The sequence below is a fragment of the Musa acuminata genome, chromosome BXJ1-6 (genome assembly GCF_036884655.1).
Source record: "Musa acuminata AAA Group cultivar baxijiao chromosome BXJ1-6, Cavendish_Baxijiao_AAA, whole genome shotgun sequence".
In the NCBI taxonomy this organism is placed as follows: Eukaryota; Viridiplantae; Streptophyta; class Magnoliopsida; order Zingiberales; family Musaceae; genus Musa; species Musa acuminata.
In genome coordinates, this window is record NC_088332.1 from 39401221 (window position 1) to 39941146 (window position 539926).

The following is a 539926-nucleotide window of genomic DNA, read 5'->3' on the forward strand; positions in this document are numbered from 1 at the left end:
ATCAAATAAGAAGACATGTTCACTAGCCATCGATATAAATGAACCATTCAAGAAGCTAAAAGGAGAATGAGCAATCGAACACCCTCCTCCCATTAATCAGGAATAAAAGTCAATCCCTAAAACCATATTAAGGGACGGATATAAGAAAAACTCTCCTAAGTTCTGTTAAACCTTCTCCACTTTTTCTACTGACTTAAGCATTAGAAGGATCGGATCGAGAAATCCCCCAATATTTACCAATTATGTAGGACCCTAATGCATCTTAAGAATTCCTCGGAGTGATACGGAACATCACGAGCTATAGCACCTTCCTTTAGCAGGCGAACCACACCTCCAAGAAATAGTGGATCAATCTCCATGAGCTAGCGAAGCCTCAAGAATTTACATATTATCTCAATCACATGACCAAATTACTCCCAAGGAATCCACTTAGGCTTTTGAGATGGATTCGTATTTTCATAACTGAATGGGCTGTGTTAAGTTACAAATCACGGTATCCATGAACTAACAATAGTCGTATTATTGAATACGACGTGTTTCATTCTTAGCCGCCGGCCTCGTGGACTCCGGAGTGTCACAAACAAGCGATTGGGTAGTCCGATGCTTTCGTTCCATACGATGCCAACCAAATGCCGCCGATTTTGACCATCAAGTCAACGAGACCACACAAAGTCGGTCTGCGTGCCGATTATCTCATACATACACAACAAGCTACTCTCCTCCCCCATTCCTTCTCCACTTATCCTCCCCTCTACTTGCCATGGATCTCCACTTCTTCTTCTTGCCCTTCCTCGCCCCCGGCCATATGATCCCCATGGTCGACTTAGCCGGCGTCTTCGCCGGCCGCGGCGTCAGATCCACCATCGTCACCACCACCGCCAACGTTCCCCTCATCCAGCCCACCGTCGACCTGGCCAACGCCAATGACTCCCTCCGTCATCCCATCCAGATCCTCGTCCTCTCCTTCCCGTCCTTCGAGTCCGGCATACCCCTAGGCCACGAGAACCTCCTCGCGTTCAACGACCCCGAAGTCACCCCCGAATTCATGACCGCCATCAACATGCTCGAAGATCCCTTCAAGCAACTCCTCCAAGCTCACCGTCCTGACGGCATCGTCGCAGATATTTTCTACGCTTGGGCTTCGGATGCCGCCAAAGAGTTCGGCATCCCGAGGCTCTCCTTCCACGGCTCCAACACCTTCTGCACCGTCGTGTCCGGTGCTTTGGGACGCCTCAAGTTGCATGAGAGTGAGCAGGCCTTTGATGTGCCCGGGTTACCGCATCGGTTTCAGATGGCATGGTCGCAGCTCCCAGAATTCATCACGAAACCGGATGACTCAATGAAGCGGTTGGGCGATGGCTATCGCACGAGTTATGGCATGCTGGTCAACAGCTTTTACGAGTTAGAGTCAGACTACATTGATTTGGTCAAGAAGGGGAGCGAGACGAAGTTATGGCACGTCGGACCATTATCCCTCCACAATCAACTCGCAAAGGAGAAGGCGGCGAGAGGTAACACGGCTTCGATTAGCGCCGATGAATGCTTGACATGGTTAGACAGCAAGAAGCCGAGGTCGGTGCTCTATGTTTGCTTCGGGAGTTTAGGCCAATGCACGGCTACGCAGCTGCACGAGATCGCACTGGGCCTTGAAGCTTCTGATCACCCGTTCATTTGGGTAGTGAGCAACGCCGGCGAGCCATCGGAGTGGCTGCCAGAACGGTTCAATGAGAGGGTGATCGGCGAAGCGAAAGGTCTACTAATAAAGGGATGGGCGCCGCAACTGCTGATTCTGAACCACGAGGCAGTCGGAGGGTCCGTGACGCACTGCGGATGGAACTCGTGCTTGGAAGGGATGAGCGCAGGCGTGCCGATGGTGACCTGGCCGCTGTTTGCGGAGCAATTCTTCAACGAGAAGCTGGTGGTGGACGTGCTGCGGGTCGGGATTGCGGTGGGAGCAACAGTGTGCAGCAACCGCAAGGAAAAGAGGGAGCTCGTGAAGGCAGAAGCAATAAAGAAGGCGGTGGACGAGCTGATGGGGAGCGGCGAGGAGGCAGAGAGCAGGAGGAAGAGGGCAGAGAAGCTCAAGCAGTTGGCGATCAAGGCGGTGGCAGAGGGTGGGTCCTCTCACGTGGACCTCAGCTGCCTACTGGCTGATATGGTCAACCTGAAAGCTAGTCGTGGGATTTAGTGGAAGTGCTTTCGTTTGTGTTTGCTGTTTGGGTCAATTGCTGGATATTGTTGTTATTAACGGAATCTCCTTTGATCTCATTTACATTACACATATAGTTTTATAAAATCACATTCATAAGTGACTAATGATGACCGTTCTAATAATTATTGTGTTCTTTGATACATTATGATTTTTAAATATTATATATTTCATTTCTAATTTATTTTTTGAATATATTTCTTTTAAATTTTAAAATCTATTAGAGTCTAATTGGATGATTATTGACTCGTTAACTTCGTTGAACTTGAATCACTATTCTCAATACTTAGAATGAAATTAATAAAAATATATTCATTAGATTCTTATAAATTACTTTTAATCTTTATATGTCAAATTTCTTATTTTATGTAGATAAATATGTAGATAAAGATTTTTTTATCTCTATTTTGATTGAGTTTTCCTAAATGGATCCAAGTGAGTTGTTTCATCATTTTATCAACCGATCAAATATTAAAAGTTAAATTCAAAATAAAGATAGAGTTAGTAAGAAATATATACAAAGGATCAAGATAAGAGTTAAATTCAAAATCTTTTTGTCCCTGCAAATTGAATTATGTTGCAATTATTGTTATATGAATCGAGAATTTGTACAACACCATCTTATTTGCCATCGATTTTTAAGAGGGTATTAACTTGGGTTTATCATGCAGAATCTAGATTGAATCCTAAATTAATATTTTCATCTTCCAACACCATATATATATATATATATATATATATATATATATATATATATAAGAGAACTTGCCTATGCATCAAATATATGAATTATTACATAATATGCACATTGACTGACCACTTGGATCGATAACATAAATAATTTCATATAGGATTGGAAGCATCTCGTTAGTGATGCTAGCTAAGAATTGTAAACAAAGTGCTCATTCTTTAACAAACTTTCTATCATTCTACAAAATTCATCTATTTTCATGATGGGAATAACAAGTTATTCAATAAATTACTTAGAATAAAAAAATTTGTATTACCGTATGAACTTAAATTAAGTCAGACAGAAAGTTAGACTAATTATAGATTATTCTAGTAATTAGTTATCTTTAGCATTTCGATTCCTACGCTTTCAAAAAATTATATTGAGATCTTTATATTTTTAATATTTAAATTTATTTCTCCTTGATTCTGTTAACGAAAATACCGTACATGATAAACAGAAGTGAGGTAGAGTCAATACGTGCTCAATGATAAACACTACGATATTTCTATCAATAGAATTAACGATGTGAAGAGAAATTAAGTTAAATATTAAGGAAAGATGAAGTGGAGCTAAAAGAGGATAAAAAAATCTGATGGTTGAATATATGGTAAGTTACTATGTTTAATAAAATATTTTAGTTATCTCTTCTAGAATTCATCAGTTTTTTATGTACACCACTTTTTCAATAGATTTTCTAACATGGTATCATGGATTAAAACCTGGAAATGATCTTGAATATTAGAGAGAAGTGAGATAAATATCTTTAATGGGAACCAAGAGAGAAGTAGGAGAAAGAAATTATAATCATCGATCATATAGTTATGTAGTATGATTAAGGAAATGATTAAAATTTATTTCCTTAATCATGTGAATAAATTAAAACTTTCATCAATCAATTAAATTATTAATTTATTTATTTCATAATAATGATGTGATTTTTAGAAAGTAAATAGTTTATATTTTATTTTTGTATGTGAACCATACAAAATAAATATTATATTTCTATTTTTATATGTAAAAGTAAAATAAAAATAAATTAAAAATTAAAAATTAAATTATTACTTACTTTTTAGGTAGATCTTCTTCTATACAAAGGTGGCTCTTTTTCTAGTAATAAAAGTGAGGATTCTGGAGGAGAGATAGAATCCTCTATTTTTTTTATAATCAACTGTGATTTATGTTTTAAATCTTTAATATTATGATTATTATAATTTTATGATACATAATAATATTTTAATTTAAATAATTATTAATAAATAATGATAATTGATTTGTGTTGTTAAAATGATTATTTAAGTTATAATGGTCTCTTAAGCTTAAGTTAATCTTAAGAATGATTTAATTATTAAAATTCTTATTTTCGATTAATATAATAATTTTAATTCATTTAATTAGATATATTCATGTTTTAAAAATTATGTGTAAATTTTTATTATTTAAATTTAAGATTATAAATTTAAATTCTTTGATTCATGGATTTGAGTTACTCTCTAATAATTTAAAATATTAAAATTTAATTTGATAAGAGAAGTTTAATGGGAGCCTAACTTGAGTTCGGTTAATCTTTCAAAACACATGTGACCATGTATAATTCAGTCTTTGTGATCAGGTATAACCCAATCCATATAATAAGGTATGACTGAACCTATAAGACCAAGCATGGTTCAACTCATGTGGTTAAGTATAACCCAATTCATGTATTTCGATAAAACTCAAACTCATGTGCTTAGATACAACCCAACCCGCGAGTCAAGTATGGCCCAATTTAGTGGTAAGGCTTAGCTAATTTACAAAGTTAGGCTTGCTCAACTAACTGATTGGTGCTAGATACATCATCACTTCTTTATCCAGCTCATTATACATTAGCCTAACCTATTACTTGAGATAGGCATGTGCAACGCATGTGATCTAGGCTTAGGTGGGTTGATTTGGTTTAGGCTAACATTATACGATATAGTCTAATATTTTTCTCTCCTTTATTGGTTTGAGCTCATTAATTTACTGAATCATATAAGTTTGAACGCTGGTTTGAGGTGATTTTAGACTAATTTGACTAGTTCATACATACTTAGCCTAATTAAAATCAATCAAATCTAAATTAAACCGATCTAGAGTGATTCTAGACTTATTCTATAAAGATTTTATGTTGTTGTATTATGTCCTAACTGAGTTGAGCTTAGTTCAGTTAATTAAACTATTTAAATTAGGGTTACGATTGAGTGAGGACTATTAAGATATCCATGTTTTATGTTTTTATTATTTGATAAATTTAAAAGTTTGAATTGCCATTTGAAAATGATTATTATTTTTAAAATTTAATATATTAACATGTAGTATACATGCTGCTAGTAATCTACATTAAAAGTACACCTTACGAAAGGAGCTATAAGCTTGTCATAATGTGGAGCCACTGATTAACATAGTTTAGTAGATCATACATAAAATATGATCATTTATAATATTTTATCAAATCATAAAATATTACTACGTTGCTTAATAATCATTTATAATTATAGTTTCTAAAAAAAACGTATTAAAAGATTTAAATTAATTGTTACCTCGTATGATCAGCGATAGCTGTGATTATATATTTCCTATTAGTTTTAAAGTGTAAGATTATAAAAAAAATTTAGATTTATTAAAAGTATTTTTATATATGGTAGAAATAAAATTATCTTAATGTAGAAATATATTATTAAAATTATATTAAAACCATAGATAATATATTATCTACCTTATTTAAAAAATTAATATTTTAATTTTAATTTCATGCAACGAGGGTATTTGATGCAGATCTCGTGCAAGGAGGCGATTTAATGACGGCAAGGGTCCTTTCATTTTTATTTATGGTGCCTCGTTCTGCAGCTAACATTCCATTCGTAAATATATCCAACCACGGGAAGTTTTTGAGATAGCCTATGACTACTGCATAAAGCTATCCTCCCCCACCCCCACCCCCACCTCCACCCCCACCTTTCCGTGCACAACTAGCCTCTCCTTGCCATGGATCTCCACGTCTTCTTCTTGCCCTTCCTCGCCCCCGGCCACATGATCCCCATGGTCGACTTAGCCCTCGTCTTCGCCGGCCGCGGCGTCAGATCCACCATCGTCACCACCGCCGCCAACGTTCCCCTCATCCAGCCCACCCTCGACCTCGCTAACGCCGACGCCTCCCTCCGTCACCCCATCCAGATCCTCGTCCTCTCCTTTCCATGCCTCGAGTCTGGCATCTCCCAAGGCTATGAGAACCTCTTCGCCTTCAACAACTCTGAAATCACCCCAGAATTCGCGACCGCCATCAACATGCTCGAAGCTCCCTTCAAGCAACTCCTCCGAGCTCACCGGCCTGACGGCATCGTCGCCGATATTTTCTACGCTTGGGCTTCGGATCTCGCCAAAGAGTTCGGCATCCCGAGGCTCGTCTTCCACGGTTCCAACACCTTCTTCACCGTCGTGTCCGGTGCTTTGAGACGCCTCAAGTTGCATGAGAGTGAGGAGGCCTTTGATGTGCCCGGGTTACCACATCGGTTGCGGATGACATGGTCGCAGCTCCCAGGATTCATCACGAAACCGGATGACTTCATTGAGCGGTTGGACGATGGCTATCGCACGAGTTATGGCATGCTGGTCAACAGCTTTTACGAGTTAGAGTCAGACTACATTGATTTGGTCAAGAAGGGGAGCGAGACGAAGTTATGGCACGTCGGACCATTATCCCTCCACAATCAACTCGCAAAGGAGAAGGCGGCGAGAGGTAACACGGCTTCGATTAGCTCCGATGAATGCTTGACATGGTTAGACAGCAAGAAGCCGAGGTCGGTGCTCTATGTTTGCTTCGGGAGTTTAGGCCAATGCACGACTACGCAGCTGCACGAGATCGCACTGGGCCTTGAAGCTTCTGATCACCCGTTCATCTGGGTGGTGCGTTACGACGGCGAGCTATCGGAGTGGCTGCCCGAACGGTTCGAGGAGAGGGTGACCGGCGAAGGGAAAGGTCTCCTGGTAAGGGGATGGGCGCCGCAGCTGCTGATTCTGAACCACAAGGCAGTCGGAGGATTCGTGACGCACTGCGGATGGAACTCGTGCTTGGAAGGGGTGAGCGCAGGCGTGCCGATGGTGACCTGGCCGCTGTTTGCGGAGCAATTCTTCAACGAGAAGCTGCTGGTGGAAGTACTACGGGTCGGGATTGCCGTGGGAGCAACAGTGTGCAGCAACCACAAGGAAAAGAGGGGGCTCGTGAAGGGAGAAGCTATAAAGAAGGCGGTGGACGAGCTGATGGGGAACGACGAGGAGGCGGAGAACAGGAGGAAGAGGGCAGAGAAGCTCAAGGAGTTGGCGAACAAGGCGGTGGAAGAGGGTGGGTCCTCTCACACGGACGTCAGCTCCCTTCTGGATGATATGGTCAACCTGAAAGCTAGCCGTGGGATTTAGTGGAAGTGTTTTCGTTTGTGTTTGCACTTTGGGACATTGCTGTTTTTTGTTGTTATTAAAGTAATCTCCTTTCTATGAATTCATTTGGATGAAGTTTACATTACAAATGTAATTTTATAAAATCACATTCATAAGTGACTAGTGTTTATTGTGTTCATTGATACATTACGATTTATAAATATTATAATAATAGATTTATTTCATTCCTAATTTCTTTTTTGAATATATGTCTTTTAAGTTTTAAAATCTATTAATTGACCCATTAATTTCATTGAACATAAACTATTAGTCTAAATATTTAGATTGAGGATAATACTAACATATCTATTAGATCCGTATAAATCATTTTTAATCGTTGCATGTCAGATTTCTTATTTTATGAAGATAAAATAAAATATTTATTTATTTTAAATTCTTAGATTAAAAATAAAAAATATTAAATATGTAGATAAAGATATTTTTTTATCTCTATTTTGATTGAGTTCTCGTGCATTGATTCTTAAATGGATCCAAGCGAAATATTAAAAGTTAAATTCAAAATAAAAATAGAGTTAGTAAGAAATATATACAAAGGATTATAAATTTTATTAATTTTGCATTTGAACGAGTGGCTCAAGATGAAAAAAATATTTTTGTCCATGCAAATTGAATTATGTTGCAATTATTGTAATGAGAATCGAGAATTTGTACAATACCATCTTATTTGCCATCGATTTTTAAGAGGGTATTAACTTGTGTTTATCATGCAGAATCTAGGTTGAATCCTAAATTAATATTTTCATCTTCCAACACCATACATATAGAAGATAACTTGCCTATGCATCAAATATATGAATTATTACATAATATGCACATTGGCTGACCACTTGGATCGATAACATAAATAATTTCATATAGGATTGGAAGCATCTCGTTAGTGATGCTAGCTAAGAATTGTAATCAAAGTGCTCATTCTTTAGCAAACTTTCTATCATTATACAAAATTCATCTTTTGTAGTATTTTCATGATGGGAATAACAAGTTATTCAATAAATTACTTAGAATAAAAAATTTTGTATTACCACATGAACTTAAATTAAGTCAGACAGAAAGTTAGACTAATTATAGATTACCTCCGAAATTAGTTATCTTTAGCATCCCGATCCCTACACTTTCAAAAGTTATATTGGGATATTTATACTTTTAATATTTAATTTTATTGCTCCTTACATTATTGATTCTGTTAAGGAAAACACTGTACATGGTAAACGGAAGTGAGGTAGAGTCGTATTCAATGATAAACCCTACGATATTTCTATCAATAGAATTAACGGTGTGAAGAGAAATTAAGTTAAACATTTCACTTTCATAAATATAAATATCTCATTATGATTTTTTAAAATATAGAGATCGAGATACTAAAGGTAACTAATTACAAGGGATAATATATAATTATTTTCAAAAAAAATTTAAAGACTTAAATACTTACCATAATTGTTGCATATTGGACCGAAAAAACAAAGAAAACTATAAAGCGTGCTATAAATATAGTACACAATGTAAAATGAAAAAGATAAGTTGATAATATTCCAAAAAAAATAAATAAGTTATGGTCTTATGTCATTTTTAGTTAATTCCAAGGCCACAAAAATGTCAATTTTACATGAATAGGTGGAAATAAAGAATTTCAAGTTTCTAATTTAGAATTTAAGAATTTAAAGGTATCAAATTTTCGGGAGTTACTCCAGCAAGCAAATGAAAAATTATTCTGGGCCATTTCAATAATATTAGGTTACAACAAACTTATATGAAATGTGTATATGAAGTTTGACTTATCGAAGTCTATTTTTATAAAAAATAATTGATATAGTTGATGAAAGAATGAGTCTCGTATGAAACTATCTTGTGTATCTATGAATAAATCATCTTATGTGTTGTTGTCATTGTCATCCATAGCGTAAAACATTTTCCATCCTATGAAGAGAAAACGCATAGAGTGATGTTGTTTCATAAGATCATCTATTGCTATTGTGGTTGTTGAATGCAGATTGCATATGTCGATCGTAAGATAAAATAATGTGCTTATAGTTCAGAAGGTAGAATACTACTCTCTTACTACGATATCACATCAGCTAAAAATAATATATTACTACGATTGTTTCCGGTTCTATTACTATGATCGTCGAGGATATATGACTATTATTCATAAGTAAAATATATTTTTGTTATAGTGTTTGTATAAGTATTGGATGACCTTTAATATTTAAACTTGAAGTGGGCACATCAAAAAACTTTTGATGCTTAGGTCGAAGAGGGTGCATTGGACAACTTCTAATGCTTTTGCTCGAGAACGATGCATTGAGTAATTTATAATGCCTAACCTTTGGAGGACATATCAAGCAACTTTTGATGCTCACCGAGCATCTTCTAATGCTAGTTCGAGGAGGGCATATGGGAAATTTTTAATGCATCGGGACAACTTCTAATGCTTAACACAAAGACGCTTTAAATAACTTATGATACTTAGTCCGAGAAATACATATAAAAAAGCTTAGGATATATCAAATAACTTTTGATACTTAGCCTAAGGAGGGTGTGATAAGTAATTTTGGGTGCTTAGCCTATGGATGATGGATTGATAACTTGTGATACCTTGTGTAAGGAGGGTGCATCAAGATAATTTTTTATGCTTAGCTTGTCGATGCTTAGTCGAGAATGGTGCATCGACAAGCTTATGATGCTTAGTTTAAAGAATGCCTCAAATAATATTTAATATTTTATCTTAAGAGAGCATATTACCCATATTCCAATGCTTAGCCCTCGATTGAGGGGTAATTAAAGATTATCTCCTTATAATTAACTATGATTAGCATTTCGATTTGTATATTTTAAATTATAGCATTGGATCATTATACTTATAAAAATGAAATATTTAACCTCAATTCTCCCTATATCATTAACTTCATTCACAGAAAAAATCACATGTGTTATCTCATGCAAACAAATGTAAATGAAAAATAATAAAAATATAATTTTATTATCTTTTATATTATTAAATTTATATAAACTTCTCATTTTCACCGATTTCCTCCTCCCCTCCTATTTCCAACCTACTCGCCCACAGCAAGCAATGGGCGAGTAGGTGCGATGGGTGGTGGGTGAGTAGAGGAGGGAAGGAGATGCGGTTCATGGAATCGACGGAGTACGAAGCGGTGGATGTCAATGTGGGGTTTTATAGCAATGACCATGGCAATAACAAGCCCTTCGACGGTGTGCTAGGGATCTTAGCCTTTGCATTCTTGTTGGAGAGTGATAGTTTGCACCTGGACGTGGCGGAGCGATGGGCAATGGACTTCAAGAAGGAGTTACAAGTGGCGATGGACCTATCAGTGGATGAGCGGGTATGACGGGCGAGCAAAGGAGGGGAGGAGGTGTAGTTCATGGAGTCAGCAGAGTACAAAGTGACAGACATCAAAGTAGAGTTTTAAAGCAACAACCATGGCGACGATGAGCCCTTTTATGGGGTGCTGGGGATGCTTGCCCATGTATTATCATTGAAGAACGACAGTCTGCATCTGAATATAATGGAGTGATGAGCAGTGGACTTCGGGAAAGAGGAGGGGTTATATGTGATAATGGACCTTTTAGTGGATGAGCAAGTGCAACATGCGAACAAAGGAGGAGGAGGTGCGGTTCATGGAATCGACAGAGTACGAAGTATCGGACGTCAAGATGGGGTTTACAACGGTGACGACAAGCCCTTTAATGGGGTGTTAGGGATCCTGGCCCATGCGTTCTGGCTAGAGAGCAACAGTCTACACCTAGGTGCAGTAGAGTGGTGGGCGATAGACTTCGGGAAAAAGGAGTTACAGGTGGCAATAGACCTATAAGTGGATGAGCGAGAGCGACAGACAAACAGATGTGATGAGCGAGGGAGCAAGTGCGAGTGATGACAAGCGAACAGGTTGGAAAGAGGAGAGGATGAGAAAATCGATTAAAATAAAAATTGTATATAAATTAATAATTTTAAAAATAATATAATTATATTTTTATTCTTTTTATTGATGTATTTTTTGTATGTGATAACACGTGTAAATTTTTTTGGTGGACAAAGTTAACGATGTAAGAAGAAATAATGTTAAATATTTCACTTTCGTAAAAATAAAATTTTTAATATTATTTTTTAAAATATAATAATCGAGATAATAATTATAATTAATTATATGAGATAATATGTAATTATTCCTAATTTGAAGACCAATGAAGTTTAAACTATCGTGGCAAAGATACCGAGACATATCCCATTGCTGATGGACACCGCGCGGATCTCAGATTAACGTACGGCACTGCGACTCTCCAAATATGTTTGCTGTTCCCCACGTCATCGATGCCGTCTCCAACTTTGTTTGACTCCCCCAACGTGCAACCGATGTGCTGACCATTGCCACGTCACCCCAATGTGTGCCCCTCCCACGCCGACCTATCTACTATCTCCTTCTCTTTCCCCGCCGAACCACAACGTTCTCGTGGGCACCACAGCTGGGAACCAATGGGAGCCGAGTCTTACGTGTTTGGTCATTCACGAAGACAGGGAAGCCGCACGTCTGGAAACGCCCTCATCTCCGTAGATATGTATCCACACCAGTCTATAGCATCAAAATAATGAAGCAAACTATTTCAAAGAACAGTATTCTTTTGTTTCTTATATGGCGGAAGTGATGCAGCAGCTGATCCCTGACCTCTTCAGCGAGGCCAGGGGACAAGTCAACCGCTCATGCGCTGGCCTCGGGAATTGGACACCATTTTTAATGCAATCCCCGTTCCAATCTTATTTATGAACTTGCGAGTCCGCCAAGCTGATTCCAATTGAGGCTTGGAAGTCTCGTGAGTTGAGGTGAAGGATGGTGGAAGGAAGGGGAAACGCTCGGCTCCCTTCCACCTCCCTCGACCTCTCCGGCGAACTCGTCTGATCCGGTCCGTCGCCTGTTGCCCTCCGGGGCTGGTTCCATGAACGCTCGGTTGACATCCGACGGCTCCATCTTGGGTGGCACCGCCATTTCACTGCAGCAGGTCAGCCTCCCAACTTCTCTTCTCTCATTGCATTCTGTGTCTGTGTGGTGAGGATCGAGAGTGAAGAAACGTAGATTGATCGTAGCACCACTAGTGCTTCATGCGACGAGTTCATGTAGCCTTTTCGATGCTTTGGCATCCCAAAGCGAAACTAATGTCGAGGTAAATGATAGTTATCATAATGGGGTAGATTGACATCTGGGCCGCTGCTTTCTTTCTGTGCACGCTTAGATCGCCATCGACCAAGTCATTTCCTAATAGGGTGACTGTAAATGGTCAAGCATCTTTGCAGATCGTATTAAAGAAAGCCTGGCATCTGTGGCAAATGAAAAGATTGATTCGACATGGCTACTTGTCCGATACCAAATAAATAATCACCATATCACAGTTGTCCATCTTGTCATTTTCTCCCATCTCTAGATTTATTGTCAGCCGCAGTACACTTAGAACTTGTGCACAGTGTTTACAAAAATCCAGTGTTGTTTGGGTGGACATGAGATCACAAGACACCGTGCTGCGCACTTGAGCCTCTTTGGTCGGTTGGATTGATGAAGAAGAAAAAGGGAGACATGACATACCTGATAAGAAGGTGGGAATTGCTTGTTTGAGTTGACGCCACCGTCTGTTTCCTCCTCTCCACAAAAAGCTGTTATTTAATCCAGAACTTGAAGCCGACTGTAGATCAAATTGAAGGGATAAGATTTGTGTCCTTTTGTTTATACATATCTTGATGATTAGTACAGGACAGCATATATAGGAGCTGAGTGACTTGACCAAACATAATGGCCTCTTAAAAATGAGCAACGATCCAAACGTGTTGGGGACCTACGTGAGTTCGTATCGATGAATCTCTAATGGAGTCAGACCCACCCGCTCCGCTCCCTACCAACTAGTTTATACGATCACAATACCTAATCGTGAATACTTGGGGCTGCAGCTTTGCCTCAATGGCGACTGCATGTGTTGTCTTGGTGTGATGTAGAAACCCCACCTTCAACTTCTGACCAATTACTACTGCACTCATCACCTCGATAACTTTCCCTCTTGCAAGCACGCTCAAGGCCATTAATCCACCCCCCTGCGCCAGATCCTCCAAATGGCACCAACGCAGCTAAGTGGGTCAATGGCGATTTCAGGGTTGTCAGCGAGGCGTTCTATTAACTTGTACTACATGTTCCCTTCAAGGAAATATCATCGTCATGATCCCATGAAATAAAGATCGCGCTTCTGACGTCTATATATGTGACACCACAGAGCTCCATTTACTCGACGTTGAAGCAGCGCAGAAGCCGGGTCCCCTGATGGAGAGGTCGAAGAGCGAAGCGCCGACGAGGAGCCGCTTCGCTACGCCAGACGAGGCCGGAGACCACATCGAGTGCACCGGTGCGTCGTGCCGGTCGTGCACCGCGGTCCTCGTCGCCGACTGCATCGCGCTGGGTTGCTGCCCCTGCGCGGTGGTGAACATGCTGGCCTTGACCTTGGTTAAGGTCCCCTGGGTGGTGTCGAGGAGATGTTTGGCAATGCTGAAGAGGAAAGGGGGGTCGCTACGCAGAAGAAGGGTAAGAGACGAGGGAGGAGAAGCGGAGAAGATGACAGAGGTGGTCATTAAGGGAAGGGAAGGGAAGAGCCTGGAGAAGATACGAGAGTGGGACGAGGAGGGCATCTGGGGAACGAGGGACGGAGAGAACGGCCGTGGAGGTCCAAGACTCGATGCTGATAAGGTGTGGATGGAACTGTATCAGATCGGGCACTGGGGGTTCGGGAGGTTGTCCTTCTCGGGAACTCAAGGGAGGGGCAACTAGGGAAGGCGCAGGGTGGGAGTGCCCGAGATGCCCCTGCCACCTCTGGTGAGTGATGATGGGTTTTGGAAGCTACTGCTACGGGAAGGCATGAGAGATGCACTGTGCCGCGTGGGGTTGTCTCTGCTTGTTTGCGCAAGGTTACAAGTCTGCGAGAGAGATGGAAATGTCCTGTTGGTTTCCCTTCTCTATCATTAGTTGCATTGCTGAGATTCCTTTCTCTCAGGTGCATTGATTGAGAAAAGCTGTACTGATTCTTGTGACTTGTGTTAGGTGTTACATAATCGTATTGATGCAGCCCAAATTTGATGCAGCCAATAATGGTATTATCATGTCTAAGTCTTTAATGTTTGACAACATGGAAGCTGTTTAAACATCTCTGGTCGCAGACTTGCAGAAGTTGCCAAGATGGGATTTGTCTGTCATGTCATGTGATTTTTACCGGTCCAAAATGTTCATCTGTTTCTTGTATGCTTATTTGTATGATTGTAGGGTCCTGTTCCCAAACCAGGTAAATGGTAGACCTGATCGTGAGTTTAGGGTTTAGGGGTATTTCACATGTCCTTATGTCCCACTGCACAATAGATGTTCTCGTCGAAATGTAATAGATTAGCCGTATCCATGGTGTGGCAGGTAATAAATATGACGATCCTGGCCTCATCACATCGAGGCCTACACGCAGCAGAAACTTGCAGGAAGGGTAGGGGCATCATAAGGTGCCACAGTTGTAGCAGTTGATTCCATTTCCACTGTTCCACGCACCGACCTCCAACAGAGAAGAATGCAAGGGATTCAATGACTGTCACAACATCAACATCAGCACACTATTAAATTCACCATCGTCGATCTTTTCGTCAAGTTGTAGTCGAGTGTTAATAAGGTAAATCTCTATTAGGAGTTGCCTGGCAGGCATTGGGATCGATCCCCTGCATCTTCTTTCTTTTTTCGCTTGGTATAAGCTGTTTAAACGAAGAGGAGGAAGAAGAAGATCAAGCTCAAGCTAAATTTGCAGTATTTTTATCGTCCTAATTTATGTACAAAGGCTTCCCTCCCTCTGGCTCGCAAAACCAACAGCGGTCATCTCATAACACTCCATTGGCAGTCTCATATGTTGTCTTCCGGCAGGGTTACCCCTGCAAGATGGAGTATCTATCGTATCCACACCTCCTCCTCGAAGACAACAGCCTGGAGAGCTTCCGGTTTGAGAGCTCCACCCAGGTAGGGTGGTCGGCGTGGGCGTCCCCGGATATCCTACCGGGGAGGCCAAGCTGCCGCTCTAATTCGGCCGCTTCTTGCCCGCTTCGAATGATGTGATCGTAGCAGATGTACCGACCACAAGCAGTGCTGTCCATTGCCTCGTAGACTGCTACGTGAGCCTCTGCGACCTTCTCCACGTCGATGGTGGCGAGCAACCCCTCCGTGAACAGCTGCCGAGCTCCTGCCAAAAATTACCGTGGCCTATTTAGCGAAGCTACACACGATCGAGGGATCTAATAGTGGTTGCTAACCTTTGAGGTAGGCAATGGAACTGGTAGAGTTGCGACGGCGGAAACCATGTCCGGTGACAAGGGCCGGGCAAACAGTCACCAGTTTCAAGTCCCTTCCTCGTGCCGCCCGCCATGCCGCTTTCTCTGCCATCGTCTTGCCCAGTGCCAACCATAGCTGTCAAATTGTTCCAAAGAAAGGAGTCCTTAGACAGAAACGTAGCCCTTAGGAGGTGAGTAAACTCACATCTTACCGACAAATGTGTTACGACTCCACATAAATTGAATCTATCAGTGAGAAGGACGTTAATGAATTAGTCTAAAAGAGCTGCGATTAATGTTCATCTTTAATTAAATGAGGTGGGTGGCATTTCGTTGTATAGCCCCACCACTGCTGAATTGGCAACGATTAATTATTGGGTACTCGCCTTTCTGTCACGACATACGGTTTGATCGCTCCAGCAGTTCTCGTCGACACTGGTGGCGCGACGGCTACTACGAGTACAGGTGTTCTCTCGCCAAACACAAGCTAGAAGGGAGGAGGTGAAGACACATCTCCGGACCGATTGGGTTCTCACGCAGGCTTCAACCACCAGCTCCGCTGCTCTCACCTCCTTGTCCGCCATGTGCTTCTGTGGCGTCATAGGAACCCAAGTAAGATTGGCATTACATGCCAGAAAAGAATAGTCATCTATCCTACCTCTCTCGATCATTATCTCAGTACTTTCTGACCTGCAACATGCTTAGCATTCCAAAGAGAACTAGCCGCCTTCCGGACAAGAATTATTCGAGTCTAGTCCAGGTTATAGAGAGCCAACAAAGCATTTATTTGCAGTCAGAAGACAGTGCAGGAATGGCACAGAGAAAAATTACTAGTTGAAAGAGCAACGAAGCAAGGGACTATATTGTATTCACTCTGCCGATTTGCTAGTGATGAGAACAGAGACTTGGAGACCCAATCAAAAGTCCTAAAAAAGGGTCGATTTGCTAGTGATAAATCGAACGTTTGCACCTACTCTCGACGATTGACGTGACGATGTAAAGGAAGCCACGCTTGAGGCATGGAACAAGGAAAAGGGACGGCTCACCGTGTAACCAGATAGACCCCCCGGATCGACCACGCTTGAGGTATGGAACACCCCGGCGCAACCGTCGAACGCTTGGCGCAAGCTCTCCAAGTCCATCACGTCGGCCATCACCGCCCACACTCCGTCCCTGCCCATCTCGCCAAACATCTCCGTCTCCCTTAGTTTGTCCAAATCCTCTGCAAGTAAAACCCACCAGTCACGACCAGCAAGCAAATCAAGCCGGCGATGATCGGAACAATAAAGAAAGCAAAAAGCGTTAGGATATCTATCTGCATGCGCATTTCTATCATGCGTTCCGCTACATACGACCTGGTGGAGTCCATCAACCCGAATTCATGATTGTTGGGAACACCAACCAGAGACCTTTACGTCGCTGTGATGCAACAAACTATTGTCCACTTTGCTACAGTATGGACAAAGAACAATAAGACACGAATGTTAGGTCAGGTTGGATAGATACTACGGACCTCCCGGGTTCAAAATATGCGTAATTCCTAAGAAATCATTGGGTAGATGGTCAAAGAAAGCTAAATTAATGGTCCATCAGATCTGAGGGATAATAGAAACTCGTTCCTCGTGTTCTACCAGAGGAACGAAAGTTTGGATCCATTCATAGAGTCGAACACCTACATAGCCACATCGAGCTATTGACGGGCCCACCTAATTTTCATGTCAGGTGTCAATCACGAGTGTGCAACCCGAAGCACCCGCGGCATCTCGACGCCATAGAGAGCATCAGCATAGAGATCGACGAGGTCGACCAAAGCAAGCGGTGGGTACCCACCGAGAACGTACCGATTGATCCGGCTGATGAGAAAAAAGGGAGAGGGAGAGATTGGGGAAGAAGGCGAACCTTGGGTTTGGAGGGCGAGGCGCACGGTGTAACCACGATCGAGGAGGCGGTTGACGACGGCGAAGCCGATGAAGGAGATCCCCCCGGTGACGCACACCGTCCGCGCGTCGCCACCCCCGCCGTCACCGACCACCCTCCGTCGTACGCCTCCCGGCTCCGCCTTCAGCACATCGGCCCTCCCGCTCCCCCTGCTTCGCAGGAGCGTCTCCCGCATCTCCTCGATCTCCGCCTCCAAGCTGGCCATGCTCCTCAACACCCCCATCTCCGTCGCTCCCTCCCCTCCGTTTCTTGTGTTCTTGTGAGATCGCAAGAGGCCGCAAAATATAAAAAGGGCGGATTGATACATTCACACCGCGTGGAGGTACGTCATTTGATGACGACGTTGCGGTCTGACCGTAATGGTGCCATGATCGGGGCTAAATCGGGTGAGAATAGAATTAGGAACGGGTCTCGTCTCGGCTTCGACTCGACCCGTGTCAATCCATTTTCAACTCAACTGTCGACATTATGAAAACGTCCGAGTCCATAATATATTTTGGCATTTAGGACACATTAATTGGCCGAGAATGCAACTGGTGGGGCCACGCATCCATGTGCTTCATTTCCAATTCGGCACGCTTCAAAGGCTGATTAGGTGAGGCGGCCCCACAGAATGCTAATGTGGTCCTATTGGCGGTCGATCGAGAGACTACGCTCATGGTTTATCACTGCCATATTTGTTAGTGGAAGTTATAATGGGGTTCCACTCCGTTAGGAGCAACGCTCCACCTGCGTGACTGGGTCCCGCCATCGTCGTCATTGTACTCTCCACTCAGGTACGGAGGCTAAGGGCTGACTGGGACTGCCTGGATTTTGCGATTCGCACGTCACAGGCCGCGAGGCCTGCTCGATGGTGACCGCGCATTACATGGAGGACCAGACGCTTCAATAGCCGGCGATTTCCCCTACTCGGTCCTAAACGCAGAACGCCGTTTGGCCTCGTGCCGCTGCCACGCGAGGCGACCAACGACAGCTCGATGCGATCTGCGCCTTCAAACAACCGACGAGGCGGACGATTTGTAGTAACACTCAAGTGGTCAGATGGTTGATAGCGGGGGAAGTCTTTCCAAGGATCTGACGACGTCGGGCATAACTGTATATTGTGACATCAATAAGTAGTACAATTGGGAAGAGGGTGTTGCAAAGCTTGGAAAGATAATAGGTTATTAATCTGTATGTGGAAGTGTACAGAAACACTCTGCTCTGCACTCTAAATACTCCTTCAAAACGCCTCTTTCTCTGCGAGGAACATCGAGGAGTCATTCTTCGCTTTCCTTCTCAACAGTTTCGAGTCCAAGTAGGTATTTATCATCACCCTATGTATGCGTACAGGAAATGCCATCCTCTCTGCACTCGAAACCAGTACGACGACAGCGTTCCTCCAGCGTCCAGAAGACGATCCAACTTCACGGGTTGCCTCCTCCTCCTCCTCGTCTAGTGCTCGGCACTGCTGTATGTCGAGTTGCTTCCGTGTTCGTGCTCATGCTCACCGGAATGGTCGTAGTCGATGCTGAAGCCCCCACTATCGAACGCCATTCTCCGCAGCTTTTGGATGTCAGCGGAGTACTGGCCAGAGTTGTAGACGGTGCTCTGGCCGAACTTGACGCCATTGGAGAGATCAGACAGGCTTCCCTCGCTATCCAATGCTCTCAGCACCTAACGCGAGAAGGAAGACGACCACTTGCATTAGAGTCGTGAGCGATGTAGGAGTGCAGATTACTGCAGGATGTAGAAACGAACACCGAGGTCGGTTACCTGCACCATTCGTGGTCGCTTGGGAGCAGAGTGACGGACGCAAGCAGCAGCTGCTTCGATCACACGTAACATATCAGCTTTTAGAAAGTTGTTCTCAAGCTTGGGGTCCACTAATTCTTCGTAGTCGCCTGTTTCAAGAGCATGAATCAAGAGTGGTCGAGCCTGTAAAAGAACACACAGTAAATGCTCATGCGCTTGATGATAAAGCCGCTGTAAGGCCAACAAACTCAGCATACCCATTCCACCAAGCTCTCGTCGCCCAAAGGCCGAGATGCATCAACAGGTTTTCGCCCGGTTATGAGTTCCAGAAGCACGACTCCAAATGAATACACATCTGATCTATCTGTTAATTTTCCGCTCGATGCATACTCCGGTGCCAAGTACCTAAAAATAAGAGCATGAACTACATCAGCAAGGAAAGATTATGAATGTCCCAGCAAGCAAGAACAGAGCACGCACCCGAATGTTCCCATAACTCTGGTCGACACATGCGTATGTGCATCGTTTGCTAGTTTTGCCAGCCCAAAATCTGCTACCTGTAAATGCGATAGAGTAAAGAAAGATGGCATTAATGCATAGTCTACCAAAGAAAAAATAAACCTGAACATTTGGAGTTAACGAAGCATTTTTACCTGCGCTTCGAAGGATTCATCCAAAAGGATATTAGCCGACTTGATGTCCCTGTGAATGATCCGAGGATGACCTACGCCAAGAAGAATCAAGAATGAAGCGGATCTGTCGTGGTGATTATAGATAAAGATACAAGGAAACGAGGAGTAACTCACAATCTTCATGCAGGTACGCCAGTCCACGAGCAGAGCCTACAGCAATTCTCATTCGTTTGCCCCAGTCGAGAACGGGAAGTCCCTCTCCTAATAGTTAGAGATTGGGAGTTGAAGTCAAGTCGATCTCTGGGCTAAACAACCACGACAGGAAAGGAATATATCCAAGAATTTATGTACCATGCAAATGGTGATCTAGAGTTTTATTGGAGACGAATTCGTAGACCAGCAGCCGATGTTGTTCTGCTATGCAGTAACCCACCAGAGAAACCAGATGGCGGTGGTGGACGCGGCTGATGATCTCCACTTCCGCCTTGAATTCCCTGTCGCCTTGTCCACTCCCAATCTTAAGCTGCTTCACCGCCACTTCTCTACCGTCTTGCAGCACACCCTTGTACACAGATCCGAACCCTCCCTCGCCAATATGATTCTCCCGAGAAAACCCATTCGTTATGTCCATCAGCTCTTCGTATGTAAACCATGACTTGGACCCTGAAGGATCGATCCCCTCAGCAGCACGAACCTGGCGACCATAACTCCCGTACGAGCTTTCCCCGGAAGGAGACGCTGCGTGATTGGCATCTGGATGTGGAGCTCTTCCGGCTGCTGCACCTGCCGGTCCATGGTAGCGGCCATCTACGATGAACCGATGGAAAGAATGAGAACGAGATCCAACGGGAAGGAAATCTGCGGTTACTCACTTGGTAGTGCAATTTCAGGAGGTGGACGCCTGGACTGTCCTGTTAAGCCATGCGTTCTTTTATTCTTCTTCCTTAAGACCACGAAGAAAATGGCAACTAAGGCGACTAATACTCCAGCAACAGTAATTCCGACCAATGTTACCGTTTCATGATTGCCTTGTGAATTCGATGAAGCAGCGGAAGGAGAGGAGCTTGAATTTTTGGAAGGGGAAATGTGCCGCGGAACAGTAGGTGATGGGGAATGTGAAGGAGTAGTGTTCTTATGGATAGGTGTTACGGGTGTCGGCACGGATGGCGGAGTTGGAGTGGTAATGGTTGATGATGGTGCGGGTGCAGGTATGGACGGCGGAGTTGGAGAACTTGGTGCAGTTGCAGACACAGGAGGAGGTGGTGGTGGTCGTGATTCTTGGTTTCCAGGAGACGGAGCAACCTTTGGAGGACTAGGTGATGGTGGCACGACGACGGGTGCAGGTGGCGGCACGACGACGGGTGTAGGTGGCGGCGGAGGGGGAGATCTTGAATCCGATGGTGAGCTAACAGGAGGTGACGATGCTGGAGGAGGAGAAGCAGGAGGAGGCGGAGGCGGAGAGGTAAGAACACGTGATGGTGGTGAAGGAACGGGGGAGGCAGCTTTGGGAGGAGGAGGAGAAGGAGGAGGAGGTGGTGGAGGTGGAATTGGAGGAGGAGGGGAGGCATTTGGTGGTGGGGTATTCGGTGGTGCCAACGTTGGCGGCGTATTCGGTGGAGGGGTGAGTGGTGATGACTCAGGCGGAGGAGATGCAGTTGATTCAGAAGGTTGTAGCGGAGGCGAATATGGTGGCGACGGGGATGGGTTTTCGGACGGAGGTGGACTCTGGGGAGGCGGCGCCGAAGCTGGTGGAGATGGCGGAGAGGTCGATGGCGGCGGAGAAGTCGCCTCCGAGGGAGGTGGAGACGTGCTAGCCGTCGAGTTAGAGCTCAGACCCTCAGGAGGTGGAGCCGAATCTGACATTTCCTCCTCTTCCTCTGTTCTCTCCTGTTGCTCCTCTCGTCCTCTCCAAACTCAACCGCGCAAAACCAATCGTTCATGCAATCCCTCCTTCTGCATGCACACGAGAAGACCAGATTATGACATCAGAGACCAAAAACCACGAGGAACACGAGTAAGATCGAAACCTTGGCAGGCTCGGCAGCGATGGGTGCAACCATGAACGCGACGACACGATCGATCTCCCAACACTGCCTCCGTTCCGGAAGCTGAAAGAACGCCGAAGGCTGATGTCTCTACATCAAAGGAGAAGAGAGGAGACGGAATCGAGGGGGACGGCAAAGATTTGGCTCCACGATTCAAGAAAGCCGGAGAAATGGCAGCGACGGGATCCAAAACCTGGGAAGGAGAGAAGGCGTGCCAAATTTGTGGGGCCAATTGCAGGGGGAGGGGAACCATCGACGGCCGCGGAGAAGAATCCGGGGAGGGCGCTCCTCTGGAGATCAGCTCGTCCGTTCGCTGCTCGGGGAATTCACGCCAAAAATAGCGCCATCAACGCCATTCGAACCATATTTTCTGCTATTTCAGTGCTCTGCTTCATAAAAATAAACTAAACGACAAAACAACACATTTGCATGGTTTGCTTAATTTTGATCTAATCCCATAATTTCTTGTGCATGCTTTTCCACAAATCTCAAAAAATTACTTTATTATATGTAGAAAATAATAGTAAATATATCATATTTTTGTTGGTGGCAAACGCACTAATCGAGTCTCAAACAGCTGATTGAGGATGTCACCCACATACTCATCTAAATTTAGCTGATTGAGCCATTACTTGCAGATATAAGAGTTGGTGACAACACGAATGACAGAATTTAATCGAATATATTCTACTAATAATTTGATTTTAACGTATTATAAGCTTGCATATAAACACCACCGCATGTTCCTGTCAGATGCCTTTGGCTCAATGATGAATGGGACAGCACGACTCGGAAGGATACAGCCAAATATACAACTCAAAGATGTCGTTACGATGAGCACACTATTTCCATCATTTGGCTCTAACCCTTCCCATTTAGCCAAGGATTGCGTCTCTCGACTCCCACTTCTCTCTCTCTCTCTCTCTCTCTCTCTCTCTCTCTCTCTCTCATGCCTTGTGTTCATATGCATATCCTCGGATATCACCAGAAAACCCTACCTATGGCTCTGCATAATTATCTCTCTTCTTGTCAGGCACATCTCCTGGGCAGTGGTTACTTGCATGCATTTGAGCAGATCGATGGACTCGACTTCTGTGATCCTACGAGAAACAAAGCATTGACGGGTGAAGATCACGCAGCAGCAGTTGACATGTAGCACAACTGTTGCAGGTTTTCATCTTGGTTCCTTAATCTCTGCATTCATTAGGTGCATATCTTATTATTGTCTTGAGGATCGATGGCACATCAAATGCTGCTAGCTAGGCGCAGCAGTGTACACTGATCCGGAATTACCTGATGGTTTTAAGGATCTGCATAGATATGTTCACAGAGGTATATTCTTCTCTTGTCACTTGTTTGATGAACAAGATGGATTCAATCATCACATTTACATGCTAAAGTTCAAGGAACTGTTGCACATCAGCACTGGAATTTTTCTTCTTCGGTTTTCTTGTTCTTTGTGAGATCCATGTGTAAGTGTTCAGGACCTCATATATATTGGACTCCTTTCTAATAGCTCGGTCCAAGTATATATAAGAGCAGGTTGTCCTTCACTTGATATTTATATGTTGTAATTTGAGCTTACATGATCTACTTGGGTTCAGTTCATATGTCATGTCTAATCCAGTTTGCATGTGGGAGATGTTAGAGCTTAATATTTGTCGAATCACTTCTTAATACCTTAAGCACAGTAATGTAGCCAATGATTTTGGATTTAGGTAGAGTTCAAACAACTGCTATAACATTGTGGACTTGTTTCTGCTGATCATAGCTTTTAAGACAGCTTAAGAAGATTATACTGAGGCTAATGCATGGCTTTGGAACCCACAAAAAGACTGATGAACTTCAAGGAAAGCATCTGAAACCCTTTACTTGGCATCATATTCTGCGACACGCCATAGGATGTTTCTTGAGATAAACCAGTCTTCCTTCCGGTCTTCGGAATCATCTATCATGTTTAATTCCGTGATGTCGCATGCTTTTTGCTCATTAAAAGAATTCAGATAATGTGGCTTCGTCTATTTCTCTTCAGACTTGCGGTCTTCAAATGTATCATCTCTTCTCTATGCACACACACACAAATGCCACATATATATACACGAGATATGAAGAATTATCGACTAAAATAAGATAGGATTTTCTTATTTATGTTTGGCTATCCACAAAAAATCCAGTGATCTATCTGTAAGCAGGTTAGGGCACTCAAAGTTAGATTCTCATCACAAGGCTCTCTTCTCATCACAAACGCTGTCCACCGTTCCTTTCCAGAGTTCTGGCTATGGCTATGGCTGTGGCTGTGGTTGTGGCTGTGGCTGTGGCTGTGGCCACACCTTTGGATGGTGTAAACCGTAAACCTATCCCCAAACCTCATCCCAAGCAAGTGGAGGAGCGGTGAAGAATGAGCAGAAGACACAGACGCACATCCCCTCTCTCTCTCTCACCTGTCCTTGTCCTCATCTGCTCGGGTCCCTCGGCATAAATCCCCTGGGATCCATCGTCTCCCTGCACAATGTCGACCGCCGCGGTGCACTGCGTCGCCCCGCTCGTCGGAGCCAACAAGCCCAAGGCCGCCGCTGCCGCCAGAGTCCTCTCCAACCTCAACAACAGCAGCGGCAGCAACAAGAAGAACGTCTCTTCGGCTCCCTCTCCCTCGTTCCCTCGCCTCATCAGGAACTCTCCCGTCTTTGCGACCCCAACCACCGCCGCGCCGGCCGTGGTGAGAAGCTTACTCTTCTCTCTGTTTCTCTACTTCATCTGCTCGGTGCTTTCATGGGTGTGCCTATGGTGATGGAAGTCTCCGGACACCAACTCCTTGGTCCACACCCGCCAAACACACAACTCCACCTAGTCGACATGCATGGAATTACGAGAGAACGTAGGAATAAGGAAGAAGCACTCCACGTACTACCATGCAAACAATGTGGGATAATATAATGAGTTATCCCTACTGGATTCACCGAAAGATTACTGTTTCTGGTAGAAGATCTAAGGAAGCCAACGTGTTCTGCGACACAACTTGGGTGCGCAATATATACGACAAAAGGGTCGTCCTTTTGTGTGATCAATGGACAGATATCCAACAAGACATGATCTTAAATTTGATTGTCAAGTAATTTGTTGAATATCCAATAAAAACTCCATCAGAGCCAACAACAAGATTATATATTTTTTATTTCTTTGGATAAATTATATTTGCTTTTTGGTTGGCTAAACGTTTGGGTCCCACACGAGCGCGTTCTTCGATCCGTGCTCATGCAAAAGATGGCCGATCGAATTCCAACCCAATTAATGTCCTTCAAATTCGCAGGAAATGGAGCCAGTGGAGCGAGTCAAATCCGGGTTTGCGGACTTTAAGAAGGAGGTGTACGAGTGAGTCCTCTTCTTCTGAACCACACGTTAATACGTGGGCGTCTGTGTTCAGTCTCCTTACGGCCTTCTTCTTCTTCTTCTTCTTCTTCTACGAATGTCCATTGCAGGAAGAAGACTGATTTGTTTGCTGATCTCAAAGAGGGTCAAAGCCCCAAGGTTTGCTTCACAAAAAGAAACTCGGTTCTCTTTTGCTGCCAAGTGCGAGCTTACATTGGTAGTAACAATGGTGATGCAGTTCATGGTGTTCGCATGCGCCGACTCCCGCGTGTGCCCCTCCGTGGTGCTCAACTTCCAGCCCGGTGAAGCCTTCACTATCCGCAACATCGCCAACATGGTCCCTCCCTATGACCAGGTTATATACCTACCTACACACACTTCGGCGGTCATCTCCTCTCTGCCGCTATATGATGTCCATCGCTTTCTCCGTGTAGGTTAAGTACGCCGGAGTTGGGGCCGCCATCGAGTACGCTGTGCTCCATCTCAAGGTCAGATCTTGCTTCTTCACATGAAGAAGAGAAAGCGTTTGTCCCACGTACATGATGGCGATGTGTTGTGCAGGTGGAGAACATAATGGTGATCGGCCACAGCCGCTGCGGTGGGATCAAGGGACTCATGTCCGTCAAGGACGACGGCACCACCAGCACGTAACCCCCATTCCTCTCTCTCTCTCTCTCTCTCTCTCTCTCTCCCCTCTACATTACAGCATTAGCATGTTAGAGGCTTGTGTTGACCAGTGACTTCATCGAGGACTGGGTGAAGATTTGTCTTCCGGCAAGAGACAAGGTGAAGGCCCATCACTCCAGTTTGCCATTCGAGGAGCAGTGCACCCAGTGCGAGAAGGTCATATTTGCATGTTTGAGATGTCATGTCTCTGTCTAATCTTCTTACTAAACTAAAGCTTAATCTCCGATTACCTTCTTGCAGGAGGCTGTAAATGTTTCACTGCATAACCTGAAGACCTACCCCTTCGTGAAAGATGCCGTGGAGAAGAAGTCCCTGAAACTGATTGGAGCACACTATGACTTCGTCAATGGCGTCTTTGAGACATGGGCGGACTAAAAGGCTCACCCTCGGCTGCTCAATGTTAAAGCCGGAGTCTGTAGCAATAACCTATGATGTAATCATGTGTTTCTGACCATGGTGTTTACACACCATGATGTACTGTTCGACCCTTCTTTTGGATCAGAACATCATTAAGAATATAATATCCATCCAAGATAAAAATCTGAGATCAATAACCTGTCTTTTAGGTTCAGAATGGCAAATATAAATGGTTTCAGCAGTTAAACTTCCATGAGCAATCTGAGCAACCAAAACCTGTGAATTTAGCTGATAAGAGACTATGAACAAGAGATTGGATGATGCCTTCAGTACAATGCGAACAGAGCCATAGTAGAAATACCACTAGTTGATATGTTACAGGGCTTTGTTGAGTGGATAAGATCATTCACATCAACCACACACATCTTTTTCAATACATTTATTACTGGCTTTGTTTATCATGTACTGACAGAAGCTTTAGTGAGCCTGGAATAACCTCAATTTGATCTGTTGAGGGCAGAACCAAATCCATTGACATATAACCAACTTAATCCCAAAAATAATATCATTTTGTATTAGTTTAGATAACAATAGTTTCATTACCATTGTCAGTATCATCATCATCATCATCCTTTAACAAATGCATTACATGATAAATAATCTAATCATAACCAAATGCATGATAAATAATCTAGTCATTATAGCTGCTTTAACAAATTATTATGTAAAGCACAAACCAATGCAGCAAAAAGTGCTGCTAAAATAAATGAGAAATAGGGACAACTTGCTGCTACTGCTGCATTTTTGTGGAATTTCACCAAGTATTACTCAACAGAGACCTAAATTTTTTTAACTATGACAGATTGGTTCTATGTGGATCTGACTGGAACCATGTTCAGTTTTGTCTATTACTACAACTTAACAAAATATGAGAAAATAATTAATAGTGAATGATCTAAGGTGCAAGAATATCAAGGTGACGGCAAATTATGTCTGCAAAGTAGTGTAGCTGCTATACATTTTGTAGAATCTCAGCAAATGTATTCAGTAGGATTATCTAAAGCCATGAATACTTTGCTGATTGAAGAGAAATGCATCATGGCATGATAGGTTCTGATGATATGGAGCAGAATGAAACAAACAAAATTTAGTAGAAACCAAGTGGTAACCAATATCTAATTTAAGAAAGTCTCAGAAAATTATCAGGTGTATCCATCATGAAAACCGCAAACGTATCAAGATGAAACCATGAATAATTAGCCTTATGCAGATGTAGTGGCAGAAGAATATTTAGCCAAAGACTTCTATCTCTGAAAATTGACAACCAGAGAAATAAAAAATTACACAAATATGATTTTTTAAGGAAGTTCTAAACTTTAAATTTCATTTTCGATACAATATCTCACAAATGACTAGTTCTAATAATAATACTAATAAAATCAATAGGTCTAGGTAATTCAACCTGACCCATTAGGTCATATTTTACAAATTGGATTACGTTTCCTATGCATGATACATCAAAATCCATGTGAAAAGAATAATGCACATAGAATTGTCCTGTTGTCGATATCTCAACAATAAGGTGCAGCATGTTGTTTTAAGATGATAACATGTCCTATAAATTTGAATTACTCCCTACATGTTCTTCAACACTAAATTATGTTAAGTAATACTAAATTCCGTGGACGGAACTCCAGAAACGCCAAGATGTTTCTTGGGCATATCCTCTCCTTGGCAAACAGAGAAGCAAATCACTTCAAAATCCAAACTTATAAACCTACTATTACCAGGTCTTAAGATTAAAGATGCTTCTCGTGAATAAGCAACAACAAAGGTCACTGCTATAAGTATTTCAGACAAAGCACAAGAGAATATGAGCATAAACAATGATATCAGAAGTGCAATAAGAACCCAGACAAAAACATTTGCATCTAAGAAACAGACATAAACATGGATATCAGTAATCTCTCACTCCTAATAACTCAGAAAAGCTCACCCTAAAAATCTCTGTTTTTTCTGATTTCTGACTGTAGGTACTTGATTATGTTCTCTAAAGGACAAGATAAGTTTGCCTCCAGCACCAGAGAACTAACAATATCTTCAGCAGCTCTCATCTCATCATGGAACTCAGAATTGAAAACCAGGTATGAGAAATGCTCATCTAACACCAAGCCCAATGCTTTGATGATGGATTCAAATGAAGGAACACTCTCACAGGTTCTCAATCCCAGCACTGACCCAGCAGACGGACAGGGGCGTGCTTCCGGGAACCTATGGTACTTCTCTAACCACTTCACGAAGTACCGAATCAGATCCAATACTTCCTGTCCATCTAGTCTCGAAATCACGGAAGATAGAACAAGTCCTTCTGCGTTCGATGATCCAAACACATAATGCAAGCACACTTGTGATGGTGAGAAACCATCATAAGCCATCATTAGTAAGATTGAAGCCTCTCTAGCTAGCTTCGATGCTTTCTTTGGCAGCCCCATTTGAGTAGCTTTCTCAATGGCTAAAATAGCTTGGTTTTCCCATTGCTTCTTCACCGCAACCATACCATCATAAGAATCATCAGTTGGTGATAAGAAATGCTTAAGAACAGAGAGAAGCTCCGCGGACCGGAGATCTGAGACATGCTCGACCAAGAGACAGAGCAACTGAGTTTGATTTTTCTCCACAAGCTTCTCCGTCAGATTCGTGGAGTTGAGATGCCCCACCAGCCCCTCGAGAAGCAAGGTCTCCAGCAATTCCCATACCTCGAGAACAACACAGCACTCGGCAATCAGCCCAGCAACCTCTCGACCTATCAGAAATCCCAACTTCTCGATCCCTGCACGCGCGAACTCGATGCCCGACGCGTCTCCGGCGTCGGAACCGATCGAAAGGCCGACCTTTTCGGCGCTTTTCCGCAAAAACAAGTTCAAAATCCCAAAGAAGTCACCTTTACCCAAGGACTTAGGGCGTCGGAACTTGCTCCTGAGTTTTTCGACCAAACGGGAGGATAATTCGATGATAGCAGCGTCAGTCTCCGAGATCTTCCACCCGGAGACGTGTTTGAGGGAGACGCCGCCGGGGGCCTCGGCGTCAGGCTTCAACTGCGAGAAGATCTCTTCGGTGTTGAGAACGATGGGATACTTTGAGGGCGGAGGAGGGTTTCCGCCGTCGTTAGCCTCCGCCGCCGCTACCGCCCGTGTAATTTCTTCCAGCAGCGTCATGTCTACGGTTTAGGGTTTCAGCTGCTCACGAAGTAGAAGACGAGATTTATTGCCCACAAACCCACACGTCCGGTCTAGCTTCATAGTTCGGTTTGATCCACTCACGTCCGGTCTAGGTTCGTGGTTCGGTTTGATCCCCTCACGTCCGGTTCACGAGAAATTTAGATTTAATACTGTTAAGCCTAGTCTGGATCAAATCATTTTCTTTGTAGAAATCAAATCAAACCAACCCAAATTAAATTATTTTCTTTGCAAAGATCAACTAAAGATAGGAAGGATAGTTTTCAAACTGCTATTGATCCGAGGGTCAACACTATTTGGTTCAATCTCGAAAGTATAGATTTGTTTTGAGATTCCAGTGTGAATGAGATGGCTCGAGTAGGTGGACTCTCGAGTCAATGCTTGCTCACAACGGTTAACTCATGATTGTCCCAAGGTACGACTTATTTGTCGGGAGAAGTTTGGAATCGTCTTGAGGGGCATCTTGGTTTTGTCCGGAAACACTCAACGTTGCTCCGAGGTGTTTTTTAGATGTGTTTAGATCCTGCATAAGCGGTCGATGTCGGAAGGATGTCCTGGTTTGACTCCTTCAACGCTCAAGTTAGTAGAGTAAGTGGAGGAGGTTTAGTAAAACTCAAAAGAGTTAAGATAGAACTTGTTTGCCTTGTTTGACCTAAGGGCTTAGGTTTTATACTTGAGCGATTGATAGTATGAAGCTAACGATGGGTTATGATGTCTCTTATCCCGCTAGGAGATGATAGTTGACGAGTACGTCCTCTGAAGGACAACGTCAGGATAGGATGCTTGTGATGATATGCTTTGTCAAGACTCTTGACCTGTCTAAGATAGATAAGGGATGACCCCTGCATCGTTCATCCGAAAGGTAAGGTTGGGAAAGTTATGTCATGCCACTTGACTTTGATGTGTGTATGTAAACCTTCCCTTAGCTATGATTGAGGTGGCTTCTTCGGTCCAAGTGGCGGGGTCAGTTGGCAGCGTTATTTTTCCTATCATAATCCTTTTATATCATTTGGTCGAATAAAAAACATGTGAATTAAATCGCCAACATAATCGGTTCACTAATAAATCAATTGGAATATAAGAAGACCAAAATACCCTTAATACCTCTTTTTAAAAAAACTTTATTTGTCAAAAAAATTATTGTGATATTTGTATCTCGCACGATAACTTGAATGTAATCTATTCAAAAAGTCTTGGGTTTGATTCTTAGTTGATCCATTTGAATTTTTTTTATTTATGTATTAATTTATATATCAAATTGAATAGTATTTTATTTTCTCATATTTATATTTCAGTTATTAAAAAAAGTATATATTATTCTGTAATTCAAATAAAGTTCTAAAAATAAAAATGGATATTATATTCTAATTAGACCATCTCAACCTTGAAAGGATTTGGATGCTTTTTTATTTTTTTTCACCATCAAATATATTTAAATCTTAATATGAATATATTTACTCACCATATTATATTTTTTATATTATTTTTATATTTAAATCTTAATTTGAATATATTTATTCACCATATTATCCATCATATATCTTAATCTTAATCTGACTCTCGGTAAAAAGGATTTGAATATTCTTAATTTTTTTTCATTATCAAATGTATTTAAAATTGGATGAATTTTAAAAAAAAATCACTAATTTTGAGAAATTCCTACCTCAACTTTGAAAATTTTATACATAGTGTCATTTTTTTTAAAATATTTATTTGCTCAGCCCTTAGTCACTTAATCGTGCTTTTGCCTTGAACATCCATCACCTATAACATAAGTGCGATCATACATTGAGGCGACCACTGATGGAGGCCTTGCCCTTAACGGACACTGGTAGCCACCTCTCCTCCCCTCTTTTCTATCAAACCTGTTGCTTATAACTCTCTTCTTCCTAGCCCATGACCGATAGTGAGGGCACACAAGTTACCTCATATCCTTCTTTATCCATGGCCGATAAGGGTGTGTGGGTCGCCCCTCCTTCTTCCTCGTCCATGATCGATGATGATGAGAATCTACGGATCCCAACAGTGAGGGAGGCCTGTGGACAATGAAGAGGGCACACACACGCCCCCCCTCCCCTTCTCCCACCAGGAGCTATAAGCTATGAGGAGAGCCTATGGACAACGATCCTCACGCCTCGTCCTTTTGCAACCCTCCTATGAGGGTTGCGAGTGATGAATCTAACAAGACAAAGAGGAGAAAAGATGACTACTAGATCCGACGAGGACATAAGAGCAATGGCAAAGTCAACGATGGATCAGATGAAAACAAAGGTACAACATTATTTTCACACGATCATAGCGTTATGTGAGAATTTCTTAAAGTTGAGACATTCAAAATTTTCTTAAAAATAATTTTTTTAAAAAAATTACACTTTAAAATTTTAAGAGTATTTAAATCTTTTTATATAATGATGAAAGAAAAAAAAAATGTTATTATATTTATTACTATTTCATACCTTCAATATAACTAATGTTCCATCCAAATATGATAACTATGATACGAAGGACCGAGGTCTCCTAAAAACATGCAAGTCTTCATGCCCGTTCCACATGGATTCTGCCACAATCAAAAGCTGTTCACCACCTAACTTGTGTCCATATATTGTACACGTAGAACATCCAAATGAAATGAGATTACGCCCAACACGGAGTGCACCCACCAGTGACTGTGAGCAAGCACAGATGCCAACATATACAATACTACAACCTTTCGCCATCTGTGCGACCAGATCGAGTGCTTCGAAATGAACATGCATGTTTTATGTACATCAAGCTTTGTTCATCTTTGTTCCTCTATGATGTGGCATTGGAATTCCATGCGAAGAGATTGCGGGCTGAGATGAGAGAACTTGAAGCCAGGGCAACAAATGCTAGAAATGAGATGGCAATAGAACCGTTTGCCATGTCCATGAATTCATCAGCACCAAATCTCGATATCCAGAGATCATTGCGAGAGGCGGCTGCAGAGGATGCAGACATCAGAAGGTAAGCCAGTACCTGCAACAAGCAAGCAAAACCTTCAAGAACAGATCCAATCCGTGCAACTTAAGCACTTTGGGCTAGTAGTTGTTCATATGAGGTGACCCCCAAAAACCATCCTTTGGTTCTGCGGTCAGTTATCCTCCTGTCAGTCATCCAACTATTTGGGGTTGGCTATTTCTCCGGTATTCTTCTCAGCTTAAAGTTGAGATTAGCGATTGTTAGGTCAGTGATATCTTAATTGATTGGCCATGTAATTCCATAAACCTGAGTAATGATGTAATGATGACCTAGTATTGCAGCTTAAAGGGCATTGTTAAATCAGCCAGCATGGATCAAAATGGCAATCAGTCTGAAAGGTCATGCTCAGCTAAAGGCTTTTATGCCTTTTCGACATCCTAACCCACTTATTGTTGTAAGCTATTTCTTGTGGACTAAGCAAAAGCATAACATGGACCTAAATTAAAGCAAAAAAAAAAAAATCAATTTTTTGGTCGATTCAAATGTAATGAACTTGAACTTTCTTGTCTTTCTTACAATTTCTGATACCGAAAGAATAGATGATCATACGACCAAACAAACAGTTAGCCTATGAAAAGTTACTGGGATGAAAAGACCACAAAAAATGTTAATATCTAATCATCTTAGGGAGTGCTACAATGACGAAGAAAAGAATACTATTGTTCTTTTAAGCTGAGCTTAGATTGTTTTCAGAACAAGCATTGAAATACTGCATCTGGTATATAATTGCCCAACATTCACCAGTTCAAGAAAACAAAAACAAAGGAACTGATTACCAATGAGTGATATCAGGAAAAGAATGAAGTATTCTTAGTGTCATATACTGGCATCAACTTGAGATTAGAACTCAATTCACCTTTGTTGATCTTGAAAATAATTGCATGAAGTATGAATCATATCTGAGGAAACCCCATCTAGAGAGTTCAATCCCAAAGGATTTGTGTAAATCGACACCTCCAATGGACTTGAGATTAATCAGTATAGGTCTCCTAACAAGAAAACTAGACCCTTTTGTTTACTGTTATATCCCTTCTCAACAGCATGGAAACCTATGTGTTGTCAATTCTTTCATATTATTCATCAATTCTAAATTGTCAAAATGCATTTAAATAAAAAAGAGACCATTCAGGGAAAATGCATTTAAATAAACAAGCGATCATTGTCTAAATTTCTTCTACATATTCAATCTTAGAAATGAAAATATGTGTTGCATATACAGGGAAAAGCTTGAGCTGCACTAAGATCGTAAACTCAGCCCTAGCATCCTCAAAAGGCATATATAAGATCCAAAAACACTTCCCAATGGGAAAGTTAGGAGAACCGAAATTTAGCCACACAAACATGTTAATATCTTGACTAAAATGTATGAGTTAATATGAAGTTGGACTATGAATGGGCGAATAATTTGTCAAAAACCCTTCTACATTTGGCCTCCGAAAATTGCAAATAACATATCCCTCAGGCTATACCGTTTTCCTTCAAGAATCTTAATCTTAAAAGAAATGGAAGCTACTTGATTCCTTTATGCTCAGCTCAGACTGTTCTGATTCAACATTCACAAGCCCTTCGACATAAAAACATGGAACTGATGACCTTACACGTGACATCATAATGTCCAACATGAACACCAGTCTTGTGGCTGCTAAAACATAAACTGTGTTATACAGTCCTTAAATAGTACATATACAATTGGCTATAGGATAACACTACTTCGTAGGAAAAGAACACATCTTTTAGCCATCGGTGTGTGAGATTTTGGGAGAAGGGTCAACTCACCTGATCCATTGAGAGATCGAAGTAGTAACTCATGGGACGGCGAATGATGAGCTTCTTCAGGATCAAATAGTGGACCTTCGTGTATGCCTGAAACGCCGAGTACGCAAACGCAATCGCATTAACGCAGACCAAGTATCTGTTGTCACCAACGATCAAGAGATAATGACCATTCGATGTCGATCAAACGGACAGGAATATATCGGCCAAAAAGAACGATGACAGAGAAAGATGCTTTTGAATTGACCCAACCAATAAGACATAACGTTGGTGGAATATATCGGCCCGTACCGGTATTCACTGTAACGGCCGAAGGAGTCGCCGGCCCACCCCTCAGTCGAATCGGCGGCCATGACCGAGAAAGACACCAGGCTCAGCAGCGCCGCGGAAACCCTAAGCCCGAACGCCGCCCTCGTCACCGCCCGCCGCCGCAAGATCCCCGGCACCGCCACAAGACCACTCTCCGCCTTCCGCGCGGCGCAACAGCCGTTCCCCAGGCCTCGGTCTCCCTCTCCGCCGCTGACGGCACCTCCGACGACCTTCACATCGACCGCCATGTCCTCCTGGCTCAGCCGGTCGACGATCGCCAGAGCCATCATCGCAGGCTCCGGGGACCCCGGCTTCTCGGGCGTGTTCTGAGGCGCAGGCGGCGGGGCTTCGCTCTCCGCCTCTGGGGATGGTGATCGCTCAGGGGAACTCATCTCTCTCTCTCTCTCCTCGAATCGTGGGTTTGGGGATCAAAAATTTCTCTTTTATCGTCGAAGCTGGACTTTTGATCAGATTCTACGAATATGGGGAAGGGCATTAGGGAAAAGCGAAAGCCTTGAGATCGGCGATGCTTTGCTTTCGCTTTTGGGCATTTGTCGATTCCATCCTCAGCAGCAGTGCTTCAGGCAGGCGCAGTGATCTCATCAGCGATGTTTACGGGTAGGAATCTTTGGTTATTTTTACGTTGGGTGCCTGTGACAAACGATGACGACTTGACCTCATCAGCTTCACTGTTGAGCTGAGCCGGCATCGGGTTGAAATTAACTCGAACCCATCCGGTCCAATAGCAATTGAGTCGTTGGGTCAGGCTGTGGTACAACATCATTTGCATGTCATGGCCTCCCATCTAAAATCCATCCAGTTTTCATTGACGGCAACATACCACAGAATCTTAACCACATGCAACCCAAGAACATGGCACACACATACTACACACACGCATGAAGACACAGTGGTGGATGGTAGCAAGAACTTGGACGTCCTTGGCTCACCCATCTCTCTTGATTCCTGAGAAGAAAGTGTTGATGGTTGGCATGATCTCCGGAGGACGTCGGCTGAGGAACCTGCGCAGGCCGTGGTGGCTGTACCTTTGAGCTTCATCTGCGTTCTCGAGGACGGCAGTGGTGCGATGAGATTTGTTGATTCTGCAGAGTCCAAGGTCGTCACACTGATTACTATACAGTTTGCTATAGCAAACGAAACTGTTGGATACCAGACCTGACATCAGGGTTCAAGAACATGTTCCTGGTAAGCTGGAACAAACACAAGCTCGTCACGAAGGTCATCGCAGCCATCAGCGGATACACCTTACAAGGAAGCCATTGCACCATCACTGGCATATTGAAACGAGACAGAGAGATTAATGATGACAACCATACCTCTGGCTTCACCCAACGCCCCATCTAAGTTCCCAGATACAGGTTAACCTGGATATGCTCGATCTTACTATGGATACACGTCTAAGCACACAGGAACACAGGTATACATATATATATATATAGTATAGGACTGAAGGAGAAGTAAACTAAGGTTGATCATGTCATAGTCATGACCTAGACTTTGGGTTTCGGTGGGCATAGCATCGACGTGAAAACCAGCAGCGAAGCCTCCAGTTTTATCCCCGTATCATCGAAGACAAATAGTTTCTTCCAACTTGGCCCTGGCAGAGGCGTTGACGTTCCAGAGTCATAGCTTTAGCTTCTCAACTACAGTGGATTGTTCTTGAAGAACTCTCCACCTAAAGACCCCACCTGGAGTTGACAGCAACTGAAGCTGAAGCTGATCTTTAGTTATGGCAATCTGTTGGCGGTCGGGAAGTATGGAACTGACGACAGAACATTCTCTGTGAAGAGCTTACGTGCAAATTGATGGGGAAAATAATGGCCGGATGACGCGCCGTGACCATAGCCCCCACAAACTCCCGCTGTTGAACGGTGATCTCCGACCCCGCATGGTTGACCACGACAAGGCAGGACAATGACCTGCCCCCCCGCCCATACCCTGCTACGAACCGCTCCACCACGCGACCCCGACGGCCGCGTCAGACGCCATCACAGGTACTCCCTCACTCCAGCAGGCGGTCAAGTCAGGTAACGCTAAACCCATCTATAAATACACCCGAACTCGTGAGAGAAAGGGGGGACACTCTCAACACACTCAACACACGGAGGTTTCTCCTCCTCCTAAACCTCCTCCACATCTTTCACTGACTTGATCGTCGGAGGGGTCGGGTCGAGGCACCCCGACCCGACCTTTGTGCAGGTGCGGCGCCTTTGGAGCTCACCGCCTCTGGAGGTCCAGTAGACTCGAGGGGCTCCCCCATCCTTTGACCACCGCCTTCCGGACCCGAACCAAGCCGCGACGACCTCAGGGCCACGGCTGAACAGTTACTGACCGTAACATTTTGGCGCTAGAAGGAGGGCCGGGAATGTCGACTGGTCAACGAACCCGCCTAGGCGATCCCTCAGCTGCAAGGACCCACCCGATCGGGACCTCGGGAGACCATCCCCCGCGGGAGGAGCCCCAAGACGAACGTCTCACCGCGACTTCGGAGCAATACTGGCGCCTGTTCAATGACCCGGGCTTGTCGCCGCCCGACGCCACTGTCGTCCCCCCATCAGTCTCCCTCGAGGCCTTCCACGACCTTGCCCACCAAGTAAGGGCATTGGCGGGCGTGGTACAAGCCATCGTTCCGCTCGTCCCCCGACCGGCGCCCCCGCGAACGGACCAACCCTCGCATCAACGGGAGCCCGCCCCTCGGGAGCACACACCACCCCCCGAGGCCCCCCCGTCGCCCCGAAGCCAAGCGACCCGGCTCGGTGACCGGGAGACCGTGGGCACGTTGAGCCGCCCCGAGCCCGAGTGGCCACCCGCGAACTCAACCAACACCCTGCAAGCGCAGCTGCATCTCTTCAATCAACGTCTTAATGAGGTACAACAAGAAGTTCGCAAGTCGAAAGGCGAGCCCGGAACGGATGGATACCAAGGATCCCCGTTCGCCCCCGAAATACAGGATCAAGCCATCCCGCCGCACTTTCGGCTTCCATCCCTGGACACCTACAACGGCGCCACTAACCCCGCGGATCATGTAGCCGCGTTCCGCGCCCAAATGGCGCTATATGGAACCTCTGACGCCCTGATGTGCAGGGCATTCCCGACAACCTTGAGGGGGCCAGCCCGCGCATGGTACTGCAGCCTCAAGGCAGGAACCGTCTCCTCCTTCGACCAGCTCGCCCGGGACTTTGAGCTCAACTTCCTCGCCTACGCCCGCCCAAAGCCATCAGCGGCGCTACTCCTCGGACTCAACCAAGGGGAAGATGAGTCCCTATCCCACTTCTTGGACCGTTTCACGACGCAGATCCGAGGGCTCTTGGATGCTCATCCTTCCCTACTGATGCAGGCATTCATGATAGGCTTGCGGCCCTCCAGGTTCTTCTGGTCCCTAGTGGAACGACCCCCCACAACTGTACCAGAGATGCTTCAACGGGCGAGCCAATTCGTCGCTGCAGAAACATGGATGGCCGGGAGACCCAGGGGACACAAAGGGCCCAAATCGGAGCCGCCTCGACAGCCACAGCCACCAACATCTCGGCGCAGGTCGGACAGATCTGACCCGCCGGCTCCAAGGCCCCCCCTTCCAGCTTTGAATTCATCTCAAACAGACATATTCCTTCACATAAGGGAAAAGGGTTTGCTCAAAGAACCCTACCCGATGAGGAACCCCTGGGCGTTGGCAGATCAATCGAAATACTGTCGCTTCCACCGGCAACGTGGGCACGACACTGAACAATGCCGGGAATTGAAAAGACAGATCGAGGAATCATCCGCAGGGGGCACCTCGATCAGTATCTCCACCCGAACAAAGAATCTTCTCCACGCCCGGAAGGGCCCGTTGAGCGACGTATCGACGTGATATCAGGCGGCCCCGCGTCCGGTGGAGACTCCATGGCCCGCAAGAAGGCATACGCCCGAGCCGCCTCAGCTGAGGCTCCCAGACACGCGCCCGGACCCAGTGTCACCTTCCCGGCCAGGACGTATGAACAGGCTGAACACGACGATGCACTTGTGATATCAGCCAGGATCGCCAACGCACAGGTTCAGAGGATCATGGTCGATACCGGGAGCTCGACCGACATAATATACCTCGACGCCTACCAGAAGCTCGGCCTACCCAGAGATAGCATGAAGCCGGTGTCCTCGGCGCTCACCGGCTTCACCGGAGATTCAGTCTCGCCGTTGGGGGCGGTTACTTTGCCCCTGACCCTGGGAGTTCCGCCGAAGTCGAAGACAACGATGACCACCTTCTTGGTCATCGACCTCCCCGCCGCTTACAACGCCATCCTCGGCCGGCCGACACTCAACAAAGTTCGAGCTGTCGTCTCGACCTACTATCAGACCGTGAAGTTCCCGACCTCTTCAGGGACCGGTGAAACTGCGGGAAGCCCTCGAGAATCCCGGCGCTGTTACTTGACCGCCGTCTCGCTACCTAAGAAGCCCAGAGTCGAACCACCGTCGACGGATCCCCGAGAAATACAAAGGTCGGCTCCCCATGTCGAGCCGAAGGGAACCACAATCGCCGTATCGCTGCAAGAAGGGCGCCCGGAACGGGCGATTAGGGTCGGGTCAGAACTGCCCGAGCACGAACGGGAACAGCTCGTCGGCCTCCTACAAGAAAACGCTGATGTCTTCGCTTGGTCGCCCTCTGACATGACAGGCGTCGACCAAGAAGTCGCCCTACATCGCCTCAGTATCTCCTCCGACGCTCGTCCGGTAAAACAAAAGCTGAGGCGGCAAGCCCCAGAACGGCAGACAGCCATACAGGAAGAAGTAACTCGCCTCTTGAAGGCGGGCTTCATAAAAGAAGCCGGATACCCGCAATGGCTGTCCAATGTAGTTCTTGTCAAAAAAGCAAATGGAAGCTGGAGGATGTGCGTTGACTACACAAGCCTTAACAAGGCATGCCCGAAGGACTGCTATCCCCTACCAAGGGTCGACCAGCTGGTTGACGCTACGACAGGCCACGCCCGCCTGTCATTTATGGAAGCCTTCTCGGGCTATAACCAGATCGGGATGGCACCTGAAGATCAAGAACACACGGCCTTCATCACCAATCAAGGGGTCTACTCTTACAAGGTCATGCCCTTCGGACTGAAAAACGCTGGCGCGACATATCAAAGGGCAGTAAACAAGATATTCGCCCGCCAGATCGGTCGAAACATGGAGGTGTACGTCGACGACATGATCGTGAAAAGCCAAGAAGCCGGGACTCACTTGGCTGATTTAGCCGAAGCCTTCGCTACACTCCGCCAGGTCGGCATGCGGCTCAACCCCGCGAAATGCGCCTTCGGCGTCACATCAGGAAAATTCCTCGGATTCATCGTGCACGAAAGAGGGATCGACGCCGACCCAGAGAAGCTCCAGGCAATCATCAACATGCAATCGCCCCGGACTACCAAGGACCTGTAGCGCCTCAACGGGAAACTCGTCGCCATGTCCCGATTCCTCGCCCGGTCGGGGGATCGATGTCTCCCCTTCTTCAAGGCACTACAGAACCCGAAAGGCTTCCAATGGACGGCAGAATGCGAGGAAGCCCTCCAGCAAGTAAAACAACACCTGGCCAACCTCCCTCGGCTCACCTCAGTCTCTCCCGGCGAAAAACTGAGCATCTATCTAGCCGCCTCCCCGCACGCAGTGAGCTCCGTCCTGGTTAAAGAAAGCCCCAACGGCCAACTCCCGGTCTACTATACGAGCCACGTCCTCAGCGGCCCGGAGGAACGATACCCCCCGATCGAGAAGCTGGCGCTCGCCCTTGTGCTGTCCGCCCGAAAATTGCGCCCCTATTTCCAGGCTCACCCCGTGGAGGTAGTTACGGACCAACCACTTCGGTTGGTCCTGTCTAAGTTTGATGTGGCAGGACGGCTTCTCAAATGGGCAGTGGAACTCAGCGAACATGACATTCGGTACGTACCCAGGACGGCCCTCAAAGCCCAGTCCGTGGCCGACTTCATCGCGGAGTTAACCCAAGACGAGAGCGGAAGCCTCGAACGACCTCCCGAGGCCTGGGTCTTGCACGTCGACGGGTCAGCCAACTCAAAGGGTGCGGGCGCAGGGTTGGTGCTCCAAGCCCCCGACGGACGGTCATTCGAGCGTTCCCTCCGCTTTGGGTTTCGCGCCACTAATAACGAAGCAGAGTACGAAGCGCTCCTGGCGGGACTCAGGTTGGCCCTCGAGATGCAGGTAGACTCCCTCCGTGTCCGCACGGATTCCCAGCTAGTGGCCGAGCAACTCAGCGGAGGATATGAGGCTCGCGACCCGACCATGGCAAGATACCTGGCGCAGGTAAGGAACCTGACCGCGAAGTTCCTTCATTTTACATTATCTAATGTCCCGAGAGTGGAGAACGAGCGCGCTGACGCGCTGGCTAAGCTGGCCTCAAAACCTGCCCCCGATGTCGGGCCGGAAGTCGAGGAGCTACCCGCCCATGCCTTCGAGATCGCGGTCACGGCTACCAGCAGCGCGTCCTCCTGGGTACAAGAACTGCTGCGCTACAAACGGGACGGAATTCTCTCGCCCGATAAAGCGACAGCCCGGCGCCTGCTTCGCACGCACGCGTGGTATATTGAGGTGGGCGGGCGGCTCTATAAGCGATCCTTCTCGTACCCCCTCCTACGATGCTTGGAACCCGACGAGGCGCAAGCCGTCCTGGCGGAGATACATGAGGGCACCTGCGGAGAACACATCGGCGGACGGATCTTAGTGCATAAAATACTCCGCCAAGGCTACTACTGGCCGACCATGTGCCAGGATGCAAGAACACACGTGCAGCGGTGTACCTCATGCCAAGAGCACGCCCGCACGCCTCGACTCCCCGCAGTTCCGCTAGCCCCCATCGACTGCGCTTGGCCGTTTGCGCAATGGGGCTTAGACATCCTCGGGCCCTTTCCCTTAGCCGCAGGACAACGGAGATTCCTCATCGTCGGCGTGGACTACTTCACAAAGTGGGTCGAGGCCGAGCCACCGGCAACAATTACGACACAGCAAGTAGAGAAGTTCGTATGGAAAAACTTGATTACCCGGTTCGGCCTGCCCAAAACCATCATCACGGATAATGGGCCCCAGTTCTCCAGTCAGAGATTTCGGGAGTTCTGCGCAAGACATGGAGTCCGCCTGAAATACAGTTCGGTCGCTCACCCCCAGACGAACGGGCTAACGAAAGTGACCAACCGGTCCATCCTGAATGGGCTCAAAAGAAGAGTATCCGCGGCTCGGACAACTTGGACGGACGAGCTCCCTAGCGTACTATGGGCGCTGCGCACCACTCCAAAAACAGCAACGGGAGAATCTCCGTACAGCCTCGCATTTGGAACCGAAGCTGTACTTCCCCCCGAGGTAGCCATTGCCACCTTCCGGACGGAGGGCTACGACGAAGGAGCCTCGGATGAAGGACTCCGAGCCGCCCTCGACTTACTGGAAGAGCGACGTGCCGACGCACATGTAAGAGCGCTCTCCTACAAGAGGGCAGTCGCAAGGGTTTACAATCGAAAGGTACGACCTCGACCCATCAGATTAGGCGACCTGGTCCTGCGACGGACCGAGGTCAGTGACCCGACCCGACAAAGAGGCAAGTTAGCCCCCAGTTGGGAAGGCCCCTATCGAGTGATCGAAGCCATCGGAACCGGCGCATTCCGGCTCGCCACAAGGAAAGGTCAGTCCCTGCCAAGGACCTGGAATGCGCAAAATCTCAAAAAGTTCTTTCCATAAGACTCGGCCAGTCACGAAAACAAAGAGCACAGTTCATTGAGAAAGAAAAGAGATCATATCCATTCAAAAGCAAAGGGGGTGTTACAAGAAACAACAAAAGCAAAAAATACAAAGGACATCAATCCTCAGGGGCGTCGGGGCTATCATCAAAAGGAACATCTGCCGGCATGTCGACGCCCAGATCTTCAGGGAAGGAGCCGAAGGGATCCACCACAACCTCCGAGGCAGGGTTGCGTGCCTTGAAACGGGCAAGGGCAACCCGGTACCCATACTCGTACGAGACCCGTCCGGTCCGGACAAGGCCTAGCTGAAAGCCCGAGGAAGCCTTGTAATCCTTGATCAGCTTCTTATCCTTCTCCGGCCGTTGGCGGATCTCGGCCTCCAGGGCCTCGGAAGCCCCCGACGCCTCGGCCCGCGCCTCCTCGAGGCGCCGAACCAGCTCGATGGAGTCGGACCTCGCCAAACGAGACTCCGCCATCGCCGCCTTCAGGAAAGCCTGCGACTCCGCGTTGCGTTCCTCAGACGCCTCCAGCCGCGCCTGCAACTCCGCGAGCCGCTCGGTGGACGCCTGGAGCTCGGAATTCAGCCACGCCACCTCGGCCTCCAAGTCCAAGGCACGCTGCTCAGCCGCAGCCACTGCCTCAGGGCCGGCCCCGGCCCGGGCCTCGTCCGCTTGCCGCCGGAGCTCGACGTTGCGGCTGCTTAAGGCGGCGATGACTTGCCCCGCGTCTCGGACGCGATCCATCAGAGCGGCGGCATAATGGTTGCCCTGAGGGAAGGACGAGGTCAAAGTTAGAGCTAAGCCCGTCCAAAAACAGGGAAACACAGGAGCGAAATGACACTTACCCACAACAAGGACTTTACTGCCTTGCTGAGCAGAGCATCGGAAGGCAGGGAGTATAGGTCCCGGGCTATATCAGGATGGAGCCCGCCTCGGATAAACCGGCCCGCGCTATCCCCGTCGGCCCATACCCGGGTACCCCGGGTAAGACCATCCCACCGGGCCACCAGAGGGTCGGTGGCCATGCCGCGGGGGAGAGCGCCCACCTCCCGCACCAGGTACGGCACATCCTCCCTCAGCGGAAGGCAGAGAAGCTCGCGGACGGAAGGCTGGCGAAGCGCTTCTACCGCCGCGCCCCCGCTCGGTCCGGCTTACCCCTCTCCAAGGCTCCCAGCGGCACCCTCCACCGCCGGCGCTACCATGGCTCCCGTCGCCGGAGCTGCAATAACCTCGAGACCCTCGCCTGACGGCGCTCGCGCTCTCTTCCGAGACCGGCTCGCGTCGACATCCACGGGAGCCTCCCTCAAGCCCACCTTGGCGATGGAAGGCGAGCGCCCCGACGCGGCGGTAGTCTTCCCCCCACGCAAAGCCTCGAGACGCACCATATCTGCCGAGAAGGATCGGAACAACTGTCAGTCAAACGACAACACGCAAAGAAAAGGAAAGGAAACCCCCAATGGAACCGCTCCTCGGAGCGTACCTAGAGGCGCCGGGCTAAGACCCGCCCCCACTAACCACCGCTCAGACATGTTCCGGATGGCTTGGGAGGACGGGAGGATTTCTCGGAGCCGCCGAAGCCCCAAGCGCTCATCGTCATCCAAAACCGGGGTGGTATTGTCTATCACACGCGCCCCCCAGCGGACGCCGAACCCCTAGTCTCCCGAGCGACTGACAAAAAAGAAGCGCTCTTTCCACTCCTTGTTACTGGAAGGGGCCCCGCTCACCCTGAAACCCGCTCGGGCTGACAGATAGTAACCCCCCGACCCCTTGGAAAGACGAAAGCAGGAGAGGAAGAGGGCGCGAGTCGGGGGTATCTCGGCATAATGGCATTCGCATAAAAATACCACCAGATAGTGCCATGAGTTCGGCGCCATCTGAGATGGGGAGATACGCCACCAAGAAAGGCAGGAAACTATGACAAGGTGAAGAGGGAGGCGTAGCCCGGCCTCGAAAGCATCAAGGGTAAGGGCAAAGCCCTTAGGGATTGGGTCGTATGCACGTTGGCCAGGCTCGGGAGCTTGAAGGACAAACTCCTCCGGGACACCATAGCGATCCCGGAGGAGACTCAGCGTTGGCTCGTCCACGGTGGAGTCATGGTCGTGGACCACATCAAGGCCTAAGGGCCCTGGTCGCCTTCTCGTCCGACGACAACGTAGGATCCGACGAAGCCGCTGTCCCCCCAGCTTTCGACGAAGAAGAAGATGAGCGGGAAGAAGAGGACGCCATTCTTACTGACCTTCGGCAAGGAAAGTAAAGACGGTCGGCACGGGCAAGACGATGAGATACGAGGCAGCACGACACGCTCGGAGGGAAAGGTGTTCCTCCAGCAGCCGACCTCATGCTACTTATAAGCAGGCCGCATCCTGCCAGAAGCGGCGACCCTTCCTCTCCCGAAATCCGCTGCAAGGAGGAAAGGCGTCACCTCGCAATAAATGCGCCCTGACATGGCGGAGGACAACGGCGCAGCACGGGCATCAAGGCATCCATCATGCCTGCCTCGGGGACGGTAATTGAGACAAACTTAAATGCATTAATCTTGCTTAGCCCTAATCATATCAAGCTCGAAACCCGGCGGGCGCCGAAAGGGGGAGGGCCCCTTGACCTTCCCTAGAGAAAAGTCGGCGCACCCCGCCTGGGTCTTCCTCCTCGGTCGCGTAATGCCCGAGGCGCCCCAGCGCGGCCAGCCCGTCTGGATCTTCCTCCTCGGTCGCGTAATGCCCGAGGCGCCCCAGCGCAGCTAGCCTGCATGGGTCTTCCTCCTCGGTCGCGTAATGCCCGAGGCACCCCAGCGCGGCCAGCCCGCCTGGGTCTTCCTCCTCGGTCGCGTAATGCCCGAGGCGCCCCAGCGCGGCCAGCCCGTCTGATCTTCCTCCTCGGTCGCGTAATGCCCGAGGCGCCCCAACGCAGCCAGCCTGCCGGGGTCTTCCTCCTCGGTCGCGTAATGCCCGAGGCACCCCAGCGCGGCCAGCCCGCCCGGGTCTTCTCCTCGGTCGCGTAATGCCCGAGGCACCCCAGCGCGGCCAGCCCGCCCGGGTCTTCCTCCTCGGTCGCGTAATGCCCGAGGCACCCCAGCGCGGCCAGCCCGCCCGGGTCTCCCTCCTCGGTCGCGTAATGCCTGAGGCACCCCAGCGCGGCCAGCCCGCCTGGGTCTTCTCCTCGGTCGCGTAATGCCCAAGGCACCCCAGCGCGGCCAGCCCGCCTGGGTCTTCCTCCTCGGTCGCGTAATGCCCGAGGCACCCCAGCACGGCCAGTCCGCTTGGGTCTCCCTCCTCAGCCGCACAACGCCCGAGACACACCAGTACAATCGGCACACCCGAAACCTCATCAGAGTAAAACGAACTGGACCGCCTGCCGCCTGAGACCGCCTCAACACTAAGAGACGTAGCCATGCCTCGAACTCCCTGCCCCCGTCACCACCGACGCATGGCTCCTTTTCGGGGGGGGGGGAATATGATAGGGAAAATAATGGCCGGATGACGCGCCGTGACGATAGCCCCAAGAAAAGCAATAACGCTGACTAGACCCGCCCTGACAAACTCCCGCTGTTGAACGGTGATCTCCGACCCCGCATGGTTGACCACGACAAGGCAGGACAATGACCTGCCCCCCGCCCATACCCTGCTACGAACCGCTCCACCACGCGACCCCGACGGCCGCGTCAGACGCCATCAGAGGTACTCCCTCACTCCAGCAGGCGATCAAGTCAGGTAACGCTAAACCCATCTATAAATACACCCGAACTCATGAGAGAAAGGGGGGACACTCTCAACACACTCAACACACGGAGGTTTCTCCTCCTCCTAAACCTCCTCCACATCTTTCACTGACTTGATCGTCGGAGGGGTCGGGTCGAGCACCCCGACCCGACCTTTGTGCAGGTGCGGCGCCTTTGGAGCTCACCGCCTCTGGAGGTCCAGTAGACTCGAGGGGCTCCCCCATCCTTTGACCACCACCTTTCGGACCCGAACCAAGCCGCGACGACCTCAGGGCCACGGCTGAACAGTTACTGACCGTAACACAAATGACTTCATATGGAAATTGATTCGAAGCATTATTTCTATGAGGTTTCTCAGGCTGCTTCCACGCCTTGTGTAAGAAATCCGGGGGCGATACAGGTTTGATGTTTCAATGGATACGACTGCTTGAGTTCCTACGTGGGATACAATCAACCTCAAGTAAACTTGCATTCCCAGATGATGTTCGAGTTCACAAAACTTGCATTCTCATGATGTATATGAGATTGTTCACAAAACAAGAACAATCCTGATTACTCCGGCCATCTTTTGACTGTACACAGGGAGCAGGTAATGGCAATCTGTAATCTCCTGTCTTGTAAAAGACTGGTCAAACCGTAGTTCCCATGGCGGTCATCGGAGTTCGAAGGAGATGCAGTGGTTTCGACGACGAAGTGTCGTTGCAAGAGGACGAGTGGCCGACGACGACCCATTTCGTTTGCACGTGGAAGGATCCGATCGCTGTAATTAGACTCGACTCGAGTTAGTCCAACCCATTGGTAATTGATTCGAGGAAACCTCGTTTCCGTTGTGGCTGTCATGATTGATTGATCGATAGGTGATGTAAATCCAACGCCGAAGGCCGATCAGTTACTGGTTCCTGGTGCCCGAATCTTGATGCATAGAGAGCGAGCGAGATCACTCAGTTCACAGTTGCTTGCCTTCGCCCCGCTTCTTCCACCCTCCAGTTAGGACGACTCGGCGAGCACGGAGACGGCCGTCGCACTCTGCTGCGGAGTCATTGGATCCTTCTTCTCTTTCTCTCTCTGCGTGTGCGTCTCGGTCGCGGATCCTTCTTCCTGGTTGGTATGCCACCCTGGGCCTTTCTCCGATCCACGTAAGATCCGTTAGGGATCTCGTGATTCCTCTGTGGACTTATTGGACATATGAATCTAATTTGGTTTTGGATGTTAGGTCGATGGATTTATTGAATGTCAGGCATCGTTAAATTGATTGTTTAGGGTTTCTTTTTCTTGTTTTCTTTTGGATGAATGCTTCCCATGCTATAATGCAGGAATTCTTGTGCCTTTAAGATATCAATTCTGGAAATTTATCGTTCGTTAGCACCTTTTACCACTTCATCGATCGCTTCGATGACTAGATTGGCAGAACTGTGCCTGACTTACCATGTTCTTGTTTCATACAATAATCGATTACATTAAAAGTGCGAGTGAAGTCACGGAAATCTGTGAGGTTAATTTTGCTTTTCGATAGTAACTTGTGGGTGGGTAAAGTTCCTATTTTTAGATGTAATTCTGCAGTGGTTAAGCTTTCTCTGCTCCATTTTTGATACAAGCTACCATCATATTTTTCAGTTCTACAAGACCCAAGGGGCTTGCAGTTTCACGATTGTCTATTTTATCCTAGTATGGATTATTGATGTCAGATAGCTGGAAGTGGTCATGAGCAGCCTCGATCATACAATGCCCAAATTCTTACACATGTTGCTTGTCATACAGATTCTTGTTCTAGTGAGCAATTTCTTGTGGTTGTTGTCATGTAGTTCTTGCATCATGCGGGCCAGTGATTATTGATTGCATCATGTCTTAAATAATAACATTGGAGATTTTGCCAATATATTAGTTTTATTTAGCTTTGCTACACTTTATCTAGTAAATTAGCATGATAATGGCAAAATGTTTGTTGGAGAACTTCTTGCATCTTTTTTCTTGTGCGAAATTATCAGGTTGCCATTGGGTGACATTTTTGCATGTTTGTTTAACAATTTTATGCTGTTCGCTAGATAGGCTGCTTTAGGGTGGTATGGCCGAACAAGACTCGAGAAGAAAGAGAGAAAGGCTTTCAAAGGTATGATTTGAGATACTGAAGATATTATGTTGAAGTCTATGCAATTTTTTGCAGTTAGTCTGTTGTGCTTGTACTTGTATTCTTACCGCATATGATGATCTGGTTCAGTTAACATTTTTGTTAATACTTCTCATTACTTCTTAATCTTTATGCTTTAGTAGCACATAGAAACAATTGCTTGTGAAGTTCTGGAATTAAGCTATATTAGAGTTTTACAATCAAGAACAAATTGGATCAGTTTTAATTGAAAGTTCCAAGCAAGTGAAAGCGAGAATGTTTGTTGAAGTAATTTAATCTGTTCACTGTTCCAAAATGCAGTTAAACAACTTCATATAAGTCACAGATAGCTCATATAATTAATATGCAGCAGCATCATTCCATATGCCACATTATGTGAAGTTTACAGTAGCATGTATGGCCCAGGTTGAGATGGTTGGGACTTTACAGCTTTATTGTTGTTGTATGCGTATCCCACGTTGATGGAATATGCATTTTTATGTGTGAATTACAGCAACACAAAATTTAATATATCTATTGTGAATTTGATATTTACTTTGGTTCCTGAATATCTGGTACTTTGTTAGAAATCATGACTGATTTTGAATTGTAAGGACATTGTAATTGTCCTTTCTATATCCTCAGTTGAGGATGGCAACTTTAAAACAGTCCTTTCCACAAACGAATAGCATCCATAGCCAATTTGAAGGGGATAATGGAAAAGATTATTCTTAAGAATTGCACCTGTCATAATCATGTTTGTGATCTAAAGTAAATGGGATCTTGATGGATATTTGGATTAGGTTTGTCACTAGTTTTCTTGTATCTTTACTGGAGATGTGTTAGTAGGGATCAGGATGGATAAAAAAATAAATCATAATGATTCATTTAATATCACTCAATGCTACTTTTCTGCTAGAAAATGTGGCACACAACATTCATTGGATTCACCAGTTTGTGAGCTTGAGTTGGAAGATTTTCACGAATAAAATTATCCAAGCTGCCTTAAGTTGTAGATGTACTTCAAGATCATTTTGTTTGTCCATTAAAAGAGAGAGCCTCAAAAGTTCTTAGTTTATATTTTATAAATCGTATGCGAAGAAATTTGACAATGATAAATTCTTTAAAAGCCCATTTTATTAAAAAAACAACCATCTGACAATCATTTGGCATGTTTTTCCTTGAAATTTTGATACTTGAACACAAAAATTTTCAAGATCTGCAGCTTTTTACTCTTCCTAAAGGAATTTGTCACATAGCTTTTTCCACAAGCAGCCATCCTTTTGGTTCCAAAACTAGGCTTTTGTTAAATCATAGTTGGAAGCATTTCAGATGAAGCTGCTAATCCATCCAAGTCTCTGCATTACATGCTTAATCCCTTTCACCACACTAAGATCAGAAAATACAAGAAAAGAGTATGTAAATGACTGTCCCTGTACATGTCCAAGGATGTTATAGCAATAAGTTCCTTGCATATCTAAATAGAATGGGAAGCCATTTCTCACCCTGTAATATCATTTCATATGTTTAATCTTTTCCTTTTTCTCTAGCTTTTACTAGAAATATTTCATTTCAATATCATCTTGCATGTCACGTAATTGTTGGATTGCCTCCTCTAGATGTCCGTTGACACTGAAACACCAAAAGTCGTTCCTAGCAGTGAGAATGATTTGTCATCAACATCTGCAAGTGGTTTGACCTGGAAGGACACTCTAATCAGCTTCAGACAGCAAGCATCAATATATGGTGTAGCTGCTGGATATTGTGTTTCTGCATCCCTCCTGTCCATAATCAACAAATGGGCAGTCATGAAGTTTCCCTACCCAGGTGCTTTGACAGCCTTACAATACTTAACCAGTGCATTTGGTGTTCTGGTTTGTGGGTGGTTAAGGCTTGTGGATCATGACAGTCTTGACCTCATTACCATGTGGAAGTTCTTACCAGCCGCAGTCATCTTTTACCTGTCCCTCTTCACAAACAGTGAGCTCCTCCTCCATGCCAATGTGGACACTTTTATCGTGTTCCGTTCTGCCGTTCCTGTGTTCGTGGCTGTTGGAGAGACTGTCTTCCTTAACCAGCCATGGCCTTCACCCAAGACATGGATTTCCTTGGCAACTATCTTCGGCGGCAGTGTCATCTATGTTCTCACAGACTACCAGTTCACAATTACTGCCTACGCTTGGGCTGTGGCTTATCTGGTGAGCATGTCGATAGATTTTGTGTACATAAAGCATGTTGTCATGACCATTGGGCTCAACACATGGGGCTTGGTGTTGTACAACAATTTGGAGGCTTTGATGCTCTTCCCCTTGGAGCTACTCATAATGGGAGAGCTGAAGAAGATTAAGCATGACATCTCCGACGAATCGAACTGGTATTCTTTCAGTGTTGTTTTGCCTGTGGCTGTGTCATGCTTGTTTGGCTTGGCAATATCCTTCTTTGGATTCTCCTGCAGAAGGGCAATCTCTGCAACAGGTTTCACGGTGCTTGGCATAGTGAACAAGCTCCTCACTGTCGTGATAAATCTGGTGATATGGGACAAGCATTCCACCCTGATCGGCACGATAGGTCTATTGATATGCATGTTTGGAGGTGTCCTCTACCAGCAGTCCACTACCAAGCCTAAGAAGGCAGAGACTGAGCCCAAGTCTCATATCAGAGACGAGGAGCAGCAACAGTTGTTGGAGATGCAAGCTCCTGCAGAAACTGATTCAACCAGGCAGCATATTGTCTCAGTAGATACAAAATAAGATTTTTTTACTATTCATTGAAATCATGTGGGAATTCTCTCACTTTCAACTTTCAACGGCTAGCTTACCGAGAAAATTGCTTGCAGATGTAGTACATCAGTTGAAGCAGCATATCTACAAAGTTTGGGGCTGTGCTCTCATCCAAAGTCAGAAATTGATTGACATAATATGAGAATATATTTTAGCTGAGCTAAATGTTTGTGGACACCCTCAATTTGGTAGACCATAATTGGTTCATTGAATGGTACACCAATGGCAGCAAGCCATCGATTCCAGCTGTCGGTATTTTGATCACCTTCTTGTGGAGATTCGTAGTGCCATTATATGTCTTTTCCTAATATTTGTAATCAAATTTATGGTGTTCTTATATATATATATATTTCTAATCATATATATATATATATATATATATATATATATATATATTGGAAATTATTGTACTAGAGGTAATTGGACAAGGGAGATGGAATACAACTCCAACACTGATGGTTTGTACGCATGTCTTATCCTTCATCAGGTAAACACCATGGAAAGCATGAAGACTGTCGAGTATCCCTTTATCGCTCATCTTCTTATGTAATTGACCATCAGGGGGTCCTAAAATCTCCCAATTTGATCTCCCAATTTGGTTGCTTACGTTGTATACAAGTGAAATGAAATGGCATGTTATATGTATTATATACATAATTTTGACAATTAACCCGGTCAACCGATGTGGTAGACGACTCCCTGGCACTAAAATATGTAGGCAGCAACGGAATGAGAGGCAGTCAAAAGATCATCGCAAACCCTTGAAATCAAAATCTAATCTTCATTATTTACTCTTTGTAAATAAAAAAAAAGACATTTAAGACAATCCTCCATTCATCTTAGCCACTTTCATACTCCTATTATGATCTTCTTGTTCTTGCACTCAAGAGATTGATATGCTAAGGAATAACTCAAGGATGCTATCGTTGACGCAAGCTGTGCTCATTGCAGAGTCAAGACTGCTCTGAATGCTTTGTGATACTTCTCAAGAGAGCCAAGAGTTAAAAAAAAAAAAAAAAATTGTACGACATTTTTATATGCATAAGAGCTTGCTTATAAGCTTTATGAATGGAAGAAAGGCAATGCCTTGGGAATCAGAAGCTTACTAAATATCTCATTTACATTTAAATCATTCTAGTATCAAAATATATTCTCATACCCACAAAAAAAAAAAAAACAATTCTATAGATGATAGTGTCCCTGCTGATATTAAACTTGTATCCATCTGCAACGTGCAGCTACACCACGTCTCTAGATCCATATTTTAGAACTAGAACAAATATATGATTTCAGAATAAACACAAGGGGGTATTTAATAGTTTACCTTCAGCAAGAAATGGCATTCGGAGCCAGCGGGATTAATTAGAGGTCGGAATAGAAGAGCCAGGAATTCTGTTTGTTGTTCAAAGCAACAACGGTGACAGTCAAGACTTCAATGGACATATAATACATAAGCATGAGTCTTTTACCAGCTACAAATTGCAAATTTTCATCCCAGCAGCTGCAAGTAGATATATTTTTCCTTTCGGTCGATGTTTTGCTGCTGCAAGCAGCAAGAATATCATCAGTTGCCGCCGCCACCGAACAGATAACCTAGGGAAGAGCCACCACCAGGAGCAGCTTGCACCTTCGTGGAAGGCCGATCCTGCATGATGAGCAAGTCAGAAGTAGCTCCAAACAGTATGAGGCATCACAAGAAAACACCCACCACCATTATTCCTAGGCAACTATAGATGAGATGCAGTTGGTTGTACAATGGTTGTGATACTGGCAACTTCTTTGTAAATGCATGAAGAGGAAAAGTCTGGTTTGTCATGGAGGGTGTTTCTTCTTGTGAAGGCAAACACACTAGACCAACTATATTGGCACTTATCCCACAATTATCTTCTCATGTCAGAAGGATCATTGTAGTATCCAGACTAAGTATATTGGTACTTATTCCACAATTATATTTGAATGTCAGAAGGATCAATTTGTAGTATCCCAGAACAACTATATTGGTACCTACTCCATACTTAAGCATCATCAATATTGCAACACCTAAGCAATTTTATCAATGTTTGTATCTGATCAAATACCTCCAAGAACAGAACATGACTCGATAAAGTTGCTTTCAAATTTAATATCTAGAACTGAATTTCCATTAGGACCTGTCAATTTTGATGAAGGTGAGGACCCAAAGTGGACGTACACCAGAAGTGGTCCGCTTGCTTGGTGTATCAAAAGTGAAAGAAGAGAAACTCCACTTCAATGCTAGCTCTTTCCTGAACTTGACTTTAGCTTGGGTGGCTAGTGAATTTCATGAAAGTTGAATAAACAAGGATTATAAGGAAGGCATCGTTCAATTTTCTAGATGAATACAAATGAATTTGTTAACTTGGTCGATTTTATTTTTCCTTTTTCACAGTGACATAATAATCATTTCACCAACTGAATCAGGTCCAAAGTTAGACGTAAAACAGAAACCAAGGTGCCGGGGGCATAGGCAAATGTAACGACTTGAGCCAGTGAGATTATACCGTGATGAAATTGCCAGTGTTCTGCCCATCTGCCCGATGGTAGTTGTTTGCTAGGTTCCCTTGGATACCTGCAGGAATTTGCTTGCTGTTGTCAACTGGTGGTGGTGGAGATGGTTTCTGAGCTGGAGCAGCAGTCTCTCCCACAGATTTGGGAGCCTCTCCACTACCAAATAGGTAGCCCAGAGAACTCTGACCACCTCCGCTGCTTACTCCACGACCCATTCTTTACTTAACAAGCTGCCAATTTTGAGAAGCCACAAGTGTTGAAAAATAAAAGTACATTAACAGGAAGACAAATCAAAATAGCAATAAATTTGACAAACCATAAATAATTCAGCAGGGAGACACCCTAATGTTGATGATATGCAGATGTCCAAGCGTTCAAATAGTTCCACAAGATAAACTTAATTGCTCAGCAGCACTCAAACTCCTTAATTGGATAGGTATTTCCAGTATACAATTATAGAGGACAAACAAAAAACATGTGACAGATTTGCTCTTTTTGTTCATGCATGTGGACAAAGATAGTTTCCTTAGGTGACCATAACCTTAAGTGGCTTATTTTGGCCTCAAATACCATGGTCGAATAATTTCAAGAGTGATGAATCAATTAATTTAGCCAACAATTTCAAATAACAGTTTTTATACATGATCTACAACTTTGATCCTACTGTATCCATTGGCAGTCACGATTAAAGTGGATTCGACAATAACATTAATAACAAACTTTTAACATGAAGTGGCATAGGGCTGACCCAAACCCTAACTTGCCCAACTCTAATGGAGATTTATCATCTATGTGTGGCCTAGGGCAAAACTGGCTTGTTCTAGCATTTTCAATAGCCATTATAGGCATACTAAAATGCCACAACGACACCTTCATTGTAAGATTAGCTATTTTAGTCCTATAAATATATATAAAAGAGACAAATGCTTTGGTTTGATGACAGACTAAATCATCATCTTTCTCTCTTGTTTTCTATTTCTCTTTGGAGATATTAATTCCCACTAGTAGTCAAATGATTGGCAGATATGTGTGCGTGGATAACAAGTTTTGCAATGTTGCATTGACTTTGGGTGCACCAAGAAGTTTTTGAATACTAAAATTTAAATATACAAGGCTTATAGGGCATGAAGGTGACCATCATTTAGAACAAATCATGAAGTCCAAGACAGTCTAAGCCATATTGCAAGGCTCACTCAACACAAACAGTTCTAAAAAGAATATTAAAGAACAGATATAAAATTCTGACATACCATTCACTAATATCCAAATAACTGAAAACTCCTGTGTCCTATTAGCTAAAAGAGTAGGACGTTATTGATCAAAGACGATCTGAACACCATTCAACCCAGTTTGGCCAAGCAAAGCCTAAATTCCAGCAACCCACTCTCCTCAATCCAAGTCCTAATAGGACTCGAACTAGAGCAGCCACCATGCAAGGGAGGTGCGGCAAGAAAATCCTATCTGTGCACGCCCTACAAGGAAAGTCCTTAAACCCTAAGGACTTAGGGCAATCCTCATCCTATAAAAAAAGGGTGTGCTCCTATCGTAAAGTAACCAAAGTAGTCCCCAGCAAGCCCAGTCGGCTCTAGTTATTCCAGCCTTATAATAGAAAAGAGAAGAGAGGAGAAGAGAGAAGGGAAGAATTCTGCATGATGCAACCCATCCTTCCCACCGCAGCCTCTTACTCAAGTTCTAGTAACTAAAGCTTCCCGTCAAAAGCTTTGCCTAGTTGCTGCAAGTACCCAAAGCCTGCTGCCTACTGTCCAAACCCTAGGAGGAGGCTCCAGTAGCGAAAGAGGAGACCAAAACTGACAACAATACACAAACTAGTGAGAGCACCCAAGTGTTGTCTAAAGATAACTTGCATTCATATGTATATATAAGCTTTCTATCATGTTTTTATTTCATTATTTCAAGTCTTGTGGTTAGTACTTTGACTTTACAAACAATAAAGGTTTTTTCTTTCAGTTTTACGCTTGGGCTTTCTACATTAGTTCTCTCCTATGTCAAAATTTCTATCCGAAAGGTGTTATCAAGTTGACGGATTATTGAACCCAAACCCCATACAGTTCAGGTGGTATCAAAACAACGATCTTCTGGATGGTGACAACGAGACAAGGACACGAAGAATCGAGCGAAGAACTATAGAAGTTGGAGTTCATGCTATAATCACCCAAAAGAAGAAACACAGACGGGATGGCAACCAACAACCCAACGACATTGGCTGACCTCACTGCCCAAATGACAATATTAACCTAGTAGATGGAGATTGTCATGAGCTAGATGGATATCTAAACCAATCCCACAATGAGGAATGATCGCATGAAGAACATCATAGCAAAGAAGAGAGAGATGTCTCCATCCAAGATACGCAGCCACAAGAAGATGTTGCCGAACAGAACATTCCAACAAGGACCCAACCCTTTCGTGTCACATCGACATACCCTCAATGCTAAGGTATTACCCTCACATCGACATACCCCCAATCCCACAGTGATGAATGATCACATGAAGAACATCATAGCAAAGAAGAGAGATGTCTCCATCCAAGATACACAGCCACAAGAAGTTGTTGCTGAACAGAACATTCCAACAAGGACCCAACCCTTTCATGTCACATCGACATACCCTCAATGCTAAGGTATTAGACTCATGGATAGATCAACTTGATACTTATTTTGATCAATATGACTACAACAGATAGGGTAATGCTTGCATGACTCAAGTTGACCGGACACGCACTCATATGGAGGAAAGCCTATCTTCGAACCAAAAATGAAGAAGACATGCCATGGACACGATTCAAAATACTCACATAAGAAGAATTCTACCCAAAAGAGTATCTCGAAGAAAGATAGAGGATGTGGCTTTACCTACACCAAAGGATCAATCCGTGCAAGAATACACCACCAAGTTCCGACAACAAGCAATGGCACTCGAAATTTCTTTCAACGACCACTCAATGATAATGGAATAAACTGTTGGCCTCCATGCCCAGATAAACACAGAACTGAGCCTTCTCAAAACTCACAACATCACAACGACGAGTGTGATGGCAATGACAATTGAGAAAAAGAATTGAACCTGCATCAAGAAGAACACGGGGAAAGCAAAAGGGAAGTATCCAAAAGCCAAAAAGAATCCTGAGAGTGACAAAACCTCATCTTCTTCCAAAAGACATGATTTGTTTTGCGATCATTGTAAAATTGCAGGATATACACAAGAGAAATGTTGAAAGGTTCACCCCAAACTCCTTTGGAAGAAGTGGAAGACAAGCAATCAAAATCGACGTACAATGATCACAATAGTAGGAGATGATCAAACTGAACTAGCTCCGATTTCACACCTGAATCTGAGTTCATCGTTCATGGCTAAACCAAAGGTTATAAATTCGAATCTAACACCCGATCCAAAAATTCTAGAAGAATTGCTCAATCTTAAGATCCGAGTGAAACAAAAGGTCATCAATGCAATCGTCAACACTAGAAGCCAAACGAATCTCATCTCAACAAGCTTAGTGCAAAAACTTAGACTCGAGACCACTCCTCATTCGAAGCCATATCCGTTGGGGTGGATCCATAAAGACGTCGAGATGAGGATAGATTACCAATGCACATTCAAATTTACAATCACCAACAAGTACATCGACGAGGTGACAACTGAGGTGGTGCCCCTTGACATATGTCATCATTTTCTAAAGTCCATACTTATAGGACTGAAAGGCCATCTACTACTATCGATCGCAACAATATATGTTCCAATAGGACGAAAAGAAGTTCATCGTAAAAAAGGATCGAAGTGGACAACCAATCGACCTAGTGACGATTACCCAAGCAAAGAGGATGGTGAACGCATGCGGAAAGTTTGTGCTCTTGCTCATCTGATTGATTATAATAGCAACACAAGCATTAGCCTTGGCATTGACCTATAACATCATAGAAGATAAAGGCCTATGGTAGCTCATCAACAAGTATCAAAACCTTTTTTAAGAATGCAACATCTTTCCCCATGATGTACAATGGGGCAAGAAATCTAGATTATCTCTAATGCCCCTTTGTCGAATCTTAGCATATACTGGAGATCAATCGTGGAAAGTGAAGAAATCATAAGACAAGTTGTTGAGCTTATCGAGAGTGGAACCATTCAGCCGAGCAGTTCCCCTTGCAGCTCATGTGATGATGCTAAAAAAAGACAAAGGTTGGCACATGTGCATCAACTATCACGCCTTGAATAAGAACATGATGAAGAACTGATACTCGTTGCCATGAATCAATGATTTGCTAGACCAACTGTAACCTACCAAGGTCTTCTCAAAGTTGGATCTCAAATCAAGATATCATCAAGTTCGAATGTGAGAAGATACCTAGAAAAAAACATTCAAGATAAGGCAAGGATTGTTCGAGTAGTTGGTGATGCCTTTTGGTCTATGCAATGCAATGGCCACCTTCATGCTACTCATGATGATGTGTTACGCCCTTATATTGGAGAATTCATCATCATTTGCAACAAATCGCAAGAAGAACACGTTGAGCACATGCAAAAGGTGTTCGATCTCTTGATGAAGCACCATTCGAGTTGGAGGCGGATGCATCGCCATACACAATGAGGCCATACACAATGAGAGTTGTTTTAATGCAAAATGGCTAACTCGTGGTGTATCGCTCAGAGATGTTCTAAGGGTCTCAAAAGAAATATCCCACGTATGACAAAGAAATTGCTCACGCTACACCAAGCTATCAAACATAGGCACGTATATCTCCTAAGAAAGGAGACGATCATCTACACCAACCATCAACCACTTCAATACCTTCAGACACAATCCAAATGCAGCAAACATGAAACATGAAATGGATGCTATATCTACAACATTTCAACCTAGTAATGAAGTATAAAAAGGGAGTACAAAAGAAACTAGCTAATATGTTATCGCAAGTCTTTGCTTGCTTGTGCATATGCAGGTCATACTTAGTTTTCACACAAGGATTATACAAACATGTATATGGAAGAAAGCAAATCGCACGAATTGGATGTGAAAAGCACACTCATCAAAAGTCACAAGACATTTCAACTTGAACAAGACTTTAACAAACCTACAATGCAATGTTTACTAGCCCCGAATGCAGCAAGACATGGCTTGGTTCGTGCGAGATTGCCTCCTTTGCATTACTTCAAAACCGATCAATTGAAAATTAGGGTTGTACACTTTGTTGCCCGTTCCGTCACAACCATGGGAGAGCATATCCATGGACTTCTTAAGAGATCTACCTATAATGAAACGAGGACACAACTATCTATTTACAGTAGTCAAATAGTTCTAAAAAATGGTGATACTTATGTCTTGCAAGAAAACAATCACCGTAGAAGTAGCCCAATTATTCTTCCAACACATGTGGACACGCTTCGACCTTTCAAGTTCCATCATGTGCAACCATAACGAGCATTTCTTGAGCAACTTTTGGAGTTCACTCTGGATCTAATGGACACCAAATTGAAGAAGAGCACACCTTTCCATCTGCAAACTGATGGCCAAACCGAAGTAGTGAACCACACCATGGTTCATCTCCTTCGAGGATACAACGACTGACATCCGAAAACAAGGAATGAAAGCCTATTGTACTTATAGTTTGCTTTCAACCAAGCAACACATAGTTCTACCAACAAATCACCATACAAAATATGCTTGGGTTATTTATCTCAAAGTCCTTTTGATCTAAATTTATGATCAATTCAAGAACATTCACAAGGTGCATGAAGTGGTTGGGAAGCAACTCCAATAAAGCCAACAGAAATACAAAGAACAACACTATCACCATCGTGTCGAAGGACAATTCTATGAAAGAGACCTCATATGGCTACACCATGGGAAAAAACAACTCAAAAGAGATAAAAAGAAGCTAAAGCACATCTGATATGGACCATTAAAGTCCTGAGGCAAATTGAAGACAATGCATGTCAACTCGAGTTACCGCCCTACATAGTGATATATTCAATTGTGAACATCAAGAACTTAAAGTTGTTCGAGCCTTAGATGTAAGACGATGAGCCGAACAAAACGCTATCATCTATCAAAAACTTAATGGCTGACCAAGAGAAACCCCTTGAAAAAAATAGTATCGTCGAGAAGAAATCCACAACAACCCGACAAGGCATCAAAATCGCCTTTCGAATTGGATGCAAAGGGTAGAAAACAAGTGCAACAAGACAGTTCACCAAAGCTACTAAAGTTGAGTTTCAATGCAAGATTCAACAAGACATGAATCGCCTAATTAGGGGAGTCATGATCAAGGATGATCTTAATGCCATTTTACCATGTTTGGCCAAGTGAAGCACAAATTCCAATAACCCACTCACCTCAATCCAAGTTCTAAAGGACTCGAATTAGGGCAGGCCTTACCCAAATAAGGGCAGACACCAAGCAAAGGGGGTGCAGCAACCCTACAAGAAAAATCCTAACTGTGCACACCCTATAAGAAAAGTCCTTAATAAGGACTTAGGGCACCCCTCCCCATATAAAACAAAGAGTGTGCCTCCATCTAAAGAAGGCCAAATAAGTCCCCAACAAGAGCCCAGCTGGCCCTAACTATTACAGCTTTAGAATAGAGAGAGAAGAGAGAAGAAGAGAAAACGGAAGAATTCTACACAATGCAGCCTATCATTCCCCATGCAGAAGAATTCGAGATCCAAATCTGATCTCCATTTTAGATCCTCAACGTCAATATAATAGGCCATCACCTGCTAAAGTTGCTTCCATTTTCCTTGTGTAGATCATACTAAAATATTTGGAAAAGCATGCACCACGTATTTCATATCTCATAACAGTACTTTGGTACATCAATTATCCATCAGAAATACCGGCGGCATCGAAATGCCCAAAAATACCATATATCTAGATGACAAAAATTCAAACACGGCTTCAACGATAACATATTTGTCACCTTAACCCAATAAATGGTTTCCAGTCATTTTCCATTAATTGTCGCTCCAACTTCCTAGAAACTCCTAATAACCACGTCACCAAGAACACAACTAGGAAAAAAAATGTGAAATAAAGGAAAAACAATTATAAAAAGAAATGAGAACCCCGCAGTACGGCCCCCAATTCCCATGCCGAATCAACCAACGGAGAAGGCAAAATCAAAGATCCACCGCCAAAAACCATGTGATTTGCTAGAAATGCCTCAACGGAGCGTTAGATCGGAGAGAAGAAAGACCAGGACGACCGCGGACGATCCCAAGGGAAGCTAAAAAGCAATGATCCCGACGCTATTCCAAAGGCAATCAAGACACTAGTGCAGTAACAACGCAGAAAAACAGGACATTAAAGAGACAGAAGCGCATGTCTAAGGCTAGGGTTTCGCACCTCCCGCTTCCTCTGTGCGCTCCGAGAGGCGATGCGAAGCTCGCAAAGCGAGAGAATGAAAACAAAAATTTATAGACGGAATCGAATTCTCCCCCTTTTTTCCCGCTATTTATAGACGGAATGAAAACAAAAATTTGTGGCGAGGGATAAATAAACGAAAAGGTTGGTAATGCTGCACTGACCCAATGTCATACCAGATGACGCATTCATAAGCCCTTTCGTAGGTCCCACTCGAGTCTTGTGCGATCTACGCATCCACAGCGGCCGAGTGTCCGTTCGGGTCGAATAGGTTTTGCGATGCCTCCGAATAAATCAACGATGGTGAGGTGGGACCCATATCGACCTGCTCAACGTACCCGTTAACATGAACATACGAAAAAGTCATGGGCCTCACAGGTGGGTTACACGCAAACACCGTACGCTACCAATCATCATACGAGTGAAGGAGTGAGTAATGAACAAGCAGGTGACACTGGGAGCGGATCAAGTCCCAGGGTCCCACACGGGGGGATACGCCCTCGCGCAAAAAAAGCGCTCCCCGCGCTGTACCCGTCAACATCCACCGTTCGATTGGTCCCGGGACGTGATCGAGGAGCATCTGACGGTGACGCCATTGTTCTCATTCTGGTACCCACGCGACCGGACGGATCTGATCGCTCTGATCAGGGCGTGCAAACGCGCGGGGACCAGATGCTCGTCGGTCGGGTTAGACTCGACCTGACCGTGGTTTACCGGCACCATAGTCCAGTTATGACCTCATCCACTTTTCGGCGGCTCATTCTAAATGTCCCATTTCTCCCCAAATATTGCACGGATCGATACCTCTGCATGATGAGGACGGTAATTAGATGATAGAAAAAGAACAATCCTACAACAATGACGATAATTAAGATTAATTAAGATGATAAAAAAAATCAATCTACATGTGAGAGACTCGATGATTTGAAGTTATAATTAAATCCGAAATGTCGATCCGATGGATTCATTCCGGGGGGGTTTGTTCAACTTCTGTATTGTTTGATAAGAAGGTATCAAACTGTGATTGATACTAAAGAAAGAGGTCATATTAAAATGTTATTCTTGAGCGTAAATGGAACTATGAAAAGTTTGGTCAATGTATGATGAGGCTGGTGTCACATCCATAGTTCATAGTTGTGACATTATGTAGATAAGGACATGATAACCAGAAGCAATAGGAAAGGGCAAACATGAGGACCAGGATGATGATGGTTAAGGAATGTAATGTACTATTTCTTGTAGATATGCTTTCGGTTGACATGGAGTTGGAGAGGAAGAAGACATGCTACCAAACTCCCTGTTCAATCTGAGCTGTGAATGGAACAAATCATGCCAACTGAATCTTTCGGACCACAAAGAACAGATGGCCTTTTCAATTAAACCCTGAAACCAGATTGAGTATTATCCACACAAACAAAGGGATCTTCCAATGGTGATAGGGCTGAAAGAAGAATTATCACATGCCATCAACCTTTTTCATCATAGAAGTTTTCATGCCTTTCTCATGTATCAACTTCACCACCTAACGCATAATGTGAGGAAATATGTTAAAAGGACTACAAATAGGTGTGAGCAGGTGTACAGACAAGAACATAAGATGCCTGATTGCCATTGCCGTCACGATTCAAGGAGTCCAAGTTGTTGGAACACTTTGGACTGTGCCTTTTGTCAAAGCATGTGATGGATGTCTTGTTTGATTTAGGCAATCGGCTGCAGCAATGGTGATTGGACGATTCACTGGGTCGGACTCGAGGGGATGGATGATATCTCCACCAAGAGCTTGTGCAGTGCTTGTGGCTTTGAGAAGAAGGGTGAGTGATCGGAGCCTTTCAGCCGGAAAACCTTCTCTGGTGGATTGACACCACACAGGCTCTGCTGTAGAGAAATGGGTATTGCATTGTCCTCGGTGGTTTCTATGTAAAATCTCCTTACTGAACCATAATTCTTGTCCGTGAGTGAGAGTTTCTCCAACACTGGAGCAAAGGGAATAGACCTCATGGCCACCAAAGCCAATGCCACATCCTACAGAACCAAAAGAGAGAAATTGAGTAAATGAAGGTAAGCACAAATAACAAAAGATTAAATGTGTGGTTAGTCTCGAACACCGGTAATAGTATACCTTAGCTGGACTCTGATTAAACAGCAACTCTTTCAGTAGAGACCTGTCCAGATCAATAGCTGTAGGAGGGTGGTCTTTTCCATTTGCATACACAAAAACTTGCGCTTGTTGCATCAGATCATTCATACCTGCCTACAGTAGAAATGGAGCTTAGAACTGGCATGCCAGTTTTCAAAGAAAATGTAAAAAAAGAAGATTAGGAAATGGTGTTTTGTCAAACATATGTACATGTAGGTTTTATTACTTCTTCATGCTAAGTTGGCCATTTGCTCATTCACAGGGACTTGACTTCAAAATTTCTAGGGTCTTGTTATGTTTTTACTTCATGCCAAACAAATCAACATTCCAATACCTGTAAAGATCTTGTTAAAGGTCAAAAATTCATATATCGTTACATACAAAATCATGCTTATACCAAATTATGAAAAATGGGGTGAAGTGATGCACCTGTCTCAAAAGTCTTGTGACAAAATTCAAATATATGTTTATTTCTACTCTACTTGTCAAATTTATTTCAGGACAAGTTACAAGGACAGATTCAAACCTCTCGTGAAAACATATCAAGAGTATTCTGGCCATTGGTTGGCATTGCTGCACAGAGAAAAATGGCTTTGGCAACTTTAGAAGGGAACATTTCCATCGCATATGACACACAAGCACCACCAAAATCATGCCCTACTAAAATCACCTGAGAAATTTAAAAGTTGTTGAGCTCAAAGAAGCACTTCCAAGATGAGAGACATTGAGATAACACAGTGATTCTAGCTTAATAGGAAAACCAGTTTACATGAATAATCAACCAACATGATACATTAGGTTCGGCAAGTTCTATGAACTCATGAACCTATTAATGATGCACTTAGACATAAGACAACTTGAGCAAACTATTATGCTACAAATTCTTGAAGTATTTAGCTTATTTTAAGTGATGATAGGAAGTTCATCTGGACACTAGAATATCAAGTCTACAGTAGCCTTAGTAAGCTGGTCAATTGTCACCCAAAAAGATATTACACTGTTTTCATGCAACTGTGTAGCTTACAAAATATTTTCAAAGAACATCATTGCTTGTTCATTTGAGATGTCTGATTAATAAGTACCTATGTCCAACTTAGCAAATTCCTTAAATTCATCACAGACAAGTGAGTAGATGAATTAAAACGAAAGAACCTATTGCTGCAACTATTTAATAATGAAATAAGATAATATCAGAGGGAACCTAGATACAAATGGAACACTCTGATTATGATCTTAATGATAATCATAGAAAGATTAAGCAGATGTCTTTTCTTGTAAAAAGAATGAAAAAGAAAATTATTTATAGATGTTCTTAAAAAAGATAGAAACAAAATTTGGGCACGATGAGAAAAAATGAACCCCTTATAAACTTTATGAGCTTATTAAGACACAGATGAAAAAAATTCTTTTGAAATAAATAAGCAGAGTACACACCTTGTCTAGATCTCCAAGTGTTTCAAGGAAATCAGTAAGTGGCTTTACATGTTCTGGAAGACTTGTAATTTTATTTGTATCAAAAGAATTAACTCCAGAACCTGTGAGGTCTATAGCACTGACTTTGAATCTACTGTCCTCTAGAAGTGCTATAGTTTTATACCAGCACCAAGCACCAAACCCACCTCCATGAACGAGAACAAAATGCTTGGTCTCCAAGTTATCAATCTTTAGATCCTGTTTCAGAAAAAGAACTAAGATTAAGTTAAACAATAAAAATATAACGAATTAATGATATTAATATTTTACCATAAATGCTATGGGTCTTATTTAAGTGGCTTGGATTGTTTTCATTGCTACATCATTATACATTGATGAGCAAGTTTCCTTGCTGTTTATTCTTTAATAAGAGGCTATGTTAGTGCCTAGTAATTCAAAGGGACTAGTCCTCTGATGATCTTGTCAATAGAAGATGTGACGAATCCATCAGTACTATAACCCAGCCAGCTTATGATAAAAAGGCCAACTAAGTATCTGTAGGCACAATGGGTCAACTAGCTCTGGCAAAGAAAGGTACAGACAGGGATTATACTGTAATATTTTAACATTCTGTAACATAAAGAATAAAGGCAAAAAGGGAAGGCATGTGACTACCTACTTTCTTTGCATGTTTATTAATAGGCTATAATAAGATGAAGATAATAGACAAGTATATGTTAACCAAAACCTGAAGAAATAGGAAAAACTATGAATAGAAGGTCATAAATGAAAAAGATCATTGACACAAGGGAGGACCCTGCAAAAGACCAGAATAATTTATTATCTCTTTTTGTAAAAGAGCACTGTATCAAACAACTAATATAATTTGCTGCCACAAGAAGACCATGTGCTTAACAAAGCTTGTGATATACACAATATTGGCAGTAACCTTCTGAAACTAACAGACCATGTGTTGTTAAAGTATCAGAATCTCTTGCTTCAAAATATATACTATTTCACCAGGCTAAGAAAAAGTTTTTCTTAACATTTGTTTTTCTCATATTAAGAAAAACATTTGTTTTAGTTAAATGTTTCCCGTATGCTAAGGCAAACAACGGAGATAGTCTTAGAATCATAACCACAAGGACTTGGTGATGATAGTTTGAAATATGCAACTAACACAAAAGATATCGAAGCTTAATGCTTGATAGAGTGATTAACAGCAGTTTTACTCGACCAAACAATGGATCGGCTGTTCATGGTATTTTGCCAAAGCTCATATGAACTTATCTTTTGTCTTGATCAAGCAAGCATTTGACCAAGATAAAAGATCAACAATGGCATTTCTTTTGGAGTTTGCTGACCAGCAATAGAACTAATTAATAAGGACAGTTATTCAACATCTAATAAAGAAATCATGATGAGGAGGATTGTGCAAATGAGAAGAATGCACTATCTTTGACCAGATAGTTTCAATCTTCAAATAAAAGCAAAAGTCTATTTTGGAATTCAAGCAATTATAACAAGTCAAGTTCCAAACTTTTGATGAGAAAAGTCTTTATTAAGGCTCCACAACTTTTTTCTAGTATGATTATTAGTGAAACCATATAATTTTCTTTTATAGAATTTTAAATCAATCACTAGGTCTGGAATATTAACTCCTCAACTCCATGTGCCCAAATGTTTGGCATAACTCCTACTCTTCCAAATTGTTATCTTTCCTCAAAGAAAATTACCTCTCATGGTCAAACAAATCCCAAGTCAAGAAATGTGTGAAAAGAAAACAAGTACAAGCCATGTTCACATCAGAAGTTAATTAATAAACTAATTATTAATTAGTTAAGAGAGATCAAAGAAGGTATTCATCCAATAAAATGGTGGCAAATCCCAGCACAATTGAACATATGCTGCGTTTAGAGGTAATACCCTTTCAATGTCCCAAGCATACCTCGAGTTCCAACTTATTTTTTTATCTTCATAGTCCAATTAGAACAACAAAACACTTCAACATAAAATAATTTATCTATTAAAAAATAATACGCCTACCATATCAAATTCAGATACAATCAGAAGAAGAAGAAGAAGAAGACGGCAATTGGGCCAGGTGATGGTGCTGACCTGATTGACGAGCTGCTGGGGCTGCAGGACCGGATCAGCGAGAGACCGCGGCCTCGAGCTCGAGCTCCTAGGCAGACCCTGTTTTTTCTGACCATGGCCAGGATATCTCAGAGACGTCGACCTATCGAAGGGCACGGTCCCGGTGCCGGTGCCGTCGCCGCTGCTCTGCTGCAAGAGGATCGCCGCCGCCAGGGCCTGCTCGTGGGTCAGCAACTCCTCGCCGCGGCCCTTCCTCAACGACCGTGCCTTGCCACTCCGGTCGTTCGAAGCGAGCCCAATCGCCGCCGCCACCTCCGCGGACAGGCCCGGTGGGGGGTTCACCGCCTGCCGGCGGCGCTGATGCTGCGGCCGTCTCCCCTCCCCGGCATCGGAAAAGCACGAGACAAGAGCTCCCATCGCCTTCGCATGGGAAAAGGATCGAAGAACTAGGGTTCACCAAGACTAAATTCTTGGGTCCTCGTTGTCGGCGTTCCTCCGCCCGCGGCGTCCAGCGGAGAAAACCAACTGTCGCGCCGAAAGGGCGGTGGCTGAATACTTATATAAGAAACGTCACATAGACGTACTCTTCATTGCAAGTAAATTATCTGAAATGACACGGCAAACACTGATCTGAAGGTTAAGACGACATCTCAGCAACACGTGGACGGTGACGATCTTCTCCTGGTGCAAACTTTATGCGGACAAATGAAGGGTAGGTTTTCTTCTCGAAAAAAAAGAGGACGCGGCGAGTAAACTAAAGTAAGGACGCAAATTTCCCACCATCGTCTTCTACGCCCCGTGAAATAAGTCAATCTTGTGCTTTTGGGTCCCACATTTTTCCCTTGGACACCTGGAGGGTAAATTTCGAGCTCAAGAAGTCCTACGCGAATCTCTCCGTGGAGATCAGCTGTTGTGTTCAGCAGCAGCAACTTCACCAAGAAACTAATAGCTATCCGACACGTGTTGTACTTAAGTGAAATATATATGTATAGATATGTTAAAAATACCTCGGAAATATATTGACAAATAAAAAAAAAATATTTGAGGATTAATTATGTATTTCATGATGGACAAACGAATAAGAATAAACTAGTTTTACGAAAACGTCACATAAGCTGAATTTTAATTAAAAAGATAGATTAATTATAAATTATCTCATGTAACACTTAATATTTCGATTCTTATACTTTTAAGAATCTTTATAACAATGAAAATAAAATATTTAACATCGTTTCTCTTTACGCCATCGATTCTGTTAATGAAAATATCATATTGTTTATCATTAAATATGTACTGATTTTACTTTACTTCAATTTATCATTGAGTATGTGTAATATTTTCGTTAACAAAATCGACAATGTAATAAAAACATGATTAGATGTTTTACTTTCGTAAGTATAAAAATTTTAATATAATATTTAAAAATATAATGACCGAAATGCTAAATATAATTAATTATAAAAATATATATATAATTAACTTTTAAAAACTAACATAAGTGCCAAGTAAAAATAGGCATATGGTTATTAACATCATGTTCTGATGTTATTGCTCTCCTTTCATGTCATTGTAAGCAGACTGCTGAGATTCCCCACCTTATTCCACCTACTAATCCTTTAATATCATTTCATGCTCTGTTTTGGTGTGTATGTGTGGGTGTGGAGGAAGGAGCATTGAGAACTTTTGGATTGCTGACTTTGGGAATTGAGTGGCAAAATGTGAGTGAAGCTTGACTTGTCATCACACCAAATTTTGACTTTGGCATTAAATCACACCCACATAACTCATTGAGCAGCTTGAATATTCAACATAAAACAAAATGCATGACATGTTTCTTTCACACACTAATTCTTTTGAGGTGGACATGATCTCAAGACTACTCATGTCTCAGCATCAAGAACTTGATTCTAGCTGGAATCAGCATTCAGCTCATTTTGTAATCATATCAGAAAAAGAGTAGTATTGCTTATGCTTGTAGTGGAACAGATTCCTCAAATTGACTACTCTGTGAAGGTTCCTCTCCTCTCTAAATGAAGATGCAGTTGGAAGGACTGACCGCTCTTTATTAAATGAACATAGCAAACCTTCCTCGGATGGTCTTCACATGTTTACCTCTAAAGGGCACTTTAAAGCTGCTCTTTTACTCTGTTATTTATGAGAAAGCATCAGTGGCTGGCTGCCTCATGAGGTGTACCACATTCTGAATCTTATGAGAGTGGTTGTGGAAGCTTTAAGAAGTGCAGCTTTTCAAGAACTCCATGGCTGAGAAACCAAGGACTCTGCTTTAGATGTTCCTCAAACTCTTTTTCCAACTGAAAGCTCATGATGCCTCTCTATCAGCACTGTCATATTAACAATCACTGTGGCAGAGGAGGTTCCTCCTTTTACGAAAGTCTCATCTGTTAGCTGATCCTTTGTGATACAGTAGCATCCATGAGTGCTGAAATGATAAGCTGGAAAATGTACAACAGTTTTGCCCCCATGGAAGGTAGGAAAGAAAACAAGAATGATCTGCATATAGCTGTAGATAAAAGCTAGAAAAGAAGATAACATTTATGCAGTGGCAAAAAGACGATCTCAGCCAGGTTTCTTGTGACCTTCAGGGCACCACCGTATGAACCTTTTGAAGTTTCTGATCATGTTTTTTCCCTCGAGTAAGAAACAGAAGTTAGATACATCATTATATATATACATACATACATACATACATACATACATACATACATACATATATATATATATATATATATATATATATATATACATACATACATACATACATACATACATATATATATATATATATATAGGTCCGAGAGTTTAAAATCTCATCTAATATATTTTATATATCTAAAATAATGATTGGATAGTGATGTAATGGATCCTTTTACCAAAGAGTGAAGATTTAAAATATCATCCTGATATATTTTAACACCAAAAACATTAGTTTGGTAATGATGTATCATATTCTTTTATCAAATATTAAGTGTTTTAAATCTTTTTTGACATATTTTACCTCTAAAACATTGATCTTATCGTTGAGGATTCGAAACATTGTCCGACAATTTTTTTTTTTTTTGAAGGTGTCAACTATTATAACTAGTAAAGTCTTTATTAATTTATTATAAGATTATGTGCTCTTTCATTATTTAGTATCTTTATTTTTATTATTAAATAATTTATAATCATCCCATCCATCCACTTATTTCTTTAGGTGTACTTTGCCAAGCTAATCTTCATCTGTCATAATTCTACTCTAGTGAATTAATGTAATTATATATCTTTATCAAATATTATTTGCCCCAACGTTTTCTAAAGGATTAGCAACCCAAATAATTGTCTTATATATCATCAATGAAATTTAGAATCTCTTGCTTAAACTATTTTTTGTGAGCATTCTTTTCAAACAATCAAAGATCTATACATCTTAATCATGTTCTTCAGGTCCTATGATACAAGTATCGAATCCATAAGAAGAGTAGACATGCAGCTGCAGGTGCTCCGAGATCTTGGGCTCAGCAGCCTGAGCCTACAGCAAAGGCAAGTGCAGTGGGAGGAGATTAATTTGATTTACGAGAGATGGATGAATGTCCGATAATTAATAGAATTAAGCATTTCATGATTGTGATTTTTGAACTATTAAGTTAATATGTTAGTTAATATTATATCAGATTACATCTTAATAAATGGTATCAAAGCTAATGTTGAATTAAGTGACAATAATATCACATGTCAAAGGTAGAAAAGACTTGAGAATTCATTTGGAACTTATCATTTAAGACTAATTAAGTTAACAAGTTAGTTATCCTGTTGGGAAGAGACTTAATTTGATTTACAAGAATTTATTTGATGTATAAATATTAACTTGATTTAAGCATTTTGTGCATGCAGTTTCAAATATCTAAATTTAATAGATTAATTTTATATCGAGTTAGATTGCAAAATCCTATGTTATAGCTTGATTTAGAGTTTATATTTAGACGTAATGTTAAGGTGAAGAATGAATTAAATTATGTTTTAATAATGAGATGAATGTATTATCACTAGTATATATCCTAACCATTTTGGAGTTCAAAATGGTATTCTTTCTAATCTTATAGAGTATTTGATCATTTTCTATCGGTCTCGGTCTCAGAATTCATATTAGCATCTCATCAAGATGAACCTCAAAAATAAGTTACTCCTTTACTGATCAAGACTACTCCTCATCAATTATTAGAACGAAGATATAATCTTATCGGCATCATCGTATCAATCAAAGCCTCATGCAACCAACATTAGATATCGGAGAAGAGTTACAGATGTCTATATCCTTCACTGATGGCTTTTCTGGGTCAACACACTTATAGATATGAAGTGTGTCAGATAAAATCTCCATAAGTAAACCTACCTACTTGATGTGATGAACCAATCACTATATAAGCAATTGCATGATTTGGAAGATTATATACAAGTTAAATTAAATTATTTTTAATGCATTGGATGAAAGAGTTATGTTATTGCACTAAAGTTATTCAAATCAATTAAATATTAATTTAATTTAATTGAATAACTAAATCAATACTGTTATGCACTAAAGTTACTCTCTTTGCTCACTCCCAATCTGAATCGAACGGCACATAACAACAATTGTTTGATCTGCCACAGATAGAGGATGCTTGCAATAAGCATAGAATATAGAGATCTCTGCCACAAACAGAGAGCTCTAACAAGCACAACACAAACAGAGTGGTAGAGCGAAACAAGAAAGAACATCAGATGGGATTGTATAGCGTTTTATTTTCCTAAGAAAGGCAATTGATTACCAACTTCATTCACCTAATGCACACACTGTTCGATTACTTGAAGAACCAATTACTTCTTTCATGTCCTCATTATTGGGAAGAAACATGTTAATGCGGAATAATTCTTTTCCCTCTTTGTGTATCAAAATAGGTTCATCATCAAAATACCAACTTGATATCAAAATGCTAAATCAATCAGCACAGCATAAACAATAGAGTAATAAATCAATCACACAATGAGATCAAATCTTTTTAACGTGAAAAACCCAATGTGCGAAAAACCACGGGACGCAATCCACCTTAAACTTTCACTATCAATAATAATGATAATAGGTTTACAGTAGGTATTCTCTAGAATAACTAGAGGATCAGAATAACATCAAGATTATAGATCTTGGCTAATAATAGCATATCTTGATGATCTCCTCCAAAGAGAATTCTAGGTCTCACAAAGTGAATATCACAGAAAAGTACCTTAGAGAGAGTAAACTGTAGATCAACACCGTTAGGATTGTAGAATTTGCTGCAAGGATTCTCCACATAAAATTTGGGCTGAAACTGACAACGTTTGGCCACCGATCGTCAAGCAGAAAACTCAGAAACCTAATCTTTCTCTCTCTATTTCTCTCTCCTCTTTTCTCTGCACGTCGCACGCTGCGATCTCACTGTGCGCACCCACACACTGCAGTCTGCTCAATTTTGCCCTTTCTCTCTTGATTTCTTTGATTTGGGTTGATGACCCAAATTTGTCCAAGCCCACATATGGGCTGGACCCAACAATTCTCCCCCTCCAGCTCATATGGTGGGCTGTACCAAGCCCGCTCTTCGCCTACATGCTTCAAGCTTCTCTTTAGGCAAAGACTTTATCAACATATCTGAACCATTATCATTGGTATGCACATTTTCCAATTGTAATTCTTTCATCTCAAGCACATCACGAATCCAATGATATCTCACATCAATATGCTTGGATCTAGAATGATATGTTGAATTCTTGGAGAGGTGAATGGCGCTCTGACTGTCACAGTAAACAATATATACTTCCTGTTTCAAGCCCAATTCCTGTAGAAACTTTTTCATCCATAAAGTTTCCTTACAGGCTTCAGTAACTGTTATGTATTTTGCTTCTGTGGTTGATAGAGCAACACACTTCTGTAACTTAGACTGCCAAGAGACTGCTCCTCCTGCAAATGTCATCAAGAATCCCGAAGTGGACTTCCTGGAATCAGTATCACCTGCCATGTCTGCATCCGTGTACCCTTCTAACACAGGTTCATCATCACCAAAACATAAACACAACCTGGAAGTACCTCTTAGATATCTTAATATCCATTTCACTGCTGCCCAATGTTCCTTTCCAGGATTTGAGAGAAATCGACTAACAACTCCAACTGCATGAGCTATATCTGGCCTAATACAAACTATAGCATACATCAAACTGCCTACTGCAGATGAGTAAGGCACTCTGGATATTTCTTCTTTTTCTTTCTCACTTGTAGGATATTGTTTCAAATTAAGCTTGAAACGATCTACAAGTGGGGAACAAACTGCTTTGGCTTTACTCATGTTGAATCTTTCAAGAAACTTTTCAATGTAAGTCTCATGAGATAGCCAAATCTTCCTTTTCTTCCTATCACGAAGAATCTTCATGCCAAGTATTTGTTTCACCGATCCTAAGTCTTTCATGGCAAAAGACTTACTTAGCTCTTTTTTAAGCTTTCCAATTTTTCCAACATCATGGCCAACAATCAACATATAGCAGTAAAATAATAAAATCATCATCTGAAAATTTATTCATAAACACACAATGATCAGATGTGGTTCTATCATACCCTTGGCTCATCATAAAGGAATCAAACTTTTTGTACCACTGTCTAGGTGCCTGTTTGAGTCCATATAAGCTTTTCTTAAGCTTACATACCAGATTTTCTTTTCCCTTGACTTTGAAACCTTCTGGTTGCTCCATGTAAATTTCTTCTTCTAAATCACCATGAAGAAATGTTGTTTTTACATCAAGTTGCTCAACTTCTAAATTCAAACGGGCAGCCAAACCAAGAACAACTCGGATAGAGGACATTTTTACAACCGGAGAAAATATTTCTTCAAAGTCAATACCTTTCTTCTGACTGAATCCTTTCACAACTAGTCGTGCATTGTATCTTTGTTGTGAGCTATTATTTTCAGTCTTCAATTTATAAATCCACTTATTCTTGAGAGCTTTCTTCTCTTTCGGCAGCTTTACCAAGTCATAGGTGTGGTTCTCAAGCAAGGATCTCATCTCTTCTTGCATGGCTTTAACCCACTCACTCTTATTCTCATGTAGAATAGCTTCTTGGTAAGTTTCTGGCTCTTCCCCGTCAGTAAGCATAACATACTCATGTGGAGGATATCTGGTAGAGGGTTGTCGCTCTCTAGTGGATCTTCTCAATGAAATCTCAACTGGTGGTGGAGGTGCTTGTTCAGTTGGTTCAGCATCATCAACTATAGGTGTGTCATCACTAGTATTCTCACCACAATCATCTTGTTTATCTCCCCCATGATCATCATGAACTACAGGTGAAGGAACTGGACCCAAACTCCAAGGAATATAAACAGAGGTTTCTGGCTTCTCAACATTATCACCATCATCAAACAATTGGTCTTCAAGAAACACAACATCTCTGCTTCTAATAATCTTCTTGTTCACTGGATCCCATAATCTGTACCTAAACTTTTCATGACCATATCCCAAGAAGATACATGCTTTTGCCTTATTATCAAGCTTGGACCTCTCATCTTTGGGAATATGAACAAATGCTTTACACCCAAAGACTCTCAAATGATTATAAGATATATCTTTTCCTCTCCATACTCTCTCTGGAACATCACCTTGCAGAGGAACTGATGGAGAAAGATTTATCAGGTCAACTGTAGTTCTCATAGCCTCCCCCCAAAATGACTTTGGTAACTTGGCGTGGGAAAGCATACACCTAATCCTTTCTTCAATGGTTCTGTTCATCCTTTCTACCACACCGTTCTGCTGAGGAGTTTTAGGAACTGTTTTCTCAAGCCTGATACCATGGAACCTGTAATAATTCTCAAAAGGACCCCTGTACTCGCCACCATTATCTGATCGAACACACTTTAGCTTTCTACCAGTTTCTCTTTCAACATTGACATGAAACTCCTTGAAAGCATCGAGTACTTGGTCTTTAGATTTCAAAGCAAAAGCCCACACTTTTCTAGAATGATCATCAATAAAAGTAACAAAATAAGGAGCACCTCCAAGAGTTCTAGTTTGCATAGTACAAACATCAGTATGAACTAAATCAATAACATCAGATCTTCTAGATGATGGATATGTCTGAAATACAACTCTATGTGTTTTTCCAGCTAAGCAATGATCACAAGATTTAAGAGATGTACCTTGCAACTCTAGTAAGAACTGCTTTCTAGCAAGAGTTTGAAGTCCCTTCTCGCTGATATGTCCAAGTCTCTTATGCCAAAGATCTATACTTTCACCTTTTCGAATTGCATTAATCTCTCCTTTGTGTAGCTTAGCTTCCATGACATAAAAAGAGTTAATCTTCTTTCCTTTTGCCACAATTAGAGAACCTTTAGTGAGTTTCCATTTACTTTCACCAAAATAATGTGCAAAGCCCTCATCATCAAGTCTACCTGTCGATATCAAGTTAAGATGAATATCTGGAACATGCCTTACATCTTTGAGTATTAATTTGCTCCCAATACTGGTCTCCAAGCAAATATCTCCAATACCCATAATCTTAGATATACCATTGTTTCCCATTCTAACATTACCAAAATCACCAACAGTGTAAGATCTAAAGAAATCACCATGAGAAGTAACATGAAATGAAGCACCAGAGTCAATTACCCAGTTACTATCCTGAGCTACAAGACTGACACAACCTTCATCACAAACAATAGTGATATTACCTTCAGCAGCAACTGTATTGGTCTCTTTTTCATTTTTCTTCATTTCATTCTGTTCTCGCTTCCAAAACCTACACTCTTTCTTCATGTGACCTGACCTATTACAGTGAAAATAATTGATATCTCTTTTAGACTTGGATCTTCCTCTATAACCATATGGATTTCTGCTATGACTTCTTCCACGTCTTTCTTGTTTTTCAATAACAAATGCACCAGAAGAAGATTCACCCTGTTATTTCCTTCTTGCATATTCATTTAGCAAACTGTCTTTAACCATATCTATGGTTAGAGTCCCCTCTGACGTGGAGTTACAAATAGTCACCACATACGTTTCCCAACTTTCTGGTAAAGTGCTGAGAAGTAATAATCCCTGCATCTCATCATCTATATTCATTTTCATAGCAACCAACTTGTTTGCAAGACTCTGAAATAGACTTATGTGCTAAACAATGTTGCCACCATCTTTATATTTCAAATTTACAAGCCTTCTGAGGAGAGAAATTCTATTTCCCACTGTCTTTTTCGCAAAGAGATTTTCTAACTTTTGCCAAACAACATCAGCTCTGATTTCATCTGAAATATGCTCATGCAAGTTTATATCTATCCATCTTCTAATATAGGCAATAACTTTTCTATGTTGAACTTCCCATTCTTCATCGTCCATAGTAGAAGGTTTATCTTTAACCTTGATAGGCTTATATAAATCTTTGCAATAGAGCAAATCTTTCATCAGACGCCTCCAAGTGGAATAATTTGATGAGTTCAATTTAATCATACCATCTGACTCCATTTCAATCACACAAGAAAACTAGCACCAAACAACCTGATGCTCTGATACCACTTGTTGGGAAGAAACCTGTTAATGCAGAATAATTATTTTCCCTCTTTGTGTATCAAAATAGGTTTCTCATCAAAATACTAACTTGATATCAAAATGCTAAATCAATTAAACAATAGAGCAATAAATCAATCACACAGTGAGACCAAATATTTTTAACGTGGAAAACCCAATGTGCGAAAAACCACGGGACCGCAGTCCACCTCAAACTTCCACTATCAATAATAATGATAACAGGTTTACAGTAGGAATTCTCTAGAATAACTAGAGGATCAGAATAACATATCTTCATATCTCCTCCAAAGAGAATTCTAGGTTTCACAAAGTGAATATCATAGGAAAGTACCTTAGAGAGGGTAAACTGCAGATCAACACCGTTAGGATTGTAGAGTTTGCTGCAAGAATTCTCCACATAAAATTTGGGCCGAAACTGACAACGTTTGGCCACCGATCGTCAAGCATAAAACTCAGAAACCTAATCTTTCTCTCTCTATTTCTCTCTCCTCTTTTCTCTGCTCGCCGCACGCTGCAATCTAACTGTGCGCACCCACACACTGCAATCTGCTCAATTTTGTCCTTTCTCTCTCGATTTCTTTGATTTGGGCTGATGGCCCAAATTTATCCAAGCCGACGTATGGGCTGGACCCAACACTCATATATATGTATGATTGTATGTAAAACTCGAACGCCATTATCTACCATTCGAATCGACTGCATCCGCACTTCTTTTCTCTTCATCATTAGCAATATGCAATCCAGAAGCAGGAAACAGAAGATGTCTCTGTATCTCGGGGAGATCAAGAAGAGAAGAAGCATTTCAAGGATCAGCAGAAGCAGGTATGGCGTGTCTGCGGAGAGGACACACATGGCTTCTCTCCAACCATCGAGTGAGACAGCCGCCATGGAAGGCGTGCTTGCATGGCATCCGCGTCACCTCCACGCCCTCGTCGAACTCCGCGAAGCAGATGATGCAACTCTCCTCTCTGACATCTCCTCCACGCTCGTACTTCACCACCGCCAGCTCCTTCACCGCATCCGTCGACGCCGGGATGCCGCCGAAATTCCCGTTCTCGCCGACGCCTTCGACGTCCGAAGAAGGTTCCTCATCGATCGGGAAGTGGGCCAAAAGTACGTCCACGATCATGTCGAACCCGTTGCCCGAGTTCAAAGCCGTCTCGACTGGATAATTGCACAAGGCAACCAGTTGTCTCTCCAACCGCCCGGCGAAGCAGATGTCATAACCATAGACGCCGGCGATTAAGAGAACGGTCGAGATCGCCTGGCGGCGAGATGCTTGATGGAGGAAGTCGCCGAGAGTGAAGAGAAAGATGTGGTAGGAACGGGGCGGTTCCTCCACGACTTGACCTTCAAGAATATGCATCACGGTGTAGCCGAGTTTGATCACCACCGGAGCCGATGCCGGCATCCCATGAGTTTGATAGGCCGTGAGAACCCAATCGGCATGGCCATGGACAGGAGTCGTCTCCATCGTCGCCATCGCCTTCTTGTCACACTTCAACCATGTGAACTCGGCTTAATTCCTACCATGGAGTGGCTTCAAATAGAGAGAGAGAGAGAGATTCTGGTCTGCGAATCCGAGTACAAATCTTAAAGACAATCGGACGCGTAGTTTCCGTTGCCACATAAGTTTGCGGGTTGGACTCCGAAACAAGTTCCGTTCGACACGTGTTGAAATCCTACGGAAGAGCGAACTTGCTTCGTTCTTGATGGATTATTAGTGAAGATTTAATTGGAAATCGAAAGCTTTTATGACGTCATCTCTATTAAGTCAACTCTTTCCTGCTCCTCCGTGTTGACGGAAGCCATTCACTACTAGACGCCGTTCAAGCATTGACATCCAAAATATAGCTCGACAGCAAAATGTAGAATTAAAATTTTTAATATTTTAATATTTTATTATATAGCTCGATAGTAATATATTGAATTAATTTTTATTATTCTATTTAAAGATATAAGGATGATTTATTAAAAAATATTTATATTTTAGATTTTTTTCAAACGATTATCTTATTTTTAATTCAAACTACTATCCCTCTTCCTTAGGTTGTCTGTCACCTCATCTCACCATTCCCCTCTCCTCTCTCGTTGCTCTATCTTTCGGTCTCGTTTTTTCCTCTCCTTCCTAATAGCTCATCCTCTCCTTCTCTCTCCCTCGTTCTTCGCTTTTCTTCCCACTCCTTTCTTGTCATCTCCTCTCTTCTTATCCTATCGTGGATGACAAGCAATGATAATAAATAGACAATGGATTATCATGGATTTAATCGGTCTTACCTAACTCATGCAATACCTGTCTATCTACAAAAGTCAAGTTCTTCAAAAACTTCTTGTTGTCCCTTGAGGACATACAAAAGAGAAGATAGGTTAGATAAATCATTTAATTGGGTATTCACCACTAGTCATTTTCAACAAATATTTAATAGGCAATATGAATTACAAATATAGACTTCACAAACTCTAAATAATCACTCGACAAAGGGTCCAAGATGATCCGCTTTAGTAAAAAGTCATCACAAGTTCTCATATGATACTACTGTGAAACAAAGCAATGAACTAGCTCTAAATACTACCCCAGAGACTCATCTAGTTATATGTCATCTAGGTAACTCTTGGGTATTGTGCAAGCTGACACTCCACCACTCTATAGGGTTACAAAACCTCCCAAAAAGACTGCTTAGATGACTTATTTTTAGGCAATTTTACCTATACATGATAATTGCACACAATCTATATTTACAAATTTAAAACGACTATTAAAGCCAACCAAAATGAGGCTACTAAATCTAATATAAGTCATCTACATATTGTGTAAAGCATGAACAAAACCGAAATGCACAGACATGCATGAGCATTATATCAAACACCATATTTATAACTTTATCTATAACATTCTCTCATACTTATTTCTTCGACATCCTAGTCTTTATGGATGTTGCATATTATAACTTTTACTGAATCTTTAATCTTTTATTCTAATTGCAATGCACTTCTCGACTCTTAGCTACTTTTTGTCATTATTTTTAAGTAGTCAAACTTTAATCTATTTTATTACTTCAACTCGTCAATGATTCAGACACTAGTATAGAATCGACCAAGTTATATTGATTCTTATCAATTTCTATAGATAGATGAAGAAAAAAGGCCTTCTTTATTATGAAATAGTCTTTCAAATGTTTTTCAAATGCCTATTGGAACTTTAATAAGCATTACCTCACATGCTTTAAAGTTTTAGAGGTCTTTCTTTTGCAAAAATATGCCCATCAATTCCTCTCCACTTAGTTATTATTTTCAATTAGGTTCTTATCGCTTCTACTTTTGATTAATATTTTGTTAAAAAATGAAGTGGACAATCTACTATTGAAAGCGATAATCATCATTGGTGAGATTATGAAAACTATCATCTTTCACTTTATTCAAAGGATATTTAAACATGTCTAAAGCTCCTCTATAGGATAAATAAGAGAACTAGGAGATTTAATTTCGTCCGTTCTCTTAAGAATTGATAAGGTGAAAGTTAATTGACTTCGCTCATATATTCAAGGATTATACTTCATATATCGAATTGATTACTAACATTCATTTACTCTTTGCTCATACTTCAGCACCATAAGTATTTACACTCTTTGCGTTATGTTAGCTATTATGATTTACCTTCTTATTACTATCAAAATTTTGGAATGTATGAAGTTTTTTTGAAAAGAGAAAAATCAAGTAAGCCCTAAATCCCAAGGTGTGACCACGCCGCCAACATCATGGGGTTCATGCAGCATTAAAGCTTTCATGATTGTGCTCGTGATGTAGGTCCGATTACTTAAGAACTGTTAAATCATATACATCATTAGACATACCACAATTAAAGATTAGAATATATTTTAAATTAGTACAAGGGACCAATCTAATTATTAGTGTGGTCCATTGTGAAGAGGCCATGTGGTTTACTCATTCGGACCACTTCCCTACCATCACCTAAAGCTATCAGACCACTTCCCATGCATCGCCTGCAACCCCACGACAAGTTGCAATGTCTCCTTTAGGTTTTAGGCAGTTTTGAGGGATCAGCTATCTTTTTGAAGCAAACAAAGGCTAAGTCAGCTAAAATGTTGCTCTTTCTAAGGGAGCAGCTTTTCTTTTTTACCCACTGGTGAAACCATTGATCTTTGTAGGCCAACAAACACTCGAGCTATAGTTGTTGAAGAACAATTTGTCACTGTCTGAAATATGATGATGGTAAGATCTTTTTGTCAGCTTAAGCTTTTCAGTGCATTTATCAGTGATCCAGATTTCTGATAATAACATGCTCAACAGAACTGACGAAATCATATCTTATTTAAAGTCTATATAGAAACATCAAACGACAGCAGTTCAAATCTGACACCAACATGCATGGTGATCTCAGGTGAACAGATGTGCTACTGCTCTTTGCAACATCAACTGCAGATAGGTTCTACCATATGTGGTGTAGTTATAAGCATGATATGAGCTTATATCAGGCTTCCTCTGTCGATTCTAACACCATCTTCAGTTAACTTTTGAGTGCAACCATTACCATGCTTCTTATATATAGCTGAATGTTCACTTTTGAGTGCCATGGCAGCCAGCAGTCTCACACAGAGGTACATCTTCTGCCTTCTGCTTCCAGGGCAAAGGAAAATTTTACATCCAGTACCTAGAAGAAGCTTGTAATGGCTATACATTCATAATCGATATGAAACATGTTCTAAGTTGTCTGCAAATGCTGCTTATTCTAGATGATGATGATAGGAAGGTAGAGAGTCTGCTATGTCTGATGGTGATCTTGATGGTGGTGTTCCGATGCGGTGTTCCTTTTGTGGAGAACCATCAAGTTTGGGATTGCTGCATGGAGAGAAGTTCTGAGAGCATTTGCAGATGATTCTGAGCTTGCCATTTGAAGGTGGCTGTACTGCTGGGGTTCCACTTTGGATGCAGCGGCCATGTATGATGCAAGTATTGCCACTGGATGGTGACCATGTGGCACTTCACTGTGATCATACGAGTAAGCATTTGGCGTCTCCAAATGGTAGTAGGGATTGTAGGTGATTGCACTGTTCCCCAACACAACACCATGATCCTTCAATGCTTCTTTCTCTTTGCTCCTCGGAAGAACATCCAAGTTGACAGCTTTCGGCATCATGCTTGTGCCTTCCGCAACGTTGCTGATAAAGATATTTTCAGTTGCCAAACTAGACGATGATGCTAATCGTTGAGCTTTGTCTCTGTGAGTGTACTCATCATCATCACCAACGCCGTTGCCGGAGTAAGCATGAGCCGAACCTGTCACGTGAGAGTTCGCCACGGGCTGAGGAAACCGAAAGAGATTTCCCGGTAGCATTTCGAGTGGGGGAAGCTTATCGATCTCATGCTGAGCGGCACTGAGAAGCCAATCCACAACTTTGCTAGGTTGATTGAAGCCGAGCTTATCTTGAAGGTCATACAATTGAATTGCTGTAGGCACCGAAAGCCTCACGCGCCGATCCCTCAATCCCCTTATGGTCGTGACCTTGCTGTGCCTATCTTTCCCTCCAAAGGTTCGCGAGACTCGAACAATTCTTGGATTGTTGTGTGCCGTCCATGATCTCAAACTTGGTTGAGCCTTGCTCTCGCTGGTGCCGACATCTTGCCCGGTGAGTTCCCCTTCTTCTCTTGAACTACGGATCATCTTAAGATATTCTAGACATCAGCTACTAATCAATTTAGATGGTTTGTGTAGCATGTCAAAGCATGAAACAAGACTATTGTATACGACATATTCCATCAAGCATCATCAATCTGGAAATTTCTTAGTTTAAGTTGTTCTTTAAGACTCTTTTTTTCATGAATATATGGAAGAACATATATAAAACAAAAGAAAGTGAGGATCAGAGGGACACTAATTAATTAGATTTTGGTTTACTTCCAATGAATCTAGATCTCGACAAGAAGAACATGAGCTGAAGCTACTTTGAAACACTTAAATCTTTGGATAAGTAGATCAAAGATGACATCTTTTATTCGTCTCATGGAAAATATTATCCAAGTATAATCCAGAATTAATACATGTATCTATTTCTTTTCCTCGATCAAGAAAGAACATATATATATGTATCTTGATCAACTTAGTAACGAAGAAGAGTGAGAAAAACTTAGTTAAGAACGCAAAATCTCGACAAAAATTCTTGAGTTCAATCGAGAATCGTCTGTTCAAGACTTGTTGCAGAATCTGAGAGTCAGCAAGCAAGCTCTCACCTTCAATCTCCTCTTCAGATTAGATAGGATTTCAACTCCAAAACCATCAGCAACTCGATCAGGCTATTATGACTGACTTCTGATGCTGGAGAGACGCCGGATCTGCACGAACCCTAGAAAACAAAAAGGAAAAGGTGTAGTCCATTTGCAAACATGTGGTGGATACTTATGCCCATCAAATGGACAGGCAAGTCACTGTTTTTATCCTTCTACATCACACACATCTTGCAACCACTGCTTTATTTACGAGGGGTAAGTTGGTCTAATCTAATGAGCCATAGATGTTTCACTCTTGTATTTACTTTCATCCCTCACAGTCATCTGTGTTAGAACAGCCATTACTCTTCACTCTTTCTTCATGGACAGCTTAATCGAATGATGCATGCCTTATGTCAAGAAAACCAGGAAAAAGGAAATAATTATTCTGAAACCATATGATCACTTTTTCTCTCTCCTGTGCATCATATGTACCTTAGAGAAAAGTTATATTTGGATCGACCATGTTCCTATTTCTGTGTATATGTATGTAGTAAAAAGAATTTGCAGGTAAAGCATGCATACTTGAAACCCTAAGAAGGTAGCAGATAGACCAGGGACCATCAAGACCTCTTTAAGACATCTACCAAAGCTCATGGACCACCAAGTTTGCCAGCCTTCCTTGGCTAGACAACTCTGTGCAAAGCAAATGGTGGCCAGTGCAGATGGTTGAAGGCTGCCAAGAAGAGATTGACATCCATAATGGCCCCTGCAATGCACCACATTGGATCGCATTCAGCATCTTGCACCGAGCCGTGAAGCATTTTACTAAGATGAGGTCTCCTCTTTCGATCTCATCACACGGTTGACTAAGGTTCTTTGTTTCCAGCAGAAAGAAAGCGGTGTTCTCAAAGCTTCTAGAATCATCCTGAAGGCTTCTCGATCGAGAGGTGAGATGTTTCATCGTATACTCTCGTAGTAGCAGCAGGAGTCTCGTTGGTTCATCTGCATCTTCGAGCTTTCAGTGTTTCCAGGCATGTATACATCTGCAAGTACGCTAACTAAGCGTACATCTAAATGTATCTAAGCGAGGGTTAAAAGGACAAAAAAAGGCTCTTACACAAAGTCGAATATGGATGTTCTCCTCCAGAGTCACACAACTGCAACATACAATCTGCAGGAGAAACACTGAGCAGCAGTAGCATGGCTCCTTAATCCCTGCCGGCCAATCTGAGGAAACAAGAGGTCAAAAAAGAGAGGAGTTCAGAGCGGCTCTTTCTCACCTTATCTACAGAGAAACCCCGAAAACTCAATGCCAACTGCTAGTCTTGTTTGGAGAAGAAAGCGAAGCAAAGTTCACCACGCAGAAGCCTTTCGCCTCTCTGGGGGGAGGGGTGGGGGGGGGGGCCTGAAAAGACGAGGATGTACTGATCTGAATGCTGAGACCCCAGCTGTCACATGCCAATCATTCTAGGGTTTTGCAGTGATGCATTTAGGGATAAGATTAGGGTGCCGGATTGCTGCAGAGGGAGAAGGTGGGTGGTCCAGAAAGAAAGCAGTGAAAGGGTGCGTCAGAATGCTGCATGCAGTGTGTCCTGAAACTGAGGCAGACACCAGCAGATCCAACACTGGCAGCACAGCAGCCCTTTTGTGCGCCTCCCCACCCAGCAACCCCCTTAACCTGCATCCTTCGATCAGTTCTTCATTCTATTAATCTAAATCATGTTAATAATAGCATTTTGCATTTTGATATGCACAGAAAATATACAATCAGTTAGTTAATTATCGTTCGATACACAAACAACCCATAAAGTTCATGAAAGAAAAATATTTAAATGACTTGTCACTCAACGTGAATATAGGAGTCCAAGCGACAGTTCGAATTGATTATAAGATGTGTCTCTCGTAGAATATTCGTAAGAGTCCAAGTGACAATTAGAGATTAATTTAATCGTCCGAAGAATCGATTTAGAAAGTTTCTTTCGACTTCGATGTATGAGATGCTTTTTAACTCAAACAATTTTACAGGTATGAATTGGAATCGATATTTTTCCATAAATATCAACCACATGCATCGGATCGGATCAAATCGACTTGATCATCTCGATCCATGTTCAGTCCATCTCAAACGTTCTTTTTGGGTCTATATCGTGTGATTCCCTGTCCAAAAATAATCGGGTCGGGTAGGACAACTTCAGACGTGCGCATCCGCCCTGAGCTTAAATAATGATAATAAATAATAACAATATAATAGCGGTTCCCTTTTTAAAGCTCTGCGCGCTCCTCTGCCCCCGCCCCGGTTCTTAGGGCTCCCGTGAAAGCGAGGCTCTTCTCTCCCCGTTTGCCCCGATCTTTTGACGTCTCCAAGAAGGTAATTACCTTTTTTTTTTCCACCCGCTTTGATCCATGCATTTGCTTCCCTAAATTTGTCCATCGGAAAAGATTCCGGGTTGATTGATTTCTCCTCTGTATATTTTTGGCATCATTTCTGGTTTTTCTCGTTTAGATTTCGCTACGATTGACTATTTTTTATACGGTGGTCCTTGTTTGGTTCTTTCACGTGTTCTGAGAACGAGACTGAGAAAAAGGGACGATGACTGGGTGGGGTTTGGAGTGTTCGGTCGGATTGCTAGCTTGGTTGGTTCATCATCTCTTGATAAATGCTTTGGACAGAGAATTTGAGCTACCGGGTTTAAGTTTTGGTGGTTTAGGGATTTCGAACTCGTTGTATTTGGTGTTTTTAGGGGTTTAGGCTTTTGCCGATGGGGCTCAGGAGAGGAGAGAGACGTGGGAGGTCACTCTATAACCCTTAAAAGACAAGAACCGGACTGCATCGTCCGTGATGGTCCGCGTCTGGATAGGCCAAATGGTGTTCCATGTTGGAAGGAATTATTATATCGGCAGACATTGTCATGTCTATGTTAGAATATATGGCCTTTTTATTGAATAAGATATATAATAGAATTGGGTTCCGTTGCGATATTTTAGCCAAGACTAAGTCCACTACGGAACGATTCCTCGGAGATATCCTTGATGGGAGGAAATCTTCTGAGATCTCATCTCATCGTAGACCCTCTGCTCTCGCCTATTAAAGGACAGGATCTCTAAGGGTGTTAGTGTGTTAGAGCGTTATAACGTTGACACGTATAGACGCATCTCTCCGTTGAGGAATTCAGTTATTCTCCTCGACTCTCTCCCCAAAACCCTCTCCCCAAATCCAAGTGATCCTGTGAAAGGATAGGAAGAGAGGAGAAAGGGTCTACTCTTCGCACTCCCTGCAGATTCCGCAGCGCGATCGGATTAAAGACGGAGCCTGCAGCAATCTTGGATCACGGTGCTGAGCAGATCAAACAAGATCTCTGAACGAATGGCATCAAAAGGTACGCATCGTATAATTTGATCTATGTATTGATTTCAATCCTGGCATATAGGTTAATTCCGCATTATTGACTTAGCATAATACAGATTTTTACGCTTACAATTGGTATCAGAGCCCGGTTATTTGAAATCATGCATTAGATCTGTAAATTAATTTACGATGCATAATTACCTTTGTCTTCCAAGAACTGCTAAGCAGTAATGGTCACCGTCGACCTCGTTGCAAATCTGCGGTTACGCCGAGTAGCGTGACGACATTACAGAACTCCGTCCTTGCGATGGCATCACAGAACTCCGTCCTTGCGACGGCATCACAGAACTCCGTCCGTGCGACGGCATCACAGAACTCCGTCCGTGCGACGGCATCACAGAACTCCGTCCGTGCGACGACATCACAGAACTCCGTCCGTGCGACGGCATCACAGAACTCCGTCCGTGCGACGGCATCACAGAACCCCGGTCGCACACGGCATCACAGAACCCCGGTCGCACACGGCCAGAATCCGTCCATGTGACGGTCGGCCGCACGCAGGCAGACATCCCAGGTGGCGGCCATGCGTGAGTTGGCCGTGCACAGGCGGCGGCCGCGTGCTGGCAGCAGCCACCCGCGGGCAGGAACCGCCGCAGCGGCAGCGGCCGCGCGTGAGCAGTAGCAGGCCCGCGGCGGCAGCGCCGTGGCGGTAGTGGCCGCGCACAGGCGGTCGCTGGCAGCCGCATACTGACGGCCAAGCCGCAGGCAGCAGCGGCAGCGCCGCTCGCGCAGGCGGCGGCGGCGATGGCAGATTAGGGTTTTGGCATATTTACGTTTTTGTCCTCGAGGATAGGGTTTTTGAAAAATTTACAGTTTTACCCTTTGCAAATATCGTAATTACAGTTTATGTTCTGTCAACATATTTACGGTTTTGCCCTCGGGTCTAATTTCTGCCAAATTACAGTTCTGCCATTCGCATATTTTTCGATTTATAACCTATCAAATATTTTCGGTTTTTATCATTATGAAATTGAGAAATTTAGGTTATATTCTCAATTATAAAATTGATAAATATCATTTATTATAATTATGATTAATTTTAATCATGATTATATTTTTTGATTATTTGATTGGATTTAATTTTGATTAAAAAAAAAAACTATAAATTATGGTTTATTTTATGGTTTTCTCATATGAATTATTCATTATATATGTGGTAAATAAAATTAAAATCCAATTATTGTTTTTGAAATTTTTATTTATTTATTCAGATGTATATGTTTGAAATTATCATATGAGTTTTATTAAAGTTCAATAATTATTATGGTTATTTTATTATTGAACTGCTTTACATAAATGTTCAATAATTATTATGGTTATTTATTATTGAACTTCTTAGCATTAAATTTCAATAATTATTATTGTTATTTATTATTGAATTGCTTTGTATTAAAGTTCAATAATTATTATGGTCATTTATTATTGAACTGCTTTATATAAATGTTCAATAATTATTGTTGTTATTTTATTATTGAATTGTTTTACATTATTGTTCAATAATTATTATGGTTATTTATTATTGAATTGTTTTGTATTAATATTCAATAATTATTATTGTTTTTTATTATTGAACTGTTTTGCATTAGTATTCAATAATTATTATGGTCATTTTATTATTGAATTGCTTAGCAAAAATTAAATAAATTGATGAATATTATTTGTAATTCATTTCCCTAAGTTCTATCTGACTAGTAGCTGCCAAAGTGGCCTAGGATGATAGACTTTTGTGATATGAATTACAATAAAAGCTTTATCATTTATAGGACATTTTTATTTTATATCATGGCATTAGTCTTGAAGCCACCAAAGTGACATGGACTAATGACTTATAAAATAATATTAAAGAATTAGTCCTAAATGATATTAAAGAAATAATATTCATAATGGCACATATAATTATAAGATTTAGATAATCCCAAAGGAGAATCTAATTCAAATAATTATGTGATGGGGTAGGATGATACTCTTTTAGATATCCTTGCAGTTTAGGGTTGTATACCCAAAGGTAACAATACCTATTCCTCAAGGATGGTATCAGTCCTCCAAAATATTCTTGAGTGAACACTAGATATGTCAATATTTCACCCAAAGGTGTAATATAGATGATATCAATAGTTCATCAATTTTTGACAAACTCAAAGCATTAATGTTGTTATATATCTTTTTGCAGTGGTACTTCCGCATATACACTCATATGCTTCAAGTGTCCCTGTACTTTCTGGATCAAATTATTCAGAATGGTTAGAGCATGTGCAATTCACACTGGGTGTATTAGATCTTGATCTAGCATTACTTGTTGAAAAGCCTGCAGACTTGACTGATGAAAGTACTGCAGAACAAGTTAATGAAATGAAGACTTGGGAAAGATCTGATAGGCTTAGTTTAATGTTCATAAGAATGACAATTGCAAATAATATAAAGACTTCATTACCGATTGCAACTAGCGCAAAGGAATATTTAAAGGTTATTGAAGACAGATTTAAATCTGCTGATAAGTCATTGGCTGGCACATTGATGAAAGAACTGACTACGGCTCAGTATGATGGTACTCGAGGAATTCAGGATCATATCCTCAATATGGCCGACAAAGCTGCAAAACTTAAAACATTAGGCATGAATGTTGATGAATCTTTCCTCGTGCAATTTATTCTTAATTCTCTTCCTTCTCAGTTTGGCCCATTCAAGATTCACTATAATACAAATAAGGATAAGTGAGACTTGAATGAGTTGACTAGCATGTGTGTTCAGGAAGAATTGAGATTAAGGCAGGAAAATTCATATAATGTTATGACGACTACTCAAGGAGGAGGTAATAAGAAAAGAAAGTTGAAGCATCATCCATCAAAGAGATTTGCTAAGTCTGGAAATGTTAAACAGACTAATGAAAAGAAAGCCTTTACTGTAAAGTGCTTCTTTTGTGGCAAGAAAGGACATGTGAAGAAGGATTGCATTAAACGCAAGACTTGGTTCGAAAAGAAAGGTATTAACTCGACCTTTGTATGTTTCGAATCAAACATTACAGAAGTTTCTTCTAACACTTGGTGGATAGATTCCGGTGCTTCAACTCATGTTACAAATAACATGCAGTGATTCCTTTCAATTCGGAAACCAAAAGAACATGAAAGATTCATTATTATGGGAAATCGTCTTAAAGCGAAAGTGATATCAATGAGAACTTATCGTCTACGCTTAGAGACGGGTCACTTGATGGATCTTGTTGACACATGTTATGTCCCTACAATTTCTAGAAATTTGATTTCTCTTTCTAGAATTGATGAGTTGGGATATTGTATTTCTTTTGGTAGTGGCAAACTCAGCATATTTTACGATTCAATAAAAGTTGGTTCTGGAATTCTGTGTGATGGTTTGTACAGAATTAATTTGGATCTTGAGTTTGCAAAGACACTAATGACCCTACAATCAAATGTTGGATTGAAACGTAGTTTCAATAACGAAAGATCTTCCATATTGTGGCATAGACGATTGTGCCATATCTCCAAAGAAAGAATTGAAAGATTAGTGAAGGATAATATTTTGGAACATTTAGACTTCACTGATTTTGATATTTGTATAGATTGCATTAAGGGAAAGCAAACTAAACAAATAAAGAAAAATGCCACAAGAAGTAAAGAACTCCTTGAGATTATTCATACTGATATCTGCGGACCACTCCATATTCCTTGTTTTAGTGGAGAAAAATATTTCATCACATTTATAGATGATCTGTTCATATATGGCAAAGTTTATCTAATACATGAAAAGTCTCAAGCCGTTGATACTCTTGAAGTATACATAAATGAGGTTGAGAGACAATTAGATAGAAAAGTTAAAATTGTCAGATCTGACAGAGGTGGTGAATTTTATGGCAGATATGATGGATCTAGTCAGAATATTGGTCCTTTTGCTAGATTCCTAGAACAACGGGGTATTTGTGCTCAATATGCATTACCAGGTGTGCCACAGCAGAACGGTGTTGCTGAAAGGCGAAATCGTACTCTGATGGATATGGTTAGGAGCATGATGAGTTACTCCTCTGTACCTGAGTCGATGTGGGGTGAAGCTCTTAGGACAGCTATGTACATCTTGAACAGGGTTCCTAGCAAGTCAGTTTCATCGACTCCTTTTGAGTTATGGACTGGTAGGAAACCCAGTCTGAGACATCTACATATATGGGGGTGTCCTGCAGAGATAAGAGTATTCAATCCACATGAAAAGAAATTGGAGCCAAGAACTATTTCAGGATATTTTATTGGTTATCCAGAAAAATCCAAGGGATACAAATTTTATTGCCCTAATCATAGTATGAGAATAGTAGAATCTGGTAATGCAAAATTCCTAGAAAATGACGAAATTAGTGGGAGTGAAAAATCTCGAAGGATTAATTTTGATATTGAGGAGATTCAGGTTAATTCTCCCATATCATCTCCTGTCCGAGAGATTGTTGTTCCTCAAATCAATGAGAGTATTGATGAGGGTGAACAACAAAATAACATCCAAGAACTCTCACATGATGTTGATGTCGCCGCTGATGATCTTGTAGAACAATCACAATTGGCAAATTTGAGAAGATCTCAAAGGAAAAGGAAACATGCCATTTCTGATGATTATGTTGTATATCTACAAGAATCAGATTATGATATAGGAATAAAAAGAGACCCCTTATCGTTTTCACAAGCCATAGAAAGTAACGATTCTGAAAAATGGTATGATGCAATGAAAGAAGAGTTAAAATCAATGGTACAAAATGATGTCTGGGATCTCGTTGAATTGCCCAATGATTGTAAAAGAGTCGGTTGTAAATGGGTCTTTAAGACAAAACGCGACTCAACGGGCAATATCGAACGATATAAAGCCAGACTTGTGGCCAAAGGTTTTTCTCAGAAGGAAGGCATCGACTATAATGAGACTTTTTCTCCTGTTTCTAAAAAGGACTCATTAAGAATCGTTATGGCATTAGTAGCTCATTATGATCTTGAGTTGCATCAGATGGATGTGAAAACGACATTTCTGAACGGGGATCTGGATGAGAAAATCTATATGGAACAACCTGAAGGATTCATAGAAAAGGGAAAAGAAAGTTGGGCTTGTAAACTTAAGAAATCCATTTATGGCCTTAAACAAGCTTCCAGACAATGGTATATAAAGTTTCATAATACCATTACTTCCTTCGGATTTAAGGAAAACACTGTTGATCAGTGTATATACCTGAAGGTAAGTGGGAGCAAGTTTATTATATTGGTCTTATATGTGGATGATATTTTACTTGCCAGTAGTGATCTTGGTTTATTGCACGAAACCAAGATATTTCTCAACAAGAACTTTAAGATGGTTGATATGAATGAGGCATCCTATGTCATTGGCATTGAGATATTCATGGATAGATCTCAAGGATTATTAGGATTGTCTCAGAAAGGATATATTGATCGTATCTTGGAGAGATTTAATATGCAGCTTTGCTCAACCAATGATGTGCCTATTACTAAAGGTGAAAAATTCAGTCAAAACCAGTGCCCTAGAAATGACTTAGAAAAGAATCAAATGAAGAATATTCCTTATGGATGCGCAGTTGGAAGTCTACTATATGCTCAAACTTGTACAAGACCAGATATCAGTTTTGCAGTTGCAATGCTGGGAAGATATCAAAGCAACCCAGGAATGGAACATTGGAAAGCTGCAAAGAAAGTAATGAGATATCTACAAGGGACAAAAGATTATATGCTCACATACAGGAGATCTGATCAGCTTGAAGTAACTGGATATTCAGATGCTGATTTTGCAAATTGCCTCGACAGCAGGAAGTCCACTTCAGGATTTGTATTTATGTTAGCTGGTGGGGCAATCTCTTGGAAAAGTGCAAAGCAATCGCTTATTGCATCATCAACAATGGAAGCTGAATTTGTGGCATGCTTTGAGGCCACAAATCAAGCTTTATGGCTGCGAAATTTTATCTCAGGACTTGGTGTGGTCGACTCAATTGCTAAGCCGCTGAAGATATTTTGTGATAACACTGCAGCAGTTTTCTTCTCTAAGAATGGCAAGTACTCTAGTGGTTCCAAGCACATTGAGTTAAAGTACTTGGTGGTTAGAGAAAGAGTCCAGAAACAGCAAGTGTCAATTGAGAACTTGAGCACCACTATGATGATTGCTGATCCATTGACAAAAGCCTTACAGTGCAAAATATTCAAAGAACATGTTCTTAGAATGGGGCTTGTGAGCAAGTCATAAAGGATATGGTGATGCATGTTTATGTGGATGTTATTATTGACATTTTACTTAATTAAAGTTATCTGTTTCTGCTATCCTGTTTACATTTATGTTTATGCATATTATGGTTGAATGTAATAACAGGATTGTCTTGACAAGACAAATTACAGGGGTCATTATGGACTATGTTAGGAAAGACTAACAATGTTGTGGTACATAGAAGGGAGTATGACATTGATGAAATACAACCGCTATGACTCGCATTGATAGTTGGACTTAATATAGTATTATTGTGATTATTGGACTTATTGACTTATTTTTAAAACATGGCCATGTATAAAATGCTTTTCAAAATTTTTTGGAATCCAATTAGATAAAATTGTTTTCAAACAAATTTTGTTTTGTTTGTTTTGATTTTGTATCTCTTTTATATCTTATCAATTAATGGGCCAAGTGGGAGAATGTTAGAATATGTGGCCTTTTTATTGAATAAGATATATAATAGAATTGGGTTCCGTTGCGATATTTTAGCCAAGACTAAGTCCACTACGGAACGATTCCTTGGAGATATCCTTGATGGGAGGAAATCTTCTGAGATCTCATCTCATCGTAGACCCTCTGCTCTCGCCTATTAAAGGACAGGATCTCTAAGGGTGTTAGTGTGTTAGAGCGTTATAACGTTGACACGTATAGACGCATCTCTCCGTTGAGGAATTCAGTTATTCTCCTCGACTCTCTCCCCAAAACCCTCTCCCCAAATCCATCAATCTGAGTGATCCTGTGAAAGGATAGGAAGAGAGGAGAAAGGGTCTACTCTTCGCACTCCCTGCAGATTCCGCAGCGCGATCGGATTAAAGACGGAGCCTGCAGCAATCTTGGATCACGGTGCTGAGCAGATCAAACAAGATCTCTGAACGGATGACATCAAAAGGTACGCATCGTATAATTTGATCTATGTATTGATTTCAATCCTGGCATATAGGTTAATTCCGCATTATTGACTTAGCATAATACAGATTTTTATGCTTACAGTCTATTCTTTTACTTCTCTAATTGTTCTTTTTGAAACATGGAGACTGTAAAAGATTTTTGTCCTCTGCTTGGGATATAATGTATGCATGCATGCATACATATATTGTGTATCTACACATGTAGAGAGAGGCTTTGCCACTTCGACTTATTCCTAGTAACTGTTATTTGTGTAGTCTTTGTCTTCCAGTTTTAGTAGTTCAAAGTTTGATAAATAGTTTTAAGCTCAGTTGTCCCCCACAGAAAAAGCTGCAATACTTAATCAGTAAGGTATCATGCAACTATTGACTTTAGTTCTTTATGTTGCTCTCATATTCACACATTTTCAGGTTAGGTTATGAAAGTTAGTCCAGTGCCAGCACCAATCCATCTGCCTACAGCTAAGGGAAAGGTGGCTCCGAAGGACCCTGAGGCACCAGTGGTTGAGTCTACAATGCCTGCTTGTGCCACTGAATATTTGGTTTCTAGTAGCAACATGTCCTAGCGTTCTAATTCTCTAAAGTTGTTATCTCATATTTATATTATTCTAATGTCTGAATTTTCTAACTCAGAAGAAGGCCATTCCATCTATATTCAGAGCTCGCCTCTCAATGCGAAGGTTCATCAAGTCAAGGAAGAGTTCAAGAAATTTGAATCTATTAAACCTGGTGGTGTCCAAGTTAGAAACCACAAAAGCATGTTAGAAATTCTCAAATTTTACAATGTACATCTGTTTGAGTGGTTGCTGACTTTTTTTCCACGCCCTTGTTACTTGCAGATTGAGCACTTTAGTATTGGCTTTGTTGAGTTCAAGTCACTTAAATCCATGGAAGCTGCATTTGAGGTATGGTAAAATGACTGTGTTCAGAATTTGTATTCATTTCCATGATTAAGCTTTTTCTATAGTAAGTGCATATGAACTTTGAAGAAATTGGCAAGATTGTCTCTTATTATTTATCAGATGGTCTTGATTCATTCCTCAATTTTATTTGGATGTTGTTTGCAATAAGGCATTACTCTCCTGGAGCACAATGACCAACAATAACTGGCTCATGTAGCCACCAGTAATGCCACATCACAGGCACCACCAACATGCCAGGCCTGCAAAGAATTGAAGTATTATGGTGTATTTGTACCTTTTATTTCCATATCTCACCAGATGGAGTCAGTTGCCTTTTTTATTTTGTTATTTAAGGAACACCATGCCAGTGATACCATATCTTTCTGTATCTCACCATAAGACTTAATTGATTAATCATGCTAAGTATTTGTTTGGTATCATCTTGATTTTTCATTTTCTAAAAGTTGGACACCTTTGTTATATTTTCACTTTGTTTTCATTCTTCAAAATAGAAATAAGTTTAGTGAATAAATGAAACTGGATAGGACATGAGAGGCAAAGGGTCTGAAAAAAGTTATCTGCATGGGAAGATTACTTGCAATCCTCATTGGTCTTGGTTACTTGTCTCCCTTTTGAACTTTTTGGTAGGTGAATTTTGTTTTCCTTTCGAAAGAACTAAGAAAATTGTATGACACAAAAAATTAAAACATCACTATCAAACATATATGCATGTCTGGATTTCAAATTTCTCTTTTGAGAAAACAGGATACTTGACTATGCCAGAAATTACCTAAATATATATGGGGAAATAACTATCATGTGAACATAAGTTCTGAACAAGGTGACAGTAGCCATAAACCTGAATATATGGGAAATAACTATTATGTGACCATATGTTCTGAACAAGGTGACAGTTTTCATAAACATGCAACTTCCCTTAAACATTTGATGCACTTTGATTGCTTGTCTGATTATCAAGAAGTATTTAATGTAATTTTATACATGTAATGAACAATTTATTAACTTCCTGTAAAGTTGAAACTGCAGTCACCTAGCAAGAGAACCAATATTTGTAGCCCTTTTCTTAGTGGAGTGCAGACTTGACGATAACGTCTTCGTAAACTTCCAGTTCTCACCGTGGACTTTGCTGTTGGTCATATTTGTTCCTGTTTATTTGTTTGCATAGAGAATCTAGTTACTCTATGTTACCATCCCATTTTCCAGAACTAGAGCTAGGAACAGCATGTGCAGATCTTAGATGAGTTTCAGATGTCCCAATTCTTTGTCCTTTCTGTAATGTTCTATTCAATGGAAAGGGTCTTTCTGGGAGATCTCTCATTGAGTCAGCGTGAGGTTATCTATAAAGTTTGTGCAAGCTAATCAACAAACCATGATCACTGTCCTTTAAGATATTAATAAATCATTCTATAATTTTCTTATTGCAAAAGATGGCATACTGTTTCTGTCAAATTGATGGTAAAATTAGTTGTTCTTCCTTTCTTTCTGATGCATTACAGTCTGATACTTACGACTGTTTGCTTCTTCAATTGCTAATGGTGTGGCCACCAATAGCAGCAATGGCAGTGGAGGAGAGGATACTTCCAACTGGGGAGAGGTCGATTCAGAAATGGCAATTTCAGGGGACTTAAAAGCTTTGGGGTCAATATGGGCTCCAGGAGAAATGACTTTGTAATCAGGTTGAGTACTCTGGTTGTGACTGAGGGCCACCATAGCAGGGCAATAATGTTCATCAGCAATGAGTCTTTCGGAATGGTGGACCTAAACAACTTGCTGTTACTGCATAAAGAATATTTGTCCCCTTGTTGAGACCCCAATCTTTTGGTATTAGGATTTGTCATTTGTTGCGGTACATTACCTGTGAATTCATGATTAAATTTCATTCGAGGTTCTTCTTGCAGGGTGTAAACGAAGAGATCCTCAAGCTTAGTTTGTTCCCACACTTGAAAGTTCCTAAGGTAAATCAGTATTGTTCTGCTGTTGCTTCCTCTGGATCCACCAGTGCATTACTAGGAGAAAAGCTTTTGCCACAGGTACCACTCCAAATCTCCTAATTTCTTGATCATTTATGTATTTTTTTTTTCTTGGAATCAAGATTAATTTTAGAATGAATTGTGCTGGATCTCAAATATGCATGAGCATCTTGAGCTTGCAGATTCAGTGTTTCTTATATCTAACTCTCATACAATGTTGTCTTGTACTGTCTTGTGTCTTGTGGGAGACCCTCTCCGGAGAGGGCATCCTGAGCTCATCAAATAGAAAGCTCGAAAACCAAATCACTATACTCTTGCAAACTAAGTTGTTTGATGATATTAATTAAAAGAACACCAAGACTAATTGTAATATATAAACTATGCTGATGTGCCAATTTTGCTCTTGATGGTTGCCGCAACATTTTTCTATGGATTAATTGCAGAGGCCTGTAGATGAGACAAACAGGATGAGGATGTTTGTTGGAGTCTTTGGCACACATCAGGGCTCTGTTTGGAGGAGTCTGCTCAATGCAAATGTCAGGTTAGGATATCTAATCTCCATGTGATTTCACCATCACCTCATCTTGCGAGTAAATAATTCTAAGTTGGTCTAATCCAGAGGTTCTAGATTAATTGCATCCTTAATTATCGTTAATGTTGATGTCTTCCATGGAAGTGCATAAATCTGCATTATTCTTAGCTGATAACATAGTGGAAGCAATTATAGAACATATATTGAGCCATTGACTGAGTCATTTTGAAATCTCATTCCATAATTTTTGTTCTTCCTGGGTGGTGGTGATTCAGTCAACCACTAGATAACAAAGTTCATTGATTGGTTAGTATTCTAATCCCTCTCATGCAAATGAACGACGCATCAAACTTTATTAGATGCTGGTTTAAGTGGATGAAAAGATCGACATTGTTGATCTGTGCACTGGCAACAAATCCACTGATTGATGAGCAAATCCAATGACTGAAGGTAGGATAATATAGATAATCTCATGATAATGCTACTTTATGAGCAATGACGGACAACTTGCCGACCTTTTCCCAACTGTGTCTCTTTCGTTGCATTCTTCAGGCAATAATTCTCCTGGTTATCTCATCCATAAGTTGCCATCCTTCTGTTATTCGTATTATTAGCTCTTCAATAAAGCTATTTACCAGCAGCAAATTAAAATTTTGAATCGAGTCATTTTCTATTTTAAAGCTAACGTTTGTGGTTTTCATGGATATATGCACATTCTTTTCCAATAATTCATTCGTATCAGTTATTTTCTCACCCTACAGAACTGCTTCGTATCTTTACTTAAGCTGCGACTATAAACACGGCGACAACTAGGGTGAATCGAGGAGCACTTGAGACAGAGAGACTGCCATTGTGGCTTAACCAACCCGTACTTGGTCGGGGTGATGTGGCCTCTTTCGAGACATGGGACCCCCACAACGGCCTTGTCCGCCATTGGGATCAGGTAGCGTGAACCCTTTTCATTTTTCGCTGGTGATTCAGCACCCTGAGTATCAGCTACGCTGATGAGGGGAGAGCCGGACCGCAACGGACGGACACGTGTCGTAATGACCTCCACGAAACGTGCACCTCGGACAGCAGGAGACCACGTCATCGGCTCTGGCGCCAGGTGAGAGGCGCCGCGCCGCGCCGCTTGGGTGGCGTTAATGCGTACTTCCCTTAAGCCACGTGCGACACTTCCCCCCGGGGTTAGGACACGTGTCCTCCCCGGCTCCGGCGCCGCTCCTTACCTTACACGTAGGGGCATTTTGGACATCACAAACACTCCTGGGGAACATGACCCTCTGGCTTCCCCTCTCTGCCGCCCGTGTCTTTCTCTCTCATGTTTGATGGCGTCGCTTCGAGTCGTACACGAGACTTCATCTTCGTGTACCCTCTCTAATATATATGATTCTGAGCTCCAGGGGGTTCAAAGATCTCTGTTTCGTGTTCTTTTCTCTGTTTTCTCCTCGTCCCATATCTTCTCTGCTTGTCCTCCTATTTACCTCTGAACTTCGAGTCGTAGCCGACACCACCTTACGGGTTTGAAATTAATAGATAAAAAAGATCAAAACTGTGAGAAAAAAAGATCGCTTTTTGATCGGAAATCGGTGTCTTTTGTTCCGCGGTTTATATCTGATCTTATGATGGAAGTAGAGTTGGTGAAAGGGGAGGCGGAGCTGGAACGTCAGTCGTCGGTTATCGAGAGTTCTCCGAGGGATTTGCTTCGTAGATTGTCTGGAAACAACTGCTTCAATGAGCAGCGGGAGGTTCCGAGCGGGGAGTCTGATGAGGTCGAGCTCAATCTCAACCTCGGCCTCTCCCTCGGCGGATGCTTGGGGGTGGATCCGAGGGGGAAGAAGCTGATTCGGTCATCGTCGATCGCGTCCTTCTCGTCGCTGCCGAGGGAGCACGAGTTCTCTCCGGGAACCCCGACCATGGTGAGGACGAGCTCGTTGCCGACGGAGACGGAGGAGAAGAGGAGGAAGATGAAGGAGTTGCAGGGCTTGAGACGGTTGGAAGCGAAGAGGAAGAGATTGGAGAAGAGGAAGTCGATCAAATCATGTAATCCGAAATCAGATGTGGGTATGGACGGAGGAAAGAGTTTGGCGCACCCCTGCACAGTCAACGGCCGCCTCAGCCTTCCGATCGGTAGCCAGTTCAGTGGGCTGTTCAGTGTAGCCACTCCTCCAGCCCTACGGCCGTGGACGTCAGGGACTAAGATCACCGCAGCACAGGGGTCCGAGCTCGAGAACCAGACGCCTGCTCGAGGTACTGCATCCTTGTAGGATTTTGGTCAATTCCTGCTTGTTATCCATCGTATCGATGATGTTTTATCCTCTTTGTTATCTATATATTTTATTGATGATGAGTTGCTGAGAAAGTAAGTGTTTCTTTGTTACTTTTATTATATAGGGATAAGGAAATTTATTTATCTTATAATGAGTAGAAGGCAAAATTCTTGAGGTTGATAGTCGTTTAGTTATGATATATTCATGATGGGCGTACCGAGCGGTATGCCAGGACGTAGTTTTATGATATATTCATGATAGACGTACCGGTTTACCGTTGGACCGGTATGTACCGCCCATACCGGGCGGAACCATTCGAAATTGTATGCCGGTATGAAGTATGATACTGTCTAACTTTTGTGTTATTAGTGTTTCTTCTCTATTAACACCGGCTGAATGTTTTGGGTAATTCATGTTGCTAGTTTCTTTCTAAGTATCAATTTGTAAGTCATTTTAAGTTTTAGTAGGTCTACATTCCTCAACTGGACTTAATCCTCAAGCTAATATATTTTGCATGATTACCTTAATTGGTATTATGATATACACAATTTATATTTCAAGTTAGTCTGACATTTTCCTTTTGATTAACAGCCAACACTATTTTATAATTCAAACACATTATTGTTCATGTTAGCAGACTGTCGATTCTGCCAAACAGAAAGCTCTGATAACAAGTTCTATGTTTTGCCATACGTTGTTGTTTTTACGTAAGTGCTGTTGTAATATGTTTATATAATTAATAGGATATCTTAGGTTATTGTCGAACATACTATAGACCATTAATGACAACATCAATTATTTGATCATATTACATGTAGATCATTCAAATCATAATTTGTAATGACAAGTTCCACCTTTTCATCATAGATTCTGATATCATTGTATAATTGTACATCAAATAGGGAGTAGCAACAGCAAGTTCCTTTTTTTTTTTCGTCATATCATTGTTCGAAGATACTTCAATTTATGTGTTCTAACGACAACTTTCATCTTTTTCGTCATATTTTCTCATTTTATTGTCTGAATATACTTCAAACGGGAGGGTGCGACGACAACTTTCATTACTTTGCCATATCACTATCCTAGATTCTTATATTATTGTCTGTATAGTAGTAGTGACAAGGCTCATTATTTTTGACATAGAATTTGGCTCATACTTCATTGTTAGCGATGAAAATAATGAATAGAGAACCTTGACTATCATCATATATGTCACCTATAGTATAATAGTTGCACTTTTCTAGAATGCTACTGATTTTTTTTTTTTTTCTTGAAAAGGCGGCTGTTATGCTATCTCTTGAAATGTAAATTTACTGTTGTTATTAATCTTTATCTGGGGAAAGAATTGTAGTAGAAAATCTTTATCTGTTGTCTTCTATTTTATTTATTAGTCTACTAGAATTGGTGGTAAGAAGTTTCCGATGCAAAAACATGATCTTGGTGCCAATGCTTCAATATTGTTTTTTTTTTTTGGTAAGAAAAGAAAAAGAAATTAACTTCTTCTCCTTTCTCTATTTTATCAGGGTTGTTCAACCTGCCTGCTTTTAGCAGTTTCAATGACACGGCAACTGTGCAATCAGTTTCTGCTCACAAGACTGCAATTGCCCCTCTCGTGTCAGGAGCTCGGATAACCATTACTCCCATTGGCGGAGAAGAAGACCCTTTGAAGAAGAAGAAGAAGGTAAGATTAACCAGGGATGCAAGTCTGGGGAGGAACATGATAGGGGAGATGCCATGTGTGTCCACCAGGGGAGATGGCCCAAACGGGAGGAGGATCGAGGGCTTCCTCTACAAATACAAAAAGGGAGAAGAGGTAAGAATAGTATGTGTCTGCCATGGCAGCTTCCTAACCCCAGCTGAGTTTGTTAAGCACGCAGGAGGTGGTGATGTAACCCACCCTCTGAGGCATATCGTCGTCAATCCCATGCCATCAGCCTTAATGAGTTTAAGATGATTTACCTATGAAAGATGGATGAATGTTACTTGCAGGTACTTTTGAATTTTTTTCTCTTTGCTGCGTGTTCCGATGGCCTTATGGAGAGTTGGTAAGAAGTCTTTGTGGTAGGAGCTTACAGGCAAGTACTTAATCTATTGCAGGTCGGCCGGCCTTCTTGGAGGAGGCACAGACTTTATGAGAGGGCCTAATGAGTCCTTTCCTTTGATCTTTGGTTTCTTTTCATCTCCACTCCCTCAGTCAAAGTTTGATGGATTTGTCGATCTTTTTCTTTCTTTCCCATCTTGTTGGCAGCACAAAGAAATCTCTTGAGAAATTGATGTTTGCAAAAATGAAGAACTGAGTTAGGCACTGACTTAGAGGAAAGTAGTCAAAACGAGGAGTCTCAATTATCGATCCCGAGGCATGGGACTGTGTTCAACCATAACAATCGTTTGATTGATAGAACACAGGGCAATGCGATATAATTACTTTTTTTTTTTTCTTATTTTTCTTTTTTGATCCCGACCAACCAATGTTAGGGAAAATTAAAGGAAATTAGTGGCCCCAACTCGGCGCTGATTGACAAACAAGTCAATCATGTGATGGTAGATTTCATGTAATAAAAATAATAGTTCACAAATCAAAACAGGTTCAAGTCGCAGAAACTTGCACGTGCTTTACAAATCTTATTACATATTTTTGGGAATATCTAGTACATTTAGGTGGGAGGAAGAAGAAGCTCCCAATCAGGTAACTTGTAGAAATACTACTAGCAACTGACGGATAAAATAAGAAACATGAATGAGAAATGTCAACGCAGTTTCAGACTTCCAGCAAAATCTAACATGGAAATTTTTTAGATAACGAAATAGTTGGCAAAAAGAAAATCCCACCAAGACTTGTCCAAATATAGGTTAATTGTAACACGATCATATCTGTCCACGATGGATGGCTCATTGATAACAATGCTTTTGCATTGAATTTCGGATTTTGATAATAAAATTAATTATTATTTATTTATCTAATCTATATATTGAAGCCATTGATAACAATGCTTTTACATTGAATTTCGAATTTTGATAATAAAATCAATTATTATTTATTTATCTAATCTATATATTGAGATAAATGGACAAGATTAACTACCATGACAATAAGAAACTCGTCAACCTCGAAATCCTCTCATCGCTCGGATGATCCCCCCACTCCTATTGACTATAATCACAGGATCACACGTCGAGCGATATATTTACGATCCGATCGACTTGAGGGCCGACCCAACTTACGTTCTTTAAACGGGCTTTCGTTTTAGACCCTTAATGGGCTGCATAGCGACCTTACGCGCAATAGGCGAGTAATACAAATGCAATTATTGCTTTACATAGTTATATAATATAATAATATGTAATTATGGCTTTCCACGTTCACCTTCAATACAAATACCTTTTCTTGAATCATAAAATTATCGTCTTTATAATGGCATAAAGATGATGCAATAACTTTTCGTAATGATTTATCGCAAACATATCTAATACCTTAACTTATTTACTAGATCCAAAAAAACCTTCGAATGCCTTCGAATGTATAGTATAGTCCAACGAACACAAGAATTATAGAAATCACCAAGAAAAATTTCTTTGCAACATTTGGGTATAATAATATTAGATAGTAAAAGCTCTTAGGTACATAAAAATTAGTAAAAAAGCTAAAAAAGAACTCTTTGCACTCTATCACAAATAAAGCACCATAAGCAAGGAGAAGCCAAGTAATGTCTATATGAACTTTGCTTTAATGTTAGAGCAATCTCTTAAATATTGACTTGATAGATTCTGATCTACTATATATCCAGGAACAAAAACTAAACTTCTTGACATCTGAAAGGTCAACGAGTATTTAAGCCTAGAACATTGCAAAACAACTATACATGCACATGCTGTTGAATGCAAATAAAAGACGCCAATTAGATGGATGATGAAAGCAGGCATGTACATCTAACCTGAGTTGGCAAGGCATTAGCTTTACATGAACTGATGCTTGAGATAACACTACAGCTGTGGGGTAATCAGATGTCCAAGTCAAAGCCATACCAGCAAATAAGGCCAGTTGAGACAGATTGATCAAAGTTTTAATTGCACTTTTTCCCCACATCCATCTTGGTCTAGGGAGACCTTTGGTGTCATAGAGACCCAAGAATCACCATCCATCACATAATGTGGCATTGATAAGCTGAGATCTGCAGAAATAGGTTGCCTCATTTCGGCATCATCGGCCTTGTCAATTGTTCCATCCTCAGACTTCGGAGGAAAAAGTGCAAGTACAGTACCTGATCTTTGTGATACATCAAGGAAGCTTGATGGACTGTCACAAATCTTAGACACTGGATGTATTTGATTGACACCAGGTGAAAAACTCTCTTGCTTTACGTATGGAGTCCTTGAAAATCCAGGAGGAACATCTGATTGAGCTGAACTTGTTTTATCCAACAACTTCACCAAAGGTCTACATGCAGGACCTGCCTCTTGTGAAATTGGGCTTTCAAATGGAAGGCCAGGAGGAACAACCATTTTCCGAATTGGTTTATCTACCTGACCAATATCTTTGCCGCCTTCCATATCAATCTCCATGTCAACATCCTCATTGCTGCATTCAAAAGATGTAGTTGATGGACCATGCTTATTAGTCTTCAGGTCAGCAGCAGCAGGACTAAGAGAAGAAATCTCTTGCCTATGTTGATGGTGCTTCCGTTGTTTCACATGCCGAAACACACCCCATAGGTAAATCTGTTCATTTATACCTGTTTCCAAGCATATCAGTTTTAGAACCTCAATGAAATATCAAAGTCTCAAGTGACTAAAATTCGTTTTACTTAATATGACACTAAAAACCACTTTCCGGTCTAAACTACAGAGACATTATTTCTTACATTACAACGGAATAGAGCACCCCATTTGAATATGCAATCAAATAAAATCCAGAACAATTGTGAAAAAGTAAGAAGAAAAAAGAATGTATTTGCTAGCAAGTTCACATGAAAAGAGAAAGGTGGTAGAAAGGCAAAGTTGCAAACTTGTATTAATTAATAAGTAAAATTCCAGCTTATTATCAAACTGCATATTGTATTCAATACAATTTTGGTAGAAATAAAACAACGCATAATTCCATGGTTGAGGTTTTTATTATGTTTGTTCATATAAATAGAAAACATGCACTCACGATGAGAGTCCACTGTCAGTTGTTGAGATGGGTATATCAGTAGCTCCACGTCTTCTATCCAAGTTTGCATTGCAAAATCACATGAATCAATCCGCTCCAGAAGTCGAAAATACTTCTCTTTAGGCCTGTAAAAGATTGATGTGTTGATTAGCAAGAAGGATCATCTAGATTAGATTATGGAAGGAATAAAACGAATTCATGCTAAATTGTTCAGTGTTATGCAGAGATCAATGCTTGGAGATTAAAATGCTGATGAAGAAATGGAGGAAAGCATCTGAAGATAATATGCCAAGATAGAGAACAGGACATTAACCCAGCAGTGTTTCTTCCAATATTAAATTTCATATATAGAAACATGGTCAAATTACTTCATGTCAGAAAAAAGTTTACCTCTTCAATTGACTAGGAAAAAAGTATAAACCGATGTCATCATAGGTAGGAGGATCTGACTGAAATATCTTTGGCCATGCATCTCTCCGAGGTAGCATATCGAGCTTTAACTTCATGGGCAACTTCTTCGAAATGTCATAAGCCTTAGGAGACACTTGAGAAGGAAAATGAGCTTGAATTTCACCATAGATATGGATACCCATATCAAAGACTTCAAAGGTCCCCCTGTCCACAACAAAATGACAAGTGGTGATTGAAGATATGCTGAGTCAGCAAAATCAACAACTGCAAATAAGCAGGATTCTTCTTTTCTTCTTATCCTAATTTACATACTGAGATTTCTTAGATGCTCAAGCTTATATTGAATAGATATCATAGTGGAACAAATTAGAAAAAATCCCATTTTCCATGGTTCATGAAGATAATACACACACACACACACACACACACACACACACACACAGGGAGAATTAAAAGGATTGCACTTCTCCAGATATGAGTGATAAATTTTCAAGATAACAGCAAGATTCTATCAAGTTATCATGGTTAGATTGACAAGCAAACAAAAATGTTTATCCCCAATCGTAAATGAGCAGAAAAATCAAAGAACTCCCCTCATATCAGTACTAATAGCTGGTTGTCAAGCATACCCATATGAATTTGATTGGATTATGCAATAAAAATTGTATTACTAAAGGCTAAAAACATAATACTCATTTACCTCCTTATAGAGTATAAGAAGACAAATCAAAGCACTTCCCTCATGCAACAACATATAAACAGCTACTTGTCAACCTAACCTAGGTGAATATTAATAAGGTCACTTTTTGTATTATACACTAGGCAACATATTACTTAAAACTTGCAAAGATATGGTTAAATATCAATTAAATATCCTGAACTCATGATCACAGGCCTGTTTCTCAAGCAAACAACAAAGCAATAAGATATTGTGTGTGACATCCACTAAGCAACATTCACAAATCTGGATAATATTTAACAATTGCAGTGCATTATAAAATGATTTAGTTGGTAGTTAGGATGATACTTAATTAGCATGGGCAACCACTGCTGAGTGTAATTAATCTCCATATGATTTGTGCAAAGATTCCATCTGAAAGATAAATGTTACCCTAGTGTTGCATTTGCAAAGCAACTAAAAATAGCATGTTGTAAAGAGCATTATGTAAGTAGGAACTCATTCAGTGAAGAGGACTAATCAACTTGTCCACTCATTCAGTGAAGTTTTGATTTCTTTAATCAAGTGAAGATGTTTATAATAACAATTAACAGCTGGTTGTATATTTATAACATATATTAAGCATCGACTGCAATAGTTTATGTTTTCTTAATAAAATTTGTAATAATTACTTAGAACTCTAACAATAAGCTCTGGGTGATCTGAGTCCAAAAAACAAAAAGACGCAGTTGGGTTGAGTTAACCCAAGTAGATTTAAGAGTATTATTATTCAACGGAAGGCCAGCAAGCAAAACAGCTGGAATGTTATTGTTAGAATATTCGTCCTGAATGAGAATGTCATCAAGAAAATCTAGAAGCCTCAAGGAAAATTTTAATAAAGCTGATGAATAATCTATAGTTTCTATAAATTGTATGACAACAAGCTGTTAAATCAACTATATTATTGGCAAATCAATCCAAGAAATTATGATAGTAGGAGAGGTTGTTTCATGCATTTATTTAAGATAATGTTGGCTGTACCCTGTTTTTTTCATTTCAGGTAAAGAACATGTTCATCTTCACAACATATAAATTTGTATAAGATTCCCATTCCCTTCTCATATTTAATTTCCCAGTCATTCTTTTACATCATCAAATTAGTGCTGAGTCCTTTATATAAGCTGATCTTAGAAATGTATTACATTACAAGGGAAGTGCATTTAGGCCAATTCTCCTGAGTTGATAACTGCAAACTGTATGAAACTCTGACATATTTTCACCTTAAAGCACAAAATGCATGCTATAAATTTGCATCCACTCTTAAGTCTTAACACATCTTCAATTGATGCAATCTGAATACGATATGTAATTTTTTAAGCCATTATATAACAAGAACTATTAGCGATAATCAGATCCTTGTAAATATTTTAGAAGCTCCATAACATCATCATAACCCTTATCATCCAAGTTTTCCCATCAGTAGAGAATTAGCTGTGCTGCTAGTTGTGTGCACATTGAGAAGACTCAATGAAAGTCTAAAAACATTCTACAACAACTACCAACATAAGCCTATTGCTTAACATTTATATCTTAGGTTGATCTCTAAACCAAAACAAATACAAAAAAGAGGGACTTGCTAGAAAGCTTAATAGAAAAGTAAATAGATAGAAACCTTTACCTAATTAATTAGTTGCATTTTAAGCTCATGAAAGCAAAGTGCAAATTTGAAACTTCTCTAAACTTGGGGAAAATCTAGATGAAACAGGAAGTTTCAATGATTGTTATACGGAGTAAAATTCATCACAAAGGCACAAATAATTCAACAATTTAACAATCTCAAAAATTTTGTATGGAGATCAATTATATTTGACATTCAAAGCCAAGGGATTTTCAATAAGAAGTCCATTTTCTTTTGATTTGTAAGCAAGGGAGGCCTGAGACTTACTTCCAGCAAGTTCCTGGTGCAGGGCAATTCAGAAGCTTTTCATTTGGATTAATTAGCAAAGTAAGTGGTAGATCATTTTCTTTAGAAGCAAGTATCTTGCACTGAGCAGCAGAACATACAATTCCACCTGTTAAAGCATGTAATTGAAATTCAGAATATAAGTTGTAGGAGTATCTTCTGCAAAATGACAAATGTGGACAATTTTTGGACAGTTCTATCAGATCTAATTTTATAAGTTGAGTGTTCTGAAGGAGAACTTAGCAGGAATATGGAGCCCTGCTGATTCTGTAAGGCAACTAGCCCTCAAATTTTTATGGGCTTTGGCAACATACAAAAACGATACAAGAACCCATTGAAGACACTAAAGGAAAATGGATGAGATGCATTGTATTAGGTATCTCAGACTCATGCAGATGGTGATCAGAAGGGAGGAGTAAAAGAAACAATAAAGTTAAAAACCTACCTGAAGTGTCATATGTTCTTATTTTTTTGTTCCTATCTCTTGTGGGCTGTACTCCAACATCAACACATTTTGCTTCTTTTTCCTGGATATGCTTCAGTTGAAAATAATCAGAAGCAACAATAGATCTATCCATGTGTTTCTCCTCGGTAGGTGTGGCAGAGGTCTCTCCTGTTATCCATGAGAAGGGATAGTTAACAAAAATAACATACATGAATCTTTACAGTGTTCAATATGCACTGAGCAAGAGAGATTTTGACACTGGAAAGTGGCACATGCATACCTAAGGCCTTACATTTTGTTCTATTCTTTGTTCTATCATCAATGTGTTTTGAAGCATCGGAACTAATGTTAGAAGCTGCAGGTACAATGGACTTCAAAGATGAATTGTAATCTGTAATACCAACAACTCTTTCATGAATGACTGAGAAGTAGAAACTCTTGAATATAGTTGAAAACACATATAACCATGACTCAGGAAGATCTTAAATGAAAAGGAAAGCAAAGAAAAGAATGTTACCAGATCAAAGGTGAACCAGAAGTGTACCTGAAACTTTATTTTTTTGCATGTTCCCTTCTCTGTCATTAATAATATCTTCCCTAACTATAATGGCTTTTCCAAGAGAAAGGTCAGTGTCAGTGTCAACAGTTGCTTCATTTGGTTGCCTGGGAACCCTGGTACTTGTCAAACGACGGGATTTAGAGATACTGGTGAATGATTTTCTTGAGTTAAATGGACATACACTTCGACGACATGATACACCTGAATTACCCTGTTTACAGTATGCTGTTGCACCATAATTCAAGGCTACTTCTTCAAGTGTAATAAACTTAACTTTGGCATTTTCAATTGTCTTGACGGAAACATTAGAGAATGATGAGTGCACTGGATGCCTTCTATTCTGCTGCTTTCTACCATCATTAATTTCTTCAGGAGTTGGATCATCATTCAAGTGGGTACTTACTTTAGTTGGAGATTTAGCCCTCTTTGAATCAAAAGTACAAATTTTGAAGGAATCACTTTCTGTACGTGTATCCTGCATCTTTCCTTCATGAACTCCATGAGCTTTTGACAGACATCCATTACAATACCAAACATCTGGAACCCTAAATTGCAGAACTTGCATGCAATAACTGCAACATTAAAATGAGAAATCATTATATTAAAAAAAAGGATTGAGATAGCCAAAATCATCATAACCAATGTAACGTAAAGCATATAAATCTTATTAAAGGCCTATGCTTAGTATTTCTGGCTTTCCCTGTACCAAATGAGCTGGAACTGACCAAATAAGCAGAACCAACTGGATATTGTATTATAAATTGATATTGTAAATTTTTCGACTAGATTGCATCTTGTAGGCCATGTGAAACTAAATGACAATATTCAGAAAATATATAACCAAAGAAAAGTGACTAGAATCTCTCCTGTCTGGAATTCTTTTACTTCTCGCATTCTTCATCCATCAAGATCATAAATTAATTTGAAAAATGTCGTAGCATATAGTTACAGTATCATATGCTTGCACGTGTGAGTCGAGCATCCAATATATAAAGAGGAGATTATCTGACCCTTCTAGAACCATAAAAGGAGCCTTGTGGAGTACAATCATCCAAGATACTCTAATACTTCACTAGGAAAAGAGAAGCAGAGTTACAAATATGAACCTGGACTTAGTCACTTCAGCATTTTTTGCAGTGTCAGGAGGACCACCCTCTGATTTACTGATACTCAGCTATTTTGGTCAATACAATGATTATATCATCATGGATTGTGGTGATTGGGCCACAATTGACATATTGCATATGGTAGCAACAGATTCATGGGCTTGTAATACTTGAAATATTCTTCATGTGCAACAATAATTGGGGTCCCATGGGTCTACATATGGACATTAAGCATTTAAATGAAGAGACCGTGGCACCTCAATACTACAATAGTAGAAGAATATGACAAGATATACATACAAATATGAGTTTGACTAATATTTACAACTTCGCTTCAAAATTTTAAGCTATGATGACACACACCATATGATCACTGGGTCGGTATGTTACTTATGTTGTGAGAATATTCCATCAGCTTAAGTAAGGCTATCTAAAAAATCAACCAAAAGAGAGTATCCAGTGCACGAGACCCCCACCAATGAGGGGTCTAGGGAGGGTCAATGTATGTAGCTTTACCTTTAAATATTTAGAGAGCTTTTTCCATGACTCAAATTATGGTCTATCAGGTCGCAAAGTGTAGTAACTTTACTGTTATACTAAGACCTGCCCTCAACTAGAAAATCAACCACATTGTTCAATTTTCATTTCCGCCTAGATGGGATCCAATACAATCCATATCCTTTGATACAAGAGTGTAAGATCCAAAGGTTGGTTTCAAAGAAGTATGGTGGGATGGAATAGAAACTAAGAAAGGCCATACATAACAAGGCCGGCAAAAGTTACTTTTCAGGTACAAGTCAAAATTCTACAGAAGTATTGAATTGAGGACCAAGAGCTACTTCAATTAATTTCTTTGGTAATCAACTGCTAAAAGATAATGTTGTATCAAACCATATTACTATGACAAAAAGGAAATTCCAAGAATATAGTGTAACTGTGAAGTTAAGGGAGAAAGGAAGGAAGTTAGGAAGAGATAATTTGAATGATCTGGATGTTGTACTTAGATGGCTGAAACAAGATCCATAAAGCTGTTTATTAGAGCTTAACTAGGTTAATTTAAAAAAATCCATGAATGTACACATGCATATAAGTGTACAAAAAATGTAAAAGGCCTGAAGGGCAAAAAAAAATTATATTTGACAATATAGTAGTTTTCTACTTAGCCATTTCATTGGACTGAGTTCATTGTTTGTTTCTAATAGACAGTTGAACTTACAAATCTCATGTTTCAAAATATCTGTAGACAAGTGAATGCTAGTAAAAGTTGTTGGGTTTACATGTGTTCAGAAGCCCTTTTGCAACAATGACAGGTGACGATATCTTCCATGAAGCCACTGTCTCCACAAATATCACAGATTTTAGTCTGCAAGAATAAGAGAATGTCATTGCACTGCATATGAGCAATAGAAGTAAAAAAATAATGCACAAACCCTGGATGAAAAGAGATACAGGAACTTGGTATAACACAAAAGAAAATTTGAAGTAAATGTCCTGCCTAAAAAAGTAATCTTGGATCATGGAGTCAATGCTATAACTATGTAATCAAAATGATACAAATAAAATATTTCCCAACCTAACTTTGATTTGTAGCATATTTCAAACTGAACCTTTCAAATAATACATGGTAGGCATCAATCTTTCAGTAATTCTAGACTAGAAATTGCAAGTTAGTAAAAATCAAACACTTTGTGATTCTTAATCTTCTCCTTTTTGTACATATTTAGAGTTTTCTTTTAAATTAAAATCGATAGGCGTAAACCTCTGATCCAATTTTATTCTCCTTTCATACAGGAAATAGCTCTGTTCTCAGTACAAGTCATCATATGAATTCCCCACAAACAATCCTCACTGACTGGAGCTGTTAAACCCTTATTTTCTTCATTTCTTATTGATGCTCATACCATTTCAATTTGTAACTTGTCTTCACACGCTACATTGACACCTCAATCACTTCTCATGAAAGATCCCTGGTTCCTGATAGATTCATCTAGTTCGTTAGGCAACCCACTTTGTTTCTATTCATTTCGTGGCATTACCATTTCAATATACTCCATATTGTTCTATTACATTATCCACTATTTTATTTGTTCTCCTTATGCATCCATTAAAACATTTTCGCTTTCCTTGTGCAAAACAATGGGAATCACCTTTCCATAACCAAAAATATACTAAACACGCTGCAGCACATGATCTTCCATCACATGCATAAATAGATGCCATATGCGTGGTACGCCATTAAATTATGTACAAGGATTTTAAAGGGAGCATCACTTTCTGTTCTATCTCCACATTAATACATCGTCTCTTGCTGCTTCTCTTGGTACTTAGCCAGTCTCTTTAAAGCTTTCTTTTCATCTCTCCAACAGGCACTGATATGATTCAGCACGCCACAAGCAGTAGGTTTTCACTCCCTACTAGCGCGGAAAAAGATATGCAATCTCGAACGGAATGAGAATATGTCATTAGATGTTTAGCATAAAGCATTTGACAAATTGGTCAAATGATTACTTAGCTATCCAATACAGGATTATTTTCCATTCAAAAATACCTAATAAGCTACAGAAAATTTAAAAAGAAGAACCGATTAAACATTACCCATCAGAAAATTCAAAAGAACTCGGTTCGGATTAAATCCCATAACATCAGAAAAGAAAATAAACGGAAAAAATCGAAACAAAGGGAGAAAAAGTAAAAGACGGCACATTTAGAAACAGACACAGCAAGGCATGAAACAATGGAAAGGAAAGAAGGCATGCATCGAATAAGCTCTCTCACCTTCTCCGCCTTCTTCTCAGCATTCGCCATTGCCGGCAGGCGATCGATACGACCGCGAAGAGGCCTCTAGGGTTTTAGAGCGAAAACCCCAGAGCTTCTCCCCTTGCTCGAAGCGTAAAATCGACTTCGGGGAACCGATGGGGGAGACGAAGCGGTCCCTCTCTCTCTCTCTCTCTCTCCCTCTCTAACCATGTGTGGCTACTTTCTTGGCGCTTTCGTTTGAAACGCCATTTGTCGCACCCACGGCCTGCCTCACTCACTCAAAGGACGCCGTGAGGGACCCATCAATGGGTCCCACTGTCACGTCATGGGTTAAGTGATCCTTTTGCATGGGCCCCGCTGACATCCAACTATAGTAAATCAACATGGTTTCGTGATTGATCGGACGGTCAAAATATATATATATATATATATATGAATGTATATATATATAAATATGTATGTATATATATATATATATGTATATATATATATATATGTATGTATATATATATATATATGTATACATATATATATATGAATGTATATATATATATATATATGAATGTATATATATATATATAAATATATGTATATATATATATATATATATATATATATATATACATATATATATATATATATATATATATATATATATATCCTGACATACAATAATAGTGGGTTATTATGGTTTCGTGATTGATCGGACGGTCAATAGCACGAGGACGTCGAAACATGGGAGGCAACGATGAGGGTCTTGGAGATGGAAACGGAGATGTTGATGGACGATGGATGGACGATCAAAGCTGGATGGTGCCATTAGGACAATCATGGCCGTAGCCGGGGAACACGTGTCACATGAGACTAGATTCCGATGGATGATTGGCTCGGTTTGCTAACCCAAAACCGAGCGGCCGAGCGACTCGGCCGGATTAGTGACGTAGACCGGAAATTAACCCAAATTAGCACTATGAAGTTTATATTCCAACTAATTAATTTATTGAACTTGACTAATATAAGAATGACTAATTAGCGTCAGATCCAATATATGATCGGATCTAACACGGAATACAGAGTATGGATCCAAAATTTAGATCAGCATGAAATCTGATATTTGATTGAATCCAACACGAAATAATAAATATGGATTTAAATTTCTAGATGTGACTCCATCTACTAAGGCAACAAACATGTCATTATTCCATACAATATCATAGTGTCATATCAAATGATAGTCTATCATAAAACATCAATGGATATGTAGTGTGTATATTAGGATTAGTAAGTGTTTTTTTTTATTCTCAAAATTAGTATTTTTGGAGGACAAATAATGTAAGTATGGAAAGGCTTTGTGTAAAGAAAGAAATTTTACAAATTAAAGCATGACTATACAATAAATACCTTATATATCTATATCTTGAAAAGGAAGTATACAAGGAAATATCTTTTTAAGTGTCAATTCCTCTCTGGTAGATTAAAAAAAGTGAACAGAAAAGTAAGTCTACAAAGAAACATACTAGTGGGTGGTATGTAACGTGTATACTAGAGTTGACAAATATGTTTTTGATTCTAAAACTAGAATAAGTAATCCAAGCACGAAAAGAATACTAAAAATTAAAAGTCATTTGTCTCCTTTATCCTGTCATTTTTGTTCATGTATCATCTTTTATAGTCATTTGTCTTCACCATGAGAGATAAACGAGAAAGAGAATATCAATATCGGAAATAAGTGAAAAATGGTGGTAGTATATATTATGCAATTAGCTAGAATGGTTGACTACAATATTTCTATACTAAGAGTAATGTCGTAGGCAAAAGTCTCGTTAAGGGCCTTAATAACACTACGACAACGAGAATAACGATTAAGGGACGGAGGTAATAATGGCACAAGTGATGAAGTTCAAAGATAATCTTATCCTTTTATAAAATTAAAGATCCTCTACAAAAATAAATAAAATAAAACACTTCCAAAAAATAAAAATAAAAATAAAAACTTGAATTTTTTTGGGAATTGCCTAACCATAATTCAAAAATTAAAATAACAATTTCAAGCAAAATATTCGCCCACCGTGGGGCTCGAACCCACGACCACAAGGTTAAGAGCCTTGCGCTCTACCAACTGAGCTAGACGGGCTTAACAAGAACATTTTTGTAATAAATATATATATTATGAATATTATTTATTGTAAACACCACCACTAACAATTCTATGATTTCATGAGAAATAGCTCGATCAAACTACTATGCTCGGAGATCTCGGATTAACTTGAATACAGGTATTTTGACAATTCACATTGGGAATATTAGTGGTAATCAATGGGAAATATGGTTTCAAATTAGTCATATTTTATCCCACATAACTAAATCTCAACTGTTTTGAAAGATATGCTTTGTCTACTTATATATTTTTTTTAATTTAAAATTATATTTAAATGATTATTTATAATGCATTTTATAATCTCCTTAATTTTATGAGCAGAATCAGACGATTATAAAATTCTATGGGATACTAATATTAACTCAATAAGCCTAAAACCAGATGGCCTGTTATAATTTACATGTCTCAAAGTCATTTGCATATCACTGATCACTAAAAGTTCTGAAGGCATGGGCTCTAATTTTGCTCTAAATTACCACACTTGTTGCATCAACTTGCTCCAAAGTGAACCTTTAAATGACACAGGCACTTGAGTAGATCTTTAGATATGCAGAATTAGAGTGACATGACAAAGAAACAATAGATACAACTGCTAAAGACATCATCCAGAAAAGGTTTTAAGTTATGATGGCAAAAATCACATGTTTAACTTGGGGCTTACCTGTAATGGGTATGAAGGGAAACAAAAGGAGAATAATTTTGCAGCTTTTTTGAATTAGAAGTATGTAAATGTGCTAATACCCTCCTCTGTTGGAAAAATAATGATGCAACACCCTAATCTTCTTTATCTTCATTGATATACAAAGACCTATGACTAATAAAAAGATGAACAACCACCATGGATGCTGATTCCAGCAGCCAGCACCTCTGTTAGGTTGTTGTCTAAACATTATGACAAGATTACAACTCAGCCCCCTTCAGTTCATGTTTTAAGGATGCCATTGTTCAAGAACGATGTATTTTCTTTTCTCGTTTCTACTTTTTGTTGGAAGGGGGTGTTGAAAAAGCATCAAGGAAAATTGACTGATATCACAGGCTTTTGGAAAGGAAGAAGAAAAAGAAAAAAAAAAAAAAAACAATCGATCGATGATTTAAAGTGAGAGACAGAGAACCCCCTCAGGAAGATTTCCAGGCACTGGAAGTGGAGTGATGTTCCTTTTCGGAAAGAATACGACTCCATTAGCATGAGTCCTGCCATGAAACTTGCCCAGATGGTTGAGAATGGAGAACCTCTCCAATTCTTGGCACTCCAGTCGTAAATCTAACAATGTAGACCCCTTCTCCAACCTGAATTGGATCAGTCGAAGGAAAAGATCAAGTACAGAAGAATGGCCAGAAATATAAAAACTAGACGAAGGAGACTTTGGCTTGTGAGAAAAAAAACTTGCAATGTCAGTAAATTCACAACTATCGTACTGATTCAATTTTTTAATATTACTAGGTTCAAGAAGTAAAGCGAGAAAAATGCATACAGAATATTTAGCAGTGTCTTGATTATTATATGAAATGTGGCCATCCAAAGCCAGATAACCAGCCAATGACTCAGCTCAAAATGCCATTAGATTTCTTAACCGTTTCTTAGAACATGGTACACAACAAAATGCCAGGGGAGATGCATTATCTTTTCTTCCTCAGGTACAAGCATTCAAGAGAAAATCTACAATAAGAAACAATCTGCACCAGAGAACTAATAATGCAATTTATTTCTCTTTCTAAATAATCTTATGGAATTTTACGAATCCATTTGGGTCACAGCATTAAAGCCTGCATCCAACTAGGTCTCGTGAGGTAGACGAGAAATTCCTTTAAATTTCTCTTTTGATACTGATAACCTATCCTTGACATGATAGCACCTTAGTAGTCATTTTTTCAAGATCAATGTCCTACATATGCTAAACCACTTGAGGATGGGTCTATTCCATCTCATGATCAACACCGTTGGTCTTTGCCAATAAGTTCAGAAAACATAATAGGCCACAATGCTCATAAGCTGGCTCATCACACTTGATCGACACAGCTGATCAGATCATACAATGGAAACTAACACAAAACTACTAGAAAAATATAATTTCAAACAAATAATATATAAAAAGGCATCTAAAGGTAAAGGAAAGAAAATAATACTCATACCTTATGAAATCAGTTTTGAGTTTCTTGGATTTACCAATGAAATTTTCTGCAAACTTTGAGAAAGTATTGTCCTCCGCCTTCTGTGAAGTCTTAAGCTCCCCAAAAATCCTAGAGTTAAGTGGGGAAAAGATATATGATTAGGGGCAATAGTTCGAACTTCAAAAATTTATTATATGAGACAGTAAGCACCCAAACAACATAGATATCACAATAGAACTGTAAAATGTTGCATCCTTACTTCATAGGTAAGAGACAACAAACTAATATTGTGAGATCATACTACAAGGTCTTGATGAATTTCAGGAGGGTGCTTACATATTTTCATTTCCCAACAAAACGTGGGAATCGCTTTCTGAAAATGAAACCAGGCTACATGCATCTGAGAGGGCTGCCTTAGCGACAGAATAAGTCACACTTGCATAGGCTGAAGTTGCCTCTCCTTCGAACAGCATAGCTGGTACAGCTGGAATAAGTTGATGCATCAGCTGAGTTGTCAAGATTAGCCTTCTTCGTGATTGAGGCATCAACAGGTCATCTTCCATGGTTTCAGCTTCATCATCCATCTAACCATATAATTCACTTGTGAGCTCTTGAGATATAGTATGCAAAAGTGATTAATACCAGCCAGATCGGTGAGATAAACTAACCTTCTCCATCAATCTATTGGCAGACATTGTCCAATCCAACTCCGTCATCCTGAGGAAGAAAAAGCAAATTTATCTGACTGATTCAACACTAAATGATGATTCTTTGAATAGCAAATTATAAATCATAAGGTACTAATTAAGCAAAAGGTCATCAACACCTGATGCTTTGTGACCTTTCTGGACACACTGTTATGATCTTATGACATGGCATATCTGTAATTTCACTTTTGCGTTTCTTCGATCTTAGAATTATATCATGGTCCATGACATTCTGAGCCAGCAAAAAAGGAGATGATCTACTGGGATCTGTCTTAATGGCTGATGTACCTTGGCCATAGCTACTACCATGACTGCTGTCAAGCTTTTGTTCCACTACATCACTATCATCCATCCTTGCAGGAAATTTTTGAACAAAGGGCTGCTGAATGGCAGTTTTTCCACTCCTCTGGGCATCACATAGAGCAACCATTCTGCCATTTTTGTAGGTTCCATAATGTTCAGACCAGAAAGGAGCTATATGAGGGCTAACCCATGTGTGCTCACTACGTCCCAATACATTCACTGTGGAATTTGTACTAAGGGGATGTGTGTGAGTATGGAGTTCAGGCCGTCCTGCAATTGATGTGCTTGGATTTTTTTCTTTAATGTCACTTGAATCAGAGCTTAGCATTTTAGCATCTGATGGAAACAAAATCTGAGAAGCTGCTCCAACTTTACCATCAGCAGAAAATCTGTAGACTGCATTTTGCCTGTGATCAAATCTTTGATCCATATTGAAGTTCACCTGTGAGGTATTGGAACTAAAAGCAGTTCCTCTTGGTACGTTTCCTGTCATCTTGTTTAAATGAGAATCAGAAGCCTTCATGGATTGTATTTGATGAAGTAATGAGTATTTTTGTTGTTGAATATCTGAAGGCTTTAAAACACATCCAGAGATATCAAGATCGCTGCTAGAGGAGACAATACTTGCTGGGGGAGCATGTAATACCTGAGAGCTAAAAGGTGGATCCTGCTCCTGCTGCAGACAAAGTAACGATGAAATTGAGACATTGGGAACTGCATCTAAAGGTGGCTTTAGTAATTCTTCTATGCTGTGGGATGCATTCTCTGACTTCGGAATAACATCCACCTTCTCAGTTTGTATCAGATTTACGGATTTGCCCTGAGCTGGATTTACTTCTCCCTTTTGCGAATTCACAGATCTTGAACCAACTTCAGGGGTACTTTCTTCCTTGTCCACTTGATCACCTACCTTAGGCAGGCCCAATGGACTTGTATCTCTATCATGGTTTATTATGAACTGAAGTACATTTGGAGTAAGCAGAGGACTGATACCAGCTTGACGTTGTCGAGCTGATATACTTGTCCACACATTGTGAAACATTTTTGAGAAGCCATCTTGCTGAGATAAACCTGATAATGAAGATTGTGAACCTGATTTCGTTTCTACAACAGGTAGTTGCTCACCGGAATTTGTAATTTGAGAAAAGCCTGCAAATGTTGGCTTTGTTTGATCAGTGTTCACTGAGCAAAATCGTGAACCAACAGGTACATGATTTTCAGCAGCAGAAACAATACCCGGGGTTGGTAATGTACCAACCAGAGAAGGGAATGATGTCTGAACAGATTTCCCAGTTGCACTTCCATCATTAGAGTCATGTAGCTGCTCGGTGAGTGAGGCACTTTCAACAATTGCTCTTGCATTCACTTGGTTACCAAATGAAAATTTGACAGACTGATCCAATACTTCACGAGAAGTTGTGTTAGAAATGTGTTGTTGTTGCCATTGTTGTTGTTGGTGCTCCAGGTGATCTTTTGCACTAGAACTGTGTTTCTGTTGAAGTTGCTGCTGCTCCTGCAGTTGATTTCCTGCTAAGGGAAAATCAGCACTGGCTGAGTAGTTAAAATGCTGATTTGCTTCTGGGTGTTCATTAAGTTTCTGCCCAGGTAGGCTGGACATCTTATCCCACTTGTCTATTTTAGAGGGATCATCAAGGGCAAGAACAGATCGAGCTGAAGATGTAAAATTAGACCATCCCTGATTCTGATATCCTGCATTATTGTCCAATTGTGCACTGTTAATATCACTAAAGGATTTATGAGACATTGGCACAGATGGAGGGGTCAATTGCAATCCAGTTCCCTTTATGTTAGAAGACCCATCAAAGTGAGCATGTGTAACAGAAAAATCAGCAGCAGCTTGTGCAGGTATATCAGATGAATTCACAGAATTTCCATTCCCTGACTGATCAACCTTGTGAAGAAGCTCAAGCACATTTTTGCTGCAATAAATTATATAAATTCAAGCATTAGAAAGATCCAAATGCATATGATCTATAAAGCTGAAACCAGACATGTTGGGTAAATAACCGAAAATGGCCTCTACAGAATTTGTAGAAATCCAGTTTGAATTCAACAACAAATGTTTCCATAATGATTGATCCAACAACGACTGTAATATAAGAAATAGTTAGGTGCATTCTAAAAACCCATGACCATTTGGTTGAAAAAGACAGAACACAGTGGCAAAGAAGGCAAAATCTGTAGCATGCACCATTTAGATAATGGCACACTGAACTATAGCATGGGGATCTTAGGAGGCAAGGATCATTATAAAGTAATGGAAATAAATAGGTGCTCAACCAGAAATGTACCTTGCTTGAGCAATCGTTTCTATCTGGGAATATTGAATAGTTGATCCATTAAAGGAACTGCTGGAAGCATAGACAGGTATGGTATTTCTGGACAGAAGATTCCCTGTTTCAACTGCAATCCTCTGTAAATTAGAAAAAAATTCTTATGAACAGGGATGAGCATTTCAATATAAGGAAAAATCAACAAGTGGGGGAAAAGAAAGTACAAAATAAAAAATGGCTCCAAACAAACTATAGGTACCTTAGATCCGTCCATATGATCGCTGCAAACAATATGACCAGAAAACTGTGATGTTTCGGCAAATGGCTGCTCAATATTTGAGCTGGATTGGTTCTGTAAACTTAATAGGTGGTTTGGTGGGAATGAAGGTTCTGCAGTTCTCCTCATTTTTCCCAGTGAATTCTGTAACATTCTAGACCCCACAGTATGTTGACCATACTGAATTGAGGACTTCTGGCTTCCACTCATGAAAGGATGTTGGTCATTACTAGTCCACAGAGACCTCTCTTTTGCTGCATCTTCAATATAACCTTTGCCTGAATCAACTCTTCCATGCTCTTTTTCGTTATCATGGGTATTGCACAATCTTTCTGAGGTGGCATTTAGAGACGTCGCCCATCCTTGTGGGCTCCTGCTTGGTTGATTCTGATTTTCTTCTACATCTTTGTCCCCTTCAGAGCTCATACATGTATTAGGGGCAAAATGTATCCCAAAAACAGATTTCTGTTCGTTAGTAACCTGTTGATGTTTGTTCTGGTTCAACTTTAAGGCATTTGGGTTCCTAACAGAACCATAATTACTTGCTAAGGAATACTCGGCTATCTTGGGACTGCTAATATCAGATTTGACTGATTGCAATCCAGAATTTAGATAAACTCGATTTTCACCAATCTTCCACAAATTGCCATGGTTTTCTTGATAATTCAAAGTCTTGTTACTTCTAGATGTCGTTGGATAGCTAGAATTCCAGCCACTAGGAGCATCGGACAGGGGCAAATTTTGCTGGTCACCCCAACGACCCCCTCTGTCTTTTGACTTGAACTGAATCTCCTCATGCTGCTCAATGGTCTTCCCAACCCATAGTCCACTACTTGAAGGTCTTGGAGGTAGGAGACCATCTTCTAAGAGTTTGGTTTGATCTTGATTCTGACAGAACTCTTTGTTATTGGCTCCTTGGGTGGACAACCTGAAGGACACTTGGGGAGCCTCAGTTAAAATCCTATCATTTTCTTCATGAGCAAACTCCGAAAAATTCTGATTACTAGGAGAAGTAGAGGAGTTTGGAGTTGCATTAGCATCATTAAACAAAGGAAAAGATCTTGAAGTTACAGAAGTTACACTCTGTAGGTTGCTATCATCCCAAGCAGTCGGTTGTTTTCCGTTGACATTAATTGGAACCGAAGGCTTTCCCATCACTTGTTCTGTCTTTTGAAAACACAAACCACTCGTCTCTTCTCGGAGCCCCTTGTCACTACTGGAAGCTTGCACAGCCTCTTGCATAAGAGCACTCCAGCTCCCACTATGGATAGAAGGAAAGGAACCATAATGATCATTCTCTAAAGTATGCCCATGTATATCTTCATCCATGCCAGAGATAAGACTCCCTCCAAATGAAAATCCCCAGTTGTCATTATCAGAGCCAAACAAGATCTTCTGTTCTATAGGATCTAGACTAGCTACACCACTAGAACTCCCTACTTCTGAGACTGGCTTTTCCTGTAAATTACCAGATGAATCACCTTGTTCTTGCCTAACATGAAATTCATCAAACTGATCACTGTATCGAATATTGTTCGCTTGTTGAAAGTTTCCTGATGTAACATCATTACCTAGATTCTGTAAGAGAGAACTGCCAAAGATATGTTTTCCTGGATAATTCTGCACAGACAGAGTCTTATCCTGTAAGCAACTTTGTGCAGCAGATTGCTGGTAACTTTGAGCAGTGCTAAATGGGTACGATGCTTTTTCTGCCTCGTATGCATTTGCCTTGGTCATCAAATCATGGCAACTATTAGACATTCCTAAGAAGCGTGAATATTGGTTTACAGAGCTAGTGCCTGAAATAGGCATGCCATTGAAAGACTGATTAATCTCTTGTGGCACAAATCCCATAGATTGCATTGCTTGACTTTGATCATTTGATGTAATAACATCATTTGCAAAATTCTGCATGGCAGCAGAGGAACTAGGCTGCATCAAGTTTCTGTTGCCAGCAATAAACATCTGAGTGTTACTAGGTAAGTTGGATATTCCTCCAACAAAATTATTCGGCCATATGTAGTTATACGTATCATTGATGGGCATCTCATGTAATGGTGTAGATAACTGATTTCCTGTTGCAGGATTTGCTACACCAGACAACTGGCTAAGTGGACTTGATTGCCATGGCCCCTGATCTAGCTGCTGAAGTTGCTGCTGTCTATGAAGCTCCTGGGACTGCTTGTACATCAACTGTTGTTGCCACAACTGCATGTTGCCTGTACCATGTGCCGTGGATGAGGAAACGTTGAGAAAGGGAGATTACTCCTAATAAGTAGCAATCAACTACCAAGAAACTCTATTAACAGATTCCCAGAAATCTTTTGTGGAACACAACAACTTTTCTTGGAAACTTTAATAGACATCAGATACAGAAAACACGAACGCCAGTCTCAAAGTAGCTTCAAGCATAGCTTTGAAAATGATTTAGTACCAAATTGCAAATTCATCAATCAAAGGCTACTTTTCTTTCTCAAAATCTCCACAAAAGAAAAAAGAAACAAGCATAGTAATCACGTGAATCAAACTTCAACAACAAACATCTGTATTCTATGATCATGCACCATACTGATTTCCTCTTCAGACATATACCTGAGAACCATGCAATGGAACCTTATTCACAGCATTGAATCCAGACATTGGTCTATCCATGTCATATTCTACATAATCAGCCAATTTCCAACTTCTTGATACTTATAACCATAGAGTGAGTATTCCTTCTCAAATATATCTTGAACCTTCTCAAGACTTCACTCATGGCATAAAACCCAGCCTGCAGTAACCAAGAGTTATAACAATATGTGATATTGTATGCATTTATATCCTTGGTAAATAAAAGCATTTTCCTAACATCACAATGAGTTGTATATGCATAAACCCTTAAAGAGTAATCAATTCTATAAAATTAATGGATACAATCATATAGAAATGAAAATCAGGAATTCAAACATAACCAATAACTGACCAGTGATTTTAAAAGCGCTAGGCGCCAAGGTCCACAAACGCCCGAGCGAAGCGAGACGCTAAATTATAAAAATATATAATATAATTATTTAAAATTTTAAATAAAAATATGCTATTAAATTAAGAAAATCTAAGATACAAAATCACAATGTCACATTAACAAAAAGTTTCAAAATTCAAAACATTAAAATCAAAATTTCAAATAATTTCAAATAAATAATTTCAAATAAATAATTTCAAATAAATAAAAATTAACAACATTAAAATCAAAATAATATATTATTAATCTATTAACAGAAAATTAATCATTTCAAAATTCAAATAAACTTAATATTAAGAGTATACTGAGCCTGATGGAGAAACGAGGAAGCAGCGACGAGCGACGGTGGCAGCAGCGGGAAAGGGAAAGGGAACGGAAGGCGCGAGCAACGGGAGGCCTCGAGGGAGGCGCGAGCAGCGGGAAGGCTCGTGGGAGGGCTCGCAGGAGACGCGAGCAGCGAGAGGGCTCGCGGGAGGCGCGAGCAGCGACAGCGGCGAGCAGCGGCAGCGAGCGACGAGATCGCGATCGGGATCGGGATCAAGAGCGGCAGCGGCAACAGGTTAGTGTTAGGTTAGAGTTAGGGTTAGGGTTGGGGTTATATCGATTTAGTTGGTTCGATTGAACCAACTAACAATCGAACCAGGACCGAAAATTCTGGTTCGATCGCCTTGGTTTACCCAGGCGCTCGCCCGAAGCGCCCAGCGCCTGGGCTCGGGCGAGCGCCCAGGCGGCGCCTGTTTGAAGCGCGCCGCCTGGGACAAATAAGCAACTCAGAAACAATGCATGCCACTGTTCTCAAATCGAAAGCTAAATTTTTGCACTTAAGCTAGTTAAGTTGGCAACAAAGTCATGAAATTTCAAACTATCATAATCAACAAAAAAAGAACTTTGAATGCATCTTTTATTCTGTCCAAGCAGGACTAAAATTACCAGCTTTCTCGGGGAAGGAGAGCATATGGCTTCCATTTGGACTAGTTAAAGCTGCTTCCTTCACCCTTCTCCCAGATAACTATTTTGCTTCTTGCCACTTCCCTAATTATAGAGCACCTAGGGATGTAATTGACTATGAGCTAACAGTTTTCTCGAAGATAAAAAGGATAGTTTCAAATGTCAGTTTTCATGGTTCATGGTGATGGAAGGTGTAGGCTAATCACATTCTTTTTCACTCCTCAAACTTATTGATGAAGCTCCTCAAAAAGATGGACTCACATGCACCATACTAAAACGTGAACCAATAAAATTTTGACTTGCCACTGGTATTGATCGAGAACCATCATATGAAAGATACACATCTCATCGTGCATCAAACTATGGAACACAATGACCCAAAGAACAATGGCAAAACAAAAAAGCAGTGGAGATGAATGAGGATTTAGGCGGGCAATAACATTCCACTGCCACAGTAGCTTAGCTACATGAAAACAAGTGAGACTCCTCAGATGAAGATGATCCAATACCAGGAAGTACATGACCTTGTACATATGAAGTCATTGTTTCTTCATACAGCCATTGAAAACATTCAATACTTTCAGAATGCAAAGCAGGAACAATCATTTGTTATAATATAAAACATGCATCCATAAACAAGGAGACCCAGCAATCGGATGGAACAAATCACACAAATACAACACCATGCAAGTTAACAGGTCATCCCACTCAAGGTTGTACCTTCAGTTAAGGACCAAAGTGTACTAAATATACAGAGAAAATGTTCCCAACAGAAGATAAACACACACATTATGAGAAATCAAAGAAAGTAACAAGGTCCAAGAAAGAAACTTAGGCAATTAGGTGCCACTTCAAAAACAGATGTTTCAAAAAGAATGCCAAGGTGTAGAAGACATTAAAAAGAAAATCCATGACAAATACTTAATCTACTTGAGAAGAATTAGTATAGCATATGGGGGAAGGAGCAAAAGAATCAAGGAAGCATCTATGTCACAAGCTTCTAGGGCAGCCGACTGTAGGATTATTTTGGGTAAAAATGTTACAGACTCCTGAATCAATCTCTGAATTCTATACTGATGTAAAGCGTCCTGAGTGACGTGTTAACAAGTATTTCCATGAACAAAATTAAGAAAAGGCAGAAAGTGAAATTATCACTAACAAAGGATGTAAGCTATGGGATTAAGGAATGTAAGGGGGAGAGCGATTGGGGGAAAAGCAGAAGAAGATGCAGTGAGATGTATGTCTAAAGAACAAATTTTAAAGATAAGAATCAACTCAAGTTTAACAGTATGCTCATCCAAAGCACCAATCATATTTCTGGTTCAAAAAGCTTCATTTATCCATAAACAGTGTACGTTAGACACATCTTTTGTGCCCACTAATCCAACAAGATGATATATCGATATTGTCAGAATAGCTGGATCTTTGGACATTCAGAGAAGCAAAACATGATAATAAAGCTCACAATTTCGAAAATCCAGCTCATAATTTACTCCTAAACTAGAAAGACCAACTACAAGCTCTCAACTACCAGCTCTCGCTCAAAATATCCCGAGACAATATAAAAGAGAATAAAAAGCTAAACCACACTGAATCCAGAATACCAAACTAAAAGAAAACTCTAGACTGTAGCTACCGCAGTCCGAACCAAGTCCTGACTCCCACAAAGTGGAAACCCACCAAATCTTGCAGTCCCTCTCCAAATTGGGGACAAGCGGACAACCTCTACTAGTGAATCCAAACAAATCCGTGCAGCATAACCCAGAAGGAGAAAAATCCGGCACCTACCGCAGCACACGGCAGCAGATCAACGGATCAATACGCAGGCGGGAAGACTGAAGACATTTCCAGGGAGGGGGGACTCCATCTCGCCGAGCTAGGGTTTTAGGTGTTCCTCCTTGCTCGAATTCGGAGCTTCAGATTAAGGTTCTTCGAGGGATGGGAGCGCGATCACCTCGTTCGCTCTTCTCTCACTTTCACTCCCTCCTCGTTACTCTATGCGAGAAAAGGGGTTTTTTTTTTAGGAGTATGGATAAAGAGAACGAGAGAGAGAGAAAGCGAGAGGGAGGGGAATCGCGAAAATGTCAAGGGGTGGAAGCAGGAAGCCAGCGGCCCGGAGCGAAACCTGGTGGTCCGGATTCCGGACCTCTTGGTTCGGTGTCAGAGCCGAAGCTGGGCCATGCCTTTTTTTAATCTTTAAACGAGTGGGCCAGGAGCCAATTACGGCCAATCTCAGCCGTTGGTTTTCTGATCCTTCACCGTGGGCGGATCCGGATCGTCCAATTAGCGCTTTAATCAGGAGATTGGCGGGAAGGGATCCTTTCTCTCTTTTTTCGTATTTTGGTGCCGGCGGGAACGTAACGGACGTTACGGTAACTACCACGCACGTTGGTTAGGGCCGGTAGGTATACTACAGACAAAAAAGTGTGTTCTTTTTTACGCAACAAGACGACAAAAGCATTTCCTTTTTTTTGGCTCTTGTTTAACTTTGAGGAAGATAGTGAAAGAGTAAAAGTAAAACTCAAATTTTCAGGTGAATTCCTACGATTAAGTTCGTGAGGTGCAGTTCTCAAGCATTATCTTTTGATCCAATATTTAAGTATAAGATTTTCTTACACAAACTAGAATATAAGATCTATCGAATAGCGTTATGAGAAGCGCATTGACAAAAAAAAAAAAACCAAAATAATATTAAATTAAAAATGAGATCGAGAGAGAGAGAGAGAGAGTAAGTTTTTGAATCTTCTTGGAAATTATAGTAGCTAACAAGAGCTTGAAGTTGTCTTGATACTAAAGTGCTGCAACAACACAAAACATCAATCAAAACTTGCTCGTTGATTGGTGAGCTTCTGCAGCAGCAGAGAGGGCACAGTGTTCTATATGTATATATGCGTTTCCAGTTGCAGCTTCATGTGCCATGTTGCATTCCCCTGCTGACAAAGTTTGGCACACAGTTATAAAGCTGCAACCTGACGAGGATTCGCAAGAAGACATGCCTCAAAATACATGGCCACGGTGCCGGTGTTAAGGTTGCAGTGCTGCATGGGAACTGCTGCCAGATAGCAGACAAAAGGAAGCAATCTCCAAGAATCCTGCAGCCACGGCATGCATTGGCTCTGTTCGCATCACGTACCCTCCTGGGAATGTTCTTGGATTACCTTAAAAGAAGAGGACGGCGATTAGGAATGCTATGACCCTTATATGGTGACAGTACGTTAAGAAAACCTTAGGGGGTACAGCAAAAATAACGTGGCATAGGATATCCGCTGACCCCATCTCCACTGTGTTGCAAGGGGAATGCCATGGACCACGAGTCACATGCCAAGAGATGATGAGGGGTGAGAGAAAGAGTCAGAGTACACTGCAAGAACACTGGAGACAGGAAAAATAGACATCGAGACTTAAACAAATGATGACTGGACCATTTCCAACTCTACACTTCAGGCTGCTGTCCCTTCTGCGACAGGGATTTCAAAGCTCTAAAAGTAAGTGAATCGACACAAATCAATTTCTTATAGAGTCGGCAGCCAATGATGAGGACTGAGGTTGACACTGTCACAAGAATGATGAGTGACGTTGATGGGGGTTGATAGAATTTTAATGAGGGCATAAAGTGAATCAAAGGGATTGGAAAGTGACTGACAAGTCCATGGAAAGGTAATGAAAGACACTATTCTGAGCTATTTTGTGGATGGGGCTTAAGTTGTGGAGCTCACAGAGTTTGATACCCTCATCTCCAAATTCCAACTATATAAAACTGAGATCAGAATATTACCTGTCATTGCCCCAAGTCTATCTTGCTCTGGTTACTCTCTTTCCACTGCAAAGCTAAGAGCCACAATAAGTTCTCCTGCATAAATATGAATAATATAAATTTAATTAGAATATTAAGAATTAAAAATGTTTATTAAAAATGTTTTGGTGCAGCAGCAGTCACCACACAGAAGCTGCAATACAAATTTTCTTTACCTTTGTTCATGCTGTCTGAGGATAGGCTTGTTTTACAACATAATAGGAAAAGCAATAATATTTTTCACAAGCAAACAGGTCTGGTTCGCTTTGGTATCAAGAACAGATAAGCAGGCAAAAGAATGTTGATACGAATTGTCTTAAATATATATCCAAATCTTGTGAATGTCGAAAAATTTCATGTTACAATCAGACTCACAGGTTTGCATACACTTCATATTTGCTTCCTCCCTGCAGTTCAAATGTTTCTTCATAACCTTTCATCACTCAGAACACTCAAAACATCACGACAGTTTCACTTGTGTTTCTTCTTCGACAATAGTAAATATGTCATTGATTCTGCAGGACACACAAAGGAAAAAACATAAGGCGCTGTAGTATATGCAATTGTGACAAATTAAAAGATGCATGACACAGTCAAGCTGTAAAAGCCAAAACTATCCTGTATCTAAGTAAAAGAAGGGAGAGTCGCATGCGTTACATGTTTGTGAGCTTTATAGAAATATAGCAACGTCCATAGTGCAACAAAGTTCTTTTTCTTTGCAAATTCTTTAATTTATGCATGACAATTTTTAGTTTCTTTATATGACTTGTATTAAAGTGTCACCATATCGTGATAAAAAGATTTTGCTAAGAAAGATACTGCAGTTAAATAATATTTCACCTCATTCCGAATTCCCATCATAAGATAGCAATATACATTCAATAAACATTCAGGCTAGAGGATCACAACAAACGTGCAAGTCTTTAGACCTATAAGCAGAAATGGTGACCAAGAATTCTGAAGTCTCAGTTGTAATATGTGGCCCATGCTTAGCCATAAATGAATTCGAGAAATGGTCGGCCTTAGAGTTCAGACTTATCATCATCCAATTGCCATATAACTGATTTCTGTATCATAGTTAACTAGACATACATAGGATCTTAAAATTAATCCAGTCAGTGACAACTTATGATCACATCAAAACAATTGAGCTATTTTTTTATTGAGTTTTAACTGTTTCATTTAACACAACAGAGATGACAAAAGTTCTATATATATATATATATACCTAAAAAATACCATGCCCGTAATGTCTAATATTCAATATACATGTATGTCGTGAATAGTCAGATTCTTGAAATTATACCTTTCCAGGAACTTAAACCAAAAATTGTTGTATATATCACTGAAGAGAGAATTTTGCAGGTTACAACCTACTCTTTGACCTTTTCATGCCATTAATGTCACATGATACTGTAGCAATATCTATTGCTTCCTATTCTTTTGAACCCTTTAAAAATGTAGGAAAATTAAAAGATTACTCCCTGGTTGCTTTAGCTTAATCAGCAATAAACTAACAGCCAACTAGTCTTAAGGCTTTATGATAATCTCTCACTAGCCAAAACTTATATTTGGAAAACTTAGTCGCATGACAGTCGTCATGGTTGGCAGTTGGTATTGAAGTTCTATTCAAACTTCCAATGAATACTTATCATCCTTAAGTTGTACTCTATAGCTGAGTGGCTGAGACCATAATGATCACAGATGGTGATGATCCTCAAAAGGAACACATGCACAAGAATCAAATATTTAACAAATAAGTACACAGTTTTGATGCAGCCAACAATGAAGAGAGTGATATTGATTTTTGTGAAATTAAAAGATCCTGAAAACTCACACCCAATGGTCATCAAACAAGCTATTAAGGTCCAGTATGAATGACAATATTTTTGGGCTTAATTTAATTTCTAATAGAACAAACATTTACATATAACTGGGAAAGATATCAGCTTCAGTTTTCCAAACCTATTCATGTCAATGTTTACATCAGCAAGCCATGTTGTTAGGTACACCTGCAATAAACCAAACTAACTGTGAGATAGGAAGAAAATTTTGTTGTCCATATACATAAAAACCACTTACTGAAAGCATCAAAATGTCAGTAAGATTCAACATAAACAACAGTAAGTGAACTCTTAGTCACAATCTACTATTTGAAACCTTAGTTCCTTTTTGTTGCAATCATATATCCAGATACCAGATATTCAAACAAGTCATTCAGCTTCAAACAAAAATAGAGCAGAAAATAACATTTGACCCAATACAAATCAGTGAATAAAAAAATTGAGCAAAATTGATGTAAATTTTACAAATCATAAAATCTAGTAAGTTGCTGAATTTTAAAGAGAAACCTCAGAGCATTGTAACCTGAAACAATCTGAAAATGCCACAATATGTTGTCATCAACTAAGATGAACTTAAGAAGGGCCAAAACACCCCTCAGGCATCTAGTTTTTTTTTTTTTTTTTTTTTTCACTTCATATAGCAAGCAATGGACGGAAATGATACCAACTGTAAAAATATTAGGACAACTGGAAGAATGTTTAAGAGTAACTGTTATAAAACAACTGACCTGCAAAACATCACTGCTCAAAGGATAATCAACTTGTGTGGTCAGGGAGGTACAGGATTGCTGACCTCTTAGCGATGGAAGTAAAGGCTCAACATTTTTCTCAGAGCACAGGCCACTAATAGTTAGATCTTGAAATTCTCCAGAATATAGCTCATCTGACCATTTTAATCTAGCAAATTGTCCTTCGCCTTCCTCATGTTTAATCGACAGTAACTCAACCACAAGGAACCTCTGTCCAAGTGAAATGAGAACTCAAGATACAGTCAGAGGGAATATCATGGAGGCACAAAGGAAAAGACAAGAGACATGCATCAGAACTAAGTTACTACCAAGCAACAGGAAAAGAACTGGCATGTAATTTAAGGAATATAATCAATACCTTCAAACTTAGCTCCGATACAAACATCTCGACAAGCTCACGTGCAAGATTCTCTACAAGTGTCCACATATGAGAAGATATCAAAAATATTGTTTAAGGGAAGCTTGAATCCAACAACATATACTGTGTTCATGTCTAAAAGATGAAGAAGATAATGATAAGCCATACTAATCATTAAGTAACTGTAAAGTAGCAAAATAAAGAGAGATTGAATACAAAACACAAAATGATGTGTCACAAATACAATTCAACAATGAAAATTTCCTCTGAAGATGAGTCACCCAAAATTTGAAAACACAAAAATGGGGATATTGTAACAATCCCAAAAATCAAGGCATGATTCCTAAAAAATCAGTAGGGCCATTTGTTTGTTGACAAAATTTGAAACCTTTAAACATCGTATCTAATTAGTGAACAACCAGGTGAATGTATTTTCTTGATTTGCAATGAAAACATTGATAGAATTTCCAAAGAGGAGATTGAAATTTATTCCCATAACTAAAATATCCAAAAAAAACGTAACAAACCTTTTATAGTTGGAAGAATTATGATTCACCAATCAAACAATTATAAATTCACAACATTAATCATTAGGAAATGTGAGAGGAATTAGTCTGACAAGGCTAACAAATAAGATTGGTTAGATACATCGGTAATAGGCAGATAACTGAACTGCTTAAGTTTTTAAATTGTAACAATTTCCAGTTTATATAACAACCCCTAGCTAATTTGGCACACTCCTCGTGTGGTAATATCTCCCAGACAAGTTATATCATAGGCCAAGGTATAAACTGGGCCTGACAAATATCAGAGGCCAAGGTACAAATTGGACCTGACAAAAATGCAAACTCTGATGTATATTCTGGTTTAATATGGTTGAATCAAACATGCAATGGCTCTCTGACAAATGGGTGTTGCTATGCTGGATTCCCTGTAATGCAAAAGGCTAACTTAAGCTAATAAGGTATGTTCTTTATAATATGAACTCGCATAAATGGCTAAACATGAGAATGGTTGTCTTCCAAGTTTGCATGAATGGTGTACATGCATAAATAGCATGTAATCACATGGTTTCTACTTAGAAAATGATTAAAGAGTACGACCAGATCTATTGTGTTGATCCACAACCTATACTCTGTAAGTTTTTTGGTTATAATGGTGTTCACTTACCAAATTGATGCCTTGATCAGTTTGGCACACTCCCCATGTGATTATATATTCCCAAAATTCTATGCAGTTTTTCAGTCTATGCAGTACAAAACTTGAATGCCAAATAAAGAAACTAAGTTAAATATGAACTGAGACAATCAATCTCTTCTCTCACCAAAATGTACACTTTTTAACAAAGAACTACACTAGGCATACCATAGAAGCATGTACTAGTTCTTTAGACTCTTTAGATTCCTTTATGGGCATTAAGTGATAAATTTAGGATGATTCTGCAATCTACCATAGCATAATTATATACAGGGGTTATAGATAAAAAAAAAATGGGACCAAAGTACACCAACTAACACCAGCCTCTAAAAAATGGAATTTTTCATCTGCTAACCGCAGCAATAATAGGAAACATAGAAGTAAATCATGATCTTCAGTGACAAGCAACCTAAGATCCACCTCATAATAGCAATTGATTAGCCATTTAGCATTAAGATGTTGACAGGGACAAAAAAACGTACCAAAGTATGTAATTGAAAAAGATGAAAAAACTGGAATTCCTCGACCATCTCCAGGATCATTCTCATGCTCTGGAATATCAGAAAATTGTGCCAGGGGGCTGGCGATAGGTCCTTTAAGGAAACAACGCATAGAGCGAGCTGACTTGACCAGTTCAGCAACAGCAAGTACCTAAAGTCATTTACACTACATTTAAGGTGAAGCAAATTTGATAATAAAAGGTTCTGTATTCTATGTGTCTTAATATTGGTAGTAGGAAGAACAGGAGAGACAAACTGCATGATAATTAGAAATCAAAAGCAAAATGCACATGAAACCTATCAGACACAGTCTCTCCGTGAAGCTTGTTACATAGCATTCACAGAAAAAATCCGAACAACAACAAAGGTAATCTACTGATTGTCTTCTGCAGCAATGGAAAACAGTGTGCAAGCATACATACCATATCGTTGTAAGATGATAACAGCAATTTTCGATACGTTTCCTGTAACAATTGAAAAATACTAAAACTCTTCAACTTCAATTTTATGCAGTAATAACATCATCAGATATGAAAAGGAAATATCAGTAAAAAATGGAAATTTTGATTCTCATAACCTACTAGCTCATTCTAAAAACAAATTTTCGTAACTCGGAAAACAATATCAAAATGTTGTCCTATCAACATCAATTCAGACAAAACAAAACAAAACAAAATATTTTTGAAAGAGAACCTGCTTACGAGCCAATTTGTCACAAGCCTTCTGCCGAATCCCAGGCATATCGTTCAGAACACCCAATTCCATCGCCGGCATGTACCTAACAATCATCCAATTGAAACAAAACCCTCAATAAACCCTATTATGAAAAGTCGATTCGTGCCCTAAAACCAAATGCAAAAGCAAATCCAACAGTAGCAAAACAATACAACAGCAGGACCACAATCTTCTCGTCACCTCTGATTAAGATAAGCATTGACGAGAGAGGTAGCCTGCGACCTCCCCTCCGACGCCGCGGAGGCCCACCGATCCTTGTTCGAGAGCAGCTTCGACCACTGGTTCCTTATATTCCTCTGCGCCGCCGGCCGCCATAGCCGCGTCGGCGACGCCGACGGGGACAGACCAGGATTATGGTTCCGAGAGCTCGAGACCTTCGAAGGGGGAAGAGGCGTGCCAGCGGCGTTCGCTTTGGCTTCCATGCCGCTTCGAGGGCAATACAAACGGGTCGGATCTTCAAACTCGCAAATAAATAGCTTCGACCCGCACGCACGAGGGAGGGAGAGTGGAAGGCGATTTAGACACGAAAAACACGTTGCCCGCAAAACGAGGCTGGATGAATGGCCGGGTGTGCTCCACTTCACTGGCCAACCAGTACACGGGTAGACTAAAGAGTAACACTACAAGAACAATGTTTAATATTATTATCATCTTCATCTTCTTCATCTCGACCACCTCGAGTTCACTGCTACTTTTGCTTCTCATCTTCGAATCGTTTCACTTAATGCAGCTTCCTTAAGTTGGTGAGACGAATGAATCAATTCATGTTTGCACAAATATTGCTTGGTGTATCATTGCATAAAGCAATGGTAGCTTATTGGCTCTATCACACGCATTGTTTATCCTTAGTTGATGAAGGTATATCCATGGATGGGCATGAATTCACCAAGATAAGAGAAGAATATATATATATATATATATAATATAATATCAACTATTATCTCATCTAATACGGTAAGAATGACAAAGTTTCCTTTTCATTCATTATGAAATAAAAAACAATTATAAACTTTCTTTTTTTTTTCTTTTTATGATAAAAAAATTAATCTTTATTTATGATAAAGAATATAATTTTAAACTTCATTCTCTTTATTTTTTATAAAAAAGGTTATCACAAACTTTTTTTTCTCATTCAACATATATAACACACTAAAAATGAGAGAGTTTTTTTTTTCTTGAATTACTCAAACATAAATTTAGGGATTTCGGATTACTAACTTAAATATCGGAGAGATCGAGAAATCTCCTCTGACCTTAGTCTTAATGCATGTGGCGTCTCGAAAGCATAATACTTCCACCTCGGGAGTATAATACTTCAATTTTGACGAAGCCACCTGGGATATGAGGTAAGGAAGATAATCTTAAACTTCATTCTCTTCTTATAAGAAAAGTTATCACAAACATTCTTTTTCTCTTTCGATGTATAAAAAATATATTCTAAATAACCAAATGGAGGGATTGGGTTGAAAAATCTCTCTCAACCTTAGTCTTCATGCAGATGACATATCAAGAGAGTAATACTTCTATCTTGAGAGTACCATACTTTCATCTTGGTTCCACCTCAAGAAACAAGTTGTTAATAAGTTGCCTAATGATACATTAATAAAAGGATTATTTTATTGACATGATCTAAATGTATTATTGTTGAAGCAACTGTTTCCTGGACATGACTTTGCTTGACAGTAAAGATAAATATGCAAGTTGATTGCAGCTTGCACGATACAGACAAAAGTTCTTGTGGCAACGACTTGAGGTCTTGTAGCAAGGAATAGTTTAGACATTGCGTTCAGCTGTTCACTGACGAAGGAAAACGATAACCGGTGGGAGAAGCTTCGAAGCACCGATGAGAAGATGTCACACGTCGATGAATATTTAAGTGTTATCCTGTGGGTTCATGAAACTTGCTTTCCTCCTCCAATGCCATGGCGTGCGGGCAAATGAGATCTGCGACTGAGAGGAGACCAGCTGCAGTCGCCCATCTACAGTGGTGGGGGCGTCGATAACGTTTAGTTCCCTCTTAAGGCTCGTATCGAGTATAAGAATAGATACGATAGAATCGCTGTGACCAGAACACACAAACAATGGAGTCGAAGTGTTAACACCCATAGGAGGAGGTGGTAAGAGTTGACGATGGACATTATTATCCATATCAACGTATCTTTTATTGCCAATCATGCAACGTCGACATTAATGCGTATTGTTTACAGCTTCATGAACATTAGCTACTGTCAACGTATGTCATCAAACTCTCTCATGCAGTTCGTACTGCGTGACTGCATCATCAGAATCGTGGTGTATCAAATGATAGGATGTCATTTCGAGGATTACAAGATCACAGATCCGTAGAAGCAGAAACGAGCATTGATTGCCAACTTAAATGCAGGCCAAATAGTACATACATACACAGGTGTTCCTGGCAAGAATAACGAGGAAGAGATGGCAAGGTAACAGTGGTGCATGGTGGGCTCCCGTACCATAGTCCGGTCCCGTGAACAATGGAGTTTTCCCATCCGATCCCCATTCCGCGCTTTAGTGCCTTTAACCACCATCCAACCATGGTGACATCCATCCCCCACCATTTCCTCTCAGTATATAAGCATATCCTGCCAGTTGCACAGATTGCAATCTCATCCAAGATCTCGATCTCTCTCTCGCACTTTCTCTCTCTCTAGAGAACAATGGTGGTGCGGAAGAGGAGTCTTGTCTTTGTTGTTCTATTGGTGGTGTTTGGGGTAGGGAGGTGTTTGGCACAGAGTGGAGGACTCAGCAGGAGTAGTTTCCCCGAGGGGTTCGTCTTTGGAACAGCTTCATCATCTTACCAGGTGAACATGTGGTATTATTTTCCTTAGATACGGTATCTAAACACTGCCTCAAGAAAAGATATATGGAAGATCTCTATGTTCTTTTCCACCCATTTTTCTCTCTTCTTTTACTTGTGGGTACACAATCCTCATCTTTCTGTTCTTCTTTATCTTGATTCTGACAAGAACTATAGAGTCTAAGTATGAAGTAAACAACCAGAATTGAATTGAAGGAGATCAGAAGCAATTCTGCTATACCATCAGATTGCATCTCCTCCTGCTATTTCTCCGCCAAGCAGAAGGGATCACCGGCCACGCGTGCGTCTCTCGAGGGGTAAAGGACGCATCCCGATCGACATGGTCGGGAACGAGACGCTGTTACCTGTGTCAGCGTTTGAACCATTCCATCCTTCTTCTTGGGTCCCACGGGGGGAACGGGCCCACCACCATGAGGCCCCACCTCTTGTTGTAGTTGTAGGCTTAGGTTCGGCATGTATCATCCCTTCTTCTTTTGCTTCGACGTAGTTAACTGCTCATACTCGCCTTTCAGTATGAAGGAGCGGTGGAGGAGGATGGAAAGGGAAGAACAGTGTGGGATGTCTTCGCTCATACCTTCGGTACGCCATTAGTTCTCAGTTTACTGTTTCGTAGAGCACATGGGATTTAGTGGGAGGAAAACTGCATGCTTGATTTGATCATCTTGAGTTCTGCAGGGAAGGTGATTGATTTCAGCAACGCTGATGTCGCCGTTGATCAGTACCATCGGTTTGATGTACTGTCTGTTGAATCCTCCTGCTAGTTCTGTAATGTTGGTGAAGAACAAGGCTGAGGAACATGGCACTGAAATGCTTGTCGATTGCGATTGCAGGAAGACATACTCCTTATGAAAGACATGGGCATGGATGCTTACAGGTTCTCAATCGCATGGTCACGCATCTTCCCAAGTAACAAGTCACTCTCTTAATCATACCTTTAAAGATTTTACGCGTCATTTAGAAGCAGTAGTAGATTAAGATTCTAGCATGAAGCTTTCGATAAGAGAATGAGGTGATATTGCTAATCTCATCTTAGAACCCTGGAAATCATCAAGCTCATACTTGTAGAGAGGCCTTTAGGAAAGTTCTAAATCCTTGTTCAGTTGTGCTTTGATCTCAATATGATGCAAAGATTCAGCATATAAGCCTCGCAGAGACTGATTAATGCATAATCCACTAATGATTTGATGTATTGTTCCCAATTTGCAGATGGAACTGGTGAGGTCAATCAGGCAGGGATAGACCATTACAACAAGTTAATCAATGCTTTGTTAGCCAATGGTTAGATCCGCAGGACGAACTCTTTTATGAATCTGCAAGATGTTCTCGTTAGTATCATATCATCTCTAAGAATTATCACTTTGCAGGGATCGAACCATACGTGACTCTTTATCACTGGGACCTTCCTCAAGCATTAGAAGACCGATACGACGGATGGATTGATCCACGAATTATGTAATGCCCATTCGACAACAGAACATATGCTCTGAGTTGTGGCAAACAGCTGAGAACTGCATGTTGACTACATTAATCTTTACATGCTTCTTCTTTCAGAATTCTATTTCAGTCCAGAGTAGAGACATCAAATACTTCTGATTTGTTTGGATGAATCATTCATATATGAATGTTGTCCTTCTTGTCATTCTCAGACAGGACTATGCAGACTATGCAGAGACATGCTTCAAGGCATTTGGGGACCGAGTCAAGCACTGGATGACCTTCAATGAGCCCCACACCTTCGCGATCCAAGGTTATGATGTGGGACTCCAAGCCCCTGGGCGCTGCTCCGCTTTCCTTCGGCTGCTCTGCAGGGCAGGGAACTCAGCAACTGAGCCTTACATCGTTGCCCATAATGTTCTTCTATCGCATGCCACTGTCTCTGACATTTACAGGAGAAAGTATAAGGTATCAGTATCTCAGATATCACAACTCTTTTGCCTGCAATTTTAGGTGTCGGCTTGCCTTTAATGTGTTAAGTGTGCTGTTTAAGTTTACATATACGCTGAACAAAAACATCGGTGTCGATATGCAGCAAAAGCAACAAGGATCACTTGGCATAGCATTTGATGTTATGTGGTATGAGCCCATGACAAACTCCTCTGAAGACATCGATGCGACGCAACGAGCACAAGACTTCCAGTTCGGATGGTGAGGCCGCGCTTTCAACTAGTAATATGTTCCATTCCTGATCTTATCTTTAAGTGACACAACAACTTCTGCAAAATGAAAAAGCTTGGCAGTATCATCTGGATGTTAAAGCAGCTTCATAATGAATTAAACTAAGTTATGCATTCAGGGAGCTGAATGCTAAGTTGTATGACCAGAGATGATCCTAAACATGCTTTCCTTTCTGAACTATGAAGCTGCGTAAGCATACTGAAGTTTATACAATGGAATCACAGGTTCATGGATCCACTGTTCTTTGGGGATTATCCAAGCTCAATGAGGAAGAGAGTTGGAAACAGGTTGCCAAGGTTTACAACAGCTGAGGCTGATCTAGTTAAGGGGTCATTGGATTTTGTGGGAGTAAACCATTACACCACATATTATGCAAAGCACAACTCAACTAATATAATTGGAATACTCCTCAATGATACCCTTGCAGATTCTGGAGCTATGACTCTTCGTAAGCAGCTCACTCTTTGAAAGATTTGCTTCCAATGATTATTTTAGCAATTGGAATTATGAATCAGTTCATGTCTCTTCCTCATGGTCAGATTTAACATGTAGACAATGCTCATAATATGATCAGATTTAATTGCCCATGGATAGCCAACTCCATGAATTTTAGAGCTGACTCCTCCTTGATGCTTGCTATACTTAAAACAAAACAATTGAAAGATACAGAATCACCATTGTATCTTTTGAAGTCTGAACCATATTTGATTCTAACTTTTTTCCTCCCATTATGCAGCTTTCAAGAATGGAAAGGCAATTGGAGATCGGGTAAATTTTAATGAAGCTGAAATAGTCATTAGACCAATATATCATGTGGTTCTGATCTAGTAATTGTGATTCGCCGTAAACTTGTTTCATTCATGTGTTTTCTACTTATTTTTCATTTAATGATCAAACAACTATAATTATAAATTAGGGGAAGCTCTATAATTCGGAATAGTTTCTTGTAACTATGGATCATAACATTCTAAGATTAGCATCATAGATTTGTCAAAAATGAAAGAAAAGGGAAAGGCTAATGTCCTACATGCTTCAGGTTGAAGTGCAAGTGTTCTATCTACTTCCTACATATAATCCAGCAAATATCAGATGTATATCACAGTTAAATTTCTTGAAAAAAGAATTAGAAATTTTTTTTGACAAACTCTGTTTGCGAATTGAATTCCTAAATGATCCCTTGTTTTTTTCATATAAACACCGTTAGACCCATCACAGTCTTTGTTATCTTTTAATAAACTTTCTATTGAAATGTCTGTTAATCTTGTTCTTCTTTGATCAGAAGCCCTGCTTCCATTTCTATAACCCAAGCAACACTTCTAATCCATTTATCAAGCTATATGGAGCCTAATTTGTTCCATTTTTGTGTCATGAAGGACTTTGCTGTATATGTACATTGAATTGGAATGTGTAAAATATAATGTGAAAATAGCTTATAAGACTCCTTTTCTGTTCTGATGTATAATCCTTAAGGCTTGAACAGTATACTTATACTGTAGCTGAAACATATGATGCTTATGGAATGCAGGCTTCTTCAATATGGCTCTATATTGTACCTCAAGGGCTGAGAAGCCTGATGAATCACATCAAGCAGAAGTATGGGAATCCTGTGGTTATCATCACAGAGAATGGCAAGTAATCTTGCTTTTCAACGTGTTCAAGATTACATTTTACATGCAACTCTACCTTTAGAAGCTAATAATTCTATCGACCATATGAAGGGATGGATGATTTCAACAACCCATTTATCTCAATTAAGCATGCTCTGAAGGACGATAAAAGAATCAGATACCACAATGACTATCTATTGAACTTGTTGGCCTCCATAAGGTAATTTTCTCACAGTAAATTTGTCGTTGAGTGCGCTTACAGATCTTAATGTGTCTCTTGCCTGATTGATAAAGTCACAGTGATATTAACTGTAGTATATGATGAGAAAAAAAGATATATAAACAAAGGCAATTAAGAATTATGTACATTTAGTATGACATTTCTCCTTGATAATATGGAATAAGATCTACATACAGAATGATCTTCCGGGAATGGTGATAGAACTATACAAGTATCTCTTTGCAGATACTGGTCTTTTTCAGGTTAAACACTAAGAGACTTAGAATTAAAGATGACAATCATGTATTGATTAGCTAATTATGATGCTAATTATGTATTGATTTATCAATACATAATGATCTTCCAAAAATGGTGATAGAACTATACAAGCATCTCTTTGCAGATACTTGTCTTTTTCAGGTTAAACACTAAGAGACTTAGAATTAAAGATGCCAATTATGTATTGATTTATCAAACTCTAAGATGACTTAGAATTAAAGCTTAGCTTGTATAAACCTAAGAAGGTTTTATCATATAATACTTTCTTGATGAGGCCAACAAGAATAATTCGGAATAAAAGTATTTAGGATTTAGATGGAGCTTATGAGTGTATCAGGAATAACATCTGCAACACTGGAGCTAAACAATGTATTATTATTTATGGTCTTCTATCATGCAGGGAAGATGGGTGTAATGTGCAGGGATACTTTGCTTGGTCTCTTCTTGACAACTGGGAGTGGGCTGCAGGGTATACTTCTAGATTTGGCCTGTACTTTGTTGATTACAAGGATAAACTCAAGAGATACCCAAAGAAATCAGTTACCTGGTTCAAGAACCTGTTGAAGTCTGCATAAACTGTTGCTAAGTCCCCCTAATAAACTATGGAAGAAGGAATGATGGAGATTAATTGTTGATGTGCTGTTTATTAGTAAGCTCTATTGTAGCTTCATATTCAACTGTGATTTCATTCTTGTGGTTCAATATAAAGGAATTGTTCATGCTTCAATGCCTTTACAATGTGACAGTCCATGCATGGATTCTCACACATTCTATTCATTCAGTTAAAATAGCTGTGTTGTATGTGTAAAAATCTTGGCAGAGTGCTATTAATTGTGTTGGACAGCTTTGGATGATCCAATTGTAGATCTGCACACATGGACTTGAACCAGCTTCAGTTTTCGGGTTTTTGGATTCCATTAACACAATGTTTTTACACAAATTATCCCTGTTGCCACTTTGATTATGTATTATCTTTCTATTCATCTTTGCTTTCTCTCTTCACTCTTGAACATCTCTGTCAAGCTGTCAGATTTGATGTTTGTCACCTCAAAAGCTTCATATATGGATGAGAACAATTATGCATTCTTGAACTGCTGCTGATGACTTCAGTGCAGACTTATATGCTGTTCTTTGCTCTGTTAGCTGAATTATTCTTCAAGCATGGCTACAATTTTTGGATCAGAATTGTGCAAATGATGAGAGTAAACCGAAGTATTGGAATAGGTGTAATTTTTCTGTAAGAACTGGTCTCTTATCTTAATGTTGGCTTCGACATTTCTCTTCAGATTTTGAGAACTGCAAAGTATTCATCTGTATCTTTATCTCTTCATCACCTTCCCCAAGTAACCAGACCCTAAACATGTCTTTCTAGGAAGCTACATTATCTATCAATCTATATTGATTGTGTACTTTTTTCTGATCTTTTTCCATGTCTGTACTCATCCTGAAAGTTAAAGCATAAAGATCTCTCAAACATAGTAACATCCAAATCTTTATAGTCTTTCTTAGATTGTACACAACATAATTCCTTACAGTCTTCCCCATGAAAATGATCACTTTCATGCCACCACCCTGTCTTCAAAATGTAGGAATTGGCACAGTATGCAGACTTGACTGATCAAAAACCTCTTCACAGCATGAGGAGGTTGTTCATTTGCACTGGACAAGATATCATTTACAGCAAGAAGTTGATACTCATCTCCTTTTTTGCTTACAGGTAACCAATGTCATTACAATTTTTACACATAAAGCCTCCTTTTTGGTGACAGAGTCTTATATTTTTCATATAGATTGCAAGATTACCAGAAAATAAACATTGTTACCTGGGGAAAGGATAGGAAAAAAAATGAAATTAATTGCTTGACTTATATCTATATTTTATGCTTCGATTTACCTGAAACTGTATGTAAACTTTTTAAGCTGATCAATAAATTGTTCTTTACAAAATGTAGGAATTGGCACAGTATGCAGACTTCAAAATGTAGGAATTGGCAGTCTGTCTTCAAAATGAATGAATCGGCACAGTATGCAGACTTCAAAATGTAGGAATTGGCACAGTATGCAGACTTGACTGATCAAAAACCTCTTCACAGTATGAGGAGGTTCTTCATTTGTGCTGGACAAGATATCATTTACAACAAGAAGTTGATACTCATCTCCTTTTGTAACCAATGGCATTACAATTTTTACACATATAGCCTCCTTTTGGTGACAGTCTTATATTTTTCATATAGATTGCAAGATTACAAGAAATAAACATTGTTACCTAGGGAAAGGATAGGAAAAAAAAATGAAATTAATTGCATGACCTATTATCTATATTTTATGCTTTGATCTACCTGAAATTGTATGTAAATTTTTTACGCTGATCAATAAATTGTTCTTTACTAAATGAGCAAGAATGTGAGAAGGAAATGGTTGCTAGTAATGGTGTGGGATGGTGATGGATGCCTCAAGAGGCAAATACCTGTGGCCATGAGACACTCAGAGAATGCGTGTGGGCAGAACACAACACTGATCCAATTGTGGTGTTCACTGCACACAATTGCTATATATAATCTATCTGATGCGAATGTTGCATCATAGTAAGAGATCTCTCGCTCCATATGCATTGAAGAACAATAATGTTGATGAACAGGCATTCGGTTTTTGTTGTCTTCCTGCTTGTGTTTGAGATGAAGAATTGTTTGGCACAGGATGGAGGACTTAGCAGAGGGAGTTTTCCACAAGGGTTTGTCTTTGGAACTGCTTCCTCATCTTACCAGGTGACGATTTCCTTCTTGTCTGTTTCAATCCTTTGTATCTTGATTTCTTGATCATATTCTGCTTCTAATTAAAAGTTCGATGAAAAAGAGCATTCAAATTCTCATTATTTTTCGTTGGAATGATTAGAAATTATTCTCTTTCAGTATGAAGGAGCAGTGGAAGAGGATGGAAGAGGGAAAACAGTTTGGGACACCTTTGCTCATTCCTTTGGTATGGCATCAAAATGATACCAAGCTAACAAAAACTAATGCGAACTCTTCTTACCTGATCATAAATTTTGCAGGGAAGGTGATTGATTTCAGCAATGCCGACGTCGCAGTCGATCAATACCATAGATTTCATGTAAGTGTTTACAGAAAATTCTCCCAAAATTATGAACCATGAAGTGATAAGTTCATTACAACTGCAGGATGACATACAACTCATGGCAGACATGGGAATGGATGCTTACAGGTTCTCCATTGCATGGTCACGCATTCTGCCAAGTAAAACAGCTCAGTCTCTGATCACACGTCCTTTGATGATGCAGTGATCTCATGGTTTGTTCTCCATGGCTGTGCAGATGGAGCAGGAGAGGTTAACCAAGCAGGGATCGACCATTACAATGAAGAGATCAACGCACTGCTCGCCAAAGGTTGGCTAACAACAGCAGCAGCTGTTCATGCAAACCATTACAACCACACGTTAGAGATCAAACACTACATGAATTATGTGCAGGGATTCAGCCTTACGTGACTCTCTATCACTGGGATCTTCCTCAAGCACTCCAAGAGAGATACAATGGATGGATCGATGGCCAGATCATGTAATGCTCTTCTTCTTCTTCTTCTTCTTCTATCATTTCCAACAGACGAGTAAATGGCATAGAGATCCATTGCTCATTTTGCAGAGAGGACTTCGCAAACTACGCAGAGATATGCTTTAAAGCATTTGGGGACCGAGTCAAGCAATGGATCACCTTCAACGAGCCACACACCTTCGCAATCCAAGGCTACGACGTCGGCCTCCACGCGCCCGGGCGCTGCTCCACCCTCCTGCACTTCCTCTGCAGAGCAGGGAACTCTGCAACAGAGCCGTACACCGTTGCTCACCATGTTCTTCTCTCGCATGCCACCGTGTCCGACATTTACAGGAGAAAGTACAAGGTACCGAAGCAGAAGAACCAATCCTGCTATCTCATCGATTCAGATACCGCAACTCATTCGTGTTCTGACGCGCAGAAAACTCAGCAAGGATCCATCGGCATGGCGTTCGACGTAATGTGGTTCGAGCCGATGACAGACTCCCCTGAAGACATCGATGCGACACAGAGAGCGATGGATTTCCAACTTGGATGGTAACTCTTTCTTTCGCGCCTGATGATCCGTACGATGAGAGCAATCACAGAAAACCTCGTTGTTTCAATTCAATGGCAGGTTAATGGATCCATTGTTCGTCGGGGAGTATCCGAGGTCGATGAGGACGAGAGTGGGAGAGAGGCTGCCAAGGTTCTCAGCAGCTGAGGCTGCTCTCGTCAAGGGATCCTTGGACTTCGTTGGAGTGAACCATTACACCACCTATTACGCAAAGCACAATTCGACTCATATACTTGGGTTCTTGCTCAATGATACACTGGCAGATTCTGGTACCATAACTCTGCGTGAGTCTCTTGCTTTTTTCCTTTCTACTCCAAGTGCAGCTCAAGTTTCTGAGTTGCTCGTTCTTCAAGCAATCAAGCAAGTGGTAATGGATGAGATTATGCTCGGATAAAGAAAAGAATCCAAATGTAGATCTTGCTTGTAAGAGAAGATCTGAATTGAATTATAATTATTAATTTTATCTTAAACATTTTAGACGGATGACTAAAGCTCAACAAGTTAATGGGATGATGAGAAATATTATTAAAGTCAACCTAGTATCTGATTGATTCATTGAATGATTTGCTCTGTAGATTGGGTTAGAGATATATCGTTGTATCATCCCAAGTTTGATTATATATCAAGGGATGGACTGAGTTATAAAGGTTTGATCAGTATATTTGGAATATATTTTTACTTTGATTTACTGATGCACTTATTTCTTCATGACATGCAGCCTTCAAGGATGGAAAAGCAATTGGAGATAAGGCAAGGGTTTGTTTTTTTGTTTCTTAACAATTTATTTTTAAACTAATTATAGATTATCTTCGTAATTAGCTATCTTTACTATTTCGATTCTTATATTTTAAATATAAAAATTATATTTGAAATCCTATATTTATGAAAGTAAAATATTTAGTCTTATTTCCCCTTAAGCTATTGACTGTGATGAAAATACTATAGGATTTGTTACCGAGCACATATTGACTCTGTCTTATTTTCATTTCCATTTATGACTGAGCATGTATAGAAAGTGTAAGGATCGAAATGATAAAAAATAGTTAATTACATGACATGAGAGAAACGAGATTAAATGTTTCACTTTGGTAAGTATAGAAATCTAAATATAACTTTTGAAAGTGTAAGGATCGAAATGATAAAAAATAGTTAATTACATGAGGAGGTAATATGTAATTAGCTCGTTATTATTATTATCTTTTTGACATTTAGGCAAATTTAGATTATTTTGCATAAGATTGGAAATCACTAATAGACATGGAATTAATTAACATTATACTGATTCTTTGTTAACATGTATAATTTTTTGTCTCAATTTACACTGCTTGAAGGCATTAACAGCATTCTTGTAATCAGTACTCAAAATCATATGGTGTCTTTGGGAATGCAGGCTTCTTCCATATGGCTTTATATAGTACCTCAGGGGATCAGAAGCCTGATGAACTACATCAAGGACAAGTATTACAATCCCTCAGTGATCATCACAGAGAATGGTATCTGTCTTTGGTCCCATTCAAATTCTGGGAGTTGAATTCTCATCCATCTTTTATTTCTGATATGAAGGGATGGATGATTTCAACAACCCATTTATCTCCATTGAGCATGCTCTCAAGGATGATAAAAGAATCAAATACCATAGTGACTATCTCTCAAACTTGGCTGCCTCCATAAGGTATGATAATTCTTTGATATTACTAAACCTAAATCTTCACAATGAGATTAGAAGGTATAATAGCTGAGTGCTATTTAGGTTTTGAAGACCATTTTTCTCATCATCAAGTCATTCTGGATGAGCTACAAATAGAGAATGATCATGTAAAGAAAGATACTGGAACTATATCAACATGCCCTCAAAATATACAATTGCCTAATATCTTTCAGTGCATGGTTGAAAAGCACATGTTTGAGAAATTCCTATATGGTTCAAATAAACATTTATAGCTAACCTGATGTTGCTGTTCAATTTATATTTTGTAGCAGGAAGGATTTTAATTGAGCTGATTCTTTGAACTTGTCTTGCAGGGAGGATGGCTGCAATGTGAAGGGATACTTTGTGTGGTCTCTTCTTGACAACTGGGAATGGGCTGCAGGGTATACTTCAAGGTTTGGCCTATACTTTGTGGATTACAAAGATAACCTCAAGAGGTACCCAAAGAACTCTGTTAACTGGTTCAAGAACCTGCTCAGATCTGCCTGATCCACTGCTGCTAAGGCCATTGAAAGATATGAACTTTGGCTGGAAAAATAACATGGACTATTTGATGATGATGATGCATATGTGTTGATGGATATACTTGAAGCACCTAATCCTTCTTGAAGGAACTTTTCTTACTGTAGATGTTCACTATGTTGTTTGTGAAATGAATTGCTATGAGTAGTGATATGGCCATTGAAATATGAAATACAGTTATGTTTACTAGGTTTCGGAATGCTAAACTGTTTATGAACATTTTTTTGTCCACGAACCAAGATTAACTTGACCGTCGGAGGAAACTCGTAAGAAATGCTGATCCAATAAAACCTTTTTCAGACGCAATAATTTCGTCATGTTCGATTGACCAAGTAACATCATGAATCCAATATCAGAGGTCAAAAATGCTTGTTGAACAAGAAGCATCATAAGAGAAGTTTAATTAAGGAATACCTTAAGGGAATTAATCATCCCAGAATACATAAGCAAGGTAATAATTTCTTATTAGGACTTTCAAGGAACAATAGAAACGAAGTCGTTTCAAACAAAACTATCCAACTCTTCGTCAGATTTGAAACCATTTAAATGACTAGTGCTTGTTCTTGAGCTTTGCATTGTACAAACATCAGACAACCACTGTTAAAGATACGACAAAACTAAGTTGAATGCGAACACTTACACCACCTGTGATCAGATCAGCCAACATGCAGATGAACACCTATGGCAATCACCAGGATGGTTAAGATTGCAAAGAAGAGAATGCCATGGACCAGAATTGAGATCCCACTAGTGTACATGTTGCCAAACTCAATCACCCTTGTCCTAGCCGGCAGCTGAAACAACAGCCCCGGCGATAGGAGGATGAAGAGTACCACCGCGGCAATCACCGGCCCCCAATCAGTAGTCATCTCTCTCTTGGTTCCAGGCCTTGCAGAATTTTGAATCTTTGTTCCTTCTTCTCAGCGTAGGCTAATATACTAGTGGCAATCATAAAGGTTTCAGAAAGAGATGTAGAACTCAAGCAATAAGAAAGCAAACAGGGAGGCCAAAGAATAAAAACAGAAAGGAATGATTGCTTTTTTCGGTTGAATGGAATGCATGCTTTACACTAATTCATTGCCATTGGAGGCCTAAAAGCTTCTTTTCTCAGTGTAGCACAGTAAATTAAATGATCTTTTGGAAAAGCTATCTACATGCTTTCTTTGTCACTGATACTATGTGGGGATTGCTTAGATAAAGTAAAGTATCATTGCAAAATGACAAAAGAACTGGGTGTGCCAGATGCATGGAGCATCACCTGTGCCCTGGCACAAACTCATAGGGATTGTACCAAATCTTAGCCTGATGTTGAAACCATTATGAACTTTATGATTGTTGGATAAACTTTAATAATATATGAGAATGAGCAAAAATGAATCGCATAATAGGAAAACCTTCTGGGCAATATGAATGTTTCCACCAAATTCTCTGATTCATTGAGCAAAGCTTCATTTTGTGATTGTTGGATAAACTTTAATAATATATGAGAATGAGCAAAAATGAATCGCATAATAGGAAAACCTTCTGGGCAATATGAATGTTTCCACCAAATTCTCTGATTCATTGAGCAAAGCTTCATTTTGTGATTGTTGGATAAACTTTAATAATATATGAGAATGAGCAAAAATGAATCGCATAATAGGAAAACCTTCTGGGTAATATGAATGTTTCAACCTAATTCTCTGATTCATTGAGCAAAGCTTCATTTTGTTTCACTTTGTTAATGTGATCGATTCTGATTCCAAAAGAACTTCTAAACACCAATCAAAGCATTGCAAGTCTACAAACCTCATGTTTCTTTGATTTATTCACTTATATTTTACTAAAAGTAAAGTAGTAGTCTTGACATTTACATTTATTTATTGTTATTGTATGGCAAAGTCAACTTGTACTATTTGATTGTTTTGCTATAAAACTGTCGTGTTTACTTCAAGTCTAAAATGAACAATAATTTAGAACCATTTTAATGATTAGATATCTTATTAAAAGATAGTTTTAAATAGCCATTGATTACACTACAAACTTCCAAACTAGCAAGCAAGAGATAGCATTTAAGCATCACTATGGAGATCATAATATTAATTTGAAACATAATACTACATTCATGACAGTGTAATATAGCATATTAGAATCATAATACTATATTAATTGGGTGTGTAAAATTTATGGAATATGTTATACCATGTTACAAGACAAAAAAATGAAACAACAAGTTTACAAGTCAAACATAGTAGATTAGAGGTCCAGACCTCATATTGAGTGGCACGAAGAACAGTTAAAATAGCAGGCACCCAACTGTCTACAGACAACCAATACAAGACAGCCTGCATTCCCAGCAGAGATCTTCTAATCCGTTGGAAGTTTAGACAATAGTTGGCCTGCAATACCATGCTGTATTTGGAACTTGCCTCAGTTGCTAAAATAGACAAATTTAGAGCAAATGTGAATGATCTACAAACATGAAAGATGACTAATTAGAGAATTTTCATGGAACCCTATAGAACATTTGTTATCAAGCAGATACATTATAAGATTATAAGATAATTTGCTGATTATAAGATATATTATAAGACCAATCAGAATCAAAAGACCAAGCCACTAAAACGAGAACCGACATTTCACGATGTAATGTCGTCTCCAGAGAAGCTTCAGGCTATTACATTATAAATTTCTTTAGGTGCTACCATGATTTTGTGATTGAGTAAATTTCATCTTTGTACACAAGGGAAGAACAAAGTCAATCAATCAGCAATCTTTATTTAATACTTGTCATACAGGGCAAACAATTTCTTGTTGCTAAGTGGTGATCTTGATAATAGAATATTCACAATCAAATTAAATAAGTAACTATACATGATCTGCAATCACTTAAATCCTTAGAATGAAATCTTCCCAAGATTTCCGTGAAGACAACTAACTGATCACCATTAAAAGTTCAGTGAATCTGTTCCATCCACCATACGAGTGTTTCGTATCCTTTTCTTTTTTACAAAGAAAAAATAATTAAAATTTTAAAGCTCCTTGATATCGTTGATCTTTTTAAATTTCATTCAAACTACTGTACTTTGGACTCTTGCATCATCTATATGTACTAATCATGCCAGACAATAATCCACATGTTGACTATGCCAGAGATATCTCTTTGTTTAATGTCATGGGAGAACTAAATCCTTTACTATGATTTATAAATCACCATGCAATACACACATATATATATATATATATATATATATAACACATAAATCAGTGACCCGGGCCTGATGGGCTAACTAGCTTATCAACTTCATTTGGTCTAAACAACTGATCAAAATGCTTAAGTTGAAGTTGATAGTAGTACACTCATTAGACCCTTATAAGTCAATTTTAATCTTGTCCACTTTCGACGTGAGACTAATTAGAGGTGTTACATGCATTTCATGATGAAGGTTTAATTAGAGACTTATAAAAAGCTTGGCATGGAAATGACACGCCATGTCACTAGGAAAATGAAGTCAATGAAGAGTGACTTCTGATAAGGCATATTTTGCCCCATGGACACGTCACAACCGATGCCACATGCCACGTCAGAAGCCATGCTCCCAAGATACTGTTTGACACGTCTAGTCCCAGTAATCCCGGGACGGCAACGCCCCGCACGTCGAGCCAGAATCCGTACTGATGCCGTGTTGTGCCCACCACGCTAACCCACGTACGACCGACCCTCTTACGACAGTATAAAGACCTCGATCCCGGCCTCCAGTGATGGGGAAAAAAAGAGGGAGACTACTAACTTGCTCGTCGAAGGGGCCAAAGTCGGGGATCACCCGACGAAGGCCGTTTTTACAGGAAAGCAGCCCAACCTCGGAAGTCGCGGACCGGCGTCCCCGCAGCGAGCCATCGACCAACCTCGACTCGAGGACCTAGTCGGCCCTGACGGCCAGCTCAGCCGGCAGGAGGCTCCCGACATCGACCCGCGGACCAAGCCGTGCTGACTCATCAGTCACGGCACATTCGTTCACTAACAACTTCATCTGAAAGAAATCATAATCCAGCAAGAAAAAACCTAGCATGTTTGTGATTGGTCATATTCTAGATGGAAGTGATTAAAGATAAGGTAGGAAATATCCTAGGGACAATCTAGGGAGTTACGATGTGATTGACAACCAAAATAATGGCTTATTTTATAAGATTACATAGCTTTAGCAACAACCGATGAAAGGGACAGCACAAGAAAAAAGCACAGCAAGCAGGAAAAGAATTAAAATGCAGGGACCAACAAAGAGAGAAAGCTACAGATTCTCTCCTACTGTGCCTTTAGTTAGAACAATCCAATTCTATAGTAGAGGTAACCAGCAGTATGGATGTGCATCCTATTGTATATGAAGGTTTATGATCTAATTATGTCCATATAAAGCAATGTGAAACGATGAAAAAATAATTGGATCTACATATCAACTGATGGACCTTAGGCTGAAATATTTTTAAAAACCCTATTGATTCGATCATAGTAGTCTTTTGTGGTAAGAAAATATTTCATTTAGCCCACTAATTTCCTACTAAAAAACAAGGAGAAATCACCAATAAAGAAAAATAAAAAAATAAAAAAATTCCCAGACAAAGTGAACTGTAATTTTCATTAATGATGAAAAAAGGCATTTTGTTAAGATCTACGACTGATGGAAGACACTGATACATAGAGAGGAAAACGTGCAGCATGAAGTTCATACTATAAACTACGAACATCCAGAAACATGTGTAAGGGAAGGTAGTCCAAAGAAGAGAATGAAAAGCTCCGAATTTTCATGGAAGTGGTAACAATAAACAACTTCAACGATCAAAAAGACCAAACAACTGAGGAAAGATCTCACCTTTGACCACCATTGGGCCGAAGAGGCTGGATGGGAAAAGGATGGCTCGCCCCAAAACCGACAGATTCGAGACGATCCCGGCCAAGTAGAACACGGTCAGCATCCCCAGCACCCAGGGAATCAACAGGAACCCGATGACGAACGTGACGGAACTAGCGAGAATCAGCGGCATCGACAATCTCAGCAGCATGAACGCGGAATCAGTGGAGTGCCATGGTACGGGAGCAGCTCCGAAGCGAAGGCCAAGAAGAAGGTGGTGGTGGGAATGGCGAGTTAGAGGGAGCGGAGGATGACGAAGACAATGGAGAAGACCTCGTAAAGGAGACTCGAGGTCAGACCCTCGCCTTCCATCACCGTAACACGGAGAGAATGTAGACGAAGGCGAAGAGACGAGAATAACTCAAAGGCCGACCCGACCGTACTCGGTCCGTCCCAATCCGATCCAACACGACCCGATCCGAACTGACCCGGTCCAATGAATCCATATCGATACAATTGTTGGATTGCACATTCATGTATTGTGAACCGCACGCGAATGCGATCCTTTTCGCGTTTCTTCCTCTCCTCGCCTGTCCTCTCTTCTCCTACAGGAAAAGAGCATCGGAAATGGCGGCGGCCCTCGCTCGTCTGTCACGAAGAACTCTAGCCGATCCATCCCGACTCCTCCCCCTTCGCCGCCTCCTCTCCGCCGAGGCCGCCGCGCCGGCGGTGTCACCGGCTGCGGGGCCGCCGCTGACGCCGTCGGATCGCGTGAAGTGGGACTACCGGGGGCAGCGCCGGATCATCCCTCTGGGGCAGTGGGTGCCCAATATCGCTGTCGACGCCTACGTCGCCCCGAACGTCGTCCTTGCCGGGCAGGTGACGGTCTGCGACGGCGCCTCTGTCTGGAACGGCGCCGTCCTGCGCGGCGACCTCAACAAGATCACCGTCGGCTTCTGCGCCAACGTCCAGGAGCGCTGCGTTCTTCACGCCGCCTGGAAGTCACCCACAGGTCCCCCCCTTTCCCTGATCTAAATCTACTGGTCGACTAGGTTGCGTCTTTCGAGTGCGTTTAATTAGATCCAGAATCTTAAGTTTGAATAGTATATGCTTTATGATTCTTCTTCTTTTGCAATTGGAGTTTCTTCCTCCGGCCAAAGACTTGCCTATCTGTGAGCAGTGTTATGATTATTATTTGTGAGGTGTTTGAATGAATTCCTCACGAGTCTCCTTTTAGGGTTTTTTTTCCATGTATTTTGCACTAAGCTCTATTTTGCAATCACACTAAACTTAGATTAGGGGTAATTTTATTTATGGCACAACTGACTGGCGGAAATGAAGGCACTTGGAAATTTATCCATGAAACTGCTGCTGACAGGTGAAGAAGCAGATGTCCATGTCATATGCTCATTTGAGGCCATCAAAGGGAAATGAATATGACCTAGTTTATAAGTAAACGAACCAATGGCAAATCACTTAGTTTGATGAAGAATGAACTCAGTTAGCTGGATGGCTAGGTTGCTCTTCTCTCATATGAATTAAATGTTGATATTTTAGTTTGTGGGATTTTGATTGAGCAAGAAAAGTGTCAGTTGAGCAAAACTTGCTTATGGAGAATTTTGTTTTTGGATTGCAAGCAAAGCCAAAGTGTATACCATCAGAGTAGCAGCTGAAATTTGATGACTGTAAAATAATTTCTTCGTCTACTTGATTTATTGAATTATGAATCGGTGTTGCACATGAATATTCTGTTGAGTTGGGTAACCTACTTTATCTTTGTTTTATTTTAGCATCCCAAAGAATTTACAACCATGCATTGTATTGATGTAAAAATGCCTTTCCATGAAGGAACTACACTCTGTACATCTCTTTCAAGGGATTATGACAATTTTTATTGTTACAGAAATAGTTTGGGAATTTCACTTTCTTAGGTGAGGCCAATCCTAGACATCTATGATGGTACTCTATATCATCTTATTGGACTGGTGCTCATGCATAAACTTCAAGAAAAATATTGGAATGGCAAATCTATCTACATGATATCATGGATACAACCATTCCCACTCTGTTCTACATTTTGGAACTTGGACGACCTGTTTGCCTAAGAATTTATTATATATTGTACTTATGAAAATGTCTCACATTTATAGGGCACTATAGACGTCATTTGTCCCTGAGACAACTGATTTCTGGCAATTTTAGGCCTTAAGTTAAACCCTTATCCTTAACCTTAATAAGCAGCACCCAATCAAGTTTGATATCCTTGATCAAAGTTTTATCTGCCTTTTTTGCTTCACTGGTCCAGGATGGTGGACATTAGTACCTGCAGTAATATACACATGGATCGATGCCATGGATAATTTTGCTTATATCTTAGAGATTGTGGATATTGGATTTGATGAAGATAATGGTTGGTGAATACTAATAATAGGTCACATAAATACAAAATGGATTTATCCTATGAACAGTTATTATTGTTTTGGTTGTCTATCATTAGCAAAAATTGCATGAAGGAAAACAGTTTCACATCCTGTGAGTTGTTCCCTTTGAAGAAAATTGAAAGCTCGGATGCAGTCAGAAGAAAGTTCATCTGTACATTAAACCACAAAATGACTAAACAGGGTACATGTGGTCCTACTCAGCCTAATAAAAAATAACTAGTACTGTAAGTGAAATGCCAGATTTATGTCATCCAAATAAGATTTGCAGATGGAAGAGCCAGCTAATAATTAACTAAAGCCCCAATCTTGATGCTGTGAGGTGACCAAGAATAAGGTTTTTTGACAGTATGTTTTTTACATATACACAAGAATAAATTTTGTAGTTATGCATAACGTGCATGACATGGATTGATCATTAAAGGTTAAGAGAGAATTCATGTATTTATACGGTGGCAGAGACTGGCATGAATGGTGACCAAAGAATTTCACTCTGGGTAATTAGTATGATAGAAGATTTAAGGAGAAGCTGAAAGCCTGAAAGGATTGCAAATGTTTTTTTTTCTTCACAAATTTCTAGGATCATCATTGTTCTAGGGAGGAAAAGGCAAAGAGGTCAAATTATAAAGGGAGGTGCAGAGAAAGAAGAATAGGAGGAGTGGAAGGAAAAGAAAAAGAGGAAGAAGAAGATTAAGTGGGAGTGGAAGAGGAGAAGTGGAGAGAGAAGAAGAGCAAATGAAGGAGAGGTAGAATGTGAGGGTGAAGAGGAAGTGGGAAAAGAATGACGAATAATAAAAGGAATGCAAAAACAAAAGTAAAGGAAATGGAAAGGAGAAAATAAAAAAATAGAATAGATATGAAAATATTATATATATACATGTATATATTTTTATTGAATCTGCAATTCAACTAGTTGGTACATCAGTTTGACCAGTGCTCGATGAACTGGAGCTTGCCTGGTTCGATGACCCGTTTGATCTGATGATTACACTTAATAGTATCAGATGTAGGAAAATAAAATTGAATGTTTGGTTGGTTCCTGCCTTGAGCTTTTATCCTTGAGCACTGCAAGCTAGCTCGAAGCGAGAAATGGCACTTTCATGACTATTCATGATACTTCAGATTGTTTGGTGCTTACTAGCCATCCATATATATTTTCTAAAAGATAATTTTCATATTTCTAGATAATATAGTTTGTATTGTTTTACGCTCATGCAATCATATTTGAACTTTCTATTTGGGCACAAGCCAGCTAGGACTTTGTTGATAGGATATGCTGATACTATTCTTCCACAAGTACCTCTTATATTTTTTGCTTATTATATAACTTAAAATACACAATTCCATATAAAACAATGAAAAAGTAACTATATCAGAAAGAGTCACTGCTTTGACTCTTGAAATCCACGTCTTCTGTTAGCTATCTACCCATGCCTCTTCTTGTCATATTACTTGCATTTGCAATTTTTCCTTCGTTTTGGGCAATAACATCTACTTTCTCTTTGACAGATATATTGTTTTTTATGTTTGCTCAGGCTCATGTTTAAATTACTGTTATAGATTAACACTCTGTGCATTAGAACCACAGGATAAATAATCAATTAAAAGCAGCAGTGTTCCGTATCTAAATTTCAACCTTTCATGTAACCTAACCATTTGTCGGTTGTGTTCGGTTAATGGTACCACAGTGTTGGAGACTGCTGTGATGTTCCAGACCATCATTGTTTCAGGGCACTTCTTCTGTATAGGGAAGTGCCATTTGCTTCCTTGGTACATCTCTCACTAATGCGAACAGGTGCTTTGATGTTAAAGATATTAACAGATGATTGGGGTCTAAATGCTGCTGATTGCTAACTCTCCAACATGGTGAAACATTGATCTTCCATTCTGTGTTGTTTTTAGGTACTTTTTTGTCTGACACTGTCTCTGTGTCTTCCATTCTGTGTCTTCACAGACTCTCTGCATGTTTGTCTTCTATAGTGCAGTTCGCAATGGCCTGGATAATTGGGTTCAGCCTCCCTTATCATGTGCTGTGAGAAAATTTTTGGCACTTCTTATTTGTCTAAAGCATTTGGGGAGTTGTTCTGATGTGTTTAGTAATCTTTAGTTGACTTGCTGTGAAGGACACTTATGACGATCTGTTAGCTCACCTTTTTGTTTACTTCAAAATATGTAGTAAATTTTGTACAGAGTTTAATCTGTTGGCAAGGCTGCATTCTTTCTGGTTCTGCCTTGTCGGTGAATTGGTTAGCTATTTCCTTGAAAAAAAACAACTCATCTCCAGCATGCTTCTATGTTGTAGGGCTTCCAGCTGAAACATTAGTGGAGCGATACGTTACTGTTGGTGCTTACAGTCTGCTTCGTTCATGCACAATCGAGCCAGAATGTATAATCGGTCAGCACTCTATTCTTATGGAAGGATCATTGGTGGAGACCAATTCCATCCTTGAATCTGGATCTGTGCTCCCCCCTGGTCGTAGGATTCCAACCGGTGAGCTATGGGCCGGCAATCCAGCTCGTTTTGTTCGAAAGCTTACCCACGAAGAAATCTTAGAGATTCCAAAACTAGCTGTGGCCATTAATGATCTTATGCAGAGCCATTTTTCTGAATTCCTTCCATATTCCACGGTTTACTTGGAGGTTGAGAAGATGAAGAAGGCCCTAAATATTTCTCTTTGAAGGAAGAGCATTTTGTTGGCACAGTTGGAGGAAATAAGCAGCGACCACTCGATGTGTATTTTTGGCATCTAAGACCAAATGTTTTCTGTTTGTTGGTGAATATATAACAATGAACGTCTGTGTTGTTTCCTTATGACTGAAATCTAACCATCCCTTCTATTGTTTGTTTCAGAAACCAAGTCATTTCACTGCTTTTATTAGTTAAAACAACCCTACAGGCAAAAAGCATGGTGATTAAGCCTTGAACATGTATTTTCATATTGTTTCTTGAGCAGCTTTCTTTCTTTTTCATCTTTCCACAGATTGTCCAATTTGTTGAGAGAGAATGTTGCTCCTCTACTTAAAAATTCTGGAGTGGGTGATTGTTTCAGATCTAATCAATGAAGTTTTTTTTTGTTTTCTTCTCCAGTCGCTGTTGCTTGTATACTTTCCAACTGAGAGACCAATAAGCTAGTCATCATTCATAGTATATTTTCTATCAAGATGGATGTGACAGAATGTCTCAAAATAATCCAGCAGTTCTGAATTAGGTTCGCCTGGATATAGATGTGAATATTATTTAAGATGATAAAAATATCAATCATAAATCTTGAATATAAAAAGCTCTCTTAATCAGGAAAATAAATAATATATAAATAGTAAACAGTAATTTAGTCAAATAACATTGGGCATAGTAGATACTGCTTTCTTACTTACCAAGTTGAGGTGCACTCCATCTATTTTAGGACCTCCATCATTTTGGGGCTAATTATAGAGAGTATTAGTTATCTTTATATCTCCACCATTATACTTTTAAATTTATACTTACGAAAGTAAAATATTATTTTAAAAAATTATATTAGGATATTTATACTTACGAAAGTAAAATATTATTTTTAAAATTTATATTAGGATATTTATACTTACGAAAGTGAAATATTTAATCTCGTTTCATCGACTTTATATAAATATAAATATAAATATTCAATTGTAGTTTTTTTAATGCTGCGTATCAAAAAAAATTACAGAGGTTTACTACCGCCAATAGAAGGGAAGAGATTGGGAGGCTCGTCCAAGGACTCCTCGCCCTCAACGAGAAACATGCATTGGAGATCGGCATCAGTATCAGAGACTACAACTCCGCCTACTCGGTCGTCCTCCATCCTCGAACAAGAGAACCCTGTCGACAGCACACCGCTCGAGGCTTGAGGACCAGAGAGAAGGGGCTGATCCATGGGATTCGTATCAGCAGGCAGCATTCGGCCAACGTTTGCGATCGAAGCTTGAGACGTTGATGACAGAAGAGAGAGAACACGATAGGAGTGCAGAACTCGGGTCGATCCACCGCATTCGTCCATTGCTGTGCGGCAGAAGGCAGCTTCGCCTTCTTCGTAGCCGTGGGAGAAGGATGGAGGGAAACGCTGTTCCCGTGCATCTTTCTCGGCACTAGCAGACTCCAAGAGCGACGTGAGAGGATACATAGAGAATCCGCTCGCTGCATGCAAAGTTCGAGCCATTAGAAGACTCCAAGAGCCTGTCTGGAGCTCCATCACTGGTTGATGATGCTCTGTTTTATATGCTCAGTGAGGCATCAACTTAGAAATAGTCATCAAATGTGCGGTTGAAGGAAAGGGAGACGAGCGATGAAAAGATGAAACCTGGTGGAAGTGGAATCAGGCAAGCAGAAGCAGTGGATGCTTCTTCTGATCGAGGCTTTCTCCTGCGCCGGTTGTGTCCGTCCAAGCGTTTCCGACAGCTTCGTTTCACCTCATCGAACTCCACCAGCGGGTGAAACCTGCAGGCATCATTCATCTCACCATTCACTATCATCAACAAGAGAGAGAGAGAGAGAGAGAGATTAGTTCTTATAATTAATTATTTTTAGTCTTTTGATCCCTATATTTATAAAATAAAAAATAAAATAAAATAAAATATTATTTAATAATATTTTAGTATATAAGTATTTAAGTATTAAATATTACAAAAATATAAGCATAAGCTGCTAACTAATCAGATTGACGAAGCAAATGCAGGGCCGCGTGGCGGAATGTCATTGGTCGCCGTGCCGCTTTTACCTGCTGCACTGCTGACAGAAGCGCTGCTCCACGCCGCCCACCATCACCACCGGAGTCTTGGAGTGGAGCTCGCAGACCTTGTGGCGCCGGTGATACTCCCTGCAGTTGCTTAGATCGGACCTGCATCCGTCGACCAAGCACCAAACCCGGTTCCGGCTCGCCGTGCTCGTCGGTTGCGCCCTCTTCCGCGCCCCCGAGGACGAAACCTCCATTTTCGCTCTCTCCGACGCCACGTGCGCGGCCTCGTTCGTTAGTGCACCCACTTCCCAACAGGAAGCAAACAGCCTTTCGTTCCGCGAAGGAGACCAAAGCACAGGTCGGAATTGCAGAAAGGCCTCGAACGTGTTGAGAGAAGCAGTGAGAGAGAGGGGAAGGCAAGCAAAAAGCTCATGAAGAGAAGCAGCTCGAAGAGGGCTTATGTAGCGCTTCCAAACATCCAACTGCTCACATCGAATCCGACGACGACAGGAACAGAGAAACTAATATCATATGATCTCGACGTTTTATCTAATCCAATTATTAAGTAAATAAATAACCTGATAATAAACGTGATAGAAAGATCAAATTCTATCTTCCTTCTGGAAAATACGATGCTTTCTTTCCCGGGAAGTAATGTCGAAAAGGACGGTTATGATTTGGTCTCGTTCGACAAAGATTGCTCCGAATTTATGATATCTATGTGGAAATGTAACACGGAACAGCTAGTGATTCTGTCGTGTTTAACAATCATCATTAAATTCTAATCATGGAATTAAAGTAGTAGTAGTAGTAGTAGTAGTATGCTGATCATATATCAAATCCATCCACTTGTAAAGCAAAAGACTGTTTCAATTTATCATTGATGATAAGATCTTGAGATTAAATATCATTTAGGTTAATTATAGATTACTCATATAATTAGTTATTTTTAATATTTTATTCTTTATATTTTTAAAAATTATATTGAGATCCTTGTACTTATTAAAATAAAATATTTAATCTTGTTTCTTCATATGTTGTTTTAATTTTATTAATGAAAATATCATATGATTTATCATTGATCACGTATTGATTTTATCTTACTATGATTTATCACTGATCAGTAAAATTAACAATGTAAGAAAAAAAAGGGAATACGAAGCCAAATGGAAACCACCACTTCCTTCTCCCCCTAAAGGCATGGCATGAAACAAAGTGGTGACCTCCCCTCCCTTTCTGCGGAGGCGATGCCGGTGGTGAGAATGATGGGGAATGAACTGATATTGTTTCTTCACTTTTAGCAGCAGCATTTCATGTGGCCTTCGTGCACTTCTTCAACCGAGGCAATGCTGGTGGTGAGAATGAATGATGGGGAATGAACTGGTATTTTTGTCTTCTTCTTCACTTTTGGCAGCATTCTTTCATGTGGCACATTTTCAAGCACACTATTGTATCCCTTCATAACTTCTTTCTCGTACTTGGGGACATCAAAATTTAAGGTATTCATATGCAGTTTAAAGGATGGTAGATAGGAGAGATTTAAGGTACGGAAGAGGCCACAACAAGGGAACAAATCTAGCAAGGTCACTTTTAGGATTCACAGAAAATGTGATTGATAAGAGGCCACACCCTGGAAGTGCATATTACAACAAAATGGCCAACATGTCATAAAATTTCAAAACCAAGAACTGCCTGCCATATTAACATGGAGAAGTAACTTATATTTCATCATGAAACCACAAGGCCAGTCTAGCAGGACAGCGGAAATGACAAGCTCAATGTAGCACGGATTCATAAATCTCCATATTGTTCTGATCATCATCACAGATTGGTAGGAAGGGGGAGCCACCACCCATGTGATGGGGAGATTCATAAATCTTTCATAAACCTTTCACTGTGTCATGAAGGTTAGATATCTTGCATTATTAATGTTGAATCACTACATGGCATCAGAACTAATTAAAGTACATATGAAATATCAAAGCAGAAATAAAACCTGAAAAATTTTGGGTAAGTCAGCTCGTGGCTTGCCTCTGTAAAGCAAGAAATAAATCAAACTTAGGGTGTTGGTTCTGAAAACAAAAGGCTTATGTTCACTATTACGTAAGAAATTTCGTCATCTTGATCACAAAGGGAAAGTGCAATATTAGTTTCTGAAAGAAATGGCAGGCAGAGAAATATGACATCCCAAAGTTATTTTCAACTTACCCTGGTTTGTAAAGTCTTTTGGCTTGCTTCGAAGTACTGATTGGGGTGGTTTATCCCACTATCACATGAGGCAGCATGGACAGCCTCAAAGGTCAATGTACAAGCTACCTGATAATGTTCACATTATCAATTAAAGAAGTTTCAGGTGAACAGAACGTAAGAAATCAAGATATCACCAGATTGAGCTCACGATTTCCAATTTGAATACCTGATAATGCCGGCTCCGTACTTTATCCAATATATCATCTAATGAACGTCCACCAACCCCCATTTTACCAAGAGCAGCCCTCAAGTTTTCCTCGCTGTTAAAAAGAGAATGACAGTTACAGACAACTATGATGGAGAAACAAAAGATTTGCAACATATGCACAATACTCTTCTGTGCGGCTCGGATACTTTCACAGTGTATTGTGTGCATTACAGAGTTATAATAAATATACACCAAGAAGTAAAGCACATCAGACTTTTGATTAAACAAGTCAACCAACCTACACTCGTATGATTCACATGCTATTGCTGTTTCAAGTAGAGATATCAATATGTTGTGTTTTTAATAAGGTTCCTCTCCAGTTCACCATCTGAGAAGTCCAGCTACGAAAATATAGTTACATGGCAAAAGGTGTCGAATTATATTATTATGAGAACCTTCTATCCCTTGTATATATCTTTAATCAGGGGAACAGTATGCATAATATTCTTATTCTATACTAGCTAACTTTGTCAAACTATCGAGGACAATCGGCCAATATCCATATGATATTAGTTCTTTTCTCTTACCTTTGCCTTTTTCATGTGGGGGACCAAAATCATGCCCTTACCTATTTAGGCATGCAGAAGATCTACTGTTTAGGTACTAATATTTAAAACAATCATAAACTTCTATTTTATCCATAAAGCAACCAAGCCATATCCATACAAAAGCTGCATCTAATAATACATATTATATACATCAAAGCGAGCACATTTTTTATGAAGCTATGATGCCATCTAAAGGACTTGGACAATAACAGCTAAATACTAGATGGTGCAGATCAAATAAGTCAAGCATGAAACTCACCTGAAATGCCGGTAAGGACAACCATGGTGATCACCAACACTAGGAGTTGAAGAAATAATTTTGTGACAGGCGTAAGGTGTATAATCCTGATAGAATTAGATAACATGAAAGCAAAATCAGCCATTTGCCAATTCTAAAGATATTTATTAAGCAGGGTAGCGTACTGTTCTTTTTCCTTCTTTTCCATAGTTGTGGCGTATGCTGTATGAATATTCCTTGTCAAATCGCTCAGCACCAACCTGTGTCAATATGTAACAACTAATGTCAGCAGAAGATATAAGAAATGAACCTACAAAGTGTGGTGCAACTTATCTAAATGCATAATTTTCAATTTTAATGTCTTCTTAGTGTTCAAAGCAGGAGATTTAAGCACTTATATGGCCAGAAAATCTTACTAAATGAATGATCTTTCAACAACAGAAAAGCACAAACTCAGCTAACCTAATTCTTTTCACTCAAAATAGGGGTTATCTTAAATAATGTTTAAACTCAGGCAAATCAAATTGCCTTTCCAAACAACCTAGACTATATAAAACCTATAAACAGCAAGAGTACAAGATAAACCAATTGCTATACAATTGAATTGATGCATCTCTACGATGTCCTACCTAATTTTCTAGCCGAAAAATACAAAAAGAGGGATCTTTCCCACATCAGAGTGCAACATGGTTTAATTTAGGGGGAAAAAAGGAGGGGGAAGTAGAAATCTCATAATTCAAGCATGCTCCATCGTATTTGAGAATACTTGTGATAGATTTATCCATCTAAACTGCAGAAGATAAAACCTAAAGTAAAATCACAAACTCAGAAAACAATTTAATGCAGAAAAACCTTCTGAGAAAACTCTGATTTCCAGAATGCAAGAGCATCTTCCAATTTTAAGCCTACAGCCTGCAAAGGGAAAAAAAACAATTTGACATATTAGCAAGTTACCAGAAAACCTGAGAATTATCATTTCAACCTAAATCATAACAAGAAGGTCAACAAGAACTTATATGGCAAATCATGTACTTTTTTCTATAAGTACACAGATCTCATCTGATCAGTGAGATCAGAATCAATAAAAAACCAAAAAAAAAACAATGTAAAAGAGTAAATAAATAGAAACATATTAAATACAAAAATGAAATTTGAGAAAATAGTGATGCTATTATATGCTCAAATTTTATTAGATATTTCATAAAATATCTATTTTTCTAAAAGGAAACAAAATTCAAATGTAAAGAAGTATTAAAAAATAAAATAAAAATAAAAATAGAGAATATTTTAGTACAATATGGTTGCTATGCGCTTCTCAAAAGATGTAAATCATATCATAGAAAGATTTCAATAAAGTAAATGACGGTTATATATGTTTAGAAAATGAAAATTCATTTACATGTAGTTTCGAAAGTGATAAAACTTATTGTATCTCTGATGTTTCTCTAATCACCACATGTATTAACTGTCAGATAATGTAGAACATACCAGTGGACAAGTGAAATATGACAACATTATAGTAAAAAAGAATACCTTAAGGAAAAGGCCAAGTTGCATTCTTCCTCCATGTTTTAAATGGTGATTTTCTCTTAACTGCAGGCACAAAACCATATATAAGTCCAGCTGTTAAGATTATAATAGATATTCAATTAGTTAAGATTCATACATATAAAGATCTACTACCTTATCAAACAAATGGCGCATACAAAGAGGAAAAGAACTGCTAGCTAACTGGTCAATGTCCTTCAAAGATATCTCAGAAAATTCTTTTGGCTGTGATAAATACTCCAATAATCAGCTAAATCAAATTACTTTTGGATGACTAAACAAAATAGTAGAACGAAAGTCTAACCTGAGAGTAGTCAGGCCCTAGGTAACCTGTGCTGAGAGCTTCGACAATCTAACATCGGCAAAGATACTATTAAGCAATGGTGATCTTTGAAGTACAAGATTTTTGCTGAACCTGAAAAATAAGACATAAATGATAGCAGTTAAATTAAATATATACTCACAGGAGTCAACCTGTTCTTCTCTTTGTCTCTGATGGTAGAGGTCCATTTTCTGCTTGAAATCACATGATAGTTATGAAGGTTAGAAGTCACGACATATCTTGACATTTGAAAAGAGCCAATGATGTAAAACTAATTCTATGCAGAAAAGAGAAATGATGTTACACAGAAATAAAATCATATTCAAAAGTTGTTTATTGGGAATGTTTGAAGCCAAATCAATTAAAATGTGCAACACTATTCTTGCCATGCAATATATTGATGAAAAGCCACAAATGAAATTTAGTTCCTACAAGCTCTTAAAGCACTTCTGTACCATTTCATGTTCAATAAAATATTTACATTGACAAGTCTGTCTTTCATGTTGTATAAATATCAGAACTCAAACTTCCCTCTCTCAATGGTTATGTCTTTTTTTCCCTTATCTTGGAATATTCATGAAAAATGCAACCATCAGGGGCTGAATCCAATCTCTGATTTAATTACTGGTTTTGGATAAAGAAAACCAGTTCTATTGATAACATATTGGATCTACAAGCTTTTATAGAATAGAAGCAGTTCGCTGTGGTTCTATAAGGAATAGCGGTATTGCTAAAAATAAACAATTATAAGTGTACCAGTTGCAGGACACCAAAATCATCAGAATACTTAAATCCGAAATCAAAGGACCATTTTACCTGTTGGTTAGGACAAGGGCCTTGGAGAGATTGCTCCGGAATTGAGTAGCAACAAGTGACACAACCTGAAGAAATGATTACAACCAATTTTAGGATAACAATCATAGGTTTTTGGAGTTCGAATTAGTTGATGTCGAATCCAATATGGACCTGATTCATGGCAACATAAGCAAAACCTTTAAGCATGAATACCCTACGACCAGCAACAAGTTCTGGAACTTCTTCAAAAGGTACCTACATGTAGATTCGAGTTAGTGAAATCAAGGCTAGAATATACTTCCCGGAAAAGCTGATACTGAAAGAAATGTGGAGCTAGCGTACCTTGAAGAAGAGGGTTTCAGCTGCAAATCATAGAACAAGATGTCAGACTAGTTAACAGAACAAAGATAAACCTTTAAATGGCTAAGCTATTGTACATACGTGTTAGATCCAAAAGGGAAACATATAAACAGTTAATTAGTTTTTCTCTGAATTAATGATTGCAAATTCCATTGAGCAATTCAATTGCAACACAAGCATTTCAAAACAGGAGTCATCAAAGTCTAATATTATTCATCCATATGCACCTACTTAATTATAACATGCCAAATATCTGATCAGTAGCAGGCTTATACCATTTGAGGATGGACCAGTGGAACGTGCAACTTGATTTAACTTATCCTTCACAGTCTGCAAAGTTGAAAAAAACATTCTTTTTCAAATAAAGACCAACATTCTCTCTAGAAAAAAGTTTTCAGAAAATACATCCCAAATTGGATAGTTAACAATTGAAATTGGAGTACAACATTAATTTGTCTGCTTTGACAACATAAGAGCACAAACAATTTAGTATCACTGATGCAAACATACCTCAAATTCTGCATGACTTATTGCTTTATAGGGTAGCTGAAACTCAGACATGAGCAACCTCTACAAAGCAACAGAAGAAAATTTAGGCACAATGAAACAGATAATATTTTAAAGCTCTCAGTCTATTCAAAAATATCTAGAGTCTACCTGCGATTCAGGGCTTTCGAGCCGGAAACGGTAACGAAAAAGAGAAGTCTCCATGGAAAGAAACCATTTCCTCAAATCCTCCCTAGATTTCAGAGAGGGGAAATGATGTAAACGCTATTCAGGAAGACTAAATCCACGAACAAACAGAATCATAGCAATTAGAACGTACGTTCTACAGTACACGAGACGAAGCACAAAGTGTGATATAATGTCTTTCTTCATCTCCTCCGATGTATCTTGAAGCCTCATATGTGCTCTCCAAAGTTCACTAACCTAGTTTTTTGTTGGAAAATATATTAAAAAATTGAAGAATAAATAGACAAATCACGTAAAAAGTCTCACAAAAGTTTACCAATTTCTCCATCTCGTCGGGCTTTTTCCCACGGGACAAGCCATCCGAAATCCCCTGCAGGACTGCACCGAAACAATTCAAGAATATACAATCAGTTACCATCAAACCCAATGGATTCACAATATCCCCAGAAATTCCGCACACAAGAAAACCCTAGAAATGGGGAAAGGTGGGGTTTCGATGGTACCACGAAGGCGATCTATGGCGTAGAGCTCGAAATCTTCCAGCCGAACCTCGAGTGCCGGAGCGGAGCGGTAGAGAGAGAGGGCCGGCGCAACGGCGGCATCAGCCGGTTTCCTCTGGGATCGTACGATCTCCATCGCCTTGCAAGTCTTCGAACCAAGAAAGGGAAGCGACGCATTTTATTTCCTGAGGAAATATTTGGCGGGAAACGCTTCACGCCGGTCCGATTGGGCCGAGTGAACCCGGACCGGGAGGAACCGATTCAAACGCGTTCTCCTATCCATGTCCGGTTGGCCCGATTTCATTGATGGAGCGGGTCGGTTTATTTTCCGGTTGTATCATTCTTGGCAACATCCGATTCTATTTGTCCGGTTTTACGGTCCTCATGGTCAGCAAAGGAGACAAAATCTTCCATTGTCAGCTACATCTATTGGGCCCGAACAATTAAAATATGACAAAATCTTCCATTGTCAGCTACATCTATTGGGCCCGAACAATTAAAATATGACTTGATAAGTCACGAATATCGTTCATTAGTAAGTCAATCGGATTGATTCACTATCGAAGATGCAAGTCTCTTTTGATATCTCCTCCTTACTGATATAGGGTACTGATGAGTCAACATGAGAGGCGAGATGGCTCATCGAAGGTGTCATGGCTTAGAAACGAAGATGTCGGGTAGAAGAATAGGGATATTCCCTGTTGCGGAGTCATCTCTTTACGAACGGGTGATCCTTAGGCCACGAGGTCGCCTTTAGACAGCATAGTCATCTTTTGGTCGCTAGTGATCCTACACAACAGGTTTGCGTCGAAGACTTCCTAGCTCAACCCTTCAAATATATAAGTTAGAGAAAGACGAAGGGGAAAGAAAATAGCAGTATGAGCGATGTAAACGAGAGAGTAGAGAGTAAAAAGGCTATTACCTACTTCCCCGGTTTATTTGCTCTAGATGGCACAAGTCGACTTTTCTAATTCTGCACCACGCAGAGACACCTTTGTATGATCTCGAGTAGCATGGTTATAATTGTGCATCATTTCCAAGTTTGCTATGTCATCGTGAGATCGTAGTGCACATATGCATTATGTCATCTCCAATATGCCACTTTAATTCCGATTGCAAGGATGATACCAAAACATTCTCTATCATAATCAAAGGCACATTCGTGGGGATGATACCAAAACATTCTCTATCATAATCAAAGGACTTCTAACATAAATCAAACAACAAATAAATCGAGCTAGATCTCTCCCTATCACTAATCAACTCGATTAATTACCATTTAAAAAAATAATAAACATTTGACTAGCATTTTATATGTAAAATTTATTATATGAGATTTTGAATTCTTAATTTGAAAATTCAATTGATATTTTTTCCTATTAATTTCTTCTTCCATTAAGAAAATTTTATATTTGATAAAAAAGGTATTACCCCATTCACAAATTACATGATGCTTACAATCAGCATTTAAATTAAACGAAGATCACGATCAACCTTAATATCGTGTATGATTAAGATCGATGGTCATCATATGATCAACTTACATGGACGGTGGAGACTGCTCCCATGACGGCATTAAACGGTCATGACTTTCACACATACATAAAATGATGCTTCCATATACAGTACAAAATAAAAATATTCTGCATGAGCACCCATTCACAAGCAGCTAAGTGCATGCTTTAATCTTGCTATCATGACTAAAACCGACGAAATCACAAGCAAAAAAGCAAAGGAAGCACAGTGAGATCCCTCTGTAGCCAAGAAGGACAAGATGCCACATTCAGTGCCTTCACCCACCATCTCTTTTTCTTCTTACAAGCCTTTGAAGGTTGCAAGACCAACTCGGTTTAATTTAAAACAGCCACACAGAGCCACCAATTCTCGAACAAAATTGTGGCCGATACAATAATGTGAACCAGAATAAGCCTGAACTAATCGATCAGAAGAGCAGTGGTATGAAGCAAAGGCAGGTGGCAACCGACAAAATGGGGCGCAGAGGAGAAGCTGTAGATGTATCGAAATTAGGCTCTGTTGAACCAAACCCCGGAGGACTCAGCCCACCAACACCACCACCTGTGCCGCTAAAGGTGGGTGCCGTCGGTGGGGTAAAGGTCGTGACTGGTGAATTAGAGGGAGTATTAGTGTTTGGTGTACTTGTTGAGCCTCCTGCTGTGCTGCAATCCAGAAACCCATAGTTGTAAGCCAATATGGTTATATCCTGATGATGCTTCAAATGGAAGAGAAAAGCATACTTGGGCTTGTGAAACATTGATTAAAAGAAATTTTTTTGTTTTCTTTTGAAACCATGCATTCATGTAAATAATAAACATCAAGCACAGACTCCTAGTTCATATGACTTTCCCTTTCTTCCCCTAAACTGAAGTTAATTGATGGAGAATGCACTCAGAAGAAGTAGTGGCTCTGCCATTTGTGGATTTTGCAACATGGAGAAATTACATTATTATTATGTTTTAGGTAGAAAGCATACAGATCTTACATGGAAAGAGTCCCTGATGTCCAATCTTAAGTAAAAGTAAGTTCTTTGTTTTCTTTTGAAACCATAAATTCGTCTAAGGAACGAGCATGATCAGACTCCTGGATCACGACCTCCCTTTTCTCCTCCAAATTAAATTGACAAGAATGCACTCAAGCAGTGGTTGTCATTTGTTGACTTGACAGCACAGACATGTATTAGTTGTTTGGCATCCGAAATGGTTGTGTTAACTTCAAGATATAGAGGGAAAATGAAGAGGTCAAAGCACTATAAATTAGATTACTGACTTCTTGTCAAATTGTGATATTGCTCATTTCTAAGTTGTCGACTGATACTTGTGTTTGGACATAGCTTGACAATGCAGCGTTCTGATTTGATTAAAATGATTGATTTTCACATTTATGTTTTCTTAAATCAAATAGCATGTGATTCAATCCCTCTCCGATTTATCCTTCCCGGCTACTGAAAGAGGCTTCATAAGTCTAGAAGTTTTTCCTTTACACTACTCTTACACCTCCAGAAGTTACCCTGAAAATCTAAAAGATCATCCAATGATCTAAGGACCTTGAAATACAATTGAATCACAAATCCAGGTGTAACAGTAGGCGATGGACCTGACCCTAGAACATCAATCAGACAATTATATCATGTCCTCCTATCATCCCAAGAACCTTGCAAAACTATTTTCAGCCGAAAACCCGCTATGCAGCTATGTCCATAGGATTGGAACAGCAAGTGTTGTCCACTATAACATCAAAATGGGACTAGTAGCATTTTGTAACAAGGCAAAATTATTACTCTACATGACCAAATCCAAGTCTTTAAGCATAAGGTGCATCAAACAATGATTTTATCGCACATACATAACATTGGAGGTGTTATTACGTAGGGTTCGCTATGACGTGAATACGAATTTGACAAACTCATGGATAAAAAATGAGGATTCATATTCAAAGTTCCAGATTTAGTTCGGTTCAGATATTGGATTCTGTAAAAAATTGTTGAGTATAGATCAAGGATGAATGGTTGAACTGATAAACATATTCGATCCTAAAATGATGCTCAAGCAATCTCATGACAAAAAGAAAATTAGACAATCATGAGAGGGTGTGAACATAAACATATGTCAAAATGTAATTTAAGAAGGTCCATATATATAAAGCTTAACATTCTCGAAACATGGATATGATTAGCAATCAGGCATAATAATGCTGTGTAAATTACAATGGTGTACACAAAAAAATAGCATAAAATCTAAGATAATTCTTTATCTTCTTCCAACCAGAATTCAATTGCTTCAGGATCAAAAAACAAGCATCACGTACCTTGCAGATGAAGGATATGTGCAGGACCCGTAACCTGAAGCAAATTAAGAGATCAAACAAGTTAATCATCATCACCTAAATGTCCATATTGCTTTCAATTTACCTGAATGTCCATATTAACTATGCTCGATCACAGGAAATGAAAATATAATGCGTTTATATTTGGGGAGCGGGAACAAATCACCACAGCGTGCGGCCACACGCGAAACAGCCACTAATCAAGTTACCTAGAGACTGCGTTCCAGCTGTGACACAGATCTTAATACCCCTCGGTCGTCAATGTTCGTGCAACCTCTGATCCGACGGTGCAAAACAAATTCCAAGCTATACCGAGGAACGAGAGAGGAGAGAGGAGAGAGGCGAGAGAGAGCACTGACTGGGGTCGGTGACGGTGACGGTGGCGGTGCCACTGAAGTCGCAGGCGCCGGGGGCGGCGTTGGAGCGCTGGTAGTAGCTGTTGAAGGCGTAGGAGGCGTGAGAGGGCAGCGTGTTGGGGAGGTAGCAGATCCCACTGGGCTGCACCGGCGCACAGTCCGCCAGCCCGGACCCACACGCGTAGTCCAGCGCCGCCTGCAGCGCCGTCGCCCCCGCCCCGTTCCGCGCTATGCACCACGTCGGCGTTCCCCTCGCCCCTCCTATCATCCCCACCACCGTCGCCGCCACCAATACCACCACCCCCGCCATTCTTATCCTCACCGCCCGTCCCTTCACCCCCTCCGTCAAAAAGAGAGAAGAGTATCACTGACGAAAGAACTCGGCGAGAGAGCGAGAGAGACAGCGTTTCACTTTGCGTTCTTTTTCTCGTGGTTCTTTTTCGAGATCGCAGATGCTCATGATGCCTCCCGATTCGTGCATTAAAAATCAGACGGTGAACATAGCCTCTTCGCAGCTTTGAAGGGCGCGGTGGCAGCATACGTACGACAAATAGTTACTTCCCCAAGTTTTACCTGTCACGAAACCAGGATGGGTCAAAAGGTGGGCCCACGACGGCCACGTAGCGTTTGAAAGAAGCCAAAATTAAGAGGGGAATAAAGATCAAGGAATTCAATGTCAATAAATTAAAAGAAGCCACTGTTTGAGAGAAACAACGGAAATAGAGATGCTCTGAACACGTAAAACTGGCAAGTGTCGATCATACCAAGAGGAAGCAAATGAACATCCAACGTAAGGGGCATTAAATGTTCCCCATCATGATAGATAACCAAAAATTATTGGATGAAGCATATTTAAGTAGGCAATTCTTGTTTGCCACAAAATAGATGCATCTTCGGGTGGTAAAATATTACTGACAACAAAATGTACATCTCCAGGAATGGAAGCTGGATACCATGGAGAGCTTCCTCTTCCTGAGGGTAAAGAATCCTCCGATGCTTGAACAGTAATTGCTATGATTCTTCGTCATCATTTTCATCACCAGCAGTTGCATGCTGAGATTCTGACAGTGATATTCGTCTGGACACTCCTGAGCTGCCATTTGCAGCAGTTTCCAATGGCAATGTCAAAACAGAAGGCTCCGGCAAAATGCTCGATAGATGCCAAGCAGTTGGAACTTCGGCCATGGAGGATGCCGAAAGGCCATATGTGTAAGTCCTAATGGGATGGTCATATTTGCAGCTTGGACCAAATTTGCAGATTCCATAGCGATAATAAAAATCACACAATGGCTCTCCCTGTTCGATATTATAAAGAAAAATCTTAGAGTTCTTGGTTATTTCATAAAAAGGACAAAAATGAATAATATAACATGAAGCAAAACTGTCCTTCCAAGAAATACGAAGTGGAACACTGAGTATTTACATAGAAATGATTTGTATTCTTCATATATGTATATTATTTCCTAAAATCCAATATTTAAGTTCATTGCTAACTAATACAACTACTACTCAGAAACTTGATCTTATACTCCACTGAGCCTGCTCGAAATCTCAACAACTAAAAATTATGCCTTCCATCTCTCAATATAATATAATAGTGATAAATCAAGCGAAAAATTTAGTGAGAGATCCATAATTTCTTTTTAGCAGAAAGAGGGATGAAATCTCATTCCAAGTGAATGTTTTGGAGTTGAATTTCAAAAAATATAAAACAAAAAAGAGAGCATCAGTTCCTCCCCACTAATCTTAGGGAGCATGGTTGTAGGTGAGAAAGAAATATTAACAAACCTTGTTGTTAATGACTTAAGTTTGCTAAAGGAAAGGACTTTGGCAATTATTTTTGTAGGGCTAATATATGTATATGAAGAAGGGATTAAAATGAAAACCGGTTAAGTATTTATCATGCATCTACATATTGCATTCATCAAAAGTTCACCCATCCATTAGTCGAAAGAAATATATAAGGGTGAAAGCAACATTGACAGATGACAGGATAGTGAATTATTTATTGTTCATTTTACTTCACATGTTAATTTTCCAAAGAATTCTAGATCCAATTATTGAAAGTTTAAACTCATCGTTGCATCTAAGATGAATGTTTCCAGACAAAGGGAAAGAGGATTCTCGAGGTAACTATGTTTTCCTTTGAACAAGTCTAGAGTTGCCTCTATGATCTCTAATTTAAGAATGATCTACCTGCAAAAGCATAAGTATCCAATTGCCAAGGTGATGGGATTTTGTTGTATGCATGTGTGTTTAAATCATGTAGTGTGCCAGGTAGAGGTCAGTTTAATCAAAACTAGTTATTGTATACATACAAAAAAAAAGGTGAGATTTCTAGCAGGAACTCACATTTAAGTATCATGTTATAGAGTTCTCATCTTCTTCTAGGCCATAAAGAAATATTTGGTAGAAGCACAACCCTTAGTATAAATATTGACTAACTAACCTTGCAGACATAACATAATATATCATGTCTAAAATTAGTAGTAACTCCATAACATGTTTAATCTAGCTTCAAAAACCATCTTGTTGGTGTGCCTAAATATCTTTCTCCTGATAAAGTTAGCATCGTTTCTTTCTCTCTTTGTGACATGGAGTTTGTTTCCATGAGACTGTCTCCATATTGTCGAGGTACTTATATCAAATATTGTTACCATGAATCCAACCCTTGATACTGAGGTCATATTGGAGTGATCTTAACATGACATCAATTAGTTGCCTAAAAGATCCGTCAAATAGCATGCTACATCTAAATTAGAAAGCACAGTTAATATACTCCTTAGTAGACTAGTTAGCATACGATCTCAAAACCTGTTAAATAGTTGATCTGATGCATCTTAAAAAAGTAAATTAAGTTCTTCTATGCTGCGGAAGAGGTTATAACTTAGGAAGGCCAATGCATCCAAGAGATCGCAATAAAGTTTTAACAATTCATCTAGTTCACCAAAACCCTACTCTTTATCTTCTGATGAACCCCTCAGAGCCATAAAAAATAATCCAAAATCAACTTGTTTTAGATGAATAATGTATTAGATTGTTTGTCATTGTGTTTTAGGTGGAAATTAGGTGTCTTCTTAGGAAGTGTTTTATCCAGGAATTCTCTCAAATATCCATAAGTACTCACAAAAGCTTCTGGTGATTGATGGATCACACATGATAATATGCTAAAAAGGTGATTTCTTAACATAATCATCCCCTTAGATATAATAAAAAAATGCTTTATCATTTACAGCTAGACGCTATATCCTTCAATACATAAAAAAACTAATAATTCCTACAAATATGTTAATATCTCAAACAAAACCACTTATACCAGAAAACTAAATTCAATGGAAAGGGACGGCAAGCAGTGTAAGGTGCAAAACTGATCCTAAACATGATAGACTGTTCACTGAAGGAGTATGGAAAAAAGGTAGATTGGATGAATAACTTACTGGACGTAGTGGGAGGCCCAATGGACTTAGCACACAATTTGGAACTGGAACTAGTCTCTCCCTAGGATGATGAAACTTGCAGACTGCACCAAACTTACAGTCTCCAGTCTTCATGTAGAACTGGCATTCAGGTTGACCAGGCCTCTCAGGAAATATGTTCTCTCTGGGGACTGCATACATGCCTACAGGAACAGGACCTGGTCGATAAGACGGAAATTTCCCATGAGCTCCAGTACTTGTCTCACCTTGCTGCGGGGCACTATAAAACTGAGCAGTCCCTATTGTTTGCTGACTCTCTGGTGATGATCCCAGCTGTCCCTGCAAGTCTATCAATTAGTGATCATGATGGGAATGCAAAGTGCCAAATATACAGCTCTCTCATGCAAGATGCCAAATAAATCAGAATATCTAAGATGAATATGTGAGAATGCAAGTAAGTCCCACGTTCTGCCAAGCACAAGTAGCAATTATGACATATCCCAAACTAGTTAGAGCTAAAATCAGCAAAATGACTTAGTATGATAAACAATTTCTTCTATTAATTCCGTGTACCTCATCTCATAATCAATTTCTTCTACTAATTCCAAGTACCTCATTTTAAAGTAGTAGCAAAAGTATGTGAACTTGAATATTGTGTTCCAGGGGAACAGGACACAGAGAACCAAACAAGGATAGAGCTAGATGCAGTGGATATATCTTATCAGGAGACTGGTGTCTCAGATATGCTTAGCATTTATTGGTTTTATACTTCTCTTGCATAGTTTAAAGAAAAAGTCTTATGAAAAAGCTTAATGGTTGTAAATGATCCTACTTGAACACAAGAATAAGATGACATAAGTACATATCTATTATGAAACTGCATAACTTTTTGTACCCAAGAAAGAATTAACTACTAAAGTATGTTCAATGAGCTTCTCCATGTCTAGTTTCTTTACATACATGGGAAATTCATAAAAGAAAATTCAAAACCACAATAAATTTGAAAGAAAACAAAGTGTTCAAGTTGCATATTAGAATCCACAGAAAATAATCAGAAAAAGATATAATGCTTGAACTATTATGACTGAAAGTCAATAGAAGCAAAAAAGAAACATTTAACAATTAACATAACTTACAGAGTAAGAAGTCCAACCAGGAACTTGGACCACACCCTGAGGAAGAATTAACTGAGCATAACTTGAAGAAGCTTGCCATTGAGGGCTTGGAATGAAAGAAGACCTCGATAAGGTCCAGTTTGTCATCTCCGCTGGATAAGTTTGCTGACTGGGGGTTGTCGGAGAATGTGCAGAAGGATAAACAGGAGATCCATGTAGAGCAAGTACCGCATTAGATGGCTGTGGATGGTGAAATTTACATGTACTCCCGAACTTACACTCACCGGTTCTTAAATAATATGCACATTCCTTCTCATTCTATGATACAAAATTGTTAACTGTCAGGAATTTGTCCAATTAACAAAAAGGAAGTTGAAAAGGCAAAAATAGGCAAATATATGATGTATATTTAGTCATTTAATCATCAGCACTACTTGATACTAACAAATCCTGCCATATCAGAGAAAAAAAAAACACGCAGAGCAAGCACAAACCGGTCGTAGCGGGTAGCCTAAGATATTTAATTGAACTTGTTCAGAAATTCCAGCCTTCTCCCTAGGGTGGTGGAACTTGCATGTAGCTCCAAATTTGCATGTTCCTGTTTTCAAGTAGTACTGAAAATGTATAGAAAGTAAGTGTTATAGAGACACTAGGCTAGCAGATGATGGAACAACAAAAGAAACTAAAATTTCCTTCTTATTAAGACAGTAATTTTCCTTGTAAGAGAGAAGATCAGTTCATTAATCCATAACTTCATTCAAAAAGAAAATGAGAAAACCTTCTAAAAACACAAATATAATAGCAGACAACAAAACAAGGATAGCAGAAGGTAAGACAACTAAAAAATCCAAACAAGAATAATTGTTTCCAGTGAAGAGATGATAAGATGCAGGCTGTTCACTTGTTTCTCAATATAATAAGTTTGTTAACTGTTGTTCCCTCAACACTGACCAGAACAAAATTACCTATGTTCCTTTTTATGTGACTTGCAGATATTTGCAATCCAAATCTATGCTTTAGGTGTTGGCATTGTCAAGTATTTTATTTAGAATCCTGGAGCTAGTGTCCCAGTGGGATAAGTAATCCTAATACAACAAGGAGTTCTCATGAGGGAAAGAAACATAATTATGATTTGGTTTTTCTATAAATATCTCATGTATCTCTAGATTTTTGTGCGGAAGAGCAAGATGTGAAGAATATTTTTGGTACTCCTAGGTTTCTCTTTAGGGTATCTAGAGAGGATACTCCCTATGGTTTTTAGAGAAGGTGAGAAAATGGTGCAAATTCTTCACGGTTTATGTGAGAGGATCTACAAGGAAATCTATGCCTGGTTAGGGATAACTCAAGGTCTTGTGATTGATCTCACATAGTAAAGAATTTGGTTTTCTCTATGGATGTAGGCAGGGATTTGCTGAAACACGTTTATCTTATGCGTCGGCTTTTTTGTATGCTTTTGATTGTTGATCTTTGAATGTTTTCTTTTGGTTTTGAAATTCTTCTCTCCCTCCCCAACACAAAGTAGAGTTGGTCTGTATAGCAAGAAGATGCAAATGACCCTCATTACCTAAAGGTGTTGACCATAGAACTAACTGTCCGAATAAAAGATACAAGTGACTGACTCCAAATGGCAACCAATAATAGGCAGTGAGATGAACATAAAGAAACTTTGTGGTGAATACCTCATAAGAAAAACAAGAAACAAGGTATCCAGATGAACATTTTAGAATTGAGCAGCTTTCAAGAACAAGACAATGCAAAAATATGTCAAGTACAGGTGAAAATGTACAGACATTTCAATATATTGTCCATAGTTATTTTCTTCGGAAATTAAATACATGAAACCCAATCAAAGTAGGAACCCGTTTCATATTAGTTATCAAGATCAACAAAGAAAACAATACAACCTGACACCAATCATTGCTTTTTGGCATTACAACTTCACTTACACTGGATGCAGTAAAATGCATAAAGGTGCAAAAAGAAATATAAAATCTCTTAATGTGATAAACAAAGAATCACCTGACATTCAGGTTGGCCTACTCGTTCAGGATACCCTCCTCTGATACTTGTAGCAGCAACAGCCTGAGATTTGACATGACCTAATAAAAATCATCAAGTCTGCGAACTCTATTTAGGGGCATCCAGAAACATGTAAAAGCAGTTTTAACAGAAAATGAAGCAAAAAAATGGAGAAAATAAGTATTTCAGGGAACTGTGATTAGCTAAAACAATAATTGCCTAATGCAAATCATGAAACACGCAGATGGATGCAGCAACTCTTCCACGAGTAAGAAGTCCAAGTTTCAAAGTAGACAAAAAAATAGGTAGATGACAAACATGCATAGCTAGGTGCATCAAAAAGGAACTATTGTATCTTCTCAAAGTAAAAGTAAATATACCAAGGTAGATTGCATCTAGGTTAAAGTTGAAAAAGGGAAAATCTTTCTAAAGACAGATTTATCTGGTCAGTAGATCTCATACAACAAGAAGGATCAAAAGCTAAACTGTATATATCATTACAACTAAACCGCTTAGAAAGTGCAGCAGATACCAAAGGAAATTAGGTATAAACTGGTATCCAAATCACATGAGCTAGCCTAAATTTTGTAACAACTCTTAAGCAAAGGAACTATTTTAAATAAATACAGCCTCACTTAAAATAGAATTTCTAAATAGAGTAGAAGTTATTTATATAGCATGCTTTATATAATAAGGGCATCTAATTACTAACAAAAAGTCATACTTCTATTGGGGCATAAATGCCATTAAATGTAACCCAAAAGCACAAGCATCTTAAGAATTCAAAACTAGAAAACTTCAGTGGTAAACAGAAGACATCAAATTACGTACAGCCTATCCCAATTTTTTACTTTAAAGTAACAAGTAAGTTTATCTATCAACTTAATGCTATTCTTGGGAAACGAACGAGCAGTTGAAATGGAAGAATAATTATGCTTCCATATCAAATTGCAGAATCCAATAGAGATCATCTCATGGGCACTTCCATTACCAGCATCCTGTTTGGAGGATGATTAAATTTGCAAGTCATCCCGAATCTACAAAGGCCGGTCCTGATGTAATAAGCACAATCTGGCTCCCCTGGCCGTTCAGGATAGGGACCAGATTCCATTGAGTCACTTCCTCTCCAGTTCCTTTTCCACATTGTTCCTGCCACGTTATAAAAGGTGCCAGATTTTAGAGCCTTCCAACGCTTGATAGCAGCTCAGAAGATAAGATGAGGAAAAAATTGCTGACAGTAGAAAGCTGCACAATGGACAAATATAGAGAAAAACAACAGAGCTGAAATCATTACGATTCCTACAATAGAACAGTTGTCAGAGATAAGACAAAAACAATAATACTCGAGGAAAAAAGTGTCACCTCGATGGCATAGATAAACCTGGCATTTCCAACTTTCATCAATTAATTGACTCCCAATACCATGGTCAAGCAATATGTACGCTATTAAAAAGAAAAGGCTAGTTTTTACGGATGCCAGTACTCTGAGTCGCCAGACCGTCAACATAAAACAGGAACATAACAATAAGCTATAGATTTCAAATAAACGTCAGGATGATCCTATCGCATAAATTCAAAATCATATGCACATATATCTATATTTTGAATATAAAAGCCAAAATGGAAGCAGCATAAGTCATCAAATAGGAGTAGCCTCGATCAAACAGAGCAACTTCTCATTAGAAAAAGCTTTCCTATGTGGTGAAATCAAAATGTTCAAAATTTAAACCTAACAACGATTCACTTCACGAATCCTCTCGCGAAACGAAATTTCTAATGGGGAGAGCAAGAAACTCCAACGTTTCACTTCACCAACCCTCTCGCGAAACGAAATTTCTAAAGGGAAAAGCAAGAAACTCCAAAGGATCAGAACGGGATTTCCATATCCACGATTAAAATCCTAGCTTTCACATAGCTCTTTAAAACGACACAAACGTACGACTAGTGGCAGAATTGCTACAGTGACCCAAGAAGAAAGAAACCCTAGCCCAAACCTTCATCAATAGCCGGATGCGACGACAGCGACGATGGCCCCTCTGTTACGACCCTGGCGGAGCTCCGCAACTTCGGCCCGGCCCCCCTCGTACTCCATCGGCCACCGTCATCATCGGACCCTCGCTGCCGGAGCTCTCATTCCCAACGCCGACACACCTCAAACTCCGGCACCGGCATCGGCGACTACAGAAATCGCCGAGGATGAGACCGAAAAGGGGGCTCCAAAGCGTAAGCAAATTCGAGAGGCCGAAGAGGTGAAGGAGGACAAGGGGGAGCGCTCTACACTCCACAGACGAGATGAATAAGAACCAGCCATCCGATTCCCCCCTTTCTTTCTCTTTTCACCCCCCGCGCGATCCAACGGGCGAAAGCAATCAACTTAACGGACCCGCGAAGTAAACCGTAACCACCGACGCTGCTCCCATCACAGCTCCTCCCATCGCATGTATCCATCTGTCCGTCTATTTTTCCCAGGCAAATGATCAGAACCGCTGAATCAATGCAGCGTGTGACTGAGAGCGGATGTACCTGCGCGCATGGTTACATGTGACAATTTAACAGTCAAATTAATTACAAGTAATTCCACCGGTCCCATAACGCGTCATTATGTGACGTAAGCTCCATTACAATGATCTGCGGAGAATTAATATCCTTGATAAGCAATGATACGATCCGTCCGATAAAACATATCGACGGTAATATGAGAATGTAGAGACGAGGACGATTTGGGTTAAGTACGGTCCGCGAGGGAGCGGAACAAAGCCGGGGAAGTGGGGTCGGTGGGGTGCGTGAGCAAGAGAACCGGGAGGGAAAGCGGGAGGAATGACCGGTGACCGGTCCGCAGCGCCACTAAAGGGTGACGGCCCACCGGTGCGCTCTTCGGCACGACTATTCCTGTGGTCATCGGCATAATCACCGTTCGCATTATCTTGATCCATATGAACGGTGAGATGGAGGATGCTCACAGGACTAATTCTGCGAGAGATCCACACGGGAAAGTGGGTCACGCAAAGTGGTCCCGCGGAGGGGAGGTATGGGTTCACAGCCGAAAGAACGGGCGTGGGAGCGCCACGTGTGGGTTCGGGCACGAGTCGGTGGACTCTTTGGTGCACTTTTCTCCGCCGTTTTTACGGGATCCGTAACCCAGCCATCCACGTCGCCACCAACCATGCGCGGCCCTTTATAGATGCAGAAACGGGGCCCAGGGCCCGGGTCCCAGTGGCGTAACGCCATAAGGGGCGGTGGGTGCGTCGGTGGGTGAACCGACCGGTGCGCGATGGTTCGGGGGGACCTCAGTTGGGTTCTCGATAGCGTTTTGTGTGTGATCTGTTTTGGGGTTTGGCTCGGTCCCGCCGTGTGGCTCGGGTTTTGTCTGTTGTGTGACGTTGATGGTCCGGAGTTGCATAGCGATGGCTCCGAAGCGCAGGGACGTGTAAGCATGCTTTGTACTGAGAGATGGGCCGCGCTGTATACTGAATGGCTGCGTGACGATGGGTCTTGGAAGCCCAACAATATCGACAGGAGGGGGTTCACCCACAAAATAAATCGTGTGACCTCACCCAGAAAAGTTTCACGGATGATTCGGTCAACCTTAACAGTGATTTAAGCCCATCTCGACTCCAACGTTTCCTTCGTGGGAGTTTGAAAGGGCAGCGTATGCTGCATCATGATTTCCGATACGACGAAGGACGACACATGTCGCGTCGCTCCGACGAGAAAAAGGGGGAGGACAAAAATCCCAATCTGTTTCACCTGGCGAGGGTGGGAGTACATAGGGCGACGTGGTGGCGTTATCGCGAATTGCCAACATAAGCAGGGACATCACTGTCAAACGAGGACCCTTTGGTACACGTTTCGACAGCTGGTTGGCCAGGTACGGTGCCGCGTCCTAGTCCCTCGACACCTCACCATCGGCGTGGGAGACCCAGATCCCAATCACGTGACCACCGACTACCCGCTGTCGTACCCGCTCCTAAACGTCGCGGGGTCCACCTGTTAGCAAGGGGGTCTTTGAGGGGTAACGCCGGGAGCGAAGTCTCGGCGGTGTCGACGAAGAGGACGGTTTGGGGACGGGGGGGCCGTACCGGCAATGAGGAATAGAACGGTTCCGCCGCTGTTGTATTGTCGTTTTCCCCTGAAAAATTCGTATATATCCACCTCAATTTTTCCCGCACAAATAATTTCGTTTTATTTCCCACAGCGGGCTTATTTATGCTCCGATGGGATCCTTTAGGATAAGACGTGGTCATGGGCAAATGGCTCAAAATCGTTCGCCACTGTTCTGTGCTTGTTCGCTTCCCGAAACTTCGCCCCTCTCTGTCTCGATCGCTATATCAGGTCTCTCTCTTTAGCTTCGCTGTTGGTTTCGATCAAACCACCCATTCTTCGTTGGAATGGTTGAGATCTGGAAGTTTATTGGCTTCCGATCCAGTAAGTGTTTTGTTCTGTCAACTCGTTTGCTTGATCTCACCGTGTGTAGGAGTAGATCTTTGGGGAATTAGGATGTGGATCGAACACTCGTCTGTCGTTCTTAGTCTTTGATCTCAGATTTCTTCACCTCCTCTTCCTGTTTGGTTCTTCTGCTTTGGTTTTTGGTAGAATTGGTTCTTTATACGAATCTACCTGGTTGGAGCTGATGGATCTCGGAGAAGTCTATGTCCTCAAACCGCGGTTTGTAAGTTTTCTTTCTTCCTTTTTCTAAAGATTTACGGTGATCGCATCTAGAAGATGGAAAGTATGTGGATTCTGCTGATGTTTATGATGTTGGTATGGGCTTGGCAGGCATGGGATTGCTTGTTGGCGCTTTTGCATGAGCGCGACTGGTTGACAACGAGAGAGAGCACGCCGGTCCGCGGCCCATGCCGGCTTCCATGGTCCTGTACTAGCGTGCTCCTTCTTGTTGTCAACCTGGTTCGCATCACCAGGCATCCTTCTCTTTTTCTTTGTCAGATGAAGCGTTACATCTGATTGGGTACGTTTTGTTTGCCTCACGCTTCATTCGTTAATTCAGTTGTTCGCTCCAATCCATGATGTTTCTCCATTAATTTACTTATGTTAGCGTCTAAAGCTAAGGTATGCCTAAGCTAGCTAAATACTGCAAACTATTCGTGGTGATATCTCCTTGCTGATGTCTGTTGAATCTTATGTTACTTTACATGCTGGTAATTTAGTGCTTGTTTTTGTTTACCTCCTTCGACCTCAGTCATGTTAGTGATAGTACAGATATACAAGATCGTTGGAACTGAGAAATGATATCTTGTATTATATGTTGTGAAGGATACTCCTGTTCCTTCTGAAGGATTTCTTGAAGAAAGAATTAACACTATCTGTGCATAAATATACCTTTGTGAACTGGTGCCTGAATCTTTTCAGAAATTGGAGGACCATGATGGGAATGTCCATTCTTCTCCAGAGTATAGGAACAGATCTTTTTTTCAATTACCTATGTTGATGCTAATTGTCGTAGGGACATATGATCCAGTTTCAAACTGTTCAAATCACAAGATTCCAGTCTTATATCGAGTTATTTCATGAGGAAAACAAGATCCATCCATGTTTTTGTTCGCTTGTATGTATTCTCTTATAGGTCTGAAGATAAGTATCACATCTTTGTTGAACTTGAAGGGAAGCTGTTGAAGAACCAATCTTTCCAACCAGTGCAAAAGATCTACCTAGCATTGGTGTAGGTATTTTTTTATCTGTCTTCATTTGTTGCATTACTTTTAGTCGAATTTCATCTTGGAAGTTTCCTAAGATTATGGATTGTTGGTTCTTGTCCATTTTAATTTGACTAATACACTTTTCCACAGCATGTATAGGAAACACGCTACGAATGACTTCTTTTTACATTTTTCGGTAAATATAGGTTCCAATTTCTAATATCAAGCACAGGAGCTTCAAATGCATGAGTTACCATTATGACATTGTACTTCTTCTTGGGTTTATCTATCTATATCGTGACTAAGGCTTGGTATATAAGAAACCTTTTATTGGTGAAAACATCAAAATGAGTCATTTGGTGGATGTTAGGAATTTGATTAACGAATTTTTGAGATGACATTCTTGTCTAGAAACTAATATAATAATGTTAATTGACTCTTAATACATGTTAGCGAGTGTACCTTGTAGCTTGCTTTTGTTAAGAAGAGAAAACAAATATATCTATTAAGAAGGATTAGGGTAAGAAGTTATGAGATAGCTACCTTGGTGTTCTTAAAGAACATATATGATTGTTAAGGATTCAAGCAATCAATCCACTGATTCTTTTGGTCTCTTTTAAAATCTGGGTGAGATTTGTTTTAATGCCTTTGACAATTATATTATAGAAAAGAAAGAAGACAATCTTGTCCCTTAGTTTCATCGAAGAATTTCACCCTTGGTATTTTTGCATTTTTCCTTATCTAAATGAAAGGAATGCTTTTTGGGCTTTCTTTTATTCTTTTATTAAGTTGTTGGTCAGTTTTGTTCAGGCCAATTGTCAGCACTTGGCGTAAGCCATATTACAAAACTCAGCTACAAAATAGAAGGAAAAACTATTAAATATGCATTTGTATTCTCAATTTTTTATCAAATTATAATAGCTATTAGATAGATAATGTAAAAGGAGATATGTATGTGCATATGAAGTAAAAGATAGTAGTATACTGGATACTGAAATGGGTTGGTGAAAAAATAAATAAGAGCAGCATGGTTAGAATGAAGAACAACAATTATGTTTTGTATGATTGTGAAGTATATCTCTATGGTAAAGGAAATGTTGTTAGATGGAGCGCTTATTTTATTTTCTGGAGATGTGATGGTAACTCTTACGAGGAATAAATTATTATATTATTGGTAGGATGAGATCAAATTTATCTAAGAAGATCAAAGTTATTTTAGTCTATTTATCTCAATTTGGAATGGCTGATCTAGGTTGGAATCGAGCAGGAGCAGATCTTTGATTGATATCTTAGCATCGGAAAAGCTATACTTGTGTAAATTGGTCCCATTTGGCTAGATATTGCTTTCTTGAGGGAAACTTGGACTTGTTTGGCAGAATCATAGTTGTTTTGCGTAAATGCGCATAACAATCTTTATTGCGCAATACCATGGCATTCTTTGCTAAATTTTTAAGGGTTGTTCAAAACCACATTGTCATTACCTCGAAAAAAATGAACCATGTTTTAGAATATATTCATCTACCAGTTAATTGTTTCCTAAAAAAGTTTTAGGATAGGCACCCACCAGACTGTCCTGTCTTTCTGTATAGTCTACCCCCAGGTGGTCATCACCTGGGCCATTTGGCATCCACTGACAATGATACTAAGTTTTAATTGCAATGTCCCTGGCATAGATATCAGTTTTGTTCTCCTTAGCCCATTGGCATGAATCAGAAAGCACTGTGCCCAAGCGTCATATTGATCTGTGCCCAGGGTGTTGACATATAAATAAACTAATTATAGGGTATGTGAATCGATACATTAGGGCATTGGGTCGTTATAGAACAATAATGACACGCTGTTGTGCCAAGAAAACAACAATTTTTGCTCTCTGGTACTAAAATATTTTCACTGTTGACCCACTCTCTCTTTATGGTATCATCACATAACAATAATACTTTACAGTGCATATCTTTTGCAAAGTATGCAAGCCTTAATTTTATGCAATTGTCTCTAGACATCATCAATGAACTATGAACCACATATTAAATCAAATGTCTACATGTACCAGACATTGAGTTTTTGATAATCAAGTAGCATCACTACTCAGAGGCTTGAAAGAGTTTCAGCAAAAAAAAAAGCCTTGCTATTTAATGTTCAATGTATCCAAAGTGTCTAAAATATTAGTTGGAAAATACTTCACATACTCATAGATCTTCCAGGTTATGGATCAATTTGTAAAGCAGATCCATAGTATTTTTAAAAACATAACTACAAAAAGAAACATAGGGTACCCTAGAAAAACTGCATTCCCTGGACTGGTTGGGGAGACAATTAATAGAACAAGAATGTGCAAGAAGGAAGCTTATCTTGCCATACACCAATTATATTGATAATCTATTATGAGTTCATAGTTCCCTAGAGATCTATCTGTGGATGACCAAACACTTATAAATGACTTAAACTATTTGAGACAATAGTCTTAGTGCATCACTAGTCTGGACTCCTAATCAATTTACGACCACAATTAAACCTTGAAGATAATTTTGACTTTTTGCATCGTCATTTAACTAAAAAATAGAACTGCTAATCAATTTAGGACTTGAATAAAACCCCAAATATAACTTTCTAAAGTAAATGTAATTTAGGAAATGAACATTATCTCCCCATATGATTTAAAAAATAAGGTCTAATCCAACTTCAAAATCTACCAAACTTCTTTGACCAATTATTGTGCTCATGTACATTGTTTATTATTGTAGGCTGTTAATATATCTTTTAGGATCTTTCCTATTTGTGCTCCATATAAGAAACCAATAATAATTATTGCAACTTTTTTGGAACTCGAGTAATAGATGTAGAAGGATTCATTTAAACATTCTTTGACATTTTCACAATCTATAATATTTTTTTTACTGGAGTCCGGTTAAGTTGCTGCCTGTAGCTCAAGATGTGTATATTTTATGGTGACATGAAGCCAGAATAATAATTTGTTGTTTATTTCCACACTACTGCAGATATAAATCATGGATGTTCAAGGAGCATATTTAATTTGTAGCGTATGATTTCCGAGACAAGGTCCAAAAGGTCAAGGAATTCTTTGTAATGTTTTGTGGAATGTGATATTCGAATGTAGAAGCGGAGAAGGCATTAGAATTCCACGTCGGTTCCAGAAACTTCCGCAGAGTAAAAAAAAAAAAGTGCTTTTGGTATTTAGCAGTTCGTTAAACTTCCGCTGACTGCAATCTTTGCAGGTTTCTTAGCAGTTAGCATTTGAATAGTAGGTGCTTCCTCTGATTGACCTACGCGGAGGAATATTTCAGTTCTCACCATTGCAACTCGTTCTTCTTATGGTAACAATTATTTCTCCTACCTTTTTGACTTCCAAATCTCTCTTTTTATCAAATTCTCGTACTTTTCGTTCCAGATTTCTTTTCCCCCCTAAGTATATTGATGTGTGATACTTGTCCTAAAAGTACATGCTTTGAACACCAGCTTGACAAAAAAATGGCAATGGAGCAACGAAAGTACGAGAATTGGGGTACTATTTTCTGTTTCATGAGCATATTGGGTGCGCCAATATTTCTTGTGATATCACGTTCAAGCATCAACCATGTGTTGCTTGTGGAAACCCCTCTTCAGTTGCAGGAATCTGGTAATGATTCAAGCAATCTCATTACCTGATGGTCCTATGCAACTGCCAATATTTCTTTTGTGGTAAATAGCGGCTGCCTCAAGGTATGAGACTTATCACATGCCCTTGAGCGTATCTAATGACTGAAAATATAAAGGTATTAGTCAGTTTAGTTGACAATAGATTTTATTTGATGTTTGTAAAAAATAAAGCATAAAATGGTCCAAAAATATTAGATTGAATAAGTGATCAACACTTTTATCATAACTTAGATAAGATGGTCAACAATTAAATTTGTTCAAATTATTATTATTATTTTTCTTTATCTTTCTCGAAAACTTAAGCCGGCCATCTTGGAGATGGCTGCCTTACACTTGCCCGCTGGCCATAGGAAGAAGACGTGTCATAATTGCAAAAATAGAAAATTTTAAACGTAATAGAAAGGAATTCACCCAAGTTGTGGCCATAGGAAGAAGTTGTGGATTCACAAGATGTTAATTCGCCGGTGGGGAATTCACACAAAAGGAAACTCACACGAGAGATTGAATAGATAGTGTCCATAAGTTGTTAATTCGCCGCTGAGGAATTCACGAGGAATTCTTAACGAAAAAGAGATCCTCTCTGAACCGAATGTGAAAGTAGTTTTCCATCAGACGGTTGTTCACCTAACTCCACTCTCGGCGTCCCGTATCAAAGGCATGTGCCGCAATGTCAGGCACGCGACGTCACGTCGGCGATGGGACCCACGTGGAGGGTTGATGTTAAGCGCGCACTTTTTTAAACCCGGCTCAAGCGGGCGACGAGATGGTGAGGTGGAAACAGTGGCGCTCAGGTGTCGGTAACAGAGGTTTATCTTGATTATTAATTAAAAGGTGTAGGAATCAAATCCCTAAAATACAAAAATAAGCCTGTCAAAGGAACATTTATAAATATAAAAAAATTTATGTGATATGTAGACATATCATAATATTAAAAATTATTCAATAGATCAAATATTATATAAAAAATTGAATATAAAAAAAATTAAAATCAAACAACGATATGTGAAATATATGACATATATCTTTTAATACTGTTATAAAAATTTTATGATATTTGTAGATATATCGTCGTCGGATCAAAAAATTATAGTGATATCGATGTACAAGAAAAATTAAATTTATCTTCTTTCTTTGATGAATTATGAACAAAGGGGAGGAAAAACTAAACTTATCTTCTTTTTTTTTTTTTTTGTTCATAGGATCCTATTGAACAATGAATTATGAACAAAGGGGAGAGCAAAGGTTCATGAAAATTTATATATCATTGTCAAGATGTGTTTAATATCATAAATAAATTTCCTAAATTTGTATACTAAATTTATATTTCTTACATTTTCTCTGTGAATCATTTAGGTTAATCTATATAAACGTAGATTTTTATTCAAAAAATTTATTTTTACATTTATATCATGTAACTTAAAATCATAGTAAGTCATTAATGTTATGATGATTCTTAATGAGTTTATTTAAAAATCAAAAAAATCTTGTTATGATAAATATTTTTTTTTCGTAAAATCTTGTACAATAAATTTGACTAATATATCATTCGATATTATTTTTTGGGCAACGAGTTTTTTTTATAGTTATTAAGTTATTCGACGAGTTCTCAAATATTATTTTAATCATTTATCTTAACTCTTCGTATCGTATCATTTCTTATAAATGTTATTTTGAAAATAATGAGAAGTGTTTTTGATTCATATATCATAATTTTATTTTTGTAGATATATTACATAATAATAAAAAATAAAAAAAAATTCCTTTGAGATCTTCTCAAAATTATCAGTTGTGCTTATTTTACAAGATTATTAGTTACGATATCAATAAGTTTTAAGATCTTCTCAAAACTCTAAATTAGACAATCAACCTTATTTAATTGGGCAAGCCCAAAATTGGGCTAAACATCAACCCAATTAAATCAATTAGAATTTAAAGTTTATCAAAATAAAAAAAATTGATCAAAATTGATTTATTTTTCAAATTCAATCAAAACGATTGATCCAGTCTATATCCAATCAAGCAATTAAAATACAATCATAATCAAATCCAATCAAAACATTTAGTTAAAATAAATTTAATTAATTAGTTTTATTATTGATGACATAAATCTAAAAATTTTAATTTTTAAGGTATAAAACTATAATTTTTCATGGGATATAGTGGAAATATATAATACGGAGGAGCATAACTAGAAGGTAAATTTTAAGAACAAATTGAAAATTTTATGGTTTCTTAAGGGTAAAAATATATTTTTTAAAATCCTAATTCTCATTCCTTTTCGTGGCAACAATACCTATATGTTGTCATTCGTGCTACCTTCAATGACAATAATACCTATATGCTACTATACGCACGTGCTGCTCGACCACACCCATCGTCACTACGCCACGATTGTGCACACGCGTCGCCCGACAACCCCTACGATCGTCGTTGCACAATTGTGCACATGCTTTTACTACACAATCGCTGGGCTTTGGCATCCAGTGACGCTAGTTGTGCTTAGTAAATGCCATTGCAACGACATTCATACAATCGTCGTAACCATCGCAGGCAATAGCACTATTGCAACTGCCTACGCCCAAAGCAAGCCAATCATAGCAAGTCTATCGCACCCTATGGTGCTTCCAAGCCAATCATAGCAAGTCTATCGCACCCTATGGTGCTTCCACTATGTAAGCACCCTTGCCCGTGATTAGGTTGGCAATCATCATATGTCATCACCCTTAATAATACTATTATCAATAATAAATTATTAACGTGTCATCACTCTTAATAATACTATTGCCAATAATAAACTATTAATAGTAGTTTATCAATCAAACACGAGAAACCTCACATCACCCGTAAACTGGTGACATGACGAACTAAAAAGAAGACAAATCGATAACACAAACTAATCGTTCTAAGTATCATAAATCAAAATCGAATAATACTTTTTGGCTAGCGAAAGGTGTTAACAAACAGATCTAAATGCAAAATAGATCAGAAATATTTTTATGATCTAAAGGATTTTGATTTCCATTTATACCAATTGTAAACATTAAAACTCATTATTACAAAAAATTTTATTGTCAAAAAATTAAAATCAAGTAACGATAAATCAAATATATGATGTTGCTCTAAAAACATCTATAGATATATTATCATCAAATCTAAAAGTTATAATAATATCGATCTACAAACAAAGTTCAACTCACTTTCTCCTCTCTTCCTATCCTTTACATGATCGTTACGAGCGATAAACTATGAACAAATGAGAGTAAAATAAAATCTTAATCTCTAAATAATATCACATATCCATGTTTCTATATTAAGTCTCCTAAAGATTCTATCTATTTATAAACAAAAATAAATAATTAAAAACAAATAATTAAAAAAATCTCACCCATCAAATTCATTTCCAAAGAAATTCTATCATAATTAAACTTTCTTTTTATGAAATAATAACCATAATCAAAATTTAATAATATCTATAATATATCTTACTTAATTAGATAGAATCATATAATCTAATAATATCAAACTATGTCAAACTTGCCGAGAACCAATAAAACAATTATGTCAACCATATGGTGATGTCAACTGGGGAATGCCACCAAAAGTTTCACAATTGAAATGTTAGTTGACCAAAATTCTCAATGCCAAAAGTAATAAGAAAGAACTGCTTCAAAATGACATCTTTGCTAACGGCAGTTACTACCATAGATGATGTTCTTCGTAGCCCATCCAATCGCACATGCGGTACACCATCTTGGATTTAATTCTCTTGCAAAGCCTTTATCATGTATAATCTGTTAAAGTTCTGACCAGCAACACTGCAATTTTTAAAACAACAAAAGAGATTAAATTACACATTAATCGTATTATCCTTTCCTGCTAAGAGGCATGAAACAACAAACAAAATGAAATAACACAAGAAAGAAAAGACTTGGTTACATTCGAACACCCATCTTTAACCTTAACATCCAGAAGAACAAAAATATTATGTAGAAAGACCAAAGGCAAGATCAAAAGATATGGTGCATAAGATTCCCATGATAATTTTCAATTATGTAAAATGGCTTACAATTTTCTTGATAATTTTCAAGACAAAACATTACACCCCTTATTTTGAGTACTTAATGACCACGTTATGACAGAAATAGTGGCCCTTATTGGAGACAGTAGATTGCTATTCAGGTTTAGCTCATCATAACAGTTAGCTTAATTTAGAAACCTTCTGTGCGTGTAACCAATAACCAACACTGATATAATGGCCATTTATTTTCAATTATTTAACATATTATATTGGAGATACTAACTGCTCCTACGGCACCAGTTGCATATTATAGTTAAAAACATGGAAGACAATAGCAGAAACAACATAATTCTATAAAGAAAACAGTATCGAACATTCTCACCCAAATAACTTCCAATAAATTCTGTGGCATAAAACAAATGTGTGAAATACAAACAGGGAGGAAAAGATATTATGAATGTCATATCCGAGCATCAAGTTTGATCTCTGTTAGCAGATCAAAGTAACAAAGAGCAGCATATCTGTAGCAGCATAGCAATAGAATTGGTTAACGAGAACAAAAACAACTTTTTTATACTTTGATGGTTGCTAATATAAGCAGCTTTAGTAATATTATGCCAATATTACTTCAGATGTCAAATGCTTTAGTTTAAACTTCATTTGTGTTATTCTAGTGTATTTTGCACGCTTCAAATTTCCATATTAAAAAATGATCTACAAACACATACTAGTAAAGAGGATAAGTGGCATGTTTCTAGATGAGATTTAATTACACTTGCATACCCATTAATCTGGTTGCAGTAGTTGGATATCTGATTTGTTATGAGATAGCTATCCAAACGGGATGGCTCTGGTATTGGTTTGAAAATGGGATTTGATGGATCTTCCTCAGGCAGTGGTTCCTCCCCAGCCGCTTTCCGTGCCATGTTCTCCACCCTATCACATAATATAGAGACACAAACTTTAAATATATTATCTAAATCAAAAACAACAAATGCACAAGATCAAGTTAAGATTGTTGCATCAAATGAGCTTAATAAAACCACACAGAGGTTGAACATCACAAACACGCTTTCGGCTGCATAAACTTGGCTTTAATGTCATAGCAATTGGTATCCGACAAACTGAACAAATTGCAAATAGTCATAAATAATCTGGATAGAAGCCCTGATACCTGGATCTTAATAAATCCAAATAATATTACTTATAATCAAAGCATCAAAACAAAATTGGCATACATATGGAAGGACAGTCAACCAACTCCTTTGTTCCGGGAAGAGTTTGAGGAGAACAAACAAGGACACTATCATTTCTTGTATTAATGTTAAGTTCTGACTTCCGAGTAGAATACCATACATGAATGTTGATAGAGAAACTAATTCATACTCTGTAGAAGCACCTTGAAAGGATTTGTTTTGAATTCATTAAATCAAAATTACGAAAATGTCAGACAGAAAAAGAAAGGATCAAACAAATTTGTACATGACACATCCGGAAAATAGAAAAAGGACAAGTTAGCTCCAACACAGGAAATAAGATGGTCCAATGTCTAAATACAAAGAAAGTGATATGATCCCGTAAATTGGTTATGTACATTTTACCTTCTTTTTTGAAGCCACGCTTGCTGTTGAGCTTGCTGTCTTGACAGATTTCGGTAATAGTACTGGAACTGAAAACAAAAAAGAACAAATTGGGCATGTGATCTCATTTGCTAGAACAAAGAAAGCTAAATCATTCGGAAGGCACATCAAACCTTATTCTGTTCCGCAGAAAGATCTTCCATGCAATCAATCAAAAATTCTAGGTTTCTTTCCACGTATGGAGCAGTGGATAACTTCAGTCGATCATAATCACACTGTCACAAAATCTCCACGTGTTCAAGACTTACAAGCATGAAAAGCAACACTAGAAACTCACAGAACGATTCAGTAGAGCATTCACTACAATGGAGAAGCTATCAGACCTGTGCAACGGGGGATTCAGGCTCCAATTCAGTCATGAATGCACTTACAAGTGCAGAATTAGAAACTTTAATCTGTCCAATCAACAAACAAAAGTAACAAGTATAAGAGGAAAAAAAAAGTATAGAACACATGTTAAAAAGATGGTATCTATGATCTTCTACGACATACGACATAGAACTAATAAAAAGATGAGCAAGCATTTAATTCAAATTTGCAAATAAAAAAACATTAACTGGTAGCTTCAAGTGATAGTTTGAGATAATCAACTCACAGGTATCTCCTCAAAGATATCTACCCATGAAAGCTTCTTTTCTCTCAGCCTAAAAATGAAGCAATCACATGCATAGTACAGAGAAAATTAACTATCAACAACTTGATTAACTTAGATCACAAAGGAAAACATACTTCTCCCCGGTAAAATTATTGTTGCGGTAAAGATCCATAAATGAATCTGTGAGTTTCAAGGCCTTGAGAGCTAAAGCACCTTGAGAAGACCTTGATGGATCATATATGATACACACACATCTTCGAATATTTTCCTGTGTGAATAAAAATGTTATATAACAGTAACCTGAGATCAAAAATTTTCATCAAGAATAACAGTGATTCATCTAATAGTAACTAAAGCAACATAAAGAACAAATATGACAAACCAAATATATCACCAACCATTAGGATGAGAAAAATAAGCAGTTGAAATGGTGCTAAATGTCATTATGCAATTCACCAAACTTATTAATTAGAAACAAACTGATTGATCTTCATGACTGATGTCTCTAAGTTAATCTTGTATTGACTAAGTTGCACTTATGGGTTGGTTCATATTAGTTTGATCTTGACATTACTCTGCTTTTAAAACTTAAGATGTTCTCCATCATTTAACTTTATCTGTTATCTCAAAAGAGTATTAACGGCTAAGAGAACATAACTTATATTAGATGTAGAGTCAGCTGCCAGTTTATGGAAGCATGCTCTTTGAGTTCGAGAAAGTTCTGTTCATATCATCCCATGTCAACATACCAAGGCACATGGGTCTGTTCAGTGCTTTAACATACTTTTGACAGGTGCCAAGAATCTCGTGTTTGAAACGTGCCAACATATTACAAACACCAAGCATGCTGGTGAAGCTTATATGTTGCCACCCATCTGCATTTAAAACAGTTGGTATATCTCTTAGACACCCTTGGCTTATCTAAAAGTCTTCATGCCACTGACCCATTGCACCCCAATCACAAGGCAACATCACTGCACTATCAGTATCTGATCCTACAAACTATCATAACTATTCAACCTACTATTGCAGTTCTGGACTTGAGCAACATGGTAAGACCTGAAATCCTCAAAGATATCTAAATTTCATTTAATATAGGACAAAATAATGTGTTTTTACCGGTTTAAGAAAAAGTAATACAAGAAAGAAGACATAAAAAATGAACTATTTAATATTTACATGAAAAAATCGAAAAAGAAATTGCTGTCTCCAGCTGTTTGATGATCAGAAAGTAAGCAAAATTATGTCCCTCATTCATTACGTTTAGCTATTCATCCTACAATCGTATGAAATTCATCATGGAAATTAGGGTAACTTTGTAAACTCAAAGCAGTATGATAGCATTAGTATCCTTAACATACCATGGGAATGTATGACAAGGATCTTCACATTACCTGGTAATTCATGAATGTTTCAATCAGCTCCACAGTCTGGAAAGATCCCAGTAAAGTCGACTGGTACCTGAAGATAGAAGGCAGTTAGCTGGTAGAGGAAAAGCTTGGAGATCCTAAATGTTAGGACTTTGGTATAAACAGATTCTCTGCCAATGAGATAAAATACCTAGTTTATTCCCAAAAGAAATGTAGCCAATGAATAAATAAAAAGACAATAATTAAAAGATTTTTTTTTTCCAACTTTCACCACAAACTTTGAACACATTAACAAAGTTCAGCAGGCTAAGCTTTTTCCTACTTTCCAAGGTTTTTAAACAGTTAAAAACTCAATAATTCACAACCATATTCCCATCAATATGGAGACTGTTCCAGGTTGATTCAAATTTAAAAAGGTTGCAAGTAAGACTGAAGCCTAAACCTAGGGCAAATCTAGCAATAGAAGGCTTCCAGAATGGACAGCTAAAGGTTAGCAAAATGTTTCCACAGATAAGCAACATCTAGCAAACGAAATAACTCACAAAAGTCATATTTTTTTATAGAATGATTAAATTGAAGACCAAAACAAGTAAAAGGATAACCTCGAAATGAATCATCACTGTCATCCATAATGATGTTGAACTCTACTAAAAAAGAAACATTAATAACATACCATCCCACAGTGTTATTGTCCACATTAACCTCTCTTAGACATCTCATCATTTCCAGCTGATAGTTGGCCCCATCTGCTTCAACTTCCTCATCTTCTTCCCTTGTCTTAGACATGGTAGTGAAGAAAAATGAGAGAAAGCATAACATCCGTGGACATTGCTAAATGGTTGCAACTTATTTGGTCTAAGATTTGACATCATTTCATACCGGGAAAGGAAAACAATTGGTCACTTCAAGAACACTGCCAACATCTAAACCAAGAAGTTGACCTGTGACAAGAGCTGGCGAGAATTCATTGCAATGTTTAATTATCTTCAGAACGGCCTGCACAGAATCAACCAGAGAATATATATTCTGTGAGAGACTTCTTTTATAATAGAACTAAGTAGCACATGCAAGCAAGAACTTTCATAATTATATCTTAATCAAAATATAAGAGCAATTGGTAAGAATTCCAAGTCCCCGGAAGAATCAATCATGGCCTATCTGTTTTCTTGACCATTTATTTGGATTTAAAGTATAGCACAAAGGCAGAAGCTCCCATTCGCACTACATGATGTGCATAGCACAAGTAACAAATTATATTACAAAAAAAAAAGTCTATGACAATATTTTGATAGGGTAATTTTAGAACAAGTTTGACTGTGCAATAGGTTAATAACAGATGACCCTTTACTTTTGAAAAAAATGATTCTGCTCGGTAGAAAGCTAAATCTGATCCTTCTAACTATAAATAGCATACGAGTACCAGTGTTTGAATGCATGTGAGTGTCGATTATGTTTTTCTTCTTTTACATGTTGAACCATACAGCATGATCCATACAAGACTCATATAATACTTTCAGTATACTATGCATGTTTGGTCTCTAATGGCCCCCAATATGTTTTAACACACTCTTTGGACTCTACAGGAAACATGTAGACTCACATATGGAAGGCTTCATCGATTTTTCACCCAGAATAACCTTACAACTTTAACCACCACCGCTCACCCACCATTCCCAAGGAGAAAACGAAACAGATTTCTCCTGGCTCCAGTTTCCTAGCAAAACCACCTCAACATCTTCGATACCATAAGAATCAAACTGTCTGAATTGACATCATAGTTAGGCAAATCTTCAGTATAGTAAATTTAAGATACCAGAGCAACAATTGATCCATCGCTTTTTCAAAAGACGTACATGGATGAGGTGAAAAAATACAAGTTCCCAAACAAAAGCAAAAATCTAGCATATCATACGAAACATAAACTAGTGCAATGGAATTTCGAGCAGGTCCATACGACGAATTCCATTTTTTGCGCAAAACTCCCTCAAATTGAAGACTACAAAACAACGAGCTTGATGAGGAAAAAATATAAAAGCATTTTCTCACGTCAGCTACTACATCCTAAGTCTTTTTTATCAACTTGTCCTCGGAAATTGAATTGTAACCTTAAGTTCGCCAAAACAAAATGGACGGAGGATTAAAAAGACAAAAAAGGGAAGGAAAATGACATAAAATGATTCAAGATTTACCAGCCCTTCCATCTGAACAACTCGCAGAGGCGGCGTAACCTCCTCGGAGGACACAGCTTGAAGAAAAGAACGCACCATGGCTGCCAAAAACCAAAACCAAAACCAAAACCCAACCTCAGGAGAAACTACGAGTAGCCAAACAAAAGCGATCTATCGGTCGAAGAGATTAAGATCGAGACAGAGAACCATCGAAGGAACTGATTCGACAAAGGATGGGGATTCACTCACGATTCGCCATCGGAGACGACACGGTGGGTTTAGGGCACGGCGCGAGGAACAGAGAAGCCGAGAGGGGCCCTTTATGCGCCGCTTCCTGCGGAGAAGAGGGGTGTTGCGACGACGAGGGTTACTTGGTTTTAAGATTGACTCCGAAGTAGGATTGCTAAACCTGCGTCGCTGCAAACGGGTACAATCGCAAACACGATCCGACAACGGACATAACAACCCAAATTTTAAAGACAAATTACGTTAGGATTGGCAATAAATTCATAGCTCTAACACGATTCAAATTATTTGAAGAACTATGAATTCAAATGGGAAAATATTTTTTTGTGAATCAGAAAATGCTTGTTCTATAAAGACTTTGAAACCTTGTTTTAGATATATAAAAATTTTATTTTGTATTATAAAAAATAACATTTTCTTGTGGTCTCAAACTCTTCTTAATTTAAGAAAAATATTATTTTATTTATAATTAAATTTTTTTTTACTATACTAACTGATAAGTTTACTAATCATAAAATATACTCCACAAGTAACCATGAAGATACAGGTATCGATCCCCATGACTCTCGAATGCTATCTAAGCGAATGCTCTACTATCTGAGCTAGAAGTTGCAGTCATTTCGTATCATTCTACTGATGACGTTTATTGAAACAACGAACAAATACAGTACTGTGACAACCAGCAATAGAAAATTTACTGTTATAAGTTACATGAGAACAATGACAAGTCAACGATAGATGTTCGGAATTAACCCCAAATCCAATATAAGCAGTTAGATTTGGAAGTCGTTCTACAACATCAGAAACTAGCTGGCTGATATGGTGGTCATTGGTCAAGCAAGTAAAAGACCAATTTTGCAAAAAATATTGCAGTTGCAACAAATCATGAGAATTAAAGAGGGCATTTTTTGGACTGACTGACTGGCAGTTCAGCAGCATACAAGCATTCACATATCATATTCATTACAGTTTGATGTCATGGTCAGCTACTGCTGTGGTAAAGTGGCAATTTTGTCTACATGGCATAGTTGGATATGCAATCCATGTTTAGACAATATTCACAAATGTTGGGTAGATATGTGGTCGCGAAAGCAACACAGAATCACCAAGATGCTCCGAATAATTAGCTAGTGCCAACAAATCAAAATAAAAAATTTCAATCGGAGCGCGCGCCTCCCATGAAGGTCCTTGGATCAGGGCAGGTCCCAGTGAATTGAGCCTGCGAGAAGTCGAAACCTGGATTCTGCAAATTGACAAGGAAAATGAAGATATTAGAGCTTGGTGCGACTTTACTGGTCTCGGAAGGACCAAAAATTGTATTATAATATGTGCAGAGAAGATTTGAGAGTAAAATTTGCTGGAAAAATTTATGAGTACTTATATAATTATCACTTAATGACTAGGAGAGACCTCTACAGAGTGTAGAAATCACTAGGCCACAGAAATACAAGTTTAAGCTTCAATCTGCTAGCAAAACTTGGTTAACCTACCACATGAATGGATGACAGGTGTTTTGTTAATACCTCTAAAGCTTCTCTTTGTATTATTAAACTTGTACTTGATATATTTGGTCTTAGTTCTATTTACTAATGAAACGCCTGCCATCTATATTTTTACACATAACTCTAGTATGAAGTTACCACAAATTGCCTCCTGTTATATAAAGCAATGTCATAAACCAACAGCATATCATGAAAGTTTATTTATGGCTGTTATGGAGTGAAATGATTGTGAGCTGACCCTGATTTAAGCCTAGACGAGGCTGACAATCCACAGAATCCATGTGGACCATGTGTTTTGTCATCAAACAGGGGTTGTTGACTCTTGTTTTGCTTAGGTAAGAAACGAAGTCTTGGGTATTTAACCCTCTCTCGTGTTCTTTAACATGATCATGTTTTAGTGGAACTAGCATTTTCACAACCCCCCCCCCCCCAATCTACAATTTATAGTGAAATCACTCCTTATTGGTATAGGATTCAGTGGCATATGGGTCATGTGATGCTCATGAAGAAGATGCTGGCCCATAACAATGGCTTACATGAAAAGAAAGATGCATATAACTACAAAGAGCTCATTGCTATGTCAGTTGAACTTCTTTTGCTTTCTTTTTTCCTTTCTTTGAAACAAATATCCAAACAATAAGACAAAGGATTTGAAAGAATATGCGATGATACAACAAGCAAGCACAATGAATGTGTCTATGGCACTATTTGTGATGCAAAATAACTTCAAGGATCCAATTTCATCCACAAGCTGAAGATTGTAATTCAAACTCATCAATCTTAAGTTCAAGTTCAAATGCAGAATATAGGGAGACCATTAGACAGCAGAAGCAATTGAATAATTGAGACAACTGTGAAGGCTTCAGTTAAATTGCCTAAGGTCCACAACTGAGGCTAATATTTGTAATAACTGATAAGTTATTTGATAAGATAAGGAAATCTATCGAGACCCTATTAAATCAGAGAATCTGTAATGCCCCCTATTTGAACTTATCAGAAATATTATATCTTGGACAAGAGCCGTTCTCTTGTTTATCTTGTTTACAAACCCCCGGCTGCAACACGTCCCCACCCTCCCTCCCCCCGCCTCGCCCCCCTGCCCCCCCCCACAACTAGTATCGAGAAAGTTTTGCCGAGCAACAGACATTTATCCTCAAGAAAAAGGATTATCAGCATTTTTTTTATCAAAACCGTTTGGTTGAACATATTTCTTCCCGCCACGTTTGAGGGAATAAAGTGGGGGATCAATTATTTGAATTTTACATTTCAGATTTCAACCCATAAAATGGTTGATTAAATTTAATACTATAGATACTTACCCTTAACTAAAAGCACTTTGAGGGTTAAGATGCATTAAGGAGTTAAATAAGAAATGAAACTATTTGGGTGTTTAATCTTCTAAATGTATTCAGCAGGTAAGAATTTCTTATAGGGTAATATGAAAGAGCTCAAATATATAATAAAAAGGAAATACTGAGGAAGAATGACACATGTCATAATAAAGCTTCAAGCAAAATCAACAACCTCCAATGACTCCATTATAAGAAAGACATTTTCTTTTTCTAGTTTCTTTGTCTGGAGTTTCAATTAGAGTAGGAATCCTAGTTCAGGTTGACATACTTCACAGAAAAATGATCAGCTATTTAAAACAAACGCTGTACAAGAAATATTTAATAAAAAAAAGATTTCATTAGTAACATGGGCCTCTGTTTCTTTCCTCTCTCATTGCCTCTATGATTCCTGCATTTCTCCAAATTTACTCTACAAAACCTTATATCGTGTTCTCCCTGCAAAGTGCAAAGCACTCCAGTTCACTACTAGAGGCCATGGTGCAAAGAACCAGCGAACCTTGAGCATAGCAGAAAAGTGTTGGCACCTGGCATGACACCATGCCCCATGCCTCCAATACCATGCTGGTACACTGTTTGGCATCATTGTCATGGGCAATCCTAAAGCTGTGTTGTGATAATATAATCTAAACTTCATAACATGTTAGTTCAAGTGAAAGAATAACTCCAAGCAGATTGAATAATATGATCCAATTCTATGGATGTAGCCTCTAAGCATTAAGCTATTCTTTGCATATCAACCATCATGGAGCTCCCAATTCTTACACAAGTAAAAATGAGGATAAAGTATATATTTGTTCTTTCGAATAAACTTGCCTAAATTGAGTTTCATCAGTAATCTAAGTTTAGCACCAGAAAGTTCATCATAAGTATATAAAGATTTAATAGGTCATGCAACAAATGCCACAAAATCATAACCTACTAGGAGAATAACCAGACCGGTAGGAAGCATAAGCATATTCCTATCAGGAGTTGAGACACGGCTAAACCAAAAACACACTGCAAAACCGTGCCCCTTTTAGACATAATAAGCAAGAAAATCAGACTTTACCTCTTCCTGGAATCTCTGAAGCATAAGGCGCTTCTGTTCAAGATCTGCTGAATATGGATCCAGTGCACCCTGACCAAGTATGGGGGATGACCAAGTTTGTCCTTTGTCCCTCTTCTGTAGTGTTACATGCATGATCTCATCCTCTTTTTTGTAGAAGATAAGAAAATATGTCATCAGTTTTCATACTAAAAAAAGAGAAGACTATTGAACTCTATTAAGTGTGATATAACTAATTAAATTAAGAGCCACTAATCCCATCTTACCCTTTCTAATTATTTCTCCTTAAATCTTCTTTCTCCTCCCACCACTAATCTGCAATGTTTCATCTTACCTGACAGATGCATTCAACCACCTCAAATGGCTTTTCCTCATTTTATCATCAATCAGAACTAACAACAAAAAAGCTATAGTTAACCTCCTGTCCAAGAAAACTGACCTTCAACTTATCCTACATGATGATGAGGCATCCTTTAGTTTGTACTCTTTGATCCTCTTGTAAATATCACCTGGTTAAACTGGTTGCTCAATCCAAAAGGCACCTCCCATTTTGTAGTAAAAATAGCATGACTGTGTAAGATACATGTATTTCCTGAACATCATATCCTATCCTCCCAATGCCATGGCAGAAACTTCTTGCACTAGGCTTCCTCTTACTATGGATGGGCCTTTGGTTCAGTGGTAAGGTAGATCTATTTCCTGAATGTCACAGTATAAGCAGAAGCATTCTCCTTGTAGTGGAAGATAAGACTACGGGCCTTCCACCCTTCACAACCTGATGATGGTTGGAGACCATGTGTCATGACTCGAGCCTAATGGGTTGGCCTATCAACTTCGTTTGACCCAAACAACTAGTCAAAATGTTTAAGCTGAAGTTGATAGTAATATACTCATCAGACCCACTCAAGGGTTTTACGTCCTCGTCAACGCCCAGCATAGCCCAGATCAAACCCTAGCATAGTGCATGTGAGACGTAGCCCAGTGGTGGCTCAACGTCATGACGAGTCCTCTAACTCCATCCACGGATAACTCTTTTCTACTCGAGCTCCCTCACCATGTATAAATACTAGGTCGGCTCTGATACCAAATGTCATGACTCGAGCCTGATAGGCTAATTGGCCTATCAACTTCGTTTAACCTAAACCACTGATCAAAATGTTTAAGCTGAAGTTGATAGTAGTATACTCGTCAGACCCTTATAAGTCAATCTTATTCTTATCCACTTTCGATGTGGGACTAATCGGAGTGTTACATCATAAACTAGATTACCCATTTAATTAACAGTATAATTTTTTTTTTTTGCAAAAGTTCTTCAAAATCCTTCACTTCTCAAAAGCCTTCCTTTAATCATGATAAGTTGCAATGGAAATTCCATTTAAGTTAATAAAGATGACATTATATCTCTTCACATCCAAGCTCAACCTTTCACCACTTGTCTCTTGCTAGTTGCTAGCAACCTATTTGTACTCTTAAGCCAAAAACAAAGATGAAAAGCTGCAAGCTGCTATTGCTGAATACCATGAAGAAAGTGGATCAGTTTGTTAAAGTCGAGGGCTAGATATCCTCCTTCCCATTCTCAACAAAGACATTTCCAAAAAAAAAATTGTGCTACTTTGTCATAAGAAGACAGAATATAAGAACTATTCACAGTTATGATTGTGGACAACCTGCAAAGGACTTGTTCAATTTTTAGTAGATAGATACCGACATGAAAGTTATGCAAGATCATTTGTAACCCACACTATTTTGACAAACACTATACAAAATATTGGTGGATATTAGCATGAATCAAATATTTTATTCCTTCAGTTTATGTTCAAAAATTCTAACAAAGTTTCGTGGGTAGCCCAAAATTAGCACGACAGTAAAAAATGAAACAAATAACAGGTGTATTCGACATTTTAGGTTCTGTCCATCAGCAGCTTCAAATCTAATCGTGTATGCATATATATTTAGTAGACACAAGCACCTTTTGCAAGTTAAGAATGTAAAAGGTGTTGAATACAAAGAACAAGCTTGGACACATGCATGCGCACCAAAAAAGAAAAAAAAAAGTTTAGGATGATTTTATAAAGTGTAGTATATGTACTAAAAATGTATTGCTGACAGATACCAGGCACAGAAACTAGGACAAAAGACCAAAAAAAAAAAAGCAATAAACTGATACATCAAAGAGGCTTAAAATCTAAAGCATAGATGAACTGGCACTTAAAGCTTCTCTTCAAATCGACCAGAGAAAAAAATTCAGTGACAGTGTGTTATTCTCACCGTTGATAAATAACTCTAAATACCAGTAATAATCTGATGCCATTTAATCCAGGGCTTGTCTGATTCCCCACATTAACTAACTAAATGCAGTACTTAGCTTGATCTAACCAACCAATTCCATTACCAATAAAATCACCACAAAGCCCTTATGAAATGACGAAGAATTGAGACAAGGAAAAGAAATCAAAACTTGCAAAGAACAAGGACACATTACCAAGGGTCCAAAACGACGAGTCAGTCTTCACAGGGCAGGCGAGATCATGCTGACAACAAATTGAAGGCATTGAGGAAAAGGGACTATCAACAATCAACCAAACATATGACTAGAGAAAGGAAACGCATACATTGAGATAAGGGGGATTTCCCTTGATGCCCAATTCGATGTGCGCAGACTGGATCTTGCAGTAGAACAGCTTCTTGGGGACATTGGCAGGGAGGTCGATGTAGATGTTGACTTCATCTAGGGTTTGATCCCATTCGAAGACCTTCTGACCTAGATGATGGAAACCAGCAACACGTAATAAAACTATTCGGAATCCTCAGCAACCGCGGAGGAAGACAGAGGAGATTCCGATGAGGGATCGAGGCCTTTTACCGCCATGGGAGAAGCTGTGGCGCTTGTCCGGTGCCAACTTCTCCGCCATCACCCCCTCCTCTCGGGTCCTTCTTCTACGACTACCCGTACGTGTTAAGCCGAGATGCAACTTATTATTTGTACAACGAAAACCATGCCACGGTCGCATGGTTAACTTCCGAAAACCATTCCTTTTTTCTTTATATTTATATATTTACTCATGTAATTAATTATCTTTATCATTCCGATCTCTATATTTTTAAAATTATATTAAAATCTAAAATAAAAATATTTAATCTTATTTTCCGAAAATACATTAACTTTTTCTCATTTCAATTTACCACTAAGTACATATAATATTTCTATCATCACGTAAAAAGAAACGAAATAAAATATTTTAATTTCATATCAAATATAATATTTAAAAAGATATTATGATAACTAATTATAAAAGATAATCAATAATTAATTTTGCCGCTATTATTGACAAATCATCCAAACAAATTTATTACTCGATCTCTTAGTTTTGTCTATTTATTATTATTATTATTATTATTATTATTATTATTATTATTATTATTAAAGTAAACAATATTTAATGGCAAAAAAAAAGCTTATGATCGAAAATGTTAATAGGGACAATATTTCTTGGCACATCCTAAGATGTGTTATGTATAGAAGATTAGAGTGTGAAAATGTCATCCACTATAGCTTGAATTTTGTTTATTTAACGCTTTAGGAAACTTATCACTCAAATATGTCTGCTAAATGGTGACATCACTCGGATTGCATGTGAGAGGAACGAAATGTGATCGATCAAATGCCTCGAATACAACGAAGGGTGATTTTGTAAATTCAGTCGAGCGTATGAACAAGAAGAGCACCAGAAAGAAGAAACGAAGGCAGCGCAGCCTCCTCTCCGTCTCCTCGAGCGTCGGAATAGGAGGGAAGGCTCCGAGAGAAAGAGAGAGGAGATAGGAGAAGGTGGGGAGAAACTATACGAAGCGAAGACATGGCTCTCAGAGTGACCCTTCCACCGAAGATTTCCCTCGTCCTCACTCCTCCCAAGCCAAACCTGGGATCCCCTAGGGTCTCCATGGCCTCCGCTATCCGTGCTTCCGCCGCAAAGTGAGCTCCTTTCGCCCCCAGAAAAAAGGTCCCCTTTGTTCCATCGGAAGCTTTTTGGTTCCGCTCCTGCGGGTGCAGGCTTCGTGATCGGTCTCGATCGGCTCCTGTGTTGCATTTGAATTGTTCCTTCGAGGTGCCATCGTGATTTAAGCGATTTGGGTTTGTCGATCTGATGATACGGAAGTGTTTCGCTCTTATTGCATTTGGTTCCAACATTTTCGGAGTCGATTTGTTCTTCTTGGCCGTTGAATTATTCGATTCCAGATATATTGTAATTAATGAGTGTATTTGTTTGCTCATCCTGATCGATCTTATGGTGCTTGATCTGCTATTTGCATCATTTGAAATGGCTCAGGTAGTATGCTTTGGTTTTAGTCTCCGTGCCCGTCGTTTTGCCTATGAGGAAAGAGCTTTGATGCATGCGTGACTTGTTCTCTCGAGGATGCCCTGTCCAAAAGTTCGTTTTTTTTTGGGATTCTGGCAATTTTGGTTTGGACACAATGTTTGTTTTCTTCTGTGGTTTGAGTTTGATGACCGTGAGTTGTTGAATGCTGCCAAGAATCTGGCGCTAGCTTCTTGTTCGCATGTGTTTGTTCTATTTAACTTTAAAGAAAAGAATCTTCTTACCGTATAACTTTGGTGGTGCCGACGTACCGGAGAGGCCACAACAAAATCTGTGGCCTCAAGTGTTTGACATAACCTTTTTCAGAGAGGTCAATATCAAGTGTGTAATTGTTGGAAGTATGAGGTAAGAAGTTATTGATGAGAAAGGAACATGCTTGATGCTTGGCTTGGGCCTATTCATAAATGACGAATTATCTACAGATCAGTATCATATACATACCATGGTTGTATACCTCAGCTTTACATTTCAGAATTTTCATAATGATACTTGTGAATTAGGCATTAAGGTATTGAAATTTGTTGTTCAATTTGGTTATAGTAATTGTCAGCTTTGGAGATAGAATATTATGTGCTTTGTTTTCCTTGGTAAAAATCTAAATTATTGGACTTTCTCTATCGTGTACGTAGTTAATGAATTTGAATAATTATGTCTAGTAATCCCTATTAATTCTGTTTCTGAACTCCACCCGTGGTGCTTACTTGTGGTTGCATATATGATTGCTTTAGCTTCCAAAAATTTTCTTTTGCAACTTATCTATTCCCAATTATATTATCAGAAAATTTGCTACAATTTCATAGCATTGTGTGAGATATAAACTATTTGACAAGTACATGGAGTGAAGCATTAAGACCATGAATATGATATTTCTCATTCTAAAATTATTGGCGATGCATATTTCTTCTCTTTTCAGGTTAATTTTCCATGAATAACTCATGTAAAAGAAAACCTTTAAAAAGCATTTTCTGCTAGGCAAAGTTTAAGAAGTAAGGCAATCCTTAGAACATGTATTGGAGGGTGCCTTGTGTACTGATCTTCTTCTTTTTTGTCAATCGCAATCAGATTTTCTATTAGTTAACCCAGCTTTTTAATCAATATAAGTTTGTAGTAATTTTTTTCTGTTCTCCTATAACTCGAATGTACTTATGACAACGGACATATTACAAGTCAAATGGGTAAGTTTGTAGTAATTTTTTTCTGTTCTCCTATAACTCGAATGTACTTATGACAACGGACATATTACAAGTCAAATGGGTAAGTTCAGGACAGGGATTAACTACTTATAGCCATAGCTCATTTATTCTAAATGTTGATGTTGCTACATGCATTCTGCATCTCCTATAGTAATAAGTCATTAATTTTTTGCTAAGTTGACATCTATATAATATAATCAGCCACAATGGATTTAGGTTGTTTGCAAGAAACTCTCTCCTTTCGTCATGAAAATCATGCTTAATTCCTTGTTAAATTTTTTGGTGTTGTACATCTCCATGTATGTGTTGTCCATCCTGATTCAGTTTATGTTGGAACAATAGTAATCGTATACATCTGTATAGTATCATAACAAATAAAAGAACTTTGCATCTCAATCAAATCATTTCACAGTTTAAGGTTTCTGGGTCAAGCTTAGTGGTTGTTTTGAGTAAACCAAGAACATAAACAACTGTGCTCCATTGCATGTGATTAATAATCCATCTGTTGCTAGGATAGTTGCATCAATAACCTTCTAGCTTGTAACATCCTAGCTTTTCTGCCTTTCTTGATCAAGCTGATTTCCTTTTATCATTTTAGTCCTTTTTCTGTGACGTTGGGGGTATTCTAGAGCAAGGTCACTCAGACATTTTGCTGTCTAAGATCAATGTATATCTTGAATTCTGTATTTCACAGCATAGGACCATGCCTGTTATGTTCTCGCCCATCCCTCAATAACCAAGGTTTAGCATCCAACTAGCAAATCCTGATCCTGATTAGCAGGATAGGATTAAGAATGGGCTATCCTACAAAGCATGTCTAGTTGCGGTGTAGTTATAGATGTTGAGTATACAAAAACAAATCTCATAATTACTTGTCAGATATGGTTTATATATATATATATATATATATATATATATATATATATATATATATATATTTTTTTTTTTTTTTTTTTTTTTGGAACCTTTTTATGTGGCTTTTCTCCATTAAATTTTTCATACAACTCAAGGAGAAAAATAAAAGTTTTGGTCCATAACTGATGATTCAAGGAGCTGTATAGCACATATAATTATGATGAAGCTCCAGCTGTGATTATACTGCCATTCAAGCATTTGTATATGTGTGCATATCAAGTAAACTTATAATGACTATGACAAGGTTTTAACTAGCTGACAAGCTGTCATGCTAAATATATGGATCAACTACATGGATTGTTTTACTAGAGTCAACACATATAGAACTGCATTGCTTTCAGTTATCTGATGAATTTTGGTTCTAAATCTTAATTATTCTGATATTTCACAATTCTCTTTGGTGCCTGTATATATGATCCATTAGTTATCTGCAATCAAAAAATTCTGGAAGACTGCATGACTTGGACATTCTCTTTTATTTTCTCTTTCTAGTGCATTCCTAATGGAAGATAATCTTGGTATTTTCTTTTTTTTTTCTCAAAATATCAGAATTGAAACTTCAAAGAAGCCCTTCTGTCCTCCTCGCGAGGTACATGTTCAAGTTACACATTCTATGCCGCCTCAGAAGGTTGAGATCTTTAGGGCATTAGAGGACTGGGCAGAGAATAACATCCTGGTACATCTAAAGCCAGTTGAAAAGTGTTGGCAGCCACAAGATTTTCTTCCAGACCCTTCCTCAGATGGATTTTATGAAGAAGTTCAAGAACTGAGAGAACGATCAAAGGAGATCCCTGATGATTATTATGTTTGCTTGGTTGGAGATATGATCACAGAGGAAGCCCTTCCTACATACCAGACAATGCTTAATACCCTTGATGGTGTGCGAGATGAAACCGGTGCAAGCCTTACCTCGTGGGCTATCTGGACAAGGGCATGGACTGCTGAAGAGAACAGACATGGTGACCTTCTCAACAAGTACTTGTACCTGACAGGAAGAGTAAACATGAAACAAATTGAGAAAACCATACAATATCTGATTGGTTCAGGAATGGTAAGTTCCCTGATCTGCTTAAGTTACTTGGCTTTGACAGCATTCAGATCTCCAGAATTTATCTTTTAATATACTGTCCTCAAAACTTTGGGCAAAATCCTGAAATTTGTGGTTAATCTACTGACTAAGTGCACTAGCAACAAAGTCTGCATGATTTTTTTTATATATATTTTAAATTATTTTGACCAGCAATATATTGGATCTGAGACCAAAAAGATATTCTGGATGTATTTAGGCCTGTCTCTATTTTTGTTGGTCATATGTGGCTATTCATTTGAAGCAAAATAGCAAGAACCAATAATTTTTAAAAGGAAGAGTGGTGCTAAATGTTAACAACTATGTCTCCTTGATGTCTTTCATCTACTTTCTGGACAAAAACCATAGAATCTTGCAATGAATTCTGTCCTCCAGTATTAATTGGAATGTTCTTTCTATTAATCTGAAGTGAAGTTTTGAGGAATGAAAATAGATACTTTAGTATATTACTATATTTTTCAAGGAGAAATGTTCCGTATGAGTTAGGAAACTGTAGAATAGGTTCTGTTGAAGTCCCTAAGCTGCATTTTGTCTCAGCCATGGTTAATATTAACTCTTCTGTTTCTGGTTGATTGAAAAACTTAATATTTCCTAAGCTACTTAATCTGCATATATTGATAAGTTGCCTTTCACCAGCACATGTAAATAATTTTAGTTGGAAAGAATGTCAACACGTTAACTTCTTTTGTTTGTTCTGCTTTTGATAGGATCCCAGAACTGAGAATAGCCCCTACCTTGGCTTCATATACACCTCATTTCAAGAACGAGCTACCTTTGTATCCCATGGAAACACGGCCAGGCATGCCAAGGAATATGGGGACCTGAAGCTGGCTCAGATATGTGGCACTATAGCTGCAGACGAGAAGCGCCATGAAACTGCATACACCAAGATAGTGGAGAAGCTTTTCGAGATAGACCCCGATGGGACAATGCTTGCATTTGCAGACATGATGAAGAAGAAGATTTCGATGCCTGCCCATCTAATGTACGACGGACGTGATGATAACCTCTTTGAGCACTTCTCTGCTGTGGCTCAGCGGTTGGGTGTCTATACTGCAAAGGACTACGCTGATATACTCGAGTTTCTTGTCGTGAGGTGGAACCTGGAGAAGCTTAGTGTCCTGTCGGGAGAGGCAAGTCAAGCCCAGGACTTTGTATGCACTTTGGCTCCAAGGATACGAAGACTCGAAGAAAGAGCACAGGGGAAGGCCAAGCAATCACCAAGAATTCCTTTCAGTTGGATCAATTACAGGGAAGTGCAGCTGTGAGCACAAACGACAATCGCTTTCCTATGTTAAAAGAAATATCCGATTAGCTCTAGGTCTCATATAAAGTGTCTGCATCCAACTTATGCTGCAGTTGGCTAGTAATAAGGATTTGTCGGATTGAGCATTAGTATCATAAAGCCATATTTATGTTTCTGAATCAGGATGTGAGCTGTCATCTTATCAGGTTATATATAGATTTCTTGAACATGACATGAATCTTGTAAGGGCTGTTCCGAGGTTTTCATAGATTTTGGAGAGCTTAATCTACAGTTACTTTTTAAGTTTTTCATGTACAAGTAATGAAACTGCAGTTAATAATTCCCTCTTTCCCGAACTCCATCTATGCATGATTGCTGAGTCTTTTCTAGTTTCTTTTTGTTGTAAGAGATGATCAGATAATTCTTTTTACATAAAGAAGAAATGTAACTCCAGGGATCTTAATTGGATCCGTTTAAATTGTTGATCTTGAACCCTAATTTTATGGTTGTTGAGTTGTTCTATACAATGTCTATTGAAATGAAACCAACAAGGTTCAGATCCCAGTTCTAAAATGGATCTTTGCCCTGTTCATTTCCGATTTCACTCCCTTGCATGCGCGACACAGTGCAGCTTCTATATAAATTATTTAGTTGCCGTTGGATTGAACAATGCACATTCGATCTATTTTTGGCAATAGGGAAATAAGAGGTTCGTGATCCTACTAAGAACACTATGAGATTGCACTTGTAATGTTGCTAAGATTAAGATTAACTTATAAGGATTTGATAAGTGTATTATTATTTATTTTACTTTAAATATTTTGACTAGTTAATTAGGACAAATGAAATTGAGATCAATTAGCCTATTAGACTTAGACCATAACATTTGATATCAAAATCGATCTAATATTTAGACATGATAAGAGAGTTAGGAGTAGGAAAAGACTACTATAGATAGAGTTAAACAACTTGTTAAAACATGGAGCTACCCGTCAAGCTATGCTTTATATACACTATGTCAATGTTTGATTTGTACTATGCTGTGCCTTGATAAGTGCATGTGGAGAAAATTATAATACTCAATTAGACTCAAAACTAAAATTAGTTAAAAAAGAATGGATGAGTATATTATTTGTTAAGAAATCATACATATGAAATTTCTTTTTTATAGTAAAGTAAAAGTAATAATTAATATTCTTAGATGATTTAAAAAATACACATGAAATTCTTTTTCTTACAAGTCATTTAAATAAAGTAAAATTAAAAATAATTATATAAAATTATTGATCATTATTCGATCGATAAACATTAGTATAAGTTTTTAAGAGTTAGTCACATCGTCGATTTTAATTTTGTATGTTCCAAACTGCAAAATCCAATCATAATGCTGAATAATTCATGAAAAATCAAAATGACAAAGTCTACACAATAATCTTTAATATTTCTCACCTACTATTTATCTAACATTGCAAGCTCTTAGCTTTCTTTAACATCAACCTCCAATCCATGGACTGCACGCGCCGCCTCTCCCAGTGCGCGTGCTCGGAACGAGCAAGTCTGCGACACACAACACTCGGAGCACTCCCAACGTCAAAAGACCTCACCGTTGTTTTCTATTAGCTTCTGTCTCCCTCCTTCCTCTCCTTCGTGCTCAAAACTACTCTCGAGCTGTACAGCTTCGGATGGCCGACACCAACAAAAAGTCAACCGAGAACGACCGTCTTATTCATCTGACACACAAAACAAAGAAAACCAAATACATCCTCCTTGGGTTTGACTCCGCGGAATCATCTCCGACCATGAACACATGTTCCAGATAATGCTTGTCGGGGAAGGTCTTAACTGGTGACAACAACTTGTAATTTAAATACTTACTGTAAGATTGCATGATTGGATTCTCTTTCTGCCTTAAATCATTAATCTATTTGTACCTATGCGTGATTACATTTTGTTCATCCATAATTATCCTGTTGCTCAGATCATTTGCTCCATGGGTTAAGCTTCAAATGGGGTTTCCACACATTTATCCTTTTAGTGTTTGGAAACAACATATTTGCTGAATCTAACTATAATATTGCACTTATCCTTTCCATCAATATTCATAAACAAATTAGTATTATTTGGTTTGCAGTACAAAGATCCCAATATTCTATCCGAAATACACATAATGTTCTTACAATAATCTTTTAAAGAACATATGCATCGTCTACACTTTTATTACAATAAAAATGATATATATATATATATATATAACCATATAAAACACTCCTAATATTGTTTATCATAATAAGCTTTTAGAGTATTAATATGATAAAATTCATCCACGATTACATATATATAATTTTTAGATTTCACAGTGATAATATATATATATATGCTAAAATCAGATTTAGAGGAATAAATACAAAAAAAAAACTATTATGTATATATGAAATGTTCCCTTCATATTGGAGCTGAGCACAGTGTCACTCATCAGATGTCTGAACTCCTGTCACTGTCATCTGCAGCCCATGGTTTTGTTCATGGCATTTATCTTCCAGCTCCTGGAATGAGCTGTCGACACATGAAACCTTAATCTGTGACATATACCACCAAACCAAACAACAAAACAAAAGCCATGCATTCTTGTGTTGTTCTTCTCAATTAGATCATCTTCTGATTCCACCACACCATCATAAACTAATCTACCCTTAACGTCACCCTGCCATTTGATCCCCACACCCCGATTCCCTTCACATTTGCAGGAATGATTCCGTTTACACTGCCCTATATGAGCTGGTGTTCATGCAGGAACTGAGCTTGACCCGAGCGATGGAGAGCGACCATCCCTTCCTCTTTGCGCCACAGGCCCGCATAAGCAACGAGGACGACGGGTTCGATCCCGTCTTCGAGAGCTACGACCATGAGCTGCTCCAGTTCATGCTCTTCGACGGCGGGCTCGCGGGTGATGGCCATCTGAGCTTGCTGAGGGAAGGAGCGCTGTTCGATGCTGGCGGCCATGAAGGAACCACCGCCACCCAGTACCTGCAGGCCGATGCGCCTTCGGGCTCTCCCGACCTTAGCTTGGAGGTGGATGACGATCCTCCTGCGTGCGGAGAGTGCCATGATGGTGGCGATTCCCCCGGGGGGATCACCAAGACAAGGAGAGACCGGTCCAAGACTCTGATATCGGAGAGGAAGAGGAGGGTTCGCATGAAGGAGAAGCTGTACGAGCTGCGCTCTCTGGTTCCCAATATAACGAAGGTACAGATACGTTACTCGCCACCTGTTTCAGGTTGTGGTGGAGAGAGGCTTGACCATGGTTAATGCGATGTCGTGCAGATGGACAAAGCTTCCATCATAGCCGACGCAGTAGTGTACTTGAAGAATCTGCAATCTAAGGCGAAGAAGTTGGAGGAGGAAGTGAGCATGCTCGAGTCCTCGTCGCGAGAAGGCCAACCGCTTCAGGTTCCAAGCAGGAAGACGACCAAAGCTACAGATTTGGAGGAGGCTGCTGCTGTGAGAGGCGGCAACATAATGCAGGTAAACGCATACGAAGTGGGTGAGGGAAGGTTCTACGTGAAGGTGGAGGGCAGCATGGGAGACGGAGCGGTGTCATCTCTCTACTCCGCCGTCGAGTCTCTCTTGTGCTTCGATCTGGAGAGCTCCAACTTCTCCCTCAACCCCAATGGATTTGTGTTCACGCTAACCTTCAAAGTATAAACGCCGAACACAGTTCTCTCCATTTTTGCTCTTCTCATTGGATTGCTCGTGTTAGGGTTGAGAATGTTTCTGTACTGCTGCAGATCGGAGACTTCAGCAGGGAGATGAATGCATCCTCCATGGAGTTATGGGTGATGGGAGCTCTTCTGAGGGAGGGGTTTCAACTCATGCAGACAACTCCTCCTTTGTAGAGAGCTACTTGTCCTCCACTATCAGCGGCCACCCTCTCACATATTTTGAGCTTTGCGTACTCACTTTTATTTGTAGACATGTTCACTGTAATAACAATCTGCTCTTCAGGCATTGGAGTGTATGCATGCATGCATCGACTGCCATGAGTTTTATCATGTGGAATCCACCATACTGAAATCATATGCAATAATGAGAGCACAATCATATAAAATAAGAGTTATATGTACCATATAATGGTAGAAAAGAGAGATGTAGCAACCAAAGTACTGTCAGGTAATTGGAAATTATGTGACTTCAATTGCACAAACAAGTTTCAATTCTTACAAGAAGCAGCCCAAATCATTTGCAGATATCAACTGCTATGATTGTACAGTAGACATAGGTTTGCTCTGATCCCATTGAGGAGGTGAAATATACTTCTTCAGAGTGACTTCTTATTTGTTCTTATAATAAGGAGTTCACTAATGACCCTTAACAAAACTTGATATTGTGGTTGACATGATCATAGATCTAGTGTTTGAATACAAGTGTACTACACAGGTAATTTAAGATTAGATAATTGAAACAAAGATATCCAGGCTTTCTAGATATTGTAATGAAGAGATTCTGACCATTGAATAAGGCTTTTATTATTATTATTAATATATTAAAGATTGCAGAAAGTCAACCACTATTCCTGCTTGTATATAAATCTGACCTCAAGATTCTTCACTAAGATAAACTTCTTTAATCTTTTATATTGACAACAATGGAGGGGTTGATCTCTAATAATAAACTATAAGGAGTTATGTCCCAAACCACTTCAATATAAGGATAGAAAAGGTTAAGGATGGTTACCTATATATTTCTTCCAATTTTTGTTATATCTATAATTAATTCTCTCAGACCCTTGCATGACATTTATCTTGACTTTGTTATTTTTATGTATTCAGGACTTGCAAAAGTCTACTAATATTTTTGTGGTGACGTAGTGAGTACTGTAATTTCATCAACCAACCCTAAAGGTTTTATGAAGCAATTCTCTTTCTTCAGGTTTTAGCTGAAGACTAAACCTAGATCTCAGGTTTTAGCTGCCAAAGATGAATAATTGTGAATTCTTGAAAAAAATCTCTATGTTTGAGAGATTTTTGTAGAGCTCTCCTGATCGTATAAAAAATTATTTTACCCTTATTTTATCACTGTTGTATTGTGTTTGGTTAGTTGAATTTGCTCCTGCTTGTCTCGCGCTCATACAAGGAAAGAGGAGGTGCAACAACGATAGCCCTTGTCGTCCTCGTGTGAGCAAGGGTGTAGGTGGCCGCTATCATAGATGTAAGAAAGGTGGGGGTGGGAGAAGGTTTGACGAGGGCTATTGTGACTCTGTCGTCAGGTGAGTTTGGTGAAGATAGAAGCCTTGCTCTTGTTGTAAGTGGAGGGGCTGTAGAAGTTGTGCCTATGTTGTTAGGGGTAGTGGTGATCATTGTACTTCTGTCATTAGGTGAGTTTAATAGATAAGGAGGTTTCACCTTCATGTGCCTATGTGGAGGAGGCCTTGCGACGAGGAAGGAGGACTATAGAGGCCATAATGAGCCTTTTCACAATAGGTCTAGAGGGGCAGAGGGGAGGAAAGGTAATGACGAAAGTATTGTAGAACAATGACATATGACGGAGGTAGGTCCGATGGGTGGAACGGGTAAAATGATTATTTATGAAAAAAATATTTTATGAAAACTTTTTTAAAATAGAAGTGCTCTCGGGAATTGATCAAATATAAGGTTTTTTTTTTAATTTACTTATATATATATATATATTGTGTGTGTGAGAGAGAAAATTAAATCCAAGTAAAATGCTAAATCCTTACTCAACTTTTAATTTTCTAATCATTATGATTGATCTTAAAATATTTATCTTAATATCCTCTCCAAGGAAATCTTAGGAAAAAAAATAATTTGAAGCTAGGAGAGGATAAAGAAAAATCTCACTATCATTTTACTGATTATTATTATTATTATTTATGTGGTAAATTCCAGCTATGATAGATTGTTACATTTCTAAACAAGAATTATTTTTCTTTTTGAATAGAAAAAAGAACAGGCCGTGAACCGGTCCCGGCCAGGTCGAACCAAGTCGGTCCAAAATCGGACCGTGGTGGTGCTTATCATGAAGTTTCTTTATCCTCGTAGGGTCAAGTCCGTCATTTCGATTCCGCTAGCAAAGCCCGCGCGATCGAATCGGGCTCGATGATACCGACAGTCGAAAGCAGTGAGAGAGGGAAAGAAGCGACGACGCAGAGAGAAATGGCTGAGGAGAGGAGCGGAGGGGAGGGTGAAGAAGGGAAGAGTTCGGCCTCCGCCACGAATAATTGGAGAAAGGAGGTCGACGTTAAACTGAAGCGGCTCCAATCCCTCCTGTTCGGCGCCGATCTCGCCCTGGAGCGGGGCGATCACGCCGCCGCCGGAACCCTCGCTCTCCGCCTCATCGGCTTCCTCGACTCACAGACGAGAAACCCCATTGACGCTTCCTTCGTCAGTCCCATCCGCGCCGAGGCTTCCTCCAAGCTCGCTGCCGCCTCCCGCGCCCTCGCTGTCGACTCGGATCGGTGTGTACCTCTCGCGCTTCCTCTTTTGATATATTTAGGAAATCGGTTGCTATTCGTGCTGTTTGTTGAGTTCTTGAGCTATGATTTGTTGGTTGCTGTTTGAATCATTTTGGTGTCTATTCGAATGAGGCCGAAACTTGCTGATCTCCACTGTCTTAATGGAATCGGTTTAGGGAAAAAAGAAACATGAATTTTAAGACCAAAAAAAAAAGATCAATGCGGATTTGAATTTTTGGCTCAGTGGAATGGATTAGAGCTACGCAATGTTGTAAACCATTATGGTCATGCTTGGCGCTCAGCTGAGAGTAAAGTGCAACTGGAGATTAGCCTATTTGTGATGGATTGAGCCAATTTTAAGCTGCCTCTTATCTCTCTAATATAAATCCATTAATAGGAAGTCAGTAATAGTATGAGCAACTTTAATGACCATCGATAGCATTGATGTTCAATGTTTAAAAATAAATAAATAGTCTGTATTGTCATTAAAAAGGAGATAGAAGAGACGTTGATTAAACCTGATATTTAGATCCAAAATGTAAGATTGGTAAGTGAAAACTGAATGGAATGAAGGGCTCCAATGCTATATTACATTTGCTAAAGCACTTCAGCATAAAGAATTATACTAAGATGGTGCCTATTTCATCGTAGTTATAATGTCATGAAGTTGATATGGCTGAATGTTGTTGCTCTACATGAGTGGCTTTAATAAACAGCAGCACCAAACTACAATATTCTTAAATGTTACATAACTAATTGTTCACTGTTGTTGATTGATTATAGAAGACAGTAACAATTTATGTTTAATTTACTTTGATGTACTTTTTAAGCTTGATAATAGTTATAATTTCCCTTCAGGATTTTTTCCCCTAAATGTAGTATCTTATGGATTCAGACAGGCATTTGAACAAGCAAGAAAAGATGTTGGTTGTATTTTTTTAAAAAAAGGAGATGTTGACATCGAGAAGATTAAGGAGTCCAAGTATTTCCGAACTTTCATCAATAAGTCCAAAGGAAATGTTGCTGGAGATTTGGTATGGACTTATGTGATTTTTATGTTCATTCAGATTGAGGAGTGGTCTTTATTGATTTACTGAAAAATATGCATGCCTATTTGTAGGTTACTAATGTTGTTTTGGACAATGAAAGACTTTCCCATCTTGAATTTTTTTGGCTGTGATTGCAAAAGAGTGAAACGAAGCTCATCATGTCTTGTACTCACTACTCAGTAGATATTGATTCCATAATCAATAAGTTCTGTTTTTGTTTTAGCAGATCAACAACACATCATCATGTAGCAATTCTTCGGCTGTTAAAGGTTCTGATATCAAGGAAAACCAGAGGATACTGGATAAACAACATGAAAAGTCAAGCATCCATACAGCAAAGCTTATGACACAGACAAAAATAACATCAATATATGGCAATAAACCCTCAAATCCAGATAATGCAACTTACAAGACAGTTCGGAATTGCCAAAGTGACATTCCTCAAGAGTGCACTGTTTTTGACAATGAAAAGACAAGTAGCAATAACTCGTTGAAAAACAAAGATGGCCCTGTTTGTTTGCAAGGTGAAGAGATAGAAAAACCACATGGAATGACTTCAAGATCAAAGCACCGGCACTCAGAATTTACAAGTCCAATTTGTGAAAATGCAAAGTCTCCTTCAAGTAATGAAGAAGCTAGTCTAGATATTTCTCACTATGGATTTGTGACTGCAAGGACAAAATTGGTAATTATTTAGTAATCATTTGGTGTTTTATTATTCTCAAGACCACTGTTACTTATCTCTTAGTGGGATTGTAAACATTTGTCAACTCACCTTAAGAGGCCATATTTAACATTAAGTAATCATATTTCTTGTGCTTCATTTCTTACATATTTTCAATATGCTGAGCTCTTTTTTGTACACAGATTCTGTACACTAATCTTCAGAAGCTCTCCCTTTTATGCAGTTTTAACTTTTAAGTTTATCATATGTAACTTATCCTCAACTATTTGGATTTCTAACACATGCCATATTATGACTTACAACTTGCAGGTTGCAACTTCATATTTGTGCTACTCTTGAGTCTAGAAGCCTAAGTGTACATAAAAATATTTGAGATTAAGGGAATGAAAATATATACATCTTAAGGAGAAATTTGCAAATTGGTACTCTTGAGGGTGAAACATTCAAAAGTTTTTTTCCTGTTTCTTTTAAGGCATCACCAAATTCTCTGGAAATAATAGAGTGATAAAGATATCTTTAATTAGTTAAATTGGAGGTTTCAAGTGACTGATTTATGCAACTGATCAGCAAGGAAGATTATCATGGGTACCTGTAAAATGAGGTACCTATACAGTGTGTGAAAGCATGCCAAGATCTTATATTTGCTAATTTTTTTAAGTCTTTCTACTTATGAACGCATACTAAGCATCATATCTTCAGGAGTAAGTGCAAGCTGAGATTAAACATACATTAAGGTGGTTGTGAGGTGAAGTGAGTTGTGAGTTGATTTATATACTGTAAGTTTGAAGAACTTCTTGTGAATGCAAAGACTAGTTATATGCTGCAAAGAGAAACAAGGTTTAGAAGACCACACTTTCTTTTATGGTTTCTTTCTGATGCTTATGTAATTGCTATTTAGTTTCATTTTTAAAAAGACCTTTTGTGGACTCTATCTATTCTATGTTTGCTAGTGCATGGCATGTTTCTTTTATTATGTCTAAATTGTCTATTCGTATGCAGAACATCTAAAAGTTTTCAGTAATTTTTATGTAAGGTCTAATGTTAGCAGTGGTATAATGCGATCATTTGCTTCAACTCCCTTTATATTTATGAGAAGCTTGTAGCTTTGAAGATTAATCTGTTCTGGAGATTGGTATGGAACTATATGACATTTGTTTCTGGGGAGTCTTTTGCCTCCTCTTTTGTATAATCTATAACCCATCAGTCCAGATATATAATACATGGGCCTAAGAGGGTTAGCACGTGATCAGAGAAGTTTGATATACTAGTTCCTTACTGGTTTGATCCTTCATGTTGAGTGTTGCCATTATTATCATAAGCAGAGAAAACCTTACATGTGGAATTTTTTTCTGTTAAATTATTGGTTGTTATAATTTGGTTTTTGGAAGTTTGTAAGTTTATATCTTGTTTGACTTGAGCATCATACAAAAGGACACATAAGTGTAGCCTTTTAATAAACCTTCTTGTGTCCTTAGGAAATGGATGCTAAGCAAAGACCTTGTTCAATGGGCCCTGCAAATGCCTCCGTGTCACCGCAAGTCAATAATAATTCATTTGGGAATGTGAGAAACTATGGCATGAGGTATGGCAATGTTACCCGTCGTGGTGTTCGAGGTAACTTTGTCCCACCTATCAGATCCAGTGGAGGCAATACAGGTAATATGATTAGCCCAAGGATTTCAGGGCAGTGTGATGATGCTCTGCAAGATTCAACAAGAAAATGGTTGGTATCACCTGACTATTTTATGTCTTGTTAGTTACAGTCTATATTCAAACCTTTATCTTAGTTTTCTGTCTTTATAAGATATAAGTCATGTATAGTCAAATGTCACTGAAATAAGGTATTTTATTGAAGAAAATTCTCTAAATTCAGCTCGAGTAGGTTTATGGAGCATAGAGTTCATGCATTAGTTTTATGACACTAATGTAAACTAAATATTTTGTCTATCTAATTAAATTCTCTGGAGGATGTTTTTTTTAATGGAAATTCAGAAAAGGTTGGTTACAACATCGCTAATCAGTTCAGCTATTAGGGTCAACAACCAGGGAATAGTTTTAAGATCGTTGCTAGAATTTTGAGATTGCAATTGAATTTCTGCATCATTGTTTTAACCAAAAGCAGAAAACAATGAGACTTACGAAAATTAAGAAACTTGTGTGGCAAAAGAAGGGAAAAAACTGGTCAATTTAGATTTGCCGATAGCAATGCCATTGATTTATATGTTGAAATTTCTTCCTCAGTTCAAGTTAGATGGCCATCATTCAATTTACCACATTATTCAAATCTTTATAGTTTAAATACAACTGATCAACTGAAATTATGTCTTTATTGTTATCAATAACATAATTATTAACAATTTGGTGTCTATCTAATCAACTGTTCTTCTGATGACATGGACATGCCCCATTTTAATTGAGAGATGCTTGATCTTTGTGTCAAAATTATTTTGAGATAGTTTGCTGTATCATCTCCTAAATAATTTTTTCCTTGATATTAACTTCATCATAACTCCTAATGTAATCATCCAATGGAGCAATCTATCTTAAGCTGTGTATTCAAGAGCAAAGGAGATAAGAAGTAAATTACTAACTTGATATGGAGAAAAATAAAGAAAATTTAGGTTAGCCACACTGTGTTTTTTGTTTGGAGACAAGTGCATGCTAAATGATCTTTTTGTGGAATAGAGGTACTAATTCAGATGGTGACTCTTGCCCAAAGGTGAATTTTAATGTTCTTGCAAATTCCAGTAAGTAGTTTCAATTCCTTAGGTAGTAGCCTTGGCTTGTGCAAAAGGGAACCTTCTCAATGAAACTTACAGGTTTGAGAAACCATTTAGAGATAAGAGTTCAATATGCACTAAACATCATAAATGTATCAATTAATATCATCAAAGCTCTCATGCTTGCATCTTTTACATTTGGTATGAACAAAACCCTATATTTAAGGAATCCCACTTTTTTCTGTATTGTTTTGCCCCAGGTTTATGTCACATCTTTAATGGAAAGGATCTGTCTTATTTCTTTAGCAAAGCTTTTCAAGATAGGAAAAAAGAATGTTGTGTGATACTTGTTGTTAATTATAGGGAACATTTATTTGAAATGACAGTTGCTCGAGTTGCTTCAACCGAAAAACAAACTACTGAAATAGAGAGATCACTGACTTCACATCTCTGGCTATGATATATAGTAAGAACAAATTTTAAAATACCATCATGTCATGGATTTAGCTAGTCTTGTGTAAGCCATGTGACACCTCTATGTCACTTGCTCGCAAAGGTTTAACTTCCCTATAACCTTATGTAATCCAATAACGACCTGCACAGAAGGAAAATTAAATAGTGAAAAGTGAATTCGTGGGGGCAAAATGTCATTGTCGCTCTACTGAAGTGTAACTCAGGATTGCACAAGCATAAGTGGATAATATACTTCATTAGCAAAATGGACACCTTCGCTAGCTCGGATCAATCGTGCAGCAAGGAGTCCAAGCCTAGACCTCTCTGCTCAAAGTCTCTGTGCACAAGTGCCCACATGACATTCCCACATTCTGTTACAAGACATGTGACCCACCCAGTCCTATGCCAGCCAGGGATTCCAGGGTTTTGAGATGATTAGCATTTCACAAGTCATCTCTTTACAAGGAAAATAACTGCACAGTGCTGTTTAAAGCAGGGTCTGCCGTACCGAGCCATATCGTCCGGTAAGGGCGGTACGTACCGGTCCGAGCGCACTGTAGCACTGTAGCAGTGATACAGTACTCGGCACACCTGGGTGTACCGCTCGGTATACCGTACCGTACCGGTACTGAGCTCAGGTCAAAATACCGGTACGGTACGGTATTGCGAACCTTGGTTTAAAGGTTCTATTTTTTGTGCAGTTTTACCCATGTTCAACCACCCCTTGTGAGCTTCACTTACAAGTCTTAATGGCCAAAAGACTCAACCAAAATGGGGTTGTCAAGTCTACTGCAAAGCCTCTTATAAGCTACCTATGATTGACATAAACCAAAATGACGGACAACTTGTGCAGACAAGTTTTCAAGTATTATAGGATTGCGCAAGCGATTTGTGACATTTTGTACCAGTCTATACGATTCAGGATTCACAAAACCAACAGTCAACCAGAGCATGATCCAAGAATTTTGTTTGGCTCGATCTAGTATGAGTTGCGTTGCTTGATAAACTTATTGTACTAGTCTTATCCAATGGTAAACAGTTTGGTACCGAGCTGAACCAGCCGGTAAGCTAACTGCCAAATACTTATAATTCAAACTGCTGTCTTTTTTTTTTTTTTCTTTCTCTCGTGTTCCATCACACACATTCTCTTTCTCCCATCTACCACCTATTCGTCCCTGTCGCATCACTGTCGCCGCCTCCTCCGTCTCTCAAACACCGTTTGCTCCTCATTCGGATCACTCCTCCTCCTCCTTTTATCCATAAGCCTTCTCCTCTGTCTCCTTTTTCTCCTTCTCTTCCACGTCTTCCCAAATTTCTTTTTCCCTTTGGTCCATGCAATACTGATTCATTCCAAGTGTGTGTATATTGATCCATCCAAGACCATATTGGCATGGGACAGAGATTTTAAACATTATAAGAACAAAAGAATAATTTCAACCAATCCAACATGACTTATACATATTATTTTGAGTTTATTTAGTTTTATAAGATAATTTCTATCAATGTGGTGTAGCTGTTACATATAATTTTTGAGTTATTTAGTTTTATCTTTGAATTGGCATTTGAAATATCAGATTATGTATTGGGATGCAAAGGATTCTGCATATTCAATTTCCAGGATTTAATGTGGTCAATGTCCTCTATTCTTAATAGAAATGTTGTGTGGTTCTGTTTATTAACTTTGAGGTTCTGTTTCCAGTATAGAAATGTTGTGTGGTCCTGATGGTGAACTGCCTGAGAAGTTGAGGAACTTGGAACCTCGTCTTATTGAACATGTAAGTAATGAGATAATGGATAAAGACCCTAATGTCCGGTGGGATGACATAGGTAATTAGATACAGTCAAATTTTTTGTCTTCAGAAATTGCCAATCCTATGATATATTCTCACCATTGTTTTAATTCAGCTGGCTTGGAGCATGCTAAGAAATGTGTGACAGAGATGGTAATATGGCCTCTTTTACGTCCTGACATATTTCATGGTTGTCGTTCTCCAGGAAGAGGTCTACTGTTATTTGGTCCTCCTGTAAGTATATTTTAGTCAAATAAATGCATATCCTACAATAGCAGCATCAAATTCTAACTGAATGCTACATGATTATAGGGAACAGGTAAAACAATGATTGGAAAAGCCATTGCTGGAGAGGCAAAAGCAACTTTTTTCTATATATCAGCAAGTTCGTTGACGAGCAAGTGGGTACGTAAAATGGTGGTGCTTGATTTCTTTTTATTTATTTACTATTAATTAAAAGGTTTTGCCATTTTAGATATTGTGGATAATGATTTTATACTGATTTGAAAGATGATCATTGCTTGAAGTTTGCTACTTCACATCCTGACTTGAGTCTCGGACAGACTGATGAAGCATATGTGAAGGGGGAAACAGGGTGGTGCATCATGAAATGTGTTTCCTGATGTGTGTCAATACCACCTTTTGGGGCTCAAGTCTTTAGTTAAGATGAGATTTGAGTCATTCGGTGGCTGTAACTAGGAACATCATGCACTTTTGTTCTTTTGGAACTATGTTGGTTAAATTTGAACTGTTATGCAGATCTCTTTTTATAGTCAACTTGGACCACTTTCTCTGGGAAGAAATAGTGTATGTAAAAGCTCATGTACCGGATAAATTAAATTTGTTTTGTGAATAAACATCATTCTGAACAAGAACTCTGTGTAATAAGCACAATTATTCATCAATTATAATGTTCTTGCATACTACATATGCATCTATATTTATGGCTAGATTTAGGGTTATATCTACAGCTACATTAATATGTGAGACACATTAAAAATGCAAGAACTATCAATTTACAAATTACAACTCACTGTTTAAACATCTTTTCTCAATAAATTGTTAACCAAGGTGCTGATACAATATGAAAAGTAACAGAAATTAGTAATTCGCTGGATAATTTTTCATGATCTGCTTTGTCAAACTTTATTTGCTGCATGTTCTTTGCTATTAAATTTCTTATTGCACAATGGAATATGCACAAACATATTATTTCATGTGAGTTTTTGTTATATTGAGTGCTGTAGATTGGTGAGGGGGAAAAGTTAGTCAGGGCACTTTTTGGAGTTGCCAGCTGTCGTCAGCCTGCTGTCATATTCGTGGATGAAATAGACTCCCTATTGTCACAGGTATTGTCTGACAGATTGAATTATATTTGAATAGAAATTTGATATTTCCTAACATTTCTTTTTACCACAGCGAAAGTCTGAGGGTGAGCATGAGTCAAGCAGGCGACTTAAAACACAATTTTTGATTGAAATGGAAGGATTTGACGGTGGAAATGATCAAATTCTGCTAATAGGTAATTTAATATTTGGTCAGGATGTTACGGCTTGTCGTATGCGGCAACTTTGTTTTCTTAGTGTTTGCAAATGTTTGTGCTCTTTTTACTATCTTCCGTATATAATTGCTGCAAATTGGAAAACAAGTAGCTATAGTAATTCTGTTTTGGACAATGGCTTGAAAAACAATGCAGGAGCTACTAATAGGCCGCAAGAGCTTGATGAAGCTGCTCGCAGGCGACTAACTAAACGGTTATATATACCTCTTCCATCATCAGGTGATTTTCTTTTTCTTGGTTTTATTGGATATATTCTTAAAATATTTTGAAACATTGCAAACCTATATAAAATCGGTTTGAAGAAGCAAGAGCCTGGATTGTTCGTAATCTTTTGGAGAAGGATGGGCTCTTCAAGCTTTCAGAAGAAGACATAATTGCAATCTGCAAATTAACTGAAGGTAATTAGTGAAATTAATTGTTCACCATAACACTTACCTGCAACTTGTTGTCTTATAAGCAGACATTTTTGAGTAATTTTGTTATTTCTTCAACCTTTCAGGTTATTCAGGATCAGACATGAAAAACCTTGTAAAAGATGCATCTATGGGGCCACTTAGAGAAGCTCTAAGACAGGGCATTGAGATTACAAAACTTAGAAAAGAGGATATGCGGGCAGTTACTCGTCAGGTAAAAAAATCTGCTTAGTCAAGTGTTTACATTTTGTCATGTTGGTTCGATGCAGGCAATTTATTTTTCCATCAAATTCATACACATTGTGAACAAACTCTTTTGATGAATACCATTGTATAGGATTTTGAGTATGCAATGCAAGAAGTAAGACCTTCTGTTTCCTTGAATGAATTGAGTACCTATGAGGAGTGGAACAAACAATTTGGGAGCTTATTGATTTAGCCATCTGATTAACAACATGCGCTGGGAACAGTAAGTAGCTGATGGTGGGCCATCTCAAATCAGCTTATTTTTCTTCTGTCATATTTTATTGTGAAATAGTGTTTGCAGTTCTTCTAGTTCATTTGCAGTAATCTGGATTCTTGTTTTTCAACTTTGAGTTTCTAATTGTTGTCCCATGAGAGTGCAACAACCTTTGTTTGTCTTCTAACCTTAATAAAGAGTACTTGTTGTAGGAGAACTAAATATGAATTTTATGTTACAATGGCAAGATTGAGTTTTATGATATAATGGCCTAGATTAACTTTTAGTTTGCAGGGAATTGCCACTGCCAGCTGTTGTTGGATCCATGATATGCTTTAAGCTCTTTTAACAATCTTACCCGTAGATGTGTATCTGTAGGGGTCTTGCAATTATTTGTGTTAATAGCAATTTACATGTATGAGAGTCAGCCTTAAGGAGATTTTTTTTCTGTTGATCTCCAGAAAATTGAAGTTACTTGGGTGTGGTGGCTTGGCTTGCATTGAATTTAATTAACAATATGCTCACCTGAGTTTGTAGATTTCTGGTAAAGTATTACGCAATCCTTATATCAATGCTCACATCATTTTTGCATAGAGATGACCAATTAGGTTGTGTTATTGTAGATATTCCTTATGTAGCTTCAGGCGTATGCAATACTGATTGACTGTGTTCAAAGTTTCACTTTTTTGCGCAAGTCAAAACATCATGATTGGAACATCGGTTACTAGTGGTCAAGAGCAAATTGGTTGGGTAGGTGTTGTATGGCTCCAAGAAAGTCCTGCTGATCACCAACTCTCTAGTTGTTCCCGTTGATAATTCCTGTTAATCATTGCAGATGTTTTACCCTTATCACTCCAAGATTTGCATCTGGTTTTATCATCTGGTAATCTTTCCGTTTAGAGTTACTTGGAGCAAATGATTTGAAGTGAATTGCTAATGAATGGACAACATTAAGCAAATGACACTTGGTTTCATGATTTGTAGCTTCTTTTTGAAGGGCAACTCTTTAATTCCTAACTCATTTGACTGCAATCTATGTTAATTCTCTTATTCAGAAGTTCAGATCCTCTCTTTTTTTTTCTGTCTATTTGGGTTATACAGGTGACTTCTGTTCTTCAATGGACCAAATGCTGACGGAAGCAAGATAAGGAAGAACACATCATACTATGCAAGTTTTCCTTCTTTTGTAAGGCTATTTGTAAGCCACACTCGTCTCCTTTTAGCCTCTTCTTTCACGTGCATATTTCTGTCGTTGTAGATTAGCTCCTCCAACTCTTCTGCGTCAAGGGTTGTCAACATCCACTGATCTATCCAACCTTTCCATGCGAAGCCGCGAAGTAAACCGTAGTCCCTAGAGTGACGTGTTCGTCGCTGCATCACTACATCGAGTGATAACCTCTCAGCTGACGGTCCCAAATCAACACGTGACTGCAAAAACAGTCTTGAGACTTGAGGAAAGATATCGATAAGGGATGATATAGTGGTCCATAAAAGATGAATCTAAGACGGCACCAGTGGTGCTGTGACACAAATATGCACACAGCATTTTTCTTCACACCGATGGACGGTGGCCGGAACTGGGATTGACTTCTCCAGTTCCAGCCAAACAGTCGCAAGGGCACTTGATATTTCTTCCTGTGATCATATCGCTATCACAACGTGATAATATTTGATATCTCCGGGCCTTTTGGTTATGGAGTATCAACATTTTCTACGTGCAAAGCCAAAAATAACGGCTGTGCACTTTTCAGTCTCTGTTTTCTGCCGCATTCTTTTCTCGAACCAAAACCGCGTACTGGTGTTTCCACGTTGAGTAGTGTCATATTGGCATGTGTCGCTATAGAGCTCTCGACGGCAGAGTTTATTGAGACACATAGAGAGAGAAGCACGTACATGATGACACATCGTGCTCCTGTCTATGCCGCATTCGAGCTAACATGGACTGCGGGTGGTTGGAAGGAACGCTGCCGGCCCTTCAGCTATGAACTTGTACTTTTTATATTGATTTAAGGTGTCGTATATCACGCGCATCTTTATGTCATTTATTTTTAACACTTTGATTAGTCTCATATTTAAAATAATAAAATTAAAATAAATTTATAAAGATACGATAGATGTATTATTATTAATTTTAACTTAAATATTTTGATTAATGATTGAATTTTAATAAAGTTGAGAAACCAATTACTCTATCAAACCTAAATCATGATAAATGATATTAGAGTCAATTTAATATTGAGGTATAATAAATAATTTAAATAGAAAATAATTATTCGTTGAGAAAGTTAAAGGATTCACTATTGTCAATTTTAATCTAAATATTTTGATTAGTGATCTAAATTTAACGAAATTAATAGGTTAGCTAGTTTTATATTACACATGCATCCAATTAGTATGTGAATCTAAACAAAATATAAAGTTCAATTTGAAGGTGTCCAAATTTGGACTCAATCTTTTATGCTCATATTTTCCATTTCCAGTGCTCGATGGAGCACAAGTTCTGATGCCATCTACGCACGTTGTTATATTATATTTTTTCAAAGAAAATAAAAATAAAATTGCTTTGCCATCATGATGTTATATTATACCCGACTCGAGGTGTAATGTAAAGGTTGCACGTGATGCGCAATTGAAAGCGAGTGTCTTGGCCCGATCACCTTCGCACGTGCTCCGCAAAAGCCAATTGCTGCTTGAATCACATTCATGACTTAAATCACGACATGTACTCCGACTGGCCCACATATGCGCTTCATACAGTTCTTTTCCCTCTTGTGGTCCGTGCGCTTGACCATTGCCGATATCGTTTCTCCGATCGTGGCTTACATTCCCGTTTTAGTTGCGACATGAGGCGTACCCTCTCCTCTCCCTATATAAGGCAACAGAATCCTTTCTCTTCCCGTTGTCTCTCAACCGACACCTGACCTCAAATCTCTCTCTTCTATAGAACAAAAGCCTTCGTTACCACACTCAATGGCCATTGCCATCCCATTCCTGTTTTCCTTCGTCTTCTTATTCTTGCTGGTATCGAGGCTTCTCTCCTCTTCTGCTGCTGTTTCTTCTTCGTATGGCCCCAAAACGCACCCCGTCATTGGGTGTCTGATTCGGTTCTATAAGAACCGGCACAGGCTCTTGGACTGGTACACCGAGCTCCTCGAGGCCTCGCCGACGCAGACGATCGTCATGCGCCGCCTCGGGGCTCGTCGGACCATCGTGACTGCCAACCCCGAGAACGTCGAACATGTACTCAAGACCAACTTCCCTAACTATCCCAAGGGCCGGCCCTTCACCGAGATCCTCGGCGACCTCCTCGGTTGCGGCATCTTCAGCGCCGACGGCGAGCTCTGGCACACTCAGCGCAAACTCGCCAGCCACGAGTTCAGCACCAGGTCCCTGTGCGACTTCGTCGTCAATGCTCTCGAGTTCGAGACCGGAGAGAGGCTGATACCGATCCTGTCGTCGGCGTGCGCCCACCGCGGCGTGGTCGATATGCAAGAGCTGCTCCGCCGCTTCGCCTTCGATACCATTTGCAAGGTCTCGCTCGGGACGGACCCCGGCTTCCTCGACGCCTCGTTGCCCGAGTCCCCACTCGCTGATGCTTTCGAGGTCGCCTCGGCCATCAGCGCTAAGCGAGGGGCTGCACCGGTCTTCGCGGTGTGGAAGGCCAAGCGCGCGCTCGGCCTCGGCTCCGAAGGCCAGCTTCGTGCCGCGGTGAAGCTAATCCATGCATCCGTCATGGAGATAATTAGAACGAGGAAGACGGAGATCAAGAAGGGCACGCAGCACAACGACCTCTTGTCGAGGCTCATCGTCGGAGGCCACAAGGACGAGGTGATCCGCGACATGGTCATCAGCTTCGTGATGGCCGGGAAAGACACGACCTCCGCCGCTCTGACATGGTTCTTCTGGCTCCTCTCGTGCCATCCCGAGGCCGAAACGGAGGTCGCCAAAGAAGCGAAGCAAGCCAAAGGGCGATTAGACTACCACGCACTGAAGGATATGAAGGTGTTGGAAGCGTGCCTCTGCGAGTGCATGAGGCTGTACCCGCCGGTGCTGTGGGACTCCAAGCACGCAGCCTACAACGACACGCTGCCCGACGGGACTCGGATCAAGAAAGGCGATCGAGTGACGTACTTCCCCTACGGCATGGGGAGGTCAGAGAAGCTATGGGGAAAGAACTGCATGGAGTTCGACTACAGGAGGTGGTTGTCGGAGAGCGGGGAGTTGGTGCGACAGTCGCCGTTCAAGTTCCCGGTGTTCCAAGCCGGGCCAAGGGTCTGCTTGGGGAAGGAGATGGCCTTTGTACAGATGAAGTACGTCGCGGCGTCGGTGCTCAGAGAGTTCGAGTTGAGGAGGGAGGAGAGCGCGAAGCAGAGGCCGGCACTGGTGCCGCTGCTGACCGCCCACATGGCTGGTGGGCTACACATGGTGGTCGAGAAGAGGGAAGAGATGGAGTCTATCTTCTCTCTCTAAATGCAAAATTAAGTACCTAATTTCTGCAAAATATTCGTAAGGTAATGAATGCATGGGATGATATGTAGGGTTTCTTCACAGTAAGATGGTCTTTACCTCCAAAAGAAAGGATCAGATTCAGTGGGATCACAGATGTATTGATCCAACTTTGTTTGTCTTGTTATTACTCAACCTTTTTTATATTTTTATTGATAGTAAATTAGTAGTATTGTATTGATATTCTATGTGACAAAATAAATATTGATCAGAGAATGGATTAGTAGAGTGTAGGAAGCAATCAAACACAGAGATATGTTCATCTCCATTTAGGATGGCAATTGTATTGGGTCCAAGCACAGGAAATAAATTGAGTGTAGAAAACCTATTCCCTTCAGCTTTTGTCACTGAGCTAAATGCTCAAGTCTCCTTAGCTCTCTGTGCTGCTGACTGACACAAACAAGGAATGAACTGCATGGGAGCCAAACCCCAACATAATTATCACAGAGAGAGAGAGAGAGAGAGAGAGAGAGAGAGCAATCACCACTAGAGATTCAAGTGTGTGATTGTATCCAATTGAAGCATATGTTGGATGGCAGTATCCTTTGGCAATTTGCTCCATGTTGATGGATAATTGAATGGGGAAGTGGATCATTAAGGTAGGAACCAAACAGGAAAGTCTATATCATACAACAGGAAGCAAGAAAAACCTCAGCCATCATAGTTTCTCTGCATAAAATAGTATATCACAATTGATCCATAACTAACATGGAAGACAACATATTGGATACAAAGTCTTAAAACAATATTAACTTTTTCCTTTTTATATGAATAAAATAAGATATATCAAATATATTATAAACAATCTAACAATGTAGATCAATCAAATTAGTAACAAAATGCTAAGTAAATGACAAGACAAAATTTTTGTGAAAAACCTATGAAGAAAAAAATCATGGATAAATGAGATCAATCTTCTATTATAAAGTAATCAGATTATAATGCACCTTTCCTAGATTAACTAGATGATATTAATATCATATGAGGACTAAACACTCATATGAGTTTCAAGAAGCCATATAGAAAAATTGAGTAGAAGAAGAAATGCTAAAGATCTACACCGATCAATTCAGAGTGCATGATACCTAAATTAGCATACCAAAAAATCATAATAATCAAATCTTTTTTCTTCCTATATGAAAGCTTTATTTCTTTCTTATGACGACACGATCAGGCTTAGGTTTTTTTCTCATCTAACTCATATAAAATTAGGTTAGAGTATTAATTATTCTCATAGATCTCATTGAGTCGTGGCCGAAACATCTAACCACATATAATAGAGAAGATGTTGGAAATTTATATTGTGATCTACTTTGTTATGGATTATGTCAGTTTTAATAAGATTGTTCCAATAGTGAAATGATTAAAAAAACAATCAATGGCATAATATGTGATCTGTGATGTTATAATTAATTTAAAAATAAAAAATAAAAAAGGAATATTATAAGGTATGATTTCTATAAAATATTAGAGAACCATAATGTTACTAAGAGATTTTGTCATGTCTTTTGTATACTGGAAGATATATCACAATTCATATTAACTGAACTCTCCTCTCATGCTGTTTACACATCGAAATATATGTACATCTACTGAGGTTTCTCAGGGTTTGATTGCAGAGAGAAAGATAGGATCTCTCACTTCCTCTCTCCTACATTTATCTTGTAATAAGTTGGCCCTTTCTTACAGTGAAAGGCTTATCACTGAGATAGAAAGGCATTATTATATGGAGGAAGATGTGCTAACAACTTAAAGTTTTGTTATAATTCGAATAATGTTAGTAATATTCAACTAGTTTTACTAGTAAAAGTCTGTTCCTTAGCTTCAATTTTATCTTTATCATTTATCCTTTCTAAAGAAAAAAATGTTAATGATATTTAGATACTTAATTATCTATTTTACTTAAACAATATAATATTAATTACAAATAATCATATTATATATATATATATATCCTTTCACATTTAATTTTTGCATATTTCTTTTTTAAATTCTAAAATCATATAATATATTCAAATATTAATAGCTTCCATTTCAGTGCTGTCTCAATCAACTCTTGCAGGCCAAACAGGGGTCTATTGGGCCGAGCCGGCCCGGCCCGGTAATTAGAACCGTATATATGGTTGTGACACAGAGAGAGAGAGAAAGAGAGAGAGAGAGAGCGAGAGAGATGACGCCACAGGATGGCCGCCGCCCGATCAAGCGCTCGACCGTCTCGGACCAGCAGCGGCGACGGGAGTTGGCTCTCGTCCGCCAGGCCCAGCAGCGATCGGATTCTCAGAACCGTGCCCGCCGCCTCGCATCCTCTGTCCTCGCCCTCCACTCCTCTCCGGAGCCTGCCCTTCCCGACGACGCCATCGAACCGGAGCAGGCGCCGGAGGTGGATTGGGCGCAGACCGAGGCGGATTTGACTGAGTCCGAGGCGCCGGTGAGGGATTTGAACGTGGCGCAGGCCTCCAAACTCAGGGGCCGAGAGGCTCGCCGGTGGTTCGCGCACCAGCTCATGCTTCCAGAGTGGATGATCGACATCCCTCCTCACCTTGACCGAGACTGGTGAATGCTGATTCCTCTTCTTTTTGTCTTAGTGGCAGTGAGAAGTAGTTGTGGTTCTTGATTGTGCGTCAATGACCGCTGTTATCTTGATTAAATACGGTACATTTTTTATTGGGTTGTTATTGTTCTACTAAGTTTCTCCCTTCTTTTGATTCAATAATTCGTAAGAGTTGAGAAAAAGATGCAGCTTTTCATAGGATTTATCACCCTCGGTTCCGTTTCATTTAATTAGGGTTTAGTATTTGTATAATAATTCTACAGTTTCCAATAGGTATTTTTTCTGGATTTTTCTTACCGGTTTCTTGTCAGAATACCTTCCTTTAGCCAGCCGGAGTCCGACCTTCAAAAAACAACAAAAAAAGAAAAAAAAAGAAAAAAAACGATTGATAAAGATTGATAACTTAATGCATCAGATGAAAGGGTTCAACTGAGTGCATGGTAGTTCATAACAATCCTGCTTATGTATCTGTCTGTAGATGGATGGAAGTCTTCAAATAATAACCTTTTAGAAGCCAAGCAACTTGGAGCTAACCAACTTAAATGAAAAATATTCTTTAAATAGTCTGTGGTTTCCTTAGCTATATCACACTATTAGCAAAAAGTTACCTGCTTGTCTGCGACTGTGTTGCAGATCGATGCACTTTAGTTATCAACTAATTTTAGCTGATTTATTGTGCTTCTTTTGAAACTTACTTTAGGTCTCATTATCAAATTTTGTATATTGTGCTCTACAAGCATTTTCATAAATGAGTTGGGATGTACAAGTTACTTTGTCCAGAGAGCATTAAGTAGTTTATTCATCTTGTGTATATGAGGTTCTTTACCGTTTAATTTAGAACCTAAAAAAGGAATCTTATAGGTATGTCTTTGCAAGACCTGCTGGTAACCGGTGCTTTGTCGTTTCCTCTAATGGTACCACCATTAGTAGGCTCCGGAATGGATCTGTGCTACATCACTTTCCTTCTTCATTACCTAATGGCTCCAGGACAAGAGACATGTCAGGCCCTGCAAGTTCGTATTGTATCCTGGATTGCATTTTTCATGAGGTTAGTCTTCATGTATAGATTGGCAAGCATACCTTGACACATTAGTTTTTGACATAATTGTTACTACTAAGAGAGTATTTTTAATTTTTCTTGAACTGTTATTTACATTTTAGTTTATATTTTGCAGCCTAATCAGACATACTATGTGATTGATATGGTCTGTTGGAGAGGGTACTCGTTGTATGATTGTACTGCAGAATTCAGATTCTTTTGGCTGAATTCTAAGCTTGCAGAATCTGGAGCTTGCAATCCTCCATCAACATACCACAGATACACGTTTAGTGTTGTTCCTATCTATGATTGTGACCAGGCAGGTCTGCATGCAGCATATTCTAGTGTTGTGCCTTATGTGAAAGATGGGTTATTGTTCTACAACAAGTAAGTTTCTATTCTCTATTAATTATTTTAGATGTCTACTTCATTCATTATCAACAGTTTCATAATAGATAAATGCAACCAGCTACATTGTACTGAGAGATCCTCTTAATTTTTCATATTAATGTCACCAGCCTCATCTGCCTAGAAATTAATTTCTTTTTAAGGTATATGGATAAAGGTGGTATCACCAAATACCCATGCAATATATGTCAAACTTTTCAAGTAGTTTTAGCTTATAGAGTTTTTATTACCTTTCATGTTGTTCTTGCATTCAGATTGTCAAGCAGTTTCATTAATCATGTTGACTGGTGCATCTTCTTCATGTATTCCTCTTTTAGAGGGTCCTTTCTGTAAAAAGAACTGGCAACAAGTACATGGAAATCTTTTTAGAAGGAGGTTTGTCTTTTGACCTTTATCTGTTTCTTTAAACTTTTCTCCTGATCATCATGGTTTGAAAGCAAATCTTAACACTCGAGTAAGAAGTGGAAATCAAGAGAGAGAATTCCTGATTAGACTCTTTCACATTGATCATGGCCCTGTAATTTGTAAGTCACAACCCCATCAACATCATTCACCAATTTCATACAACCACTGATTGTGTACTGTTTTGATCATACCATGATCCCAACAAATTTCATTTTTTTACCACACTGCTTTCCCTTGTAACTCGGTTGATTGTACCAACACCTCCCTTGTCATGTCCTGGCTTCTGAACCCCAACGTGACCAGCTCTCTTGTTATGTCCTTAGCCATGAGATGCAATCAACATTGCTCATAAATCAGCAACATGTTAGAATGAAACATAATGAGATTGATAGAAATTTTATGAAGGAAATGCTAGATAAGAGACTTATGTGAAGCCTACTGAATAGTTAATTTATATAGTTACCAAAGCCCTTGGACTTGGGCATGTTTTACTTGATAATTGTACCAGATGGATATGAGAAATGTCTATCCTCCTTTGAGAGGAATTGTTGACTGGTTTATCATTTTCATATATTTCTCTTTAGAGCATCTTTTCAACCTACATATCATATTAATATAGGTGGACAAAAAAACCTACAAACATTCCTTAAAATTTTTCTCCCTTAATCATCAGTGATTTAGATATGTATGAAATGAAAAGAATCATCAAGTAGAACTGTCTTATGGTCAAGGTTTGCAATACTGAATGGTACTGGGCGGTACATATCGGTCCGCCAACTGACCGGCACGCGGACCGCCTGCTATTGGTCGGTATCAACCCGACGACGACGAGGCGAGGAAAAAGAGGCATTCAAAGAAGAGGGAGAAGCTTCGAGAAATAGTACCCGACGCCTCCTCCTCCTTCTCCTTCTTCTTCTTCGTCGTCTTCTTCTTCGCTGTGGCACCCGTTGCCATCGCTCCCTTGACGCCGCAGCTCTTTGGCGCCCGTTGCCATCGTTCCCTTGACACCAAAGAAGATTCTTCTTCTTCCGCTCTTTCGCTGCGGCGTCCGCTGCCATCCCTCGACGCCGCAGCTATTCGCCTAGGGTTCGGGCGCTGCTAAGTTATATATATATTTTATATATTTAATATCATTTAAATATAATATATTTAATATTGTTTTAAGCGCACCATCGTTAGCTATTTTATATTTATGTCATTATATATATATATATTTAATATTATTTAATATTAAAATTAATTTTAATATTTTTGAAGCATATCGTGCATACTGCTTGGTAAGCTCGTACTATACCATATCATACCGAGCAAAGCTTGAAGCTCCGGTACGGTACGAAATTTCAATCCTTGCTTATGATTATAAATTTTTACATTGAGTTGCAGATATAAAGTTCATGATTAGCATCATCTGTTTATCAGTCATACATCTACCACAATCTGTCTTCCACTTTTCATGTTTACCCCTCTCTTTCCTCTCTTTCTCAGACATGCACATTATCAAACTGGGAATACACCTTTGGCGCTAGTGTGGAAGGACAACTACTGTAGTGAGTACTTCCTTGATACAGACAGCAAAGGATTGGTGCCAACTCAGCAACAGGTAGAAAGTGTTGCATCGGTTGACAGTTATTATGACATAACTTTAAGGTCTTGACACTTATTTACTGAAGAAAAGTTCCCTAACTTACTATGATTGCATGTGAGAAAGAAGGTTAAGTTATTTTTCTACATGATCATGTTACAAGTGCCACTTTTTAATTCGACAAGGTAAACTAGCTAGTAATAAATCAGCTACCTGCCCATTTAAGGTATTCAGGGATGGTAATAGGTTTTATGGATGAAGATTTGCCCTGACAATATAGCCAACCATGTTATTCAAGTAATGTTGTTTCTTAAACGTTTGGTACTTTTGCTATTCTTACATGGTTAAAGGCCTCGCATGAACTATATAAAAATAGTTTTCTTTTCCTTTTATGGGCTTTTAATATAAGAAGCAATTTATTTTGGATAAAAAGACCTGTTCTAGGCAAAACATCTTTATATTCTTACCATGTGAATTTTTAGTTCAATCTGCACAATTATTCCTTTCAGAGATTTTGGGCATCTTCCAATTATGTCAAGTTGATATAATTGGATATAGAGTAGGTTTTATAGATGTATGTTATGGCACAAATTGAGTCTCTGTAGTATTGAAATGCCTCCCAGGGTTTGTGGCATAAAACATTAATAAGTTGTAATGTCTCAGCTGTTTAGGTTCGCTATGTTTCTTTTTTTCCCCATTATTGAGCTTCATATAGGACAGTTTCAGTAGTTAAATTAAGAGCTGACAAATCTTTTTTTTTATCAGTTTTAAGGATTTTCTCTTAGCTCTCTCTCTACACTCCTTGCATCACTAATCTTTATCAACTCACCTTATCAATCTAGGACATCTAGAGGTTTCCTTTAATCATGTTGGTACTATTTGAATTTGGTTTCTCATTTATTCCTTTATCAGAGGCTAGAGATGTTCCTAATTGTCCGCTAGTGAAAAAACTTCTTGCTCCCTTTCTTAGGAGCCATGCATATCCACTCAACATGCTTATGTTGGCTGCTCTTAACTTTTTATATATGTACATTCTAATCTCTAAAGGGTGGTTGACCTTACAATCATCTTATAAAATTTTCATTATATTAGGGGCACATGATTATCACTTGGAACTCTCCACAGCCTTCTCTACTCTAATCATCTAATCTAAAACCTTTTTCATAATTCTGAGTCTATTGAAAACTTTGAAAGTGGTGTTGTAATTGATGATTTGCTTATATGTTATAACCCTAGTTTTTATGTGGCACTCGCTGGTACAAAACAATCTTCCATTTTTAACTATTCAGAAAAATCAGATTTATGGTTTGCTTTTAAGGAAATTAGTGGGGGACTAAGGATTTATAGTGGTGATTTTTTAGTAGAACTAGGCCCTTGTCGTCTGTTAATATATAGGTTTGATTTCTATGCTTCCACTGTATTTTCACAACATATATTCAAAGTCACCAGCTTGTACGAACAACATTTTCTTACCGAGTTGCAGTTTGTCGATGGAATATCATTTTTTTTTCTTGTTGTAGGCATTTGCTTACTCTAGGAAGCCAGTAGGTTTCAATCTTTCTTTTGTGAACTGCCACCCAATGACAAAGTTTGTTGAAGCAATTTCATTGTCCATCTACCATGTTTTCAGTGACAACTATGTAGGACTCTAAACCAGTGGTCCTTGTCCTTTAATAAATATAAGTAATAATTCATTCTCATTTCATGTTTTTGGACATGGTCAATTTTGATGTTGAAATAGATGTATATGGCAAAGTTTAAAATCTTGGTCCTGTGTCAGTTTTGACACCTTGTCAAATCTGTATGGTACCGATATACATGGCGATTTATTCACCCAGTATCATAGAAAAAAAAAAAAAAAAATATCTATCAATTCTGAGTATATGGTCCACTACTGGTTCTTGGTTGGACTGATATATACCAGTTTGTTCATGCCTCTATCCAATCGGTGTTTGAATTTCAAAACCTTTGTCTGTTGTTGCGTATGCCTGACATATTTCCATTAGAACACCAACACTTGCTACACACGAGAAATTCTTAGCTGAATGGGTTAGTGCAATCCTTTCTTATCTGCTACACACACAGCCATTGTCACATTGTCTTCCACTTGTTCTTTCTCATATGAATCGAGTAAAGGTGGATTGTAATACATCCATTCATGGAATTGTATTTATATGTTAGTGATGTTATTTAATTATATAGATTAGCAAAAAAATCATAGATGTCAGATGATAATTGTCCCTTCATTTGTTTATCCTCATTTTTTGTATATCAGGTTGTCTTGGAGATCCAAGATGATGGTAGATTAACAACCTCTGATGATCCTCCTGTTGTATTTGGTTGTGTAGAGGCGGATTTTATTCAGAAGGTAATACATACGTGCAAGTTGCTTTTTCAGCTGATGGGACACTTAAGTTTGAGTCATTCATTGTGCAGTCAGGTCTGCGGGCAGGAAACCTCCTCCGATTTGCCATCAGAGATGAAAGTGTGAGTCTTGTTGATGGCAAGCTGGAGATAGGTGGTTTACAATTCGTAAGCAAAGCTAATCGTGCACGGGCTTTTGCAGATAGCTACTCGAAGGTCAGGAAGAAAATTGATTTAATTTCACCATAGTTGCCAGTTAACATGCTCATCCTAGATTCGGAAATATATTGAATTTTCAAATACACCTCTTGAAGCTCCAACCTGCTGCATAACACCATTAATTTTTAAAGTGCTGCTAATATTGCTGTCTAGAACAATTAAAAGGGATCAGAAATTCAGTCTTTATCACTTGATTGAAAAAGTATATTCTCTACACCACATAACTGTCATCTCCCATGTTTACATCTACATACATCGGCTTTACACTTCGCATCCATATATTCTTGGATGATGTTGGTTCATCCTGAATTGAAAACACTTTAGGTGTGCATCTCATCCAAAATATCTCCTTCTAATTGAAGTGTGCTCCGTCGCTGTGACCTTAAAAACCTAAACCACTTAGGAGGTTCACAGTTCATCACAACCGAGCCCGATATACCCACTAGTCTAGTTTCCTAGACATAGTAATGGGTTCTTAACTATGTAGACAAAACAACCCATATTACTAGTGGTAAGCCCAACTAGTCTTGTATGCCATCAGAGTTTCTCTTCCACTTTCGATGTAGGACTAGTTGGAGCATCACAGTTCAGAAACGAAGGCACAAACAATTACCTCATTGCATATGCGGTGCTGCACCTATAATGCAGTCAAATTATACAGTCCAAGATATATTTCCTGTTAATTTATTTACATTCACATTACATCTTCAAATTTATTATGCTAACTTATGGAATCCAGCTTTTCTAATCATGAATGCTATTTCCTTGGTCCTTGTGCAAATAATCTGATAATCTCACAACTATTATGCTAACTTAAGGATCAATAGATCTTTAGCAATGCTTGAAACAATCTGATATTCTCAGAACTATTGTTCATCTTTCATCTAAATCTGGCTAGAATTATTCTGCAGAACATGAAAGTTCAGATTCAGTTAGTACCTCGACAGCTTATGAACTTCATGGTAGATTTGCTTAGAACAATAGTGATTACAGATTAGGATTCTTATGTCTTGCAGGTGTATTGGCACTTTTTCCTTGTTCGTGGTTTTTAATTCTTCCACATTTTATTTACATGAAAATTCTTCCACATTTTATTTACATGAAAATTTTTAATTCTGATTATTCATCTTTTTTGAAATGTTCTATTTTCAAAAAAATTCTTTACCCATATCGGGCTTATGTGTTTTGCCAAACCGAGTTTTCCCTCTATCTAAATTGCCCCATGGCAGAACTGCGGTGGTGGGAATAACCATTTTGTTAGCAAGTTCAAAGAAGTATTATGTGCTATTGGTCATGAATTCTTATATCTCATCTGCAATGCACACTTCAGGTTTTCTTCCAGTATGCTGCTCGGCATTCTCCTCTTCGAATCGAGGATCTTGCTGCATCAGTTCAGCCAAGTCATGTCCATGACAACACAATTAAAGATGTTGACATGGATGGTTGAGAGCTCAATACACAGGTGTTCTCTATTATCAGGTTTTCTTTCGAAGAGAATTGGTAGGTCTACATTTTTCTTGTATTACCAATTGTACCAAGTTTAGATCACTAGCCCGGAATTTCTCCCATCCCTAAACTAATCTTATTTGAGCAGTGCTGGTATTTGGTCGTTTGCCATGGAAGTTTTGTACAGATGGTAGGGATGCAGGCAAGACAATGCCGACTTTCTTGTTATTCATATGTATTTTGTCAAAAAATATAGCTGATGTATGATTGAAATCTTCTGAATCTTTCCCTGATGCTAACTTATGTGATACTCTCTCATCCTTGAATTGCTGATCCTTGTGTGAAACTTTTGTTTGACAATCCGATGTGGGGATTTAATTTAAATGATAGGAGCTTGTTCTTGGTCAAATGATTTAATGCCGGAAGGCCGTATTAACTTTTTTTCCCGGTTTATTTCAGGTCATTGTTGACTGGATAAAAGAAGTTGCTCATCTTACATAGGATAGATAGTTGTGCTGCCGCTGCTTTAGGTTTAAATCAGTGATCAAAATGTTACAGTAGCATATGTTTTCACACAATTCCGAGGCTAAGCTGAGAGAGATGTAGACCATATTCTAGCTAGGGAATGGACTTGTGGATGAAATTAAGCGAGCTGGAACGATAAATCATTTAGACCAATTTCCATTCTGAAAAGGGTAGTCCAACTCAGTTCTTCTTTTATCCTAATATGATGGTCAATTACATCAGCAACTTCAAACCTGAAGTCAAAATTGTTTTTTGGGTTTCTGACTCGCTCAGTTATAGCTCCATATATTGACTAAAGATAAAGATGGCTGTTGGAGGCTATTCAGCAGCGCGCAGGTTTAACGGCCTGTGTCTACAAAGGTCGATGACAGCGCCAGCCGACACTAATTAATGCTCCTAAGGCAACGTGGACCGCTCATTCAAGCCTCATTCATTCCTACCGTCAAATGCGTGACTCCAACGAAACCTACAAAACCCCCACTGTTACAAAGGATAGATATTGTTATTTTTCACAACGTGACATATCCAATTAGATATTTAGAAAATAACCCAATTAGAATTAGATATTTTAAAAATAACGATAAGGTTTCAAATCCACATCAAAGTATAAATTAACTGACAAGGTCTCATATTCGAATCCACATAAAAGCGTAGAAAATAACTGACAATATCTCGTAATAGAATCTACGTTAAAGTGTTTTGTGATAACTAAATATTAATTTTTATTAAAAAATAAAAAAAAGCATATCCATCTTCGAAGGACCGGCTGCCCATCACATAGTGCAAATAATTGTAGTGTCCTTGTGCAATAACTACTAACACTCAAAAAGAATTAGCAGGCTCTGCCGTGCAAACAACAAAAAAATACCAGTTGGATTCCAAACGGCATCCCGAAGAAGTGAAATGCCAAATTCAAAAGTCAAACAAAGTTCAAAAATCATATATTGAGTTTGACAACAACATAATCATGGAGTTTGGATCTCCCTAAGACAACATAGGGCCATAAACACTCCCCAAGGAACACTCTTTTATTTGTCCCTTTTGTGGAATGACCTCATAGTTCCAACTCTTCAGACAATCATTGCAAGTTCTTTATATGCTACAAGCATACACAATTATTCAGAACACCTCTCATACATCCAGTTGCACCATTGTTTGATGGATCTGGAAGTGTCCATTTAAAAAAGCATCATAGCTGGCAACATTCTTCTTAATGGTTCCAAATATGAGTACACATGAAAGTCATCGAAGATGATCTTTTGTTTCTTTGGCAATTACTGCAACCATATAACCACAATATCACCATATGGAATACGGTGTAGCATGTTTTGGTTTATATCTCTGCAAAGGAACGGATGGTTTTAAATCCATGGTTATCCGGGAGGGGTGCATTTCCAGGACGGACAGAGATTAGCACTTCAAGACCTAAAATAAGATAAAAGTATATCCTCAGGATTTATAGATAAAAGTACAGTTTGAATTTGCAAAATCAATAATAAAATATAATTGGATTTGCAAAAATTGATAACAATATAAGTTTGCTGGTATTGCAGTAATCCATTTTGAATATGCGTTATTAAGGACTTGTGCCAATCAGCACAAAACCAGCCAACACATGTCTAGCACAACCCATTGGCAAAACAGAAATCTCTGATTGCTAGAAATTTCACCCATAAAACTACTGACAGTTACATGAATTATTAACTATATTTCACATGGTGTGGAATATTAATAAGGTTGATGCACCTGTAATCTAACTTAATCAAGGAGTTTGTAGAACAATATTCAAATGAATATCATTTCTATTTGGATTATCACCAAACCAACTCAACGTAATAAAGTATAACAGATCAAGGAAATATCCATCAGACAGTACACAGAAAACTTATACTTACCAGCCGCCCTTGCTGCCACAGCTTCTTGATACACATCAGTTACAAATAAGATTTGAGATGGTTTATTTACTCCCACTGTTTGAGAGATTTCAAGGTAACTGCGTGATTCCTTTTTGTTTCTGTTGATGAAAAAAAGAGCAGAATGTGTACCTTAGCGAAGAGGTATAGTTAAGGGAAACATAAGAGCTTGATCACCAAAGAGTAAAACAAAAAAAGAGCTTCATCAGTAGAGACTATGTATAAGTGTACCCGACTGTGGTGTCAAAAAATCCACTTAAGTATTTTCTCAGGTCCCCATAAAGAGTGTTTGCAAACAAAAGTCTTTGGGCCTCTCTACTACCACTTGAATATATGTATACCTGCAACATAAAAGGCCATTTTCTACAGCTAAACAGATGGAGATGAACATCATGATAGACTAATGGCACAACTTACAGAAGAGCATTGGGCATTTCCTATAAACAGAAGCAATAATCATCATCATAAATTGAATAAAATAAAAAAAACTTTTGAGACTCAAGGAGAAGGCAGCGGATAAACCCTAACTAGTCTCAATTAGAGATGACATCTTACACAAGTTTAACTGTTAGAACAACATCCATCATGTTAGCACAGTAGTTAGAAAATGCCTCAAAATTCACAAACAGAACAATGCCTTTAGCAGCTGCAAGTTCATACATGACAGGCAGAATAATTGGCAACAACCCCAACATCAGTGGATCAGTCTTGATATTGTTGACTGTGTTGAAGGGCTAAGGCTGTAAGGCATATTCATAGCTTCAATTATACCTCCTTATTGGTTATAGTATGAATGATTTATTTTCTTAAAAAAATAAAAAAAATAAAAAAATATAAACCGAATAAGTAGTACTTGACATGATTTTTATTGATACAGAAAAAGAGCATAGAAGAGTTGAGATATAATGTGATGGCTTTCAGAAAGAAAGAGGTGAAAAGTAATTTAGTAGTTAACTTGAGGTGATAAAAGATGGGAGCAATCACTAGCATTAGAGAAATATGATTGTCCAGCAAGTTCCTTCAACTATATGTATTGATCAACTTTACATCCTTGTCTTCTTGCATAGCACTTCTTAAGATAGAAAGCATACTGAAATTGCCAATGGAATTAGCAAATATCACCTTTGTACCATTCACATGCCACTTCTTAAGAGCTTCAGGAACGTCCTCATAAACGATTCCCTGCAATTCTTTATTCTCATATCCAGCTCTCCAAATATGTCCCTGCATGTAGAAACGATAGAACATATATATGAAATTGCAGATCAAAGCACCTGATAATCAAGGAATTGCATGAAATCAATTTTATTACCTGCAATTGTTTTAGGGAAGTAATTTTTCTATCAGCTTTTATCATTGCCTCCACATTAGTTACTAAAGAATCAACCACATCATTTTTCGCATCATTAGAAGGGATGGGTACAGAACCAGAAACCCCTTGTTTAAGATCCTCCTCAACCTATAAAAAAATTGTTACTTAACCAAATCATTAACAAAAAATAGGAAATATGAAACTAGAGAACAAAAAGGAAACTGCTTTTGGTCCTAAAAAACTAAACATTAAAGAAGCTGGAGGAATCAAGAATAAGAGATAACTACCAGAACCACATAATAGAGTGAGGAAAGTTGCTCCATAACTATTTCAAAGATCACTCAAAAGAACAAGAAAAATACAAAAAATTGAAAAAAAAACATATATGCAAGTGATAGAAGTTAAAATAAGAAAAACTGTGCAGGAGCAGGTCATTCCATTATGGCTTTTTAAAAATGCATAAGATACATGAAACGTATGGAATGCCACTCAAGGATTTAAACCTCCTACTTGATGGAGATGCAAGTATCGCTATCTATTTAAATTTTGTATCATGAATGATTTTGCAATTATCAAATATAGCCACATGTTACCCCAGGAAGAAGACAGTACCGCCATCCTTTTGCCACATTGATCAACAGAAAACATTTTACAAGCATATTGTTGGCAAATGTATCCCACTACAAGCAACCATTCACTACAAATTCATATTTACATAGAATTTCCAGCTGAACAAGTTACATAAGGTCCACCATTCGAGATCACTTATTCTGGTCCTACTTCGCATCAAAGCAACATTTGATGCAGAATGAGATGTCATAGATCTCATGGTAAATCTATTGGGATCAGAGTTATTCAATATGAGGTACTTTGTTTCAGCTCATAGTCTCTCTTAAAGATGATCTAAGGCTGATGTTTGTTCTTTTGGAGACTGATTAAGACTGCAGTTTTCCCAAATTTATTTGGCATTTTGAGATAATTTCTGGTGGACTTGAAGTTAGTTTGAAATATGAATGGCTGTTCAACAATCTTTCACTATACATATTTAATATAATTGATTAAGGACCACATACTTGCCACATCTGTAAGAAATTTCAGTTGGTCACTAAATTTTTACTAATGATTGCTATTCCTGATTTGTATTCAAGACTTGGGCAAACATTGCAGGAAATGAGATATTTTTGTTCTAATAATAACTTCCCTCCTATGGATTCCAAAATAGACAAGCAAAGGGGACCCATTCTAGTCATCACTTGAAAGAAACTACAGTCGTGAAATATGGCAGTTGTATACTTGGTTTTGCTGAAGAACAGTCCTTGGAATAACGGGTCACAGGCCACCCATATCTCTTTTTTCTTTCCCTCATAACTTTCCCATCCTTTTCCCTGTTCTAACTATCCCTCTTTTCTTCCTAATAACTGTGTTTTATCTGCATTCCTTACACTCCCTGGAGTTGAATTTATGATAGATCTGCTCTCAGTATGCACTTATCCCCCTGAAGTTCCTACCTACTGTATCTCCTATGTTTAACTTTGCTTAAGCTCTTCCATTGTCTACCTTATCACCCCATAATAGGCAATCACATTCAAGTTTCCAAAATTTTCCCATGCTTGAAATGAACATTGACAAACTCATCTTGGGAAAAGGATATAATGTCCTTTTTATCCCATGCCATGCAACACATACAAAATTGTGCAACATGCACCAAGAAACCTGTGACATAAAAGGGTCTCATGATGCCCCATTATAGCATTGGAGGCATATTGGCATGACACAGCAAATGCAGCTAGGTACAGTGTTTTGAAAATACAGCATTAAAGTATATATAGGATGAGGCACAGAAATTCTGGCAAGGTGCAGGGTGAAGTGTCAGTAACTTTTCAAAACTATCCAAAATAAATTGCATATGACAGAAATGGTAAGGCTTATTCATTTTCAGTCTAGCCAAATAAAATTTTTAGCTTGTTTTTTAAATTAACAAAGGATGTCAAAAGCAACTTTACGGCTTATACAAGTGATTCGAGTTCTAAGGACTACAAAGTATGTTTTAGGTTTAATTATATTCATGTAAAAAGTGTTACACAACTTTTACAAGCAGATTATTTACTTTAGTTTGCCACATTGAATAAACTGCAATCCTTGGAGGATAACATTTTGGTTAAGGAATGAAATTTACTCGATTTAAGTGATGCGATAAGTAGTGATTAGTTAGAAAAACAAAAGAATGAAACAATGAAAATTACCACAATCAAAAAGTTGTAAAACAAACAGTAATGTGTAAACGAGAGAGCTAGGAGTTATCAAGGCGTCACGACCTGACCTTGACCTATTAACTTTGTTGAACCTGTACCACTGGCTTAAAATGCTTAAGCACATATTCACAATAGTACATCTAGATGGATCTTGTATAAGTCAATCGAAGCCTACTTCCGATGTGAAACTGAATTCCATGAATATTCCTTTCCTATTAAAGCCCCTCACCATGTCCTAGGTCTACCATGTTATCATTTTCCATTAACTTCGTTGAACCTGAATCACTAACCCAAAAGTTAATAGTAGTACAACCATCAACCTCTTATAATCAGTTTTAGCTCACTTCTGATATGGGTGTATTCTGACTAGGAGCAATGGCCTTTCCAAGCACTACCACCGCTACAATTCATATTTCCTCTAAAAATATATAATAACAATAACAACATCAACAAAGTCATAAGTCCCAACTATTTAAGCTTGATTACATGAATATTCTGCTTAGTAGCAATGTTCAAATAATTTTTTAGATATATTTTATCTGCTGTGTATATTTTCTTACATGATTCGTTTTACCGATCTGTATCGATGTACCAACCAACTATCGGTACAGTACGTACCAAGCTGTACCAAGCTATATCGAGCGTACCGACACACGATACATGGAGGTGAATCGATGTACCACCCATACCGTTCTCCTAACGAACCGATACGTACCACCCATATCGAGTGGTATGTTATGGTACGACGAACCTTGATTTTTTATATGTTCATGCAAAAAAATATACACAATAGATAAAATATATCTAAAAAACTAAGCAGAATATAAAAGAATGAATGAGAAGACACAGGAGCATTATTAGGAGTGAACAAGGAATGAATGGGAAGACACTCAGAACGACGTACAAATAGAAGACTATGGATAGTAAAAAGGAAACAAATTAAGCTAGGGTGGATCCCCACAGTTTATGTTGGATCTTGAGGGCAACATATTACACACTACATAACACCAAAACTTCCCATAATAACTAGTTAGCTAACAATCAAAAATCTTACAGCCGCTTCCCTAGTACTTTTTCATCAAAAATTTCAGAAATATGAAACTTTCTAGGAAGTTATCCAACAGTTTCCAGTTACATATGTTAAGAATATGAGAATTAATACACATATATATGGTATTACCACACTAATCCACCAAAAGTCTGAAATTTATATGGAGATTGTACCGGTGTCTATTAACAAACAGGAATAAACATAGTAGTCAGTAAAACCAACACTAATAATTTAAAGAATTTGGGAAAAAAAACTATTAGCACAGGCAATATTACTGTTAAACAATGCATTAAAACAAGTGGAGGAATTTAAAACAGGCTAGCCTTTCCTCTCAAAATATTTGACCTTTGTTTCCAATACAGGTTTAGAACAAAAAACAAAAAACTGTTATCTGTCTAAATGATAGTATTTCCAACTAGCAAGATAACAGTACTTACATCAAATAAAAATGTCCCTAGGAAAAGAAAACTAGAAAAGCAGTTTTATAAATCCATTTTCTTCTAGCTGTTCCAAGAAACTCTAATTTGCAAGTATCAGTCACGCAAAGCTAGAAGCTCAGAATTGTAGGCTAATGACAAGAGCTGCAGATTAAGATGATCAAATCAATCAAGTCCCACTTTTACTGATCAGCTTGTTAAAAGCAATCATGTTTTCTAATTAGCCATGTATTCTTAGACCACAACAATATAGCATGAAAAACTGTAATATTATATAATTGGAACATGTATTGTGGAATAACCGTTGAAGTATATGAATCTTACTTGAGTTCGCAGTAGCTTAATATCTTCTTTGGTCTCGTCACTCTCATATGTGGACACTAAATGTTTCCGCACATTGTCACGAGCATAGGGAAAAAGGACATCGGTAACAAATGTAATTGGGGTTGTTGTTCCTTCAATGTCCAGAACAATACAATGCTGCATGATGAGACAAAAATAAAAATTAACCTGATATTAGTTGGTTAATTTTAAAAGAATGACAGAATGGTAGTCAATGAAGACAGAGATCCACACCAGAATGATCTCCATACTACACGAGGATAAAGAAACATGCATGAATGCACACATAATAGCTAACAGCATAAACAAGGACAAGGGGAGATTTAGAGAGAGGAAATGAAGACAAATGAACTTACTCTTGATGTCTCAGGACAATGTTCGCCATTCTCTATTGCTTTTACAGCATCGTTTAGATGCTTATTTTTGTCTTGAAATGCATTTGTACTGCCTATCAGACCATGACTTGGACTACTGTAATCAATACCTAATTGATGGAGTTTAAGTGCAGCATCAAAAAGATAATGATAGCACTCAGCCTGAAAAATCATTAAAAAAATTATTGTAATTCTAAATTAATACCCCAAAAACTTTGGAAGAATGAGAAAGAAAAAAAAGTCAAGAAATGGACAAGAAAACATTAATTTCCAGAAAAAGTAAAATATTAATTAGCAACAACATAAAAACAACTAGCTTCTTAAAAAAGCTGACCTAGAATTTTTGTCACAAGTCCACATCATATATGCGGGAGTCCCTTAAGACTTAAAAGAAAAACTTCGTCTAAAAATGGATTGATCACTGACTATCATAATTTATACGGTAATGAGTTGACAACTGAAGCAAACTATTGCTTGTTGATCACATAAATGGGCATGAAACATGCTGATACTACAGCTCAGTAAACGGTGAACATTGTGCTAGAGAGATACCAGCATGCCCCTCCATTTTGAAAAGTACACCATTGCTATAGCCCACGAGTATAAAGAAAATACTTAGAAATGATTATATTCTTCTAAAACTTCAAGTAAATCATATGGTACATTCTAAAAACTTGTCTCAGATAACAGAAGACACTGTCAAGGATAACTTGCGGGTATGCAGCAAGGTATACTGAAGCACACAATGTGTATCTCATGCAGGGCAAGTGCATGCAGTTTCATGCCACTGCATGACCACCACCAGCACTGACAGGCAACAGATTTGCCTTGATAGGTCTTTGATCAGCAGATTCGAGGATGACATAGCATGACGGTAAATAGCTAAATCCTCGCATCTTGATGCGAAATGTAGGAAAGCTTAAATATCTCAGTAGATTAATAAGTGCACTCTACAACTGATCATCAGATGAAGCATCAAAGTCATTTTTTACTATTCATGACCCAACACAAGGATTTACATAAAGCTTAGATATCTATAAGGGATTCTCATTTTACTTTTTTATTTTAGGGTGGGGAGGGGGGCATCCAAAAACCAAATATGTCAAATATACTCGAAGGAAAGAGAACTTATGAGATATAGTCAAAAATAAACAAGAGTAAAATTTTTAGTGCACATAACATAATAACATGAAGCTATCAAGTCAAGATAGTAGAAATGGATTACATTCAAACTTCAAATGATCAGTAATGAAATCTAATCAGTATAATTGAATCCAAGGGCTTCGATTCCAATGTTGCTGCAAATACATGGGTGAAACAAGAATAAATTCTTCAGTGCATAACATGCTAACATAAGGGTATTAAGTCATGATAAATAGGAATAGATCACATTTGACCTTCAAATGATCAGTAATGAACAAAGACAACTAAATTTCAATCTTAAGACTTCAGTTCCAATGTGGTTGCAGACATGCAGATGCATTAATACAAGGTACTACAGCATTTTGTGCAATAAATAGCTAAAGATTGTAATAACGACTAGGATGTAGATGTTTGATGTCTGAAACAAAATGAAAGAAAACCATCAGCTTATAGAACACATAGATAATCGATCCAGATTATATAATAAGAAAATAGACCTGTGTCTTGGCATTTATCCATGAGTCTCCCCAAACGTATATCCCATGGTTCCGCACAAGCACAGCAGTCGCTTTTGGGTATGCTGCCATCTGTGAACCATTATATAAGTAGAATTAGTACATATAGGGCCAAAATAATTAGATAAGCACATCATATTATGATATAAAACATGGAGGTATTTCACATGATACCAATTTAGAAGTATGACCTACATTAACAGTCAGAAAGGACATTTTACTAATTACATCAGGCTCTATCATTTCCACTTTGTACCTGGCTGCCATTAGACATTGTGACATTTTCCTATTTTACAGTACCAAACACTTGAGAGTTTTAAGAAGATTGGTTTATTTTTATGCTCCATTAATAGAACACCTGGACTACTAAAATTGTAATCCTAACAGATAGCCATAGCCAAAGTCATCACCAGGACCAAAACTGTTATGGGGCAGCATGTGGCACTCTGATTGGAATCAAGAACCAAGAATCAAAAGTGAAATGATGCATACATCAACAAGACACTCTTACTTCAAGCTGAATTGGCGAATGCATTGCATACAAACCCCTGAGACAGTACAAACTTCTACAACTAGAGAAACAAATCAACTTAAACATGGACCTATAAAACCTAAAGAATATAAACCAATTATTTAGCCAAGCAAATAAAATGAAAGAATGTTTCTCTCAATGCTTGTCTAGGACAAATCACCACCTCTGTTTTTCGCATAATCTGGTTTCCTCAGCCACCACAATACTTTTTAAATATTGGAGTTGACGGCATTACAGACAATCTCAACCAACTATGACAGCACCAGAAACCATCGGCCATGATCTCTGGTACTCCTATTTTTATCTATTGGGTTTTTAAATTTTTTTATTCTTCATGTTAGAGATGGTTAACTCTTGTTTTCCCCATGTTTTCTTTTCAGTGACACTGTTACACTAAGCCTTAGCTGACTGTACAGGTAAAAGTCAGCACATTTTGTTCCCTGAGTGACTGGCAGGTAGAACTTAATTTTATGGTCATTCTTGACTGAGTTACAAAAAAAGTTGCCTATCCACATTTTTTTTCAAAGTCAAGTAGTAAATATTATGAAGTAATATAAGCAGGGACTAACACCTCAACCAACAAGACACATACTGACGAACCAAGAAGCAACTGAAGGAATATATCTTTTGAAATAAAAGTTCAAGGTCATTTAATATACTAATATTCTTCAATATTCTAACCATCATAATGATGAATTGATGAATCTAACCATCATTCTTACTAAAGCTGCCACATTGATAGGTAAACAGACCATGTTCAAATAATCACATACAGATGCTCTCTTAGTTGTCTTAAAAAATAATGATTCAAGCTTAGCCTTTCTTGCCCAGTGTTAGCTCATGTATTAAAATTCTTTCTCCTTGATCCTAGTAATGTCATCATTTATCTCTTTGTTCTCATTTTAGGTACTCTCTGTAACAAGGAAGAATTGATGAAAGAAGGACATGCGAAAATCATGCCAAGAAGACATGTCTCCATTTTAGTTCTTGACAATGACTCCGTGGGTTTTTCTAATCCTGAATTATCATAAAAAATAACTATTTGTTAGTAAGATTGACTATTTACCTCAAAATTGTCACCTCAGTTAAGCTTGTCTAACTTTGTGCATAAGTTCTAACCTCTCTTGAGCATACATGTACTCTTTGATTTGTTTCTAGGTATGATAGGAGTTACTATGAAGCACTAATTAGCACCTTTTTTTGCATCTTGCCAATATCTCACTGAGATTCCATTAAATTCACAGGTCACACAATAATATCAGTCCTCTGAAGCATCGTTCGCCTTATTGGTACATACCAAGCTATATTGAGTATACTGACACATGATACATAGGGGTATACCGATGTACTGCCCGTATCGGTCTCCTGTCAGACTAGTACATATCGTTCGTACCGAGTGGTATGCTGCGGTACGACGAATCTTGCTCTGAAGCAGAAATTACAAGTAATATATAGAGAAATGCAGACCCTCTATGAGAAGAATGAACAAACTCATAAGAGGAAGGTATACCGCTTGACTCAGGGATTCAGTAAGTTCACGCTCGTGTGCTGTGTTCTCAATTATTGGAATAACCAACTCATCATAATAACCATGGCCTTGAATTCCTTTTATCATCTCCATATGAGTTATCTGCATCAGCAAAAACACAGAAGGTAAGAAATTTTTGGAAAACACACAAAGCAATCCATAAAACTGGACGTTTGTAGAAGCAAAATAAAAACCTAAATTGACAATTGTGTAAATGGGTCTCCAAGAAGTTCCATAAATAGACAACTTCCCCCTTCTACAACATAGATTGACCATCCTGATTATAACAATTTCAATTTTCCTTTTGCTTCTCCAAAGGAACTTCCATTTACAATTTGATCATTTAGTACACACCAGGAAAACTGAAAAAAGGAAGACCAAGTTCAATTTGAACAAAAGAAAACATTCAATCAGATTTGAAATATACTGCCTATGATGTATTTTCCTCTGTCTAGAATCTTCCAGTCTTTCTTTTTTTCTAGAATATTCCAGTATTTAAAAGACAATTGTCAACTGAAGTAACATGATGGTCAGTATAGGGGCTAAACTGACACAAAAAAGGGCATGAAAAACAACATAACAAGAAGGCATAATGCCCCAACACCATTAGCACTTAAATTGTTGATCTAGGTTGAAATATAAATGTCTAGACTATGGCATGGATGCTGCAAAATCAACAACCTAGATCTTCAAAACCAAATTCTAAATCAATATTTCAGAAACCATCATGAAAGCCATTTATCATTCTTCATAAGTTACACTCATCTATAAGCACTTAAATTGATCAGACTACAATGCTAATTACCAGAAGATATATGCATAAAGTTCCACCATCAGTGTGGGAACTCGTACCATGAGTACAAAGTAATACACAATCTACTAACCAATGTGAACACCCTCTCTGTCCGATTATAACAAGTCATAATGTCCCAACTATTTGCAAACGGCTAATGGATCTTTTCCCATTATTAACTTTGTACAGGACAACATCCCCTGTTAAATTAAGGGCAACTAAATCTCTGATTCTTGTTCATAGTAAAGTTTTTCTTAAGTCTCCCTTTGCCTCGTTTAGTGCCACTAATTCAAATCGACTCACCTTCTCTAACCAAGGCATCGAGATGTCTCATTTGAACATGTAAATGCTAAGATTTTATAAAGTAGTCCAATACCAGATTTACAATTTTATATGAATGATATGTACCAAGACCCCAAACAGTACCATCCTGTATTACCAAATACCAAGTACAGTTGAAATTTTAAAAAAAATGAAAAATGAGAAATACACCAAGTGGTACACAGCTATATAGTTTATCACTAATGCTTTGTCAGACCAATCGAAGACTGCTGATTTGTTATATAGACCAAACCAATGTGTATTTGGAACATTACCATCTTAAATGATTTTCCCTAATATTATGCTCTGTCAGTATTAATTTGTTTTCCCAATCTCCAGTTTAACCACCCTTTCGCTTTAAAAACGTGATAGTCAAGAGATGGCATTGATTATTAATCCTCCATGAAGATTTGGAAAGTCCATTCTCCATACTCAGATAATAAGTGATCATAGCTACTTATTTCAAATTCCTCTCTACAGTTCTAATCAAAATACTGCAAGATATTTTCACTTTCATCTGTACAGTTTCCACCAAATGATCTTATTACTTTACCTCGTAAAATGCATCACTATTTGTAACCTTATATCTTCTTCCTTGAGTTCAATTTCAGTGGATCAAGAAACAGGAAAGTCTAATCTTGAGGAATATCAATCTTCAAAGTCATACCCATCAAATATATACAGTAAGATGAATAATTAAGAAGACATGTTCCTCTTCAAATAATATGAAACCAAAGTGAAGGAAGTTTGTTTAAAAGACTGAAAAAAAAAAATGCATATTGACTAAAAGATCATATAATAATCTGAAGCTATCAGCTAAATCTGGAAATCATTGTTGGTCAGCATACATTACAAAAATTAATAGTTATGAGTTATGACAACAAAATGAAGCAAAACTCTTAAATTCAACTCTAAACTCCAAAGTTGCCCACCTCATACTGTCCAAAACTTATTCTTTCTTAACTAGTTCCTACTTTCCCACATTGTTTCTTTTGTAGATTATAATTTCAACCTAATAGTAGCCTAATAATTTAATAAAAATATGTAATATCAGCTAAACTCTCCAATATGCATCTGTTACATGATAAACAGACCAAGATCAATAGTCACTTTAAATCATAATTCACCAATCTTTAATTTTTCAATTAAAGATCTTATAGAGACAATCTATCGATGGTCAACTCCAACTTAACAATCTGCACCTTTCGACCTAAGTTAGCTTCATCATATGTATCATAGGGATCTACCTTGGAACAATTATGCTTCTCCAAGTCCTGTTATAGACGGTAATCACTTGTTCTATCACCCTGTTTATACGCCAAAAAGCTGAATGTACCTGTACCTATACCACAAGCCCCTATTTCAATATGATAAATAATATTGTTTTGCTTCCTGTCTTACTTAATTCATGAATTGGCTGCCGTCTTCTTGGAGAAGTATGGATTCTTAGGAAATTCGATGCGCTAAATCCTTCTAGTCTAACACTATAATCATGAAAAAGAAGTTCTAAAACTAAACCAAAGCACAGTGTTTAAAACTTGTCTAAAGTTGTCAATCAAGTGACAGAAATAATATGCTCTATATTCCAGAAACAGACACAAACTTTCTGCCTTTATCCCACATCTTGAAAGCTTTACCCTGAACTCCTTTGAGAAAGGATGAAGCATTGTTATAAGACAAGATTCCATTCCATGACTATGAATAACAGCCCCAGCATTACGCATCTGATAAGCCTACAAAACAAAATAAGTAGGAGATGAGCACTGATATATGACAATAACTGGTTCAAAATTCTAAAACAGAGTAATGGCATAAATGTTGCTAAATATAATCACCCAAGTATAATGACAATAAATGCAAACACTTTCAAGACAATTGGCAAATCTAATGAAGAACCAATGATAAAGAAAAGCAAGTAATAAATAGTTTATTCCTACAAGGTATTAAAGATAGCTAACAAATCTCGAGATACTTAAAGATGCCTCACGTTATGGTAATGCTTTTAGCACCAACAAACAAATATGTAAGACATCTTTCATATTCAGTTTTTAAGAACCAAGTCTAGGTTCAACATGACACACACAAATGTGGCATCAAGGAAATCGAAATTCACATTCTAGAGGGACCAAAAATTAAGGACATGTACCAAATTCATAGTTCATACAAATAATTATACAGAGATGGATGGATGGAGCTTCACTGATCAGTGTCAAAGTGAGGAACCAGCATGGGCAGAGATTTGGTCGATCATCTCATGTCTAGAATACGTGCTGCATTTCTACATCTTCATTTCTACTTGAAAAGATACTAGAAACCTACCTCTTGAGGATTCAGTATAATCTACATACTGCATATCCAAATGATGAAAGAGATGTCACTCAAACAGCACATGTTCCGTCCCACAAAAGCATCTCATGTCCAGAACATGTGCTACATTTATACATCTTCATTTCTACACTGAAAGATATTGGACACCGTCCTCTTAAGGATTCAGCATAATCTACATAGTACACACCACATATCCAAATGACGAAAGAGATGTCACTAAAACAGCATATGTTCTTCCTTTACAATAGTTGATGAGCTCCCCACCATACCAGTAGAACACTCGTGTATGTTCCACTAATAGTAGTACCACAAAGGTGGGACATACTTTTAAGTTTTCTTCTTATGTTTTTAATGCAGAAGTATTTCTAACTAAGTTTTACTAGTCATGGTTTTTCTGCTAATTCAGATGTAAACACTTGGCATGGCAATAAAAAATGAAACAAAATACTAAATAAAACAGAGCGAAACAGATCACCTTCATGAAGAGGGGGGCACAATCGGTGCACTTGGGAAGCTTATGGGGGTAGGGCTTCTGCGACGGCGCAGATAGCACGGCCCCACTCCCAGTCAACACGTACATATCCTCAGGCATCATCCGCTCCTTCTGAACCCCTAAACGCGACGGCAACCATGGTAAGTTCGAATCTTGATCAGTTTACAGGGCAACAGCAATTGATAAGTTCATCTAAAGAACGGCCGGGTAGGGAATCGAGGCGACGTGCCATAAAAGTCCCGTTTCTTCAAGATCAGGGCAAGGGACAATCAAGAGAAGAAAAGGAATCCAAGGAGGAAGGCGGATGGAGAGAAGGGATACCCGAGGGGGACATGACGATTAGCTGGTGGGGCTTGGGGACGGCGTCGTCGTGGACCTTGACGGTGATGCTGCCGCCGGTTCCGGTCACCCATCCGAGGTTGTAGAAGTGGCGGCAGAGGTCGGCGACCAGGGCGCGGGACTCCCCCACGGCTTTGCCTTCCAAGTAGGCCTGCGAGCTCAGGTGCGGAAGGCCTTCTTCCGCCGAGACCGCCGCTGCCTCAGAAGCCATAGTCTCTCTCAGAAGGGTTTCGTACTTCCCACAAAGAAATCACCAAATTACGGCCCCACGGACATGGTAGTGTTGGGAACCAGAACCAGATTCGTGGTCCGACTCCTATCGCTGAGCGGGCCCCATGTTTCACAAGCAATGAGTAGCTTGGTGTGAGTGGGTGTACGGACCGAATCTCATAAACGGAGGCGGCCCGTCCATTAGAGATCCGAACAGACACGGCAAGCCAATCGTTTGCAAATCTATCGAATCCCATGTGATTCGACAACCTTAGCGAACAAAATTGGATCCGACCTCAGTCCAACCTCACCATCTCCCCCGAGGATCCATGGCGCGTGTTGTCGATCGTACTCGAACAAGAAGATGATCGCTGCATCCCAGCCGTCTGATCCGAGATCACCACCCCCTATCCCACCGGGTAAAAAACACACATGAGACGTCGCCGTCGTCGGTACGTCGCTACGGGGAGTCGGTACATCGATGTACTAAAATACAAGGGGACCCTTATTTGTACCCAGCTAACTGAAGCCGTCCATCTCCTCTTCGTCCAATCAGACGGCCTCCAGCCTCCGTATCACGGTACTCTGCTTACCTCCTGTCTCCTCCCTCTCCGACTATGGCAAAGCTTAAAAGTTTGCGCCGTATCGTCACTTGCGGTGACCGTAATCGAGTTGAAGCGAAATGCCAATGCTACCCCTAATGTGCATTGTGAATCAACGGTATCGTCACCATTTCTTGCGGACCATCGAAAGGCATCGGTCAGTTAACGCACCGAGTTACAGAGTCGGTATTATCACCGAGCAGTTGTAACAGTTAACGCACCATTCCCGTTGCAATGGGTCTTTTCAAAATCTCCCGCTTTCCTGGGTACGGGAGTCCAGACCACCATACTGTGTACGAACAGGGTTCTGGTTGTGTACCGTCCATCATACGACACGTCACACATCTTAAGGTGGGTACTCATCCGCATAGATGCGGAAGCAGATATTAGAGACACAGTGAGACCGGCTATCGGCGGTCGACAGTCCGAGCTCTCCTATAAAAGAACGACCCTTCCCACTCTCCATCTCCGCTTCCGTTCTTGCGAAACCTGCAGGGCCTTTTTTCCGATATATTTCCCAATAAATTAGCTTTTTTTGGGATAAAGGAGAGCGAAGGCTGAAAGGAGATGAAGCTGAAGGGAAAGATACATCCGTCGCCGGCGGCGCAGCTTCCCGCCGCTGGCTCGCCCCAGCAGCATCAGAGCCACGACGCCCTGGCGGTGCCCAGCCTCCTCCCGGCGGTGATCCTCGCGCTGACGGCGGCGATGGGGAAAGAGGACAGGGAGGTGCTCGCTTACCTCCTCACACGATCGATCGAGGGCTGGGCGGAGGACCGGCGCCATTGCCAGAGGCCGGGCCGAACCCAGCACCGTCCGGTCTTCGGCTGCGGGTGCTTCGACTGCTACACCGGCTTCTGGTCGCGGTGGGATTGCTCCCCCGACCGCGAGCTCATCCACCAGGCCGTCGAGGCGTTCGAGGAGCACCTGGCGAGCTCGGAGAGCAAGGGCGGGGCCAGCGCGAGGGTGCGGCGGAAGGAGCGCAAGGCGGCGCAGCGGGCGGATAAGGGCAAGAAGATTAAGGAGAAAGAGACGGACATGGCTCGGAGAAAGCCGGAGGAGGTGGAGAAGGATGCCGCGCTAACGATGGTGGGAGAAGCGGAGAGCGTCTCCGACGAGGAGGCGCCGGTGTCGGAGACGGCGGAGGAGGTTGAGGGGGCCGAGACCGGGAGCGGCGAGCGGCGGAGGGGGTGGGCGGACGTGATTGGGGTATTTAATTCGCGCTTGTGGAGCCTCTGGAGTCCGGGCGCGTGACGTGTCGCCTGTGACGGGGAAAAAAATAGAGGAAAAAATTAGAAGAAATATATTAAATACTTTTTAATCCGCTCTGTGAAAATTATGTTTTCTGTTTGTTTTGTTAGTTTCTAATTTCCCTGTAAATTCCGTAAATTTTTCTCACTATTTCCGATAGCATCGTTATATATTATGGAAAGCAGGGGGTGTCTTTTTGGTGGAAACAGTAGAATGTACTGTACATATTATTACATATATTCTTGGGGTCTCCATAATATGATATTACATCTTGCAGAAGTAGCTATTTAAACTTTGTTTACTATCTTTTCTAGTACTATCATTGTTAGGTAAGAGTGGTGACTTAGTCTACATTAGTTGTTGTCTTATTTGTGGTTATTATAATAATGAGGCAAGGTGATGAGGTTAGAGGAGAAAGATGAGTGGATTAAGTGGGGTGATGCATTGGTGTTAATTAATCATATTGTTATTGGGCCCTGAACCAAGGAGTTGGTCTTCTTGAATGATGGATGCATGTAATATAATAGACGGGGACATTAGATGATGATGACAATGATGGGTATTTAATAATGTTAGGATCAGCCTTTAGTTGGCATGAGTTCTTATCCCAAGTAGAGTTTGAATTCCTCCATTGATAACTTTGTAGATAAGGCGTAAGGGAGTTCTAAAGGCTCTCAGCATCTTTTAAGAGTATATAGTTACTTTGCATAATTCAAAGCATGACAAAAAAATAGTAATTTTTTGCAGGCATGTAGTGGAAGTATCCTAATATCAAAATTAACATAACTTACAGTCCAATTTTTTTTTGTACACTATTATCGTATAGACCCTAATTTCTTCTCACCGGTTCTATTAGAGAGAAATCTTAAAAGAACTTTAAATTTATTTCTTCACAAAAATCTTGAGATATATATAGTATTTGTAACTCCCTTGATTAGTCCCACATCGAAAGTAAGCAAGATTAATATTAACTTATAAGGGTCTGATGAGTGTATTATTATTAACTTCAGCTTAAGTATTTTGATCAGTGATTTAAATCAAACGAAATTGATAGGCTAATTAGCCCATTAGACTTGAGTCATGATATTTGGTATCAAAGCTAAATAGTCCTAAGATTTTAAAAATATTTATCAGAATATTTTTACCCCTTATGAAAATATATTGCATTTTCATTATTCGTCATTGTATAAAAAAATTAGTTGACCAATATTTCTATAAATATAAAATTAATAAAATATTTGATAATGGGTTATCGTTACCTTGTTCTGATTTCTAATTAAAGTAATTTATCCATTTAATTTTGAGATAAAATAATTAGCAACTTATGAATATAAATTAAAAATATATTTATCTCATTTATATAGAATGATATATTTATATAAATGGATGGTTAATGATATATCTGTCCTACGATTACATCAAAGCTTGAATCCTGTTATCCTTTGCTAAAAATCAAAAAATTACATGGTTATTATTATGAGTTATATTATTTATCATATTTGAGACGACATCATATACTATGATTAATGAAATTTCCATAAAGAAAATCGAAATTATTTTCCATTTCAGTTTAAAAGGAAAATATTTTTAAAAGGAAAATAATTTTATATAGAAAATTCGCATCATATTCCATATTTTTATATATAAAAATACGCCGAGCGCATCGTAACCTCCAAATTGCCGTCCGATCTACATCCCACGGTTCTCGAAGACGCATCCCTCGAGCTACTTAATGATCCGACGGCTGAGAGCCCTTTCCCAAGAGTGTTGGGTGATCGGGGGTAAAACCCTACCACCATATAAATACCTCGCCACCCGGGTTTCGGGGCTATCGATGCCGGACGAACCCTCGACGGTTACGTAAGGTTTTCGATCGGCCATGGCGCTCGGGAAGGTCGCCATCGTCATCGGAGCGGGTACTCCTATTGCTCCTTTGCACTGAGGGTTTGAGGATTGCTTCTTGTGCTTTTTACCATTGTTCGACGTAACCGTAGTTTTCATATATCAGTTGTTTTCGCTTTCCTCGGTGTTTTGAGGGGATAATTCATAACAAAGCACATAAAAGTGCATCTTGTCATGGCAAGGAGTTTGTCCCTCGTCAACTTTTAGAGAAAAGATGGGGGAGTTGGCCTTCGAGAAACCTAGACATATTGTCTTGTTAACTTATCGAATAATTGTCGAAGATGCTGTTAATATTTTGTTGGTAATGACTACCGAGTGTTGCTTAAGGATCGTCGTTCTATTCAAATGTGTTAAATTCTTTTGATTTATGTATAAAATGATGAATATATTAGTGTGGCAAGCTGGTTGTCACCTGCAAACTAAGATTGTTTGGGTAAATAAATGTAATTTTTCTCATTCGAGTCAAGATTGTGTAGGAGAGTAAATGTATTTGTTCAATAATGTTCCTCCTTGAAAATCTGGTTGTCGGGCCTGTTCCCCCATTATTTTCACAATCCTTGAAGGGTGGATGGTTGGGTTTTTTTTTTTTTGTAATGTGTCTCTAAGCACTCAAGACTTGGAAGCTTAGTATGTGAAAACAGGAAACCCCTATTATTTTCTTAGACATACATGATTATTTTGAAAATTTTATCATGATTTTATCTGCAACAGGAAGATATCTAGATTTAACAGTTTGTATAATGTGATTTCTACATTGTGTCCTTTATTTTCATAGTTCTTCTGTTCATTCACTAAGTAATTACTCGGTAATTGCATATCTTAAGGATCAATTAAGTGTTACTGCTCCTAGTGTCTTAAAGACCTGTGTTAGTGACTCAGTTGTATGGACTAGTATCATCTAACCACACATGTCCAGTCTATCTTGCTTCAAATGCCAATGTGCTTACATATTAACCATGCACCTGGTATCATAACTCTGCTATATTTCTTTTTCTTTGTGTGCTACATACTTTACATGCTTCGTGGTGTTTTTCTTTTAACTGTCATTTTTTGGCAACTGTTTACTTTTTTTATTTAATAAAAACACTGCATCATAATGGTTGAATGTCATGTGCCGAGTGTCTTGCAGGTATTGTAGGGTCTATGATCACAAAGGAAGTTCATTTTTCTGATGTCACTTATTTGTTTTCTGATGCTTTCAAGGTATCTTGGTAAAGCTTCAACTGACATGCTCATGGTCTATAAACATTTGCCACTCTGTAGTTTAGGATTTAGGAACTTAAAATTCAATTCTTTAGTGTCTTTTTTTACCTTAATGAACATAATGATTGTACTGCAGATTGTCACGAAGCACCTAAAACAAGATAATGGTAATATTCAATCTTCTAGCAAACCACAGAATGAATCTCTACTAGCACAGGTCAGGATTACTTTAAATATGTTTTGACCTTTTTTTGCAGCTTGCTTCTGTTTCTAAAACTTTTGTTGAGCATATTGTTTCTGTTGTTATCAACTTATGTTGAAGTTCCAAATCACGTGGGTTATATATGGAAGTTGTAACTTTCCATTATGTTCCTTTCTTTCTTGACGTTTATACTGATGCTATGATATATTGATTAAACCTTCCTGTTTGTGCACTTCTACTTTTTGGGTCAGCTGCAAGCGATGAATAGGAAACTTTGTTGTAACCTACACAAAATTGATAATGGCATGCTTCTTGTCTAGTACAAATATATTGATTTCTTATGTGTCTGGTATTGACATTGGTATCATATAATTTTTAGTGGGCTCCTGTTTTGATTTACCATTTATCATACAATGGTTCAAATGTTGCCAAGTCAAGACTGGATATTTACATGTCTTGGCAGTCCATTTGTGTAAAAGTTTTAGCATTATATGGGTGCTATTTCAGCTTCACCCTGTTGCAAAATATGTGCATTCTAATGATCCAGCTGTTTGCTTATGCTGATAGCTTGGTAGTTGTTGTGTTTGCTTATGAGTTCTTTGCCAGCTGTATATGCTCACTGTTACTTCCGTGGCCTTTAGTATATAAACTTTAAGAGTAAAATTTTTGTGAGCAAGTACATGCACGTGATGTGGATTAATGGATTGAATAATATGTTAGATGTGTTCTGGTCTGCATCCACAATCCAGTTTGTTATGGTATGGGGTTGGTTATCAATTCAATGCTTGGGAGATCGTACAATCAAGTTTGGTTTGCACCTACTCTACATTACGGGTCTATTATTTGTCCATCAACGAAAGTTCCAATTCTAGTCTCATAGCAATAGTTTGTACCTTTAGATATAACTGTTTCCTGGATCAATATAACTGTTATGCATCTAATTAATTATTAACTTTTAAGGCATGGTGGCATGATGGTGATATTCCACTCTGGTACATGCTGACGACACAAGTCGGAAAGGTGACTGTACCAGCTGGCATGAGCTTTATTGACCTGGCACGATACTTGACTTTTTAGGACTGGCTCTTCATGCCATGCTGGCATGGTTTATACAAATTATGTATATTTAGCTTGAATCTGTGATGACTCAAGACATGGACTTCATAGGATATTCTCAATGTCCTACAAAATATGTCATTAAGTGTTCCATTGAGTTTGTACTACCTATCACCAATTTTTTTGTCAGATATTTGTGAAATTGCCCACTAATATGAAAATTTTGGGTCTTGTTTCAATTTTTCATGGTAGGCCTACACTCAAATTGATTGCATATAAATATTGCAGGTTAATACTCTCCGTCAAGAGTTGCAACTCTTAGCATCATCAAGATCAGTTACAATTGTAACTGGTGCAAACTCAGGTCTGACTTTTAGGGATACTGTTGTTTTTTTTTATTCCACAATGCTTTGCTTGTTTATAGATATGCTACTCTCTGTTTAGTATGCAATTTTTTTATCTTGCTTTACAACCATTGTGATGGATTTATATCCCATATATGTCATCTGTGCAACTTTCTTGACTATCCAATCTCTACAGAAAAAAAGTAATTCTTAGCATAGACCATGTGAAAGTTTCACTCAATTATCATGCCATTTCTTTCATATGCATGTAATGGCGACAATGCAAAAATCTATGTGATGATTTTAGGAAATGTTGACCTGATATGGCTAGGATGAACAACCGTAGCGAAAAAGTTCATAAGAAAGGTTTGCATATGACTCGTGCATTTAGTTGATGCCCTTATTTTTCTAACAAAGGGAACAAAATCACATTATTAACTGATGAAAAACATACCTGTTACAAAAGATTCCTGATTAGTGAATTTCAAAGTTTCACAACAACTCCGAGAGGGGTTAGCAAACCCAAAGCATAATCCCTGTTCTTTTTTTCTTAGTTGGCTAACTAGTTAGCTGCTCTATTTATTTCATTATAGACATGATCAATTTTAACCTTAAGAAAAGTAACAATAGTAAAAGGATCTAATGTTCCAAAGGGCTTGTGAATTGCTGGTTCACCATAGCTAGCAAACTAGCAATTGGATTCAATCACAGGTGTGCAACTCTGTTTTGGCACCTGCATGATGCCCTTCTTTAAGCCCCTTGATCTTCTGCTACCAAGACGGAGTAAGAGTCTTCCAATTGCCTATGTGACTGCAAAATCTACCACTAAGCTTGCACTAAGACAACATGCTCCCCCAAGGCTCCAAAGGTTGAGCCATTCTAGAGGTGAACCCCATTGAGCAGGGTGAAGAGGAAGCTCACTACCTCCACAGGAAGGATCAGATTCTCGAAGTAGTCATCTGCCACAAGAAAATGTAGTTCCATGCCGTATCATGTGTAACTCTGTTTTTGGCACCTACATGATGCCTTCTTTAAGCCCCTTGATCTTCTGCTACCAAGGTGGAGTAAGAGTCTTCCAATTGCATATGTGACTGCAAAATCTACCACTAAGCTTGCAACAAGACAACCTGCTCCTCCAAGGCTTCAAAGGTTGAGCCATCCTAGAGGTGAACCCCATTGAGCAGGGTGAAGAGAAGTTCATGACCTCCACAGGCAGGATCAGATTTTCAAAGTAGTCATCCACCACAAGAAAATGTAGTCCCATGCCATATCATAGGTTGACAGTGAGAGTGTTCACAGTTACTATACTTTTATACATACCTAGTTTGTCCAACTATAGCCTCTTTGGTACATTTAGACAATAAGCGATGATAAGAATAGACTTGCTCTTACTCTTTGTGCTTTTCCCAGTGGATAAAGCTAGAAGTATATGTGAAAATTGCAGTTAAAAGAGGTTTTTGTTTTAGGAAAGCATAAGTTTTGGGGGAGTAATAGTCAGTTGTTAAGATTGGATATTACCTAATCCCTACTTTCTTTTGCCTCTACTCTGGCTAATGGTGAATGTATTTTTATACTTATTAGTTGCCTATTTATTAGAGCATCTCTTTAATTTACCTTCAATTTTGATTGCAGGTTCTGGTACTTGTGGCATCACAGCTGTTATTGTGTTTGGGGCTGTTGGATATCTATGTATATGGTGGAAGGTAATCTGTCATCTACTTCATCACAGACAAGTTCAATTCACCGAGAAGTTTTCTAGCTTGTCGCATAGAATGTCTTGTTTTTTAGTTTGAACGTGCTAGTTAGCTTAATTAGTAAAGACTTTGATAGATTATCACAAGGTCCTGGGCTCGAATCCCATCTTTATCACTTACTATATGCCAAAAAAATTAATCTAGCATAAAATGTTCTGTTTTCTAATTGTAGCATTTTTTTTGCTTTTCCTTGGAGCAATTCTAGTGTATTGTTCATATTGTGTGTATTATATAATAGTATATGAAATCCCTTGTCATATTAAATGCTTTGTACCTTGAATTTCCAGTCCGTAACTGGGAACTAATGGCTTGAAATGATCGCTATACAACATTCTTGGTCCATCCAAGATGAGCTGGCATTGTAAGGCACCATGTCATGACATCCTGTGGTGACTTGCTTGTCTAAGTGCCAGGCTACATTGCGGACCAGATGAGGAGGGCTCTGGTCTTTTGTTAATATGGGATGCACTGACATGCATGTTATACCTTTATTGCCTATAACTTGCTGGGGTTATCACAGAGCACTAGGCCTCAACTTGCCTTTTGATGCACAGCTAAAGAAATAATTGAAGCTGTTTGCTTTCATAAACAAATGGTAGGATAATGAGATTCAGTGATTGGATTAACCTGTAAAAAAAAAGATTAGTCAGCATCAGTGGGCATGGAATGTAACTTTGTTGACACATGATTTTCAGTCAAGTGATACTTGTTAATTGTTATTATCACTGTGACAATAAAGCATATAAGATTGATTCTATCAATTTAGGATGTTTTGGTTGATGATCATGCACCTGGTTTAAGAGTTATAGTAGTTATAGAGATTTGTCTGGTCCGCAGCCCATATCATGAAGATTGAGAGATACTGGTAATGCATATTTTAATTTACACCAAGAAATAGATTTTAGTGGATACTATTGCAAGACATTAGCGTTATTTCTTTTTTCTGTTTTTTGAAGATTTCCTGAATTGCATTGTGAGGGATATAAATAGGGTTAAAATAAAGTTTCAAGAAGTTTTTGGAGTCCTTATAAGAACTCAAAGACCATCATATAGTTTTGGGATATAAGAACTTCAATATCAAGGATAGTCATCATAGATGGTAAATTTCCAGTTGTTATGTTGAATAAATTATGTTATAATAGAATAATGTGTCTCCTGCCAGGTTTGGGAAGTGTATGAACAGTAACACCATGGTTTTTGATCAAAGATATCCATTTTATGATTGTTATTAGCAAGTCATCTGGTCTTCATAGTGCCTTGTGCCACTATTGCCAGTGTTGCATTGACAAGTGGCTGATATGTTTATTCTTTCTTTGAAAGTCAAGATTTTTTCTTTATCTATATGAAATTTTTGTGCACCTGGCAGGGATGGAAGGTTTCTGATATGATGTTTGTGACACGTCGTGGTTTATCAGATGCTTGCACTACAGTCGGCAAGCAACTGGAGCTAATCTCAGCATCAATTGCTGTATGTCATCATTTGACTTTGCCCTCCTGTTTTCTTTATTAAAAAAAACAATCAAGTATTCTCAAAATTCCTCCTTTTTCCTTAACTGCTCTCAACCAGAAAAATTATAAAAAGGATTGACATAATTATCTTTAATTTAATTGATTAGGAGATGGCTGTTCAGTGTAGCAGTAAAGCAAATGATCATGAAGGATTCAAAATATTATACATAAATTTTTTCCACTTGTTTCATTAAGCAAGTTTTACTTATAACCTTTGCAAATAGGTGCTTTTGCAGGCTCATGGACTGATGAATAGATGTAAATTGATGTTTTTTTTAGACTTTCAAGTATTTAACATGATCATCACTGCTAATTTAGAGGTTTCTCAGGTGCTGTAATAGAAAATGACTAAAAAATATTACAACAAAAGTATTTATCTGTGTGAAATCTAATTTGAATATTTGATTATGACATTATGTGCTATAAAAGAAAAAAAAATGCAAAATGTTGCCCATGTTGGATATTTTATCTTTCATTTTTTTTTAAATTTACTTTCTCTTGAGATTTTCTTTGTAATTCTGGGAATCTGTAGACTGCTAAGCGTCATTTATCTCAAAGGATTGACCGTGCAGACATCAATTTGGAGGAGTGCAAGGAACTTGCTACTGCCACCAAATGTGAGGTGGGGAAATGCTTCTGTCCACCTCTCATGTATTGTACCTGTCAAAGCTTTAAAATGATATATTTTAAACCTTCAGGTCTCAAAGCTACATGGGGATTTGAGTTTGATTCACACCGATGTTGAATCTGTTCACCATGCTGTCCAGACTCTGGTAATTTTTCACTTAGTTTTGCTTTGATCTCTTATCTTTTAGTCTATAACAAATAATTGTTTATGCTGAATGTAACTTGTTACATATCAGGAGACAAAGCTTTTTCGAATAGAGGACAGACAGGTACAGTTAGAAGTTTCCATTGCATCAGTTCTTGTCCATTATTTTCCTTTTTTTTTTATTGTTGATGTAGGATCATCCATGTTAGGATTTTGCAACCCAAGGAGTCTATCATCTGTGTCAGTATGTGGAAAAATTAGAACAGAGCAAAAGTCAAGAACTTATTCAGGTAAAAAATTGTCTAACCATTGTGTGTAATTAACATCTCTATTGTCTCATTTATATTATGGCACCTATACCATTGGTATTTTTGACTTTTGCATAGAGAAGACTGTTTGACTGTCTGAATTTTTAAATATATTAGTTAAATACTATTGCTTAGACAACTTTTTAGTGGAAGGAATGAACTTTGTGTAGTGTAATACTCTTTTGGTTTGTGGACCTTGTATCATCGTATATGCTCATATGTTACTATAGATATAAATGACTTTTACTTTTGAGGTATCATTTAGTAGATGCTTATGTATCATTGCTATCATGTTTCTTGAAGTGCCCGTGATCCGTTAGATATTAGTCTGTGATGCCATTTGTTGATTGCTTACCTGATGTAGCAACATCATGTGCATGTTTGTCAACAACCTGAGTTTTTCCACTTCAACGACTTGCAGGACTCACCATCCAGTTCTAGCCAAGCAATTGAACTTCCACAAGCTACACCGTTAGTGACAAAAGTAGGCTTATTGCTTTCTGTTTTCTGGTTGCAGTGCCTGTTTCAGTTTTTAACCTAATCTTACCAATCTCTCAATAGACAGACTCTTTGCCACCTTTGACCCTGGAAACACCATCATCGTCAATGTCTTTGTCGTCATCATCTGCTGTTGAGAAGTCTAAGGTGATGATTTTTGACATTTACCTCGACTTCTATGAGTGTCATATTATAGTATCTGATCAACTAAAGGTTTCTGGGGTTCTGCAGCTTGCAACAGCTGTGTTGGTTTCAGACCTAGTAAAGCTTAGCACATATAATGTTCTTTATTTTGCCAAAACAGTACTATGATCAATGCTGGTGTACCATGGTTGATCCTGAACCTTTCTTTACTTGGAAGTGTCATGTGATAGCTGCCACATTATCATGGCTGCAATGTATTTTGAACTTGGAATACCCATGATTTTTTTGGATATCATATTGGCGTGGCGGCATTTGCTGCTCTCTTACCAAATATGCAAATGTAGTGCATACTTTTCCACAAACCATTAGTTTATATTTTTTTCTTTCACTTCAATGATTTGCAGGACTCACCATTCGCTTCTTGGCAACCAACTGAACTTCTACAAGCTACGTCGATAGTGACAAGAGTAGGCCATTGCTTTGTTGTTCAGTTGCTGTGCCTGTTTCTATTGTTAACCTAGTATTACCAACTTATGCCTATTTATCTCTTGATAGGTGGGCCTTTTGCCACCTTTGACACTGGAAACACCATCAACATTGTCTTCTTTGTCGTCATCATCATCATCACGATCTGCTAATGAGAGTTCTAAGGTCAGGATTACTGACATTAAGCTCAACCTTTTTTAAGTGGCCTACTTTGATGTCTGATGAAGCATGGGTTTCTCAGATTATACGACCATCAACAGCTGTCTCGGCTTCTGGGCTAAAGGTTAGCATTAATGTTCTTTATATTTATTTTATTTATCCTTAACTTTGCATAAGTGCTTCAAGAAAAATTCACAAAAACTAACTTCTGTCTTGTTGATTCAACAAATTTTTCCCCCTAAAGCTATCTAGATGTGGTAATCTCAATATGTTCCAAGCTACGGTCAGACTAATACAGTATAATTTCATATGAGCCATTTGATTGAAGGAAAATGCAATGCAGTATGATGGAGATGTGAAGGCTAAGAATGGCAGAAAGGAGAGGCTGAGAGTCATATCTTTGTTGGAAATTTTTGAAGCATTGTATGCATGATTATGCCCAGAAACTTTTTAAGTAAACTTCTAGATCTCCTGCTTGGACTATAAGCTTTTCTAAATTAGAGTATTCGGTGTCCCATGAAATCCTATTAAATGCCTCGAGAGCTCCCTGACCCTATATTGTCAGTAGGGGTACTCGATTCACTTAAATATGTCTCTGACATAGTTAGCACTGACTTTGGAAGTCCACAAAATTCTATAGGCGGTCTTAACTTTCTTGATTCACGTATTCCAAACCATATGAAAAGAGTTTTGCTACTTGGGACAGCATTAGAATTATATGATTACTTGGGACAACTTGTCAACCTTGAATCTTGTTCTTGCATTTTCATAGAATTTATCCTTTTCAGGAGGTAATAGGGAGCTCAGGATCTAGCTTCAAGGCATCGGGTTCCTCAAAAATTTCAAGCTTATCTCCGGTAAATGGACAACCGAGCAGCAATGCACAGTCCAGCAGGCCCACATGGAGGTTGCCGGACTTCAGTATTCTTACAAGAATCCATGGTACCATGACCAGATGATTCTTGACCACTTCTACTACTGATTTTTTTTACTACCATCTAGCTGCATAGGTTATTAGAAGGTAGAGTGCTCTAAAGATGAGGATAGAATTTTGGTAGATGTGTAAATATTTAGAACATAATTAGTTTTACATAATTGCTTGGTTTTAAGATGAACACAATTTGTCTATAAGGCTTATGGCTTTCTTCCTTATGGTGTCTTTGCATATGACAGTTTTATCTTGTGGCCTTATGTGAGTTGTTTGATGAAATGAGTTTCATATCGATAGCCCGACACGAGTAACATTAACATTATAATTAGCTATGTTTTTTTAAATTTTTTTAATTATTTATTTGAAAATCCTTTGAATGTGTTTTAATGCTTTTGTTAGATAACTAAGAAATTGAGGTTTAGAAGAAAATTAGAGAGGGGCAAGGATAAATCATCAATAAAAATAAAATGTAAAATATGGGCAAAACTGAGAAAATAAAATTAAAGTTTTTTTAATTGCTTAGCCAGTAAAGAATGAAACAAAATATAAAATTAAACAAATAAAATTGAGGCTTTTCCTCCAATCTAACTCCATAGAAAAAACCAAATTCGATCTTGTGAACCGTTTCTGAAATATTATAAGAGAAAGATAATGGAAAAACTACATTTTATATATGTTAAGAACATCATTCCAAGAGAGTTAATCGGTGTAATGAGCTGAGGAACATTATCACCTATGGAGATAGTTTTTTTATTTCAGGTATTTATTTTATTTATGATGCTTCTTTAAACATGGTGTAGCCATTGAATTATGATGCAGGTTAGCCAAACTTAAATAAGGTTTGCTTCAGAGATTTGTCATAGAATGGAAACCACACGACTATGAGATCATCCAGCTTGATGTCTACTTCTTTCTCCTCTCCAATTTTCCTCTAAATAATATAGAACATTAGTATTTTAACATTAGATCCATACCATAACATTTGTCACAATTATAACGTCTTATTTTGAGTTACCATTGGGTACAGTTCAGTTACTAAAACAACAAGAACAATCTCAATCACACTGCTTTAAGTGGATGTGCAGAATTAATACTCTCTCCCTCTTACCTCTTCCCCACAAGTTCTCTATCACAAATATTTCTCTTTCTCTCTCCATATATATATCCAATATGGAGCTGGTCGCTGTTGTCCTCATGGCAACCTTGGCGGCAACCAACGTGGTGGCAATGCCCCACCAAGAGCCAGCACCACCACCCTTAGACTCGATGCCGCCATTGGTGTCAGTCCCCACAATGGAATACCTCTGCCAGGGCACGCCGTCGAATCCCTCCAAGGTGATGCGGCTCCCAAAATGGGTCTACAGCACAACCCATCCCAGCAATGCTGCCTGTGCCATCATTACTATGCTCCACAAGAGTTGCATCCCCCTCCTCCAAACCTGGTCCTTTGTCTTGGCTCACCGGATCAAGTTGCTTCAGTTTCGTTGCGACGAGTACCAGAGTGCCGAGTCGAGCATCGCCACGGCCCCTAGCAGCAGCCCGCGCAGGAAGGAGTAAACGCCCTTCTCGATGGGACGTCATGGATGTGGTGGGTGAAACTGAAAAATAAAAATAGCCTTCCTTCAATTAATTAGACAATATAGAATGAAACGAAACACACCCAAACAAAAAACAAAATTGATGTTACGTAAATCTGTTCTTGGGGGGCTTCCTTTCAATCTAATTCCATAGATGAAGTCCACTTCCTGACTAGAAACAAAACATGAAACTATCAGTCTAATGCACAAGACTCCTAATATTATTAGATTATGTTAAATGTATATTATCCTAACTTTACAAGAAAATTCTCATTATTGATCACAGTTCACAGAGGAGTAATCTTACGGTCACATCCCAACTAAGTAAAAATAAATTATACACAATAAGAAATTTCAAAACAGAAAAATCATGCAAAGACTAGGTTTTATTATTGTTTCAAAAATCATTCTAGAGATGTCAAGTGACATTAGATACGCTTCTACCATGCTTCACTCAAAGATCACACTAGGCATTTTGCATTAGTTTCTACAACATTATGCTTTGGGGGTCAAAGTTTGCCTCTCACAGTGTTTGGTTCCAAAACTTACAGAACTTCCATACTAAAACAAAACATGGCAGTACATGCAAAAAATAGTACGGGTAAAGAAAGAAGTGTTCAACAATGTTGAAGGAATACATTTTTGGGTTGCATCAATGACACTATTTTCGAGTCAATAGAACTGCATCGTTTTCTGATTGGCCTAAGGATTATAAATAAAGTTGTGACGTGTTAGCATTTGATAATAATTCAATGTGGATGGCTAACCTGCATCACAAGGATTATAGCCATTGAATTATAATGCTTCTTTGGCTTTGAAGTGGCTCCATGTTGTGACGTGTTACCCATCCACGGATAGTCTTTTCCTACTCGAGCCCCTCACCGTGCCCCTATACTAGGTTGGCTATGATACCAATACTCACGACCCAGCCTGATGAGAGAGCTAGTCAATTAACTTCATTGAACTTAAACCACTAGCTCAAAATACTTAAGCTGAAGCTAACAGTAGTATACTCATCAAATTCTTACAAGTCAATCTTAGTCTTTGCCCACTTCCGATGTGGTGGGACTAATTGGGGTGTTATAGCTCCGTCCATGAGAGCTACAGACAAGCATCAAACATAAGGTACAAAGCTCCATTAGTTTAGAATAGGAAAGTGGTAACAGATCTACTAGTTGTAGGGTATCTCCATTTCAAGACCAAAAGTTGTAAATGACTACTAAGACACATATATGATAGTCAACATTAGAAGGATAAACCACAAACATAAATAAAATATTCATTAAACTCAACTAGGTAAAATGCTCGACATTGTTCAATATCAATAACCCATTCCAGTAGTTGGTGTACTAAAAAAAAATGTGAACAAACAACAAAAAACCTAGCAAGATCGAGATAGAAAATTGTATTAGAGGGACCCAAGCATGTAAGTATAACATGTTCATAATACTTTGGGCCTAAAATGTTGCATATATGTGAAATCTTGTAGAGTGAGAAATATGAACATATACATTGTCATGTTGTTAATGAATATTGAACAATGTTCATATACATGTTCATAATCCTTTGCATGTACTTGCTACATGTAAGTTGCTTGCTTGAGGATGTGAAAAACAATGTCTAAAATAAGCATGTCCCTTCAGTTGAGATACATGCTTGTATTTTTCACTGCTAGCCGACTACCATAAGCAGGAGGTAGCAATACAGAGATGCCGTCAACAAGAAGAGAACAATTTGAGAGAAAAATGCCTAACTATACTTGCACACAAGTCACAGGTCAAAAACATACAAGTAATCAGATGAGGACTGGTGAACTTATGCTACTGGTAGGAAACATCTTTTGAGGATCAATAACAAACCTGGTGCCAGCACAACGAGATGCTCATCCCGTGTTCAAAATCTGAAAATACCATTTAAATGAATCCACGGACTCATTTCAGAAAAAAAAATCATCAAAATTACTGAAGTAGACTTATAGATTTAATCTGACTGCATTTTATCTAAACTAGAATTTGAAAAAACAGTAATGTGAAACTGGCAAGGTGTTAAGAGAGGAAACAATTGTCTGTTATTTGTAGCAGATGAACTCCTGATATATCATATCACAGCAGTTAAGCAGACATTCTTCTGATATGTTGTCTGGATCATAATCAAAGCAGTGAAGCACCCAAATGATGCCATCGTAGAAGATGCAACACAGAAAAGCCTTTCTATGCTAGTGAGAACTCTACATAAAACTGTTCCCCCGAAGAACTCTTCCACTAGCTTTTATCTCGCTTGAAAATTTCCATAGTCACTCAGAAGCATGATGTACAATTAGACACTTGCATGGAGCTGTAGAGAAGCATTATCTTCAACAGCTGAACCATAGATACGATACAAAGCTCTCACATATACTTCCCTTGTATGCCCTTTGAGATTTGAAAGATGACATAAGTTGCAGTCTCAAAGTACAAGAAAAAGGACTTCTGGTTCACGATTGTCATTCTTAGCACATTTATGCATCTACATACACTCAAGAAAGTTACACAATAGCAATAGCAGTTTTTATCTTTTCTGTAGAACTCAATGTGGTTCAAACTTCAAACATCAAGGAGGCTTTCATCCTTTCATGTGGAAACAACATGACCAAAGCAGCATAACGTTCTGTAATTAGAATATAATTAGTACCAGTGATTGCTGTACCACCCGAAATGGTATGAAGAGGGCGATATGTACTGGTCCGAGCATGCGCCGGTACACGGACCACCCCCGTTTCAGGCAACCCGATCCAGTTCAATAAAAGTAATAAAAAAAAACAGTGGGACCCATCTAACTAAGCATTACAATAAGAAAAAAAAAATTCAAATAGAAATTAGGGCTCACGAATGCGAGCCCTCTTCTCGCGTTCTTCGCTGTTGCCGCTGCTAACATCGTTGCAGCCGCATTCCTTCTTCTTCCTAGGTACAATCCCACCTTTTCTTCTCCTCTTCTTCCTTCTCCACTACTTCTTCTTCCTCCTCCACCGCTTTCTCTTCTTCCTTCATCCCTCCTCCTTCCTCCACCATTCCTCCTCTCCCTCTGTTTCTTTCTCTCCAAAACACCAATATATACCGGTGTATTGTGTGTTAGGACATTGGTACTGATCGGTATGTATCGATCCAACAAATCTTTAAAACGGGTATGTTACCTGAAACGGCGATCCTTGATTAGTATAAGCTTATCTAATCTATCAGCTTAAGCTTTTAGATGGACTGAGGTTAAATACATGATATTTGAATGATCTATTATTTGAAACTCCAAGATGTACAACTATTCCCTTTTCTAACCAAAGTTCCATATGTTCCACATGTTGGGCTTTGCCATTTTGCTCTGGTATCTAATAGGTAAGAGAGAGTGCTAGAATGTAAATGATAAACTATCATCTTAATCTTTTAACTGGACCGGTATTTTGAGAAAAACAAAAACTGGACCGGTATTTTGAAAAAACAACAAACTCCATATTTTGAAAAAAGAATAAACTAACTCACTCAATACTATAAAATATATTTTGATCATCAACTTTTTAGGTACAACAATGAAACTTCAAAACCCATAGCATATCTGAATAAACAAACCCATAGCAAATCCTCCATTTTCTTTTTGACAACAAAAGAAAATTTATTTTAAAAAACAATAAAAGAAATTATTACAAAATTGGAACTCATGGACTTATGATCTAAATTATAACAATCACCCCTCAAAAGAAACGGAAAAAAGAAAACTATGACTATCGTCTTGTGGTGATGAGTATTCACTATATACATAATCAGATTTCTTCCTTGCCATTTTTTGGTGTTTCAAACACATTCTATCACTAGAAGAAATGCTATTTTCTAGGATTTGAAACAAAATGTTTCATTAGGCACGATTTCAATGTCCATGATGCACTATCACTTAAAAGTATAAGTTATTTGAGAAGTCCAAAAATAACAAACTATGAAGATTTGATAATTTAAGACTTTCTAAAGTAATTCATAAGGGCAATATAGTCTCTTACTCATTTTTATTCAATCTTTTGATGGGGCTGCCCACAAGGAATGTCTATAACTGCCTATGCGGTACGACAACTATAATATCTCGATTTAGTCCTACATCAAAAATAAGCAAAGGCTAAAATTGAATAGTAAGGATATGATGGATGCACTATTATTACTACTAATTTCGACTTGACATTTTGGGTTAGTAGTTTAGGGTCAACAAAGTTAATAGGTCAGTTATCCCATTAGGTCAAGTTGTGATAATAACTTGACTATTTTAAATTTCAGAAAAAAATTATCTTAACTAAAATAATTGTAATGGTGTCATGGGAATAAAAAAATTAAAATATAATATAATTTGATATTTAAGGCATTTCAAACATGCCTTGGCTAGCTACCTAATGATTCCACCTAAGCCATAAGAGGATTGCCACTTGCCACCAAGGACAACTTTTATTAAAAAGAATTAAAAAGAATTAAAAAGAATTAAAAAGTCAAGTTTGAAATGACTACTCGGTCCACTTTCCATACTATAATTCATTAAAAACCTGTGAAACTATAACAGCCAATCATTATATACTGAGCTTCAACTTGCCAAATATATCACCACTCATAGAAATGTACACCCCCTACTCAACCTCCGTCAGTAACTTAGAAATAAGTTTTCATTTTTTCTGAAACGTAATTGATATAAACCCATCAATCAATAGATTTCTAATGATGACCGTCAATAAATTTTCTATAGCTAAGTAACACAGGTGTAAAGTATGTTACAAAAAAATTTATAATGTAACTTGTAAACATGAATTGAGACACCGCATTAGCCATTCTTCCATCCCAAGAATCAACAAGGAACCCAATGAGCTGCTAAAATACTTGAGAAGCACACCTACATCTCAATATAACTACAGCTTCATTCATATGAACGATGAATAATGAATATGAAAGATGCCTGGCTAGGACAGACACATTGACAACATACCTTACAGCTGAGAATAGAAAGAATGATGATCAGACAGACCTAGTACGCATCAAGATCCACCTATAATATCTCCAGTCCAGCATGAAGCCATTTACAAATTTCCAACTCTGATAATTAATTCTCGATACTTGTTCTCCTGCATGTGCCTGCCAACACAATTCTGTATCTGAGTGATCCGTTTACAACCTCCATTCATATAAAGAGATCCGAAGCCCTAATTTTAGTCAATCATCAACGATGAAATGATCCTCATGTCCATCCCCATCAACCCGATTCTCTCCTGGAACGATACCATTCACATGGTGCAACCCATGCACCATCTGAGACAGATAGGGTACAGCCTGGTGGTGTGGCTGATGTTGGTGGTGATGGTGTTGTCCCAAAGCAGTGCCACCACCAGTGGCATCTGAGAGCCCTCCAAAAACAGGGCTCGCCGCCCATTGTGATAGCACTCCCAGAAGCTGCCCAACCACGCTCTGCTGCTCGTGAATGATCCTTGCCTGAATCTGCTCCATCTCAACTCGGTGCTCCCTCAGCATCCCCTCCATCCGCTTCCTCCACTCCGCTCTCCTCCCCTCCATACGCTCCTCCCACTCTATCTCCTCCTCCCTCCGCTGTCTTTGCACCTGTCTCCTTTCCTGCTCCCTCTCCTTCTCCGCCTCCACCTCTGCCCGTTCCCTTTCTAACCTCGCTCTCTCCCACTGAGCCTCCCTGTCCTCCATCTTTGCCTCCCACTCCTTCCAAGCCGCCAGTGCTCGCCGCCGCTCAGCCCGCGTCTTCTTCCTCCGCTTCATCCTTCCCATATTCACCGCCAGAGGTCGCGCGGGCTGCTGTGGCACAGAGCCTGCGACAGGGGCCACATCATCGAAATCAAAACCCTCGTCATCGCCGACGTCCTGATCGGCTCCTTCTCCGCTTCCGCCTTCAGCGCAGTCGTCGAAGGCTAACCCTAGGGCGAGCTCGCCATCGTTGTCGAAAGCTTCCCCGGGAGCAGGGGCGGGGTCGGTCAAGGGCAAGGGGGCGTCGCCGAAGACGGAGCGGTAGCGGAGGAAGTTGGACCAGCGGGAGAGGCCTTGCTCGTCCCAATCGACGGCGGCAGTGGCGGCGACGGCGGAGGATGAGGATGAGGTAGGGGGAGGGTTGAGGAGGAGTAGCTTGCGCTTGACGAGGAGGTACTGGTGGCGCATGTTGTGGACCTTGTTGGCGGCGTCCTTCCAGGACCAGAGGAAGGGGTAGGCGGCAGGGTCGGCGGCGTGGTGAGCGGCGTTGACGTGGGCGGCGATGGGCCGGAATCGGCGCTCCCGGGTGCGTAGGCGCGAGATGGATCCGTCGGCCGCCATCTCGGCGTACTTGTCGAGGAGTGAACGCTCCTCCTCCTCCGTCCACTTCTTGCGCCTCGGCGCCATCAGCTATGACTTCCGCTGAGGAGGGAAGGGTCGCATTGCCTCGAATTCTCTGCGCTCGGCCGCCGAGGAGGAGCAGCAGCAGAGGAAGAAAGCGGTCCGTCTCCCCCTTTTCTAGGCTCTTTGTCGTTGTCGTCGCTGCTGCGTTTTCTGTGGTGCTGCGTAGGGCCCGATCTCGATGTAGCAGTCTCAGAAACGAAGAGTATATTGGACGAAACAGCGTGCAGGCTTGTTCGAGCCGACCTGGCAGGCTGCCATTGCATGCTTCCGTGGGACCGCTCTCGTTCTTCCCTTTAAATACGCGGCTGAGTTGATCGGACCAATTAAATAGTTTTGTTTTCCACAATTATAATTCATTTTCCATAAATTAATATTAAGGGAATCCTGAAAAGTCCATTTCCAATTATTGTCACATAATATTTTAGCTTTATGCTAAATTGCCAATTATATTAAGTAATTACGCACTCCTGTCCTAACTCGGTATGGAGTCGTGGTGGAAACCTCTATGGTAACATAAGTTGTGGTACAAGTCGGGCACGCAATGGATGTTTCATGACTACAAACACGAGCTTCTTCAACACGAAGACCTCCTCCTCCTCCTCCGTTGCGGGCTTCCACTGGAACTCCCACACCAGATTGGCCATGAAGTACTCGAGGTGGAGCATCGCCAGCCTCATTCTGGGGCATATCTTCCTCCCCGTACCAAGTGGCATCATCTTGATCTCCTTGCTCCCTGTGGTACGTCTTCCCTCACCATGTGTGGCAGCAGGAAGTGCGCCGGCGGGTGCGTCCGCAGGCCGTCCAAGATCACCGCTTTCAGATCTGTCGCTTTCTCTATATCCTATCCTGGAATGCATCGCTCTAGTGTCCCCATCACCTCCTCGATCTCCTTCTTCAGCTTCTTCTGCAACACCGACTGCCTCACCAGGTTCTCTATGATTCACTGTAGAACCGTGGTTGTAGTCTCAGTGCCCCCGTTGTGGAACTCCGAGCATAAGCTTACGACCTCGTCATTGTTGAGCTTCCTCCCTTCGCCATCCGATAACTCCAGATGGAGGAGAGTGTCAGGTAGCAACGGGTTGCTTCTTCCGAAAGAGCATCATGACAGAATAAAATTGAAATAACCAACTCTATATTTCGTATGATTTGAGCATCAATCATCATATTATATATATATATATATATATATATTATACTATTATATATATTAAGATTAAGATTATCTTATAAAGGTCTGATGATTATACTATTATCAACTTTAACTTAAATATTTTGATTAGTAATTTAGACCAAACAAAGTTGATAGGCCAATTAACCCATCAAACTCAGATCGTGATATATATATATATATATATATATATATATATATATATATATATATATATATATATATATATATATATATATATATATATAATTTAAGTATATGAGAAAAAAAATTTCCTCAAATTTATATAAATAAAATATGTTTATTAAGAAGATTTTATATGACAGCTTGTAAGCTAATGAATACTATAATAAATACAAATAGTAATTGAAAAAACTAAATAAGAAATTATATAGAAGTTTAATTGAAGGATTAATTTATCTCATATATTTAAGGTATGATATTATATTTATGATTAATTTATTATCTAGATTGTTATAAGTTATAGAGAGTTCTTATATATAGAGTACTCTCAATTATAAAATATGTTATAAGTTATATTCTTATATTGATAGTGATTGGGTTGGTTATAAGCCTCAATGGTTATTTCATAGATAATAAAAAAATAAAAAAATATTATTCTCTCAAAAGTAGATTGTGGTTATAAGTATGACATTTCAAATAATTTAACTTCAAAGAATTTTAGTAAATATAAAAAAATAAGATGAACCAATTAAAACATACAACAATAATAAGTTTATTAATGCAATGACGAAGAATCCTATCCTTTTATAGACGTATTAAACACATTAAAGTTTAACATCAATTTCATTCGTGAACTAATTTATAAAAAAATGTTCAAATAGACTATTGGAGGTTCGGTCATCTTTATAAAAACTTTAATATTTTTAGTTTTAAAAAATAATTTTAAATTATAATTATTTTGAATTAAGATATATGATAAAATTAATTCAAATAGTTATGACTACATGCGAGAAAAGATAATAATTTAGATTAATATACATGGATGAGTGGTTTATTTCAAAAAAATATAATTTATCTTTTTGTTATTGTAAATATTGTGCTTTTGGATGAGTTCAAATATATAAATTGAAAAGTAGTCTTATTTTTTTATTTTCTTTTTCTTATTTTTCTGAAATTCTAATATGCACCGAACACAAATGACATCTCAAATTGTCTCCTCTGTTAGTGTGTCATCGAGGCACATCATGATGAGATACGAAAGCTAAGAAAGCTACTTAGATATGAAATAAATAGGAGCTCGATTACAAACTTTCATATGAAAGAGCTCCTGCAACAGATATTAGGATAAAAATTTTAAATTTATTTTATGACATGCTTTCTTATTAACATTTATCTTCTCCTATAAAAAAAACTAATTTTTATTATTTAATCTACGCAGATGTGAGATTTTCAGATGTGATTTATAGGGGATAATTATATATTATCCTTATAATTAACTATGATTAGTATTTCGATCTTTATATTTTAAAAACTAGTATTTAGGTTCATATATTTACGAAACTAAAATATTTAACCTCAATTCTTTTTACATTGTTAAGTTTGTCGATGAAAAAAAAGTGCACGTGATGCGAAATGAAAGGATAAAAATATAATTTTATTATATTAAATTATTAATTTTATATAAACTTCTCGGATCGATTTTCTCTTTTCCTAAATTATTAATTTTATAGAGTTATGATTATTTATCACAATGATTAAAGTCATGGATTAGTAAGAGAAAATATATCTCAATTTAAGATTTTGATGCCCCCAAAGATATAGTTGAGACGATGAGAATTATTGTTTCACCACAGTCAGCACTCTTCCAGGCAGCAACTCGATTAAACCAATCTTACTAACAATGAAGTGGAAAAAGTGGAGGGAGGAGGAGGAGGATGACACAACATTGATTTGGGAGTATGCGGCCCTACTATCACCTTGGGGGGGGGGGGGGAGCGCCCTCCACCTAACTACACTTCGCATGCGATAGAAGAAGTTCCAATTGATCATGGACCAAGTGAACTCCGTTGACCACCTCTACAACCTCGTGGCCTTCCCCTTCCGCTGGTTCAAGCGAGGTGTCTACATCAAGATCCACAACATGTTGCATTAATTCCTCCGTGTCAAGTGCAAGCTCCTCCCCATTCCTACACACCATGTTGTGGATCTTTGGAGATCATCTTAAACCTCAATTCCGCCCCTCCTCTAAAATCCGCACTACCTATGGTGATCGTGAGGATGATGAGAGCCTCGACGAAGAAATTTATGAATATAAAAATGATGATGTTGAGGAGGAGGACGTGATGCAATTGGTCATCGATCTCTTTGCCTTTGATTAAGAAGTGGCGGATGATAATGAAAGGAGGTGCGACGGGTGAGCAAGATTAACAACAGCAATGGGCGATGGGCGACGAGGGGAAAAGGAAATCGATGACGATGAGAAGTTTATATAAAATTAATAATTTAAAAGATAGTAAAATTATGTTTTTATTTTTTTTATTCGTACCCTTTTTTACATGATAACATATGCTTCTTTTTTTTTTTTCATTGGATGAAATTAACAACGTAAGGATAATTAAGGTTAAATATTTTATTTTTAGAAATCTTAATATTATTTTTTTAAATATAAAAATTAGGATACTAATCATAATTAATTATAAGGGTAGGGAACATTTATGCGACAACAAATGCTATCCTCGATGACTACCTCACTAAATGTTTAACGATGTCCCCATTTTACCCCAAAATATAATATTTTATTTTATGACTCCAATTATAACTATCGCTTATTTAATTGTTGTTTCCTTATTCTTACCGATTAATAATCATTCTTAAAAAAGACAAATGATAAAAATATGATTCAATCATATGACTTACTATTTAAGATATTAGTCAGCTGCTATCTCACATCTTCAGAACATTTAACCCTATTAAAAAAATTTATTGAATAAGATTTTGTACATTACTAGTATATTAGTATCATAGAGTATATATATACATATAAATATATATATGTATGTATACATATATATATATATGTATACATATATATATATATATATTTATATATATATATAGGATGATAGTATGAAGCTTTGATCCAATAAGATTACAGTGAGAAGGCTGATTGGATTCGACCAAACATGTCCAAGTCTAACTGAATAGTACAAGTGGCCGGTTTGGTTGGACCCAACCACATTGGACTCTTAATACGTCTCCTCACGCAGAGCAATTACGCGATCACACGCGTTTCCCGTGACGGCTTGCATCGGTGGGGCCTCCCTTGTGGATCCCACCGTCGCGACTGTTGTCAGGAAGGTGTTGGATTGGGGATCGATGGAGGTGTAGAAAACTATTTCGAAAGAAGTAGCAATGAGTCCTTTGGTAACACGCCCTCGGTATTCCCACCACCCATATATTTCCTCGCAATCCCCAATTGCATTCCATCGATCGACCGGAAACCCTAATCAAGGTCCGCTCGGTCTCGATTTCGATCTCGTTCTCGGTTTCTGTCTCGGTCTCGATTTGGAGTCGTTTGCTCCCTCGTTCCGTTGATTTGTCCTTGCTCAATCCCGAAGTCAGATCTTGCTTTAGGGTTTCCGGAGCAGCAGCTGATCCATGGCGGATCGGAGCGCGGCGGCTGCGAAGCCCATATGGATGAAGCAGGCAGAGGAGGCTAAGATTAAGAGTGAGGCGGAGAAGGCGGCAGCGGCAAAGGCCGCTTTCGAGGCCACTTTCAAGGCTATGGAGAAGGCCAAGGCGAAGGAGGAGGAGGAGGAATCTTCCGACAGCGACGGGGACGAGCCGGAAGACCTTGCGTTGAAGCCCATCGGCCCCGTGGACCCATCCAAGTGCATCGCCGCTGGCGCTGGGATCGCCGGAGGCACCGCTTGCGCGCCGTGCACCTTCACTGTCGTAACCAAGGATTCTGACAGCCGGAAGATTCCCACCGGTGGAGCCCAGATCAAGGTGAAGATCTCGCCTGGTGTTGGAGTCGGGGGCTCCGATCAAGAGGGTATGGTTAAGGATCAGGGGGACGGGGCGTACGCCGTGACGTATGCAGTGCCCAAGCGCGGGAACTACATGGTGCATGTTGATTGCAACGGGAAGCCAATCACGGGGAGCCCGTTCCCAGTGTTTTTTAGCGCCGGCACAGCCATAGGGGCAACGAGCTTGCCTGCGGTGTCCTCTTACCCCAATATGGTCAATCAGACAATGCCCAACATGCCAAATTATGCAGGCTCAGTATCTGGGGCATTCCCGGGGCTGTTAGGCATGACGCCTGGTGTTGCATCAGGATCCGCCGGAGGCGTGGTTTTGCAGGGGATTGGGGCATCACTGGGAGAGATCTGTCGGGAGTACTTGAATGGACGATGTTCAAAGACTGACTGCAAGCTCAATCACCCACCACATAATCTGCTGATGAGTGCACTAGCAGCAACGTCAACAATGGGGACCTTGAGTCAGGCCCCTATGGCCCCTTCAGCAGCTGCAATGGCTGCTGCTCAAGCAATTGTTGCTGCACGGGCTCTTCAAGCTCATGCTGCTCAGATGCAGGCCCAGTCTGCTGGGGGCTCGCCAGGTTTGCTATCCTTCTATATAAGCATACTGTGTTTGATGGTTTAGATTAAGTTTAATGTCTTATTTAGCAGATCAGCAAAAAGTAGGTGAATTTCTCTGAGACATAATATGTTTATTATGTGCATATTGAGGATGCATTGTTCATGACTTGCTTTTACTTTGGTCATTGCAAACCTTCAATATAGTGGTCATGATGCTGGCATTTCATATATTTGCAGTCATAGAAGCCTTCTGGGAAATTTATTATCAGTATATTACGTAATTTATGATAGAAACTAGCAAATTTATGTAATGCCCCAGATACCTAGCTTGCATAACTTGGCATGTTGGATAGTCTGATTATGTATTTTGTTATCAGTATATTATGTAATTTATGTAATCTCAGTATATTATTATCATTTTGCTTGGTATTGATCTTAATTACTGGCATAACCGTGGGGGTTGCACCAATTAAAAGCTAAATAACTATAATTCCAATAATAATTAACCATGATAGTGTGCAAGGGAGATAATAGTCTTAAATTATGTGAAGATTTAGATTAATAATGTAACATGGTTCTCTTGCAGTACTGGGATATGTTCTTACCGAATGTATATCTGGAAGGTTGAATAAGAAGTGTCATGTTCTTCTGAGTATTGGGCATTCACTATTTCTTGCTTCTGTTATGCTTATTGTGGTCCTAAGCTTAATTGTCAGAAAAATTACTAAAGGATATAATATACTGCAATGTGTTAAGGAAAATGAAAAAAAAAGGTATAGGAGTTATTTGGACCTTTTAAAGAAATTGTAAGCAGGATTGAACAATCAGTTTGTGTTTTTTGCAACTATCAATTGTAAGTGTCACATGTGCCCTCCGAGTGCCTAGTTTAAGAATTTTGGGTTGAACCTTGTGAAAGCCAGCGTCTTGAATGAGTCTGACACGCTTAGCAGTTATGCTAAGTAAGAAGCCAAATTGTTCAGATTGGTTTCATCTTTTTTCATACGCTCTCCAACTTCTGAAAATTTTGTTGCCTTTTGGAACCCATGTATGTTATATCATTTACCTGATATGTGTATTATCATATGAGGATATTATTGGCCCTGCTTTTACATATGCTTATCACTCACGTGTATTGAAAGTTTTGCTTTTCCTTGAATTTTATTGAACAACATATTGACTTCTTTAGTTTGTCGATCATTATACAGGCTCATCTGATGAGGCTTCCAAATCTGATGCTTTGAAGAAAACAATACAAGTCAGTAATCTTAGTCCACTTCTTACAGTGGATCATCTCAAACAGCTTTTTGGTTACTGTGGAACTGTTGTTGATTGCACCATCACGGAATCGAAGCACTTTGCTTATATCGAATATACTAAGGCAGAAGAAGCAACTGCAGCTTTGGCACTGAACAACATGGATGTAGGGGGCCGTCCGTTGAATGTTGAGATGGCAAAGTCCCTTCCTTCAAAATCAGCCATGGGAAATTCCTCATTACCGTTAGTTATGCAGCAAGCGGTTGCTATGCAACAGATGCAATTTCAACAAGCCTTAATGATGCAACAAGCAATGGCCTCGCAACAGGCTGCTGCTCGAGCAGCGACAATGAAATCTGCAACAGAGATGGCATCAGCAAGGGCAGCTGAAATAAGTAAAATGTTAAAAGCAGAAGGTCTAGTTAGTGATGACAAGGAAGTTAAAAGAAAGTCCAGGTTATATATTTTACTATTTTCTTGACTCATTCCATACCATTTATTGATTCTTTGCTTTGGAATTTTTTGTAGGTAAATGTGCATTAAATTGAATGTGACCTTCGAAAATATTTGAGGAGTTTTTAAGTGTTTTTTTTTCTTTTTTCACTGATAATATATGCTTGTTATTTGACTCGATCTCTTATGGTTAGCTTGTACATTGACCATGATAAATATCTACTGAGCCTCTATCTTGTCTACTATAGCTTATAAGCTTTGACCATCATTTCTGTACTGAGTCTGGTTGGTTCATCATTGCATATTCTGATTCTTTTAGCAAAATAATTCAATTTATCGTTGCTAATGTTTTTGCTTTAACCAGGTCCCCGTCTATCCCTCGCCGTGATTCCAAGTCTCGGTCAAGGTCACCCATTAAGTATCGAAGAAGCAGGTATTCTCGGTCTCTGTCACCTGCAGTGAGACATTCCCGAGACCAAAGATCAAGATCACCAATAAGATCACGCCATTCACGTCATGATGACAGGTCGTACAGAGTTGATCGTGATCTCTATAGCAGAAGACGAGAAAGGGATAGATCACGTGATCATTACTCTGTCTCAAGGAGAAACAGAAGTAGGAGTTCAAGTCCTCAAAGAAAATCATCTCGAGCTGGATCGAGATCACCCAAGCATCACAGAGAAAGTGCAAGCTCCAGAACAAAGAGGTCATCTCGAGCTGATTCAAGATCGCCAAGGCATCATAAATCAAGTAGATTATCTCCAGTAAATAGTCATCGGTCTTCCTCTCATCGTGGTAGGCATTCTAGATCTAGATCTAGATCCATTGAGCGAAAGCATCATTCAAATGAAAAAGAAGACTCCAGAAAAACCGAAAAGTCAAAGCAAGATTATAAAAGATTGGAGAGAAGTAATGAGTCCTCTAAAGATCCAAAAAGGTCAAGGGACATTAAGGAAGATAAGTCTGCGGCACATTCAACTGGCGGTCCTAAACGAAGGTCCTTGTCACCCAAGGATGAGAGAAGTGCTAATAAGCACAAAAGGTCTAAGCTGGATGATTCAAGTTCTGAAAAAGCTGACACTGTGAACAAGGATCAAAATATAGATGGGGAGTGCTCCGAGTCAATAGGAGATAAGAAGTCTGTGCAGTCTTCAACTTTAAAACAGCACAGAAACTTGGAAGATGGTGATGATGTTAAGCATGCTGAAAAACGATATTCAAGCAGGCATGAGAGTTCAAGATCAAGTCACAGGAAGCATGAAAAAAGTGACTCGGCCACTACGGAGAGAGAACGTCCAACTGTTGATTCCACACACTTGAGGGATGATAAAAGGTCTTCACATCATTCAAGTTCAAGATCTCACAGAACTTCTCGTCGTTTGGAAGAGGGGTCCCTCAAGGCTGCTATTGACCAGAACAAAGTGGAGAAGCTAAAAGAGAACAACATAAAAACTAGTGGACTCGAAGCTGTCATCACCAAGGAATCTCAAATTTCAGATGACATCCATGGAAAATCTGACAACTGTTCAAAGTTGGAGCCTCACATGTCAAGTCCCTGTTTGACTGGGGATGAATCTATGAGAAATTCTAAGGCTTCTAGTGGAGACACAAATCACATAGAAGGTACTTTCACTGGATTGACAAAAGATTGTAATGTTGAAAATGTGACTTGTAAAGTAAGTTTAATGGTGGGTACTGATGATCATACTGAAAACAAAGAGGCAGAGTTCCAGACTACTGAACTTGAGAATCACAGTTCCATCAAAATTAAGGATAATGTTGGGCAAGACCCAGCAGATTTAGATGATGATTGCTGGCAAAAAACTGCTGATTTGGCTGCCAAGTATCCTCCATATGTTGATCAGGGATCGGTATACACTAAAAGTGGTATGTCACCTTCTGGAACAGATATTACCGCCAGGAAAAGTAAATACACTGAGTTGAAGGGACCTCAAAGTACCATTCCTGATAAAATAGGAGTTGAAGGGGCACCAAATGTTGATTCCACAAATATTACAAGCATTACTAAAGAATGGTACATTGATCGTGACTACAAACCAGATGAACTGGGTACAAGTCATATGAATCAGCAGTCATCAAACTTAGTTGCTCATGTGGGCTCCCTTTTTGAGGGGCAGATCAATGGTTTAAGCAATAATGAGAAAATAAAAGAGAAAAGTGAAACTGAGGAATACGGCTGTGTACAGACAATTCAGTCAGTACCACTTGATCATGGGAACCCCAGTGATTCCAAAGAAATTAGAAACGTGGAATCCTCTTCTGCCTTAATGGTCAGAGACCATGGATATTTTTCACAAGATTTATCTAACATGAATGATATTTCTTTCACTAATGAGAACTTGACTGATCAAAATCCAGAGGTAAATTTTGGAGGTCACAGGATGAAGTATGAAGGCAGATGTGGTGAACCACAGAGTGCTGGAGTAGTGGAGATCTCCTCTCTTAACAATCACATGTCCGCTGATAAGGTTGCAGAGTCAAATGAAGATTGGACGACCGCACATTCTTCTGTCCTGGATGCCCCAGCTAGCTCATCATCACCATAGAAGACTTACAACTGGACCTTAACAGAATACAGATGCAGCTATTAGTCTATTACTTGGCTTTTCTTTTTCTGATCCAGGAGTTTTACTTGCAGGAGATGGCGATAATGTCGTTGGAAGAGGTCTCTTTGCCATGGAAGTACTCCCTATGATAATTCAAGATTTGTTCTGTGGAACTATAATGATGAAGCCTTCAAAGGAATGAACTCTATAGTCTTATTATGAGTTTGTGCTGATAAGATGATATCATCTGCAGTTTTAGTGCATCAACCTGCACGTGTTTGTCTCTGCAGGTCTTCAGTACCTGGAACACTTGGGAGCATCGCTGGTAGGTGACACATAAATCAAGGATATTATTGTTTCTTTGATAATTATTAGGTTTTGTATTCTTGGATGACTGCAAATTTCAGTGCATGTTGTACGACTGGCTTGTCCTGGTTGATGAATTGTTCTATTAAATTAGTTGATTAGCTAGTTATCTCTATGATTGGCAGATATAGTTGTAACTGGAGTTTTGTCCTTAGGCAGTTCAAACACCAATAGCTTCTATGTTACTAGTAAATGCTGTCTGAAGCCTTAAACTTCGTGATTTATTTAGGTCTAGGAGTTTTTGATCTCTGGAAAAAAAATGCAGGGATATCTGCTGTTAGGGTTATTCAGTGATATTCAGGGGATGGATGGAGCATTTTCTATTGATGAGGTGCATCATTTCTTGTTATAGTCTAAAATTTATGTTAATTTCTTTTACTGTTACAATATACGTTGTTCATTTTGTTCATATGGTAATTCTATTTTCCCGTTTCTTTTTTTTTTCTTCTTTTCTTTTCTTCTTTATTTTTGGGTAACAGGACTCCTTGTTGATAGCCCAGTGTAAGTGATCAATGAACGGCACGGTATAGTTGTTGGTCGTCTGAGAACTGTCGAGGCCAAGATCAAAACTAGCGGTGTAGCTTCATGAAACAAGATTCTTTACTTTCCAATCAAGCTTCATGACTTATTTGCAACTGAATACAAGACTGGCTTCATGATGAGCCATTCTGAAGTGTCCAATTAGTTAGTCATACAACTTACTACCGTGGTCCTGTGGTATCCAAAATATGTGCAGGTAACGAAAGAGAATTGCTGCTGGGATAACATGAAAGCAAATTGGGCCATTGTTCCACCGATGCAAGAAAGGTTTGTTTGTAAAGCTTTTAAAGCACAAATTGGAAAATTTTCTCAATGCATTTGTTCTCGGTTTTCGCATCTGGAAATGGTTTTGATTTACACATTGTTTTTTTGTATATAGTATGAAAACTTAAAATTTTTATATTCCTTATATTTCTTTTCTCTTTTTTGCCCTTTAAACTTTTCCTTCGTTTTTAACTTTCTTTTGGACTTGGTCACATGTCTGATTGGCTTAGTTTTGTACTCTTTGCCTGTATTTTCTGAAGGTACATTATTAGGTCGTAGTCTCTGGCGTATGGCTATGAAGCCTACCAAGCCAATATTTTTCTGATTTAAAATTTCTTTTGGCAGCTAAGATTCTGCCCAATTTTGTTTTGTTGAACAAAATGTTTTGGAATCAGGAAACTAGCTACCACTGTTTGTTCAGATCACCCATGCTTGTGCTACGCTGCATGCAGAAACTACATTTGTTCGTAGGATGTGGGAAGACACCAGATGATCCGAGTAGGATGGTCTTGCTTCTGATCGTGTTCTTCACTGACCTTTTACGTTTTGCCTTGCATCATAAAATTTCTTGTTTCTCTTCTTTTTCTATATCTCCCTATGCTCATTTTTCCTTTTGAGTTAGGGTCTGCTTTGGATGACTATTATCCTTGGTAAAACTATGATCCTTGGTTAAAGAGAAAGATGCAGAGGATCAGCCAGTTCTCCTGATGGTGCGTCCGTATGAGCTGCTCAACAGCCCCACTTGATGGTATTTCTTTTGCACTGACCCCCAAAACATGTTTCTTGTCTGTTCTCTCTCTCTTTTTCTGTTGTGCAACGGGCTGCTAAGTGAATGTCAAGGCAAGTATAGATCTTTCTTTTTAGTCTTAGGCCTAGTTTTTTTTTTTGTTCTTAACATCTTAGTCTTAGTTCTTTAAGTCTTGTACTTCTCTCTCTCTCTCTCTCTCTAAGACAAAAAAAAGGCGAGTATAGATCCTGTACCATGTAAAACCTCTGTTAAAATTAGTTTTGGAATCTGTGCAAATTTTACCTTTCTTAACCTTGCAAACCTCTAAGCGAGTGGACCTTGCTCGCTCTTGTTCAGTCAAATCTTCCTTAAACCATGTCCAGGAAATCTTGTCGGTTCTCAGGCAATTTCCTCTCCATGTTAGGAATCACCTACTACTACTACTACTCTCCATGAACCTGGTGTCGACTACTCTTTCTCAAGAATACACTCGTTCAACAGAACAACCACGGTGGTGGTGGCTATTTTGTATAGAGATTCTTTTTATCACATTAACATTATCAACGATATGTTCTCCTAGTGATATCTTATGTTCTTTGCACGATTATATTTATAAGCCGGGTTGGGTTGGTTGCTCTTTTGCGTTTGTTCATATTTTACATGTAATCATATTTTCGCTTTTGTTTGGCATTTCACGGTTTTGTTGTTTCTTATTTTTATCTTTTTATAGTCGGAATTATATCAGTAGCACTCTGTGTTTGTTTATGCAGCATGGCCGCCGATGCATTCAGCTTCCGAAGCCACGCACAAGTTTTCTTGAAAGCCTTTTGCGTGCGTTGCTTTTATTTCAAGAAAAATTTACTTGATTACTTTCACTTCTTATTTTTGAATTGTGCAACTTTAGTGGTGCAGTTTATGAATTAAAAGGAAGTATAACTTAGAAATAATTACCTATACTCAGAATCATCCTTTCCATGTTATTCGATTCCATGTAAGGTTTCTCTTTAGTGCTTCATATTCATATGCCGACTCGAATTGCACCCCTCATCGATCCTATGATCCATCAAAATGACACCTTCCCAGACCATCGCCGATATCAGCTGTTCAGGGCTAATTAGTAATATTGCTTCGATTTGCTTGCAACAGTAATAAAAGGATCAGTTCGCCACACGTTATGGAAGGGCATACTGAAGTGGCAGCTTATATCTGTTCAACCAACATATATACGCAACACCATTTTAACCTCTGAAGAAACCCTTGACACACGATACTTTTATACATTCACGTATCTCCGTGCATCATATCATCCTGCCACCACCGGAGCCATGGCCTCCTCTCCCCCTATCTCCACGATGATCTTTCCAGTGGCATGACCCGCTATGCTTTTGGCCCAGGCTGCTGCCGCTTCACTCAGTTGGTGCCTCGAGTCGACCACCGTCGTAACCTTCCCATCCCGCACCAGCTGAACCAAAAACCTCAAATCCTCCTTGTCATGCACGAAGATGAGCAGTGGCACCAGCTTCTTCTTCGCAAAGGTCAGCCTTTTCACCACTGAATGAAACCAGGTCCACGGTGTAGGAGTTAAATCGATCACCACCCCGTTAGCTGCCAGGTTTGGCTCAAAAGTGGACCAGCTGATACCCACCGTGCAGTGTATCACCACATTGTACTTCCTCCCCGAGGGGCTGCTCAAGCTCTTGCCTTCTGGAGTTTTGTAGTCCAGCACCTCATCTGCACCCAACCTCTTCACGAGATCGACGTTCCGAGCACCACAGGTGGCTGTCACATGAAGGTTACCCAGCTTCGCGAGCTGGACCGCGAAAGACCCAACCCCACTGGAGGCGGCGGTGATCAAGACATTCCCGGGCTGACCGGTGCCATCAAACTTGGTTCCACCGTCCCTCAGTGCTTGGAGAGCAGTGAGCGCTGCGATCGGTAGGCTGGCACCCTCAGCTGCTGAAACTTCAGGGGGCCTGTCCACTGTTATGTTCACCGATGCAACAGCATACTCTGCAAGTCCACCTGCATTCTGATCATACCACACACATCTCAAGTTAGAAAGATCCAGGAACTCAACATGTACTCACTAAACTTATCTATCAAGAGCAGTCAATTTGATCAAGAAGAACCAAATATCAAGAGCAACATACAAAGCATACTGGAATCTTAGTATGAACATACATAACTTGCTTTCATAAGTTGAAGATGGGGAGTACTTCGAAAAATTACCCGAAAGTTAAGCATGGAAACCACCTTGTCACCTGGCTTGAAGCTATGTACTCCCGGACCGACCTCAACAACTTCTCCAGCTACATCGGTCACTAGTGACCAACCAAATACAGAACATAGTTTCCATCCTCCATTAAAGAGTTTCAAGAACCAAATGCTAGATATATGCATATATGTTTACATGTGTGATTCAGAATGCAGACTATGGTAAACATTTAAAAGTGCTTGTAGAAAGAAAATATGATTTACCGATCTGATTAGTCTCATGTCGATCGCTACCAGAGCAGAAACTAAATGTACAGTAGGCTTCAAGATGAATGGACACATCACAAGTAGTTGTTACTCTGATACTGTATAGCTGACGCCCAAATGCAAAAAACTACATGAGCCAAGCTTCCAGGTAGGAGCTCTCAGATTGTGCCCATTGAGAGTGGGTAGTCACAACTGATGCGAGACTTTAAAAATAAGGATTTCTTATCTTTTTTCGTGAAAAATTTAATCTTGATCAATATCTTTACTGGCCAAACTGGCTGATATCTTAAAAAATTTGTCAAGCGAAATTTCAAACTTTACTGCATCATTACCGTATCAATACAGAAAGTCATTCTGTCAATGTTCTAAAGCTTCTACCAAAATTAGTTTATCTATTTTTATCTGTTCAACAGCACATATTCTCTCCCTTCCCAGATAGTAGTAGTTCGCATACAACATCAAAAAAAGAAAAAAAAATCAGAATATCCAAAAAGGAATATAGGGCTAACAATCTATTCAGCAATCAATCAAAAAGAAACCTAAATACAGCTGACAGAAAGCTAAATTAAATTCAAACCAGCCTCTTTTCATAAGGATTTCACATTAGCAGAATCATAATTGAGAGGACACTCATTTACTTGATTTAAGCAGTAGCTTACCTGGGACAAATGGAAATTTTGGTGGCATAAGAGGTCGCATCACACCTTTTTGGATTTTCCAGTCAATTTGGTTGATGCTTGCTGCTTCCACTCTCAACAACACCTCGTCCTTTTTTGGTGAAGGAACTTGAATCTCCACATGCTGAAGAAGCAAGAATGAATTGTAATCAAGAACCATCATCATAAAGTCTGAAATAATTGCTTGACCAAAGCATATATATTTATTGGCCAAAGCTGCTCAGAGGTGAAAGCCCCTCGGCCTAAACTTTAGTCACATTGTTGTGTGTGTTCATTTAGCACAGTTAGGTTCGACATCTTCGCTACGTCCATTTGACAACATAGGGTAAAATCAACAAGAAAGTAGAAGGTTTCGAGGAAAATCCTCATTCTCTTGAATTGTGTCAATGAGGGTAGTAAGCTAAAATAAGAACCATGTAAATTTTCCTTTTTAAATACTTCAGATCAACTTTGACTTTTGAACAGAACATAGTATCTTCATTGAATGGTTGAAACAGGACAAACCGATTTAGTAGTGAACATGATGAAATGATTTTGTTTAAAGGACCTTGTTATTAACAGTCAATTTTTTCTTTTGAAGTGGTGAAGATGGGTTTTGATCTCTGGGCCTTGTTATATATATCTACAATCAAGATTTTTTCTGGCTAAGATATCTAATGTCTTAAAGATAAAAAGAAGGTAAGTGAACAACGTGCAACACCATGACAATTATAATTCAAGAAATTAAAAATCCAACTACCATGATTTAGAGAACATTCTAAATCTTAGAAGTGGGTAATCTATGTAGTCCATTCTTTTAGTACAAGTCAGATGTCTCATCCAATTCCTTCATTCCCATAATCCCCCTAAGATTTGGAGCCAAAGAGTGTACAGACTTTTTGATCTGAGGTCACAAAGTTGTGGCACCAAATCAAAGCAGTAACTACAGTGGCTACCGGTGCACTGAATCCCCCCATGGATCAAAACCATGCCTCTCTTCGATTTTGTTTTATGTGGCATCTCACTCTCCAATCACATATACCACTTCCTAAACAGAGCTCTTCCCTTACTCCATTCAACAACAACAACAATTTTCTTCACACACCAACATAACTATCAAGGACATGTTTAGTTCTCCATATAGAAAGCATACATATATCAGCTCGAGACTCGATTTCCAGTAAACTAATCCTTGATGCTGACGCTTAGATCATAATCGCTCTGTCCCACTTCCTTGTACGCTTAAACTATAGGTCTTAGGTCGAACAGAAAGTGGGCAAACCAGAATTAAGACGAATAAGCAAAGTCAACGGGGCATATCGGGGAGTGTCATAGCACCTTGAGACCAGCGGCTCCGCCGCCGTAGCCGTCGTACTGGACGGCGTGCATGGTTCTTCCGGCCATGGCGGTGGAAGCAAAATAGAGGGCGAAGAGAGGGGCGATCCCGGAACTCTATGGCTCGACCGAGGTGTCGACGCTGACGTCCGTCTGGTCGAATGAGTATTTGTAGCCGTGGAACTGAACAAAATGACCTAATTACCCTTATCGGATGTCCTTTACTCGCGTCTGCCCGTCTCCGTTCGGCGGGACGTGACGTGTGACGTTGCCGACCTACACGCTGCGTGGGCCCCACTTTTTGACACCGAAGCGCAGTCCGGAGAGTCCCAATGCGCGGATAACTCAGCCCCCCGTTTTCCACGCACCCCGTTTCCACGACTCAATGGTCGGTCCCACTGTTCCATTATTCTACCAATCATAAGGCAGGTATCAGTTGCTGGTTTCGTAAGAAGAAGAGAAAAAGGCATCGTTGCTTTCTGGCGGGTTCCACACTCTTCGTGTAAAAGAAATCCCAAGGCTCCAGAATTCCTGCCCTGTCTCTTACCCTCGTGATGACAGCCAACCCAGTGCGGGTCCCACAAGCGAGGGGCTCCATGTCCCTTCCCAATCATCGCTATGGGAGGCTTTCCGGGTGCCGAAGTGACTTACACTTGCCAGAAATATCAGGAATTATACTGAATAAAATTTTTTATTCTTTTAAAAAATGTCTTGTCATAAAAAATAAATAATATTATTTTTAAAAATAATCTCTCCCAGTAAAAGTTTTATATGATCACAATTAAATGAAAAATTTTATAAGACGTGCACTAATTTGGTAATTTTTATGAATTTGAATATTGAATTGTTTAAGAATAATATATAAATCAATAGAAAAGTGGAAAAGAAGTTTACATCCATCAATAATTAGGATTAAATAAATTAAATAGATTTAAAATGATATAAATATATGTCAACAAAACTATTGATACTTTAGTTAGAAAAATATGAGATAAATAATACTAATAGTATAAGAAAAGTTAATACGAGAGATAAAAAGGCTTTGTAAATAACTATAAATATATATATTTTTAAATATAACTTACTCATTCCATATGATCGTAGTGTTTTTTTTTTTTTTTACATCTTAGGCCTCTCTCTATGTAATATGTTATATTAAAATATGAAAATAACTTTTATGTTAAGATTGAAATCAAATAATTAGATTTAATTTAACGTGTACCTTTTGATGTTCTCTCTAATATGCTATATTAAAATATAAAAATAGCCTTTATGTAATTAGATTTAGTTTAACGATGTGTACCTTTTGATGATCGTTTTTAATTAAAGATCGCTATCAATCTGCAAGGAGGAATTATATCATTTCTCATTTTCTTCCTGTCAGGAAGAGAGTTGAGGAGAAAACTATAATCCCTCAACTATATTCGCTGTGAGACGGAGTTGACGATAAGATATTAGGAGATTTCCTCCATCAAAATTATCGGAATCCTAAAATGGACTTCTATTCTATTAGCTAAAATATCTTGTACCATATAAAACTTCTGGTAAAATTAGTCTTGAATCTGTGCAATCTTAACCTTGCAAACCTCTCTAAGCAAGGGAACCTTGCTCGCTCTTGTTTTCAGTCAAATCTTCCTTAAACCATGTCCATGAAATCCTGTCGGTTCTCAGGGAATGTCCTCTCCATGTTAGTAGTCACTTACTACTCCCCTCCATGAAACTGGCTTCGACTACTCTATTTCTGAAGGAAACACTAGTTCAACGGTACAAACCACGGTGGTGGTAGCTATTTTACATGTAGATTCTTTTGATCATATTAACATTATCAACGATATGCTCTCCTACTGATATCGTATGTTCTTCATGTACGATTATATTTGTAAGCCGGGCTGGTTGCTCTTTTGTGATCGGTCATATTTTACATATAATCATATTTTCACGGTTTTGTTGATTCTTATTTTGTATCTTTTTACGGTCGGAATTGATAGCAGATAAGATTTCCCTAATGATATGATATATTTTTGGCCCTTAAGACATAAGTTAGAATCCGTACTAAGACACTGCTCGATATGTCACATCTCGGGAATCCTAAGACACGCCAAGTCAGAATCCGTATTAAGGCACTGCTCGGCACGTCACACCTCGGGAACCCCAAAGACACGTCAAGTCAGAATCCGTACTAAGGTACTGCTCGGCACGTCCACCACGTCAACCCGCGTACAATCGACCCATGTATAGTAATATAAAGACCTCTGGCCGACATCTAGCCTGAGGGGAAAAAGGGTGGCAAAAATCAATTGATCACTCCACTGACTTGGCCGACATCTAGCCAGAGGGGAAAAAGGGTGGCAAAAATCAATTGATCACTCCACTGACTTGCTCATCGGAGGGGCCTCGCCGGGTGATCCCGACAAGGGCCATTTTTACAGGAAAACGCGATCACCTCACGAAGGCGAGCAGCCAACCACTCGAGAATCGCCATCCAATGCACGAAGGAGAGTAGCCAATCGGTCCGGATCCTGACCAACGCCAACCAGCACTCCTTCCTTAGGGCGCGGCTACCTCATAAAGACGAGCTACCAACCACCCTGGAGAAGGAGAGATGCAGCTCGGTATACACGGCGCTCGGATCGGCACACCAAAGAATGCTGATCAACACCCCGTCGCGAGGGCCCGATCGACCTCGGCATCCAGCTCAGTCGATAGAAACTCCCGACATCGGCTTGTGGACCTAACTGTACTGACTCACCAGCCACAATACATTTGTTCATACATTTGTTCACTAACACCCAACTATAAGATTTCCTCAACAGAGGATTTCCCTCAATCTATTTGTGTGTTTATTGACGCAGAATGACCGCCGATGCTATTCAACTTCCGAAGCCTCGCACAAGTTTTCTTGATTGCCTTTTGCATGCATTGCTTTTGAAATATGTTTAAAATCATTCCCCGAAGAGGAGATTCTTGAAAATAAAAAATAAAAAGTGGGAAGCCATCGGGGAATAGATTCTTTTTCAGTTCTTATTTTTGAATTGTGCAAGTGCAGTTTATGAATTAAAAGGAAGTCACTTAGAAATAATTATCTATACTCAGAATCATCCCTTCCATGTCATTCAATTTCTCTTTAGTGCTTCATATTCATATGCCGACATCGATCCTATGATCCATCATAATGACACCTTCCCACACCATCGCACATCGGCCAGCTAGGCTCCAACATCAGCTGTTCAGGACTAATTAGTAATATTGCCTCGATTTGCTTGCAACAGTAATAAAAGGATCAGTTCGCCACACGTTATGGAAGCGCATACTGAAGTGGTAGCTTATATCTGTTCAACCAACATATATACACAACACCATTTTAACCCTCTGAAACCCTTACACACACTACTTTTATACATTCACGTATCTCCGCTGCCACCACTGCAGCCATGGCCTACTCACCCATCTCCACGATGATCTTTCCAGTGGCATGCCCCTCCACGCTTTTCGCCCAGGCTGCCACTGCTTCAGTCAGTTGGTGCCTCGAGTCGAGGACCGTCTTAAGCTTCCCATCCCGCACCAGCTGAACCAAAAACCTCAAATCCTCCTTGGCCTGCATGAAGAGCAGCGGCACCAGCTTCTTCTTCGCAAAGGTCAGCCTTTTCACCGCTGAACGAAACCAGGTCCACGGAGTAGGAGTTAAATCGATCACCACCCCGTGAACCGCCAGGTTTGGCTCAAAAGTGGACCAGCTGATACCCACCGTGCAGTGTATCACCGCATCGTACTTCCTCCCCGAGGGGCTACTCAAGCTCTTGCCTTCCGGAGTTTTGTAGTCCAGCACCTCGTCTGCGCCCAACCTCTTCACGAGATCGATGTTCCGAGCACCGCAGGTGGCGGTCACATGAAGGTTGCCCAGCTTCGCGAGCTGGACCGTGAAAGACCCAACCCCACCGGAGGCAGCAGTGATCAAGACATTCCTGGGCTGACCGGTGCCATCCAACTTGGTTCCGCTGTACCTCAGTGCTTGGAGAGCAGTGAGCGCTGCGATCGGTAGGCTGGCACCCGCAGCTGCTGAAACTTCAGGTGGCCTGTCCACTGTCATGTTCACCGATGCAACAGCATACTCTGCAAGTCCACCTGCATTCTGATCATACCACACACATCTCAAGTTAGAAAGATTCAGGAACTCAACATGTACTCACTGTAAACTTACCTATCATGAGCAGTCATTTGATCGAGCAGTACCAAATACCAAGAGCAACATACAAATTATACTGGGCACTAAGATTATAGTATGAACATACATAGCTTGCTTTCACAAGTTGAAGATGGAGAGAGTACTTGGAACAATTACCCGAAAGCTAAGCATGGAAACCACCTTGTCACCTGGCTTGAAGCTATGCACTCCCGGACCGACCTCAACAACTTCTCCAGCTACATCGGTCACTAGTGACCAACCAAGTACAGAACTTAGTTTCCATCCTCCATTAAAGAGTTTCAAGAACCAAATGCTAGATATGATTTACGGATCTGATTAGTCTCATATCGATGGCTACCAGAGCAGAAACTAAATGTACAGTAGGATTCAACATGAATGGACACATCACAAGTAGTTGTTACTCTGATAACTGTATAGCTGACGCCCAAATGCAAAAATTACATGAGCCAAGCTTCCAGGTAAGGAAGGAGCTCTCAGATTGTGCCCATTGAGACTGGGTAGTCACAACCGATACGAGACTTATAAAATCAGGATTTCTTTCTCTTTTTTGGGCAAATTTAGTCTTCTATCTACAGTCAATATCTTTATACCAAGCTAGCTGATATCTTAAAAAATTTGTCAAGTGAAATTTCAAACTTACAACCAAAGATAAGTGACTCTACTGCATCATTCCCCTATCAATTTTTAGGTGTAAAATCAAGGTATTACAGAAAGTAGTTCTGTCAATGTTCTAAAGCTTCTACCAAAATTAGTTTATCTATTTTTATCTGTTCAGCAGCATATATTCTCTCCCTTCCCATATAGTAGTAGTTCGCATACAACATCAAAAAAAGAAGAAAAAAAATCAGAATATCCAAAAAGGAATATAGGGCTAACAATCTATTCAGCAATAAATCAACAAGAAACCTAAATACAGCTGACAGAAAGCTAAATTAAATTCAAACAAGTCTCTTTTCATAAGGATTTCACATTAGCAGAAAATCATAATGGAGAGGACAATCATTTCCTTGATTTAAGCAGCAAATTACCTGGAACAAATGGAAATTTTGGTGGCAGAAGAGGTCGGATCACACCTTTTTGGATTTTCCAGTCAACTGGATTGATGCTTGCTGCTTCCACCCTCAACAACACCTCGTCCTTTTTTGGTGAAGGAACTTGAATCTCCACATGCTGAAGAAGCAAGAATGAATTGTAATCAAGAACCATCATCATAAAGTCTGAAATAATTGCTTGACCAAAGCATATATATTTATTGGCCAAAAGTTGCCCAAGCTGCTCAGAGGTGAAAGCCCCTCGACCTAAACTTTAGTCACATTGTTGTGTGTGTTCAATTAGCACAGTTAGGTTCGACATCTTCACTACGTCCATTTGACAACATAGAGTAAAATCAACAAGAAAGTAGAAGGTTTCGAGGAAAATCCTCATTCTCTTGAAATGTGTCAGTGAGGTATCTTCATTGAATGGTTGAAACAGGACAAACCGATTTAGTCGTGAACATGATGAAATGATTTTGTTTAAAGGACCTTGTTACTAACAGCAGAATAAAGAAGAATAAGATAGCAGAAGCCAACGGGGCATATCGGGGAGTGTCATAGCACCTTGAGACCAGCGGCTCCGCCGCCGTAGCCGTCGTACTGGACGGCGTGCATGGTTCTTCCGGCCATGGCGGTGGAAGCAAAATAGAGGGCGAAGGGAGGGGCGATCCCGGAACTCTATCGCTCGACCGACGTTTCGATGGTGCCGTTCGTCTGGTCGAATGAGTATTTGTTGCCGTGGAATTGTATAAAATGACCTACTGACCCTCGGCGGATGTCCTTTTCTCACGTCTGCCCGTCTCCGTTCGGTGGGACGTGACGTGTGACGTTACCGACCTTCGCTGCGTGGGCCCCACCTTTTGATACCGAATCGTGAGAGTCCCAATGCGCTGATAACTTTGCCACTCATTTTCCGTTCACCCCGTTTCGACGACTCGATGCTCGGTCCCACTGTTCCCTTATTCTACCAATCATAAGGCAGGTTATAGATGCGGGTTTTCCAAGAAGAACACCTGCGCTGTCACGCACCCTCGTGATGACAGCCAACCCACTCCGGGTCCCACAAGCGAGGGGCTCCATGTCCCTTCCCAATCATCGCTATGGGAGGCTATCCGGATACGCACGTGACTTACACGTGCCAGAAATATCAGGAAGTATACTGAATATGATTTTTTTATTCTTTTAAAAAATGTATCGTCATAAAAAATAAATAATATTATTTTTAAAGATAATCTCTGCCGGTAAAAGTTTTATATGATCATAATTAAATGAAAAATTTTATAAGACATTTACTAATTTGGTAATTTTTATGAATTTGAATTTAAATAGTTTAATAATAATATATAAATCAATAGAAAAGTGGAAAAGAAGTTTACATCCGTCAATAATTAGGATTAAATAAATTAAATATATTTAAAATGATATAAATATATGTCAACAAAACTATTGATACTTTAGTTAGAAAAATATGAGATAAATAATATTAATAGTATAAGAAATGTTAATACGAGAGATAAAAAAGAATTTATAAATAATTATATATATATATATATATATATATATATATATATATATATAACTTAGTCATTCTATATGATCTGATAGGGAATACATAATCGGTCGATCATCACCCGTCGCATAAGTGTCATAGAGGAAAATGTCACTCGGTTGTTTGTATAAATAGAAATCCAAGGGATAGCTCAAGTCAGTTACAAACCACCTTCCCTATAGAATATTCATAGGAAAGAGTTCAAAAGGTAACTCAGATCAATTACAAACCGATCTTACTATGAAATCTTCATGGAATATACTATCTCTCTAAGGTAAAGTATAAAAATACACCATCAACTCAAGGTAATACAACATTAAAATTGAGACCATAGATTCACAGAAGTTGATCTCAGAATTAACTTAAGTGTTGGAGGGACCGACTTGAGAAGCTTTTTTTGACTTTATTCTTTGTATAGGTGACACCTCTGGAGGAGATGCTTTCCACCTTGGATGACTCCACAGATACGGATCAGGGCCACGAACTGATAAGGACATCAACGACATTTAGCTTGGTTCATTGACGCTTCATCTGATTCTTCGGTGCATCGTCCGATCTTGCAGCCTATTGCCCAATCGGTCAGTTGATTTTCGCAACTCCGATTTCCTTGATACAATTTTCACTCTTCTTGGCCCGATGCCCGAACCCATGGCCCAAAGCCTTCTACTGATGCGTTGACCGATCCTTCGGCTCGACGTCCAAATCTTTTGATATGTTTCTCTTTGACCCAACATGATTCTTCATATTTTTAATTGTCTCTCCCTGATCGAAGCTTCCTGCATCACTCAAAACATAAATCAAATCAAAAACACTATCAATTGGTTTCATCATCAAAATTCGAGATTCAACAACTTTCAGATTTTATTACCTAATTCACCAATGATATCAAAGGCATAGATAATGCTTACCTATTACTCGTAGTTTAATTTTTTATAATGAGACTGAAACCCTCTCGTCTCTTATCAATACACTATTATCGATGTAATAACCTTGAGTAAACATGACGAGCCTCACAAGAGATCAAGGCAAGAGCAAACATAATCTGACCCTACCTCAAGGTCATCATAATGGAAGAGAAGTGAACAACCTGACTTGCCTCACTTGAGGTTTGAATTGACCCTCATAAACCTGACCAAGACTAAAGTTTTTTTACACATAAAAGAAAAGGGTCGATTGAAAGACCCTTGACCAATGAGGACTCCACTGGAGAAAAGAGATAGATCTATATACTATTATTTCCATCACGATACGACCATGAAATAGAGGACTATCGCAATTTGAATGAACAAACTGAAGAGCTTATATGTCGAGGGCACCTCGGATAGTTCATCCGAAGACATCAAGAGCCATCACCCTGACCTCAGAGGTCAATTGAAAGACAAATTAACATCAACATTGGTGGACCAGTCTCGCAAGGAGACAACACCTCAAGTGACAAAGCTTATGCCCAAGCCATGATTGAGAAGCACCCTAGGACTAGGGATGATTAAGAAATAACTTTTAGAGAGAGAGAGATAGAGTGCCTTGACTCGAACCATAATGATGCCTTGGTGATCTCCATGAGAATGGTCAGTACCCAAGTAGAAAGGGTCGTGATCGATATATGTAACTCTGTTAACATTCTTTATTTCGATGCCTTTTAAAAACTCATATTCCCGACTAACAACCTCACCCCTATAGCTTATCATTAATAAGATTTACGAGTTACTCAATCTCCCATTTTGGGACTATGAGTTTATATATCATATTCAAAGATGAGCCAAGCTCCAAAATAGTTATGACCAAGTTCATAGTGGTTGACATCCCCTCAACATATAAGGCCATCATGGGTTGACCTACGTTGAACAGGTTAGGGTAATGGTGTCAACCTATCACATGTTGATGAACTTCTTGACCAACACTAGCGTTGGGGAACTAAGAAGCAACTCAAGGGAGTCCTACCGATACTACCTCATGACAATCTCCCTACCAAGAAAGTCTGACTTAAGGTACCACCAACAGACCCTTGAGATTCTACCAAATCCCTTTCGCACTCAGAATCGATAGAGCCACTGATTGAAACTCTCATAGACAAGGCTCATCCTGATCAAGTCATTAAGGTTGAGGCAACATTACCTAATGAGAAATGAGTACAACTTATCAAATTCCTCAGGGAAAACATTGAAGTGTTCGTATGGTTGCTAAGAGATATGTCAGGAATTGATCAATCAGTGAACTTGTTATCTAATGAGCACTTGCACTGTATTCCTTGTGTCCCCACATAAGCAACTTTGAGATCAGCCATATCCATCATATGGACAGATATATAATACACCAATTTATCTAGTTATCTCGATGTCCCTCTCGAGTAACTAATGATCGGGATTATTTAGGGTATGTGTTTAAAGACAAATCGGTCTCATTATTATGATCTCATCATAATTCGATTCTCATTACATAGATCTATGAATATCACAATATATGTATGCAACAAGCAATGTAAAGTGATAAAATATCATAATAATAATAAGCAAAAAGACTACGTATTATGTCATATGTGTTATCACTCACATGATTGGCTTGCAAGACACTTATGACTAACAATAATATATTATACTATTTAAGATAAGACACTATCACTGGGTGGAGGAAAAGATAAAGTTTCACCTCAAAAGTAGTACACAATAAACATAAAGATCCGAGCGTCGGGTTGTATGGATGCTGGCTTGGACGAGGAGCCTGCAGCTCAAACTCAACCTAGATGGATTATTTGTCTCATAAACACTCCAAGAGTGGATCGCTCACAACTGAGTTATAGTCATGTGAACTCTTCATGGATTCTAAATCTTGAAGAACCCTCAAAATTATAAGAGTTACCTCCCCAAATAAGGAGGTTAAGTCCTCTTCTACTCTCGAACTATTCGAGGATAGAGTTTGGATCTCAACCAACTAGTGACTACTAGATCGGGAGAAACCTGTCCGAGACGGAAGAGACATCCTGACTTGAGGTGCTAAAGTTGGACAATGGACAACCTAAAGATTGACTCGCCTTTAAGAGCTGGAGCTGAGGAGAAAGCTTTTGAAATATTAGATGCTCAAACAATGGAATAAACCTCACCCTGCGGGCTATGGGAGATTTATAGTTGGGGGATGATCTTTCTCCTCTTGTGAGTGACACAAGTGTCACTTCGACATCATGTCGAAGAGATGCTAATTTCTCTCTCTCCTTCAGTACCGAGGCATCAATCGAGATAGATATGAAGAAGATACAATATCTTTCTTCCACTATTGATGCACCAATTAAGGTAAATATAAAAAAGATACGGTATCTTTCCTCCACTATTGAGGCACAAACTGAGAAAGATATGAAGAATTGATCTCTCTCCTCCCACCATAGAAGTCGACAAAGGAAAGTGAACTCTCTCCTCTTACGATAGAGCCACCCTCTATGATTAGGTCAAGCATCTCTTCGGGACCACTTCGAAAAGGTATATAAGTTATTAAAACTGGACCCGCACTAAGATAAATCCGCCATGATTGAGGCGTAAGGCCAAATGCACATGAGACGCATGAGTCAGGAAAAGCCGACCCTCGTTAGAAGATTTGCTATGATGGAAGCACGAAGTCAAATGTGCTCGAGATATGTGAGTTAAGAAAACTCGACTTGCACTAGAGGATCTGTCATGGCGGAGATGTAAAGCCAAATGTGGTTGAGACATATGAGTCGAAAAAACTTGACACCCGCTAGAAGATTTGCTATGATAGAGTTGTAAAGCCAAATGCACCCAAGATGCATGAGTTAGGAAACCTCAACCCACGCTAGAAGATCTGTAGGCACAAGGCCAAATATGCCCAAGACGCATGTCAAGAAAACTTGATCCGCGCTAGAAGATCCACCATGATGGAGGCATGAAGCTAAATACGACTGAGATGTGTGAGTAAAAAAAACCTAACCTACGCCAAGATAAATCAACTATAATAGAAACATAGGCCCCACATGCCCGAAATGCTTGAATCAAAAAAACCTAACCCATTAGACAAGATCTTGAATGCTCTCACACTATACGAATTAAATGACATACTTCAAACCCCTTGAGCCTCAAAGCATGCTTTAGGAGGGGAAGACAAATGATAGGAAGTATACAATCAACTAGTCATCACATCCCACATAAATACCATAGAGGAAAAGGCCCAGATGACTTGCCACCCGCTTGTCTATATGGAGTGGAGTCCAAGAGGTAACTCGGGTCAGTTACCAACTACCTCACTATGAAATATTCACAGGAATATTCTGTATCGATTATAAATTACCTCCCCTATGAAATATTATTAGGAATATTTTATAAGAGTCTAAGAGGTAGCTCAGGTCGGTAACAAACCGCCTCCCTTATAAAATCTTTAGAATATGTCATCTTTCTAAGGTCAAGTATAAAAACACACCTTTTAACTTCAGGTAATGAGGACACTAAAATCGAGAACATAAGCTCACAAAATTTGACTTCGGAGCTAACTTGAGTATTGGGGGATCGACTTAAAAAATCTCTTTCGATTTTGATCTCTGTGTAGGTGACACATCTAGTAAAGATATTTTTTACTTTGAATAACTTCGTGCATACAAATTAGAACCACGTTATGCTAACAAAGATATCAACGATATTTAATTTTAACATGATCAATTTCAATGAATTAGAACAACGTTACCATTTGTTATCGCCTACGCTTTCTCGTATATTATTTTGAGATGGAGTCAAAATCATGGGCTTATTTAATCTACAATTTCCTCGATAATATTAACGCCAAGACGATAAATCACATTTATATTCAGATTTAGCCAACCACCTATTCAGAAAACAAATGATATTATCAGAATATTAGATCACCAACAGTGCGTCATTGGCTCGATTGCTGCTGACCCACGAAAGGTTGGGTCAAGTCAACAGGTCCGACTCGATTCGACCCAATTCGATCTCTATTGAGTTCATGATTATTGTGTTGGCATTGATGGATATGCGTGGAACATATTTTGTGAGAGTGTGTGTGTGAGAGAGAGAGAGAGAGAGAGAGAGAGAGAGATGTTGGCCAAAGGAGAGAGAAAGATAAGGCTCGGCCGTTGTGTGATGTGCACGCATCACAAAGCGAAGCGGGAACTAAACGTTGTCCATGATGTATGCTACGGCGTCCTTGTAACTGTTCCAGAGGCCGTCGGCTATCTTCGCCACCATCTCCGACGCGCCCTCGAGCACCTGCGGCAGCACCTCCGACATCTCCTCCAGCTTGCCCTTCGTCTTCTCCACCAGCTCGGCGACGGCGGACGTGGTGAGCTGCAGCGACCCCCCCGCGGTGCTCGCGAGAGCCTCGAACAAGCTGGAGGCGAGCGACACGGCCGCGTCCCTGGCGAGCTCCGTGACGCGTTCCAGCGCCGACCTGATGAGGCCGCCGGTGAACTCGACGGCGTCGTAGGAGGCCTGGCGGGGGATCTTGAAGAGCTGGACGAGGGCCACGATGAGGAGGGCTGCTCCTCGGAGGACGACGAAGCTTGCCAACTTCGCCAGTGAGGCGATCACCCAGAACACAAACTGCAGCAGCGCGAGCGCCATGGCGATCTCGCTGTGGCTATCTTTACTTGGGAAGGAAGGAGGCAAAGGAGGATATGCTTCTTCTTGACTTGAGCAGGTCACCGCCACAGGTCTTACACCAGAAGTAGGAGAAAGGTCGTGATGGCATATAAAACTAAGGTGATCTGAATACCAACCACAAGGCCATGAAAGCTTCAACGCATGAGGATAGATTGAGCATGACAACTTTGTTGGCACAGTAGTTGAAAGCTCCAATGGAGTTAACGAAAGGTGTGGTACTCCGAAGGAGAAGAGAACGGTGTAGAGCTCATTCTCTATCTGTGTTCCATAACCAACCAAACCTTGCTATCAGAAACATTGATTTGTCTTCTCCATGGCACACATTAAGCTAGGATGGTCTAAATCCATGGAGGTCAAGGTCTCTGCAGGTTACCTCAGAGCAATTGCCTAGAGGTTCAAGAAGGCAAGGTCGTAGAAAAGAAATCGATCTGCTTTTGATGCTATGTTGACTGAGGATGAGGCCACAAACGTATTAAACTATATGGTTGACGTGACTTTTCTTGGTTAGTTGAAATGACTTCATTCATTTTCTTTTAAATATCAAATAGTACGTAAGAAATGACGTAATACATAGATACATCATATGTTGTTGATATGATTGATAGAACTATAATAATCGAAAAAGATATTAAGAAAATTATATCAATAATAAGACAGAAAATAAATTTGAATTTGTTAAAAAAAAAATTAAGACATGAAAAGGATTGAAGCCTAATTTTCAATATATATATATATATATATATATATATATATATATGTTATCATTTTTTTTTACTTTTACATTAATAAAATACATAAGTGTATATATATATATATATATATATATATTATGATATAAAAGCAAAATACATGCTTGACTTAAAACTTTTCACTATTTTTAGTGGAGTATAATCATATATCTAATTTGCTTTCTATGTAATGTTTGTTCTTTTAGTTTCATTCCCACCATATATTTTTTTTCCTTCAATATTACATTTTTAAGGAGACTCAATACTTGATTCAAATTAGCTCTTAAATTGTCATAAGTCGTCAATTGGTTTCTTTCGGTTCGCAATAGTTTTGGCATTAATTTGCTTTCCGTTCTTTAACGTATGCTTGATTGGAATCATAGTAACATTAGCTCATATTGGAATTCTTTTACTACAATAAAAAAGAACTTACTCAAGAAAAGAAAATAGTGTATTTTATGATCAATCTCAATATAGAGGTCTCAAAATCTTTATATATCTCGCTTTATTATATTAAATATATCTCAAATTTCATAACGTATTTTGGTGAACTGATATACCGTGACTGATGAGTCAATATGGCTTGATCCACGGATCGATGTTGAGAGTCAATGGTTGATCGAACGGGTCGCAGAGGTTGATCAACCATAGGTTGGGATGCTGGTGTCGGGATGTTGGTTGATGTCTCTTGGTCGAGACGATCGTGCCTCAGGAGTGTTTGCTCTCTTGGACAAAAGGCCCTGAGCACCGATCGAGATGTCGGATCCACCTAGAGGAAGACACCTCTCGATCGGGATGGTCATGCCTCAGTAGGTGGCCGCTCTCCTGCACGGAAAGCCCTCGTAGGGTGATTACCGACTTTGGCTCCTCAACGAGTACGTTAGTACTTGGTTCTCTGTTTTTGCCTCTCCCTTGGCCAGATGTCGACCAGAAGTTTTTATATTACTATACGAGGATCAATCGTATATGAATTTGACGTGACATGATGTTGGTGATGACATCATGTCACGTCAAATTCATGTACTTTATCACCCTAAATCCTAATCTCTTCCGAAATCGTGTCAATCTTTCTCACAACATTCGGATGTATAGTCTCAATTAATTGTGGGGCCCCACAAACCTTTCGAACACTGCCATATATTCCAAGACTTTTAGGGTTCTATTGGATCCAAATGCCACCAAAGACTCGGATCCAATCACCGACAGTATCATTAAACCCAACTCTTTCCTTAGCCTTGCCGACATCATTTCTTTATTCATATTTCCTTCAAAATAATTATATATATATATATATATATTATATTTTTATATTGTGGTTTGGTATAACGTTATCAAATTAATATTTTAAATTACTTACCAAAAAAAATTAATATTTTAAAATAAAAATTATCGAATGAAGTTTTTATATATTTGGTAAGTGAATCTGATGCATCACTATCACACTAATATTTTAGGTCTAAAATTTATTAGATGACATTTCAAACTCTTAACTTGAAGTGATTGATATTGACATATACAAATGATCTAAATATATAAAGAGATATATATTATATTTAAAATTAGAAGTGTCAAATATGCTGGTTGAAAATCAAGTTGTCACTTAGCCAAAAAATTGGATCTTGGAAATTTAGGTGCATAATTTCTCCTAATTAAAGTTGAACAAGAGAAATCGATTCCTTATCCTGAAGTAAATCTTTATAATATTTCAAGATATTATTTTTTTTATGATTTCATAGGTTTATAGAAGGTCTTTATTTATATTAGTTTTAGGTTTTAAAAATTAATTAATTAACAATATGAGATAATTAAAAAAACAGAAAAAATAAAAAAAAAAATTTAATAAGACAAATAAAAATGATAAATAGTAATTTTAGCTCTGTGAGAATAGTTTACAGTAACACCACAAAAAATTACACAGATAACAAGCCTTGAGATGGGAAGATTGGCAACTTCCCTAACCTGGAGCTCCAAACCTGGGATGCATAGAGCAGGAGGGAGCTTCTTCTTTAAGGGCTGTCACCTCTGCAGCCACTGATGATTTGACAGCCCCTGTTGTAGGGATTTGCCCTTGGAGAAGCATGGCAGCTGTAGTAGGGAAGTCCAGGTTTGTTGCATGGCACCGCATCCCTCCTGAGAGCCTCATAGCTGATGTATCTCTTCCCAGTGACACTCCACAATAACCTCCTGTTCTCCTCTGAGCTCATCTCCACCTCCTCCACCCCATCCTCCATCAGGCAGCCCCCAGCTCTCCCATTGCAAGGCAGCTTCACCACCACTCTCCCTGCAGTGTTGTTGCCCAGGAGGAAGATGAGTGATGCCAAAAGGATCAGGCTCTTCTTTGCAGTGTAGCCTGAGCTGAGCTTTGCCATCCCCTTCCTCTTGGCTGAGATCTGCCTGCCTTATCTTTCTTGCTAAAAGGGAGAAGGATTTAAGGAGATGTCAGCTGTCCCATCTGCTCTGGCATTGTGGTCACACATAGAGAGAGAGAGAGAGAGAGAGAGAGAGCAACAACCACATCATTGGTTTGGTTCCCACTGTTAAACGACAGTGGGAGTAACATCTGTCAAGAGACAGGATTTAGTGTTAGTTGAAGGGGTACATTTAAGGGGAAGTGATCATAATGATGGTGGGAAAACTTATAAGACGAAAGGAGTCTTCATCACAGATTGCAATTGCATGTCCATGCCTTCTTCTTTTTTGCCCATATCATATGCATAAAGGTTGAGAAAATTTAGAATTTTATCACTTTGTCTTTGGTATCTTATAATAAATTCTAGCAACATATTTGAACACTGCAAAATTTTAAGATACTACTAAGAACAATAACAAAGATTTCATAATATAAAACTTGGATTAGAATCCAGTTTTGTTCTTACAAGTTTCTAATCTTTGATAGAACTGTTTCATATGTGATGTTCAAGAAGTTTACATAAGTGTATATAAATAAGCTTGCAAAAACAACAATGAGGAATCAGATATTATGAAGAAGAGAGTCTGCTACACTAAATAAGAGACTCACACCTCACTAACTCTCTAACATTAGAAAGTATCCAATGATAATGTTGCTCCTTTATGAAGTAGATGATCAAGATTCGAACGTCCAACATGCTCTTCTACAGCCAGAATCAATCATCAAATTATTGAAATCGACTGTTTTATTCTTCCATGTTACAGGCAACATGCTTGGTTGACACCATGTTGAATCATCTACTTAGAACAACCAAAAAGCCTTTACTTTTAATGGTTTGGAACATCTTCAACTGGAAGAAAAGGCCGACATCAAATGGAGTCGATGGACCATTTTAGAGCACATGAATATACCTCCACATATAGCAGGGCTTCAGCAATTTAAACTATCGAGTGAACAGAACCACACAAACAACAGCTTGAAAGAGAAGGAAAACTAACTTTTTAAGTCACAAGAGTTTAGATACTTGGAAGCTCTGAGAAATGCATTTCCAGCATCGGCATCACCACAAAATCCGAGTATGATGGTGGTATATTAAGGTTCTTCAGCTCTTTTTCAGAACTAATGATCGATGGATTCCACTTCTCAAGCCACTAGCACTGTGACATTCACAATGTAAGACAATTTGCACATCAGGCTGAAGTCTGTATTCACCATGTAAAGCTTCCTGCTACTAAAACTTGCAAGCATGTTCATCGGAGGCTTCCATCGAGGGTCCGGTCTCCTAGGTTAAGAGTAGGTTGAGGGTTTCACACCCTGCACATAAAGGAACTGAAATTAGTATCCTTGTCAATGGTCATTCTACTATATAGTTCATGCTATAAAAACAATCATGCAATTCCATTGCGATCGTGCAACCAGCATGTCAAGAAATAGGGTAGCAAGGTAATCAATGAGAAATGAAGTTCATGAGCACTTATATATGATGATACACTAAAATAACTTCATGAAAAGATGCATCTACAAGTGAAGATTCAATGCCTGCAGATGTCAAAGAAGCTCAAGTGATCACTGAAGCAGCTAGCATAATCCATGAAGAAGTGGTCAACAGGATATTTTCTAATGGAGAGCCTTCATAAAAAGCAAAAAGAACTCAGAAATAACACAGATATAAAATCTCAGACAAGTCAAGAGATTTAGGGTACATTTTAATTCACAACAGTATGTCTGAAGGAATCAACTCTTTTTGTTATGTTTTTCCATCTTAGCACACTTCCTGGAAGGCCTTCACTGTCAGTTGAATAAAATTGAGAAGAAAATTAACACATATTAAGGTTGGCATTTAGTTACCATGGATAAGAGAAGAAGACATCATGGATTTTATATGACAAATGAATCCAAATTTAGGTTCAATCTAAACATGAAACCCAAAAAGTACAACCCACATCTGAATTAGTGAGCTTGAAGCAAGCCCAGTCGATTTCGTTATATTAGGTAGCTAGTCAATTAGATTAGATCAGGAACTTCTTCATACTAGTTTTCTTCACAATGAACTAAACTACATTCATAATTCTGGAAAGTTGCTCTTACCATCTTGTTTGATGTCCAATCTTTGACGAATCTTCAGCAGTCACATGAATAGGGATCCTACAGATTCAACATGAGATTCACTATGAGGTATAGCCCTGTTCTTATAAGTTTCTTGATTTGCTCAAGTATTTATTCTTCACTTTTTTGTTCAATTTTTTTCTTTATATATTTTTTGCTTTTAATTATTCTTTGGCAAAAAATACAATGATATAATCTAGTTTCCATGCCAATATTGTTTATCCCAATATAAAATTCCATGTTTGATACTGGATTTACTCATCATCTTTCATTCCTTAACCAAACAATATTATCAGTAACTGGTGCTACAACATATATCTCATGACTTTTCACATCAGATTATATGACTGTACAACTTAGTTTATTAGCTAATATGGTGACATTAGCAACTGAACATTTTTGGTTTCAAAGGTTTCTAATATCTATAGATTAACCATTTAACACTTGATTTATAAGAATTTATTGTCTAATGTGTCCCGACATATCTGTTCCACCTTCTTGTAAAATTGAACTCTTAACAAATATTAAAATCTAATTACATGTTTGTATCCATTTATTGTGTACATCTTTTAGTGTTTACAACAGCTTTCGTGTAAGATAAAAGCAAAAGAATTTGTGTATTTAACTACTTTGCATATATATACACTTTCACTACTTCAAATTTTTTGTATATATTATAACACTTCTTACAGCTTGTGGGTCTCCAACTTTGGTCCTTGAAATATACATGTAGCTTAATCAATTTATTTAAGCAAGCCAATCTGAGAGTGAAAGACACTGGTTGATCTATTTACTTTGAAATACTGAAAATGAAAAATGAAAAGACATGGAATACGACAAGAATTTATGGAGTGAGATTATCTTGATGAGTCAATAGACTCAGCAGTATACAGTTTTAAGAAAGAAAGTAAAAGGAAAGTGACATTTTTCTCATCAGTACAATGCCACCAATAACAGTAGCCAACTGAACTTCTGTAGCAGTCATGCTTATTTTGGAGAGGCACTCAATGAACAAATTAAAATCATGATGCTGGCAACTAGGGAACTCTTTCCAGCTCTCTCTCTCTCTCTCTCTCTCTCTCTCTCTCTTGGGAAAATACATAAGACAAAATGGCAAAAGAAAAAGAAAGTCTACTTTTCATTGTAAAATCATTGAAATAATTGCCAGTCATAGATGTCATAGACTTCTCTTAGGAGAATTTTTCTTCTTTTGCCAGATAAGGTTACCTGCATCTCTGGAATCCCTCTAAATCTTTTATGCAGGTTACTATTCCTGTTCACAATAATTTTTTGTCCTAATTACAACAATTTGAGATTTAGAGTATCAAAAATGGTAATCCAACCTCAAGAATGTCATTCAATTTTAATATAAACCAAGGACAAATTAAATCCATTTACATTCCCGCTATAGAATATTACCAGAAAAGCTTGATAACAAAAATGCTAAATAGTGAAGAGTGAAGGATAAAAGAACAGCAACACAATTCACAAGTCTTTTACTCGACATTATTAAATCTATAGTTAATTGGCCACCAACGATAGAATTTCTTATTTGATGTAGCAAGAGACCTGCCCATGTCATTCAATATGTACCACAACCTATAACAATAAACCAACAAATCATATCCCCAGTCACCATGTACCAAACTAAAGAGGTATGACCCGTACTCGCAGTAGTGCCACAACCCAAAATGTTCCATATTCTAGGTAACTGTTGACTAGGATAAAGTTTGAGTTATTATTACATGACGGTCCACAAGCACATCTAAGATGTCAAAAGAAGCTCATAGGTATGTGGAAGGAGAATAATCATGTGAACATTAACATATAATTTTTGTTACTACAGTCAAAGTTATCATAATTAATACCATAACAAAGTGAATTGTAAGTATTAGTTCTCACAGAAATGAGCCATCAGATACATCTAAATGCAAACAAAAAAAGAATAAAGAGAAACAAACAATCAAGTATACACGAACTACAATTTCAAACAAGAATGTAAACAACTTTCCATGCATAACTGAATCAGCAACATCCAGAACATATGGAAAATCCACATAATCTATTTTCTATAATCTATTTTCCAGTTATATACAATAAAGAAGATGTTCAAAGATGAACACAACTTAAACATGCATCTTCCAAAACATTCTTCCACTGTCAACTTAATGTACATCAAAGAATATCACTAGATTGTGCTTAATTTGTAGAGTATGAAGCATCTATATCATGCACACATGATACAAGAGAAGTTGATACAAGGGAAGGCTTACGCGTGACTCGTGGCATCAATACAAAAGGCGCAACTCTGCTCAAGTCAAAGTTTCAGTTGCTCCATATCTTTTTTGCTTATCCCTCCATTACGACTTCCTTCCATTGTCTCCTCACCTTGCTCGTTACAAGGATTTGGCCTTAGACAGGAGCTTGCCTCTTTTGTGTCTGATGACCCTGGTCTTTCAGTTAGGAATTGTTGCCAGAATACATCATTTACTCCACCTGTAGGGATTGCTGGTGCTTCATTACAAGTAGGCGAAGCCTCCCATGAGGATACAGCTTTTGCATCAGCAGAGTCGCCAATCGTGCTTCTATCATTTCCAACTGGCAGAGTAAGATCATCATCTTTTTCCGTATTAGATGCCTTGAGATCAGTGGCATGAGCTGGTCTGAGATCTTTGATACTGACTGGACTTCGATCCACCAAATCTTGATTTTTACCAGGACACTTACTACTATCTATTTGCATCGTAGACGACGCAAGCGTCAGACTCAAATGGCATGGAAAGAGCCCATCATCAATTTCCCCGATAAACAAATCAATCTTTGTTGGACAAGCCGGTGCCTCTGTGTCACAAAGCTGTAGTGTCTCATGTACCAAAGGAGGGCATTCCATTGGCTCCTGACCACAGCCAGTTTGCTTTGGCTGCGAGCTGCCATTATCTTCGTTGGAGCTCTGAGTTCTGACCATCACCAAATTATCATCTGGAATAGCTGAGCACAACTCTAATTTTAGCTTGTCGCAAAAGTCCAAATCAAGCATGCGCCCATTCTCGGGCTTGGTGGTGCTACTATGATCATCACAAAAACTGTTTTCCGAAGTCTCGTGGCAGTAATCCACATCCAGTGGCAACCTCCTTTTCTTATGGATGTATGAGAAGTCCACTGATGAGGCTGCAGCCATCTTCACTAGATTCTCCATAAGCTGAGGGTTCTGCAAGGCCCGCTGCACGAAAGCAACCATTTTGAGCTGCCGCTGCTCCATATCTGCCAGCCTGCGCTTGAGATCCTCGATCTGAATCTCGGTCCCCGACTGCTGCTGCTCGAACTTTAAGAGACTATCCTTGAGGCCAGCTTTCTCCTTGTTGAGCCGATCGATCTCCTCCTCCAGCACAGCCCTCTCAGAGTCAGCTAAGCCACCTCCCGGTGGGTGACTGTGGCTGTGGATGGGCTTGCGGCGGCGAATGTTCGCGAGCAGGCGCTTTTGCCCCTTGACAAAGTCCTCGTTCGCGAACTCCCACCGCTCCGAATCGATCTTCCTGAATCCCTACACATCAAGATCCAATTTTGACTCCAAAACTAGGTTCATCTCCCCCAACAGAACCTCGATCCGCGAGAATAATCGAGGACAAAAAGATGCCAAACCCGATCATCACCACCGACAAAACAAGCAACCCAAAGATCACTCCAAGATTCGGATTTGACATCAAACTCCCTCGCACCGGATCAACGAGGCGAACAAAGCGAGGAAAAGGGCTAGGGCTTCGCGTCCTTACATAGGTATTGAGCTAGCGGATGAAGCTGGAGAAGTTGTTGTGCTTGAAGTAAGTCGGGAGCAGGCGGGCGGCGAAGTCGGGAGGGTTCCAGACCACGAAGCTCGCGTTGGTGGAGCTCCAGGACACGATGTCGTCAGTGGAGGCGTCGTCCACCATGTCGTACGTCTTCAGCAGGAAACGCGCCGGCCGGCCACCACCGCCGCCGTCCATCTCTCTCCCAGCCTATTCCCGTGGCTCACCGATCCACCAATGGGGTTGGGCCAGCGCGTCGGCCAAGAATTCAACGGGACGCGTTTGGTGACGGCGGCGATTCCTCTCTCTCTATCGCTCAATCGGTTGCATGCACACCAATATAACCATCTATCTATTTCCGAATGTTACAGTGGCAAACATGATATTCTTAGCAAAAGCCTCTCATCCAACATTTGTACATTTATTTTCCAAGGCATCATTTTTAGAAAGTGAGAATTCCTCCTAACGTTGTTAGATTTCCTAAACTCTTTTTTACGGATATTAAAATTAAAATTGATAAGAGACCATTTGATCGAGGAGTGAGTTTGTTCGATGAGATTTTATCCTTTCGAAATATGCGAGCTCCAAAAAGAATCTCTAAGGGTAAAGGAAGTCTAGCGGACTTATGAATCCTTAATTCTTATATTTATCAATCAATGTGAGGTTAAATAATCTTATCAAAAATATATAATAATTTAAATTAATTAATTAATATTACATATATATCGAGAAAAGAGAATAATATAGTGCAATGGTTCATCAATATTACAAGAAGATTTGAATCTACACAGTCACACCATAATACACACTTTGCATTGCTTAGAGAAGGCTCACACTACATGTCTTATTGCATGAAGAGAATAAGGCAGCGACAGGTTAGAGAGACACAGCTTTTTCTTCTTCGGCTGCCTTCCTCTTCGTATCAGCCTGCAGACGGCATCTCAAACCACATAATAGAACACTACTGGAAGTGGCACATCACAGCAGGAGAACTCAATAAACTCGTGGTAGTGGTTTTTGTTGGTAGCGATTGAGCAGGTATCAGGTGGATCCAAGTTTGTAACACTTAGAAAACGTATTGAACCTCCGTCTCGTTTTGTGAGGGAGACGGCGAGAATACGTAGAGCTCTGCAGCTTATCATTTTCATCACTTACCTTGTTGGAAGTTACACTGCAACTATAAGTAAGCATAATAATGTCAAAGAGTTTAAATTATCACTTCCTCAAATCATAGGATGTTGAAGCCTTAATATATCAGTTAAGGCTTATAAGTATGATTTCAGAATTTAGAAATCAAGAAAAAGCTTGTCTTGAGGAGATGCCACCTGGGAATGATGATCACTTGGTCGAGGAAGAATTTCTCTTTTGAGACTAATATATTCTTATTTAATTTTAATTTCTCTTGTGAGTGCATTTGGCATTTATTATGAGTCGAAAAAGACTTATAAGTGATTTTATCAATTCAAAATAAGAATGTATCCGAAAAGACTACTTTGTATATTGTTAGTTTTATAATCCTCATTTGTTATTGAATATTAAATGGCTTAATAAGACAATAATCCACTAATATGATGTTTTATCATTTCCGAGAGCTAACATAATCTCGACTGATAAAAATAACGATCTTGTCAATTATTATGGAGATAATATCGAGCTTTTAATGGATGAACTATACGTTGACTTTTGGCCTCGTCTGAGATTTGTACAACACACTCATAGTGAGACGCTCAATGAAAGCAGCAGCAACCCCACACCAGGCTGTAGAGGATTCACAACCCTACTGTTTTGTGGCAGTGCCAAGAGACACTGACACTTTGGAGTTCATCAAGATGAGCAATCCTTTTCCCCACATGAGCTGCTGTCATGAGCTGGATGAAGGCAGTCTTCTCTACCCTCCTCCCATGTTTTGCCACCTTCAACATCAGCATGGTTTGGGGTGGCGTTCATCTCTTTGTCCTCCTCATCTAGCAACTGGGAGCCGAACAATTTAGGTGTAAGTTTCTGCAGGCTTTGTTTCAGATGACGAGAGTTGAAACAAGGAAGACAAGCCAAAGCAGTGCACAACCTAATGTCAGATAAGAACGTCAGTATACAGGTATATATGATCTTTTACCAACTCAACCATCCTTGACTTCCCCTACTACATCACCATACTGATGTCGGATTTCCAATATGTTGCTAGGCATTACAATGTACAACTCTGTCTTATGATTCAAGGAACACAACCACAATGACAAAATATTGAGAGAAACAAAGAAATGATAGGGAAAAAAAGAAGAAAATAAAAGATACTAGTTGAGTTCAATCTTCGATTACTGGATAACAATACCGGTTTCAGTAGCAAACCAAGTAGAATTAGGTTGACGCTCCATGGCAGTTTATGATGGCATCCCGAGTGAGACTGAAAGAATATCATTCGCCTCCATTGTCTACCAACAAAAAGCTGTTTACTACAGGAAACATCCCGATAGTCTTTTTTTTTTCCCTTTTTTTCCCTCAGCTCCACAATACGAATCAGAACATTGCAGAAGAAGCCCTTGGGAAGCATTTTATGACCATTTATAATTAGACTTCATTTGAAAGTGAAACCAAATGAGTCTGTTGCTGAATTGGTGTTATTGCGTTGCCACCTCTCAAGTCTTTGGGTCAGACTCATGCTCGAGTCGTCGCCATCATCTTCATCAGTACAGTTGGTGGTGGGCTTCCATTGGTCAACCAGGGGAGAAAGCTTATTGACTGCGTGGCTCATGTCAGGCCTCTGGTAGGGCTCTCGGCCCGTGCAATGCCACGCCAAGTCTGCAACTTCTGCCAGGCTCTGTTGATCTTCTTCATCGAGTTCAAGAACTTGATCAACCATGGCATTCAAAAAAGTGTTCTTTTCATGAGAAATTCCTCTGCGGAATATTGCCACCAGATGGCAATCTTCAGGGGGAAGCGATTCATCTAGTACTTTTCTTCCAGTAATTAGCTCCATTAGTATCACGCCAAATGCATAAACATCAATTTTGGTCGACACCTTCCCTGTAGCTGTTAGAACATAGAAGCTCAGGGTCAGCAAGTATCAAGGCAAAGACAAACAAATTAGTTGCTGGATCTTTATTCCGACCACAAGAATCAATATAAAATCATAGTAACTGGATTTGCAACATAGTTAATTCCTCTGCTACCTTATCTTGATATCACTTACATTCTCTCTTCCGCAATTTTGTTCCCTTTCGAAAGAGTAGCCAAACTCACATTACCTGTTTACTGATCTCTATGCCTTGCTTTCTCTAATTCATGTATAGCCCAAGCATTGATTCAAAATTTTAGGTAAAAGGAACATGATTCAGCTTACTAACAAATAGCAAACCAGAAGAGCCATGGAACATGGTTCAGCTGACTGACAAATAGCAAATAAGAAAAGCCATGGTACAAATGGCTTTAAAAAATATTAGTGTCACAAATGAAAATTAACATGTCAGCCAAAAACACTGTACTACTTTCTCATGATTGAAACCAAATTTAGGAGTCTACCAAGTGCTCATTAGATATAACAATGACTTAACGTTAGTGATTCAGTGTTAAGTCGACCATGTTTCTTGTCACACCAATTTCATAGATTTATGTGACACCCAACTTAGTCTCACATTGAAAATGTGAGGATGGTTATGAGGGTATACAGATTTTATTGGATCTACGATTATTCATTTAGATTTAAGCATATTGGGTCGAGTAATTTCAGGTTCATTAAGTCAATGGATTAGTTCTCTCATTGAAGTGGATCATGAAAATTTATATTAGAATGGATTCCTGGTACTAGGTACAGTGCAGGGCTCATGTAAAAGAAAAACTACTCTAGATGAGACTAGAAGCATATCACAAGCATGGCTTCACCACTAATATGGACCTCGTGATTGAATAGCCATGATTCTGGACTATGGGGGAAACTTGTGGCACCTCTATTTAGATTCACATTGAAGGTGGAGGATGATTATAAGGGTGCATAATGCTATATGAGTCTAATACTACTAGTTCCTGATTGAACATTTTGGATCACGTGGTCCCAAGATTATCAAGTAAATGGATAAACTCTACCGTGGGTCTGGTTCATGACATTTTAACTCCATGAGACTAAGTCATTGAAATAACATCTCTTTCTATTTTCTAATCCCCAATCCATTTTATCCATGATCTTGTTGTCCTAATCCATCATTGCAATCAGATCTGAAAGCTGCTTTTTTCCTTCTACAAAAACCAAAATAGCAGCACCAAATAAGAAAGTTGCACAAGGATCTGTGAATCTGTATGACAAAAGCACTTGAAGCTTGAGTGACTAGGGTTGAGGAATGCTTTCTGAAGGTAGCCTGGAGTTCTGATATATAAATATGAGCCTTAAAAATTAAGATATTTTCAAATGTGGATTGGCCAAAGGCACTAGAATTACATATTGCAGTAAAATATAAGACTACAAATAAACCAAAATCTCAGGACAACGGTACATCTTAAATCCAAAATGAACATGTACTATTGTCCATGGTATGTTGTGATAATTTGCTAATCTCTAGGACTGAGAATGTTGCACCGAAATATTGCACAGAAATGTGGATTGGTGAAAAGCACCAGAATTACATATTGCAGTAAATCATAAGACTACAAAGAAAACAAAATCCTCAGGACAATGTTATACCTTGAATCCAAAATTAACATATAATTTTCCCCATAATACGTTGTGATAATTTGTCTAATCTCTAGGACTGAGAATACTGCACTAAATATCTTAGGTAAATTTATTTAGCTGCCACCAGTATTTTTCTGAACACTTGTAAGAGCAAAATACTCGCAATAGGCTAACCACAGGCAACTTGACTACTTTTGAATACTCAGAACTAATTTCAGATTTGTGTTTAACTTTTAACTTCTGTTTTAATCTTTAATTGGTTGCCACACACTGCAGAAAAGAATTATCACCTAACAACCCTGCTCGTGCATATCAGCCTAGCTAACAGACGATCATCTACTAAAACAATACAACTCATTCACCCACTAGAACAAAAGAAGTAAATTTTCAGAACTACACAAAACAAGCCAAGTCCCTGGTATCATTGTCTCCAAGAAAAATTAATACAGCTGCCACTTCCAACGCTTGATAATGCAATATTATGCCTCAACAGATCTACATTCTCGCCCATCAAATTGCTTCTTCTCATGCATTTACAAGCAGAGACCATAGAGTGATATAGGCACAGATACAGACCAAGAAAAACTTGTGCTGTTCAACCCTAATAGAACGACCATGTGCAGTTGTCCCTATTGATGATGGCCCCATTTTCTCATAAGAGTTGCTCCATCGATACTTGGTCCAAATATTTTATTGTCTTCCACTCTAGAAGCTTTCAACAAATTGGTAATGCCGATCTTATATAAGATGAATAGGTTCTTATTAGAGGCATTATTCTTCATGTCAAAAAAGCAAATCAATCTCTGATCCAAGATATCAATTATTTTATTCAAATCTGATGAAACTTTGGCTCCTTAATTCTCATCAACACCTTGTCTTCAACCATGCAGAACCTTCTATTTATGATCAACTTCAAGTTTCTTAAAAGTTCAATAGTTAATGTTCACATCTTTTGCGTATGTTGTGAAACTATAAGTCCAGATACGCCCATTGGTACCTATCTTTCTCATAATAAGACTGAAATATGCACCGGACAAGGAGGGTAAAAGATGTCTCGTTGAAAGTGAGCCATAAGCCACAATTAAAATTCTTATTCCTACCACCAGATCATTGTTTGTGGAATTTGTAGTCGTGTTTCAAGTCAAGATGACATCATTCTGCTCCTAGCATTAGTCCTATCTGGTATTCCATTTGTACACACTACACACATTATCAACCTATGCCTTTGATTTTCTACATATCCACTATTGCAATTTCCAAGACGATTAGGCTGATTTGGTGTATTTCTTCTTTGAAGTTAGAAGTCTATATGCCATAAAAGAGAAGTGTATAGGCTTCTTGCCTAAAGGTCCAAACTAGAATTTGACAAGCTTCTTAAACAATAATGTAACGGAAAAGACTGTCCAACGGTCTCCTTTATTAAACAGAACAAATTTTTAAGATACTATAACCCAACTAATAATTAATTTTATGTCCATTTTCCTGAACAAGACAATCTGTGGTACTTCAACTAATATATACTTTAATTAGTATTCTCTGAAAGAATAAGCAAAAACACACTTACTAGCATACTCAGGTGCCAGATATCCAAATGTCCCTGCTAACCGTGTCATCATTGACTTCTGATTGTCTGCAGCAAGCTTGACCAACCCAAAATCAGAAACCTTGGCTCTTAAGTCCTTGTCCAAGAGGATGTTAGAAGGCTTCAAATCTCTGTGAATGAAACTCTCCTGAGCCAAGCTATGCAAGTACTCGATCCCCCTAGCGACATCCAGCACAATTGTCAGCCGCTGCTTCCAAGTAAGTGGGGGTTCATTTCTACTCTGCCATTCAAACAAGTGTTCCCCCAGTGTACCCCCTGACATGTACTCATACACCAAAAGTCTCTCTTGGCCATCATCACAGTAGCCAAGAAGTGCGACCAAGTTCCGATGTCTGACCTTCCTAAGAACATCAATCTCTGCTTTGAACTCCTCATTCCCCTTCTTACCCATCACATCGCACTGGTTTCTCTTCACGGCAATTAGTGTTCCATTATGATCCCCTTTGTACACGACCCCAAATCCACCCCTGCCCAGGATGTTTTCTTCGCTGAAATTATTTGTGGCCTTTCGGAGGTTCTGGATCGACATGTACATGCCTTGAGCTTCGCCCACATATGCGCTTGCGCTGTCAGCACCGCTTTGAGTATAAAGCGGGTCCAAGCCTCTGCCATTCGCATTCATTCTGTTGGATCCAATATTAATCAACTCTGGCTCATTTGGAGGGGTTCCTGTTGGAACATGTCCCAACTTTTCCTCTTGCTTTTTCTTGCGACGATGAAGAAAAAGTGCCGCCAAACAACCAACAAGAACCACCATAGCGACGACTATACCTGCAATCATGCCCCCTGCCTTAGATCCACCAAACTGTCCAGGTGAAGAACCGAACATCCCGGAAGAACTTCCATCACTTGAGCCAGAGTCGGTCCCAAGCTTGGGATTGCCCTCCAGCTTGAGTGTAACGGAGCTGGAAAAAGACGGCATCTTTCCAGAGAGGTTGTTGTTGGTGACATCCAGCACCTGGAGCTGCGGGAGCTGCGTCAAGCTGTCTGGGATCGAGCCAGTGAGGTCATTGTTGCTCAGGTGCAGCTGACGCAGCGAAGTGAAGTTGGCGAAGGCTGGGGAGATGACCCCGCCGAAGTGTTGGCTCGCAAAGTTGAGAACGGTAACGCTCTTCTGCGCGTCGCAGGTGACGCCCAGCCAGTTGGCGCCGCAGGGCTCGTTCCCCTTCCACGACTTGGCGAGCACAGCCGGGTATCCGAACCCCTCGGCGACCGCGAGCAGCGCCGCGACCCGGGGGTCACAGGGGCCGGGGGCGGCGGCGGATGTGCAGAACTGGTTACCCGTACCGACATCGAGGGTGGCGAACTTGCTGGCGAATTGCGGAAAGGGCCCCTGAAGCAGGTTATTGGAGAGGGTGGCGTTCTTGAGGGTGAGGCAGGCGGTGAGGGATGGCGGGACGACGCCGGTGAGGGCGTTGTCGCGGACGTTGAATGACTCGAGGGCGGTGACGTTGGATAGGTCCGGGATGGGCCCCGTGAAGCTGTTGGACTGGAGCCAGACCATGGTGAGCTGGGGCATGGCGCCGAGGACGTCGATGCTGCCGGAGAGCTTGTCGCGGTCCTGCTGGTTGTTGAGGAGGAGCTGCTGGATGCCGGAGCCGGCGAGAGAGGAGGGGATGGAGCCGGTGAGCTGGTTGTAGGAGAGGCGGAGAACGCGGAGGTTAAGGAGAGAGCCGAGGAAGTCGGGGAGGGTCCCCGAGAGGGAAGAGTTGGACGCGGAGAAGTCGGCGAGGCCGACGGCGGCGGAGAGGTTATGGGAGATGCTCCAGGGGGCGAGGGGGAGGTCGTCGAGGGAGATCTCCTGGAGGGCGGAGAGGCCGGCGAAGAAGGTGTCGGGGAGGGAGTCGAAGGCGTTGCCGTCGAGGAAGAGGGTCTGGAGGGAGGAGAGACTGGAGAGGAGGGGGACGGGGCCGGAGAGGCGGTTGCGATGGAGCCGTAGGGAGGCGAGGGAAGTGAGGGCGGAGAGGGAGGCCGGAAGGGTTCCAGAGACGCCACGAGAGCCCAGGCTGATGCCGGAGACGCGACCAGCCGAGCAGGTAACGCCTTCCCACTCGGGGTCGCAGGGGTCGGAGCCGGACTTCCAGGAGGAGGGCAACCCTGAGAGGGCGCGCGCCAGGTCCCACATGGCCTTAGCGTCCGGTGAGGAGGAGGACGAGGCCGCGCCGCATTGCCGCGCCAGATCCAACGCCACGACGAACGTGACGAACTGGACGACGGCGGCGAGGCAGAGCTTCCTCCTCTCCGCCATTGTGGTTACACTTACATGTGAAAGATAGGTATTGTTCTCCTTCTCGATGGCGCGTCTCTGTCTCCGGTCTTCGTCTGGATTGGAGACAGAGGCGGGGGAAGGAGGAAGAGGAGGTGGGGAAGAAAGAACACAGAAAAATTCGGGCGGTGGCGAGAGAGAGAGAGAGAGGCGGGTGGTGTGCCTTTGAGGATTGCGTTGGCAAAGCGGCGTGGGGGGCACAGCATTGGAGGGAATTCTTTTTTCTTATTTCTATATTTTTAATTTGTTTTCTGTGATAAATGGATGGTTGGGATTGATGGATGGGCCAACACGAACGGACCGATCGGATGGATATGGAGCCCGTTCTGATCCCACGATAAATAGCGACTTATTCGCGACCTTGTGTTCGTTCCCCGTCTTGACCAAGGCATGCAACAGGGTCCCCCAACTCACCTACCGGGCCCCACCTGTCCAAACGAAGCTGGGATCGCGTCTCGTGACGTCAGCTTCGCGGGGCCTCCTCTCCGCGACGCAACGGCTATCCAAGGCTTATCCAGTGGAAGGTGGACCACCCCACGACAGCGGAAGGCTGTCTGACGCCCAACAGGCGATCAAAACAAACAGCCCGTCGCGGCTATCTAATCCGAGTGCCGGTCGAAGTCTCGGCCCGTTCCTCATTGGTTCAATCGACGGTTCAATTAATCGAACCACAAAATTAATAATTTTTGAAGACATAAAAATAATTGTACGTTATATTTAAATTGAGTGATTTCAATTTTATTATTAGAAAAGTTTAAATACTCGAGAGAAAATCCTTAATATATTTGATAATAAATAAAACACAGAGTCGGTGAAGGAGAGACTGCCTTCAATGCAAAGAACTCAGAAAAGCTGAGCATGCAGTAGAAAGCCTGCCTGCGGTGACTCGACCGGAAACAAAAGTGATGATTCCTTCAAAGGCATACAGAACCCATGTCGAGTTTCTAAGCTCACCTAATCCTTTTAGCAACCCTTCATATCATATGGGATTGGTTGATTTGTGAGTAAGGTTGGCAAAGTAGTCCTAACTTTTATTCCTTTTATAAAGTGCTTTTTTCCCCTAAATATGTACCCTCCCAAAGTTTGAAAATGGTAATATAATTGACTTGATTAACATATAACAACTTTAAATGCTTAAATGTTTTAGATATTTTTCCCCGAGAAATAATTAATATTAATTATTTATATATAATATAATATCAAACTTATCGATTTTATTTGATTCAAATCACTAATTAATTTTCCCCACACTTTACGTAGTGACGATTCCTCCGACTTCCTAATATTTTTCTACTAAATTTTCTCATAATATTTAAATATTAAATTAATTTTAATATTAAATATTAAATTTAATAAATTACTATTTTCGTATATATATATATATATATATAGGTGATCAGCTGCTTGGCATTTGAGTGCAAAAAGCACATCACACGTGATAAGCATTAGCTGATTCAGAGCATATTCCAGATACGAACACGTTGCATGGCCGAGCCCACTTCTCACGAATATTTTAGCGTCCCTTTATTAAAGCTTGCAGACTTCCACCTCTTCGAACTTTGCTTTAATCAACATCTTTCCACCGTCCACAACGATCAAATCGAGCTCGCATTGTCGTTCTGATTCAGCCGCATTGATCCTAATTTGGTCCGACCAATCCACGACACAACAGACCTCAAAGTAGAACTGACACGTAGCAGAAGAAATCTTACAATAGCACGTTTAACAGAGTTTCCCGTTCATTAATAGTATCTCAGTTACAGATACACAGATCGAGAAGAAGGGACTTGAGATATGCTCTCATGTCCATCACTACTACACTTAAGTAGGTAGGCACGGTAAGCTCGAAGCTCCAGCTCTCAAGCACCGCTCTCGATGCTCATGGGCTGCGCCTCTTGCTTTGGCAGTCCCACAGTGTTTGCTTTCTGCAATTAGAGATGTGTTCAATTGATCAATCACTTTGCACATGCAACAAAGGAGGGTTTAGTGTGAGAGAGAGGAACGCAGATCACTCACATTTGCTTCCATTTGTTCCAGTTTACTCAGCTTGGCAAAAATGTTGCTGTAGAATTTGGCGTCTTTCTTGTTGTACTCTTTCACCTTCTCCTTCAGGATTTTGTACTCCATCTTCACGTCTCTGAGTACCAGGAACCAGAAATGTTGTTGATTACATGAGCTACAACCTGTCGCTCATCGAACAAGTGAGACAGACATACCTGTTGTCAGGGTCTATTTCAAGTGCTTTCTTGATGTCCTGCTCTGCCAAATCCAGATCACAGAGATGCATGTAGGCCTGGGCCCTCCTGTACAAAGCCTTCACGTTTGTGCTGTCAATATCCAGCACCTGAATTTTATCCATTCATTGACACAAGAACAGCTCATTCTTGGTGTCAGGCTGCCAAAATGAGGAGAACTCAACACAGTTACAAAACTATTTCCTACCTTTGTGCAAAGCTTCTCTGCTTGTTTGTAGTCCTTCAGCTTGAGTTTGCAGGCAGCATTGTTGAGGTTGCAGGTCACTTTTAGCACCTTGGATTGTTTCTTCTCCTCATCACTGAATGAGCTGTCATACTCTATGTATTTAGCAGCCTGTGCCACAGTCAGAAATTTTCAGTATGTTCATCATATGCATAGCTAATCAGTAATGCTTAGTAATTTTTACAGCATTTCACATAACAATTTGATGCTAACAGGTGATTTACCTTTTCATATCTCTTGGAGGCCCTGGCATGCTTGCCTAGTTTGAATAATGCATTGCCTTCTTCTTTCTTCTTCCCAGCTGCTTCAATTTTCTCTGCAGTATTCAGGTCCCATGATTCTTTTTCCTGAAGGTACAAGAGAGAAGCTCTATTAGTTTTGGATGACAAGTCCAATAAGAAACTGTAGAAGGTGAGGAAGCCAAGGAACACCAACCAACCTTTACAAAGGATACAAGCTCGATCTCATAGTGAACAGTCGAATTTGGAGGAACCACAGCAAGATCCTGCTTTGACTCCACACGGTTGAACGCATGCTCAGGTGGAATTGTGACATAGGCAATTTCTCCTTTCTTCATTGACATCACGGCTTGATCTAATCCTTCAATTACTTGCTCTGTTTACCACAGCCATCACCTGATTTGTTAGCATCCTCCGACAGCTATACACAAACATTCTTCTTCGACTATCGGAACAAAATGCATTACCTTCATCCGTCTTGAACTCGAATGGCTCATCACCATCATGTCCCTTCTTCACAAAGACAGTTCCATCATCCAGTTTTCCGATCAATTTAACTGTTAATATCAAAATTGAAGCTTTGAGTTAAGACAACCGGGAAATCTTCTAGCACAACCAGCATAACATGTGACAGAAAAATCTCACCTTTGACGACGGCACCATCATTTGGGCGTTCATAGCCTTCTCCCTCTTTGAGAATCTTCTTGACGATCTTCTTATCATTACCAATTTCTGTCACGGTTTTCCAAGACACCAGTTCTAGATCGATATGAAGAGTTGCATTTGGAGGAACGGCACCTTCATCACCAGAAGCTTGCCTCCCGTCTTCACCAAAGGCATCTGCAACCAGAAGTGACACCATCGTTACAATGTGGCCTCATCAATGCAGGTATAGGGTAAAAGATTCTCTTTGTCTTCTTAGGTTCAATACTCACATTGTGGCATTACTGTGAGTAGAACCTTTTCACCCTTCTTCATAGTCTTCACAGCTTTTGACAGTGCAGGGCAGAAATATCCTGGTCCAAGAAACACCTATATGTGAGATCAAACTCAGCAACGAAGTAGAAAATCGAGATTAAGAGAAGAACGTATACTGACCATCTCTCACAGTGAACTCTACTCCTTCGGATTTGGAGACCACGGTTCCATCTTCAAGCCTTGCCTCATACCTCACTGCATGAATATAGAGAATTATAATTAGAAGATCCTGTAGGAAGTATGACAACAACAACAACAACAAGCAGCCTGCAAGAAAGCAAGTATACCTAGAACTTCATCTCGGTCCTTCGGATTGTCCCATTTGTCTCCATCAGTCAATAGTTTCTTGAAGATACCTCCATCTTTGCATATGTCTTTCACACTGGTCCAGGAGAGCAGCTCAACGTCGAACTGAAGAGTTGCATTGGGAGGAATAGTGGGAGGGGAGCCAGAGGCACCATAAGCCAGCTCCGGTGGAATGGTGAAGATGGCGGTCTCTCCCTTTTTCATTGTCTTAATACCTTCATCCCATCCCTTGATCACTTGGCCTGAAATAAGGAAGAGAGTAGTAAGATCACCATTCATTGATCGTTCTGCTTGCACAGATCAAGCAAGAGAAAGCAGTTGTTGTGCATATCTTGTCCTACATCATTTATCTTCACGAAATCACAGAGGATGTAGCATCAACTTAGAAATTAAGCGGAGCAATTCAATTATTGCCATCAATGTTATTATGTAGTGAGCATTAATTACAATAACAGGTAACTTCTAAAGTATACCCACTCAAATCCGCCATAAATCTCAGAAAAAGAGGATAAGAATTCATCACCTTGGCCAAGATTGAACCTGAAAGGAGTCCCGCGATCACGGCTGGAATCGAACTTAGACCCGTCGAGCAAAGTTCCCGTGTAATGCACTGCGCCAAAAGCTCAAACTTTAGCACGAAAAACACTAAACTGCAACCACCGAAAGGCCGCAAAGATGGGGTCTTTCTTTACCTTCGACCTCGTCGCCAGCCTCGGGGTGGTCCCATCCCTCCCCGTCCTTGACGAGCTTCTTCCTAAGCCCCTGCTTCCCGATCTCCTTCTCCTCTCCGACCTTGAGAGTCGGGCTGTCGTCATCGAGATCCATGGGGTCCTCATCCATCGTCTCCTCGCCCACCGGGAGGTCGAAGTCCTCATCCATCTCTACGGCTCAAGAAGACACCAAACACTGTTGTACAGAGAGAAAGAAAGGAAATGCTGCAAAGCCGAGATGCCCACAACGTGTTCGAGATCGAGGCTGCGAGCGCAACGCGATGGGAGAAGTGGAGGGAGGAGGGGTTTAAATAGGGCGGGCAATCGGGTTCTGGAGAGTTCCCGGGGAAGAAGATAATTAAAGCAAGGATGCTTCTAGAGAGGCTCCGGCCTTCTTCCAAGCGCTTTGATTGACATGTGGCATCGTTCTAGACAATTCTCTTCTTACTCTTACTAATTAGAATTATTATGACTCATATGCATCTTAATCCTATTTTCTAATGTTTGGCACATAGAGACATAAAGAGAAGAAAAATAATTATTATTTGCTTTTAGCTTGAACAAAATGAAATTATTTGAGATAACCTATGATTACTATATATATATATATATATATATATATATATATATGGGGCCCACTTTGGGGTTAGTTGTTGGGTTAGGGATTGGATCGGGCCATGCTTGACTTGAGGTTGGATTCGATTGGGCGGGTTCTTGGGCTAATAACGGGCTTTTGGGCCTAAAATGTTGATTGGGCCGCACCATGATTCCCCATGAATGTGGTTTTCTTGATGATGGCTTAATCCACAGCCACATATAATAATTTCATGTATTGTTGTCCTAATGAAGGGGATGTGCATTTTTATTATCAGAGTACTATTAAATACTGGCTGAAGGAAAAAGAAAGGGAAGATATAACATTTGAACTTACCATAATAAATATTTTTAGTTGGCTGACCATTAATCCTATGATAAATGCTTTAACAAGATGAGACAAAAGTAGCTCTTGATTAGCAAAAATAATAAAAAAGAAGTAAAAGGAAATGTTGATCCACTTAAAACACTTGATGTGGTTGTGGTCATTAATTTACAGAATCCAATTTCTCATGCCTTGAGGGTTTTCTAGATAGAATTTAAACATAGGATAATTGAGTACAGTAATTTTCATGTTTTTGAGGCAACAAAATAAAATCACTATTGTGCTTTACAGCACAACTATTGGGAAATTCACATTGTTCATCCTATTATTAAAGTTCAGAGAATCCACCAAGATAGCAATAATAGATCAGTCTCATGTTTGATTTGTCACCCAAATGGGTATATATAAAACAATACAAACATTTGGGAATTTCTATAGAGTCATTTGTGATGTCCCTATCTATAAGATATCAAATTTGTTCCATATATGCTGGTCATTAGTGAATTTATAGGATTATCTTTGATAAAACAGATTCTTTTAGGTGGTGATTACAAACTGTTCTTTTTTTGCATCTATTATGTGGAATTTGATATTTAATGATTAGTTTAGTCCAGGCATAACCCTGAGAAAAAAAATAATTGCTTGATGGAGGACAATTATCCAAATTGCAAATAGATAATATTGTCCTATACATCTTGATAGATGAGATAGAAAGCTACCTGTTGACATTTATTCACTTCCTTTCTCAAGTATCTAACTGTTGTTATTAATATTTTATTTAATGAAAAACTATATGTAGTACTTTTATATCATAGTTCAGTAATTTGGAATATTTGTGCATAAATCTGCAAAATGAAGCAAAAGTCTAAAATATCTGCAATTTGTGTGTAAAAGCTCATCCATAAGGCATCAGTTAGAAGTTTTTTAGTCTTAAAAAATCATTTTGTTGGCTTTAATTTAACTTTGAATTAACTGCTATTAATTGATTGATTCCAAAAAGAATAACTAAATCACTAATCAACTAAGTACTAATAAGTAAAATTTTGGTGTACTAATTAGAAGGAAAGGTAGCTTTGGATTCCTTGCTAAGCACTCAAAAGTTGAAGTTATGTCAGTGTCATTGATTCTTTATTTCAATGCCTTAGATTCCCCCACAAGACAATACAAGAAACCTTTAGGTTTGAAAGCCACAAGTCAATATATCCTACTAAAAGTACAGATTTATAATCTGACTGTATGCTTGCAATGATGTTGATGTTGAGGGAATGAATCCTTCCCAATGCACAGATCAAATGCTCTTTTGGCATATTGAATTATGAGAATCCATTGTGTAGATTTCTGTAGCAGCATTTCCATTATGGACTTAGAATTGACCTATTTTTTGTTTTCTGCAGAGTCTCTTCCAGAATTGTCTTTCCCAACCTTTTTTTTCTCTCTTGATCATTTGTTGCATTTTTGGTTTTCTGGTATCCTGCATAAATTATAAGAACATCAAAACTAGGAAAATTTTACATCATTTTTTAATTCATCAGTTGCTCATATAAATCATATTCCAAACAGAAGCTACATAATATCACCAGCTTTTGTCAATCCCAATTCTTCCTGACCATTAGAGGTTTGTCATTGTTGCAGACACTGAACAACTTGCCTTTTCCAATGTGGATTTCTGCATTATATTACCAACTTTGATCTTCATTGGATTCCCAAACATTTCATGATGGCAACAAGTCAGTCATGATTAGATGGCACCAGGTAAAAGGAAATCTGCACACATATTCTTGAGTGCTAGAGATTGCATTATGTGGTGATGCTTCCACTTAGTGTGCACTGCAAGGGCAGTGAGTGCTCTCTGCCAAGTTTGTGACAATCATGTCAACTGAACAGACCAATCATCAGTTCCATCTGCTAATGTACTGTTTACTCTATCAGATGCAGGAATAATACTGTACCAATGATCAACTTGCTTTGGGTAGTGTCTCCAACCATGCCTTCTCACTGATGAGTCAAAGCTTAGTTCCCTGCTTTTTGGCACCTTCTAAAAATTCTATGGTTCTTTGTCCAAAAAGCTACTCCCAGTGCACCAGCTTTACTCAGGTTTGAATTCTGAACCATAGAAAGCTAAATAGCTGATGTCTTGTCCAACAATGTTGGACACACTATAAGTGTGGTGGATATCAAGAAATGTTACAACAGTGAAGTCCATAAAGAGCTGACAGAGAACACAAGGCAACCAATCTGCTACACTTGGTTTGTAATCTGACCTATACAACAAAATGATAATTGGCAACAGCTAATGTGTCTTCAGATGTTCCAAATTGAGTTTGTCATGAATTAATACCTAATAGTTTAATAGAAGTTCTTTTTTTTTCAAACTTAAGTCAAAAGATTGGATCAATCGATTTGATTATCAATAGTTAAGGTATTTACTAGTCAAACTAGATGAGGCCTTCAACCTTTATCAAAGAAGTAGTCTAATATGTTACTATCAGACTGATGTTTTAGATATAAAATTTATCGAATAAGACTTTAAATTTCAACTTTTGCTAAATGAGTATTATTTTATTTATTTACCAATGTTTTAAGTATACGATTTATTAGGTAAAATTTTGAATCCTCTTTTGATGAGTAAGTCTAATACACCATCATCAAGCAAATATTTTAGGTACAAAATTTACTAATAAAATTTTAAATATCAACCTTTAATAAGTGAGCTCGGTGTATCGTACGCCAATGGTATGGACGTAAACTTTGTTTTATAAAACTACGAATCCTCAATCTTTGATAAGTAAGTTTGATACATCGTCATTAGGCCAATGTTTTAGATGCATCCACCTATGCTTCACTCACTACAACAATCAAGGCGTGAACATAGGAATTTGGAAGCAAACTTTTTTGTTTGATCTAGCCATCATGATTGTGTTCATGTTTTCAACTGAACTAGTTGGATGATTGAAAGAGGATCTAAAGCACTTCACTCATGCTCTTTCACACATCAGAATAGAATCCATGGAAAAATTGGTCACAGTTCAGCATTCAGTGGGATCAGCCCTAGATTTTCCATCATATGTCTGCATCTTGCTTGGATGCAGACCATTCATCAACTTGGTACTCCACTCTCCATCTCTGCTATGGCATTCTGCACCTTTTCAGAGAAGCAGTGTTCTTCCCACAACCTGTTGTGACTGTAGGCAATATTAGCTATAGCTGATGTTTCCATAGAGAACAGATCATTAGTTGCCAGTAATTCAAGGTTGACAGAAGCATATATGTCTTACATCAATTGAAACATGATGTCTTTATTTCACAAAATCTTGACTATGAGCCAAACAATATACTGCTAGCAATCAAATCTATGCAGATCAAAGAGGTTCATGTTGAATACCAGGAATAGCAAGTAATTGTTCTAGTTAATTAGCATGATCATTTTCATAGTGTGATATTATTACTAGCTTACAAGTAATAGGTAGCCATCCTACTTGGTTAATGACACGAAATTTATACAATCACCATGCTGACATTTATGTATGCAGCTCATGGAAATTAATTCTTTTCTAACATGCTGCTGCATTTTCCCAGTTTTGTTATAGATGCAAAGTTATAATTGGATTTCTTTTGCTGTAAAATTAAAAATGAGAGACAGGAGTGAAGGATTTTACAAGCAAATGCTCAGCTAATGGATCACAAGGTAGAACTATGCATAGGTGTTCAATAAAACATGAGACATATAGCTGATAAGGTCATCTAAAGCCTGCTAAGTGAAGGAAGTGCATATGACTTGGGACTATCTAAACTCCTTTATCAACATGCTTAGTCTGTAAGGAAACATTAGAACAACCTTCTGGTGATCTCTTAGTAGGACATCCATCAGATTGTCCTACTAATCAAGTGACAAGTGTCTTGTGACTTCAAAATCTGTGACTCTTTTGGATTAGTGCAACAGGGATGGCAGAAGGCATAAAGAAAGAACAGAGGGGACATGGATTGTGTTGTTTGCTCCCAGTGTGCTTGATGCCATCCATCCCTTGGTTTGGATATCTCATAAAGAAGAAAAGCAACCCTTGTTCTTTAAACATTGAGGGAGGCATGCAACCTAGCAGTAACCTCCTCTCCTCTCCTCTCCTCTCCTTCCAACCCAGAAAAGTCTTGCTTTTAAGGCTATGGTTATGTAGTTTTAATGCTACTGATGACATTTCTATAGTGTTATTGTGATGGTTGGATTCCATTTCAAAGCTCAGAGGATAAAAGAAAGAAAAGATAGGATAGAAAATTGATTGGCACAGATCTCTAAGCCAACAAAACATGGAAAAGAAAGAAAAGCAAGATGATATGCCATTATTAAAGACTAAGGATGGTGACATTTGGGTGTTGTTGGTGGATTCAGTGTCATCTTCATGTGTGTGCTTGGTAGGAAGATAGTTTTATATGGTCGTGTACTGTACATTATGCATATAGCTTGAAATCTATACTGATGCATGTATGCCAAGGAGGTAAACTCGACTGTGGAATATGTAGATGAATTCTCAGGTTGGAATCAAACCTATGTGAATCTGTTGTCTGTCCCAGCAAACTCATTAAAAGATCAAGCACTATCAAAGGCAAGGGTGGGTGACAGCTTGTCCAGAGAAAGAATATGGATTTGGTGCCCAACCCATCATCCATGAAGTTTTGCTTTGTACTTGCTGCAACTTGATGAACATGTGGTTGTTATCTACCAAATTGGCTTTGATCCAATTTGTTCATCTAAGGTCTTGTGATGTGAGTTTGTTCAATGCATTTGCTGCCTATGATACCACATTTAGACTTAGAATTGGAGTACAATATCTATGTAAAGAAGAAGATAGAAGAGAGTAAAAGGCCAAAAAGGAGACACTGAGACTGTTCACTGCATATAAAATTAAGAAGACAGCATTTTTATTTTCTTGCAGAGAGTGAGGTCAAAACAAGGGATTAACCTTTTAATATTTCCAGTCGGCTGATATAAACATAAAGAAATCGGTGCCTCGGGAATCGGTGAGATATTAAAATGTTAACTAGAAAATGTTTGATATATTTTTTATCTTGATGATTGAAGTAGTAATATATTGAGGTGTCAACTCAGAAGAAAAATGAAGGCTAAAACAGTGTGCTAATGAGTTTGTTCACACATGGTTGCTAATAAAACAAGAGATGGAAGGAAGAACATTGTAGACATCTATCTCCTCTACTAATGTGAGGCTAAAATGATGAACTGTTTGGGTGGAAGGGAAACTTGGTTGGAAGTATGTGTTTGGTTTCTGAGTAGATTTCATGGCTAGCAGTCACCTACAAGTTTGGCAATCACATACTCAGAAGAAAAACAAGACAAGAATAAACTTGAAATTATCTTTATGTGTTTGGTGATTTTTCTGAATGAGATTTTGGAGGTAATCAATTCCAATTGTGCAGTTTGCAGTCATAGAAAACAAAGAAAAACTTGTCTTTGCAGGCAGAATGCATCTTTCCTTCAATTTCTATCTGGTCCTAACCTTGTTCTACCTTTACAGGTAGAAAGTATATAGAACTGGATACTTACCATGAGGACCTTAGATATCAAACAATATTTGAGAATAACTAATGGTTAAATCATCAAAATAGAGTTTATATTTCAATAGATTATGCATTTCAACATTTTAAATTTGTAGGTAACTTCTTTGGCAACCAGTTGGAAGCTGAGGAAAATATTTTTGTCAGAGCTGCAGTCTCCCTGCTGTGGTCAAACTATCAGGTAATCAGATCAATCATGAATTGGATCTTTGTTGAAGACAACAACTTTTCCTCTTTATAATACAACCTAAGAATGGGAGTATCAAAAACACAACTTGCAGAAGAGAAGAAAAGGCACCACCACCACAATTCACTCTAATCATTAAGCCACCATGATTCTTTCTGCCTCTGATTCAGATTTGAGAACTCAGAAACTCAGCAGAAAGAAGCCCAGAAAAGCCTCCATCCTTTCTTCCTCTCTCTCTCTCTCTCTCTCTCTCTCTCTCCCCAAATATTTCTTTAATGAATGTCCCATCTGTGGCAAGTGTACAGAAACCTTGGCTTCTTTATCAGCCTCTAGAACTCACAAACACATGAACCTAAACATTTCAATCATTGAAGGCCATGTTATCCTACCCAATGGTGAGGCAATTCCAACATAGACTTACTGAGTCATTCAGGCATCACAGAGCATCTTAAAAGCTTGAATTCAAGTGAATAAATAAGCTCTTGCATATATTATTAAGAGTGCTGATAAGGTGAAGAGGAGAGAGGAGTGGTGGTTAGATCTTGACTTCATGTGGTGTCCATTCATTCATGTCATATTTCTCTCATACTGTCTGCAATGAACAGTTGCTCCTTTCAGCAGACCAGAAGCAGGCATGCTATAAATAATTGCTTCTTAAGCCAGTCATTTGCTTGGTGCCTCCTAACCTAAAAGAATTATGTATATATGTTAATCACTGTTTTATATGACTGACAACATGTTAAACTATTCCCCCTCCTCGCTTAACCGCGTAATTGTTTTGGTCTTAGTTGCCATTATAGAGTTGTTGATTCTTCTGCTGCAGATGAGTTGTAAAAAATACAGCCTGAGACAGGGTTTCATACTGTACTTTTCTGCTCTTATGCATGCCAACTATCTTATGAATTGAACATTGAACTAACTCACAGATTTAGTGTGCAAACATAAAGTAGAGCCATTGTTCAGCATCCAAGTAATAAAATTCAAAAGTCTTATTTGTTTCTTCTGAGGATTGGTTTGTGTGGCTGAAAAGACTACATTTCATTATTCCTTGTGCATGGAAGATTTAGACCAACATAAAGTCATGCTTTTTGGTGTTGATTTCATGAACTAAAAGAGACCAAGAGATGGCATGCTGCAGCTATGTAGGAAAGTGATGGTGTTTATCCATTCTGTAGTGATGGCAGCTATGTAGCAACAACACACTCTTTTATTGCCATGGATGAGAAGGCACAACAGCTTTAACTAGTCCTGCAATTTGTAGGTGAGTCAAAGATCTCAATGTGGATTGAAGAACACTTTCAGAAGAGTTGGAGGGATGCTGCCTCTCTCACCAAATTGCCACCTAACTAATCAATTCATTGCAAGAATTCTGTAATGTCAAAGTAGATGCTACAACTTGCAAATGAATCAGTATAATATTTTGTCCCAAAAACCATATTTTTTTCTTAGAAAAAATTAAATAGAAAAGAAACACTCTTCTAAAGTACATTTAGCAATTTCTATCCCAAAGGAAAGAAGTTGCTCTTCATAACCAAGGAAATTTTCCCCTAAATAAAGATTTGATCTTTTCAAATAAATAATTTACAGTTAGAAGCAAAGCCAAATGATTTGGAACAAGGATGTGTTTTAGATGTTGTGATTTAAGGTGTAATAATATTATGGACAGTAAAAGAAAAAGCATAGAGTTATCCAAGATATAGATGTCCAATTAACAAATCCAAAATCATAATTGAAGCTTACATAACAAACAAGAATGCTCCAAAGTAAACATTTGATTGCTCTAATGATGGATATGACCTACCTAAAAATACAATCCTACAAAGAAAAATACTACAATTATTAGAAGCCTACTCTTGGATGTAGTAGAGAGGTGCACAGCCCAGCATGGACTTGTTGTACCAAAATCCACAGGATCATAGCAATTATGTCAACCAGGTTTTGACTTTTACTTCCAAATTTGATATGAGCAAAGCTCACACTTGAACAGTTTGACAATTTTATTTATAATCTTTTTTGAAGGATGAAAAGTTCAATAAATCTGACATGGCCTAGAAAATACAAAATAAATTAGGACCGAAAATTTTGACCGGTCAACAAAACAAAATACCTGTTGATTCGAGCTAACCCATTTTTAAGTTTAAAGAGATTTAATATTTGATGCTATCAATTCGCGTATCGTTTATTGTCATATAATATTTCTTTAAAAAAAAAAGGAATCATACTTAATTAACCTTTGATGCTTCGAAATCACTCTTGACTTTTTACCCTCTCAATCCAATGATTGCTTGAGGAAATTTCACCTTGGTTTTGATTAACAATGGTTTGGGGTGGCAAATAGGAGGGGATGCCTGATTTATTTTAATCCACTGGAGTCCAATCAAATCAAATTGTGTTTCCTTTTGCCTCCACCAGCATGTGATTGTGCACATCAATCCAAAGGCACTGGCAGTATAATATGATTGAGGACACTGATTCCAAGGATTAAACAACAAGAAGTTGGTGAATGAATGCCTCAAGCTTTTCCAGGTAGCAGACAATTTCCAATAATTCTTTTTCCTTTTTCATCAACATATCTTGCATCTTCCTGTAACCCCCACTCTGGCAAGCATTAACAAAACCAATGGAAGCTTGGTTTGCTCCAAATCAAACGAAGCATCTTCCCAACCCCTGGCATGGCTCTCTGCTTGATCTCTCAAGCAGGAGCTGGTTGTGGACACAGAAGGCTCATCTTTCCCAGAAAGCAGTAACTCTCTGTGCTGGTTTCAGCACTGCTCACTCTACTGCTTCACACTGTGGGTTCAGAACTCTTGAACAGAGCAACTCTGAGTTGTGGTGGGTCTTCAGAATCACAATTGGCAATGTAGAGAACTCCATAAAAGTCACTGTTATAATCACAACAATTCCCACAAAAAGTGTCATGTACATAAAACACATTTGTTCTGCCAAAAGATATTGCAGCTATGCACAGCTACATGTTCGATGGAATAACAAGAGAACGATTAGCTAGCTGTTCATAAAGTTCATCATGTCCACAGAGAAGAGGAACAGCTTCTCCAATGTCAGAAATAAGATCCAGGAATTGTGGATCCTATTAGTTTGAACATTAGTAAATGAGGGAACTCAAACAGGTTAGGAAGGCCATTGTCCGAGATTTCTCACACTCAACCGGACAGCATTTCCAACTCTTGTAGCTTGCAAGCACTCCAAGAGCAGCAGCAGAATAGGATGGAAGATGACTTGGGAGTTCTCTTCCTCAAAAGTAATGTCTCCAAACTTGGGACATTTATCGATCTTTCTTGTGATTTGGAACTTGTTTCCCTCTTCCTCAAAGTAATGTCTCTTTCCCTTGTCATACAAAAAGAGAAATAACTAGAGAGAGACTCCGAGCTTACAGATAATTAAGAACTTCATTGTTAATCTCCCTCTCTCTCTCTCTCTCTCTCTCTCTCTCTCTCTCTCCACCCAATACTGAGATGATTCCCATAAAACGTTTTACTGGCAGAGGGGCACACACGGCTCCTCCGCTGGCGTCCAACGCCCGGCATCACCGTCACCGCCCATTGCGGTGATTCTACCTTCCTTGCTTCATCTATCTATATATACCCAAAGGTCAACAACTCTACCTTTCTCCTTCTCTTCTGTTCTCTTCCCTTGCTGCCTCTGACATTGCTCGTTTGTTCTTCCACGCTCTGTCGCTCTTTTCTTCCGAATCCTCCTGCATAAATCCCACCTTCACCCACTTTTCCCGCGTCTCGCTTCAGTTTCGCTGCTCGAGAATGGAAAAGGAGCGATTTTTTGGCGTCAATTGGCAGTCCATGGACGCTGGGATGCCGCCGGAGATGAACTCCCGCGCGGTCGCCGCCGACCAGTTACCGAATTCCTTCCTCAACCTCGGGTGGGAGCAGCCGATGCACCACGACGCCCACTTCGAGTCGGCACTGAGCTCCCTCGTCTCGTCGCCTTCGTCCAACACTCCGGCCGGCAACGACAGCGTCATCATCGGCGAGCTCATCGGTCGGCTCGGCAGCATCTGCAACTCCGGGGAGGTGTCCCCGCCGTCGCGATACCAAAGCACCAACACCTCGTGTTACAGTACACCGCTGAATTCCCCCCCAAAGCTCAACCTTTCCGGCATGGATCACCAGCAGCAGGGCAGGGGAGGCGTACCGGTGACCGGGAATCAAATGGCGGCCGGGAAATTCTCGCCGTTTGCCGCCGACCCAGGATTCGCAGAGAGAGCCGCGAGGTTCTCTTGCTTTGGGGCGAGGGGTTACGCGGGGCTCGGCGGCCAGTTCGGGCTTCCGGAGGCTGGAAAGCTGTCGAGGGTCTCAAGCAGCCAGTCTCTGAAGGCGGTGCAGATGGGAGCTTCGGACAATGGCAAGGAGGTGCCAGTGTCGGAGCCAGAGAGACCGGCGATGGAGACGAGGTCCAAGTTTGGTGGCGAAGCGGAGTTCGGCAACAGCCAGGAGGCGTCGTCGGTGTCGGACAGGACGACGGCGGTTGGTGCAGAGAACAACGCGAGGAAGCGGAAAGCAGCTTCCAAAGGCAAAGCAAAGGGGGCACCTTTATCTTCCTCCAACATGAATCCTCCCAAGGTAGTGTCTCAGAATCCACTATTACACTGAGTTTGGCAGCCAATTTAGTACTTAAAAGCGAAAGAATTCTCCAACTGCAGCCGAGCGACGGGGAAAATTCTGATGCAAAGAGATGCAAACCAGCTGAAACCGATGGAGCTGACAAGGATGCGGCCGTCAAGCCAAAGACGGAGGAGAACGGCGATGTCGGTCGGAAACAGGGCGAAGAGGGCAATGCCAAGCCACCGGAGCCGCCAAAGGACTACATCCATGTCAGGGCAAGAAGAGGGCAAGCCACCGACAGCCACAGCCTGGCGGAGCGGGTACCGAAAGAACTCTTCTCTTATAGTGATCCTCTGCTCTTAGCTTCCTGTTTTCATGACTGTGTCTTCTTCCTTGATCTACCAGGTCAGAAGAGAAAAGATCAGTGAGAGGATGAAGCTTCTGCAGGATCTTGTGCCAGGTTGCAATAAGGTAGATTTTGATGCTTTGTTTGTTTGGTAAATCATGATCAGTTCTTGCTCCAAAATTGAAGTTTTGATGCCTCCAAATAGGTAACCGGCAAAGCACTTATGCTCGATGAGATCATCAACTATGTGCAGTCATTGCAGCGGCAAGTCGAGGTAAGAACCATAAAAGACAGTCACAGTCACTTGTTACCTCCCTTACGAAACTGGTTCGTCATCTCAGCTTATGCAATCTGGTTTCAGTTCTTGTCGATGAAGCTGGCCGCCTTGAATCCCCAGCTAGATTTCAACATGGAGGCTCTCCTCCCAAAAGATGTAAGCTTGTGCATTCTCTTCAGTCATTCATCCCTCGAATTTGAGTTTTGACTGACCTTATATTGCCTTTGTCATTTAGATGCATCAAGCGCTTGGACAATTGCCGCAGCAAGTCTATCCATTAGACATGGCAAGCACAGCCTTCTCATATGCTCAGCAGCCTCAGGGGACTCCTCTCCAGAGCATTGTCACGAATAGTCTCGATGTGCAAGGATCCTTGAATCCATTAGAGTCCTCCCTACGACGGCCCCCCACCATGCAACTACCTCGTCTCGATGGATTCACAGATGCCACCTCTCAGGTAATGATGTTGCCATCGAATGTAGCCATGAACCGGATGTGCTAAAAGAATTAGTTTATGATCAAAGCAATGTTGGTCTGTTTCAGCTTGGAAATCTCTGGGAGGATGACCTCCAGTATGTTGTTCAGATGGGCTTGGGGCAGAGCCAGGGGACTGCATTCTCCTCCCAAAGTATGCCTGTGGAGTGAATCAAAAGACTACGTTCACTCACAAGATTTTAAGAAAATTTTTGTGATGTGTACAATAGATGCAGGCAAAAATGACGAGTTACGTAAAGATCGAATTATGCTTGTTTGATTTCATAGTAAACTAGAAGCCTTTTGTATATAATTACTGAGACACTGGTGTCGAACAACACCTAGAGCTCTGAACTAACAGCATTAGGTCCGAGTGCAGAATTCTGTGACAATTTCTTCTTGCCTCAGGTATGAGTTTGTAACAGGGTGAGACTGAGAGCAAGAGCAAGGATGCAGAAATGATTCAGTATGGCAATGCTATTTTGTATTATCATTATGATAAAACTATCAGTTACCGATTAATGAAATTGTTGGTTTTCTGAAACTTTTACCTTCCTTCCGGTGCTTCTCATGATCTCTGTGGACAAAGTTGAATCATTTTAAGAGAACTGCTTCAGTTTGAGTTCGAAAAATGGATGAATTAACAGTTGTTAGGGGATACTACTGGTTTCTGTCAATGTGAACAGTTTAGTATTACCTGTTTGAACTGGAAGAAGATCATAGATCAAATGGAATTTGGAACTTACTCCTCTTGCTTGTTTCCTTGGGCCACCTATGCATCCTAGCAACCAAATTGCTTGTCCATCAGCATCCGTGTAAGCTGTCCTCCATTGCTGCAAAAGTAGATGGACCATTTGATGTTGTGTTCCTGTTACCAGTGGAACATCATCAGATTGGCTAGGTTGGCACATTTGAAGTTGACAAGGATCAATGAATTGTCATAAAATTGAATCATTATGGCTCTACAGTTCACAGAAGAGAGAAACAACTTAGCTGGAAGCCATGGTGGTTTAAATTTCTTGCAGCAGCAATTTTGAAGTGTCTGCTCTATCAAAGCCTGCCTTCATCATTATTTCTTTTTCTTGTCTTGTTGGTTGTGAACATCCATCCGTTTCTTGTGAAGGTGTGTGTGATGGTAACCTCTTAAACGAAGACCAAGTTTTAGCCACTCTGGTCTGAAATACTGAATAAGTATAAAGATATTGGAAGGTCATATGTCTTTAAACCTTGCTGACCTCTGATTTGGACAAGCATCCATTTGTTGTTCTGGTGCTTTTTCCTGTTGGAAGCCGTGCTGATGGAACCAACATTTATGGCTGCACTCTTTGTTTCTCAATTGTTTTTGCACAAAACTTGAGCTTCTCAACACTGAATCATTTCTTTCAGTATTTGGTACATTCTTCTCTGTGTTTTTTTCTCACCAATGCAAACTAAATATGCAGGATGAATTTAAAGGTTACCAAATCAAAGAAAAAGAAATATGATAATTATGCAGTCCATTGAGTAGGCTATCATTAGCTCCAGCTCCCATTGATGGTAGGTATTTTCTTCTCATCTCATTGGCTTCACCAACCACCCAAAACAGTGAACATGTTACATGCCTTTCCAACTAACCATCAGTACAACTGAAGCAGCTCAGACTTGCAAGCAATTTGCCTCAACAAATATGGATTTGGACTGCTCATGTCACTCTATCAATCCTTAGTTTAATAAACTCTAATCCTTTTTCCTTTCTTGTCCTTCACTAATCAAGCACTTAGATGTAGTACTTGAGATCTTGGACCCACTTTACCAAATTGCATCATTGCATCAGGGCATTATAATTAAACCAACTTGGGTGGTTGGGCCATCATTGGTTACAGCTTTTGGAATCATGCTGAAAGCTGCTCTGTATCTTTACCTCTACATTGTTAAGATCCCAATGCGCCCTCACAGTGCTTGGATCTGTGAGTCCATCATCATATGGCCCTTCAAATGTCATGAGATGAGTCAACAGCTGCATTCAACAGGGTGATGAGTTCCCCAGCTTCATGATCTCTTTGACATTGTAGACTATTTCAAACCCAGCCCTTCAGTTCACAGAAAACCTAATGAATCTTGTAGGTAGGCTGTCTGCATCAGAGAGATCCATCCCTGTAGGAGATATGGACATTACTAGGGCGGAAGAAAAAATTGGCCTTTTGTTGGATCATTGCTTTATACTATGATGTGGACCCATGGCACTAATCCATATTGCTAGTAGTTCAGTAACTCACTAGCTTGACTAAGAAATTTTGATCACATTTAGAAGGAAGCATGCTGCATTTGGGCTTAATAATTTGATCTCCCATAAGACATGCTGTAGTGATAAGACGATGATGACCAATATATATTGTGATTAGGTGAAGCATTAACACCAGACAAGAAGCATGGTCATGGTGTGCACTCTTCTCTATCAAGTAAGCTGGACAGTCAACAGTACTAATCTTAATCCCATACTAATAAGTCACACAACATTTATATTTATTTATTGTTCGTATAGCGGTCCTTATCGCAGATAAGCTGGCTAAAGTAGATGCATTGAGTGTTTAAACATCCATCTCAACCAACTGGCAATGTAACCTACTATCATTCCCAATTAATTAACATGAAATGTCACAAACAAGTTTCTATTCCATGATCTGGGCACTCTTAATACTTACTAATTTTAGGGTGTGGAATTTTTTTTTCCCCTTTCGAGCCTATAGATGACTATAAACTAGTTGAAGATTAAGATAATCTCAGATCATTGGTATGAGATGCATAAATATGTGCCAGCAACCTAAGAAATTGACTTCCTAAAGGCTTGCCAGATTATCTGCACAAGAGAGTCTGGAGCTATATTTGCCTACTGTAACACCCCAAAAGAAACACACAATAATTAAGTTACAAAGCAATAACATCATCTACCACTGTTCATTTCTGCTGAGCTAACTAGCCTCAGATCTACATTAAGGTTGTTTTCAAATCAAAAAGTGAATAACCACAGAAATAAATTTAACCCATGATTAGCCAGAAAGTAAAGAAATGAATTTTCTGAGAAGAAATGTTCAGTAATAGGTTGACAGGTAATGAAATAAGTGAAGATACGCCACCTAATATAATAGGATTTGTATTGCACCTGGTAGTAAGCACAAACATTGCTAAGCATAAACTCATGCATTACTAGAATTATTAAAAACATGTGCAGATTATAAACTAAAACTAAAACCATAGAACTATACCTGATTATTATTACCGTGCAGGAATGGAAGTTGTTCCAGATGCAATTTCACAGAACTAGCACAATTGGTGAAATCCAGAAACTGTATATAGGAACGATACAGAACATATAAGTGCTATGTTACCAACGTTTGAGGTGTTGTGCAACACTTCTCCTAGTAATACAAACATATTGCTGGGACATCCTTTAAGATTTTAAATATTGCGCTGATCATCACCAGAGAACCATGAATTATAATCTATGGACAATTCGGTATCCCCTCCCTAGCAGAAGGGTTCAAACTCCTCTATATAGCTCTACTCATGCTTTCCCTTATCAGATTTGGCCACTTCAGAATCATCAAATTCAATGTGTCCAAGGGCTTCTCTTTGTGAACATGATTCTGCAGGTATCTGATTCAGTAAAACAACTTCTCATATCATAATCCTTCAACTAATCTATCTCTTGGTTTGCCTTCTCTGTCTCCTCTGCCAATAATGCTCTTTCTGCAAGATGTATAGTAAAATAAGAAAGATAAACATAGACAAACTGAAAGCAAAAGACTTATCCTATATGAAATCCACTTTAAAATGTAATTTATCCAAAAGATGATAAAGACAAACATAAAGAGCTTGAAAGCAAAAGACCAATGCAGAAGATAGCTGCTGCTCAGATAAATCCTATAAGAAATTTCCTTACCAAAACATAGTTATCCAAGAGATGTTTAACCATAATTGACTTCGCACCAAAGCTAAATTAACGAGGAATATTCATGAACCACCACCTGCTTACTTTGGTGAGATAAAAGACAATTAATTACATGGTGTTCCATGAAAAGCTTTTCTTAGCTAAGTAGTCCCAATTATACACCTCAGTTCAGTCTATCACAGTTGAAAGTCTTTCTAATCTCCGCAACTTTTGGTATGAAAAGAGAAAATCCAACAAAACAATTAGTGACACAACAAAAGTTGAGTACACAGAAACTGCAGTGGATGCTAGATGCCTCTGAATCTTAACTTCCTAACATTTAAGCAATATGTTACTCTGCTTATCATTCAATAGACTCTAACATTAGCAACCATATCAAATGTTGGCATAGGTTGTAGCTTTTGGATGAAATCAACACTATATGAAGGTCAATGTCACAAATGATCCACAAAGTATGGGTCCGAGGCCAAGGAGCAAGTGAAAAAAAAGATCAAAAGCATGGTTCGCCTTATCGGTCCTACCGATGTACTAACCAGCTATCAATACGGTATGTACCGAGCTATATCGAGCATACCGACACATGATACATGGGAGTTTACCAATATATCACCTGGACCACTGTCAGACTTGTACGTACTGCCTGTACTGAGCAGTACATTATGGTACGTTGCATCTTGGGTAAAAGGTATAGTTTCTCTCTCATTATAGAGACAGCAGGTATCCATGATACATCTAACTTGATATGTAAGTTTTAAGTCCTATGTACTGGATACTTCCATAAAGCATTATGGAGGAATATGCATGTTGCTCTTACAAGAAAGCATAGATGTAATAGCACATTGATTTGCACATGGGCAACTATACTATTGTAAGTGACATCAATAAGTATAATCTTGCCCACACATTCCCACTGGACACCACCAGTGTGAATGTACAGATTTGATATGAATCTTAATGTGAGAATTAATTCACTACATGAAAATGCATGAAACAGCAAAAGGGAAAAAAAAAAAAGTACCTCACCAATTGCAGCAGCTTCCTCTGCTCCTTTTAGCCGCACAATCTCTGGCAGTTTGTAGAGCTTCAGCAGTGTCTCTCAGTTGATTGAAGGGTTTTATTTTCATCCTTCCATTGTCACCTTTCCCTCTCTCTTTCTGATTTTAAGATTAAAACTTCAGCTGCAGGAGAAGTAATAAACTTTAATTCATCTCCCTTGATACCAGCTATTGCTGCTGCTCCGATTGCATCCTCAATTCTATTGCTGATTTACTGATTTCTTGAAACAAGTGCAGTATGCTTCTCCTGAAGTTCCGCATACTGTCCTAAAATTTGGTTACGATCCTGCATTGTTGTTTGTACTGACTCTTTCAGCTCCTTGGCACATTTTTTTTTTCTCAGGATCAGGTTCTACTTTCAACTTTTCAGCCAAAGAACAACTTGCTTCAAATGCAAGCCTAAGTTCTTCAACAAGAGAACAGTTGCTCGCTTTTTCTGTCCAACTAGTCCTCCCTGCTTCAACTTTATTATCAGCACTTTAACCAACTCAGATGTTGTGCTGAGAGGAGCAAGGAGTCAATTCAGAAGAAGAAAAGGAAACCATGTAGCATTGCAAATTTGCAACATAGCCATCAAGCTCATCCGGCACCCTTTTCAGTTCAATATTTACCCATAAAACCTCTGGATGATTCTCGTATTTTTCTTCAAGAAGCTATAGTTTGCATAGAATTTTTAGTACTAGTAAGAAAGTTTAGATAGAAAATCTTGGTAAGACAACTAAAGAGATAAAAAAATGTCAAACATAGGATCAAGGATTGGTAAAACCTTATGTTCATACACAAGCACAATAAACTCTTCACTTAATCCATAAAAGTCTCAATCTGATAGATTTTACCCTCAAGGGTTTGAGCAACAATTACATTGCATTCTTGTTCATGTTTATATTGTTGGACCTACCACATCCACAATCATATGGAACATAACAAACATTAAACTCAGTACAAAACTCAAGGTGGAAGTCGAGCATAAACAATTTAGCTGCATAATTTCAGCAGCTTGCTTCAAGTGCCATTTCTCACCTGATGGATCCTACCAAGACTTGCTCCACTGCCTATCACAAAAAGAAAGATGTTCAGTACATTTCTTTTTGAGGGAATGAGGGAAAGATTTCCAATTATTCAGAACAACCTTTAGATACAAGGTATGCAAAAGATTAAAAACGAAAACAAAATAATAATTTTCTCAACTTATAATTTTTGTGACCCAATTTTGGTATATGCATACTGTGTTTATCAATTGGCACCAATTCATCAGCAGGTGCCAGCTGCAATTGCATGCTTCTGTTGGAATGTTTACCCTAATATTATAGAATTTTCTTATTACAGTAACTACATAGTAGGAAGCTCTTCTCGCACTTCTAAATCTTGAACAAGTGCCTGTATTCCAACATCAACCTTGTTTATTGAGACAATTAATTTGCCCTCAATGGACTGATAGAAAACCTGAAAGATGAATTTCTTGGGACTGAGGTTTGCTGCCAGTTACCAATAATTTGAAGACCATGTCGGAGACTAGCTGTGAGGCATTCAGTTGGTTTGAGATAAGTAACCTAAATATTCAAACTTGTCAGATAGCGAGTTTGAGAATTAATGACAAAAAAAAGTGACCAACATCAAAGTAAAGAGTTCTATATTTAATTATCTATAAGACTATAAAAGTGAACATAAATACAGTGATAACTTTTCTGGATATCCAATTTCTGAGTTCTAAATATAGGACTACTAATAGAACCCAAGCAAGATCCAAATTTTGGATATCCAACTTCTAAGTTCTGAATATACAGAAACACTCTGAATACTTGAAAACTGTATAGGTGCACTGATAAGTAATTTAAATCTTATTGCATCCCTAAATTATGCCACATGGATCAAGGACCATTTACTGTGAATCAAAGGGGTTGGAATAGAAGGAAGGCTCAGGCTCAGATTCATCCAAATTAAGATTAGCTACACCTTTTGTAATGTTAATTTGTCTAAAGCAAACAGGTTTAATTAAAGGGAGGAGCATTCTGGACAAAATCTATATTCTCCAACAGCTTATTCTGATCTTACACATTCCATGTTATCTTATAGTGGTAAATCCCCCACATTTTGATCAAAAGAGACAAGAGACAAAGCCTATGATAGTCCATCTTTGAGGTCTTTAAGCATATGAAGTTCCCTCGAAAGTAGATTGATTAAAAGTATAGTTGCATCTGATCTGCATTTGACTGGAACTTCAACATTATTTATTCAATGTATGTAGATGAAGTATGAAGTTCTCTTATTGTGACACCAAGATAGTCCCAAATCAGAAAAGAGGAAAGGAAGGTCTTGTCTCCATTACAGGAGCCCATTACTAATAACTTCAGTTCAAACATTTTGGAGTTTGGAGCACATGCCCAGTCTTGCTTCACACAGTTATTTAGTGTGTACAGACATCAGAGAATCTTTCTAAAGTCCTATGTGGACAACCACATGTTAACATATGGAGATGGCTTTCTTAAAATTTGCTAATATAAAATTCTAAGGAGGATTATGGTCTATGAATAAAGCTTAAACGAGGGTATCAGGGGTTTCAATGTGAAGATCGTGGCACTCCAACAGTCCATTCATCAAAAGATAAGAGCAATAACTACATGATTTGATTTGCCACCTACTAGTTATATGACCAAATCATTTTGGCCAATGTAGCAACGGTGACTCCACATAGAATATTAGTTTAGCAGGTCAAATGAGTAATTCTAGAAGTGAATGCATTCCACTTCAAGTATAGAAAGGCATATGTTTTCTTATATATGTGTATATACCTTAAAATACAAGAACCTAGCAAACGACAAATCTATATACCAAGACATCATAATTTGACCAGTATAAACCAAGGAAAAGACAAAAAATAGGTTCTTTCTGATGTCAATACTATTAGGTTTCTAAAACAAATTATGTTCCAGTATGTGTTTCATGTTGGGCTGATGGCCCATATTCAGCCCATGTGAGCTTTATCAGCCCACACCCCCTCTTAACCTAACCCTAATTAAGATTAGGGGGGTGTAGTGGCTGCACTTTAGAGGCAGATTAAAGCTATAAAAAGGCAGCAACGAGGCAGATCTTTGGAGCGACGAGATTCCAAAGAGAAGAAGGAGAACAAGGCAGAAAAGGAAGAGAAAGAAAGGGAAGAAGACAAGGACAACGCAGAGAGACTGTTCACAATCATCTAGCAGTGTTCTCATCTCAGGTTAGATTAAATCTACAGTAGACTCTTGCTGTGATTACTTGGGGAGGTTTTAGATATTGTGGGCAGTGACGTGATCCTTGTATCCCAGTTATTCTCTTGTGGTTGTTGCTAGGGTTTTGGGCAAGAGATTGAGATTTGTATATTCATTATTCTCATAGTGGATTATCTCTAGTTTGCCCCGTGGTTTTTACCCTTCACATTGAAGGGGTTTTCCACGTATATCTTGGTGTTCTGTTTGATTGTGTTTCCATTTTATTCCGCTGCGTATTTTGGTCTTCTAGTATTTGTTCCTATACAAAGGTTATTCCTGTTTATATCCCCATCAACTGGTATCAGAGCGGGGTTTTGGTGATTTAATTTTTGTATTTGAACATGAAGGCCAGTAATATTTCTCGCATGATTAGTTTGAATGGAAACAATTGGATGATATGGAAACCAAGAATGGAAGATCTCTTGTATTGCAAAGATTTGTATGGACCTTTGCAAGGGGATAGTGCAAAACCTACAACTATGACAGATGATGAATGGAAGAGGTTAGATCGAAAAACAATTAGGTTTATTAGACAGTGACTTGATGATAGTGTCTTTCACCATGTTTCTACTGAAATTTCTGCATATTCTCTTTGGAAAAAATTGGAAAGTCACTATGAAAGAAAAACAGCTGGCAACAAAGCTTTTTTTATCAGAAAACTTATGAACCTAAAATATAGAGAGGGTGCTTCTATTGCTGAGCATTTGAATGAAATACAGAGTATTACTAACCAGTTATCCTCTATGAAAATGTCTCTTGATGATGAGTTGCAGGCATTGTTACTGTCACGCCCCTCAAAATATCCATGATTTTTAAAATTTTCGTCACAGACCAATCCAGGATCCAAACTAACGTTTGAGGACACTGAAAAACATTCAATCAAATTCACATCCATAAAACCTGTGCAGTTTATAATCATATATCACATCACTCGATAATTCACATTTATGGCAACCCAAGCCAACTTGACAAACATGAACAACATTTATAAATCCACAAGCTAAATAAATTATACAATCAGAACTCCAACTATTCACCACAAGTTCATATCGTCATAAATTAGACTTAACATTCCGAAATTCCAAATAAGAGAGATCTTCTAACACTTTTACACAGTATATCCATTTCGATCATCAGAACAATTCATTACATACAAAATATGCTTATACAACAATAGCATAACAACCAACAGGACTTGCCCATAATTCTGAATAGCTATCCACTGCCTCAGCCCAAATCAAACATCTCGAAGAGTGACAAGCTGACCTGAAAGGTTTATATAACAACGGAGTGAGCCAAAAACGGCTCAGCAAGTGACAAAGCATATTCAGAACAAAAGGAACGGTTTGAAACGAGTAAGGTATCATAATGCAAGGCAGAATACCAGAATTCTCAAGGATACCATCTCAATAGATACCAAATCATACGTATCATGTCATTCATGACATATTTGATCCATAACGAATGGAGCATAGAGTAATTGGAACATATCAATGGCAGATAGGACATTTCAGAACAAATCAGCTCATAGCAAATGGAGCACAGAGTAATTTGGAGCATATCAATGGTAGATAGGACATTTCAGAACATATCAGTTCATAGCAAATGGAGCACAGAGTAATTGGAGCATGTCAATGGCAAATAGGACATATAAGAACATATCAGTTCATAGCAAATGGAGCACAGCGTAATTGGAGCATATCAGAAGCAAAGGAAACATATCAAGCTTATCAATGGCATATAAAATGTTCCGAAGCATATCAACGGCATATGGAACATTTCGAAACAAAATCATCAGGGAATGAAGCCTTTCAGAGCATATCGGTACACATATCGTACAAGAGCTCAAACGTCGTCCTTGACGTTGCAATCATATCAATCTTATCCAGAGTATGAACAGAAACAAACTCACCAAAACTCTGGATGTCATATCAAACACATAGAGGGTGTAGTGGGATCTTAGTCAGAATGTGATTCATCCATTTCTGAATGACCACCTGACAAAAGTCTCCCACGTCTGGGAGCTCCATCCACCCACGTCTAGGTGAAGTCAAAGAGGCCGGCAGAGCATCGCAGGCTCTAAGCAATATCCCACAAAGCGGGACCCCACAAAGCGGGCAAATAAGCGCATACCAGAATATCCCACAAAGCGGGACCCCACAAAGCGGGCAAATCAGCACATACCCTTTACCATTTCTGGCAAAGGTCCAGACAATCCCACAAACACCAGAGTACAAAAGGGCAGTACGAACAATAAATAGCATATATCGGAAGCACACGCGGAACAACAAACGTACATGTGCCTTTACGAGTCAAATATGATGCAAGGAACAAATCTCTCACAAATGTATTCAGATTTGGAAACGAAATGAAAGCAAGAGCATTCAAGGATTCCAAACAATCATATATAGCTCAATTCAAATAAGAAGGTTAGATAAATTCAATGTCAAAATGAATGAACTGGAATAGGCACATATCGGGAGCAAATGCGGAACAATGAAATATACATGTGCCTATATGGGTCAATACGATATAGCATAAACGTTCCACAATGGTTTTCAAGAATGCAATAATTTTAAGGACAAGAGTATACAAGAACTCAAAGCAGTAATATAAAGCTCAATTGAATAAGAAAGCTAAAGGATATCAACTTCCAAAGGAATGAAACCAGAATATGAGAAATCGACCAAAGCTCGATTTCTGGCAGAATACAAGAGGCACATTGAACAAATGATTCAAACTATCAATCGTGCTCCAATTTACTCAGAAATAATCATTGGATAATACTTTCAGATAAGACAGGCTTCATAGGAATTGAACTGTCCAACAGAGAGAGTTACAAATAATTTGGTAAGCAAGTGTCGTAGAACAAAATCTCTGTTGGCAGAATTCATAATGTCAGATTCAACAGATAACTGGGCAGGTGTTTGGATTCCAAATCTTTCAATCCATATATCAAAGAAAGGTCTACGAGTCTAGTTTCCAATGAAATCAGTTTTGAACAAATCAGAGTTTCCAACAAAGACTTATAGGCAACGCGGTATCAAAAGGTCAGAATCTCAGAAGTTGCACAGATTCGAATCGTTACGTCTAAACAGGAGATATATCAAATGCAAGGTTAGAACAATTCAAAGTTCCTCATATTCAAAGCAAATGTAGAGATAAAATTGCAGTGAGGAAAGATCAGGATACTTGCAATAGGAAAGATTAGAACAATTACAGTAGGAACGAATCGGAAACTTACAATAAGAAATATCAGAGCAATTATAGGAGAAACGATCAGGGAACTTGCAATAAGTAATATCAGAGCAATTATAGGAGAAACGGTCAGGGAACTTGCAATAAGACATATCAGAGCAATTATAAGAGAAACGATCAGGGAACTTGCCTTTCAAATATTTTGATCTGAATATCCAAGGAAGGTGCCAGTCCAATCTTTCTACTTTTCCTCCGTGTCCTCTCTCTGTTTCGTTTTGTGCTCCCGTTTTCTTCCTTTCTTCGTAACTACATCACGTGTCGAACATCGAGGCACAGTCACCTGCTCTCTCTTACTCTCATTCCTTCTTTTTCTTTCCCAAACGCAGCTGCCACAGCCGCCGCCGCTGCCGCTGCCACAATCGCAACTGCGGTCACAACCGCAGCCCCCTTCCACTGCACTATTTCCTTCTTCCCTTCTCTCGTTCCTACTCTTTCTCTTTCCCAAAAGCAGCTACTGCAGCTACTGCAGCCACCACCGCTGCCGCAGCTACCGCAGCCAACGTCGCAGCCGCAGCCGGAGTCGCAGCCACGGCCGCAGCCACCACACTCGCAACCTCTTCTTCCTCCCCTGCTCTATTTCCTCCTCCTCTTCCAGCTGCAGCTGCCACTGCCGCAGCTGCCACCCCTTCTCCTCTTCCTCTCTTCTTCCTCTCCTTCCCTTTCTCTTCTTCTTCCTTTCCTTCTCTTCTTTCCCAGCCACAGCTGCAGCTGCCATCGCCGCAGCCGCAGCCCCTTCTCCTCTTCCTCTCCTTCCCTTTCTCTTCTTCTTCCTTTCCTTTTTCTCTTCCTCTTTCCCTGCCACAGCTGCAGCTGCCACAACCGCAGCCGCAGCTACTTCTTTCCCTTCTCCTCTTCCTTCTCCTTCCTTTCTTCTTCTTCTCTCCCCGCTGCAACTACTGCAGTCGCGGCCGCAGCCACGGCCGCAACCTCTCCCTCCTCCCCTGCTCATCTTCCTCTTCTTCTTCTCTTCCAGCTGCAGCTGCCATCGCCGCAGCTGCAGCCCCCTTCTTCTCCCCGACGAACAGCACCTCCTTTCCTCTGTTTCCTCCTGCAGGAAACAGAGGTGTCGCCTCTTCACCCGCTTCTACTTCTTCTCTTCTTCCTCACCATCTCTTCCTCTCCTTCTCTTCCAGCTGCAGCTGCCACCGCCGCAGCCGCAGCTCCTCCTTTCCCTTCTCTTCTTCCTCTCCTTCCTTTCTTCTTCTTCTCTTCTTCTTCTTCCTCCCCTTCTTCTCCCCGACGTCACACACACCCTCTCCTCTGTTTCCTCTGCAGGAAACAGAGGTATCACAACCTCTTCTCCTGCTTCCTCTTCCTCTTCTCTTCCTTCTTCTTCTTCTTCTCCTCTTCGAACGCCCCACCTCTCCTCTGTTTCCACCTGCAGGAAACAGAGGTGCTGCAGCCCTAGCTGCTGCCACCTCTCGCTCCTCTCCCTCTTCCCTCTCTTTTCCCTCTTCTTCTCCTTCTTTTCTTCTCCTCTTCCCTTTTCCTCCCCAACCCCACACACCTCCTCGCTGCAGCCTTGCCGCAGCTATCATCCTCTCTTCTTCTTCTTCTTCTTCTTCTTCTTCTTCTGCTTCTTCTTCTTCTTCTTCTCTTCTCCCTCTTCTTCCTCTCTTCTTCTCCCCACGCCCCACAGCTTCTCGCTGCAGCCCTCGCTGCAGCCACCTCCTCTTCTTCTTCTTCTTCATCTTCTTCTCTTCTCCCTCTTCTTCCTCTCTTCTTCCTCCTCTCTTCTTTTCCCTCTTCTTCTTCTTTTCTTCAACCACTCTCCTTCTTCTCCTCACGCCCCACCGCTCTCTCTGTTTCTGGAAAGAAACAGAGTGCGTGGGAGGCGGTGGGATAATACCGAATTTTTGGTTTTTCCTTTTCTTTTTTTTTTCTTTTTGCAACTTAGCAGTTTAGTCCTTGTAATTTCTATATTTACATATAGGTCCCCCAATTTACATATAAATCCTTATTAATATATTTTTAAAAGCGAGGGATATTACAGTTACTTCGCAGTTCATTACCAGAAAGTTGGGAGACACTGGTGGTTTCCCTCAGTAATTCTGCACCAGATGGTATTGTCACTATGAGTCAAGTAACAAGCAGTTTGTTGAATGAGGAGTTGAGAAGAAAGAGTTCAGCAACATCTCAGAATGATTCACAGGCACTTATCTCAGAGAATAGAGGAAGGTCAAAGTCTAGAAGCAGTTCACGTATGGGTAGGAGCAAGTCAAGATCAAGAAAAGATATTGTTTGCTATAACTGTGGTGAGAAAGGACATTACAAGAACCAATGTAAGCAAACCTAAGAAGAACAAGAAAAAGGGAAAAGAAGTGGAGTCTACAGAGTCAAAGGATAATACTACAGCTACAGTGCAGGGTGGTGATTATTTGATTTTGTCTCCTTCTGATGATATTTTTTCTTGTGTGTGTCAGGATCTTGAGTGGGTGATTGACACAGGTGCTTCTTATTATGCTACACCTCGGAGAGAGTTTTTTGCTACATACAGGTCTGGAAACTTTGGTGTTGTCAAGATGGGCAACTATGGCACAGCAGACATCATTGGCATGGGTGATATCCATTTAAAGACCAACCTTGGCTGCAAGTTGGTACTTAAGGATGTGAGGCATGTGGTTGACTTGAGGCTAAATTTAATTTCAGTTGGAAGACTAGATGATGAAAAGTATGAAAGCAGATTTCACAGAGGGCAATGGAAGGTCTGTAAGGGTTCTCTTGTTATAGCTAGTGGAAAGAAATGTCATACTTTGTACAGGTTGCAGGCTAAAGCTTATGGTGAGCAGTTAAATGCTATAGAGAAAGACTTCAGTATGGAGTTGTGGCATAGGCGATTGGGACACATGAGCGAGAAGGGGCTGCAAGCTCTTTCCAAGAGAGAGGTATTACTAGATCTCAGAGGTATACATCTGAACCCTTGTATTGATTGTTTGGCTGGTAAACAACATAGAGTTTCATTTGCTAGTGCTGCTTTGTCTAGAAAAATGCATGCCTTAGACCGTGTTTATACAGATGTATGTGGTCCTTTGAGGACAAAAACTCCTGGTGGATCTGTTGATGTTCTTGGTATAAGTGGTGCACTTTATTTTGTCACTTTTATAGATGATTTTTCCAGGAAAGTTTGGGCTTATGCTTTGAAGACCAAAGATCAGGTTATTAATGTCTTCAAAGAGTTTCATGCCAGGGTTGAAAGGGAGACAGAAAGGAAATTGAAATGCATAAGATCAGATAATGGTGGTGAGTATACGGGATTGTTTAATGACTATTGCAGGTCACATGGGATCCAACATGAGATGACAGTTCCTGGTACACCTCAGCATAATGCAATTGCAGAGAGGATGAACCGCACCATCATGGAAAAGATCAGATGTATGCTTTCACAGGCCAAGCTACCCAAAAGATTTTGGGATGAGGCTTTGAGGACTGCAGTTGATGTGATCAACTTATCACCATGTACAGCCCTAGATGGTGATGTTGCAGAGCATGTATGGTCAGAGAAAGATGTTTCCTACAAGCATTTGAGAGTATTTGGTTGTCGTGCATTTGCACATGTTCCAGATAATGAGAGGTCCAAGCTGGATGGTACGTCTAAAGAATGTATTTTTCTTGGTTACTCACATGATCAGTTTGGTTATAGGCTTTGGGATCCAGAAAAGCAGAAAGTGTTCAGGAGCAGAGATGTGGTCTTCTTTGAGGATCAAACCTTTGAGGATTTGAAGAAAAAGGCACCAGCCAAGACTTCTATAGAAGGATTAGCAGATTGTGACCTAGTTATTCCTCCAGTATATCAGGGTGATGGGGGAGATGTGCAGGAAAATAGTGTAGAGCCTGATGTTGATTTACCTAGACAACGTCAACCTTTCAGAAGATACTCTACAGATGAGTATGTGATGCTTACTGATGCAGGTGAACCAGAGAGTTACCAGGAAGCAATTGAGAGTGAGCAGAAAGAGAAGTGGTTAGTTGCTATGCAGGAAGAGATGGATGCTCTTCAGAAGAACCACACTTATGATTTAGTGCTGCTACCAAATGGAATGAAGGCCTTGAAGAACAAATGGGTTTTTAAGTTGAAGACTCAAGAATATTGTTCTCAACCAAAGTACAAAGCTAGATTGGTTGTGAAAGGCTTTGGTCAAAAGAAAGGTATTGACTTTGAAGAGATATTTTCTCTTGTTGTTAAAATGTCTTCTATTCGTGTTGCTCTTAGTATTGCTGCTAGCCAGGACTTGGAGGTTGAGCAGTTAGATGTGAAGACAGCTTTCCTTCATGGTGATTTAGAGGAGGAAATTTATATGGAGCAACCAGAAGGCTTCAAAGTCAAAGGTAAAGATAATTTTGTCTGCAAGTTGAAGAAGAGCTTGTATGGGCTAAAGCAAGCTCCAAGACAGTGGTACAGAAAGTTTGATTCATTTATGACAGAAAATGGATACAAAAGAACGGCTTCAGATCATTGTGTGTACATCAAATGGTTTGGTGAGGATTTTATTATTCTCTTACTTTATATTGATGACATGCTTATTCTTGGGAAAGATATGTCTAAAATTGACAAGTTGAAGAAGGAACTGAGTGAGTCTTTTGCAATGAAGGACATGGGGCCAGCAAAGCAAATACTAGGCATGCAGATTTCTCGTGACAGGAAAAACAAGAAGATTTGGTTGTCACAGGAGAAATACATCGAGAAGGTATTGGAAAGATTCAGTATGAGCAATGCTAAGCCAGTTGGTTCTCCTCTTGCAAGTCACTTCAAATTGTGCTCAAAACAGAGTCCGTCAAGTGATGAGGAGAAGGAGAAAATGCAAAAGGTTCCTTATGCTTCAGCAGTTGGAAGTTTAATATATGCAATGGTATGTACGAGGCCAGACATCGCATATGCAGTGGGTGTTACTAGCAGATTTCTTGCAAATCCAAGCAAAGAGCACTGGGCAGCAGTGAAGTGGATTTTTAGATATCTCAGAGGGAGCTCTAAGGTTTGTTTAAGCTTTGGAGGTGGACCGCCTGTGTTAACAGGTTACACAGATGCAGATATGACAAGAGATATAGATACGAGGAAGTCTACTTCAGGTTATGTACTTACTTTTGCAGGCGGAGCTGTGTCATGGCAATCCAGGTTACAAAGGTGTATTGCTCTCTCTACTACAGAAGCAGAATATATTGCTGCTACAGAGGTATGCAAAGAAATATTATGGATGAAAGAATTCTTACAAGAATTGGAGCTGAAACAGGAAAATTATGTGGTGCATTGTAACAGCCAAAGTGCCATCCATTTGTGTAAGAACCCAATGTTTCATTCTAAGTCAAAGCATATAGATGTCATATACCACTGGATTCGAAATGTATTTGAAGAAAAGCAATTGCAGCTTCAGAAAATTCATACAGATGACAACGGAGCAGACATGTTGACGAAGACCTTACCAAAAGAAAGACAGGAGATATGCCGACAGTTGATCGGTATGGCTTCACATTGAGGAGTCATGGGACAGCCTCCCTTATGGGCTGAAGGGGGAGGTTGTTGGGCTGATGGCCCATATTCAGCCCATGTGGGCTTTATCAGCCCACAGCCCACACCCCCTCTTAACCTAACCCTAATTAAGATTAGGGGGGTGTGGTGGCTGCGTTTTAGAGGCAGATTAAAGCTATAAAACGGCAACAACGAGGCAGATCTTTGGAGCGACGAGATTCCAAAGAGAAGAAGGAGAACAAGGCAGAAAAGGAAGAGAAAGAAAGGGAAGAAGACAAGGACAACGCAGAGAGACTATTCACAATCATCTAGCAGTGTTCTCATCTCAGGTTAGATTAAATCTACAGTAGACTCTTGCTGTGATTACTTGGGGAGGTTTTAGATATTGTGGGCAGTGACGTGATCCTTGTATCCCAGTTATTCTCTTGTGGTTGTTGCTAGGGTTTTGGGCAAGAGACTGAGATTTGTATATTCATTATTCTCATAGTGGATTATCTCTAGTTTGCCCCATGGTTTTTACCCTTCACATTGAAGGGGTTTTCCACGTATATCTTGGTGTTCTGTTTGATTGTGTTTCCATTTTATTCCGCTGCGTATTTTGGTCTTCTAGTATTTGTTCCTATACAAAGGTTATTCCTGTTTATATCCCCATCATTTCAAACTTTCAATACTCATTTTATCATACTGGTAAAATGTTAGGCAGAAAGGGGAAGTCTGTGACCAGCAGAAATAGGGATCATGGTGTTCATGACTTGAAATCAAAAAATAAGTACAGACAGAACTAGAAAAAATTAAGAAGAAAAGTGCCATTGAAAAAGGCTGTAAGCAAAAGAACTTGGCATGGATTGTTAAAAATCTTTAAGAAGGGTAGCACGGAATAAAGAAAACTTAGTTTAATGGTGCCTGAAGTCATAAAAAGATAGATGTTCTAAAGAAAATATATTAAATAAACAGATTGATAAATATAACACTAATTTGAAAAGTGATTGTTTCCCAATCAATGATCCACAGAGCAAATTCCAAACAGATAGTATCATAGGAGAGTAAATAAAGTATCATAGGAGAGCAAATAAAGACACAACAAATAACTTATTTATTTTGCCATCATTTCTGTTGTATCTATGAGATTATGTGCAATTTATGCAGTTTCCTGAATGATGCTTATCGATAGTAAGTATATATAACTGATAAAGAATTCCTGATAATAATTCACCTTCATTAATAGTTGATTTACATCATCATACGAACAAACTCCTCTGTCAAATAATCAACACAAATACCAGTTGGAACATCCACCTTAATCTGAAAGATATGGCCAATTTCAGAAACAACAGAGAATGCTATAGGCAAGTAATGAAGAAACAGTAAAAGACTAAAATTGGTTTGGCACTCCTTTATGTCAGTTCCAGCAGGTTTGTGATTTCATCATTGTAGATCTGTAAACACAATAGCCTGATAAATCACAAACCAGAAATGGAACAAAGCTAGAAATACTTGGAATATCAAGTAACGTCAGCACAATTGCCTCCAGGAAAGAACAATAGGACTGAAAATTCAGCTGTTTGTCAGAGTGCTTCAGTTGTTCCTAGAATAAATACTCTCTAAGCATGAAGTTACCAAGGTTTCCTACCAAGCAGAAGGTTTAAAGTTACCCACTTCATCTATGCAAGAAAAGAGCCTCTCATAGGCACACAGGGTCAATCCTCTGTTAGTTCTATACCAAGCATCTTCTAATAACGCATTGGGATGTCCCCACATAGTATAAGTCTTTCCCCTGCTGGTCTTTGCCAAATAAATCATCAAGCACCCATTAACCTTTTCTACAGACAAGTACATCCGAAGAAAGAAGTCCTATTGAATTTGAATAGAAGAAGCACTATGCAACTGACCATATGCATACATTGAGATGCTGAACATCACTAACGGCATCGCAACAATTCAAAATATATCATCTTGATGTTTTTAGTTCTTGAGAAAACGACCTGTCCAAACCATAGCGTCAACAGTAATCGGAATGGGAAATTTTGCAATTCTGAACCCACCAGTTCAAAGATAGATCGTCTTCTTTTTCCTGTTTGCTTGGAGAAAACGAGGCTGAAAAAGACGGCCCTCGACACTAACTCCAAGGAGGTACCTGAACCCCAGAATCCGGCACCTGGAAAGGTGAAATCCGTTTTTCAAAGAGCGTTTCGAAGCAGCGGTCGCGGAGATGGACTTTCCGGCACTGGCCGGGAAGGAGAACGGAGACCTGTCCGGCGACACGGGCCAGGGATCGATTGCCCCTGTGAGAGAAAGGGGTTAGGTTTAATAAGGCCGAGCGCCCCTTGCACTCGTGATAGCCTTCATCGATATCGAGCGGAGAGAGGAAACGGGAGAAGGCCGGAACCCTAACGATATAAGAGAGACGTTGCGAGATTTGACTCGGTAAGGGGTATAAAAGTAACTCTACTATAACTTTTCAAACAGTGTAAGATTACCCGCGGAGCGGTGAAACTAAATTTATATATTTTTCTTTCAATATCTTAATATCTTATTTGAAAGATTTAAAACTTAAATTACTATTCAAATATTTGTTCCAACTGATTGAATTCTTAAATATTATTTTTATTAATTTAATAAAAATATCCTTTTATCTTCCATCATTTTGACCTCAACTTCATTTTCTCCTGTTCTTTCTCTCTCTTCTCTTTCTCCTCCCCTCATTGTTAATAAAATAATAAGTAGAGAGAAGGAGGGCAATGAAGGCGTTAGCATAGACGATAGTCTTATCTCCTTAACACCTCTACCACCTCATAGAGACACTAACAGATACCTCTACCACCTCCTTAATACTATCATCCATCATCCTTTTGAGGTGGAGCTCCTATAGGTGCAGCCAATCCTTTGCAATCGTCTCCACCTACACCTTGGCCTTGTTACCCCAATCACTAAGCACTAATTTGAAATCAGCATTGCCACAAATATCATTATTGGTATCATAATTGTCCACCTTTACTTTACCTGCTTACTCCCACCGTAATAAAGAAGAGTGAGCGATAAGGAAGAAAAGGGAAAGAGAAAAAAGAATAAAATAGAGAAGCAACAGGAAAGATAGACAATAGAAGAGGAAAGGATAAGAGGAGGAGGAAAGAAGGAAGGGTAGACAATAAAAGAGAAAAGAGGTGAAGAATATTTTTATTAAATTGATAAAAAAAAATGATGCTGCTAAGTTGAAAACCAATTAGAGGTCATCATTTAATTAAAACCCAACATTGAGAATTTTTAGATAAAGTATGTAATATATTTCATGTGTCATTTTAAACAATTCTCATCATTTTATTCCTAATTATTTTGTTTTAGTTATCAATAAATTTACACAATTTATTCTGACCATTTTAAAATAAATACATACACACACACAACTTCCCGAGCAACATCCTCTTTAATTTACATTTGAATTATTGAGCAATATATTAATATATCTATTTTTTAATTTTTTTTATACATCTATCTTAACTATACCTTATTTTATTTAATTGTTAATAAAATGGTGCTTGGTACATTTTTCCTATTTCATCTTAAACTTTATTTCTTATCAATTAAAATTGAAGACAAAACCATTAGCAGATAATAATACATTCCAAATCATAACAAATTTTAAATCATCTCTTCATATCCAATTTTTTCCATGTGTTGATCAAACCCTATAATAAATTTGTGCAAAAGAGAATCATAAAAGCATAAATTACCATTCAAGTCAACTATAAAAAAAAAGAGAGTAATAAAATAAACAAAATAACAGCAAATTTGAGAGGATGAGAAACAAAGTACAAATCCATTAAGTAAAACTAATCTCCTATAGAACAGGATTTCTCCAATTCAACAATCTCATAATATACAAACAATAACAGTTGCTATTTATATTTTAAATTGATGATGAAAGATAGTAAATTAGAGAGGTAAAACTTCATTTCCTCAGGGAGAAGTGGCTTTTATTTCCCCATTTAAATCAACTAATTAGAAAAAAAAGGCCAAACTATGGAGCTTTTAGCATGCGGAGATGTTGATGTATGTGGACATGTACAGTTAGTTGTATACATGCACATGGCTCACCAACCGTAACAACCATGGCAATAGAGAGCATATAAATGGACGGGATCCATGGGATTAGTTGTTGAAACCTGATGATGACCTGTCCCACATTTAAACTGACTAATTAGACTGTCCAATGAGTTACGCTTACCAATGTCGAACCTTTCCATGTTAAGTGCAATGCTTTTCTCACTTCGTCATCGTGAAGCCGATAAGAACCCGATATGGGTCCCGAATTCGAATCATTGACATCTGTTACTATTCTAGGTAGGCGGGCGGGTTGGATGGGACGGGTGGAAAGGTATTTTCTTGTCACGAGATGACCTGTTTCCCTGCCCGCACGTGCCGCTGAGCCCGTAATTCTATCGCAGGTCCGGATCCCCTCCAATCTCGACTGCAATTGCTAGGGGTGCCACGGGCCGTGCCGCTCATCCTGGCCGTCCGTGTTAAGCGTGTGCCTCGAGTGGGTCCCATCGCGTCGGGGTTGGATCGGATCCGGTCCTCGTGGTCCCACCCGCACCGTCGGTGACAACCCCCTCGTCGGGCGTCCATGTGCGCTGTTGCTTCCTCCACCCATCCTTCGCCACGTCACCACCAGCTATCCTTGGTTTCGGATTCAGTGTTATGACTCACTGCATGATTCACTGGATCTTTCGATAGGGAGACTACATTATGAGTTCCTCTTGTCGACCCCACGCTTAGTGGGAATTCTCAATGGACGCTTTCACTGAACGGAGTTCTGGTTTGTTCATGAAACCACGGGACCCTCCGAATTCGCCGGTCCTCTCACTAAAATATATTATTAGTTTCCCATTCTGCCCCTCTCCTTCCTCCTCCCACAATTAGATCGAAGGAGAGAGAGGGGGAAGGAAAGAGATCTCATCGCGTCGATGTCTCCTCCGCCGCCTAACTACGAGTTCCAAGAATGGTGGAACAAGGAGCGGTTCAAGGCCCAGGGACTCCTCTCCCCCTACCCTTCACCGCCGGCGGCGGCGGCGGCCGTGGATGCCTCCGCGGATGCCGCCGCCGTCGACGTCAGCACCCCGACTACCCCCGCTGCCGCCGGCAAGTCTCGTGGCCGTAGTCCCCGGCAACTCTCCTGGCTCCTCCTCCTACGCCTTCACCACTCCGCCGCCATCCTTGCCTCCCTCCCCTCCCGCTTCCTCACCCTCCTCCGCACCGCTGCACGCCGGATCTCCACCGCCACTCGCCGCCCCTCCCCTGTGTCCCGTCTCTACCGCCTCATCCGAGCCTTCCTCGTCCTCGCTGTCGTCCTCCTCGCCCTCGAGCTCGTCGCTTACTTCAAGGGCTGGCACTTCAGCCCCCCGTCCTATGCCTCGTCAGCCGAGGCCCTCGAGATCGTCTACGCCAATTGGCTCGTGATCAGGGCCAGGTACCTTGCGCCGCCCGTCCAGATGATGGTCAACGTGTGCATCGTGCTTTTCCTTGTGCAGTCGGTGGATCGGGTGGTTTTGGTGCTCGGATGCATTTATATTAGGCTCCGCGGCGTGAAGCCGGTCGCGGCGGTCGACTATGGAAGCCAGGGAGATTTGGAAGTGGGGGGCGCGGTGAACGCTGAGGACTACCCAATGGTGTTGCTTCAGATCCCGATGTGTAACGAGCGGGAGGTAAGCCGACGTAGGTCCCTTTGGTTACAGCACTCTTTGTTTTCTTGATCAATGTATGAATCTTTACATTTTTTTCTCGGGGCAAATTGATATAATTTTCGTTGTAACTCTGTCAAAAATGGGATTTTGCAAGGAGTTATTATCACTAATCTCGGAGATATGCTCGATTAATCCAATCGTTAGCAAGAATTTTGAAATCCATAATTTGGGAGAAAGTTTATTGATGATTGTTCTGCAGAGTGCGGGCAACAACTATGTTCTAGCGCCAATAGAACGTTTTGTTCAAAGTGCATTCTTATCGCTCTTCATTAGCAAATCTTTCCTTGCTTAAAATTTGGAGCTTGCATTTGGAATGACGTTGTGATTGAAGAAGTTTGCAGTGTCATCATTATCTGTACCATCTTCACTGTATAACAAAGTCAATATTTCATTGAGGAATTATGCGAGGCCGTTTAATCTTTTCTTTAATTGTTAAACATTTTGATCAAAGGTTTTCTTTTTAGTCACATTTTTCGCTCATTCTCGGACCTTTCTGTTGCAAATCAATCAGTAACACTTGACTTATTGCTTCCTAACGTAAAAATAGTTCATCTTAATTCGACTTATTATAACATTTCAATTTTTCTTCCATTGCAAGAGGCTGAGAGGGTGTTTGTATGGCTCAAATCATTATCAATTGGGCCATAAAAGAACAATCTTACCTTGACACCAAGTGTCATCTTGACCTTTGAAATTTTCTAATATTGGCCTTTCAAAATCATTTATTTAGTGACATGTCTCTCGTACCACTCAAATTTAGATTCATGACTTTCGTATTGCATGCAACCAAAGCACCTCTTTGACTCTTCTTATTAGAATTTAACCATTAATCACTTCAGTTGCTCCAGCTTATATGAAATTCTGCATTTGGCGGCTTAGAAGTTATAAGAAAGATAACTTACTCAAAAGCAAGACTTCACATTGCATATATTTCCTATCAATTATCTATCTTGCATGTCAACAGAGCACTTTCTCTCTGTAATGTTTAGTACCAAAATGTCAAATACATGAAATTTTGATGATTATGAATTTTTCTATCTTTGGTTTATTAATATGAAATCCCCTTCTCCAAGTGACCATTATGAGGTTTTTTTTTTTAATTTCCATTACATCAAATGACGAACATCATGCTCACATATAGACTCGAACCTGAGATTTATCACTTGTGCACTAACCAACTCGGATGTCTTAACAGAGACCATTATGAGGCTTTTTTAATAATAGTATAATTAATTCTTGTCCTATCAAATTTATCATTTTTGTGCATTTCTTCTTGTTTATCACATTCACTTGCCTTGGTTTATATCGGCCATTTACTCTTCTTTTAGTTGAGATAAACTGCTTCAAAAGTTCCAAGTCCTACATCTATTATAAACTGTTTGTGATTCAGGTTTTCTCAATCTGTTTTTTCTCTACTCAGTAATTAATACTTCCATTCTAAGCAACGGAAGAGCACTTTGTTTCACACTGTGATTTCTAGTATCATGATCTTGGACGGTTTTCTCAATCTGTCTTTTCTCTACTCAATAAATAGTACATGCATTTTAAGCATCACTGGAGCACTTTATTTCATAGTTTGTGATTTTCTAGTATCATGATTTCAGACAAATCTATATGGAAATGGTTGTTTTATTTTTTGTTCGATGTTTCTGTATGTTTTAGTCAAAAATCCTAATTCTCTACTTAATATGAGTTTTTGTTTATTGCCAGCATTTGTTGCCTCTCTCTAGGAGATGCGTGGTTTAAACTCCATTATATATTTCACGAAAGTACATAATTTCACAGAAAGCTTTTTGTCATTGTGAATACCCTTATGTACTGAATTCGTTCTCTTTTTTTATGTGAGGGAGATCTCATTTCTCTACTATGCTTAATTCCATACTGAATTTACAGGTTTACCAGCAATCTATTGCGGCAGTCTGCATCCAGGACTGGCCAAGGGAGAGAATGCTCATCCAGGTGTTGGATGACTCTGATGATATGGATGTGCAAAACCTTATTAAGGCTGAAGTGCAGAAATGGCAGCAAAAAGGAGTGCGCATCTTATACAGGCATCGACTTATCCGCACAGGCTATAAAGCTGGGAACCTAAAGTCTGCTATGAGCTGTGATTATGTGAAAGACTACGAGTTTGTTGCTATATTTGATGCAGATTTTCAGCCAGCACCTGATTTCTTAAAAAAGACAATCCCACATTTTAAGGTACTGCTATTTTTTCTCTGTAATGATGTAAAAACAATAGTATTTTTCTGCTAATATGTATTGTATCAAGTTTGAGAAGTGAAATATGGTTTTTAATCAGATCACATAGTCAACTTGCTCTTGAATGAGAGCATGATTTTACCATGTGTCTGCTGTCCTGTCTGCAGAAACCTGCAAAATATAATTATCAATGTCAATAAAGAAAAAGATATGCATTATCAAGAAATGAGGTGTTTGAAGTATTGTTTGATACTTGTTTTAGACCAACCAAAGATTTATTTGGTGTCTCAAAGACTCCGTTTTAGAATTTTCTGTGCACAATACAGCACTTTATGTTTAATGATTGTAATGCTTTTATTCCAATTTCTCTTTTTTATCCTTGTAAATTTTGTGCAGGGGAATGATGATTTAGCATTGGTACAAGCTAGATGGGCCTTTGTAAACAAGGACGAGAACTTGCTCACGAGGCTGCAGAACATAAATTTGTCTTTTCATTTTGAGGTTGAACAGCAAGTTAATGGTATATTTATCAATTTCTTTGGCTTCAACGGAACAGCTGGAGTCTGGAGAATAAAAGCTCTTGAAGAATCTGGTGGTTGGTTGGAGAGAACCACTGTTGAGGACATGGATATTGCTGTCCGTGCTCACCTGTGTGGATGGAAATTTATTTTTCTCAATGATGTCAAGGTTTTTCTCACAAATTAGTCCTTTTGAACTACTGCAATTTATTCTTGTAGGTATCCTTCTTGACATTACCCCTTCTTTAATTTCTTTGTGCAGTGTCTTTGTGAACTGCCAGAATCGTATGAGGCATATAAGAAACAGCAACATAGGTGGCATTCAGGTCCAATGCAGCTACTTCGCATGTGCTTTCTGGACATCCTTCGCTCGAAGGTCAGGCCTCCATCTCTATCTATTCCAATCCTTTGTGTTGACTGGTTTTATATGAAATCATGGAGTGATTTTCTTGATCTCTCTTTAATTTCAGGTGAGTTTCTCCAAGAAGGCCAACTTGATTTTTCTTTTCTTCCTCTTGAGGAAGCTGATCCTGCCATTCTACTCATTTACTCTATTCTGCATCATTCTCCCTTTGTCGATGTTCCTGCCAGAGGCTCATTTGCCAGCTTGGGTTGTTTGTTATGTCCCTGGTTTAATGTCTGTTATCAGTATACTTCCTGCGCCGAGGTCATTCCCGTTTATAGTCCCATACCTACTTTTTGAGAACACAATGTCTGTCACCAAATTCAATGCTATGATATCGGGACTTTTTAAATTCGGGAGTTCGTACGAGTGGATAGTTACTAAGAAGTTGGGAAGGTCATCGGAGGCAGATTTGGTTGCATATGTCGAACAGGATCCTGAGCCCAGCATAGAAGATGGAAACATTCATAGGTCATCTTCTGAGTCTGGCCTTGCCGAGTTAAACAAATTGGAGGTAACTAAGAAGGCAGGGAAAACCAGGAGGAACCGTCTATATAGGAAGGAACTTGCTCTTGCTTTTATTCTGTTAACTGCTTCTGTGAGAAGTCTATTGTCTGCACAGGGGATTCATTTTTATTTCTTATTGTTTCAAGGAATCACATTCCTTGCTGTTGGGCTAGATCTTATTGGGGAGCAGGTGAGCTGAACCATGTTATTCTTGCTCCTTCTACACTAAAAAGTTCCGAGAGACCAAACTTTCCATGCACAGCTCATGGTAGGTTCCACCATGCCTCTCCACTGAGGTCACTGACTCACTGATGGTAGGTCATGTTGACCATCAAGAGGAGTAAACATGGAGTCAATTGCTTTCAGCCATCAGTTCATTCTTTCAAATTCGTGTTGTATAATTTAGAAGCCCTGCACAAGCTACAACTGGATCGGAATGGATCCTGTGCTTGGTAAGGAAGGCTGTATAATGCTCTATAGGTTTATTAGATTTTCCATTCTTTCCATCACCTTTTGTTTGTCGCTTATGATTCAGATACGTATCTGGAGTTTGCTTTCTTTTTTTCTTTTTCTTTTTTGGTTTTTATTCTTGTGATTTCTTGGGAGTGACTTATATTTTTAGTCATACAGACAATCAGATTAATGTCATTTCTCTTTTAGTAAGGTAGAATCAGTTTCGGTGTCCAGCTACGAAAGTGAGTTCTGTTAACTCCATCAAATTAAGAGATTTATTGCATTTACTAGTATTTCACTTGTTACTCCTATTCTTGCTGGTTACCATTTGATCTACTGCAGCTATGTGTGGATGGGGGTGTTCTTTCTTTCCTGTAATGTGTCCTACTGCCACAGCTGAGAAATGTTAGAATGTTTTCATTTGAGCAGCTGAGCTACATTTGTTGGCCTAACTGTTAAGGGCAACTGATGATTCATTCATTTGACATGGTGGAATTTTTGGTTGAATCCCCCAATTTGTGATGGCAAGAGATTGTAGCTGAGAAGGCTGAGTCAGCTTCTCAAGAGATTGATGCGGTTAAATTATGGAAAAACAAATGTGTTGCATAATCTGCATGCACTGCATTTTTAGCATGCATATAATATACTTTAGGCTGGAAGGATGAGGGAAGACAGGAACTGGAATCACATTTGTGGGAGAGCAGAGTGAAGAGGGATGTCACTTGGTGCATGCTATTACTGTTGGTAGTAAAAACTTGTGATTGAAAATTATTGGCCTTTTGACACTGATTCATTGATATAACTTGTGAATTTGTGATTGCTTAGTTTTATGCTCCATTCAACATTCAAAGGACATACTGCCAAGATTTTTGGGTTAGAACATGGCTTTTTTCACTATGTTCTTGGAGGTTTCAAATTACATCCAACTTGGGGATGGGATGCACCTTCCTTACCTTAGATATTATGGTTCATGCAGTAGGTCATCTGTTTCTGCCCTCTGAGCTGAAGTACTGAAATGATCTGATGGGTGTTCATCCAACCTACCCAATGAATAATTCAGAACATTATACTGAATCCTCGTTCAATAACTCTTTTCTTTCTAAAAATAATAATTCCATTCCATAAAGGAAAAAAATATAAATATATTTAAAAACATATATAAAAGGTGTCAATGAGATTCAATAAAAGAACTATTGACCCAAAATCTTATTCTTAAAATGGTTTATTAAATAGCCTTCTTTCCTTCTTTTTGAGCAAGAAATAGAATGATTGTAACTTCAACCACAGGAGATATGATCTAGAGATTCCACCAGACTAGAATTTATATGTGCCTACAACAAGTTCATCGAAGCTAGGAGAAAAGAGAAAAAAGTGACAAGCATGGCTACCTAATGCTCTTCACACATTGACTGTTTTAATCAAGGAATTTCTTATTTAATGATAGATCTAGGTAGAAAAATTGACCATTTGGGGACATAACATAATGCCAAAAAGTTCAAATATCTTGTAGCTACGAACAAAGCTGTCCGATATCTTAAATGAGCAAAACATTAGTCAAGCATTGACTTCAAGAAGAAACCACCAAGATTCATTAAGCTGATGCAAACCAACTGATAAAAGGAAATGATTGAGGTCACTTAAGCTGTTGCTCCTGCACCTTTGCCCTTCTTCCTCTGGATCTTCTTCATGTAGAATTCCAGCTCTTTTCCTTCCAATATGTATCTGAGAATTGGAGAAAGAAAGGCAATTGATAAATTAGTTCAGAAGACATCAGAATATACAGGCCAACTACTTGGATAAAGCTTTTCGTGGTTGTCATCATTCTCACCCGTCTGCTCTGCCACACTGACCAGGGCGGGAAGAGATAGAAGCCAACAATCTTCCACTACCAAACTGCTCCTCAATGTGGGGGTCCAGTTTTCGACCCTGCTGACGCTTCTCCAGCTTCCTGGTTACATGGTTACTTTTCTTTTCTTCCTCTGTGGCAGCTTCACCCTCCTGCCATCACCATGAAAGAAGAGACATAAAACTAGATTGATAACCGAACTCGAGGAAACTAGGCTGAACAGCAGTGGAGAACTAGCTTGAATCGAGCATGGTCGACACAAACATGACAAGGATAAACCCAAAAAAATAGAACATCTACCTCAAATTGCAGACCTTATAAGTATGGGCCAAATGAAAGATAAGAAACCGCAACCACGAGTGTTGCAATTAAAATCAGCACATTCACAGTCCCAAATAGTTTCATAAAAGCTATCACCTCAGCACATGAATCAATTATGGTCATCTCATTTTCAGCCCAACAAAGAGGATGATTGCATCATGTTGAAAAAAAAAAAAAAGAAACTTGGATGCTTTTTAATGTATCAGATTTCTCTTACCAAAGAACCAGCTACCCCTATGAATTAGTCAAGCTGATTCAGACATATTTGGAACAGGACCAACCTAATTTCAGCAAACAAGCACCAACTGGTTCAGCCAAATTTCAGAATTTTTTTATTGGTCCCAACAGGTGACAACAAATTTCTAGTTGTCCTGGCTGATTCAGATTTTGGACTCGGAAAATTTTGTATCATCTCAAAAGTGGCCAAAGTGGTGGAGAAAGAAAAAACAGAGGAAAAGGAAGAGGGCAGAGGCTCAACTTTACTAATTGATTAGTCGATCCAACTGATTGGCACTGTGTGACCCTAGATCCTATAACTGACAGTGAAAGCTATCCCACAAAACTTGCTAATAACAACACACTAGTCAAAAACAGGACTGATCAGTTTATAAACAATCAAGTAAAAACAATGGGAATTACAAATCCTAGGATTATACAACAGCAAATCAGCCGTAACTAAACATTGACATTTGATACTAAAGTTGAACAAGAACATGGAACCCTAGTTGTCTGCTTTTAATTAAGCCCTACTCTTATTTTGACATTCTTTTAGTATGTTCTATAATTTTATAGTCAAACACCCTTTAAGAATGGTAAAAAATGCAGAATAAGTTTTGTAATTAAAACTAAGAAAATTTAATTGATACTTTTAACAGCAAAAACTTGAAATGATGGAGAGGCACCGTGTAACAAGTAGCAAAAAAATTTTCCAAGTTTACAACCAAGTGAGATATCTGTGCCTTCAGATGAATCTTGTTTGATATACTAGAGCAGATCACTTTACCTTCCTAACTCTTTTTAACAAACCTCTAGCTGCCTGACCTTAATTCAGTAATCAGTAAGGTTTTTTCAGGTGTAATGGCAGATATGGTCCCCTGTACAATATCCAAACGGGAAATTTAAATCCTAAACAAAAGTTCTATTCGACTTAAATCCACAACATTAGTTTCTCAAGTGTTGAGATTGCCAATATGGAACTTATGGCCATTTATAGGTTGCTGGCAATCTGAGTTGTATTATGGGAAAAGAAACTAATATCATGTTTAAAGCAGCCCCAAATTTGTATGTGTGTGATACATATTCGATCACCTTAATTTATTTTGCATTCTATGCGTAAATCAACCCATTCAATGATGAATCAAAATGTCCAACAAATACTACTAGATTGCTTCTACTCGATCACATCTGCTACAGTGATTAAGATGGAAAGAATGATCATGGATCTGATCAACTAAAGTTTGCATCTCTAACTCAAACTCCTATCTCATACTATATATAATTATGCTACTCCCTGCTATGCTCCTGTGGAAAAAAATTACATATTTTTAACCCATTAGCTAACATTTTGGTTTATCAAGCAAACTCCATCCTTGCCCAACTTTACTTTGGCCACGTATCCATCACTATTTTAGAGGTGTCTTCTCAAATCTGAGATACAGCCTCAGAAAGTCATCAGGATATATATAAAATGAAACTCTAAAGAAAGTATCAACAAACAATTTTAACTAAAACTAAAAACACATGGCTATCAGGGACACCAGAAAACTTCACACAAAAGAGAATCACCTCTGTTGCTTCCTTCTTAGCAGAAGGGGCTTTCTTCTTCCTACCAATCTCAACACCATAGTGCTGAAGGTACCACTGCTTGAATGGGGCAGCATCAACCTGAATAATGGCACTCTTCACAAGGGTCTGTGTCCTCACAAGTTCGTTGTTTGAAGCATTGTAGACCACATCAAGGATACGGGTTTTGCGAGTCACTGCCTCGCTCCCCCATGAGTAATTGCCATGATCCAATCGGAGGGCCCTCCACTTCACGTTGCCTCCTCGAACTCGAATCCTCCTCACGGTCTTGTTGCTCGAAAGCTTCGTACTGGCAGGCTGTCTTCCCAACTCGTACCTTTCGAGGCAAGACTAACATTACATCACGGCAAAACCATCTCAAACATAATTATCGGGAAAAAAACGAGTAAAATACAAATAGAAAGGAAAAAAGAGAAGCGAAAAATCATCAACGAAAAATGTACAGAAAACATATTAGTGGATTCAAACAAAAACCCCAACTTTTCAAGAGAAACCACCGAAAGCCTAACAGCAAAGAATTTTCAGAGGCGCAGAGATTCAAACAACGGAGGCTGGGTGACTCCATCGTACATCCATGAGCGCAAAAGTCCTAATCTTTTCACAATATTATGAAACAAAGAACTAACTTGTGCAGGAAAGCGAATGCTACAAATAATCAACGCTTAAAGTGGACACAAACAGCTTCAAGCGAAAATGTTTTGCAAGAAAATAGAACAGATTACAAAAAAGGAACTCACTTTCTCTTCTTCCGCCACGCCTTCTTCTTCCCTCCGGTGGCCCGCCTCTTGTGCATGGAGTCTCGCGAGATACCTGCGAGCAGGAGAGCAACGTCATGGATGGAAGTTGGGTAAAAGGAAAAACCCGATCAGATATCAGCGTTTCCTACCGGAATCGAGAATCTAAGGTTCCGATCCTTACCCATGTTGGCCGGCGGTGGTGAGAAACACTGCGCCCTCTTCTTCTCTCCCGAAGTCCGCCGCCGCACTCCTCGGTTTCAGAGATCTTCTCAGCAACCCAAACCCTACCCTTTTATATAGCGGGCAGAATACGTTGGCTGCGATGTAATTATAGCAATTCCCAGGAGGGGCGCTAAATCAGCCGTCGGATCAAAACGTGTACGGCGTGATCTTGAACTTCAACCCGACCCGTGATGGGAGTTCGCCAGGTCGAACCGGCCGGACCCATCGATCAATGCAGCTATCTGGTTTGGACTTGGCTAACCCAATTTGATTGTTTGAATACTCTATACATATAATTCTTTGAATTTATAAGACTATATAGGAATTTAATGTTTTTGGGATCTTAGAGAGAGAGAGAGAGATATATATATATATATATTTATTTATTTATTTATTTATTATTTTTTTTTTTATGTATGTCACTAGACTGTGTGTTGCTAAGACACCTCCTTTTAGTTTATGGTTAACAAACATAAACAGGTCATTTGTAGCATTCATTATTTTTCTTTATAAGTGTAGATAGCGTGAATGATGATGATTGTGAAAGTATTTTTGCTATATTAAAGTATATTATAATTGTCTGATTAGAATATTCATTCGGAGTTGATCAAGGTCATACTTATTATGACCGTATGTTGCTTTCATATACAAGACTATGAGCCCACTATTACTAGCTCGAGATAGATCAAGTGACAACGGTTTAAGCTGGATTAGTATTCACTTTAAAATTAGTGCCATCAAATATGATGCAGATTGATTGACAAGGCAAAAGGTCAAAAGTCACAACCACTAATTATAAAGAGGATATTTGGCTTGGGATGATTCATATTATTTAATGTGATTGTTAGAAATCAAATAATGATGAGTAAGAGTCAAACTTAACATTATTTAATGTGCCTAAACAATTACATAGCAAGAAAAAGATGCCATGACCCTGCAGACCAAGTGACTGGAAATAATTCCTGTGCAGTACAGAGCTTGATTAGCCTGTTCCAACAGGATACAGGAGGCCCAAATGCCTTACAGTACAACACAAAACCCGAGTAGCGGACAGATGCTCGAAGAACCAACACCAAATATCAACAAATGCAAAAAACAACAAATGCAATGGCACCGAAGCAGACAAGCTAATAATAATAAGTTCGTGCCTGATTAAAGAACAGGCATCATAACCAACACAAAAATAAGCATGATAACCAATTAGGTGTTGCCCCTAAAAAGCATGAATGAGATGTACATATTAACGCAAACATGCAACTTTCCCCAAGAACAGAGCAGCCTTCCCAAAACCTTTTCTTCGTGGTCCCCTGAACATTGAACGAACATCTAAAAGACAGTAAAGAACGAAGCAAGCAGATAGCTCATGACATCTGTAAACCATAACTAAAAAGAAAACGAAGGTTATGTGATCAGTGTCGAATGGATATCACATGGAACATTAATACTATCATCAAAAATATGATGCGGTCGCCACCTGTAAAAGTTTAGTCTTTCTAGTTTCCTGCAAAAGAAAAGGGGCTAAAGCATCTCAAATATAATATCAACCGTCGGTGGCCGTGAGAAGCTTCGGCGGCAACCGTGACAACCGCCATCCTAAATAATATGTCTTCAAGATTAAGCATAGAAGAGTTAGCGTAAACTGCGTCGCTACTGCTAATGCCTCTATTAATTTGAAGTCCAGCTATAAATGCATCCCTAAGGAAGTGAGAGGTTAGAGTCGACGGCCCGGATCAAGCCTCGGGCTCGGGGCTCTTCTTCCCGACGGCCGCGATGGCCCAGACGACACCGAACGGGTCCTTCACCTTCCCGAGAAAGCTGCCTTCCTCCTCCAACACCTCGCTCATGACCTCCGCACCGGCAGCCACCGCCTTCTTCACGGCCGCGTCCACGTCCTCCGCCTCCAGCCGGAACGCGATCCCACCGCCTCCAGCGGCCGCGGCACTCTCCTCTCCTCTGCCATCACCACCGAAATCACCAACCTAATGAGATCCCTAAAGATCGGGGAGCTAGGGTTGAGTTGGGGGAATGCCAGGGATTACGCAGCGTCTAAGCAGTCGCTGACGAGGATGAGGGAGGAGCCGATCTTGAGCTCGGCGGAGAGGATGAGGGGGCACTCCTGTTCCGCCTTGCGCTTCGGGTGCGTCACCCTCCCGATCTCCTCCGCCCCGAATGCCGCCTTGTAGAACTGCACCGCCGCCTCCGCCTTCATCCCCGGCACAACCAGTTGCGGCTTGAAACCCAGCAACGCCACATCCGCCATCGTCTCGAGGAAGAAGAACGATACCGAACCCTAGAAGAGAACGTGAAGGACAAAGCAGCGGCAGCGAAATGAGAAGCTAAGAGGCTTCACAGGTGGGAAGTATTTATAGCAGATAAAGGCCATGAAACCGTTGGAATACTTTCCATTAATTTAATCGTCATTCCACAACCGCCCATGCTTTTCACGTAAACTACGATCCTGCCATCCACCGATTTGAACGGCTTCGCCTCATGCTTTTCGTCCCTCCCGAGGCGTCCTCGTACACCGTATCAAAAGCCGGTGGACTCGAAGGCAGCGATGCTAGATCTGAACCGTTCGTCGGAGTCTGTGCAAGTGATCGGACGGACCGCATTAGTGTCGGTCAATGAAAGCGACCCGCGGCACGGAGGACGAGTTGGTGTGGTCTGTTTTATTCTCCCGGGTAGGGGTAAATTTGTAGTTTTGGGATAAATTGTAGGGGTATTTATGTAAATCAATGGCTTTGATGGTGTCACGTTTTGTGTGAGGAGAGGGGCACCGGGGACGAAGGTCCTCAGGGATTAAGGATCCTCTTCAGACTTAATTTGAACAGAACTGGAATGACCGGCATCGGAACCGTTCATTGACGTTAGTTTTAAGAATTGACGCTCGGATCGAAGTTTTACTGATGCAGTGGCTGGGGAGGATCCGATTGCACCTGTGGCGTGGACATGCCCGCTTTAAGTTTCCCAAAGGCAGCAGCGGATTTGTACTCCAACATCTCGTCACCCGATGTTGACCCATCAGAGGTGCACTGGGGCCCGTCGCCTGAAGGGGAATAAGTGGTGTGGTATTTCTGGAGTAAGAGCTGCGGCGTTCCTTTTCTTAATTTTCATTAAACTATCGCACTCTTTTGGCTTTGACTCAACTGTGTAACCCGCCTCCGCTGCGCGGGACCCACACTTTGCTCGTGCCGTGCATTCGTTGGCCTGTGGATGTGGGTCCCGCCAAGCTGTGTGGTTCGGCGGAACACATACCTGGGGAGGTCCAGGTGGACCCCGAATGGAATGAGTGGGGAGCTTTGGTACGATTACAAACGTTACCGGCGGATAAAATAATGTTCACAATAAATAAGTAGGTTTAAAAAATATAATTTTTAAGAGAAAACAAATATTTTATTGACAATATTAATGATAAATATAAATGATGATAATCCTTTACTAGATTTAAAATAATATTATGATAAATTTAATTATCTAATATGAAGTTATTCGAGGTTCAAAATATCCAAAGAGCTTTTATAATATTAATAAGGGATTTCGAGTATACCAGTAATATTTTATCTTTTCAAAGGATATGAGTTTAAAAAAATGCATCTAAAGGTAATGGAGATTTGTTATGTTCGTTGATGAGGGTAATAATTACGATAAGACTTGCGTAACACCCGCTGATGCCTCGCTCCCCTGTTAGTCTGACACCGCGTGACTGACACGGGTCGTAACGCCAACCGAGGCCCATTAACGACCGCTCATGTTCGACTCCGCACGCTACGCCGATAGCGATGTCAGACGTCATCAGAAGGTACGATCCTACCCCCTGCGGGTAAGCACATCAGGTAACACCGAACTCCTCTATAAATACCCTTGCATTCTAAACGAAAAGGGGGGGGGAGCAAGATAGATAACAACCCCACTACGATTATTTACTGACTTGATCGTCGGAGGGGTCGGGTCGAGCTCTCCCATCCCGACCTGTGTACAGGGACGAAGGCGAGACGTTTCTCTCCGGGCGCGTTGGCAAGGAACCCCCTCCCAAAGGAATCGACGACCCGTCATCCGGACCCGAACCATGTCGCGTCGACCCCGAGGTCACGGCTAAGAAGTTGTTTACACTAACACAAAGATACAAAATTAATAATTTATTTAAGTTAGCTTTCTCATTAGTACTACATAGTCAACATCATTTGGTCAAATAGATTTGGAATGTTGGCCTTAGACACATCATTTTCTCTTTATATATATAGTTTTTCTAACACTTGTTTCTGTCAATAGCGATTCATACGGATTATATGATTAAGTAATAGAAGGTGCGGTTAGATTAAGGGTGTTACTGTACATGAGATGGTTGCACAAATCTCAAGCCCATCAAACGGTGCATCCGGGGCTGCAAAATATTAGAAACAAATATCTAAAAAGAAAATACATGTGTCTTAACCATAGTTATATACCTCTGGTGACTTGAACTCGAACATGGGATTTAGGACGACATTTTGGTATGGGTTAGAATTCAACGTGAAGAAAAAGGAGGTGATTTCATAGAAGCTGATATGATAAAAGACCCCATTGACGGTAGTAGACAATGAATAAAGTGATAATGCTAACACACACTGCATGCCACACTAAACAAGGATTACAGATGAGACTCCACCCAATAACAAAGACTCACTGATGACATACTCCGATATATTATTCCCATAGCAGCTATTATTACTAGTAACTCTTAAATGGCATCAAACCTCACTCAAATGACTTCACTCCGAGGCCACGGCCGGCTCCGCTGCAGCCTCCTCGGCGGCGGCCGGTGCTGCAGCTTCTTCGGTTGCCGCCTCCGGCTCCTCGACCGTCGGATCCGTGGTCTCCTCAGCTACGGGAGCGGCGGCCTCGGGTTCAGCCTCCGGCTTTGCCTCCTCGGTAGGCTCCGCTGCTGCCGGTTCGGCCTCGGTGGCTACGGGCTCGGCCGCGGGCTCTTCAGCCGGCGTCTCCTCAGGCTCTGCTGCTGCTGCTGCTTCTTCTGCTGGGGTTTCTTCTTCTTCTTCTTTGGGCTCGTCGACGGCCGGAGCAGGAGCAGGTTCGGCCTCGACGGCCGGCGCAGGTGCAGGTTCGGCCTCGACGACAGTAGCAACCGGGGCATCAGTCGGAACCTCAACGACAGGAGCTGATTCGACCTGCATGAAGACGACAGAAGGAGACATTTAGCTCTAACTCGGCCGTGCATCGGTGTGGATGACGACTGAGCATGCAGATCCAGGAGCTCTTCCTAGGAATCACATCTTTCTAGCAGATCTAAAGTAGATGCAGGCAGAGTTCAACCCTCACTCCATCTCTACATCCGAGTGTTCCCGAGAAGAGAGATAACAAGTGAGTTCATGCTCTCTTCAGGTTCGGATAGCTACACCAGACATGATCGAACCTGAGATCATCGATCTGATCTCAAGTAAACCCCCCCACACAACACAACCTACTCTTTTGCTGATCTGATCTGATCTCTAGGCAGGAGGATCATGACAGAAGCCAATTGCAGCTGATGGCTCATAGGACAAGGTCGTGGCTCACCTCAACAGAAGCCATGGGAGAAGGTGAGAAGAGCTGAAGGAGAAGAAGAGTCGAGTGACAAGTGATCTACCAGAGCAGTGGGGTGGGAGAGGTCATTGGGGATGGAAGGGTATTTATACTGGGATGCAATGGCACTCAGAATCTTTACAGACAACCAGCCACGTACGATTGGCTGGATCACACCATTAGTTTACTCTCCCATCTCCAGTCATCCAAGCACCTTTTGCCCATCTGTGTGTGTGTGTATTATTTTCCGTGATGCACTCCCAGCTATAATGGATTGATATGTGCACTCCCTCCATCTTTGGATATATGCTACTGTGTTGGTAATATGAACAGAAATTATCTTAGTAATTCACAAATTATGTAAACGCGATGAATTATTATTATTATTATTGACTATAGTAAACAAGATTACATAAAAAATCTCATACGATTTTGATTCGACCATGCGATATCTTGTGGTACTCATGTGAGGATTGATGACGTACGAAGACTGGAACGAAATCGGATGGACGCGGACCGGATTCTAGGGATGGTGCAATGGAGTTTAAAGTGAGAAATGGTGGGTGATAGCAACAGAGATTCGTAAAGGAGACGGGAACGGGAATAAGATGCAGCATGGCGAGCTGCCATTGGCTGCCAAAGAGGACCTCCGAGTCTCCCCCACGCCTCCTCCCCCATCGTTGTCGTCTCCTCCTCAGCTTTTGCCTTCCTAGAGCTGGGAAGGACGCGGCGCGGGCCCCGCGCAGCGTCCGGGCAGTCGCTGGGCGGTGCCGTGGTGGCCCCCGCTCCCCGCGGAAGACGACGAGACGCCGACGTGGACACTGTGCCGCGAGAGCTCCTCCCCGCTCTCCCCTCCACCGGGTCGGCCTGCGCGACAGCTCAGCCGGGCCCGCCCTACTTCGACGTGTCTCGCGCCGCCCGAGGCAGTCGCCGGCCCCAGTGAACCGACGGCGGGCCAGCCCTGAAGATTCCTCGGGCGATGGAGTCGTGTCATCCCTCTTGTCCGGTCACCATCTTCTCCCCTCTTCCCATAGAAACGTATCTTATGTTTCTACGTCGGATTCGATCAGCCATATTTCTCATACCAGAAAATAAGATGGGATCAGCTATAATAATTCACCTTAAAGAAGGATCAACATAGGAAAAATAGCATGGCACGACAAGTGAGAGAAGGCCAAAGAGAAAAAGGCATCGAGCATTTGACGATCCCTCCACATGTCCTCCACTTGATCTGATAGGGCCAATTCCACCGAAAGGCTCACAAACCCTAGACCCAATTCGACGCCAAAAGCGTGGGGGCTACACCATGCCATCTCATGCTCGTATTATAGTGCTCATGCCATGGTTTTTGACAACACAAAGCTCATGGCTCCACCTCCTTGATTTCCTTTCCCGACCATGATGCCTCTCGTGATGCATGTCTTCTTCTTCTTCTTCTTCTTCTTCTTCTATTGGAGTGCCCTACTTTCTTGTTGGGGACCGACCTTTATCAGATCTTCCCAAGCTTTCGTTGGAATCCCATCACCGCCTTTTCTCCTTGTTTTGATTATATATACATTTATATATTCAAGAGGATGTGCCTCAAAGAACAAGGACATGATCGATGTTGTTGAATCTGATGTGTTCGATGGCTGTAAAGGAGATGCAGGTGATGTCATTTGGATGACTAGGTAGGCACTGATGAGTCATCTCAGCTATGTTGCTAAGGAACCTTTTCCTACATGGCTTACTGACTTGGGTTGGATTCATGGAGTCATTTGCGCTTGGCCGCAAGTCCTGATTGCACTGATGAGTCACCTCAGCCATGTTCCTAAGGAACCTTTTCCTACATGGCTCACTGACTTGGGATGGAGTCGCGGAGCCATTTGTGCTTGGCAGCAAGTCTCGATTGGAATGGAGAAAGGATTCCTTGAGAGTGCAAAGCTGGTGCACAAGATGATTCAATCGATCAAAGGTAGGTTACAATTTTGAGAAGCAGATCAACATAAAACAATAGTACTTTTTTCAAATTTTAAAAAAAGTTCAATTATGATATAATTACTTATGAGATGATCTTGATAAGAGGAACTCTCCTAATTATTTATTCTATACCTTTTACTCTCGCTTATAAATAGACAAAAACCCCCTAGGGACTATACATATAACACAATGTATAAAAACGTAGATGCGTGACAAAATTAAGAGATTATATGTCTTCTCTCATTTCCTTTTGAATCACATGAATCAATCAATAAGAGATTATAAATATTCTCTCATCTTCTTTTTGTTCCTAAATTCATCGCTCATAATGGTCTTATGAAAGATATGAAGAGAGGAGAAGACAAATCTAGTTCTTATGATAGATCGATATTACTATAAATCTTCGATCCAATGATAATATACTTATAGATCAGATAAACGCTTTATGAGCATCATCGAAAGGCATGTATCATAAATTTACAGATATATTATTTTTTGATTTTAGATTTTGACATTAAATTTTTTTATAAAATAATAATATCTTATAATTTTTATGCTTATAATTAGTATCAGAGCCATAGTTTTAAAATTAAATACTTTAGACCTATTTGTTAGCACCTTTTACTCATGAAAATGTGTTAATTAGTTTTTATTTATGATGCATGAATAATTAACGGTATTATCGATTTGTTTTTCTATCTAGTTCATCGTATTATTTACTTGCAGGCGATATAAGGTTCCTCGTGTTTGATCAATAGACTACTATTGACAACTTATTGTTAACAATAGTATTATTGAGGACAATGACCTACGGTGGTCTTCTGCTTAATTGCAAGCAGTGACTATGTAGCATTGCTGCATGTGGCAGCTATGATAGCACCATTGAGTGCGACAGTTGTGATAGCATCATTGTCAACGGTGGTTACAGTGACTATGCAGCGCTGCTATATACAGCGACAACGACATCATTTGTTGGCTATGGCTAACGTTAATTGGATGCCAGAGACTATGTGTAGGCAGTGATTGTGCACGGTGGCAATGGCCGCACCTCGCGCAAAGACCATAGATGGTGCCTATAGTGTCTTGCGTAAGCAGTGATTGTGCATCACGGCTATGGTGCCTTGTGTAGGTGGCGATCATGCCCCATGCAGGCAATAACCATAGAAAAGGAGATAGTTTAGGATTATTTAAAAGATATTTTTCCCCCTCAAAATTTAGATAATTCTAATTTATATTCGTAAGTTAGCTTTCCATTATACCAGTAAGAATTAAGAATTTTCTATTATATATCCTACGTCAAAATTATAGTTTTATCCATTAGAGATTAATTTTTTTAAAAAATTATGTCCTCAATTATAAAATTAATTAATTTGATTTATTTTAATCAAATACTTTGATCAAATTAAAAAAAATAATTTTTGATCAATTTTTATTTTTGCATGACCTAATTGGATTAATATTTAGTCCAAATTTAGGCTTTCTTAATTAAATATGGTTAACTAGTCTAAGGGTTCTATGTAAAATTAAAAAATTATAAATTATAAATTTCTTTTATATTTTTCTCATATCACTTTGATTATATTTTGCAAATGATAAATAAAAGTTTAATTATTATTCTTGGATATTTATTCGGTTATAATTTAATTATATTTATTTTTTTAGATTAAAGTCTTCTAATTGGAGATATAGATTTATATGTGTTAACCTAAACGATTCACAAAGAAAATAAAAGAAATATAAAATTTGATATATAAATTAAAAAAAATTTATTTATGACCTCAAACAAACTTCTAATTAATGAAATATAAAGTTTCTTGATATCATTACTTTATTTAGATTTAAAAAATATTATTGATTAATATTTATATCTTAAGATCAACGAGAGTAAGTTTATCATATTAATCATATATATAGATAATATTTTATTTATAAGCAGTCATCTTAGTTTATTATACCAAACTAAAATAATTTTTATCAAGAATTTTAAGATGCTTGACATGAATGAAATATCTTATATTATTAATATTGAGATATTTAAAGATATATTGATAAGAATATTTCAGAAGGGATATATTGATCAGAGTCTTATAGAGATTTAGAATATAACTTTATTCAATAAATGATAAAAGTAAATGTCTCAGTTAAAACAAATATTTTTAAAAATGACTTGAAAAGAATCAAATAAAGAAAAATAATTTTTATATATGCGCAATTGAAAGTATATTATATGTTAAGTCTATGCTAGATTAGATATTAGTTTTATAGTTAAAATATTATATAAATACTAGAGTTACCTAGAAATAAAAATACTAAAAGATTGTAAAGAAAGTAATATTATATATGAAAAGAATAAAATATTATATGCTCATGACATTAAATCAACTTGAAATAATGATAGTTTTCAAGTGTTAATGTTAGGATCAAGAGCACTAAGAGGGGCGGGGAGGGGGGTGAATTAGTGCAGCGGAAAACTTTTCGAAAATCATTTCGAAAAACTTTTCGGAAATCATTTCGGAAAGCACTAAAAAGACTTTCGTATGAAAATCATTTCGGAAAGAACTTTAACTTGAGAGCAAACGGAAGTATAGATGATGTAAAGCAATAGAGACAGTTTGCAGTTAAGATAAAGAGCAGAATGTAAATGCAAATCGAGATTTAGAGTAGTTCGGTCAATCTTGACCTACATCTACTTTTGGCTTCCTCCTTCGACGAGGTCATCGACGTCCACTAGAGGCCTTCCTTCAATAGGCGAAGGCCAACCACCCTTTTACAGCTTTTCTCCTTTTGACGGGCTTAGGAGACAACCCTTATAGATTTTCACTCATCTCTTGAATGATCAACGCATAGAAAGAAAGAGGGAGAAGAACTTCTGGCCTTTTACAACACTTTTAAGCTCTTAAATACTCAGAATAAAACCAAGCTTTTGGTTGCTCTTTCATGTAGAAATGGTGGGGTTTATATAGGCCCCAATCAGTTTGAATTTGAAGCTCAAAAGTGTCATCTCTCGTATTTCCCGGGTCCTGACGGTACCACCGCCAGAGTTGGGTGGTACTACTGCTTGGTATCTGATACTGAGCAGTACTATCGCTTAGTCTGGGCGGTACTACCACTTGACGTCGCTCAGAGACCGAGCTCAGACGGTACCACCACCTAACAGGGGCGGTAGCATCGTTGGTAGTAATAACTACCGACGGTACCATCACCTAACAGGGGCGGTACTATCGCCCAGAATTCCTGGGAGACCAAGTCTCTTGGGCGGTGCCACCGCCTAGCAAGAATTATGGGTCCGAATAGACTGATCCATTCGACCCAATTTGAGTATGCCAGGGTCCCAGTTGGCCCCAGATTAAGTTAATAGGATCACCTCCAAATCCTAACTTAATATACATGCTAACTACAATAATTAAGACATCAATACTATAGATCATGTTCCGGTGCGTTAATCGTTTCTTCCTACGAGCTTCCGGCGAACATCCGACGAACCCTCGACGATGCTCCGACAAACTCCTGGCAAACTCCTAGACTTGCGATGATCCTCATGGCGAGTTCCGACTAGCTTCTTTGGCAAGCTCCTAGACTTCTCGAATTGTTCCCATAGAACCTTTGACGACCGTTTGGACTTCCGACGAACTCTGAATCCCTAACGTGATCTTTGTCTTGACTCCGGCTCAACACTTGCTGCATGTCTTACTGCCATCATAGTTAATCCTGCACATGTAAAACAAACTTCGATCTGGACAATTAATACTAAGCATTAATCAAGTTGTTCGGCATGTCATTGGTCCCTCGACGCTTCCTCCGATTCTTCGGCGCATCATCCTCTCTTGCAGCCTATTGCCCAATCGGCCAGTTGACTTTGCAACTTCGATATCCATGGCGTAATACTCGCTCTTCTTGGCTTGATGCTCGAATCCATGGCCCGAAGCCTTTTGTAAATACGTCGACTGATCCATCGGCCTGACGTCCAATCTTCTAACATGTTCCTCCAGCCCAACATGATTTTTTCTGCTTTAATTGTCTCATCCTGATCGAAGCATCCTGCGTCACTCAAAACGTAGATTAAAACATAAACATATATTGATTGGTTTCATCATCAAAATCCAAGATTCAACAGTTAATTCTGTAAATTACCTCAATAATAGGAGATTCATTTTACGGTTTATATCTTTGTCAATTGGAGGGGCAATTTACATAAAAAAATATAAAATAATATAGTATTATATTTTTGACAATGGAAGTTGATTTTGTGGTTTGCTTTAAGGTCACTAATGAAGCTTTATGACGGTAAAATTTTATCTTAGGACTTGGTGAGGTTAGACTCAATTGCCAAGTCATTGAAGATATTTTATGATATATCATAGTAATTTTTTTTCTAAGAATGATAAGTACTATTACATCTCTATGCATTATGATATAAAATACTTAATGATTAGATTAAAGAGTCTAAAAATTAATTAATATTAATTAATAACTTAAGCATCACTATATTGATTGACAATTCACTAAGACTTACAACTTAAAGTGTTTGAAAAAATATACTTTTGTAATTGTTTGTAAACAATCTATAAGATATGGTGATGCATGTTTGAGTTGACATTATAATTGATTTTTTACTTACATACTTAAAGTTATTTATTTTTATTATTTTAGTCATATTTATGTATGTACATATTATGTTTAAATATAATAATAAGATTATCTTGACAATATAAATTGCATGAGCCATTTTGTATTATATTAGAAAGAGCTAGTAGTATTATGGTATATAGAAAGAAGTATGATATTGATGATATACAACTCACATTACTAATCAAACTTAATATAGTATTATTATATTTATTGGACTTATTAGCCTATATTTTTTAAAATTCATGCACATATAAATAATTTTTAAAATTTAGAATCTAATTGGATAAAATTATTTTTAAATAAATTTTATTTTATTTAATTTTGATTTTAAACCCTTTTATATTTTATCAATTAATAGGTCAAATGAGAAAATGTTAGATTATGTGACTCTATCTAACTGGATAAGATATATAATGGATATGATTGGATTTTGATTATAATTATCGACCAATACAAACAAGTCTAATTATGATATGATTCCTTAGAAAATGACTTTGATGAGAGCCTATAAACAAACAAGACCTCATAAGGACTATACACACAACACATAATGTGTTGAGACGTAGATACATGACATGATTGAGAGATTACAAATCTTCTTTCATCTCCCTTTAGTCATATGAAAGATTATAAATCTTCTATCGTTCCCTCGTAGAAAGAGAAGAGAATATGAGTTTAATTCTCATTATAGATCAACATTACTACAAATCTCAAATTCAATGATGATGTACTTATATATCATATAAAGATTTTTTTTTAGCAACATTGAAAGTTACGCATCATAAATTTAAAGATCTATTGTTATTTAATTTTAAATTTTAATATTAAAATTTTTCATAAGATAATAATATATTATAATTTTTATGCTTACATGGAGAATACTCATTGATTTGCTACTTATTTAAGAAATATATCTCACACCACTCTATTAATTAGAGGTTCTATACTGATTTAAGCATTAGACTAACTATACCGAACATACTCTCAAGCTAGTTTTATAGGAGGCATATAAGGTGATAAGGTGAGAAACTTGGGCAGATAAAATTATTACCTACCATTTGTGCACAAAAGAGCATTTTATTGGACATAAAATGCCAACGTTGAAAAATACAAGAGAGTTCTCTTTGTGTTTGGGATGACCCATTTTGTAAACAAACTTTGGACCTAATAATTGATTTAAAAGTTAGTGAAAGAGGAGAAACATTAACAGATTCTTGCACTCGTTTTGTGAGTAATATATACTTTTATCTTTTTGTTAAATTATGTGGTGTAAAATTGTTTCATATTTGGATGAGGTTTAATGTGGATTCACTAAACATGATCTAAGAATTTGGAGGCCTGTCCTTTGTGTTTGTGATCACATAATTAATTAACCCTTTTTTTTTTTTTGTGGCTGGTGAGATTTTGAACATTATATATTTTTGTATTTTTGGGTGGGGTCTTCGGCCCAATTGCCTTTTTCGGCAAAATTCCTTGATGACCCACATATTTGAAGCTATAAATAATAGTATTGATTGAAGACATAAAAACAAGGAAATTCTTTCAAACTCTTAGCCTATTCTCAGTGTAAATCCATATAATTATTGAAAGAAGCATTACTAAACTTCAAAAAAAAAAAGTCTAATTTTTAGAAATTATGATAGAATGCCCTCATTCTTAAAAATTTCAGTAAAGCATTTTTTTTTCTTATAGGATAATTTTGTCTCTTTACTAGACCCCATTGGTCATTACTTGTGCCTTTAGCTACCTGTGTCTTCATACACAAGTCCCTCGTCACTTCTACCTTCTCCCTTTACATCCGCATGTGGACCTCTAGTTACCTTCACCTTGCTACGTGGGCCCTTGGTTGCTTTCGTGCATGGGCCCCTCAGTCTTCGCTCGCTACCCACATCTACCTCTGGCAATCTATACCTTTGCCCCATCTCCACCTCTGTCCCATTGCTCCTACCCTCACCATCCATCGTCATCACCCTAACTATCCCTATTATCCTTGTTGTCACCTTAGTGGAGGGGGGCACAGGCGAGGATAACACGGGTGAGATGCACATGTGAGGACAACAACGATAGTAGAGGAAGAGGGGAGGAAGCCGAGGGTGATAATGTAGAACGAATACGACTAAGGGAGAAAGATGATCAAGAGTAGACAAGAGCGATGGGTGAAGGGTGAGGGGCTCACATGTAGAGGTGATCAAGGGCAGAGGTCATTATCAACAGGGCAAAGGCAGCGAACAAAATCATTTTTTAGAAAATAAGGGCTTTTCATGAAAATTTTTGAAAATGAGGGTGCTACAAAGTTTTCTTAAAACTAATGATTTTTTTAGAATTTATCATTATAGCTATGTTCTATAAAAAGAAATTATCAAATTTACCATATGCTTTTTTTATACAAAAAGTAATTGATAAAAGTAGAATTTAAACTTATAATCTTACACTAAACTATTAAGATCTTTACCAACTAAACTAATAAAAATCTTTGTATATATTTATTCAAAAAATAAGTGTTGATATATTAATGAAAGAACTAACTAGAATTTAGTATCATAGTATTTGAGGAATTTAATATTATATCCTCAATATAGTTGACAAAATTATAAGCTCAAAAACATTGAGGATAAATAAAACTTAATTTATCGTATAATTTATTTTTAATTTTATTTCATCTTAATTTTGCTCATCTAAAATTCACTATAATAATATTAAGAATAAATAAAACTTAAATGAGCTAACTAGTATATGTGTTTTAAAAGAATTATGATTAAAGTAGAAAAGATTTATAATATTTTGAATATTACTCGATGAATAGATAACAATAAAAGAAAATTGAAGCATAAATCTCCTTAGTTTATAAATATTATATGCATTCATAAAAAAAAATTCTTCATGGTAAAATACTAATTATATAGTAAGGAATGTCGAAGAACTATAAAGTTTGGTTTGAAAGTGAAAAGATATAAGTATGACTTTTGTATGTTTCAAATTAAACATTATAAAAATCCTTTTCAAATATTTGTTAGGTTGATTTTGATGTTTTAATATATATTATAAATAATATAGATTCATTTTAATATGAAAACTAAAAAGAGATAAAATATTCATCATTACAAAGAATTATTTTTAAGCGAAGGCATCAATAGTTAGTATTTATCACTTACATCTAGATACGATTCATTTAATGGATCTTGATGATATATGTTATGTTCTTACAATCCTAAAAATTTGGGTTTCTTATCTAAAATTGTCAGGATATCGTTTCTCTCTTTGTAGTTATAAACTTAATATGATTTAATAAAAGTGGGCTCATTGCATAGGGGTTGCCTCGCTTGCTTATTCATGAGCCTTTGATATCTTATGGTTACTCGTAGCTTTTGCACAAAGGTCCATTATGCGGGGCTGCCCCCTTCACTTGCAGCCCTCATGTAAGGGTCTACCATCGCCCATAGCCCACAATGAGCATAGGCCATGTAGACGAGGGATGGGTAGCCAAGGACAAAATGATTTTTTTTAATATTACAAGAGAAAATGATCTTTTAATATAGTCAGAGGCTCTTTATAAGAATTTTTTAACTTGAGCCGCTTTAAAAAAAAATCTAATTTAAGATTTTTTTTAATGAGAATTCATTTTTTTTTAACAAAGGATAATTTAAAAATCTAAATTGTGGTGCCTTTGTCGTCCTCGTTGTCACCTTGATAATTGAGGTTGTAGACGATGGTGAGGGTGCATGGTTCTATCGTCCCCATTATTGATCTTAGCAAACGATGTCATGGGCATGGACAACGAGGGTGAGGTGATCAAATGATAAATGAAGAGGGGGAGAAAAATCAAGCATGATAATGAGTTGAACATGACTAAAGGTGAAGACAGTTAAGGATGGACGAGAATGACAAACGGAAAGATGGGGGCTTATGCATGGAAGCGACCAAGGGTGGATATCATTGTTAGTACGATGTCGTTAGTAATAAAATCATCTTTTAAGAAAAAAAAGAATCATTATGAATTTTTTTTTGAAAATGAGGATATTTTACAAAAAAAATTTAAAACTGATGAATTTTTTTAAAAAGTCATCCTTAAAACTATCTTCTATAAAAAATATTAAATTTATCATATATATATATATATTATAAAGGATAATTAATAAATACGAAATTCGAATTTGTTAAATTTTTTATCAACTAAGTTAGTTAATATTTGTACATATATTTATTTAAAAAAATATTATTATTATTATTATTATTATTATTATTATTATTATTATTATTTAAAGGAATAATTTATCATATACTTATTCAGATGCAACGAATCGAAGGGGCCACACCTGAATCAGCTGATGCACGCAGTCGCAATAATTCAAATGTGTCAGTGTACGCTACCACAAAGACATTAATTCACATCTGATGGACGGAGAGCGCAGGGACTGCACTGCCATTAACATGTGCTGATGCATTCCGATACATGGTCTGAAGAGTAGCAGCAGTACTTCATTGCTTCCACCCGCGTTAGATGTAGAGGACGATCGAGTACGCATCGACGTCACTGCATGTGTGCCTGCGATCTACCAATGGATACGACTGTCGGTTGGAGCGAAAGAGAGGGAGCAAGGGGAAGGGAAGGTTGATGGTGGTTCCGAGGAAGAGGAAGAGAAGGTAAATGGTCAAAGGGGACGCTGGTGCCTCCACTGCAACTTGCTGCTTTGAGCAGAGTGATGTAGACTGAGACGAAGACTTCGTACTCACACCACATATATGTATAACATATATATATATGTAGATAGATAGATCGATGTAGAGAGAGAGAGAGAGAGAGAGAGAGAGAGATCATGTGGGCATGATGGTGATGAGTCAAAGTGGAGGACTTTTGGGGGAGAAAGGATGATGAGAGAGACAATTGATGAGGACTCGAGCTTGGCTGATGCACCGGAAGTTGCCTTCGCCATCAGCTTCAGAAGACGAGCGAGCAACTCCACCGGGATAGACGTCGAGAATGATAAGCCTCCCTGACGTCGTTACTGGAACTGGTTGGGCGTGAAGGTACGTATGGCACATGCATGCGTATTTCATGGGCTACGTATAAGATGGCATGTTATGGGCAATGCAAAACCACTGCTCTTCGTGTGCGTCCGATTGCAACATGATTTGACCTCTAATCGCAAAGCATCCTTTTCTTTTCATAAAAAGAAATATAACATTTCTATTAGTTTTACAGTGAAAATAAATAATATTATAATTAATTTATAAAAAATATTATAATTATATTACTGTTAATTTAATTCAAGTATTTTAATAAATAATTTAAATTGCATTTGAGTTAGGGTTCACTATTTGCAATCGATCTTACATGACATACAATTTGATTTTTTTTTCTGAAGACAGATAAAAATATTAACCACATTAATCTTTTTAAATTATTATTTGATACTGTGACATGCCTTTGTGGTCAGCCCTAACTGTATTGGAGGCGAAAACCATGAACACATGACATATGTTTGAAATGTAAATGACAAGTACATGAAAAGCTACAGTATAATGTCGTCTTTTAGGTGCTGAACCGATGTAGCCAATAGATATGTTATCGAGTGAAGTACGTGATGAGCTGCAGCGGCATGCACCCAATCAAGCAGCCTTGTCTAAGTTAGATTGCCCCCATTGACACTTCAAGGTCACATCATTCCCCTAATCAAAGTCCTCCACTGCCATCACTCCCCCCCACACCCTCTGTGGACCTACAGCAGTAGTAATGGTGGTAGCAGCAGTACCACCAGGTGTAAATGCACTTGCATGACTTGCATGCATGCACGCATTGCAGGTGCCACCAGTTTCCAATACAGCGTCTTCTCTTTTCCTCTCCACCCCTCTCTCTCTCTCTCTCTCTCTTTCCTTCTCTTCTCCCAGACACACTGACACAGACATAGACACTGACACAGTAGGCTAAATATGACCTTAGAGAGAGAGAGAGATAGATGGAGACGTGAAGGCTGTCCTTCTTAGAACCACGGGTTTTGAAGCGAAGGAGCGCTGAGGTTACCCTTGGCCAAAACGTCAACACCACAACGGACTCGGGAACCCGAGCGTGGGGGGCAGTGGAGAGGAGGAGCACCTGATGCAGGCTTTGGGATGGGAGCCATTGAGCAAAGCAAACAGGCAAGCGGTAGAGAGACATGGCAGAGGGAATGGGGTCTTTCGTGGCAACGAGTTGGCTTCCCGATGTGAGCCTAAGCCATGCCTCGTAAAGAAGCCAAAGGTGTGGTGTAGCTTCTCTGTTCCCGTGACCACGACCCTCCCCTACGACGAGTCTCTTCTTCTTCTTCTTCTTCTTCTTCTTCTTCTTCTTCTTTATCTTAGCAGCTGATGTATGATCTTGGTTGAAGGATACGATGAACAGGCGGCACATTCCAGCATTCGGGAAGTGGGACTACTCTGATGATCTACCCATCACGCAGTACTTCGAGTCTGCAGTGCAGGCTGGCTTAGTCCCAGGCCAATTCCTTGGAGAAGATTCTCATCTGTTCAAGGTGCCACCAGTAGCCCCAGAGAAACCAGCTCATCACCACCAACAGCAGCAGAGAAAGGTTCTTATGTCTGCTGAGACTCTTTTCACTCTTGCTTTGTTGTAGGATCTCACATGATTCCACTGGCTTTGGTTTGCGAGGTGAAGAAAGGAGAGAAGCAGCATAGGAACGGGCAAGACAGAAAGCAAGCAGGGGAGGAGTGTGACACCACCGCAAGGAAGCTGAGAGCTCCCAAGGCCGTGGACGAGGACTTGTACAAGATCCCACCTGAGCTCCTCTGCCGGAAGCCCAAGAGGGTATCATCAATCATTTGCTTCCCGTTCTCATGCCGAACCACTAACAGTAGCAGTAAACGTGATTCGCCTCCACCGTTAATTGGGTGCAGAAGAAGTTGCTGAGGAGCTTGTGGTCAGGATGCCTGGGACTCAACTGCATTGCGTGAGAGAGCAGTAATGAAGAGTTGGTACACCTCCCACTTTTTTTCTTCTTCCTCTCTTCCTTCTTTAATCGATGAGGAGATGCGACTCCTCTGCTTCTTCTCTATCGTGTTCTTGTTCTTGTGCTGATGTATCATCATCAATCATTCAACTGCCTGCAAAAAGCAGGGCAAGTGGGAGCTGTAGTAGAGTCTGCAATCCTGTGGCGTGGTGCGGTCTTTGATGCTAGCGAGCGTTCGTCACTTCGGGAGCTGCGCACGGTGGAGGGACGTGTTTGACGATGGAGTAGTTCGAAACGTCTCCAAAAGGCTACGGTGCTGCTGCGTCGTGGAGTCCTTCCCACGCTTTCATTGCTTTCGAGTTATACCCTCTAAATGTTTGTGCCTACACCCATCCACTTTTTCGACGCAATCCACCGAATCATGTCTACATTATAAATTGTCTCTTAATTATTTATATTAATGAAATAGGTGATGTTTAAGGTGGCACAGTTCACTATGAGACTACGAAATTACATGTTCCGATCTTTATATTTTTTAAATGTTATATTAAAATTCTTAAACATTTAGATATTTATAGTCAAAAAGAAATTTAATATCTAAATTAATTAAAATTAAACTCTTAATTTCTGTACATTTTCCGGATGAGACCTTTAGTTCTCAACATTTGGTGAATGGATATTAAATTAATATTTCGAATATTTATCCTCAAAGCATATTAACTAAAATATGTCGAGAGATGCGGTTAACTAAATATTATTCTACCCAAAATATTTATCCTGAAAGCCTTTACCGATACAACATGCAGCATACAGTATCAAAAACGCTTTTTTACAGTATGAAATTTGAATTTTGAGAGACTGCACCATTGCATTTGTTGTTCTATTCGATTCCGAGTGTGAAGTATGTCGTACGTTGCTTCCTTTTCATCAAGCAGGTTGTGGGTAAGAAGTAGTTAGTTGGACCACCGTACATGCTATTTATTTTAGTGTGAAAAACATAAATGTAAGGAAAAATCAACGTAAAGTACTTTCCCTCATCCATTTTGTGGCTGACCACTTCTCCCCACTTAGTACTGGACATCCCGCATGCAAACTGTGTGGATCAAGTCTTCCATTAAGCCCCTGAAATAATAATAACAAAACATTGATTAAGATCAGATGGTGGTCTGTGAATTTATTTTCCCCTCATTTTCCAGTGACTAAATACAAATGTAAAAGGCAATTTATGTAGAATGGCAAATTTGAACTTTCTATAGTAGGTTTGATAGCATTGGGAAACGGAGGGTGAGATCACAGACCAAGCTCCAGAAAAGAAGTGCATCCCCTTGGCTTGGCTTCACACAAAGCCCCCTAACCATCATTCCTCCACAACTGCATTCACCAGCTGCGGCCTGATGTAGGGAAAGTAGTAGAAAGATTAGCAGACTGGGGCAAGAAGATATTAAAACATATGGACTAAAGCTTCCAACATTATAGTTTGATTTTTCACAAACAGCATGATCTTGCCTGATATTAAAAAAAAAAAAAGTCAATGATAACAAGACAACTAAATTCAAATTCACAAATTATACTAACCATTGGAAAGTAGGTCTCACCCCCTTCAACATCATCGTTTAAATACATTAGCATCGTCGCTACACGTTGGCCTCCTTTCTTTATGTGAGTCTGCATGCATTCGGGGACTGGTAATGTTCGTTTGATGCGCAGAAGAAAGAATCAAGATGTTGGTGAAAGAGAAAGAAATCTTACAATGTTAGTGAAGTAATCAGAATGTACACTGTAAAACTGACTTTGTTTATACCTGCACGAAAAGTAGTATCCCATAACTAGCAGGATCATCTTTCTCATATTTTTCTTTATGTTCTAAATGAAGTATATACTTTTTTAATTTAGTACCTTAGTACTTGCATTTGCTCACCATTTTCTGCAGGAATTTGAGAAAACATAGCAATCCGGTTTTCGATAGCCTGTGTTGATAACAAGAGAACAAAACTTATAAGAATGATATTGTAAGTTGAACTTATTCGACTGAAAAAGATGAGCAAGTCACCATATATACTTTGGAATCAAACACTTGAAACCTATCCCTTTTTTTGGTTCCATCTTAATGAGAAACAAATTGCAAATTTCCAGTTTAAATGAATGGTTCAAGCAACAAAATAAGCACTGTTAAAGCTTGTATAAATATTTGGCCCTTTTCTAACAACTTAGGCATTATTGATAACCTAATAAAAAATCTTTATCATGACATCAGAGCTCCTTCAGATTCTGGTGGTCTTCATTGTCGTACCTGCTTAGGTTTCTAGAGGATCCTTTGTGATCTTGATTTATCTCTTATTTGGTCTTCTTTACTCTCTTTGTTCTTTATCATGGCAGACTCAAACATCATCCCAAACTGCAACCAATATTCCAATTGATATCCATCTAATTAATACTTCCATTCTTCTATTGATATCTTAATTACAACCAACTTGCAAGCTCATTGGCAAAAAAGTTGCTTGAATAGTCACCAAACAACCAAGTTGTTCATCAAAATCAAAGAGGATGGGTTAATTGAGGATGATCTTATTTTGAGACTTGGGAAGCGATAATTTTATGGTTATGCCTTGGCTGTTTCATTCTGTGCAACAGAAAAATCAACAAACCACTTCTCTTCCTTTCAATAGCTAGAGATTTGAGATGTTGTAACAAATGCACTAGTTTATGAATTAAAGAACTGGATTTACGTTAACAAACAAGGGTCATTATCTGCGTCCAAGAATTACAGCCAGCATGCTGAAGGGGCTGTGGCTGGCTAGAATACTAGAGCTTCCCTATTTTATCAGCTGTTGGTGTTGCTACAGTTTCATGTTTGGGTAATGTAGGAAGGAGGCACTAAATTTTAAGACCATGGAAACAAAGAATCACATGTCAAGAAAACAGGAGACTGACACCCTATTCAAAGGATTATATAACCTCAGGTGGTTTTGTATTGCCATTTAATTTCTTGCATACCGGTGATTTAACAAACTGTATATATTGATTACATGCGGCGGGCTGGGGGTGTTGGTTTGCTGAAAGAAAAATCCAACACTTGAAGTTGCAAGAGCTCTAGTTTTCCAAATGGGGAGTACAAAAAAACTTATTAGGGGAAACTATCTCAATAGCCACTTATTTAATCAATATGCTACACCCTAAAATCCTTGATTTTTAGAAATTTTTTGGATCATTTGAATAATTCTACCATAAAAAAAGAAACATTGGAAAACTTCCTCTTGAAATGTTTGGTGTCTCTTTTAATCACATTCAAAGTCAACATCAAACAAAAAGATCCTAAAGCTCTTGAGTTTTCTTGACTACTCACTCATGTAAAAGGGATATAAATGCCATCATTAATCTTGTTGAGAGTCAGCTATGTTTCTCAAACACTTATCCTCAGGATGAGAACATATGTAAAGATCATGATCAGTAACTTATTCCTAGTTCCTAAATTAATAGAAGATCCACCAGATCTTAAATCCTCGCCTATGTACTCTCCCATTAATAGTCCATAATGTTCAAAGATAATGATCAATAACTTATTCCTAGTTCCTAAATTAATAGAAGCTCCACCAGATCTTAAATCCTTGTCTATGTACTCTCCCGTTAATAGTCCATAATGTTCAATTAATAGTCATAAAAGTTGCTTAAAAAGTATAATTTATGTAAAATAAGGAACCAACCTGTATAATTGGCAAATTTTGCTCTTCTGAAGTTAGAAACATACCAGAACTTGTTCGAACCTTACTCTTTATACCCTGGAGAAAATAAAAATAGACAGAAAGGTAAGTGCAACAACTCTTCGGAACAGATACACAGCACACTATGATGGCTGACAGGTTTTGGCTAACCCAGTTATGAATACAAGTAAATGTATTAGACCTGTATCTTCTGTTGTAAAATCTTCTTTCCAAGTACTCTAGTTCCAGAAAAATTCTCATTCTCACCACCAAATTTGTTATGATGAAGATAGTGTCAAGAGATACACCCAAATTGTTTCTTTGACTATGGGAATTCATGACTGGGTGTGAAGGGCACACTATAATATGTATTATAGACAGGTCAACAAGTTCAATAGTTTTCTAGAACTTCTGAAATTTTAAATGTACAAATACCTTCATGAGAAACTTAGCATTTAGTCTCAAAATTAGAAGTATAGTTGACATAAACACAATGATAGAAATCTTATGACATTTTATTGTTAAAAAAAGGAGTCATATGTTAATAAAGAACATTGTTCTTAATTAGGTCTCTTCATTGTTATTAATTATTGATATACAATTGACCAAAACCAGGAAAACAATTGGCCATAAGCATTGAGGTTTGCACAAATATTTACCAAAGAGAAAAATAGGAACAAAAGAGAACATTTCTCAGCATAGATGCTTGTGTGATTATGTTCAGAGCCATCATCCTCCAACTTTTACCACCAAGTTTCAAGGAATATATTCTTAGTAACATCACAAAGTTGCCTTTTTTTCAAAGGACAGGATAGGACACAGAAAAATTAGACCATATGAAATCCACCATTCATCCAAGTCAATCCAGCATGTAAACCAGCATTGTCTCTGGAAAGTATGTCTATCATGCATTAATTAGTATCATGATACTAGAGATGAATTGCATATTAAACATGGTTCCATAATCTTACAAGAATATGACAGTACAAACACAAAGAACTAAGTAGGTCTTTAATATTGTTCTTAACAGAAATAGGACAGTAAAAACTTGCCTTCCCCGTTTTGTCATCTATCACCATGGAGACCGCTAGGCGAGGTCTACCAATTGCTTTAAGATAATCACATTCCTACATGTGTAACAAACATGAAGATCTTCATAGCAACTTCCATGCCAATTTGTAAACATATGCACCACATAGAACAAAAACATAAATGAAAGCATAAGTCTCTTGTTTCATATGGACAATGATCATAATAAATATGCAAACCAACCATCAAAACACCATGCATACCGAGCTTATGGAAATAAAATAAAATATACATGGAAAGATATAGATAGCATATAATATTGTGCAGAAGTTTGGCAAATGCTGCATAATTTACAGTCTTGAAGAGTTGACGATAATATAAGCAGAACTATTCTTTGAATAACTCAAAAAGACTCCCATCTGAAATATCTAATATCAGGTCACTTTCAAAAAAGATGATACTGTCAAGGGACAAGAAAGGAATTATGACCACTAGATCTAATGAAAATGTCAAAACAATAACATAACAGCATATTAAGTACTGATAAAGAGAGCATCCTCTAATGAATTTGGCATTTCCATGGTGGACCCAGTGAAGATATAATTTAATAAGTAGAACTGAAATCACAGACAAACTCAGTTTCCATCAGCATATAATGATCATATTTGGTGTCAATCAATTATTTATGGAAGTACAAAGCCAACAATATTTCTTAGGCTGTTTTTAGCTGCAACAAAAGCCCATGGAAAATAGCTCTTTGAAAATTCTTCCCCATGATTCATGTTTAGAAAGAAAAATATGAAACTGAAAAATCAATCTAGGAAGACTAACTACAATCTTTGCCAGAGTTCTCTGAGAATGAAAAAGGAAATTTATCCAATTCTTCCTACCATCTAGTTTTTCCGGCTGTATTGATGTTTCAGAAGAAGTTGTCTATATATAATAAGCTTTCTAGATGGTTGACTGGCTTCATTTCTTCCAAGTTATATAAATCACTAGTGATATTTCCCTCCATATCATTCGAAACAGAAACATCAGAAGTACCAGAGAGGATGGAAAACTGGTAGAATATAGTTTAATGAGAAACAACACGTATTAGTGGACAAAACTTGCATCCCAAAGACTTCTTTGACAGTAATTTCACTATTGGTTGCTAACATGTAGAGGAGTTTGATGTTACATGAGGTGAAAAATCTGACAACTATAGTAAGATAGTACTACCAATATAAATTTATAAGAAACTGCAAAGAAGTATGAACATGAGGTAGTTCCAATATTCTCAAGATACAAATCATTTTTTCTTAGCCTATGTTTCAAGAGTTCATTTGACCAACATAGCTCATTTGAAAACCTAACATAAAAAATAAAAATACCTAACATGAAATGGTTCTTGAAAAAAATGTTGCTTATGAAGCAATTCTAAGTTGCTTTAGTGCACTTTGTAGTATTCAAGGTACTAGACAAGCTACATCTAATTGCACTTAATTGTTATTATTAAACACTTACTATTTCTTATCTATAGTATTCTTTTATAATGATACTTTCTATGTATTTTTGTTTTTTAACATAGAGTGTATGTCAAACTCAAGTATGTTCTTCAGTCAAACCCCAATTCTAGATTTCATGCAACAATTGATAGTGGACTTGCTAATAAGAGTTATTCACCTACTAATCAATAGTTGAGACAGACTAAGTTGGACAGAAAGTATTTTGTTGCTAAAATACAAGTAATTGCACAAAACTCATCATAATTCTTGGACAAACATGACTTAGACCACAAGGTAATATCAAAGATTGACAAGTTGAGAACAAAACTAATTTATCAACATAAGAAATTTTTTATACACTAGTTTTTTACTTAAAAGATTAGGGGCCACCTGTTCATCTACTCAGAAATGTAACAAATATATCTAGAAAAGTCACGGTAAAAAAAAACAAAAAAAAGAAATCAATAGAAGAAAGACAAAAGAATCTTGAAGCAATAGGAACAATGAAATAATCAAGCATAGTCCAAAATAATCATGCTAGATGTGACTAGAATTTGAATAATTCTCATTGACTTTCCTCCTTTATGATATCTGTCATATTTGCTAATTAATCTGCTAGAAGACTAAACTTCTTCATGAAGAAAGATAGCATCAGTAGCTTCTCATAGTTATTAAGATAATCAACATACTAAAGTTGATTACAATAACACTCACTTGGTGCCTTCTACTCATGGTGTAAAACAACAGGAACAATGAAATAATCAGCAACTAGATGTTTATGTTTCTAATCAACAATAGTCTATGGAATTCTAGTGCCAAAAAGAAGCAATAATTTGAAGATCAAAATCATCAACAGGAAATAGTCACACCTGCATGCTTAAGAAATTATGAAAAAGAATAATTCGTGGTGACCAGCTGAGGATTTCAGGTCTTACCTATATAAATAAAAATAATACATTAGTTGAGAGGATAAAAAGATAGTTCTGACATTTAAGAAGACAATTCTGTGCTCAAATTGAGATTTGATTGTGCCAAAGACATATTTTTGTCAACAAGAACATATCCTTTTGAGATCATCAACTAGAGGAAGTAAGAACATATAGCTAAAGCCAAATTTCATCTCACACAGTTATCAAATGTCCATATACTTATGCTTACTAGGCAACTTCTGAAGGCAGAGATTAGGAGACCAAGTTCTAACCAATTGTCATATTCATAGGCTTCATTAGAAAATAGTTTTAGCATATTTGTCAAATCTTAATCAGATCAAAAAGTCAATGATGACATTTTTCACTAGCAAAGGTGTCTCGTGGTTTTTCATATTGCATATTTGATGATTAGCTATGGCATAGTACCAAAAAAAAAGATCAGAGCATGTTGACAGTTTGCACATGTTTTTGAGAAGGTATTTCCAATATTAAGATATGTATGTACCCTGATAATTCCAAGCTATAGATCAACTTTGACCGATAAGAACATAGGCACGCTCCAACCACATGCTTCAAAAAAATAAAAGAAGGAAATCTATGACCCAAATTAATCCTAAAATTCCTTGTTTAGTATTTTGAAAAAAGAAGCACTACAACATACTGAATTCTATTTCTTTCTCTCCTTTTTCATAACCATACTATTCTTGAACCAAAAAAAATTGATGATGATCAATCTAATTGACAAGTGTGCTACAATGGTTTAACAAGTGCTCAGGTGCTATTTAATCTTTTTACTATGCATATTTAATTTAATGCTAATCTCATGGGGGCTTCTTAAGTTTAATCAACTTAATGATTACAGGAAAAGATGTTAATGATAGTGGTGGTAACAACATCCTACCATGCATCAAAAAGAAAAAAAAAAACATCCTTCCCGCTTTAATAGATAAATGGCTCACAATGAATAGTTGAAAATTAGAATAACCAATTTAGAAACAAGAATATAAATACAATTATTCCATTTTGCAACTATTAGTGACTAAAATGTCATCAGATATGATATGATCAAAAAATTAATTTCAGAACATTAAAAAAGAAACAGTAGATATCAGTAGCAAATTTTTCATTATGACAGTGAAGTCAAAACATACAGATCCATGATGAACCAGAATAGTTTCCTTGTCATTTTCCCAATGAGAAGTGCCTACGAGCAATAGTTTAAAAAATGCAGTTACCGCGTCTTGTATTATTGTGCAGACTAGTAGCAACCAACTTATTAGTATAATAACCATAAAAGTGACACCCATATTGACAAAGATATGAAGATATTACAACTAAGAACTGAAAATGGTTTGCAAAGATGAGAACAAATCAGGATGATAACAATTTTGTAATGGAACAACCTAATGATACCAAAAAAAAAAAAAGCTGAAAGGGCTTCAAGAAACAAATTTTTACAGAAGTTTATTTTAATCAGACTTTCTTTGTTGCACCTCTACTTTAAAATTTAAATTAATCCATCATTTCTTGTTTTATAGCAATATGAGCTCTAACTTGATAATTAATATTTCGATATGCTCCCAGCAAAGTTATTGTCAAGGCCACTAAAAAATAAGCCATCTTTATATTCCCAAGAAAAGCACAAAATATCCAGCATTTCATGTGAATTCTGAACAGAGCTGTTCGGTCTGATATTTTATTAAATAATGATATTGGTGAAAAAAATTTATGTTAAGTAAAACTTCAAGCTTTGAGTGTCAGTAACTTGATCATGGCAATATAACAAGACCGAAAGGCTCCTAAAACATTCGATAACAACTGCTAACATAACTCTTATCCATTAAATTTGGCAGCATAGAACAAACAAATTTGGCACTCACTAGGGTATTATATCTCTTTTTACTGTAGTAGCAGGTGGACATAAATTTAAGCATGAAAGAAATATATAGTTTCTTCCAACAAAAGCTGTACCAGATGATTCTTCCAATTGCCAGATAAATGCCAATTGAAACAAAGAACCTGCAAGCAATAACAACAATTAAATTATGCAACGTAAGAAGACTAAAAGCAACTGTCGCATTAGCTAGCATTCCAGAGGAACAAGGCTAATTAGACGGTTCAGGACAATTTTCTGTAAAACAATGAGCACAACTGTTATTCGATGCATATACCACAACCTTAGCATAAAACAACTATATGTAGCCAAAATGCTAAAGTTTCCGACATAATCATGACAATGTTCACGTTTTCAGAAACGCACTTTTGCAGGCAACCCTGACAAAGCAAAGCATCAGAGAAATGCTTTGCTAGTATTGCTACATCCAAATACTTAATAAGAACGTAGGAACGATCCTTTTGATGGCGAATCGGGGTCTAGGTCGATCACATCTCCAAGAAAGCCGCATTACTGATCCGAGAAACAAAGATGACGATGTGTTGATCGATGTAATGTGCATATACATGGAACTCATATGGATGCATCTCAGATTATACGATTTAGACAAGAACTAGACCTAGATGGGAGAAGGGGAGGAAGGAAACGTACCCACAATCATCCCGAACGCGACGAAGAAGACAAAAGCGAGGACATACTTGGACCGAGCCATCTTCATCCCAATCGATGATCACCAGGAGATCACTTCGAGCTCCCCTTCTCCCCCTCTCCTCCGCGCTCGGGTTGGGAGGGAGACGATGGGAGGTAAGAAGGCGGTGCGCCATTTAGTGTCCGGTAACGCTCACCCCTCCGCAGGCTGAAGACGTTTCGCAGCTCGACCTCCAACCAGTTATATACACTATCGAGCGGGTGTTATTGGTAACGGATCCTCTCGGATGCAGTCAGGATCGATCCGCATCCGAAAGATCAATAATCCCAAATCTACCTTATTCTAAGAATTCACATGTTGCATTTTTTATGACATAATTCCTTTATGGCATTTAAATCATATGCGGTTGCAATGTCTCTAACTCGAGTTTAATTGACTTGTCATTTAATATGACTTCAACTGACAAAAGTATAAACGGATTAATCCCATAATTGATTAATAAATTAATCAAGATAAATTTATTAACATAATCTAATAAATTTATGTTGACCGACAAAGGAAAACGATGACTAATTTGACCCGGTCAACACCCTGCAAATTTGATGCTCTCGTATTCCAATATCAGATATCCCATGGTGGCAATAGGTGAGTCTTGGCGGATCGATCTCTCCATCTTGACGTCAAGACGTAGAACAAGAGGGAGGGGCCAATTTGCTTGCTGTCGATCCGTCGGTCTTGTCCTCGAGTATTTTCTCTGCTCGTCGTGGGACAGGTGGTTGGCGAAAGACTCAAGAGGAAGTCTACGGAATCAATCAATGGTTCTACACACGGCAGTGCGGTCAAGCGAGAAGAGCTTCGCGGAAGGAGTCGTCCGTTCATCGCTCAAATTCTAAAGCCAAAGCTGTAACTCATTACTCCGATCGCTCTTGCTCGGCGAGAAGCAAAATGATCCCTTGGTTGCCACTCCTGTCATCGGTCACCTCCATCTTCTTCTTCTACTTCTTTTACTTCTTTGCGCGGATCCCTTTCACAGCCTGCACCGGCTTCTCCTTCCCCTCGTTCACGGCCGATTTGATCTCTCTATCCGGCGGCTCCGCCATTTCCAACGGTTCCCTCCAGCTGAGCGATGGCCGAGTCGTGCGCAACGCCGGCGGGGCTTACTACGCTCAGCCCATCCAGCTGTGGCGCCATACGACCAACGAGACCACCGACTTCGCCACCTACTTCGAATTCGTGATCTCATTCCCGGGTGTCTCTTCGAACTCGTCCTCCGGTGGCGGGTTTGCCTTCTTCTTGGCTCCGGCTGACTCGCTCGATTACCAGAATCTGACCGGGAGTCTGTTCAGTTTATCCAACGACACCACGACCAACAAGCGCTTGCTTGCGGTGGAATTCGATTCATTTCGAGACCAGAACTCGAGTTCCAATGGCACCGCCGGGAACAACGACACGCTGGCGGCGCAGGTCTCCTACAACGCGACCTCCAAGGCTCTCTTCGTCAGTGTCAAGAATCTACACGTAAGTAGCTCCAACTCCAGCTCGCTAGATCTCACTCAGAAGGTGGACATGAGGCAAGTCCTACCGGAGAAGGTGTTGGTAGGCTTCTCGGTCACCAACGGATCCAAAGTCGTGGTTCAGAAGATAACCAAGTGGAACTTTTCATCAACTCTTGAAGCCGAAGGCGGAGGAGGAAGACGAGCCTTCAAGAAATGGATGTTGATTCCAATCGCAGCTTTGGTACTTGCAGCAGTAGTAGTAGCAACAGTCTCAGCTTGCTACGTCTGGGGAGGACAAGGATCTATACTGTTTGCGATTCTGACGGTGGTAGAAAGAATAGCAAGATTGGTTTCTCTTCCTTTGGTGTGGTGTGGATTCGTGAAGAGAAAGTGGGAGGGTGAACAGGATAAGAACAATGGTGAATCATTGATGGATGATGAGTTCAGTACGGGGACAGGGCCCCGGAGATTCTCGTACAAGGAGCTGGTCACTGCAACGAGCAACTTCTCGGAGAAACGAAAGCTCGGGGAAGGAGGGTTCGGAGGCGTCTACAAAGGCTTCCTGAATCGCTCGGGGAAGGAGGTCGCGGTGAAGAAGATCTCCAGCAAATCAAAACAGGGGAAGAAGGAGTACGCATCGGAGGTGAAGATCATCAGCCGGCTGAGACATCGAAACCTGGTGCAGTTGATCGGTTGGTGCCACGAGCGCGGCGAGTTCCTCCTCGTCTATGAGTTCCTCCCCAACGGAAGCCTCGACTACCACCTGTTCAACCGGAAGACCACCCTCCCGTGGGGGATCAGATACAACATCGCGCTCGGCCTGGCCTCGGCCCTGCTCTACCTCCACGAGGAGTGGGAGCAGTGCGTGGTGCACAGAGACGTCAAGTCCAGCAACGTGATGCTGGACTCCGGGTTCAACGCCAAGCTGGGGGACTTCGGCCTCGCGAGGCTGGTCGACCACCAGCTCGGCCAGCACGCGACTGGGCCGGCGGGGACGCTGGGCTACCTGGCGCCGGAGTGCTTCAACACAGGCAAGGCCAGCAAGGAGTCGGACGTGTACAGCTTCGGCATCGTGGCACTGGAGATCGCGACGGGGAGGAGAGCGGTGGAGCACAGCAAGGATGAGGACGAGGTGAGGTTGGTGGATTGGGTGTGGGAGATGAACGGGAGGGGCAGGCTGCTGCACACCGCCGACCGAAGCCTCGACAAGGACTACGACGCGAAGCAGATCGAGCGGCTGATGCTGGTGGGGTTGTGGTGCGCTCACCCGGATCACACGCAGAGGCCGTCCATGAGGGAGGTGATCCAGGCCTTCACCTTCCAGGGAGCGATACCGGATCTTCCCAGGACGATGCCTGTTCCCGTCTTTGCCGTGCCACCGGTGCAAGGATCGAACTCCAGCACGCCGACAGTCACCTTCGGAAGCCTCACGACCGGTCGGTAGCTGTCGGAGTCATGCAACGACGCCCGGTCTCGCCTTTGTTTTGCATGAAGCTCCTGCATCCAGACAGAGGTCGCTCTACGAAGTAAGCTGTCAAAAGTTGTTCTCATGGTAGTCTTCTCTATTTTTTTATTTTCTGGAGTCGTCCAAAGGACTCGATGCGTTAAGAGTTCATCAACAAGTTTGCTTAAGCTTCGGCTGCTTTCTTGACTAAGGTAAACGTGCGGGGATGGGATGGGTTTGGTGTGTGAAGAGCTGTATGCAACGAAAGCCATAGTGGTCAAACTCATTCGCCATTAAAACCATGTGAACTGTTCTGACCAGGTCAACTACGCAAGCGCCGTGGCCTGTGGGTCCCACCATGGAGCCGTAGAGATTAATTGGAGACAAAGGGTTAGATTAAAGTAATATCAACAGAGACGTGACGACTCTCTTAAACTAATAGTAGAAATATTATTATTATTATTATTATTATTATTATTGTTGTCATCGTCATCGTCGTCGTCGTCGTCGTCGGTTATTGTCGCTTTTTCCCAACTTTAATTGCATGTAGAGTAATTGTTCAAGGAACTAAAAATATTCATATGTATATCTTGGACTAATTATATGTTACTATGTGAAATTAGTCATCTTTAATGTTTTAATTTTATATTTATAAATAATTATATTATTTTTTTAATTATAAAAATAAAATATTAAATATATATATGATTAAAATAATAATTTTATATAATTAAAAATTCAGAAAGAGATATATTTTGTTAAAATAACAAAGTTAAATGTTTACTTTAGTACATAAGGATCTCAATATAACTTTTAAAATATAAGAATCCCAAAACTTATTTATTATAATGAGTAATCTCCACTGCATATTATTAATGTCAAACGTATGTGTGCTTCAAATTTGAATACTTCATATCTATTTCTCTAAACATTCAAATTTTGTATATAACCCACTAAATATTTGAATCTTTCATATATATATATATATATATATATATATATAATCTAAATTTATCATCCATTTTTTGGAGTGTGCAATAGTTTCAATCCATGTGTTGTACAGGATGAGAAGTGGGTGCACATGAAATGACAGACTTTGCCAAAGTTCTACCTCATATGCTTCTTATGTCATAATAGTCAAACATGACAGTCTCATATCAGTTAGTACAAAATGAGATCATGCTATCCTTTTGCACACTCCATACTATTGATTTTAATATAGATTACAGAATTGATAAATTTAAATATATACTCCAACCAATTACCTATTAACAATCCTTATTCTTTTATTATCTACTAAAACATGTTGAATGACAATAATTGATCAATATTAGAAGAGAGCGAAAATTGAAGTTGGTGATTTTCAATCACAACATCTTGTGATCACTATATTTGAAAGTTAGGTATAAAAAAATATATGGCATGCGATATATATCATATCCATTATTAACTTGAACATCGAGGAAGTTTTATCAATTGAATAGAGAGAGAGAGAGTAGTTGGTGGTATGTGATTGATTATGGATAGAAGTTCAAGTCAACTCAATATGGGTCACTTAATTAGTACTTTAAAAGTATCATTTTCATCATATGAGTAGTTGCACATTATGCATAATCTCAACATTTTAGACTAAATATTTGAGTTAATTTGGATGCAGAAAAATAAAGGAAAATAAAAAAAATTGCTAAAATGATCTATTTAAAGGTTGCTGAAGCTGAAGAACAAACTTTACCACTACTGCACACATTGTAATAACAAGTGTGAGGCCATTATTCAGACAGATGAAACAAATGTTTTGTGTATATCTGTATAGCAACAGCAGAAATTGATCATGAATCATATGGAAAGCTTTTACAGAGTGATAAAGTTATCTAAACTCATGCACAGAATAATTAGCTATTTGCTTGATTTAACTAGATAGAGGTAAAAGGAATTTTATCTTATAGGCAGGAAATTTTGCAAAAGAAAATAGAAATAATTAAGGCTGTAGGGAAAACAAGTTATTATTGGATTTGTCATACTAACCTTTTTTTTTTTTGAAAGCATGGAGTGCATGCAAAAACCTTATTTGTCATTAATTAGAGCTTCACCTTTGGCATGTTGACTCCCATACATGATCAGCTCATGTTCATAGTAGGACATCTGAATCTTTCATATGCTTCCAAAATGTTCTCTAATTCTGATCTTGACACACAAAAATAAAGACAAGAGGCAAAAAGACCAAGTAATGCTATTTGTAGATTGCATATGTGGAGTCACTTGTTTGTTTGTAGGTACAAGACAAAGGCTTTAAAAGCAGAATTGAAGGCAGTTTTAACCATGAATGAAGTCAGAACTCCTTTCTCTGTGCAATGAAAGTTCTTTCTTTTTATCTGAACTGCATGATTCTGAAAGTTTTTGAAATTAGTGAAAGGGAAACTTCACAACAGTCATATATTTCAGATGGAATTATTTTGATCACATTCAAGTTTTGACTAATTGTGTGAATTTTTCTCATGCTTTTCTGTGCCAATTATTGACCTTTTTTGATTCACTGAAAGTTAGATTTTTTTTGTTCAGTGATAACCCTCCCCCCTCAAGCAAAAGCTTTCCTGCATCTCTTCATTTTGCTGTTCAAGCACTTGTGCTGATGCTTTCTCATCTTTCCTTGCAAGTGCTCATCTACTCCATTGACATTGATGTCTTTTTCTGGGATTCGCACCAAAAAGCTAAAGTATCTGCAGAAAGCAAAAGTCATATATATATATATATATATATATATATATATATATATATATATATATATATATTCATTCTTGAGTACCTGAAGAGTCTAATCAGTTCAAACAACAGTGTCTAGATTAGAGTAAAGCAAGATTCCAGTTGAAATGGACAACCTTATGTTCTTGCCAAATATTCCAGTTCTTTAGTCAATGTACCTTATCTAATTTGCTTACCAGAGAATGAAGATAAAGTAAATCACTGACAGACAACTCAGCAAAAAATCAATTACAAAGGAACATTTACTGAGCAGAGAGTGGGAGGTGTCAATATGTAGGTCAAGAAAAGTTCATCATCAAGAGCAAGTGTAGGGTTGGTAGCAGCTCACCAAGACCACATGCACAAACCTAGAGATGAGGGAGGACTTCAAAGGTCACCATGACCACATGCTGATGGTGTATACATAAATGTATCCATCGATAGAGCAAGAGAAGAAGAGAGAGGGTACAGCCTCACCTCAGACACTACTGACATCTGAGGCTGTACTCTCTCTCTTCTCCCATTGGTCTCGATGTGTTGTTTTGATCCCTCCATTGCGACAACCTCTCGAGGTGTAAGCACCCCCTTATATAGGCAGCATTTCGACCTTCAACCATGGCCGGATAAATTTGACAGGGAGAAGACCTCCGCAAACGACATGGCCAATAATGCAAGGCGCGGTGCAAGTTGATGAACGCGCACAGTGATGTGATTGATGGCTTAACCCTTTCCATTGGCCTGCTGTGCCACTTTGAGGAGAGGCACACGTAGCTGGGAATAGAGCTGAAACCCTAGCCGAAGACGTGAGGGGGTGTGTCGGCAAATCCAAGTGCATGACTCCTTTGAGGGGTTCTAATCTTGACGTCTTGCGCAGGGAGGGGAGGGGGCTGGAAATGGAGGTCCACTAGGAGGAGATAGTGGAGACGCTGTAGCAGAAGATAAGAATGATCGACCGACGGAATCCACCAGCTGCATGCACACTGTCACGCTGCTGTAGCAACCAAATTTATTGGTCTGGAAGAGAGATCGATGTGCAATGAGTTTGTGCATTCTGAAAGCATTAGGCTTCCCAAGAAACCTACACAGTTAGAGAGAGAGAGAGAGAGAGAGAGAGAGAGAGAGAGAGAGAGAGAGAGCATGGAGAAGATGATCATAAAGGATGGTAAATGGTTGAGAGGACTTGACTTCTACCTCCAGAACTTCCGTCAAGCCACCATTTTAGGGCATACGACAAACATGAAAGGTGGCCTCACCACAAGAGGCAGCAGTTGTCACCCTCCCAGGGAGAAGAAAGTCTCAGTTACAGCGTCCCCACTTCACGTTGGATATGCATATCTCACACATATGTGTCATGATTGTGGGCGAACTGTTCATGCGTTTTCCATTAGAGGATCGTATAAGTTCTGCAGCCAATGTATGAGAGGTAGGATCACTACCACAGAGATAGAAGATAGGCAAAGGTGGAAGAAGACTATGGCCATGCATGTGAACAGTTGCCAGAGAAAGAAGTGGGCACCGATCTCTCTTCCCTGTCAACCGATGGTATTGCAAGTGTTCTATCTGTTTAGCACTGGCAGAAAATTATGTCTGGGAATTATGATTCGACTTGGCCAAAACTTGGTAGCCTGATTACCAGAAAGGTTGAACCTCAAAGGATATTGGAACTTCCAAAGATTTGGTAGCAGATTAAGAGAGAGAGAGAGAGAGAGAGAGAGATTGGAGTAAGATTCTACAAGGATATCATTTGAGGGAAAGAAATCATCTGCTGGAGACAGCGATCAGCTCTGTAATCACCATGCTGCTATTTGGATTTGATGCGAGCTTGTCTGAAACTTAGCTGATACCAACTCAATTATTCTATCACTGCCAATATGAAACTAAACTATCACTTCCTATACAAGATTAAATTACAGATTTAAATACCAAGATAACTCAAAAACAAATCACATAATCGACCTATCTATAAGTAGCTCTTTCCTACTTGGGTTGCTCACTCTATATAATTCTAAGTTGGTTTTGATATCATTAGATTAGTCCTTTTCTACTTAGAGCACTCACTATGTCTACTATTAAATCAGCCTTAATTTACTTAGGCTAATTATTTCCTAATTAAGTCGATCGATGACTAATAGAGCAGTATTAATCAGCTCGATCTAATGAAATAAAGTTATATTGACCAAATACACTTCTCAAGACTTTATAAATCGTCATACAAATCATCCTTTTAAATATTTAAAGATAAGACTACATACATTTACTCTCTTCAAATCCTGTATTAAATTAAAGATATTATAAAACAACTATTATATTAATGGTAAATATGGATTTATATATGCAAAAGAAAAAAAGGCTTTAAAAACCATCATGCATGTCTTTGGTAAATATATTTGTTTAATTTCCATAAAATTAAACAACCATCAACAGTCAGTAGCATTAAACAATATAATGATATGGGTTTATTAATTCAGGGACTAATTTTCATGTTTAGGAGGGCGATACAATCCAATAAGTCTTCCATTAATCGGCTGCCGAGGTCTTGAATTGTTCTCATAATCCTGAAATTTAGCAAGTGGAATCATGTGAGGGAAAATAATATAAAGCAAGCTTAATTAGCTGACTACATGCTCTTGATCATCAAAACATCAAATTTATCATGTGATCTAATCAATTTTGAACATCAAATTTATCTTCGATAAGATAATGGTAAAGTTGACGATTAATCCCGAGACCTTGCTATTAATAATGAAACCTCTATTAACTTTATCTTTAGTATATTATCGAATGAGATTTCGAACCCTCAAATTTTAATAATAAGTGACAAAATTATGTCCGATACGAATATACGAAGTATAAAATAAAAGAAGGGAGTATAATGCTACTCACATCATCAACAGCCCGTCTTAATAGTCTCAATTGTTTCTTTGACACAGTCTTCACCTGCGAGCAAGAAAATAACACACTGATTCAATTGATTCTGCTCGATAGAAGATAATAATAACAACAGTAAGATGCCAACACCCACAACATAATGAGCTCATAGATACGACCAACCTTCCTTAATATGGTCCAAATGACTCCTTCAGAACAAGGGGGAGTGGTAAGAGAGCCCATGTATCTGTAGTACCTCTGCCCCATCCTCCTGCTTGCATGGCTTGGGTCAACTGCTCCCAACTCCTCCTCCTTATCTTGCTTGTCCTTGACCTTCTCGATGGATCTCTCCAACTGAGCACAGTCGCCACCATAGCCTCAAGTGTATATATATTGGTGATAGAAATCATGGCTAATGCATATAAATGTATACTGATATTATGCTAATTACCTTGTGGATAAATGGATCAGGAGGGCCAGTTTTATAGAGGAAGCCGACCACCGCGGTCTTATTGTCGGCACTCTGATGAACCATATGCATCTCCAAGGAGAATCTGCAAACATGCAATGCAGCAGCCTTGGGATTAAGACGAAATAGAGTGGAAGGTGGATGCTATTGGTTGGTTCCTTAGATCCACAAGTCAACTTTTAGTTATGTAGCACGTGTTTCAAGAAAGTCAACACTACGTGTTTCAAGAAGTTTGTCATGAGGATATTCATATTTGGAAGAAGAGATAAGATTATCACACAAAAGAAGAGTAGAATAAGGTAAAATTTTTTATGTTTCACTCAAATTTTTTTATAATTTTAAAAATTTTATATATTTGATGAACCAACATAAGGAGTTTATATAATCTCGAGAGATATATTACATTAATTATATTTAATATAAATCATTCTTTTCGAAGAAACCTTTTCAAGAACTCATAATCAATTATCCTTCTATAGTTATTTAATGTGTGATACAATGTACCTCCTCATGATATGTTTCACCTTTTGATACAATGAATATCTTTATGATATCTGAACAAATTTAATTCCAACACTATAAGCCGGAGAGATTAAAGGAGATAATTAACCCCACGATGGTAACCTACTGTTTAGAATTTGTGTGAGAGATTAAAGGAGATAATTAACCCCACGATGGTAACCTACTGTTTAGAATTTGTGTTCAACATTATATATATATATATATATATATATATATATATATATATATATATATATATATATATATATATATATATATATATATATATATATATATATATATATATATATATATATAACAGGAAATATTACAGAAGGTTCCTACTCCTCAATAGTACTTTGGTACGTAGTTAAGAAGCCATGGATCCACCGGAAGGGATGACGCACCTGCGTCTATTGATGGAGTGCTCCGACGGTGAGTGCCAGTGTAGCTGCTTCAGCTTGTACTCCGTTCCGTTGATGGTGATGCCTCCGGCTTCGTGGCCGTTCCACATCACCTGAGTGCACGAGAGGTGTAAACCGAGCCGTACGTACGTACGTAGGTACGCACGCACGCATGCATGCGTGATGCAGTGTGGCCACAAGATCTATGGACTCACCGCGATGTCGTGGCCGCGGTTCTTGATGGCGGCGTCGGCGGGGACGTAGGAGGTCCGAAACCGACGCAGCCGCGGGAGACGCCGCACCATCTTGTCGCGCAGGTCGATCGGAGACTGCGATTTGCCCTTCCCGCAGGTGATCCAGTCGTTGCGGATTCTTCCCCAGTTGTCTGGTCCTGTCATCGTCCCTTGCTTGTACCCGAACTCTGGTTCCTTCTCTGAAGGCAAAGGTGACACAGAACCTAAGATCAATCAAAAGAGTTCAGATCGGAGCTCGAATGTGATCATGGGAAATACTCACCGTCGCCATTCGACGTCGCCGAGTTGAGGAGCGCGAGGAAGAGGACGACGGAGATGGCAGCGAGCTTCATGGTCGGTGCAAGCAGAGAGAGACGATCCTGAGGAAGATGTAAATAGAGAGAGAGAGACGTAGAGACAGAGAGAGAAAGAGTAGAAGAACAAGGAAGGGTTTCGGTGCCACGTTACGCTATGTTATTGGATTTAGCCCTGCTTTCTTTGGATATGGGAGGATGGAATGGTAAGTTGATGGACACTTCCGTGATGAACGAGGAAAGAGGGGGACTGATTGATCCCCACAAAGAAAAAGACGTATGAGAAGGAAACAAACATAAATAATTCTATTTTTATTTTCTGTAAAGTTCATTTATTTTGATTTTTTTTTTCCAAAGGGAGTCTTACCTTTTTCTTTTTTCTTGTTGGACAAAAATATCCTTGACGACTAATTCGTCTTTTTCTTTAATTCCCTCCATTAAAAAGTGAAATCTAAATGAACCGTGATATTCGATCGATCCTAAATTAATAATAATCAATAAAATCAAATAATATATATATAATAATTTATATTAATAAAATAAATAAAATAATTATAAAAATAATTATAAGATTTAAAATAAATCATTATAAAATGCAAATATATATAGAATAAAATTAAATCATATTATGGAATATTAAGAAAAATCATTGGATAGACCAATAAATGATTATAATATTTTTAAAATTTCAGAAAACATTAGAAATAACTTACAAAGATCCAAATGATCATTTTTTTTGCTATTTTTAAATCTTTTAAATACGTGTCATTAAAAAAGTACAAGAGTATGTTATTTTAAATTTTAAGTAATTTAAAATAAATTTACAAACTTTAGGACAAAGATCACTTGAATATTATTATAGAATATCTTCTTAGATGGCTAGTTGCATTGTTTTTTAATAAGATTACATTATTTTTGGGTTCGACTCAAAAATAATATAACTCATATTCTACTTTTTTGAATAATATTCAAATTTTCAAGAAACCTAAAAAAGTATTTTTTTTTAAGATATATCTTTTTATTTAATTTCAACCTTTAAAAAATAGAAATTATATTATATTTTTCTATTTTAACCCAATTTAAAGTAAATTTATAATTCCCTTAGAAGATATATAGTTTTTATTCAAATAATAATGAAACCCCATTTGAAAATAGTGTAAGTCACCATTTATATTTATATATTTTTTAAATTTTCATGATGTCTTGTAATTGTCTTGCAAAGGCCTAAATGATCAACTTTGCTATTTTAAAATTTTCAAAATAATTATTATTTTTATTTATTTCAATCGATAAAAACTTGAAATTATCATTACTTTGCAATTTTTTGTTTTTTTAATATTTATAATTTTAAGATTTATTTTATATTTTATTAATATATACATTGGACCACTCTAAGATTTATTTCAAGAAACATGGCACATGAGCCAACAACTGCAAACAAGCAAGCAGGAAACTACGTCACGTAACAAATATGTCCATCACTCTAAATGTGCATACAAAGGTCTAACAAACTGCATCACGTAACAAATACGCCCTTCACTCTAAATGTGTACACAGAGGTCTAACAATACCCACCTTGGGTGGTCAAAAGAATAAACTCCAAACATGGAAGACTGCAGAGGAGATGATACATGGCACAGCACTAGCTACCCACATTCTTCCTCCATTTAGGAATTAGTAGGACACTATGAAGAGGAGGGATGTTGATTTTTACTGAGTTGCTGCCTTGTCTCAGCTTTTTTTTCTTGATATTTGCTCTCCTCCACTCAGCATATTGAGCAATGCCATTTGCAAGAGTTTGATAGTGGAAATCCAGGTTGTGTATCAGGTTCTGAAACCTGGTAGGGTTTGAAGCTTGCACAGCTGAGCACAATGGTAGCATGTCAGATATAAAATTATGAAATAAGAAGAAATAAACGGAAAGAAAGACACCACAAAATGACTTACCTTGAATGGTTTCAATAAAGAAACTGAAAGGATCAACTTTATCAATTGGTGATTGTAAGTCATTATCATGGCTGTTATCATCATCAGTCTCATCATTTGACTGAACTCTTCTCTTCTGATTCTGTCATAGATAAGTATTGAGTTGCACAGTTCATATACAGAGCAAAAAAAAAAAAAACAAAGATGATGCAAAAGGATTGGAGAATATTATATAAAAGTCCCCATGGGCTTATTACATCCCAACCCCTCCCTTGCTGTCTACAACTTTGTCCTGATGTGGATCACAGAGCACATCCATCAGACACCTGCCGGAATCTTAGGACTTTTCACTAATTTCACAAGCTTGTTATAACACCTTGACAAAAAGGTCCATTTACTTCTCTAGGTTACTCATCCCCTCCACCATAATATAACCAGTGCTATTTTTAGTGCCATAATGCAACTGTGCTAATCTAATTTAAGGTACTGGTTATTAGGTAGTCAGTCATCCTTTGCAGTAGCTTCACCTTGGAAGACATGTCTCTAAACGCATGCTTGTCTTTCATCTGATGATGGAAGGAGACAAACTTCAGTACACTACTGTAACTAATCTTACAAAGAAATCAACCTCCAAGCCCATAAACTAGATTTAACTAATGAAAAAACTAGGGCATAGTTAGATTTAGTGCAGCATCTCAGCTTCTGGATAAGAAAAGTTCTATTCAAGAACACATTTTTTTTAAAGGGAAATTAAGTGATTAATTTCAATGTTGAGGTTCAGATTTCTATTCAAGAACACATTTTTTTTATGTTTTTTAAGAACTTGCTACATTTTGGTGTCCCAAGTCTCTATACACCATAGTACTGACTACCGATGATAAGGACAATTATGATACTAGTCTTCGTCCTGACCAGTATAGTTCGAGTACATAGTTACAAACCTCGATCTGACTATCCTTTCAAAAATACTAATAAAATTAAGTACATTATAACCACTTGAACTCCCTATAGCTTTCAACAATATATATATATATATATATATATATTCCCGGACAAGTAGCTGTAATGTCCTGACTCCTGACTAAGCGAGCTTGGCTCGTGGATTTTCTTGCCAAAATCACTAGTCAAATTAAGAGCAGTTAAATCTCCTTTTATTCTTTATGACAGAATGATGTGTGTGCCTAGTTTAAGTAGCAATATTACCCTAAGCGAGATCATTATAGAGCTTAATAGCAATAAAAGACCCATGCAACTAATGCCAAAAGTGCAAATTATTGGGACATTACAATTAGCACATATGCTATATGAAATTGTTAAATTAGATATCTGTCAGGATCTTCAATTGTTTTTCTCTAATTCTTTTTCTTATCTTAAGCATATTATGGCACTTGCCAATTTAGATTGCACAAGCAAGAGATAATCCAAACCAACTTGTGCACATTAAGCAATCGTTTGATCGCAGAGGCTTAGCATCCAGCACCAATTTAGTGACAACAACAAAATCTTTATCCAATTTAAGGTTCAACCTAATTGGTTCCTTGATCCAGATAGATATAATAGGTGCATATATTATAAGATTTATCAGTTGATTCATGCTAGACAAACTCACAAATTGAAGTGCAAGGATTCTAAGAAATCTATGTCAATATTCAACCAAGGTAGATGAGTTATACATCATATGGGAAAAGAAAGAAAATCAGCTCAATAAATAAAACTATAGAAGTCTAAGCTGCAGATCCATATTATAACAGGTTTAGGGACAATATCATAATAATGAAAATACTCACATTTACTAAACTAGATAAAGAATTGAGGAGCAATATTCTGTTGATAAGATAATTATGAAGAGGGAATCTCAGAATAAAAAAAAACTCTTAATCAGAATATTCTTTACAAGAACCCACTTTGAGACTCTGGTCGTATTTCAGATAAGAAAAACTATATAGACAGCATAATCTAACTGAAATTTTCTGCATAAACTTCACTGGAATATCTAGTGATAAAAGATTTTACATTCATCTACTAACCTCTGTTGCCAAGTTCTGAAGTTTTAGACTGGCCACTTCATCTCCATTCTCAGCATCATCTTCCATTTCTTTACATTCAGACTCTTCTTCTTCCTCGTCTTCCACATGAGCATTGAAGCCATTTTAAGAAGAGAAGTTATTATTTAACCAAATAAGCAACACTCGGTACTAAAACAATTGTCTGCTTTTCTAATTGTTGAACATATCAGAATCCAATGAAGAGTATGCAAGAGACGTAAATAATATGAATACACAAAGTAACAAATTAACAGACACAATTAGCTAACAAGTATGGAAACACACTTAGAATGTAAGATAGAAAGGAGTTAAAATTTCAGAACCTCAGAGTAACAGTAACTTGAATCCAAGGAAACAGTCAGATCAAATGACATATATGATAAAGAAAAGAAAGGGAAGAAAAGTGAAGAAACAACAGGAAATGATCCACATTCATATGAGTAACAAAGAAGGGCAGTCAAAAAACTTGGGAGAACATAATCTTTACATATGCAGAAAAATGCAAAACAATGTACCTGCAACTTGATTCTTATAAGAAATTAGAAGATAAAGTGTTGCTTTAAAGACGTGTTCTAAAGCTTCACCAGACAAGTGGTCCGTAGGAAGGCCAAGAAGAGAAATTAATCCCAAGCAGCAAACCTTTTTATCATGTAGCCTACAATTAACATTAGTCCTGCAGTCTACGGTATTGGTGGAAAGTGCCATGAAAGAGAAAGCACAAAGTCTTACCCTCTAAAGTTTACACTTATACCATTCTTTCCAACTTCTTGCAGCATCTGGAACCAGAGATTGAAAATATCTGAAACAATGCCAAGCTTATATAGCATCCCAAGAGTCAAAGAAGTGTTATAGTAAAGAGCATCAGCAATCTGCAAAGAGGCAAGATATTGTAATAAAATGAAAAAAAAATTTAAAAAGCACCAACTACAGGATTCCAAATAATTAATGAATTGGAATTGTTAAGATACAAGCATAGGAATACTTTTTACAGAATTTCATTCGAGTTAGAAGATGAATAAAGATGTATCAAGGCAAGCTTAGAGGTGAAGCACATAGACAATGAATTGACAACATCAAGATAGAGTACTTAGAGCAGAAAACCCTTCAATAAAACTATTCTTCAAGAAAATTGCAAGCATAACACTAGAGAAGACATACAGATAGAAAAATGACTTTTTTCAAAAGCATATTACGCAGACATGCACAACCACAAACACAGCATCTAAAATGGATGAAGAAACTCTGTAGGATTGTCATAAACAAACACAAGATCAAAATCCCAATAAAGCCCATTCAGACAATTCAATGCTTCAAAAGAAATTAGAATGAAAACAGTCACTTATAAACAATTCCATGACTAAAGAAAGCAAAGTTTGCAATACCGCTGGATACGATTCAATACTAGTGGTATTTATCAGTCCGACAGCAACTAGTACGTGGATCAGGGTAAATTGGGCGATACACTAAGTACAGGCCCTATATCATCAGGGTAAATTGGGTGATACACTCAGTACAGGCCCTGTATCTTCTGTTACAGAGTCAGTACTATATGGTAAACCTTGTCTAGGGCCTATTGTTACGGACAGTCGTCGCGCACCCCCGTTCAACGAACCGTTCGTCACTCACATCCACATGAACAGCTTCTTGGCAGCATGTTTTGCCTTGGTTTTAAGTCATTTTGCTTGTAAAAATGTAAGTTCGAACAAGTTGCAGCGTTACCAAGCAACCGCTCACCGAACCGAGCAAAACAGCCCCAAAACAGCTTCGTTTTCGTGTGCCACGGGCTGTTTTCTGCAGTCCGCCTCCGCTCACCAAATCGTCAGTCATCTCAGCCCCTTTGAACCCCCCAGGTGGCACAGGGCTGGATGGGGCTTCGGTATAGTGTCAGACGTTGAACAACCTTTCGCAAGTTCGCATGTTACCTTGACGGGAACTTGTTGTCGCACCCGGCACCCGGTGAGTAGCTGTTTGTGGACTTGCAGCTATTCGTTCAACCCTCTAAAGTCCTTGTTTTCCCCCTCTCCCTCTTTTCTCTTGTGCACGCAAGGTGCTCGCTGAATTGCTTGTAAAACTTCCCCTTTTCGCGAGACGTCAGGACTTGTCCGTCGCTTGTTCTTTCGAACTAATCAACTTTCTCTTTTACAGGTCCTTCGGGACCTGCGAGAGGTTGCAAGTAGGCTGATCTTTGCAGAGCAATATTGCAAGGGTGAAACGCGACTTAGGCAACGCAAGCTAAGTTCGCGTCTTGGCCGCAAGGGTGCCTCACGCCTTAGGCAATTCCAGCTAAGGCCGTGACACTATGCCACCCATTATGCCTGGTATAGGGCCTTTTAGCACCCAATATAGAGCAGTAGAAGCATTGTACCAAGCATTTTTCCTTTTTTCAGCTTTCTTTTCAAGCCTTTTCAAAAAATTGGTACATACTAGGGTACCGACACTCAGCAAATGGTACAGCCCAAGGCATGACTAGCACACTACCGGTACACAAAATTGAATCTGGCAAAAAAAGTTCTGAGATGATCAACTGCTGGAATTGTGAGACAAGTAAAAGTTCCAAAAACATATAGAACAAACCATAAAAGATAAATATAATATATGTAATAATAATATATCATTTTCATGATATGAATAACATGTCATAGCTCCCAACTAGTTGGAGCCAGCAAGATAGAACCATACTACAGGAATATTTTGTTTCTATTAAAGCATTTCTTAGTCTCTTCTAAAGAATTAACTCATATTGTCCTACCAACACATTTATAGGTCTTCACTGGAATGTGATGGAATACAAACTAAATGTATAATCAGCAACACATCCGTGATCATGGATCATCTGAATTTGTTTATAAGTCACTAACATTGGATAAAACAATAATAATCACAAGATCTTCAAGAATTATGCGGACCAAAACTGATCAGAAACATTTTTCTGTTAAATTAGGAACAGAATCATCTAACAGAAACAAACAAGGCACTGACTTCCAAAACCACTCACAAATTTTTTTTTGCAATTGAAGTCCCTAAAAACACATAGACATATGTCCACACCAATTTTCTGAATTGCATAACAAACTTCTTTGCAAGCACACACCTTCATCCAATTGTTGTCTAGCCTGTTTGATTTCACAATAAAAAGGACTAACAGAACTTAATCCATCAGTTGATTTCATTTGCATGAAATAGATTATGTAATCCATGCTGTAAAAAGAGAACAAGCAAGTCAGGTATTGCCTGCTGGCACATCAGAAAGGAATGCTTACCACTTGCATCAGAAGACACTTCATATACGGCTTCTTTGCTTGATGCAATCGATTAACTGTAATCCTCAAATAAGGCTCAACCCACTGATCCACTTGGCCTTTACAATTTCGGAATACTGCTCCAATCAGCATAGGTGCAGGCTCAATTTCACTGTCTTCCATGTTTCTATCTAACATGATCTGTACATTCAATTAACAAAAATATTTTCACCACAAAACATGTTAATGATCACAACTTTTGCATCTTTATCATAAATTCCAGTTAAGCACATACAGGAATAGGATTCTTAACACTTACTCTTGAAAGTACTTTCCACAGGCTTTGCTGGTAATCTGGATCTTTGCATGCAAGAAAATGAGCAGTACTCCGAGATATATAGTTGTCCATCGGAACAAGCATGTCTGCCAGAAGAAAGTGACACTAGATTAAGTCACAAATAAGAGTCCTGAAGAAAATATAAATTAAGCAAACTAATGATAAAACCAATTGGATGTGATCGTCTGAAATATTTCTGTTAACAGGTACAGATGATTCCAAGTAATGTAATAGGCAAATAGCACTATCAATTGTAGGAATCTTCAAAAGCAATAAAAGCTGAAATTATTCGATCACTTTAGGCAGAAACAGAAAAGTTAATTCAAGCCCACAGAATTATGGAAACATGTAAAAACATATATGTAAAAAGGGCAGCAACCTAAGACTTTCATCTCAACAAAAGAAAAAGAGAGAAATAGAAAAATATTAATCTGTACTGACCAGTATGAAAGGTATTCTAAACCCAGCCACATGATATTTCGTCACTAACAAATGCAGATGTGTTGGAAACAACCTAGAACATGGAATAGACTTTTTGATAGAAAACAAACTGATTTGTGCCTTTGGAAAGATGAGCTAAGGGAATATAATAAATTGGTCTAATTTAATTTATAAACAAAGTATTCTTGTTTAGGAAGCTATTTTATGATGTCTTTTGATAGTGGGAACTAAGATCTCATCCCACTTGTTAACATTCCAAATTCTCCCAAAAGAGGGAATGAAATCCCTCCCAAAAATAAAAACTATTATTTAATTTGTTTCAACCACACACTAGGAATTGAAATGCTCACACTGTTTCTAATTGTAGTGGTCAAATTCCCATAATCAACCACCAACTAAGAGTTTATGTACAACAACATGATCTTTTATAGGATATTTTTAAACTCTTCAACCCTAATATCTTGTAACTAACAAACTTTAGCCTATCTCTATTTTTCTAACCAAAGAGAATAGGTAACTAATAGTTTGTGAGATAGATTCACCAACTTTGTTACTCTACCAAATATAAAAACTTCAGCTCCACACTACAAACCACTACGTATGTAAAATTATTGCATGCTTTAATTGAAAGAGCAATCATGAGTAATGAATTGCATGTTAATTATTATCTATATAAACCACTCACCAAGGTTTTTAAATTTAATCAGGTTCGGCATGCAGACTGCTTATAACTAGGTGGTCCAGTCAATTTGTTATTCAATATTTCAACGTGTTTTTTTTTTTAATGTACCATCGCCCAATGTTCTAGGATTCACAATTCCTTGCATGTATCTCCATGCTGCCGCTTGTTGATGCTTGTTCCTGCTGCTCGCTGCTGTTCGCACTCTCGTCACCCACCTCATCTTCGGTGCATCTCCTTCTCTTCCTTCATCTTCCTCTTTATCCCTCATTGTTCCTCCTCTTTATTCTTCCTCTTCCTTCTTCCTTCAAGAACAGACCTGACCCATACCAGTCTGATCATGGCTGGATTGGTACTAGTATCCGAAATTGCAAATGTTGCCATCCACTAAAATATTCTAGTTATAATTTAAAATAGTTCTAAAAAGAACAATTTGTACATTCAACATAGTGACAAGCAAGGTTGAATTGTAGGATCTTTCACAAAAGGCATATAACTCAAAATTTAAGAACAAGCAAAGATGTTAACCATGATCAGCACAAGTGAGAAAGAAACAGATCACCTGATTGAGTAAACCAATGTGATTAGTGATAATCATTAGAAATAGACATTTACTTTCATATTGTTCTCTCTTCATGGGAGAGGTCAAGAACCAAACGTAGATCACTGAATTGAAACAATATGGTCTGGATTAGTGAAAGAATTTAAGGGCATTTACGAAGTATTAGTGTAATTAGATGTGACGACATTGGCACCATTCCTCTATCTCTACCTTTTCCCACTCTCTGTCTCTCTCAAGAATCTTATTAACAATCAATCCTTATCTACACTGTAAGACAACCCTCAGAAACAAACTTTGGTAAGTCCATCATAACCAACATGGAGATACTGAATTACAGAAATCAACAGAATGTGCAAATCAATTTGCAAGAGCATATACAAAAAAGGCATACAGCTGAGGGGCAATATTCCAAACGTGATGCATGGAGTAACCCATTCATTGCATATAAAGTGTAAACAAGAACAAATAATAGAATGCAAAAAAATCCATTGTGATTAGCATGTATATAGTGGCTTACTCTGAAAGAAATGTATTGCCCAATTTCCAAGGGCTTCTAGAATTAAAGGCCAAAGACTCCACATGCCCAATGAGATTGTTGGGGAAAACATTGTAATATAGGAGACAATTTCCAGAACTTCTCCAAAAACATCTGTGGAACATGGATTTATCAAAAAAAAAAAAAAGACATTCTTTGCAAGGATCTAGAAAATTTTACAACAATGTGCTCAACTTGCAATGTAAATGGCATGTTACATAGTGAAATAAACAGTGTTATCAAAGCAACAGACCACTTGATATTTTTATAAAATATTTACAGCAATGTGTACGTTAACATAATTCTTCTCTACTTGTAATATATCATAGGTAAGCAAGGACCAACAATTTTATAGGAGATACAATCTAACAATATAAAAAATATATCAAAAGCAAATTGACTAGTTCACAAATTGGATATGTCAAAAGCAAAGGCCCACCACTTTTTGATTTTTTTTCCTTTTTTATCGCTGAAATGGATTTGGGGCCCACCACTTTTCATTTTTTTTCCCATTTTAATATGACTGCCCGAAACAGAGGTGGTCCTGTATAGGTCCACACCCGAAACGGTACATACTACCTATACCATACTATTTCGAGCAGTACAACCATCATTGTTACACACTATGGAACATGCCATGGAAACTATAGATGTTAGATATATATCAAAACACATTAAACAAAAAAAATACTATAAATGTATATGTTTGTCAGATATGCAGATAGATAAATCACATTAACTAAATGCCTTTGATCAAGATATCATAAATAGTTACCTTGACCATCAATAGTCAGCATTCTCTGCATTATAGGAACTAAAACAGGCTCAAGTTGAACAAAAAGATTAGGAAGACTGCAAATGGATTCAAGGATTATGTTGATGCCACGCAAACAACTCACAGAAACTAAAGCACCTGAATTATCAGCCTCGTCATTTCTTTCAGAGATATTGAAGCATTTCCAAAATGCAGCAGCCTATGCACACATGTTTTAACATTTACTATAAGAAGAAATCATGATAGAATATCTGCAAAAACATAAACATATCATAATGCAAATATTACACCAGATTCTGGCACAAGCTGAAAGCATATGGAGCCATTTCTTCAGCAAACTTGCCCACGATGCTCTCAACAGTTATGACAAGGTCCTCATTCTCAACTTCATTCATAATTCTAAAAATATCTACATATAAGAAATTAAAGATCTTAGTGAGAAAAAAAGTATAGCAGATATAAAAAAAATCAACCTTTTCATACCATGAAGTAATTGAGGAAGAATTGGCCGGATCTCATTTAGATCTATATCAATAACATAATTAAAAGTTACTTCAGGTGATAATAAGAAAAACAAAAAAAAAAGGTAAATAATAACGTTAACATAAGCATGCCTTTGCAAGCTTCAACAAATGCATGCAAAGCAAGAACTGAATCAACACGCACGGGAAGCTCTGGATCCCGCATTCCAGAAACAACACAGTGAAAGGCTCTCCGAAAATTGATCTGGTTAGAAAAGTTGATATCTGCATATTGCCCCACAACCCATGCTGCCTAATATTCCACCAAACAGTTCCATGTATGTGAAAGTTTTCAAATAAACATGTAGAAAATAATCACAATTTAATTCAGAAAAAAAGCCAACTACCTTAATCATAAGAAAAATTACAATATGAAAATAGTAATATGTAAGGAGAAGCTAAGCATGAAAAAAAGTTTAGGTAATAGTCAAAAATTAAAATTTTATACCGTACCGATGTACCAAGCTTTGCTTAGTATGGTACGGTATGGGAGTACCGAGTGGTACACTAAAGCATACCGAGCGATATGTTTAAAAAGAAAAAAAATATATATATATATAATATATAATATATATATAAATATATAAAATATATTTTTATATTAAAAATATATAAAAAAAATAATATAACAAATCTAAAAAGGAGGCATACGTTGCCTCAACGACGTCGCCTCCTCTTCTCCTCGTCACCTCAAATGAGGAGAAAAACACGGTCTCCTTCATCTCCTCATCTACGGCGTTCGGCGAAGAAGGCGGTGAAGATGTCGAAGGTCGAAGACGTCTTCGGCCTTCGGCGAAGAACGCGACGAAGAAGAAGCCGTAGAATCGCAGACGAGGCGATGAAGGAGACCGCCTCTTCCGTTGCTCTAGCCATCGCCTAGCGATTACCTCCTGGATTGGGATCATCGAGGGAGGGCTGTCACGGACAAACTTCTAAACAGAATGTTTGATGTAATACTTATGTATGTCCGTGTCTTTTGGTATGTTCGTGCTTTGTACAGCATGTAGAGGGACGGCCGAATGCTTAATAGTCTCATTTTAGTTAGGTTGGTGGCCGCTTTAGGCTTGTAAATAAAGGTTGTGTCATGTGGACACGTGTGAGAGATTTTCGGTCTATGGTGGACCATTTTACCCTTTGTTGTGCAACTGTTCAGAGCTTGTAAAGTCTGTTTGTAATTTGCATTGTCTATAAAGTGTTTTCGGAGATGTTTGCTTGTGGATCCCGAGTGAGGCGTTCTTTCTAACCCGTTCTCTCTTTTGTTGGTCCTAAGGGACAATGGGAGGCTTCGGGGAGGCTAACCTTTATGGACGGACACACAAGGGTACCGCATGACTTAGGCAAAACCAACTAAGTCCGTGATAGATGGTATCAGAGCGGGACAAACACTCATAGAAACACTTAGCATGCAAACATGGGGGACCTAGCGGGGCTGCGTTGAGGGCAGTCAGCACACGCGCGACCGTTTGGGGGAAAACGAGCATGGAGATGTAGGGAAAAGGAGTCGCTCGGAGGAGCGGGCATCTGACATTGGCATTCAGAGGAATGGCCAACCCTTCGCGCAAGAGGCACCATGAGAACAGGCAAACTTGGAAGAATGCGGAGCGCACAAAGGTTGGGATGGCTGAGTTTGAGCTACGACTCAACGTTGATAACGATACTTGATGGTGCTCAAGGTAAGCGAGGTGCTTGGTAAAGGATGAGACAATGCAAGGTGGAATGAGTTGCTCAACGACCGAAAGAGTTATGCAAAGCTCGCAGAGGTGAGGGGAATTGCTAGCTCGAAGAATTTGGTACTCATGCATGGGCTTGTATACGGACGATGGAATGTTCGTGGCCATCCTAAGGCGACCGAAACTCGACGTCATGGAACATTGAAACTTTCTCTTCGGCATGTGAAGGATACGTCCGTAGGAGGCTGAAGTGTGCAACGAGTTCAGCATGTTGCTAGGCCTTGAGTAGTGCGGCGGGAGCTGTATTGACGTGGAGTCGAAATCTAGCAAGTGCGTTTGCAGGAGGCAGAACAATGCACAGTTTGTTCAGCAGATCGGAGTAGTCCAAGGGGATGGTGGTCTCCAAAACGAAGAGAGATGTTGCTCCAACGAGACAGTTATCCAGGAGGGATAAGTCCCGGCTCTCCAGAGGGAGAATCATGTGAGACGAACCTTACATGTTGAGGAGGAGCACCTCAACAAACAACAACTCCACGAAGCTCAATGGACTGAGCAAGCGGCGAGGAGTCGTCACATGATCTCGCTCGAGAGAATGCATTGGTGGATGCATTGCGAGATCAAGTGGGGGAGCGACCCAAAGCAACACAAATGAAGGCACACTTGGAGTCGATATGGAGATCGAACTCAAGGGAGGGCTGACCCGTGGAATGGTGGGCGCGACGGCCACCATCAACTCAATGCAAGAACGAGGAGCGGAGCAACTTGGGTGTAACTTGGCGAAGTACCCAAGCCGCATGAAGGGAGCCAGCATAGAAGATGGAACATGGAGCGGAGGCATAGTGCTTTCCTTGGACAGAGGTCAAGGACATGAACTCTTGCAGAGGCAAGAGCAGGATCATGTTGTTCCATGGGTCATTCATTCTGACGGAGCGAACTCATCTTTCATGGTGCCAAAGACAAAGGGAGCTTCTGGGCATATGCACCTTATCTCGGAGGAGCATTTGATGGAGGAACTAAGGCGACTCAATTTGCTGAGGTGAAGTTGGGTTCAGAAGGCCTTAGCACGGGGCAAGAGGACGCAGAGGCGGGTACTCTTGAAGAATATGCCACAGTGTTGACATTCAAGTTGCCATGAAGGAAGCGGTGCGCAGTGAAGATTATGCTGGTAGGGGCAGAGGCCCAGGATCCAGACAATGGTGCATTAATTGCAGCGAAGTCGGGGGACTTCGGGAGCTACTAGGCGACGGACTGTCCTAGAGTGATGCTTCATCTAGGTGTGACCCAAGAGTGGGTGGATGAAGGTCGATTGCCAAAGGAGTGAACAAAATCGAAGGTGGAAGAGACCCTGCGATGTATTGGCAGAGGCCACACATGAAGGGTTCACAATTCAAGTTCATCCCACAAAGATCATAATGCAATAGAGATGTCACCAGGAGGCGACATGGTACAGCGGATCGTGGTGGAACAGTTCGTGGCAATGCGACACACACGATATAGTCCCGTGAGAGACTAGATCATATGAAGGTATGATCGGGCGCTATTGGAAGCTCCACTTCGGTGAACAACACGACGACAAGAAGGGCTATGGATTCAAGGAGTGAAGGCCATGGTACCGTAGAGGCAGGTCTTCCGTGTGTGCATCGAATTTTGCATCGGATGAAAACCTTGGTCATCAGCATATGGGGGCTGGGTTCCACTAAGGGAAAAGTTCGAATGCAAGTACCAGTGAGTCCCATGGGAGGGACTTGATCATACAGAGGTATGATCGAAGCAACTGGAGTGTTGGACTGCTCCAGAGCTCATATTCGCTTAAAGGAGCCCAGCATGTCAGAGGACAAGGTCGAGTAAGCGAACGTTGCTACCAAGGAAGCTAAGGAGAACAGAATCGGTAAAAATCCTATAATGCGATGGCAGAGGTCATGCATGGGAGTTGCAGTCTATCTTTCCATCGACCAAAGGGAGCTACTTGGAGAACACAGAGGTGTTGAAGCAGGAGGTTGGAAGGGGCGAGGAAGCGACGACAAGTCCAAAGGGACTTAGCTACCCAAAATCAAGCATCGGTTAGAATGGAGGTGGACTCAGAGGAGTGCCACGGAGACATATCTACTGATCGTGAAGAAAAGGGATGCAGATGCGAGGCGACGGATAGTAGGGCCATGGGCATGGCAGCGCCATGGTACCGTAGAGGCGGGACTTCCGTGAAAGTCATTGATCCCTTGCTCTCATGGAGGGAGAGCGCTTGGTCGTGAAAGGGGCCGAGGAGGTGGAGCATGCAGAGGCAATCTCCAAGTACCCAGACAAGGCTGAAGGGCAGAGGCCGAGGAACTTCGTAAGACCGGTGTCAATGAGCTTCTCATCAAGATAGCCGAAAGTGAAGGACTTCGAGTCATGCAAGAGTGCATAACCAAGGAACGAAGCAGGCAGTACGCGGTGCTGTACCTTTACTACTCAATGGAGTAGGCGACAGGGTTGATGGAGAAGACAGTACAATCCCAGAGGCGACCAAACCTATGAGAGAATTACTCCAAGTTGGGGTGAAAACTTCCTGCATTCCAGAAGTTCGATGGCATTGAGAAGGTGAATCACATTAACTAACTCAACGCAAGGAGTACAAACACTTCAAGTGCTTCAGAAGTGTGAGCAAAGAGCAAGCGAAGGCTAGTAACCAGCTCGATGCATAGAGTACAACCTCGAGGAGGCGGGCGAAGTCAAGTAACTTTTGCCTTCTCCACCCTTAAGAGAATAGGCGAAACCGAGTACCCCAATTCTCTTATCTATTCAGCAAAGGAGCTCTGCACAAGTTTAAAGACCCTTCGAAGATAATGGAAGACAATAGTTGTCAAATCCTCACCAACGATGATCAGTGCTACTAAGAGTAGATTGTCCGCTTCATTTCCCAACAAAATGTCAATCGAAAGCGGAAGTGATGCGAACCTACTTGGATGTGACAACTAAGTAAAAGAAGAGTCAATGAGCAAATTTTGTGGAGGAAGGACCCAAAACTTCAAAAGTTTGCAACACGATGCTCGTTAAAGCTCCAACAAGCATCCACCCAATTCAAGCAGCATGAGGCATTTGAGAGACTGGTGCAGTAAGGATGGTCTTTTCCTTCATCTGGAGGATCCGCAGGAACCAACAGGGATCAACACAACTCAACCAACCCCACACTAGAGTCAGAGTCATTGGCGAGTTGAAGCAGCACGACGGATTAAAGGTTCGACTACTCAAAAACAGCAGCGGAGAGCAACTGGGAGCCAAGTGGCGCATTGCAGCTAGAGCAGAAGATTGAAGACTCAGCAAAGGTGAGGAGTTGCAGTGTCGACAAAGGCTTCGACGAGGACGTCGAAGGAATAAGTGGGGGAGAATGTCACGGACAAACTTCTAAACAGGATGTTTGATGTAATACTTATGTATGTCCATGTCTTTTGTTATGTTCATGCTTTGTACAATATGTAGAGGGACGATCGAAGGCTTAATAGTCCCATTTTAGTTAGGTTGGTGGCCGCTTAATGCTTGTAAATAAAGGTTATGTCATGTAGACACGTGTGAGAGATTTTCGGTCTGTAGTGGACCATTTTACCCTTTGTTGTGCAACTGTTCAGAGCTTGTAAAGTCTGTTTGTAATTTGCATTGTCTTTGAAGTGTTTTCGGAGATGTTTGCTTGTGGATCCCGAGTGAGGCGTTCTCTCTAACCCGTTCTCTCTTTTGTTGGTCCTAAGGGACAATGGGAGGCTTCAGGGAGGCTGACCTTTGCGGACGGACACGCAAGGGTGCCGCACGATTTAGGCAAAACCAGCTAAGTCCGTGACAGGGCGGCGCTGGATCGGAACACGTCGAGGTTCTTTCGATTCTCCCTCTTGTTAGAATGCTCTCTCTTTCTTCTTCATTCTCCCTCGACGCTTCTTCTTCCCTCGTTGTAGTAAGGTTGATATCGGGCGATCACGATCGAAATCGACCGTTTCCGACTTCTTTCGAGCGGTAATAGTCAAAATTTTGACTGCTACCACCCGATATAGCCCTGTATCGTTCAATATGAGGCTATATCAAGCATTCTGCTTGGTAACGAGTGGTCCGCGTACTAGTCTGCTGGCGGACTGGTACGTACGGGCGGTATTATTCGAAATTTAGAACCTTTGTAATAGTAATATTATGGTTCAACTGAGGAAGATGCCACTAATACAATAAGTGTTGGAATTAACAATGAAAGGAATGCTTAATCAAATCAAATTCCAAGTTGACTCCACTCAACAAAATTCCAAGTTCCGTTGTGGTTAACTTGGGGTGTATAGAGCTTGGCTAAAGGATCAAATCTACTTAGTAAATCATGCTACAATAAAAACAGATAACTTGATTGAGTCTAAGGTAATCACTATTTGTCTTTTAGCTAAGCTCTAACTTATATTAAAGTTGCAATAACATGAATAAGGGTAAAGAAATCCAAGGAACATCGTCTTGTGCCAACTGGCCATATCAGTAGCTGGTCGGATGGGTATGTACTAGTTGATATTGACATATCAGTCGATATATTAATGCATACACATGTTCCGAGAAAAAGGCCAAAAATGGCTCGAAATTAAAAAAATCCTATTTGGGGGTTTTTATCCTATTTTCTTGATATATAAATTATATTTAAATAAGAATAAAGTTTATATAAGCTATAAATGAATACAAATTCTAGGTTATAAAGATGAAAAATTGAATGAGTGAGTTTGAGTGAGAATGAGAGCATGAGTCGGTGAAAGAGAGTGGAAGGAGGAGGATTTAAAGGAACAAAACAGGACCCAATGATCAATTTGACAATTTGACCATTGGGACCTTTTTTCACCCTAGAGAGAACTTGTATGGTCAAAATCCGATTGTCAAAATGGTCAAGTTTTGACTTTATTGGGTAATAGAAGAGGCATACCATTTGATACACTCCCTAATAGTGTATAGTCCAAAATGGGCTTGTACACATACCAGTCAACTGGCAGACTGGTACATACCTGCATAGCCATCAGTTTTCCCTGCCAGCCACCTAATTTATCAACAGATACAGTAAACTCGAACTTGTACCCCACTTTTATAGTGAGAAAAAGGCATATCTATTTTCCCATAACCCTGCATATGTCCTCACTCCTAAGTTAATCTTCATCTCCAGCTTCATTAGGATCTAATAACTCTTTTCACCATTTTGGAAATTTTCTCCCTAAATGCTATTTTACATTTTCTAGGGTCTGGTTCTCTTTCCACAATAGCATTGTGGTCAGTTTAATAGGTCTAGGAAAACATTAGAAAAGAAAAGGTTGCATGTGTGCATTTTCTTCTGAATCATAAACTGTTAAATCACATTAAATGCTTTGATTTCATTGGATGTACATGGCTTAGCCTAAAGCAGCAATGCAAGTAAAAAAACATAACCCGCTCTTTCCTAGCTGACTGGCTGTTTTTTGTTTGTTTATCCATATGGATAGTTAAAACAATGAACACCGACATACTTCTTGAATCTAAAAATGGATTACCATGCTAAATTTACTCAGATTGTTAGCAGATCACAATATGCAACATCATTGTTGTGCCACAACATGTTCTGCGAGTCATACCGCATGCTTTATAACAAGGTTCGTTGTACCGTACCGTACCGGCGTTTCGACTCGGGCTCGATATGATACGATACTGATGTACCGCTCGGTACACGAGCGGTACACCCTGGTGTACCGAAAAATTTTAAATTTTTTTTCATACTGTAGCAGTGCTATAGTATACTACTGTAGCACTGTAGCAGTGTTACAGTATAGTATTGTAGCACTGTAGTAGTGTTACAGTATAGTATTGTAGCACTGTAGCAGTGTTACAGTATAGTATTGTAGCACTGTAGCAGCGTTACAGTATAGTATTGTAGCACTGTAGCAGCTCGCTAAGATTCGTCATACCTCTACGGTGCTAGAGTATCAAAGCCGATTTAAACCAAGGTTCATAATTTCGTAATGTATCGGAGTATCGAGCTCAGCTCGGTACAATATACCGAGTGGTATATTCTGATGTATCGCTCGATATATATATGTATATACATGTATATATATAAATATATGTATATATGTATATATATGTATATATATGTATGTATATGTATGTATATGTATGTATATATATGTATGTATATGTATGTATATATATGTATATATATGTATATATAAGTAAAAAAAGGCAACGTCACCTCGACGACGCTCGGTTTCTTCACTCCGCGATGTCATCGAGGCTTCTTCTCCCCGTGCAGTTGAGGAGAAGTCGCCGATGACGCCGAGGCCTCGTCGCCGACGACGCCGAGGACGCGATATCTCATCTGCGGCGTCCGACGACGGATCGGGATCGTTGAGGGAGAGCGGCGTCGAATCTCCATATTCTCCCTTTTCTTCTCCCTCTTCTTCTCCCTCGGCCAATACCACCCGGTAGCGGGCGACGACAATTGAAATCGATCATCACTAATCGATTTAGGTTGGTAACAAGGAGGAAACAACCCCAATTGATGGTACCGCCCGGCAGCGAGCGGTCCATGTACCGGTCTGCTAGCGGGCCGGTACGTACCACCATATACGTGCGGTATTATTCGAAATTAAAATCCTTGATTTGAACGATCAAATCAAGCAAAAGACTGGTCCGAACAATAATTGATGGGTACATTCATCGAAGGACGTAATCCAGATATCTGGTGTGAAGTTACGGCTTGTTAACCTCGCACTAGCGATTTCATTTGCATGATTGCATGAAGAAAAAATCAACATAGAGAATTGTCGATACAGAAGTGTTAATAAACTAGTGATTAGCAAGCCGACCGTCTTATTTATTCCAGTCTAAAACCCTAACACCCAAAGACTAACCCGAGAAGAACCCAAAGAAAGATCCACGAAGGGTTTGTGCTGGCATTGTGATGAAAAGTGGAGTAAGGAGCACCGATGCAAACAAGGGAAGCTTTTGATAATTGAATCAATCGAGGAGGAACTGGAAGCTAACGCAGTGGACTTTGATTATGAAGGTATGGATACCGATGAAGATATTGAACCTATCACTCATACTGTGCATGCATTGGTCGATTAATCTAACTTACAAACTATGAAAGTTGAAGGAACTTTGAAACATCAGCTTGTTACTGTTTTGATTGATACCGGTAGCATTAACAATTTTATGGACAACAAGGTTGTTGCTCGATTGTCCTATCACATTGAATGCTGTGATAAATTCAAAGTAAAAGTCGTTGATAGTCGGATTCTAACTTGTGATAGCAAATGTTCGAAGATAAAACTGATTTTGCAGGGCCAAGAATTGCTTGTGGATTTCTTCTTACTAGCTTTAGAAGACTACAAATTTATGCTTGGAATTAAATGGTTATCAACCCTAGGAGAAGTCTCCTGAAATTTTTCTAAACTAATCATAAAGTTCTTTATTAATGGGAAGCAAGTGACCCTAAAGGGAAGGCGTGGTGGTAAGACCACAACTGTCACTAGCCATCAAATAGAGAGGGTTCTTCGGAAGACACACCACAGATTTTAGTACAACTACAGAGCGTTGAAAAGGGAGCAACAATACATAAACAAAACGAAGATGTCTAATCTTTGCTCAGAGAATTTGCAGAATTATAGGGACTCCCACCTCTACAATCTCATGATCACCGAATTCCAATACTACCTAGGAGAGCACCAACCAACGTTCGGCCCTACCGATATTCACATTTTCAAAAGACGGAGATAGAGAAGATTGTGAAAGAGATGCTTGAAACGAGGGTCATAAGAGCTAGCATTAGCCTATATTCCTCTCCAGTCCTATTAGTGAGAAAAAAGGATGGCTCGTGGCGTATGTGTGTGGACTACCGAACACTCAACAACATTACGGTGAAAGATAAATATCTTATTCCAGTGGTAGATGAGCTCTTGGATGAATTGGGAGGAACCTAACAAGGAGGCCAATCCCCTCGAAGTGATCAAGAAGGCCGATCCCCTCGAAGCGATCCTATCTCTCTCTCCCCCCCTTTTTCCAAGATGAAGCCCTAGGGGTCTTATCAGCCCAGCTGACATTTGAGCTTATTAGAGTAAGATTTCAGAATTGGACATAATTATAGGTTGCTGATTGATATGTGACTGACAACTTGAATTACAATATATTACATCAAGAACTCAAATTTAGAATTACAGTATCAGTGCTTTCTCCTCGTTGAAAAGGGTTAAAAGTTAAAACTAATACAGATCACATTAAGTAAATCTAAACATCCAGGTCCTAGTTATAGGGTACTCCAAGAGTTAAAGTAAACGCATCATAAAGCTCCTTCCATCTAGCACTATTGCTTAACTTTATGTGCAATGCAAAGCTAATAGGACTTTTTTTAATAAATACATATAACATCTTCTCCGATGTTTTTATTATTCTTTCCACCTTTTTCAACTTGATCATCATGATAACTTAAAGTCATCACAATTGAGCCAATACTCGAAGGATTGACTTAATTTAGTTTATATGAACCTTAGAAATGCTTTCCTATCATCAGTTGGCTTTCATCATATTCATCATTCTAGGTGTAATTTTTGGATCTGTACAGTGTCTTAACTCTCTAGCAGTATACAGCAAACAAGACTCAAGTTTGGAAAAAATGCCTACTGTAAAAAATTTACTGAGGCTTGAACTACCCCATATTAAAAAAAAATTTGACCACTGAGTTCACTTTATCATAGGGTCCCAATTAGAACAACTCTTAGAGCCTATTAAAAGGAAAAAAGAGGCAGGCTGCAAAGGGGAGTTAAAAATAAAACTGCACATAATTGCAGATCATTTCATTAGCTTACATCTTGCTGACCTTCCTCTCATCATATCTATTGGCTTTCTGTTTCTTTTCTTTTCTGTTCCATACTACTCTGAAAGTCTTTCAGACATTACAAAATCAAGATTACCCAAGTAAAATCCATTAGATTGATTCAATAAGTACCAAATTATGGTGTATCATGCACCTTTCAGGCAATAAGGTCTACTCAAGATTATGATGTCAAAGCAATCTGAGTGATAGCAACTTAATCATGAAACATGATATGGGTAACAACATTTACACAACCTTTAAAGTAACATTGGGAAGAACTAGAGTGACAATTTAGGGTGTCTTCTATCAAGGTTCGTACCGTACCGTACCGTACCGGCGTTTCGACCCGGGTTTGGTATGGTATGGTACCGGTGTACCGAGCGATACATCAGGGCATACCGAGCAGTACACCCTGGTGTACCGAACAATTTTATACTTTTTTTATACTGTAGCAATGCTACAGTATAGTACTGTAGCACTGTAGTGGTACCGGAGGGTCCGCGTACCGGTAATCTGTCGGACCGGTACGTACCGGTAATCTGTCGGACCGGTACGTACCGGTAATCTATCGGACCGATACGTACCGCCCGGTATGGGCGATACGCTTCGATATGACAGACTTTGTCTTCTATATATATGTACATGTACATGTATATGTATATGTATGTATACATACATACATACATACATACATACATACATGTATATATATATATGTATGTATATATATATATATATTTATGTATGCATATGCATATATATATATATATATATGTATGTATATATATATATATATGTATGTATATATATATATATGTATATACATGTATATATATATATACATATATATATATACATATATATACATATGTATATATATACATATATATACATATGTATATATATACATATATATACATATGTATATATATGGATGTATACATATATATCGGTAAGTTGACCATACCTAGCACTAAGCCTGGCATGGAACCTGACGGAGCAAAAACTAGTGGCTCCTGTACCAATTCACAATCAAACCAATAAATACCAATACATAATTTCTGACATGATTAGTTTTTTTAACCTGGATCTGATGTCTTAAATTAAATTTCTTGAGACTTGCTAACTCAAGAAACATGTGCTTTATACCAGAGGAGAAAATTTTTGGTACCTTTTTCATTTACTAGGAAAGCTGATATTTTAAATTAAATTTCTTTTCTGTTTGTTACTTGTCACCCTGTGGAGATGTTTCAGTAATCCTTGATTCATCAAATCAGTAAGATGCTACTCTTCTCACCCAAAAAAAATAAAGAATACAGATCCACTGTCTTTAATTTTATCAGACACTACAGGGCAGAAATCAGGCCAATAATCTGAAAGCAAGCTGGAAGATATCAACTCAGGCTTAAGGTTATTACCAAAAGGTTTATCCAATAAGTTGTTCTATCGTTCTGTTCAATAATGCTATACTGCATAACCCCCTATAGAAACACCCTTAGCAAAATTTGCCTGATATAAAGCTTTTAAATACAGCAGTCATATGCAATGAACATTATGATTATAAACAAATATCTAAGATAAGCCTTGAGCTAATATGAAAATTGATCATTCTATCCACCTGATAGTTATACACAAGCAAGTATTTTCAAAAGGAAGCTAATATTTCAAGAGCTATGTCTTTAAAAAAAATTATGCCTCAATACACATTTAGTATGGTAAATCTGAATATGTGATACATAAAATCAGAAATATCGGGTAAAAGATAAACAGATCAACTCTAGGAGGTTGTCAGAAGAATAGTTTTAAGTTTAAACCAGGAACCATCCCCTGGGAGTCAATTTCTTGACAACCTATCACCCATATGTATAGAAGTTCAAGAGCTTGATAACAGTTTCCGCCTTTCAAGTACTTGCAAGTTGCAAAAATAATTTTAAAAAAGTTAGTTGTTTTCTGATCTTGAAATATCCAGTCCCCCAATCATTTGCATGTCATGAGAATGAAAGCAGCAAACAAACAAAGCCCCTGATAAATTTGATCTGTATAACGAGTTAAACTTTAATTCTTTGGGAGGAAAGTAGTAGTGCTTGGATGTTCAAAAACAAAAGACAGGATCATAATGCAACATCAAGCGCAAATAATAAGTTGATAGGAAAACAAGTGTAGTAACCTTTGCTCGAAGGTGACCTGCGGGACTTGCAAACTCTGGAAAAACATGTTGAACTAACATGAGCTCTATCTCTGACTTATAAGGCTCAGATTGCTTAAGTTTATTACATAATGCTCCTATAGCCAAAAGAGCACCATCTTTCTGACCATATTGTTTATATTCAATAGGTGCCTCATTATATCTGGTACAAGTAATCATATATAACATGTTAAAAGTTATCTTCCTTCAAGAAGGTCCATGGAGACAACATGTATAACAGAATTTAAAGGGTGAAGTATTGAGATACCTCCTAAATATCTCCGCAATAAAACGAATAAACTTTTGTAGGTTTGTTTTCTCATCCTCGCTCACTAATTCGATCAAAAAATTCACGGCTGCTATTCGAGGACTGTATAGATCTTCAATATAATCTGGAAAGAAAAATTTCATGATAGTTCATACGAGTCTATATTAAATCCAGAATACTATTCAGAGACTAAATCTCGTAGAATGCCGTATTCACTGAAGAACAAGAGAGTCTAAAGCTCACCATAGCCCTTCCTGACAAACTCATGTGGATCTTCAATCCATAACTTTTGATCATTCTCATTGAAACACATTAGAGGAAAGATTAACTCAAAAAGAACAATGTCAAGCTGTCGTTGCAGCAAGTGATAAGTATTGTACTCTGAAATACTGCAGAGCATTAATATAATTTAGCTAGTTTGTATTATTTAAGCAAACCATTTTGAACCACAAAACTAAGATGACAATCACACACTTGAAAAAGCAATAGACAAACAAAAGAAATCAATGTGGATCCAAAATCTGACAGTAAAACCAACTTCAAATGCAGTGCAAAGTATGTACTGTAACTTTGTAAGTGAAATAACTAAAGTTCTGGTATCAAAGGGAAACATGATCCCCCTCACTAACAAAAATACACAACCACGAAGCACAAAAAGAAGGGTTACACAAATAGCAATCTGCAGCAAATGCGGCATATAGGCAACCACAGAGAAACAGCAGCACTGATTTACATGATTTACATAGTTATCTTGAAGACACAGCACTGAAGACAAAAAGATAACACATACAGTTACCGAGTCATTCCATTTATGTAAGTAAAGATAAAAAACGTGCATGTCCCTTTTTCATTGTAATAAAAAATTCTACAAGTCACCTATTTGATAAATCAAGCTATCTTTTCAATGAGCAGTAGGACATTCAAAATGAGCAAGGACAATTCTTGATATCTGAATTCTGAAATTCTAAATACAGTTGTGGACCTAATCACCTAAATAAATATAGTTGTGGACCCTAGTTCAAGGGGGCACAAACAGTTTAATCTAGGAATTTCACTCAATAGATGACATGGCATCAAAAAGATTATAATGGAGAATATAAGATAGCCAGTTCAACCAGGTAATCATCTGGAATTAACAAAACAAGCAACCAGGAGATCGAAGCAAGACATACCTGAAGTAAAGAAATTGAAATATAAGGTTTATAACTCTATCAGGCAGATAACTGCCTGTACGAATACCATTAAGCAAATGCAGGTAGCGTCCCAAAATTTTGACAGCATAACTCTTTTGAAACCATTGAGCAGACATTTTTCTCTCTGACTTCTGAAGCTTCAGTTCCCCAAACCTTTTAGCAATTATTCAGAATTCAATAAGAAAATGATACAATATTCATGCTTCAAAATTCAACAATCAAATATCTCACTTAGTAGACAAACGATTTAAGATGTGAATTGTCCACTTCTTGACTTTCCACCAATCCCAAGATTGCCTGAGATGAGGATCAGATGGTTGACCTTCCAAAGGAACAGGTCTTTCCAATAAATTCAAAAATAAGGCCATCCATGGACTAAACAATTTGGGGTTAAGTAGCTGGTGTGGGATGTCTAACTGAAAAGGCATTTCAAGTAAACAATAAAATAAAACACAAATACAAACAGAACTAAGAAAGAAACTAAATTTACTTCATGAACTTACATTTATGGATGACCAGAATATTTTGCATATAAACTTGATAAGAACAGCCACTTCAATTGAGGGGTTAACAATCCGAACAAGTTTGTTGAATATGTTCAAAAGAAGAGGAAATGTTTCCTCGACAATGAGATAAAAAGGTGTTTGCTCATTGTTAGACTTGAACCTTGAAACAAAAGAGAAACCAATAAAATCAGTCAATTTATGTGCAATCTAAACAAGTGAAATAACATCTGTGATAAATTAGCATTCTTTGGCAGTAAACCATTCCAATTGAATCATCCACAATAATATAATAATAATTTTTCAGAAACATGATAGAATTTGTCGAAAGCTCCAAAAACATCATGCCCTTAAACTTTCATTTAGGATTCACAAAATTGTACAAACAGCAGCAAGGATCAAGCAAAGCAAAATAGTCCCACAGAATGCAGTCAGGCACAGAGAGTGGAGTTTAATTAATATATATCTTCATGATTTAACATTAGCCAAAATGTGTCACCTTTTGTCATAACAGTGGCATTTTCAATTTCAGCAAAACAAACCATGTTGCTCTTTGAGATATTACTGAAACACCAGATAACAGAACATGATCATAAATTCACATCTGCTGTTGATCTGTTCTAACTGCAGAAAAAAGGCAACTGGGAAAGCAGATAGAAGACTAAAAGAATAACTAAGAAGGATAGATAAACAACAGGCCAGGTGCCCACCTACACATGAAAGTAGCTTTCTTTCGTTGAGAAATTTTCTTAAATGCTCCAGAACAAAGCAAGCCACAACACCTTCTCTGAAGTGTTACTGACACCTAGTCTGAATAGGCGATTGATCTATATATGTGATCTGTCATAAATATGACATCTCTAGTGAGAATTTACTATTTCTAGTACAATCCACTCATTCATCAATTCTAATCCAGGAAGATGACAAACATCTTTAACCTCTAGGAAATAAACATGCAGTAAATCACTAATTTGTTCTCTATTCAAATCTTGGACTATCTGACATCAGCTATCTACCAGATACTATAGTCCATGGATTAAAATCTTGGTCAGGTACTAATACTGATATTGGACAATATACAAGTGTCTATACAAATTAATACCAGTAGGACCAATAAAGGGAGAGAGCGAAGAGGCAAAAGAGGACAAGAGGTACCATCAGATGGAGGGGAGCACAACACGAGCATGCATAGAGGAGGAGCGATGATGGTACAAGAAAGAAGCCAGCAACATGGTAAGGCAGAGAAATTGAGCAGCAAAAGAAGAGGAAAAGGAAGAAGAAGAAGAAGAAGACTGTGTAAAACTAGACTGTGTCGACAGGTGGTACAGATATCAGGCTTAAAGCCCAGTCAATGTTAATGAGCTTATCAGGTGGTAAGCCTGGTTTTGGACTTGAATGAGCAAGCAATATTGTCTAATTCATGTATTGGTCGACAATCAAACCAGTAAAACTAGACTGTGTCGGCAGGCACAGTCAAGTTTTATATTCATTGTTCCATACCATAGTTGATGATATAGCCTCAAATGGTCACTCATATGAGGATTCAGACACCTTTACTTATTTACGCCATTTGGGTGGAACCAATTAGATCAATTGAAAGTGTGAAGATTAAACAACAAATATTGCATATCACTTTACTGCCTCATACATTTATATTCTCATAATATAGGAATTCATTAGGTTCAGCAATAAACATAAGAAACAATATAACATATAACCGGTTGAAGTTAGCTTATCCAGACAGATGAAGGTTGATCAGCAAGATTTTAAGCAGAAAGTAGTACAACTGGGCATGGTTTGCAATAGCTCGGTATGAGCAGTATGAACCAGTCTGATAAAGGATTGATACAGACGGTACATCGGTACATCTTAATACACCATGTGTCAATATGCTCAGTACAGCTCGGTACAGTTTAGCTAATCGGTATACTGGTACGATACGGTATTCAGAACCTCATAACTTATTATTTTCCTTCACCTTTCTCTACTTGGCTCCTAGCCCTTTTTATTTAGAGGTGACATCTGACACTGTGATGGAATGTCAAACTATGCCAACAGCATGTAACATGGAAACTGTCAGCCACATGTGGTGCTTTAAGGAAACAGCAATCCTTGAAGTTCAGTACTCAAGACCCTCCCCAAAGTCAGGACTCAATTTGACCAAACATTGACAAATATTAAAATTATAATCCACAAAGTTTGATTTTACATTTTTTACATTGAACTACTAAATGAGAAGTACCATTTGTTGGTCGGCAATTGTACTTACTCATATTTCCCAGACAAAACCTTCAGTACATATAAAGCTGCAAAAACTTGCTGATCTTGCAATTGTAAGTTGCATTTTATCCAGTGGAGAAGACTTGGCCAGTGTTCTGGATAATCATCTTGGACCATAATTTTTATAGATTCTCCAAGTTGTGCTCTATGAAGCAAACAAAAATGTTAAAACAAACTTCATACATTACTTATAAATTAGAAATGTTTTACATACTAAGATTCAGTGGAAAAAAGTCTTAAGAAATATTATCAACAAAAGGCACAGAAGATGGAGATGAAGATGTTGAAAGCATCAATATGACAATATGCTTGTTTATTCCAAGAATGAATGTATAGCAAAGTGGTCTAGTTGAGCCTAATATGGTCCACATTTTTAGATAATTTAGGACTCATAAATTGAAAAATAATACTTGAAAATTAATGATGCAAGCCTGCAAGGCAACCCATGCTTGGGCCTTTTTATAACCTAGTTAATGCAGAGACCTTTTCTTTATTGAGGTACTGTAGATGAATGAAACAAATCTCTGTCGAAGATCTAGAAAGAAGCAAAACAGACCAGAGAGGGAAGTGAAATTTTAAAAATTATTAGAAATAGAATAAAATTACAAGCATTCCTACAATAGAAATGGAAAGATTCGATGAGAGGATAAAAGGTCAAAAAAATACATATATTAAGAAAAATAAAAGACATGGCAACTAAAACATTGATGATGATGTCAATAAACGCAATGGACTGTCTGGGGGATATAAAAACATTTATCCAGAACAGAAACATGAGATGAGTACTACACTTATGCATGAAATATATGAAGAAAGTACATTCGATATAAAAAAAAAGAAAAAACTTGAATGTTTGTAAGATGGAATATTGTATACATACCCCTTTAGTATCATCAAATCATATCCACCCTACCAAGTTGAAATTTTCATATAACCCTTGAACAATTAGAAAATAATGATGTGCTTGCTCAAGGGTGTCAGTAAAATATTTTGGAATATAAAGTTCAACAAATGACCTTAAAAGCTACAATGAAATATTTAACTTTGCAAGAGAAATAATAAGCCCATAATTTATGGAGGGGTAAATACGAAATTGCCCTTTGAAAAAGTTTTAAATTTCCCATAGAAGAAGTTAGCAAGAGTTTCTCAAGCTCCAAAAGCACAAAAGAATCAACAAATGATATACCTCAACAATGAAGGAACTTGAGCAATAAATTCAATGATATTATCACGGACCATTCTCTTATCACTCTCTGTTAATTTCCAGGGCTCCCCTGGAAACATCAACAAAATTGTAATTCAGCACAAAGTCAGTTCTAAAAATTTAAACCTGGAATTCCTCATTCATACCAGGCTCATGAGGTGACCAGTGTTTAGCCACAACGTTTTTGAAATGAATGCTGGCCACTTGTCGCACAGCCATATCACAACTACCATCTATTATGATCTGCAGTACCCTCACCAAATGCTGTGGTGTATATTGTAACTGTTGAAAATAATATTTGCATTTGTTACAGCAAACAAAAAAGATGTACATGCAACAATAAGCAGAATCACTATCTTGTATGGTGCTTCCTCTAGTACTATATCTAAGTCACTACAAGGACTAACGATAAATTGCCAGATAATAAAAGATGCTTGCAATAGAGGAGAAAGACAAAAGCCTGTAATTAAGTCATTTAATTTATATTTTCCCCTGCTAATTTATGCTTCATTTTGCAACATCAAGGATATTGGTTCACAACTGGATGGATGAGTTAGATGCACAACTATCACAAGTGAACATCAGATTATTGGCGACATGCAAGGAAAATGTAAATTGTAAATTGTTAGGAAAATGTAAATTGGCGACATGCAATAAAAAGTCAAATGATCTCAATAGTCATATCAGATACATTTACATGATTCATCTTTTTGATAACAACAAAAGTAATTATTAGGATTTGCATGCACTAAATATACCAATATCTATATCAAAGAGGTATAAGTGCAAGAAAAAATAATTAACTAAGTGCATACATTGTTGATACAAAGAAACAAACAAATCAAGACCATGGCAAGAGTAAAAATTCATTCATCAGAAAAACAGTTAGCCTAACTTGTGATTTCCACCGTTGAAATTTTTTACTTTCGAACCAGCAGGTCAAAAATGCAATTCATTACAAACAGAGGGGAAAAATTATGAATATGAAGAAATCCTGGGATAAGCTAAAATATATTCTATGGCAAAATACAGTCTGACAGGTTAAGATGGAAAACAAAATTTTCAAGTTTTGTGAGATAAACAAAAACTAAGACCAAGTATAAGCCTTTCTTGAACCATTATTTTTATCAAGGAGTAAAAAGAGAAATCATCTTTTACAAGGCATCAGAAAAATTTACATCTCTGCTACTACAAATTGATGCTTATGGGCATGCAGAAAACTACATGAATGAAAAATTGACCTAAATGATGAATTGGATTCTTGCGAACATAAGTCTAGCCCCATATGATGGTAAAAGCTTCCAATAACTATTCATAAATTTCCAAACATCACATGCATTCATAAACACAAATATTCTATTGATCTTTTCAAATGTTTATACTCCTCAGAGAGGACTGCTTAACCGGTCAACAGGAATATTTCAAAAGATTTACATCAAACAATTCAAGGAAATGTTACAAAGAAAAAACATTCCACGGGAAATTCAAAGGGCCACATAGGTAAGTGCAAGAACATGGAAAATCTGAATGGGTACATGTATAGAAGTCGACAAAATTATAGTAAAACAAAATTTTGTTATACAAGGATTGATAGCATTTATCAAACAGTTGTAAGGCTATACTGAGAAATTTTATTCGACAGAATAATGGTAATATATTTATAAGGAGATAAGAATCATTAAAAATGTAGAAACTTAACCTGAGAGAAATAATATTTTAGTTAAAAATTTGAATAGAAAATTAAGGAATTTAGGACTTTGGAAAAAGAATAAGACACTATTTGGGAAATACTATATGATCATTAATGATCAATTACATTAACAGAGTGCAAAAAAGATATTGCAAAGTCTAAAAGAAATTGTGTATCTTCAAAAGAAAGTTTGTTGTGCCAAGTCCAAATTTCAGTTGCTACAAAAAGGATATTATATGAAACGTGGCAAAATATAAGGAGGATGATACTTTGAATTATACAAATTATCTAGAAAAAGTCTGAAAAGCTCTTAAAGAATTTAAGCACTTCAATCCCTCTAACAATCAATCTAAGACTGTTGATCGGCAATATGGTCCCGGTTGATCAGGTTGTGAGTGGACCAGTACCATACAAAGCCATAGTGGACAGAAATCAATGACATTGAGCAATATAAAGAATCATATAATAACAAAGAATCAATAAAAAAGGGAAGCACACACTCACACAGTACTTCATAATAGCAGTTATTGCTGTCACAAGTTGATGCATTTATACCACAGGTAGGATATGGGTAAAGAAAGATTGGAGAATATAATGAAGAAAGTAGGTTAAGAGTTTTCTCTTTTTTCATTTATAAACTCCTCCAATTGTTTTGATTACATACATACAACGCAGAAGAAAAAAAAATCATGGTGTTAGAGAAAATTAACAAAGAAAAGATTGTTTTCCTCTCCAGTTTAGCAGACTAAGATTACTAATGACAACAACAAGAAGACATCTCAAAGATTTAGAATGACCACGTGATCTTCTTCCACCATTGAGCTATACTGATGGCAATATCAACAGTCAGATTACGATCTACACATTACAGTGGGCATGCAGCCCACAAAGGATATGTTGTGCAGCACACTAGAAAACCTTAACCACAAAAAAAAAAAAAGAAGAAGAAGCAAAGCAGAATCTCTCTTATTATCAGTAACCAATTAAGAAGTCTATAGGACTAAGGAATCCATATGTTTCGAGAAACTTTTGGCTCCAAGAACCAAGAAGAAACAAAGCATCGTCTCTCTGATTATCAACAACCAATCAAGAAGTCAATCGAAATCAGGAAACCATATGGTTCGAGAGTATTTTGGATCTAAGAACCGAGAACAGAGACCAGCAGGTTGATAAGAATCTCAACTTCAGTATGAATCAAACTAAACGATAAGATAACGCTATACTTCTTGGAACGAAGCGTACGCAGAGTAATCCGATACGAAGCAAATACGAAAAAGTGAAAATGCCTACGATCTCATAGTAATCCAGTCCGCCAAGAACAGTAAAAACCGATGAAAACCCGAATCCCCACAAGATCGATTGATTAAAATGAACAGAAGGGCCCGGAGTTAACCTGGTTGAGGCTCTCCTCGGCGGCCTTGCGCTCCTCGCAAGTGTGCCTAAGCGCGGAACGGAGAACGACGACAAGGCCGGCAAGATCCATGACGACGGGAACTCAGATTGTTTACCGTTCGGCGGCGAGAAGGAACCAACCGCCGACCTCGCCAGGTTTCGGGTAGGCACCGTCAGGTTTCAGGTGGGGAGGCGGAGAGAAGACCACGACGATGACGATGACTCTCTTGGCGACCGACGTAGACGGAAGGGAGATCAAAAGCGGTGTGTTTAACCGAGGGTCAAGTCCGCCTTTTAAATCGTTCCCTGTCCGAACTGGGCCGGGCTGTGGCCGTGGGAGGCCTACCAACTGACGGTGCGATTCCTTTAGATGCGAGATCTGACGGCTAAGAAAAGCACTGTGCTTCAGAAATTCAAATCAAAATGGACGGGATCCAAGTTTCCACCCGGCGGAGCGATTGCCGCGCTGAGGAGCCGCCACTTCTGCCTCGATTCCCCGCAGCAACGGATGCCATCATCGGTTGGGGCTTCCGGTTCTTTCGCCGGTGTGGGCCACCGTGAACTCTGGGTGTTGCGAGCAGATGTGATTTGCGGATATTGTGGGTCACACTATCCTTCCTTCTCATGTATTCTGCAGCCTCATGTGCACATGCCTACTTATTGGGGACATTAATTTTACTTATATTCCCGAAACAAAGATAATGTGAGTCATCCAAATGTTTTATTTATTTTTAATATAATATGTATAGGGCGAATTTTTAGAAAAAAAATTCATTTTGAGTTTTCTTTTTTTTGGAGGATGTCCCTTTTTATTTTTCTTCGATAAATTTTTTTTTAATCTCAAATATATCCCTCGTAAAATAGTTCTGAATTGATCAATCTAATGTAAATCGATCCAGTTATATTGGTTTTATTTAGACTTATACTGCTGTTTTTGTTGATGTGTCAAAAATACTTTATACGATATAAAAATTATTATTATTTATTTCTAGACATAAGAATATCTTTTAGCGATCATAATAAAGTGATAAGTTAGTTTGTATTATATTTTGGGTCCTTATTCTTATAGTATTTCTTTATATGTGTGAGAAAAACATCATAAATACTATAACTAGCATAGAATTTTTTACATATTTTTTAATCAAACCAATAATAATATCTATTTAAAAAAATATTTTATGAAACTTTAATAATATAATAGAGTTAATAATTATGTTAATAAAGTTAATGATTTTTCTAAAAAATGTTCATATTTTTGGTATTGTCGAAACCATAACCTCCATTTTGATTTAAAACTCTTCCATTTTCGTCCGTCATCCACAAGAGTACGGGCGACAAGAAAGAAGAGGAAAGGAGAAGAGGACAAGTGTAAAGGAGGATGACGGATGGTTTGGGTTATTTTAGAATTAGGAGTTATGATTTTAAAAAAATCAAAATGGATAGTATGGTTTGGAAAATATATAAAATATAAATATTTTTAAAAAATACCCTTAATAATTAATATTGGTGAGAATTTAAATGAATTAAGACTAAATTATAGTATTTTTAATTAGATTATAATTTTTTCAGTAAAAAAAAGACATTAACTAACTGGTTTGGTTTGAATTTGGTACGGTTAGATTTCAACGAGAAATTTAAAAATTAAAAAATAATGACACTCTTTAGGCATTTTGGAAATGAAGAACGCTATCGAGAATAAATAAATAAATAAAACATGAGACTTTTATAAGAAATCGTCCTTATGATATATAACATACTAACATTCATATTAACATATTAGACTTTTTTAAGAACTTCTAAGTGCAAAATAATCTGAGAGTCACTAAACAACCGTGTTATTGTCGACGTAAATATAGAGTGATTGTTATCTCTCATCACTTTTCATCTACAATAGTCATATCATCATTCATTATCATCCAACGAAAATATTAAAATTATTTTTATCTTTTATTTTTATAATTATAAAATATTAAATATAATATTTTAAAATATAAGAATCAAAATATTAAAAATAACTAAGTAGATGGGTAATATATAATTAACTCATTTACATCGCCCCCACGCGTTTCCTCGGAGCCATCGGTCAACACGTCGAGTCAAAAACTTTTCGCGGCCTCACGCGTCTGATGTGGACCACGTGCCACGTCGTGCCATCCCATTAATGTGCGATGAACGCACCGTTCACCATATCATCCCAATAACGTCAAGATACGTGGCCAACGAGGCGAATTGGCTCACCACCTCGTTACCGCACAGAGAAAAATAATGCATAGTTTGGTAGATAAAGCCGACTTTAAGCAAAGCCGTGTCAATTGAACTCCGTTGATTGTTTAACGAAACACCCTAACGAGTAACGAGTCGGTTTTAGGGAGGTGATGGGGTGGGAATATCAAATAGAGCCGTCAAATCTTCTCCGTCCTTTTCACGGTACAGGTTCACCACCGTCTTCTTCTCTGCGCCTCCCCTCTCGCTTTCCCTTTTGCTGACTTCTTACCGACCTCGCGCTCGTGGGGGGTGGGGGGAGGGGGCGGTCAAAATTTTCCCCCTTCTTCTACTCTTTTTTCTCTTTCCCTTTTCTTCCCAATCTCGCGTAATTTATATATCCACCACACGGGAAAACGATGATGATGCTTTAGGAATAGTGGGCAGAGGAATTCGGGGCCTCTCTGGTGATGATGTCTCCAAGGAGGCCTTCTTCTTCTCCTTCTTCCCGGTGCTTGCTTCTTGGATTTATTTTGCTGCTGGTCCTGCTGGCGTTGAGCACGTCGGCGCGGGCCACTGGGGTGTTCAAGGTGCGGCGTAAGTTCGTCGGTCGCAGGCCCACCGTCGGCGATCTCCACGCCCACGATAGCCGCCGGCACAGCCGGATCCTATCCGCCGTCGATCTCCCCCTCGGCGGCCTCGGCCTCCCCACCGATACCGGGTCCGCCCGCTGCCCTTTCGTGTTCTGTGTTTGGTAACCGTTCTTGGTTGGATTGCGTTTTGATCACTTGGTCTTATTTTGGGGGGTCGTTGGGTGGGTCTGCAGGCTGTATTTCGCGGAGATTGGGATCGGGATGCCGTCCAAAAAGTACTACGTGCAGGTCGACACGGGGAGCGACATCCTCTGGGTGAATTGCATCTCCTGCAAGCGTTGCCCTCGGAAGAGCGACCTCGGTGTATGATGACTAATTATTTCTTTTCCTTGGATTTTGAACGTGTCTGTTGTTTCTGCTTTTGTTGACCTCTAATTTATAGTGATGGGATTAAGAATTAGGCTACTCGTTGTAGGTTGAGTTGACGTTATATGATCCCAAGGCATCAGGGAGTGGCAGTTTGGTATCATGCCAGGAGAAATTTTGCGTGTCCACGTATGGGGACATTCCTGGCTGCGAGGCTAGTTTGCCGTGCCAGTATAGTGTGATATATGGTGATGGGAGTTCCACTTCTGGTTATTTCGTGACAGACACCATCCAGTATAATCAAGTATCTGGCAATCACCAAACAAAACCGGTCAATGCAAGTGTTACATTTGGGTGAGTTCTAATTTTAGCTGCCAATTTGATAGTTGATCCATCAATGCTAGTAGTGCTTTTGTGTCGTGCATAAGGATTTAGGATTGTGGTTTAAGTATTGATGGCTTTCACTGTAGTTATGGGCATGGTTAAACGGTGGATGCTTATGCTTTGCTTAACCTTGACAGTAATTACTACCGAGTATCTTACTTCAGTATTATTTGGTAGTGTTAGTACTACACTTATGTAAACACAAAGTTATACATAAAGATTGAATATACATGAAATTCTTGATTTAGTGGAGAACATCATCAGCTCTTGTATCAATCCAATTTCAGACTGGTAAAATATGCCCTAAATTTAGAGTACTTAAGTTGCTGATACATTTGTTGCTATCTTACGGAAGTGAATATGTATTGCACACAGATTTATTTGATTTGTTCATACTTGCATAACCATTTAAATATTCAAACAGTTGTGTTTGTTTATAGTTCTATCTTCCATGATCCTTTCCTGTTGGATCAACTGCTCCTTACTATAGCTTGACCTATGTAATTTGTCTAGTTGGGTTGCTCATGAATTAGGTTCAAGTCACCTTTTTTAACTTGTTCATGATGGATTATAGATGCTTTTTTGGACAACTTGTTGAAAAGGTGCATTGCAACCACGGGTCTTTTGTGCAACCTGATGAGTGGCGCAAGTTTCATCTAGGGAGGTTGAGTCAGGGCCTAAGATCAGGCAGAAAGGCAAAAGATGACCGAAGCACCAGAAATGGGGACTGTTAAAGCTAGAGACAGGTGATGTGAAGATTGAAATTTATGAAAGTGTCTAAGGTTGCATATGATAGGTAGATGATGTCAGTAAGCTAACAAAAAGATGAATACCAGATGAAGATGTGTGACGATGAGGGGTGAGCGCAGCTTGTATTTGGAGATGGTGGTAGTTAGGTTGAGGTCGTGGTGTTGGGGCATCCAATAGAATAAAGAAAGGATTTTGTCATGTGTCTTGATCTGATTAGGTGACTTATAAGTCTTCAACCCTATGGAGCAACCCTAGTTAGATTGATGGTGCTGGGTTATTGTTGTTAAATTGTTTCTTAAGACTTCTTGCCAGTCCTTCTGAGCTTCAGATTATTTTGCACTGTTGATTCATTATCACTCTTATTTTGTGAACTCTCAAGCCTTCTGATGATTGCTATTTGGTTGCTTATGCCTAAGTTGCAACAAATGTGATAAAGCTTTCTAATCATCAACTAAACTTATAGTTTTTAAGTTGAACCTTTCTCTTGCCTAAAGGCCCTAAACTTGGAAAGGAATAGGCTCTATGGAGGGCTGATATCAGGCTTGCAACCAGTCTTTATCTTTTATTACATCTTTGACTGAGCCATATCTTGTTTTTGGTGCTCTCTATTGTACCTTCATGGTCAAGAGAAGCTTTTAAAGATGTTGGCATATTTTTTAAGAAAGTGAATTATGGAAATTGTTACACTATGTTTTAGTGATTTTAGGCATTATAATAGACTCTTTGTTGCAGTTTTATTTTCTGAGTAACAAATTGGAGTTTTTGTATACCTACCAATCTTTCCTGTCTTTTTATATTTTATAAAAACAAATACATTCATCTGATTGTTTTTCGTTTGCCATGTATCTCTGAAGATCCTATTGTACATCTTCAGTGATGTCAATTTAAAAAAAAAAAAAATTAGTTAACTTCATTTATTTGGTGGTTATGTGCTTTTTAGTTGGTCTTTTTTTCTTAGGATAATATGATATTGGACAGGTGTGGTGCCCAACAATCTGGGGATTTGGGTTCATCAAGTGAAGCACTTGATGGAATTCTTGGTTTTGGACAGTCAAATTCATCCATGATTTCACAGTTAGCTTCTTCTGGAAAAGTGAGCAAGATATTTGCTCATTGTTTAGATACTATTAATGGAGGAGGAATCTTCACTATTGGACACGTAGTACAGCCAAAAGTGAAAACAACACCTTTGGTGCCTGATCAGTAAGTTATGCTACAGATACTAGCTGTTAATCTTTTCCCTTTTTCTCATCTTAGTAGTATTTAAAATCATTAAGATGTTGATGAATTCATTTTAAGTATATTTTTTTCTTCTTGAATTTGTGATAATTGTGGCATTCTGTAGATCTGTACATGGGCAAAAAGGGGTATATTTGATATGAGAATATTCACTATCATGTTTTGGTGCCTTAGATGTATAGGCAAATCTCTCGTTTCAAGTCAAGGCTTAAAGTTACAGCAGATAATTTGAGCTGGGAAGAAGATCTGTCAAATTCATGGTCTTTAGACCTTTTTCTAATTTTGCACTTGCATTGTGAGAATCAACAATGTACCACTTTTCTTCATCCATTAGTTGCATTTGGTATCTGAATGCTACCCTTGCCATGATACATCAGAAATAAAAAGAAACTAAGTCAACCTTAATGAAGCAGAATCTTGTATTCTAGATGTGATTTTGAGTGTAAATATGTAAGTTTCCAAATTATCTTGAGAAATTTTATATTAGTTTGATTTAGAGTTAGATTATACTTGTAAATAGTGATAATCATGTGAATCTGCTGTAATAGCTGAATGTTAATCCTTATAGCAAAGATTTCCTTGGTTGAAATTGCATCTACCAGCTGGTAAATGGGGGCAGTACACAATCATGCGAAGATTTGGTGTGCCATCAAAAAGGTTTTGAAGAAAAAGGAACCAGAAGTGGCAAATATCCTTACAATATAACTCTGAGGTGGAATCCTTTTATGCATCCGTGTTGAGGACTGCTCCATTGTTTCATGGCCCCTCTTTGATCATGCCTTCGAAGAACTTAGTACAACAGATTAGGATTTAGTTTGAACTAGTACTTTGGAATTATTTAATTCGACTTGTTCATCCTCGAATTAGTCTTATGTAACTAAAAACAAGTCTTTTTTCGGTTGGGTACCATTGGTACCCTTGGTCTTGACTTGGTGGATTGGATGTTGCCATGTTGGTATATATTGCGCAGTGCAACACCTTATGCAGTGGAACTATTTCCCTGAACTTTTAGGTCATTTTTGCGTCTGCAGGAGTATATCTTTTTATATTGTAAACTAGAAAAAAGGAAATTTAATTTTGATATCCTACATAAAAATGGCTTAGTAATATATATCTTGGAGCAAGGGTCGTAATTTCGTACCGTACCGGAGTTTCGATGTTAGTTCGGTACGGTACGATACGATATTATATACCGAGCGGTATACCAAACGGTATACCGCTCGGTATATACATATATATATATACACATACATATATATATATACACATACATATATATATATATATATATATATAAATTCGGCGACGTCGCCTCTCTCTTCTCCCAGGCGGGGCGACATCGCATTGTTTATATATATATATATATAAATTTAATAAATATATATTTATATATAAAAGATTATATATATATATATATATATATATTTTTTTTTTTTATAAAAGGCGACGTCGCCTTTTCCTTCTCCCACACGGGGCGACGTCGCCTCCTTTATATATATATATATATATATATATATATATATATATATATATATATATATATATATATATATATATATATATATATATATCGTTCTGTCCGGTAATGATCGGTCCGTGTACCGATCAGCTGACGGACCGGTACATACCGCCCGTACCGGGTGGTATTATTTGAAATTGCATACATTGTCTTGGAGAATGATGAAGATGCAAGTTCTTGTTAATATTTAGGTTGCATGACCTTCTAAGACGTACTGTGGTTGAACAATCACATACTTGGTTAATTAAGAATGTTGATCTGATTGTTATATGTGGGTAACAAATCTTTTGCAAATGGATTCTTTTTTCATTTTGGTGGCCAATAGTAATCAGGCGCCTATTCGTTGGCAATGTTAGCTTCCAATATTTGGCTATGCTTAATCATAATGCAGTTTATCTTCTGATTCATTTAACCCCGAATGAGCCACTATTACTTTTTACTAAAACCTTTGGTTTTACTTTTCCTCTACCATATTCTTGCATTTTGGGCACTATCATTATATATGTTTCTCAGAATTACTTGGATCAGTTGATGCCAGAAACCTTATAGAATGTGCTCATATTGGCTTGTTTTCGGAATATAATATGATATTTGATATCCATTTCTAATTGAATAATAGGGGAAAGTGAATAGTGGATAGAAAATATAACATAAACTTCTATAACCTTTCCTGTCCATGCCAAGAATATTTAAAATAATCATCATCATGAGTACTAGAGGGCACATACATGTTTTTGTCAATTATCTACCAGACTGGGACTGCTTCAAACCCTTGCTCTTCCTGAAAAAATATTTACAAAAAATATATTTAGAAAAACTGAGAATACTGCCGGAATTTGGTTGAAGGCCATGTTGTGAATCACCAAAATTTACTAGTATTACAGCTCTGTCAATTTTCTCTCTTAGATAGTTTCTCTTCCTGACTGCAGGTTCTTTTTCTAGGGTTGCAAGAATGATCATTTCATCTGAAGTTTACTATTAGTTAACTAAAACCATAGATGATGTGATATGATCTTTGGCCTACCCAATTAATATCTACTGTAGTATGAAGTTATCAACTTTTAGATTGTGCATTTTTATGTTTTTTCATATAATTCCATCTGTTAGCTTTTATGTATTTGATCATTTTTCTGTTTCTGCTAAATAAGTCTAGCTTTGTTTCAGGCCACATTACAATGTGAATTTGAAGGCAATTGAAGTTGGTGGAGCTTTTCTGCAGCTTCCAACTGATTTATTTGACACTGGTGACAAGAAAGGGACTATAATTGATAGTGGTACAACATTGTCTTATCTACCAGAGGTTGCCTATAACGCACTAATGAATGCAGTAAAAGACTTCTTCTCTTGGTTTTGGTTGATTTTTTTTTTAAGATCTTTTCGTATATTAGTCATTGTTCATTTTTTTTGTAGGTACTCTCTAATCGTCCAGATTTGAATTTCTTCACCAATCAGGACTTTCGATGTTTCCGATACACTGGAAGGTATGATTTTTTTGGCTAACAGTTCCAATTAAAGATTGTTTCACAATTTCAGGCAGTTAAATATGAAACTGACTGATTACGGGTGATCATCAAATCTTTGTCATTGCATGTCATGCTTAGGTATTACTTCATCTCTTGTTGTACAGTGTGTTATTTTTCTGAAATTAATATGCATCGAAAGTGTTGGGATAGAAGATGAATGCTATGAACTCATGAACTCGTGTGTCTTTTTTCTTTACTATGTAATGTTTTTTTTCGCTTTTCTTGAAGGATTCGATGGTCGGAATGTCTACAGATTTTATTTATGTTTAATTATTTGTGTATGTAGAACTAAATAACATCAATGAGATTGGATCACCAGTTATAATAATCTGGATGGCATAACACGGTGATCCATTATTCAAAATATTGTGACATGAATTGACACAACTCATGTCAGTGCACTCAGCATGTACAATTGTTGAGAGCATAAACTTGTGCATGTGGTTGTAGTCAGCCCAGATATAATATTGCTTTGGTAGTTCACTTTTGACCAAGCCCACGAATGCTTTGCATATATAAATTCAGTTACAATCTAGTAAAAACTGATATAACGAAATTTCATCAATCTGAAATGTGGAACTATAGTTGACTTTATTTTTTCATTTTATTTGTCCATATTTTATCTTTTCATACATAAAATGAGTTGATTGCTTGTTTGAATGGTTTTGAAAAAATTAAATTGTTCTGACTTGGTTGGGAGGATTGGATTTTTCACCAGAATGCCAATTAAATGTCTCAGAAATTACTGAAAGATTTTTCATTATATCTAGTTAGACCTCTAATGTGTTAGCCATTTCTTTTGATCAGGATATTTAATTATCAGATAAGAATTAAAGTGTTTGTTCTCGACATTGATTACAGTGTGGATGATGGATTCCCGGAAGTTGTTTTTCATTTTGAGAACTCACTTTTGCTGAATGTATATCCTCATGATTATCTTTTCCAAAATGGGGTAAGTTTGATAATATATTTTATTTTTAGTAGAATGATGGTCATATCCTATGTAGCTTGCTGGGTGCTGTTATGCAAGCTGTTCTTGTTCATCCTTTTTCTACTCATGAGTTTGCATTTGCGCTTCTTTTTAATATATCTATTTGGTACTTGAAATAAATGTTATTAAATATCATTTTGATTGGGCTATCCTGCTTTTACTTTTTGACATGGAATTCTGCTTCTGTTTATTTGATTTATTTCTTTGTAGAACATTGTGGTAACTCATATCTCATCACCAGTGAAAGTTACCTGTAGTATGTTAGTTACACTTTTACACTTCTGCTAAGGATTTTAGTGATTTTATGAAAACTAAAATTGGATACTTAGCTCATTCACTGTATCTTAAATTTTGATCATGGCAGCATAATTCTTTTTCAGAATTTACAATTTTGTGCTACTTTGCTTGTATATCCTAAGCAAGAGTTATTAAATGCTTATATCATCTCACTACCATCTTGAGACCATATGCATATTGCCCTTTGAAGACAAATTCCCAGGTATCCCGTTTGAGGAATGGGTAATGACTTATATACCATCTCGTACCAGGAATACATGGGTGCCTCCTTTGAAGGATGGGTAATGACTTATATCCCATTTCACACTAGAGTCCATGGTTTATGGGATGCTGGATGTTGTCGTACAGTATTCACTGTATATATAAAAAAAGTCTACATCGAGTTAATTGTTGATTAGGTGCTCTGGAGCTCTGGAGCCAACACCACGTGTGCAATTCAACTTAGCTGCCTGTGAAATTTGTTGATATCCTTGGTTGTTGCGCCAAGTAGATGGAATATGTCATGAGTTCATGATTTGCTAATATCCTTGCTTTATCATCAAGAAATTAACTTCTAATGGCATGATGTTCCAACACTTTTAACACTGATAAGAATTTAGATTAAGGTTATCATTTTAAATTTAATAAAAATGCAGTGTCTATATTTTTCAAAACAATAAATATTATAATGACACTTCAAGTCAACTATCTTTATTTTTGATTGCCAAATGATCAAAATCCACAAGAGGGCCCTTTCTAGAAGTAAGGTTTAAATCTCAGTTTGTTACCAATGTGGACTTACTGACAATGTGCCGGTAATGGCAGAGAAAAGGGGACACACACACACACACACATACGTACGTAGAGAGAGAGAGAGAGAGAGAGAGAGAGAACCATCGCTGGGGGAGGAGGGGAGAAGCGAAGTAAACCAGACTAAAGCCCGGTTGGCTGTCTAATCAGTAAATGCTGATCCTTACCAACCAGTATGGGCAGTATTTTAAATAGTTGAGAGAATTACACTGAAGCCTATGATTATCAAAAAAATTACTTGAAAATTCAGATACTTCAATGAAATATCCTGCACATATCCAGTTAGTATTGGTGTTTGATGATTGCATTATGGCTATGTCAAGCATCTTGAAATATAATTTCATGGAAAATTGGTGATCAATGATTGAAAAAAAAAGAAGAAGATGGGTGCCAAGTTGAAGCCAGCGAGATATAACTTTAATAGATAAGAAGGCAAAAAGAAAGGTAAGATGATATCATGAAAGAAAAACATGGAACTAGTCAAATAAGTTGCACATTTCTTATTGGTTTCTCATCGCAAGTACTTTGCTGATGTTGGTTATCAATGATCAATAAAAACATGTGCACTTTCTAGTGTATTGCTTTATGATTTCATGATCAATTTCATCTATAGTGTCAACTTCACCAGCCATATGCATCTCAAATATCATGAAACATATGTGCATTAAATATTTTACTCTAGCAATGTGTAGAATATGACAACTGTGTTAGATATTGACCAGGAAAAGTAGATGCAGTGGCATTTTCTGTCTATAACTTGTTCGAGTTGGCTTACTGTAATATGGTACTAAAAATAGTGGAGGTATCAATCAAAGCAGGGTAATCATGAGCAATAAACTACTAACTACAGATTTTTTGCTGCAATCGGGTGTATACTATAAACATATGAGAAGAATTGCTGGAGACATTGAATTATCTGGTGTTGTTTGCTGATCTATAGATAACAAGACAGTGTCATTAGCCAAATTTTAAATTGGGAAAAAGGAACTCAAATTAGACTAAAATAGGCTTTTAGCGTGTGAAGGTGCATGACATACAGCAGTTAATTATGGTCAAAGATAGGTTTAAATGGCATAGTTGGTATGCAAGCAGTTGGTTCACTGTAAACTGCTAGGTTCATATGCAATTCATGATTGCATATGTGGGTTCTATTATACATAATTCTAAAGCAAAATGTAAAATTAACTGATGAAATATATTCTAGGCATTATAATTACAATTGTGGCCAGAAAACAATATACCTTAATGCTGTGAAGGATAACAAGGAAAGTTACATGCAAGTATATAAAATTATAATAGAAAAACTGCTGACTATTTAGTGTAGATCCTATAAGCATATATAGCCTCTAACATCTAGGCTAAGCTTCTTTATGTGTCAATCCTATAACCATTATACAACCTCATGCGGCTTATGCAGTTTTATATGACCACAAATGTGGATGCATATGTCATTTGCAGTTTGATCATGCAGACAGCCACAAATATATGCTATGCAGTAAAGTTCGACGTACCGAAGCATACTGCTCAGTACCAGCTGTATGCACCGATCCAACAGAGGATCGGTATAGGCGGTATATTAGTATACCCTAATGTACTATGTGTTGGTATGTTTGGTACAGCTTGGTATAGCTTGGTATGTACCATACTGGCAGTTGGTCAGTACACTGGTACAGATCGGTAATATGAACCATGCTATGCAGTCTATTTCTAGTACTATCCATGATATGACTTACTTGGATCTAGAGATAGTTGACATAGTGCACAAGAATAAGAAAGCAAGTGAAATCTGGAGGATTGATGGTTTTTTGAGCAATAATTTCAAGCAAAGTCATTCAAGAGTCACCTAGGCACAGTATGCAAAACTTGTATGTTGGTGAACCTCACTGTAAATTAACAATAGTTTCAAAATTTTGCTGATAGGCATTTTGCTTTCCTACCATGCATGTAAGTAATATATTTGCTATTCATGGTCATCTTTGGTTTCATGTAAAACTTGGTGTTTCAATCTTTGTTCACTCCCTCGTGCTCATTCACATATCAAAAGGTACTTAATGCATATGAGAATAAACAGATGCTGAAGCACCAAAAATTGCTCAGTGTTCAAGTGATCAAATGTTAAGAGAGAGACATCCAGTTGATTCTCTTGCTCTTCTGTAATGACTGCTTCATTATGTTCATAGTTGTTCTTTATAATTGCTTCTTCATAGTGGTAACTTTTAATATGTGAACTCTCTAAACCAGAGTGAAGGAACAGTGCGGTCCTTGGAAAATAAAAAGAGAAATTGACAATAGGAACAACCAATACATGAGATTTCTGCTAATATGAGAGGCCTGGGGATGATCAATATGTGCAACATTATTTCTGTTTATTTTTTCTACGACTTAAACCCTGGTTACTCAGATCACAAAGGAGCAACCTTGTTGCTATCAAGTCTTGCCCTCTAAACAGAGAAATATATGGACTACACATTTTAGCTAGTATATAGCAAACAGTACTGTTTGAATGAGTTGAACAAGAGACAAAGTACACAATTTAACTAGCTTACAACGTTGTTCAAATGATTTGGTGAAGAATATTCTTCAGTCAATAAGTCATTTATAAAGAAAGAGAAGGATAAAAGAGAAATTTGACTTTCTTTGAGGAAATCACATTAGAAGCCTGAACTGGACAGTTTCTTTCTCCTACTCTGAGTCAAAATTATATCGCATCTCTATGTTCCGTTAAGGTTTTTTTCCTTCATTTTCAAGAATCTGTTGCTCAAAGTTTTAAATGTTCACAATTTTCTGCTTTAAATGCTCTTTCTGATTTTCCAGTTCATGTTGATCATATGATCATACCTGAGTTTTTAGATATGATATATATTTTTTTTATTTTTGTTGCTGACCACTTCCAATTACCATCCTGTTTATGTTTGTCCTGATTTTTCAGGCAGTCTTATCTTGTTTTAGCATTTTCTTCTGACACTGTCCTACTATGCCGCATTCATGTTTTAGTTAATGGTATCACATTTAATATTATAGTTCCATTCTTGGCATTTGAACAAACAGGATAATATTTACTGTGTTGGTTGGCAAAATGGTGGGTTACAGTCTAAAGATGGAAAAGATATGTTTCTTTTGGGAGGTAAGCAAGAATTTTGGATTTTAGATTCTGGAACACTTGGTTCCTATAGCCCTTGCACTTGTCACTGCATCCTGTTCTACCCTGCTATCATTGTCAGCATACTAGTTTACCTATATCTGTTATGCATCGATGTACTTTTTCCATGACATTCTAAACAGCAAAAGTATAAAATGTGTTAGTTGTATTATCAAATTTCTGTATTATTTCAGGTCTTATATTTTAAACTTTTTAGAGTTTTAGTTACTATAAAGTGTGGACTTGGCACTTCAACAAGCTTTGTCCATTTAGACACGATATGGCAGGAGACTGGTCCCAGTACAAGGTATCAGTTTAGTCAAAGTTGGTCAGAATACCAGGAAGAAGAAGAGCAACAGTCCATGGAGAAATGAAAAAACAATAAATAGAAGCAGTATCAGAATCAAAGAAAGGAGTGAACAAGGAACGGAGCGACGCTACTGCTGTACAACTCCACCTAAGGCATGACCCTTTTTTCCAAGAGAGATAACAGAAAAGGAGGGAAGGAGGGAGAGAAGGTGAGATTTAACCCATGATCATTGGATTTGGATGTGTGGGATCTTATCCAGGCCAAATTATAAAGATTAATGATGATAAATAAAAATCTAAGACGAGGAGAGAAGGGAAGAGAAGAGGAGAGGAGAGAAGAAAAAAAGAAGAAGAAATAATAGAAGGAAAAAAGAGAAGTGAAGAGAAAGATAAGATTTTTTTTTAAAATACATTAGTTTCAAAATAATATCTTTAACTACTTTACGTTCAAGCTGTATCTCCATATTTGTATAGCTCATTCCTTAAATTAAAACAATGAACATATTAAATGCTAGGATCCAAGTGGCTTGGATACCTCGTACTCAAGTCAGAGCAACATATCTTAGTTCTATTGTTTCGTGGGCAATATTTAGGTTCTTCTGGTGGGCTGTCTGTAGAACCTTCCTTTTAAGGTGCTTTCTGTTGTGAGTAGGAAAATATTTTGTCACGTCTGTGCATGCGGAGCTGGTTCTGTATAGTGAATATGCTGATGTAATATACAAATTTCAATCATATGTGAAAGAAGTCTTTTCCTACATATTAATTTTGCTGGAAGCAGATTACGATGCAGATCAGTAGAAGGATTTATACTGTCATTCAAACCAACCAAACCTTCAAGATTGATGTGTTTTAGATTTTTAGTTATTCATCACTGCCTGTTAGCCAGATTTTAAGTTCAAAAGAATTATGAGCTTATGCAAGATATACAAAGAAACTCCACTAAAATGATTTTTTTAGATGAAATACACTTAAAATGGAGCTTTTAATCCACTTTCTATTTTAATGGTTAATGCTTCTATGAATATTTCTTACCTCTTCTATGTAATTTTATTTCCGAAGTAGAACTTTTTTGGCACAATTTCCTGTTTAAACTAAGCATCTTATGTAAGATATTGGACTTTTCTTTTTGCATCTTTTATAGGCCATATCTTATTTATTATAGTACATCTTGTTCATGTCTCCTAATTGTACTTGTCTATCATGATTATTTGACATTATGTTGCAGATCTAGTCCTATCAAACAAGTTAGTTCTTTATGATCTTGAGAACCAAGTCATTGGATGGACAGAATACAACTGTAAGTCACAACTTCTACTATATTTTGTTTTCTTTTGTTGAAATTTCATTTATATATTTTGTATTATGATCCATAGTTGATCTATATTCATTATAATATTTGATGTGCATGAGAAAGACCCTTTGTGCAAGTTACAAATATGGTCCAAATATGTCTTTTTTCTAGTTAGACGATACAATTGAACAAGACAATAAAAGGAGAGTTTCTCATTTCTTTTGTTTGTTTGTATACAGGATGAAGTATATATAGTTAAACAAGATAAAAGAAAGAAAGGAAAGAGCTACCTAAATAAATCTATGTGCTAATCTAGGAAATATACAACTAGCAAATGTACACAAATAACGTAATACAACTAGGAATAAATCAGCAATCATATCTTAGTCTATCACTTCAAATAAGGTGACATGTCAAGAATAAAATTGTGGCAAATCTTGACATACCAAATCAAATCACAGCAGATTTGACAGGTCTCAACACTCCCCCTCAAGCTGGTTTGAAGATATTCAACATCCCCAGCTTGCAATTTAAGTGATCAAACTGATGTTTTAGAAGCCCCTTTGTGAAAATATCTACAACTTGTTGCTTGGTAGGGACAAATGATATACATAACAATCCCTCATCGAACTTCTTTTTAATAAAATGCCGATCGACCTCAATGTGCTTTGTTCTATCATGATGTACCAGGTTGTGAGAACTGAGAAATACTAATTGCTGCCTTATTATCTTAGTATAACTTTATTGGTTGATTCCAAGAAATTCTTAACTCATCTAGAAGTCTTTTTGACGGAAGGAGTTCACATATTCCTTATGCGATAGATCGAAATTGAGTCTCAACACTGCTTCTAGCCACTACATTTTGTTTTTTACTCCCTCAAAGTCACCAAATTTCCCTCACAAAGGTACAATATCCAGATGTAGATCTTCTATCATCTATACAGCTGGCCCAATCAGCATCTGTGGATGCTTCAACATATGCATTGTCTCTCTTTTTAAACATCAACCCTTTTCCTGGAATTCGTTTGAGATATTGAAGAATTCTAACGATAGCCCTCATATGCTTTTCATTAGGTGAGTGCATAAACTGACTTATAACACCAACAGTGAAGGCAATATCTGGTCTAATATGTGACAAATAAATTGATTTTTCAATCAGGCATTAATGCTGTCCCTTATCCACCTTACTACTTGTGTTTGCACTTAGCTTGTTGTTGGGATCAATAGGTGTTTCAGATGGTTTGCAACCCAAACATACTGGTTTCTATGAGTAAATCCAGTGTATATTTCCTTTGTGACACCGAGATTCCCTCCTTGGTTCTAGCCACCTCCATACTCAAGAAATATCTTAATGATGCAAAATCTTTAATTTCAAACTCCTTGGCTAGGAGGGTTTATGATTTCTTTTATTCTACAAGATCATCACAGTACAATGTCATCCTACATACACAATGAGTATTGAGACATTTCCACCGCCAACATGCTTATAAAACATGGTTTGTTCCAAGGTTCGCAATACCGTACTGTACCGGTATTTCGACCTGAGCTCGGTACCGGTATGGTACGGTATACCGAGCGGTACACCCAGGTGTACCGAGTACTGTAGCAGTGCTACAGTGTACTCGGACCGGTAACAGGCGGTCCGCGTACCGACAACCTATCGGACCGGTATGTACCGCCCGTACTGGGCGGTACAGTTCGGTACGGCAGACCCTGGTTTGTTCTGCCTGACTTTATAAATATCTATATCTCTTTATAGCTTTAGTAAATTCATTGAACTATGCTCTAGTAGATTGTTTTAATTCATAGAGTGACCTCTTTATCTTACAAACTTTGTCAGACCCTAATGTTCCTTCAAAAACTGGAGGTAGATTTATGTAGACTTCCTCTTCTAATTCGCTATTAAGGAATGCATTCTTCATATCTAACTGTTGTAGGGGCCAGTAAAAAATTACTACAAGAGACAACAAGACACAAACACTACTCATTTTTGCCACGGGTGCATAAGTCTCTTGATTATCTATTGCAAATGTTTGAGCGTATCCTTTAGCCACTAACCTTGCTCTGCATCTTTCAATTGACCTGTCAGCTTTATATTTTACTGTTAACACTCATTTACAACCAACATGTCTCTTTCCTTTAGTTAAGTTTATAAGTTCCCAAGTGTCAACTCTTCTCCACTGCCCTCATCTCCTTGAACGCAACCTTTTTCCACTCAGGTATAGCTAGAGCTTCAAGTATAGACTTAGGAATATCTGTCTTTGATAAGTTAGAAATAAAGGATCTGAACGAGGGACAATATGTGATATGACATGAAATTCAAAATAGGATGAATAGTACATGATCTTGTTCTTTTTCTAAGAGCAATAGGAACATCAAGATCTTGAAACTCATAGGGTTCTAGACAAGGTTTTTAATTTCGAATAATACCACCCGTACCGGGCGGTACCGTCGATTGAGGCTGTTTCCGCCCCGTTATCGTCGTAAATCGGCGGTTACGGAGGGAGAAGAAAGAAGACAAAGAAGGGGAAGAAAGAAAGGGAGAAGAAGAGGAGAACCTGTGCCGCTCTCCCTTCTCGTTTGCCGGCGACTTCTCATCTACGTGGGGAGAAGAATCGGGGAGAAGAGAGGCGACGTCGGCTCGCCTCTCTTTTTACTTTTATATATATATATATGTGTGTGTGTGTGTGTGTGTGTGTGTGTGTGTATGTATATATATATGTGTGTATATATATATGTATACACACACACACACACAAACACACATATATATATATATGCGACATCACCTCGGCGATGTTGCGGATATTCTTTTTACTTATATATATATATATCTGTATGTATGTATGTATGTATATATATATATATATATATATATATATATATATATACACACACACACATATATACATATACACATATATGTATATACATACATATATATGCGACATCACCTTGGCGATGTTGCAGATATTTTTTTACTTATATATATATATATATATATATATATATATATATATATATATATATATATATATATATATATATATATATATATATATATATATATATATATATATATATATATATATATATATATATATATCTCTGTGTGTGTGTGTGTATACAATATATATATACACATATATATAGGTGACATCACCTCAGCGACACTGCCTCATTTTTTTTGCGACATCGCCTTGGTGACGTCGTAAATTTATTTTATATATATATATATATATATACCGCTCGGCATACAGTACTATATCGTACCGAACGAATCTCGAAACTTCGGTACGGTACGAAATTTCACTCCTTAGTTCTAGGCATAAAGAATGGTCTGGAGTACCTGAAGTTTCATGATCAGTTGCACTCGGAGCTGACTCATAGCAGACATTATGTGGTTGTTGCCCCAAATCATGTCAGTTACACCTCCTTGTATAAATACGTAGCTCTGATTGTTGTTTATCAATTACTAAGTCTCCCTCTGCATCAGATTTTTCATGTTCTAACACGATAGATTGAGGTTGTAACATTGGATTGGTGGTACGAGGAATAAGTTGTGGCTGCGAAGGTAGAACTGTGAGAGGAATGGATTTGGTAGGTGAATTTTTAGGTGATAGATCTGTGATAAGGAAATAAGGTTGATTTTGAAATAAGGTGGCATCCTTACATAGAACTGTATTGTAAGAGGATCAAAGCATTTGTATCCCTTCTGAGTTGGTGAGAAGCCTAGAAAAACACATTTTTTCGCTTGCGGATCAAGTTTGGTGAGGTTATGTTCATGTATTTGAATAAATGCTACATGACGAAACACCTTTGGATGGAAAATTACTAATGATTTGGGTTTGTGGATAGGATTGTAGGAGGATGTTTAGGGGTTTTTGAAAATTATATTCTCGAATTGTCATCCTATTGAATAAATAAGATACAGTTGGGACAACCTCTTCCCAAAAATAATTAGGAACTCCTATTGTAAATTTAATGGCCCACGCTACCTCTAATAGATGACGGTTTTTCCTTTCAGCAATTCCATTTTGTTAGGGTTTATGTATGCAAGAAGTTTGATGGATTATTCCCTTTTGCATTAGAAAGATTTTAAGAATGGATTTGAAGTACTCTCCTTGATTATCAGTTTTAAGGATTTATATTTGGGCTTGGAATTGGGTGTTGACCATGCTTTAGAAGTTCTGAAACATTCAGTTTTTTTTTTTCCAAACAAATATACCCAACAAACTCTAGTATAATCATCAATGAAGGTAATAAACCACCTAGTTCCAGTAATGTCTTTGACCTTTGAAGACCCCCAAATGTCATTATGGATTATGTATAAACGTCAGGATGGTTTGTATGGTTGTGAAGGGAACATGACACGATGATGTTTGGCAAGTTGACAGATTTCATACTGAAATTGAAAGATGTTCTTATTCTTGAAAAGCAAGGAAACAATTTGTCTATGTACTTGAATCTAGGATGACCTAATCTATAGTGCCATCACATTATTTCATCCATATCAGAAAAGGAAGAGAAATTGCCGACAGCTTGAGCTTGTCCATCTAAGGAAGCATTGCCTTCAAAGTAATAGAGTTGATCAACCTCTCTAGCACTGCTAATCATCCTTGCGAAGCCCATATCCTGAAACTCACCATGAGATGAAAAAAATTTAACCACACAATTTGAATCTTTACTGAGTTTGCTTGTGGTTAAGAGATTTAGGATAGGTTAGGAACATGTAGAACATATTTCAAAATTAGGTTCTTTGAGAGAATAACAGAACCTTGTCCTGCAATTAGGGACAAAGATCTGTCAGTAATACGAACTTTAAGATTACCAGGAGAGTATAAGAGGAGAAATATGGAGAGCAGTAGGAATATTACTGTTAGGACCCTTTTTCTGAGCTTTTGAATAATGTTTATTGAGTCTGTTTAGTCCAGTTGTTTATTGAGTTGGTTTGATTCAGTTAGAGTCAAGTAGAGGTTTATTTAATATTTATTTATTATTAGAGTTCAAGTCCTGATGGACTCTGGGTGGAACTCTATAAATAGAGATGTAACTGCTTCTTTTCAGTAATCTATGAAAAATACTATTCTGTCTTTTGACAAACCCTAGGAGGCTGATCCCCTCGAAGCGATCAAGGAGGCCGATCCCCTCGAAGCAATTATTATCATTCCCTTTTCTCCTCTTTCTTCCACGATAAGACTTTAGGATCTTATCAATTGGTATCAGAGCGACGATAAGACCTTTAGGGTCTTATCATTTGGTATCAGCGCGACGATAAGACTTAAGGGTCTTATCAATTGGTATCAGAGCAACGATCTTTGGCGCAGCCCGCTGCAGCCTTGCTTCCCTTCTTCCCCACCACCACTACAAGGCAACTCTTTCTTCACCGTTGTTGCTATTTCCCCGGCCAGCGACCTTTGACCACCACTCGACCTCCTCGCTGCCCCATCTCGTTCAAAAAAAAAAAAAAAAAAAAAAAAAAACACGAGAGGGAGAAGAAGCCGCAGCCACCCCTGCGTCCCCTGCTTCCGGTTAGCCCACCCGTCGCTGCTGCTCTCCGGCCAGCGCCCACCATCGCCCCGCTTCCCGATCGGCAATCACTGCCGCCGCTGTTCCCCGGCCAGGAGACGACGCTGCCAGCGTCCATCCCAGCCCTACTGCCGCCGCCCGCCTCCCCTTGCGTCGCAGCGCAGCCGCTCGACCTCTCCTCCTCGGCGATCGTTGGTGACGCTGCTCCCAACCGCGCCACCACCGCTGCCTCTCCACCGCCGCCCGCCTCCCCTTGGGTCGCAGCCGCAGCCGCCGATTGTCGCCCTCCTCGCGGCGACCGAAATAGGGCAACTCACGGATTGCCCTTGTTCCCAGCCGCGTCACCACCACTTTTCCCAGCCGCATCGTCGCCGCTCGATCACCCGGCTAGCGACCTCTTCTCCTTGCGTCCCCATCTCGCTCGAGCGAGAAGGACCGTCGGCACCGCAGCCGTAGCCGCCGGTTGTCGCAGCCCCTCCTTGCCGCGGTTGTAGAAACAGAGCTTCTTATGTTGCCGCAGCCCCTCGTCTATCGCAGCCACGCCTCGAGCGTCGTTGCCTTCCAATCGACCCACCACCACTGCCAGCCATCGTGCGGCGACCGCTGCTCGCCTCCCAGCCGCCGCTCCCCCTGGCTCGGGCGAGAACGACCGCCGCCACTCCCCCTTGCTGTGCCCCCTTGTGATCGAGAAACAGGGCAATCCTCTTGCTGCTGCGAACGTTGGTTGCCACCACCGTCGCCACTGTTGCTCAACCAGCGACGACGTCGCTCTGTCACGGACTTAGCTGGTTTTGCCTAAGTCGTGCGGCACCCTTGCGTGTCCGTCCGCAAAGGTCAGCCTCCCCGAAGCCTCCCATTGTCCCTTAGGACCAACAAAAGAGAGAACGAGTTAGAGAGAACGCCTAAATCGGGATCCACAAGCAAACATCTCCGAAAAACACTTCATAGACAATGTAAATTACAAACATACTTTACAAGTTCTGAATAGTTGCACAACAAAGGGTAAAATGGTCCATTATAGACCGAAAATCTCTCGCACGTGTCTACATGACACAACCTTTATTTACAAGCCTAAAGAGGCCACCAACCCAATTAAAATGGGACTATTAAGCCTTCGGCTGCCCCTCTACATGCTGTACAAGGCATGAACATGCCCAAAAGACACGGACATACATAAGCAATACACCAAACATCCTGTTTCGAAGTTTGTCCGTGACATTCTCCCCCACTTATTCCTTTGACGTCCTCGTCGAAGCCTTTGTGAACACTGCAACTGCTCGCCTTTGCTGAGTCTTCAATCTTCCGCTCCGGCTGTAATGCACCTCCTGGCTCCCAACTGCTCTCCGCTGTTGATTTTTGAGTCGTCGAACCTTTGATCCGCTATGCTGCTTCAACTCACCAATGACTCCGACTCTGGTGTGGGGTTGGCTAAGTTGTGTTGATCTTTGTTGATTCCTGCGGATCCCCCAGATGAAGGAAAAGACCATCCTTACTGCGCCAGTCTCTTAAATTCCACATGCTGCTTGAACTGGGTGGATGCTTGTTGGAGCTTTAACTGAGCATCGTCTCGCAAACTTCTGAAGTTTTGGGTCCTTCCTCCACAAAATTTGCTCATTGACTCTTCTTTCACTTAGTTGTCACATCCAAGTAGGTTCGCATCACTTCCGCTTTCGATTGGCATTTCGTTGGGAAATGAAGCGGACAATCTACTCTCAGTAGCACTGATCACCGTTGGTGAGGATTTGACAACTATTGTCTTTCATTATCTTTGAAGGGTCTTTGAACATATGCAGAGCTCCTCTGCTAGATAGATAAGAGAATTGGGGTACTCGGTTTCGCCCATTCTCTTAAGAGTTGAGAAGGCAAAGGTTACTTGACTTCGCCCGCCTCCTCGAGGTTGTACTCCATGCATCGAGCTGGTTACTGGCCTTCGCCTGCTCTTTGCTCACACTTCTGAAGCACTTGAAGTGTTTGCACTCCTTGCGTTGAGTTAGCTACTGTGATTCACCTTCTCAATGCCATTGAACTTCTGGAATGCGGGAAGTTTTCACCCCAACTTGGAGTAATACTCTCAAAGGTTTGGTCGCCTCTTGGATTGTACCGTCTTCTCCATCAACCCTGCCGCCTACTCCACTGAGTAGCAAAGGTACAACACCGTGTACTGCCTGCTTCGTTCCTTGGTTATACACTCTTGCATGACCCGAAGTCCTTCACTTTCGGTTATCTTGATGAGAAGCTCATTGACACCGGTCTTACGAAGTTCCTCAGCCTCTGCCCTTCAGCCTTGTCTGGGTACTTGGAGATTGCCTCTGCATGCTCCACCTCCTCGGCCCCTTTCACGACCAAGCGCTCTCCCTCCATGAGAGCAAGGGATCAATGACTTTCACGGAAGTCCCGCCTCTGCGGTACCATGGCGCTGCCATGCCCATGACACTACTATCCGTCGCCTCGCATCTGCATCCCTTTTCTTCACGATCAGTAGATATGTCTCCGTGGCATTCCTCTGAGTCCACCTCCATTCTAACTGATACTTGATTTTGGGTAGCTAAGTCCCTCTGGACTCGTCGTCGCTTCCTCGCCCCTTTCGACCCCCTGCTTCAACACCTCTGTGTTCTCCAAGCAGACTGTTTGGTCGATGGAAAGACAGACTGCAACTCCCATGCATGGCCTCTGCCATCACGTTGTAGGGTTTGCATCGATTCTGTTCTCCTTAGCTTCCTTGGTAGCAACGTTCGCTTACTCGACCTTGTCCTCTGACTTGTCGGGCTCCCTTAAGCGAATATGAGCTCTGGAGCAGTCCAACTCTCCAGTTGCTTCGATCATGCCTCTGCATGATCAAGTCCCTCCCATGGAACTCATTGGTACTTGCATACGAACTTTTCCCTTGGTGGAACACAGCCCCCATATGCTGATGACCAAGATTTTCATCCGATGCAAAATTCGATGCAAGCACGGAAGACCCGCCTCTGCGGTACCATGGCCTTCACTCCTTGAATCCATAGCCCTTCTTGCCGTCGTGTTGTTCACCGAAGTCGAGCTTCCAGTAGCTCCCGATCATACCTTCGTATGATCTAGTCCCTCACGGGACAAGATCATGTGTATCGCATTGCCACGAACTGTTCCACCACGATCCGCTGCACCATGTCGCCTCCTGGTGACATCTCCATTGCATTCTGATCATTGTGGAATAAACTCGAATTGTGAACCCTCCATGTGTGGCCTTTGCCAATACATTGCAGGGTCTCTTCCACCTTCGATTTTGTTCGCTCCTTTGGCAATCGACCTTCATCCACCCACTCTTGGGTCACACCTAGATGAAGCACTGCTCTAGGACAGTCCGTCGCCTAGTAGCTTCCGAAGTCCACCGACTTCACTGTAATTTGTGCACCATTGTCTGGATCCTGGGCCTCTGCCCCTACCAGCACAATCTCCGCTGCGCACCGCTTCCTTCATGGCAACTTGAATGGCAACACTGTGGCATATTCTTCAAGAGCACCTGCCTCTGCATCCTCTTGCCCCGTGCTAAGGCCTTCTGAACCCAACTTCGCCTCCGCAAATTGAGTCACCTTAGTTTCTCCCTCAAATGCTTTTCCGAGATAAGGTGCATGTGCCCAGAAGCTCCCTTCGTCTTTCGCACCATACAAGATGAGTCCACTTCGTCAGAATGAAGGACCCATGGAACAACATGATCCTACTCTTACCTCTGCAAGAGTTCATGTCTTTGACCTCTGTCTAAGGAAAGCACTGTGCTTCTGCTCCATGTTCCAACTTCTCTGCTGGCTTCCTTCATGCGGCTTGGGTACTTCGCTAAGTTACACCCAAGTTGCTCCGCTCCTCGTTTTCGCATTGAGTCGATGGTGGCCCTCGTGCCCACCACTTCACGGGTCAGCCCTCCCTTGAGTCCGATCTCCATATCGACTCTAAGTGTGCCTTCATTTGTGTTGCTTTGGGTCGCTCCCCCACTTGATCTCGCAATGCATCCACCAATGCATTCTCTCGAGCGAGATCATGCAACAACTCCTCGCTGCTTGCTCGGTCCATTGAGCTTCGTGGAGTTGCTGTTTGTTGGGGTACTCCTCCTCAAGATGTGAGGTCCGTCTCACATGATTCTCCCTCTAGAGAGCCGAGACTTGTACCTCCTGGATAATTGTCCCGTTGGAGCAACATCTCTCTTCGTTTCGGAGACCACCATCCCCTTGGACTACTCCGATCTGCTAAACAAACTGTGCATTGTTCTGCCTCCTGCAAACGTACTTGCTAGATTGCGACTTCACGTCAATACAGCCCCCGCTGCACCACTCAAGGCTTAGCAACATGCTGAACTCGTTGCACACTTTAGCCTCCTACGGACGTATCCTTCACATGCCGAAGAGAAAGTTTCAATGCTCCATGGCGCCGAGTTTCGGTCACCTTGGGATGGCCACGAACATTCCATCGTCCGCATACAAGCCCATGCATGAGTACCGAATTCTTTGAGTTAGCAATTCCCCTCACCTCTGTGAGCTTTGCACAACTCTTTCGATCGCTGAGCAACTCATTCCACCTTGTATGGTCTCATCCTTTACCAAGCGCCTCGCTTGTCTTGAGCACCATCAAGTATAGTTCTCAACGTTGAGCCGTAGCTCAAACTCAGCCATCCCAACCTTTGTGCGCTCCGCATTCTTCCAAGCTTGTCTGTTCTCGTGGTGCCTCTTGCGCGAAGGGTTGGCCATTCCTCTGAATGCCAATCTCAGATGCCCGCTCCTCCGAGCGACTCCTTTTCCCTACATCTCCATGCCCGTTTTCCCCCAAACGGTCGCGCGTGTGCTGACTGCCCTCAACGCAGCCCCGCTAGGTCCCCCATGTTTGCATGCTAAGTGTTTCTATGAGTGCTTGTCCCGCTCTGATACCATCTGTCACGGACTTAGCTGGTTTTGCCTAAGTCGTGCGGCACCCTTGCGTGTCCGTCCGCAAAGGTCAGCCTCCCCGAAGCCTCCCATTGTCCCTTAGGACCAACAAAAGAGAGAAGGGGTTAGAGAGAACGCCTCAATCGGGATCCACAAGTAAACATCTCCGAAAAACTTGTCCGTGACAGCTCGCCTGCCACGACTGCTGCTGCCAGCCACCGCAGCCTTTACCACAACCCCCTCGATTTGCACCGTTGCTGCAGCCCCCTTGCTCTGCATCTTTGCCGCAGCCGCCGGTTGCCACCACTGCAGCCTCAACCCCGGCCACTTCAACGCCACCTCCCTCTTGTTCTGCCTCCGCTGCTGCAGTTGTTGGTTGGCATCACCGCAGCCTCAACCCGGCTGCTCGGCGATTGCTTCCTTGGGTCACAGCAGTCACAACCGTCGCCTTTCAGCCTCGGCGCTCTCATCTCACACAGTGACAAAAACACGGGGCAACAACACTTCCTCCATTGCAGCCACCGCAGCGACGAGTCCTTGCCGGCGTTGCCCCCAACCACATCACCATCACTGCCTCCCAGCCATCAGCAGCAGCGATCCCTCCACGCAGCGACTGCAACAAGCATCATTGCCTCTCACCAGCGCCTCCTTCCGCAGTGTGATAGAAACAGAGCAACGCTGCCTTCCATCCGCGCCGTCGCAGCCATCGCAACGATGAGCCCTTGGCGGTGCTGCCCTAGCCGCACCACCATCGCTGCCTCCAAGCCCTCAGCAACAACGATCCCTCTACGCAGCGACCGCAACAAGCATCGCTGCTTCCCACGCGGCGACCGCAGCTACATCCTTGCATCCTCGCAACAACCTTTCATTCTCATAGTGTTGCCACCGACTGCATCACAACAGCAGCACCGAATAGGGCAGTGATTGATTCCCTTGACCAACACCAAAAATAGGAGTTGAGATTACAGATTTGCAGTCTTACGAAATGGCCACCGATAACTCAGTGAAAGCACAAATGGAAGCATTGGAAATTAGAATTGAGAACCGGTTACAAGAAGTACTTAATGATTTCAAAAAAGACTTACTAGGGAGCCTTAGTAAATTTCAACAAGGTGGGAGCTCAAGTTCTACGTTGCACAGATATGAAAATATAGGAAAAGGTCCCCAAGATTGGGACACAAATTACTCACATGAAGATGGAATTTCCGAGAAAGAAAGATGGATATCCGACCAATTGGATCTCTAAGGCAGAAATTTTTTTTCGTTTTCATAGAACCCCAGAAGAATCCAAGGTAGAAGTGGCCTCAATCCAGCTCGAGGGATTGAATCAGCATTCGTAAATTACAGCAGATTTGACAGATCTCAACAACAATAGCTGGAGCTTTTCACGACACGGTTGTTGTCACTTGATTAGGTGTTCACTGTGTTGACCAAAATTGATGTTGGTGTTTGGTCAACTAAATGCAGGTAATGACACTCCAAGGATTCTATCACCTGCACATTCACCATTTCTAATGGCGCATTTGATAAGATGATGCGTTACCCTTAGGCTAGTCTCTTTGTTATGATATGTTTAATATTACCACAAAATTAAGAATTCTTTTCATTGCCTTTTAACTTCAAATGTTTTTTTGTTACAAGGATATCAGCTTTGTAGCACACCCTCGTCTTAGCTTGCTCGTGGCAGGATGTTGTGTTGACACGATTTTGCCACACCAATGAAAGGGGAGGGAGGGAACAAAATTAAATGTGGTTTAACAAGACCAGGATAGCATTTGAGATCAAGTGGTTTTGATGTTAACCTTAATATAAAATTAGAGGAATTTTATAATGTCTGGGTATTATTTGGTTAGTCAGCTTGATCTAGTAGGGTGAACTAGGTCTGCTCACAAAGGACAAAAAAGGAAAGAACTTGACGCCTAGTCTGATGCTTAATGCTAGCCCCATTTTCCACCCTTCCCCTCTCTCTCCCCCAAACAATTGATGGGATCAAAAAATACATGCACCATATGCCAAAGAAAGAAAGAAAGAAAGAAAGAAAAAAGAGTAAAACTTGCCGTGGCCCATGTCTGTGTAGGAATGTACCTAACTTGCATTCTCTTTTACAGTCTTGTATATTTATCACCGCTCATAATTTCCAAACCCAGTTCTTACACTCTTGTCAATCTCTGCTGGATGTTTTGATGCATTCGTTTACCTTTCTGCTTACTACACTCCTGTGAAAATCGTGTTGGTCCATTATGATTATATTACTGTTGACATCTCAGGCTGTTATGTCAAAGACACTCTAAAGTCTAAACCTTTAACTGCATGGTGTTAGTGCATTGCAAACATCATTTGGAGTCTATGCTTGTTCTGGCCAATATTAAACCTGTTCTGAACCATCTAGAAACCAATTGTGGCTTGTTAAACTTTCTAAAATAACAAAAAGTTGCTGGTCATCCCATATTGCATCAATCTATCACCAGGTTTAAGCTCTAGTAGGCTGAAAATCTTGATAGACAATTGATTTTACTTCTGTTTATATCATTTGGAGTGACAGTCCAGGAAGCTTAACTGTTCATTACACTGAAAATTAGTTATTGTCATCAATTTTCAATGTCTTTGTTCCATTTCACTTGAACTATGTCAACTCCATTAAAAAGGTATCATGTCTTTAGGGTTTTTGAGTAGATTTTGAAATGTTTTTGGCACCAAGTGTTTGCTATCTAAGGACAGAGAACTCTTTGGTAGACAACCGCTTTCTTTTTATTTTGAAATGATTGTTGCCGGATGCCCTTTTGGTCCTTATAGATTGTTTACTTGCCCTATTAATTGAGGCTAAACAAACAGGCTCCTTCTAGAAAGCATACGACAACAACAACAAGCCGTAAGTACCAACTATTTAGGATCGGTTGCATGAAGCTTTTACCACCATTGAGATCTGTAAGCAACCATATATTTAGTTAAGTTTAGAATATTTAAATATTTATTTATAGTTTGGTCTTTCAGGTCTTCCTCCACCTTTCCTCTTATCACTAACGTTATTCATTTTGCTTCTTCTAACTACCACATCTATAGGTCTCCTAAGCACATATCTATACCATCGTAAATAATTCTTTCTCTTCTTAAGATCTGTAAGCAACCATATATTTAGTTACGTTTAGAATATTTAAATATTTATTTATAGTTTGGTTTTTTCAGGTCTTCCTCTGCCTTTTCTCTTACCAGTAACATTATTCATTTTGCTTCTTCTAGCTACCACATCTATAAGTCTCCTAAACACATACCTGTATCATTTTAAATGATTTTCTCTTATCTTATCTTTTATTGAAGCAATACTTAGTTATTCACAAATATAAATATATATTTTTTCTATTTTTCTTAGTAACTTCATACATTCATCTTAACATTCTCATCTTAGCAATATAAATTTTTTGTATATGTTATTTGTTAACTGCCCAACACCCTGAGCCATAAAACATTGTTGGTCTTGCAACTGTCTTATCAAAATTTTCTTTTAATCTCAAAGGTATCCGATGATTACACAAGATTCCTAGTATCCCTCGTCATTTTAACTATTCTAATTTTACTTAATGAATAATATCTTTATCAATCTCTCAATCTTGCTATATAATTGATCCAATATATCTGAAGTTTTTACTCAAGGGAACATCGTGTCTACCCAATTTAATTATATTCTCCTTCCTATTCCTAGCATTACTAAAATTATATTATATATATTTATTTATTTATTTTTGCTCGTATTTAATATAAAACCTTTAGTTTCTATGGTTTGTCTCTATAACTCAAGTTTATAATTAATTTCACTTAAACTCTCATCAACCAAGACAATATCATCAACAAATAATATACATCAAGGAGGATTATCTTTAAATGACTAGTAAGTTTATCCATTATTAATGTGAAAAGGTAAAGACTAAAAGCAAATTCTCGATGTAATCCTATATTAATAGGAACTCACTAGATGCACTCCCTATAGTTCTAATGCTAGTAGTTACATTATCATACACATCTTTAATAACATCAATATAATTAGTGGATATACTTTTCTTTTCTATAACCTATAATAATAAATATTTAGGAATTCTATCATAGGCTTTCTTTAAGTTAATAAAAACAATATGTAAATTTTTTTTCTCTCTATACCTTTCCATTAGTTGTTTTAATAAATAAATAGCTTTTATGGTTGATCTTTTAGGCATAAAACTAAATTGATTTTCAAAGAGACTTGTTACAAGCCTTATCCTACTTTCGATAAATTATTTTTTAAAGGTTTATTCTATGACATGATTTTAATTTTTCTATAATTAGAATAGTTTTGAATGTCCTTTATTTGTGTAAATTGACACTAAAATACTCTTTCTCCGTTCTTCTGATATATTTCTAAATCTCATAATTTTGTTAAATAAGCTAGTTAACCAAGTTATTCCCTTGTCTCCTAAATTTTTCTAGACCTTGGTAAGAATACCATCAAGACTCACACTCTTAGCTTTTTTTTTTTTTAAGGCATCTTTTACTTTACTAGCTTTAATTTTATGAACAAATCTATGACTGTTAAATCTGTCACTATTATTTATCTTTAAAATTAAGTCCTATGTGGAATGCCCATTAAATAATATATAAAAATAATTTTTCATCTTTCCTTAATTTCATTATCATTAACAAGTATTCTTTGATCCTCTTCTTTAATTCATCTAATATTATCTAAATCTTTACACTTTCTTTTCCTAATTTTAGCAATTTGATATATATCGTTTTCACCATCTTTATCACCTAATTTGATATAAAAATGATCAGAAGCTTTATATCTTGCCATACTAATCACTTTTTTAGCCTCTCTTTTAGACTCTTTATATCGTTTAAATTTCTTATTATTTTTATAATTTTATTAATCTTTAAAACATGATTTTTAGTAGAAATGACTTTTTGAACTTCCTCGCACCACCATCAACTCTCTTAAGGCTACACCTCTATCTTTAGTTTCATCAAGGATCTCCTTTGTCAAGCTTCTAATCTTATTAGTCATCATAGTCCAAAAAATATTAATCTTTTGATTATTTTCCTCATCCAAGTTCCAAGTAGCCATCATTTGCATCCTATTTTTAAAAATCTTTACCTTATTATCTTTAAAATTCTACCATCTAGTCCTAGAAAAAAAGTTTTTGTTGTCTTTTCCTTCTTATGCTTTCTATAATAAATATCTAATACTATAAACATATGTTGATTCATCAAACTTTCATTAGGTATAACTTTATTTATCTTTCTAGCGAGAAAATAGTCTTTTTAACTAAGTTGTGATCACTCTTATTAGGTAACCAAATGTTCATGTCCTTTCTTAAAGTGAGCACTTCTAATTATAAGATTATATAAAGTTGTAAAATTCAAAATCATACCTAAATTTGTATTTCTCTGTCCATAATCGAAGCCCCCATGCACCCCTTTATATTTACCATATGTTTTACCAACATGATCATTCAAATATCCTCCAATTATAAGTTTTTCGGTTATAGATATTCCTTGAATGATTTCATCTAAGCTTTTTCTTTTTTTAGTTTGATCATCTAATCCAACTTGAGAGGCATAAGCACTAGTGATATTCAAAATATTTTGTCCTGACCAATTTTAGAATTATAATTCTATCTCTAGATATTTTTACATCTACACTATTATTCTTAAGTTCCTTGTTAATAATTCTTACATCATTTTTGTGTTTAATTTTTTTCAGTATATCAAATTTTAAGTATGGTATTATCAATCTCTTCAGATTTTTTTTTCTACTTTAGTCTCTTGTAAGTAAATAATATTTATTCTTCTTCTAATCTTAGTGTTTATCAATTCTAATCCCTTTCTTGAAAGTGTACCTATATTCCAAGTTGTTAACCTAATCTTATATTCTTGGACTAACTTCTTTACTCTCATTGGTCCAAAGCAATGAGAGAACTCTTGCCTATTTTACACCACATCTGGGCGCCGATGTGTTGTTTGGAGGATATATCCACCAGTAGCTTTGAATCAGTCTCTACTTGGATATTCACAAAACCTGCTTGAAAAGAGTTTAAAGAGAAGGAACCATGTCAATATATGCTTGAGTAGGTGGGTTTTTGGAGGATCTACTGCTTTTCTCCATGATGATCAACGAAGTGGAAGAAGGCCATTTCTAAAGTTTCTCCATTTTGAGGGGAAGCAAATGATCCTTTAGGTATCCCATATTCCATATGTTAGAAGGGTTGGATGTAACATAACTTGGGATCACCAAAAGGGCTTCTAAATGGAGATGACAGGCAGGTGTGCATAAGAATGTGGCCTCTTGTTCTGACAAGAGCAAGGTATAATTAGTAGGTGTGCTTGATTCCTTTTCTTTAGGAGAATTTCCACGGAGTGAGCTCTATTTTTTATGGCCAATATATCATTTTATCTTGACAATGCACAATGCATGAGAATGTGGCTTAAGGTTTTGACAAGAGCTAGGTGTAATTAGCAGGAAATGTGTTGGATTGAACCTTTGTTCGGGGGAACTTCCATGGAGTGAACTTGTATGGCCAACCACATGAACCATTTGATCTTGGCAATGCAAAGGCAGGTTAAAATGTGTTTCAAAGGCAGGCATTTTGACTCTTAATCATGTTTTTCTATGTTTAACAGTATTAAAGACACCTTACAGGATGAGGACTCTTATTGATATATCAGGATCTTGAGATTCCTTGTTATTGCTCTTCAATGTCAACTGCTGGATTGCACCCTTTTGGGCACATCACTAAAGGTCTTCTCTAGTTGTCAATTAACAATTCAAATTGTTCCAGATCCTGTTACATGTTTTCAATTTATCAAAATAGCAATCAAGAGTCCCAGTTTGATCAGGTTCCTTTTTTGTTAACACACCCAAAGTAGGACAGATTTGGCCAAGTAGATTGGATACCTGGGTCTAAATTTAGAACATCCAAACCATCTGGACTGGACCACATTAAATGTTGTTAGTACAAAAGTAAGTTGGTACCATCCAGAATGATGATAGATTAGATGGATTAAGAGTATGAGGGAAGAAAATTGAATATAAATTTATTATTTCTAATAGAGAGAAACCATAGTTGAAATGTATGGATAAGAAATTTAGGAACATTCTATTTATTGGAGAACCAAATAGTAATGTTCGTAGAATTTATCAATTGTTGAAATGAAGATGGTGTGTGATAGTTGCATGTTCTTGGATCAATAGAGGGAAAAAAAATTTCTATGCCCAATTATGGTTTATGGGTTAGCATGTTGGACAATTGGGCAATGTATCCAGAAATTTGGTTTTTTAGAGATGACAATGCTATGATGAAAAATGTAATGTTAACAGAAAAAATGTTGGATATTAACTAATGCATCTGTAAAGCAAGATTGATAAGTTTGAATTGGAGGTGATAAGGTTGAAGATCAAAGAAGAATTGGTGGAGACCACAAGCAAGAATATGATAACCCTTAGAGTTCATTGGTCCTTTATGGTGAGAAAGGATCCACATAGCTACCACAGAAGAAAAAATAAACTTCTTGTTGGAATTTCTTGACAATGTTTAGTTGATAGTAAGTTGGAAAGAAAAAGGATTTTGTCGTTATGTGGAACATAATGTCATTATGTCCTTTTATTCTCAAATTTAATGTCAGGTGAATGAAATGCCACTATATTACTATGCAATTTTGTCCCTTTGCTCTCCATTTAGAAATTAATTTCCATTTAATTTCGACCCTCTGGAATATATGCTGAATTGTTTCCAACCTTAAACTGAGATGACATCATAATTGTACGCTACTGATGACATTGTCTTAATTTTAGGCTCCTCGAGCATCAAGATTCGGGATGACAAGAGTGGAGCAATTTATACTGTTGATGCTCATAACATTTCTTCTGGCCGAAGATTGCAGCTGGGGAGGTCCATTTTGTTGTTGTTGCCAACCCTCCTGTGCTATTTTATTTGTTAATCAGGAACAGCAAATGCATCAGTTTAGTGAGTTTGCTTCATTCATATTCTTTTATAGAAAATATGTCAGTATATTCTTGCTGTGATTCTTGCTCGGTACTGAAGAATCCTTCAGATCAGAGACAGGTTCTCATGCAGAATCACCCCCACTGGAATGTTATTTGAACTCCGTGATATTACAAGTTATCAAATTCCATTACACCAGTACTGATCACGAAAAGCATCTAATTATAGATATATTCAAACCAGATGTTGTCTACCACTCCACCTTCAGATGTTACTGAGCTGCTAGGAAGCACAGATTAGTCTCCGTTGAAGTGAAAATTTTGGTTTGATTCAGAAAGCTGCTGTAAGATGCTTGTGAAAAAGAGTGACCAAGCACAAACAGGCTACAGAGCATCGCATGCCTGATGGAGTACTGTTCCAGGTAATTCTTTAGGCAAGTTATAGAAAGTAGACGTCTAGTCTTCCTAGACGTCGCATGCCTGATGGAGTACTGTTCCAGGTAATACTTTGTGATTTCTTCTTGTCCTTTATTCGAGTGGATGGTGTTCTTTTGGTCTTCAAGATATCTGAGAATATATATATATATATATATATATATATATATATATATATATATATATATTTATTTATTTATTTATATATAGGAAAGGTCTCTGTTTTTCAGTTTTTTACTAAAAGAATTTTCCTGATATTTTTTCAAACAATGTCTCCAAATTCAAAAAAAATTCACCAAATCTCAAAAAGTTAATTTACTAAAAAAGTTAACTTACTTTTTTCCTTTGTTGTAAATATTTTGATCTGTTACAGTTTTGATCATTATAATAAAAACACTGAAATCTATTTAAAAATATTTGTAACTAATATAAATAAATTTATAATATTAATTAAATAAATTAAATTTGGTATTATAATGATTTATGAGTAGGGGCAACCAAAGTAACAAACAAAGATGCAAATATGATGTCACTAATAGTGTTTTTAATTATTTGTAATACCTTAATTAAAACACTGTTAATGTTACTGAAAAGCATCGAGTCAAATAAAATTAAAATATTAGAAATAATTTGATATATCATAGTAGGATTAAATAAGTATTTATAATAATTCATGAACAAACAACACCTTAATAAGAATCAAGATTGACTTATTATAATGTTTTGGTCACAATAATAAAAATATTTTAAAATCTACTTTAAAATACTATAAAAGATTAAATTAACTTTAAACTATAACTAAACTAATTATAAACCTAAAAATATGAAATTGTAATGATTCTATGAGAAATAACAACCAAAAGAATCACAACATGTCATTTATAATATTTTTTATTAATAAATATTTTTAATTTTTAATAAAACTATTATAAATTTTTTAAAAAATATTGTAAATGAGTCAAAGGAAAGCATTATAACGATTTAAAACTAGTGAAAAATAACTAATAAAAATTTCAATAGTGAACCTAATCTAATTGTGGTAGAATGGAGGATGTAAATAGAGAAAATATTTAATATATTAAATTAATTTGATAATCGAAAAGTTTCTTTTGTCACCTTTATATTTTAAGGAGGTACTAAGCACTGATAGAGGTCAGTTCAAAGACTTTATGAAGTCAGATGGAGCATATCACTTGGACGTTATTTTTAAAAAAGTTTAATGATAAATACTTTTCATATTATATCAACGATCATAAAGAAATAAAGTTTTTAAATTTTATCGAAGGAAATTTGATAGTAGCACAATATGAAGCTAAATTCACTTAGCTTTGTATATTTACAACTAATATTATTGATGATGAATCTAGAAAGATAAAAAGATTTTGAAAAGAAGTAAGGTCAATAAGAAGTTAGAAATGAGTAAGCAAAATTATAGAGGTATGATAATTGAAAGAGATATTGAGGAGATCATAAGCAAAATTATAAAATTTAAATGAGTAAAGATCATGAGTGAAGTTTTGAAGATTGACTGGTGCACTAATCTTCATTATTCCAAGTGACAATGGTGGATTTGTAATTTATATAGATGCTTCAAGAAAGGGCCTTATGTCTTAATGTAAGATGAAAAAATGATTAGTCATGCTTCTAGGTAATTAAAAAGTTAATGAATAGAATTATCCACCTCAAGAGTTAGCATCAAGTATCTTTGTTCTAAAGATTTCGAGATATTATTTATATGTGTGAACATTTAAAATCTATATTAATCATAAAAGTTTAAAATATATTTTTACCCAAAAAGAATTGTATATGAGATAGCCGAGATAAAGAAAACTTATAAAAGATTATGATTGTACCATTCATTACTAAATATGTAAAGCCAATATTATAGCTGATGTACTTAGTATAAAATATATAAGTTTTATTACTAGCCTAATTGTAAAGAAATGAAAGTTGATGAGCATTATAGATTACTCTATTGTTATATAAATGGAATATGTAAAGCTAATATTGTAGCTGATCTATCATCTCTTCGTCATAGATATTTTAATCACTTATCATTCATTATAATGTTAGGATTAAGAATGATAGAAAGATTTTAGCCTCACATAATGTTATTATAAAAATATACTATACTTATAATGTATTTTCATATAATGTATTTTCAAACAAATCTGAATTAATATATCTTATAAAGATTAAAGGATCTTAGGAGTTTAAAATTGAAGTTTTATGTTGATATAAACTTGTAATGATAATTAATTTTATGGTTGTATAAATTTGTTACATGTAGTTATCAATGAATTTTGAGTTGATCTTGGATTTTATAAAATTATAAAGAGATATGTTAAATGATTATAGACTAGACAAAAATTTAATGTTCTTAATATCCTCATATATATATATATATATATATATATATATATATATATATATATATATATAGGCTACAAGAATGATCGAATATACAACGTGGACAATAATTGATGCAAAATTGTGTAATTATCGAAACCAATAAAGTCATTACAAGAAAGACAAATGTCCACAACATAGAAAAATGATCTTTCAGTCTCTGAACGGTAATATTCGTTACAAAGGGAGCGCAATCATCCCGAAACACCAGAGACGTCTCTTCCGACGTCTCCAAAATGCAAGATGTGTTGCAGGGATGGAGGTCAACACTTTTGGTCAGAATCATCTTCCAACGTCTCCTCCAACTTCTCATTCTCTAACTCGTCGCCAAATAAGCCCTTACGAGATGGAACAAGCATCTGCTGCTGGGATGAAATAATACCTGCTATAGCTTTCATAGCAGCTGTGGTCCTGTCTGCACTTATTGTTGGATCTGCGCTTCCCTCTGGTGCATCTGATCCGGTGGTCGTCTCCGGTGCATCTGAGTTCTCTGATGAATTACCTACTTGCTGCGGTGGTGGCACAAAAAATGGTATTTTGCCTCTCTGCCAGTCATGGAGGATCATCTTTGCTGCAGTCATTAGATCAGGTTCTCCCCCCTGAAGGCATGCAACAACAATTATAGGTATTCAATCACATCAACTACGGTTACTACCCTATTACTGGAAGTGCAAAAGGCGAAGGATGAAATGTCACTGCACAACAATAAAGTTCTTTCCCCTACAAAAATGCAGCATATTCATATGCAAGGGCCACTGCATGATTCAAGAGAGCAAAACCATTGTGCTTTATTTTCATGCAAACCCGAATTTATCCAACAGTTGCAACTATTGGGACAACCTGAGCATCTGCTTCAAAGATTGACTCAAAAACAAAAGCTGATCACTTCCAACAATCTCGGCAACTGCAGCCCATAATGTGACAATTTATCCCAGCAGTGGATTTAAGTGGAAGATTGAGATACACATTTAAATATGAATGCCACCATAATCTGACCAAATACCACTTCGAACTTGAGGTTTATGGCCTCGTGGATTCCACATGGGATTATAACCACTATTTGAACCACATTTTAGCTGCAAACAGTTTTCATTTTGATAACAGGGACATTTTGGGTTGTATTCCAATTGAATTTCTTGTTATCCATTAACATTAGGAGACCTTTTTCAAATCAGACACTTCATGAGAACTTGAGGAGGAAAATGAAATATTAGTTGCTAATGCTTCTGATTCAGATGTTGCAAGGAAAATTCCTCCATATCACAGACTATGATGTTCGAAGTCTGATCTTTATTAGATCTAATTGAGCATCATTTCTTTTTTTATTGAAAACACTTGCTAACACATCTTGATGATGATGCTCACTGGAAAAATCACTTCGATTCTCAACCATGATAAATAATATGCTAATATAGAAATGATAAATCATATAATGTGAATAAGAGAACCATGCAAATGTTCAGTATAAATGCAAAGGCTATCATACAAATACATAATTTGGGCAATGGAAGTTACACCAATTAGAGAAGGGAGTGACATGGCACAGACATGCCACCATAAAATCTAAGGCTGCCTAGTAGCTGACATGCCAACTAATCACTACATGATGGCTGTCTGTAAAGCTTTAAAAAAACTGAAAACCAAAACATACCTTTAAAAGCTTTCCTGTTGACTTGCACAGCTGGACAAGAAAGTCATTTTCATCAGCCCTGGAATAAGAGTCAAAGAAAATGGCAAGAACAATATAAGAACAAATAAGACAATTGAATGATTCACTCAAGAGACTGATTGGTTAATGAAAAAGAAGCCATAGAGATCTGATACATTTATGTTTAATATTTTAGAAGATTTAATGCCTAATTCAAATATTTAAAATAACACATGAACCTCTGTTTTTTACCAACCAAACTTCGGATCAAATCTCAAGATCTGAAAATGGTTCTCCTCTCATGCAAATAAAACATGACATACCTTTCTCGTTTTACTAGACTGTTTTTATGCACAAGATCATTCCATAGTCATATACATGCAAGACTGCATATGAGGATCATTAGTCAATGATATTGTTAGAATAAGAAAAAGAAACCTCTAATACGGTTACTGAATTTTCTCTGAAGCTTTTTTTCACGAAAAAATGGAAGTGTCTCCTGTAGTTAATATGTTGTTACAGTTGATAAATGTTCTACATAAAAGTAAATAGTGAAAGTCAGATAAAAGCAAGAACTATATATACCAGTCTTCAATCTTATATGCTCTCTGCAGATGTTCCTTCTTTACACGCTTCAAGACTTCTCCTATGTGTTCAGAAGCATCTTCCAAGTTTGTGACACGTACCTGATCATGAATCCAATATAAAGTGACATGTCAGGAGGCAGAGCTCACACTTAGTAAGAAATTGTATGCTTTACCAGAAAATCAAATTATTGCTTAGATAATGAACAGTGAAGGGCAGAAATTTGTAAACTGATATGCATGCTAGAGGCCACAATATCTGAAACAGAATAAACACAGAAAACAGTCTGAAAGAACTATTAGTTGTAAAGCAACTAATAGTTAATTAGTTATGAAACCACTTATGTTTCTTGCATTGACTTCAGTCATGAAACCACTTATGTTTCTGATCTTTAATTAACCATATTTAAAACTGATTTATTCTGTAGATGAACCAGATATGTGGAAGTAAGCAGTGAAAGTTGACAAATCGACGCATCACACAATTGGAGGACAGTTCACTAGTAACAATTTCTTAGATAATTGCAGAAAGGAAGTTATCTGACAGGGTGTACAGATTAGTTGAAATAATTAATAAAATTGCATGTGTCAATTGTCCAGAGACACAAGGACCAGTGTGTGCCACTATATTACCATGTCATGTACTGCTAAATTAACCATATTTAAAACTGATTTATTCTGTAGATGAACCAGATATGTGGAAGTAAGCAGTGAAAGTTGACAAATAGGCGCATCACACAATTGAACCAGGATCTGGTGAGGACAGTTCACTAGTAACAATTTCTTAGATAATTGCTGAAAGGAAGTTATCTGACAGGGTGTACAGAATAGTTGAAATAATTAATAAAATTGCATGTGTCAATTGTCCAGAGACACAAGGACCAATGTGTGCCACTATATTACCATTTCATGTACTGCATCAAAAAGAGCTTCACAATAAATATTCAGCAAATGAGACCTTAACTCTTGTGTGATAAACTAAAGAGAGGAAAAGGCATCTAGCAATTATTCAATGTCCCAAAAGTCAATAGAACCTAATTGATGACAGGTTAGCAGTGAAAGAATCAATATTGTGCTCTAAAGTTAGAGAAAAATAGAAAATATATCGAATATTTTTTCTAATCCTTAAAAAATGTTTTCATAAATGCTAAATTAATTTAATCATGGACCCTTGCAAAAGCTTTCAATGAACTTGTGAGAACCAAGTTTTTTTAACATAGAATTAAAGCTTCAATCTTCTTTCAAAACCATACAATGCAATAAATCTCGTTTAAATAAGCATTCAAATATTTAAGATCATATAAATTGAATTTCTAGAAATACGAACTTCTGGGAAGGACAACGGGCCCAGGGCTTATATCTCTAGTGCATATAATCGTGAAACCAAATTATTATATGTCCTATTGTTGGTAACAATTCTTCAAAAGAAGTTGATGACTGCAATGTCATGTAATTAAGTTAAAACAACAAGCAAATTCTGATCCTCAAGAAACCAGTCACGTCTGAATATCAGCCAACTGAAGCAAAAAACAAATAAATGTTCGTGTTTTAAGTATCAAGGCAAGGTAGCACAAACATACCACTCCCTTGAGAACAATATCTGTTTCAGAGTCCTTATTCTGATAGACCACTCCAGGACAATCAATTAGAAAGATCCTCTTGGTTAGAGTAATGTATTGCCACACCTTAGTTTCTCCAGGAATGGGAGCCACTTTACAAACCTGTGGAAATGAAGGGTGTTCAGTCAACTGGTAAAAATGCTTAACTGCTTACAAAATAAGATGAAACTTTCTTAATATTTTGAATAACTGCAGACAATGAAAAAAAATGGTGCATGTCATTAATGGACAACCTCTGGTTGCTGTCCATGGGAAAGAATTTATGGTACACGAGAAGAAAATATTCAGGCACACAAAAGGTTGCTTGCTAAAAGCATACACTTCATAAAATGCATAACTAAAAAATATGAATACATTAAAGTGACTAATAACAATTAAGTCCATGTGTGACAAACATGAAAATTCTAAATTCAATAAAAAAACAGAAAAATAGAGCTTAAGTAGATAAATCATACAGGTGGGTGCACAAGTGCAGACAGGGTTTAGCATCTAATGCGATTGAACATCGGAGGCAGTACTATAATGTCTTAAAGTGCACTACTGCTCACAGTTAAAATTGACAGAAACTCGTGGCTGTCTAGAATATAAGATTGCCTTCTCTCCATGTCAGTGAATAAGATGATGATTAGGTGGCAGCTCTATATGCATCTTTTTAAACAAAAGAAGATTCATACGGAATTCTCACAAGATCATTCAAGTCTTAATGCTTCATATAATTAACAGGAAAAATGGAAAATGAAAAAAATCAATTGCAACAAGATGCAATTCAAATGGATTAGTGTAGCAACTTTGAGTTGGCTTATTAGCAAAATATGCACCATGTCTTGTTGCAATTTTTAAACAGCTGTTGAGATACATTATGATAAGGGTTGCATTTTCTTAAAGCAGCCATCAACATAATTTGTGCAACTTCACATACATAAAAATCAATAAATTAAGATTCGACCATCAAGCATTTTTTGACATCCATAATGCCGTAAGAGTTTACATTTTTTGTGCGAAGTGTATTAATAACAGACGACTTCCCCACATTAGGATACCCCACAAATCCCACAGATATTGCTTGCTTGTCACTCTTCAAACGTGCAAACTGTCTAAGAACTGATAGAAGAGAACCCTGCAGGGAAAAAAAAGAACTCAGTCTTGGTATAGCCAAAAGCCAAAAATAATTAGAAAAATGAAAAATCATAAAGACCTTGCCAAATGATTTGTTGATGCTTGCATGGAATGCTAGGGTGGGGAATTCCTTTGACAGCAGCCGCAACCATCCTTTTGTTGCCCATGCAGGAACCAGATCACACTTTACACATAAAGTACCAATAAGAAAACCACCCAAATGTAAGTAAGATGTTAGTGCTGAAAAGCAACAGACCAATCTGAGATTTCCTAAAGACACAAACCTTGTTCAGCAAAAGAACCATGTGCTTATGTTTGCAGTGCTCCTTCAGGTGCTTCTCCAAATGGAAGCATCTTGTACCTTGTGGATCCCTAGCATCTAAGACCTACAATTAAGAGTTCCTTGAATGAGAACAGAAAACGGGCAAAATAATAACAATAAACGCAGGACAAAGGAGAGAGAAAATGTCAACAAAATTTACAATTTATTGTTTGAATATCAATAGAGGATATTGCTGTGAGAGACAAGAATTTGCAGGTGTTCTCAGAGGACTAAATATAATCAAATTACAATATAGTCTCTTTTAAGTTTCCTTCCATGGAGAGTCTACATTACAAAAAAATAATGGACTTTCAGGGGTGGATATATGAATATGAGTATTCATTCTCATCTAGGTAAATCTCCGTTTGACTCAGAGCAGACAAAGATTTAAAATGATTTTTCATTTTTTTAGCAACCAAATATTACATAAAGTTACAAACTAACAGAAGCTAACCTGGACTACTACATCTGAAGAGTCCACAACTTTGTATAGTTCACCCCAGATCCTCTTGCTTTGGCCCTTTTCGAACATTGTATGTCTGACCAAGTCTCTTAAGCCATCCTCTTTATCTACCTCCTTGGATAAAAAATTAGCAGATTTCTGCTCAAAGACATCTGTAGGGGAAAAAACTTTAAGGTCAAATACAAAGGAAAAAAAATAACTAGTGAAAAAACAGAACAAATTAATTGAACCAACTTATAGGACTGGACTCATCTGGCAAAACTAGATCCACACATCGAGCTCACCAAAAATAAAGTTACATAAAAAATCACGATTTAGTAAAAAATCACATATTAGTCCATACCTTGCGAACTATCTGCTTTTTTAACTAACGATTCATAATCAAATGCCAAAAGTTTTGGGCGTTTTCTTTTCCTTTTTGGCCCAAAAGCATCCTCAAAAGACTCCGTGTCAAGAAGATGTGCCTTGGCTTGCTGGATAAATAAAGGAAAAGCTTAGACCTCCCTATTTTACGTTTGAAAATATTAGTACATAAAATGAAAAAGAATAGAGAAGCTTGTTCATGCTTCATTCTTAGCATGGAATGCAAAGCCCTTTACTACTCAATAATGAACAAGCTAAAAACATAGGATAGTCCACTAGAATGTTAATAATTGGGACAGAGAAAAAAAGAGCAAAACTCAAGGTGTACAAAGCCCTAAACCCATTACAGAGAACAATATGGTTAAAGGCCTCCTACTCAGAAGGATCTATCAAATGAGATCCAAAAACATATCCACATTATCAAATCTGTAACTAAATCAAATATGACAATTATTTTCTTTCACTGATAGTTCTCCAAGTGCAAAGTAGAAGAAATTTCACCAAAGTAAATGTATATTGCCTAGACCAATATCAAAAGATGCCAAAACTTTGTTCCAGTTTCCAACTTAGATATCTGCAGGATGATAAATGGCAAATGACAAGTATAACATCAATGCATAAGACCAACTCGATCCCAACAAATGATGCCCTTGTTCCCATACTTGTTAGATACAACCTATTAATACTGTTATAAGAAACTGTAATCTTTCATGGAACTTCATTTCAGTATTTGTTTCTAAATTCATGCCAGATCATTATGAAACTCCCTAGTAATACAATAAAGGAAAATTTGTTTGACAAAATGAGACTTATTTGTGCTAATTGATCATTGGTGGATTAGTAGATTCAAAAGAAAAGATTGGAACAACTAGTGTAAGGAAAATTAGATGAATGAACTGCATATTAGTAGATAAGAACCTGGCTCAAGAAAGGTTATAGATTTAGCACTGTAGAAGAAAGCATCCAATCGGAATGAAATCAAATACTTTAATGAATTCTGCCATCACCAGAACTGTATGCTCCCCTAACTAAATACAATGACTACATTCCTTATGAGGCAACAAATCTCATTTCTAACAGGTTCTCCGCATGATCTGTGTAACGGTTTCATACCTTCTGATGATCATTTAAAAGGGACATGGGCAATTTCCTCTCCTTCAATATCACATTGTAGTTATTCGAGAGTCTGTTCTGAAGCTCCTCGCGGAAGAACTCGAGTTCTTTCTGGTTCACGACTCGTGTGTTTCCTGGGTTACAAGCAAAAATCCCCAGATATAATCATCAGTAAGCCCAATTACCAAATAAATACAGGTGGCAATACCCGAAAGGAAAAGTAATTGCCAAAGAATCAGATACCAACTTCGACATTAATAGTTCAATAACAAAACCCTTCCCATTAATTTCATGGATTTATATAAATTAAATAGCTGTATTTAACTCAAAACACAAAAAGATCCAGTAGGAGCAAGAACAAAGCCGAAATTGGGCAAGGGAACGCACCAAACCATCGACGATCAGGCTCGATGCGGGTGGAAGGCAGATCCTTGGACTGGAGCTCGTGCTTCAAGATCTTCCCCTTTCGATCCCTTTTCGGCCGGCTGCTGTACATCTTGAGCCGCCGCACCGTCGCGGCGGTCCGGGCGCCCTTGTCCACCGCGCCGCCATTGCTCCGGTTGACATCCAACGAGTGCTTCGGCTTTCCGGACACGTTCACCTTCTTCTCCTTCATCTTCGCCATCGCCGCAGCCGATCGCAGAAAAGGAACGGACGGCAGGAACAACAAAGATGGGAATTTGGCGCCCGAGTTAGGGTTTTGGGATGACGCGGAGGGCGGGTGGAGTCGGCGGCATTAGGGCTCGTGCAATGCAGCAGGCAACGAACCAACCCGTGGATTTAAGCTGAACCGATTCCGGTCCAACTAAAATGGCTCCGGACCGGTCGACTTAATAGATAGTGCTTCTGTCGGTTCGATTAACCCAACTCGAACCAAGCGACGGGCACCGGTTCAGCGGTCTCCATTTGCATCACAATTTGTGTGTTAATAATTGGTAGGAGTATTAGGCTGTTACTATTAAACATAAGGTAAATTTGACACTATTAAATACATATGATTGAAGATACACATTTATGCAATTATGATTGGATATAAAAACAAATTTGCATGGATATTATCCGAGAAATTTTGTCCCTATGATTGATTTTACTTGATTTCGATGCGTCATCACATTGGATCCAATCTATCCCTCACAAATCTCATATGTGACGGAGCACTTGCGTCTCTAAAATAGCAGAGGCCTTATTTACATATATATCCTCGCCAAGTTTGAAAATAACGGATTTATCCTTATAATCTTAATATAGAATATACCTTTGTATCGAAATGTTTGCGTATACTCCTGCGTGTAATACCCATCCAACAAATTCGGAATAACATTGGCTAGTTTAGGTTAACAATTGTAAAAATATATAATATCTAATATATTCCTCGTATTCTTACTACCATAATTGCTTTTAAAAATTTTAAATCTCATAAAATTTCAACGTACCGTAAAGTAAACGGTACACATATTGATCCATGTCATAAAATCTCATAAATTTTATATTATTTTTTACAATTGTTGAATCCTATGGGTATATATAAAATCTCATGGGTATATATTATTGAATCCTAGATTTTGATGATGAGATCATAAATTTATTAGACTAAATATTTTTTTTTAGATAAGTAACCTAAGAAATATCTTTGATCACCGAAGGGTCAATTGTCAAATGGGAGAGTCAGATATTACACCAAAAATTTATCACGTTGAAAATTGGACATCGAGCCACCAGAAATCAAACTTATCAAAATAATCATTGGGCTTGAAGCTATACCATATTAGGCCCATTAGAAGGTTAAATTGGTAACCTAAAACAGGCTTGGGTAGTGGTACCGCTAGGCCCAGGCGGTAGTATCGTTTAAGTTAACTAATAAGTACTAATTTTGCTTGTTAGGCTTTTCGATGGTAGTATCACCCAAGGCAATAGTAGTATCATCCAAAATTTAAAATTTTCGATGATAGTACTACCAAAGTCCAGAATTGCTATGTCAAAAATTACGATGGTAGTATCATTTAATGTCAACGATAATACCACCCGTACCTCAAATTTTTAGAGACTTAATTTTTTTGCTCCATTCTTATAACCTTTTGAGGCATATAAATACCTTACTTGAGCTTGGTTGATGATATATCTATATCAGAGTTTGTAAATTATTATAACTCTCTTTTTTAGTATTATTTGAGTGTCTTCTTTTCTTTTGAATTTAGTTAAGATATTAAATTATAATACAAGAAAGATCTTTTTGTAAAAAAGTAAGTGTGTAGATTTTTTCTTAGACATGTAAAAAAAAAAAACTGTAATATGAGTAATTGATCTTTACTCATTAAAAAAATGATAGTGAAAACCAATAACCTCGAAGAATCCAGAGTGGATATAAGTTAGAAAGATTGAATCAATATAAATCAATTCGCATTTTTTTTCTATGAATTTTATTTGTGATTACTAAAATATCATTATTCAATTTACTTACAAACTTTATTCGTACTCAATATTGAATTGATCATATTTTTGAGATAAATTTTATGATTAAACTTTAAGGTTGATTAAAAAATTTTTATAGCAATAATTCACCCCCTTAGTATCATTAATATTCTAATAAAAAAATTTATAGCAATAATTTTATGATTATATATATGAATTATATATAGTACTTAAAAACAATGCACGAAGAAAACAGTGTCTTGTACTATGCATACTGTTCTCCAGGCAATACTATAAATTAGAACACAAAATAAAGGTCTTTTGGAATCTGTCTTTTCTGAAACAGTTAAAATCTCCTTGACAACTTTGATACGTAGCTATTGGTTTTCGTGGAGCTTCTCCCGTCACGGAACTCCTTTCTTCTCCGTGGGAGTCCCAAGCAAGACAACAATGTGCACTGTCGCACATGGATGTGGACTTGTTTCAGACTCTTTCTCTGCGCAATTTTGACTTGCACCGAAACTTGGATGCAGCCAGGCTGTTGCAGCTTGTGTTGGAGGACGACAACGAGCTTAATTTGCTGCGTGTTTGAGGGGTCGACATGCAGTAAATGCAGGTCTAAGTGGGTCATCAAATCTGGCCAAAGCTTGTCATCATCTCAGTTTCTTGTCGTCCTGGAGTCTACCCGCAGCCAGCTCTCCATCTGACTCCAGCTTCTCAACTTCTTTCAAGCTCATGTCCTCAGACGCAACATGTCTCATGGGAAAACCGAGGGCTGCAAAATTCAACTTCAAACCATTTCAAGCTTCAGCAACATCGTTTCTGGTTTCATGATCAATCTCGTCGTCACTGATGAGGTGCAGAAACAAATATCGTTGGAGTGGAATCGATGCTGCTTTGTCATCACATGCACGCAGTAATCTCTTAAACTCTTGTTGTTCTGCTGAGATCGAATAAAAGGCATGAAGAAGTTTGAGTCAAATTTGCTTCGAACTAAACGTTCACTACAAAACACTAATAAGAATGTCGGATTCCACTTTCACCGCAAAGAATGAAGTTTGTGTAACACGTTGTGGATTCTTTATCATTCATGGTGGTGTCATTTGTATGGGAGCAAGGTTGCCATGGTTACTTAACCTAACAACCCTACACCCCAAGTCATCTAACCCTACCTCATCCTTCGACCGAATTAGTCACAGATTAATAGTAGCACGTATAGTAGCATTTGTTTTTATTTGATGGCTAAGGAAGCTCGTGGAGGGCGTGAAGAAATGTTTATTCAACAAATCAATCGAGTGGTCAATATCAGATCACGACGCCATTGAGACGCAGCCAGCCAGCAAGTGCATGACAGTGCGGTGCGTGCTTCGTCGTCCATAGAGCTTTCCTTTGCATTGTGGACACCCTTGACCTGTTCAGAGTAGCAGGAACCACAGAATAGCTAGCCGTTCTATCGACGTTTCATGTTACCAGCACCACACAGTATTCTCCATGGCCAGGGAGGAAATGCTTGTTGCGAGTGATGGAGTGGCCGTCGACAAGGGCTTGTTTTCTTTCTCTTGGTTTCACATCATCATTCCACTTATGTTGCGCAACGTGCACGAGTGAAGAACTTGATCATTTGACACCACAAGCAATATTCTGATGTTCTTGTCGCAGTGCAGACAGTAACTCAGACGATGGGTTTTGGGACTATGCTGTGTCGTCTGTCGGTGAAAACTAGTCAGCTCATGGCAAGTTCTTCTTGTGTGAACATATGAATAAATAATACACACACATCGTCTTCTTTCTCACTGTGGGTGACCGACTGTGCTGCACTCACATGGAAAATCTATCACTGTTGTGTGTGTGTGTGCGTGTGTGTGCGCGCGCCACAAAAGAAATCTCAATTATTTGGACGAGAAGGTGCCATCGAGTCACTGAGAAGGACAACACTCTACCAACTCAGACCAAGTAAAACAGGGAAAAAGGAAAAGCCTTTTTGGTCTGGCTTTTGGCTTGAGATCCCTTTGCATCGACCAAAGAACAAGATCAACCTTGCTGCACCCACCAATGCATGCTTATCCATCCACAAGCCACGAAATGGGGCTCTTGATTCTTTGCAGCGAGTTGTCCCATGCAAAAGAAAAGAGAAAAAATCTCACGTTTTGGCTATTGATTGAAGAAAAAGCCTTCTTTCTTGGACATCATCATCGTCTCCATCCATCGTCCTAACCTTTTTGTTTCTCCAAACGTGTTTCACATTTTGTTTCTGTGGCCACTTAGTTTAATATCTCCATGGACAAGCAACCTCGTGACACAGTAGCCGATGGTAGCTCGAGGAGGACTAATCGTTGTCATAAATTTGAACTTTTCACTGCGTTGTAATTCTACCATCTTTCCTAATCTTTTATGGCACACACATCTCGTTCATGCAAAATCTATTGTCAGATCTATTACCTTTAATTAATTCTGTAATTAACTTTCTATTAGTTATCCATCAAACAAAAATGTTGTGACCACAATGCCATATCTCTACATCTTTTTCCCATAGCTTTGGTCCAATCGAAGGAGACTCGCAAATAAGCTCTATCCATGGAATCAATTGGTGAGGCAACACAAAAGCATAAGTTTGACTTTGTGAACATGTGGTAGCCTCCTTCGTTAAGCTATCAATTTAGAGAAGGATGTCAGCTTTTTGTCTCCCTCTCGCTCATCCTCCTCCTTCTTCTTCTTCTCCCAACTACTCTTTTGAACTCACTCATCTCCGATCAACATCACCTACTTCATCGATACAGTAATTCACATTTCCTACTACATCTTTTCGATGGTCTACAATTCAATTCAATAATTTAAGAAGATAATTTTTTAAAAAAATAATATTATATTATATATATATTTTTTATGAATCACAATTTATTTCAGTAGATTAAACTGATCATACACATCGTATGATCAGAAAAATCAAAGGGAACCTATCAATCGAATATTAACGAGCCATTTTGTTGCGGCGTTCGGAGGGCTGGGCCCCACGCGCAAGATGGGTGCGGGAGGTGGCGTCACCCTTGAAATGCCCGGGGTGACTCGGTCCGGATCGAGAGCAGGAGTTACCTGACAAGCCAGCTAATCGACACTAACTCATCTGGCCAAAAATAGGATTAAAAAAAAGAAAAAAAAATAGGTAATATTTTTTATTCTGCGTTTGGAGGACAAAGAAGATAACCCTGGGAATAATAATACAAGTAACCACGGAAGACGGGGGAGAGAGGGGGTCGGGGGGGGGGGAGAGAGAGAGACAGAGAGGAGACAAGAACGGGAACGAAGGAGGCGTTGGAGCCACGGAATTGGACGACGGAGGAGGAGAAGAATGGGAGGAGGGAACGGGACGGAATCTGTCTCCTCCTTCTATCCTCGCTCTCGATTCCAATAAATTATCTTCGGACTAGATCTTTCCCCCAATCCTGATCCCTTCTCTCTCCCCCCCCACACTCGCCACCACCACCACCACCTCCTCCTCATCTTCCCTCTCCTTTCGAGAAAGTCGTTTTTTTCTTGCAAGAACACATTTCGCACACTGCTGCAAAAAAAAATCCATCTTTTTGTTATGATCCATCGTTCAAGATTCGGATTCTTCCCTTAATGTAAACATACATACATATGCATACGCGGTTTTCTTTGTTTGTTGTTGTTTCCATATGCAGTTTGTCAATCCCGATTTCTGCAAGTGGTCAATCGAGAAAATAGTATAAAGAGGGAAGACGAAGTTGTAGTGGTTGGATTGAAGAGCGGGGGCGGGGCGTGTATTTCGTGGGGGTTTCGACGGATCCGCCAAACTGGAACGTTTGGTTCCGCTGCCTGGCTGCACTGGAGTGCATATTGGATGTGGTCAGGGCCCTTCCGCTGGGTTCCTGCCTGCCGTCTGACGGGCAGAGCGGCGGCTCCAGCCCGTCGTCCCCGGCGTCGGGGACCAGGCGGCCGCCGAGCTTGTCGGAGGAGGAGCAGATCCAGGGGATGCCTGGGAAGATGTTCCTCAACGGCGCCACCAGCGCCGCGTCGCTCTTCACCCAGCGGGGCAGGAAGGGGATCAACCAGGACGCCATGCTCGTGTGGGAGGTTTGTCTGATTTCTTCACTGTGTTATTTGGATTCGAACATTTGGACCCTTATGAATGTTTGGATATGTTTTTGATGTTTGTGGCACCGTAAAAAGCCTCTTGATATTTGCATTTTCCCATGGAAATCCTTCAATTGGATCTTGTAGGGATCCTTTTCTTATTGTATTTGCTGTGCAGATGCAGTATCTCCTATGGAACGGAGATTCAACTTATCTGATGGCTTCTTTGTTATTATTTTCTTGTCATCTTTTGATCACATCTGATTATTTTCTTGTCCAACTTTGGATTGGATATTAGTCCGGCAAGATTTATCTTTGGCAATTATATGCTTATACAATATCAACCACTATAAATTATTTGTATATAGTACTTGTGTTGTAGTTAAGTTTTTAATACAGCAAGTGCTTTGGTTTGAAACTATCATCATCTGAGACTGTGGGATGGTCCTGTTGTTTCTTCTTTGCTTCTTCTTCCTACTTTACCAAACTTTGACACAGTCTATTTTCACATAAAGTACATGTTATATGCCTTTTCTGCTTGCTTCCTGCTTTTAGTTGTTTTGGAATTTTTCTGCCTACAAAATGGCATCATCTTATGTTTTGTGGACAATTTTATCTTTCATATGCAGAATTTTGGAGATAGAAGTGATACTGTTTTTTGTGGAGTTTTTGATGGTCATGGTCCAAATGGCCACAAGGTGGCGAGGAAAGTGAGAGATATTCTCCCTCTAAAGCTGCGTGCCAGTTGGGAAGTATATATAGGTAATGATGAATGCAGAGAGAACAATATCAGCAGTACCAGAAGCATGAATTCGGAGGAAACTTCATCTATGAACCTCAATGAAGAATCCAAAGCTTCTGTTGGCTTTGAAGAAAGAGTCAAGCATTCAGAAACATTGACAATATTGAAAGACTCATTCCTAAAGGCTTTTAGAATAGTGGATAAAGAACTGAGACTGCATCCAGATATCGATTGCTTTTACAGTGGGACAACAGCAGTTACTTTGGTCAAGCAGGTTGGCTACTAGTCATTAACTTCCTATCATATTTTCTTTTTGAACTGATGAAGCATCTCGGTACAAGTTCTAGTTAATACAAAACAAATTCTACTGTTTTCTGTTGTTAATGTGGGTTTCCTTCATCTATAGGGTCAAGATCTTGTCATTGGAAATGTTGGAGACTCAAGAGCAGTATTAGGCACAAGAGATCAACATAACACCTTGGTTGCAGTCCAGTTGACTGTGGATCTTAAACCAAATCTTCCCAGTATGGTCTTTTTGTCTTTTGTTTTTTCTTACTCTAAGAATGCTAATGCATTTTTTATATGTACAAACCTATGCAAACAGGCATGTGCATCTATATATTCCATTTTGACATTTGTTTGTAGATTTGGCTATTCTTCTTTTTTATGATGTTTAAATCTATACTGGATCTATTTTTATACATTTATATGCCTATCATTTAAAGGGATGATACTCTAATTATCCAATGCGCCTGTGTCGCTAACCTCCATTGGTACTACAAATGAAGGTAACTCTGTTAATCACATCTTTTTGTGGAAAACATGCCTTACTAGGTGGCATTTGGTTGGATGACCCCCTCTAGTAGCAGTGGGGAGGTGGGGAAGAAAAATTTAGTGTGTTGCTCCGACATGCAAAGTCCTTGATGACCATTTTTGCCTTTTCTATTTATGGTCCCCTTAGTCAGAACCGAGTTTGTGGTGAGAATCAGAGGTATCTCAGGTCCAAGATGCTGGGGTACCAAACTGATGTACCAAGGTGACTCAAACTGAGTTGTCGAGGTGCGAATCAAAGACAGCTCTGAGATGGCTCCAGTCCAAGGTGCAAAAATACTGACCTAAGGTCAAATTGACCAAACTGAACTGATAAACTATAAGAGTTGACTTTGGCCTTCTTTGCTAAAGTGGATTATATACACATGTGATATCAAATATCCAAGGTGGTTAATATTTGAGTGTTCATCCGAATCGAGGTAACATGAGTTGAGGGTGCCAACCGAGTCGAGGTAAGGTACTCTGAATTAGATGAAATGTACACCTAGGTGATTCAAGATGGATACTGCAAAATAGTGAGGGTTTAGGAGTGTGTCCAGCAGGTCTTCTAATGCTCACCTTAGAACACAATATAAGTTGGAGAATAATCCGAGGTGGCATTCGAGGAGCTCAAAGCTCGAGAGTAAAGAGAGTCTAGTCCTTTCTACCTTACAAGGGGTTCCCTTTTGTAGTTCAAAGTCCTTGGAACGGTCTAGTCCTCATGATCAGCTTTCTATTTGGGTTGGATGAGATGGCTAATCTGTCGCTACTTCTGTTGGGGTATTGTTAACAATGTGGTGAATAGTTATATACTTATATCTGATGGTTAGCTGTAGAGCCACAATATGCTGTTTTGACCATGTCAGTGATATGTCAGATCAGCGATTTTAATATGGGCGAGGCGAGTGCCCGAGCGCCTTGCTTCATGTCCAGGCGCCTCACTTCGAAGAGGCATCGCCTGGGTGCTCGCCCGAGCCCAGGCATCGGGCGCTTCGGGCGAGCGCCCGGGTTAAATTGGGTAACCGAACTAGTGTTTTACATCTGGTTCGGTCTTCAGTGTTTTAGTTGGTTCAATTGAACTAACTAAAGCATCGATATCAGTACTGGTTTGGTCTTCGGTGCTTTAGTTAGTGCAATCGAATCAATTGAAGCATCGATTGAACCAACTGAAGCACCGATATCAGCCTCCCAGCATCCCTCTCATGACTTCCCCAACCTTAACCCTGCTCGCGATTCTGCTGTTGACATTTCCTCTCTGCTATCGCTGCCTCTCTCCGCTGTCGTTGCCTCTCTTTGCTGTCGCTGCTCTCCGTTGCCGCTACCACTATTGCTGCTTGTCGTTGCTGTCGTTGCTCGTCGTCGTTGCTGCCGTTGCCACTATCGTTGCTCTCACTACCGCTGCTGTTGCTTGCTGCTACCGCTGTTGCTTCTCTCAGTTAGCAGCCTTAGTCTTACTCTTACACTGCACCCTCGTTGCGTTGACGTTATCATTGCCGTTGCTGCCACTGTCACTATCGCTACTCGTCGCTGCTCGCCACAATATTTTTTTATTTATTAGATTAATAATATATTATTTTGATTTTAATACTGCTAATATTTATTTATTTAAAATTATTGTTATTGTTTTGAATTTTGAGATTTCTTGTTAATGTGATATTGTGATTATGTAAGATTTTATAATTTAATATCATATTTTTATTTTAAATAATTATATTTATTAATTATATTATATATTTTGATATTTTAGCATCTCGTTTTGCTCGGGCGAGCGTCTAACGCCTCGGGCAGTTTTGGACCTTGGTGCCTTTTGGCGCCTAGCACTTTTTAAATCATTGTGTCAGATAGTTTACTTGTTGCCTTCTGATGTGATTAAAGGGTCTCACTAACACCCCCCTCAGACAAAGGGTTTTGCTTTGATATATAATCCAGGTAAACACTTGTCTTATCGAAGGCCACTTAGTAGGGCAGGGAACCATTGCTTTCAATAAAAGGAAATTTGAAGTCTTAGGAATTTGCTAAGCTTTTAAAGCTTGAAAATGCCACTTCATATTTAGCATCTTTTGCCTCCACCGAGTTCAGGTCAATTTATGCTCCGTGATGATTGTATACTGCAAAGAGTATACATCATGATGCTCCATTAAGGCATTCAGAAGGATCAGTCACAAAGAGCCAAAAGGATACAATTTTTGAGGCAATATGGAAGAATATGAGAACATGAATTCTTTTGAAGGCTATATAGAAGAATATGAAAACATGAATTCTTGAAGTGTTGGCATTTAGTAGGTAAGGATGGCAGAACATGGATACAACATTGTGTTTCTGGGGATAGTTTGGGCTTGTTGATTGTCTTTGACAATTTCGATAAACTTATGATGGCTTCCTTGTAGGAAAGTATGCAGAATGTTACTATGATTTTCTGTTTGATTAATTAAACTTCTATACTCTGAAAATCAATCGAGTTGCCATCTTGTTGTCTTATAGTCTTGTTAATGAGATGATGTTACCACCTTAGTTAATCCTTTTCAATTATGAGTTATCTAGGAAACAATCACCTAGTGCCATCGTCTGAAAAATCATACTAATAATATGTTCTCCTGGTTATATCCAATTTCAGTTTTTTTTTTTTCGACTTATTACAATATAACGATCATTAAATGGAAGAACACATGAACTGTAAATTGCTAAGTACTTTGACTTTCCATATTAGTCTGTGAAGATTGTTTTTTGAATGGTACTATAGTCATGCAGATTAATCTTTTGAGATACTGCAATAGCAGCCCTTTTGATGCAGATTAGGGCTTGATGAGTTTCATACTGTAGGAAGCAAAACAAATGAAATGCGACCAATCTTACAATGACTTTTTTGTTGCAAAATCATGCCTTTCTACAACCAAGTGTTTTGATTTCACAAAAACTGTACCTGTGCATGATGCCAAGATATCTTGTTTCTACAAGATGTTGAAGTCAGTTGCATCATAAAACTTTATTTGGTAACTTGTTAACATAACCTTTTCAACATTAGAATAATGTAGACTGCTATTTGCACTAATATTACTACTGTTGGAAAGAATTTGTCATTGTTTGTAGTGAAGTTTTGTGTTTTGTGTATGTACCTAAAGTAAATGATAGCCTTAGTGTCTATATGGTGAACTTCATTCTTGTCCATGCTTGGTTTTGCTTCTGAAGTCCTATTTCTGATTCAAGAGTATACAAACTTTTTTTCTGTATGTAAATTCACCTTGCTGAAATGAACATTGGACAATTTTCTTTTAACTTGAGATATTTTGTTTCAGAGCTATGATGTGCTACATTGTTGTTCTTCAAATATTTAAATGAGTTTTTCTACTGCCTCAAAAAATGGATCTGGTACTTGAGCTAACTGCTAAATATATGTTTGGATGTAACTAACCAATGTTCTTGCTCTTTTTGTTCTTCTAGTTAGATATTTTCTTTTATTCAGTCAAATTTTCAGATGGATAAGCATTTCTGAATGTTTTTATAACCACTTTGCTACTGGTTTTAAATGTTCTCAAATGGACTACAATTTCAATGTTAAACTTTATGATTTTCTTGACAGGGGAAGCAGAAAGAATTAGGCGTTGTAGGGGCCGTGTCTTTGCTCTTCGGGGTGAGCCAGAGGTGGCTCGTGTATGGCTGCCTAATATTGACTCCCCTGGATTGGCAATGGCACGAGCCTTGGGGGATTTTTGTTTGAAGAATTTTGGTTTGATTTCTGTGCCAGAGATTTCATATAGACGCATCACAGAAAAAGATGAGTTCATCGTCTTGGCTACTGATGGGGTAAGATGGATAATGATTTCTCTGTTTCTGTAGCAGCCAACCAAAACACCAAGAACTTATTGTCGAATGGCCTCTTTATAGTTTCCGAATGAGCATGACTTTGCTACTGCTAATGCTTTTGCACATTATGTCAGGTCTGGGATGTATTGTCCAACAGAGAGGTGGTAAAGATTGTCAGTACTGTTTCTGCAAGGTCCTCCGCGGCTCGTATTCTTGTTGAATCAGCAGTTAGGGCATGGAAGCTCAAGTATCCAACCTCGAAGATTGATGACTGCGCTGTGGTCTGCCTCTTCCTTGGTATAGATTCATCCAATGATGCCTCCATTGCCAAGGCCAGTGAAGTTGGTGTACCACTGGATGCCATCGAGATTGGCCACGACAAACAAGAACCTGCAGGGCCAACTTGTCTGAACCAATCTGGCACGATCAGAGCTCGCACTGCAAACTATCAGGATAAGGAAGCTACAAAAGACCATGTCTAGATCTCAGTCACGTCAAGAACCTCCTGCTGCAGTGACATCTGAGTGCAGGGTGATGACGGGGGTGCTCTGCTCTAGAGAGTTTGTGCCAAGTGAATACCTTAATGATGCTGCCAAAGTTCATTACAGGGAGGAAGCTGCCAGCAACCGGCTAGGCCGACAGCTTAATTAGTCTCCGTGGGCTTATTAAAGATGTCAGCAGTTGGAACTCTTTGTTTTCGATGAGAAGAGCAACCCGACTATATTAGAATGTCCAGGTGTTCTCTCTCGTGTGATCTCCTATATGTCAGTGTGTAGGATTGCATTTTTTTGTTTGTACAACTTCCAACTTGTTTACTATAATTTGTTATATTTGTCATTTGAGATTTGAGAAATCTACCATCTTAACCATGTCAAACAATACTATGTTTATTTATTTATTTGTTTCGGTATATCATGTTTTACATGAGTTGTTCGAGTAATTATATTGCCTTTTGCCTTTCCACAAAACACACTATCATGTATCATTTCAGTTGAAACGAGTTGAGTACCTGAAACCCTTTCTTCAAACACATTATCATGTACCATTTGTGTGTGCATGAGTTGAGTTACTGGAAGAAAAAGCTGGTGAGAAGTTGCATTTCATGGCCAGTCTGGGAAGGATATTATAGTTTGGAGAAAGAACAAACAGAAGGAAATGTTGGTGATTGTGTAGCATTTGTTGAGGAGAAGCTTGCGGCAAGCGGGTCCTCCAACAATATCCTTTTCCGAGGAGAGAGTTTTGGATGAGGCTACCAGCTTTGGATAAGTGTGGTCCAGAAATTATATTTTCAGCTTGCAGATAATAGATCACTTTTCTTGATCACTAAGTTGTCACAAGATGTTGGAAGATGGCAGACACTGCTGAATACAGTCAGTCGTAGAGGATCTATATCATAGGCAGGCAGAGTGTGACTTGAAAGCGACAGTGAGTGGTCAATTCTGAAAGCAGGGAGAAACACAGAATTCTCAAGTAACAAAACATTTGAGGTTCTGCCATTTTCTTATCAAAATTAAGTACAAGGAATGAATATTCATAGATTTAGCCACAGCACGTTCGATGATATTAAGTTAGCATACCGTCTGATGTATCGACACCATATTGGCCAATATGATATGAGCTCACCTCACCGTATGAAAGTTCTTTTTCCGTAGGATCTCATCAACACTGTTTCCGATTCCGAATCCAAGGCGCAAGTTTTACGTGGCAACGGAAACTACATGTCCGATTCCATTTTAACTCCCGACACAATCCGATTCCGTTCGGATTCTGAGACCGGCATGGGTATAAATAAAGCTGCTCCCGTTGGGACGGGGGAAGTGCGAGAAGGCGGCGACGATGGAGGGTCATCTTTGTGCTGACACTGCTGCTTGGTGTCTCTATGCTAAGCTAAAGGCGTGGAGGCCGGCGTCGGAATCGTGTAGGCTATTGGCTCCGGTGGTGATCAAGCTCCACTACACCGTGTTGCACTTTCATGGAGGTCGAGTGATGCAGGAACCGCCGTGCCCCTACCACTGCTACGTGTTCACTCTCGGCGAGTTCCTCCACCATGAATCTCGCAGCCTGGCGATCTCGTTCCTTCTCTTTCACGGAGGCGCCTACGGCCGTGATTTCCATGCCGCTAGGCAGTTGGAGGAAGAACTCTTCACCTTCTGCAATGGCCCAGTTGAGTCGGCTCTCAACGTGGGCAGAGGGATCGAGATCACCGTCGGCATCCGCTTCGACCGGCACTGGCACTGGATCGGATTGGAGCCTTCTTTCGTCGTCGGCGAGGGTTTCGGCGGTGTGCCGGCGTCGTCGGATGCAGCGAAGGAGCTGGTGGTGGTGAAGTACGAGCGTGGTGGAGATGTCCGAGAGGAGAGTTGCAGGATCTGCTTGGAAGAGTTCGACGAGGGCGCCGAGGTGACGCAGATGCCATGCACGCACGCCTTCCATGGCGGCTGTCTCGCTCGATGGTTGGAGAGCAGCCACATCTGCCCTCTCTGCAGACACGCCATAGCCGATTCCGCTGGTCCCTGAAGCACTTCTCCTCTTCATCGATCGGTCTTCGTCCCAAGATTCACGGACAACCTCTTGCTGTATGATAGTTCCCCATACATGGGTGAGGACTTGAGCCAGCCAGTAATTGGCTCTTAAATATGAGTAGAGATCTGCAAATATGGGTGAATGTAAACAGTGAACGATTAAACAGAGAATAAATTGTTCTTGGAGTTCACTCTCTTTCCTTATATTTTCTCTTTTTCTATCTCTTTCATACAAATTATTTGGGACATACACCAATCACGCCCACGTATTTCTTATATATAAATCCATAGAATTCATAATCTGGTGCTGATGTGAACAAACTATGATTTGAGAATAGGTGATGTAGTGAGTACAATTGGCACCTCTCCTTTCACTCATCTTATAACGTAGCTTCCTCACTACCTTTTCCAGCATATACATGTACATGAAAGAAAATACATGGCAGTTCTCCTCATTCCTTATTCTATGAAGCTATGATCTTAGGGTTTGTATTTGTAATTTAGGATCATTATTCCACAAATTAGTTATATCTAAATGTAATTCTGATAAATACTGCACGGAAAAAATATATATTTAATATAATTACACTAGTTAGTATCAATCAAATAAACTATATATATATATAATTAATTAAAATTATTATCAACTAAATTAGCTATAGAACAAAAAGTTGAGACAAGATGATGATGCATTGCTCTCTACTTGCCTAATTCCTACCCTATCTGATTTTACTTTGAGAAGTCGATCCTAAGATTGTAGTATAAATGATCGAGTTCTTCAGATCCTTCAAAATTTAGGGATGAGATTTTGGTCGGATTCTAATTAGGCAAATTTATTTGGTAATGTCCGATTCGAATTAGGACTGTTTTCCAACATAATTCGATTCCATTTCGGATTTGGAGACCGGCATGCGTATAAAGCCGCTCCCATGGTAGGAAAACCAAGAGGACATAGCGGAAGCGCGCGAGAAGAAGAAGGCGACGATGGAGGGTCATCATTGTGCTGGCCGGGTTGGTTGGGTTCTCTTTGCTAAGCTAAAGGAGGGTAGGCCGCAGTCGGAATCGTGTAGGCTATCGGCTCCGGTGGTGATGAAGCTCCGCTACACTGTGTTGCACTTTCGTGGAGGTCGAGTGGTGCAGGAACCGCCGTGCCCCTACCACTACGTCGTGTTCACCCTCGGCGAGTTCCTCCAGCATGATTCTCGTCGCCAGGCGATCTCCTTCGTTCTCTTTCGCTTAGGAACCTACGACTATAGTTTCCGTGACGTTTGGCGGTTGGAGGAAGAACTCTTCGCCTTCTGCAATGATCCAGTTGAGTCGGCTCTCCGCATGGGCAGAGGGATCGAGATCACCGTCGGCCTACGCTTCTACCGCTACTCGATCAGAATGGAGCCTTCTTTCGACGAAGGCGTCGGCGGGGGTGGGGGTTTCGGCGGTGTGCCGGCGTCGTCGGATGCGGTGAAGGAGCTGGCGGTGGTGAAGTATCAGCGTGGAGGAGATGTCCGAGAGCATAGTTGCATGATCTGCTTCGAAGAGTTCGACGAGGGCGTCGAGGTGACGCGGATGCCATGCATGCACGCCTTCCATGGCGGCTGTCTCACTGGATGGTTGGAGAGCAGCCATCTCTGCCCTCTCTGCAGATACGCCATAGCCGCTTCCGCTGATCAGTCTTCTTCCCAAGATTCACGGCCGACTTCTCCTGCAGAGTCCCTGTAGATGTTAGCGTATGGTGTTCCACATATATATTGGTGAGTACTTGGAGCAAGTTATTGGCTCCTGTGGAGTAGCGAGTTGCAAGGTGTATTCATGTGGGTGATTGTGAACAGTGGGGAACTCAACAGCGAATATATTGTTCTTGGAGTTCACTCTCTTTCATTATAGTTCTCTTTTTCTGTCTCTTGAATAAGGTAAGGAGTTCGCTTTTCATTTTGTAAGTCTGTAATAAGGTATGCCTGAGAAAGTTGCTTCACACAGTGACAGTCTTGGTAATCTGGATTAATGAGAGAATATTCCCTTTGATTGTTGTTGTCATGAAGGCTTATCCAGGATGCTCTTTGTGTCTTGTAGGAGTTGACTAGATTCTATGTCTGGTAGGAGTTGACTAGATACTACTTGTCAAGTGTTGATTGATTGAAAATAATAATATTTATCTCCCTATTGTACTTAAATTAGGATATTACAGTCTATCTCGATTAAGTTACCTAGGAAATATATAAGTGATATTTTAGTTATTATTTTTTTTTTATCTTTGATGAACCATTCGTATAGGCCTACGATATATAAAACCTTATCAACAAGTCGTCTATCCTTTTATGTTTGAGCATACCTTACAAGCTGACTTGTATTAGGTTTGGTAGTCTTATTTTTTTTAGATCATTTGGTCATTTAAAACTTTTGAATGGAGTTTGCTAGCAATTGTCTCAAACCCTCTAACCTATAATTTGCATGAGTTTTCTTATGCTGAGAGGAAATACAAAAACATTAACTATCTTGGTATCTTAGAACCCCTAGTAGCATAAGATTGGATGAGGTTCTGAGATATGATCCATGGTTGGTTCATCACTTGATGTTAGGACTTTGCACATGATGGACTAGACTTGGATCATTTATCGTACGACCATTCAAAGCAAGCAATGTATACCAATTTCATTTGTTAAATGAAGTGTTTTCCTAAGTTATGGTTGTGTGATCCTAAGTAATAAGTTCACGAACCCTTTTTTTCTTTTCTAGGTCCTTTTGTGAGGTATCAAAAGGTTGACTATGGATAGATACAATGACGGTACATGACTTAAACAAAATCAACTAAGTCCAAGATAACTAGTATTGTATCATTTAAGAAAAATAAACAAAGAATCATGGTGAAGTAAATAACCAACCTTGAGAACAAGTGGACGTTTAATATTGAAATAAATAACCAACCCGTCGGACAATAGACATCGTGAGAACAAGCAAGTTGAAAAAAAAATATGTGTGAGAACAAATGTTGGGGTGGATGAGTTTGAGTTACTACTAACGTTGTCAATCCAACTTGATAGCGCCAAATGTAAATAAGAGTGCTTGGCTAAGTATGAGACATGCAAACTAGGGAATGATTGATTAATGACCATAAGAGTTACTATAAGGACTCACAAAGGTATGGTAAATTAATAACTCTAAGAATTCAACACTTATGCAAAAGACATTATATGTAGGATAACGGCTATCTACGATCGTCCTAGGATGACCAAGAGGGGAAATGATGATCCTTCGAGTGAAAGATATTCTTCTTGATATAGGGCAAATACTTTGTTATGACCCAGGTTTTCTGAAGTTTTCAATAGTTGTGCTACACCTTCAAGACACACTAGAGGATCTATATTGATTAAGTATTGTAATTGAGCAAGTGTGTTTATATTTTATAACCACCCACATGATGCGGAGAAGATAGAATGCCCTCGTGGAAGAAGATCTAATACTTTTAGCATGGAAAAGATTCAAAAAAGAAAGCTACTCCACTAGGACATGTATTCATATAAGAAGTCTTGAATCTTGGTGGATGATAATATAAAATGAAGCATTACCAATTATAATATTTTTAAATAGACTTATAATATTTTTAATTAATAAAAAATATTATAAATTTATTTAAGAACACTAAAAGTGAGCCTTAGTTTAAATCTCTATTAATCTTAATCATTTACTTTATTATCATACTTAAAATATTATAATTTTATTTATACGAGAGTCATAGTGGTTTTAATAAAAATTATTTCATATATTTTAAAAATTAAAAAACAAACATTTTAATTTTTTCACTTAGCCTTAACATATGTTTATATATTTTGAGGAACCTTAAAATATTTGTTTTCATTCATCGTGGAAGAATAATGATGAGGATCAGAATATCATCACACCATTATGATGGTCTAAATGAACGTTGAGAGCTCCAAATTATTAGATAAGAGTCGTATGACCTAAATGTCCATAAAGAGCTCATCATATATATATATATATATATATATATATATATATATATATATATATATAATTTTTTAAAATTATAGTAAGCTTTGGGTATGTGACACATTTATATTTAGCTTTGGACTTGTATGAGGTCATCATAGGGGAGTGTCATGAACATATTTTTTAGTGGATATTGGAGTGGATACAAAGCTACATCTTATGAATCCTTAACTCTCTCTTTTCTAGAAGAGGGTATATAATATTCATGCAAGAGTAAATACTTGAATCTATACTCACTACTCTTTTAGAAAAAGATATATGGTACTCATCAAAGAGTGGACACTTGTCTTCATCTTATGGATCCCTGCCATCTTCTCTTCTAAAAGGGGGCATGTGTTACTCATCCAAAAAATATCTATCCTTTTGACAGCATTGTAACCCTACCCCACATATTTTAGAATAAATGAACAAACCATCAAAAATCTTAAGTGAGAGGCTTGAGGAGAGAGTCATTAAGGAGAAAGTCGGAGGGTGAGAGGCCTTACCATATCTTTTTTCCATTCCTTCTTTCCCACCATCTATCTCCTTTGTCTTCATCGCAACAGCATCATCACCATTGATCACCATCAATGCATTCGCTATAAATAACCATCTTCTTAAGTGCCACCACCTCTACCGCACCATTTGCTTGGCCACCATATTAACGTTTAAGGCTTAGAGCATTAGATCATTTATTTGTATTAAGAATTATTTACAAAAGAAATATTCCTTTCTCTTAAAGTTTATTTGATATATTAATTCAAGGAATGGGATTAATCCAACCTCTTATCATATCTAGTTTAAGATTAGCTCTACTACACTTTATTTTTGGCCCTTCTACCCAAACTGAACTTTTTAACCTCTCTTGATTACCTTTATATTTTTATTTTATACTTACTTATTTATATTTATTAAATCATTACTCAAACTAATTGAAGTTAATTGAGTAGATGAGTTAGCATCCTCATTATTGTCACTTATCCTTCCCGAGCTTTTTGACTTAATCATCTCTCACCATCCTTTTTTTTTTTTTCTCACTACATATCACACCACTCACCCCCTACATTAGGAGCATAGGTTCTTATAAGATACTATAGAGGGTTGGTGATAATATCTATATCATTGAGTTATTTAAGGACATATGCATTACTAATGTCTTTAATGTGGAAGATTTATCACCCTACCATGAGTCACTAGAGCCCCCTAATGTGGAAGATTTATCACCCTACCATAAGATACTATAGAGGGTTGGTGATAATATCTATATCATTAAGTTATTTAAAGACATATGCATTACTAATATCTTTAATGTATTTAAAGATATTTTCAGGCATGCAGTAGTAATAACACAATCATTCCTTTTCTTCCATCTTAGTACCCCTAATTCTAGAGTTTCCTTCATATTTGACTGTTCGAAAGTAAGTTGAAAACATATTGGACAACCAACTCGGGATCTCTCTCTCCTATAAGGAATACAAATACTTGATATGGTCGAATGTACAATCCGATCTTGAGAAGACATGGATTTCAAAAGATGAGTTATGATTAATAGACCTTGACATCCTAGAGCAGTATCTCAATTTTCATTCTTAGAGATGAATTTTTCTCACTCGAGGAGAGTTGGTAGGGCTTAAAGTACCACTACATCAATACAACGGCTCAAGAGGATTCAAAAAACTTCGGTTCACTACATTAGAGCTACATAGGCCTAAATACCTATAAGGTCACATCCTACATATATTTTATTTTCTTATTAGATTATAGGAAGATTTGGGCATAAGACATATTTGTATTGGGCTTAGACTTGTATAAGGCCATCAAAGGAGATATCATGTATATATCTTAAAAGTGCATGTGGTAGATGATCTTAAAATGAATATATATCTCAATCATGAGTCCCTAACACCCTCACTTCTAGAAGAGGGGTATGTGACATTATACAATGATGAAAATTTTTCTTCATCCTATGGATCCTTATCCACCATTATTCTAGAAAGAGGCATGTGACAATCATCTAAGGGTGGACACTTGTTTATATCCTATAGATCCCTATCTAATTCTCTTATAGAAGGGGATATACGTCACTTGTCCAAGGGACATCTATCCTTATAAAAGTATTATAAAGATAGGTTATCAATTGCATAACTGGTCTTTGTCTATTTCAAGTTGTACTTGGCTATCAACCTAAAAAACCTATTGATCTTACCCTTGTTTCTACTAACTTTTGTCTCTTAAACATTGCTAATTTTTTTACTAAACACATTCATGTATGATAAGATCAGATGAAAGATTACTATAAGCAATGAATTATATAAGTCACTAGCATATGTACATTATAGGTATCAATCTTTTCGTGAGGGAAAATAAGTGATGTAAGGATTCTACTTGAGAAAAATCTCATCAGGGATATAAAAAAAGTTACATGTCAGGAGCATAAATCTCATCAGGGATATAAAAAAAGTTGTATGTTAGGAGTATATATACTTATAAGATACTATAGAGAATTTATCTTTAATGTGGAAGACTTATCACCTAGCTGCTAGAGCCCACATTAAATATATTCTCTAGCGCATAGTAGAGATATCAAGATCATCTCTTTTCTTCCATGCTAATGCCCATAGTTCTAGAGTTTCCTTCACACTTGACGATATGGAAGTAAGTCGAGAACATCATGGACAACTAGTTAGTGTTCTCTCCCATGGGCCAATAACTTAGATATTTGGTACGATTGATAAACCCTGGCCTCCTAGAGTAGTATCTCAGTTTTTATTCGATGGAGTTGAATTTTTTATCAGGGAGAGACATTTAAAGCAGGAAAAATCATGTTGAGCCAGAGAAACATGTCAGAAGATTGGACGTTGTGCCGAAGGATCGGTAGATGTATCGACAAAAGGCTTCGGGCCACGGTTTCGGGCATCGGGCTAAGAAGAGCGGATATTGTGCCAAGGATATCGGAGTTGTGGAGGTCAACTGACCAATTGGACGATAAGCCACAAGAAAGGATGATGGGCCGAAGAATTGGACGAAGCGTTGATGGACCAATGACATGTCGGACAATATGATTCATGCTTAATAATAATTATCTAGATCGAAGTGTATTTTACATGTGTAGGATTAACTACGATAGCAAGGTATAAAGTAAAATGAAGTCCTGGAGTTAAGAATGTGATTTCGTTGGGAGTTCGAGAGTTCGTCGGAAGTCCGGACGTTCGTCGGAAGTTTTGCCGGAATTAACCGAGAAGTCTAGGAGCTTGCCAAAGAAGCTTGTCGGAACTCGCCAAGAAGATCGTCGTGAAATCCAGGAGCTTGCCGGGAGTTCGTTGGAATATTGCCGAGAGATCGTCGGAAGTTCACCGGAAGAATCGCTAGAAGCTCGTCGGAAGAAACTAGACTTACGAACTTGTTTAGCTTAGTAAATATCTTAGAATTCATAGTTAGTACATAATTGAGATTGAAATTGGGCCAACCTAATTAAGGGCCAATTGAGCCCATGTATAAACTATGTTGGGCCCAATAAAAAAACCCAAATAGTGACCCAAGAGGTGACATAATCATGGCATAATCTTCGAGATTATGTCAGGTGGTGGTACCGTTGGTCTAGGTGATGGTACCGCCCAGACACAGTCTCCGAGAGGCTACAGGCGATGGTACCGCCCAGTGTTAGACTAACACCGATGGTAGTATCACCCGTACCCAGAAAACCCGGGATGAGATATTTTTAGGCTCCAAGTTTGAATCAACTTGAGACCTATAAAAATCCCTCTCATCCCTAGTTAAAACACATAAGTATTGAGAGTAAAAAAAAAAGAAACGCTATTGTAATCTTGTATGAACTCCTCTCCTTCTAAGTGTTAGAATAGTTTGAGAGAGGAGTAAGTGAGGGTGTAAGGGTTATTTTTTAAACCCGGTAAAAGGAAAATCGAGTTGTAAAAGGAGGTTGGTCTTCGTCTATTGAAGGAAGACCGATAGTGGATGCCAGTGGCCTTGACGAAAGAGGAATCGGTAGAGTGGATGTAGGTCACGAGGACCGAACCACTATAAAAATCTAGTTTGTGTTTCCTTATTGCAATTTACTTTTATAGCAAATTGCATTTCCTCTGCTTTTACTATGCCTACGCTAACGAACAAGCATTGTATTTCAAATTATATTTTTTTATTAGATTATAGTATGATTTGGGCATGAGACATATTTGTATTAAGCTTTGGACTTCGATGGGGTTCTCAAAGGAGATATTATGCACATCTTAAAATATATATGGTTAAGGATCTTGGAACATATATATATATATATATATATATATATATATATATATATATGAATCCATAACTCCCTCCCTTCTAGAAAAATGGTATATGATATTCATACAATAATAGACATTTATCCTCATCGAATCTTTATCTACTATTATTTTAGAAAGAGATATATGATACTCATGCAATAATAGACATTTATCTTTATCCTATGGATTTTTATTTATTTTTTTTCTAAAAGTGACTATATGTCACATATTCTAGGGATATTTATTTTTATAAAAGTACTATAAACCCCAATCCCCCCATTTTGGAATGAATGAATGTCAAAGAATTAAATACTTGTAGCCACTAAGAACATAAGGTAAGAGACCTAAGTGTTGAGAGAGTCTAAGGGTTTAGAGACCTCATCCTATCATTTTTTTTATTTTCTCTTTCCCACTATTCATCTTCATGGTAGTTGCATCATAGTCATTATAACAATGATACCACTATCAAAAAGAACTATCATATTAGCCTTCAATCATTGTCAATGCAACCTCTATCGACAACCACAACCTCTTTTGTTACCATTTTAATATTCAAGGTCAAGAACATTAGATTATTCTATTTATGTTAAGGATTATTTATGAAAAAAATATTCTTTGTACCCCAAGTTTATATGATATAATAATTAAGAGAACTTGATTGGTTCAGCCAATATTATATCTTTTCTTTTTTATAATCTTTTTTATTATTGTACTCTGTTCTATTATCGACGAAGAGAGAACAGCGAGCTGCATTTACCATAATTAAACTCTATTATTTTAATATCGAGCTATATTTACCATAATTAAACTCTATTATTTTAATATCGAGCTATATTTCGATGCGTGTTACGAAGGAATCGATTCAGCATCTAATATTGAATAACTTTTGTCAACAGCGAGCTGCAAAGATTGACTTATAAGTGACGATGTCATAAAAGCTTTCAATTCCCTAAATTTTGACTCATAATCCATTAAAGACGGAAGCAGATTCTTTCTACCGTAGGGTTTCAACACGTGTCGAATGGAACTGCTTTCGGAATCCACGCAGCAAATTTATGTGGCAATGGAATTTATATTTTGCTATCGAGCTATATAATAAAATATTAAAAATAAAAAAAATCAATTCTACATTTTGCTGTCGAGCTATATTTTGGATGTCAATGCTTGATTGGTTTTAGGGAGGAATTAATTTGGTGTCTAATAGTGAATGGCTTCCGTCAACACGGAGCAGGAAAGAGTTGACTTAATTAGAATGACGTCATAAAAGCTTTCGATTTCCAATTAAATCTTCACTAATAATCCATCAAGAACGAAGCAAGTTCGTTCGACCGTAGGATTTCAACACGTGTCGAATGGAACTGCTTTCGGAGTCCAACCCGCAAACTCATGTGGCAACGGAAACTACGCGTCCGATTGTCTTTACGATTTGTACTCGATGAATTCGATCCCGTCTCGGATTCGCAGACCAGAATCTCTCTCTCTCTCTCTCTCTCTCTCTATATAAAGCCACTCCATGGCAGGAATTGAGCCGAGTTCATTCACACGGTTGAAGTGCGACAAGAAGGCGATGGCGACGATGGAGACGACTCCTGTCCATGGCCATGCCGATTGGGTTCTCAGGGCCTATCAAACTCATGGGACGCCGGCATGGGCTCCGGTGGTGATCAAACTCGGCTACACCGTGATGCACATTCTTGAAGGTCAAGTCGTGCAGGAACCGCCGCGTGCCTACCACACCTTTCTCTTCACTCTCGGCGACTTCCTCCACCAAGCATCTCGCCGCCAGGCGATCTCGACCGTTCTCTTAACCGCCGGCGTCTATGGTTATGACATCTGCTTCGCCGGGCGGTTGGAGAGACAACTCGTTGCCTTCTGCAATGATCCAGTCGAGACGGCTTTCAACTCGGGCAACGGGATCGAGATGATCGTCGACGTATTTTTGTCCGACTTCCCGAGCGATGAGGAACCCTCTTTGGACGTCGAATGCGTCGGCGAGGACGGGGATTTCGTCAGCATCCCGGCGTCGACAGATGCGGTGGAGGAGTTGGCGGTGGTGAAGTACGAGCGTGGAGGAGATGTCAGAGAGGAGAGTTGCATCATCTGCTTCGCGGAGTTCGACGAGGGCGTGGAGGTGACGCGGATGCCATGCAAGCACGCCTTCCATGGCGGCTGTCTCACTCGATGGTTGGAGAGAAGCCATGTGTGTCCTCTCTGCAGACACGCCATACCTGCTTCTGCTGATCCCTGAAATGCTTCTCCTCTTCTTGATCTTCCCGAGATACAGAGACATCTTGGCGTTCGAGTTTTACATACATTGATGAGGACCTTTATCACATTGTTTGAGCCGTTGACACCACTTATATCTAAATATTTGACAATCCGTACATTTAATCAAAATCTCCTATATAATTTAGGATACTATAAGATTAATTTTTAAATTTTTTTAATTAATTTCATCATCAAAATTTTATATTTAACATTAAAGGTCAATATTCCACGTATCAACTATTCCTAACATTTTGATTTTATTAAGATGAATTTTTTAAATAATTAAAAAATCATAAATATTTAGGAAAATATGTAAGAAATACCATTATAATCACAAGGGAGGGGAGGATTTTTTGATTGTAAAACCTCAATGGCAAAGTTTAGATCATAAATTGACCAATAAGATTGATATATATTTTATTTTTAACTCAAAATTTTGATTTTAAATTCTTTTAGTAAGCATTCAAATTTGCAAGATATATCTTAGGTAATTTTTTATAAAATACTCATATTTTAGATATTTTCTAAATAATTATCCTCATTTTATTTTTTTTAGATATTTTCAAATCACACCTCTAGTTTAAACAGTTAAGCTTCATTGTCACTATCACCTTCATCGTCATTCTATCATGGATAAAGTCATAAATAAGATGTTTGATTTGATGTAATACTCATATATATTTGCATCTTTTGATTTTATTTATGTTTTATACAACATGTAGATGACTTATAATAGGTTTGGTAGCCTCATTTTGGTTAGCTTTTGTGGTTATTTAGGCTTGTAAATGTAAGTTGTGTGCAATTATCATGTATAAGTAGAACTGCTTAAAAATAAACTATCCAAGTAGTCATTTTATTGATTTTCTAGCTCCAAAGAGTAGTGCCAAGTGTCAACCAACATAACACCCAAGAGCTACCTAGGTGGCACATGGGTAGATAAGCTTTTGGGGTAGTGTTCAAGGTTTTTACAATAGTGTTATGTGGGCACTTGTGAGGATTTTTACCTATGACAAACCACCTTGGACCCTTTGTCACATAACCATTGAGAGTTTGTAAAATCTATGTTTGTAATATACATCGTCTATCAAATGTTTGCTGAAATGGCTACTTATGAATTAGTTAAATGTTTTCTCTAATTTGTCTTCTCTTTTATATGTCTTTAAGGGCCATAAGAGAATTTAGGTAGGGTAATATTTTAAGTATAAACATGTAAGAGGGTCACATGACTTATACAAAACCAACTAAGTCTATGACATATAGTATTAGAGTTGGATAAGTATACTTAGAAATATTTTGCATATAAATATGGGGGACTTAGCAGGGTTGAATTAATGGTAGTCAGCACGCACGACTATTTAAGAGAAACGAGCATAGAGATGTAGGGAAATGAGTCACTTAGAGGAGTGGGTATTCAAGATTAGTATTCAAAAAAATAGTCAACCCTTCACACAAGAGGTACCACAAGAACAATCGAACTAGAAAGAATGTATAGCATACAGAGGTTAGGATGGTTGACTTCGAGCTAGGACTTGACGTTAGCAACCAAACTTTATGGCGCTTAAGGCAAACATGACACTTGGTAAAGGATAAAACTACGTAAGGTCGGATGGGTTACTCAATGATCGAAAGGGTTGAGTAAAGCTCATAGAGGCGAGAGAAATTACTAACTTAAAGAAATTTATTACTTATGCAAGAGCTTGTACGTAGACGATGGACTATTTGTGACTATTCTAAGGTGACCAAAACTTGGTGCTATTGAACATTGAAATTTTTTCTTAAACATAGGAAGGAAACTTCTGTATGAAGATAAAGTATACAATAAGTTCAACATATTACTAAGTCATGAGGGGTACAACAAGGATTGAATTGGAAGAGTTCAAATCTAGCAAGTGCATTCATGGGAGCTAAATAGTGCATAACTCGTTCAGCAAAGTAGAATAGTCTAAGAGGATGAAAATCTCTAAAACTTCTAAAAGAAAAGATGTAAAGAGAAAAGTTGCTCTAATATGACATATATATAGGAGGGATAAGTCTCGATTCTCCGAAAGAAGAATCATGTGCAACATACTACATATGTTGAGGAGAGATACCTCAAAGTAACAACTCCATAAAGTTTAATGAACTGAGCAAGCGACGAGGAGTTATCGTATGAGGTAATATATTGGTGGATGCATTGCGAGATCAGGTGGGAGAGAAAACGAAAACAACACTAAATGAAAGCATACTTAGAGTCGATATAAAAATTGGACTTAATGGAGAGTTGACCCACGGATGGTGGGCACGAGGGCCACCGTCAATTCAATACAAACCGATGAGTGAAATAACTTAGATGAAACTTGGTGAAGTACCTAAGCCGTATGAAAAGATTCGACATAGAAGATCGAATATGAAGTGGAGAGATGAAACTTTCCTTGAACAAAAGTTAAAAACATGAACTCTTATAGAGGCAAGAGCATAACTCAATTTATCGAGATGAAGTTGAGGTCAGAAGACCTTGGCATGGGGCAAGAGGATATGTAAGTAGATACTCTTGAAGAATATGTCATTGTATTATCATTCGAGTTTCCATGAAGGAAGTGGTGTGCAATAGAGATTGTGCTGAGAACAGAAGCCTAGGATCTAAATAATGGCATACTAATTTTAACAAAGTTAGTGAACTTCAAGGGCTACTAGGCAATGGAATGCCCTAGAGCTATGGTTCTTCTAGGTGTGACTCGAGAGTAGGTAGACGAAGATCAATTTTCAAAGGAGTAAACACAATAAAAGGTGGCAAAGGCCCTCCAATGCATTGGCAAAGGCCATACATAGAGATATTACAGTTTGAGTTTATCTCATAAAGATCAAAATATAATAAAGATGTTGCTAAGAGGCAACATGGTACAACAGATCGTGTTAAAACAATTCAAGACAAAATGACACACATAAGAGAAGTTCCGTAAGAGATATAATCATACGGAGGTATGATTGAGAGCAATTATGAGCTCCACTTCAATGAACAGTACGACAAGAAAGGCTATGAATTCATTGAGTGAATGTCATGGTACCATAGAGGTGGGTGTTTTATGTGTGCATCGAATTTTGTATCGGATGAAAGCCTTATTCATCAACATATAAGGGTTATATACCACTGAGGAAAAATTTCGAGTGTATGTACTAGTAAGTCCCATGGGAGTTACTTGATCATACAAAGGTATGATCAGAGCAACCGGGTAGTTTGACTGCTCCAATGCTTATATTCGCTTAAGGAAGCTTAAAATGCCAGAGAACAAGGCTAAGTAAGCGAATGTTGTTACCAATGAAGTAAACCAGAATATAATCGGTATAAGCCATATAACATGAAGGCAATGGCCATGCATGAGAGTTGTAGTTTAGAGGGAATTACTCAGAAAACATAAATGTGTTGAAGCAAGTGGTCAAAAGGGATAAGGAAGTGACGATGGATTTAGAGGGACAACTACACAAAATCAAGCATTGATTAGAATAGAGGTGGAGTTACAAGAGTGTCATAGTGTCGTAGGGACAAATATATCATTAGTTTAGAAAGGAATGTAGATATAAGATGACAGATAATAGGGTCATGAGTTTGACAATGAATGTCATGGTACCATATAGGCACGACTTTCATGGAGTTATCGATTCTTTGCTCTCATGAAGGGTGAGTACTTGATCATGAAAGAAGCCAAAGAAGCGAAAAATACAAAGGCAAATTCCAAGTACTGAGATAAGGCTAATAGCTAGAGACTAAAAAACTTCACAAGACCAGTGTCAACGGTCTTCTTATCTAAATAGTTGAAAGTGAGGGACTTCGGGTCGATGCAAAAGTACTCGACTAAGGAATGAAGAAGGTAATACGTGGTGTTATACCTTTTCTTTTCAAAGGAATAGGCAGTAGAAATGATAGATAAGAAGGTACAATTTTAAATGTGACAAACTATTAGAGACTTGCTCTAAATCGAGGTAAAATTTTGTTCTTTTCAACAAAACTTCATGCATTCCAAAAGTTTGATGGTAATAAGAAGGTAAATTGTAATAGCTAACACAATGTTAAGGAATGTAAACATTTATGATGCTTCTGAAGTATGAGCAAAAAGTAAACGAATGCTAGTAACCAAATCAATATATGAAGTACAACCCTCGAGGAGGTGGGCGAAGTCAAATAACTTTTACCTTATCAACTCTTAAAAGAATAGGCGAAATTGAATTCTCTAGTTTCTTATTTATCTTATAAAGAAGCTCTTTCTATGTTTAAAGATCCTTCGAATAAAGTGAAAGATAATAGTTTTTAAAATCTCACCAATGATGATTGACGTTATCGAGAGTAGACTATTCACTTCATTTCCTAATAAAATGTCAATCAAAAGCAGAAATGATACTGACCTACTTGAAAACGATAACTAAATGGAGAGGTATTGATGGATATATTTTGTGAAAGAAAGACCTCAAAAACTTTAAAGTTTATGAGGCGATGCTTATTTAAGTTCAAACAAGCATCCACCCAATTCAAGCAAACGTTTAAGAGACTAGTTCATAATAACGAAGGACTTTTTCCTTCATCTATCTACAATAACTTATAATGATCAATATAACTTAGTCGATTCTATATTAGTGTCCGAGTCATTGGTGAGTTAAAGTAACATGGCAGATTAAAGTTCTACTACTCAATAACAACGATGGAGAGTAGTTGAGAGTCAAAATGTGCATTGCAACTAGAGTATAAGATTAAAGATTTAACAAAAGTTAGAAGATGTAGCATCTGTAAAGACTTCCGCAAGGACGTTAAAGGAATAAGTGGGAGAGAATGTTATAGATGAAGTTGTAAATAGGGTGTTCGATATAATGCTCATACATGTCTGTGTCTTTTGGATTTGTTTATGTTTTGCATAGCATGTAAACGACTTATAGTAGGTTTGGTATGCCCATTTTGGTTGGCTTTAGTGGTCGTTTCAAGCTTGTAAATATAGATTATGGGCAATTATCGTGTAGAGATAAAATTATCCAGAAATAAACCATCCAAGTAGTCTTTTTGGAGGTTTTCTAGCCCCATAGAGTGGTGTAGAGTGTCAACTTGCATAATACCCAAGAGCTGCCTAAGTGGCATATGGTTAGATGAGTCTTTGGGATAGTATTTAGGGCTAGTTCATTACCTTATTTCGTAGTAGTATCATATGGGGACTTGTGGGGACTTTTAACTGCGACGAATCACCTTGGACCATTTGTCGAGTAACCATTCAGAGTTTGCAAAGTCTATATTTGTCATTCGTATTGCCTATTAAGTGTTTATTAAAATAATTGCTCGTGAATACCAAGTTAAATAGTTTATATAACTTATCTTCTAGGTCCTCAAGGGATCATAAGAAGTTTCGGAGAAGTTGACCTTTTGAGGATGGACATGCAAAAGTGCCACATGAGTTAGATAAGACTAGTTAAATTCGTGATAACTCATTGTCCACTTATTGTCATTGCTCGTCATCCACGATGGGAGAAGAAGGGAGGAGATGACGGAAATGAGTGAGAAGAAAAGGGAAGAGAGGGAGAGAGTAGGAGAGGATGAATTACTCGGAAAAGAGAGGAAAAGATGAGAGGGAAAGATCAAGCAATAGGAGAGGACGGGGGAAGAACAGGATAATGTGATGGTGATGACAACCAAGAGAGAGGGGCGGACGAGAAGGGGTAGTTTGAAATAAAATGAGATAATCATTTGAAAAAATCTAAAATATAAGTAAATTTTTTAAAAAATCATCCTTATATCTTTAAATAAAATAATAAAAAATAATTCAATATATTACTATCGAGCTATATAATAAAATATTAAAATATTAAAAAATCAATTCTACATTTTGCTGTCGGGCTATATTTTGGATGTCAATTTTTGATTGGTTTTAGGGAAGAATTAATTTGGCGTCCAGTAGTGAATGGCTTTCAACACGGAAGAGGAAAGAGTTGACTTTCTAGAGATGACGTCATAAAACCCTTTAATTTCCAATTAAATCTTCACGAATAATCCATCAAGAAAGAAGCAAGTTTGTTCTTCCGTAGGATTTCAACACGTGTCGAACGGAACTGCTTTCGGAGTCCAACCCGGAAACTTATGTGGCAACGGAAACTACGCGTCGGATTGTATTTAGGATTTGCACTCGATGAATTCGATCCCGTCTCGGATTCCGAGACCAGAATCTCTCTCTCTCTCTCTATATAAAGCCGCTCCATGGTAGGAATTAAGCCGAGTTCATTCACACGGTTGAAGTGCGACAAGAAGGCGATGGCCACGATGGAGACGACTCCTGTCCATGGCCATGCCGATTGGGTTCTCAGGGCCTATCCAACTGAGGGGACGCCGGCATCGGCTCCGGTGGTGATCAAACTCGGCTATACCGTGATGCACATTGTTGAAGGTCGAGTCGTGGAGGAACCGCCCCGTGCCTACCACACCTTTGTCTTCACTCTCGGCGACTTCCTCCACCAAACATCTCGCCGCCGGGCGATCTCGACTGTTCTCTTACGCGCCGGCGTCTATGGTTTTGACATCTGCTTCGCCGGGTGGATGGAGAGACAACTCGTTGCCTTCTGCAATGATCCAGTCGAGGCGGCTTTCAACTCGGGCAACGGGATCGAGATGATCGTGGATGTACCTTTGGCCCACTTCCCGAGCGATGAGGAAACTTCTTCGGACGTCGAAGGCGTCGGCGAGGACGGGGATTTCGGCGGCATCCCGGCGTCGACGGACGCGGTGAAGGAGCTGGCGGTGGTGAAGTACGAGCGTGGAGGAGATGTCAGAGAGGAGAGTTGCATCATCTGCTTCGAGGAGTTCGACGAGGGCGTGGAGGTGACGCGGATGCCATGCAAGCACGCCTTCCATGGCGGCTGTCTCACTCGATGGTTGGAGAGCAGCCATGTGTGTCCTCTCTGCAGACACGCCATACCTGCTTCTGCTGATCCCTGAAATGCTTCTCCTCTTCTTGATCTCCCCGAGATTCAGAGACATCTTCTGTTTCCTGCTTCTGGACTGCATATTGCTACAGATGAAGAGAAAATAAGTGCCAGCGGATGCAGTCGATTCAAAAGGTAGATAATGGCGTTCGTGTTGTACATACATTGATGAGGACATGAAAGAAGTTTTTGTGTGGATTGTAAATGATGTAATGATTTGCCTTTCTTAGGCAAATAAAACGCTATACAATCCCATCTGGTTTTCTTTCTTGTTTCGCTCTGCTACTCTGTTTGTTTTGTGCTTGTCAGAGCTCTCAGTTTGTGGCAGAGATATCTCTGTTCTATGCTTACTGCAAGCATCCTCTGTTTATGGCAGATCAAACAATTATAGTTATGTGCCGTTCAATTTCGATTGGGAGTGAGCAAGAGAGTAATTATGGGTCCAATTTCAACCTATTTTGACCCAATTCAGTAACTTGACATTGCTCGAATTTAGGATAATTGAACCCTAATTTAACTTCAAGAAAGATTTCAAAATAACATTCATTTTTTTTTGATATAGCACTGAGTCTTTCGGAAAGTCATTTATTCTTCCGGTGTATTAGCATTCTTTTGGCATCTCAGTTGATCCTATAGTATATCATTGTATCTTTCGATATCTTAATCTGACATGTAAACCATTCACAATCCATATCTTTAGTCAAAATACCCCTATATAATTTAGTTTACTATAAGATTAATTTTTAAAACTTTTTAATTAATTTCATCATCAAAATTTTATATTTAACATTAAAGGTCAATATTCCACGCATCAACTATTACCAATATATTTTTATTTTATTAAGATGATTTTTTTTAAATAATTAAAAATAATAAATATTTAGGAAAAATATGTAAGAAATACCATAATAATCACAAGGGAGGGGAGGATTTGATCTTGGCAGTTATTTGATTGCAACACCTCAATGGGAAAGTTTAGATCATAAATTAACCAATAAGATTGATATATATTTTATTTTTAACTTAAAATTTTGATTTTAAATTCTTTTAGACAATTTTTTATAAAATACTCATATTTTAGATATTTTCTAAACAGTTACACTCATTTTATTTTTTTAGATTTTTTAAACCACACCTCTAGTTTAAAAAATATCAAAACTATTTTTAAACAGTTATGCTTCATTGTTGTTATCACCTTTATCGTCGCTCGTTCACAAATAAAGTCATAAATAAGGTGTTTGATGTGTAATAACACTCATATATGTTCATATCTTTTGATTTTATTCATGTTTTATACAGTACATGACTTATAATAGGTTTAGTAGCCTTATTTTAGTTAGCTTTGTGGTAATTTTAGGCTTGTAAATATAAGTTGTGTGCAGTTTTCACGTATAGGTAAAACTGCCCAGAAATAAACTATCTAAGTTGTTATTTTATGGATTTTCTATCTCCATAGAGTAGTGCGAAGTATCAGCCAGCATAACACCCAAGAGCTACTTAGGTGGCACATGGCTAGATAGACTTTTGGGGTAGTGTTAAAGACTTGTTCGCTATCTTATTCTACCATAGTGTTATGTGGGCACTTGTGAGGATTTTTACCCACGACAAACCACCTTGGACCTTTTGTCACATGACCGTTCATAGTTTGCAAAATTTATGTTTGTAATATACATCGTCTATCAAATATTTGCTGAAATGGCTACATGTGAATCACAAGTTAAATACTTTTTTTATCTGTTTTCTCTTTTGTATGTCTTTAAGGGCCATAAGAGGATTCAGATAAGTTGATTTTTTATGGATAAACATTTAAGGGTGTCATATGACTTATGCAAAATCAGCTATATCTATGAAAGATGGTATTAGAGTTGGACAAGTATAATTAGAAATATTTTACATGTAAACGTTGGGGACTTAGCGGGGTTGCATTAAGGGTAGTCAACACACGCGACTATTTAAGGGAAATGAGCATAGAGATGTAGGGAAAGGAGTCATTTAAAGGAGTGGGCATTCAAGATTAGCATTAAAAAAAAATAGCTAATCCTTACATAAGAGGCACCATAAGGACAAGCAAACTAGAAATAATGTATGGTATACAGAGGTTAAGATGGCTGACTTCGAGCTATGACTCGACGTTGGCAACTAAACTTTATGGCGCTTAAGACATATAGGGCACTTGGCAAAGGATAAGACTATGCAAGATGGGATGAATTGCTCAATGATCGAAAGGGTTGTGTAAAACTAACAAAGGTGAGAGAAATTACTAAAAAAATTTAGTACTTATGCAAGGGCTTGCATATAGACGATGGACTATTCGTAACTATCCCAAGGTGACCAAAACTCGGTACTATGGAGTATTGAATTTTTTTCTTCAGCATAAAAAGGATACATCTGTATTAAGCCAAAGTATATAATAGGTTTAGCATGTTGCTAAGTCGTGAGGAGAAAAACAAAGTTTGAATTGGTAAAGAGTCACAATCTAGCAAATACATTCATGGGGGCTGAATAGTGCATAGCTCGTTCAGCAAAATAGAGTAGTTTAAGAGGATGATAATCTTTAAAACTTCTAAAAGGAAAGATGTAAAGAGAAAAGTTGCTCTAATAGGACATATATTTAGGAGGGATAAGTCTCGATTTTTCAAAGGAAGAATCATATGCAACATATTACATATGTTGAGGAGAGATACCTCAAAATAACAACTCCATAAAGTTTAATGAACTGAGTGAGCGACGAGGAGTTATCACATGAGGTAATATATTGGTGGATACATTGCGAGATCAAGTGGGGGAGAAAACTAAAGCAGCACTAAATGAAAGTATGCTTAGAGTCGATGTAAAGATTGGACTTAACGAAGAGTTGACCCATAGATGGTGGGCACAAGGGCTACCATTAATTCAATATAAACCGATGAGCGAAACAACTTAGATGAAACTTAGTGAAATATCCAAGCCACATGAAAGGAGTCGACATAGAAGATAGAATATGAAGTGGAGATATGAAGCTTTTCTTAAACAAAAGTCAAGGACATGAACTTTTATAGAGGCAAGAGCATAACTCAATTTGCCGAGGTAAAGTTGGGGTCAAAAGGCCAAGGATTTTATGGAATTATCAATTCTTTGCTCTCATATAGGGAGAGCACTTAGTTATGAAAGAGGCCAAGGATGCAAAGAATATAAAGACAAACTCTAAGTACTGAGATAAGGCTAAGAGCCGGAGACCTAAGAACTTTATAAGACCAGCGGAAACGGGCATCTTATCTAAATAGTTAAAAGTGAGGGACTTCGGGTCGATGCAAAAGTCATCGACTAATGAATGAAGGTAGTATGTGGTTTTATACATTTTCTATTCAAAGGAGTAGGCAGTAGAAATGATAGAAAAGAAGGTATAATTTTAGATGTGATAAACTATTAGAGACTTGCTCCAAGTCGAGGCAAAATTTTATTCTTTTAAATAAAACTTCATGCATTCTAAAAGTTTGATGGCAATTAGAAGGCAAATTATAATAGCTAACATATGTTAGGACCGGAGCGACACTAAGAGGGGGGGGGGGGGGGGGGTGAATTAGTGCAACGGTAAAGTACGATAAACTTTCGACGATTTAAATACTTTCGGAAACTTCGTACGATAAAAGCAACATTTCGTTTGAAACTATTTCGATTGCATTTTAACTTAAGGCATATGTAAGAAGGAGACAAAGAAGTAGGGCATCAAAGTGAAGATGGTTTGCAGTAATATAAATGACAATAAGATAAACCCAAACTGATTTATAGTGGTTCGGTCATACGACCTACATCTACTTGCAAAGCCTTCTTCGATGAGGCTCCCAACTTCCACTAGCAAATCACTTTGAAGGGGAAGGACAAATACCCCTCTTACAACCTTTTACAAATGGTTTACTCTCTTACAAATTTTTCAAAGAGAAAGAGGGAGGTGAACACTTAAGCTATTGAAAACAAGACTTTTGCTAAAGCTTTTCTCAATTTTTAACTTCCCAAAGGTTGTATTCTCAGCTAAGAATTGAGGGGTATTTATAGGCCCCAAGAGGATTCAAATTTAGGCTCCAAATTTTGAATTTTCTTAGGTTTTCGAGGCTGGCGGTGCCATCGCCTGTTAGTGTCTGACACTGACAGTGTGCTAGCGGTGCCACCGCCGGACCTCTCGGGTGCTGGGCGGTGCCATCGCTCGGTTCTCGGGTTCTAGGCGGTGCCACCGCCTACACTATTTCAGCTCACTGGTTGGGCTCCAAACTTGACCCAAACCAGTCCGAACTTGGGACCAATTGGCCCCTACTTGGGTTATAGAATTAACACCTAATCCTAACCCTAATTAATGTGCGAATTACGGATTTAAAGACATTTCCTAAGCTATTACAAAGTTTGCAAGTCAAGACTTCTTCCGGTGAACTTCCAGCGGTCTTCCGATAAACTCTCGGAAACCATTCTACGGACTCCCGACAAGCTCTTAGACTTCACGATTTGATCTTGGCGAGTTCCAACGAGCTTCTTCGGCAAGCTCCTATCTTTCTCGGCGAGCTCCGCGAACTTCCAACGAACCTTCCGACGAGCTTCCAAAAAACCCTTCGGCAAGCTCCCTACTCATTCTCGGTTAGTTCCGGTAGCATTCCCGACGAACCTTCAAACTTCCGTCGAACTCTCGAACTCACAATGAATCCTTCGCGCTTGACTCCGACACTTTGTTTCGCTTTATGTCTTCGTCGTTATCGTAGTTAATCCTGCACACACAAGCCAAAACTCTATACCGATCTAGATAATTATTATAATGCAAATTGACATTCTGTTGCCCGGCACGTCATTGGTTGGCGCTTCGTCCGATTCTTCAACGCATCGTCCTCTCTTGCGGCTTGTTGCCCAATTGGTGGTTGACCTCCACAACCCTGATATCCTTAGCGCAATTCCGCTCTTGGCCCGATGCCCGACGTCCGAAGCCTTCTGCCGTCTAATATCCTGACGTGATCTCCTCCGGCACAACGTCAATTCCTCCTACATCAATTGTCTAATCCTGATCGAGTAGACCTGCATCACTCAAAATGTAATTAAACATCTAAACACAATCAATTAGTTTCATGATCAAAATCTGAGATTTAACAACATAATGCAAAGAGTACAAACACTTATGGTTCTTCAAATGCGTGAGCAAAGAGTAAACGAATGCTACTAACCAAACCAATATATGAAGTATAACTCTTGAGAATGTGGGAGAAGTAAAATAACTTTTACCTTATTAACTCTTAAAATATATAATTAAAATTTTATAATCATTTCAAAAAATTAAAATATAAGTATTTAAAAAATCATCCTTATATATTTAAATAAATTAATAAAAATATTAAAAAATTAATTCAATATATTACTATCGAGCTATATAATAAAATATTAAAATATTAAAAAATTAATTCTACATTTTGCTGTCGAGCTATATTTTGGATGTCATGATTGGTTTTCGGGAGGAATTAATTTGGCGTCTAGTAGTGAATGGCTTCCGTCAACACGGAGGAGCAGGAAAGAGTTGTCTTAATTAGAGATGACGTCATAAAAGCTTTCGATTTCCAATTAAATCTTCACTAATAATCCATCAAGAACGAAGCAAGTTCGTTCTTCCGTAGGATTTCAACACGTGTCGAATGGAACTGCTTTCGGAGTCCAACCCGCAAACTTATGTGGCAATGGAAACTACGCGTACGATTGTCTTTACGATTTGTACTCGATGAATTCGATCCCGTCTCGGATTCGGAGACCAGAATCTCTCTCTCTCTATATAAAGCCGCTCCATGGTAGGAATTAAGCCGAGTTCATTCACACGGTTGAAGTGCGACAAGAAGGCGATGGCCACGATGGAGACGACTCCTGTCCATGGCCATGCCGATTGGGTTCTCAGGGCCTATCAAACTCAGGGGACGCCGGCATCGGCTCCGGTGGTGATCAAACTCGGCTATACCGTGATGCACATTGTTGAAGGTCGAGTCGTGGAGGAACCGCCCCGTGCCTACCACACCTTTGTCTTCACTCTCGGCGACTTCCTCCACCAAACATCTCGCCGCCGGGCGATCTCGACCGTTCTCTTACGCGCCGGCGTCTATGGTTATGACATCTGCTTCGCCGGGTGGATGGAGAGACAACTCGTTGCCTTCTGCAATGATCCAGTCGAGGCGGCTTTCAACTCGGGCAACGGGATCGAGATGATCGTGGATGTACCTTTGGCCCACTTCCCGAGCGATGAGGAAACTTCTTCGGACGTCGAAGGCGTCGGCGAGGACGGGGATTTCGGCGGCATCCCGGCGTCGACGGACGCGGTGAAGGAGCTGGCGGTGGTGAAGTACGAGCGTGGAGGAGATGTCAGAGAGGAGAGTTGCATCATCTGCTTCGAGGAGTTCGACGAGGGCGTGGAGGTGACGCGGATGCCATGCAAGCACGCCTTCCATGGCGGCTGTCTCACTCGATGGTTGGAGAGCAGCCATGTGTGTCCTCTCTGCAGACACGCCATACCTGCTTCTGCTGATCCCTGAAATGCTTCTCCTCTTCTTGATCTCCCCGAGATACAGAGACATCTTCTGTTTCCTGCTTCTGGAATGCATATTGCTAATGATGAAGAGAAAAGAAGTGCCAGCGGATGCAGTCGATTCGAATGGTAGATAATGGCGTTCGAGTTGTACGTACATATATACATTGATGAGGACCTGAAAGAAGTAATTGGTTCTTCAAGTCTTCGAACAGTGTGTGGTGCATTAGGTAAATGAAGTTGGTAATGAATTGCCTTTCTTAGGCAAATAAAACGCTATACAATCCCATCTGGTTTTCTTTCTTGTTTCGCTCTGCTACTCTGTTTGTTTTGTGCTTGTCAGAGCTCTCAGTTTGTGGCAGAGATATCTCTGTTCTATGCTTACTGCAAGCATCCTCTGTTTATGGCAGATCAAACAATTATAGTTATGTGCCGTTCAATTTCGATTGGGAGTGAGCAAGAGAGTAATTATGGGTCCAATTTCAACCTATTTTGACCCAATTCAGTAACTTGACATTGCTCGAATTTAGGATAATTGAACCCTAATTTAACTTCAAGAAAGATTTCAAAATAACATTCATTTTTTTTTGATATAGCACTGAGTCTTTCGGAAAGTCATTTATTCTTCCGGTGTATTAGCATTCTTTTGGCATCTCAGTTGATCCTATAGTATATCATTGTATCTTTCGATATCTTAATTTATCCTTCTTCAACATTTGATATGATGTTCGATTTTTCAGCATAACATCAAGAACCTTTATCACAAGTCCTTAATACCACTTTTAATCTGACATCTAAACCTTTCACAATCAATATCTTTAGTCAAAATACCCCTATATAATTTAGTTTACTATAAGATTAATTTTTAAAACTTTTAATTAATTTTATCATCAAAATTTTATATTTGACATTAAAGGTCAATATTCCGTGTATCAACTATTACCAACATTTTGATTTTATTAAGATGAATTTTTTAAATAATTAAAAAATCATAAATATTTAGGAAAATATGTAAGAAATACCATACTAATCACAAGGGTGGGGAGGATTTGATCTTGGCAGTTATTTGATTGCAACACCTTGTAAAGTTTAGATCATAAATTGACCAGTAAGATTGATATTTATTTTATTTTTAACTTAAAATTTTGATTTTAAATTCTTTTAGTAAGCTTTCAAATTTGCAAGATATATCTTAGGTAATTTTTTATAAAATAACTCATATTTTATTATTTTTTATCTGTTTTCTTTTTTATATGTCTTTAAGGGCTATAAGAGGATTCAAATAAGTTGATTTTTTAACTAGCTATAACTATGAAAGATGATATTAGAGCTGGACAAGTATAATTAGAAACATTTTGCATATAAACGTGGGGGACTTTGCGAGGTTATATTAAGGGTAGTCAGCACGCACAACTATTTAAGGGAAATGAGCATAGAGATGTAGGGAAAGGAGTCACTTAGAGGAGTAGGCATTCAAAATTAACATTCAAAAAAATAGCTAATCCTACAAATAAGAGACACCATAAGGACAAGCGAACTAGAAAGAATATATAGCATATAGAGGTTAAGATGACTAACTTTAAACTACGACTCGACGTTGGCAACTAAACTTTATGGTACTAAAGGCAAATAGGGCACTTGGTAAAGGATAAGACTATGTAAGGTGAGATGGATTGTTCAATGATCGAAAGGGTTGTACAAAGCACATAAAGGTGAGAGAAATTACTAAAAAAATTTAATACTTATACAAGGGCTTGCATATAGATGATGGACTACTCGTAACTATCCTTTGGTGACCAAAACTCGGTCCTATGGAGCATTAAATTTTTTTTCTTCAGCATAGGAAGGATACATCCGTATGAAGCTAATTTAGCATGTTACTCAGTCGTGAGGGGCACAACAAAGGTTGAATTGGTAACGAGTCACAATCTAGCAAATGCATTCATGGGGGATGAATAGTGCATAGCTCGTTCAGCAAAATAGAGTAGTTTAAGAGGATGACAGTCTCTAAAACATCGAAAAGGAAAGATGTAAAGAAAAAAGTTGCTCTAATATAATAGATATTTAGGAGGGATAAGTCTCGATTTTCTAAAGGAAAAATTATGTGTAACATATTACATATGTTGAGGAGAGATATCTCAAAATAACAACTCCATAAAGTTTAATGAACTGAGAGAGCGACGAGGAGTTATCACATGAGGTAATATATTGGTGGATGCATTGCGAGATCAGATGGGAAGAAAACTAAAGCAGCACTAAATGAAAGCATACTTAGAGTCAATGTAAAAATTAAACTTAACGAAGAGTTGACCCATAGATGGTGGGCACAAGGGCCACCATTAATTCAATATAAACCGATGAGCGAAACAACTTAGATGAAATTTGATGAAGTGTCCAAGCCGCATGAAAGGAGTTAACATAGAAAATAAAATGTGAAGTAGAGATATGAAGCTTTCCTTGAACAAAAGTTAAGAATAAAAACTCTTATAAAGGCAAGAGCATAACTCAATTTGCCGAGGTAAAGTTGGGGTCAAAAGGCCTTGGCATGAGGCAAGAGAATATGGAAGAAGATACTCTTAAAAAATATGTTGTATTACAATTTGAGTTTTTATGAAGGAAGTGGTGCACAATAAAGATTGTGCTGAGGGTAAAAGCCTGGGATCCAAACAATGACATACTAATTTTAACAAAGTTAGTCGACTTCAAGGGCTACTAGGTAATTGAATGCCCTAGAGCTATGTTTCATCTAGGTGTGACTCGAGAGCAGGTGGAAGAAGATCAATTGTCAAATGAGTGAACATAATAAAAGATGGCAAAGGTAATATATTGGCAAAGGCCACACATAAAGAGAAAACAGTTCGAGTTTATCTTATAAAGATCAAAATATAATAGAGATGTTACTACGTCGCAACATGGTACAACAGATCGTGTTGAAACAATACATGAGAGATGTCCTGTAAGAGATATGATCAAACGAAGGTATGATTGAGAGTTATTACGAGCTCTACTTTAGTGAACAATACGAAAAGAAGTGTTATTGATTCAATAAGTAAATGTCGTGGTACCATAGAGGTGATTTTTTTATGCGTGTATCGAATTTTATATCGAATTAAAGCTTTGGTCATCAACATATAAGGGGTATATACCACCGAGGAAAAATTTCATGTGTAAGCACTAGTGAGTCCCATGGGAGTGACTTGATCATACAAAGGTTTGATTAGAGCAACTGAATAGTTTGACTGCTCCAAAGTTTATATTCGCTTAAGGAAGCCTAAAAAGTCAGAGAATAAGGCTAATTAAGCGAACGTTGTTACCAAGGAAGTAAAGCAGAATATAATCGGTGCAAGTCATATAACATGAAGACAGTGACCATGCATGAGAGTTGTAGTTTATCTTTCCATCGACCAAAAGGAATTTCTCAGAAAATATAAAGGTTTAAAGCAAGTGGTCAAAAGGGATGAGGAAGTGACGATAAGTTTAGAGAGACAACTATATAAAATCAAGCATTGATTAGAATAGAGGTAGAGTTAGAGGAGTACCATAGTGCCGTAGGGACTAATTTACCAACAGCATAGAAAGGAATATAGATCTGAGATGACAAATAATTGGGTCATGAGTATGACAATGTCATAGTACCATAGAGGCAAGACTTTTATAGAGTTATCGATTCTTTGCTCTCATGTAGGGAGAGCACTTAGTTATGAAAGAGGCCAAAGATGCGAAGAATACAAAGACAAACTCTAAGTATCGAGATAAGGCTAAGGGCCAGAGACCAAAGAACTTCACAAGACCAGTGGAAACGAATATCTTATCTAAATAGTTGAAAGTGAGAGACTTTAGGTCGATGCAAAAGTCCTCGACTAATGAATGAAGAATGTAGTATGTGATTTTATATATTTTCTATTCAAAGGAGTAGGCAGTAGAAATGATAGAGAAGAAGGTACAATTTTAGATGTGACAAGCTCCAAGTCAAGGCAAAATTTTATTCTTTTCAATAAAACTTCATGCATTACAAAATTTTGATAGCAATGAGAAGGTAAATTATAATAGCTAACACAATGTAAAGAGTACAAATACTTGTGCTTCAATGTGAGCAAAGAGTAAACGAATGTTAAGTAACCAAACCAATATACGAAGTATAACTCTTGAGAAGATGGGAGAAGTAAAATAATTTTTACCTTATCAACTCTTAAAATAATATTTACCTTATCAACTCATAAAATATAGAATTAAAATGAGATAATCATTTGAAAAAATCTAAAATATAAGTATTTTTAAAAAAATCATCCTTATATATTTAAATAAAATAATAAAAATATTAAAAATTAATTCAATATATTACTATCGAGCTATATAATAAAATATTAAAATATTTAAAAAATAATTCTACATTTTTCTGTCGCGCTATATTTTGGATGTCAATGCTTGATTGGTTTTAGGGAAGAATTAATTTGGCGTCCAGTAGTGAATGGCTTTCAACACGGAAGAGGAAAGGGTTGACTTTCTAGAGATGACGTCATAAAACCCTTTAATTTCCAATTAAATCTTCACGAATAATCCATCAAGAAAGAAGCAAGTTCGTTCTTCCGTAGGATTTCAACACGTGTCGAATGGAACTGCTTTCGGAGTCCAACCCGCAAACTTATGTGGCAACGGAAACTACGCGTCGGATTGTATTTAGGATTTGTACTCGATGAATTCGATCCCGTCTCGGATTCCGAGACCAGAATCTCTCTCTCTCTATATAAAGCCGCTCCATGGTAGGAATTAAGCCGAGTTCATTCACACGGTTGAAGTGCGACAAGAAGGCGATGGCGACGATGGAGACGACTCCTCTCCATGGCCATGCCGATTGGGTTCTCAGGGCCTATCAAACTGAGGGGACGCCGGCATCGGCTCCGGTGGTGATCAAACTCGGCTATACCGTGATGCACATTGTCGAAGGTCGAGTCGTGGAGGAACCCCCCCGTGCCTACCACACCTTTGTCTTCACTCTCGGCGACTTCCTCCACCAAACATCTTGCCGCCGGGCGATCTCGACCGTTCTCTTACGCGCCGGCGTCTATGGTTATGACATCTGCTTCGCCGGGTGGATGGAGAGACAACTCGTTGCCTACTGCAATGATCCAGTCGAGGCGGCTTTCAACTCGGGCAACGGGATCGAGATGATCGTGGATGTACATTTGGCCCACTTCCCGAGCGATGAGGAACCTTCTTCGGACGTCGAAGGCGTCGGCGAGGACGGGGATTTCGGCGGCATCCCGGCGTCGACGGATGCGGTGAAGGAGCTGGCGGTGGTAAAGTACGAGCGTGGAGGAGATGTCAGAGAGGAGAGTTGCATCATCTGCTTCGAGGAGTTCGACGAGGGCGTGGAGGTGACGCGGATGCCATGCAAGCACGCCTTCCATGGCGGCTGTCTCACTCGATGGTTGGAGAGCAGCCATGTGTGTCCTCTCTGCAGACACGCCATAACTGCTTCTGCTGATCCCTGAAACGCTTCTCCTCTTCTCGATCTCCCCGAGATACAGAGACATCTTCTGTTTCCTGCTTCTGGACTGCATATTGCTAATGATGAAGAGAAAAGAAGTGCCAGCGGATGCAGTCGATTCGAATGGTAGATAATGGCGTTCGAGTTTTACATACATACATATATGAGGACCTGAAAGAAGTAATTGGTTCTTCAAGTCATAGAACAGTGTGTGCATTAGGTAAATGAAGTTGGTAATCAATTGCCTATCTTAGGAAAATAAAACGCTATACAATCCCATCTGGTGTTCTTTCTTGTTTCGCTCTACCACTCTGTTTGTGTTGTGCTTATTAGAGCTCTCTGTTTGTGGCAGAGATCGCTCTGTTCTATGCTTATTGCAAGCATCCTCTGTTTGTGGCAGATCAAACAATTGTAGTTATGTGCCGTTCAATTCAGATTGGGAGTGAGCAAGAGAGTAACTTTAGTGCATAACAGTATTGATTTAGTTATTCAATTAAATTAAATTAATATTTAATTGATTTGAATAACTTTAGTTCATAACATAACTCTTTCATGCAATGCATTAAAAATAATTTAATTTAACTTGTATATAATCTTCCAAATCATGTAATTGCTTATATAGTGATTGGTTCATCCCATCAAGGAGGTAGGTTTACTTATGGAGATTTTATCTGACACATTCATATCTATAAGTAACTCATTAAGACCTGTAATATAGTATGAGTAGCAATAGACTTTTTTATATAATAAAAAAATACAAAGTGAGGAAAGAATAAACAATAATGAAATGATAACGAAAAAATAAAGAGATAACTATCCTACTCACTTTAACATTAAAAAAAAAAACTCCTAAGATGATGGTCTCATACCTATACATGTCTTGATGAAAAAAAATATATCATTAGAAAAATAAATGTGACCTTACATTACTGACACATGCAATATGGAATGATGGCTTTAGGCAATAGGATTCTCTCAATTGAGTCTTTCTTTGTGGTCTTGTATGTGTTAAGTTTACCTTAGTAGCTTATTCTTAAACCAATGAGCTCAATAAAATGACAATGACCTTATTAAGTTTACCTTAGCACCAACATTATACTTCTTGAGGCCTCTTGGTTTAAGAATAAGCTACTAAGTTAAACTTCAAGAAAATATTGTGAGACTAAGAGAATTATTTAAACTACAAGTTGTTGAAATAGGTTTTATTACATGCATCCTTTGTAAAATTTGGCCAATAACATCCTTTATAGAGGACTCTTTAAATGTCACCGTTCACCCACTGATGTATTCTCCCCTTTGTATCAACAAATACCCTTTAAGCCTCATCAGGAGACAAGCACCTTAGTAGTGGCTGACTGAATGACTTATCACACGAGCAGTTATTAATAATACCACGAGACCATATAATGACCATATAATGGCTCAACTTCAAACCAATTTGACCTAATTCATCCTTTTAACTTGACATAGCTCAATTTTAACATAATTAAAACCCAATTTGACTTCAAGAAAGACTTCAAAATAATAATTATTTTTTAATGCATCACTGTCTTTCGGAAAGTCATTCATTAGCATTCTTTTGGCATGTATGTTGTCATGTGTGTTGTCTAATACACAAATACACAAATATACGGGTATGCGAATGTGTGAATATGTGACATGATTGAAAGATTATAGATCTTCTCTCATCTCTCTTTAGTCACGTAAACTAATCAATGAAATATTACAGATCTTCTCTCATATATTTTATATCCATAAATCCATCAATCATAGTGGTCCTATAAAAGATAGAAAGAAAGAGAGGAGAATGCGAGTTTAATTATCCTTGTAGATCGACATCACTACAGATCTTTGATCCGATAACAGTGTGCTTATTGATCAAATAAATGATTTCTTAACAACATCAAAGGTACATATTATAATATTTAGATATATTATTATTTAATTTCAGATTTTTACATTAAAGCTCTTCTGCTTAATAATAACATATTATGATTTTTATGCTTGCACCTTCGACATCCTATATGATTTTTAATTCTTTGACATAAAATCAAGAATCTTTATCATATCATTTGAGCCCTTGGCACTATTTTTAATCTTCAAGTATAATATATAATCCTTTGGCGATCTACATCTTTAGTTGAAATGCACCTATAACACTTATATTATTGTAAGATTAGTTTCATAAACTCATCAATTGATTTCATCAATAAAATTTTAAATTTAATATTATTATTTATAGGCACATGACAACCACATGTCGAGCTCAAAGAGATGGTCAATATTCCATGGATCAATTATTCCCAATATTTTGATTTTATTAAGATAAACTTTCTTAAATAATTAAGAAAATATATAAAAGATACGAAAAAATATATAAAAAATACCACTATAAGGGGATTTGATCTTGGCACTTTATTTCATTGCAACACCTCATCAATAGCATAGTTATAACTTGACTAGAAATTGACCAATAAGATTAATATATTTTTTATTTTTAAGTTACAATCTTGATTTTAAATACTTTTAATAAGATATCAAATCTTCCAAATATATCTTCGGTAATTTTTCTATAAATTACTTATATTTTAGATTGTTTTCAATAGTTATCCTTGTTTTAGTTTTTCCCAAATCACACCCCTAGTTTCAAAAATATTGAAATTGCCCCTTCCTCCGCTACTCTCCTTCACTATCGCTATCACCTTCGTCATCGCTTGTCGTCTACTCACCATTATCGCTTGCCATCCTTGAGAGGAGAAAGGGGAGAAGGGGGGAGGAAATGGAAGGATAAAGGGTGAAGGGCGAAGGCAATAAGGAATGAGGGGGAAGGGAGGAGAAGAAGAGGAGAGAGGAGATTGTAGTTTACGAGAAAGGAGAGAAGAAGTGGGGAAGGAGGTGAAATAATGTGGAATAAGAAGAAAAAACTTCTATAAAAGTATTGACTAAGTCAATACCAAAAAAAGAAGCTAAATAAACTTGATCAAGGAGCCTTCTTTGGCGCCTCAAATCTTTCAAAATATAAAAGTACTTGAGGAGTATAATTTATGATTGCAGAGATCTTATGGTGATCTATAAGTAGGTACCAAGATCCATCAAGGATATCATGTAAAGACTAATTTCAAAGAGTCTAAAATTACCCACTTATCATTTTTATTTTTGTGTTTCTTTTAATTATCTTATATTGTTAGTTAATTAGTTTTCATGGCCTATAACTAGTATAGATAAAGGCCCCCTTTAAGTCTATAGAACCACGAAAAATAATATCTTTCAAGAATTATATGAATCTTCTCTAATACGAGGAGTTGATTCCTCTCTTCACCTTTTATAAGGCCAGTTTGATGGAATAATTTCTAGTTATATTTTCTTGATTTTATTTTTATTATGTGTTAGTTGATATCAGAGCCTTGCTATTGGTGTTAGCATAATAGGTTTGTAGTTAAGAAATTAAGAAGTATGCTCTATACTTGTCACTTATAGTAGTTCTTGTGTATTAGAAATTTAATTTGCTAAGTACAACTTTATAACCCATCAAGATGAGATCTAGTGACAATAATGGTAGCGACAACGATGGTGTTATTGATAATAGCAATGGCAATTTTGACAATAATAGCTTTCGTGATTGAGGCAATGACAACAACCATAATAATAATGATTGGAAAGTGTTAGCCCTATGGGTGGTATTAGAAGCACAAGAAGTAAGAATGACCTAAGATCTTCGAGAGATTCACAACACTTTAATCGACATAGTATTATCCACCCATGACAACAAACAATATATGATGATGACTCAAAATATGACAGTAAAAGATAATACAAGATATTAAGTACCACTTCGATAAAATAGACTATTTGAGGATTACCACCTCAAAGTAGACCTCCTCGTTTAATAGTCACCTCAATATTGAAGCATTTTTTTACTAGAATTATGAAGTAAAGAACTTTTTTAAGGTGAGAGATGTCCTTGTTAATAAATAAGTCAAGCTTATTGTATATAAGTTAAAAGGAGATACAACAACTTAGTAAGATATATTATATAATAATAAAATAAAATATGGAAATATACTAATATAGATATGACGGAAGATGAGGTAACTTTTCAAAGGAAGATTCCTATGCTAGATTATGAATAATTATTGTTTCAATAATACCAAAGCTACATTCAAGATACTCGATTGGTAACCAAGTATATTGATGAGTTTCTTATACCTTTCAACCAGATGTAACTTATCAAAATAAGAAAACTAGTTGACAACAAGGTACCCTAACAGACTAAAATTTGTAATAAAAAATAGAATGTCTTTAACTCCAACATAGATAGTAGATGAAGCTTATATTATAATATTAAATATTAAATATTAAAATATTATTAACTTGACCTCCAATTACTATTCGATAATTTTATACTCTGACAACATGGCATACTATAACAAAGAAATGCAAGTTATGATTGAGTCAAAACAACTTATAAATTAAGGCACAAGTACCGCAAGAGAAATAAGACAAGCTAAACATATCTTAATTACCACAAATAATCCATATGTTCGATTCTTGGTTGAAAAATATTTTAAATGTAGGGATCATAGTCATCATTCCAATGAGTGTCGTGCTTGTAAGACTCAACCTTGCATATAACAAAGATGACTTTGATAAAGAATAAGATGCTCAAAATGATACGATTAATAATATTGACAATCTAAAATAACAAAGGAAAAATGAGAACATGCGGTGTGTTGTAAAAAGATTACTACTCACCCTAAGGCAAGATCTATCTCAATATAAGAAAATCTTTTATTCTCGATGTAGTGTTAATAACAAAGTCTATGCATTGATCATATACAATGAATGCTCTAACAACATCATTTCTAAATCATTAGTGAGGCACTTAAAATTATAGACAAAAGCTCATCCAATACCATACTAGTTATAATAGATTAAATAAGACCCAACTATCATTGTAACTGAGATATATTAAGTTCATCTCTCAATTGGGTAGCCATAAGGAGAAAGTTATATATGAGGTAGTTGATATGAATGCATGTCATGTGCAATTTGGAAGGCCATAGCATATAAATGTAACCCACCTTAGAAGAAAAGATTATAGTAGAATGAGAAGAAGATTATCATTCAACCAACTAACAAAAAGTGAGATGAATCCAACACTTCTAAAGTGAAGTGAAAGTCTTTCTTATTCATTTTTAACTCTATGCAGGAATTTATTATCAGTTCTAAAGAAAAAAAGAGTATACTATGCTCTTATTGTAAAGGGAGAAAAGTCATGTGAAGTAAAGATTCTAAGAAAACTAAGATTGATCTTGAAAGAATTTAAAAAGATCACCTTTAAAGAATTACCAAATGACCTCCACCCATGAGAAATATTCAATACCAAATTCATTGGACTCGAAGAGCAAATCTACTCGAAGAGTTAATATGAAATGAGCATATTTGAGAAAGTATGAGCCTATGTGAAGTCTGACTTTATTGATACCTAAGATGGAAGCCATAGGATGTGCATAGATAGGAGAGTCACCAATAAAATCATAGTCATGTATCACTTTCTCATACTTCAACTAGAATATATATTGGATCAACTTCAATGGTCCAAGATATTCTCAAAGATTAATCTTCATAACATATATCATCAAATTCATATAAGTTATAGAGACGAATGAAAAACTCCATTTAAGAAAAGAGAAGACTTATATGAATAATTAGTTATATCATTTGGTTTATCCAATTATATTCGAATCAAGTACTTAAACTATTCATAAAAAAAATTATAGTAATATATAATAAAATATATCTTTAAATAAAATCACACATATATCTTTAAATAAAATAATTAAAATTAAAAATTAAATATATATTTTACTATTGAACTATATAATAAAATATTTTAAAATAAAAAATTAATTGTATTTTTCTATCGAGCTATATTTTGGATGTCGATTGGTTTTAGGGAGGAATTAATTTGGTGTAATGGCTGTCGTCAACGCGGAGCAGGAAAGATTTGACTTCTTAGAGATGACGTCATAAAACCTTTCAATTCCCAATTAAATCTTCACTAATAATCCATCAAGAACGTTGCAAGTTCTTTCTTCCGCAGGATTTCAACACGTGTCGAACGGAACGGCATTCGGAATCCAAAGCCGCAAACTTATGGAGATTTTATCTGACACATTCATATCTATAAGTAACTCATTAAGACCTGTAATATAGTATGAGTAGCAATAGACTTTTTTATATAATAAAAAAATACAAAGTGAGGAAAGAATAAACAATAATGAAATGATAACGAAAAAATAAAGAGATAACTATCCTACTCACCTTAACATTAAAAAAAAATCTCCTAAGATGATGGTCTCATACCTATACATGATGAAAAAAAATATATCATTAGAAAAATAAATGTGACCTTACATTACTGACACATGCAATATGAAATGATGGCTTTAGGCAATAGGATTATCTCAATTGAGTCTTTCTTTGTGGTCTTGTATGTGTTAAGTTTACCTTAGTAGCTTATTCTTAAACCAATGAGCTCAATAAAATGACAATGACCTTATTAAGTTTACCTTAGCACCAACATTATACTTCTTGAGGCCTCATTGGTTTAAGAATAAGCTACTAAGTTAAACTTCAAGAAAATATCGTGAGACTAAGAGAATTATTTAAACTACAAGTTGTTGAAATAGGTTTTATTACATGCATCCTTTGTAAAATTTGGCCAATAACATCCTTTATAGAGGACTCTTTAAATGTCACCGTTCACCCACTGATGTATTCTCTCCCCTTTGTATCAACAAATACCCTTTAAGCCTCATCAGGAGACAAGCATCTTAGTAGTGGCTGACTGAATGACTTATCACACGAGCAGTTATTAATAATACCACGAGACCAATATAATGGCGCTCAACTTCAAACCAATTTGACCTAATTCATCCTTTTAACTTGTCATAGCTCAAATTTAACATAATTAAAACCCAATTTGACTTCAAGAAAGACTTCAAAATAATAATTATTTTGTAATGCATCACTGTCTTTCGGAAAGTCATTCATTCTTTCAACACATTAGCATTCTTTTGGCTTGCATGTTGTCTAATCCTCTATTATATTATCGTATCTTTTGATATCTCAATTTATCTTTCTTCGATATTTGACATCTGATCTTTCATTACATCATCGTATCTTTTGACATCTCAATTTTTCTTCTCTCGATATTTGACATGATATTCGATCTTTTGACATAACATCAAGAAATTTTATCACATCTTTTGAGCCATTAACACTACTTTTGATCTTCCAGTATAATATATAATCCTTTAACGATCTGAACCTTTAGTCAAAATGTACCTATATCACTTATATTATCATAAGATTAGTTTTATAAACTCATCAATTGATTTTATTAATAAAATTTAAGATTTAATATTATTAATTATGGTCATATGATCATAAATAATAATGTTAAATCTGATGAAATCAATTATGGTAGGATTCTGTTGACGATTATTGGCTAATAGAAAAAAAAAAGTCTAATTATAATAGGCTTTCTTAGGAGATGAACTTATGGAAGGAACTCACATAATTACTTATCATTACTCATCATAGACCATCTACTCTCGTTTATAAATAGGTAGGATCTTTTAGAGACTCAACACACACAACAAAACGTACAATAATTGAATACACAAAAACACAAATATGCGGGTATGCGAATGTGTAAATATGTGACATTATTGAAAGATTATAGATCTTCTCTCATCTCCCTTTAGTCATGTAAACTAATCAATGAAATATTACATATCTTCTCTCATATATTTTATATCCATAAATCCATCAATTATAGTAGTCCAATAAAGAATAGGATGGAATAGAGGAGAATGCGAGTTTAGTTCTCCTTGTAGATCGACATCACTAAGATCCGATAACAGTGTGCTTATTGATCAAATAAATGATTTCTTAGCAACATCAAAGGTACATATTATAATATTTAGATATATTATTATTTGATTTTAGATTTTTATATTAAATCTCTTCTACTTAATAATAACATATTATGATTTTTATGCTTGCACATTCGACATCCGATATGATTTTTAATTCTTTGACATAAAATCAAGAACCTTTATCATATCATTTGAGCCCTTGGCACTACTTTTAATCTTCAAGTATAATATTTAATCCTTTGGCGATCTACATCTTTAATTGAAATGCACCTATATCACTTTATTATCGTAAGATTAGTTCCATAAACTCATCAATTGATTTTATTAATAAAATTTTAAATTTAATATTATTATTTATAGGCACATGACAACCACATGTCAACCTCAAAGAGATGGTCAATATTCCATGGATCAATTATTCCCAATATTTTTATTTTATTAAGATGAACTTTCTTAAATAATTAAGAAAATATATGAAAGATATGAGAAAATATATAAAAAAACCACTATAAGGGGATTTTATCTTGGCACTTTATTTTATTGCAACACCTCATCAATAGCATAGTTATAACTTGACCAAAAATTGACCAATAAGATTAATATATATTTTATTTTTAAGTTACAATCTTGATTTTAAATACTTTTAATAAGATTTCAAATCTACCAGATATATCTTGGGTAATTTTTCTATAAATTACTCATATTTTAGATTTTTTTTCAATAGTTATCCTTATTTTAGTTTTTCCCAAATCACACCCCTAGTTTCAAAAATATTGAACCTGCCCCTTCCTCCACTACTCTCCTTTACTATCTCTATCACCTTCGTCATGTCTATTCACCATTATCGCTTGCCATCCATGAGACGAGAAAGGAGAGAGAAGGGGGGAGAAAATGGAAGGGCAAAGGGTGAAGGGCGAAGGCAATAGGGAAGGAGGGGGAACGGAGGAGAAGAAGGGGAGAGAGGAGATTGTAGGTTACGAGAAATGAGAGAAGAAGTGGGGAAGGAGGCGAAATAATGTGGAATAAGAAGAAGAAACTTCTATAAAAGTATTGACTAAGTCAATACAAAAAAAAGAAGCTAAATAAACTTATCAAGGAGCCTACTTTGGAACCTCAAATCTTTCAAAATATAAAAGTACTTGAGGAGTATAATTTATGATTGCAGAGATCTTATGGTGATCTATAAGTAGGTAACAAGATCCATCAAGGATATCATGGAAAGACTAATTTCAAAGAGTCTAAAATTGCCCACTTATCATTTTTATTTTTGTATTTCTTTTAATTATCTCATATTGTTAGTTAATTAGTTTTCACGGCCTATAACTAGTATAGATAAAAACCCCATTTAAGTCTATGGAACCATGAAAAATAATATCTTTCAAAAATTATAAGAATCTTCTCTAATACGAGGAGTTGATTCCTCTCTTCACCTTTTATAAGGTTAGTTTGATGGAATAATTTCTAGTTATATTTTCTTGATTTTATTTTTATTATGTGTTAGTTGATACCAGAGTCTGCTCTTGGTGTTAGCATAATATGTTTATAGTAAAGAAATTAAGAAGTATGCTCTATACTTGTCACTTATAGTAGTTCTTGTGTATCAGAAATTTAATTTGCTAAGTACAACTTTATAACCCATCAAGATGAGGTATA

At 38.8% G+C, this 539926-nt stretch overlaps 59 protein-coding genes, 4 long non-coding RNA genes and 1 other non-coding gene across 114 annotated transcripts; 29 read left to right on the forward strand and 35 right to left on the reverse strand.

Moving 5' to 3' along the window:
* The first annotated feature begins 690 nt into the window (after window positions 1-690).
* On the forward strand, window positions 691-2334 carry LOC135676920 (anthocyanin 3'-O-beta-glucosyltransferase-like). Its single transcript, XM_065188642.1, has one exon. It carries the CDS (start codon window positions 761-763, stop codon window positions 2186-2188), a length of 1428 nt encoding a protein of 475 aa, XP_065044714.1. The 5' UTR covers window positions 691-760; the 3' UTR covers window positions 2189-2334.
* A 3574-nt stretch (window positions 2335-5908) lies between these two features.
* On the forward strand, window positions 5909-7518 carry LOC103989815 (anthocyanin 3'-O-beta-glucosyltransferase-like). Its single transcript, XM_009408760.3, has one exon. It carries the CDS (start codon window positions 5946-5948, stop codon window positions 7371-7373), a length of 1428 nt encoding a protein of 475 aa, XP_009407035.2. The 5' UTR covers window positions 5909-5945; the 3' UTR covers window positions 7374-7518.
* Window positions 7519-12040: 4522 nt separating this feature from the next.
* LOC135676922 (uncharacterized) lies at window positions 12041-14597 on the forward strand. Its single transcript, XR_010514470.1, has 2 exons — window positions 12041-12422; window positions 13677-14597. It is a non-coding gene; the product is annotated as an uncharacterized LOC135676922 (long non-coding RNA).
* Window positions 14598-15216: 619 nt separating this feature from the next.
* On the reverse strand, window positions 15217-17944 carry LOC135676921 (cinnamoyl-CoA reductase-like SNL6). The gene is made up of 5 exons (XM_065188643.1): window positions 17647-17944; window positions 16794-16969; window positions 16134-16337; window positions 15730-15883; window positions 15217-15659 (listed from the first exon to the last, which is right to left on the reverse strand). The coding sequence occupies exons 1-5, from the start codon at window positions 17906-17908 to the stop codon at window positions 15349-15351; spliced, it is 1107 nt and encodes a 368-aa protein (XP_065044715.1). The 5' UTR covers window positions 17909-17944; the 3' UTR covers window positions 15217-15348.
* Window positions 17945-19119: 1175 nt separating this feature from the next.
* On the reverse strand, window positions 19120-21918 carry LOC103989816 (proline-rich receptor-like protein kinase PERK13). The gene is made up of 8 exons (XM_018827839.2): window positions 20924-21918; window positions 20403-20858; window positions 20226-20312; window positions 20073-20143; window positions 19900-19976; window positions 19677-19824; window positions 19441-19602; window positions 19120-19341 (listed from the first exon to the last, which is right to left on the reverse strand). The coding sequence occupies exons 1-8, from the start codon at window positions 21912-21914 to the stop codon at window positions 19120-19122; spliced, it is 2214 nt and encodes a 737-aa protein (XP_018683384.2). The 5' UTR covers window positions 21915-21918.
* A 2666-nt stretch (window positions 21919-24584) lies between these two features.
* Window positions 24585-26703, forward strand: LOC135676924 (carbonic anhydrase 2-like). The gene is made up of 8 exons (XM_065188644.1): window positions 24585-24812; window positions 25404-25465; window positions 25573-25621; window positions 25701-25817; window positions 25897-25950; window positions 26024-26109; window positions 26200-26305; window positions 26390-26703. Exons 1-8 carry the CDS (start codon window positions 24606-24608, stop codon window positions 26522-26524), a joined length of 816 nt encoding a protein of 271 aa, XP_065044716.1. The 5' UTR covers window positions 24585-24605; the 3' UTR covers window positions 26525-26703.
* A 1653-nt stretch (window positions 26704-28356) lies between these two features.
* Window positions 28357-29754, reverse strand: LOC135676925 (uncharacterized). Its single transcript, XM_065188645.1, has one exon. The coding sequence runs from the start codon at window positions 29719-29721 to the stop codon at window positions 28504-28506; it is 1218 nt and encodes a 405-aa protein (XP_065044717.1). The 5' UTR covers window positions 29722-29754; the 3' UTR covers window positions 28357-28503.
* A 2543-nt stretch (window positions 29755-32297) lies between these two features.
* LOC135676926 (CASP-like protein 4A3) lies at window positions 32298-35414 on the reverse strand. Its single transcript, XM_065188646.1, has 3 exons — window positions 34807-35414; window positions 34519-34654; window positions 32298-32739 (listed from the first exon to the last, which is right to left on the reverse strand). Exons 1-3 carry the CDS (start codon window positions 35214-35216, stop codon window positions 32536-32538), a joined length of 750 nt encoding a protein of 249 aa, XP_065044718.1. The 5' UTR covers window positions 35217-35414; the 3' UTR covers window positions 32298-32535.
* A 183-nt stretch (window positions 35415-35597) lies between these two features.
* On the reverse strand, window positions 35598-36258 carry LOC135676927 (uncharacterized). Its single transcript, XM_065188648.1, has 3 exons — window positions 36162-36258; window positions 36001-36089; window positions 35598-35927 (listed from the first exon to the last, which is right to left on the reverse strand). The coding sequence occupies exons 1-3, from the start codon at window positions 36183-36185 to the stop codon at window positions 35771-35773; spliced, it is 270 nt and encodes an 89-aa protein (XP_065044720.1). The 5' UTR covers window positions 36186-36258; the 3' UTR covers window positions 35598-35770.
* A 10932-nt stretch (window positions 36259-47190) lies between these two features.
* Window positions 47191-51302, forward strand: LOC135676928 (GDP-mannose transporter GONST3-like). Of its 6 annotated transcripts, none has more exons than XM_065188654.1 (3): window positions 47191-47360; window positions 48306-48366; window positions 49983-51302. In XM_065188654.1, exons 2-3 carry the CDS (start codon window positions 48322-48324, stop codon window positions 51111-51113), a joined length of 1176 nt encoding a protein of 391 aa, XP_065044726.1. In that variant the 5' UTR covers window positions 47191-47360; window positions 48306-48321; the 3' UTR covers window positions 51114-51302. The 6 variants fall into 6 exon arrangements, with proteins under 6 accessions (XP_065044726.1, XP_065044723.1, XP_065044722.1 ...); XM_065188651.1 differs by having other exon boundaries at window positions 47204-47360; window positions 48302-48366; XM_065188650.1 differs by having other exon boundaries at window positions 47207-47364.
* A 1166-nt stretch (window positions 51303-52468) lies between these two features.
* LOC103989232 (protein SPIRAL1-like 3) lies at window positions 52469-61166 on the reverse strand. Its single transcript, XM_009408033.3, has 3 exons — window positions 61030-61166; window positions 53663-53899; window positions 52469-52788 (listed from the first exon to the last, which is right to left on the reverse strand). The coding sequence occupies exons 2-3, from the start codon at window positions 53882-53884 to the stop codon at window positions 52708-52710; spliced, it is 303 nt and encodes a 100-aa protein (XP_009406308.1). The 5' UTR covers window positions 53885-53899; window positions 61030-61166; the 3' UTR covers window positions 52469-52707.
* Window positions 61167-62480: 1314 nt separating this feature from the next.
* LOC103989233 (putative methylesterase 11, chloroplastic) lies at window positions 62481-67227 on the reverse strand. Its single transcript, XM_009408034.3, has 5 exons — window positions 66716-67227; window positions 64619-64855; window positions 63711-63854; window positions 63167-63298; window positions 62481-63069 (listed from the first exon to the last, which is right to left on the reverse strand). The coding sequence occupies exons 1-5, from the start codon at window positions 67109-67111 to the stop codon at window positions 62782-62784; spliced, it is 1197 nt and encodes a 398-aa protein (XP_009406309.2). The 5' UTR covers window positions 67112-67227; the 3' UTR covers window positions 62481-62781.
* Window positions 67228-77066: 9839 nt separating this feature from the next.
* On the reverse strand, window positions 77067-77747 carry LOC135677527 (putative RING-H2 finger protein ATL53). Its single transcript, XM_065189886.1, has one exon. The coding sequence runs from the start codon at window positions 77745-77747 to the stop codon at window positions 77067-77069; it is 681 nt and encodes a 226-aa protein (XP_065045958.1).
* A 2828-nt stretch (window positions 77748-80575) lies between these two features.
* Window positions 80576-84012, reverse strand: LOC135580958 (transcription factor TCP5-like). Of its 5 annotated transcripts, none has more exons than XM_065188659.1 (4): window positions 83607-83866; window positions 83117-83532; window positions 82511-82623; window positions 80576-81944 (listed from the first exon to the last, which is right to left on the reverse strand). In XM_065188659.1, the coding sequence occupies exon 4, from the start codon at window positions 81942-81944 to the stop codon at window positions 81045-81047; it is 900 nt and encodes a 299-aa protein (XP_065044731.1). In that variant the 5' UTR covers window positions 82511-82623; window positions 83117-83532; window positions 83607-83866; the 3' UTR covers window positions 80576-81044. The 5 variants fall into 5 exon arrangements, with proteins under 5 accessions (XP_065044731.1, XP_065044730.1, XP_065044728.1 ...); XM_065188658.1 differs by having other exon boundaries at window positions 83072-83532; XM_065188656.1 differs by having other exon boundaries at window positions 82511-83532; window positions 83607-83674; window positions 83770-83826.
* Window positions 84013-97379: 13367 nt separating this feature from the next.
* LOC135676929 (ninja-family protein 1-like) lies at window positions 97380-100741 on the forward strand. Its single transcript, XM_065188661.1, has 2 exons — window positions 97380-98721; window positions 100265-100741. The coding sequence occupies exons 1-2, from the start codon at window positions 98094-98096 to the stop codon at window positions 100693-100695; spliced, it is 1059 nt and encodes a 352-aa protein (XP_065044733.1). The 5' UTR covers window positions 97380-98093; the 3' UTR covers window positions 100696-100741.
* A 1750-nt stretch (window positions 100742-102491) lies between these two features.
* On the reverse strand, window positions 102492-111968 carry LOC135676930 (uncharacterized). The gene is made up of 9 exons (XM_065188662.1): window positions 111808-111968; window positions 110310-110395; window positions 107912-108498; window positions 107648-107758; window positions 107368-107535; window positions 106905-107031; window positions 104281-104505; window positions 103891-104015; window positions 102492-103471 (listed from the first exon to the last, which is right to left on the reverse strand). Exons 1-9 carry the CDS (start codon window positions 111835-111837, stop codon window positions 102795-102797), a joined length of 2136 nt encoding a protein of 711 aa, XP_065044734.1. The 5' UTR covers window positions 111838-111968; the 3' UTR covers window positions 102492-102794.
* Window positions 111969-113850: 1882 nt separating this feature from the next.
* On the reverse strand, window positions 113851-113923 carry TRNAK-CUU (transfer RNA lysine (anticodon CUU)). Its single transcript has one exon. It is a non-coding gene; the product is annotated as a tRNA-Lys (tRNA).
* Window positions 113924-114636: 713 nt separating this feature from the next.
* Window positions 114637-125657, reverse strand: LOC103989238 (uncharacterized). 4 transcript variants are annotated; one of them, XM_065188665.1, is made up of 10 exons: window positions 125378-125657; window positions 122230-122410; window positions 119620-121856; window positions 119379-119500; window positions 118303-119006; window positions 116883-118215; window positions 116725-116773; window positions 116393-116640; window positions 116078-116185; window positions 114637-115234 (listed from the first exon to the last, which is right to left on the reverse strand). In XM_065188665.1, exons 3-10 carry the CDS (start codon window positions 121849-121851, stop codon window positions 115039-115041), a joined length of 4992 nt encoding a protein of 1663 aa, XP_065044737.1. In that variant the 5' UTR covers window positions 121852-121856; window positions 122230-122410; window positions 125378-125657; the 3' UTR covers window positions 114637-115038. The 4 variants fall into 4 exon arrangements, with proteins under 4 accessions (XP_065044737.1, XP_009406314.2, XP_065044736.1 ...); XM_009408039.3 differs by having other exon boundaries at window positions 116883-119006; XM_065188664.1 differs by lacking the exon at window positions 125378-125657 and adding an exon at window positions 125270-125342 and having other exon boundaries at window positions 116883-119006.
* Window positions 125658-126405: 748 nt separating this feature from the next.
* On the reverse strand, window positions 126406-133225 carry LOC103989239 (uncharacterized). Of its 2 annotated transcripts, XR_010514471.1 has the most exons (10): window positions 132946-133225; window positions 132724-132808; window positions 132453-132494; window positions 132013-132181; window positions 130334-130386; window positions 129955-130185; window positions 129348-129394; window positions 127758-127897; window positions 127365-127439; window positions 126406-126747 (listed from the first exon to the last, which is right to left on the reverse strand). XR_010514471.1 is itself a non-coding variant. In XM_009408042.3 (8 exons), the coding sequence occupies exons 1-8, from the start codon at window positions 133185-133187 to the stop codon at window positions 127843-127845; spliced, it is 924 nt and encodes a 307-aa protein (XP_009406317.3). In that variant the 5' UTR covers window positions 133188-133225; the 3' UTR covers window positions 127684-127842. The 2 variants fall into 2 exon arrangements, 1 of the variants encoding a protein (XP_009406317.3); XM_009408042.3 differs by lacking the exons at window positions 126406-126747; window positions 127365-127439 and having other exon boundaries at window positions 127684-127897.
* A 1799-nt stretch (window positions 133226-135024) lies between these two features.
* LOC135676931 (beta-glucosidase 6-like) lies at window positions 135025-140604 on the forward strand. 2 transcript variants are annotated; one of them, XR_010514472.1, is made up of 13 exons: window positions 135025-135587; window positions 136117-136183; window positions 136280-136338; window positions 136435-136510; window positions 136811-136882; window positions 136969-137056; window positions 137251-137506; window positions 137634-137749; window positions 138004-138227; window positions 138516-138547; window positions 139305-139411; window positions 139498-139606; window positions 140286-140325. XR_010514472.1 is itself a non-coding variant. In XM_065188666.1 (13 exons), the coding sequence occupies exons 1-13, from the start codon at window positions 135444-135446 to the stop codon at window positions 140458-140460; spliced, it is 1521 nt and encodes a 506-aa protein (XP_065044738.1). In that variant the 5' UTR covers window positions 135025-135443; the 3' UTR covers window positions 140461-140604. The 2 variants fall into 2 exon arrangements, 1 of the variants encoding a protein (XP_065044738.1); XM_065188666.1 differs by having other exon boundaries at window positions 139305-139407; window positions 140286-140604.
* A 1905-nt stretch (window positions 140605-142509) lies between these two features.
* On the forward strand, window positions 142510-146299 carry LOC103989241 (beta-glucosidase 6-like). The gene is made up of 13 exons (XM_009408044.3): window positions 142510-142650; window positions 142795-142861; window positions 142935-142993; window positions 143061-143136; window positions 143214-143285; window positions 143369-143456; window positions 143541-143796; window positions 143872-143987; window positions 144067-144290; window positions 144725-144756; window positions 145397-145499; window positions 145570-145678; window positions 146029-146299. Exons 1-13 carry the CDS (start codon window positions 142510-142512, stop codon window positions 146201-146203), a joined length of 1518 nt encoding a protein of 505 aa, XP_009406319.2. The 3' UTR covers window positions 146204-146299.
* Window positions 146300-146639: 340 nt separating this feature from the next.
* Window positions 146640-151473, reverse strand: LOC135676933 (uncharacterized). Its single transcript, XM_065188668.1, has 3 exons — window positions 151084-151473; window positions 148486-148627; window positions 146640-147174 (listed from the first exon to the last, which is right to left on the reverse strand). The coding sequence occupies exon 3, from the start codon at window positions 147103-147105 to the stop codon at window positions 146893-146895; it is 213 nt and encodes a 70-aa protein (XP_065044740.1). The 5' UTR covers window positions 147106-147174; window positions 148486-148627; window positions 151084-151473; the 3' UTR covers window positions 146640-146892.
* Window positions 151474-151597: 124 nt separating this feature from the next.
* LOC135676932 (gamma carbonic anhydrase-like 2, mitochondrial) lies at window positions 151598-156312 on the forward strand. Its single transcript, XM_065188667.1, has 2 exons — window positions 151598-152074; window positions 155803-156312. Exons 1-2 carry the CDS (start codon window positions 151690-151692, stop codon window positions 156177-156179), a joined length of 762 nt encoding a protein of 253 aa, XP_065044739.1. The 5' UTR covers window positions 151598-151689; the 3' UTR covers window positions 156180-156312.
* Window positions 156313-157137: 825 nt separating this feature from the next.
* LOC103989819 (squamosa promoter-binding-like protein 16) lies at window positions 157138-158598 on the reverse strand. Its single transcript, XM_009408764.3, has 3 exons — window positions 158234-158598; window positions 157817-157953; window positions 157138-157653 (listed from the first exon to the last, which is right to left on the reverse strand). The coding sequence occupies exons 1-3, from the start codon at window positions 158443-158445 to the stop codon at window positions 157181-157183; spliced, it is 822 nt and encodes a 273-aa protein (XP_009407039.2). The 5' UTR covers window positions 158446-158598; the 3' UTR covers window positions 157138-157180.
* Window positions 158599-159765: 1167 nt separating this feature from the next.
* LOC103989245 (probable DNA primase large subunit) lies at window positions 159766-165817 on the reverse strand. Its single transcript, XM_065190236.1, has 20 exons — window positions 165657-165817; window positions 165470-165531; window positions 165287-165390; window positions 165118-165199; window positions 164971-165030; window positions 164736-164790; window positions 164443-164462; window positions 164272-164355; window positions 164122-164186; window positions 163448-163496; window positions 163288-163335; window positions 163119-163208; window positions 162969-163028; window positions 162288-162347; window positions 161621-161695; window positions 161457-161542; window positions 160608-160701; window positions 160400-160507; window positions 160188-160224; window positions 159766-160085 (listed from the first exon to the last, which is right to left on the reverse strand). The coding sequence occupies exons 1-19, from the start codon at window positions 165787-165789 to the stop codon at window positions 160207-160209; spliced, it is 1353 nt and encodes a 450-aa protein (XP_065046308.1). The 5' UTR covers window positions 165790-165817; the 3' UTR covers window positions 159766-160085; window positions 160188-160206.
* A 1435-nt stretch (window positions 165818-167252) lies between these two features.
* On the reverse strand, window positions 167253-170292 carry LOC103989820 (PLASMODESMATA CALLOSE-BINDING PROTEIN 3-like). The gene is made up of 3 exons (XM_009408765.3): window positions 169853-170292; window positions 169476-169509; window positions 167253-167830 (listed from the first exon to the last, which is right to left on the reverse strand). The coding sequence occupies exons 1-3, from the start codon at window positions 170157-170159 to the stop codon at window positions 167596-167598; spliced, it is 576 nt and encodes a 191-aa protein (XP_009407040.2). The 5' UTR covers window positions 170160-170292; the 3' UTR covers window positions 167253-167595.
* Window positions 170293-170627: 335 nt separating this feature from the next.
* LOC103989246 (zinc finger CCCH domain-containing protein ZFN-like) lies at window positions 170628-178727 on the reverse strand. Of its 7 annotated transcripts, none has more exons than XM_065188669.1 (8): window positions 178394-178727; window positions 177391-177548; window positions 176400-176462; window positions 174875-174994; window positions 174402-174698; window positions 173532-173598; window positions 173287-173468; window positions 170628-171145 (listed from the first exon to the last, which is right to left on the reverse strand). In XM_065188669.1, the coding sequence occupies exons 2-8, from the start codon at window positions 177541-177543 to the stop codon at window positions 170861-170863; spliced, it is 1167 nt and encodes a 388-aa protein (XP_065044741.1). In that variant the 5' UTR covers window positions 177544-177548; window positions 178394-178727; the 3' UTR covers window positions 170628-170860. The 7 variants fall into 7 exon arrangements, with proteins under 7 accessions (XP_065044741.1, XP_018683781.2, XP_018683780.2 ...); XM_018828236.2 differs by having other exon boundaries at window positions 173532-173604; window positions 178394-178725; XM_018828235.2 differs by having other exon boundaries at window positions 173287-173598; window positions 178394-178726.
* A 1889-nt stretch (window positions 178728-180616) lies between these two features.
* Window positions 180617-185588, forward strand: LOC135676936 (uncharacterized). Of its 10 annotated transcripts, none has more exons than XR_010514478.1 (4): window positions 180617-181068; window positions 181176-182080; window positions 185050-185385; window positions 185528-185588. It is a non-coding gene; the product is annotated as an uncharacterized LOC135676936 (long non-coding RNA). The 10 variants fall into 10 exon arrangements; XR_010514481.1 differs by having other exon boundaries at window positions 185050-185218; window positions 185287-185588; XR_010514482.1 differs by having other exon boundaries at window positions 185050-185194; window positions 185287-185588.
* A 3675-nt stretch (window positions 185589-189263) lies between these two features.
* Window positions 189264-195904, reverse strand: LOC135676937 (eukaryotic translation initiation factor 3 subunit H-like). The gene is made up of 12 exons (XM_065188675.1): window positions 195748-195904; window positions 195520-195599; window positions 194210-194326; window positions 194004-194107; window positions 193355-193421; window positions 192095-192228; window positions 191961-192009; window positions 191689-191760; window positions 191479-191580; window positions 191327-191394; window positions 190509-190661; window positions 189264-189522 (listed from the first exon to the last, which is right to left on the reverse strand). Exons 1-12 carry the CDS (start codon window positions 195755-195757, stop codon window positions 189465-189467), a joined length of 1014 nt encoding a protein of 337 aa, XP_065044747.1. The 5' UTR covers window positions 195758-195904; the 3' UTR covers window positions 189264-189464.
* Window positions 195905-196630: 726 nt separating this feature from the next.
* Window positions 196631-202656, reverse strand: LOC135676938 (uncharacterized). The gene is made up of 5 exons (XM_065188676.1): window positions 202507-202656; window positions 202256-202404; window positions 202126-202174; window positions 199647-199789; window positions 196631-196987 (listed from the first exon to the last, which is right to left on the reverse strand). The coding sequence occupies exons 1-5, from the start codon at window positions 202652-202654 to the stop codon at window positions 196901-196903; spliced, it is 576 nt and encodes a 191-aa protein (XP_065044748.1). The 5' UTR covers window positions 202655-202656; the 3' UTR covers window positions 196631-196900.
* Window positions 202657-203350: 694 nt separating this feature from the next.
* On the forward strand, window positions 203351-208813 carry LOC135676939 (stearoyl-[acyl-carrier-protein] 9-desaturase, chloroplastic-like). Of its 2 annotated transcripts, none has more exons than XM_065188678.1 (3): window positions 203351-203613; window positions 206674-207175; window positions 207919-208813. In XM_065188678.1, exons 1-3 carry the CDS (start codon window positions 203498-203500, stop codon window positions 208477-208479), a joined length of 1179 nt encoding a protein of 392 aa, XP_065044750.1. In that variant the 5' UTR covers window positions 203351-203497; the 3' UTR covers window positions 208480-208813. The 2 variants fall into 2 exon arrangements, with proteins under 2 accessions (XP_065044750.1, XP_065044749.1); XM_065188677.1 differs by lacking the exon at window positions 203351-203613 and adding an exon at window positions 203648-204361.
* Window positions 208814-211246: 2433 nt separating this feature from the next.
* LOC135677826 (transcription factor BHLH156-like) lies at window positions 211247-212672 on the forward strand. Its single transcript, XM_065190237.1, has 3 exons — window positions 211247-211700; window positions 211779-212153; window positions 212243-212672. The coding sequence occupies exons 1-3, from the start codon at window positions 211269-211271 to the stop codon at window positions 212348-212350; spliced, it is 915 nt and encodes a 304-aa protein (XP_065046309.1). The 5' UTR covers window positions 211247-211268; the 3' UTR covers window positions 212351-212672.
* Window positions 212673-214554: 1882 nt separating this feature from the next.
* Window positions 214555-224471, forward strand: LOC135585668 (ATPase family AAA domain-containing protein FIGL1-like). Its single transcript, XM_065188679.1, has 13 exons — window positions 214555-214929; window positions 215822-215960; window positions 216202-216660; window positions 218136-218383; window positions 221533-221660; window positions 221739-221857; window positions 221936-222028; window positions 222871-222972; window positions 223043-223145; window positions 223320-223403; window positions 223487-223582; window positions 223684-223811; window positions 223935-224471. Exons 1-13 carry the CDS (start codon window positions 214571-214573, stop codon window positions 224034-224036), a joined length of 2160 nt encoding a protein of 719 aa, XP_065044751.1. The 5' UTR covers window positions 214555-214570; the 3' UTR covers window positions 224037-224471.
* Window positions 224472-226985: 2514 nt separating this feature from the next.
* Window positions 226986-228597, forward strand: LOC103989822 (cytochrome P450 94B3-like). Its single transcript, XM_009408767.3, has one exon. The coding sequence runs from the start codon at window positions 227028-227030 to the stop codon at window positions 228525-228527; it is 1500 nt and encodes a 499-aa protein (XP_009407042.2). The 5' UTR covers window positions 226986-227027; the 3' UTR covers window positions 228528-228597.
* Window positions 228598-230702: 2105 nt separating this feature from the next.
* LOC135676940 (uncharacterized) lies at window positions 230703-238861 on the forward strand. Of its 2 annotated transcripts, XR_010514483.1 has the most exons (8): window positions 230703-231116; window positions 231976-232162; window positions 232290-232540; window positions 234452-234566; window positions 236824-236916; window positions 236985-237128; window positions 238462-238631; window positions 238726-238861. XR_010514483.1 is itself a non-coding variant. In XM_065188680.1 (7 exons), the coding sequence occupies exons 1-7, from the start codon at window positions 230734-230736 to the stop codon at window positions 238576-238578; spliced, it is 1290 nt and encodes a 429-aa protein (XP_065044752.1). In that variant the 5' UTR covers window positions 230703-230733; the 3' UTR covers window positions 238579-238861. The 2 variants fall into 2 exon arrangements, 1 of the variants encoding a protein (XP_065044752.1); XM_065188680.1 differs by having other exon boundaries at window positions 238462-238861.
* A 1152-nt stretch (window positions 238862-240013) lies between these two features.
* On the reverse strand, window positions 240014-255033 carry LOC103989253 (probable bifunctional methylthioribulose-1-phosphate dehydratase/enolase-phosphatase E1 1). The gene is made up of 12 exons (XM_009408056.3): window positions 254758-255033; window positions 254419-254555; window positions 253253-253348; window positions 250484-250603; window positions 248424-248513; window positions 246766-246945; window positions 246392-246547; window positions 242328-242474; window positions 242138-242239; window positions 241247-241356; window positions 240998-241116; window positions 240014-240527 (listed from the first exon to the last, which is right to left on the reverse strand). The coding sequence occupies exons 1-12, from the start codon at window positions 254984-254986 to the stop codon at window positions 240436-240438; spliced, it is 1578 nt and encodes a 525-aa protein (XP_009406331.2). The 5' UTR covers window positions 254987-255033; the 3' UTR covers window positions 240014-240435.
* A 667-nt stretch (window positions 255034-255700) lies between these two features.
* On the forward strand, window positions 255701-257016 carry LOC135676941 (uncharacterized). Its single transcript, XM_065188681.1, has one exon. The coding sequence runs from the start codon at window positions 256155-256157 to the stop codon at window positions 256836-256838; it is 684 nt and encodes a 227-aa protein (XP_065044753.1). The 5' UTR covers window positions 255701-256154; the 3' UTR covers window positions 256839-257016.
* Window positions 257017-258714: 1698 nt separating this feature from the next.
* On the forward strand, window positions 258715-266695 carry LOC135677528 (uncharacterized). Its single transcript, XM_065189887.1, has 12 exons — window positions 258715-258751; window positions 259867-259940; window positions 260077-260157; window positions 261487-261562; window positions 263175-263245; window positions 264663-264764; window positions 265338-265427; window positions 265504-265578; window positions 265669-265701; window positions 265787-265867; window positions 266307-266369; window positions 266447-266695. The coding sequence occupies exons 1-12, from the start codon at window positions 258715-258717 to the stop codon at window positions 266693-266695; spliced, it is 1032 nt and encodes a 343-aa protein (XP_065045959.1).
* A 161-nt stretch (window positions 266696-266856) lies between these two features.
* Window positions 266857-268084, forward strand: LOC135677827 (uncharacterized). The gene is made up of 4 exons (XR_010514755.1): window positions 266857-266994; window positions 267083-267178; window positions 267255-267296; window positions 267961-268084. It is a non-coding gene; the product is annotated as an uncharacterized LOC135677827 (long non-coding RNA).
* A 973-nt stretch (window positions 268085-269057) lies between these two features.
* Window positions 269058-276214, reverse strand: LOC135676942 (uncharacterized). 4 transcript variants are annotated; one of them, XR_010514486.1, is made up of 4 exons: window positions 274661-276214; window positions 271540-271580; window positions 269791-269852; window positions 269071-269701 (listed from the first exon to the last, which is right to left on the reverse strand). XR_010514486.1 is itself a non-coding variant. In XM_065188682.1 (1 exon), the coding sequence occupies exon 1, from the start codon at window positions 276064-276066 to the stop codon at window positions 274885-274887; it is 1182 nt and encodes a 393-aa protein (XP_065044754.1). In that variant the 5' UTR covers window positions 276067-276214; the 3' UTR covers window positions 274523-274884. The 4 variants fall into 4 exon arrangements, 1 of the variants encoding a protein (XP_065044754.1); XR_010514485.1 differs by having other exon boundaries at window positions 269071-269852; XR_010514484.1 differs by having other exon boundaries at window positions 269058-271580.
* Window positions 276215-280634: 4420 nt separating this feature from the next.
* LOC135676943 (uncharacterized) lies at window positions 280635-288546 on the forward strand. 4 transcript variants are annotated; one of them, XM_065188685.1, is made up of 6 exons: window positions 280636-281816; window positions 283002-283506; window positions 283868-286395; window positions 286702-286767; window positions 286916-287243; window positions 287693-288546. In XM_065188685.1, the coding sequence occupies exons 1-3, from the start codon at window positions 280853-280855 to the stop codon at window positions 286068-286070; spliced, it is 3672 nt and encodes a 1223-aa protein (XP_065044757.1). In that variant the 5' UTR covers window positions 280636-280852; the 3' UTR covers window positions 286071-286395; window positions 286702-286767; window positions 286916-287243; window positions 287693-288546. The 4 variants fall into 4 exon arrangements, with proteins under 4 accessions (XP_065044759.1, XP_065044757.1, XP_065044758.1 ...); XM_065188686.1 differs by having other exon boundaries at window positions 287863-288546; XM_065188684.1 differs by lacking the exon at window positions 287693-288546 and having other exon boundaries at window positions 286916-287312.
* A 532-nt stretch (window positions 288547-289078) lies between these two features.
* Window positions 289079-292598, reverse strand: LOC135676944 (chloroplast envelope quinone oxidoreductase homolog). Its single transcript, XM_065188688.1, has 4 exons — window positions 292443-292598; window positions 291108-291249; window positions 290197-290288; window positions 289079-289996 (listed from the first exon to the last, which is right to left on the reverse strand). Exons 1-4 carry the CDS (start codon window positions 292506-292508, stop codon window positions 289271-289273), a joined length of 1026 nt encoding a protein of 341 aa, XP_065044760.1. The 5' UTR covers window positions 292509-292598; the 3' UTR covers window positions 289079-289270.
* A 3075-nt stretch (window positions 292599-295673) lies between these two features.
* Window positions 295674-298401, reverse strand: LOC135676945 (chloroplast envelope quinone oxidoreductase homolog). Its single transcript, XM_065188689.1, has 4 exons — window positions 298242-298401; window positions 297672-297813; window positions 296779-296870; window positions 295674-296568 (listed from the first exon to the last, which is right to left on the reverse strand). The coding sequence occupies exons 1-4, from the start codon at window positions 298305-298307 to the stop codon at window positions 295876-295878; spliced, it is 993 nt and encodes a 330-aa protein (XP_065044761.1). The 5' UTR covers window positions 298308-298401; the 3' UTR covers window positions 295674-295875.
* Window positions 298402-308383: 9982 nt separating this feature from the next.
* LOC103989260 (heat stress transcription factor A-5) lies at window positions 308384-314191 on the reverse strand. Its single transcript, XM_009408063.3, is given in 3 exon segments — window positions 308384-309293; window positions 312359-313626; window positions 313856-314191. Coding segments are annotated over 2 exon segments (1434 nt in total). The 5' UTR covers window positions 314066-314191; the 3' UTR covers window positions 308384-309293; window positions 312359-312402.
* Window positions 314192-315967: 1776 nt separating this feature from the next.
* On the reverse strand, window positions 315968-322579 carry LOC103989261 (receptor-like kinase TMK4). The gene is made up of 2 exons (XM_009408064.3): window positions 320092-322579; window positions 315968-316894 (listed from the first exon to the last, which is right to left on the reverse strand). Exons 1-2 carry the CDS (start codon window positions 322376-322378, stop codon window positions 316440-316442), a joined length of 2742 nt encoding a protein of 913 aa, XP_009406339.2. The 5' UTR covers window positions 322379-322579; the 3' UTR covers window positions 315968-316439.
* Window positions 322580-324110: 1531 nt separating this feature from the next.
* LOC135676946 (70 kDa peptidyl-prolyl isomerase-like) lies at window positions 324111-327401 on the reverse strand. Its single transcript, XM_065188690.1, has 13 exons — window positions 327090-327401; window positions 326921-327007; window positions 326379-326639; window positions 326212-326286; window positions 326049-326129; window positions 325759-325953; window positions 325581-325670; window positions 325314-325489; window positions 325099-325221; window positions 324839-324985; window positions 324613-324740; window positions 324413-324533; window positions 324111-324321 (listed from the first exon to the last, which is right to left on the reverse strand). Exons 1-13 carry the CDS (start codon window positions 327274-327276, stop codon window positions 324256-324258), a joined length of 1737 nt encoding a protein of 578 aa, XP_065044762.1. The 5' UTR covers window positions 327277-327401; the 3' UTR covers window positions 324111-324255.
* A 9728-nt stretch (window positions 327402-337129) lies between these two features.
* LOC103989264 (transcription factor bHLH62) lies at window positions 337130-340004 on the forward strand. Of its 2 annotated transcripts, XM_065188691.1 has the most exons (8): window positions 337130-337384; window positions 337537-338370; window positions 338451-338672; window positions 338758-338823; window positions 338904-338972; window positions 339060-339131; window positions 339211-339432; window positions 339519-340004. In XM_065188691.1, the coding sequence occupies exons 2-8, from the start codon at window positions 337552-337554 to the stop codon at window positions 339618-339620; spliced, it is 1572 nt and encodes a 523-aa protein (XP_065044763.1). In that variant the 5' UTR covers window positions 337130-337384; window positions 337537-337551; the 3' UTR covers window positions 339621-340004. The 2 variants fall into 2 exon arrangements, with proteins under 2 accessions (XP_065044763.1, XP_009406341.2); XM_009408066.3 differs by lacking the exon at window positions 337130-337384 and having other exon boundaries at window positions 337394-338370.
* Window positions 340005-342311: 2307 nt separating this feature from the next.
* LOC135676947 (uncharacterized) lies at window positions 342312-358786 on the reverse strand. 8 transcript variants are annotated; one of them, XR_010514490.1, is made up of 6 exons: window positions 358439-358786; window positions 357610-357698; window positions 348409-348541; window positions 345919-345982; window positions 344396-345484; window positions 342312-343175 (listed from the first exon to the last, which is right to left on the reverse strand). It is a non-coding gene; the product is annotated as an uncharacterized LOC135676947 (long non-coding RNA). The 8 variants fall into 8 exon arrangements; XR_010514491.1 differs by lacking the exon at window positions 348409-348541 and having other exon boundaries at window positions 342314-343175; XR_010514489.1 differs by lacking the exon at window positions 345919-345982 and having other exon boundaries at window positions 342315-343175.
* A 2509-nt stretch (window positions 358787-361295) lies between these two features.
* LOC103989266 (probable xyloglucan glycosyltransferase 6) lies at window positions 361296-366437 on the forward strand. Its single transcript, XM_009408067.3, has 5 exons — window positions 361296-362095; window positions 364028-364336; window positions 364733-365023; window positions 365117-365230; window positions 365325-366437. Exons 1-5 carry the CDS (start codon window positions 361358-361360, stop codon window positions 365961-365963), a joined length of 2091 nt encoding a protein of 696 aa, XP_009406342.2. The 5' UTR covers window positions 361296-361357; the 3' UTR covers window positions 365964-366437.
* A 1185-nt stretch (window positions 366438-367622) lies between these two features.
* On the reverse strand, window positions 367623-371230 carry LOC135676949 (small ribosomal subunit protein eS8-like). The gene is made up of 5 exons (XM_065188693.1): window positions 371106-371230; window positions 370925-370997; window positions 370170-370503; window positions 368046-368215; window positions 367623-367939 (listed from the first exon to the last, which is right to left on the reverse strand). Exons 1-5 carry the CDS (start codon window positions 371107-371109, stop codon window positions 367855-367857), a joined length of 666 nt encoding a protein of 221 aa, XP_065044765.1. The 5' UTR covers window positions 371110-371230; the 3' UTR covers window positions 367623-367854.
* Window positions 371231-372621: 1391 nt separating this feature from the next.
* Window positions 372622-373461, reverse strand: LOC103989268 (uncharacterized protein At5g48480). The gene is made up of 2 exons (XM_009408070.3): window positions 373186-373461; window positions 372622-373099 (listed from the first exon to the last, which is right to left on the reverse strand). Exons 1-2 carry the CDS (start codon window positions 373404-373406, stop codon window positions 372877-372879), a joined length of 444 nt encoding a protein of 147 aa, XP_009406345.2. The 5' UTR covers window positions 373407-373461; the 3' UTR covers window positions 372622-372876.
* Window positions 373462-375656: 2195 nt separating this feature from the next.
* Window positions 375657-376849, reverse strand: LOC103989269 (uncharacterized). Its single transcript, XM_009408071.3, has 2 exons — window positions 376697-376849; window positions 375657-376308 (listed from the first exon to the last, which is right to left on the reverse strand). The coding sequence occupies exons 1-2, from the start codon at window positions 376709-376711 to the stop codon at window positions 375895-375897; spliced, it is 429 nt and encodes a 142-aa protein (XP_009406346.2). The 5' UTR covers window positions 376712-376849; the 3' UTR covers window positions 375657-375894.
* A 12301-nt stretch (window positions 376850-389150) lies between these two features.
* LOC103989270 (uncharacterized) lies at window positions 389151-390720 on the forward strand. The gene is made up of 5 exons (XM_009408072.3): window positions 389151-389525; window positions 389653-389853; window positions 389940-390089; window positions 390179-390256; window positions 390399-390720. Exons 1-4 carry the CDS (start codon window positions 389385-389387, stop codon window positions 390233-390235), a joined length of 549 nt encoding a protein of 182 aa, XP_009406347.2. The 5' UTR covers window positions 389151-389384; the 3' UTR covers window positions 390236-390256; window positions 390399-390720.
* A 264-nt stretch (window positions 390721-390984) lies between these two features.
* Window positions 390985-394061, reverse strand: LOC135677829 (prolyl 4-hydroxylase 1-like). The gene is made up of 6 exons (XM_065190238.1): window positions 393933-394061; window positions 392128-392198; window positions 391981-392032; window positions 391807-391896; window positions 391530-391622; window positions 390985-391353 (listed from the first exon to the last, which is right to left on the reverse strand). Exons 1-6 carry the CDS (start codon window positions 393972-393974, stop codon window positions 391246-391248), a joined length of 456 nt encoding a protein of 151 aa, XP_065046310.1. The 5' UTR covers window positions 393975-394061; the 3' UTR covers window positions 390985-391245.
* Window positions 394062-400576: 6515 nt separating this feature from the next.
* Window positions 400577-403068, forward strand: LOC103989271 (L-type lectin-domain containing receptor kinase IX.1). The gene has a single exon (XM_009408073.3). It carries the CDS (start codon window positions 400863-400865, stop codon window positions 402855-402857), a length of 1995 nt encoding a protein of 664 aa, XP_009406348.2. The 5' UTR covers window positions 400577-400862; the 3' UTR covers window positions 402858-403068.
* Window positions 403069-408067: 4999 nt separating this feature from the next.
* On the reverse strand, window positions 408068-410424 carry LOC103989825 (alpha carbonic anhydrase 7-like). Its single transcript, XM_009408770.3, has 7 exons — window positions 410355-410424; window positions 410054-410271; window positions 409842-409951; window positions 408916-409018; window positions 408648-408818; window positions 408480-408533; window positions 408068-408151 (listed from the first exon to the last, which is right to left on the reverse strand). Exons 1-7 carry the CDS (start codon window positions 410422-410424, stop codon window positions 408068-408070), a joined length of 810 nt encoding a protein of 269 aa, XP_009407045.2.
* A 1419-nt stretch (window positions 410425-411843) lies between these two features.
* Window positions 411844-442899, reverse strand: LOC135676950 (importin beta-like SAD2). 3 transcript variants are annotated; one of them, XM_065188694.1, is made up of 22 exons: window positions 442650-442899; window positions 439713-439848; window positions 439549-439636; window positions 438352-438507; window positions 436083-436245; window positions 435811-435995; window positions 435559-435732; window positions 434630-434775; window positions 434387-434510; window positions 434101-434281; window positions 421539-421698; window positions 421408-421449; window positions 421215-421333; window positions 420925-421123; window positions 420132-420263; window positions 417915-418018; window positions 417617-417796; window positions 415086-415225; window positions 414872-415011; window positions 414339-414436; window positions 412333-412453; window positions 411844-412248 (listed from the first exon to the last, which is right to left on the reverse strand). In XM_065188694.1, the coding sequence occupies exons 1-22, from the start codon at window positions 442737-442739 to the stop codon at window positions 412028-412030; spliced, it is 3099 nt and encodes a 1032-aa protein (XP_065044766.1). In that variant the 5' UTR covers window positions 442740-442899; the 3' UTR covers window positions 411844-412027. The 3 variants fall into 3 exon arrangements, 2 of the variants coding, with proteins under 2 accessions (XP_065044766.1, XP_065044767.1); XR_010514495.1 differs by lacking the exons at window positions 411844-412248; window positions 412333-412453 and having other exon boundaries at window positions 414872-414995; XM_065188695.1 differs by lacking the exons at window positions 411844-412248; window positions 412333-412453; window positions 414339-414436 and having other exon boundaries at window positions 414828-414995.
* A 2192-nt stretch (window positions 442900-445091) lies between these two features.
* On the forward strand, window positions 445092-476615 carry LOC103989273 (aspartic proteinase 36). Of its 4 annotated transcripts, XR_010514496.1 has the most exons (12): window positions 445142-445571; window positions 445677-445806; window positions 445919-446163; window positions 447922-448146; window positions 450866-451028; window positions 451112-451182; window positions 452032-452176; window positions 456350-456425; window positions 457975-458046; window positions 474940-475034; window positions 475120-475218; window positions 476272-476500. XR_010514496.1 is itself a non-coding variant. In XM_065188699.1 (10 exons), exons 1-10 carry the CDS (start codon window positions 445321-445323, stop codon window positions 476415-476417), a joined length of 1470 nt encoding a protein of 489 aa, XP_065044771.1. In that variant the 5' UTR covers window positions 445092-445320; the 3' UTR covers window positions 476418-476615. The 4 variants fall into 4 exon arrangements, 3 of the variants coding, with proteins under 3 accessions (XP_065044771.1, XP_065044770.1, XP_065044768.1); XM_065188699.1 differs by lacking the exons at window positions 474940-475034; window positions 475120-475218 and having other exon boundaries at window positions 445092-445571; window positions 452086-452176; window positions 476272-476615; XM_065188698.1 differs by lacking the exons at window positions 474940-475034; window positions 475120-475218; window positions 476272-476500 and adding an exon at window positions 474388-474521 and having other exon boundaries at window positions 445140-445571.
* Window positions 476616-479336: 2721 nt separating this feature from the next.
* On the reverse strand, window positions 479337-487246 carry LOC135676951 (nuclear/nucleolar GTPase 2-like). The gene is made up of 11 exons (XM_065188700.1): window positions 486881-487246; window positions 486494-486627; window positions 485361-485490; window positions 485009-485169; window positions 484517-484618; window positions 484312-484416; window positions 484105-484233; window positions 483078-483218; window positions 481499-481599; window positions 480917-480974; window positions 479337-479864 (listed from the first exon to the last, which is right to left on the reverse strand). The coding sequence occupies exons 1-11, from the start codon at window positions 487116-487118 to the stop codon at window positions 479529-479531; spliced, it is 1635 nt and encodes a 544-aa protein (XP_065044772.1). The 5' UTR covers window positions 487119-487246; the 3' UTR covers window positions 479337-479528.
* A 4893-nt stretch (window positions 487247-492139) lies between these two features.
* Window positions 492140-499269, forward strand: LOC135676952 (probable protein phosphatase 2C 33). Its single transcript, XM_065188701.1, has 5 exons — window positions 492140-492994; window positions 493624-494010; window positions 494143-494260; window positions 498124-498347; window positions 498482-499269. Exons 1-5 carry the CDS (start codon window positions 492893-492895, stop codon window positions 498827-498829), a joined length of 1179 nt encoding a protein of 392 aa, XP_065044773.1. The 5' UTR covers window positions 492140-492892; the 3' UTR covers window positions 498830-499269.
* A 106-nt stretch (window positions 499270-499375) lies between these two features.
* On the forward strand, window positions 499376-500934 carry LOC135676953 (probable E3 ubiquitin-protein ligase RHC1A). The gene has a single exon (XM_065188702.1). It carries the CDS (start codon window positions 500184-500186, stop codon window positions 500862-500864), a length of 681 nt encoding a protein of 226 aa, XP_065044774.1. The 5' UTR covers window positions 499376-500183; the 3' UTR covers window positions 500865-500934.
* Window positions 500935-510643: 9709 nt separating this feature from the next.
* Window positions 510644-511378, forward strand: LOC135677529 (E3 ubiquitin-protein ligase RING1-like). Its single transcript, XM_065189888.1, has one exon. It carries the CDS (start codon window positions 510644-510646, stop codon window positions 511376-511378), a length of 735 nt encoding a protein of 244 aa, XP_065045960.1.
* Window positions 511379-517603: 6225 nt separating this feature from the next.
* LOC135677530 (E3 ubiquitin-protein ligase SIS3-like) lies at window positions 517604-518338 on the forward strand. The gene has a single exon (XM_065189890.1). It carries the CDS (start codon window positions 517604-517606, stop codon window positions 518336-518338), a length of 735 nt encoding a protein of 244 aa, XP_065045962.1.
* A 5773-nt stretch (window positions 518339-524111) lies between these two features.
* On the forward strand, window positions 524112-524846 carry LOC135677531 (E3 ubiquitin-protein ligase SIS3-like). The gene has a single exon (XM_065189891.1). The coding sequence runs from the start codon at window positions 524112-524114 to the stop codon at window positions 524844-524846; it is 735 nt and encodes a 244-aa protein (XP_065045963.1).
* Window positions 524847-539926: the final 15080 nt, after the last annotated feature.

Bases quoted from the DNA above. Each gene is read 5' to 3' on its own strand.
- LOC135676920 (XM_065188642.1), top strand. From the start codon at position 761: ATGGATCTCCACTTCTTCTTCTTGCCCTTCCTCGCCCCCGGCCATATG.
- LOC103989815 (XM_009408760.3), top strand. From the start codon at position 5,946: ATGGATCTCCACGTCTTCTTCTTGCCCTTCCTCGCCCCCGGCCACATG.
- LOC135676921 (XM_065188643.1), bottom strand. From the start codon at position 17,908: ATGGGGGTGTTGAGGAGCATGGCCAGCTTGGAGGCGGAGATCGAGGAG. The intron at 15,884-16,133 runs GCGAGTACCCAA...ACAATTTGACAG, and splicing joins CCGTATGTCGTGACAGAAAG to CTATGGTTGGCACTGGGCAA. The intron at 15,660-15,729 runs GTTAGCAACCAC...AATTTTTGGCAG, and splicing joins TTCCATTGCCTACCTCAAAG to GAGCTCGGCAGCTGTTCACG.
- LOC103989816 (XM_018827839.2), bottom strand. From the start codon at position 21,914: ATGTCAGATTCGGCTCCACCTCCTGAGGGTCTGAGCTCTAACTCGACG. The intron at 20,313-20,402 runs GTACATAAATTC...TCTAACTATTAG, and splicing joins TCTAGATCACCATTTGCATG to GAGAGGGACTTCCCGTTCTC. The intron at 19,603-19,676 runs GTATGCTGAGTT...GTTCTTTTACAG, and splicing joins ACGAGAGCTTGGTGGAATGG to GCTCGACCACTCTTGATTCA.
- LOC135676924 (XM_065188644.1), top strand. From the start codon at position 24,606: ATGTCGACCGCCGCGGTGCACTGCGTCGCCCCGCTCGTCGGAGCCAAC. The intron at 24,813-25,403 runs GTGAGAAGCTTA...TCAAATTCGCAG, and splicing joins CCACCGCCGCGCCGGCCGTG to GAAATGGAGCCAGTGGAGCG. The intron at 25,622-25,700 runs GTTTGCTTCACA...ATGGTGATGCAG, and splicing joins AAGAGGGTCAAAGCCCCAAG to TTCATGGTGTTCGCATGCGC.
- LOC135676925 (XM_065188645.1), bottom strand. From the start codon at position 29,721: ATGACGCTGCTGGAAGAAATTACACGGGCGGTAGCGGCGGCGGAGGCT.
- LOC135676926 (XM_065188646.1), bottom strand. From the start codon at position 35,216: ATGAGTTCCCCTGAGCGATCACCATCCCCAGAGGCGGAGAGCGAAGCC. The intron at 34,655-34,806 runs GTACGGGCCGAT...TGGTGACAACAG, and splicing joins GGCCGTTACAGTGAATACCG to ATACTTGGTCTGCGTTAATG. The intron at 32,740-34,518 runs GTGAGTTGACCC...TGCTTGTTGCAG, and splicing joins TCGATCTCTCAATGGATCAG to GTACTGGCTTACCTTCTGAT.
- LOC135676927 (XM_065188648.1), bottom strand. From the start codon at position 36,185: ATGGGGCGTTGGGTGAAGCCAGAG. The intron at 36,090-36,161 runs GTATGGTTGTCA...CTTCCTTGTAAG, and splicing joins GGCGTTGGGTGAAGCCAGAG to GTGTATCCGCTGATGGCTGC. The intron at 35,928-36,000 runs GTCTGGTATCCA...TGGACTCTGCAG, and splicing joins TTCTTGAACCCTGATGTCAG to AATCAACAAATCTCATCGCA.
- LOC135676928 (XM_065188654.1), top strand. From the start codon at position 48,322: ATGGCCGAACAAGACTCGAGAAGAAAGAGAGAAAGGCTTTCAAAG. The intron at 48,367-49,982 runs GTATGATTTGAG...TGCCTCCTCTAG, and splicing joins AGAGAGAAAGGCTTTCAAAG to ATGTCCGTTGACACTGAAAC.
- LOC103989232 (XM_009408033.3), bottom strand. From the start codon at position 53,884: ATGGGTCGTGGAGTAAGCAGCGGAGGTGGTCAGAGTTCTCTGGGCTAC. The intron at 52,789-53,662 runs GTATAATCTCAC...CTCATCATGCAG, and splicing joins ACACTGGCAATTTCATCACG to GATCGGCCTTCCACGAAGGT.
- LOC103989233 (XM_009408034.3), bottom strand. From the start codon at position 67,111: ATGGGAGCTCTTGTCTCGTGCTTTTCCGATGCCGGGGAGGGGAGACGG. The intron at 64,856-66,715 runs GTCAGCACCATC...TTTCTGAAACAG, and splicing joins CCCAGCAGCTCGTCAATCAG to GATCTAAAGATTGATAACTT. The intron at 63,070-63,166 runs GTATACTATTAC...TTGGTTCTGTAG, and splicing joins TTAATCAGAGTCCAGCTAAG to GATGTGGCATTGGCTTTGGT.
- LOC135677527 (XM_065189886.1), bottom strand. From the start codon at position 77,747: ATGGCGACGATGGAGACGACTCCTGTCCATGGCCATGCCGATTGGGTT.
- LOC135580958 (XM_065188660.1), bottom strand. From the start codon at position 81,944: ATGATCCGTAGTTCAAGAGAAGAAGGGGAACTCACCGGGCAAGATGTC.
- LOC135676929 (XM_065188661.1), top strand. From the start codon at position 98,094: ATGATGGAAGTAGAGTTGGTGAAAGGGGAGGCGGAGCTGGAACGTCAG. The intron at 98,722-100,264 runs GTACTGCATCCT...CTATTTTATCAG, and splicing joins GAACCAGACGCCTGCTCGAG to GGTTGTTCAACCTGCCTGCT.
- LOC135676930 (XM_065188662.1), bottom strand. From the start codon at position 111,837: ATGGCGAATGCTGAGAAGAAGGCGGAGAAG. The intron at 104,506-106,904 runs GTAAGTCTCAGG...TGTTGTGGACAG, and splicing joins GCACCAGGAACTTGCTGGAA to GGGGACCTTTGAAGTCTTTG. The intron at 103,472-103,890 runs GTGAGTGCATGT...GCTTGGAAACAG, and splicing joins ACTGACAGTGGACTCTCATC to GTATAAATGAACAGATTTAC.
- LOC103989238 (XM_009408040.3), bottom strand. From the start codon at position 121,851: ATGCAGTTGTGGCAACAACAGTTGATGTACAAGCAGTCCCAGGAGCTT. The intron at 119,501-119,619 runs GTACCTATAGTT...TCTAATTTACAG, and splicing joins ATCATATGGACGGATCTAAG to AGGATTGCAGTTGAAACAGG. The intron at 116,186-116,392 runs GTAAGCACCCTC...ACTTAACTCTAG, and splicing joins TTGTTGGGAAATGAAAATAT to GATTTTTGGGGAGCTTAAGA.
- LOC103989239 (XM_009408042.3), bottom strand. From the start codon at position 133,187: ATGGAAGCCAAAGCGAACGCCGCTGGCACGCCTCTTCCCCCTTCGAAG. The intron at 132,809-132,945 runs GTGACGAGAAGA...GATGATTGTTAG, and splicing joins AATGCTTATCTTAATCAGAG to GTACATGCCGGCGATGGAAT. The intron at 132,495-132,723 runs GTTCTCTTTCAA...CAATTGTTACAG, and splicing joins ACAAATTGGCTCGTAAGCAG to GAAACGTATCGAAAATTGCT.
- LOC135676931 (XM_065188666.1), top strand. From the start codon at position 135,444: ATGGTGGTGCGGAAGAGGAGTCTTGTCTTTGTTGTTCTATTGGTGGTG. The intron at 137,750-138,003 runs GTGAGGCCGCGC...ATGGAATCACAG, and splicing joins CAAGACTTCCAGTTCGGATG to GTTCATGGATCCACTGTTCT. The intron at 138,548-139,304 runs GTAAATTTTAAT...TATGGAATGCAG, and splicing joins GAAAGGCAATTGGAGATCGG to GCTTCTTCAATATGGCTCTA.
- LOC103989241 (XM_009408044.3), top strand. From the start codon at position 142,510: ATGTTGATGAACAGGCATTCGGTTTTTGTTGTCTTCCTGCTTGTGTTT. The intron at 143,797-143,871 runs GTACCGAAGCAG...TCTGACGCGCAG, and splicing joins TTTACAGGAGAAAGTACAAG to AAAACTCAGCAAGGATCCAT. The intron at 145,679-146,028 runs GTATGATAATTC...CTTGTCTTGCAG, and splicing joins AACTTGGCTGCCTCCATAAG to GGAGGATGGCTGCAATGTGA.
- LOC135676933 (XM_065188668.1), bottom strand. From the start codon at position 147,105: ATGACTACTGATTGGGGGCCGGTGATTGCCGCGGTGGTACTCTTCATC.
- LOC135676932 (XM_065188667.1), top strand. From the start codon at position 151,690: ATGGCGGCGGCCCTCGCTCGTCTGTCACGAAGAACTCTAGCCGATCCA. The intron at 152,075-155,802 runs GTCCCCCCCTTT...TCTATGTTGTAG, and splicing joins CGCCTGGAAGTCACCCACAG to GGCTTCCAGCTGAAACATTA.
- LOC103989819 (XM_009408764.3), bottom strand. From the start codon at position 158,445: ATGGAGGTTTCGTCCTCGGGGGCGCGGAAGAGGGCGCAACCGACGAGC. The intron at 157,954-158,233 runs GTAAAAGCGGCA...TGATGCCTGCAG, and splicing joins TTCTGTCAGCAGTGCAGCAG to GTTTCACCCGCTGGTGGAGT. The intron at 157,654-157,816 runs GTTTCATCTTTT...CTTTGCATGCAG, and splicing joins CCTGATTCCACTTCCACCAG to CGAGCGGATTCTCTATGTAT.
- LOC103989245 (XM_065190236.1), bottom strand. From the start codon at position 165,789: ATGGAGATCGTACGATCCCAGAGGAAACCGGCTGATGCCGCCGTTGCG. The intron at 164,791-164,970 runs GTATGTTTGCAT...TCAACTTTGCAG, and splicing joins TAAGTCATGCAGAATTTGAG to ACTGTGAAGGATAAGTTAAA. The intron at 164,356-164,442 runs GTACGCTAGCTC...ATCTACATGTAG, and splicing joins CTGAAACCCTCTTCTTCAAG to GTACCTTTTGAAGAAGTTCC.
- LOC103989820 (XM_009408765.3), bottom strand. From the start codon at position 170,159: ATGGCGGGGGTGGTGGTATTGGTGGCGGCGACGGTGGTGGGGATGATA. The intron at 169,510-169,852 runs GTCAGTGCTCTC...AATTTGCTTCAG, and splicing joins CGTCACCGTCACCGACCCCA to GTTACGGGTCCTGCACATAT. The intron at 167,831-169,475 runs GTACGTGATGCT...TCTGGATTGCAG, and splicing joins ACATATCCTTCATCTGCAAG to CACAGCAGGAGGCTCAACAA.
- LOC103989246 (XM_009408048.3), bottom strand. From the start codon at position 177,543: ATGTGGAAAAGGAACTGGAGAGGAAGTGACTCAATGGAATCTGGTCCC. The intron at 174,995-176,399 runs GTGATTCTTTGT...ATACATTTTCAG, and splicing joins TAGGCCAACCTGAATGTCAG to TACTACTTGAAAACAGGAAC. The intron at 171,146-173,286 runs GTAAGTTATTCA...AATATCGAACAG, and splicing joins TGGGCCTCCCACTACGTCCA to GGAGAGCCATTGTGTGATTT.
- LOC135676937 (XM_065188675.1), bottom strand. The intron at 194,327-195,519 runs GTAAATCTTGAA...GATTCTGTGCAG, and splicing joins TTGTTCAGATGGAAGGGCTG to GCCGTTCTGAAGATAATTAA. The intron at 191,581-191,688 runs GTCTGATAGCTT...ATTTTGTGACAG, and splicing joins CTGAATCCCCCGTTGCACAG to TGTGATTATGATCGACTGAA.
- LOC135676938 (XM_065188676.1), bottom strand. From the start codon at position 202,654: ATGCGACCGTGGCATGGTTTTCGTTGTACAAATAATAAGTTGCATCTC. The intron at 202,175-202,255 runs GTATGCGTTTCC...ATTTGTTGTCAG, and splicing joins GAAATCCCCCTTATCTCAAT to CATGATCTCGCCTGCCCTGT. The intron at 199,790-202,125 runs GTAATGTGTCCT...TCTACAAAAAAG, and splicing joins CTCGTCGTTTTGGACCCTTG to AGGATGAGATCATGCATGTA.
- LOC135676939 (XM_065188677.1), top strand. From the start codon at position 204,198: ATGTGTTTGTTCTATTTAACTTTAAAGAAAAGAATCTTCTTACCGTAT. The intron at 204,362-206,673 runs GTAAGAAGTTAT...TCAAAATATCAG, and splicing joins GTAATTGTTGGAAGTATGAG to AATTGAAACTTCAAAGAAGC. The intron at 207,176-207,918 runs GTAAGTTCCCTG...TGCTTTTGATAG, and splicing joins ATCTGATTGGTTCAGGAATG to GATCCCAGAACTGAGAATAG.
- LOC135677826 (XM_065190237.1), top strand. From the start codon at position 211,269: ATGGAGAGCGACCATCCCTTCCTCTTTGCGCCACAGGCCCGCATAAGC. The intron at 211,701-211,778 runs GTACAGATACGT...GATGTCGTGCAG, and splicing joins TGGTTCCCAATATAACGAAG to ATGGACAAAGCTTCCATCAT. The intron at 212,154-212,242 runs GTATAAACGCCG...GTACTGCTGCAG, and splicing joins TGTTCACGCTAACCTTCAAA to ATCGGAGACTTCAGCAGGGA.
- LOC135585668 (XM_065188679.1), top strand. From the start codon at position 214,571: ATGATACCGACAGTCGAAAGCAGTGAGAGAGGGAAAGAAGCGACGACG. The intron at 223,404-223,486 runs GTGATTTTCTTT...ATCGGTTTGAAG, and splicing joins TATACCTCTTCCATCATCAG to AAGCAAGAGCCTGGATTGTT. The intron at 223,812-223,934 runs GTAAAAAAATCT...ACCATTGTATAG, and splicing joins TGCGGGCAGTTACTCGTCAG to GATTTTGAGTATGCAATGCA.
- LOC103989822 (XM_009408767.3), top strand. From the start codon at position 227,028: ATGGCCATTGCCATCCCATTCCTGTTTTCCTTCGTCTTCTTATTCTTG.
- LOC135676940 (XM_065188680.1), top strand. From the start codon at position 230,734: ATGACGCCACAGGATGGCCGCCGCCCGATCAAGCGCTCGACCGTCTCG. The intron at 232,541-234,451 runs GTAAGTTTCTAT...TCTCTTTCTCAG, and splicing joins GGGTTATTGTTCTACAACAA to ACATGCACATTATCAAACTG. The intron at 237,129-238,461 runs GTCAGGAAGAAA...TGCACACTTCAG, and splicing joins TTGCAGATAGCTACTCGAAG to GTTTTCTTCCAGTATGCTGC.
- LOC103989253 (XM_009408056.3), bottom strand. From the start codon at position 254,986: ATGGCTTCTGAGGCAGCGGCGGTCTCGGCGGAAGAAGGCCTTCCGCAC. The intron at 254,556-254,757 runs GTATCCCTTCTC...CGTCGCGTTTAG, and splicing joins AATCGTCATGTCCCCCTCGG to GGGTTCAGAAGGAGCGGATG. The intron at 246,548-246,765 runs GTAAGTTCATTT...CTCATCATGCAG, and splicing joins ATTGTCCTGAGACATCAAGA to CATTGTATTGTTCTGGACAT.
- LOC135676941 (XM_065188681.1), top strand. From the start codon at position 256,155: ATGAAGCTGAAGGGAAAGATACATCCGTCGCCGGCGGCGCAGCTTCCC.
- LOC135677528 (XM_065189887.1), top strand. From the start codon at position 258,715: ATGGCGCTCGGGAAGGTCGCCATCGTCATCGGAGCGG. The intron at 259,941-260,076 runs GTATCTTGGTAA...ATTGTACTGCAG, and splicing joins TGTTTTCTGATGCTTTCAAG to ATTGTCACGAAGCACCTAAA. The intron at 264,765-265,337 runs GTATGTCATCAT...GGGAATCTGTAG, and splicing joins TAATCTCAGCATCAATTGCT to ACTGCTAAGCGTCATTTATC.
- LOC135676942 (XM_065188682.1), bottom strand. From the start codon at position 276,066: ATGGCGCCGAGGCGCAAGAAGTGGACGGAGGAGGAGGAGCGTTCACTC.
- LOC135676943 (XM_065188685.1), top strand. From the start codon at position 280,853: ATGGCGGATCGGAGCGCGGCGGCTGCGAAGCCCATATGGATGAAGCAG. The intron at 281,817-283,001 runs GTTTGCTATCCT...ATCATTATACAG, and splicing joins GTCTGCTGGGGGCTCGCCAG to GCTCATCTGATGAGGCTTCC. The intron at 283,507-283,867 runs GTTATATATTTT...TGCTTTAACCAG, and splicing joins GAAGTTAAAAGAAAGTCCAG to GTCCCCGTCTATCCCTCGCC.
- LOC135676944 (XM_065188688.1), bottom strand. From the start codon at position 292,508: ATGGCCGGAAGAACCATGCACGCCGTCCAGTACGACGGCTACGGCGGC. The intron at 291,250-292,442 runs GTGCTATGACAC...TTGCTTCTTCAG, and splicing joins GCGGAGCCGCTGGTCTCAAG to CATGTGGAGATTCAAGTTCC. The intron at 289,997-290,196 runs GTAATTTTTCGA...TGGTATGATCAG, and splicing joins TTTCCATGCTTAACTTTCGG to AATGCAGGTGGACTTGCAGA.
- LOC135676945 (XM_065188689.1), bottom strand. From the start codon at position 298,307: ATGGCCGGAAGAACCATGCACGCCGTCCAGTACGACGGCTACGGCGGC. The intron at 297,814-298,241 runs GTGCTATGACAC...TTGCTTCTTCAG, and splicing joins GCGGAGCCGCTGGTCTCAAG to CATGTGGAGATTCAAGTTCC. The intron at 296,569-296,778 runs GTAATTGTTCCA...TGGTATGATCAG, and splicing joins TTTCCATGCTTAGCTTTCGG to AATGCAGGTGGACTTGCAGA.
- LOC103989261 (XM_009408064.3), bottom strand. From the start codon at position 322,378: ATGGCGGAGAGGAGGAAGCTCTGCCTCGCCGCCGTCGTCCAGTTCGTC. The intron at 316,895-320,091 runs GTAAGTGTGTTT...ATGTTCTAACAG, and splicing joins TCTGGCACCTGAGTATGCTA to CTACAGGGAAGGTGTCGACC.
- LOC135676946 (XM_065188690.1), bottom strand. From the start codon at position 327,276: ATGGATGAGGACTTCGACCTCCCGGTGGGCGAGGAGACGATGGATGAG. The intron at 326,130-326,211 runs GTCAGTATACGT...TTCTTGGACCAG, and splicing joins AGAGTTCACTGTGAGAGATG to GATATTTCTGCCCTGCACTG. The intron at 325,222-325,313 runs GTTGGTTGGTGT...TTGTACCTTCAG, and splicing joins AGCTTGTATCCTTTGTAAAG to GAAAAAGAATCATGGGACCT.
- LOC103989264 (XM_065188691.1), top strand. From the start codon at position 337,552: ATGGAAAAGGAGCGATTTTTTGGCGTCAATTGGCAGTCCATGGACGCT. The intron at 338,824-338,903 runs GTAGATTTTGAT...GCCTCCAAATAG, and splicing joins TTGTGCCAGGTTGCAATAAG to GTAACCGGCAAAGCACTTAT. The intron at 339,433-339,518 runs GTAATGATGTTG...GGTCTGTTTCAG, and splicing joins TCACAGATGCCACCTCTCAG to CTTGGAAATCTCTGGGAGGA.
- LOC103989266 (XM_009408067.3), top strand. From the start codon at position 361,358: ATGTCTCCTCCGCCGCCTAACTACGAGTTCCAAGAATGGTGGAACAAG. The intron at 365,024-365,116 runs GTTTTTCTCACA...TTCTTTGTGCAG, and splicing joins TTTTTCTCAATGATGTCAAG to TGTCTTTGTGAACTGCCAGA. The intron at 365,231-365,324 runs GTCAGGCCTCCA...CTTTAATTTCAG, and splicing joins TGGACATCCTTCGCTCGAAG to GTGAGTTTCTCCAAGAAGGC.
- LOC135676949 (XM_065188693.1), bottom strand. The intron at 370,504-370,924 runs GTGAGTTCCTTT...TTGCCTCGAAAG, and splicing joins GCGTGGCGGAAGAAGAGAAA to GTACGAGTTGGGAAGACAGC. The intron at 368,216-370,169 runs GTGATTCTCTTT...TGGTGATGGCAG, and splicing joins CTAAGAAGGAAGCAACAGAG to GAGGGTGAAGCTGCCACAGA.
- LOC103989268 (XM_009408070.3), bottom strand. From the start codon at position 373,406: ATGGCGGATGTGGCGTTGCTGGGTTTCAAGCCGCAACTGGTTGTGCCG. The intron at 373,100-373,185 runs GTAATCCCTGGC...TGGTGATGGCAG, and splicing joins AGCGACTGCTTAGACGCTGC to AGGAGAGGAGAGTGCCGCGG.
- LOC103989270 (XM_009408072.3), top strand. From the start codon at position 389,385: ATGCAGGCTTTGGGATGGGAGCCATTGAGCAAAGCAAACAGGCAAGCG. The intron at 389,526-389,652 runs GTGTGGTGTAGC...TCTTGGTTGAAG, and splicing joins GCCTCGTAAAGAAGCCAAAG to GATACGATGAACAGGCGGCA. The intron at 390,090-390,178 runs GTATCATCAATC...AATTGGGTGCAG, and splicing joins TCTGCCGGAAGCCCAAGAGG to AAGAAGTTGCTGAGGAGCTT.
- LOC135677829 (XM_065190238.1), bottom strand. From the start codon at position 393,974: ATGTTTCTAACTTCAGAAGAGCAAAATTTGCCAATTATACAG. The intron at 392,199-393,932 runs GTTGGTTCCTTA...TTATCAACACAG, and splicing joins AAAATTTGCCAATTATACAG to GCTATCGAAAACCGGATTGC. The intron at 391,354-391,529 runs GTCTGTGATCTC...TTATTATTTCAG, and splicing joins CACTTCTTTTCTGGAGCTTG to GGGCTTAATGGAAGACTTGA.
- LOC103989271 (XM_009408073.3), top strand. From the start codon at position 400,863: ATGATCCCTTGGTTGCCACTCCTGTCATCGGTCACCTCCATCTTCTTC.
- LOC103989825 (XM_009408770.3), bottom strand. From the start codon at position 410,424: ATGAAGCTCGCTGCCATCTCCGTCGTCCTCTTCCTCGCGCTCCTCAAC. The intron at 408,819-408,915 runs GTAATTAGCATA...GACTGTGCTCAG, and splicing joins CTGATCCATTTATCCACAAG to TTGGAGAGATCCATCGAGAA. The intron at 408,534-408,647 runs GTTGGTCGTATC...TCTTGCTCGCAG, and splicing joins TTTGGACCATATTAAGGAAG to GTGAAGACTGTGTCAAAGAA.
- LOC135676950 (XM_065188694.1), bottom strand. From the start codon at position 442,739: ATGGATCTTGCCGGCCTTGTCGTCGTTCTCCGTTCCGCGCTTAGGCAC. The intron at 434,282-434,386 runs GTATCTCAATAC...TACTTGTACCAG, and splicing joins ATTGCGGAGATATTTAGGAG to ATATAATGAGGCACCTATTG. The intron at 417,797-417,914 runs GTAAGTGTTAAG...TTGAATGTACAG, and splicing joins TGTGGAAAGTACTTTCAAGA to ATCATGTTAGATAGAAACAT.
- LOC103989273 (XM_065188696.1), top strand. From the start codon at position 445,321: ATGATGTCTCCAAGGAGGCCTTCTTCTTCTCCTTCTTCCCGGTGCTTG. The intron at 452,177-456,349 runs GTAAGTTTGATA...TTGAACAAACAG, and splicing joins ATTATCTTTTCCAAAATGGG to GATAATATTTACTGTGTTGG. The intron at 458,047-476,271 runs GTAAGTCACAAC...TCTTAATTTTAG, and splicing joins TGGATGGACAGAATACAACT to GCTCCTCGAGCATCAAGATT.
- LOC135676951 (XM_065188700.1), bottom strand. From the start codon at position 487,118: ATGGCGAAGATGAAGGAGAAGAAGGTGAACGTGTCCGGAAAGCCGAAG. The intron at 484,417-484,516 runs GTTTGTGTCTTT...TTATGTGTAAAG, and splicing joins TGGTTCTTTTGCTGAACAAG to TGTGATCTGGTTCCTGCATG. The intron at 483,219-484,104 runs GTAAACTCTTAC...TCATTTCCACAG, and splicing joins ATACACTTCGCACAAAAAAT to GTTTGTAAAGTGGCTCCCAT.
- LOC135676952 (XM_065188701.1), top strand. From the start codon at position 492,893: ATGCCTGGGAAGATGTTCCTCAACGGCGCCACCAGCGCCGCGTCGCTC. The intron at 494,011-494,142 runs GTTGGCTACTAG...CTTCATCTATAG, and splicing joins CAGTTACTTTGGTCAAGCAG to GGTCAAGATCTTGTCATTGG. The intron at 494,261-498,123 runs GTATGGTCTTTT...TTTTCTTGACAG, and splicing joins TCTTAAACCAAATCTTCCCA to GGGAAGCAGAAAGAATTAGG.
- LOC135676953 (XM_065188702.1), top strand. From the start codon at position 500,184: ATGGAGGGTCATCTTTGTGCTGACACTGCTGCTTGGTGTCTCTATGCT.
- LOC135677529 (XM_065189888.1), top strand. From the start codon at position 510,644: ATGGCAGGAATTGAGCCGAGTTCATTCACACGGTTGAAGTGCGACAAG.
- LOC135677530 (XM_065189890.1), top strand. From the start codon at position 517,604: ATGGTAGGAATTAAGCCGAGTTCATTCACACGGTTGAAGTGCGACAAG.
- LOC135677531 (XM_065189891.1), top strand. From the start codon at position 524,112: ATGGTAGGAATTAAGCCGAGTTCATTCACACGGTTGAAGTGCGACAAG.